At 43.9% G+C, this 533,932-nt stretch overlaps 1 protein-coding gene across 1 annotated transcript; it reads right to left on the bottom strand.

Annotated features, from left to right (window-relative positions):
* Nucleotides 1–85,242: 85,242 nt before the first annotated feature.
* On the bottom strand, nucleotides 85,243–405,592 carry LOC146817855 (amine sulfotransferase-like). The gene is made up of 7 exons (XM_085611338.1): nucleotides 405,528–405,592; nucleotides 389,265–389,432; nucleotides 297,242–297,450; nucleotides 254,298–254,430; nucleotides 204,208–204,302; nucleotides 120,280–120,457; nucleotides 85,243–85,571 (listed from the first exon to the last, which is right to left on the bottom strand). The coding sequence occupies exons 2-7, from the start codon at nucleotides 389,419–389,421 to the stop codon at nucleotides 85,450–85,452; spliced, it is 894 nt and encodes a 297-aa protein (XP_085467464.1). The 5' UTR covers nucleotides 389,422–389,432; nucleotides 405,528–405,592; the 3' UTR covers nucleotides 85,243–85,449.
* Between the last annotated feature and the right edge of the window lie 128,340 nt (nucleotides 405,593–533,932).

Genomic DNA, 533,932 nt, shown 5'->3' with positions numbered 1-533,932 from the left:
AGGAAACTGCTTAACGCATAACACCTGCTGCCAGTGTGCCTGGTGGCCAGACCAGCCTCCAAGCCAAGTTCCCTTCAATAATCAAACCCAGGCAAACAAGGGTAGGGCTGAAAGGTACAGGACCACCAGCAGATTAGTTTCCCCTCCAGACAGCCCTGCTCCCAGATATTCATTACCCAATCAAGGGGGCAAACCAGCAAAGTAGCCAAATTTGTAGGGTATCCACCTTCTTTTCTGTGAAAAGTTCCCCTCATGCTCCAGGTGTTTCGCAAAGCAGCTCCCAACCTTCAAATAGGTGTGTCTGGATCCTCCATCTGTTGAGTCATATGGCTGAAGAACAAAGAGGCTGCTCCATGATCATGTGGTGTTTTTAAGACAAGCTGTGACACCACCCTGATGATGTCAAGCCTCATACCTGTATGGAGCTGTGGGGTGGAACATCTAGTCTCGCTTCCTGCAAGACCTGGATGACTGGCAGGATGATCCCCTCAACTCCTCGCGCACAAATTTGAAGGCCTCTCTGTTCTGGCCCATAGAGCGACTAAAGGCAAGCCTTTCCTAGCTGCAGGGATCACCATCTCATAACATGTGGAAACTTTGACATTGATACGTTACATTATATTACGGCACTGAGAGGTACTTATGAAAGAGATATTTGAAAGCATGAACTTTGAAACATTCCTGCATATACCCTGGCGATGATGCAATTATTGAACTAAGAGGCAAGTCAGTCGTCATGTGCACCCTGTATGTGACCCAAATTATTATTGATAGAGCAATATTACATTCTTAAATTTAACAAAATAAATGTTTGTACAGCTCGTATTTTGCATATTTAAAGGTGCTTTCTTATGCTGTAATGATAGAAAAGGACGAAAGGTAAAATTAGACCTTTAGAAAGAGCTTAATTTGTGAAAAAACAATACATGCCAGGGCACTCTTCAGGAGGCCAATGCACTTTGCAGCAATCATTGCCCCTGCTAGCACTGCCAATGTCAGTACCCAAACAACTACTAACCATCACACTTCTACAAGAGTAACTTTGAGATTATTCCCTGTCCCCAAAACTATATTAATGGATTAGGTGACTGTGCTTATCCCTAAATTAGACAAACATTGCTACCATGTGGAAGACTGTCAGAAATGCCAATGTGGATAATTAAGTACCAGTTGCAAGCATTGGAAACTACAGGCTCAAATTAAGCACTGCCTTTGGCAGAACATATCTTAAACAGGGACTGCAGTTACATAAATGCATTCTGGGCTAATTTAATTCAGTTATAAAAGTCCAAATGCACTACTATTTCTTGTCAGTAATGTTGGTAGCAATTCTGAGAATTTTCTTTGGGATCTCTCAATATGTTTGCAATGAAGATGGTAGGACCATAGACTAAGCTCAGACTGAGAGCTTTACTATAAATATATTTTTCCATTCATAAAATATCAAACTATGCCATGAGTAAGTTTTCATGGGTTTGTGCTTCTGCTTCTTATTTTTACTGTTGGAAAGCAGAAGATCCAACCAGGGAAAAAGTTAAGAGGTGGTTAGAAAGTGTATTCTTTCCCTTTTTAGGTCTGATAGGGCATTTTGTCGAAAGATTGAGCAAAACACCTGAAGCAATTTACACCAAACTTGTCATGAATTTAGAATTGTATTTTCTTTTAAAACGTTCAGCAGTTTTATTTGTGTTTAAAAAAAAGTGCCAGGCGGGATTTCAAGATTTATTACTTTTTTATATAGCCATTAAAATTCATTGTTAATCACATTTAAAAAACATTTGTTGACAATATGATTTTCAGGAAGCAATCAGGTCCACAACCGGGAAGAGCACTCCAATGGAAGCAACAGTCTAATGAGGCGGAGGGTGACATGCGCAGGTCCAGGTTTACACACACACCCCACTCACACATGTCAGACCTCAGGGTCACTATTGGGAATTTGAGTAAGTGCTTCAGTGGCAGGATAATTACACTGAGGTGGAGAGTGTCCAACACATATTCAGGTGTACATACACCCCACGCACCCATATTACCACTCAAAACCACAACTACAGATTTGTGGGAGGACTCCAATGGCAGTATCAGTAGAATGAGCTGGAGTGGGTCTAATGCAGGTCCAGTTGTACACATACTTTCACTCACCAATATCAGTACTCATGGTCGCAGTCAAAGATGTTAGGGAGTGCTACAATGGCAACAATAGCAAGCAACCCTTGTCCCTGTCACCAGGCAGGTCGCTCCCCTCACCGCCACGCAGACCAACTGTGTGCCCTGAGACCGCTGCTGCTGCCGCTCGCATTGGTTGTGTCCCGCTTCGTTCGTCCGCATTCCGATCTGCTGTATAACTACTGTCATATTTCCTCTGTATTTTTGTGTGTCCCTGACCGTCTCCAGCACTGTTATCCTTCCCCCTTGTGCCCCCATTTTTCCCAGTGTCCCCTTTTGCCTTCTGTGACCCCCGTCCGCAACCCCTCCATATCTCCCGCCGCTGCGTCCCCTATGGCCACGCCCCCCTGCTTCCCATCCGCCACGCCGCTCCCGCCTCCCAGCTGCTCCTCCCTCCCTCAGCCCCACATATGGAGGCTGTGCAGCAGTAGAGAGAGCGACCCTTGACCCTGTCACCAGGCAGGTCACTCCCCTCACCGCCACGCAGACCCCCTGTGTACCCTGAGACCGCTGCTTCTTCCGCTCGCATTGGTTTTGTCCCACTTTGTTCGACTGCTGCTGTATTAACTACTGTCTGTATTTTTCTTTGTCCCTGACCGTCTCCAGCACTATTATCCTTCCCCCTTGTGCCCTCATTTTGCCCAGTGTCCCCTTTTGCCTTCTGTGACCCCCGCCCGCTCCCCCCTCCGTATCTCCCGCCGCTGCGTCCCCTGCGGCCCCGCTCCCTGCTTCCCATTCGCCACCCCACTCCTCCCTCCCAGCTGCTCCTCCCTCCCTCGGCCCCACATATTGAGGCCGTGCAGCGGCCGCACACCGGGCGTGTGCAGCAGCCGGACAACGGGCGCGCGCAGCAGCCTCACAGCAGCCGCGCGCAGTGGGCGCGCCGCTGGCATGCCCGTCTACGCCCATCTGTGCCTGGACCGGGCCCAGCGACAGGACCCCTGGCCCCTGCAAACACCACGACGCCCGCCTCCGCTATGACTCCAACACCCTCCACGCACTCAACGCCGGACGATCACGCACCTGCTGCACCCAAGGACCCTTCTCCTGCCTGTACTGCAGCTTCACCAGCATCCGGCCCTCCAACCCACCCACCGAAGAACCCAACTTCCTCAGATACATCCTGCTCAACAACCGCTCCACCCACAAACACGCTGTCGAACTCTGGGACCTAGTCGACACCAACGCCCCAGACGTCGCCTTCCTGACGGAGACCTGGCTAAACCCCTCCTCGGCACACGACATCGCCATAGCCATCCCGGAAGGCTATAAGATCACCCGCAAGGACCGCACCAATGGAGTAGAAGGAGGAATCGCCATCGTCCACAGGAACACTTTCAAAGTCTCAACCAACACCGACGACACCCTCCGCACCGCCGAACACCTGTACTTCCAGATCCACACCGACCCCAACACCACCCTCAGAGGCACCCTAGTCTACAGACCCCCTGGAACCCGACCGCAGTTCAGGGACTCCATCGCCGACTTCATCAGCACACACGCCCTCGCCTCCACGGACTACATCCTCCTCGGGGACCTGAACTTCCACCTCGAGAACAACAACGACTCCAACTCTTCCACCCTGATTGACAACCTCGCCAACCTCGGACTCAGACAACTCGACACAACAACCACCCACTCCACCGGCCACACGCTTGACCCCATCTTCTCAGCAAGCACCCACGTCTCCTTCAACCACACCACTGAACTCCACTGGACCGACCACCGCTGCATCCACTTCACCTTCCGGAAACCCACGACACACCACCACACCCAACAGATGCCTCACTGCAACTGGAGCAAGGTCACCGAGGACCAGCTAACCACCACGCTCGCCCAGAGCCCATCCGCAGACCCGACTGACCCGACGCCGCAGTCCGCAGCCTCAGACACTGGATCGACGACTGCGCCAACACCCTCGCCCCGCTCAAGAAACCCCCCAGCACCCACACCAGCAAGAGAGCCAGCTGGTTCACCGAAGACCTTCAGGCCTCCAAGCGAACCTGCTGAAAACTCAAAAAGAACTGGACCCGTGAACAAACACCGGAAAGCTACACAGCTCACAAGAACGCCACCCACAGACACCACCACCTCATCAGATCCACCAAAAGAACCTCCTTCAAAGACCGCCTAGACAACAACGCACACAACAGCAAAGAGCTCTTCAGCATCGTGAAGGAACTCTCCAACCCCAGTTCCAACACCAACGACATCCCACCGTCATAAGACCTGTGCGACTCGCTGGCCACCTACTTCCATCGCAAGATCGCAGGCATCCACGACAGCTTCAACGTCGTCACCATCCCAGCAACCGCTGAGACCCCCGCTCCCACGACCACCACCCGCACCAACCGCCTGCTGGCCTGGACCAACATCAACGACGACGACACCATAAAGATCATGAACACCATCCACTCTGGATCCCCGGAAGACCCCTGCCCACACCACATCTTCAACAAAGCCAGCAGCACCATCACACCCCACCTCCGGAAAACCATCAACATCTCCTTCGAGATAGCGACTTTCCCGGAGAGCAGGAAGCACGCAGAGATCAACGCCTTACTCAAGAAACCCAAGGCGGACTCCAAGGACCTCAAGAACTTCCGACCCATCTCCCTGCTCCCGTTCCCGGCGAAGGTCATCGAAAAGGCCGTCAACAAACAACTGACCAGCTTCCTCGAAGAAGACGACATCCTGGACCCGTCCCAGTCCGGGTTCCGCAGCAACCACAGCGCTGAAACTGCCCTCATCGCCGCCACCGATGACATCAAGACCCTGCTTGACAACGGAGAAACCACGGCCCTCATCCTCCTGAACCTGTCCGCCGCCTTCGACACGATTTGCCACCGCACACTAAGAACACACCTCCACAACGCCGGAATCCAAGAGAAGGCCTTGGACTGGACCACCTCCTTCCTCTCCGGCAGAACTCAGAGCTTCCACCTTTCCCCCTTCCACTCCGAAGCCACCGAGATCATCTGCGGCGTCCCCCAAGGCTCATCCCTCAGCCCAATGCTGTTCAATGTCTGCATTGTCAGCATTCCGTCCATCAATTGTTTGTTGTAACGCTTTTCGCCCTAAGTGGGATGGGTATTCCCAGACGTGGGACCCGTGCTCACTACGCCACTGGAGTCAAGCTATCCTGGCTGATGACGGCTGATAGCCAGAAACCGGTCCTAGGATGCTTGATTCCGGTCCAGGGAAGACATGGCTTGGCAGTTCGGGCTGGACTGTTCCCATGAGGCACAGGGTCAAGACTGATTTGCATATGGCCATGTCTAAACTGGGGTGGTGTAGTGGGCAAAAGAACGATGGATTTAACCCAGATCTCTTGACTGGGGGAGAATGTCTGCATTGTCAGCATTCCGTCTATCAATTGTTTGTTGTAACGCTTTTCGCCCTAAGTGGGATGGGTATTCCCAGACATGGGACCCGTGCTCACTACGCCACTGGAGTCAAGCTATCCTGGCTGATGACGGCTGATAGCCAGAAACCGGTCCTAGGATGCTTGATTCCGGTCCAGGGAAGACATGGCTTGGCAGTTCGGGCTGGACTGTTCCCATGAGGCACAGGGTCAAGACTGATTTGCATATGGCCATGTCTAAACTGGGGTGGTGTAGTGGGCAAAAGAACGATGGATTTAACCCAGATCTCTTGACTGGGGGAGAATGTCTGCATTGTCAGCATTCCGTCCATCAATTGTTTGTTGTAACGCTTTTCGCCCTAAGTGGGATGGGTATTCCCAGACGTGGGACCCGTGCTCACTACGCCACTGGAGTCAAGCTATCCTGGCTGATGACGGCTGATAGCCAGAAACCGGTCCTAGGATGCTTGATTCCGGTCCAGGGAAGACATGGCTTGGCAGTTCGGGCTGGACTGTTCCCATGAGGCACAGGGTCAAGACTGATTTGCATATGGCCATGTCTAAACTGGGGTGGTGTAGTGGGCAAAAGAATGATGGATTTAACCCAGATCTCTTGACTGGGGGAGAATATCTGCATTGTCAGCATTCCGTCCATCAATTGTTTGTTGTAACGCTTTTCGCCCTAAGTGGGATGGGTATTCCCAGACGTGGGACCCGTGCTCACTACGCCACTGGAGTCAAGCTATCCTGGCTGATGACGGCTGATAGCCAGAAACCGGTCCTAGGATGCTTGATTCCGGTCCAGGGAAGACATGGCTTGGCATTTCGGGCTGGACTGTTCCCATGAGGCACAGGGTCAAGACTGATTTGCATATGGCCATGTCTAAACTGGGGTGGTGTAGTGGGCAAAAGAACGATGGATTTAACCCAGATCTCTTGACTGGGGTAGAATGTCTGCATTGTCAGCATTCCGTCCATCAATTGTTTGTTGTAACGTTCAATGTCTACATGGCACCGCTCGCCCACGTAGCATGATGAGATGACCTCAACATCATCTCCTATGCCGACTACACCCAGATGATCCTCTCCCTCACCAAAGACCCTCACACCACCAAAACCAACCTCCACGAAGGAATGCAGGCCATCCCCAACTGGATGAGAAACAGCCGACTGAAGCTGAACTCGGACAAGATGGAAGTCCTCATCCTCTGACCCACCCCCTCGGCCTGGGACGACTCCTGGTGGCCGACTGCACTAGGACCACCCCCTACACCCACCGACCACGCACGCAACCTAGGGGTCATCCTCAACTCCACCCTCTCCATGACGAAGCAGGTCAACGCCGTCTCCTCCTCCTGCTTCAACACCCGCCGCATGCTTCGCAGGATCTTCAAGTGGATCACCACCGAAACGAGAAGGATGGTCACCCAGGCCGTCATCAGCAGTAGACTGGACTACGGCAACGCACTCTACGCAAGAGCCCCGGCCAAACTCCTGAAACGGCTTCAACGCATCCAGAACGCCTTCACCCGCCTGATCCTTGACATCCCTCGCCGCAGCCACATCGCACCCCACCTGAGAGATCTGCACTGGCTCCCCATCAACAAGAGGATAACCTTCAAGCTCCTCACCCACGCACACAAGGCACTCCACAACACCGGACCAGCGTACCTTAACAGCCGACTCAGCCTCTACACCCCCATCCGCCAGCTCCGCTCGCAGACCGTGCCCTCGCCACTGTCCCCCGCATCCGAAGAGTGACCGGCGGCGGCAGATCATTCTCCCACCTCGCCGCCAAGACATGGAACACCCTCCCCATCCACCTGAGGCAGACCGAAGACCTCCTAACCTTCAGGAGACTTCTCAAGACCTGGCTCTTCGAACAACAGCAGCGTCCCACCCCCTCCAGCGCCTTGAGACCCTCACGGGTATGTAGTGCGCTTTATAAATACTATGATTGATTGATTGAATGACACGTAGGGTGTTCACCACAGGTGCACATACCTCACTCTCAAATTTCATCTCTTAAGTCCACAATCAGGGATATAGGGGGACACGCCATTGGAAACAAAAGTATGCAAAAGTACAGTGAGGAATTGGCCTAAGCACATAGATTTGATGACAGTGAAGAAGAGAACGGACCAATGAGAATAGTGTGTGTCCCATATGTTCAAAAACATAAACAAAAACAAAATGATCACTCTGAAGGAATGAATGGCACTGTACAACAAAGGGCCAAGAACACAATTAGATTTGTTCACTAACGCACAAACTCAGGATTAATCAGTGAATTGAAGACTCTGATGGCCGGTAAGGGTTGATGAGGATCATCATCAAGATAGTGTATTTCTGAAAATGATTTCTTTAGAAACAAGATGCAATATAAACAGTTCCATCTATTATGCAATTTTATAAAAAAGCAATTCACTTGTCATACTTAAAAAAAAGAAATATTTGCATACCAATACTTAAGTGTATTCAAATTCATATCATAAATGAGATATACATCATAAAACCTCAATATTTCTTCCAGGAAGAATAATACAAATTCATTAGACATAGAACCGGATAAGGCCATCAGAAGCAAAATACAAAACCCTGATATTAAAATAAGTTCATATTAATCCTTCATGTGCTCAATCATAGGCCCCTAGGTTAATAACCCAAGTTTCAGTTTTCGTGTCCCCTTGAGAGCAGATAGAATATGTTCTAGATTAAAAATAGCATAAAATGTGGCTCTCCAAATTTTCCTTTTGCTACCACATTGAGGCTATACAGAGACGAGCAAATGCAATAAAAATCAAATATAGGAATTCAAAGGCTGGGTGTCCCTCTGTTATGTCATCCCTATACCCATCAGCATGGTTGATGGTGTGATATTTATTTCACTCCCAGTGATTTTTGAGAGAAACGTTTCTATATGGCCTAGAAGATGAGTTAATTTCCTACACATATAAAATATATGTATAATATCTTCCGAGTCTGCATTACACCAAAAGCATTTCCCATCATTAAGCCCCCCCATTTGTAATACATTTTTTTAATGAAACAAAATACAAGGTCATAGTAAAAAAAGGATTATTCTTCATATCAATAGGACTTGGTCTAACCAACCCAGCAAATTACTAATAAATCAATTTACTATATATAATTAAGACACTACCATCTCAAAAATGCATAATAATTCTTGTTAGCATTTAACACCAAAGTTTCCAATTTTAATTGTATAAAATATGCTCAAAACAAATAATAAAATAAACCTTAAAATGAAAAAAAGCGTGAGCTAAACAATAGGAAAAGTGATTTCTTTTATGGGTGTAATTAAAACACAGTATGCAGCATTCGAAATCCCCAATAGGTTTATCCTCCCTTGCTAAGAAGCCAGTTGGTACCCATCGCTTAGTGGCAGTTAAGTCTGTAAAAAATAAAGTGCAAGGGCATTTTTTAAACCTTTAAAATGTGTCTAGGCAATCTTAAGATCTAGGTTGTTTTTAGAATAAATATGACACATAGTAAATAGTACAGCTCAATAATCTTATTTTCAATATCACCTTCAGGAAAGTAGTGAGGTTTAAAAATGCAAACCCCTCTGCCTCCAAACAAGCCCTACTGCAAATAAATAACTGTTCAGGCTAAATACTATGTGAATGGATGTGTCACTTATTAAGCCCCTTAGAGCTTGTAAGTGTTGCCTGAGCATAATATTGAGACATAGTGAATGTAACCATTTATTTCTGGGCCTCGCATATGCTGGGCAGAAGAACAATACATTTGCCACATTTTATTTAGTGTAAGAGTGGCACAAGGTACAAATACAGTCTCCAGGTTCACCATTGCCATCTTACCCATTTCATTGTGCAGGATCTAATTTCTAAGGTGTCATAGCTAAATATTATACAAAGTGTCTTATCCAACTGAGGCTGTATAGCAGCCGAAAACATTTCAAAACAAAGTATAGGTTTAACATCGAAGAACTGCACAGACAATTTTCACAAACTAGACCTTTGGTGAAGGTTAGCAGAAACATATTCCCAATAGGTCAGTTTCAATCTCTTTTACAAAAGCATAGACAAAGAGTGTGGATCGGTCGAAAAAGATCTCAAATCTAACATGGCAAACCAGCTTTTAGCATGCTGGAACCACAGAAAGCTGGTAAAATTATCAATCTTCAGCAATTCCCTCATAATCTCCACTATGGAGCAGGATCCTGTACTGTCCAAATCCTTACCCAATATAGGGTCTTAAGGCTGCCACATGCTCTACTCTTTTGAGAGCTACATCATGAAACAGGGAAAGTGACTGAGTGCTTTTGGGGAGTTGTAATAAGGACCGGAAAAAATAGTTCTCACTCAATGTCAACATTAAAGAATTATCTACTCACCATCGTTCAGCAACATACATAGCAGCCGCCTGTGATTTTGATTTATAAACGTCAAGGGCCAGGGAAATGGCCCTAGATATCATTGCCTGATGCTTCTTAGATATTGCCATGGAGCTGTATTGAAGAATAGCTATACATCTTTCTATATATGGTGTCCAAGACAACTTGTTATCAAGCATTATGCCCCTTGACTCAAATTTAGATACATGTTCTAGCCTCTTCTGTTGCAAACATATATTTCCTCTGAATGTCTTATCAGGGTCTAATCACCATGTATTTGGTCCTAATTATGCTGATTTTTAATCCGTTCTTTTCACAGTATTGGTGAATGTTTGGGTGAAGCTGAGCTTAGCTCCATAGAAATCAATCTATATCCATCCACCATTTCTTAGGCTCTTAAACAAAGTCTGATATACCATTATCTCCTGTGTCACTTACGAACTTCTTGGCCTTTAGTATATCTGAAACCGCTTGACTTGTAGATGGCTGAACGCACAGACATTGTAGTTCTTGCCTAATTCAGACTATGATTTTATTTATCATGGATTCACCATCCCCCTTGAAATCAAATTTAGGGACATTTATCTTGTACACTGAATTTCCTGCATGTTTTTAGGTACTTTTTATAGTGTGTTCGTTAGATCGTTGGATAAAGCTAAAATGAGAATTCACTATGCGGTCACACTTATTGGGGAGTCCTCCCTATTATACCCATAGTGGGCAAAAAGTTAAAGAGATGTTGAGATGAAGCTATAGGAGAATACTTTATATTGTTGTTCGCCCTTAATACTATTTTAACACCGTGTTTAATATCTTTCTTGCCACTATTCTACGGGCCTCTCAAACTTGGCCCATAATCTTGGTTAATTTGATTACTAAAGAGACAAAAATGTGGGCTACTTTGGGGGGGTAAATACAGAATTGGCTCCTCTCCATGTCTGATCATTATCAGTGTGATTATTATGTGATATTATGGGTTAATGAGTCGGTGAGTGTCCATCACAGATCCAAGATCACAAAATGGTAATCACTGAGATTCTCAATCAGAGCAAAAAAATAAAATTAAGTGAAGATATTGTTTCTTTTTCCAACTAAACAGGTACAGGGAGATTTTGGTTCAAGATTACTAACAGATGAAAGGTACATTATAAGCTATCAGGAAAGAATTTGCAGATTTTGAAAAGTACTTTATACGTGAAAAAAAGCATGTTAATTCTTATTTTGAATACAAATCTAACTGGAAAAAAAACCATAGTAAAAAATGTTTATAGCTCTGGCTCAAATTTAGAAAACCACTGAATGTCATCACAAAGAACATAATTGATGACATCATATGTGAAAACATTGATAACATCAGTTATGACAGCACCATTGACAGGATTGCCTGAACCATAAGTTGTGACCCCCCCTTGAGCTGCCCATGATGTTATACATGACATCATTAATGATATGCTAAGTGACATCATTATCAACACTGCTCATGAGTTCATCAGTGACATCACTGATGGCATTACTGCATCTGAAAAACATAGACCTATAAACATACAGCAAAAACAAAATCAAAATCAACTCAAAAAAGTAAATAAAAAATTTGCATCATTAACTCAGACCCCTATTAGCTTTGACAAACTCTCTGAGACACACACACAGAAAAACATATTTGCAGTACAGCACTTTCTTAAATGCACATACAATAGGAATGAATTACATTATATTGCAAACACCATTTACACAAAACAACTACCTCAGTCCCTCTATGGCATAGCTACAGAAAAACACACACAGCTAAACATAGAAATAGGTATATGTACAGCACCACTCACAAATAGACTCAAAAGATATAGTGACAAAGTTAGAGGCACTTTCTGATACACTGCTGCCACAAGGCTGAGAACTCAGTCAAAGAGTAGCATTTATATGGAGATAAAATGTAAAGCGCACACATTTGCACACCACCACTCGGGGCCTGATTTCGATGCGGCCAGAAAGGGTTACAACCGTAGATCGGAGCACTCCTGCCCGCCTCGGAACGTGCCATTCAGATTCCTTTCCGACCGAGCCATGCTGATGGACTCGGTAGGTAAGGAATCCGGCTCGGTTTTCCGGATGGCTTACGACATGCTCAGAGAGCCCGTCCGCCATCTGGAAACCCTTAAGTACTCCCCAGATGCCTCTTTCCGGCTGAGGGAGTACAATGGCAGTTTCTCACTGCCTTTTTGTGCCAGTCTTTCCAGGACAAAAAGGCAGTGAGAAACTGTCTCTGGGGGTCCCCAGTAGGGCCCCCATGGGTGCGAGGCTGCCAAATGGTGGCGCGGGGGCACCTATGGTGCCCCACTGTTGATCCCTGCACCAGGTGGCAGGCACCTTGAGGTGCCTGCCACCGGGTGCAGGGATAACCTGCACCTCTGCAGTTAACAATGCGAGCATGCTTTCCGTTCAGAATGCATGCTCCCATTGTTAAGTATAGGAGCTCAACCGAATAGGGTTCGGTCGCATCCTACTTGCAGGTCTGTAACCGACGACAGGAAGTCGATCGGTTACAGTTCCTGACCGCAACCGGGCCCTCTGTTGGATATAAGAAAAATACAAACATTAAGACAAATACATTGAAAGGCGAACAAAACAGAGGGACAAGCACTCTAAAAATATGCTTAAAAACAAACAGTCATAAATTGAAGCAGGGCTATGACATAAAAGTATATTCTAAATTACCCTGATAGCCACAAAGGGACACATAAGTGTTACAGAACACTAACATATACACATGTATATTTCCATATGAACACACACACAGACGTAAAGGTTCACCATAACACACATCGAAATGTTATTTAAATATCAAAGATACACAGTGAGATAAACTAATTTTGTCCCTACCGCTAAGACCTGAAGAAGGTCACTAGCTGAAATGTACAGAGAGCATGAGTTTTCACAAATCTGACAAAACATAAGCCTCTAACTAGATCAAAATGCCTCATTTAGAGTTTGATGGTCGGGATATTCCATCACAAACTTGATGGCTGTCCCATCTGAAATATTTGAAGAGCATTAGATGCTATGGCACTTGCAATATGGCAGATGGCATATCAGTCACATTTGTGACCGAGTATCTCATCTGCCAAATTCTAAATCAGGTCCAAAGTTGGAAAAGGTACGAATCTGAAGTTATGGGCATACTGCAAATTGTTGTCTTTGTGTGTGTCTTTGCTTCCAGCTCTGCACCAGATAGAGCGGTGTTGTATCACTAAACAAAAATTAGGATGCCTACAGCAGTGCATCTGTATGACTTAACAGTGGGAATATATATAAATGTATATATACATATATATATACTTCCGGACTGCAGTCGACCCATGGAGAGTGGCATGCAGGCCATCAGAGTAACCCGGCTGTACAAATCCTTTTGTCGCTTTCACTCGTAGCGCGCTCTCAGTAAGAAAGACACTCTGCAAATCAACGTACTGCGGTTTAATCACAGTGATTAACCAACAGTACGTTGATTTGCACAGTGTCTTCCTTACTGAGAGAGCGCTACGAGTGAAAGCGACGAAAGGATATCTATATATATAATTCACTGAAAAAACCATAGGTTTCAGGCACGTTATAGTTAGGAATTAGCATTTAACAAACCTTAGAAATTCCCTGAAAAAACAATAGGTTTCAGGGGCGTTATAGTTAGCTGGACTTTTCACTCGTACAAAACCATTGAAATTCCCCCGTTATAGTTAGTTCAGCTAACTATAACTCGCGCGCCTGCAATGCACTGCTGATGACGTCACATATTACATCACTCATGACATGGTCAGTGACATCACTCATGACATCACTGATGACATCTCAAGTAACATCACTGATGACATCACTGATGACATCATCCAGTGAATGTGTGTTTTTCTGAAAATTACATATGTTTTATATATGTATATCTCAAGGTTGATGGAAGAAGAAATGGGTATATAAGTGTCTAATAAAAATTGATTGCATAACTGACTGATTAAGTGTATCTTAGTGAATACATGGCTTAGTGAGTAATGTTTAAATATGTAAATATCTGTATCAGTCTCTCACTTTGTGTATAAGTGGCTGCATGGGTTGGTGAGTAGCTACATGAGTGTCTATATAGGTTATTAGTTGGTTTTTTGAGTATCAGTATGAGTGTCTGAGTGTCTGTATGGTTTGGTGGGGGGTATTACGTAGTGCATAGGTGCATGAATGAGTGACTCACTGTTTGTATGTGTTGAAGACAGCATGTGTGCAGGACTGTATGGGTGGATGAGTGTGTGCAGGGGTGTGTTAGTGAGTGAATGACTGTCTCAATAGTGTCTTTATGTGTAACTACATATGTTTTAAACTAGTATATGTGACTATTGGTGTATATAAGTGAGTATATGTGAGAGTGAGAGATTGAAAGAGTTCCTGTATGAATAAGTATGTGTTTCTATAAGTGATTGTTTAAAAGACTAAGTATGTGTAAGTTTCTGTAGAAGTGTGGTGGTGTGTGTATAACTGTATATGCAAGTAAATGGATGTTTGATTCTTTATTAGCATGAGTGACTATGTGTGTGAGTAACTCTATGGATGAGTGGCGTTGTGTAACAGGATGTATAGGTGTATGAGTACATATGATGAGTGAGTACATGTATGAGTGACTGTATAGGACTGTTGGTGAATGAGTGGATGTGTATGTGGATCTTAGAATTACTGAATAGGTTGTTGTAACTGATATTGGTATGTCCATTGTTTTGAAAATTGTAGTTTCTATTTTTGAATGTGTGTATCAAAGGTTATATTAGGGGGAGAGGAGGTCTGCCACTCTATCACAAGGATGATGTCATCAGTGATGTCATTTGAGATGTCATCAGTGATGTCATGAGTGATGTCACTGACCATGTCATGAGTGATGTAATATGTGACGTCATCAGCAGTGCATTGCGGGCGCGTGAGTTACAGTTAGCTGAACTAACTATAACGGGGGAATTTCAATGGTTTTGTACGAGTGAAAAGTCCAGCTAACTATAACGCTGCTAATTTCTAACTATCCCTACAGAGATAGGACATGTGAAGAAAGAAGAAAAAACGCACAGAAAGAAAAGAAAGAAATGCAGAAAGAAGCAACAGAAGTCCTCAAAGACGCAGAAAAGTGCAGGAAGAAGGATAACGTGCAGAAAGAACAAACAGAAGAGCAGAAAGAAGCCTTGTTGCAAAATCATACTGTACCCTCAACTTTTTCAGACGGATACTGGTGGTAACTGAGTCTGACTAACCAGTCCTAGAGCCAGTGCTATGTTAAAAGACACTCAGAATACAGTGAAAACACCTACATACACTAGGGAACACTATGCGTTGGGGTTCCCCTGTGATCAGCATGACCTCCTCTGTAAGCCCCTAGTATATAATAGGGCAGGGGATTAAAACTACCTCTTAAAATGCGCCACAGGGCGTGTTTGCACACGTCACCTCAGGCCCCGTCCCCTCACTTCCCCATTGTGTAAACACGCCCTGTGGCTGTTTTAAGTTGGGAGATTAAGTCCCCTTGAATCCTGAGGGTCCCTAGAGTCCAACTAGACCACTAGGTACCTCCAGTAAGCGCCACAGAGCTGCGTTGCAGAGAGATGTAAAAAGGGGCACGGCCTAGACCACCTCTCTGCAACGCAGCGCAGTGGCACTTACTGGAAGCACCTGGTGGGCTAGTTGGGCCCCAGGGTCCCTCAGGATTGAAGGGGAATTATCTCCCCAACTTAAAACGCGCCACAGGGCTTGTTTGCACACGTTAACTCTGGCCCCATCCCCTCCCTTCACCACTGTGTAAACACACCCTGTGGCCATTTTTAGTTGGGAGATTAAGTTCATTTGAATCCTGAGGGTCCCTAGGGTCCAACTAGCCCACTAAGTACCTCCAGTAAGCGCCACAGAGCTGCATTGCAGAGAGGTGTAAAAAGTGGCACGGCCTGGACCACCTCTCTGCAACGCAGCTCAGTGGCGCTTACTGGAAGCACCTGCTGGGCTAGTTAGCCCCCAGGGGCCCTCAGGATTGAAGGGGAATTATTTCCCCAACTTAAAACGCGCCATAGGGCGTGTTTGCACACGTCACCTCAGGCCCCGTCCCCTCCCTTCCCCACGGTGTAAACACGCCCTGTGGCCGTTTTTTAAGTTGGGAGATTAAGTCCCCTTGAATCCTGAGGATCCCTAGGGGAAAAATAGCCCACTAGGTACGTCCAGTAAGCGCCATTGCAGAGAGGTGTAAAAAGGGGCACGGCCTGCAACACCTCTCTGCAACACAGAGCAGTGGCGCTTACTGGAAGCACCTAGTGGGCTAGTTGGCCCCCAGGGTCCTTCAGGATTGAAAGGGAATTATTTCCCCAACTTAAAACGCGTCACAGGGCATGTTTGCACACGTCACCTCAGGCCCCGTCCCCTCCCTTCACCACTGTGTAAACGCGCCCTGTGGCCGTTCTAAGTTGAGAGATTAAGTCCCCTTGAATCCTAAGGGTCCCTAGGGTCAAACTAGCACACTAGGTACCTCCAGTAAGCGCCACAGAGCTGCGTTGCATAGAGGTGTAAAAAGGGGCGTGGCCTCAGAACACCTGTCTGCAACGCAGCTCCCTGGCACATACTGGAGATACTTGTTGGGCTAGTTGGCCCTCAGGGACCCTCAATATTGAAGGGTAATTAATTCCCCAACTTACAACTGGCCAGGGGGTGCGTTTGCAGAGTGGTGCAAGGAGGGGGCATGGCCTCCGGCGCGATGCCGGTCTTTTATTTCTTTTATTTTTTTAAGAAGGAGGGCTGTGTGGACCCCCTTCTTTTTCTAATATACTGGCCCTGGGGACCCCATCCCCCAGGGCCTGCACCCTAATTTTTTTTGTTGAAAAAAATTAATTTGGCCCTCCCAAGGCCTTAATCGGCCCCGTGGACCCCAACCCATGGGTCACGGCCTTTTTTGTGTTTTTTTATTCTTTAGGAGGGGGCTGCGTTGCCCCCCTCCTCAGGCCACTAATGGCCCCGGGGACCCCATCCCCCGGGACTGGCCTTTGTTTTTTATTATTTTAAAAAAATATATATATTTGTAGAAACACCTAGGACATGCTGGACAAACCGTACGTACCTATCACCATGACGATTTGCGTGATATTCATAAAAAGGCGACTATGCGTAGAATGAATCCACATGGAATGTATTTACACTGCTAGTGAAGCTCTGACGTGCCTGATGCCCTACCGTGCCTAATCCCGGCGCCCCCGCCGGTGGGTACTCTCCAAGTAGACACCCTTGTTGTTAATTTATACAAACATGGGTAGCTATTGACGGGCCCATTTAATATACATGCACACCAAGCCATTCAAAGGGGATTCGACAAAAATTCGACAAAACTATGCAAGAATCCCCCCTCACGGTTAATAAAATACACATCCACCGCCGGATGTGTAATACTTTTTATTTTACTCTCTGGAAAGGAGACAAACATCACTTGAGAGTCACAGCGTGCTCCTGGCTGAGCCCATTGCTGTGTTACACCCACCAGTGCCCGCCGAGTGCCTCACACCTCTGTGTTGTATTCCACTAGCTAGTGCATATGCTATGACACTCTCTAGCCCATGTGCACTGTAACACCACCCCATGAATAAGTCATGCCACACTTGCCTTCATACGGGTTATATTGCCCCATCTAACGTGCCTTCCTCGATGCCTATGTTATAACGCACAGCGCTATGCCATACATATTACAATCTGGGATCCATATCTTTGTCACAGTGCATATGCAACGTTACACTCCCCAGCACATATTTTATATTACAACTTTAGAGACTAGTTAGGTTACACAACACTGCCCTGTGCATATTACACTCCAAGGCGCATATCGCATAGCACGCGCTAGTGCCTGTGCTATCTCGCGCTCTCCAATTAATCTGTCATTGCGCACAATGTATTGCATATTATATTTCACGCCCAGGTTCATCTTATATCACACTTTTTGGTGCATAGTTTATACCATATACTATATCTAGTTTTCATTTTCAATCGTGCTCTCAGGACTATGTTCTATATAACACTGCGTCCACCTACCCTTTTCACGGGCATTACATTTTGCGATGGGGGTTGGAGGGTCAGGGGGTGTTTCTGCCAAGTGAGCCCGGAGTCACAGTCACAAACGTCCTCTTCTTCCTGAATAAAAGTGAGATTATGCTGCATACTTGTTCATATTTTAAGTAGTTCGCACAGACACACATTTTAAAAACAATAAAGTTCCTAATACCCACCTTCTTTGAACAGTTAGCTTGCTGCCCCATCCACCTCCTCCCTATCCTCTGTTGTCTGAATCCATGGACTAGCCACCTCCCTCCCGCCATGCATGGTCTGATGTGCTGCCACTGCCCTCCATTTAGCATGATGTACCAGTCCACTCCTCCTGCCCTCCATTGCCCAATTCTATGGCCCATCATTGACCTCCTGCTTAGCCTCTGTGCTTAGCTTGCTGCCCCTCTTCTCCTTCCCCCTGCCCTCTGATGTATTTGTGCATGCCCCTGATCCATCCTTTTTGCCCACCATGTTCCATGGACCTGCCACTTCTATCTACTCTGAGTGTTCTGTTGAGCTGCCACTCCCCTCCCACCTGCCTAGCATTGTCAGATGACTGTAACCTGTCCCTGCCACCTCCACCCTGCCTGTCCACATGCCATGCCCCTATCCTCTTCCTCCTGTCCTCCATGGTCCACTTTACTGCCACACCCTGCCCTCCCTGGTCTGTTGTGCTGCAACTGCTCCTCCTACCTGCCCCGCGCGGTCTGTTGTGAGGACCCTTCCCCTTAACTCTCTTGTCTGTGCCCAGGTCCTGACCCTCCCTTCTATCCTCCATGGTCCTTTGTGCATGCCCCTGCACCCTCCTTCTTGCCCATCATAGCCATTGTGCTGCCACTAACCCTCCCGCTTGCCATGCATGGTCTTCTGTGCTGCCATGGCCCCTCCCACCTTCCCTGTGTGGTCAGCTAGCTGCCCCTGACCCCCTCCCACCTTCCCTCCACGGTCTGTGTGTATGCCATCATAGTCTCATTGTTGCTCTCCATGGTGTGTCTTGTTTCTAGTGCCCAACCTGCCTGACCTCCATGGTCATCTTGCTGCTCCTACCCTGCCCCCTTGCCCCCAGCCCTCTGCTTCCATGTGCAGACCCCTATTCCCTCCCTCCTGGCTTGTCTGTTCCATTGTAATGCCCCTGATCCGTCCCACCTGCCCTTTATGGTCTGTTATGCTGCAGCTTTCTCTCCTGTCTGTCCATTATGGTCAGCTAGCTACCATTGCCTCTTCCCCTCTGTTCTCTGTTGTCCATGTGCATGGTCCTGTCCCCTCCCTATTGCTTTCTATGGATTGTTGTGCTGCACTCCCGTCCCGCATGCGCTGTGTGGTGTATTGTGCTGCTGCAACCCTGATGCCTGCCCTGTAGGGTCAGTTTGGTGCACCTCTCCATGTCCCTCCTGTGCTCCGTTATCCGAGTCAATGTCCCTACTCCAATTCCTCCTGCCTACCATGATCCAATGTACCATGCTTGCGAACATTTTGAACTTGGTAAGAGGGAGATTTTGAAAAAAACTGGGGTATTGATTTTCCCCTTTGAGTTACATTGAAAAAGAAGAGATTGTAGACAGGAGACGATCAAAAAAAGCCCATTTGAGCTTAAAAACATTGGACGTTTCCTGGCTGAAACGGGTCTGTTGGCATGTATGGTTGTACTACCATTGCCTCTTCCTTCTGCCCACAATGGTCTATTATATTGCCACAGCCTCTCTTGCCAGTCCTGTATTGTTGGTTTGTTGCCCCTGCCCCCCTTTCCACTGCCCTCCATAGTCTGTTGTGCTGCCACTGCCCTTCCTGCCTGCCCAGTGTTGTCAAATTGTTGCCTCTGCACTCTCCTACCTACCTTCAATTTTCAGAGTCCGTGCCCCTGGCCTTTGCCTCTCAACTGCATCCCAATGAACAACTAGATTGCTAACATTCTATATTTATTACAAAAGTGTGGAACGCCTGACGTCATCTTGATGTAATCAAAACTGTAATACCTAGAGTATATCCTTTAGAAATTACATATATGAGAGGGTCTTATTTGCATCAAAATTATGGTTAGTGCTCTAAAAAACTAAAATGAGGACATATTTTCTGAGTTTTCAAATAGTGACAAAGAACTTTAAAATTATTTGTAATCTTTATGTTTTTTTTATCCAGTTGACCACTTGATTAAATGTTGCACCTAGGGGAGAGGATGTGGTGTTACTTCCAGAGCTGCAGACTTTGCAACTGGGGAACCAGGTTGGAGTTTCTGCTTCAGCTCAACATTCTGTGATTCTGGTCAAATCACTTAATCTCCCCATGTCTACAACCAAAATGAATTTGATCTTGTGTGATGTAACCAATGCTCATGTAAAGCACTCCAATACCTGACAAGTCTGCACTATATAAAACTGCAAATACACAAGAAATAAGTGTTTTGCACACTTCTGTCATTGGGCTACATGTGGGCTACATCTGGGTGATATTTGTGCTGCATTTGGGCTCTTTTGTCTCTGGTGGTCGTCTTGGGATATTTATTTGTTATGAAGTTTCCTAATTTCCTCATTTACTGCAGTCTCCTCAGTAGGAAATGCTTTCAGTTTTTTACTTTGATTCCATCAAGGAGGTATTCAGATATGTCACACATTTGCCATAAATTCTGAATGTTAGCACTCTAGTTGCTCATTAGATCAATATAGTAAAGCTACTGCTCACCACGGAAGTCTGCTGCTGGTATTAAAAGTGCATGTTTCAGTCTGCATATCAGAATTTTTTAATGAAATAGAAGAGGATTTGAGAAGTCACTCAAAATGTGCCCTAATTTTTCTTTCTTCAGCACTAATCATAATTTCTATGGCAAAATGAACCCCCTCATTGTGTTCCTTTTTAAATTAAATGTTTTAAGTGTTACCAGTTTATTCCAATCAAGATGGCTTCAGGTGTGTCATACTTTTGTCATAAGTAAGACAGTAGGCGCTCTAGTTGTTCTTAAGAACACTCTGGGACATTCTGTCATTGGGCTATACTTGGGCTACATCTGGGTGATATTTGGGCTACATTTGAGCTCTTTTGTCTCTGGTGGCCATCTTGGGAGATTTATTTGTTATGAAGTTTCCTAATTTCCTCATTTACTGCAGTCTCCTCAGTAGGAAATACTTTCAGTTTTTTACTTTGGTTCCATCAAGAAGGCATTCAGATGTGTCACATATTTGCCATAAATTCTGAATGTTAGCACTCTAGTTGCTTATTAGATCACTGTAGTAAAGCTACTGCTCACCAGGGAAGTCTGCTGCTGGTATTCAAAGTGCATGTTTCAGTCTGCATGTCAGATTTCTTTTATGAAATAGAAGAGGATTTGAGAAGTCAAAATGTGCCCTAAGTTTTCTTTCTGCAGCACTAATCATAATTTCTATGGCAAAATGAACCCCCTCATTTTGTTCCTTTATAAATTAAATTTTTTGAGTGTTACCACTTTATTCCAATCAAGATGGCTTCAGGTGTGCCATACGTTTGTCATAAGTAAGACTGTTAGCGCTCTAGTTGTTCGTTAGAACACTCTGGGACATTCTGTCATTGCGCTATACTTGGGCGACATCTTGGTGATATTTGGGCTACATTTGGGCTCTTTTGTCTCTGGTGGCCATTTTGAGAGACTTATTTGTTATGATGTTTCCTAATTTTCTCATTTACTACAGTCCCCTCAGTAGGAAATACTTTCAGTTTTTTACTTTGATTCCATCAAGAAGGCATTCAGATGTGTCACACATTTGCCATAAATTCAGAATGTTAGCACTCTAGTTGATTATTAGATCACTGTAGTAAAGCTACTGCTCACCAGGGAAGTCTGCTGCTGGTATTGAAAGTGCATGTTTTAGTCTGCATGTCAGAATATTTTAATGAAATAGAAGAGTATTTGAGAAGTCACTCAAAATGTGCCCTAATTTTTCTTTCTGCAGCACTAATCATACTTTCTATGGCAAAATGAACCCCCTCATTTTGTTCCTTTTTAAATTAAATGTTTTAAGAGTTACCACTTTATTCCAACCAAGATGGCTTCAGGTGTGCCATACGTTTGTCATAAGTAGGACTGTTAGCGCTCTAGTTGTTCTTTAAAACACTCTGGGAAGCTGCAGTAGAACACAAAGGAATCAACTGACAGTCTCTGCCCTTGTCGCATTTCCCCCTCTTGAGGCGAAAAGCCGGGAGGTCCTTCTTTGCACTCCTGCCATGTTTAATTCATTTTCACTGTTTGATTTGCTTGTTTTATGAAGCTTTTACTCTGCTTGTTTTAAAATTGTGTTTTTATCAGCATTTTTGCTTTGTGTCTGAAACTTCCCCCAGAGACTGTAATTTGCCTTGTCACCTGCCAAGGTGCTTCCCCGACCAGTCGCTGCCCGGGCCGCTCTCAGCTGAGCATCGATGCTAAGAGCTCGGCCCCGGGGAGGCGAACCTGGTTTTGGCGGCCATATTGGGGGTATTCCAGCGCGCGGACGCGCTCTAGTCGTCTATATAAGGGGATGACCTCTCCCCCGAGCAGCGGACGCGCATGGCAGACGGGCCGGACTCAGGCCGGAGTCATGCCAGAGTCATGCCAGAGTCATGCCAGAGTCATGCCAGAGTCCTGCCCGTCTGTGCCTGTCAGCGCTAAGGAGGCGCAAGGGGCCAGGGATGCTGTCCGGTGTCTTAGCTCTCCGCCTATTAACCGGCTGTACTCAATCAGCACCCTTAAATCTCTCAGACCCCCCCTGTTAAAATGTCATCATAAACTTTCACCTGGGCAACTGCGCCGTAGTCTGACCTGTAGATGTCTGAAGGAGTCTGGGACAGAATTCCAGGCACCTGTTACTAACTCCGTCATGAAATTTGGGACACAGGAGCCCCCACCTCCCTTGAAAGAATTAGGCTTTCTCATCAATGCCCGTTCTCTGGTCAAAAATAATTTAGCCTTCAGAGACTTTGTATCTCAAAGGAAACCCTCCTGGGTTTTTGTAACTGAAACGTGGGGTTCGGACTCAGCAGGCCCTGATTTGATTAACGCTCTCCCTGACGGCTATGCCATGATAAGACAGGATAGAGAGGGCTGTAAAGGGGGGGGAATAGGTATTATTTATAAGAACGCCTTTACCTGTCGCATGGAGTCTCTTCCTTCTCCCTATAATTCCTTTCAGGCCATGTTCTTTTCCCTTAGCTCCTCTCCCATAGAAAATTTCTCTGGTATTCTTATTTACAGACCCCCAGGTTCCAGATCCTCATTTGGCTCCGACCTTCTGGAAGCTATAGAGCCTTTTCTAAATAGGCCCTCCCTTACTATTCTTGGGGATTTCAATTTCCACTTGGAAACTAGTAATTCTAGTGATACGCTATTCCTCGTGGATCTGCTGGCCTCCCTCAATCTTTTTCAAAAGGTATTATCTCCTACCCATACTGCCGGCCATACGCTAGATGGAGTCTTTACGAATGACCCTAGATTGGAGTTGGGTCCTTCCTTTCCCCTCTCTTGGTCCGATCATAACGCAGTTTCTATGGAATTCACTCCTTGTGCCTCTCTCGCCCCTAGAAAAGATATAAACTGTTGGGTGCAGAAGAGGAGCTTCCGGGGGTTGACTGATCAATCCCTGGGTCCCCTCATTGCCAATTTCAAGTCTCTTCCCTCTCAGGATATCGACTCTTCGGCACGGGAGCTTGGGAGCACTATCGCAAAGGCAGTGGACACTCTTGCCCCCCTCAAATCTCTATATAGCACCAGGAAACGCCTCTCAGCGCCCTGGTACTCCGACTCTCTCAGAGTTCAGAGGCAGGCATATAGGAGGCAAGAAAGGCTCTGGAGAGCACAGCCCGATGCGGAAGGTCAGACTAAGCATAGAAATCTCCTTAAGAGCTATAAAGCGGCAGTGCTGGTTGAAAAGCAATCTTATTTCTCTAACCTCACTTCCTCTCTTACTTCCCCTGGAGACCTGTTTAAAATTGTAGACACCTTATCCCTTGTCCATCACCCAGACCCCATAGTCCCTTCACAAGAACTCTGTGATCAGATTTCTTCCTTTTTCCACACCAACATTTTAGACATTTACACAGCCCTCCAGACGGACAATTTGACTCGGGCCTTCTCTCCTGATTCGGGGAATACTACTCTCCCTATCAAAACCTACCCCAGTTTCCCCATTCTCACGGACAAGGACCTCGATAAACTCTTGGATTCTCTTAGGTCAGGCTCCCCTCTTGACCCCTGTCTGCTCAAAGTCTTGAAAAACTGTAGGGCAACTCTAATCCCCCCCCCTGTTGGCAGTTATGAACAGGGCTATATCCAGTGGTGCTTTTCCAGCCTCCTGGAAAACAGCTATTGTAAAGACCCTCTTAAAAAAGGCCACTTTGGACCCTGGGACTTTAAAGAACTTCCGTCCCATCTCCCTTCTCCCTGCCCCGGCCAAGATGTTGGAGGCTCATCTGAATTTCCATCTCAGCGCCTTTCTTAATAAAACCTGCCTGCTTGATCGATCTCAGCACGGTTTTAGAAAGGCGAATAGTACTGAGTCAGCTCTTACAGTGGTGGTCAATAATATCCGCGCTAAGGTCGACAGGGGTCAGACCACCCTTCTGATCCTGCTCGACCTTACAGCTGCGTTTGACACCCTGTCCCCCACTATCTTGGCCTCTCGTCTCAGTGAGATGGGGTGGAGGGTCTGGCTCTTAGTCTCCTTACCTCCTTTCTTAACAACAGGGAGCAAAGGGTTAAATTGGGTGACTTCCTCTCCACCGCCAAGCCTTTGCAGTGCGGGATCCCTCAGGGCTCTTCTTTGAGTCCTACACTTTTCAACGTTTATGTGGCCCCACTCGCTAGGCTTGTCAGGTCCTTTGGACTGGAAGTACTCTCGTACGCCAATGACACCCAAATCATGGTCTCCCTGTCACAATCTGTTGGGTCCACGGCCCTAAACTTTAGGAACTGTATGGGGGCCGTGGCAGGTTGGATGACGTCAAACTTCCTAAAGTTGAATGGGGAGAAGACTGAGATCCTTGTGTTTGGTGGAAAAAAGGAGGTTTGGTCAGCCGATTGGTGGCCATCGACTTTGGGAGTATGCCCCCAGCCATCCCCCTTTGCCCGAAATCTGGGAGTCCTATTTGACACCTCACTTGCCTTTGATAAGCAAGTGAATAGGACCGTTTCCAACTGCTGTGGGGTCCTAAGGGTGCTGAGAAAGCTCACCCATTACCTCACCCCTGACGCCCGGAAACAAGTCTCGGTTGCCCTCCTATCTTCGCGCTTGGACTACTGCAACGCCCTTTATCTTGGGATGAGCAACAAACTGGTTCATCGGCTGCAAGTGGTCTGGAACGCGGCAGCAAGGTTTGTCGTTAATGCCCCTAGACGCTCCTCAGGAACTGCGATCAGGAAACATTTTCATTGGCCCACGGTGCATGCCAGAATAACATTTAAAACCCTGATTATCATCCACCGGGCTCTTCATGACACAGGGGCCGAGGGCATTAGGTCTCTGCTGTCGTACTACACCCCAGGTAGGGCCCTGCGATCCGCCAGTCAGAAGTTGCTAACCGTCCCACGCGTTGCGAAAGCAAGGTGGGGAGGCAGGGCCTTCTTTGCTCTTGCCCCCAGACTTTGGAACGAGCTTCCCCATGATCTCAGGAATCAGGAATCTCTTACTCTGTTTCGCAGAGGCCTTAAAACTTTGCTTTTCTCTGAAGCTTACCCTTAATGCTTCTTCCTCTCCTTATCTTGGATCTGGCTGATTGCTTTCCATCAGTTGCGCCTTCACGCCTTCGGGCAAAGTAGCGCATTATAAATTCCCTATCAATCAATCAATGTACATGTTTTACTGAGAATGTCAGACTTCATTCGCACATGACTGAGAAAGATAATGTGAATTTACAGAAAATATGCTCTCAGTTTAGCTTATAGATCACCTTCCAAATCTCTGTGGGAAAAGCATGAGAAAATAGTTTTCTCTCAAACATGATTCATGATATCACAGCAGAAGGCTTTTTCACATGGTAAAATCACCTTAGAACACACTACAATTCCTAAAATGAGTATGGTATCATCAACAAATGATTTATAATTGTCAGGATTGTCAGGTTGTCAGCAGCACACTTACATCTAGGACGCCACTAACCTTTATTCCAGTGCTCCAGCAGGGACGATGAATTATTCCTTGACTCCCTTGAACAGCGCCCCCGACAGAGGAATAGGAAAACCCTCCTGCGTGGAGCGCTATCTGGGGGAAAAAGGAAGGGTTGAACTCAAAGAAGGGCTGACAGCCGAGAATTCCTGGCCAATTTCTGAATGTGCCGTAGAAGGCGGAGGATAATAACGGTGCGAGGTTCACTCTACATATAACCTTTCTTCTGTACTTCGAATGCGTTGAGGTTACATGGAGAGTTAATGTTTGTCCTAGCAGGCAAAGGATAGTTTCTCACATCTGCTAGCGCTAGGATTTACATGTAACTGAAATAACAAAACAAGCTCTGCTTCTGAGCGCAATAACCTGCACAGGGTCTCTAATGGCTTTGATAGCAAAAGCAACAAGTATCACGTAGTAATTAAACAAACATAGAACTTTTGCCAGAGTACAAACAGTCTCGCTGAAATAACGCGCGTGAGAAACGTATGTCCCTATCTGGCCCTTTCCTACTCCTGATCCAACAATGTCATTTCACAAGAACTGTCTCGTACTTTACCCTCGAGGGAGGGGAGGGGGCTGCGCTCTTGATTAGACGCGCACTGGAGAAGACAATCGGTGTTTCTATTTTCTCCCGTAAGCAATGTTTACAAGGGAAAGTACTCGATGCCTAAGATACTTTCTCCATCCGTTAGATTATATCTTGGCACCACTGGAATTTCACGGAGCCTCTCCGTGTTAGCTGAGTCCTGGCGACGAAGCTCTCCGACTTCCTCCACGGTTCGAAAGGGTCACGATTCTTCTTCAAAAATACGGGACTCGGCCCGACTCGGGACTAATTGCGACAATGCTTCATGCTGAAGTCCGACGGGGAGCACCATCCGCCATTACAATCCTGGCTGATTTCCTGTTGTCAAGCACTTTCCTCCTCCAGAGGAAGTGCTTATGTACTGCAGTCGTGAACAAGCGCCCCATGGCCTGCTGGGAGTCGTAGTCTTTGGGGCATATACGTGGTATGCGGCGAAAAAAAGGTATGGGTGTGAAGCTAGGCCGGGTCTGTCTTCGGATTCTGCTATGGGTGATCGCTACAATAATGTAACTAAAGTCTTAAAACCTTCTATTAACTGCAATGCTTTTTAATGAGGTGCTATCATGTATATTGGTCCCAAGATGGCTGCCAACACTTCTTGGATGAAGTGCTGACAGCCAATTAGATCTCACGATGAGATGTGTGGTTAGGCTCCGCCCAGATATATATGTGATTTTACTTTTGATTTTCTCAGGAACTACTGAACGGATTTACACCATTTAAGCAAAAGGCATGAGTCTGAACTGATGACTACCTCTTTGCCAAATTTGGTGTAATTCCGTTCAGCACTTCGGGCTGTAGCTGCGTCAACAGGTCCTATGGGAAAATGCATGGGGAAAATGCGTTTTGGGACCCCCCTTTTTTCTCGGCCCCCGCTTGACGAATCACCGTGAAATTTTCAGGATAGGAGCGGACAGGAGCTGGCCAAAAGTCTGGAAACTTTCGCAAAGATTCATCAATCGACGCCAACGTTATGCCAAATAGAATGTTGCGGATTTCCTATGGAAAAAAGGTCCTAACTATAATATATATTCAGTGAAAAAACCATAGGTTTCACACATGTTATAGTTAGCTGGACATTTTACTCGTAAAAAACCAATGAAATTGCCCCGTTATAGTTAGTTCAGCTAACTATAACTCGCGCGCCCGCAATGCACTGCTGATGACGTCACATATTACATCACTCATGACATGGTCAGTGACATCACTGATGACATCACTGATGACATCTCAAATGACATCACTGATGACATCATCCAGTGAATGTGTGTTTTTCTGAAAATTAAATATGTTTTATATATGTATATCTCAAGGTCGATGGAAGAATAAATGGGTATATAAGTGTCTAAATGGATGATTTGTTTTTGAAAAATTGATTGTGTAACTGACTGATTAAGTGTATCATAGTGAATACATGGCTTAGTGAGTAATGTTTAAATATGTAAACATCTGTATCAGTCTCTCACTTTGTGTATAAGTGGCTGCATGGGTTGGTGAGTAGCTACATGGGTGTCTATATAGGTTATTAGTTGGTTTTCTGAGTATCAGTCTGAGTGTCTGCATGGTTCGGTGGGGGTATTACGTAGTGCATAGGTGCATGAATGAGTGACTCACTCTTTGTATGTGTTGAAGACAGCATGTGTGCAGGACTGTATGGGTGGATGAGTGTGTGTATGGGTGTGTTAGTGAGTGAATGACTGTCTCAATAGTGTCTTTATGAGTAACTACATATGTTTTAAACTAGTATATGTGACTATTGGTGTATATATGTGAGTATATGCAAGGGTGAGAGATTGGAAGAGTTCCTGTATGAATAAGTATGTGTTTCTATAAGTGATTGTTTAAAAGACTAAGTATGTGTAAGTTTCCGTAGAAGTAAGTATGGTGGTGTGTGTATAACTGTATATGCAAGTAAATGTATGTTTGATTCTTTATTAGCACGAGTGACTATGTGTGTGAGTAACTCTATGCATGAGTGGCATTGTGTAACAGGATGTATAGGTGTATGAGTACATATGATGAGTGAGTACATGTATGAGTGACTGTATTGGACTGTTGGTGAATGAGTGGATGTGTATGTGGATCTTAGAATTACTGAAGAGGTTGTTGTAACTGGTATTGGTATGTCCATTGTTTTGAAAATTTTAGTCTCTATTTTTGAATGTGTGTGTCAAAGGTTATATTAGGGTAAGAGGAGGTCTACCACTCTATCACAAGGATGATGTCATCAGTGATGTCATCAGTGATGTCATTTGAGATGTCATCAGTGATGTCATGAGTGATGTCACTGACCATGTCATGAGTGATGTAATATGTGACGTCATCAGCAGTGCATTGCGGGCGCGCGAGTTATAGTTAGCTGAACTAACTATAACGGGGCAATTTCATTGGTTTTTTACGAGTAAAATGTCCAGCTAACTATAACATGTGTGAAACCTATGGTTTTTTCACTGAATTTCTACGGTTTTTTAAATGCTAATTCCTAACTATAACGTGTGTGAAACCTATGGTTTTTTCACTGAATTTCTAAGGTTTTTTAAATGCTAATTCCTAACTATAACGTGTGTGAAACCCATGGTTTTTTCAGTGAATTTGCAAGGTTTTTTAAATGCTAATTTTTTTTTTTTTTTTTTTTTTTTCTAACATATTTTTAATTTAATTATCTTACCTTTTATAAAGACTATGATTAAATTTTTAAAATTCTATAATATGTTTTTTTAATATATTTTATAAACTAAACTTGTAAAATTTATTAGCAATAAATTTTTTCATTTTTTTTTATTTTTTTTTTTAGTACGCGTACCGTAAGCTTACGGTAAGCGTACGGTTTACGCAACGTCCGTAATTTTTCTACGCTGTTTGCGTATAGTTACGCAATTTGCGTAGCCGCGCGTCCTCCGCGTGGGACGCGTACGCGTGTACGCTACACGCGCACGTTACGCGGAAGTGTCGGGGAGTGACTGTTAAGCGCATGCGCGCAAGCGCGTGTCTTTTTTACGCGCATGCGCACTTTTGCCGTAAGCGCACCGTAAGCGTACCGTAAGCGTACGGTAGGTCATGTGATCATGAAACACAACTTTTGATTGGTTGAAACTACTTTCAGTTCTAGAACTCTCCTACACCACACCCATTCCCCTCATTTCTGCTTGTGATCCCTTGGGAGAAGGAGCTGGTTTGTCTTTGGGATACGATGGCAGAACAGCAGAGCTCTTCTGAGAGTGAGGCTAGCACTAGCAGCACTGTCTTGAGGCAGAGATCGAGGAAACAAAAGCCCTCTTATGTATGGGATTATTTTACTTTTCCTGAAGGCCAGCAAAAGGTAAATGCACCCTTAGTGACTTGTAAGCTGTGTAAGCGTGTACTTTCTAGAGGTAATCCTAACAGGAAGTATTCCTTTGGGAATCACACCATGAAGAGACACCTCCAGGATGTACACAGAAGGACACATGGTCATCTTTTTGGAGGTAACTCTTCAGAAAGACAAGCCAGTACATCCACAGTAGCTCAGCCTGAACCATCATCTGCAGGGCTGACTCCTTCTTCTGCAGGTCAGGTGAGCCCTTCATCTGTGGGGGGAGAATCTCCTTTTGCTGGCCCTCTGGAAATGAACCCTCGATTTCGGAAGGTTGATATTCATTGCACATTTTGTAAAGATCTAATTTGCCATAGGGAGACCAGTGTTTCCCTAGTGAACAACAAAATAGATCAGCACATTTGTCGCTTTGAATAATTTTCCCATGCTTCCTTTCCTCTGTCCCTGCATGAACACAACGGTTCTTTTAAGAGCCAACCTTATCTTTCATCTTTTTTTTACATATGTTTTTATAAACTTTTTTTTATTTTTTCTTTTACCGTACGCGTACGGTGCGCGTACTTTTTTTTTTTTTTTTTTTTAAATCACTAAAAATCATTTATCACATTACATTGTCCTTGAGAGACTACAATTATTATTATTGACTTACCATACTCACTGAAAAAATATTTATTCATTTGTTTTTTTAAAAAATAGTTTTAAAAATGTTTGTAGTTTTCGAAAATTTTCTATATCTATCTGGAAAAAAAGAAAAAAGTATTAATATTTTAAAAACATTTTATAATACAGTACACATATTTACATTTTTTTCCAAATAATATTTTTGCCTTATTTTTGCTGTTTTCAGAATATATTGCATTTCACTATAAATTGTGAAAGCAATTGCATTCATCATTTTACAGCGGGCAAAAAAAAATACCAATCACAAAGATTGTATTAAAAATGCCCTGATTCTTTTTTTACTTAAACTTAACATTATAGAAATGCATAATATTGTAAAAAAATATCATCTAATACCAATAGTTATTTCTTTAAAATACCGTCTGATATGTTTGTTTCAGAAGTATAATCACAATATTATATCTCAAATAACTCCAAAATACATCTGATTTCATTTCCTTTAGACCAAATAGTAATTTTAAATTTTTTTTGGGAATAAATTTCCAACGGTAATCCAATAAAATTCTAAAGTTTAATTTGTCCAGATCTCACCGATTCTCTGTAACATTTTGGTTCACGAAAATTTTTTGAATAATTTATTAAGTCCACAATAGAATTGGTTACTTTTCCACATGGCCAAATAGTAATTTTTTAAAACATTTTTGAAAAAATTTCCAATGGCAGTCCAATAACATTCCAAAATTTAAAATGTGCAGAAGTTACCGATAATCTCTAAATTATTGGTTTTTCTAAGTTTCCTTAAAAATTAAAAAAGTCCACATTACAATTGGTTATCTTTCCATTAGGCCAAATGATAATTTAAAAAATGTTTTTTTTACAAAATTGCAATGGTAATCCAGTAAAATGGTAAAATTGTTTTGTCCAGATCTTGCCAAGTCTCTCTAAAATTTAGGTTTCAGGAAGATTAGATAGGAATTTGCTAAATCAAAAGGCAAACGTTGTTTGAAAATTAATTGGGAATCATTACACAGTGTCCAGCCTTTTTCACATTTAAGATAAACTGTGTAATGTCCAGAAGTAACACTAGGTCCATCATGGAAAATTATTGCAACAGTTAAAAAAGTTTTTCCTGAAATTGATAATTGCTGTCCTGTAAACTTCTTTATTAAAGTATCCAATTTTGAACCATCAGCTCTACATCGTTGCATCATTAAAATTACATACTGTCCGTATTCCTTTAAAATTAATGTTGAAAACATGTCAGAATTACACTCACCACATTTCATGCTATGATTAGCATCTTTAACTAATTTTGCAAAAGTGACTGTTTTACTCTCTGGCAATGTCAAATAAATAAACCTTTCATTATCAACAATAGAGCCACATATATTATAACAATTATCACAACTATGTTCCCATTTATAAGAGAGACCAAAAAAAATGTCAATGGGAACTCCTTCTTCTTCCACTACCTGAAGAAAATACATCAAAAATTCATGTGCATCTTGCTGTTCATTTTGAGAAAACTGTGTTCGTCCTGAACATACATCTAAAAGTTTTCTAATGTCAGTAGCACTTTCTATTTGAGTTTTATCTTTACTCAGCTTTTGAAAAAGGAGACTCAGCTCTGAACAGAATCTTTTTCCCTGATTTACTATTATCTGCTCTTGCAAACTTTCCAGATAAAATGCAACATTCAGCACTACATTTGTGTAGCAGTTGACACCAGAGCTATTTTCAAAATGACATCCTACAACCTGTTCTTCATTTTCCTTTTTCTTTTTGCTTGCAATTACATCACTCCTCTTTTTTTTCCTCTTCTCTACATCTTCACTACAGATATTCTCATTTTTTCTTTTACGAGAAACTACACGTTTCTCCAACACAGGATACTGACCTAAATGAGGAGCATAGCTTCTTCTTAATCTATTATACTCTTTTACACAGTTTGTATCAGCACTAACTTTTGACTCATCAAAGTCTATCATGAATAAACCTGATAATGTTTTGACTCGTGACAAAGCAACATATGCCATACCTTCTTTGAACACAGTTGAACCAATGTTCACAAATGCACAATCTACAGTCAATCCTTGAGACTTGTGAATAGTTACAGCATATGCTAGAGAAAACGGAAACTGCTTCCTACGTACATATAAGTCTTTCACAAGCATAAAACGAACTGTACAACGACAAATATCTTTAACTTCATCTATCTGATCAAATTTTATTTTTAAACATTCAACTCCTTCTTTTTTCTGGTAATTAATAAAACCCACAACTCTTCCCATCGCTCCATTTACTAAACCTTTCTCAACATCCAAATTTCTCCTTAAAAACACTCTACAGTTCATGCAAACATATAGATTTTTTTCTAATCCAGCTGTTTTGGAGATGTTCTTCTCTAGTGAGTCCAATTTATTTTTCAGTTTGCCTGTTACTGTGACAGTAATTCTTCCATCCTCAATTTTGTCCACTGCTTCCAATTTCCCGATCTCTTCCTTTTCCAATTTCAAAAGCTCCTCATTGAATATTGAGCATTCACGTAGAGTTGGCATTAAGCAGATGACACTTTTGTTTTCTGTAATGTTCTTGTATATCTTCTCTGCAACTATTTCTTCCTTTGGAAATAAATTATGTAGCAGCCGACTCTGTAATGCTTTTTTGCCAACTTCTGTCAGTAGTCCAATCCTGATATCTTTCAGAATACTTCCATATTCTTCATCGTTTGCTTGCCTCATATTAGTAGTAAGTTCCTTGTACTCAAAGAAGGACCAAATATTTGTATTTCCGATGCTTCCCAATGACTTCTTCGTGTCTTCATGTGTCACAGTATTAAACACTGGTTGTCCTTTAACTGGAGTAAGTTGCAAAAGATCTCCAAAAACTATGACGTGTTTTCCACCAAATAACATGTCATAGTCTGTCTTCAAAATTTGCTGCATTCTTAAATGCACAAAGGCAAGCATTAGGTTTGATACCATGCTCACCTCATCAATAATGAGAACTTGCATCTTCTTCAATACTCTTGAAACTTCCAAGGATGCTTCTCCAGTTAGCTTGCTGAATTGTATTTTGTTCTCATGCTCCACTGGTAACATTAGCAAACGATGTAAGGTGATTCCTTTTATGTTATATGCTGCTAACCCAGTTGGAGCAGTAACCACACAAGACAAAGTAGAATCCGTTTTTTGCTGTAGGTAGCTTCTGATGACTTTTATTAGGAAACTTTTTCCAGTTCCAGCTTCTCCGCTTACATACATCCTGATTGGATGAAATGATGTGCATGAGCACTCTTTTTTTACATGTAGAAATCCGTGATCAATTTTGTTTTTGATCTCTTCATAAATTTGTTGCTGCTCTTGATTCAGTTGTCTTTCCAAATTTTCTAAGTCTATAAATTCTTCTTGAGCTTGATTCATAGCCGTTTCCACTTCATTCATGGCTATTGATGCTTCATTTTCAATGATTGGTTGTCCTAGGGGATCTTGACTGTGTGTTCCTGAACTTTGGCTGTCCTGAGAACTGTCTCTAGCTATTTCTGCTGCAATTGTAGTTTCCTGTTCAATTTCTTCATTTAACATTTGCAGATAAGTTGTGAATGTATTGCATTGTATGCTGTCTTTGCAAGCATTAAATGAATCTTCATAGCTTTGAAATTCTCCCAGTAGTTCATCCTCTGTACGCCATGGTTTAAACAACTGTAAAAGAGCCAAGTAGTAAAATTCTTTCTTGTCAGTAGTGTCGCAACTCAGCTTCCGGTGATTTATCAAACTTCCTTTTGTTTGCTTCACCAAACATCCTTCTTCACCAACGACTTTATATTTTCCATTATTGATGTCTTCTGCGGCTTTCCTTGAATAAATGTAGTTCTGCAGCACTTCATAGAGACACATGTTCTCCAGATGTTGACTTCTCTTGGGATAATATGTGTCCAACATGTTTGTTTTCAATATATCTGTACTTTCTGGGTCATTCTCGACCAAATATTCAATTTCTCCTACAGATTTCAGTACCCGATTTCTCATTGCTGCAAGGCCTAAACTTGCCCAAATTATTCTTCTTGACTTCGAGTAGAGACTTGCAGAAGATAACCTATCTGAACATTCGTAGGATCCAATTTCTCGATGCGATAACATCTTCAAACTGAAACTGTACAGCTTCTTACTGACAGTCTTCTCGTGAGAAATCTCTTCCCACATTTCCTTCAATTCTGTTTTTTCTGATTTCGTAATGTAAGACGTTACATATCGTGCAACAGCAATGGAATTGTCAGCTACATACTGTATATCCATGTTAGCATTCCACATGGATAAAATGACTGGGTTGTAGTCATTTATATTTTTTGATTCTTCTTTTCTTTTAAGGTTGTAGGTATTCTTAGGTGATTTTCTTGTGATAGTATGTCTCACAGCTGACATAAAACTGTTTACTCTTCCATTTGAAAGAACAGGTCTAGGAAATCCAAATCGACATTTAGTGTAGTATTTTTCTTTGCTCTTGTATTTCCGTCGACAGTATTTTCCACACCGATGACTTTGGAAACGTAAAACTTGCTCCTTTAACTTGTTCTCTTCTGTGCTTTTTGGTATAGCACATGTTGCATATTCTTGAATGTAAGATAACACTGCTTCATCAGCATCTGTTCCAAACTTTGGGGCATCCTTGATCCACAACAGCATATGAATATGAGGAGCACCTCTTGCCTGGTACTCTTTTCTCCAAAAGAAATCCACTACTTCTCCAAGGGGTGGATTTTTTTTTATTGCAGATGAAGGACATCATAGCCTCAAATCTATGATTGAAATATCTGCAAACATTAACCGGATCCAATGAGCACAGTTCTCCTGCTGTCTTGTATTCGATGTTTTTAATGTTTGAATTGGCCTCTCGTAGAAAATCCAGTAAATCATCCCAAGCGTACTCGGCACAGCTTAGGGTAAGGAACCATGTTGGTGTTCCTAAATTCCGTAACATGCATTTTAGTTCACCATGGCGTCGGTACCAATATTCATTTGTCCCACGCTGACAAGCCATCAGATTAATCAGTTGTGTTTCCAAATGATCATCTCGGTGCTGCACTTTCTCCATAAAATCCTTAGCAGACACATTTTGTAAATGTACGCCACTTTTTAAAATGTGATTTACTGCATAAGACAGTGCAGACAAGTCGCTTTCAAATAAAAGATGGAACAAATAAGGAATACTTTGTCGAAATCTGGGATCTTCAGCATATAGTCTTGTAGTCCGATACTCTGAAGCTGGAATCTGTTCTGGACGTTCATCGTATCGTCCTCCTTTTCCTTTAGGAAACAGCTGAGGAAAACATCGAGCTTCCAAGCTCTCCTCCCATACACTCACAGGAGTTCCTTTTGCTTTCTTCATCTGAAAGAGATCAATATTGTCTCCCATAACTTCTTTCGAATGAAGAGGATGTATGCTAAAATGTTCATAAATTTCTTCTTCCTTTGACTTTTTCAATTTGTCCAGTTGGTGTTTCTGTGTCTTCTTGAAAATCTTCTTCTTCTTCTTCTTCTTCTATATAAATTGATTCATACCATTTGTTATTTTTTTTCAAATACAAATTTGCTCTTTGTACTTTCCGCACATCTACCAGCTCCTGCCAAATCTTCTTATTCTTTGTAGGTACACCATTAACCAGAATAATTAATGGTTCAGTTTCCAAAGTATCCGCATCAATAGTTTCCATATTTTTTTTCAAATCCAAGGGCAAATACACCACTCTACCTTTTAAACCTCTCAGTAAATCTGAAGGAGGTAATTTACCAGTTTTGGGCTCCATACGTACTATGGTCTGGAACGGATGAACACATTGAATGAGTATAGACTCATATGTATTTAATTCAGAAAGTTCAGCAGGAATAGCATCCAATTCTAAATTATTATGTACAGCTCTGGTCGGCATTCTATTTTCCTCTAACTTGTTGTAACAGTATTTACAAATACGCTGATCTTCACCCAATTCAAAACAATTTTCTAGAAATATATATGTGGCAAAATCCTTCCACTTATAATTATCTTCATTTTCACTCTTTCTGTAGAGATCAACATTCCTAGTTTGTTTTCTATAATGAGTTCTGCGGCAACAAATACAAGTAACATTTGGTCTTTCACTAGAGACTATTGCAAATTTTGTTATGTGATCATTAAATGTCTTACTTACAGAAGGTTCTACATTCTCTTCCACTTCTTCCTCATTTACTGTGTCCTTCTCTGCACTGTTTTGTTCAGGACCAAAGTAACAAAACTGAATTTCATCAACAACCTTCTCTACATCTGATACCGTTCCTCGGAACAGAGCCCTATTCAATTCATTTAACTTTATTGCTGGACTTTTGGCAAAATACAACCGTCTCACAAACTTTCTCATTCCAGTATGATGAACAGCCAGCATCCTAAAATGATGGAAAACACTATTGCACACTTTTCTAGATAGACAAGCCAGAGAATGACCCTGCAAACCAGTATTCTCTCTCACTCTGCATGGATCCAGACTTTGAAGCACCTTAATCTTCTGTTTTACACTTTTTTTACTATATTCTCTTAGAAACTCTCGAAATTTGTCAATAGATTCCTGACGCACAGTGCAAATACTACTACAATTCCAAGTGTACACTGGGGCTTTAGGACGTCTCCCCATTGCCTCATCTGCCATCACTTGTACCTCATCTCTTGGAACCATTATCTCCTTCTCCATTATGCAACCATTTGTTACTTCGTATGAACGACCTCTGGGGTCAACTGCATGCAGCAAACTATTACTTTGAAAATAGCTCTCTTCATTAAAAAAAGGTTCACTACTTGAACTATGCATCCACTTTCCTAAAAACACTTTACAAAAGTTTGTTCTGTTCACTACTCTTTTCCTTTTGCTATGTGATTTCAGTACATTAACCATTTTGTCTAATGTACGCATCCTATTCAAAATTAATATGAATAGTTTCCTTTTTAATTCTAATGCCTTTGCTGCAATGGCTTCAATTTCTTTTTTTCTCTTGTAATATTTTGCCTTTTGCTTATATTTCTTCACATCCTTTATCAAATTGGACATAACTCTTCTCTGAAACATTTTTCTACGTATCTCTTTAAACGCTGTTTTTCTGTTTATGTAAATCTTTTCAGTTGCAGAAGGTATATTTGCATTAACTAAATTCTCAATTTTTTCCTGTTCTCTTCCTTTTGTAACATTCTTTCCAGTACAGACATTTTGTACATTTTTCTTTGTTTTGAATATATTTTTAAGAAATTGTTTTTTCTGCTTACCAGAAGATTTTTTCTTTTTCCCAACATGAGCATCTTCTACTAACTTTGGTCCTCCAGTTGTCTTCAAATATAGTTTTTTTTAAGCGTTTTTTGAACTCTGGATTTTGTAGGCATCTTAAATTTTGTTCACTGCTCTTCAGCAATACCTGAAAAAAACTAAAAAAAAAATCCTTTATTGTATTTAAATATATTACTACATTTCTTTTCACAATAGTCACAAAACGAAATTTCTTTGCCAATTTGAATGCACACAAACTGCTCTTTTTTTGGGGCAAGTGAAAATCACTTTTACAAACTGTCACATTATGAAACCACTTTTCAGATTTTTTAAAAAGCCCATGTCCAGAGTGCTACACTCCAGCAAGGGCAACCAGCCTTAGTGATGCTGAATGTATTTGCATTACAGACTGAAACCTGAAAACCCCACTCGCTTGTAAATACTGTGCATGACTATACATGGCAAGCACATGGGTGTGTGCTAAGACTCTGCTTCTTCCCCCAAAAATTCGCTCCCCCTTTCCATCTAATGCAACTGTGAAATCACCAGAGCAATACGCAATAAATCTCTGCCTATAATTCCTCTCTGCACACAGAGTCATGTTTTCACATTAGTCCCAAAACGAAATTTCTTTGCCAATTTGAAAGCACACTTACTGCTCTTTTTTTTTTTCGGGGCAAGTGAAAATCACTTTTTACAAGTGAAAATCACTTTTACAGACTGACACATTATGAAACCACTTTTTTTGATTTATTTAAATGCACATGTCCAAACTGTTTTTTCAGACCACCACCATGTGTATTCTCGGTGACTGCCTACACTCCAGCAAGGGCAACCAGCCTTAGTGATGCTGAATGTATTTGCATTACAGACTGAAACCTGAAAACCCCACTCGCTTGTAAATACTGTGCATGACTATACATGGCAAGCACATGGGTGTGTGCTAAGACTCTGCTTCTTCCCCCAAAAATTCGCTCCCCCTTTCCATCTAATGCAAATGTAAAATCACCAGAGCAATACGCAATAAATCTCTGCCTATAATTCCTCTCTGCACACAGAGTCATGTTTTCACATTAGTCCCAAAACGAAATTTCTTTGCCAATTTGAAAGCACACTTACTGCTCTTTTTTTTTTCGGGGCAAGTGAAAATCACTTTTTACAAGTGAAAATCACTTTTACAGACTGACACATTATGAAACCACTTTTTTTGATTTATTTAAATGCACATGTCCAAACTGTTTTTTCAGACCACTACCATGTGTATTCTCGGTGACTGCCTACACTCCAGCAAGGGCAACCAGCCTTAGTGATGCTGAATGTATTTGCATTACAGACTGAAACCTGAAAACCCCACTCGCTTGTAAATACTGTGCATGACTATACATGGCAAGCACATGGGTGTGTGCTAAGACTCTACTTCTTCCCCCAAAAATTCGCTCCCCCTTTCCATCTAATGCAACTGTGAAATCATTAGAGCAATACGCTTTAAATCTCTGCCTATAATTCCTCTCTGCACACAGAGTCATGTTTTCACATTAGTCCCAAAACTAAATTTCTTTGCCAATTTGAAAGCACACTTACTGCTCTTTTTTTTTTCGGGGCAAGTGAAAATCACTTTTTACAAGTGAAAATCACTTTTACAGACTGACACATTATGAAACCACTTTTTTTCATTTTTTTAAATGCACATGTCCAAACTGTTTTTTCAGACCACCACCATGTGTATTCTCGGTGACTGCCTACACTCCAGCAAGGGCAACCAGCCTTAGTGATGCTGAATGTATTTGCATTACAGACTGAAACCTGAAAACCCCACTCGCTTGTAAATACTGTGCATGACTATACATGGCAAGCACATGGGTGTGTGCTAAGACTCTGCTTCTTCCCCCAAAAATTCGCTCCCCCTTTCCATCTAATGCAACTGTGAAATCACCAGAGCAATACGCAATAAATCTCTGCCTATAATTCCTCTCTGCACACAGAGTCATGTTTTCACATTAGTCCCAAAACGAAATTTCTTTGCCAATTTGAAAGCACACTTACTGCTCTTTTTTTTTTTCGGGGCAAGTGAAAATCACTTTTTACAAGTGAAAATCACTTTTACAGACTGACACATTATGAAACCACTTTTTTTCATTTATTTAAATGCACATGTCCAAACTGTTTTTTCAGACCACCACCATGTGTATTCTCGGTGACTGCCTACACTCCAGCAAGGGCAACCAGCCTTAGTGATGCTGAATGTATTTGCATTACAGACTGAAACCTGAAAACCCCACTCGCTTGTAAATACTGTGCATGACTATACATGGCAAGCACATGGGTGTGTGCTAAGACTCTGCTTCTTCCCCCAAAAATTTGCTCCCCCTTTCCATCTAATGCAAATGTAAAATCACCAGAGCAATACGCAATAAATCTCTGCCTATAATTCCTCTCTGCACACAGAGTCATGTTTTCACATTAGTCCCAAAACGAAATTTCTTTGCCAATTTGAAAGCACACTTACTGCTCTTTTTTTTTTCGGGGCAAGTGAAAATCACTTTTTACAAGTGAAAATCACTTTTACAGACTGACACATTATGAAACCACTTTTTTTGATTTATTTAAATGCACATGTCCAAACTGTTTTTTCAGACCACCACCATGTGTATTCTCGGTGACTGCCTACACTCCAGCAAGGGCAACCAGCCTTAGTGATGCTGAATGTATTTGCATTACAGACTGAAACCTGAAAACCCCACTCGCTTGTAAATACTGTGCATGACTATACATGGCAAGCACATGGGTGTGTGCTAAGACTCTGCTTCTTCCCCCAAAAATTCGCTCCCCCTTTCCATCTAATGCAACTGTGAAATCACCAGAGCAATACGCAATAAATCTCTGCCTATAATTCCTCTCTGCACACAGAGTCATGTTTTCACATTAGTCCCAAAACGAAATTTCTTTGCCAATTTGAAAGCACACTTACTGCTCTTTTTTTTTTCGGGGCAAGTGAAAATCACTTTTTACAAGTGAAAATCACTTTTACAGACTGACACATTATGAAACCACTTTTTTTGATTTATTTAAATGCACATGTCCAAACTGTTTTTTCAGACCACTACCATGTGTATTCTCGGTGACTGCCTACACTCCAGCAAGGGCAACCAGCCTTAGTGATGCTGAATGTATTTGCATTACAGACTGAAACCTGAAAACCCCACTCGCTTGTAAATACTGTGCATGACTATACATGGCAAGCACATGGGTGTGTGCTAAGACTCTACTTCTTCCCCCAAAAATTCGCTCCCCCTTTCCATCTAATGCAACTGTGAAATCATTAGAGCAATACGCTTTAAATCTCTGCCTATAATTCCTCTCTGCACACAGAGTCATGTTTTCACATTAGTCCCAAAACTAAATTTCTTTGCCAATTTGAAAGCACACTTACTGCTCTTTTTTTTTTCGGGGCAAGTGAAAATCACTTTTTACAAGTGAAAATCACTTTTACAGACTGACACATTATGAAATCACTTTTTTTCATTTTTTTAAATGCACATGTCCAAACTGTTTTTTCAGACCACCACCATGTGTATTCTCGGTGACTGCCTACACTCCAGCAAGGGCAACCAGCCTTAGTGATGCTGAATGTATTTGCATTACAGACTGAAACCTGAAAACCCCACTCGCTTGTAAATACTGTGCATGACTATACATGGCAAGCACATGGGTGTGTGCTAAGACTCTGCTTCTTCCCCCAAAAATTCGCTCCCCCTTTCCATCTAATGCAACTGTGAAATCACCAGAGCAAGACGCAATAAATCTCTGCCTATAATTCCTCTCTGCACACAGAGTCATGTTTTCACATTAGTCCCAAAACGAAATTTCTTTGCCAATTTGAAAGCACACTTACTGCTCTTTTTTTTTTCGGGGCAAGTGAAAATCACTTTTTACAAGTGAAAATCACTTTTACAGACTGACACATTATGAAACCACTTTTTTTGATTTATTTAAATGCACATGTCCAAACTGTTTTTTCAGACCACCACCATGTGTATTCTCGGTGACTGCCTACACTCCAGCAAGGGCAACCAGCCTTAGTGATGCTGAATGTATTTGCATTACAGACTGAAACCTGAAAACCCCACTCGCTTGTAAATACTGTGCATGACTATACATGGCAAGCACATGGGTGTGTGCTAAGACTCTGCTTCTTCCCCCAAAAATTCGCTCCCCCTTTCCATCTAATGCAACTGTGAAATCACCAGAGCAAGACGCAATAAATCTCTGCCTATAATTCCTCTCTGCACACAGAGTCATGTTTTCACATTAGTCCCAAAACTAAATTTCTTTGCCAATTTGAAAGCACACTTACTGCTCTTTTTTTTTTCGGCGAATGTGAAAATCACTTTTACAGACTGACACATTATGAAACCACTTTTTTTGATTTATTTAAATGCACATGTCCAAACTGTTTTTTCAGACCACCACCATGTGTATTCTCGGTGACTGCCTACACTCCAGCAAGGGCAACCAGCCTTAGTGATGCTGAATGTATTTGCATTACAGACTGAAACCTGAAAACCCCACTCGCTTGTAAATACTGTGCATGACTATACATGGCAAGCACATGGGTGTGTGCTAAGACTCTGCTTCTTCCCCCAAAAATTTGCTCCCCCTTTCCATCTAATGCAACTGTGAAATCACCAGAGCAATACGCAATAAATCTCTGCCTATAATTCCTCTCTGCACACAGAGTCATGTTTTCACATTAGTCCCAAAACGAAATTTCTTTGCCAATTTGAAAGCACACTTACTGCTCTTTTTTTTTTCGGGGCAAGTGAAAATCACTTTTTACAAGTGAAAATCACTTTTACAGACTGACACATTATGAAACCACTTTTTTTGATTTATTTAAATGCACATGTCCAAACTGTTTTTTCAGACCACCACCATGTGTATTCTCGGTGACTGCCTACACTCCAGCAAGGGCAACCAGCCTTAGTGATGCTGAATGTATTTGCATTACAGACTGAAACCTGAAAACCCCACTCGCTTGTAAATACTGTGCATGACTATACATGGCAAGCACATGGGTGTGTGCTAAGACTCTACTTCTTCCCCCAAAAATTCGCTCCCCCTTTCCATCTAATGCAACTGTGAAATCATTAGAGCAATACGCTTTAAATCTCTGCCTATAATTCCTCTCTGCACACAGAGTCATGTTTTCACATTAGTCCCAAAACTAAATTTCTTTGCCAATTTGAAAGCACACTTACTGCTCTTTTTTTTTTCGGGGCAAGTGAAAATCACTTTTTACAAGTGAAAATCACTTTTACAGACTGACACATTATGAAACCACTTTTTTTCATTTTTTTAAATGCACATGTCCAAACTGTTTTTTCAGACCACCACCATGTGTATTCTCGGTGACTGCCTACACTCCAGCAAGGGCAACCAGCCTTAGTGATGCTGAATGTATTTGCATTACAGACTGAAACCTGAAAACCCCACTCGCTTGTAAATACTGTGCATGACTATACATGGCAAGCACATGGGTGTGTGCTAAGACTCTGCTTCTTCCCCCAAAAATGTGCTCCCCCTTTCCATCTAATGCAACTGTGAAATCACCAGAGCAAGACGCAATAAATCTCTGCCTATAATTCCTCTCTGCACACAGAGTCATGTTTTCACATTAGTCCCAAAACGAAATTTCTTTGCCAATTTGAAAGCACACTTACTGCTCTTTTTTTTCTTCGGGGCAAGTGAAAATCACTTTTACAGACTGACACATTATGAAACCACCATGTGTAACTACAACAAAAACAATTTCCATTTCTATTATTCATTTCTTAAGTTACCACATACATCCCCTCTCAAACTGTAAACTCACCTTTAAAATTAGTTAGTTGTGAAAGAAATGTGACACTCAAACAGCAGATTATCAGAGCCAGGATGTCTGTTCTGTTCACCTCTCTCCTCTCAGCAGAACCAGATAATGGCAAACTTTCCCTCTATTTTTCCACACATATACATGTAAGTTTCAAATCTCAGTGCTTCCCCCTTTTTTTCAAATGTAATCACACATTTCTATTGGTTGAAAACCAACCCTTTTCCAAAAGTACCCTTCCCCCAACTTGACTTCTGCCTAGTACCCTTCCCCCAACTTGACTTCTGCCTGCTACCATAGCAACAGCTCATGGAACACTGCTGTGTTGAGTTAGGTCAGAAGTTCGCCAAACAATGTTTCAATTCCACAGAGCAAGAGTGCTTGACTTTTCAAACCTAACAGCAAATCCATAGTACTGTTCTTTGGTTACACATTTTTTTGTACCAATACAAAACATGCTTCTATTAATTTACACATACAGCCTAGTTTTTATTCTAGAATGGTATGAAACAGCCAATCAGTTCTTTTTGTTTTGAAAAAAATATGTATGCCTCCATTTCCAAACTGTCTTTCTTTTCATATTGCCATTCTACTGAAAGACACCTCCTGAGTGCATCCAGTTCTCCTTTGAAGATGTTCACAGTGTGGATTGTAGGGCACAGCTATGTCTTCTGGAGTGAAAAGTTTGCAGAGAAAACAGGTATGGTGAGAGACCTTGCTTTGCCAAATGTAGACATTAAATGGATTGGTCAGAGAGGGTTAAAGTGGCACCAATTGATGCCATTGGTGAAATCCTTCATTCAAATCCAACACCCTGACCTCATAATAGTGCACTGTGGTGGCAATGACCTAGGCACTTTGACTGGGGTAGGTCTGGAAATGCTTATGAAGGACACCTTTGCACAACTGTTTACACTTTTCCCTAAAACTGCCTTTGTGTTTTCCAACATATGCCAAAGGCAAAAATGGAACTGGTCCAATCATTTCTGTCCACAGATTGACAAAGCAAGAAAGCACGTCAACAAATCTGTTTCTGCTTTCCTCCGTGACTATGGTATGGGTGCCATTTACCACAACAACTTGCGTTATGACATGCAAGACATTTATAGAGGAGATGGTGTGCACTTCAATGATGAAGGGAACAGAGTCTTCCTCTTGAACCTTAGACTCTGCATCGGTACTTACTTGTAGGTACCACTAAAAAAATGACTTCATAAACACAACAGCTCTTTTTAGAGCTCCCTAATATCTAAACTCTTAAATCTGCTTTTCTTTTTTTTATTTTTATTTTTTTTTACCGTACGCTTACCGTAAGCTTACCGTACGCGTACCCCGTGATTTTTTTTAAAATCAATAAATGTTTTTTTTGTACTTTTCTGTCCTTCTTTGACCCCCTTACAAATGTTAGGGGGTCTGTAACTCTCCTCATTGCCCCCTTTCTTTGTTTTCACTCTTTTTTTTCAGAGTGAAATACACAAAATGGCGGCCGCCGCTTCCTGGTTTCGACCGATTCGAATGTTTACTAAGATCTAAGAGCCAATCAGAATCGCGCTCGCGCACGCCAGCGTACGCTTACCGTAAGCGTACGGTAAGCGTACCGTGACTTCATAAACACAACAGCTCTTTTTAGAGCTCCCTAATATCTAAACTCTTAAATCTGCTTTTCTTTTTTTTATTTTTATTTTTTTTTACCGTACGCTTACCGTAAGCTTACCGTACGCGTACCCCGTGATTTTTTTAAAAATTAATAAATGTTTTTTTTGTACTTTTCTGTCCTTCTTTGACCCCCTTACAAATGTTAGGGGGTCTGTAACTCTCCTCATTGCCCCCTTTCCTTGTTTTCACTCTTTTTTTTCAGAGTGAAATACACAAAATGGCGGCCGCCGCTTCCTGGTTTCGACCGATTCGAATGTTTACTAAGATCTAAGAGCCAATCAGAATCGCGCTCGCGCACGCCACCATACGCTTACCGTAAGCGTACGGTAAGCGTACCGTAAGCGGGCTCAGATATATATATTGATTTAAAGGCTATTTTCTCAGAATCTACTGAACAGATTTACACCAAACCTACAAAAGGCACTTCCTTGACCTAGGGACTACCTCTCTGCCAAATTTTGAGTAATTCTGTTCAGCCGTTCGGGCTGTAGCTCGTTCTAAAGGTCCTATGGAAAAATGCATGGGAAAAACGCGTTTTGGGACCCCCCTTTTATCTCAGAACCCGCTTGACGAATCCCCACGAGACTTTTAGGGTAGGAGCGGAGCGTAGCGCCCCACCTATTTTGAAAAATTCACGAGGATTCGTCAACCGGCGCCAAAGTTATTCAAAATAGAATGTTGCGGATTTCCTATGGAAAAGGGGTCCTAACTATAACTACCTACTGGCGACCGCCAGTAGGTAATGTATATATATATATATATATAAAAACAAGAGTTGCCACCAGATGACGGAGCCGCTCCCAGCGTGTAAAACCATTTATTCCAAGAATTTCCAACAGCCTGGCTCAGCACACAAATGAAATGCCAGACGCGTTTCGGGCTGAGAACGCCCTTGATCACTGGCGCCGGGACTCGGAAGTACGAGCAGAGCACCTGAGCATTTGAAATACCCCGCCCCAGTGGGCGTATGCTCAAAAGTATTCTGGTACATGAAGTCAGCTCAAATTAAACCACAGTGGGCGCATTGAGCCCCGGAAAAATGTTAGTATTACCCCAGTGGGTATGTGCATACAGTCAGACTTTCGATAATAAATCCTCCTTAGAACGGACACGCTGTTTCATGTAGTGCCTCTTGATACTCCGCACTACGAACCCGCATGATGTGCAGTGGGGCTCCGTCGCGGCAGGGCCTGCCGCTAAACACAAAAACAAGAGTTGCCACCAAATGACGGAGCCGCTCCCAGCGTGTAAAACCATTTATTCCAAGAATTTCCAACAGCCTGGCTCAGCACACAAATGAAATGCCAGACGCGTTTCGGGCTGAGAACGCCCTTGATCACTGGCGCCGGGACTCGGAAGTACGAGCAGACCACCTGAGCATTTGAAATACCCCGCCCCAGTGGGCGTATGCTCAAAAGTATTCTGGTACATGAAGTCAGCTCAAATTAAACCACAGTGGGCGCATTGAGTCCCGGAAAAATGTTAGTATTACCCCAGTGGGTATGTGCATACAGTCAGACTTTCGATAATAAATCCTCCTTATAACGGACACGCTGTTTCATGTAGTGCCTCTTGATACTCCGCACTACGAACCCGCATGATGTGCAGTGGGGCTCCGTCGCGGCAGGGCCTGCCGCTAAACACAAAAACAAGAGTTGCCACCAAATGACAGAGCCGCTCCCAGCGTGTAAAACCATTTATTCCAAGAATTTCCAACAGCCTGGCTCAGCACACAAATGAAATGCCAGACGCGTTTCGGGCTGAGAACGCCCTTGATCACTGGCGCCGGGACTCGGAAGTACGAGCAGACCACCTGAGCATTTGAAATACCCCGCCCCAGTGGGCGTATGCTCAAAAGTATTCTGGTACATGAAGTCAGCTCAAATTAAACCACAGTGGGCGCATTGAGTCCCGGAAAAATGTTAGTATTACCCCAGTGGGTATGTGCATACAGTCAGACTTTCGATAATAAATCCTCCTTAGAACGGACACGCTGTTTCATGTAGTGCCTCTTGATACTCCGCACTACGAACCCGCATGATGTGCAGTGGGGCTCCGTCGCGGCAGGGCCTGCCGCTAAACACAAAAACAAGAGTTGCCACCAAATGACGGAGCCGCTCCCAGCGTGTAAAACCATTTATTCCAAGAATTTCCAACAGCCTGGCTCAGCACACAAATGAAATGCCAGACGCATTTCGGGCTGAGAACGCCCTTGATCACTGGCGCCGGGACTCGGAAGTACGAGCAGACCACCTGAGCATTTGAAATACCCCGCCCCAGTGGGCGTATGCTCAAAAGTATTCTGGTACATGAAGTCAGCTCAAATTAAACCACAGTGGGCGCATTGAGTCCCGGAAAAATGTTAGTATTACCCCAGTGGGTATGTGCATACAGTCAGACTTTCGATAATAAATCCTCCTTAGAACGGACACGCTGTTTCATGTAGTGCCTCTTGATACTCCGCACTACGAACCCGCATGATGTGCAGTGGGGCTCCGTCGCGGCAGGGCCTGCCGCTAAACACAAAAACAAGAGTTGCCACCAAATGACGGAGCCGCTCCCAGCGTGTAAAACCATTTATTCCAAGAATTTCCAACAGCCTGGCTCAGCACACAAATGAAATGCCAGACGCGTTTCGGGCTGAGAACGCCCTTGATCACTGGCGCCGGGACTCGGAAGTACGAGCAGACCACCTGAGCATTTGAAATACCCCGCCCCAGTGGGCGTATGCTCAAAAGTATTCTGGTACATGAAGTCAGCTCAAATTAAACCACAGTGGGCGCATTGAGTCCCGGAAAAATGTTAGTATTACCCCAGTGGGTATGTGCATACAGTCAGACTTTCGATAATAAATCCTCCTTATAACGGACACGCTGTTTCATGTAGTGCCTCTTGATACTCCGCACTACGAACCCGCATGATGTGCAGTGGGGCTCCGTCGCGGCAGGGCCTGCCGCTAAACACAAAAACAAGAGTTGCCACCAAATGACGGAGCCGCTCCCAGCGTGTAAAACCATTTATTCCAAGAATTTCCAACAGCCTGGCTCAGCACACAAATGAAATGCCAGACGCGTTTCGGGCTGAGAACGCCCTTGATCACTGGCGCCGGGACTCGGAAGTACGAGCAGACCACCTGAGCATTTGAAATACCCCGCCCCAGTGGGCGTATGCTCAAAAGAATTCTGGTACATAAAGTCAGCTCAAATTAAACCACAGTGGGCGCATTGAGTCCCGGAAAAATGTTAGTATTACCCCAGTGGGTATGTGCATACAGTCAGACTTTCGATAATAAATCCTCCTTAGAACGGACACGCTGTTTCATGTAGTGCCTCTTGATACTCCGCACTACGAACCCGCATGATGTGCAGTGGGGCTCCGTCGCGGCAGGGCCTGCCGCTAAACACAAAAACAAGAGTTGCCACCAAATGACGGAGCCGCTCCCAGCGTGTAAAACCATTTATTCCAAGAATTTCCAACAGCCTGGCTCAGCACACAAATGAAATGCCAGACACGTTTCGGGCTGAGAACGCCCTTGATCACTGGCGCCGGGACTCGGAAGTACGAGCAGACCACCTGAGCATTTGAAATACCCCGCCCCAGTGGGCGTATGCTCAAAAGTATTCTGGTACATGAAGTCAGCTCAAATTAAACCACAGTGGGCGCATTGAGTCCCGGAAAAATGTTAGTATTACCCCAGTGGGTATGTGCATACAGTCAGACTTTCGATAATAAATCCTCCTTAGAACGGACACGCTGTTTCATGTAGTGCCTCTTGATACTCCGCACTACGAACCCGCATGATGTGCAGTGGGGCTCCGTCGCGGCAGGGCCTTCCGCTAAACACAAAAACAAGAGTTGCCACCAAATGACGGAGCCGCTCCCAGCGTGTAAAACCATTTATTCCAAGAATTTCCAACAGCCTGGCTCAGCACACAAATGAAATGCCAGACGCGTTTCGGGCTGAGAACGCCCTTGATCACTGGCGCCGGGACTCGGAAGTACGAGCAGACCACCTGAGCATTTGAAATACCCCGCCCCAGTGGGCGTATGCTCAAAAGTATTCTGGTACATGAAGTCAGCTCAAATTAAACCACAGTGGGCGCATTTGGTGGCAACTGTTGTTTTTATATATATATATATATATATTTACTACAAGCATTTTGTAAGCTGTTATGTCTTTTTTGCGCCACAATAAAGAATCAAAAAAAATATGAAGATCCAAAACTACAGATAAACTACAAAGTAAAAAATACTAAGGTGCCGATTCCGATCCTGTAAAACCCGGGTACAAATGGTCGTACGGAGAGTTTTCTCCATCCGACTCGTACCCGGGAAAAACACCTTACAAACTGGCAAGTACGATTCACACAGAAATACCATTTCCGTACGAGTCGTAAAAAACACCGACCAGCAAAAAAATCCATACAAATCTGAATCTGGACGGCGCATATGCGACGTCCGGACGGAGTCAGGCAGCCTTTTAAGGACCAGCAAGTACGAATCGTGCCTACGTCACTCCGCACGTAGCATTTTTTACGGGAGCCAAAAACTGCCGGGAAATTGAGGACGACGCGAACAAGGAGCACCGGTACGCGACGGACAGCGATGGACCCCAACCTACGCGTCATCCCGGCCCTCATAGCCTACGACCTCGTGTTCAGAAACCGACGCAGACGCCGCAGAAGGTCAGATCAACCCCCAGGGGCAAAGGGGGGGTGCAAGGGGCATGAAACATAACCCACACCCCATAAATAACAAATATATCCTGCACATAAATTACCTCCACGGTCTGGCCACTTCGGGGGGCGTGTCCACCTATCCCACGTCCCGCCACAACGGAAGTGGACGTGGACGCGTACCCGTCACCACCACAATGGTGTTACGGGACGTACCCACACCCCTCAGAGCGTGGGTACGGTCCATACCACCATTGCAGTGGTGATGTAGGAGTATGCGTGTACGGACTGTACCCACGCCCCCAGAGCGTGGGTACGGTCCGTACACGCGTACCCCTACATCCCTACCACAATGGTGGTACGGACTGTACCCATGCCCCCCCAGAGCGTGGGTTCTGGCCGTACCACGCGTACCCCTACGTCACTGCCACAATGGTGGTACGGCCCGTACCCACGCTCTGGGGGGCGTGGGTACGGCCCGTACCCACACTCCCCAGAGAGTAGGCACGGGCTGTACCACGCGTACCTCTATGTCACCGCCACAATGGTGGTATGGCCCGTACCCACGCTCTGGGGGGCGTGGGTACGGGCCGTACATACGCAATGCTGGTTGAGGGTGCTGGGGTACGGTGTTGGAGTGCGGTGCGCACATGCGGTGGGGGTACGGTGCGTACACATGCAGCCCTGGGGTACGGCGCGTACATGCAGAGGTACGGCACGTACATGGGGGGTAAGGCACGTACATGCGGTGGGGGTACGGTGCGTACACGTGCGGCCCTGGGGTACGGCATGTACATGCGGAGTACGGCACGTACATGCGGGGGTGAGGCGCGTACATGGGGGGGAGGCACGTACATGGGGGTACGGCGCGTACAGGTGCGGGGCTGGGGTACAGTGCAGACAGGGGGTAAGGCGGGTACGGAGCGTACATGGGGGGGTACGGCGCGTACATGGGGGGTACGGCGCGTACAGTTGCAGGGCTGGGGCACAGTGCGGATGGGGGAAGGCACATACATGGGGGTACGGCACGTACATGCGGGGGTACGGCACGTACATGCGGAGGTACGGCGCGTACATGGGGGGTATGGCTCGTACATTGGGGGCTACGGCACGTCCAGTTGCGGGGCTGGGGTACAGTGCAGACAGGGTGGTGTACGGTGCTGACATATTTGGGGGTGTGGGGGCTGTACGGCTCGTACACAGGCATGAGTTTACCCGTGTACATGTGTGCTACTGTGTTGGCTCCGTACGGGCCATTTTACGTGCGATTGTGTATTCGGACGGACGGTCGGGATCGTACTTGCTCGCTCGGACTTGTGTTTTACTATTTGCACGTAAAAATATCCGGCTCACTCTCGTACACTTTTCCCGACGATATTCGGACGTAAAAACTTTCCGACGCACTCTCGTAGACTTTTCCCGATGCTCTTCGTAGATATTTTTCACGTACAATCGGACTTGGCCGTTTGTACGGTACTTGTACGACTCGTACGTAAAAAAAATACGGATACGGGTCGTACGCAAATTATTTTTAACGGATCGGAATCGGCACCTAAATGTTGAAAGACTTCAATAAAATAAAATATTTAAATCTAAAAAAATCAATCCAATCCAATCCAATCAAGCTTTATTCGACATATAGTCATAAAAGCACATTACAAAAAATATTCGATATATATACATAAAAAATGTTGTTCATAGGTTATAAAGCAATCCTGTTTGGGGAAAATTAGTTAAATATAGGTTGCATATAAACTTTCAATAGAGCAAAACGTTATCATAAAAAACTCCACATTTACAAATAATAAAACTTGTACAAAATTCTTGATCATAGGAACCCAGTAAGAACAGCTTCACCTTTGGTAGTTTAGGCATAGGCTGAAAGAAAGGCTGGATGAATTTGGGTGGGTGGGAGACAATACTAGTTCAAAAGACTGACTAATCACAATTTGCATAAGCATTTCACACAGATATTGATTTCAGCCTTCTTGCCCACATCCACCCAAGATATTTTGCAACTGCTATTGAGATAGTAGATGAAGTGCTAGTGTGTATAATCCTTTCAGCTTCAGCACTCCTTCTAGTACCTAGCAGTTTACATATACGACTCAACCAAACGCGATGAGGGGCCACATAGGCGGAACAGGCAAAAAGCATATGTGCGACTGATTCTGTGTAGGCCGCACAAGCAGGACACTTACTACCACTTGAGTTAGACCACCTACAAGTGAAAGATCTTAGGGGCAACAAACCCGCCCTCAACTGGAAATACAATTTCCTATCCAGTGGTTTGGTTATGATGTCCCAATATGATTCGAGGCTCGGAATATGTTTACATTCCAAAAAGATTCCTGTCAAGGAGGCTGACTTATTATATTTCAAAGTGTTATAAGTAACCATCTCCCAATACTTTTCTTTTAGGATCTTTTTTGAGGGAAATCAGGCCTTAGTTGGATCCTCCCAGAGCACTTTCATGCCATTATCTATTAAAACTTCTCTAACTCCCCGTAGCCAACTGATTTTATGAAAGTTAACGGATTTTATTACATCCATAAAGTCCGCTGCATATGGCATCAATTCTGGTGTAGTCCACAACCTGCGCCAGTATAACACTGGACGCAGTTTGGCAACATCAGATAAAAGCTTTCTACCAAGATCATATAGTAACGGACATAATGGTGTACTTTGGGGGAGGTTGGTGATGCTGCGTAGGAACTTATTTTCTGAAATACTCAGATTAGACATATTCTCAAACCCCCATAGTTCTACAGCATAGAGGGCTGAGCTGACCACTTTCATATCATAAACTTGGAGCACAGGTCTAATAGGTTTTGTAAGTGACTTTTTGTGCTCCATGCTTAATGCTCCTGAGAGCTGTTGGTCCTTTAATGTGGCCATGTCAATTCGGCGGTTCCACTTTAAGTATATTTACCCCCAAGTATGTAAACGCTGTAACTTGTTCCAGTGGTCGATTATTCATTAAAATACTACCTTTAAAAGCTTTATGTGGGTTAAAAGCCATAAATTCCGTTTTCTACACATTAACTTCAAGACCACGAGCGGAGAAAACTTCTTCAAAAATTAGCAGGGCTCACTGCAGCCCACTTGGGGTCTTTGAAATTAATAATGTGTCATCCGCAAACAATAAAATGGGGATTTTTACTCCTGCTAAAGAGGGGGAATCAGTATTCATGGGTGACATGCAATCAACTATTCCATTGATATACAAAGAAAATAACGTGGGTGCCATAGCACAGCCCTGGCACACCCCTCTTTCTACTGGAAATGGGCTGGTGACCATGCCCTAGGAGCCCCATCAAATTTTGGCATAATTATCCTCGTGCAGCCTCATTATGAGTGTGAGAAGTTCTATGGGCAGCCCTAATTCATTCAGTGTCGCCCACAAGCTCAAGCGGGGAACAAGATCGAACTCTGGCCTTAAGTCGACAAATGCAGCGTACAAACTGCCTTTGCCCAGAATCACTATCTTCCAGTGTAAGAGGATGAAACAAAACACCTGGTATACGCCCCAAAACCTGCCTGCAAAGTGGACAGTATACTACGATCTTCAATCCAATCTTGGATTTTGTTGAGGATCAGCCTGCCCACAATCTTTTGCATCGTGTCTATCAGGCTAATGGGTCTGTAATTCCCTGCTAATGATTTGTCACCTTTTTTGTATACAGGGATTATTTCTGCCACTTTCCAGGAATCCGGTATGGGGGCGCCTTGGGCAACTGCATTAGCCACTAACAGAATATATCTACCCCATCTTATGTGAATGGATTGGGGGACAGGATTAAACGTGGGGTAGTGCTGCAGTTTCTGAAATGACTTTCGCCAGATATTGTCTTTCTGCAGGAAACGCATCTAATTGGGAATTCTTGCCATGCTATGAATAGGCGGGGATATCGTCCCGCTGTCCACTCCGGTTTCACTTCTGGCTCGAGGGGGGTGGGCATCTTGGTTAGAGCCTCTCTCCCGTTGGAGGTGGATGATATGATTCATGATGACAGAGGGCGGTATGCTGCACTCGTGGGAAGATGGGAGGGCAGAACTGTCTCTCTAGTTTCTGTTTATGTCCCACCAGGATTGAAGTCTGTAACATTTGCTGATTTGGGGCGAATGGTCTTGGGACTCCCGGGGGGGGGTTCTGGTGATGGGGGGCGATTTTAATTCTGTCGTATCCGGTAGAGCGGATCGTCACCCTCCCAGGGATCTCCCTGGGGCACAGACCTGGCTGAGTGGGTTATAGATACCCTCGGACTGATAGACTGCTGGAGATTAATGCACCCGGGACAGGCGCAATACACTTTCCACTCCGGGGCTCATGGAAGTCTATCGCGACTTGATTATGTCCTTATGCCGGCGGCCCAAGCTGTGATGGTTAGGGAAGTAAGACATCTGGCCCGGGGTATTTCTGATCACTCCCCACCACTGTTGCACATGGAGGTCGCCCCCGGGGCTGGGGGGAGGGTAGCACCGATTAACCCTTGGTATCTGCGTAATCCTAAAATCCGGGCTGAACTGGTCAAGTCTCTCGAACACTATTTCAATGAAAATGTGGGGTCAATATCATCTGCTGTCTCGTTGTGGGAAGCCTTCAAAACAGTGATCCGTGGGCAAGCCCTTTCTCTAATTTCCCACACCAAGAAAAGCAAGATTGAGGAGGTGGTTCACCTTGAAAACGAAATAGCCGAGTTGGAGGGGGACCTGGAGCTGGGTGTTACGAATGATAAATTGCACGTTCTCAGTCTCAAGCAGCTTGATTATAGAGCGTTGGTCACTGATGCCGCCAAAGTGATGAGTAGAGAGCAACAAGGGCGCTTATACGATGTGGGGGATAAGACTGGAAAATTGATTGCATGGTTGGACAAGAAAGAGAGAGCGAGTCGAGTGGTACCGGTTATTAAGAGAGAGCGGATGGCGTGCGTGTGACTGACCCTGTGGAAATTGTTGAATGTTTCGCGGCTTATTTCCATGAAGTATATTCTCCAGCCTCGGACCGCCCTGAGGATGACTCTCATCTATTAAAAAAAAAAAAAAATATATCTACCCCATCTTGACTTATCATAAAGGAAAACGTCAGCAGGAACACCATCAGGACCTGGCGCTCTGCCCTCAACCACTGCTCCAAGAGCTAGCACAACATCATTAGATTTGAAAGCCTCTTCTGCATAAAACACATGGCTAGCATCATCCATGTATTTCTCAGTTAAACTATGGGCATATTGTGGTTTAAAATGTTTGACCCAACCTTCCTGCAAGACATGGTTTTGCGGTTGTTCGGGTTGGCCACCTCTGCCCCATAATATGATGTTCCAGAATAATTTACTTTTACTCTGGGCACTAGCCTCTTTGAGGTTCTGCCATTTTTGCTCATCCCAGCAGCGTTTGGCTTTGTACATAGATCTTTTGTATTCCTGCCTGGCTGTGCGTACCATAACCAGCTCTCCACCCTTAATTGCGTTCCCAAGAAAAACTCTTGCCTGCCTGCATTCCTTATTGTACCAGCGGCAGGACTTCTGATCTATTTGTTTCTTTGGTTTGCAGGGCTTAACAAAATGGGATCTCATATGCATAAACAATCTATTGTGAGACTGGGTGAAATGCTCCAATCTCCCATTAGAGGACAGAATATTCTCTAACTCTATTAGAGCGCTATTGACATCTTTGTTAATGCTGACCAAGGACTCAGGATTTTCAACGATTCGTGCCCATTTGAGCCGTCTCATATCATTGGTGGGGACTACATCCTGGGAATGCAATTCTGCCTCCCCGCCATGCGATGACTTGTGCTTCCACCATCCATGTGTTACACACAAAGGATTATGATCACTTTCAGGACGATCCCTTATAACCATATCATCGATTGTATGCCAAAATTTCGCACTCAAGAAAATATAATCGATCCCACTCTTGCTGTATCCATTATTAAATGTGTTTGCCCCTAGTCTATCTTGAGGCATCCTACCATTTAGTGCCCTTAACTTTTACTGGATCAAGTTCCAGTTTTGGAATACCCCACTGGGCATCTTCTTCATCAGTGAGGTGCCAATCTGGAGTGGCAAGTGGTTCAAAAGTTATGTTAAGATCACCCGCAATAATAACGTTGGTGTCCGTTGAGTATAGGTCAAGGAGGATGTCCAAAGCCGCTAGAATTTGGGACTTGCCCCCTCTAGTTCCCATCACATAGACGTTGTAAACATCAACGTTCGTTGAGGGGCCTCGTTTTAATCCTAGCACCTGGATGTCATTACTCTTGGATGGAAGTTCCCTAATGCTCACACCTATTTCTTGGAGAACCCATATAGTTAAACCACCTGAGGTCCGACCTTTTGCTCCTTTTACTGCTGGAACATAATAGTTTAAAAAACCTGCACAATATTGTGGTGTCAAGAGCCATGTCTCTTGGAAAAGACAAATATCAAAACCATTAATGAAAGCAAGCCATTCCAGAGACATAAGTTTTGAGCTCATTCCTGCGATGATATCAGTGAGCCCCTTGTGGGAGCGTAACAAGTATGCAGTGATTTATTTGTGTGTCCTGGGGGGTTATTACTGAACTCATGCTGGTGCTCTAGACGGGGAGTATGCGAAGCTCGCATTTGGGTAGACTTTACAAACCTATTAGTACAGTTGGAATTTGTGGCTAAGTGGCTACCCCTAGGGGATACTGAATCATCAACTCCACCAGGGTGTAGCCCAGGCTCTCCCACCAGTTAGTCATTGAATTCTAATGTGGAGCTACACATCCTGCCAGCCACGAGCTGACAGTGGCTAGACCGACTGGCAGGCGGAAGCCTCCCTAACTGGATAGAAGAAGAATCGGGGGAACATGTTCAGAACCCAGGGTGAATAGATTTTCAGCCAACTCCTCCCTCTGTAAGGTTAATTCAATACAATCTAAGCAGTTGGTGGAGGAGATAAGCCTACACGCCTTAATGATGTCTTCCCTGATCACAGAACAACATCCCCTTACATGACGTATCCAGTGGATCACCTTGTTGGTCAAAGAATCCACACTTTCTAAGCTTTTGCTAAGATCCAACTTTGGAACGTTCACCATATATATTCTATGGGTGTTATATGCTTTTACTATGTTCTGGTTCCCCCCTCCCTTCAAAGTTACTATACTGTTGGTTTGCAGGTATGCAAGTATTCTTGCTCCTATTGAGCAGTGGGTACTTTCTTGGTGCTTCCACATTTCGGGGCCTGGGAATGTTTGATGTAGCAAGGGGTATTTTATTTGTAGTGGAGAATGGTGATATAGATTTTTTCTGTTTGGTCACCTCGCTAAACAGAGGAGTGACAGTGTGCTGACCAACAAAATTTTGAGAAACAGGTGGATTTATCTGGACAGTAGATTGACTACATGGAACGGAATTCTTAACTCCAAGGATTACACAATCTTTACTTGGAGCCCCACTATGTGACAGAAGCCTGACCACGGAAGTTAAATTATCAATCAGTGTCCTCAGGGTTCCTTTTTTGTCCCAAAGTGAGTACAACACCTGAATTACATCCTGTAGAGCTGGTGTGTAATTTACAACTGGCTGCACAGTTTTATCTGGTGGTGAATTAGGTATCTGTGTGTTACTCTCCCCCTGGATGTTTGACAATATGGCATACCTATTTGAACAGGTTACTATGGGTTCGTAAATTTGGGGGTGGCTACCTTCAGTTGGAGGGAGACTAGCAATGCTGGCAGTCAAATCGCTCGCCCTCACTGTAATCATTCCTCTCCCTCCCGCAGTGGCCTTCAAACCTTTTTCATGCGTTAGAAACATTGCAGGAATAGCAGGACCCTTAAACGGGCTTTCCCGCAATGATTGTGCTGTGCTAGGGGGTGACTTATCCCTATCTAAATGCAAACTTGGCTCAGATACTAATATATCCTCACATTCCTCAATTAGTGTATCTATTCGATCAAGTACACAATTGCTGCCAGGATGCTTATTTAACTTTCTAGTCTTTTTCCCTTTACAGATTCTGCCCGAATTGCCAACATTCACCCCCCTCCTCCACCTTCCATGTTCTTTCTCTTTCTCATATCAATGAAATGCACCCTAATTTGCAAATGGACTTCACAGATTTACTCCGCTAAATTTCAGGCAAAGTCCAATTTTCCTCTGTGTGCAGATACAGTTATGGAGGGCAAGCAAACAGTACCTCTTATGTCCGAAATTAACTCTCACCAGGCGCCAGCTCCAGATGGTAAACGAAAGGGGGGTGGCCCTGCCCTGCCTTTTCCTGGTGATGACAGGCAAGGACGGGCCCTCCCTTGGCCTGAGCTTCGCCCGGGCGTGGTCCGCGTGCACCCCGGGCAGCCGACGGGAGGCCACGCTTTAAGCGCGATGGCAAATGCCTCCCCCTCACTAGCGACAGCTGTGGAAGGCGCTCTGCTCTCTGGGACTTTACTGGGACTTTACTGCTGGTTGGCGCTGCGGGGCAGAAGTGGAGAACGTCCGTCGTGCCCTGGGACTCCGGTCAGGAAGCAGGCAAAAGTAATCCCCGTGGACAATGGAGCACTGAGGTAGGAGAAAGCAGTGTAGAATGTTGTCACAAATAAGTGAATATTAATAGGAGCATATAAACTACAACTGCAAATTAGAAATAAAAGACAAAAATCAAAAATAAGCACTCTACATTTCCCAATAGTATACCTCCTTACTAGATAACACCAGACATTGTTCAGATTTCCCGTGCACTGTAAACAAAATCCATATTCTATCTGTTCAAATATTATTTTAAATAAAAATAAAAAAACTTCATTAGAATTTGATAAACGAGAAAAACCACTGTAAGCACAGTAACCAAATCAAATGCTATAAATTGTATTTTATTACCCTTCAAAATTAAGCAGGTTATTAGATCTAATATATAACAATGATATTTTTAAAAACTTATAGCAAAATATTGTAACAAAAAGCAATGAGGTCCCTAGTGATGTCACTGCTGAAGCGACTTATGATGCCCTCAAAGATGTCACTTAAGATGTCGTCAATAATGTCATGTATGATGTCAATTGACTCATAAAGGGTAGGTGATAGGTATGGTTTCCACCACAGACTACAACTGGGAAAATTTACAAATTAGAGTTAGAACAATAATTTTGTTTTTAAACCTGTTTTTTCAGTGATTATATATGGGGGACAAGGTCAAAGACAAAGAAAAGACACAGTCAACATGGGATTGGAGGGGCAGCTGGTTTCTGAGAGATAAAGGGCATGCTTTTTCTTGTTTACGAAAAGAAAATCCTGCTCAGGTATTTTGTTTTTGAAACAAAACAAATTGCAAGTTCCATCATGTTAAAAGAGGTGTCCGTGCAAACTTACAATGCATTTCCAGGAACCACCTTGATGGCAGTTCCTGGAAACGCCAGCGATGTCTCCAGGGTCAGCGGAAATCTTTAAACATAGCGGGCTGAGTATCATCGCCTTGGCAGGAGTAGAGTAATCCACCAAGGCGAATGCAATTACTCCACCCTCCAACTTTTAAATCAGACCCAAAGTGGCAATTACCACATTATGATGTAGTGTTCTTGAAAGAGGTGTGTCTGGGTGGGTCAGGGATCGTGTAAGGAGGTCTAACAATCATGTTAAATAAACGAGCAAGCATTCATTTGAAGGTTAATAAATGCTTGCCAGTTTATTTAACATTTTTTCTGAATATTAGTGCTCGGCAACTAAACAGCAGCTGGTGCTGCAGTTCACCAGGGAGGGCCTCATCTAAAGGTCAAGAGGGCCGCAAGTGGCCCCAAGCCGTACTTTGAGTATCACTGCCCTGGAGTGATGTTGCCCTGGCTGCAAGTGTCACAAGAGCCGTGAGATATAGTGAACATTTCAGCCAGAAAGGCAGGCATGATGGCTTCATAGATGATGACGCTAGTTTCTGGAAGGCGCAGTTTCTATTTGCAGAGAGTGGAATTCCTGATAGTTGCAAGGATTCCTGGAACCGTTTCTTTAGAGGATTCTATTTTAATATTATTTTTATTCTGCCAGATTAAATTCTTCTGGTTTGGGTTGAGATCGGTCCAACACCAGGGTTGTAGCAACCATGCTGTTGCAGCCTGAAAAGTTTTGATCTCTCTTTTTTGAATTTCTAGCATATACGGTATTGGAATAGCTCAATTGCAATAATAATATGGATTATATTATGTTATATTCGGCTACATTATATAAAGAGCACAAGGAACCAGCCCCTATGTAACACTATGGAGGAGCCAGGCCATGTTACCTATATATACAACTGTACATGTCCTACTCTATTACTGACAAAGATTGATCACTGAGACCAACATTTGAGACACGGTTGATGCCCCTTCAATCAGCAGGAATGCACTTAATGATCCCAAGTAATGGACACTCCAGTAACCAAAATGTTCTTACGGTGAAATAAGCATACATTACAATGAAGATGTATAGTTAGAGTGTTGCACTGCAAATGCATTAAATAAAACTGTCCAAGAATTTCATTACATTTTGTATATTTTTAAAGAATGTCAACCCATTTTTACTATTGCTAATTTCCGGCAAGGCACAGTCCACTGACAGCACTGCATGTGGTTCTCCAACTCAACAACTCTCCTGCATAGCTTCATCGATCCAAATTCCTTATTGTGGCATATAAAATCTCCACCTCCTCGATTGTCAGTGCTGCAAAAATGTTCAAATATGACTATGAGGTCCATTAGGATGGCGGGTGGAAAAACACCCCGACCGCCATGGAAGCGGAAAACAACCGCCCGCCGGCACCGTGGGAAAACCGGCTGCCAAATTAGGATTAACCGCCCCAAAAATCCAACCGTGACGGAATGAGGACAAGAAAAACTGCCCGTAGTGGGCAGAGATGGCCAAAATCCATCCGCGGTGGTTGGAGTTGTGGCGGAAAAACACCAACCCGCAGCAAGTATAGCAGAGACACCGCCCCGGAACTTAGGATATTCTCGTTGGTCCCGCGGTACGTACCGCTGTCTTCGACCGGTCGGAATCGCTGTGGAAAAACACCAACCCGTCGCAAGTATAGCGGAGACACCGCCCCGTAATTTCGGATATTCCCGACGGTCCTGCGGTACGTACCGCTGTCTCCGACCGCCGCAGTCGCACAATGGGATGAATGAAAGAGCCAGTGGAAGAGCTGAAGCACCGCCACCGCGGCGGACGAACCGTCAAAAATATGGCAGACGAAGCCAAAACCCCACAAGAAGGCCAAAAAGTGCACACAGAAAACTAGCCATGTCCCCCAAATACACAAAAAACACACCCCAATGACACAAGCACATGGCAAAACGAAAAATACAAATCCCAAGACAATACACTGTCAGCAACACCCCAATTGGACACACCCACATAGCTGAGTATGAAACCAGCCCCTTCCCTGACCACAATCCCTTGCAAAACTCCAGGAGAGAAGGGACACATAGCCCAGCTGACAGGAGAGGCAAAGGACACAACATCACTAGCCACACCACACACAGCACCACCACCACCTCCACACCAGTACAACCAACCCCCTTGCACAACACACACTATACACTGCACAACCACAACCACCACTCACACTCCTGCACCCACAATCACTTTGCACACCACACACCATGGCCACACAGAAAATGCCCAAATTCACTGAGAGTGAGTTGAAGGTCATGGTAGATGAGATAGTCGGAGTGGAACCACAGCTTTTTCGTAAACTGGTCCAACAGACAACATTAGCCACAAGGACACAAATGTGGGCAAGGATAGAGCAAAGGGTCAATGCAGTAGGGATCAAAAAAAGAGATCATGAAGCGTTGGCATGATCTGAAGAGGGTGGTCAAGGAGAGGAGGACCAAGAACCGTGAGCTGGCTCAGAGGACTGGCGGTGGCCCTCCCGTTCCACAAAAAACGTTCACACAATGGGAGGAGAAGGTGCTTGCCATACTGCATCCAGAGAGTCTCACAGGAATAGCCGGGGGAGTGGAGGCTGATAAGTACAAATAAATGACTACCGACACTCTGCCATGTACTTGTTTGCACAACTACAAAGCTACACCACCTAGGACACATACCATCCATCTGCACCACACACTCACAAAAACATGGCTCACAGATCCAACATTCACCCACTCCCATTCACTTGAAAACTTAGCTACCAACATAACCATGGGGGCATGTGTACACTACAACTCCCACCAGGCCCCCTGGCACACAGCATCAGCAAGATGGATCCTTCACCCCACCCCACCCAGAAGCATATGTCAGCCATTACACAACCCACATCAAACTCACAGGTAGGTGGCCATCTTCCCTGGGAGGGTGTCTGGGGGAGGGAGGCCTGCACTACTACTACCAAAATTCCTTCTGCCCCACAACTGAGCAGGATTGAGCCCTCCCCACTCCACCCAGGAGCAGTTGGAAGCCATTGCAGTAGACCAAACAAACTTACAGGTAGGTAGCCATCTTCACAATGAGGGTGTCTGGGGGTGGGGGACCTGCACCACTACTCCCACCATGCCCCCTGTCCCACAGCCTAGCAAGATGGATCCCTCCCACCACCCCACCCAGAAGCATGTGTCAGCCATTACATCACCCTCATTAAACTTACAGGTAGGTAGCCATCTTCACAATGAGGGTGTTTGGGGTGGGAGGCCTGTACCGCTACTCCCACCATGCCCCGTCTCCCACACCTGAGCAGGATGGAGCCCTCCCCCACCCCACCCAGGAGCATGTGTCAGCCATTACACAACACACATCAAACTCACTGGTAGGAAGCCATCTTCCCTGGGAGGGTGTCTGGGGGTGGGGGGCCTGCACCACTACTCCCACCAGGCCCCCTGTCTCGCAGCCTAGCAAGATGGATCCCTACCACCACCCCACCCCGAAGCATGTGTCAGCCATTACATCACCCTCATCAAACTTACAGGTAGGTAGCCATCTTCACAGTGAGGGTGTTTGTGGGTGAGAGGCCTGTACTACTACTCCCATCATTCCCTCTGTCCCACACCTGAGCAGGATGGAGCCCTCCCCCACCCCACTCAGGAGCAGTTGGAAGCCATTGTAGTACACCAGACAAACGTACAGGTAGGTAGCCATCTTCACAATGAGGGTGTCTGGGGGTGGGGGGCCTGCACCACTACTCCCAACATCCCATCTGTCCCACACCTGAGCAGGATGGACTACTCCCCAACCCCACCCAGGAGCAGTTGGAAGTCATTGCAGTACACCAAATAAACTTACAGGTAGGTAGCCATCTTCCCTGGTAGGGTGTTTGGGGGTGGGAGGCCTGTACCACTACTCCCACCATGCCCACTCTCCCACACCTGAGCAGGATGAAGCCCTCCCCCACCCCACCCAGGAGCAGTTGGAAGCCATTGCAGTACACCAAACAAACTCACAGGTAGGTAGCCATCTTCCCTGGGAGGGTGGTTGGGGGTGGGAGGCCTGTACCACTACTCCCACCATGCCCCCTCTCCCACAACTGAGCAGGATGGAGCCTTCCACCACCCCACCCAGGAGCAGTTGGAAGCCATTGCAGTACACCAAACAAACTTACTGGTAGGTAGCCATCTTCACAATCAGGGTGTCTGGGGGTGGGGGGCCTGCACCACTACTCCCAACATCCCCTCTGTCCCACACCTGAGCAGGATGGAGCCCTCCCCCACCCCACCCAGGAGCAGTTGTAAGCCATTGCAGTACACCAAACAAACTTACAGGTAGGTAGCCATCTTCCCTGGGAGGGTGTTTGGGGGTGGGAGGCCTGTACCACTACTCCCACCATGCCCACTCTCCCACACCTGAGCAGGATGGAGCCCTCCCCCACCCCACCCAGGAGCAGTTGTAAGCCATTGCAGTACACCACACAAACTCACAGGTAGGTAGCCATCTTCCCTGGGAGGGTGTTTGGGGGTGGGAGGCCTGTACCACTACTCCCACCATGCCCCCTCTCCCACAACTGAGCAGGATGGAGCCTTCCACCACCCCACCCAGGAGCAGTTGGAAGCCATTGCAGTACAGCAAACAAACTTACAGGTAGGTAGCCATCTTCACAATGAGGGTGTTTGGGGGTGGGAGGCCTGTACCACTACTCCCACCATGCTCCCTCTCTCACACCTGAGCAGGATGGAGCCCTCCCTCACCCCACCCAGGAGCATGTGGCAGCCATTACACAACGCACATCAAGATCACAGGTACGTAGCCATCTTCCCTGGGAGGGTGTTTTGGGGTGGGAGACCTGTACCACAACTCCCACCAGGCCCCCTGGCCCACAGCATCAGCAAGATGGATCCCTCCCCCCACCCCACCCAGAAGCATGTGTCAGCCATTACACAACCCACATCAAACTATCTTCCCTGGGAGGATGTTTGGTGGTGGGAGGCCTGTACCACTACTCCCACCATGCCCCCTCTCCCACACCTGAGCAGGATGGAGCCCTCCCCCACCCCACCCAGGAGCATGTGTCAGCCATTACACAACGCACATCAAAATCACAGGTACGTAGCCATCTTCCCTGGGGGGGTGTTTTGGGGTGGGAGACCTGTACCACAACTCCCACCAGGCCCCCTGGCCCACAGCATCAGCAAGATGGATCCCTCCCCCCACCCCACCCAGAAGCATGTGTCAGCCATTACACAACCCACATCAAACTCACAGGTAGGTAGCCATCTTCCTTGGCAGGGTGTCTAGGGGTGGGGGGCCTGCATTACTACTCCCACCATGCCCCCTATCTCACAGCCTAGCAAGATGGATCCCTCCCACCACCCACCCAGAAGCATGTGTCAGCCATTACATCACCCTCATCAAACTTACAGGTAGGTAGCCTTCTTCACAGTGAGGGTGTTTTATGGGTGGGAGGCCTGCACTACTACTTCCAACATTACCTCTGTCCCACACCTGAGCAGAATGGAGCCCTCCCCCACCCCACCCAGAAGCAGTTGGAAGCCATTGCATCACACCAAACAAACTTACAGGTAGTTCGCCATCTTCACAATGAGGGTGTCTGGGGGTGGGGGGCCTGCATCACTACTTCCATCATCCCCTCTGTCCCACACCTGAGCAGAAAGGTGCCCTCCCCCTACCAGGAGCATTTGGAAGCCTTGCAGTTCACCAAACAAACTTACAGGTAGGTAGCCAGTACGTGCACCCACCCAGTTTTAAAATAATCTAATGGTGCCATATGACAACACCAGCCCTCTCATTGCACAAAGAGGCATACCTACCCCATTGCCAAGCACAGTGTGCACACAGGTAATCTAAGGAAACTTTCACAGCTACCAAAGTGTGACACACCAATGCACAACTAGAAGAAAGTCAGGGCACAATCATGCACAGCACCTATTGACAGGTGCATCGCAATGGGGCCAGAGCAACAAGGATCATTCGAAAAATAAGACTGTATGTGTGGTGGTAGAAATCAAGATATGCACATGACAGGACAAAGGGATGCAGGAGATGACAACGGCCAGTCCATGGCCAGATGTGACGTCTGCCAGGTCAGACAAATAAACAATGAGTTCTCAATTAAACACATTTTGTGCCAGGCCCTAGATGGCAACAAGTCCCTGTAAACCTCAATTGTGCACGGGTTGCATGGTATGCCTTGACGCCTCACACCATGGACAAGTAATGCCTGTACCACTGCATCATGTCAGGAAGCACAGTACTGCACATAGTCAACAATGTGATGATATGTCAATTGTGCAGTGTACAAAAAGTGAATGACACACAGCTAACACAAAGCATACCGGGTGCACTGCATTGATCATTTCACATCTGACCCACAGGTGACCAAGAACTCACTGCAGAGGACAACACCAGCAACCTGCAGAGCCAGTCTCCACCCCCGGTACAAGGACTCTTGGATGTTGACTTCCATGATTCCATGGATGATGAGCTCGAGACCGGCCCATCTGGTGTGCCAGGGAGCAACAGGTCCCAGGACCCCATCGTCCCCCCACCACATCTGCAGCAACAACTCCACAGCAGACCCCTGCTGTCAAGGCCTGTGCGGCCACCGCCACCACCACCACCTCCACCACCACCACCACCAGTGCTGCCTGCAACACCCTCCCTGTCCCAGAGGAGGACCAGCACACACCACCAACGGAGGAGGGCAGGTAGAGGATGCGGGTGCCCATAGGACACCCAGGGACACCAGGAGGCTGGGATCCACTCCCTGGAACACATCACCAGAGTCCTGGGTGCATATGAACTAGGCCTGGGCAAAAATTTCGTTCCGTTCGCGGAAATTGCGATAATTTGACATTTTTGCGTTCCGCGGAGAGCGCGAAAATGTCAAAAATTCCGGTTTCCGCAGCTTGGCGATAATTTGTTTCTTGCTCGCGCTGTAAAATGATACATTCTCGCGCGCGCGCGATCGCCTTACCTGAATCCCTGCGTTCGCCGACAAGTTTTCTTGATCCGGTCGCGTTCTCCATGAGATGTTGTATTGTTTTTAGCCATTTGCGCTGTCTCGCGACAGTTCGCGCCCGCAGTGACGTCATGCGTCGCGCGATCACGTCTTTCTTCTCGCGATCATGCACCGCGAGAACAACTCAAAACAAGATGGCCGCGCCCGCAAGCAACCACATGGGTAAGTTGGCGACCCGCAACCATGCAGAAAATCTCGCGAACATGCCGGAAAAAAACTTCCGCATCTTTGCGATATTTCTGCTTGTTTGCGATAATTTTAAACATTCTCGCGATAATTTGCGAAGGTTAATTCCGCAAATTCCGCCCACCCCTAATATGAACAGGCCCAGAGACAAATCGGAGAGTCGGACCAACTGTTGCACAAGCTCATCCTGATGATGAGGTCCATCGACAGCCGCATGGGACAAATCGTGGACCTCTTGGGCCAGCAAGTGGCGGTACTGAGGGATAGGCATGCGCCAGAGACAGCACCTCCACCTCCCTCTGATGGGCCACATGATGACAGTTCACCATCCTCCCCTGCGCCCACAGAGAGGGGTGAGTCCTCAGACCCCACTGGCCCTGCCGCAGGTCTCCCCCGCCAAACGATGAAGGGACCGTCCTAAGAAGACCCTGGGAGTATCTGGAGGCCAAGCAGCTACCAGACGCCAGTCACGGAGCCAGCCATGATGGCAACCCTCTCCATCACTGCATTGACTTTTTGGACTGTCCTTCCCTACACTGCCTGGTGAAAGGCATCTGTCTGTTGGACTGGGTCACCACAGCAATGTGGTGACTACTCGACTATCTCATCTACCACAACTGTCAACTCACTGCTCCACCCCACCCACCAATGGAAAGGTACGCCCCCCTCGCATCTCACCATTGTAAATAAAATATCCTCACACACATGTTGGCATGTCCGCTCCGTCTTTATTTCAGGATGTACAGTCTTCAACATGATCACAATGTACCAGGAGCATGGGCTGTATGTAGGCAAGGATAAGTTGAAGTCCCCTAGGGAGACACAACAGAACAACTGTCACTGGTCTGGGTGTGGCATCACAAACATCACACAACACCTACCATCAGAATAACCCAACATGTTCATGTCACAATGGCCAACAAGTGTCAACATACACGTTCTGTAGATGTCCCCGAATGACATGTCCCAGAAACATTTCCAACCACCACTGAGTCTACAACTGGCTTATGCTACAATTCTCACATGCCCCTTCATGACAACAGCAAAATAATCGGACAATGGGTATGTTGCACATTGACACCCACCGTCAAGTGAAGTAGCGGGTGATGAGCTGTTCACGCAGGTCAACACCTTCCTCCTCTCCACTGTCCTCATCACTGGACACGGCTTGAATTGCAGTCTGGGCCCTTGGGTCCTCACCATCATCCAGGAGCAGGGGAATCTCCTTGCGAATGGCTAGGTTGTGGAGCATGCAGCATGCCACAACAATCTGACACACCTTACCGGGTGAGTATGCCAGTACACCTCCGGTCTTGTCCAGGCAGCGGAAACGTGACTTGAGCAGACCAAAAGTACGCTCCACCACACGACATGTCCTCCCATGGGCCTCATTGTAGCGGACTTCAACCGTGGACCTGGGATTCCGCAGTGGGCTCAGCAACCAGGGACGGTTGGGATATGCAGTCACCTGAGTATGACAAACACAAATAGACATTGCAACCTTGCTGAGGCTGAGGGCAGCAGATCATACACACAGCACACCACACAACTAGGCATACTCACCCACAATCCATGCACGCTCGGGAAAAAGATTAGCCATTGGCTGGTGCACTATGCTGTTCCGCAGGATGTAGGAGTCATGGGCCGAGCCTGGGAATTTGGTACACACCTGCGAGATGGTCAGATCTGCCAGACACACCACCTGCACATTGATGGAGTGGTAATGCATGCGATTGCGGTATATGTGCTCACTTGCCTCTGGTGGCACAAGTCTGACATGGGTGCAATCAATGGCCCCAACAACATTGGGGATGTGTCCAAGGGGATAGAAGTCTTTCACCTGCTGCTGCCTCCAGGGACTGCTGCCTGAGACACCTCACCACCAAAATCCCCTGTTGTTGTCTCACGTCCACAGTGATGGCAAGGACAGAGAAGATCCATGCCAGTCCCTTCACGAGCGAGGAGCTGGAGGTCCTGGTGGATGAGGTGCTCACACAGTACACAAGGCTCTATGGTGACCCAAATGTCGTGGTACACATGTAGTTGGACTGATGCAGTATGTGCCTGGGAGTGTGGGGTAGTGTCATGTACTGCCTGACATGCTGTCTCCAGTGGGAGGGTGTGTGCACCCAATGCCACAGCTTTCCCTCCCTGCATATGTTTGTATGAGTGACCTATGTTGTGTTGTCAGCCATACAGTGACACAGAAGGTTGCTCATGCTGTAGTCAGGACAGTGATTGCTTGGCTGGATGGCAGTGTGTGCCCCTGTAGTCCATCTCAGTGTGAGCCCAGCTGGCCTGCACAGTCCCCGCCTACAAAGACAAGGACAACTCACTTAACTTGCATAGTATGACATCAGTCTTTTCACATAGCACTCCAGCTATGGTCCATCTCAGCACTGTGGTTTGCACACAACTGCCCTTGCGAATGTCATTTTGTATTTGTGATATCATGTCCCTCTATGTGACCACCATGACACATTCAAATATTCACAGGACAGGGATATTGATGGCTGCGCAGTCTTGGACACAGTGAGTCCACCCCCAAACACAGGTTGACATGTGATGTATGTGTTGCTCAAGCCAACAATGGACTGGAGATGTGGGCAGGCTATATGGGTGTTTCAGTGCTGGCATCCTGCATGTGTGTGAGATGTGCAGGGACTGTGTTTCCCAGCACACCTGCATGCTTTAACATCAGCTTTTGCCATGCAGGGGTCCCATGTCGGCTGTACTATAGTCTCTGATTGACCTATCATTGGATATTTGATTATTTTGTATCTTGCTTCTATACTGATAGATGTCTGTACATGACACTGTGTCCCTGATCATTTCTCCCTCTTGTCTCCCATGCCTGCAGCTCAAGGTACACCAGCATAAGGCCGTGTGGAGAGCCATTGCAGCTAAGGTGCGAGCCCTGGGGGTCTCAAACCGAGGGTGCACCCACTACCATAAGAGATGGGACGACATCAGCCGGCTGGCAAAGAATGTGGCGGAGATGACCTTGGGGCTGCTTCCTCGCACTGGGCGTCTGGCACTGCGCAGTATGACACCACTAATGGGGTGCATCTTGGCGGTGACACAGCCTGAGCTGGATGCACGTTTGAAGGAGCATCAGCAGCAAGCCAGGGGTGAGCATTTGGGGAGTCTGACTTTGGCTGGGAGTGGCTGCATGTGTACAGAGCCTGTGCCAGCGCTGGCCTCTGTGATGTTGGTAGTGTGATGCTGTGGCATGTAAGTGGCTGCTGGCCTGGGTGCCTGTGGCAAGCATTTGCCCTACCTGTACTTACAACGGTGATTCGGATGCTGTGCCTTCACATTACATTCTGAGTTGTGCTCTTCTGGTTTCTTCTGCATTGGTGTAGCCTTGGGAATCCCATCGGAGGGAACGGCAGTGTGCCCAATCTGACTGTGCGTACATCAATGCGCCCATTGCATGCACCCATATTGGGGAGGCCTACACATCTTACAGCAATGTGCAGCATTATATTGTCCCCAAGGTTCAACATGGTGGGTGGCATTGGCTAATGTCCATTGTGGACTGTCATGCTGTAGTCTGGGTCTGTGTTTTCCCCTCCTGTTCCATCCAGTTTTGTCATTGGCAACAAGTAGTGTGCCCCCATCATGTCCCTAGGTGTGCTCAGAACTAGTTCTGTGTCTGTTTGAACAGAGCCACAAGCAGGGTGTTGTGCTGTGTGGTCATCACTTGGTTCACTCATGCCTGAGTATCCTGTTTCCACGCACTGCTTGAGTCTATGTAGTGAGTTGGCACGATGTGATTGCGCAGGGTGGTGTGCAACATGTAGATTTGGTCAACTTTTGTCATGCATTGCTTGCATATGTTTGTTCTGTTGCTGCCACTGACCTGACCCTACATCTCTCTCTCCCATGCAGCATCACCTGTGGTTACGGAGGGACAGGACACCAGTGGGGGTGAAACTAGCACCACAGCTGCCCAGTAGCCCAGTGACACAGATGTCACCAGCACCTCAGAGGGGGACAGGAGTCTGCTGGAGGAGTCCCAGCCTGAGACGCAAAGCGCCACATCATCCGATGCCAGCGGGGATGCATCCATGTTGGAGGGCACAGGGAACGGGGACTCTGCATCGACTTCCACCACACAGCATCCATTGCCCACCCTCCCAGCCACTTCCTCTGGTGCTGCCCTTGTCTGCCTCAGTAAGAGGGGTAGAGTGTCCTTCACCCCTGGCACCACTGCCCCTGCCCCTGTCCCCCCTGCTGCCATCAGTGCTGAGTCTGTGGAGCTTTTGCGCCAGCTGTGTGTAGGCCAGACAGCTATTCTCAATGCCTTCATTGACCATGACAAGAAATTGGCCCAGGTGGTTGCTTTCATGGAGGGCATACATTCCGACATGGGTGGGCTGCACGGACACTCCAGGCTTTGTCATCAACAGTGATGTCTGTCCAGCAACAGGCACATACTCACAGTCCAGCACCAGTCCCTTTGTCCACCCCCCTGGCCGTGGCCACGTCTGATGATAGTGACCATGGTCCACATACATCAAAGTCACGATACAGCACACGGAGCACACAGCAGCAGCAACCCAAGCGGTCCCAGGCGCAGACACCATCCCCACAGAAGACCAAAGGCACCCCAGAATGCAGGGAGAAAAGCCCATCAGGCGACACCAGTGGACAATTAGCAAAGCAGCAGACCTCAGGTACACATGCCTCAGTGGCATCACCATCCAAGGACTCTCCTGCCCCTAAAGCATCGCACAAAGATAATCGTACAGTGTCTGTGCCCACCAAGGAGGTTGTGCATGCCAAGGGTACACCTAGCAAGGGCTCCAAGGCAGTATCACCAACCACCTCGACTCCCATTCCAAGCCCAGTGAAGCAGGGGCCGGAGGGCACTGTAGGGGTATAACCTAGTACACAGGGGAAGGGGGGGTAGAAGAGGTGAAGCAAGGCAAAGCGTTCCGCTGGGTCCAGCACATCACCAGAGGGGCTGCCAGCGCCTGCACCTGCTGCAGCAGTGGTGGTGAGTGTGCCTGTTGTGCCCACACCACTTCCCATTGAATAACAGTCAGTCAAGCCATTTAGGATCTTCAAGAAGTGGAAGGGCACCCCTCCACAATCTCCCAGCCACACCGTGAATCCTGTCTTCATGACTCCAGCTCCATGTGCTACTACTCCACCTGGTCCAAGCAGCCCTCCAGCTTGACACGCCACTGATAGCTATACCTCAGCTGTTCCGCTCTCTCCCCCGTCAAGTGCCCCGACAGTACCCAAGACACAGCCAGCTCCCAGTCCGACTGACAGCCAAGTCTGAGTGGTAGTCACCCTCACACACCTGTGTCTCACACAGTGGGCCTGTACTGCACATTGTTGCCCCCGACTGTGTTGCTGACCATGGAAAGGTACAGTCGCACACATTCCCTGTGCAGCTTCTCATGGACTCACTCTGCACTTTGTCCTGTAATTGGCCTTGTCGTTCACTGCTGTTTTGCCCTTGCCTGTGCAGCTGCTCATGGATATACTCTGCACTCTGCCCTGGCCTTGTTGTTCACTGCTGTTTTGCCCTTGCCTGTGCAGCTTCTCATGGACATGCTTTGCACTCTGCCCTGGCCACTGGCCTTGTTGTTCACTGCTGTTTTGCCCTTGCCTGTGCAGCTTCTCATGGACATGCTCTGCACTCTGCCCTGGCCTTGTTGTTCACTGCTGTTTTGCCCTTGCCTGTGCAGCTTCATATGGACATACTCTGCACTCTGCCCTGGCCACTGGCCTTGCAGTTTTGCCCTTGCCCGTGCAGTTTCTCATGGACATGTTCTACACTCTGCCCTGGCTACTGGCCTTGTTGTTCACTGCTGTTTTGCCCTTGCCGGTGTAGCTTCTCATGGACATGCTCTGCACTCTACCCTGGCCTTGTTGGTCACTGCTGTTTTGCCCTTGCCTTTGCAGCTTTTCATGGACATGTTCTGCACTCTGCCCTGGCCACTAGCCTTGTTGTTCACTGCTGTTTTGCCCTTGCCTAAGCAGCTTCTCAAGGCCATGCTCTGCACTCTGCCCTGGACACTGGCCTTGCTGTTTTGCCCTTGCCTGTGCAGCTTCTCATGGACATGCTCTGCACTCTGCCCTAGCCACTGGCCTTGTTGCTCACTACTGTTTTGCCCTTGCCTGTGCAGCTTCTCATGGACATGCTCTGCACTCTGCCCTGGCCACTGGCCTTGTTGTTCACTGCTGTTTTGCCCTTGCCTGTGCAGCTTCTCATGGACATGCTCTGCACTCTGCCCTGGCCTTGTTGTTCACTGCTGTTTTGCCCTTGCCTGTGCAGCTTCTCATGGACATACTCTGCACTCTGCCCTGGCCACTGGCCTTGCTGTTTTGCCCTTGCCTATGCAGCTTCTCATAGACATGCTCTGCACTCTGCCCTGGCCTTGTTGTTCACTGCTGTTTTGCCCTTGCCTGTGCAGCTTCTCATGGTCATGCTCTGCACTCTGCCCTGGCCACTGGCCTTGTTGTTCACTGCTGGTGTACTCCTGTGAAGTAGTTGTATGGATGTGTGGCTGTTCCCTGTTTGACTTCAGGGCCTTCCTTTCATCCTTGTGCCTATACATGGTTTTCCTTGCTGTCTCCCTGTGTTGTTGCACTGAACTGTCTGTGGTTTGAGTTCACTGACTGTGCCAGCCATGTGTGCTTTGTTGGTGTGAGGGTGTTATGCTCTGATCCTTGTGTTGATGTGATGTACACATGCTTGTTGTGTGTCTCCATGGCCTCCCATTTGTGTGCAGCCCACTTTTGTTTCCCTATTTGTTGTGCTCCATTGCTGTTGGCATGTGGGGTGTGTATGTGTGTGTGTGTCAGTCTGTGATATGTATGTGTGATTGTGCAGACTGTGTGTCCATTTGGATGTTGATTCCTTGTGTGTGTTAATTTGTTGCTTGTCCTCATTGATATTTCCCTGAGTGTGGTGTTGTGTGTGTTTCCCTGGCCCTGTGCTACTGTGCTGTGTGTTGTGTGTTCCTGTGTAGCCACTCCTGCATTGGGTGTCTCCATGATTGTTTGTTGTGTGGTGCAGGGTGTGTATTGCCCTGGCTTGTTGTTGTGCATTGGGTGCACAGGAGGGGCATATGGCATGTGCCTTCATGGGGTGTGCTAGTGTGTGGTGGGAGTGGGTGTGGCCCTGTGGTCTTTGTGCCCTGCCCATGCCTGGCACTGGCCCTGCCTTCTGCATTGTGCGCATATATTTGCTTGTGTTCGCCGCTGCGGTGACGTGATCAGTACATTGCTGCATGGTGGCGGTAGCTGTGTGTCCAGGATCCAGCGGGATGACTTTGTGGCAGGTGGGTGATGTGTGGGTGCCCTTGTGGATGTGTCCCTGTCCCCCCTAGGGTGTCTGATGTGTATTTGGACCCTGTGTCAGGCCGTGTGTTGTGTGTTGTGTTGTTGCGTACCTGCAGCGGCGGCCGCGGCGGACCATGAGTTCCTGGTGATGTAGCAGGTACAGCACCTTAAAGACGTGTAGAGCTGGGTCCATGGCGGTCGTGACCGGGACTCTGGTTTCGCGCTCCGCTGTCGAGCTTCCGCTGTCTCTGGTTGGGCGGTGTCTCCGCTGCGGTGCGTCTGCTTGCTTGAGTCATCATAATTTGTGGAGTGGGGCGGACGTCATTCCGCACAACGGAGGGTCTCCATTGGCTCCCACCGCCGCGGTAGCGGGCGCACTTTGATGGCGGTGCGCGTCACACCGCGGCAGTCGGGAATTGGCCTATGTCTGACCATACTAATATGGTGGGCAGAAAAGGGTATTTTTCTGCACCGCCACCGCCGCGGTGGTCCCACCGCCCTACATCCTAATGGACCCCATAGTCGTTAGGGCAATATTTCTTTTTAATAATTATTTAACACTTATGTTGACCTATGTAGAGAAAACAATAAAACTATTTTGCATTGCTACAAAATAGCATTAACAACATCAGATACAACAATATTTATATTGTTATTATTATTATTAATAATAATAATAATAATAATAGTAATAACAATGATAATATTAACAAATAAAATAATAATAATAATAACAATAGTAATGAGTGGCTCATATCGTTTGTCTAGGGTAAAGAAGCTGTTGCAGCAGAAGGATCCTTTTCAACAACATGAGATGGAAGTTGATGTTTGTAATTTTCGCTATTGATGGCCTATGTTTTATACTGATTTGTTGGGATACAGTATTGTCTCTAGTTCCTCTATAAGTCAAAGTGAGAACTGTCACTGAAGTTCTCAGTTTTTGGCCCATTCACATATAGGTAGCTTTTCCTTACATATTGATGAACATGATTCATGACAGATCATATATTTCCTCGGTGTTCTTGTGTCTCCACTTGAATATGGAGTTGGATATCATCAGTGCATATTTATTTGTATTAGGAACTATAAAATCTATTGAGCGAGAAGTCTCATGAACATAGGTTACGGCAGGGGAAATATGTGAACCCCATGATATGCTATAAGTGAGGGGTTTCACATGTGATGATAAGAAACCATCTATGATTTACTTCCTGCAATATGACAATACAGACTGACCAAATGATACCTATTCAAGAGTTCCCTGTTAATTTTCCCAGAGATGCTTCAATAGTTTTTTGTGATGCACTGTACCATACTCTGTGGATAGGTTAAGATCCTAGACAGGAAAGTAGAACTTTACAAATGTCAACAATTGTGATCCTCTGTCATGGAAACTTGAGATGACTTCTATAAATTGTTGCAGTTGTCATGTTTCCTCATCTTTAATGATCTTACTCATCATAGGGAGGTTTGAGGTGAGCTCTAATGTCCTGAATCTTGAGCATTGGACTATGATTTATTTAATACTAAAAATATTATAGCATGTTTTATGGAGTTGGGATCTATGTACCCAATGTTGAGAAACTATTTTTAGTTAGATTGGTCTTGAGTGGAGTGTGTGGATGGGGAAATATGAAGAATACGGCATTACCTTTATATTCACTGATATTACAGTTAAAAACTTCAGAATCTTAATCTCAAATAATGATATCAAGTTGGAGTCAGCTTGGGAAGAGGCAAGCAAGCATAATTTTAAAAGAACTGTAGTTTGCACCTGTAAACTCCATGTAGTAACTTATGAAACAGCATGTAAAGAAAATCGAATAATAGTGTGTCAAAAATGTCAGCCTTTGCTGGTTTGTGGATTGACTGTCTGGCTTTAGAGTGACAGAAGTTAGGGATGCGCATTCTCTCAGACAGCCGCTGGAGGGGGTTGATGCGTGTCCTGCCTTTCCTCAAAGAGTCAGAGCTGGGCTGAATTGACCTGGGCTACAATAGAGTAGCAGGAGGAGAAATCCTCATACCTGAATAGTCCTGGTCTGCATTTAGAGTAGTGGGAGGAGATTTTCCTTGAATCTGAATTGGCCCTGTCTCCCTTGCATAATGCTGTCTCCACCTCCTGCCAGGAAGCTGGGCCAGAGAGCACAGAACTGGTTTGGACTGAGCTGAGAGACTTTTGCCACAAGAGAACCAAGGAAAATGTGGTATAAATATTGGGACTCAGGCTCCAGAACTTTAGATTACTGCTGAACTAAGGAACCTGCCAGGAAGAAGAGCTGAACAAGATGTCAAGAGGAACTGTCACTTTGCTGCATGTTCCACTGTGTTGGCCTGCTGCTTCCTGCTTCTGTCTTGGGCATGGAAAGGACTGGATTGTACTTTTATCATCCTGCTGTTAGAGTTTTTATCTCCAAGGGGGTTGTATAGCTTGCCTCCAGTTGGAAGTCTCCGGGAGATAAATGTCTTCTGAGAATGTGCTGGAATCAAGGAACCTGCTAAGAAGAGCTGGAAGAACTGCCAGGAGGAGTATTGCCCCTTTGCTGTGTTGTTGCTTTGCTGGGTTGGCCTGCAATTGCTGCTTCTGTCTTGGGCAGTGAAAGGACTGGACTGTACTTTATCAACTTGTTGCCAAATATCTCCAAGGGCTTCAAGTAGAGCTTGCCGCCTGTTCTGAAGTCTCAGGGATCGCAAAGACTTCACAAACCTGTTGATATCGCCTCTGGAACCGTGGTTTCATTGCTACCGAGGAGGGAAAGCAACCCACTCTGTTGCTAGCCCTGTGTCCTGAAGACACCGCAGAGGGCACAGATGCATCTTACATCCCAGCCCTGGTCTCACTGACGATAACGACCGCCACCACTGAGCCGATGAGTGCACCATGACATGTGGGCACTTCACTTTGCACTGCCTCACTTCACTTCGCCACCCTGGTCTCACCGAACCCGTTGCTGCCCCTTGACTTTGACACCCGCGACCGCACCGTGGCTTGGGGGAACTGCCTTGTCCCACACCGCAGACCAACTGATGCCAGACACATCGACTGATGAGGGTTTTTCAGCTCAAATCTGGGAATTCAGTGTCCGGTTTTTCCAGGCAAACTGGGGAACTGTTGCAAGCTGGGTAACGGAGTGGGAGGCTTACAAAGAGATGTTGCATGGAGAATGTATTACAAATGTTTTTGTGGTACAGAGGGAGCTAGAACGGGAACTGCTAGCTCTGTGGATGAAGCTGGTGGACACATAGGTAAATACAGATCTGGCGCCAGATGAAAGACTCCATTTAGCAGTCTTTAAACAACACACAGGAGAGGTCTGGAGCAAATTAGAGACATACATTCATACAACCTACTGGCAGCAGTTGTTCCATGAGGGCAACAAAGCGGGAGGATGCTGGAGAGCATGTAAACACATATCCTTAGTCTGAATAGGGGAAACAGGAGATGACATATTGACCGCTATAGAATAAACAGTGCTTGAGCCCAATACCTCATAACCAAGTATGTAGAGACACCTGTAGTGGCGGAGGAAACACTTGAAGAGTATTTTATGGATGCTAAATTGCACGGCTTAAGTACAGATGAGGGGCATCAACTTGATGCGCTGCTGGAACTAGCAGAATTCAGGGAAGTGCTGGAGGCCCTCCTGCTGCAATGGAAAACAGATGGCTTCCCAGCAGAAATGCAACAATTGATGGCATCTCAGCTCCTTGAATGCCTGCTGGAGCTTTATCTTGAGGCTTGGAAGATGGGGTTTCTGCCACGAAGCATGCAGGAGACAATGATGGTGTTGATCCCAAAGGCAGGGCAAGATCTTGCAAACCTGGCCTCCTACAAACCACTGTCTATGCTAAATATGAATGTTAAATTGCTCTGTAAAGTAGAGGCAAACAGACAGCACAAGGTAGTGGTCTCTCTTATATATCCAGGCTAGACAGGGTTCATACCTATTCAAAGCATAACTTACAATATCCAGAGATTCATCTAAGTGATGCACTCACCGGCAGGCTCCCCTAGCTCCACCATGGCTGCTGTGTTAGACCTCGAAAGGGCATTTGGCAATTGTGGAATAGCAATATCTCTGGGTAGTCATCAGATACATGGGATTTGGCCCCAGCTACATTAAATGGGTGCAACTGGTATACACAGACACAGTGGCCAAGGGCCGCATGAGATGTGTGCTATTAGATGTGTTGATCAGGTAAGGGTGTCTGTTAACCCTGGTACTATGCTCACTGGCAGTGGAACCATTTGCGAGTCAATTGCATGCAAGACTGGGGCCCTAGGACATTGACCTTGGTGGAGAGAGGCACATCATGTCTCTTTACGAAGACATGATCTTGTAGTCCACCAGAGGGACCTGGTAAGGGCGATGTCTGTGCTACTGAAGTAGTTAGACAAGTTTGTAACAGTGTCTGGTCTGCTTCCAAACAAAATAAAAAGTCACCTTTTACCCCTGGGGACACTATACCTGCATTAAATAACTGCCCCACAGGCTGTAGGACTGAGGTGGGATTCTGACCGGTTCCGAAACCTCATCATATGGATTACACAAACAATAACACCAAACTTAATACAGGAGCACTGTGAATGGGTCTTGAGAACTCGGTAGAGTTCTGAGTTAAGCTACAGGTATCACTTATGGGGCTTCTGTTGTTTGCAAAAATTGTGTTCCTTCCTAGATGCCTGTACATAATGGAGAATCTGCCATGCCCTATCCCAATGGCAACATTTTGTCGGCTCGACCAGATGCTCAGTCCACTAGTTTGTGGCAGAAAAAAAAGATGAGAGAAGCTGGAGATTCTTAAGCTCCCCTTCACAAAGGGGGTACTGGGACTCCCAGATTTGTTCCTAAACTATGCTGCATTGTAGCTGCAGCACACAGGCACCTGGTTTGAGGATGAATCCAACTAGGAGCAGAATATACTGCCAGCAGGCCGTACTACAGGAGGTCTTCCTAATGGGTGAGGGTGTTCCGCAGGACCTCCCCTATCTGATATAGCAGCTGGAAGCAACATGGCAAAAAGTGTTCTATAAGGCGCAGCAAAGAGCCCCCTTTGCGAGATCCCTGCCGCTGATAAATTTGAGGCCTTTCTTTGCCTTGCAGAATACAATGTCGTATGCATGGTGGCAAGACGGAGGCTGCGATACTGGGGGGGACCTCTTTTGCAAAGATAGATTTATCATGTTCGAGTAAGCGCAGGTACAGTTTGGGGTGGGATGAGGACAATTCTTACAATACAGAAGCCTGATTCATGTGGTCCGCCAGGTCTGGTCTGCATTCCAGGACAAGCGACAGGCACATGCAGTGGTGCAGCAGCTGTATATCTAGAGTGTGTGATACCTGTGTATAGTTTGTAACTTTTAATGTGTACTTTGAATGTTTTACATTTAATTAGAATAGTTTCATTCTGCTGGGTTTATAGAGGATGTGGATGGGAAATTATTTAAATATAAATTATTGTTTTTAATTTTTTTTAATTTTAATTAAATAATACATTGGTAATTAATTGGGTGGATCGTGTAATTGATTCAGTGAATTATTTTATTATAGTTTGTAATTATTGCTTTTAATTTTGATAATTATATATGTTAAATACAATTATAATTGCTAACTAACTATGTAAAATATTTGATTGACTAATTATTATGTTAATTTTGTGTTATTTTTAATTAATTGTTAATTCATGGATCAGTGAATTTAATAAAGAAACTTTGAAAAGTAGTTTTATATTTATTTGTTTTTATTGTATTTTCGTTTTAATGATTAATTTATTATTAGTAATGTATTATTTATAACTGGTTTATGTTTTGTATAGTGGTGGTTTTATTGGATATTATGGATGGATGTGTTTTTATTATCAATTGTTTTAATTTTTCTTATATTTCTAAAGTAATTTTGTCAATGGAAACTTAAAATGAATATATTTTCCATTTTGAATATTTTTAATTCGTATAGCATTTAAATGATTTTTAAAAAGGTTTTTATTGTAGTGCTTTAGCCAACTACTCCAAATCCAACACTTGCCCTACTTTTGCTTATGTTGGAGACAGAATAGTAAATCTAACCTGTGCAAAGTCAAACACTTTCTCCTCTGTTGCTTAGAGTGAAGTGACAATAGTGATATTATGAAAAATGCCTCTTGTAGCTTGTTGTGTTCCTCGAGCTTGACCAGGAGGTCAGCCTTATGGCCCTTGGAGTCCACTTCTTTGCCCTTGGCACAAGGCAGAACAGGTCTAGTCGTGGGTTCCTCTCAGGTCAGAGACTGATCTTCCTCAGAAAGTATCCTGAGAAGGCTACCGGTAGGATGTTACATTTATGCCTGGCACTATGGGTAGGGGTAACTACTGGCACCACCAAACAATGGAGTAAAAGTTCCCAGGGGCAACCATACCTACATTTTCAGCAGTTCCTGCATGCCCAACTGCAATCACACCGTGTTCCTCACTAAAAAAAATTCAAAATGTTAAATGTCTGTGTGTCCACCCAGAGATGGGACCAGAGTAATGATAAGTCCCTCTTCTGTGGTCAAAACATTCCTGGGGGGATCTCCCCCCTAAATGGGTTTTTATGCCTGCCTGACTGTGGGGACAAAGAAAGGGGCCTGTCCAGGTGGATAGTAAATTGAAGCAAATTAAGTTCCTGAGTATAGCCCTAAAGAGGTCATCCTGCCAGAGGAACATAAACACTTCCCACATCCAAGCCTTTGGCTTTGCTTTGGTAGCAGTTGTCACACCTCATTTGTGGCCAAGCACTCAGAGGGCTGCAGATGAGGGTAAAACAAAGCAGCCTCCAGTTCCTTTTGGCAGATTGTTTTTTCTAAAAGTTCCCTTTTCACAATATTTTCAAAGATTTAACTTTACCATTTAGTTAGGCCATCAAAAAATATTAAAATTCATTATTGAATCATATTTCGTGCTGTTCCCTAACTGGAGATAGAGACATCAATATTCAATATTGCTTCCAAGTGTTTCTCAATGAACCAGCCAGTGTTCCTACAGTGAAAATAGATTTTGGGAATGCTAAGGACATGTTGAGATTACATTTATACATGTCCTACTTGTAAATACCATGCACCATGCCTTGTGGGATACAAGACCTACTTATGGGGGTTTTTGTTAAGAGAAGTTTTAGACCTGTCAAAGTGAAACTGAAGTTTTTACACTGTTCTAGTCAGGCTGCAATGGGAGGCTTGAAGCCATGTTTCCTCTGCCACTCTATAAGATGGCAGAATAGGCATTTCAGTCCACTAGTAGCATTTAACTTCCAGGCCCTTGGTACACTTTGTACAATATACCAGGGACGTATAGGCAAGGTATATTAGACACAGAACAAGGGGTATGGGGTCTTTATAACACAATGTAATGCGTACAGTGACCACATCTATAACATTCTAAGGAAGAACTGGCACCTATTAACATTTTCCAAGCTTCCTACAGGTACTGTTCTAGACAAACCAAAAGTAGTTTACAAGAAAGGCAAAACACTTAAAAATATGCTATGCTCCAGCTAAGTAAAAGATCGGAAACTAAATGTGACGTCATGGCAGCCCAACAAGCCAATAGGTTTTCATGTATGTGCAACATCTGTAAATTTGGACTAAACAAGAAATGTAAGTTCAAATACAACACGGAGATGGAATTTAAAATCAATTCCTTCATTAACTGTAATACTACACATACAGTATATGTCATCGGCTGCCACTGCAATAAGATCTATGTAGGGAGCAGCATACGCAATTTAAAAATACGAATTCAAGAACATGTGAGAGCTATCAAGAATGAGGACGACAGGTACCCGTTCTCACTACACATACATGAAACACACCCAGGGGAACAAACAATCTGGTTTCATGCAATTGAGAGTGTAAAGACCCTTGAAAGGGGCGAGGATAGGGAGAGAGCCTTACGCTAGGCAGAAGCGGGTTGGATTTGCCACTTAATGCAAATCCCATGCAAAGTGTTTTGGTCGGAAAAACAATCTAATGCAAATCACTATTTGCATTGGATTGTAACCCATAAGTAACGCAAAGCTGTGCAATGCATGCCCTTGCACATCTTTGTGCCAAGGGGGCCGTTCAATGAGTGGTGCATGGGCATTTTCATGCAACCACCCATGGGTTTTGACAAAGATTTGCAGAGAGGTATATGTGCCAAAATCCTACACCTCCTCAAGCCTAGTGCATTTTTCCCACATTTCATGTGGGCTGCATTATGCAGCACACATGCAAAGTGGGAATCACAATACAGCATAGTTTGTGTACTGGAAGGGACCCCTTCCAGCATAAAATGTATGCTTACCAAAATACAAACAACCTTGCACTATGGCACAAGGGTGTCTGCATAGGTGCATGGCCGACAAAAGTGCACCAGTGCAGGGAGAGAGCAGACCAGTGATTCTGAGCAGAGAAGATGCTGTTCTGCTTTCTTCCTGTCACACAATGCAGATCAACAAATGTACCTCCTGCGCTGTATTCACCGTAAATCTAGGACCAAGTATCAGAGCACTTTTTTTGGTACTCAAAACTGACCATACATAGCTCGATGATTCTTCAAACTATTTAAGCAATATGCCAGATTCAGGTGTCTACTAGAGCTTCATTGGTGAAAACAAAAATATACAGACTGATGATGGTGTGACACATGACGTAACCAATTACTGCTATAATCATTCTGATTTGTATGTTAAGGAGCGCTACAGATAATAAACAAGCAGGGTGTCAGTTACATATTTAGTAAAAATGTTACTGGCACTGTTTGCCTTGTTAGGTTTTCCACCCGAGCATACCTAAAACGAACCCAACACCTTGTGGGCCCCATACTTTACCTTTCCGATAGATGTGCAATAGTGGTTCTTCCTAGTTGCTTATGCCTAAAATTTGAAAATTATCATGCCAAAAATAAGGCCCTATTCTACCACCAGCTAAAGTTTTTGCAAATGCAAGGGCTTTAGTGCTTTCTTCTGTATCCAGTGAAGTTCTTTTAATACCATGGTTGTGTAGATCTGTAGTCAGGCTTATCCCGGCTGTCTGATTCTGCAGTCTCTCGAAGGATAATTGTGTTTTTTCTGTTCAAATAATTTGATGAGGCTCCCATAAACAGGAGATTTGCGATTATAGTGAAAACAACAAATAATTATATTAGCATTTTCACAACTTCTTGTTTAACCAGTTGAGAGAGGCAACAACATAAATACAATCACTTCAGCAGGTGCGATTGGTGAAATAGTTAGGTAGTTGTAAGGCCACCTTTTTAATAACTCCCACCATGGCGACCGTCCATATTAAATAAAGATTACTCTATTGAACCATATCAAGTTACCGCCGCAGGCAACAGAAAATGTGCAGCGGGATCATACCAGTCATAGAATCAATCTTGCTCAAGTAAAACAGGGGACCAGGGCATTCGTCGAAAAAAGAACTAATTCATATTGACTTTGAAAACTGTGGGCATTCCAACAACTACAAACACTGCATGGCTTTTCACACTACTGCCCTTCAGGTACGACTGTGGGACTACAAGGATTCTCACACCATAGTTTGCTTTCTTTTTCATGACCCCTAAGGCCAAAGGAAGTGAGGTCATTGTTACTAAAGGGAAAGTGTTACCAAAAGGCAAATCTGGGGTAGAAGGTGTTACTCCTGGCTGCCTCTAAATGATATCCAAGGCCCCATATTGAAATGTACACAACCATGACTGAAGAAAAAGACACAAGCTATTTGATGACAAAGGGTGTTTCTGCCATTTTAGACCAGAGAACATTCGTTCAGTTTTAAAGACACATTTCTAGCACTGTTAAATGACCTATTTTAAGGATTCTTTTTTCCACATCCACCTTAACCACGTGCTTCAACATGAACATACTCTTTTTGTGACCTTGCTTCTTAATCCACCTGAAAACGATGGACTTCTTGCATGGTTTCTATGAAAACAGGACTCATTGCTAGCTTGTCATTTGCTTGTTCTACTCTCCCCTTCCTCAGTTAGACCAAAACTTGAAGCAATGTCCAATGGATACATATAAGCAGAGCCTAATTGTAAAAAGAAAGGCAGGGGTGTTTTTATAGGACCACACCTGTCACCTGTGAAGAAAGCAGAAGTTGCTGCATAACCTTTACTGTCTTGACGGCTCGTCCTACCTCTTTCTCGTCTTGTCTATTTCGTCCATCACCCTATACTTCCTATCTCACTATTTCACTTCACCAAGTTCTTTTTAGTCACTGCACTCTCTCTTTGATATTGTTGTCCTAGCTTTCTCTTCCTACCTCTTTCTTGTCTTGTCTCTTCCTTCCAACACCTTATACTTCCTTTCTCACAATTTCACTTCATCATGTTCTTTTTAGTCATTGCACTCTCTCTTTGCTATTTTTGTCCTATCTTTCTGTTCCTACCTTTTCTCTCTTTTCTGCCTTTCTCTCATTTTGTCTGTGTCAAAGTCTAATGACAAAAAACATAAGTCCTGGTCCCCAAAATGAGGGGCTGATTAGGATGTCCGCCCGTCACCCTAGCGGTGCTGGGACCAGCCGCCAGTGGTGCGGCGGTCTCGCACCTGCAATTCGGATGCCACCATGGCGGTGGCATCCTCCATACCCAGCATTGTGCCGCCACAATGCTGGGAAAACACTGTGTGTATTGTCATGCACAAGGTGACAGGCACCGCGAGGTGCCTGCCACCATGTCCATGGCAATGCAGGGGGTGTACCTTAGGTACCCCTCATGTGCACCCCCAACCCCCCAATACCCTGGGGGCCTGCAACAGACACCCAAAAGCAGACTCCGCATGGCTTTCCATGGCGGGGTCTCCACCATGGAAAGCCATGCTCTGCTGCCCATGCTGATATGGATGGCGGTGTCTAGCAGACACCGCCACCATATATAGCCCCTTTTCCGCCCGGTCGACTGGTCAACTGGCGGAAAACTGGCAGACGGTCTTTCCGTCCGCCTGGGTCCCCCCTGCCATACTAATATGGTGGGGGGAAATGGGTGGCGGACGGGGAAGGATATAGTGCGGTTCGCCACCGCCATGCAGGCGGTGGCAATCCGCCCTACATCCTAATCAACTCCTGAGTGTCGAGGCCCTGCAACCACGGCACACCACCCAAGGCGCCGACAAGAATTAAACGCAGATTCAATTAGCCTTCGAATCTTTCCTTTACACACATCAACCATCTCGGTGGTAATTGCAGAACGGCCTTTTCTGAGATGTTGATCTGAGCATGGAGAAAGGGTGCACCGTTTTAAGCAAATTACAAAAAACAAGAGTCAAACCATTTATTGTCTAAGCCACACATTATCGTTGGTTTAAACCGATTGTTCGTATGCAACCCACATTTTACCAACGAGGCCCAATTGTCTATTTTTATTCGATACATCAATCAAATCAGGAGACGATTTCATAGGTGAAGACTGAGCCTCAAACATCCAAATCGAACAATGTATTTCAGTAATGCTGTCAGCGGTCTCCTTAGTTTTCATTAATGTCCCAGATAAATTTTATTGGCACATCTTTCATCTTTTCCTGAAATATTTTGTCAAACTTTTCGTTTTGAGCCACAGTCATGACGTTTTTCCAGTCTCCAATGGTGCCTGTTGAGACAAAGAGCAGATATAAAAAGTGAGATTTTCAGGATTTGCGAGAACTCTGATGAGATGCATAGATGACTACTCTGGAACAAGGAACATATCTTGAAGGTTACCACTGTGCCTCATTGTCATTGACTGCACTACAATCAACAGTGGCCTTTACAGAGAGGTCTGGGGCAGCTGCCAGAGCAGCGCAATCCGGACCCTGCAATTCACGGTTCGATCACCAGCGACAGCACAGCTCAGCACTCTGTGACTCTGGGCAATAGCTCACTTGGGGGCATATTATCAAGAAACTGCGTTAAAATTATCGCTGCTTTAGCAGCAGAAAACTGCCGCTAAAGCAGCGATAATGGGCTTGATAATTTGCACTTGTGAATTCCCATAGAAGCCCATGTTCTGGTGTCAACATAGGCTTCTATTGGAATTCTCTGCGGCATATTATCAAGCCCATTATCGCCGCTTTAGCGGACGTTTTCTGCCGCTAAAGCAGCGATAATTTTAACGCCGTGCTTGATAATATGCCCCTTAATCTCCCCGATGGCCCTCATCGTCTTGAGACCCCTAGGCAGTAGCAGCTTGCACAGGTAAGAGCAGAGAGGTGGGACGGGGTTGGTGGAAGCCAACAGACGCTGGTATAAGTAATATTAAATAAATAAAACCACTTACCTCGCACTCGCTGCATCGGCGAGCGCAAGGTAAGTTTTAATTTTTTTTATATCTCTTATCCTGTTGTCTGTCGACTTCCAAAAAACCCCACCCTCTTACCTGTGCGAGCCGCAATATGAGGCAAAACATTGAGCTCGCCGATCGATGAGTGATATATCCAGAGTAACGTTGTAGGTGAGCCACTACTTTGGTAGTAGAGAGTACACAAATATTCTAAACATATTCAAACCATCTGGCAAACATGCCAGTAGCAGCCTAACATATCCTATCTTTCTTATTAATGATGTTTATCCAGATAAGCATTGTGTAGGGTGACCAGACATTCCAGATTTCCACGGACAGTCCCGGTTTTCAGAGGACTGTCCTGATGTCCAGACACTTTTGTTAATTTCTAATATATTCAGGGCCGGACTGGCCGTAGGGGGCACCGGGCATTTCCCCAGTAGGCGGCCAGGGTGGAGGGTGGTTTCGGGCCCCTGGGGGGTCGTTTTTGTTACTGGGGGTCAGCAATATCACCCCCGTAACAAAATCGACCAAAACTGGATCTAGCAAACAGCTCAACCGCACCCTCCCTTGTCCCCAGGGGGGCTGGCTGAGCAGTTTGCCAGGGCTGATTTCAGTTTCTAGTTCCAGCCCTGAATACATGTCCCGGTTTTTGGGACAAAGGTCAAGTCTTCCTGCGCAGCTGAATTTTCAGGTATGCTGTCCTTTCAGACGCCTCTAAGGTATGACAGAATGTATTTGTTTCTACCAGACATCACAAGAGTAGGTCACTGCCTACTCCCAGCAAAGGTACAGAGTGGAGAGAAGGGGGGGGGAGGGGGGAGCAAGGTGGAGGTCCTGAGATTGCTAAGGCTACATAAACATAGCCTTGTAAGTTTGTGTTTATACACACATTTATAATATTAACGGTCTAGCACACACACAAACACACACACACACACATATATATACATTTTTTTTGTTAATAATTTTTTTTAAGACTATGCAAAAAAATGTCCTGGTTGTTGCTTCTGAAATTCTGGTCACCCTAGCATTGTGGTGTGTTCGTTAATAGACATTTGTGGCATATGATGAATAATACTCGATGTGACAGGCATCTCCATGGGTAAATGACTCTTTTGTTGCTGGGTAATACCTCACATTTACACCATCATCAGCTCTGCACTTGCTATTCTTAAGTTCATTGTTTGCTAGTGATTAGTTTGCATGATGTAGTAAAATACGACTACATGTACAGTACAGATGACCAATGGAATCATCCCCAGCCAACTCAATGGAAGTAATTATATCAACCTCAGGATGAAAGGCCTAGGCGTGCCTACTATAATGGATATCTGCAATCTGCAGATCTTTGGTAGATGCTCTGTCAATGAGGTACAATCTTTTACAAATCAAGTTTCCCTGTATGTCATTGTAGGATGAAGTTGTATAACCTCTATTGTGAAATAATCACTAACAAATAATTGCTTTTTCAGGGTTGATGATGTTATATAAATCAACTAGAGTTGAGCGGGTATATCTCTAGTTTATTCAGCAAAATACATATGTCATCAATTGCTTCAGTTCCACCAATTTCCTGAGGGCATACTATGGCCGAGATCTGATTGTGTTCTTACTGTATTAGAACAGATAGCAATCAGAATGGATTTCGAAATATCACCATTTGGTTGTCAGTACCAATAAAGTCAATTTGATTATGTTTCACCTTTTAAAGTCGGAATAGTGTGCACTTGGTTGAACGGCATGTGCTTGAAGAATGCAACACATGTTTTGTGCTGATAGCAGTATTATAATGTGGTCTTGAATATCCGTCAAAACATTTTTTTTAGCTTCTTGATGTCAGTGTTATTATTGTTCAAACTTAAATAAATATTGACCTAACTAAATATAAAAAAACATTTGGCCTATGGCACACACATGCAGTAAATGTGCAATACATCTCCTGTGATTCTGTAGCAGATAATTCCCTAAGAGTCAGTATGGGCCTCATGCAGACCCACTGATTTACCTGGAAAACATGTCTTTGCTGAGGAGGGCTAAAATGTACGATGGCAACTTTGGCAGGGAGATTTATTTGTAATCATATACTCTTAACTATACACTTGTGATCAGTGATTGGTCACTAAAAGATCTGAAGATTAGTCTTATGGAATTGGTTAAGGTCGGTTGATGCAAACTCAAGACCACTGACCAAGGCATACTGTAATAGGACCCTTGGACAGGGATACAATATTATTTATTACAGGTCACAAACACAAAACATAGATTTTACCTTACAAGACTAAAAATGGGATTAGCCCACATTTTAATAGCTTTTCCAACGATGGACAAGTGGAATCATAATCTCCCAAAGTACCCTTGTGATGGAAAATCAGACCAGACAACATTGCATTTTAGTTTGTTCTGCAGTTTTTATAGAGATATCAGGAAGAGTCTTTTACGACCATTGTTTTTAAAGGAGAGACTGTTCACATATCAAACTGCCTTTGAGTATATCTGTGGCCTAGCAAATGATAGAGTTTGCAATGCAGTGGCGGTTTATATCCTGAAGGCATTCAGAATAAGATACAATAATTCACACCTTGAGGCCCTTGTATATAAAGAAAAAGGGTCACATATTGATAAATGATGTCCAGGGTTGTAGTTCTGTTTTTCAGATGATATATATTGCACATGGCACTTTAACGTATTATGCACTTTTGGCTATACTGATGAAATTCAAAACTTAATGCACTTTACTGTATATTCTGTGAAGAATAGCAAGGTTACTAGGGTCTTAGCCCCGCTATGATTTGGATATCCTGTATGTTGCACTTTATGCATATGGTTCTTTGGGGTTTGTTGCTGAGATTCTTTATCTTTTCTTTCATTTAAATGTATTTTATTGTATATTTTGTGATGTGAAGTTGTTTATTAATTTAAGGATGCTTTTATGGTTCTATATTTAACTGACTAAAGCCTGTTTTGATTTTATTTGATTGGTTACTTCTACCACTTTGCTAGCAGGTCAACAAAGTGCACTCCATAGGGTGTAGCCTGGCCAACAAATAAGAATAAAAATAATTTGGTTTCCCAAGAAGCAAAATAAATTCATATTCAGATGCCTGTTACACTACACACTGTAAAGATACAGAAAGTATGCTGTTCCGAATTACGAGAGAAAGGAAAACTTGGGAAACCGGTTTTGCATGGTCATGAGAAGTAGGAAAACGGGGATTCTTCCTCTTGTAATTTGGGGCCCTCACACAACCAGCTGGGTGTCATGCTTCTTCATAGGGCTGCTCCTCATCAGGTTGGCGCTGCAATACCTGACGGGCTCCCTATGAGGGGCTCTTTGGCAGAGATCTTTTATTCCAAATTGCTGTTTGGTGCCGTGGGGATGAGGGGCCTAACCAGCGTCGATGAGTAAGTGGAGGTGTGTAACCTGAAGGAAGTTTAAAACAGGTTTGGAAGTACCAACAAAAACAATTTTAATCAAAAAGGTCTCCCAACCTGATTGAAAGAAACAAAGGCACATGTCTGAGGTTATGTCTCAGTTAGAGCACTCTATTTTGTGGTCAGCATGATTCTCGCCTGGTAGTCAATCAATCTGGTGGCGATTCACCAGGACCTTCTAAAATCAAATCTATCTACACATGGGTGGTTATATGGTGTAATCTACCTCTTTAAACCAGCCTAAAACATACTAAGTGTAGTACCTGATAGAAAAAGACCAATCTGGCAAATGAATAAAAACAAATATTAAGATCTGAGCCTTCAGTATAAACAAAACTCTTGTGTTCCCTGTGTGACAAGCTCACAACACACAGTGGTGATGGCTTAAAAACATACACTTTGTGAGTGCCGTATGGGTGACTCTCACAGACCTTTTATCGTGAAAATTACACAGGCACGTATGGTGGAACACCACCATGGTTGCAGAAAGAAATGAGGAACCCACCGCAGTCGGGTTTCTGATTTTACTTCATCAATACGCGGCAGGTATCACACAAAGAATTTCCCTATGTTCTGTGTGGGTTGTAGGTTAAAAGAAATAGGAGATTAGAGCACAACACGTAAGATGTTGTAGGTATGTGATTAGGTATATGGAGCAGTGAGGGAGTTGTTAAAACTATCAACAGTTAACGAGAGGCAGCCGTTAATATTTGTTATGTAAACAGACTTGCCCAGATCATATGGTGGTCAAATAGACATGAGCTGGGGGTAAAACTTGTTTGTTAAAAGTTGTGTGTGTCATGTCAGGACAGATATTTGTGTAAATGCCACATGTTAGGTTACAATAGCCTAGAAACATTTGGTCTGTGGCAGGGGTACCAAAGATTGTTTGGTGTGGTACACTGTGACAGTGGTCGACACAATTTTTATGCACTTTTTTAAGTAATACACGAGAAATTTGCAATTGTTCAGTGTCACTACTGCAATATGATGGCATTTTAACCTGCAAATACATTTATCATACTTTGCTATTTGAATAGTTGCTAAGTTTTGCTCCACTTTACCTGCCATGTGTTTTGGTTATAATTTAATTAAGTTTTTGAAGAAACAATGTTTTTGCCACAAAGTATGGACTATTTCATTCGAAATGCTGTTTAGTTGAATGTATTTTGGATGTTTTCCACCACTATATAACTTCATAACTTTATGTTCATTACTGTGACATCAAGATGCAATTAAATCCAGATTGTATCGTAAACACTGATGGTCAGAACTTTATCCTCATCATATTAAAAAACTATTTCACCAGTGTTTCATAAATGGGCAAACCTAGAAAGCAAATACTTATTTACAAATACTAATATGTACTTGGTGCTCTGCCCTCAGTTAATTTGTGGGTAAAAACAGGAAATGGAGGTGCTTGTTAGCTGAACCCAAATCATCTACATCTTTGAAGATACCAAATTTATCTCTCACATCTGCAAAGAAATAACCAAAATAAATCTGCTATTTCATGTTAAATACTCATTTGTATTTACAATGGAAGTGCTGCAATCAGGAAATTCAGAGCTCCAAAACCATTTATTAATGAAACAAATAAAACGGTCGAAGACAAATGGTCTGTTTCTTCAGCTGAGATAATGGCGGTAATCTCAAAAGTGGTTGGATGGTGACTGCTGGATACACGATGATAGATTGACATATAAAGTTATACCTCAGAAAAAAGTTGCCTTCTGGTACTGGTAGATCATCAATATAAAAGGAAAACATCGTATTGAGCCATATTGAGCGTGGGGAGAAGACTCACTGGAGCTGGCGACAGAAGACTTATGGCAAGTATCTCTAAGCTTGCTTTATTCCACAGTAAAGGGCACTTCCCCAAGAAAAATCCTTTTTTCACTCTCTACAGGCTAAGAGATACAGAGACGCATGAAATTCAATCAGCCATAGGTTGATGACAGGCACATGTTTGTGGACTGTCTGGGGCTTCTTTCTTACTGGAAGGCTGTTAGCAAGTGCAAACATGGGGCAAAAATTTAAGATAAGCCATACTCCTATTTTAATGAGGACCTATTCATAGATCAGCACAATGCCGACTAACCCCAGCAAAGGATGGTGTTCCACCTAATTTCATTGACAAGAAGAGAAATTTGTAAAAAAAAAATGGACCTCTCTAGATCCCCCAGCAGTCGCTGACTAGATTAAATTGGCTGGTCATGTAAGCCAAATGGATATTGCATGTGACCATAAAAGTTTGAACAAAACATGGAGGGCCCGATTCACAGAACTAACTTAAGACAAAATCCTAAACTTACTACCATTTTAGTATTCACAGAAGGCACAGAGGGGCATATCAACAACAACCGGCGATAATTATCGCTCAGAGCTCTTAGCGTGAGGATAATTATCGCCGGCTAGCGTGAATTTTTATCGCTGAGATAGCGTGCTATTAGCAACGCTTATCTCAATAGCGATAAAAATCTACACGCTAACAGGCTAACGTGAGATTATCGCTGGAAACCCAGCGATAATCACACGTTACCTTGTTGATAGGGACAGGCAAACTTAGCCATGATATCCACCTTCCATAGGATATCATGGCTAAGTCTGAAAATTAGCAGACGTAAAAAAGCAGCGTTAACCGCGGTTAGCGCTGCTTTTTTTGTCTCTAACAGGGTTAGCGATATTCTTGATAATAGGAGAAATGTCGCTTAGCGACATTTCTCCTATTATTTTACTCGGGAACGCCCCCTTTGCATCTCATTAGAGATGCAAGGGGAAGCGTAGAGTAAAAGGGTGCTAACATGCAAATTTGCGTGTTAGCACCCTGTTGTTGATAGGGCGCTAGTTTTATCTCTGCTTTTTTGGCTTTTAAAGCCAAAAAAGCAGAGATAAAGCCCTTGTTGATATGCCCCTTAGTCATTTCGGAATTCACAGAAGTTAGGAGTCCTAACTTTAGGACTCCTAAATGCCTTCTGTGAATACCAAAAGTCTTAAAGTTAGGATTTCTCTCATTTTAGGAGTAGTAAAGTTAGGACTCCTAACTTTAGGACTCCTAAATGCCTTCTGTGAATACCGAAAGTATAAAAGTTAGGATTTTTCTCAGTTTAGGAGTCCTAAAGTTAGGAGTCCTAACTGTACTTTTACTAAACTCCTAACTTTAAGACTTTTGGTATTCACAGAAGACATTTAGGAGTCCTAAAGTTAGAACTCCTAACTTCTGTGAATACCGAAATGAGTAAGGGCCTTCTGTGAATACCAAAATGAGTAAGTGCCTTCTGTGAATACCAAAATGGTAGGAAGTTTAGGATTTCGTCTTAAGTTAGTTCTGCGAATCGGTCCCAGAATTACTTTAGGAAATGGCAACTTGAGGTTAAATGTCCAATGATTTCACCTATATGTTGCAGCGCTTGGAGGACAGTCTTTCCTTACTCTACACTCATGAGGTCCATTTGTAATATAATTCAGTCAGTCTCTCCAACACTGAGAAGGCATGGTATGCACAATTGAAACAGAGCTGATGGTGGAATGAGGATAAAAATATTTTTTTTAACGATCTTTCATGGAGAACAGGATCTCTGATTTGGGGCAAGGAGTATGCGATAAATACCATGTGACAGGGAAATTGGACACATCAGATACAGAAGTGACAGCACTTAAAAAGTGGAATATTTAGAGAATTATAACCACAGGAATAATCTACAAATTCATGGTGTGCTTCAGGATGTATTAGAGAATGACTTTGTAGACTTTTTTGTTTAATAAAGATTTCAAATGCTCTGGACTAATCAGATTAAACGCTCCTGAATTTCAAAGATCACATCATCTTAGCCAGGGGATACTTTTTGGATATACTTCTACACTCAAATGTGTTATTATTTTATTCCTGGAATATACTGTAGTCATGAAAGTGGGAATGCCAGATTAATGTAAGAAGCCAATATCCTAGTTTAGCAGAAAACTTTAGAGGCACATTTATCATTATGTGAGGCAGAGCTGCGTGACAGGGAAAGGGCAGAAACGTTCCATATTTAACAAAATATGACACATCCCAGTCTTTTGCCAGCGCTGGTTGAACAATGTGCTGCCTAGTGCAAATGCAGGCTCTCTTGCACCATGGTTCAAGGGTGATTGCTTTGAAAGCAGGATTGTTTTTGCACTGTAAGGGGCACTTCCTGCACAAAAATGATCACCTGTATCATTTCCCCCCTTCTATGTGTGCTGCAGGATGCTGCACACATAGAAAGAGAAAAAAAAAGGAGAAATAAACATATTTCTCCTCGTTACGCCACAGCTAGGGAGGCATAGCTGTTTTGGTGCAGTCCCAGGTCTATCACTTATGATGAATCTGGGAATGTGTCAAAATCCATGGATGCTGCGTGTGAGCACCCACGCACCACCCATGGAATGCCTTCCAGGGGCAGACTAATGCAATACAGGAATTTGCTCTGCGTTGAGTTACTCCTGATTTATCAAGCCACTCAGGGCCACACAAGGTGCCTTGAGTGGCTTGATAAATTGTACTTACTGGTTGCGTTGTGGTTGCATCAAGGGGACGTGGTGCAAGAGCAACACAACCCTTAGTTCTCACAAAATGTTGTTAAAAATACAGCATCAAAAAGGAAAGTATTGCTTAGTATGAGACCTATACTGCAAGTGATGAGGGTAAATATGAGTTTCTGAATCCTTGTTTCTTTATAGTTCCTCATAAAGAAAGAACTACTACTAATGACGGTCGAGTTAAATCCAGAGACTTTTGTAAAAAAAGTTGCACAGGTGAAAATGTAAAAACATCATGATCAACAGTTTTTCTTTTAAACAAACTTTTTTGAATTTTCACATTACAGATGTATCCAAAATTAATGCATATGCTGCACTGTCCTCCACATTAGCCAGGGACTAACTTATAAAGTCGAGCAAGAACTGTAAGTTCACAGTCCATTTGTAATTCTGATCATACATAGCCAACAACATAAACTGGAGGTGGTTGACACAATAATGTAAAACAAGTAGTCGCACAATGTATTTACAAGCCAACAAAACAACAACATTGTGAATTATGATCCATCTCTGTGAGAGAGTAAGTAATGCTAGGGATAGAGCAATAGTTATAGTGAGTGGAATATGTTGAGTGGGCAGTCATCCAAGTCTATCGTGTTAGTTTCTTCAAATCACACACCCACAGATGTGGAACTAGTCGAGTGTGGCATTTTCAGGTTGTTGCAATGTGTTGTTTCTTGGGAGAGGGGACTCAGGGGGTTTCTGAACGGTCTGGGTTGTGCCTCACCAGCTGGCCCTCAGTCCCTATTTGTGGCAAATCATCTAGGATTTGAGCCCAGGGTTCTTCCCAGCCTTTTGATATCAGCCCCCTATTGCTTCTCTTTTCAGCAGTGTACTCTCGCAGCTAGCCCATTTCTGAAGTTCAGTGAGCCATCTCTGAAATCTGGGTCCCTCCGGGGACTTCCAGGCCATTGTCAATTGGTGTTTAGCTAAGAGTAATGCCATCTCTTCAAGTCTAGTCATGACTGCTTCTGCCTTATGGGAAGGAAATCAACCCAAGAGGCTGGTGGCAGGAGTCAAAATCATGATTTCATAAGGCATGAAGTTCTTTCACTTCCTACTGCCAAATTTGTTGTTTGTTTGTTTGTTGTTCAGGTCAAGTGGATTGTTAAGCAAAGATATCCCTTTGTTGCATAAATATACTAAATCTCTTATTTTTTGCTTTCTTTTTATAGACTTGTCATGCTTTTTCATTCTAATATTAGGTGTGTTGTCTTTCCCTTCTGGCTTCCCCATCCCCACTGCTGATTGAATATTTTTAGGAAGGAGGTTCAGTCATTTCATTTTTCCCTTTTACACCCTCTCTTTCTTTTTACTGTTGAGCTCTTCGTAGACTTTCTTGCCATCATTCTCTCTTCTAGCGTGGTATCTATGTACTTTCTTTTTTTATACAGGTTGCCATTTACATTTGGTTAATATAATCACTTTTCCGGAATATCTGTGGGTTGGTAACTTTATATTATCATATTATATTTAGAGATTTGACGGAATTTCATGGATTGTTAAAGGGTTAGAAAATCCTGTCAAAATTAAAATAGTTGTGTCAAAGGTTTAAATTAGCATTTCTCTAATACAAGAATCCCATTTGCACACAAATGAAGCATTTAACTAGATTCTCAAATGATTTGCATCACCAGAATTAAACAGAAAACATATCACTATTATCTAATATATTAAATTGTTACGTAATAAGATGATTTTTCAAAAACATAATTCTGAGAAAAGGCAGATCAAGGAAGATATGAAGGTTAATAATATTCTTTTACCTAGTTCTAATGTTAATGGTCCAACTCATTCTGATACAAAATTTTGGGAAGTAAGTAGTACCAAATTAATGTAATGATCTGACGGTATCTTGCTTTTTGCAGAGATTGTAAAAGTGTTATGGATCCATTTCGAGACAGAAATTCCAAGTTTACTTTTATTAGGGATAAATGTGCATTTGGAATTCATGCAAAAGATCTCCAAGATAAATATTTCTCTTGGAGCCCTGGTTGATTCCTAGAGAATGTATAACCCAGAGACACAGGGGTATTGATTCGCCTGTTCATGTGCTATAAACAAGAGTTGATGCATTTTTTATTATCAAACAGTTGTCATTAATGTTATTAAATGCAGGGATTAATGTGACTGTAATATATAAATGATGGAAAACTTAAAATACTGACTTGGTTTGGGCCAAGAAAGCTGTTTATTTCTCCTCCAACTTCCAAAATGTTTGCAAGGAGTTTGTTGCATTTAATAAAGCCAGAGATATTTTTTTCCAAATAAAATGGGATTCATCAAGCAATTAGGAAGAAACTGTGAAATAAATGTTGTCTAAGTAATGAAAACATTAGTTGAGATAGAATCTAGCAATGTACTAGATACCATTAAGAAATTGGAACATATGTGCTACAACACAAATTCTAAAACTGCATCAGGAGCACTTGGTGCACACTGAATTTATTTCAATAAGATTACAATCGAAAATGCTTATGACTTGTATTTAGAACAAAGGCAGTACATTATGGGGTAAAATGGAGCAGCTAAAGCACTTGCTAGCTACTTGAAAGTCAAAAAATAATGCTTTCAAATAGGGTAATTTCTGCTACGGAGGATCTACATGTGCAAGAACATATACCTTGCTAGGAGATTAGAACATTGTTATCCACACTCATTTCTTGAAAACCTATTTACAAAAGGTTGATATATCTTCACTACAGCACAATGTACCCTTAGATGAAACTGCCAATTTAATATCTTTGTTGAAATAAAATCTCAGGCCATTTTAGAATTGAGTTGTATTTACAGTTTTTTAAAACTTTTTGAAATCCATTATTGTAAGATCCAAGTCATTATTTTAGTACAAGAAACGAAGAGGAAGGTACTTTTTGGAAAACAATGCTATATCTCTTCCAGAAGAAGGGTTGCAACCGTAAATTATGTAAGAATTATAATCTAATTTCAAAAAATAAAAGCAGATTGTAAGATTTTGTAAAGGTTTTAGGGAAGCATGTACGATTGTATTTGCCATAATCAATTGATCCAAAACAACCTGGTCATTAAAAACTGACTTGAGACAAAACAAGTACATATTTCAATGTTTTAAGCCAAGTTCCTAAGATTGGATATCAATTAGCTTGTTATTGTTTTGGATGGTGAGACTGCTTTTAATTGTTCGCTTTGGAGTTTAAGGTTACAGTCCTTGAAATCACATTGTTATGTTCCCAGATATTTGAACATGATCACTTTATTGTCTACTTTTCCCAAAGCTTCAAATTATGTTCAATAAATATTTTTTCTTCCTATTGTACACTTAAAAGAGGTCCTATATTAGGGTTGCGTCATACCTCCTTTGATATTATTCTATCACTAGGTCAAATTAGACAAAATTATGTTATGTTATGTTATGTTAAAAGGCATTTATAAAGCACAAGATGAATCATCCTAGAAAGGGTATCAGTGCTGTGGCAAATAAACAGGAATAAGGAACTAAAGAAAGTCAGAAAAGCCACGTTTTGGAAGTTTTGTAAAGTGGATGCAATCAGGGCAGGACAGAATGTGTAAGTGCAGCCTGTTCAGTGGTGGGGAGAAAGATACGCTAAAGATCTCCCACCATATCTAGCAGTGCGTATGTGGCAAAGCCATACGAGAGATTGCCCACTGAACCTGAGGTTAAGAGTTGGTAGGTAGGGCCTGCAGTTTTCCGTGTAAGTAGAGGAGGCTGTTGTGAGACAGAGACTTGTGAAAGTAATTATATCAACAGACTTAAAAGTGGAGATAATAAATTTAAATGTTTGTCTATGATGGCGAGAATATACTTTATGTTTTGAATCCAGATAAACCTATATCTAGTTTCTATTATGGAGTTAATTCTTTATTATTATTATTTTTTTTATTTTCCAACTGAACAATTAGCACAATACAGTCATTGCATGATACGTCTACAATAGTTGAACGTCTATGGTAAGAAACAATCTCTTTGGTAAAATAGCCACTTTCCCTTCACTCTTCTGAAACATATAATATTATAAACACCACCCTTATTTCCATTTGACCACCATGTGGGTGTTTTGGAGATCTGAAAGCGACCTCATATGTCCACTCATGATATTGCCTACGTAAGTCCTCATCTAGACCCAGCTATGGGAGTTCCTTGTGTTGTATGCGTTACGGACTGTTGTGTGTCGTCCCCAATGTCCAACCCAAAGGGGAGTTACATATTTTTTTGAAGAAAAATCAGGATATAAATTAAATCTACGTGGTACAGAAATATTACCACTTAATGCATTCTGCTTTAAATCTAGCTCTGAATATTATGGATTACCCAGGATAATGCAAAGACAATATATTTTGGTATTTGGTCCTCGCAACAAACAAGGGATATAATTAAAAATATCCTGAATAATGTGATACTGAAACCTAACTCTTCAATATCATGATGCAATTTGTGGACTTAGACTCAAAAAGGATGGTGTTGTGTTGAGCTCACAAACCACACACTGGAGTGCTTGAGGGAAGGTAAGTGATTTTATTGAAATAAAGTAGGCTGCATTGCAAGCCGCCATACAGTTATGCAGTATTAACTACCAAAGTTAGAATTATGAAAATTGTGACATCCCTAAGATTCAGTGAGCAGTTTCATCAGTCTTGACATAGGTAACATTCCACAACAAGAGGCTGACTTATACAAGTAGATAATTACATGGCTTTCCTCTTTGAGAAAACAATAGCATATCGACCCAATCCAGTTTCCACATAGCCCTCTGCATTTTTGGGTGGTCATTTGCGCTTTACGTATATCTCTCCACAAGTCCTCTTGTAGTTGCCTTAATGATTGAAATATAAAGTTCAATGTAGGCTCCCCATTTTCTACTTTAGCCTCGTCTGTGGAGACAACTCCTTTCTCAGTCCGCAGATCATCCTTCTTTCTGGCCTGGACATCCACCTTGGTAACGAGTTGCCTAGTGTTCGATTAATCACATTTGAATGCATGTACTCCTTAGGCATTAGCCTCCAGCCCCTCGCTATAGATGATTTGTCTTTTCGCTTCTTTTGTGTCTGTTTTTTTGGGCCACCTGGAATATTTCACCAGAAATGTCTTCCACCCCCAAGGAATCTGCATCTACATGTGTTTCTATATGACTACAAGAGGTCATCCGTAAAAGAGCAAAATGTTTCTGAGTGATCTGGTGCCCCATCATCTCTTCTTCATTCCGACTATCTGCTGAATCTACTTCTGCATTTTTAGATCCTCTCTGCACTGCCCCTCCTGGGGCCAGGCTGGCTGCAGCTTTAACATTATCATTCAAAAAACCTGTTAGAACCACATTTCTTGAATCAGCACTATTTGTCCTAACAATAACTCCGTCCTTAAGATCACCTCCTGACATAACATCTTTCTTTTGAGGCTCCCCTTGACTGACATTAATATTCATGGATAGCCAGGGAAAGGGTGCTCTGCATTAATTGAAACATATTCTACACCAAGTCCCTTGTCTTCATTCTCTTTGATCTCCTGCCATGTTAAATGTTTCCCTATATAATCCTCCATGACACCTGCGCTCAGGAAAACAGCATCCAGTTCAGTAAAGGGAAAGAAATTCACTAATGTGGACTGCAGCAGTTTCACTGAGATGCCCAGTCTATTCCGAGCCACTCCTTCATTGGCTCTGTTCCCAGATACAGCCTTCCCTACTAGGGGTTCCCACTACTTATGTAGCCTGCCATCGAGCCTCTTCGCCCCTGCTCACGAGCCTTTGGCCTGACCTGATCCGCTCGACTGTTGCACGGAGGACCTCAAGAATTTTCCACGGTCAGCGGGTGCCTTACTCCTTTCACCGGCATGCTTTGAGCCTTTCGCGTCCTCCACCAAAATGTGCTGCAGGCCGCCTCCACCATCTGCTGCATGATCCAAGATGAGACTGCGGCCTCCACCACCACCAAAACTTCAATCTTCAGCCTCTGCGTGCATTGCTGGACCGGTCGAGTCTTTTGGCACACCACAGATGGCATACCTAATTGCCTTGTTGCCACTGCAGTATGTCATGCAACATTGTATCCCAGTCAATTACTGCCCACCGAGAAGGGCTGCCAACTTGGCATCCTACTCAGTTGTCATCTTGCTTCCCTGCTCTTACATTGAGGAAAAAATAACCCCAGTAGAAGAGCGAGTCGTCACTCTTGAGGAAGACGTTGGGGCAGTGAAGGGGCAGGGAGAAACCTATGAATTTCAATTGATGCATATCATGTGGAAAGTGGAAGATTTCAAGAATAGGTAGTGGAGGAATAATTTGAGGCTCTTGGGAGTCATGGAGGGGGCAGAAGGCAAGGACATTGGATACTTCACGGTAAACGTGCTTATAGGTGCCTTCCCCAAACTGGCAATGTGGAACTTGGAGCTGGAGATACAGCGGGTGCATCGATTCCCGCTATGGATTAAGAAATCTAAGGAGGGTCAGACAGAGAGACTTAGAGCATTTTCTGATATACTTTGGACATTTTTAAATATGGGAGACAATCTTTGAAAAGGCCCTCCCAGATGCCAGATGGTTATTCTTTATTCGTAGACCCCGACTTTTGCCACATAACCGTAGAAAGAAGATGGCGATTGAGACAGTTAATCAAATCTTTTTAAAGTCATGGTTGTGAAGCATATTTGATGGCTTGGCTTAAAACCATAGTTAAAGGAAAGAGAATGACCTTCACTTCAGAGAGTATCTTCTTGAGCTGGTCCCCGACTCACTGGACTATGAGGGATACTGAAAGAACCTTGAGAACCCAAGGGGATATGAGTTTTTGAGTTTCTGTTGTTAGTTTCGTATGGGGTTCATGCTCTCTTCAAATAAGATGTCTTCTTTGCTCACAGAGTTGTTAATGTGAGGTATCAGGGGCAAGGTAGTGGGTTTTCTGTGTAAATTGAAAAAGATTAGGGAGTTGGTAGAAGTTGGATAATGGATACTGCCTATTATATATTGTATATGGTATTTATTGGATTTGAGCGTCTAGATCGAGCTGGTAGTATTTCTGATAATATGTTAGTGTGAGTGTCATTTGGGAGGGGGACACCTAGGGTGGTGGGCTCATGAACCATCAAACAGGCCTTGGTAGGCCTGAACACTTCATGGTGGAGGTGGGGAAGAGGGGGTGGTCAGGGTCTCAGGGGCTGGGGAGAAAGGAGAAGGGGAAGAGGGTGGGTCGTTGCACAGAGGAAGAGGGGTAATACTGGTGGGGCTGGCACAGACAGCAAAGCATACAGCAAGAGGGGCTCTAAAATCATTAGCATGCTAACTATTATATTGGTTAAATTCCTAAATGGCTTAGTATGAGCAAGATTCAGATAGTTACATTAAACGATAATCGGGCAAAATTGAAAAGGCCTGCTATAGATCTGCAGATGTTAAAAGCATATGTTGTGTGTTTGCAGAACACACATCTGGAAGGGGGAGGAGGAGCTTATTGGGTTAAATGGGCTATGATGTATTTGGTTATATGTCCCTGGAACCGAGGACTCGAGGGGTGGCCATTTTGGCCGCAAAGGGCCTAAAGTTTAAGCAAACCTGGTCTGATAGACTTGTGAGGTGGTTAATTACCCAATGTTGTTATTCAGAAGGGGCTTTTACATTATGCTCAGTCTATGGGTCGGTAGTGGATTGGCCCATTGGCTTTTGAATGGCCAAATAAGGATCTAGAGCTATGGTCATGCCAATAACAGTCAGTGGTGATTTAATTATTCACCTACCGGGTGACTGGGTGGAGGCAGGAGTCAACTCATATAGGGGACACAAGCACTGTGTCTTTAAGCCTTTATATCAGATGGGCAGAGATCATGGGTTAATGGATGTTTGGAGTACCATGTTAGAGAGCGACTAAGGGTTAACTTACTACACAGCCCCCATAGGAAGCATGCCCAGCTGGATTATTTCTTTATATCTCATGACATGACACAAAGCTGTAAGGAGGAAAAGTTTCCTCAGGTTATTTCGGAGCACAATTCCCTGGTTATAGAACTTGTCATGCCTGAGAAGTGTCAAGTAGATTTGAATTGAATATTTGAACGAGACCTATAGTACAATAAAGAGAATGTTGAGCTCATGGAGAGATGGATACCATTGTTCACAGGAGAAAATATGGGTAGTGCTGTTCCTGGGGTTATCTGGGATGCTTTTAAGGCTGAGGTTTACGGAGAGAGCCGATTAGATTGAATCTGATCTGACAACGAAAAGAAAAACAGCTAGCAAAGGCACAGTATGAGAGGCTATTCCAGGTGGAAGCCAGGCTAATTAAAACTGTTTCAGAGGGAGTTAGGGTAGATGAAGCTCAACATGACATGGCTTTGGCTAAAACAGCAATTATTGATGCTTTGGCAAGAAGGCGGCAAAGAAGTATTTAGTTTCGAAAAAGATTGCTATGAATATAGTGAAAAGGTGGGACACCTCTTGGCTATTAGGGTTTGGCAAAAAAAATCATATAGATTCATAAAAGAATTAAAGTTGCCTAAGGAACGCCAGAGATGTCTACGGTATAAGGGAGAGTTTTAGGGAGTATTACCAAGACTTATACAGTGAGGATGTTATGGCTGAGGTCGGGGAAATTACAAAATATCTAGATGCAATTCCTCTGCCACAATTCCATGATTTAGACAAAGCTTCTCTCAATGCTACTATTTCATGGGAAGAAATTATTAATGCAATTCAGAGTATTCTGCCAGGGAAAGCAGTAGGGACAGATAGGATTTCTATCAAATTTGATAAGGTATTCTCAACTCAGTTAGGGGTTTGGTTGACAGATTTATTTGTTGATGTTTACTAGGGTCAGACGCCCACTGTTTCGTGGGCATCAGCAAATATTATAGTTTTCCCAAATAAAAATAAGCCTCCTTGAGAACCTGGGTGATACCGTCCCATCACATTAATGAAAAATGATACAAAGATATACTCAAAGGTACTAGTGAATAGGCTTTTCCTGAAAATTAGTAAGGTTGTTTCTCCAAAGCAGCATTGCTTTGTGCCAGGCAGAGGAACAGTTGGTCATATATGCAGAATGATTACTTTAATGGATGCCTTAGTGGTTGTAAGAGACCCTAGGGCACTGATTTTATTAGATGCTGAAAAAGCCCTGTATAGGGTCTCCTGGCAATACCTGTAGGCTTTAATGAGTAGGTGTGGCCTTGGACAGAGATATATTACATCAATAAAAGCATTATATAGCAACCCTACAGCTAAAGTGGGAGTGATGGGAGGGTATTCTGAAGGTATAATGATCCAATAGGGAACACGGCTAGGGAGCACATGTTTCCTACTTATATTTTCTTTATATATGGATCCTTTAATATGCAGAGTGTAAAAACCTATAGGTACACCACCAGTGTCATAACATGGATGGGACTCACAGATACTTCCATATGCAGACAATTAAGCCATAAACACCCCTGATCCAGCAGCGGCCTTGATGAAAATCGAAAAAGAAGCGGATCAGTTTGGAAGGCTTACAGGATATTTGTTAAATAGGGGCAAAACCCAGGTGGGTATTAACAATAATGTTCAGAGTAAAGAGGATAGAGTAGTTTAAAAAATAATATCCCTGGTGGTTAGTATCTCGGCGGACATTGATCATATAGTGGAGAATAATCTGTCTGTTGTAATTGAAGCGGTGGCGAGGGACTTTTCGAAGATAGATCATTTACATTTAATGATAATTGGCAGAAGTAATGTAGTCAGGATGATGTTTCTCCCTAAAGTACTTCATGTCTTTGGGCTATACCAATTGAGTATGAGAATCAGTTGTTTAAAAGGATGGAAGATATGGTTACCAAGTTTAGTTGAGCCTATTCTAAAACTAGGCGGGCGTTTACATTTTTTGTATTCCCCAAAGGAAAAGGCGGTTGGGTTGTCCCAAACTTTAAAATGTACTATTGGGCCTCAGCACTACAATACCTGGCCCTTTTAATAGGAGGAGGTGATGGTGTAACAGACAGCATGGATGAAACTCGTTCTGTGTTCGGATAGCTTCTAGCTAAAGATGCAAATGGATGTTTATTACAGCAAGTTGAACCTAGCTATTTTAAAAAGACAAGATTTAAGAATCTGCAGGGAGCTTATAAAATCTGGGCAGGTCTGCGAAAAAAGCTTGGGCTAGGTAGATATGATTTATTTACATCACTACATGATAATTCTTGCCTCTCGGATATGTTTCGAGATGCCTATATGCAGAGCTGGAAAAGAAAGGCTGTATGTAAGTTTGGGGATTTTTATAATGAACAAAGATTTTTAACTTTTGAGGATCTAAAGACAAACTTTAAGGTAAACCAAAGGGATTTTTATTTTATTTCTTACAGTTTGTGATTTTGTAATTGAAAAGAGAGGGGGACCTGAAAGGTTCTCCAGATCTGAATTATTTGATACCTTAATCAGAAGGACCACATTCCTCATTGGCCGGGTGTATGAAATTTTGAATACATCAGTTAAGGATGATGTGGGGAAACAATCCTTGAAATGGCCGGAGGGGCTTGGGTCATTTAAGGCACTGGAACTGGGCCACTCTATATTGCTGTCTGCTAAACTGGCTGCTCAGCACTATAAAACAATCCATGATTTATATTATACACATGGGAAGATTGTTAAATGGGGAGGTGAAACAGGTACAAGATGTCCAAGATGCCAATGGGTGTGTGCTGATTTAATTCATATGTTTGGGAGCTGCCAGAAGCTAGAGGGAATAAAGAGGAAATGAGTAAGTTCTGTGAAAATAATATGAAAAATAAGATAAATCTTGCCCCTCAGTTAGTTTTGCTGGGAGTTCACAGGGAGGAGGTCCCTGGTGCCGTGCAGTTGTTTATGTTTGTGGCAATGGCAGTACTACTCCTTTATACTGCATCTGCTTGGGTGGATCCTTCCCCACCTTCCATTCAGCAGTGGGTGGCAAGACTTTTTGTAATTTATAACTTAGAAACATCTTTATGTGCTCGTACGGAGAAACAAATCTAGGAAAAGAGGGGAAAAATATGAGATCCTCTCCAAAAATGGAAAATGGAACAGCAATAAATAGGTAAAGGATATGTCATGTGGGTAGCTGTGAGAGGGTTGTGGATCTTAAAGTGATAGACTTAATTAGGGATCAACAAAAGAATGGGGTAGTAATGCATCTGAGGGTGCACATCATAGCAATTATTGGAATCAAATTGGGTGTATAGTAATAGTTGTCAGAAAAACAGTAAGATCGGTAACAAGTTGAGTAAGTGGTGCCACTCGGGATAGGGAAGCACCCTACTACCTAAGTGCTGAAATATACGGATCATGCAAAGCAATCCCCGTAATTAACAGATTTTATACATAAAGAAATCCCGGCACTCTAGAGTCACGTATTATTCTTATTGGTTATTAACCAAAGAAACAAGGAACACAGTAGTGATAATGAAAAACTGGCTGCGGAACAGATTGGGTCCTCACAGAAATATATGACAAAGAGTAATTTAATTCATAAGTTTTACAGAAAGGAAAGTCATAATCATGAACATAAATCAGAACTCCCTAGTACATTTGGTTCTAGATGTTGATTCGTAGAAAGGCGACTTGTGTTTTCTAAATCTTGATCCAAATGGATGACAGCCGTCTCTTTGTCATATATTTCTGTGAGGACCCAATCTGTTCCGCAGCCAGTTTTTCATTATCACTACTGTGTTCCTTGTTTCTTTGGTTAATAACCAATAAGAATAATACGTGACTCTAGAGTGCCGGGATTTCTTTATGTATAAAATCACTTAATTAGGGATGTTTAGAGGGTGGTGTCACAGTCTGTTTCTTCTGTCTTTTGATAGTATAAAATGGTACCCCTTGTGGGATCCTTCAAGTTTAGGTGAAAATATTTTAATGCTGTATCTTAATTACAATATTGATGTCTATTACTAAAAGAGACTTATTTCTCTGTGTAATGGGGGAAGGGGTTTGTGGTTGGGGTGGGACCTGTGAATTTTCAATAGAAAATATTTAATTAAAAAAAGAATATCAGCCCAATTTAGGAAAAGAATGAAACTACACCATAATAATTATGGGTAGAACTAGCCCAAAATACATTCTACTATTACCTAACTCTATATAAATGTTAACATCAGGATGCTAAACATAGTTTTGAATATGATAGTACAGACATATTGTAGAACATACTATTCCAACGTTAAATATAACAACTTTCACAACGCAGCCAAAATTAGCTTCTCAAAGCCCTTCCAAACTTTCCGTCAGGAATATAACAAGAAGAAGCTGGAGAAATATAAGGTGTATCCTCCAAGTCTGAAGGAATGCCTTTAGTCTAGTTCAAATAATTACTAACAGTAGCATTTATTTTGGTTATCCTGGATATGCACCATATGTCACCCAAGCCCAAAATTACCACACCGTTTTTGACTCTGGTTAGACATTTCCTCATATGTCCAGGTTTCCTAACTTTAACTCTATCACCTACTTTCCAATTAAGTTGGTGGAATGGTTGGCATACTACCTAGCTTTGTATTTCAATTGATAATCCTTACGGCTTGCAGCAATCTTCTCTTCAGGGAGATTTTATATTTTAGTACTTCTTTACCAAGTTTAAACATGCCAGATTAAGCTTGGAATTAGGCATTCTACCTATAAGAGTAACTACAGGAGACTCGAAAGAGATGCTATTCAGTGTCACTATATGCACCCACCAAGTCTCTCACAGAACCTCAGTTAAAAAAAGCTTATTATCAATTGCCTTTGAACACAACTCTTAACTATTTTGTTTATCCTCTCAGCTAAACACTAGCTTGCAGTGAATATTGAGCCATCTTTACCTAAACAATTGAAAGACCTTATAAAAATTCTTGCATCTCCTGTGACACAAACTGATCACCGTTATCAGTAATTGAGTACCTTTGTTCAACTTCCCTAGCAAACTCTTTAAAAAATCTAAAACAGTTCTGGTGTTAAGCATACTACCACATTTGGCGACCACCCACTTAGAGGTTTAATCAACTAACTAGAGGTCAGAACCCTCAATTTGAGGCAAGAGATCCGATGGACCTACAAAGTCCGGACCTAACTTTATCCAGGATTCTTTTGGCACATCCACAGGTAGTAGGAGGTGAGAGTGTCAATGTTATTCTTATCATTACTTGCACATGGCCAACAATCTTGAACCACTACTTTTACTTGACTGTCTACACCAGGCCACCAATACCATTGTCTCAATCTTGTCTTTATTAAACTCCTTCCCAAATGTTCTTTATTTGTCAAATTGATCACTTTCTCATATGAACCAATTGGGGATATCACCTTCAAACCTCTGCATTACTTACCTTTCACAAGTACATTGCCATAACCCTTAAGACACTGGACAAGTGGACAACTCCTTGACATCAGGCTATCCCTTAATAACATATTCAGGCACCACTCTGTAAGATTCAACTGCACTATAATGCCTGTCCCATTCCTCAGGAAATAGAGCATTTTCTTTTACCAAACCAATTAGGAAGTGTTCATCCCTTTCAAGAACACCACGAAGAAGTAGCCTGGATAAACAAAGAAAAGCCTTATGGCTTGCTCTCATAGCATACTCAAACCAGAAATTGCAATAATCTAAACCTTCAGACCATCTCCTAATCCTCAGGGTCAACATGTTGCTCTCTTTACTGCTAACAGGCTGCACAAGGGGATGATGGTCTGTCCATACTATGAAAGGAATACCCCACAAAAATAACTTAAAATGCTGAACAGCCCAAGAGACTGCTAATGCTTTCCTTTCAATTACAGTATATCTCTCTTCAGCATCTCTGGCAGAACAAGAAGCAAAAGCTATTACCTTTTCCTCGCCATCAACTACCTGGTATATTACTGCACCCAAACCAGAAAGACTAGGATCATTGGATGAAAATGTTTTCTTTCATGTATTAAATCGACCCAAGGTAGCTAAACCAGCAATGCGCCCTTTAATCGCATCAAATGCCTTGAAACATTCTAAATTTCAGTCAAATTTTGACTCCTTCTTTAAACAATGATTTTAAAGGTAAAGATAAATTAGTAAAACCTGGAATAAATGTTGGACAAAATTCTGCTAGACCCAAGAAAGAATGTACTTGGTCTGTATTACTGGGTGACGGTGTCTCAATTATACATTTGGCTAAATACAACTTGGGGTTGATCCACTCAGAAAAAGTTGTGTGTCCCAAATATGAAACCAAACACACTTTGAATCTGAATTTCTCCTTACCAAGAGTGAGAAAAAAACTACACATTATGTTTAATACAATCCACAAAATCTCATCACGTACATTCTTGTCAGCACCTGACACCAGAATATCATCTTGAAAAAACAAAACTGTAGGGATATATGATAACATCTTCATCACTGAATAACGGGAACCAAGACAAAACCCCGTACCAAATATCCTCCCTTCATCACAGGCCAAATATCACATTAACACATTCACTCCTATAATCAGTGGTGGGGCCCATAACACCAACATTCACACTTCACTTCTCACTGGCCTGCACTTACAGGAGAGATGAATGTTCCAAGCGCTGACATGAGAGGAATACCTTATAACCTATAGAGATAAATGTATTTACACATTTATACATTAATTTCCCATATCCATACACCAACAGATCTCAGTCCTGAACATCCAGCTACTCCTCCCACGTGATCAATGGATCATTTAGTTGGATCGGTAAGGTGATTTAGTCCGGCTAAACACACTCAAGATCCTGATTTATCCTCTCTTAATAAACGACCAAAACACATTTCCTTGTTAATCAATATTTTGTTTGTCTAATAAATGCAAGAATTTAGTTCCATCTAGTGAATTTATTAATCAATACGCAAATCACAGCACACCATATTTACCTAATCTGGCTATTAGTCGTCCTCTAAGTCATCAAATTGGGTCATCAATCAGTCAGAATTCGAAAGTTCTTCATGCAGCACGCTACAGTCCCATGTGTGGTCAAAGACCAGAGCCGTGCAAGCATCTATCAGTGCCTATAGATTTTCGGAAGTCCTCAGTTTATCAAAGAAATGGGCAGCAATTCAGTCTGTCAAAGATTCAGGAACACAGCGTCACTGTCGTCTCCGTCAGCAAAGAAATTATAAGGAAGACCGCAGCCATCTCTATTCTACCGTCATTTAATAATGAAAGTAAGGTCTAGAAGATAAATTTTACAAAATTTGGGCTTCATTCATTGGTCGGTTAGGATCGTCCGGTGAGGTTTCACACAGTTCAAGAGGTTAGGTCATTTTTCTTGATGGTTCCGGTTTTTGGAAAAGTCCTTTGCCAAGATACTTGGCAGGCCTCTCATCGCAACCTTGCTTGGGTACAACAAGAGTGGGGTCATGTCGCGGCAACTGTTACATGCTGTAGCACATGCATACTTCGCCTGAAACCTCGTGGAATGGCGGCCATCGTGTCGAGTTAGTTTGGCGGCCATCTTGGGCTGTAGGCCCAAAGGACAACTTAAGCGAAACAAACACAAAAGAGTAATTAATACATAGAAATAATTAATAAAATGTTAAACCCTCACTATTTCCCCTATGTGCTTGTGATTTATCTAGCATATAGCAACATTTAAAGCATTCATATTCACCCATTGATGTCATCTGGTGCGACTTTTACGAAAACATCACAAGGCAACATATACCATGCAATATTCTATTTTCTATTGTTAGTATGCGTACATAGGTTAATAAGGATAATTATTTAGCCATGCAAAATGCTAATCCCACGTGTATTTTGATCATTAGTAAGGTTGATTAAACCTCATACAAACACATTAATATTATAATTAATAGATTATTCTATTTAGTACAGGCATGCAAATTAGGGAGGGTATACAAAATGTTGTACTACCCGCTTCATCACACCCAAAGGAGGAATCTGATGATAGGCTTAAGGCAAGTCCAGCACTCTGAATATTTTGACTTTACCTAAGGTTGCCAAGGACTTGGATATGTTGGGTAACGGTTGTCTGTCGACTCAAATATATTTGTTCGGAACTGCCAAGTCCAGACACATCCCGATTTTTTTAACACCAATCCTTGGATGCAAAAACCACAGTGGCAAGATAGTCAGATGATTAAAATTTCTTCAACTATACCTGCTTCCAGCAGTTTTTGTGATAATTCCTTCTGAGGTCCTAACATCTTGTTATGAACTTTCCTCACTTTGTGTACAGATGGAACAGCATTTTTCTTCGGTATAATATTATGCTGAAACCCTTTCAATGTACCTAAAGTGCTCTTAAGCACCTCAGGGAAATTATCATAGATATCTGAGTTGTCAGAAGAATCATTAAGCAAAAGACCGGAGGAAGTCTTGCTATTTTTTTTTCCCTCGCCGATCGTGACTATTGAATTACGATCGTGGTTGTCTTGCCCTAATTTGAAGGATATTATTATCATCGACTCTGACTTTCTGAACTTGGATTTTAGATATCTCTGGATGGTTTTATGACCTTAAGAACATCCTCTTCTATATACCCTTCATTATCTATGGAGGCTCTTTAACTCTGCATCTATCGCCCTGAAGAAGTCCTGTATCAGGACGAAACGCGTCAAAATGATATCCAGGAACTATCTCCCTCTTATTGACCGGATTTGGACTATATAGTTGTTATAATTGACCTGGTTGATATAGTATGGTGCACCCGTGCTTTTGTTTGAATTGTCTGAGTTTCTGCAGGAACAAGCATTGTGACGGTGGGTGCTTTTCGGTGTGCACATACACCCAAAAGAAAAGAAAGAAATTGATAAAAAATATTGGGAGAAACATTGGGTTAGGTGCTGGCAGTGAGAAGGCTCCACTGTTATTATGTTGTTTGTACATTAAGCAAAAGTACTTTTTACTGGGTTATTAGGATTAAGCGTGATACCCATGTCACCCTATTGATGCCACCCCAGCAAATTGTTCCCTCTTTTAGCCACATAAATATTTCCCACAGTTCCTCTGTCCTGGAATCTTCAACACTGCATATCTAAGTACATCAATCTTGACACCAACGTACAACACTGGGTTGATACCAGATGATAACGAGCCAATGTTTTTAGAACCAAAAATATTTTTCCAATTTCTGTCCCTGACCATAGTGTATGGTGAACCCCAATCAGTCAATGCACTCAATACTTTACCATCACTTTAGAACCAATCAAAATTTCACATTAGGCATTACAAGAGGATCTTTTTTCACACTACAGTCACTATTGATACTCAGAATAACTTCTCTTCCCGTCTCAACTATAGCCACACCTTGAACGTTCGTGCCTCTGCAGACTATAGCACAATGGCTTTTCTTCACACATTTCTGACATGTAGCCAACCTCGCAAAACATCCATGACTGTTAGAAAAATGACCCTTGTTATCCCACCAAAACCATTATTTATTATTCTTGTTCTTGGCTTTCCCATCACCCATCACACGTTAAACACACCCATTTCATGCATCATTAAATTTCTCTTCGGATATAGAAACATTTGTTCCTTGAACATCTTTACTCTTGCTCTCTCTCATCTCTTGTACCCATGCGGTGGTATTTTCTATCCCTTCCATAATGCTAATTGCTTCCTTGAGATCTGGATTTTTAACCAGTAGTTTTTCCTGTGCATCTTACAAGTTGATTCCTTATCTTGGAATCATTAAAGCTTCGAAGTCACAGATATTTGCCAATGTTTTCAGACAAGCAACATAGGGGCTCATTGCGATGGCTGGCGGACCTGAGTTAGCCCACCCTTCCTTGCGGTGTTTGGGACCGCTCACCACACATGTGGCGGTCCCACCACTGCAATTAGGATGCACCAGCCATACTGGCGGGTGCATCCAGGGCCTCTAACATTGTGGACAGTGCTGCTGGCACCTTACGCAATGCCAAAATGCCAGTAGAGAATGATCAGTATTGGCAAGTTGGTTGTTGTTGTTTGAAAATGCCATGCTGTGCATTTCCCTGCACTACATGGCAGGCACCATGCGGTGACTGCCACACAGTGCAGGGAAATGCAGGGGGTACCATGGGTACCCCCCCAGTGCACATACACCCTCCCACTCACACACAAGGGATACCCGCTATGGGCCCCCCGAATCCGTGTCCGCCGTGAAAAGACAGGTGGAAAGGGATATTGTAATCCCTACGGTGGTGCCGGCAAGGCACCGCCGCAATGTAGGCCCATAGTTTAGTTCCGCAAGGCGAACAGGAAAGGACTGCCTTGCGGAGCAGTGGCGGACGGTCTTTGCGTCCGCCACTCTGGCCTGCGGATTCCCTCTGCCATCTTAATCTGGCGGTGGGAAAATTGCTGCCAGATGGCGGAGGGCCCACCACAGCACGGCTGCCGGTGGCAGTCTCTCCACCATCTTAATGAGCTCCATAGTTTGCAATTTTCCACGTTTTTCATTGCACCCTCATATAAAAACTGATGCCTTTCTAAAACAATATTACTTTGAGAACCAAAATGTCGTTCAAGAATTGAAGCTCACATCTCATATAAATCATTAGATTCTCCATCTCCTTTGCCTACTGGTTCTTTGATCAAGTCTCTTGTAAACATTTGTACCCTTTACACCCAAATTATGAAGGAATACAGCTTGTTTTCCAACAGCTGAAATATTTTCCCATTCTATAGCAAGAAGATAGATATCAAACTGCTTCCATAATTTCCATGCTAATAAAGGATCTCCCTTCTATGAAAGGAACTGGGAGGTTGAGATGTTAGCAATAGCCATATTCAGAGTTGGTGACAATTAAGAAAACTGCAATGTCCACCAATTGACACCCAACTTAAAACTCAGAGCCTCTATTACTACTGACCAGCAAATATATGTCAAAGAGTCAATACATTACAACTCCACCCAATAACCTTCTAGAATCAAAATGATTGAGGTTGAGTTTCCACTTCTGACAAGGCCAGAATGAATGTTAATACTGGTGTACTTATCACTGTTGACAGACTTTGATAGGCTTATGGCTTAAGTATTTTATATTGAATAAAAGTAACAGCAGTGGTTTGCCTTCCCGATTTTTCATTTTGCAGGTTATAAAGCTCAAGAAGTATCTACAGGTAATTAATCTGCCCATGATACTATCGTCCAAGTTGGTTTTGGAGGCGCCTGGCCCCAACAGGCAACTAATTGAAGTTTAAGGAAATGTATCCATGGGACCTCATGCGCTACACGCCAGAGGAAAGCCTTAACCAAGATTAATTCTTACCGAGTGACCTGAAGGCATACGTCACCATCAGGTCTCCCGTCCTCGCTTTGAGCACGAGCTGCAGTGCTGATTATATATTAGGGTGGAACCATTTAAGGCCACACACAGATCTATTATATAGTCCTGAAGTAGACCCCATACAGACGAGTAGAATATCGCCATTAAACCCAGGGGTCGAAACGTTGACGCTTTAATATCAAGTGTACATGATCACCCAGAATAATTTCTAAAATAGTAGGAGAAAACACGCACTGGGTCGATATTTTCTTTAAAAGAACTGCACATTGTGTCTATTGTGTTTTTGCAAAATATGGTTATGTGTCATGTATATAATGTGTTGTGATATGTAAATATATATGTAACTTTTTGTGTTCACTTCACATCACTAATTTAATTGTTATTATATATGGTTTATCTGTGTGTGTGTGTATGCACATACATGTGTTTAAATTGATTACACAATCTTCAAATACTTTACTATAAAATCATATTGTGAAAATAGAATATATGAATCTTTTCTTTGGTTTAGAATTAAGTTAACATTGAATGTTGGTCTCATCTTAAAAAGAGAGCTAGAATTGATTGGAATATCCTATGCTTCGTTTAAGCAAACAGGTGGCAGAACCACTGTTCCCTTAAAGTATCACCGTTGACAGTCTCTATTCATAAAATGTTGACCAACATACCTTGAAACAATAGGTGAGAGAGGTATGCCTATCACTACTGACAGACATTGTTTCTAAATCCTTAAACAGCGTAATATAAATGGATCAAACAGTGACAGTTTTGTGCCTATAACCAGTGACAAGCAGCTGATGAAAGGTCACTGACAAATCTCACCTCAAATCCATGCTCATTTCTATCACCACATGTAGGCTACGGTAAGCAAATTGTTCCAATGCATTGCAATCATGGAGTAACTTCTAGTATAATAGTCATGTTAATTTAAGAATCTACCAAACTGATCCCAACCTGTAAAAATGACTGCCACGTCCACCCAAATGTGTGCTTTCTGCAACCGATGGGTCTAGTATTCTAAAATACAACCCCTTCCATAAAGACGGCAACCAAGGTTGAAATCTTGTTTCGAAGTACGGTTGGGCTTGTGTAAATTCCTCTGCAACCTTCCACCATGGCCTCCAAATGTTCTTACCTTGTTTCAGTTTGGAGTAGCTCTTGCAGCAGAGCAGCCGACTGAGGAAAAAAATCCAGCACACATTTGGCTCTATCACAAAAAGGGCTAGAAATGTACGCCATTGGGACAGAAAGAGCCAAGGCTACAAGAAACCTACACGGGAAACTGAAAACTTGGACAGGAACTCAAAGTTGCTTTTCTTTGAAGATAGGATAAGTTGAACATGATGGACATTGTAATCATCATGGGTTTGTTCTATAACTGGTGGTCTTATGCCTGAAGCTTTCAGGCACTCCTCATTTCAAGGGTTGAGTTCCCAAATCACACACATTAGCACTTGACAGAAGATGAGTGGTTGTATTCCAATAAAGTGAGCAACAGTGAAAACCACCAGTCACCACACAGCAATCCAGTACTAACTGTCAAGATTTGAAGCTTGATACTTCTGAAATCCTCAAGTTTCAGTAAGCAGTGATGTAAAGCTTGACATAGGTAACATTCCACAACAAAAGGCTCAATCATACAAGTAGATTAGAACGTTTTGCCTCCAGTAGGATTGCATTCTCTATCAGAGGATCCCATACAATATACCTAAAATGTTTTGTTCTTATCATAATGTGCTCTCCTATAGGCAAGATTCATTCTAGCTTGCAGCTGCGAGAATGTCTCAAATTATTGTTTGCACAGTATTAGGAATTCAGCACTTAACTTTTAAATGTATTCTTCAATCGTAAAATAGTCCCTCAAGCTATTGGCTTAATGTGATTTATCCAACGCCCTTTTTGTATGTAGAGATTATGGGCCTAATTACAAATTTGGTGAATGGTTTACTCCATCACAAACCTGATATTCCATCTGCTCTATTTCAAGTGCCATAGGATATAATGGACTTGTAATATGGTGGACGGGATATTCATCACGTTTGTGAGGGAGTACCCCGTCTTGCCAAAATCTTAATCAGGCCCCTATGTTTTGAATAAAATGGGACCTATTAACAAAAATGCAGTAGTACTTTTAATTGTTCATAGACATTCCCTTTAGTACACCTAGAAAGCTACACTAGGCCTAGGTATGCAGGTACATTCATTGGGAATGCTAAGTGATATGTCCACCCAGTTCTAGTACCTAATCTGCAGATATCTACATCGAGAAAATGTCCGTACAGGGGGAATGGAGTTCTCTGTGAAAATGCATATTTTTTCTTCTTGAGCAAAACATTTTCAACATGAAGAACAACTTCCCCCTACACCCTAAGCAGATTTAGAAATTATCCACTCCCCTTCTAATCGGGGAAGGGGAGTACATCTTTATAATTTTTATGGTGCCACAGCAGTCAGATCACAGTTTGGTAATGCCCACTAATACATGTTTGTTAGCGGTCTCAAACTTCCAAGACAAAACACTTTTTGGAACACCCACTTCCCACCCATTGAGTTAGGTTTTAGACTTTAGAGGTTGTAGATTCTACATACTATAAATCCGTTTATCTCTGCCTATAATCCATTTGTTCGTTCATCAAAGGTAGAAATGGAGAAATGTTTGCCCTTAAGAATGAATTTGCGACCTAAAATACCTTTGAGAAGAGGCCTCAATTTGTTTGTATAAATGGTGCAAGTGTAATTACATGAACCTAAAAATCACCTTCTTTACGAAAGACAAAGGAGCTTATTTGGGGTTTGGTAGAACAGGAGATCCACCACAGCTCAGCCAGCTGCACTTCCACCCATATATGAAGCTCATAATCTCCACTTTGCAAAATAGAACAGCCGAAAAAACGCAATAAATATGAACAAATTAATATACCATTGAACTTTAAAATCAGTACAATGAGGCAGGGGAGGGGGTGTGGCTTAGGGGGCCATGGGGCTTGCCCCACATTCCCCAATGATTCAAATACTTTGGGGTGCCCCTGGTGGGCAGTACCTCCAAACACCCTACTATGCACTCCTGTCATCTGAGAGAGAGGTCTGAAAGGAGAGGGTAGTCCCTTCCCGCACCTTACTACTAGGCCTGGGTGGAGTTTGCGGAGTTCTGCTAGGCGAAACTCCACGAAGTGCCCAAAAAACACAATTGTGCTACGTGGAGGAGTTTTGAATGTTGTGCTGCTTGCACTGATTTTTAGTGACATGAGGTTTTTTTGTTCTGATCAGCATGAACTGCACCATGTGTTGCTCCAGAGGGCTCTGCTTCTTTCTCTACTAGTTTCCTCAACTCAAGCAGCAGATTTCTCAATGCAAGTGGTAGTGACCTGCCGCGACCTGCCGGGACCTGTTGCGACATGAAGGGACAGCCCACGTTGAGAAATCTGACTAGGAGGAGGTCTAGTGCATTATTTTTCTCATGCACGCTCGCCCACTTAATGTGGACGAGCGGCACAAGAGAAAAAACTCCACTCCACATTGCGGAGTATTGGAGAGCTCTGTGCTTCGCATCTAGCGTGGAGTGGGCAAAACTCAACAAACTCAGTCAGCTAAGTGGAATACTTTGACCTCCCTGACTTACTATACACATCCGCCAATTGAGAAAGAGGTCTGACAGGAGAGCCTAGTACCTACCCACACTCTAATATGTACACCTATCATTAAAGAGAGAGGCCTCAGCAGAGAGGTCAGTCCCACCACACAATGTACTAAGCATATCTGTGATCTGACAGAGAAGTCTCATTGGAGAAGACAGTCCCTCCACACACCCTACTGTGCACACCCGTCATCCAAGAGAGAGGTACCAGTGGGGAGGCCTGTCCCTTCCTATACCATACTGTGCATACTGTCATTTGAGTAAGAGGTTTGAAAGGAGAGGGCAGTCCTATCTCACACCCTAGTATGCACACCCTTTATCCAAGAAAGGGGTCTCAAGGAAGAGACTAGTCGCTACGACATATTACTTTTCCCTACAAGTATGTTACAATCCCATGAGAGGCTCCCAAGAAGGTGAGACCTTCTTCGAGCAAGCTTCAGGAGGTGGGCTTGCTGCATGAGGCTGGTGTGATCCAGTAAGACACTCATGAGACCCATGTGAAAAATTACTGAGCCTGCAAAGAGGTGTTTTACGACCCCGCAAGATTGTATACGGAGAAATTTAAAAAAAGGCAGAGGCTCAACCAATAGTTGCCATTGTTATTACATGGTTGAATAAATGCTGAGAAGTGATTGGGTGCAGAACCAGAGATAACTCCGTTTTTTCTTGGTGCTTTAAAGGAGAAGGAAGTCTGTTTCAGTTGTGCTCAGCAGAAGTGAATTTATGTGGAGCTACAAGAGACTGGTGTCTTCATCTGCATTTTAGAAAGAACTTAAAGTTCAGGTATTTAATAATATATTTTATAAACTTTGCTGTGAAGTGTCAGTAAGTCTACTAATGTCGGTAAACGTTTTCTGCACCATGTTTACAGAGTGAAAAGCTGTTTGGGAGGTCTTAGACAGAATGTAGAGAGATATTAACAAGGATTCCAGATTGTGTTAAAAAATGAAGTGCCTCAACCCATGTACTTGTACGTAAAGGACACAGTATTTCTCAAACTAGAAAAGAAAGATTGTGGAATGTGTTCATACAAGCCCCAGTGTTTTTATGAACTTCACTGTACATATACTATAATCCTATGAGGTGTTTGAGTGGTGGAACTGCTATTTCTAGTGTGAACACTGTGGTGAGTGTTCGCAAAGATGAATGTGTTACTGTATAACCTATTATGGAAGCAGAGTTCATTGCATGTTATAATTTAATTAAGAAAAAATGAACATATAGTGGTTGAGGATGTGGAATTTCTCCGGAGAAAGGAATAACAAGTTACTAGTGCACTAGATATGAATATGTGATTGTGTGTGAGAAATGTAGTTATTCTTATAAAGCCCAGTGATGTATCACTGTTATCAATCCATATGTAACTTTTATCTTTTTAGTTACCAAGGGCCTCATTTATATGTCGGTGGATGGGTTACGCCATCCCAATCATGACGGATATCCCATCCTCTTAAATATAAATTCCATAGGATGTAGGATGTAGTAGGATTCATATTTGCACAGACGAGATATCAGTCACCGTTGTGACTGAATAACCCATCTGCTAACATCTAAATCTGGCCCTTTGTCTTTTTTAGGAGGAAAATGGAAACTTGTCTCAGAGGAAAAATTATCTGCTTACATAAGCAGCAAAAATCTGATTTGTTAAGACAAGCAGGCCTTTTGTCTTGTTCAGCAGTGAGTACCTAAGCAGGCACAGTGTATCCAGGTTGAAAAATGTTAAAGCACATGAAGGGCTCAGTTGTTCAGCAGTGGGAGCTGACAGTGCCTAAACTGACCTTTGTGAATGCCTTTTAAAATAATGTACACATGAGAATCTTTGCTGAGACTTTTCCCTCAAATCAAAAAACTGAAATACCAAACACTTTTTGCCAGGCTGAGGTGGTGCAGCTACAGCATGCTGTTTATCATGATGTTATCAACACGTAGTTGGGGTATGAACATCGTCTCTTGTGCAGACGATACTCAACTAATCCTATCCTTACATAAACTCAAAGACACTGTAATTGGGGGATTTCAGGGCTCTCTTGTGTACATTGCTCATTGGATACACAACAGCTGTCTTAAACTAAATTCCAACAAAACTGAGATTCAGATTTTTGGGTTGTCCTCCTCGCTTGTCGCACTGCATCTCTGGCCCTCTGACCTAGGGCTTGCCCCCTCCCCTTGCACAACTATCAGGAACCTGTGGATTTTGCTGGACACTGCTCTTTCCTTCAAACCACATGCCAATGCTAATGCAGCTTCCTGATCTGGTCTATTAAAATCCTTGAGAAAGCTCCGGAAATATGTGCCCCTTTGTCCACTCCACCCTCTGGCAAAAACACTGCCAACTGCTGTGTGGTGGTTTCTTTCTCGTGAGTGGCTAACCAACGTTTAGTGTGTGAGCGTGAGCGAGGAAAAACGGATGCTAGACCTCCTCCCGGTGAGATTTCTAATCTGGGGTTGTCGCAGCAGGTTGGTACTGCTCACGTTGAGAAAGTTAGCGCTCGTGTCGCAGAAGCTGCCACTAGAAAATCTTCTTGAGTGGCAGAAAGAAGCAGTTCCTTCTGGCACGCCCCACTGTGCCTTTTGTGCTTTAAGCTCTCGGATCTAAAAATCAGTGCAAGCAACGCAAGGGACCAGAATCCCGCAGCCTGCAGAACTCCGCAGAAACTCACAGAGTTTTTAGGTCACTCTGCGGAATTCCGCAGAGTAAAATGCCATGAGCTCCACCCACCCATAATCTAAATAAGCTGATTGGCTACAGCTAATTTTACCTAATAGCTTTAGGGTCAGAGTACATGCACGGTGAAACTAAATAGCAGTCTCACTGTGCAAAGAGTCTAAATGACAGCAAATCTTGTCCAACAAACATAAACAAAGCCTGGGGAGGCCACACAGAAAGGCAAAATTTCTACTCAAATTAAACATATAATAGAATACATCATAGATTTTATGTATTTTCTATACTTTTTTGGAAAGCTAATAAGAATCCCAGTTAATAAATATGATGCTTTTGTTAATGCTATCTTTATCCTATCCAATTAAACAGATAAAGATAACTCACAGCTACATAGCAATATACTCTATAAACCGATAAAGAGAAAAACAAGACGAGAACAGACGTTTTTTCACATCCTTGTGTAAGATTCCAAGTGGTTCTTCAAACAAACTAATAAATACCAGCAATTAAAATTAGTTGCTGTTTATTTTGTTCATTACCTTTACGCAGAAACGTCATTGTTTTGGACGTTTCGTTCTGCCCAAGGTTTTCGTAATTTGCCGTCACATCTTTTTTCATGTTTTTAAACTTTGCGCGTTCCACTATGGCGTCCACTGTTTGGTCATCCAGTTCCTTTCCTACGAAACTGCAAATCTTCAGTACAGCACCTCTCAGATCCTAAAATGAAACAAATCTTGTTACTATATCATGAGCTTCAAAAATTCCAACTGCCCTTCTTGAATGTTACACAGAGAAGACCCAGATATGAATTATGTCCATCTATGATTGAATGTTTCTACGGCGTCCAGAGCACAAACACCACTTATGTGGCAGGTCCACAAATCATATGACAAGCTATTAAACTGAGATCAGTTGCATGTAGAAACTGCAGTCAGTAACTAGCAAAGTGCAAACTGCATTTAGAAATTGTGGACATTTCAGCAAACACCACAAGTTGTTACAGACGAAGACTCCAAAATGACACCCTTTACTGGACAATAGTACAATCATTGTAAATGTAGTCATTAGGGGCCCGATTCACACAAGTAATCTGAGACAAAATCCTAACTTGATGACTTTCTGTATTCACAGAAGGCAATTAGGAGTTTTAAAATTAGGATTTTTGTTTCAGTTAATCTTAAATTTTGGTCTTAAATTAAACTTTAAAAAAACTTAGGTTTAACTGACACAAAATCCTAACTTTACGACTAGGATTTTGTCTCAGTTAAACTCAAGTTTGTCTTAAGTTTAACTTAAGACCAAAACTTAAGTTTAAGAGGCAAAACTGAAGAAGAGGTTGTTAAGGGACAGCTCAAAACTAGTTGACCCTATACTAGGCAAACCACACTCATTATAGTTAGGTTTTCCCTGGTATTGACCCCTGATGTTAAGTATACAGACTAGGAGCAAGAATAAAACAATAGCTAACTAGCTAGGTATTTTTAAGTAAAATTCTTTCCACTTCACTTTACCGCACCACACATAATTTCACAACTTAAGTGCTCTTACGTAGCTCGCAAATTGCAGCACATCTCAATCCGTAGTGGATTGAGATGACCCCAATGATGAAGCATGCCACCAAGGGGCAATCCTGGTGGGTGAGGGATTCCAGAAAATAATTTTTCTTTCTGGAAAGAGGGTTCTCATAAAATTGCTGTGGAATACTTTCCCCCATAGGTTAGGTTTCTAATTTCGTAATGCCGGATTTTGTGTAACTACATTCAGTAAGGAGGGTGAACATGACCTTAACCTTTGCCTCCCCCTATTTTTTTTATGTTGGATGGTAGGCAGAGAAGGAGGAGGAGAAAGGAGGTTATTTAGGATGAGGGTCATCCTATTTGAACAGACAGAGGAGGAGATATATTTGAAATACAGACTCAATAGTGAGGTAATCCTAAATTTAATTGATGAGTTACAGCTTCAGACCCCAACACCCAGAAGCAATGCAGTCCCAACACATGTGCAGGTATTGTGTTGTTTACACCTAGGTTCCGGCAGTTACCAGGGGGTCACAGAAGTGGCAGTGGGTGACACAAAGTGCCTTTGCAGGGTCTTTCACGAGTTCCTGGACTTCAGTTAACAAACTAAACCAATACATATAATTTCCAAATACCGCTCAATCTTTGCAACAGACTAAATTTATGTTTTACTGGGTAGCAAAATTCCCCAATGTGACTGGCTGTGTTGATAGCACACATATTGCCATATGTCCCCCCTAAAGTAATGAATGTATCTACAGTAGTAGGAAAAGCACACACTTACTAAATGTACAGAATGGGCCCGATTCACAGAACTAACGTAAGACAAAATCCTAAACTTACTACCATTTTGGTATTCACAGAAGGCACTTACTTATTTCGGTATTCACAGAAGTTAGGAGTCCTAACTTTAGGACTCCTAAATGCCTCCTGTGAATATCGAATATCTTAAAGCTAGGATTTTTCTCAGTTTAGGAGTAGTAAAGTTAGGACTCCTAACTTTAGGAGTCCTAAACCGTGAAAAATCCTAGCTTTAAGACTTTCGGTATTCACAGAAGGCATTTAGGAGTCCTAAAGTTAGGACTCCTAACTTCTGTGAATACCGAAATGAGTAAGTGCCTTCTGTGAATACCAAAATGAGTAAGTCCCTTCTGTGAATACCAAAATGGTAGTAAGTTTAGGATTTTCTCTTAAGTTAGTTCTGTGAATCGGACCCAGAGTGTGTGATGCCTAATGCATCACATAAGACATTGTGGCTAGAATCGCAGGCAGAACCCATGACTCCTTACTGTTTTGCGCCACAGTGGAATACATAACGAACTGTATCAGGGTGAATTTGACAATGGCTTTTAACTTGGTAAGAGGATTGCTGATTCAATATACAGTGGCCAGAACAGTTTGTGTAATGTGACCTATTGGTTTATCCTTCTCATGTTCTTTAAGGAGACATTGCATAGGTATTTTGTCCTTGGTTACTGACACCCTACATGACTACAAGAACCAAAAGTGAAATGCAGTACAACAGGTCACATAGGACAACACAGTCCATCATCAAACGGACCTTTGGTATACTGAAGTCCAGGTTCCGCTGCCTCCACAAAACTGGCAGAGCACTACTTTATAGAACAGAGACATGTTGTAAGATCATCGCCACATGTGCCATACCACACAATTTAGCCATGAGGAAGGGTCTGCACGACATCACCATAGAGCCCGAATCTGACTCCCATGAGGATTTACCACCACTCCAGGTACAGCAGGATAGGACACGTGCATCAGATGGAGTTGCACGATGCACAGAGATCACCAACAACTATTTCTGAAGTAAGAATGAGTACAACATCAAAGAAATAGACATCAGACCTGATGAGAATGAATGGTGCATGACTGAAAGACCACCTTTTTTTAGAGTGTGACAATAATGTATCTCTACTGAATTATCAGTATCCATTGCAGATGTAACATTGTTTCAACAAAGCAACAACGTATGTCTTAACAAACAATACAAAGTAGACTCATGCGTCTGATTTGGCTTCACTTTATCCAGCCTCCCAGGTTGTACACCTTCTCAGCAAAACTGAACTGTGGAAGAGGTGACATATCAGATCCAGAAGTGTTTTGGTGTGTATGCCTGGTACAGCTTCCCATTTGCATAGATGTGGCACTGAAGCGAGAGCCATCTTCACTCTCAGGTGGCAGAAGAATGTTGAAGACAGACAGGTGGTGTGTCTGTATGTTTTTAAGGTCTGTGGTCACTTCTACTAGCCTACATGCAAAATCCTGACAGGAGTGCTCTGTGTAATGCAAGAGCGGTCGTGGCTACTGCCAATCGATTAGTTGAACCAGTGAAGGCACAAAAGCATGAAATGTACTGCCAGTGCTTGTCTTTGCAGACATTGCTCCTTCTCCACAGGAGAACTGGCTGCCATGTCATCTGACACATTGTCACTGTGGACATTTTCTGGTTGGACTCTACGGTGTCTGTGTCTCCTACCCTCAGATGTAGTTGTGCCCCTGCTTTGGGATTGTCCCTTATCACTGTCCATAAAGTCTGGTAGTGGTGCAACAGTTGCTCTCCTGGAACTTGGAGGTGGTGTAATAGGCAGAGGAGTTGCTATAGTCCCGTACTCCATTTCCACACTTGTGTCAGTAGCTTCTTCAGCCTAAATTGTTTCTGACATGTCCTGGGTGTGATCTGTGGAAATGCATGTATTTAGTTAGTGTAAATAAATGGTTAATGTTTGTTCACAATATTGTTGTAAGTGTTCTTCATGTGTTTGTGACATGTCTCTGATGTACAGAAATGTGTAATGTAGTCATCAGTACACTGTACAGAATATCACTTTGGTGTACTACCTCTCCTATGATGCATTGCCAAGGTACAACAAACATTCAAAATGGAGTTTTGTTTACTGTGATGTTTTGCTTAGGGAATTACAAACATCATGTTATGTTAAGTAGGTAATGGGAAGTTGACTTACCCTGGCTGGTGTCTGCAGGGTTGGAGCTGCCAAAGTCTGATGCTCTCACCACACTATACTTCCAGTGCCCCCTTCAATCAGTGATTCTATGTCAGTGAAATGGGGGCATTTGGAGGGTCCATCACCTGTGCTACGACCCCCAGTCATCATGCTGGCCACCTTCTCTTTTGTGCAGGATCTCAAGTCAGACCATCATTTTCTGATATCTGGTATGGTCCTCTGGGTTACAACAAGAAAGTTCACCTTCTTCAGGATGCTGTTCAAAATCTTGGTATTCTGGGATTGCGGAACAGTAAATTGTGCATTCCCAAAGAGATGGTCCATGTATGCCACACATTCTTCTGCTAGAAGCTCCAACTCCTTTTCAGAAAATAAGAGTTTGTGCGTCCTGCTGCCAGATTCCTTGTCCCCATCTTCCTTGGACATGGTGTTCTCCAGGAATTGAAAAAAACCCTCCCAGTAGTGAGCCAAACGCACACCATCCTTCCAGCACATTCCTAGGCTTCTGGGTTGTGGCCACACCCTGTATTTCTGAATTTCCTGGTCTGACATCATCATTCTGCATCCAAAAAGTGACTTTCCCTAAATTGCAACTTCTTATTTTGAAATTGTAATTTTGCGATTTCCAAAATTGTGATTTCCTATTTGCTACTGCAAATCTGTAGAAATCACTATAAGAGGAATCCACTGTTACATATATCTAATTTTGCGGTTCACTAATAGCTAGTTCTACATATTAGGTATTTGGAAATTACAAAAACAATATTTTGTAAATAGGAAACTTAGTATAAAGCATTTATTGGCACCAAACAACGGAATAAGAAGGTCACACAACAAGAAAGAGATACAAAAACACATTATAAAAATAGAGCATATTTTTATGAGTCCTTGATTATCAAAATCCACAGGAGGGTTTCAGAGATGCAGATATTTGAAGCAATGCATACTTTTAAATGCAATCATAAAAACTTTGCAAACTTTTGAAAAATTTGAAACATTTAGTTCAGCGACTCAGGTGCCGGCTTGGGCAGCCAAATCTGACAGGACGGAAGTCTTGGTGTTCAGTAAGGGTACTTTGGGCGGAGCCCTGGCAACCAGAGCCTCTTTCATTCCAGTTCCAGCCTTTAGGATATGATCATCATAGATGGCAATGGAGTGGTCCTGATGCTGGGGATGCAGGAAAAAAGATGCTCAAAGATGCTCCTAGTGTTGTGCGGTTGAAGGGGTTGAAGTGCGGTTGATCCCACAGTCCACGGGTGGGGTCAGGAAACTTTAACTACAGCACTTGGGGTCCCACAATGTCCTCTTTGCTACAATAGATGGCCAGCTGCCGCTGGGCTATCAATCTCGTGACACAGCGGTTTCAGTGAATATCCTTGGTGAGGGCTAGTGTTCCTTTTGTTCAACGAATCTGACTTGTGATAGAACCCCAACGTTTGGCGTACACAGATTCAACTTTTGGCTATCCCAGATTTCTCTCTTGGCAAGTCTGGTGGCGACCAGCAGCGATTCTTAAGGAGTGACTACTGCTTGGCCGGTTTGGGCATCCTCAGCATTGATGTCCCTGGTGCTGTTCTAGTGGGCCCGCCAACTGACCCTTGGAGTCACTGCTTTGATCTGGGGCCCTAAATGAACTTTTGACCTGATACAAGCACAGTCCAAACTCAGTAGTCCAAAGTGTTGCAGTTGCAGTTTTTCCAACGATACAGCCTCTCTACGTGCCGCTTCAAAGGTAGCAGGGCAGTCCTCGTTAGGTCCTCTCTCCAAATCCAAAATGCACTGAGGTTCAGGGTGCCAGGCATGCCCATTTTATTCTGGGAAAGTGCCCAGAAGGGATAGCGTGGTTACTAGCCAACGGGCTAGTAGGCCCCCTCCTCTTTGTTGACAAGGTTCTTGTGATGTGTGGCATCTGGCAATCCCAGAGTGCAATTTTCTTGCCACTCTCAAGATGTCTGACCCTTCTCATGACTGCCATGAGCTTGGTAGCACGTCCCAGAGGTGTGGTTACCTAAGGGCTACAGGCCCACCGGAAAACTGGTATGGGGATGCGTTTTCCTTCTCTCTCCTTGCCTTAATATTGGCTGCAGGAACAAAAGGCATCCTGCTCAGGTGTGTTGTTGCAGGCGGCCCTTCAGAGGCAGCTTCCCCTTTGAAGCTCACCTTTTGAGCTAACACCTTGGTTGCCTTGCTAGGAGGTGAGGTCACACCTCACTCTGGTTCAACTGCCTTTGTTCCCAAGCCAAGCCATTCACACATCTCCCCATGCAGGCAGAAAGCTGTCTGTTGGCCAGGGCTTGGGCAAAGTCATTGAACCAGCTGTGGCACAGAGTGGCAAATTTCTAAAAGTTGCTCAGCTTTAATGGTCACATTAATCTGACTTTGACATCAATTCGGATTTATTGCCAAAATTAACTTGATACCATCCAGAATCTAGTTAGGTAGGCCTATTCAAAAATTCTGTCGGTAGGCCTGTGTTAGCCAATGGGGCTACTAACATTCTTCAGCAAAACAACAACCTTAAGGATTTGCTGTTAAGACATATACAAACCTATATGTCTTACTTAATAATATACAGCTACCTGTCATATGGCTTGATAGGTCTTTTTTAGTGGACACTTACATATATTATTAAGGAAAGGGTCACTTTGCCAATAATGGTAATGACAAAGTCAAACTAGCAGTGTACTCTCTGCTCATTCAGTCTCCAGTGCAGACTGGTGACCATTTTGCTGTTTGTCACACTCAAGGTGGCACAAATAGTGCTGCAGTCTAGACATTCTGCCTAACACGCCCTTAATACCCTGGGTACCATAAACTAGGGACTTATAAGTAAGACAGTATTTGCCAATTGGGGACATCCAATTTGATAACCCTTTTTTAATGGGTCAGAACATTGGCACTAGGGTTTGGTTAGTGGGCCTCAGTACACTCTCAGAGTTGAAAAACCTGCAGGTAATAGTCCATATGGGGAAAAATGTGAGGGGAACCTGCAAAAAGACCTGTTTCCCTCCACATGTGCTCAATATTCAAGACAAACTTCTTTACTCAAGGGGCCATTAACAGCAAAGATCCAAATTACATCCAAGTACATTTTAAGAGATATTCACAGAAGAGAATATTCTGGTCTCGATTGGCATTTCACTCACTGTCCCTCTATACAGACAAAAAAACACCAGTGGGACTTTTTCTCCTTTTAAGCAGCAAAAGTTTCTTTTAAGAAGGCACTGATGACTTTCCTCTTCATACAATAATGCTCTAACAACTAAATGTGACCACTGCCCTTTATAAGAAGCGGTAGACAATACAGTACAGAGGAAGTTACTGGCACTAAACTGGAACCATTTACCTTAAGGATGGTACACACAATGACATAAATAACTATTTATTCACTTTTGCTCCACTACAGCTTAGATAAAACCACAGGATAAATACGAGACTCAAACCAATACTGACAGGCATATGGCAAACACACATTTCTTCCACATTTCTTCCACACATGTATGCCCCATGAGTTCTGTGCCACCTAACCTCACATGTTCTTCGGTGTCTCATCAGGGGTGTAATGCGCTGCATAAGTAGAACTGCAATACAGTTAGGGTACAATTGCTTAGTTTCAAAATGTGAATTTTTAGCAATCGCTGCACTGAATGATATTTAAGTGCTTTAACTCACTTGAATGGACACTTTTGGTGTACAGAGAAAACTAGTGATCATGTTTCCAAACGAGCATATGAGTCTCATGTAGAACAAGATCCTCCTACTGGCAAACTTATGTGAATCATAGATATCCATTGAGACAAATGCACTTAACGTGGTGCTGAGAAGAGCAAAGGACCTCCTTGATATTTGAATTGATGAGTGCCATCTGTCCGGGAAATCTTCCTATCATGAAAAGCAGCATGGGGTGCATGTAAATAATGGAGCTACATCTCAATCTTGAAAATTCTTAGAAACACTCACTTGGCAAATCCTTTGAAGATTGTACATACTGCTTTCAGGAAGACGTCATGCACTGGCATCCACAATTCAGCACATAGGAAATATTTTAGGCCTATCAACTTTAAGCCTAGCAAGGAAGTTAGGGCTTGCACAAGACAAAAGTTGGCCTCCACAAAATAGAGCTCATTTGAGGCCTGCTGCTGCTTTATCTGTTGCAACTGGAGCCTCGAAGATTCTATGTGAGGTTAATGCAGATTACCTATAAGAGAAAATGGAATGAGAGGGCCTTTGCTGATACCTGTATGTGTATGTTAAATGTCAAGAGATCAGCATCAGCACATACTCATATCACCTGGTTCAGACCCTTCAGAGTCTCACCTGATTCTGAGATATCCTGTGGTGAGGGAGAGTGTGTGTTAGACCTGACAGCCCTTTGGGTGGTCCCTCCTCATCATTATTTATTTTGTCCCACTTTTGCCTCAAACCCTGTTTGAATTTTTCCTTTTTGGGAACCACCAGACTTTTTCGTGTTGCTGCAGATTCAGGGAGCCATTTTAGCTACCCCTGAAACTTCTGTCTGAGGGCCTGAAGCACAAAATGGTGGCCACCTGTGACATCACCAGCATCCACTGGAACCTACCAGCACCTTCCAGAACATTCCAGAACCCTGTGACAGTTGGAGGCGTTTTAGAATGTTGGGAAGCTAAGACAGAGAGTTGGCAGTTGGAGCTGGCAGTTGGCACCTGACTGGTGAAGAGAGAGCAGCACAACAGTGAAGGAGGAAGGAGTGAAGCAGCAGGGGTGGAAACTTGTGCCTGGAGTGGGGTCCATAAACCCACCCTTGATACTAGTCCCTACTGATGGATCCCAGCCTGTAGCCCTGTGTGGGAAGAAGCCAGAAAAACTCATCCTAAGGACCTGGACAGCAGGAACAGGCCTTAGAAGCAGAAAGCAGCAAGATCCTGACCTGGAAACTGGTTTCCCTGGAGTCCGGCGTCGAGTAGCCTGAGACCTGGAGCCCGAGGTGGAGAAGCGGCGCTGACTGAAGAAGCAGACGTCGTACCCGGAGCCGCCTGAGGTCGTGAGAGGGCGCCGACGGAGGTCGTGAGGAATACCAAAGGTCGAGGAGGAAGTTAACCGAGGTCGAGTGAGCGGCGTCATCGGAGGAGTGAAGTCCGCCCTCCGGAGTCGTCGGAGACCGAGGTGAAGTGTACCGGAGGTCGGGAGTGAGGATCGCACTCCGGAGTCGCCCGGAACCTGTGAGGAGGAGCACCGGAGGTCGGGGGTGAGGATCGCACCCCGGAGTCGCCGGAAGTCGACATCCAGGCCAGGCCGGCCGACGTCATCGAAGCCGAGAGCGCCATCGGACCGGAGCCGCCCGAAGTCGACATCGAGTAGAGACTGCCCGACGCCGTCGAATCGGAGGTCGAGATCGAACCGAGGCCGCTGACGTCGAGACCGGAGCCGCCGCCGGCGTCGTCAAAGAACTGACATTGTGCCGAGGCCGCCGACATCGAGCTGGAACCGCCTCACGGCATCGACCCGACTCCAGCGGCGTCGGAGCATCAGAAAAAGGGCAGTAAGTGGAGTAGAGGGCGCCTAAGGCCCTGTGGAGACCTGAGAGACTGCTCTAAGGGGCTAGGGAGGTGCTGGAACCAACCTGACTGTGCCAGGGGTGAACTGGGACTAATCTAGAGAGGTTGTGTGGAGAGAGAGAGCCAGGTCTCTGGTATTTCCCCCCTTTTATCTACCTCAGTTTAGGCCTCAGCCTTGACCCAGCCAGGGAGTAGACCCCCTCAAGCCTTCCACAACCCTACAAGCTGTGCCTGGGCCAAATCAGCCCTTAGGAATTGAAAAGTGATCTGATTACATGAGTGTTGCTGTATACTTTTAATTATTTATTGGGGGCACTGTATTTATTGTGTTTAACCTATTTATTGCTTCACTATATTTATTGGTCCACAGGACTTGTTGGTGCACAATATTTGTTGGTACAGTATTTATTGCCTCAGAATATTTAATTGCCTGTATTACCTGCACTTATATTTATGTCCCTTGTATTTATGATCATCCCTATTTATTGAATCTTCAGACAGTATTTATTTGACCGGCACTATTTAAGATTTGTATATTGTGATTGACTTATTTATTTTCCCAATCAGCAACTAAGAGAAAAAGATAAAGAAAGATATTTTCATAATTTTTACGGTGTAGAGTCGTTTTTGGAACGGATGCGCGCATGGTTATTGTTTGGGTATGTTGTATGCTTAGCACGGAGCCTGATTCCTGACCACTCGAGCCAAGCTACCACAGTGTGTCCGGAAGACCACCACCACCCCTTCTAGTGTGGGAGTGGTTTTCCAACATAAATTGGTGTTCAGTGGTGGGATAGAGCTGTGCCTACGCATACTCAACAATAACTGTGGGTAGTCCATAGGCCTACACCGGGAGTTTTCTCAAAAGCGGCCTTCCTAATCGTGGGTTTTTGTTTTTTCCAAATTTACTCTGGTGGTGGGAGGAGGTATTATTAAAGGTACCCCCCTGCATAGTTACTGCACAAAAACCTGTCCTCTAACCTGAGTGGGCAAGATGGAGTTTGTACTAGAAAATCTAGAAACGTACACTGTGGCCCAACTCAGGGAGTTTTGCCAGCGGGAAGGGGTGTACTGTCCCCCAGGAGCAAAGAAGGGTGCACTCCAAACCAGCTTAAGGGCTTGGGGGGAGGCACGCCGAGAAAGCAAGGCTGAGGAGGAAGACAGGGATGGAGAGCCTGACCCCGAGGGGGCTGAGATGTACCAACCTGAGGTGGGGAACCTGTCAACAGGGCCCAGAACCATTTCTAGGAAGGGCAGCAGTGCCTCTAGCGGTGGCTTGTCTGAGGTGGAGTTAACAGACCGGAGGGAGAAAAGACAGCTCACATGGGACTTAGCAAGGCTGGAGAAGGAGAAGGTGTGGTTTTCCAACAGTGTGACTTTGTGATATTTCAAGATGTTGGTCGATCCTACAGCTGCTGATAGCCCTGCGATACAGAGGAAGATATTGATTCACTTTTGTTGGGAGAAACTGCAGATGCAGGTAAATGAGAGGAGTCCAGGCCTACTGAACACTGCAGCAAGTGAATGTTAAGTGAGAATGTTTGGAGATTTTCTGATTTTACAGGGTGCCTCTACTCCACCTGCTCATTCTATTTAGTGTTTGGCAGACATACTTTCATCCAAAGGACTCCCATTAAAACAACAGAAATCCATTTCGTATAGTATCTCCTTGACAAACAGGAGATACACTGACTCACAAGAGAGTGAACTGCTGTCCCAGAACAATATTCTCAACCTCCTTATGAGTAGTGAAATGATGAATTACTGTTCTACTTCGCTGTAAGTTGAAAGCAAGAGTGCAGTGCCTGAGTGACCCACAGAGAATTGGTAAATTGTTGGGAAAATATCTACATTTGGGAGTTTGTTTCATCTTGAGCAGTAACCTAATCCTTCCTCATTAAGATCTGTCTACGTTCTGCAATGCAACATTTAATATCAATTTCTCTGAAAAGATTATCACATCACTTCATCTGCTGACTGAACATATCATCCACTACATGCGTTAAATGTTTAATTGTCCCACAAACACGTCCATCTTTGACAGTTGCTGTGCTGACACTGCTTTTGCCACTTCCTGATTGACTGTCATGATATTACACCTTGCACCTTCGACATGAACACCTGTGTAACATTATGTTACAGTAAAGTTGTTGCTTTTAACCATTGGTCATCCCATGCTCTCCATACTGTTACAAATGTATGCTTTATTTATACTCTGCACAAGTATTTTAGGCAGGACAGCCCACCAGTCTCCTTTCTCAGAAGAAATAACCAGTTGACCAAAACCTCAAACACTATGAAAAGGATTACGTTGTTATACTGTACTTCCTCGTGAAAGACGTCACATCAATTAAATCTTAATTGGAGTGGTTCTTGAAGCTAATTTAGCAGTGGTGAAGTATATCAAGTCTAACTCAATAAACATTGCCTTGTTTCATTCTTATTTTGAGGACAAAGAAAAATTGCTGAAGGCAACAGAAGACCAGCTACATCACATGATGGAGATGGGCCAGGAACTGTGACATCTAAATTGGAAAAACACAGATTTAGAGGACAGGAACAGACAGGACAATGTCTGCCTTTTTGGTATTCTGTAGAAATCGTAAGAAGAAGATATGCATGGTTTCCTGTTTCACTACTTGTCTGATCTACTGGGCTTTATGTTCACCCACCTCTGGACTTTCAGAGAGTGTACAGAATAAACTACTGCCTTATGGAAAAATCACACACATCACCTGTTGACTACTTCATACGCTTCCGGAAAGCAAGATAGGTTAATTAGATAAGGGTCCTATTCTTTTAATAGAGCATGGAATATCATCTCAACTTGTTTTTCCTAAAACATACAATTGAGAAGGATGACATTCCGAGCACTGAGACTGCTTCTTTGAAAAACAAAGCATTTGGTTTGGTCATTTAGAGTTAGCTACTATGTTTTTCAAACTTGATAGCACACCTAAGGTATTCCATGATCCAACTGACTGTCAATGACTGGATGCTGTGAAGGTCTTTAAAGTTCATTTCTTGATTGCCTGAGGGAAGAGCTATTCCTCTCAGTAAGTATAAGTTTTTTGAGACTGATATTTATACAGATTTGTCAACACAAGCTTTTCCTAATAAAAATACACACAAGACTATAGGTACACTTTTCATTCCATAAATACATATTAAAGAGTGTACAATAATAATAAAAGAAAAATACAGAATTGTAAAATAATCAACCCTACATTAAGAGCTAATTGCAATTGTCTATCTTGCTTCCAAATTAAACTTAAAATAATTCACTGCATTTAGCCCTCTAAAACATTATTAAATGAATACATACACTGTTAACACCAGCACCTCCATACATTGTTTCAACACTAAACATTCTTTAATTATACTGTTGATTTAAACTTAAGAAAACAATCCAATAACATATTAGTTCATTCCAACTACTACTACTAAATCCACACTATCACGTGCAAAAATAATCTATATTCCTGCTATTAATGTAGTCCAGTTCTAAAATTCATTAATATCCTTACTACCCTTTAAATGCATAATATGTATCCTCACAGCCATTCCTGCTCCTCCTTATTTTTAAGAGTCACTGATCGACAGTGCCAAGTGCAAGGACATTTTATCAGCCTCAGAACAAGCAAACCACACTATAAAAGACAAAGAAACAGTGCAAATTTAATCTATAACTCAGAACAGTATCACACAATTCTAAAGTGCATTTATTGGCTGATTACATTAAAAATGATTGTCTATGTTCTAAAATCAATTTATACTTTGCCTGCTATCATAGTGTCCTTAAATCTTGATCATTTTGTTTCAAAGTATTTGCCTAGCTTGTAAAATTGCACAATTGTCATAATTGTGCTACGTAATGAGGCAAGAAACCTAATACCCATATCTTTAAAATATGGGAGCAGCAGCCTCCTTCTTTTATCTATAAATGCAAGCCAAAAAACTAGAAGATTATTGAGTGACCATAGACCCCTTATACAAAATGGACAATTTCTTAGAGTTCCCTTTAGGATAAAGTGAGGCACTTTTTGTAGACTGCCAGACTATAAACTTCTGCATCTGACCCAGCCTCAACTTCATCATCCAACGTCTAGTCCGCCTTGCCTTTATATCCTTCACATATTGCTGCATGTTTCCTATCTCCCCCAGCTCAAACACATGTATATGCTGGGGGCATTGCCCACAATCCCTAATCATTTAGGAGTAGCTGTGTCCTTTATAAGGTGTTTAATTGTTTCCCAACTAACAACATTTTGCCATATGACAGTATCCAAAGTCCCCTTTGGATTCACACTGCTTAAGATTTTCCTCAGGTTCAACGTCCATTACTCATTTTCTACCCACAGATCGGACAACCGATTAGATGCAAGAGGGGGCTATGAGATACGGTCAGATCCTGGGTGCCTCTACGCACACAAGGGGCTAATTGTGATTGGTGCGACACTGAGATGATAAGAATGGCCCATTTTTTTAATATTAGATTACGTGCAATAATAACACACAACTATAGCTATTGAGTTTGAGGGGACACGTGATCACGTGCCTTATTCATGCGATTTGTCCCTAACCTCCTATGCATTATCCTCAGTGTGTGATTACAGGGGGCCGCCCTCACTCCAACACCCTTTCGAGCACATACTGCGGTGAAACTCGGTAAGACTGACTGGTTTCACTTGATTTTCCTCAGTAAAAAGGCACCATGAATAGGAAATAAACATGCTGGTGTATCCCAAGCTTCTAAATGATGAATTCTAATTGTATATTATATGGAGATTTGATCCTAACATGTGCTATTAAATATATATGCATATATGTTGTAAGAAAGAACATCTTCTCACTGACAAGGGCGCACTTAATATACGATGAAACACGCTGGTTTCTTCATCAGTTTTCTTTTATTATTCAAGATTTTTTAACTCCAAATGATAAGTTTCAAAACTTTGTCAGTTCATATTGACAATCATATTCATCGTTCATTTCCAATCAGGTGAAAATAAATTTTCATGACAACCTTAGATGTCCACCCAATGCATTTCGGGTCAAAAGAAGTCTGACCCTTCTTCAGGGGTCTAAAAGTAAATGAGACAGGATCATTAGCTTCACTCAAGCATACAGTCTAATACATGTAAATTAATCATGAATTTTAAATGCATATAACCACAAGTTAAATTGCATTACACATGATCGTTAACTCTTAAGGTCAAACCACTGAAAGAAGTTTAGCAGCTTAAAAAAATATAATAAAGAATGCCTAGTGGCTGCAAAAAATATAAATGAAAAAAACAGGCGACATTGGTAGTGCAACAACCTACATCTAGTAAGAAAACATCAGCGAAATATATATGTAATTTAACTGCACGCACTGATTAAGTTTAGAGTGACAAAGCAACATGTTTTTTATTCAAACACGAACACATATCTTTCACTTTATTATTATTTTTTTCATTTACAGATCATATTCCAAAGTGTGGGTACAAGATTAGTCTTAGACCCTCAAATACAGAAAAGGGGTCAGAACGGTAGGGATCTTCTAAGTCTTGAAGAAAACAGGGGAAGACACAAATTGCCTGCTGAAACATGTTCAACATGCTGTGGGGAGGAGGGGCGAACTGCGCATAATAAACCATGCTCACCACCATGCTCCTGGTCATTGGACCTTCTTAACCCTGGCCAGGGAGTCCAGGAAAAAAATAGGCTGTGGAACATCCCTGAGCTAGTTTTAACATATATTTCTGCACTTATCACACCGTTGATCCCTATTATTCTTTATGTTTGTGTCGTCTTCTCCACCCTCCACCCCAGATGTTGGTCTGTACACAGGTGTGTTAGCAGCCCTATGATGAAGCATGCCACATTCGTGTGGGTGAGGGCAGTTTTTCAGACATGTTGACTTTGTCTACTACTTTAAGGGTCTATTTTTTTCTCACTTCTACTTCCACTTGTGTGCTGAGATTATTTTTGAGGAGGTTGAAGTAGGAGTAGTCCCTCCTCCCCCTCCTCAGTGTGTGTAACAGCAAGTAGCTCTGCCTGCTCACGATAAACTGAGAAGTGCGGCAGAGTTTTTGGGGCTCTTCGTAGAGTTTTGCATAGTGCAACAGCGCCCGGGCCTAGTTATATGCCTCTCTCAACACCTCCAAAGAATTATTACTCAGCTCTTTCTCCAAACTTGCCAGTGCTGCAGCCACCAGTTTACTCTTAAACTCATGTGCTCTAAAGTGTGAGGTGAAATTGAGGTTCCAACTAAAAGTCATGCATAATTATTTATACTCTGAGACAAACTCGATCTGTTGGCCATTTAACCATAAACTGTGTGTACCTAATTTACTTGATTTACACCTTTTTAAAGTAAAAGACATAGCTTTTGTTTTTGCCGCATCAATGAGTAAGTCGGTTTCTATGAAGTCACCAGCAAAGGCCTTAAGCGATCCCTGCAAACCCACTAATGTGAGATCCAGGATGATAGTATAATCTGCATAAAATAGGTGCAGCATTTACACATTGGCTAATCTTGGTTGGAAAGAACTCACTTTATTTATGTTTCTAGGGGTATCATATATACAAAACATATAAAAAATATCACTTTGGGCATTTTACACATTTTAGATACCAGATACACCTGGTATATATTAGGGGTGGGCAGTGAACTCTGCTCCGCCAGCGGAGTTTGCAGAGTCTTCCCAACTGCGCGTTACGCTGGGAGCGCAGAGTTTGGCAAAAAAACTCAGATTCTGCCATGTGACAGAGTTTGCCCCTGCAGCCCACCCCTAGTTTACTCAGTGAGTTGCCCTGACTTGCACCCATGCAAGCTGAGAAATGAGAGAAGAGGGCAGATATACTGCCTGGTGCCTCTGCCCTGCCAACAGGCTGTGGTTACAGAGCCAAGAATGGAGAGCTCAAGGACACTGCCAGGGGCTCCCCTCCCCTCTCCCAGGGAGAACATTGCCTCTGTCATGAAATATCCATCTGGAGTCCATGGTACCCGAAACCCGGGGAGATCTGGGTAACAGCAGTGTCCACCACATGACTGCTGACTGCCGGGGGCCTGCAAGTAAGGCCTCAGGTGCCCTTCACACCCAGCCTCCCCAAGCTTCAGCACTCAACCCTGATCATCCATGACCCCCTCTCTAGCTCAGATGCTAGCTCCTTACAGGGGCTTTTTGAAGACATTCAGGGGTGAATAAATGTGAATAAGAAAGATACCTCTGAAAAGCATTAGAACTGCGTGGAATGAAACAGGGAATGTCAACATTTATTGAAAAAAAGGAGGGCCCCTAAAAAACCAGGGTAGTTTGGAAGCAACACTTGCCCCAGACATCCCTCTACCCCTCAGTCTGCTCTTCATCACTCCAGTTGACTGTACTCCCACCCCACCCCTCCAACTCATTTTTGTATTCCCAGTGATGGGAATACAATATATTAATTATTAATTAAAACAAAGTCTTCCAGCTGTCTGGCATTGATCTCTGATGCACAGAAGCCCTCTGGGGCCTCTGACACTATCCCCACATGGAGGAAGGGGGACTACTGACGTGAAGAGCAGAGAGGGTTTTAATGTCACACTAGTGCCTGGACCAGAGCTCTGCGTGACATGTACCAGGGATCTTCCACGCATCGAGTCAAGGGTACCGTGACCAACAAAAAAAACCCGGAGGCATCAGACATACCTACCGACAATGAATTAACTTCAAATAACATTGCAGACAATGACAGCACAAAAAAATGCCTAAGGAAAAGCCAGCAACCTAGAACTTCAACACCTGCTACAACCACCTTACTCTGAGGGCATACTTTTAACATCTGTAACATAAAACTGGGTGTTTTCAGTGAAAATAAAATTCTAATCCAACACCATGGATCTTGGTTCTGGGAGGAAATCACATCCTGGAGTGGGAAGTTAGTGCTGTCAGCTTCTTACCTTGTGCCCCGTAGACTCTTGCAGTGATTGCCAGTGCCAGTGACAGAGCCCTGACTCGCCGGTCCACACCTGTCCTCCAGCAGCAGCCAAGATGCCTCCCGCACTGTAGCAGCAGCAGCCCGACAGACCCACAGCCTGCTGGGGAGCATCCAGGCAATGATCTGACGCCAGTAGGCTGGTGGTACTGTCAGCCACAGACAACTTCAGGCATCCACCAATAAAGCCACACAATACCTATTGCTATAGTTTGACAGACCCAAATTCCAATTGCAGGCCTGGTTACAGTTAGCTGAAGCACTAACATTTATTATGTAAAAGGGCAGCTGTGAGTGCCATGCTGATCGTGTCTGTGACCATCCAGCAACCGCTGTAGGGACCCGACTGTCCCTGCTGATCCCTTGAAGTCTGCCTGAGAAGACCCAAGAGCTGCACCCACAGAGCTCTAAGTATACCGGGCCAGCCCCCAGGATTCTACTATGCCCCTACTGTGTGCCTCTGCAAAAGCTGTAGACTAGTGTTGTTTCTAGTACTTTGAATGGGCAGGTACTTGCACTTCTCAGCACTTGTGCAATGCATGTAATGGGGGAGAACCGTGACTTCTCACCAGCACGTGGTCACAAGTCGGGCGGAGCGGAACTCTGCAGAATTCCATGGAGTTGTTATGATACTCTGCGGAATTCCATGTAGTGCAACTCCGCGAACTCTGTCCACCTATATATATATATATATATATATATATATATATCAAAGCTCCAATTTCCCTTGTTTGTCAAGAAATAACGCACTCCAGGGGGGGATCGTCACAGTTATTATTTAATTAACGGTAACTGTTACCGTTAATTAAATAATAACTGTGACGATCCCCCCCTGGAGTGCGTTATTTCTTGACAAACAAGGGAAATTGGAGCTTTGACATTTAGCGGTGTCCACTACCGCAAACTGCACCCGTCCACAAGTGCTCCGCTCAGAGGTGAAAGTGGAGACAAGGAGCGTGATATATATATATATATATATATATATATATATTCACTGAAAAAAACATAGGTTTCGGGCACGTTATAGTTAGGAATTAACATTTAAAAAACCTTAGAAATTCACTGAAAAAACCATAGGTTTCAGGGGCGTTATAGTTAGCTGGACATTTCCCTTGTACAAAACCCTAGAAATTCCCCCGTTATAGTTAGTTCAGCTAACTATAACTCGCGCCTCCGCAATGCACTGCTGATGACGTCACATATTACATCACTCATGAAATGGTCAGTGACATCACTGATGACATCACGGATGACATCTCAAATGACATCACTGACACACTTACCGCACTTCCTGTACATGGACATGTCCGAGACACCCCGTTCCCCTTGCCCGATAGGCACACCCCTGCCCTGACCTGTGAACCCAGACCAGCACACGCCAGTTGTGCATGCAGGAGGATGCGTGCGTAGCTACACGTCCAGGCTCACTGCCAAGGCTGAGGTGACAGCACACTGTGATGTTGCAGGGCTCGTGCCTATCATGCTAAGACAATGACCACAGGGACACACTTACTAATATGTGGGTTTGGGGGGCATTGGCGGTACTGGAGTTGTTGAGATGAGTCTTCTGGCCCTCATGGGTATCCCTGTATCATGCTCATTGACTCTATGGCACCTGTGGGTGTTCTGGTGTGGCTCTTGGCTGTGTTCCCTTTCATGGTGCAGGTAGTTGTCCTGCTTAACACCAGCAGAAAGCAGGTGTAAAATCCCTGGTGCTAACGTGTCTTATCGCCGGAATTTGTTTCGCATTGCAATTAGTGTGAAAGTTGTGATGTGATTTTTTTCGTGTGCAGAACAATACGAACTGAGCAGTGTATCTCGTCAAGATCCAGCACCTGACGCACTATTCCCAATCAATATAAATACAATGAGATTTCCTAATAGATTTTGTGTGTACACTGTAAGTGCAGCCAATACCTCAGTGCAATTCAATACAGAATTTTAGTATTTAGAATAAATTGGAAAGGTTGACCTCGTGTCTTTTTGCACGAGAACGGCTAGTCTCCATTTCATTATCAGCACTTTAACGGAAGTAAAGTTGAGATAAATCTAACACACTATTCAGAAGTTGGTGCAAACTGCAGATATCACCAGTATTCCAGCGATAAGTGCCCCAAAATTTAACACCATGGTGGACTCCATCAAATAACAGTAATAAGAAAAAGAAAGAGTCACACAGCAGTTAAGAGAACAACCAAAAACGTTATAATTATTTTTTTCAAACTTTATTTTTTATAATCATAAATATGTAAACGATAAACTATTTTCAAACTTTACTTTTTTATTAACATATATATGAAAGATAAACTAATAAACAAAATGTAACAACAATAATACAAAACAACAAGGCGGAACACTCCTGTGGGGACCATGGATGTCGACGACAGACCTGGAAAATCAGAAAGATTGTTAAAAAAACAACAACATGGTATTCTCAACAAAATACCACAAGAAACAAATCGCAGATATATAAAATGCATACAGCTAACAAAATTTTATAAGTTTAACTTACAAAAACTGTAAATGTTGCCGCTTTCAAATATTTACCGAATCTGATGAAATTTTTTTGCAGAAGGCACCACGCCCACAATGTTTTTCTTCAGTGGTGAGGACATTTTTTACTTTTCCCAAGGGGCAAACAAAGACCAATGCCACCTTGATCACGTGCAAGATTTGCAAAAGAGTTCTCTCACGAGGGGATCCTAACAAGAAATACTCGTACGGCAAGTATGATGAAACACCTAAGGACCCTTCATCCGAACACTCTTGCACCAGAAGAGTGCAAACAGATGAGAAACACTCCTATTCTGTATCTGTAAAAAAGAATCACAAATAAATGTATATTAACCCCTTCGATGCTCATGACGGAGCGGTTCCGTCATGAGCATCGGTTGGGCTGTGCTTATGACGGAACCGCTCCGTCATGAGCACAGCCCCTGGGGGAAGCGCTGGCGCTCCCCCCTGGGGCATCGATCTTGCCCCCACAGAGGGGGATGGCAGCGGAAGAGTTTCCGTTGCCACCCCCGAGCCCCCCCACGCTTCCCCATGACATCAGCGCGCACAGCGCGCGCTGACGTCATCAGGAAGCGCTGGGACACCTGGAAGCCATTTGCTCCCAGGCGTCCTAGCGAGCAGCAGGTGAGTTTTCTTCTCCGGTGGGGCCGCGGGGGCATGTTTGCAAGTATTGAGTCATCGGGGGAGAGGAAAGAGTATTTCCTCTCCCCTGATGTCTCAATGCTGGGCATTTCTGCTTCACGATCGCGCACAGCGTCGCGATCGTGGAGCAGGGATGCCCCACTAGACACCAGGGATGTCTTTTTCTGCAGTAAGGAAGCGACCCCTTGGGCAAAGGTTGCTTCCTGGGGGCAAAAATAAATGTTAAGACTTTTCTGCGCCCCCTGGGGGCAGATCGGTCGTGTTTGTATCCGTTTCTGCTCCCAGGGGGGGCAGAAAAGCCCACTAGACACCAGGGATGTCTGTTTCAGCATTAGGAAGCGACCCCTTGGGCAAGGGTCGCTTCCTTGGGGGCAAAAATAATGTCAAGACTTTTCTGCCCCCCCTGGGGGCAGATCAGTCGTGTTCGTATCCGTTTCTGCTCCCAGGGGGGCAGAAAAGCTCACTAGACACCAGGGATGTCTGTTTCAGCATTAGGAAGCGACCCCTTGGGCAAGGGTCGCTTCCTTGGGGTCAAAAATAATGTTAAGACTTTTCTGCCCCCACTGGGGGTAGATCGGTCATCTTTCTATCCGTTTCTGCTCCCAGGGTGGGCAGAAAAGCCCACTAGACACCAGGGAAGTCTGTTTTTAGACTTAAGGAAGCGACCCCTTGGGCAAAGGTCGCTTCCTGGGGGCAAAATAAATATTAAGACTTTTCTGCCCCCCCTGGGGGCAGATCGGTCATCTTTGTATCCGTTTCTGCTCCCAGGGGGGGCAGGAAAGCCCACTAGACACCAGGGATGTCTGTTTTAGCATTAAGGAAGCGACGCCTTGGGCAAGGGTCGCTTCCTGGGGGCCCAAATTTTTATTAGGAGTTTTCTGTCCCCCTGGGGGCAGATCGGTCTTTTGTGTAGCCGTTTCTGGTCCCGGGGGGGGTGCAGAAAAGCCCACTAGACACCAAGGAATTAGTTTAAATAAAAATGGAAGTGACCCCTTGGGCAAGGGTCGCTTCCAGTGGGCAATTTTTTATAATATGTATTTTGCCCCCCCGCCCCGGGACAGATTAGCCTGGTTTTTTTTCCTGCTGTTTTCTGCCCCACCTGGCACACAACCCAATTTACTATTTGGGTAGTAACATAACATGTTATAATGTTTATTGTTATATTTTTTGTGCAATTGTAATTGTTTTTTTTTTTACTTTTTTGTTCTAGGTGAAGGCTTTTGCTCTTTTCAGTTTGCGATTTCGTTACTGGTGGTTCTGCTGTTTGTGTAGTTTGGTAAGAGACTTTTTTTGTACAATGTAAATGTGTTTGATTTCTCTGCATGAATTTTTTTTTGCAAATGGTGTAATAATAGCAGTATATTTGGTTTTTGAGTATCAAAAACTGTTTGCATTTGTGCTCGATGTGTATTTTGTTGTCTTGTGAATAATTTTTTTCTTTTTCTTCTTTCTAGTTGGATATCGTTGGTTTTTGCTGTGTCACTGCAGAGTAGGTTCGGTGAGTGTAGCTGTCTCTTGTAATTGAATTCTATAGTTTTTGAGTACATTGATCTTTGTGATAAAGGTACACATTTCTTTACTTACTTGGTTTGCACATTGTTGGTTGTTATTGACTTGTTTGTGCAGTCTTCTATCTTAGTAAGTATAATGGCTAGCCACAGGATTACTGCTCAGCAGGTTGTTGGTTTGCTTTTTGAGTCTTCCTCTGACCATGGTTCAGAGACTGACTCTGCATCTGAAGCAGAGGAGGCAGGGGACGATTCTGGCAGTGAGTTTTCTCTCCATATGGAGTCATCGGATGATGAAGATACTCTTAGTGCGGATGAAGTGCCTGTGTTAGAGGAGGAGACTGATGTGCCGATAGTGTGGCAAGAGGCATCTGGGCTGCAGCCTGGGGCTGCAAGGCTTCCCGTTGGTGTAGTGCGGCAAGAGGTTTCTGGGCTGCAGCCTGCGGCTGCAAGGCTTCCTGTTGGTGTAGTGCAGCAAGAGGCATCTGGGCTGCAGGCTGGGGCTGCAAGGTTTCCTTTTGAAAGTGATGACCTCTGGGTTGCCGCTGGCATGGTGCAGCCGGCATTGCCAGACTTTACTGGTGTTCCAGGGTGTAGAGTGAATACTGAAAAATTTTTGCCGATAAATTTTTTTCAGTTGTTTATGGACGATGTGTTTTTGGCAGAGATTGTTGAGCAGACTAATTTGTATGTCGAACAGTTTTTGAGGGACAACTGTGCCAGTCTTAAGCCACACTCTAGAGCTACCCGGTGGACTCCCACAAATCTTGAAGAGATGAAGAAGTTCTTGGGTTTAACTTTATTGATGGGCTTGCTAAGGAAGCCATCAATGTCTTCATATTGGTCTACTAGTCCCTTGTTGGCAACAGCTATTTTTCCGGCCGTCATGAGTCGTGACAGGTATTTGCTTCTGCTTCGGATGATGCATTTTGTTGATAATGGTTTAGCGTTGCCACGAGATCACCCTGAGTGTGACCGTCTTTTTAAGATTAGGCCTGTCCTTGATCACTTTGTTGATCGATTTTCTGAGATCTACGCTCCTGGGAAAGAAATTGCAGTGGGTGAGTCTTTGGTGTTGTTCAAGGGCCGCTTGGTTTTTAGGCAATACATTCCTAGTAAGAGGGCACGCTATGGAATTAAGCTGTGTATGCTGTGTGACAGTAGGACTGGATATATCTCTAATTTCAGGGTGTACACCGGTAAGGAATCCAGGATTAACCCCCCCTGGTTGTCCGTCCACTTTTGGAGTGACTGAGAAAAATGTTTGGGAACTTGGTAGAGGATTTTTTAACAAAGGCCACCATTTATATGTAGATAACTTCTACACTGGTGTGCGGTTGTTCAGGGAATTGGCCAAAGTGGACACTGTTGCTTGTGGCACAATCCGCTCTAACCGTAAAGGTTTCCCAAAAGGACTTGTTTGTCAAAAGCTTGTGCGGGGACAGTGCAGTGCGTTGCGAGGAGCTTCTTGCTGTGAAGTTTTCAGACAGGAGAGATGTCTACATGCTGACTACAATCCATGATGAAAGCACTGCACCTGTGACTGTTTGGGGTCAGGTCGCTGAAGCGCGCAAACCTGTGTGCATTTTAGACTATAATAGGCACATGGGTGGTGTTGACAGAGTAGATCAGAGGTTGGAACCTTACGCTGCTCTTCGTAAGGCTTACATTTGGTACAAGAAGTTGGCTATCCATCTTTTCCACCTGGCAATCTTTAATGCTTTTGTTGTGTTCCAGGATTCTTGCCCTGAGTCAAAGATGACTTTTGCTAAGTTTCAGGAGTCTGTAATAGGCAGCCTTGTTGTAGTGGAACAGGCAAGTGTTCCCAGAGTTGGAGTGGTGGAGGATGTTGCTAGTTTGAGAGATCGCCACTTTCCTGAGCACATTCCTCCCACACCCTCAAAAGATTTTCCCAGTAGGAGTTGTAGAGTCTGTTGGCAAAGAGGTATGCGGAAGGAGATTCGTATGTACTGCCCCGACTGTCCTTCTAAACCTGGGCTGTGTGTCCCTGCTTGTTTTAGAGCGTACCACACGCAAAATAATTTTTAGGAGCATTCATGAGTGGTAAAGTGAACTGCAGGGTCTGTATTCTTTTGAAAATTTGATTCTGTTTCAAGGTTGGCGTTAGTGCAATGTATTTAGTTGCTAATTTTGTGTTTGTAGATTTGTATCTATTTGCGATTTGTTTGTGTTTTTATTTTTGTCTACAAAAATCCTAAATGTGATGGTGGTGTGTGAAGGCTGGCGCTTGGCTGTTGGTGTGTGTGGACTGGCACTTGGTTGGCGGTGTGCGTGGAATGGTGCTTGGCTGGCGGTGTGCGTGGACTGGTACTTGGCTGGCAGTGTGCGTGGACTGGCAGTGTGCGTGGAGTGGGGCTTGGCTGGTGGTGTGCGTGGACTGGAGCTTGGCTGGCGGTGTGCGTGGAATGGTGCTTGGCTGGCGGTGTGCCTGGACTGCTACTTGGCTGGCGGTGTGCGTGGACTGGCGGTGTGCGTGGACTGGTGCTTGGCTGGTGGTGTGTGTGGACTGGAGCTTGGCTGGCGGTGTGCGTGGATTGGCGATTGGCTGCCGGTGTGCCTGGACTGGCGATTGGCTGGCGGTGTGCCTGGACTGGCGCTTGGCTAGCGGTGTGCGTGGACTGGTGTTTGGCTAGCGGTGTGCGTGGACTGGCGCTCTGCTAGCGGTGTGTGTGGACTGGAGCTCGGCTGGCTGTGTGTGAGTAGTGACTTGCTGCTGGTCACTACACACACTTCTAGCTGAGAGCCACTCCATGCAATCCATCAGCTTGTGTAGTTGCTGTGTCAGGAATGTGGGCATGTGAAAGTGATGGGCCCTTGAATGGCGCTGTGTGCTGGTGTGAGTTTTGTTATGTAATGGACCCGCGGCTGGCGGTGTGAATGGTTTTGTATGTCTCACACGTATGAAAGGTGTATGAAAGGCCTGTAAAGAGGTTGGTGCCTTGTCGTGGCTTTACAGCTCACGAGCTGTGAGTCAATGGTTCAGTTTCTCGCCCTTTCAATTATTAACAGTGCTTTTCATTTTTGTGAAATCACTTGCTAATACAATTGTATATACTGAAACATCACTCACCATCGTGCCAAATCCAACCAGTATATGTGTGTGCTTTAGGATTAGATGGCTGTGCAGTAATATTTGTCTTTCTGAAGCAGGGTGTACCTTGTCCCTTTTTGTGAATTTTGTAATGTGTTGCTTTTGTGCCTGGTGGTGCGAATGGTCTTGTTTGTATCACGTATGAAAGGTGTGTGAATGGCCTGTAAAGTGGTTGGTGCCTTGACGTGGCTTTACAGCTCACGAGCTGCGAGTCATTGGTTTGGTTTTTTGTGAATTTAATTATTGACAGTGCATTTAATTTTTGTGAAATCTCTTGTTAATAAAATTTAATACACTGAACCATGACTCACCCTCGTGCCAAATCCAACCAGTATGTGTGTGTGTTTGAGGAATAGATGGTTGTGCAGGAATCTAGTCTTTAGTTTCTCTGCCAAGGTTTACTTTCCATGTAAGAATAACCCACCAACTGTAGATATTGTCGAAAACCCTTGGGAGTTCATGGTGATGTCTCTCTTGTGAATTCAAAAAGTTTTTTTATCCCCAATGTCCTGCAAACCTCAAAATGTCTGTCACATTTTCATTGCAATATTGTTCCAAAATTCTCACGCTGTAGAAACAAACCAATAATTATGTCTAAACAATCTGGTTTTGCAAGGGGGGTCACTTGGGTTTTTGGCCTGGTGCTTTGCGGCCATCTAGGGAAACCTACCAAACCCATACATTTTTGAAAACTAGGCACCCGGTGGCTTCCAGGGAGGTATGGCTTGCGTGGATCCCGCAACGTTTCCTTACCCAGAATCCCCTGCAAACCTCAATTTTAGCTGAAAAAATCACTTTTTTCACACATTATGGTGTTGGAAAGTTGTGGCATCACTGGCCTCACACAAATTTACCACCACCCAGCGTTCCCCCAGGTCTCCCAGTAAAAATGGTGCCTCACTTGTGTGAGAGGCCCAAGTACCCGCGGCAGGCAAGGGCCCAAAACGTAGTGAGGCGACATCAAAATGGCCTATGGCAAAACCACCTGGTTTTGCAAGGGGGGTCACTTGGGTTTTTGGCCCGGTGCTCGGCGGCCATCTAGGGAAACCTACCAAACCCATACATTTCTGAAAACTAGACACCCGGCGGCTTCCAGGGAGGTATGGTTTGCGTGGATCCCCCAAGGTTTCCTTACCCAGAATCCCCTGCAAACCTCAATTTTAGCTGAAAAAATCACTTTTTTCACACTTTCGGTGTGGGAAAGTTGTGGCATCACCGGGCTCACACAAATTTACCACCACCCAGCGTTCCCACAGGTCTCCCAGTAAAAATGGTGCCTCACTTGTGTGGGAGGCCCAAGTACCCGCGGCAGGCAAGGGCCCAAAACGTAGTGAGGCGACATCAAAATGGGCTATGGCAAAACCACCTGGTTTTGCAAGGGGGGTCACTTGGGTTTTTGGCCCGGTGCTCGGCAGCCATCTAGGGAAACCTACCAAACCCATACATTTCTGAAAACTAGACACCGGCAGCTTCCAGGGAGGTATGGCTTGCGTGGATCCCCCAACGTTTCCTTACCCAGAATCCCCTGCAAACCTCAATTTTTGCTGAAAAAATCACTTTTTTCACACATTTAGGTGTGGGAAAGTTGTGGCATCACCGGGCTCACACAAATTTACAACCACCCAGCGTTTCCCCAGGTCCCCCGGTAAAAATGGTGCCTCACTTGTGTGGGAGGCCCAAGTACCCACGACATGCAAGGGCCCAAACATTTTTTTGATAGGCAATGTTGATTTCGCCTCACAAAGTTTTGAGCCCTTACCTGCTGCGGGTACTTGGGCCTCCCACACAAGTGAGGCACCATTTTTCTCGTAGGACTTTGGGGAACGCGGGGTGTGTGAAAATTTGTGGATCCACGCAGATTCCAGAACTTTCCATCACAGAAATGTGGGAAAAATTTGGTTTTTTTTGTCAATTTTTTACGTTTGCAAGGGAATCTGGGTAACAGACCATGGTGGGAGGCACTCAAGTCACCCCATCCTGGATTTCCCTGGGTGTCTAGTTTTCAAAAATATATAGGTTTGCTAGGTTTCCCTAGGTGCCGGCAGGGCTAGGGTTAAAAAACTACAGCTAGTCACTTTGCCAAAAAAGGGTCATTTTTCACTGCAAAATTGAGGTGTAACCACGTTGCGTTTTGTGCCATTTCCTGTCGTGGGCACTAGGCCGACCCACATAAGTGAGGTACCATTTTTCTCGTAGGACTTTGGGGAATGCGGGGTGGGTGGAAATTAGGGGATCCACGCAGATTCCAGAACTTTCCATCACAGAAATGTGGAGAAAATGTGTTTTTTTGGTCAATTTTTTACGTTTGCAAGGGTTTCTGGGTAACAGACCCTGGTGGGAGGCACTCAAGTCACCCCATCCTGGATTCCCCTGGGTGTCTAGTTTTCAAAAATATATAGGTTTGCTAGGTTTCCCTAGGTGCCGGCAGAGCCAGGGTTCAAAAACTACAGCTAGGCACTTTGCCAAAAAAGGGTCATTTTTCAGTGCAAAATTGAGGTGTGACCACGTTGCGTTTTGTGCCGTTTCCTTTCGCGGGCACTAGGCCGACCCGCACAAGTGAGGTACCATTTTTCTCGTAGGACTTTGGGGAACGCGGGGTGGGTGGAAATTTGTGGATCCACGCAGATTCCAGAACTTTCCATCACAGAAATGTGGGGGAAATGTGGTTTTTTTGTCAATTTTTTACGTTTGCAAGGGATTCTGGGTAACAGACCCTGGTGGGAGGCACTCAAGTCACCCCATCCTGGATTCCCCTGGGTGTCTAGTTTTCAAAAATATATAGGTTTGCTAGGTTTCTCTAGGTGCCGGCAGAGCTAGGGTTCAAAAACTACAGCTAGGCACTTTGCCAAAAAAGGGTCATTTTTCACTGCAAAATTGAGGTGTGACCACGTTGCGTTTTGTGCCGTTTCCTGTCACAGGCTCTAGGCCGACCCGCACAAGTGAGGTACCATTTTTCTCGTAGGACTTTGGGGAACGCGGGGTGGGTGTAAATTTGTGGATCCACGCAGATTCCAGAGCTTTCCACCACAGAAATGTGGGGAAAATGTGTTTTTTTTGTCAATTTTTATGTTTGCAAGGGATTCTGTGTAACAGACCCTGGTGGGAGGCACTCAAGTCACCCCATCCTGGATTCCCCTGGGTGTCTAGTTTTCAAAAATATATAGGTTTGCTAGGTTTCCCTAGGTGCCGGCAGAGCTAGGGTTCAAAAACTACAGCTAAACACTTTGCCAAAAAAGGGTCATTTTTCACTGCAAAATTGAGGTGTGACCATGTTGCGTTTTGCGCCGTTTCCTGTTGTGGGCACTAGGCCGACCCGCACAAGTGAGGTACCATTTTTCTCATAGGACTTTGGGGAACGCGGGGTGTGTGGAAATTCTTGGATCCACGCAGATTCCAGAACTTTCCACCACAGAAATGTGGGGGAAAAGTGGGGTTTTGTTGTCAATTTTTACGTTTGCAAGGGATTCTGGGTAACAGATCATGGTGGGAGGCAGTCAAGTCACCCCATCCTGAATTCCCCTGGGTGTCTAGTTTTCAAAAATGTATAGGTTTGCTAGGTTTCCTTAGGTGCCGGCAGAGCTAGGGTTCAAAAACTACAGCTAGACTCTTCGCAAAAAATGTGTAAATTTTCAGTGTGAAAATGTGGTGTGTTCACCTTAGGTTTTGAGCCACTTCCTGTCGTGGGCACTATGCCTACCCACACAAGTGAGGTACCATTTTTATCGGGAGTCTTAGGGTAGTTCAGATTTGTAAAGCAACTGTTATTACCTATTGATTTTTGATGAATTTCTCCCTTCCAAATGAAAGACATTGTGTAAAAAAAAAGACATTTTGAAAAATGACCAATAATTCTCATGCTAGTATGAGTATTCCCAATTTCGAAAATGTGCAAATATGCACTGTTTCTAAACTCTGTAATTTGTTCCCATTTCAGAAATACATAGGTGTCTTTCATACCAAGTTTTCCCTGTATACATTTTCCCACAATAATTGCTATATACCCGGAACAAAAAAAAAAAATTACAAAATGCTGCTCAGTTTTTTACTCTGGGTTCGTTGGGCTCTTGGTGAACCTACAAGTCCTATACATCCCCACAACCAGGAAGGTCCAGCGGATGTAACGGTATATTGCTTTCAAAGAGGTGTCATAATTAGAAGAAGTTACAGGTGAAAACGTTGACACAAAAGGCTGCTTTTTTCAACTAATTTTTTATTTTTCCTATATTTAACTGTTAGTTTCTATAAAGAAACCTTGATGGATCTACACAAATGACCCCTTGCTAAATTCAGAATTTTGTCTACATTTCATAAATATATAGCTTTCCAGGATCCATTATTGCTTTTGTACCCATTTCTACCAATAACTGGAAGGAGGTTGAAAGCACAAAAAATAGCAAAAATAGGGTATGTCCCAGAAAAATGTCAAAACTGTGTAAAAAATGTTGGATTTCTGACAAAAATCTGTCATTCCCTAAAAGCTGGAGAAATGGTGATTTCAGCCCCACAACCCCTTTTTTGATTTCATTTGCAGAGAAAAACCCAGACGCTTTCATTTGCAGGCAGTTTTTCCCATTTTTCACAAAAAAAACAAAATTTTGCTGTATTTTGACTAATTTCTGGGAACCCTCTAGGAGAATCCACAAACCCTGGGTACCTTTAGAATCCCCATGATGTTGGAAGAAAAGGACGCAAATTTGGCGTGGATACCTAATGTGGTCAAAAAGTTACAGGGGCCTAAGCGCGCACTACCCCAAATAGCCCAAAAAAGGCTTAGCACAGGAGGGGATAGGGCCTAGCAGCGAAGGGGTTAATTTTCAAAATTATACTATTCCATTACTGCACAAACACATTTTATATAAATACTGATTAAGAAACTATGTCCCTGAACCACAAGTGTGACGATGGTTAAAACACTACATGCATAGTGCATAATACTTTGAAGCAGTTCATGCCCTAAAGCCTACCTCACTAAGGGCCTTATGTAGGTGGCCTGGCATTTACCACTTCATAAATACCGAATCATACCGATTCGGTATTTATGAAGTGGTAAATGCTATGTAGGTATTCATTCGGTAAAAATTACCGAATCGTAGTAATTCGGTAATTACCGAATCGGTATTTACCGATTCGGTAATGAGGAATACCTTCCCATTGATTGAATCAATGGGAAGGTATGCCTCATTACCGAATCGGTAAATACCGATTCGGTAATGGGGGGATCACAATCAAGGGTGTCACATTGACACCCGGTTGCACCCCTGATTCCTGCATGTGTGCACATGTGGCACACATACATGCCCTAAGGGCATGTATGTCTGCCACATTGCACACTTCTAAGCGCTTGAAAATGCTTTTACAGACCATTTACCACCAACTATTAGTTGGTGGTAAATACCGACTCCACACGACACCCACACACTCCCCCTACATATCATTACAGGATTCGGTATTTACCGAATCGGTAAAATTACCGATTCGGTAATTTTACCGATCCGGTAAATTACCGAATCCTGTAATGTGCCCCCTACATTGCAAAAGCCTAAATACCGGTCGGTAACGGTATAATTACCGAAAATCGGCCGTTACCGACCGGTATTGGGCTACCTACATGAGGCCCTAAAACTCTACATGCTAACTGACTAAATGATTACAGTACTATAAGGAGACACACTGGGTGAGTGACAGGGTGTTTGCTAGAAGAGTATGAATACTAACTAGGGAATTGAAGGTGTGAAACACAACTGTGTAGGTGATTAGAGGACTGCATCCATACCGCATAGGCATTTAAAGCAGTCCATGTGCTAAGGCCTGGCTCACTGCATGAATACTTGGGTACTGACTGAATGATTAGAGTACAGCAAGGAGAGTGCCTAGGTGAATTTATAATTGCTAGGCTTTTCGCACAGGGAATGGATTAGTACTTGGTACTGAATGGGTCACTAGAGGAGTCCAAAGGCAGTGACAAGTGCTGGACTGTATGGATACTGACTAGGAAATTGAAAGTGTGAAAGACAAGTGTCTAGGTGGTTAGAAGACTGCATGCATAGTGCATAGGGGTTTGAAGCAGTCCTTGTGCTAAGGTCTGGCTCAGTGCATGAATACTTAGGCACTGAGTGAATGATTAAAGTACTGCAAATATAGTATCTTGGTGAATTTATAAGTGTTTGGGTTTTAGCACAGTGAATGGATTAGTACATGGTGCTGAATGGGTCACTAGAGGACTGCAAAGGGAGTGACAGGGTGTTTCCTGGAAGTGTATGGATAATGACTAGGGAATTGAAGGTGTGAAAGACAATTGTGTAGGTGGTTAGAGAACTGCATGCATAGTGGATAGGGGTTTGAAGCAGTCCATAAACTAAGGCCCGGGTCACTGGATGAGTACTTGGGTACTGACTGAATGATTAGAGTACTGCAAGGAGTGTGCCTGGGTGAATTTATAAGTGGTTGGGTTTTGGCGCAGTGAATGGATTAGTACATGATGCTGAATGGGTCACTAGAGGAGTGCAATGGGAGTGACCGGGTGTTTGCTGGAAGTGAATGGATACTGACCGGGGAATTGAAGGTGTGAAAGACAAGTGTGTAGGTGGTTAGAGGACTGCATGCATAGTGGATAGGGGTTTGAAGAAGTCCATGTGCTAAGACCTTGCTCAGTGCATGAATACTTAGGCAGTGACTGAATTATTAGAGTACTGGAAAGAGAGTGTCTTGGTGAATTTATCAGTGTTTGGGTTTTGGCACAGTGAATGGATTAGTACATGCTGTTGAATGGGTCTCTAGAGGACTGCAAAGGAAGTGACACGGTGTTTCCTGGAAGTGTATGGATACTGACTAGGGAATTGAAGGTGTAAAAGACAAGTATATAGTATGTTAGAACACTACATGCATACTGCATAGACATTTGAAGCAATCTATTTGGTACTTAGAAACTGACTAAATAATCAGACTACTTCTAGGACAGTGCTTAGGTAAAACTTTTAAATTTTCAGTTCTGCCACAGTGAACAGAATAGTACATGGTACTGCACCTTAGTGTCAAACCCTGACTCATTTTATCAATGCATAAGCAAAGACTAGCTTCTAATGCTACTAAAACTTGACAACTTGACAGGTTTTAAAAGAGTTATCTGCTAAAAAATACACAATGTTACCAAATGCTTCTCTCACAGTGCATCCCAAATGCACACAGACTCACAGTGTGATTCTAGACAACAACCACTATACCTAGGAGTTTACCAAAAATCATTCACTACTGTGGAAGTGGTAAGGGAACTGCACACAATCTTCATATTTCAGGACTGCGCTTTTATTTCAAAGCCTGACTCATTTAATCAAAGCATAAGCAAAGACTGGCTTCTAATGCTACTAAAACTTGACAACATGACCGGTTTTAAAATGTTATCTGTCAGCAAATACACGATGTTACCAAATGCTTCTCTCACAATCCTTACCCAAATGCACACAGACTCACAGTGTGATTTTAGACAAGCAACACTATCCTAGGAGTTTACCAAAACTCATTCACTAGTCTGGAAGAGTTAATGGTACTGCACACAATCTACATATTTAAGTACAGCACATCAGTGTCAAAGCATGACTCATTTATTCAACGCATAAGCAAAGACTGGATTCTAATGCTACTAAAACTTCACAACATGACAGGTTATAAAACAGTTATCTGTCAGCAAATACATGATGTTACCAAATGCTTCTCTCACAGTGATCCCAAATACACACTAACTCACAGTGTTATTCTAGACAAGCACCAATATCCCTAGGAGTTTACCAAAACTCATTCACTACAGTGCAAGTGGTAAGGGAACTGCACACAATCTACATATTTCACGACTGCAATTTACTTTCAATGCCTGACTCATTTAATGAAAGCATAAGCCATAACTGTCTTCTAATGCTACCAAAACTTGACAACATGACATGTTTTAAAACAGTTATCTGTCAGCAAATACACGATGTTACTAAACACTTCGCTCACAGTGGTTCCCAAATGCACACAGACTCACAGTGTGATTCTAGACAAACAACACTATCCCTAGCAGCTTACCAAAACTCATTCACTACAGTGGAAGTGGTAAGGGAACTGCACACAATCTACATATTTCACGACTGCACTTTAGTGTCAATGCCTGACTCATTTAATCAACGCATAAGCAATGACTAGCTTCTAATGCTACTAAACCTTGACAACATGACAGGTTTTAAAAAAGTTATCTGTCAGCAAATACACAATGTTACCAAATGCTTCTCTCACAGTGGTTCCCAAATGCACACAGACTCACAGTGTGATTCTAGACAACAACCACTATACCTAGGAGTTTACCAAAAATCATTCACTACTGTGAAAGTGGTAAGGGAACTGCACACAATCTTCATATTTCAGGACTGCACTTTTGTGTCAAAGCCTGGCTCATTTAATCAAAGCATAAGCAAAGACTGGCTTCTAATGCTACTAAAACTTGACAACATGACCGGTTTTAAAACAGTTATCTGTCAGCAAATACACAATGTTATCAAATGCTTTTCTCACAATCCTTACCCAAATGCACACAGACTCACAGTGTGATTTTAGACAATCAACACTATCCTAGGAGTTTACCAAAACTCATTCACTAGTCTAGAAGAGTTAATGGTACTGAACACAATCTACATATTTAAGTACAGCACATCAGTGTCAAAGCATGACTCATTTAATCAACGCATAAGCAAAGACTGGATTCTAATGCTACTAATACTTCACAACATGACAGGTTTTAAAAAAGTTATCTGTCAGCAAATACATGATGTCACCAAATGCTTCTCTCCCACTGATCCCAAATACACACTAACTCACACTGTGATTCTAGACAAGCACCACTATCCCTAGGAGTTTACCAAAACTCATTCACTACAGTGCAACTGGTAACGGAAATGCACACAATCTACATATTTCATAAGTCATAACTGTCTTCTAATGCTACTAAAACTTCACAACATGACAGGTTAAAACAGTTATCTGTCAGCAAATACACAATGTTACCAAATACTTCTCTCACAGTGGTTCCCAAATGCACACAGACTCACTGTGTGATTCTAGACAAACAGCACTATCCCTTTCACTATACCAAAACACATTTCTTCATCTAGAAGTAGTAGTACATTTTAGTATAGAAACATAACATAACTCATTTCACAAATTCATAAACAATGACTGGTTTCTAATTCTACCAAAATATAAAAACAACACAGTTATCTGTCTACAAACACATGAAAAACACAAATGCTTATCACAGAATGGTTTCTACATGCACACACATTGTCAATAAGATTGTAGAGAAAAAAAGTACTCCCTACACTTTAGCAGGAGAAATACATTAGTCTGATTAAAATCAAAATAGTCTACATACATCCCCTCACAATTAAATAACTCATCTTTCAAGTTCTTTTGTAGATTAAGAAGTATATCAGTCACTCACCATATTTTCTTTTACAGAATCTCTGCACTGTGCACCTCTCAGCAAATACAAAGAATGGAAAAGTTTCCCTTTCATTTTCCACACATATACATGTAAACATCAAATCACAATCCTTCACACATAAACTCAAAAGCAAACACACATTTCTATTGGTTAAACATTTCAACCCTTTCCAACTGAAATACATTTCAACCCTTCCCCCAATCTGCCTTCTGCCTGTTACCATAGAAACAGGTCATGGAACACTGCACTGAGCTCACAGGTCACAAGTTCAGCACACAATGTTACTAAACAAGACTGGAAGTGTGCTTGACTTTTCAACATATCAGCTTATCATATATAATGTTCCTTACAATCTGTTTTTGTTAACCAATAAGAATCATACCTTTAAAAAACAGAAATATACACCCTACCTTTCAGTGTAGAAAGTAGTCATACAACCAATGATTTCTTGTCTTTTTTCCAAAAACATTGCCGTGGATCCGCGCACCCCACGCGTGAGAATCCGTGCACCCAACGCGATAGGATGCGCACACTGTGCGGGCATTTTGCCGTTTTTTTTTTTTTTAAAAGGGGGCCCCAGAGGGTCCTTCTGGGACCCCCTAAGCACCTCTAGAGGGTCAGAGTATTTCCACTCTGCCCCCTTTATATGTTTTACACACTTATTCCCCTTGCTTCTTCAGCCTTGCTTCTACCGAGGCAGAAAATGGCCGCCAACAGTTCCTGGTTTCGAATGTAGAGAGACACTTGACAGCCAAGTAGCATTCAGCGCGTGATCGGGAGGGTGCGTGCTTGGTTCGGGGAGGGTGCGCTTACGGTGCGGGTAGGGTCCGCGGATCCTCCCCGTCCATAGATATTTATGTACTTTTAACTCTAATTTTTTCAGGAACTACTGAACAGATTCACACCATATATGCAAAAGGCATGAGTCCGAACTGAGGACTGTCTCTTTGCAAAATTTGGTGTCATTCCATTCAGCGGTTCGGGCTGTAGCTGCGCCAACAGATCCTATGGGAAATTGCATGGGGAAAACACGTTTTGGGACCCCCCTTATTTTTCAGCCCCCGCTTGATGAATCACCACGAAACTTTCAGGGTAGGAGCGGAGCAGAGCTGGCCAAACGTTTGGAAAATTTCGCAAGGATTCGTCAACCGGCGCCAGACTTATTGGGAATAGAATGTTGCGGATTTCCTATGGAAAATAGGTCCTAACTATAACTACCTACTGGCGACCGCCAGTAGGTAATACATATATATATATATATATATATATATATACATATATATATATATCTGTATATATGTATATATATTACCTACTGGCAGTCGCCAGTAGGTAGTTATAGTTAGGACCTATTTTCCATAGGAAATCCGCAACATTCTATTTGGATTAACGTTGGCGCTGATTGACGAATCTTCGCGAAATTTTCCAAACTTTTGGCCAGCTCTGGTCCGCTCCTATCCTGAAAATTTTACGGTGATTTGTCAAGCGGGGGCCAATAAAAAAGGGGGGTCCCAAAATGCATTTTCCCCATGCATTTTCCCATCGGACCTGTAGACGCAGCTACAGCCCAAACTGCTGAACGGAATTACACCAAATTTGGCAAAGAGGTAGTCCTCAGTTCAGACTCGTGCCTTTTGCTTAAATGGTGTAAATCCGTTCAGTAGTTCCTGAGAAAATTAGAGTTAAAAAGATAGATATATCTGGGCTGGGCCTAACCACATCTCATCGTAAGATCTGATTGGCTGTCAGTACTTCATCCAAGAAGTGTTGGCAGCCATCTTGGGACCAATATACATGATAGCACCTCATTAAAAAGCATTGCAGTTAATAGAAGGTTTTAAGACTTAAGTTACATTATAAATAATTTGTTGATGGTACCATACTCATTTTCGGAATTGTGGTGTGTTCTAAGGTGATTTTACCATGTAAAAAAGCCTTCTGCTGTGATATCATGAATCATGTTTGAGAGAAAACTATCTTCTCATGCTTTTCCCACAGAGGTTTGGAAGGTAATCTATAAGCTAAACTGAGAGCATATTTTCTGTAAATTCACATTATCTTTCTCAGTCATGTGAGAATGAAGTCTGACATTCTCAGTAAAACATGTACATCGAACAAGGGCAGAGACTGTCAGTTGATTCCTTTGTGTTCTACTGCAGCTTCCCAGTGTTCTAAAGAACAACTAGAGCGCTAACATTCCTACTTATGACAAACGTATTGCACACCTGAAGCCATCTTGATTGGAATAAAGTGGTAACTCTTAAAACATTTAATTTAAAAAGGAACAAAATGAGGGGGTTCATTTTGCCATAGGAGGTATGATTAGTGCTGCAGAAAGAAAAATTAGGGCACATTTTGAGTGACTTCTCAAATCCTCTTCTATTTCACTGAAACATGCACTTTCAATACCTGCAGCAGACTTCCCTGGTGAGCAGTAGCTTTACCACAGTGATCTACTAAGGAACTAGAGTGCTAGCATTCAGAATGTATGGCAAATGTGTTACACATCTGAATGTCTTCTTGATGGAACCAAAGTAAAAAACTGAAAGTATTTCCTACTGAGGAGACTGCAGTAAATGAGGAAATTAGGAAACTTCATAACAAATACATCTCCCAAGATGGCCACCATAGACAAAAGAGCCCAAATGTAGCCCAAATATCACCCAGATGTAGCCCAAGTATAGCCCAATGACAGAATGTCCCAGAATGTTCTAACGAACAACTAGAGCGCCAACAGTCTTACTCATGACAAAAGTATGGGACACCTGAAGCCATCTTGATTGGAATAAACTGGTAACACTTAAAACATTTAATTTAAAAAGGAACACAATGAGGGGGTTCATTTTGCCATAGAAATTATGATTAGTGCTGAAGAAAGAAAAATTCGGGCACATTTTCAGTGATTTCTCAAATCCTCTTCTATTTCATTAAAACATTCTGATATGCAGAGTGAAACATGCACTTTTAATACCATCAGCAGACTTCCGTGGTGAGCAGTAGCTTTACTCCAGTTATCTAATGAGCAACTAGAGTGCTAACATTCAGAATTTATGGCAAATGTGTGACATATCTAAATACCTTCTTGATGGAATCAAAGTAAAAAACTGAAAGCATTTCCTACTGAGGAGACTGCAGTAAATGAGGAAATTAGGAAACTTCATACCAAATAAATCCCTGAAGATCGCCACCAGAGTCAAAAGAGCCCAAATGCAGCACAAATATCACCCAGATGTAGCCCACATGTAGCCCAATGACAGAAGTGTGCAAAACACCTATTTTTTGTGTATTTGCAGTTTTATATAGTGCAGACTTGTCAGGTATTTGAGTGCTTTACATGAGCATTGGTTACATCACACAAGATCAAATTCATTTTGGTTGTAGACATGGGGAGATTAAGTGATTTGATCAGAATCACAGAATGTTGAGCTGAAGCAGAAACTCCAACCTGGTTCCCCAGTTGCAAAGTCTGCAGCTCTGGAAGTAACACCACATCCTCTCCCCTAAGTGCAACATTTAATCAAGAGGTCAACTGGATAAAAAAACATACAGATTACAAATAATTTAAAAGTTCTTTGTCGCTATTTGAAAACTCAGAAAAGATGTCCTCATTTTAGTTTTTTAGAGCACTAACCATAATTTTGATGCAAATAAGACCCTCTCATATATGTAATTTCTAAAGGAAATGCTCTAGGTATTACAGTTTTGATTACATCAAGATGACGTCAGGCGTTCCACACTTTTGTAATAAATATAGAATGTTACCAATCTAGTTGTTCATTGGGATACTGTTGAGAGGCAGAGGCCAGGGCCACGGACTCTGAAAATTGAAGGCAGGTAGGAGAGTGCAGAGGCAACAATTTGACCACACTGGGCAAGCAGGAAGGGCAGTGGCAACAAACCAACAATACACGACTGGCAAGAGAGGCTGTGGCAATATAATAGACCATTGTGGGCAGAAGGAAGAGGCAGTGGTAGTACAACCATGCATGTCAACAGACCCGTTTCAGCCAGGAAACGTCCAATGTTTTTAAGCTCAAATGGGCTTTATTTGATCTGTCTCCTGTCCACAATCCCCTCTTTTTCAATGTAACTCAAAGGGGAAAATCAATACCTCTGTTTTTTTTCAAAATCTCCCTCTTACCAAGTTCAAAATGTTCGCAAGTATGGTACATTGGATCATGGTAGGCAGGAGGAATTGGGGTAGGGACATGGACTTGGATAACAGAGGACAGGAGGGACATGGAGAGGTGCACCAAACTGAACCTACAGGGCTGGCATCAGGGTTTGCAGCAGCACAATACACCACACAGGGCATGCGGGACGGGAGTGCAGCACAACAATCCATAGAAAGCAATAGGGAGGGGACAGGACCATGCACATGGACAACAGAGAACAGAGGGGAAAGAGGCAATGGTAGCTAGCTGACCATAATGGACAGACAGGAGAGAAAGCTGCAGCATAACAGGACATAAAGGGCAGGAGGGACGGATCAGGGGCATTACAATGGAACAGAGAAGCCAGGAGGGAGGGAATAGGGGTCTGCACATGGAAACAGAGGGCTGGGGGCAAGGGGGCAGGGCAGGAGCAGCAAGATGACCATGGAGGTCAGGCAGGATGGGCACTAGAAACAAGACACACCATGGAGAGCAACAGTGAGACTATGATGGCATACACACAGACCATGGAGGGAAGGTGGGAGGGGGTCAGGGGCAGCTTGCTGAAAACACAGGGAAGGCCATGGCAGCACAGAAGACCATGCATGGCAAGTGGGAGGGTTAGTGGCAGCACAATGGCTATGATGGGCAAGAAGGAGGGTGCAGGGGCATGCACAAAGGACCATGGAGGATAGAAGGGAGGGTCAGGACCTGGGCGCAGACAAGAGAGTTCAGGGGAGGGGCCTCCCAACAGACCGCACGGGGCAGGCAGGAGGAGCAGTTGCAGCACAACAGACCAGGGAGGGCAGAAGGGTGTGGCAGTAAAATGGACCATGGAGGACAGGAGGAAGGGGATAGGGGCATAGCATGTGGACCGGCAGGGTAGAGGTGGCAGGGACAGGTTACAGTCATCTGACAATGCTAGGCAGGTGGGAGGGGAGTGGCAGCTCAACAGAACACTCAGAGTAGATAGGAGTGGTAGGTCCATGGAACATGGTGGGCAAAAAGGATGGAGCAGGGGCATGCACAAAGACATCGGAGAGCAGGGGGAAGGGGAATAGGGGCAGCAAGCTAAATACAGAGGCTAAGCAGGAGGTCAATGATGGGCCATAGAATTGGGCAATGGAGGGCAGGAGGAGTGGACTGGTACATCATGCTAAATGGAGGGCAGTGGCAGCACATCAGACCATGCTCGGCAGGAGGGAGGAGGCTAGTCCATGGATTCAGACAACAGAGGATAGGGAGGAGGTGGATGGGGCAGCAAGCTAACTGTTCAGAGAAGGTGGGTATTAGGAACTTTATTGTTTTTAAAATGTGTGTCTGTGCGAACTACTTAAAATATGAACAAGTATGCAGCATAATCTCACTTTTATTGAGGAAGAAGAGGACGTTTCTGACTGTGACTCCAGGCTCACTTGGCAGAAACACCCCCTGACCCGGCACCCCCATCGCAAAATGTAATGCCCGTGAAAAGGGTAGGTGGACGCAGTGTTATATAGAACATAGTCCTGAGAGCACGATTGAAAATGAAAACTAGATATAGTATATGGTATAAACTCTGCACCAAAAAGCATGATATAAGATGAACTGGGGCGTGAAATATAATATGCAATACATTGTGCGCAATGACAGATTCATTGGAGAGCGCGAGATAGCACAGGCACTAGCGCGTTCTATGCGATATGCGCCTTGGAGTGTAATATGCACAGGGAAGTGTTGTGTAACCTAACTAATCTCTAAAGTTGTAATATAAAATATGTGCTGGGGAGTGTAACGTTGCATATACACTGTGACAAAGATATGGATCCCAGATTGTAATATGTATGGCATAGCGCTGTGCGTTATAAAATAGGCATCGAGGAAGGCATGTTAGATGGGGCAATATACCCCGTGCGAAGGGAAGTGTGACGTTACAGTATTCACGGGGTGGTGTTACAGTGCACATGGGCTAGAGAGTGTCATAGCAAACGCACTAGCTGGTGGAATAAAGCACAGAGGTGTGTGGCACTCGGCGGGCACTGGTGGGTGTAACACAGCATTGGGCTCAGCCAGGAGCACGCTGTGACTCTCAAGTGAGGTTTGTCTCCTTTCCAGAGAGTAAAATAAAAAGTATTACACATCCGGCGGTGGATGTGTGTTTTATTAACCGTGAGGGGGGTTTCTTGCATAGTTTGGTCGAATATTTATTGAATCCCCTTTGAATGGCTTGGTGTGCGTGTGTATTAAATGTGCCCGTCAATAGCTACCCATGTTTGTATAAATAAACGACAAGGGTGTCTACTTGGAGAGTACCCACAGGCGGGGGCACCGGGATAAGGCACGGTAGGGCATCAGACACGTCAGAGCTTCACTAGTGGTGTAAATACATTCCACGTGGATTCATTGTATGCATAGTCGCCTTTTAATGAATATCACGCAAATGGTCATGGTGATACTGATAGGTACGTATGGTTTGTCCGGCATGTCCTAGGTCTTTCTATAAATATATATTTTTTAAGAATAATAAAAAACAAAGGCCGGCCCCGGGGGATGGGGTCCCAAGGGCCAATAAATTAGAAAAAGAAGGGGGGCCACAGAGCCCTCCTTCTTAAAAAAATAAAATAAATAAAAGACCGGCATCGCGTCGGAGGCCACGCCCCCTCCTTACAGCACTCTGCAAACGCGCCCCCTGGCTAGTTGTATGTTGTGAAATTAATTCCCCTTCAATACTGAGGGTCCCTGAGGGCCAACTAGCCCAACAGGTATCTCCAGTATGCGCCAGGGAGCTGCGTTGCAGACAGGTGTTCTGAGGCCACGCCCCTTTTTACACCTCTATGCAATGCATCTCTGTGGCGCTTACTGGAGGTGCCTAGTGGGCTAGTTTGACCCTAGGGACCCTTGGGATTCATGGGGACTTAATCTCTCAACTTAGAACGGCCACAGGGCGCGTTTACACGGTGGTGAAGGGAGGGGATGGGGCCTGCAGTGACGTGTGCAAACACGCCCTGTGGCGCGTTTTAAGTTGGGGAAATAATTCCCTTTCAATCCTGAGGGACCCTGGGGGCCAACTAGCCCACCAGGTGCTTCCAGTAAGCACCACTGCTCTGCGTTGCAGAGAGGTGGTGCAGGCCGTGCCCCTTTTTACACCTCTCTGCAATGGCGCTTACTGGACGTACCTAGTGAGCTATTTTGCCCCTAGGGACCCTCAGGATTCAAGGGGACTTAATCTCCCAACTTAAAACGGCCACAGGGCGTGTTTACACAGTGGGGAAGGGAGGGGACGGGGCCTGAGGTGATGTGTGCAAACACGCCCTATGGCGCGTTTTAAGTTGGGGAAATAATTCCCTTTCAATCCTGAGGGACCCTGGGGGCTAACTAGCCCACCAGGTGCTTCCAGTAAGCGCCCCTGAGCTGCGTTGCAGAGAGGTGGTCCAGGCCGTGCCACTTTTTACACCTCTCTGCAAAGCAGCTCTGTGGCGCTTACTGGAGGTACCTAGTGGGCTAGTTGGACCCTAGGGACCCTCAAGATTCAAATGAACTTAATCTCCCAACTAAAAACGGACACAGGCCATGTTTACACAGTGGTGAAGGGACGGGGCCTGAGTTAATGTGTGCAAACATGCCCTGAGGGGCGTATTAAGTTGGGGAAATAATTCCCCTTCAATGCTGAGGGACCCAGGGGGCCAACTAGCCCACCAGGTGCTTCCAGTAAGCGCCAGTGTGCTGCGTTGCAGAGAGGTGGTCTAGGCCGTGCCCCTTTTTACATCTCTCTGCAACGCAGCTCTGTGGCGCTTACTGGAGGTACCTAGTGGTCTAGTTGGACCCTAGGGACCCTCAGGATTCAAGGGGACTTAATCTCCCAACTTAAAATGGCCACAGGGCGTGTTTACACAGTGGGGAAGGGAGGGGACGGGGCCTGAGGTGACATGTGCAAACACGCCCTGTGGCACGTTTTAAGAGGTAGTTTTAATTCCCTGCCCTATTATATACTAGGGGCTTACAGAGGAGGTCATGCTAATCACAGGGGGACCCCAACGCATAGGGTTCCCTAGTGTATGTAGGTGTTTTCACTGTATTCTGAGTGTCTTTTAACATAGCACTGGCTCTAGGACTGGTTAGTCAGACTCAGTTACCACCAGTATCCGTCTGAAAAAGTTGAGGGTACAGGATGATTTTGCAACAAGGCTACTTTTTGCTCTTCTTTTTGTTCTTTCTGCACGTTATCCTTCTTCCTGCACTTTTCTTCGTCTTTGAGGACTTCTGTTGCTTCTTTCTGCATTTCTTTTTTTTCTTTCTGTGCGTTTTTTCTTCTTTCTTCACATGTCCTATCTCTGTAAGCATTGTTAGAAATTAGCATTTAAAAAACCTTTGAAATTTACTGAAAAAACCATAGGTTTCAGGGGCGTTATAGTTAGCTGGACTTTTCACTCGTACAAAACCATTGAAATTCCCCCGTTATAGTTAGTTCAGCTAACTATAACTCGCGTGCCCACAATGCACTGCGGATGACGCCCGCAATGCACTGCGGATGACGTCACATATTACATCACTCATGACATGGTCAGTGATGACATCTCAAATGACATCACTGATGACATCATCCTTGTGATAGAGTGGCAGACCTCCTCTCCCCCAATATAACCTTTGATACACACATTCAAAAATAGAAACTAACATGTTCAAAACAATGGACATACCAATACCAGTTACGACAACCTATTCAGTAATCCTAAGATCCACATACATATCCACTCATTCACCAACAGTCCTATACAGTCACTCATACATGTACTCACTCATCATATGTACTCATACACCTATACATCCTGTTACACAACGCCACTCATCCATAGAGTTACTAACACACATAGTCACTCATGCTAATAAAGAATCAAACATCCATTTACTTGCATATACAGTTATACACATACCACCACACTTACTTCTACAGAAACTTACACATAATTAGTCTTTTAAACAATCACTTATAGAAACACATACTCATTCCTACAGGAACTCTTCCAATCTCTCACTCTCACATATACTCACTTATATACACCAATAGTCACATATACTAGTTTAAAACATATGTAGTTACTCATAAAGACTAGGCCTGGGCCAAAATTTCGTTCCGTTCGCGGAAATTGCGATAATTTGGCATTTTCGCGTTCTGCGGAAAGCGCGAAAATGTCAAAATTTCCGCATTCCGCAGCTTAGCGATAATTTGTTTCTTGCTCGTGCTGTAAAATAATACATTCTCGCGTGCGCGAGATCGCCTTACCTGAATACACGCGTACGCCGACAAGTTTTCCCGATCCGGTCGCGTTCTCCACGAGATGTTGCATTATTGGTAGCCATTTGCGCTGTCTCGCGACAGTTCGCGCCCGCAGTAACGTCATGCGTCGTGCGATCACGTCTTTCTTCTCGTGATCATGCACCGCGTGACAAGTGAAAACAAGATGGCCGCGCCCGCGTGCAATCGGATGAATAAGTTAGCGAGCCGCGACCATGCAGAAAATACCGCTAACGGGCGGGAAAAAAACTTCTGCATCTTCGCGATATTTCCGCGTGATTTCGGAGATTTTTAACATTTTCGCGATAATTTGCGAAAGTGATTTCACAAATTCCGCCCACCCCTAATAAAGACACTATTGAGACAGTCATTCACTCACTAACACACCCATGCACACACTCATCCACCCATACAGTCCTGCGCACATGCTGTCTTCAACACATACAAACAGTGAGTCACTCATTCATGCACCTATGCACTACGTAATACCCCCCACCGAACCATACAGACACTCAGACACTCATACTGATACTAAAAAACTAACTAATAACCTATATAGACACTCATGTAGCTACTCACCAACCCATGCAGCCACTTATACACAAAGTGAGAGACTCATGCAGATATTTACATATTTAAACATTGCTCACTAAGCCATGTATTCACTAAGATACACTTAATCAGTCAGTTATACAATCAATTTTTCAAAAACAAATCATCCATTTAGACACTTATATACCCATTTATTCTTCCAGCGACCTTGAGATATACATATATAAAACATATGTAATTTTCAGAAAAACACACATTCACTGGATGATGTCTTCAGTGATGTCATCAGTGATGTCATTTGAGATGTCATCAGTGATGGCATGAGTGATGTCACTGACCATGTCATGAGTGATGTAATATGTGACATCATCAGCAGTGCATTGCGGGCGCGCGAGTTATAGTTAGCCAAACTAATTATAACGGGGGAATTTCAATGGTTTTGTACGAGTGAAAAGTCCAGCTAACTATAACGCCCCTGAAACCTATGGTTTTTTCAGTGAATATATATATATATATATATATATATATATCACCAACACGAGTCCACCAGCCGTTGCACCTCAGCGTCACGGGTGCAGCTCAGCGCTTGGAGGACGCGCAAATAAATTCCAAAACACAGGTTACCCACTCCTCCGGAACCTTTTTCAATAGAGCGCACTCAGAGCCATCAGCGTTTCGTAAGCACTTTTTACATTTATTTTCGTCTCAGCTGCTTGCAGAATAGACAAACGCGTTTCAGCGTAACCGCCTTCGTCAGTGTCTATTCGATTGTTACAATCAAAATGTTTAAATAAAGTTTTCATGCAATTCATGGAAATAGAAAATAACTTTTTTAAATAAACATAGAAGAAGATCCAATGCTGCAGACATTTGTTATGTTAAGATAGCGGACATCTTTAAATGGTCAATACATTGTATTCATGTATGGATTCATAGCTTAAATATGCTTATATCTGTCTCTTATTTACTTTACAATTAATTATTGTTCATCCAAATGCATTCCAAAGTAATGAATGATTGCAATTCATTCCGCCGCACTTTCTAATTCCGCCCTGTATGGGCATATACTACAACGTAGTCTGCATAATTACATCAAATGGACAATACAGTTATTTCTGTTATGAGCTCCTTATGGGATGCGGAGACCCTCAATCTAACTGATGTGGACCCACATTTCCTCTTCATTGTTAAGTCCTTTTGGGGCCTTTGTTTGCAACTTTATAATATACTTGGATTCAAGAATGCGTAATTTCTTCACCTGGTCTCCTCCCCTTTCAGATTTGACAATCTGATCCAGGCAGAAGAACCTGAGAAGGTTACTGTTGCTTTGGTGTTCCATTTCGAAATGACAGGCAACTGGGTAATTATGGTCTTTATTTGTAATCGCCCGTAAGTGTTCTAAGATTCTTTTTTTTGTGGGATGGATCGTACTTCCCACATATTGTTTCCCGCATGGACACACCAAACAATACACTGTGTGATCCGAGTTGCAATTTAGAAGCTTTGAAATCGGGGTTCTCCCGGTTTTTCCTGGTATTACATAGTCCTTTACATTGTGGCTGTTTTTGCAGGCTTTGCATTTCATGCAAGGAAAGAAACCTTTGATAGGTATAGGTTTCTTCCTCTTAGCCACATAGTGACTTTGGACTAAATGATCCTTCAAAGAATTTCCTCTCCTGTATGTTACCAGGGGATTGTCAGTAAGAATTTTACCCACTACAGTGTCAGATTTTAATATTCTCCAATTTTTTTTGAGAATTTGAAAAACTTCAGATGATTTTTCAGTGAAATTGGTAATTATCCTAATTTTTGCATCTTTACTTTTAATCTTGTCCACTAGTAAGAAGCTTCTTTGAATAGAGTTGCAATGGAGCTCCGCTTTATTCAGAACTCCCTTGCAATACCCTCTTTGTTGAAATCTCACTTTGGCCTGACTGATTGCTTTGTTCAATTCCGAGGTCTTGGAACAGTTTCGTTTCATTCTCAGAAACTCCCCAAGTGGTATATTGTTAACTACACTCCTCGGATGACAACTTCCTGCATGCAGGATTGTGTTTCCTGCTGTGGGTTTACGATAGAGGGCTGTTTCTATAGTACTCCCTTCAATGTATACTCTGAGGTCAAGATATACCACCTCCTTACTGCTGATGCAACTGGTAAATTGTAAGTTTTGATCATTAACATTAAGAGCTTTGATGAAGTCCTCTGCATCGCTCTGTGGACCACGCCACAGGATGAACAGATCATCAATGTACCGTGTCCACAGAGCGATGTGATCCATCCATTTAGCATTGGTACCGGTCCAGGCAACGTGCTCCTCCCACCAGCCTACGAACAAGTTCGCGTAGCTGGGGGCGAAGCACGTTCCCATCGCCGTACCTTGTCTCTGCAGATACAATTGTTCAGAGAAAATAAAAATGTTATTTGTTAAACAAAACTCCGTTAGTTCCATAAGCATCTCATTATGCTTTCGATATTTCAGTGGTCTTCTCTTCAGAAAGAAGCTTATAGCCTCCAAGCCCTTGGTGTGGTGGATCGATGTATACAAACTGACAATGTCTAAAGTTATCAATAGCATACCAGGTTCCCATGTGATACCTTGTATAATACGAAGAAAATCCTTAGTATCACGTAAATACGACGTTAGATCCCTCACTATAGGAGAAATAAAACTGTCTATGTAAACTGAGGTATTCTCCAAAAGACTGTTCTTGGATGACACGATTGGTCGTCCCGGGGGCCATGTTTTACTTTTATGCACTTTCGGCAAATGATAGAAAGTTGCCAATTCAGGATGTTCACATTTTAAAAAGTTCCAATCTTCCTGATCCAAAGTTCCTTCGTCCCTCCATTTTGTGATCAAAGCATGGAAGTCCGTAATACTCCTAGTGTACTGCTGTTTATTGATCGGAGTATAATGCTCCAATTTCTTCAATTGAGATAATGCTTCATCTTCATATTGTGTTCTCCTGAGGATGACTACGTTCCCCCCTTTATCTGAGGGCTTTATGATGATGGATTCATCTTTTTTAAGATCTTCAATTGTTTCCCATTGTTGTTTTGTGAGATTTCTTCTTGTTGCATTAAATTTACTTTTTTGAAGATTTTTCAAGTCTTCAATGACCATCTCCTGGAAAGTATCAATCGCATCATATGCTGTTCGTGGTATCGTTTTGGAATTATGTTTAAGATTACTTTTGCATGTTTTTTGTGGGATGCCACTTTCTTCCACTCTTTGAGTTACGGTGATATCTTGTTGTTCATCTTCTAACTCATGAAGTAACACAAGGGTTGCAAGATCCGCTCCTGTCAAATCGTCATCAGCCTCCGTTGCTGTGATTATCGGCAGGCTTGCTTTGGGATGCAGGAGGTGTAATTTCATCAATTTGACTTTTCTGATAAATTTATAAATATCTATACGTGTTTGCGTATAGTCAAATGCTGGTGTGGGGCAAAAAGTGAGTCCTAGTTTCAGAATATCCAATTCAGTGTCTGTCAGATTCCTATCTGACAGATTGATCACTGTCTGTTCCTTCAATTCCATCGTCCCCCTCGTTTGCTGCGTGTTACTATTGGGGTGGAACGTTCCATTTCTGCTCTTTTTGCCTTTTGGCAGGAAGTTGTCATCCGAGGAGTGTAGTTAACAATATACCACTTGGGGAGTTTCTGAGAATGAAACGAAACTGTTCCAAGACCTCGGAATTGAACAAAGCAATCAGTCAGGCCAAAGTGAGATTTCAACAAAGAGGGTATTGCAAGGGAGTTCTGAATAAAGCGGAGCTCCATTGCAACTCTATTCAAAGAAGCGTCTTACTAGTGGACATGATTAAAAGTAAAGATGCAAAAATTAGGATAATTACCAATTTCACTGAAAAATCATCTGAAGTTTTTCAAATTCTCAAAAAAAATTGGAGAATATTAAAATCTGACACTGTAGTGGGTAAAATTCTTACTGACAATCCCCTGGTAACATACAGGAGAGGAAATTCTTTGAAGGATCATTTAGTCCAAAGTCACTATGTGGCTAAGAGGAAGAAACCTATACCTATCAAAGGTTTCTTTCCTTGCATGAAATGCAAAGCCTGCAAAAACAGCCACAATGTAAAGGACTATGTAATACCAGGAAAAACCGGGAGAACCCCGATTTCAAAGCTTCTAAATTGCAACTCGGATCACACAGTGTATTGTTTGGTGTGTCCATGCGGGAAACAATATGTGGGAAGTACGATCCATCCCACAAAAAAAAGAATCTTAGAACACTTACGGGCGATTACAAATAAAGACAATAATTACCCAGTTGCCCGTCATTTCGAAATGGAACACCAAAGCAACAGTAACCTTCTTAGGTTCTTCTGCCTGGATCAGATTGTCAAATCTGAAAGGGGAGGAGACCAGGTGAAGAAATTACGCATTCTTGAATCCAAGTATATTATAAAGTTGCAAACAAAGGCCCCAAAAGGACTTAACAATGAAGAGGAAATGTGGGTCCACATCAGTTAGATTGAGGGTCTCCGCATCCCATAAGGAGCTCATAACAGAAATAACTGTATTGTCCATTTGATGTAATTATGCAGACTACGTTGTAGTATATGCCCATACAGGGCGGAATTAGAAAGTGCAGCGGAATGAATTGCGATCATCCATTACTTTGGAATGCATTTGGATGAACAATAATTAATTGTAAAGTAAATAAGAGACAGATATAAGCATATTTAAGCTATGAATCCATACATGAATACAATGTATTGACCGTTTAAAGATGTCCGCTATCTTAACATAACAAATGTCTGCAGCATTGGATCTTCTTCTATGTTTATTTAAAAAAGTTATTTTCTATTTCCATGAATTGCATGAAAACTTTATTTAAACATTTTGATTGTAACAATCGAATAGACACTGACGAAGGCGGTTACGCTGAAACGCGTTTGTCTATTCTGCAAGCAGCTGAGACGAAAATAAATGTAAAAAGTGCTTACGAAACGCTGATGGCTCTGAGTGCGCTCTATTGAAAAAGGTTCCGGAGGAGTGGGTAACCTGTGTTTTGGAATATATATATATATATATATATATATATATATATATATATATATATATATATATATTACCTACTGGCGATCGCCAGTAGGTAGTTATAGTTAGGACCTAGGTTCTATGGGAAAATGGCAACATTCTATTCGCAATAACTTTGACGTCGATTGATGAATCTTCGTGAAATTTTCAAAACTAATTCTTTGTTGAGATCAGCTCCTATGTTGAAAGTTTGGGGGTGATTCATCAAGGTGGGGTGCGAAAAATGGGGGGTCCCAAAACGTGTTTTTTCAATGTTAATTTCCATAGGAAACTTTAGACAAGGCTACAGGTCGAACGGGTGAACGGAATTACCCCAAGTTCGGCAGGGAGAAGGGTCTTGGTCTAGAAAGCACGCTTTTGTTTATTTGGTGTAAATCCGTTCAGTAGTTTTTGAGAAATATCGAAATCTACAGATATCGATATTTGGGAATTCTGCCATCTGATTGACTGAGGCGTTATGAGCACGAGTTTGCTGCTGATTAGCTGCGAGCGCTGCGAGCGTTTGCAACTAGGAAGTGTTGGCCGCCATTTTGTGATACCGTTGAAACGAGTAAGGGGGAAAAAGGGCGAAAATATGGGAAAGAGAAGGGTAGGAGCACTGTAACCTGCAGTACAGTTGTGGAAGTAGTGTCAGCATATGTGTATACCTACTAGGATGAACTACTGACCCGTAGTGGTGTGAAAGTCCTGGGTACGGAAAATATTTGAGGTATTGTCTAGAGTCTCATGGAAGGAGGAAGTGTTGGCCACCATTTTGTTATTCCATTGAAGTGAGTAAGGGGGAAAAAGGCCGAAAAAAGTAGGAAATAGGAGGGTAGGAGCACTGTAACCTCTGTGGTGTGTTTAGGGTGTGCTATAGAGGGGGTGCGAAGTGAACTAATCATACCTACCGGTGTGAAAGTGCTAGGCTACGAAAATTAAGTGAGGTATTGCCTAGAGTGTGATGCTGCTAAGGTGAGGTGGTGCAGGACTCGGGGATTAGAGCGTGAGTCTAAATTGTGTGTCTTATGCTGTGAAGTCATGTGCCGTGGCCGCTGCAGTACAGTTGTGGAAGTTGTGTCAGCATGTGTTTATATCTACTAGGACGACCTATTGACCCGTACTGGTCTGAAAGTTCTGGGGTACGGAAAATATGTGAGGTAGTGTGTATAGTCTCATGCTGCTAAGCTGAGCTGCTGCCGGACTCAGGGATGAAAGTGTGAGCCCAAACTGTGTGTCATATGCTGTGAAGTCATGTGCTCTGGCCGCTGTGCCACATCTGTGCAAGTAGTGTCAGCATGTAGTTATAGCTACTTGGAGGAACTTTTTTTCGAACAGTGTAACTTGTGTATGGTGCTTAGGGGGTGTTATATAGGGAGTGCGAAGGTAAATTTGTGTGTATGAAATGAATTTGGTATTTGGAAAGTGGAAAACACTGACTCCTACGGGTCTGATGGCGCTAGGGGCATAAGGTGACGTGCTGCTGGAGTTGGTAATAAAGTTGATGAACTACTGACCTCTATTGTGAACTTTTAACGTGCACGTGCCGTTGAATGTTCGATAAAATGTAGCAAAAGTATATCGTTAGGTTAAAAAAATGATACATTTTTAACCTGCAGGTGTCGTAGAAGGTTCCAGAAAGTGTGGTGATAAAATAGGTTGAACTTGTGACCTGTATGTGGCGCGGAATAATAAGTAGCTTTTCAGAAGGAAAATTCAAAATGAACCAATAGAGGTAAGTTTTAGAATGTCGTTGAAGGAATGAAGTATTCTGATTTGTTCTTTACATGTATTTATGTGTGGAGCGACAGAGAAATTGTGCCATTCCTGGTTTCATTCTTGATGAAGTCAGAGCTTTACATGTACTATGTGAGAAAGAGAGAATTGTATGTGTGTCATTTGAAATCTGGATAGTTGAGTTAGAAATGAATAAGGTGTGTTATGTGTTTTATAGTATTGATTAAGTAGTTGATGTGATGTTTTTAATTTTGAAAGTATTTTTTATTTCAAAGTAATATAGTGTTAGTAACGTGTGGTGTTTGATATTGGTTATGAAATATTCATAAAATTTGAGCTGTTGTTATATAAGTATTTTATATATGTTTAGGAATTTTTCACAGAGAAGAAGTGTAGTTTGTCTTCTTTATAGGACTGCATTGTTTTGAAAATGAGGTACAGCGTTAATTTGAGTTTGTAATGTATTTGGGGAGATAAAGAAAATGTCTCACGTTTTCAACTGACTTTTTGTGGAAATAGTGGGGTAGGGGGTGGTGGTAGGAGACGTATGTGTTATTTAGTTAAAAGCGATAAAACGAAATGCAGAAATGTTATGTGGGCAGGTTGTGGTCTTATTTTTGACACTGAGAGGTAGGTTTGAATGTAAAACAGGGTAGGTTGTTCTACAGTGGGGCCGTGTACAGTGTTTGGAGATTACATGGAGAGGAGATGGAGATAGGAAAAGTGATGCGTTCCTTTTATATGTACGCATAGTTTGAGTCATGTGATCCTAAGTTGAGATAAATATGAATATGGTTTCTGGTTTGCATTTGGGTATAGTGAATAGTTTTTGTAGTTTCTCACTAGTGAATAATAACAAGGTAGATATACTAAAATATATGGCAGTAAACATATTAATTATTGTCTGTTCTTATTGAATAGAAGTAGTTGGGGAGTGCTTCTTTAGAAGAGATGTTTTATAAATGTGTGAGAGATAAAAAAAATGTAAATGTGCGGTATATTTTCTGTATGAGTTTGTTGACATTAGAGAACTTACATGTGATACTATTTGTCAGGCTGTGTCTCTGTAACGGATATATGTAGGTGTTGAAGTGGTTCGTGTTTTACTGATGGTGAGCTTCACTATCCCTTTTGAGACACTCGTCAATTTATTCATTCCATTTAATATCTTTAATATAGATACAGTAAATGGAATGTATATCAAAAGTGTGGGAATTAGAACTTTGTTTACTCTCCCCATGCCCTGCTATACACTCTACAGACTGTTTAAACAACTTTCGTAACATATAGATGTCTAGCTAGTAAAGGTGGTGTAGTTTGAATGGGCCCATTTATAAACCGTGCTATGGTTTATGTTTTACCCGCCAATTTGCATGTTTGAATACTTTTTGCTGATAAGTGTTCCGGCAGACACCTGTTAAAATTAACGTTGTGTATGGGTATAGTGGCGCTACTGGGAATGGTGGGGGTTTCTGTTTGATTTCGTATGGTTAAGCAAGGGCAGGGTGGGTGTGGGGGAGGTGGTTATGTTGCTGATTGAAACACAGAATATAGTAATGTGCAGCTGTCGAGCTACTAAAGGTGATCTAGTACCACTGGGAGCACTTATAAAGCACCCTATGGCATGGGATATATTTTAGTGGCAAATTTGCATGTTTAAATACGTTTTGCTGATGAGCGTTTCGGGAGACATCTGTTGAAATTAAGCCTCTGTTTGGCTATAGTGGTGCTTGTACGTGTGCTGGGGCTCTTTCTTTTATTGCGTAAAGTTAAGCACGGGTGGGTGTTGAGGTGGTGTAGTGGTACTGTGACTATTTATAAACCGTCTTATGGTATGGTGTATGTTTGAGTTGCAAAATTGCAGGTTTTAATAGGTTTTACTGATGAGCGTTCCGGCAGACACCTGTTGACATTAAGTCTATGTATGGCTATAGTGGCGGTAACGGGAGTGCTGGGACTCGTTGTTTGATTTCGTAAGGTTAAGCAAGGGATGGGTGGGAGTGGGGGAGGTGCGTATGTTGCTGATTAAAAGACGGATCTTTGTAACGTGGGCATGTGTAGTTACTAAAGGTAATGTAGTTTCACTGGGCCCATTTATAAACAGTGCTATGGGATGGTTTATGTTTTACCCGCCAACTTGCATGTTTGAATAGATTTTGCCGATAAGTGTTCCGGTAGACACATGTTAACATTAAGCCTGTGTATAGGTATAGTGGAGCTACTAGGAATGGGGGGTTTCTGTTTGATTTTGTACAGTTAACCAAGGGCGGGGGTGGGTGTGGGGGAGGTAGTTATTTTGCTGTTTGAAATACAAAATATATTAACATGGAGATGTGGAGCTACTAAAGGTGATGTAGTACCACTGGAAGCACTTATAAAGTGCCTTATGGCATGGTATATGTTTTACCCGCAAATGTGCATGTTTTAATACGGTTTGCTGATGAGCTTTTCAGGAGACATCTGTTGAAGTTAAGGCTTGTGTGTATGGCTAGAGTGGCGCTTCTACATTTGCTTGGGCTCTTTCTTTTATTGCGTAAAGTTAAGCAAGTGCGGGTGTTGAGGTGGTGTAGTGGTACTGTGACTATTTATAAACCGTCTTATGGTATGGTGTATGTTTGAGTTGCAAAATTGTAAGTTTTGATAGCTTTTGCTGATGAGCGTTCCGGCAGACACCTGTTGACATTAAGTCTATCTATGGGTATAGTGGCGGTAATGGGAGTGCAGGGACTCGTTGTTCGATTTCGTAAGGTTAAGCATGGGTATGGGTGGGGGTGGGGGATGTGCATATGTTGCTGATTATAAGACGGACATTTGTAACGTGGGCATGTGTAGTTAGTAAAGGTAACGTAGTTTGAGTGGGCCTATTTATTAACCGTGCTATGGTATTGTTTATGTTTTTCACGAATTTGCATGGTTGAATACTTTTTGTTGATAAGTGTTCCGGCACACACCTGTTAAAATTAAGCCTGTGTATGGGTATATTGACGCTACTAGCAATGGTGGGGTTTTCTGTTTGATTTCGTACGGTTAAGGAAGGGCGGGGGTGGGTGTGGGGGAGGTGGGTATGTTTCTGATAAAAACACAGAATTTAGTAACGTGCATATGTCGAGCTAGTGAAGGTGATGTAGTACCACTGGGAGCACTTATAGAGTGCCCTATGGCATGGTATATGTTTTACCCACAAATTTGTATGTTTTAATATGCTTTGCTCATGAGCGTTCCGGTAGACGGTTGTTGAAATTAAGTTCTTGTATTGGTATAGTGTGTTTACTTGGTTTGGTGTGGCTCTTTCTTTAATTTTGTAAAGTTAAGGAAGGATGGGGAAGAGGGTGGTGCAGTGGCAGTGTGCCCATTTATGAATCGCCTTATGGTATGGTATATGTTTTTCTGGCAAATTCCCATGTTTTAATACAGTTTGGTGATGAGTGTTCCAGCAGACAGGCACAGAAATGACACAACAGTTCTGTGGATAAGACATCTTCGTGCTGATAGATGCTCTTGTACTGTGGTAGAAGGCTGATAGCGTTGATGGAAAATTATGAAACTTGGTGCCATTGTAGATTTTAATGGAAGGTTACACTGTTTGTTTGTAACTATGGTGTAGTTTGGGTTCTCAGTGGGGGGGGAAAAAGTGGGGGTGCTCTAAAAGGGGGGCAAAGCTCTTAAAGGCATGTGGGCTATGCAAGTTGGGGCGTGGTCTAAATCAAGATAAGTATCATTGTGTGCTTTAGAAAATCCTCTCCAATTATCGTAGGTTCAGAAAAAAATAGTGTTTAAAGGATTTCCCTTTCTTCTACAACGTGGGTAACCTAGCGTGATGTCTCCAGTTCTCAGTAGTGAGCAAAATAAGCATGCGCACATCGATGTGCATGCTGTCACTGCAGTGTAATTAAAAAAAAAAATTGACTATCTTTGAGAGGGCCGAAAATAGAGCCTGGTAGAGAGTCGTTTGGAGGCTGCCTGAAAATAAGTGCCGGTCCCCAGACCCGGCCCAATTAAAGCGCAGTATCCATGCATCCTAAGCACTGCGCCATTTAACCATCTTTTAATTGATGAATATATTCCTAATTATATATATACATAAATCTGTTCGTCCGCTTATCTTAAGCATCTATGAGCGCACTCGCCTATAGTAAGCACTCTGCCATTCATGCAGCGATACGCCTATATATGCATAGATATATCTGTCCCAGAATCAATCCTAAGCATTTATCAGCCCACCCGCCTATCGTAAGTACTGGTTTTTACATTCATTCATCCTTCCATCCATCCATACATTGATACATTGATCTATGTGTCTATCCATTGATGCATCTGGCTATGCATCCACTCGCCCTTTATTCAACTATACGTTTTTATTTCCGTGCAACGTCCGCCCCGATCTTAAATACGACGTATTATACTCATCCAGCTACCCTCTTAAGGCATTGAAAAGGCTTGCGAAAAGCACTGACAGGCAGATTTTTTAATAAAGAACAACAAAGCTTTGAGTTACTCTTTGTGGAGCATACTTCAAAACCTTTCTCTGGTGGTGTTTTAAACAAAGGTACATCTTGCGAAAGAAATGTAAAGGAACTTTTAAGTGTAATACATTAATTTAGAAACATAACATTTTGTCGACTTGTTTATAGGTACACTGTTTTAAAGTGGCCATGACTGACAGATACTGAATACCTGTACTTCTTATATTTGAGAAAATATACCAGAGAGCTAATTTGGGGTGCTGAGAACCTGGTGTGAACCTTGAGTTCTATATTTCCATGTGAAGTACAGTATAGGAATATAAAAGTAATTGGAAAGCTTTTATGTTCATATTAAAGAGGGGGTGTGAGAACTTAGTGAGGCAGGCAAAGTGTGGGTTTTCGTAGCACTAAAACAAGACCGTGTGGAAGGTGAGAGCAGGTTTGTGCTTGAGTTGCCTTGTTGTGGTCGTTTGCAGAGGCGCAACCAGAGGGGAATTTCGGGGGAGCCTAATTCTTTCAGCAATAGGCAGAGTGGGCATGTAGGGGTTGTAAAAAGGGGTGAAAAAGAACAGAGTCTCCTTTACAAAATAATTATGTTTTGAAGACTGGTGAAGTACTCGGGTGCGGCTCGGTTTATGCACCCGGGAAGCTGTGTCAGAGAGTCCAGGGCAATGGGCGTTGTGTGCCTGGTGGTCTGTCTGCTAATCACCCCATGATGATGTTGCTGGTGCTTTGCAAAAAGTGAAGGGAAATACTGAGAGAAAATGGCTCTCTTTAAAGGGTTTCCCTTCTCCTACAATGAAAGTCATTTGGCATGATATCTGCACTTCTAAATAGTGAGCAATGTGCATGCTCTCACAGTGTCACTGGAGTGCAATAAAGAGAAAAAAATGGATTACGTTTGTGAGGTCGGAAAAAAGAACCCTATAAAGACCCGTTTCGAGGCTCCCAAAAATAAAGTGCCGTTGGTCACATCCCCACAGACACCCCCTCCAGTTAAAGCCCTGGGTGCAGTGTTATGTTTGCGAAGTTGTTGATAAAATTGTTAGGTAATAATGGAAATTTTTATGTGTGCTGTTTGGTTGATAATATAATTCTAAGTACATAGATTAATAATTTTAAAAATACTATTTATAAAGTTGTGTGCGGTGGGTTGCAGAGAAAGTGGTGTGGGGTGGTGGGGTGTGGCGGAGAGGTGAAAAGTATGACGTAGTGCAGTTATATATAAATTGTAAAGGAGTATGTAAATAATTAAATAAATACTTGCTGTATGTTCTATGGCACTACTTGTCATCCTAGTGCTCATCTGTCGTGCTCCATCACGTTGTTGCATTGGGTCTGGAAGTTGTTAGTGGAAGTTTTGCAATTGTATGTTATTATTTTAACATAGTGAAGAAATGTGAAAAATAATTGAATCTATTTTTTGTTTTTGTTTTTCAAATTATTTCGTTTGGATTGAAATTTGGAAATGCCTAGAAGTGAAAAAAAAGAAAAGAGAAGAAAAATATATACTTGACAAAAAGGAAAGATCTTGAAGTAGAAATAAATACGAGTAGTAGAGAAACTGTTCGAGTAAAAGCAAAAGACAATTTTTGAAAAAAAAATTACGGACATTTAATTAGAAATAGAAAGAAAGAAAGAAAGAAAGAAAGAAAGAAGAATTTTTCAAGTAAGGTGAAGCAGAGCTCAATTTCAAATACGAGGAAAAGGAAAAATGATAAAGAAATAGTATCTGGTACTCGGGGACAAAAACAATTTTAAGAAATTCGTCAGAGACTTTTTAGATCTAGAGTGATTCAGAATTTATTGAAAACATGCTGCAAATATAAAAGAAGACTGTTCCAATTCAAAGAGAAGCAGCGTATTCAAAGGATAGTGGATACTGCTTTCAATTTGAAACAGAAGTTGTTCATTTTGATTTTAAAGAGATTAAAAGCATTGGATAAAATAGTCAAAGTATTGAAAGACAAAGTAGAAAAAAAGACTTGTGAACAGAACCAACTTTTGTAAAATCTTTAGTGGACATTGGAGATATACTTCTAGTACTGAGCCTTTTTTTAATGAGGAAAGTTACTTCCTGGAAAATAGTTTATCATTTCCAGTTGATACTGGAGGTCGTTGCTACGAAGTTCAGGATGGTGTTCCTCTTCCAAAGGAGGAAATGGTTGGTAAAAGTGCAGAAAAGTTAATAGCTGAAGAAGTGCAAGGGAAACGTCCACGAGCTCCTGTGTATAATTGGAGTTGTAGTAGCATTTGTAGTTGTAGTATTCAACAGGAATCCATTGATAAAATGCAAAATTTGCTACGAGAATATACTCAGAAAAGTATAAAACAGAAGATTAAGTTGTTACAAGGACTAGATCCATGTAATATAAGAAAATATACTGAGAAGTATGGGCATTCTCAGGCTTGTCTTTCAAGAAAAGTTTGTATAAGTGTTTTTCATCATTTGAGGATGTTAGCAGTACACCATTCAGAAATGCTGAACTTTGTAAAGAAACTGTACTATGTAAAAAGTCCTGCATTAAGTTTAAGTGAACTGAATGGAAGTCATTTATATGGTTCTTTATCAGATGTTCAAAAAAAGTGTGATGATATTGAAATGCGATATTTTGGTTCAGAAGAGCAGTTCATAGAAAGTGAAAGTTTGACAATTACAGACGTTGGAGGAGATGAGAAAGTGATTAGCACTGATCAGTTTAAAGAAGAAATTGGAAAGTTTAATGTAGTATGCTCTGAAATACCAAACTATGTTTGTGTTTGTTGTCGACGTACTCATTATAAAAGTCAAAGTAGGAATGTTGATTTGTATTTGAAAAGTGAAAAGGAGAACAATGGTAAGTGGGAAGAATTTGCAATTTACTTGTTTGTTGAAGGTCGATTTGAGTTAGGTGGTGATCAACGTATATGTAAATATTGTTACAACAAATTAGAAGAGAACAAAATGCCTGCTAGAGCAGTGCACAATAAGTTGGAGTTAGTAGCCATTCAGCAGGAGCTGGCCAAATTGAATACATATGAGTCGATTCTAATTCAATCTGTTCATCCTTTTCAAACTATAATTCAGATGGAGCCTAAAACAGGTAAACTGCCACCAACAGACTTGCAAAGAGGGCTGAAAGGAAGATTGGTGTACTTACCTTTGGATTTTAAGAAAAACATTGAAACTATTGCTGGAGAGAAAGAGGAAGATGAGGCAGTAGTTATTTTAGTAAATGGTGTACCCACAAAGAGTCGGAAAATATGGCAAGAATTTGTGGATGTTAATAAAGTTGAAAAGGCTACCTTATATCTTATAGAGAACAATATTTATTACAAAAATGTAAATGTGGATGAACAGGTAATACGTTTAGAAGATGATTTTGAAATTTCAAGTGGTCAAATACAGAAAGTGGACAAGTCAAGGACTGAAGAGATTTATGAACATTATACAATATGTCCTTTGCATTCAAAAGAAGTGATAGGAAGTAGCATTGAGTTATTTCAAATGAAAAAAGCACAGGGAACTCCAATGAGTGTATGGGAGAAAAGCTTGGAAGCTCGTTGTTTTCCACAGTTGTTTCCTACTGGAGAAGGTGGACGACATGATGACTGACCTGTACGGATTCCAGCTTCAGCATTTCAGTCAACAAGATTATATTCTGAAGATCCTAGATTTCGACAGTGCATTCCATACATATTTCACCTTTTGTTTGAAAGTGATCTGCCTTCTCTCTCGTATGCAGTGAATCATATACTTAAAACTGGAGTTCATGAATCACTTCTTTCTGCAAAAGAATGTGTGGAGAAAGTTCAAGAAACAGATGAAAATTTAGAAGCACAGTTAATCAATTTGATGGCATGTCAACGTGGAATAAATGAGTATTGGTATCGTCATCATGGAGAACTCAAGTGTATGTTATGGAACTTAGGTACACCAACATGGTTTGTCACACTTAGCTGTGCAGAGTATGCATGAGAAGATTTGCTTGGGTTTTTTAGAGAAGCAAATTCTAATATAAAAAATGTTGAAATAAAGACTCCTGGTGAACTGTGTTCATTGGATCCTATAAATGTTTGCAGATATTTTAATCATAAGGGTCAAGGTATGATGTCTTTTATCTGTAATAAAAAGAATCCACCTCTTGGAGAAGTTACCGATTTCTTTTGAGGTGCACCTCATATACATATGCTACTATGGGTCAAGGATGCACCTAAATTTGGAACTGATTCTGATGAAACAATATTGTCTTTCATCGAACAGTATGTGACATGTGAGATTCCAAGAGAAGGAGGAGATAGAAGCTTGAGACAGCAAGTTTTACGTTTCCAAAGTCACCGTTGTGAAAAGTACTGCAGAAGAAAATACAAGTCTAAAGGAACATTTTACACCAAATGTTGGTTTGGTTTTCCCAGTACAGTCATCTTTAAAGGAAGAATAAATTCTATTTTTTCTTCTGTGAGGCACAAAATAACTCGGAAATCTCCAAAGAATACCTACAACTTAAAAAGAACAGAAGTGTCAAAGTATATCAATGACTACAATCCAGTCATTTTAAAAATGTGGAATGCGAACATGGACATCCAGTATGTTGCGGATAACTCAATTGCTGTTGCACGTTATGTTACATCGTACATAACAAAATCTGAAAAAACAGAGATGAAACAAATGTGGGAAGAAATTGCACAAGAGAATAGTCGTAGCAAAAAATTGTACAGCTTTAGTTTGAAAATGCTTTCCCACCGAGAAATTGGATCGTATGAATGTTCAGACCACTTGTGTTCTTCAAGTTTATATTCAAAGTCATGAGGAATGATTTGGGTAAGTTTAGGTCTTGCCTGCAAACAAAATAGAGTGTTGAAATCAATGGAAGAAATTGAACAATTAGCAGCAAATGAGCCACATAGTACAGACATTCTTAAAGCTAATATGTTGGACACATACTATCCTAAAAGGAGTCAACATCTGGAACAGCTATGTCTGTATGAAGTACTTCAACATTACAGATTTAAAAGAAATGTTAAAGAGAATTCAAAAGAAGGAAAGTTTGCAGTAGTTGGATGTCATGGTTGTTTAGTAAAACATGCACAGGGTAATCTTAAAAACCACAAGAAACTTAGTTGTGAAACTCCAGATAAGTGAGAATTTTGCTATTCAGCACTAAGGGTGGGCGGAATTAGTGAAAGCGCCTTTCGCAAAATATCGCGAAACGGCACAAAATATCCGCGATCATGCGAAATTTCGCGTGATCGCGGATATTTTGGTGTGCTGATTAATGCGTTACTGAATTTGACCTTCAACTCGGGCACCTGCTTTATTTATAATTATATCTGTAAGACTTATAGATATAAATAAAGCAGGTGCCCGAGTTGAAGGTCAAATAAAAGTGCTTCCGGTTGGGGTTTAATTTTTGTGACAGGAGCATCGTGCCAGAATGAATTCTGCCCTGCATATTTACCCAAGAAGATGCCACCGTTTTGTGCAATACCTCTACTCAACTTGAGTACTTTCTACTGGCTAATCAGTAAGTGCTACCTTGTTGGGTAAATGTATAGCGCTTTTCCTACACTACAGCTGCGTAAAGGGCCAGAAGAGTTGTCTGCAGTGGCAATGTGTGTCTGTAACTTTGCCACCGCGCCGAAAGGCACTAGGGTCCCTTGAGTGAGGTGTCCATCATAGCGGGAAATGGGCGGGAAGAAGTTGCATAAAGCTAGTGTGTTTGGAGGGGGGCCTAACAGGCGGGGCTTCTAGGCCAGATCACATGCCTCTTGTTTATAAAGGGTCAGAGCAGTGTCTCTGAGGCAGACAAGGAGAAGGAACCGCCTTGGCACAGGAACTACAAGAGGATTGCGCTCGAGTAAATCAAGGATGAAAAGACCACCGTCAAGGATTACAGCTATCATTTCAGGGTGGAAATGGGGAGAAGGCACATATGCTTAACCACGCTCACGAATTCTACACGAGGATTGCGCTCGAGAAAATGAAGGATGCAAAGACCACCATGAAGGATGTGTGTCTGTAACGTTGCCACGGTGCCGACGGCCCTGGGGTCCCTCGAGTCAGCTGTCCATCATAGTGGGGGAAAGGGCGGGAAGACGTTGCCCACTGCTGGTGTGTGGGGCGGGCCCAAACGGGCGGGGATTCCATGCAGTTCACATGCCTCTTCCAGAGACCGATCAGAGCAGCAAACGAGGAGACAGAACCTCCTGGTGTCAGGAACTACAAGGGGATTGCACTCGAGAAAGTCATGGCTGCACAGAGCTCCATCAAAGATCACAGCTAATTTTTGACGGTAGATATGGGGAGAAAAGCACACCTGCCCAGCCTCGACCTAGCTCCCGAATGTTTTGTGCTGATTAATGCGTTACTGAATTTGAGCTTCAACTCGGGCCCCTGCTTTATTTATATCTGTAAGTGCTTCCTGTTGAGGTTTAATTTTTGTGACAGAACTCATTCAAGGCGACAATTTCCGTTCCCTCGCCGATCGCGGAAATTTCGACATTTTCGCATTCCGCGCGGAACGCGAAAATGTCGAATTGTCGCAATTTCCACGAGCGGAACGGAAATTGTCGCCCACCCCTATTCAGCACTTCTGCAGCTGTTTAAACCAAGGCGTAGCGAAAGTGAATTACTTGGAGAGTTTGACTGCTATGAAGATTCTTTTAATGCTTGTAAAGTTAGCATTCGATGTCCAATTTTCCCTACATATTTAAAAATGTTGAATGATGAAGTTGAACAGGAAAAGACTATTATAGCTGAAATAGCTCATGAAATTTCTCAAGATAGTGAAAGTAGTGGTCCATGTAGTCAAGATCCTCTTGGACAACCAATGCTGGAAAATGAAGCCGCGATTGTTATGCATGAAGTCGAAATTGCAATGCAACAAGCACACGAGGAGAATATAACATTGGAAAAGTTAGAAGAACAAGTAAATGTTGAACAGAAAGAAATATATGTGCAAGTGAGTGAATGGATAGAACATGGTTTGTTGCATGAAAAAAAAGAATGTCTGTGTTCATCTTTTAAACATCTTCTGATGTACACAAGTGGTCAAGCTGGGACAGGTAAAAGTTTTTTAATGAAAGTTTTGACCAGTTATCGTAAAAAAACTACTGGTTCACATTTATGTTGTGTGGTAACAGCTCCAACTGGATTAGCTGCACACAATGTTAAAGGAGTTACTTTGCATAGATTATTGATGTTACCAGTGGAGCATGATAATAAGTTATAATATCAGAAGTTGTCTGGAGAAGCCTCTTATTAAGAGTCAAGAGTTGTGAAGAAAATGAAACATTTAATTATTGATGAGGTGAGCATGGTCTCAAACGTAATGCTTGCTTTTGTACACTTAAGAATGCAACAGGTATTAAAAACAGATTACGACGTTCTCTTTGGGGGAAAACATTTAATTGTGTTTGGAGATCTGCTACAACTAACCCCTGTAAAAGGAGAACCAGTGTTTAAAACTCTTCTACATGAAGACACTAAGAAATCTTTGGGAAGTATTGGAAATGTGAATCGGTGGTTACATTTTGAATAAAGAACTCACTCAGAATATGCGACAAGCAAGAGAAGAAGATTATGGAAATATTCTAAAAGATGTAAGAATTGGTGTTCTAAGCAAACAAGGTAAACATACGCTTTTCAAAGTCGTCTACTAAAGAACTTGTTTACAAATGAAAACACACCAGCAGAAGTAATGTACAGGAAAATGAAAGAAAAAAAGTCTATAGTTTGCTTAATGCCTACAGTGGAAGAGTGTTATACATTTAATAGAGAGCTTATGAAATTTGAAAAGCAAGAAATAGTTCACATTGAAGCTATTGATAAAATAAGGCATCAAGGAATAACAATTGTTCTTTCAGAAAAACTACAGACTAAATTGGATTCTTTGGAAAAGTCTGTATCAAAAACTGCTGGCTTTGAAAAAAAATTAGATGTATGTTTAAACTGTCGGGTAATTTTGAAGTGTAATCTGAATGTAGAAGAAGGTTTAGTGAATGGAGCAATGGGGAAAGTTGTTGACTTTGTGAAATATCAAAATAGAAATGGAATTGAATTTTTGAAAGTTAAATTTGATCGGATTTCAGAGGTAAGACAGATTGCACGTTTTTTGCTTGTAAAAGACTTGTATGTTCGTAGAAAACAGTTTCCCTTCCATTTAGCATATGCAATAAGTATTCACAAATCACAAGGTTTAAGTGTAGATAATGCTTTGGTAAATGTTGGAAAAACTGTGTTTAAAGAGGGAATGGTATATGTTGCATTATCCCGAGTTAGAACGTTGTCTGGTTTGTATTTCTTTGATTTTGATGAGAACAAGGTTAGTGCTGATGTTAATTGTGTAAGAGAATATAATTGTTTGAGAAGGCTTTATGCTCCCCATTTAGGTGAATATCCTATTTATGAGAAACGTGTTGTGTGTTCAAAACGCAAATATGTTGAAGAGTTAACTATGGTTGAAAAGCAGAAAGAAAATCAACAGAAAAGAAAAGATGTAAAGAAGCAGAAAATACAAACAAGTGATGATGTTGTTGGATACCAATTAGAAAATGCTTCTGGTGTCAACTGCTATGGTAATGTCATTCTAAATGTTATATTTTATCTTGAAGATGTTTGTGGTGAAATTATGGAAAGCCAGGAAAAAACCTTATGTTCTGCACTCTACACTTTATTTCAAGAATTGAGAACTGATAGTAAGATTCATTCTGCTTCTGGTATTCGCCAACGGTTGGATACATTTACTGGATCTTTAACGTTCAGTACTAATATACAGCAAGATGCACAAGAATTTCTGATGGTTATGCTTGGAGTACTAGAAGATGAAGGAATTCAGATTGAGAGTTTATTTGGACTCAGTTACAAATAGGAACATAAATGTGAAGAGTGTTTGTTAACTTCAAGCACTATAGTTGACAGAGAATGATTTTTATATTTAACAATACCTGACTGCAAATCTGTACCATTTTTCCAAATTAGTAAAAGAAGATGATCATGAGATGATGTGTTTTCGTTGTAAATCAAGAATGCTATCTGCATTATGCTTACAAAGATATGGAAAATATTTGATTATAATTAGGATTGGGCGGAATTTGCGAAAGTGACTTTCGCAAATGATTGCAAAAATGTTAAAAATCTCCGCAAACATATCGCAAAGATGCGGAAGTTTTTTTCCCGCCCGTTCGCGGTATTTTCTGCGTGGTCGCGGCTCGCCAACTTACCCATGCGGTTGCTCGCGGGCGCGGCCATCTTGTTTTCACTCTTCTCGCGGTGCATGATCGTGAGAAGAAAGACGTGATCGCGTGACCAATGACATTACTGCGGGCGCGAACTGTCGCGAGACAACCCAAATGGCTACCAACAATCCAACATCTCGTGGAGAACGCGACCGGATCGGGAAAACTTGTCGGTGAACGCGGGGATTCAGGTAAGGCGATCGCGCGCGAGAATGTATTATTTTACAGCGCGAGCAAGAAACAAATTATCGCTAAGCTGCGGAATGCGGAAATTTTGACATTTTCGCGCTCTCCGCGGAACGCGAAAATGTCCAATTATCGCAATTTCCGCAAGCGGAACGGAATATTTAGCCCAGGCCTAATTATAATGCTGCAACGCTGTCGACCAAATGGAAGAAAAGTGGAAACCAAAATTAAAAATGTTGTTGCTAATCAAGTATCTATTTCTGGAAGAACTTTTGCAACAGTTGCTATTGTTTTCCATGCTGGAAGTACTACTACAAGTGGACATTATACAGTTTACTTAAAGTGTAATAATGGTTGGAGTCACTGTAATGATACACACTTGGAAATGAAACCGAGATTGCCTTATGAATTACCCAACTCATACTTAATTTTTCTGAAACAAAGATTTTAGATACACTATTCGGCTTTAATGGGAAGGTGTATAGATCTTTAAGGAATTCAGACTGGATGCTTTCAAAGCTAAATTTTTTATACATTATCTGGCGTATTGGGAAAATGTGCAGAGAAACTACGTAAGATCTTGAAGGAATTCATACTGGATGGTTTCAAAGTGACATTTTTGATACATTATCTGGCGTATTGGGTACATTTGCAGACAATCTACGAAGTAAAGGTAAGCTTTGAACATTTGAAGTACTATTGGATGTGTTATTTGTGCTGATTTTGTATTTTTTTTTCCCTGCTGTTTATGATGAAACTACACTGGCATCACTGTGAATAGTGAAGTTAAGTAGTAGCTGATGACAGCAAAAAAAAGGAGAAAAATTGTTATCTGAATGTTAAATTGTTTGTATTATTTAAAAACTCATTGTAATTTGTGAAATGTATTACGTTACATAGTTCTTTTGCCGTTTATTTTATGTAGTTGAAAAGTTAGAAAAAATAGTATTAATGACAAATACACAATAGTAGTTTGATATTTAAAAAACCTTTGAAATTAATTGAAAAAAACATAGGTTTCAGAGACGTTATACTTAGAAATTAGCATTTAAAAAACCTTCGAAATTCACTGAAAAAAACATAGGTTTGAGGGACGTTATAGTTAGTTGGACATTTGACTCATATAAAACCAGAGAAATGTGCCTGTTATAGTTGTTGAGCTAACTATAACTTGCGCGCCCGCAATGCACTGTTGATGATGTCACATATTACATCACTCATGACATGGTCAGTGACATCACTGATGACATCCCAAATGACATCACTGAGGGGAGTCTGCACAAATAAAGCACTTTGCTTTGAACTTCTTCGCATGTGCTTTCCTTTGTGACGCTATGGTGTACCTGGTTGTTCGATATATATATATATACATATACATTCACTGAAAAGACCAAAGGTTACAAGGACGTTATAGTTAGGCTGACATTTCATTCCTACAAAACCTGAGAAATTCAGCAGTTCACTGAGTTAACTATAACTCGCACCCCCACAATGCACTGCTTATGACATCACATATTACATCACTCATGACATGGTCAGTTACATTACTGATGACATTACTGTAAACATCTCAAATGACATCGCTGATGATATCACTGATGACATCATCCGGTGACTGAGTGTTTCTAAAATGTTTATGAGTGTTAAATATATATACACACCAAGTTGTATTGATGAATCAGTGAGTGCATGAGTACCTGTTTGGATAATTTATTGGGTGCACGACTGAATGTATAAGTGACTGATTATATGTGTCTCAGTGAATGTATGGGTGAGTTACTAATTTGTGTGAATGTCTGTATCAGTCTGTAAGTTGGTGTGTAAGTGCCTGTATGGGTTGGTGAGTAGGTACATGAATGGCTGTATGGGTTATTGATTGGTTGTCTGAGCACCTGTATGGGTGTATTATTACCTGTGTGGGTGGGTGAGGAGGTGTGTGACTGCCTGCATTAATGATTGAGTGGCTGAGTCAGTGGCTGTATTGGTTCATGAGTGCATCTGTGAGGAGCTGTATGGGTGATTGAGTGTGCATATGCCTGTGTCAGTAGGTTAATATATGTGTCAGTGGTATATGGTTGAGTATTTGCTTATGTGAAAGGCAGCATAGGTGAGTGTTAGAGTATATAAGTGATTGTATTTGTGAGTGAGTGTGAGAGTGGCTGTAATGGTGAGGGTGTGCTTGTGTCAGTGACTGTATAGGTGAATAAGTGATGTTATCAGAGATGTCAATGACCATGTCATGAGTAACGTAATATGTGAGGCCATAAGCAGGGACATAAGCTACAGTTAGCTCATGTAACTATAACTGCTAGATTTCACTGGTTTTGTACAAGTGAAATCTGAGCCTAGCCATAATGTCCCTGTAACCTTTCTATTTTTTTGTGAATTTCTAAGGTTTTTAAATTATATTTCCTAACTAGTGGAGAAAGGGGGCTGGGCCTTTCACAAGCTCTCAGCAATCCAGCTGTGTATGAATTACTGGAGGTAACATGAGGGAGCTCTTGGCCCTGACAAACCCTCAGTATCCAAGGGGAATTTATCCCACAACAAATAGTACATCAGGAGGCGCATTTGCAGAGTGGTGGAGAATCAGGTGGGGCCTTTGATGAGCTCTCAGCAATTCCACTGTGTGGAACTTACTAGAGGTAACTGAAGGGTGTTGTTTGCCCCCAAGGACCCTGATCATTCAAAGGGGCTTCATCCCCAAACCAGCAGAGCACCAGGAGATGCGTTTGCAGAGTGGTGGAGAAAGGGGGCAGCGCCTCCCACAAGCTCTCAGCAATCCCTCTGTGTGGGACTTATTGGAGGGAAATGGAGGGGATCTTGAGCCCCAAGGACCCTCTGCATCAAACGGGACTTTATCCCCCAACCAGTAGTGTGACAGGAGGTGTATTTGCAGAGTGGTGTAGAATGAGGGTGGGGTCTTCCACAAGTTCGGACTTACTGGAGGAAACAGGAAGGGTTATTGGCCCCCAAGGACCCTCAGCAACCAAGGGGACTTCATCCCCAGGGCCTAGCCTTTTAAATAATCAATTTTAAATTGAGGAGAGGTCACACCGCCCTCCTCCTCCAGCCAATTACTGCATTGGGGCCCAAATTTCCTGGGGCGGCCTGTTTTTTAACATTTATTTTTATTAGAGGAGGAGGGCTGCGTGACCTCCCTCCCTGGCCCAATTTTGGCCCCGGTGACCTCATCCGTCAGGGCTTGGACATTACACCATGGGGAGGGAGCTGCACGGCTCCCCTACCTGGGCTGATTTCTGCCCCAGGGTCTCCATCCTCCAGGGCCTCGCCTCTTTATTTTGAATGCTCCTAGGGTATGGAGTGACATCTGTTGGGGAACCTGCAGGGAGCCTCAAGGCCTTTGTGGTCACTGCTGGCTTCCTGCCTCCTGTGGGAGCCAGCATTGCTCTGACAGAAATGGGGTTGCTGAAAGGCAGCACCATGTCTGTCAGAGCAATATTTTCATCTGTTTCCCTGCATGCATATTTGCGTGCAGGGAAACGAATGAAAACTCTGCTTTCTGCAAGCTGGAGCTGATTGATAGCTCTGGCTTTATGAAAGCGGAGTTATGTCTGCTTTTGATTGGTCGGAACTGTCAGCTGTGCACCCACTTACACCTCCACTGAGGCACCCATGCACCCACTCACATACCCACAGAGGCATTCATGCACCTATCACACACTCACTCAGACACTCACACACTCACTCACAGACCCACTCAAAGTCTTATGCATGTACTCACAGATGTACTCTGTCTCATGCACTCACTCACACATCTACTCATAGACTCACACACCCAGTCAAATACCCACTGAGACATCCATGCACCCACTCACACCCACTCAGACACTCACACATCTACTCACAGACCCACTGAGAGTCTTATGCACCCTCACAAACATGTATTGAGACACTCATACACCCACCCAAAGACCCATCCAGACACTCATGCATCTACTGAAAGACTAATGTACCAGGTCACAGACCCATTCAGCAGCTTATGCACCCACTCACAGACCCACTGCAAGACTCATGCATCCCTCAAGGACCCACACAGACGTATGCATCTACTCACAATCCAACTCAGAGTCTCATGCCCCACTCACAGACGTTCATGCCCCATTTACAGACCCACTCAGAGACTCATGTAGCCACTGACAGACTAACTCAAATTTGCAAGCACCCACTCATAGACCCACTTAGATTCATGCACCCACTCAAAAACCCACTTAGAGTCTCATGCACCCCCTCACAGATGTACTCAGGTGCATGAACTCGCTCAGAAACCAACTCACAAACCTACTCAAATTCTTATGCACCCAGTGTCAAAGACACATTCAGAGCCTCATACACCCACTCACACAGTCACTCAGATACTCACACATGCTCTCATAGATCAAGTAAACTCTCACACATCCTCTGACAGAGCTTCTGAGATAGTTATACACCCACTGACAGCCCCAATCAAATTATCATACACACACTCACAGACAAAGCCATAAAGTCATATATGTGTTATAGGGTTATTTAGAAACTGATGTAGCTAGTGTGGTGTATAGAATTCCTTATGTATATTTATACATTTGGAATGTGCTACTGGCTATTGAATGTCTGCTTTTGTTTTGCACATTTACAATTTATTCACAATTAGCTTGACATTGTCGCAAATATTTTAAAAATTGACAAAAAAAGATATTTATAAAGAAAATTAACGCCATTTTGGGCAGTGAGGTGGTGCTGAGAAGAGCTTTTGTGTTCATTGTTAGACAGCTACACATAAGACTGGATGCAGAGTTTCAGGCTGCTGAGGAACACACTGTTGCCTTCGTCTGTGAAGGGAACTCACTTCCACAGATTCCATGCATGTCAAAACGCAGGTTGTTTATGTAGATAGAGCCCATGTTATAGTCACTGAGGAAAGCAGAAACAGCTTTATTAACATGTTTCCTGGCTTTGTCAATCTGTGGACAGAATTGATTTGACCACTTCCATTTCTGCCTTTGGCATATGTTAGAGTACACAAACACAGTGTTAAGGAAAAGTGTCATCAATTCTGCAAAGGTATCCTTTATTATGATTTCTAGTCATAGCCCAGTCAGTGTGCCCATGTCATTGCCATCACAGTGCACAATCATGAGGTCAGGGGGTTGGGAATCCACAATGCTTTCAATCAAAGGCAGCAATTGATGCCACTTCAACCCTCTTTGGATAATCCAAATAATGTCCACATTAGCCAAACTGAAATCTCTGTCAATACCACTTTTTCTAGCAGTCTCTTTAGCATAAAAGACATAGCTGTTGCACACAATCCATGCTCTAACTATTTTCAAGTGAAGCAGCAGTAGCAGCCAGGAGAAGACTTGAGTTGAATGAGGCAGTTTTCAAAATGAAGGGAAGTTAAAATGAAAGTGTGATGTTGGTTTTAAAAAATATATTTGATTAGATGCTGTAAATATAGAGGTGAATAAACTGAGCTAGTGTCTTGAAAGTATAAGTAATTAGATCTATGATTGGCTACAGGTAAAATAAAAAAGTGTAATGCAAACTTGGATATGTTTTTAGTACTGGACTGTAAACCACACCTGCTGCAGTTCATTTAATACCTAGTATAGCTCTCGTAGAATGTACCTTGAACTTCTGAACTACTGGTTCTAGTGTGTTGCTATGGAGACTGTGCTAAGTGTGTATTGGGAGAGGGGTATTAAAGAGAGAATTGTCTGTTTTAAGAAATTAGATGTCTTTACGCTCATTGTCGTGTAAGAAGGGTTTGATTTCCTACTGAGGACTTGCTAGTAATTGTGCACTACTATTAAAATTATAAAACTATCAACCTAAATATGTTTTTGGACTCCTGTTTTTTCATTTGCGAATTTGTCACGTCGATAGGGAATATGTCTCAATTATCCACAAGTATCCTACGATGTTGGGCTTTGTTATAAAAGTGCATGAAAGGGTTAATACACACTAACTATTCAGAAGTGGAGTAGTAAAACTAGAAAATTAGAGATACGTTTTTATTTGCTGCCTTCCGCACTGTCAAAGAGTGCAAAGTTAAAAAGGTTTCAACTAATGGTTGCTTTGTATGAGAGTGGTGAGAAAATCTTATGCTTAGTTTTCACAAATCCTGAGTCTATTGAATATATCTAATAAGTGCAAAAAAATCTAATTTATCAATGAACTCAATCTTCTGGCATGTGAATTACATTTCTATTCTAGCAAAGAAATTGATTGAAAAGGTATATGTGCATGCAAGATTGTTAGAAGAAAGTTTGAAATATAAACGTATTTAAAATACGTCAGACGATCTATGACTGGTTGTGTGACGGCTTTTATATATTTATTAATAGGTGACCAAGACACAGTTTGTCTCAGGTGCAGACTAGGTCTATGTGAAGTTAGTTCACACTGTATTGCCATAGAAGTGCATATTGCACATGTGCTGCTTTACTCCATTTTCTAAGTGGTGGAAATAAACACTGTAGGGTAATGGTTAAAGTTATGCTTAATAGTGTATTACAAGATGTGGAAGTTTTACATGTGTATACATGATGTGGTGGTCACGAAGAATGCGTTTCTTTGAATTCTGGGACTTGTAGTCCTATTTATTCCATTACAAAACATACTACAAATCTCAGAATGGAAAGGGGATAACATGCACTGTAGGTGTATATGAATTATGAACTTGTGAAGTGTATATGAGTTATTATCCTGTGAAAGTTGACTGCTACATATTACATACTGGATAGCATAGGTTTTTGCTAAATTACAGGGCAGGTTTGTATATGCTTAGATGGTGAGATATGTTTGTTTAAACGTGTACTGAGTCATATGTGTAGTATGAGACTCCTAGGCATAGTTAAACAGGCAGTGTATAAGCATGGGTCAGGCTTATTAATGCAGCATGTGGCTATGAAGTCTCATTGTCAGCTTCACTTGTTATGTAACATCTCACTTTGAAGTGTTAAATGCATGTGTTAGTACACATAACTGACCTTTGAGATATGATGTAGGTTTGCTATAAAAGCGTAGTCTTATCTGCTTAGAAAAGAAAGAGTTGTCCTTTTGAGTTTTAATAACTTAGTCATGCATGTGCACACACTTATTGTAAGTGCTATATAGACTATAGCACCCATAATGCAATTGACAAAGACATTTGCAAAGCATATAGGTTCTCTCTCATTCACTGACAGACCAACAGACGCACTTATACATTCACTGACAAACTCACAAACTAGTTGTATATCCAGCAGTATGAGAGGCAGTTGCACAGATGCCTTTATACCTTTGTAATTCCTAATACAGGTACTAAAGCATTCATTCAGCTATGTACGTACTCATGTAGAGAGCTATAGAGGTTCCAAACAGAGAGTCAGATACTGGTACATTTACATAAACATCTCATGGGACTGCTACCTAGGCCATAGGGCAGGGTACTATGTGCTTAAAATGAAAGATATGCACTCTGAAGCTTCAGTGATCTATGTGTGCTCATAGATAAACATTTGCCTAAGTAAAAAAGCAGACAGACACTAAAACATGCAATCAGGGAGTGACAGAAGCACGTAAACATTCACTGACACAGACAGGCACAACTGACGTGGTCAGTGAAAAAAATGATAGTTAGGAAGTGAAATGTTAACCTATCAATAAAGTCCTTGCAACCAACCTTTGTTTTATATATATATATTTTATAAATATATTTTGTGGCAGGACTTGAATCCACTTGGTGAAAGAACGTAGGAATCTGTGTTTGGCTGCTATTGTTGCACTACTATGACCATCATGCCATTCTTTCCAACACCCACTGGGGTGGGATTCCTTATTTAAATAAAGTAGCTGGTCTTAATTTTCGTTTCCTGCCTCGTTTCTGCCAGTGAACAAGAGCTCGAGGGAGCTCAAAACGCATTTGGCCATGGAGAGACCGGCTTTCTGCTGAAGGGCATGCTGCCTGTGATGGTTTGCGCTGTGACCCCTACTTGAGAGGCATCTTCTTGGGGGCAACCTTGTGTGGAATATATATATATATAGATATAGATATATATATATATATATATTCACATATACACAGTGATGTCATTTGACATGGCATCAGTGATGTCACTGACCATGTCATGAGGTGATGTAATATCTAAGGACAGAAGCAGTCCATTGCGGGGGTGTAAATTAAAGTTAGCTCAGGTAACTATAACCGTTAAATTTCACTGGTTTTCTACAAGCGAAATCTGAGCCTAGCTATGCCGTCCCTGTAACCTTTGGTTTTGTCAGTGAATTTCTAAGGATTTGAAGTCGCCAAGAAAAATCTGGTTATTTCATCATCATTAGAGGAGAACATTTCTATGATCTGTGCAATGAACCTGTGTTTATCTCTGAAAGGGTGGTAAAATGTGTGAAGAGAGCAAGTTGAGTTGTCTTTGGTGGTGATGGTGAGGCTAAGGTATTCACAAGAGGGCTGTGACAGAGATTGTGATTGTTTCATAGAAAACGTGGACCTGTATATACCGGCTAGGCCACCTCCTGAATGGTCTAATCTGATGATATCATGACTAGGGGGAACTAGTATTTCAAGAATTGGGCATGAGAATTCGTTAAGCCTAGTTTCACTAAGTATAAGAATGTCAAGGTCAAAGTTAAGTATAAGATCAGCTATGTTTCGCAGCAGAACAACAGCTGAGTAACGAGCATTTAAAGAAAGTGTTTGAGGTATTTGCAGATGTATATGGGCTAGAAAAGTGTTTTATTTATATACCTAGTGCTGAGGTGGGATGTCCTGGGAGGGTGAGTGATAATAGTCTTTATTTATGTAGAAGTTTAGAGTGGACAGCCGGAGCATGGTTATAAGTGTCTAGGAGGCAGAGAATATTGTCATTCGATAACTGTCTGATTAGCCTATTGGGTCAGGAGGAGTGGTTATGATTCAGTGTACATCTCCAGCAAGGATGTGTGACCCAGGTGTTGGCAGAGTTAGAAGAAGTGGCATTTGTGAGTTAAAGTATAGTTAGACAGGGGGTGAGTTGTATGTAAGGTCTATTTGTGTTTAAGAATGGAGGTGATATGAGCTATTTAAAGGATGTCAGCTCTCTTCAGCTATAGTTCAAATACTATAGTGTCAAGCGTGGAGTCAGTGTAGCAACTCTCAAGAGTGCCCTGGCTGTGGGAAGAACTGCAGTGTAGATAACTAGCTGAGTCAGGGCAGTGGGGGGAGCAAGTCGGTAGGGTCCACAATCGTGGCCTTGGTAATGGTTGGTTGAGACATTCTTCTTCTCCTCCATGCTTCAATCCATCCTACCACACTAATACTCCATGCAGGTCATGGTACTATGGTACACTCTTCTTGGCGAAGAGGGAAATGCTCACCTTACAGGAATTGCACAAAGGTAGACCTCTCAACAATTGCTAGTGCAAAGACCAGAGATGTGCTACTACCTCCCATTGTTTGTTATTGTTTTAAGTTGCACAAAGAATTATGTAATTACTCAGCAATATTTTTGCAAATACCAAGGTAGAAATTTCTGAAGAAGGTCAGTTAAGGAAACAAAATAAGACATATTTTGGAAGTAATGCCCTAGGAAACAAAAACAGGTGTCAGTAATCTTACTTTGCATAACAAGTGTTCATACACTAGGCAAAGTGGGGGGGGGGCTGGAGATTATGGAGAGCAAGACAGAGGGAACTAAGGAGATTGTAACAGTAGTCCAATATCTAAACAATTTACAGATCCACTCACTTTCTGGTTATTGATACATTTCCTGGGTATAATGGTCAAAGTCAATAGGTGAATTGTTGTGGGTCTCTGTTGTGTACCTGTTCACAAAACTATCCATTCTTCTCATTTGTTACTTTATTCCATCTTGGTTCCCTCTCATTAGGTTCCCCTTTAGCCATCCTTCCAATCTTTCTTCACCTCCCGACTGGTTTGTTTTGGTTTAGTGGTGTAAGACTGTAAGAAACTGGCTTAATATTTGGGTTGGATGACTACCTTCTTCAAAGTATAATCACAACTCTTGTCAGATTGAACTCTAAAAGTCACTTAATTAACATGAGCACAAACCACCTGGCACAGATGAGGCAGGACTAACTTAGGGCAATGCATCTGTTTAATTTAAAATAGTAATAAATACCAAGCAATAAGAATCCAAAACAGAATTAGAATAAGGGAGTAAAATGTAATCAATAAAATTACACCAAAAGTACAAACACTTATGAAGGGGAACAATAGATATGAATTTTAAATGTAAGGGAAAATAGTGCCAAAAAGCACAAAGCACCAATGATAGAAAAATGCAACAAGTTGATGAATGCAATGCTTGATTCAATCTCAGCCACTGGCAATCTCTCAGGCCGCACTCCAGTCCATTGTTTTTGCCCATCATGACACCTCAGATTGGACCCAGCCATATGTAAATCAGTCTTGTCCCTGCTCCAAGAGGAACTCCCAAGCCAGGTCCTCCCTGAACCGGAACACAAGCAACCAAGACATGTTTCGCCCTGATTAGGATCCTTCAGTTGGATCTAGCTTGGATCCAGTGACACAGTGAGCACGAGACCCATGTCTGGGCCTGTCTTAGGTTTTAATGTTGAATCAGATTTGCTGCTGAGGAAATGGCTCCAAGCAGGAGGAACCTGTTTCCTCAGCCCGGAAAAGTGGATCCTTCAGCAGATCGGCTGGGGCGGGGGGGGGGGCAGTCCGGGTCCTCCAGAGGTTTGGATCTGGTCTCATAAAGTTTTTAAGGACTAGGTTTTAAGGGGTGGTAGAAGAAGTCTAATTAGACAAAGCCTGGAATCCAAGGACCTCAGGAACAACACTTGGGTGCAAATCTCACTCTGGCAGTGGCCATAAGCAGGGTCCAGCTCCAGGTCTTACACTGCAGCAGTCAGACTACATAGGGTAGGCCTGAAGTCATGTTTGCACCTTGTGGATAGCATAATAGGTGCAATATATTCCACAAATGGCATTTAACTTCCGAAGCCCTGAGTGTACATGCTACACCATATGTTAGAGACTTACAGGCAAGTTAAATGTGTGAGTAAGGAATAAACTAAGTTAACCATGTTGAAAGGTGGATTACAGAAACCACTGGTTAACAGGAGGAAGTGCACAGAGCTATAATGGCAGCAAAGTAAATAGGCCAAAAATCTGGGGGAGGGGGCATACAAATGATTGTTTCCTACACTGAGGAAACTGAGGAAATCAGCACAACATTGTTACCATCTGAAGTAGTTTCTTAAGAAATATCATTCAGACTGGTGACATCAATCTCATTGATGCATCTGCATTTTCCTATTTGCCTGGGAAAAGATCTTTAAGGCAGCACACTCCTTGTATAGACTAGGAAACTCAAACTATTACATTTTCATTTGCTGAACATTGTTTCCAGAGTTTGACTAGAGAAAAGACTCAGCCATTATCCTGCTTTGCTCCCCGGAAATCTTCTCCTGCAATAGCAGAAAAAGCTGTAAATGAGAATCCTTTTATACCTCTAGCCTATAGAGAGTTCCTTGATGAGTTCGGCAAGATTGGAACTTTAATACTCTCCTCACAGGCATTGTGATTGTATGATAGATTTAATGTCAGGGAGACCCCGTCCACACAGACAAAAAATTCCATTAATGTTGAAAGAAGATTTTATCCAACCGCCAATTGGAGCTCCTATCTTCTTTATGGCCAAGGCAAACTGAGAATATTCATCCTCTATTGATTATCGAGAGCAAAGTGCAATTACCACCCAGGACCATTATTGTCTTACACTCATTTTGGTCATCTTATTTTACGGCAAGGCAGTAAATATCTTCACTAAATGTGATCTTTGAAGTGTGTACAACCAGATGAAACTATGTGAGGGTACTAAATGGAAAACGTCCTTCAATACTAGTTACAGGGATTTCAAGTATCAATTGATGCCCTTCTGCCTTTATAATGCTCTATTGCTTTCCATTTTGCTAATAAGTTCTTTATTGTTCTCTTGGATGTTTATGTGGTGGTCTACTTGGATGGCATATTAATATACTTGAACACTTTAGAACAGTGTTGCATTCCTGTTAGAGAAATGCTAACTGGACTGACAAAACATTCCTTATACACTTAGGGCCTGATTCACAAAGGTAACTTACGCTTTTGAGTAAGGTTACACTTTTGAATACGTTTACTACTTTTTGACTTTCACAAACTGCACTTTTGCAGTAATTTACACGCATCCAGTAACTTACACTTTTGTAGAAAGTCCAGTATTACACAAGGCCAACCACTTCTACTGCAACAGCCTCCAATAACAAATGAAGGAGGTAGGGACATACCACAAAAGTGTAAGGTATTACAAAAGTATGTTACCATAAAAGTGCAGTTTGGTAATACCAACAAGTAGTAAACCTACTGAAAAGTGCAAGTTTCTACAAAAGTGCAATTTGTGAATAGGACTTTATAGTACGTTTGTAGTATGTTTTGTAGTACTGTTCAAATACTAAAAACGGACTACAAAGTGCAGTTTGCGAATCAAATCACAAAGCTAAAAATATTTGTATGAAGTCTTCAGCAACAGCTTCTTGGAACTTAGAACTTTAGACAAGGAATTAGTATAAACCTCTTCACACTGAAAGTAGTCCTCGAATGGCCAATCCCTAAATCTGTAAAGGAGATACATGGTTCATTATGTTTGCTAATTTATATTGTCAGTTCATACACAACTTCTTTCTGTCATTAGCTCATCATCCAGCTGACAAAAAAAGGCTGTTCTTTCTGTTGCATTGAAAAACTGGAGATTGCATTTTGACACTTAGGGGCTCATTAAGATATCGGGTGGATCGCCACCGCCCGTATGGCGGTGGCGATCCGCCTGCAGAAAACCACCACCCGCATATGAATTTCCCCCCGCCACGGTTTTCCGCTGGTAGGCAATCCGCCCGATTGCCTACCGGGTGGAAAAGCAGTTAATATGGTGGCGGTGTATGGTAGACACCGCCTATATATTAGTAGGCAGGCAGGGCATTGCCGCCACGGAAAGGCAGGCGGTTTTTGCCAGTGGTGGCCCGTAGCAGGCCCCCAGTGATTCTGGGGGGTGGGGGGTGCACATGGGGGTACCTATGGTACCCCCCTGCATTTCCATGCACAACATGGCAGGCACCACGCGGTACCTGCCACGTTGTGCATGGAAGTGCATGACATGCCTTCTTGGCATTGCGGCGGGCGGTGCTGAGAGCACCACCCGCCGTAATGTCAGGAATGCAGGATGCGCCCGCCAGTGTGGCAGGCGCATCCTAATGTCACCAACGGGACCCCCACACCAATGGCGGTCAGTCCCATTCCACGACAGGATGATCCTCTTAAAGTCTGCATTTACAAATGCATTAATATTTTTGTAGTTAGCCCAGCACTATACATGGCCAACCACTGGTCCCCTAACACCCTCTCAGTGACAATAATCAAGGAAGGGATTGAAAATAAAACCCCACCTGAAATAATTTTAAATGAAATTAAATTAGTTAAAATAGTTAAAACTATAACTAAATATAAATTAATGCAAACAATTTATAAAACGAGTAACTATTTAGCATTCATTTATAAACTATTTAATAAAAAATATCTTATAATTACATAATAAATATGTAGTATTCTTGCATATTTATTATTTGTTTATTAATTAATAAGGTATTATTTTATTATAACGTATTTCATTTTAATAATAAGTAACTACAAAAGTGTATTTTTCGAATACTGAAAACTTGCAAACTTACACATAAGTTTAAACTTACACAAAAATGTAAATTACCTCTGTGAATCAGGCCCTAAGACTCAGTAATGTATACTCTGCAAACTTCTCGAGGGGAAGCTTTATGCCTTCCTTTCTAGATTAAACAAACTGTTATAAAACAGTGTCATGTTGTGATGCTGGACACCCGGGACCTACTAGGATGATGGATTTGATCATCAAATGATTTTTTCATGGCCTTGTCTAAAGACCTTAATAGATGAGTACATCCAGAAGTGCGTAATATGTGTTCATGTCACATCATCGCATATGACAGTAGCAGGGGCACTGCATCATCTTCCTTCTCCAATGAAACCCTGAAGCTTGATTTCTAATAAATTGTAGAATTACCTTCATAAAGTAGTTATACAACTATGCTGCCAGTTGTGGACTACTTGACTCAAATGGGACATTTCATTTCACTCAAGAAACTCCCTGCTGCAGTAGAATTAGCAGTCACATTTTTAATCGAAGATATATTTGTATTGATTATGTCTATGGCATATACATATTATGTATGAAGAGTTGGGATTTTACAAAGTAGCCATATTGGAGAAAAATTATGTGTCATTCTGCATGTGAATTAAATACATTTCTCAAAGAAAATTATATATTATTGGATTTTTCTTACATATATCTGATACATAAAGTTCACCAGTGAAACTGGCATATCTCTAGTGAGTTCACATTCTCAAATATCTTCTCATTTTAGTATGTCTGACTCACAGATGCTATTATCTGATGTTTTGTTTATATGATTTGTTTTGTTTTATGTGCGTATTTTCTTTTTCATCCTCTTGTTTTTGCTTGACCCCTCTCTTATCTCAAGATATTTAACAATCCCTCCTACTAGACGTACTGCTTAGTATCTACTGGTCCTGAAGAATGTGGATCTTATTCCAGTTTTTCTCCAAGAAAAGGTGTGTTGACATTCATAATGATCCAAGGTTTTTGGCCTACAAAAGAGGAACTAGATTACATTATGGTCATCTTCTCTTTTATTAGAACCCGAGGTACATAGTGGGGACCTGTGCTTTTCCCCATAGATCAACTTTCCGGATATTTGTAGTGTCTTGTGGTGATGAGCTTATTTAAATAGACTTTGTTCATTAAGAATTTGTCATAACGATTGAAATATAAAGACTAAAGACATTTTGTGCTGCCATCTGTGAGTTGCTATAATGATATGTTTGTCAGATTATTGTAGTAATTGTACATCTACAATGATCATGAGAGTCAATTATTATGACTTGTTTTCTGGGGGTGTTTGTGAGTATAGAAGAGTTTAGTTGTTACCTCATGAAGCAGCATTCACATTTTCCACTTACATGGAAACTATCACCAAAAATAAATGAACACAATTTACAGTACACTTTTGGAAAGAATGGATGCAGAAAATGGAAAACATCCATTTCAGTCTACTAGCTACCATCTGCAAATGGATGGACAAACTGAGAGGCCAAACCAATCCATAGAGCAATATCTGTTTGACGATCAAATTGGCATTATCGTGGAATTAGACTAGCAGAGTTAGCATACAATCACACTCTCCATAAAGGAAGTGCTCCATTCCTATGTTCTGATGGCTTCCATCCACAAATGATGCCCCAAAGGATCAATACATTCACAGTTTTATCAGAGTGAAACTCCTTCTGCCACATCTCCATCCTATCCAAAAGGCTTCCCATCAACTTCTTTTCTATTAAGTTGCTTACCATTTCAGGGTCCAATTCTACGTTCACACCCTGAGTTGTAGGTCCTCTTTCTGTAACAGGGAAGGGGGCATTTCTGCAGATAGACTTTCACTACTCTCACACTGCATATCTATCTTATATACTATACATACAAGTAAAATATTTAATTACCAGGGTATCTCACCATCATGGATCATCTAATCCTAAATCCATTGTGAATGACCTATACGCTGTGGCCATATGTGTCTTACTTTGTAAATGATTGATATTTGTGGAGTCTAAAGACACATTTGGAAGAAAGTTACCATCTCCTGCAACTATGATGTTTTTGTGGGATTACTTAATAGGTGCCATGTTAAATCATATATTCAGGATTTAATGCCAATTATTGAGCTCAAATATGCAGCCAACTTATATAGCTAAACCTTTTTCACATCTTACTATCAACCACTAATCACTAATCTTCCAGTAGACTGAATTGTTCCTTGGAACTTTTTTTTATTAAACATGATTGCTACTCCTCCATGAGATGCTGTTAATGAGAAGAAGCAGTTCTTTCCAGTCCAACTATACTTAATGATGTTTCCTTCCCTTACTGCCAAAGTGTTTCTTGGAACAAATAAGAGCAGGATTAAATGCTTTTAGAACGGTCATCCAGGAGTTTTGGTTGGATCGTTTTAGTAGTCCACTTTCATGTAGGCTTAATATAAAAACTATAATAAATTCAGCCTGTGAAGCTATTTCAAAAATGACATGTTAACAAGATTGTTTGGCTAAAGATGTATGCATCTAAAATAAAATACTTTTCCCGTGCCGAAAACCCATCCGGACCTACCATCACTTCCACAGCCCACCAATACCACCACTCCCCTTCCTCTAAAACCACCCTCCAGAAGGTATCATCTTCTGTGCTGTATAAGGGGTACCTGCTTGCTTCCTATGGTCTCTTACTGAGACTGACAATTGACATTGTAGCATCTTTCTCTCTCCAGATGTGGTTAATGAGTAAAGGAGACAGATGGTCTAGGTATCGATTTGTCAATTACCCTTAACCCTATTTGGATTGTGCCACTTTCTGGCTGCTAAGAGGATTGTAGGCCATGCTGTTTAAACTATGTGCCTGAGAATTCTTGTAGAGTAGCTGTGAAGAACTGCCATGTTTTCTCTATCTGATATATATCCTTCATAATTATTTCATAACCACCCCCGCCTAATGATTATGCATTTCTTAGCTTACTAACCTTTGTACTGAGCATTCTCACTTATTAGGATTTCTTTCCTCCTTTTGAACCCCTAATTTCTCTCTCTCCTACACCAGCATCAGTAGACCAATGTACAAAAGATTGTGGAAGTCACAAACTTGGCAATTTCCAAAATCACAGGTTCTGAGGTTACAAATCACAGATTTTCAATGTACAAAGACATTTTCTTTAGTTGGAAATGTATTTCTGACTCCCAAAGTATGTTTTTTGACCCATTGAGAATTGCAAGTGGCAGTCATTTGCACAGTAGAAGCTTTATGAATGACAGCTACGGGCACTGGGGGTGAGCATACAGTTGCCAAGGGGACCAGTACATGCTGCTCACAATATGTCCTTGCAGCGTGTCATTTAAAGGGTGAGGCTGCACTAAAATCTAAATTGCAGTTTAATGTTTTAAATGCTGTAAAATTTGACTGAATTCTGTGAATCCCATTGAATGCTCATTTTGCACTGTGACGCTGCTACATCTGGCCCAAATTTGTCAAATAGGTAAATGTTACAATATTTTTAGGGTATTTCAAGCAAGCCAAACAGTCAGTTCCCTACTCACCTTTTACCCCATTTTGAAGCTCTGCTAACATTTGATGCAAGCAGCTCTAGGTTCTGTCTGCTGGATGTTTTTCCTTTTAAATGACTTGGCCTCAACTCATTCGGCCATGTTAATGTACATTTTTATCTACTTGACTACTTTTTGTACCATTTCTGCCTTAGATATTATGTACTATGACAGCATAGTTTCTCCTCCTTCAGTCTGTTGTTTCTGCCTTTATTTTTTTAATAGATACACATACGATTTACAGAATATTCAGCAGAAGAGAGAAGCAAATGTCATCTGCCTCAATTAAGGAACATAGAGGAGGTTTCAAAGTAACTAAACAATACTCTTTGACAAAGTACATTCAAGCCCTGAATTGACATTCCACACTGGGCTAAAATTGTGCTCCTTTTTTCTTTGTTATGTTTTCCAGTATGTCTAATGTTCACGTGGAAAATTATCCACTGTCTTGTGCTCTTGGAGGCTATGTCTGTTCTTCTGGTTCCACAATATTCATTTCAATTAATTATTTAGGTTCTGATTTAGAGTTTAGTCCATGGAATACTCTGTTATGAATTTGATGCATATCCTGGCTGTAGTATTAGAAGTCCACTACAACCCAGAGCACTGATGGCACATTTGTGATGAAGTATCCTAAATGCCAACCTCTAAGGCACTTAGGGTCCGATTATGATTTTGGCTGTGTGGCGCAGGGCCCACCTCACAGCTGCACCACCAGAGCGGTGGTGAGACTGTCTGCCAGATTAGGAGTTTCCTGTCAGGCAGGCTGGTTTTTGATGTTCCCATAGTGGTGCCTCTAAAAATGGGCACCACAATGCCAAAAACAGTTCCTGTATGACATGGACTGAGAGGCCCGTACCATGCAGCAACTGGAACAAATGCACACAGGGGGGCACATGTTGTGCCTCCCCATGCTGGAGAAGGCACGGGGGGCCGCCACAGTGTTTATGGGGGAGGAACATCCATGACACCACAGGCGGAGTGGAAACTCTTAATATGCTTGGCAGGACTGCAGCGGCCTCCTGATCACCGCAACACCACCAGGGAACTGTGGCTTGTGTGTGTAGAAACCTCTTCCAAAGATAATTGTGGAGCTCAACTAGAGCATGTACATCTTTATGTACTCTCCCACACCAACCTCACAAGATAAATATCTTCCACACTTTAATTATTGTGCAACATGTTAGATACTGTGACATTGGTGTGGCTTATTTATATAATGTTAAACAATGTACGCATTAGTACACATTCTGTACAGTGAACTTTAAGACAAATCCTTATTTTGCCAGAATAATGCATTTGCCAAATTGCTCTGATTAGAAGATTAATTAAGTTGACCAACCTTCACCATATCTTCATATTGGAGGAAAAGTATATTAAACTCATCCTTGTGTGTATACCAGCCTTTAACATGATCAAACCAGGAGCTAGAGGGCACTGTGTAAAAAAGAAGATGCGTTATTAGAATTATAAGAAAAGCATGAGCAAATGCACAAAAACAGACACAATGTTAACAGAGGAAGACTAACAAGTTGATAAGGAAAAGGCCTCACTCTACCCAAGTCTCTCCATGTAATACAAAGACAACTCATCACACCAAACAAAGCCAAGTACAACAATATAGATATGGTTGAAGCACTCATTCAATTGCAGATAGCTACAGAAATATAATAAGATTCTTTATTTAGTTCAAGTATAAATCCATGCAGTCTTCTACTTCTTCACAAAGAATCATAATGATGGTACAGACGGTACAATAGTATAATAAAGTAGACCAATAAACAGCATGATATGACGAACCAACATGTGCTTCCTCCACTGTACACTTTCTCAAGGCTCAAAGGCTTGATCTACTGAGGGCAAATCCAAGAAATAGTATGCCTAGTGTACTCCAAAGGACGAGATTTGCTTAATTCTAGGTGCTAAAGTGGTTATCTTTTTAAGGTTGGCTAGGCCTCAGATATAGCACTAATTGTGGGTGGTAAAGGCGTGCAGAAGCTTGCATCAAAGCAAATGGAGTCAAAAACACTCCCAAGAAAGGTATGCACAAGTAATGAAAAGGCTCGAAGACAGGGAACTTATCCAATTGATAGTGTGCATGTTCCAGGATGGACGTGAAAAGGGCCGGGATAAGCCAATATGAAGCGCACAAATCTGCTGTAGTGTTATGGACACATCATTTTGCATCTAGTATTCAAGGCACCTTCTATGAAAAAATATTAAAGACCAGATAGTATATCAACAACAAGCCAGTTTTGCCTCTGACACCTTACCACAAAGACCTTGCCAACACCCTCAGGTCCTTAAATTTCATTTCCAATGAAAATAATGTGTGGTGACTGAGTGGAGTTCAATGTTTTCACCACTTCAAGGAACTCAAAGCAGATAATACACCCAATGGTCTGGTATATCAGTTGGATCAACAGGAGGCTGATTGGCAGGATGAGTATTCAAATTGGAAACTAGTTAGACCAACTAGGGCATAATCAGGAGAAGAATATGTTGAAGGAACCCATGATTAACACATTTCTGCTGATGTTCTGGCAAGGGATAATTCATGGTGAGCGCTCCAGAGTGTTATATTTCAAGGATAATGTTTTCATTATAATTATCGTTTAATCACTGCTTGACTCATTTTGATTTTTGTAACTTTCTACGTGGACCCTTATTTACTTACACCAGTGGCTGTTGAACTCAAACTAATCCTGTTCATTGTGTGACTTGGTGGCCTGTTCCTCAAGCATAACATTTCCAGGAAGGGTATGTGTGCACATCTGATATGTGCTCTAGCCTTGGTGGGGTGAGTTATCTGATCATCAGGGGAGAGGAGTTGGCCTAACGGTTAGGGCTCTCGACCCCGGACCTGGGCAAATCACTTAATCTCCCTGTGCATAACAAAAAAATGAATGTGTGTCCTCATGTAACGTAACTGGTGCTATGTAAAGCGCTCTGATACCTGATTGGATTCGGGTCAAGTTCGCGCTATAGAAAACTCTGGAAAAAAAATAAGAAAAATGGGCACTGTTACTACTTCATGCTGCATGTAGATCCGGTGTGCGTTCTAGTGGTAGCACGTCATCACACTGGAAACTGATCCAGTCATTGCTTCTTATCCCAGGAATCCATTCAGCACATCATTGTGCAGGTGCCCTGCATTCCTACAGATCATGCATGTGTGCTTTCAAAGCTCCACAGTGTAAACATGGCCCGTGACACACAATGATTAGTAGAGCCATCTCATGGTGGATTGCAGACATTTTGCATGAAAATAACTGCTAATTAAAGCAGATGGGTATCCGCAATCGACAACCACTTGTTGATTAGTGACAAGCACCAAGGGAGCGATTAGACCTGAACTTCTGGGAGGCTATGGGGGTAAAACTTCAAGCAAGTGGGCAGGGCTAAAATTCAAGCAAGTGATGTGGCTAACACTTCAAGCAAGTGGGCAGAACTACTTCACAGCCGATATGAAAAAATGGAGTAGTAAACTGTGCTTTGTAAACATAGTGGACAAACCAGATAAGACTACAACAAACTTAATCATTGGCTACTGTCAGTGATCTTTGATAGGGGATTTAGTGCATTAAAAACTATTGAAAACCTTCTACTGATTTCAAGAATAATTTTATTGGTTCCAACAGGAGCATTCATGGTAACAATCAATCTAATATGGTTAAGATAATATGGATGAGTCATTTCAGTACCAACTTGCTATGCCACATGCAAAAATTGACAATGTGTAAATAATAAATGTTCGAGCCTTGGAGTTCTAGTATTGACGGGTGAGCACCTGAGTCAGGTGAAAGTATTAAGAAGAAGCATATTCGCCACATGAATGTGGAATACTAAGACGAGAAAAGTAAATTAATATTGTTTGATTGTGATAAATAATTGGAAATGCAATAAAAGCCTGTTTACAAAAAAACAAATGGTAACGATCAATCTGAATCCTCTTTCTACAGAAACACCTTTAAACGGAACAGAAGCTCTTTGCTCTTGCAAGATACTACAAGGATTGCTCTTGAATCTTCAAATATACCGGGCAGAGCATCTCAAAATAGAACTTTTATTGTAACCAATTTCTCCACAGACCTAAATATGATTTATCTGCGTGTATTCAGAGCAAAAATGCTAAGGACCACACTAACATCCTTGCTGTCTCTCAGTAATGCTTGAGCCAGACTTTTTGAAAGGCCAGGGAAATGTGATCAGATCCCTATTTACAGTTCCTTGGGTACATCTGCATCTTCACTCTATTCTACATCATATTCTGCATCATTGGAATCGGGCGCCTTATTGCTATGACCTGTTAATTCCTGTGTCAAGTTCACTGCATCCTGAGCTGAACTCTGGTTGATCCCAAAATTCTTAATGAGAGGTTTTCTTCTTCATGCAGGTTTTCATTTAGTGATAACAAAGGATGTCAGCTCCTTAAATGGTGTGCTACTTTGAAGACACCATCAGCTCAAAGATGATGGGTCATTGACAGCCCACAGGCACTCTTCAAACAGAAGTTCTGTTACAGTATGTCGATCTCTGCCACTGCCAACATCAAATAAAGGGACAATATGTTCTACTACAAACAGACAATAAAGTGACTGTGCTTATGCAAACAGAGAAGCTCAATCATGTTCTCTCTGTCTAGTAGTCCTACAGTTAGAGGCTTGCATGGAATTTTCTCTCCTTAAAGGTTTCCTACGTCAGGAGTCAGACAGAAGAACACATTGAGCAGAATATTTTCTTCTTCTCAAACACCTTCCATCTATTTTGCAAATAGGCCACATTACAACGCATGTGATATACCGCATGCCATTAGAACGTGGTCATTAAAACGACCGTGTTGTTACATAGCATACCATTACAGTGCAAGTCGTGAAAACGACTTGCTGTAGGGGACGCGCTGGATTTTGGAATAGTATAATTTACTATTCCAACTCCAGTCTGTGCAACAGTAGGGAAGGTGTTGGATTTTGAATCCAACACCTTCTGCCCCTTACAGCAAGTCGTTGTAATGACTTGCGTTGTAATGGTTTGCGATGTAACAATGCAGTTGTTGTAATGACCGCGTTGTAATGGCATGCGATGTATCACATGCATTGTAAACGATGTTTACCCTTTTTTAAAACTCCTGCTGTTTCCTTTTCTCCTCAGGTCTCAGGAGTGTCGTCCGGAAGGGTGTCTGCCTCTCTCTCTCAGTGTGGATGTTAAATGATCAGTTTGCAGAACAGCACTGTTAGAAATGGGGGTCTCTAGTTGGCAAGGGTTTGCACCTTTGTCCAAGTAGCGACCCTTCCTTCTAGTCAGGATAAGGGAGTTACACTCCTAAAAAAAACCCTGATCACCCCCTTGGTAGCTTGGTACGAGCAGTCAGCCTTATCTTAGAAGCAGTTTGTAAAGCATTTGCACATAACCAACAGTATAACAGTGAAAACACTACAAACGGACACCACCCCAGTTTAGAAAAATATCCAATATTTTATATATACTTAAGACAAGACCAAAAATTATAAAAATCCACAATACAGTAAGAAATCTTCAGTACACAAAATAGACTTGAAATAAAGGTCCTTGAAGTCGATAGCTCCGTCTGGGGGCTATTACGGCGTCATGAACAATAAATCCAAACAGTTCTGGCAGACCGCGGCGTCGTGGGCCAGCTACAGTGTCGGGAAGACCTGCAGAACACCACCTTTAGATAGGCAGGGCATTGGCTACCTCTCGTTGAGCTCCAAAAGCAGGGCATCTGCAGGCATCAGTTTCAGAGGTCGGTTCAGGAGTCGTCGGGCCCTTGAAGTCACACGTGTTGCAGATCAAACTCCTCGTGCTTGAAGTCGGGAGTTGGCATTGGCAGACGTCAGGGATGCGGTGCGAAGTGCAGCGGTGCAGCGTGGGGTGCTCTTAGGTCGCAGTGCAGGCAGCAGTTCGGTGATGGTCGTCCAGCAGCTTTGGTGAGACCAGGGCTGTGGTGCGATGTGATGCGGTGCTCGTCGCAGTGCTGCCAGGTCACGGTGCAAGCAGCGGCGTCATTGCTGAAGCGCTGTCATCGGCTGACAAACGGGAGTAGATGGTGCCGGCGTCGCTAGGTCAAGGCTGCAGTGCGGTGCGGGATGAGGTCGGTGCGTCGTGTAACTCACAAACGGTGCCCTCGAACCATGGTGCAAGCAGAGGCGTCAAGGTCGGCGTGAAGCGGTGGTGTCGGGGATACCAGGGTGACAGCATGGAACGAGGCAGTGTGGAGTGCGGTGCCCACAAGTTGCAGTGGCTTGGCGGCGGCATCAGGTGGCGTTGTCGGTGAGACCAGGGTTGCAGTGCAGCGTTGCAGCGGAACCCTCTTTGGTGCCTTCAGGACACGGAGTCGGCAGCAGCATCATAGATGGCGTTGGGTTGCTTTTTCTTCTGTTACAGCACAAAACACATGGCAGAAGAACTTGAAGTCTTTGCTGTTCCTGGGACTTCTTGAACAGGGAGCAAACTCTGCCTCAAGCCCTTGGAGAAACTCACAAAAAGAAATTGCAGAAAGTTCAGTCCAGTCCTTTCACTGTCCAAGACAGAAGCAGCCACTGCAGGCCAACACAGCAAAGCACACAGCAAAGTGGTAGTCCATCCTCACAGCTTCTCCAGCTCTTCTTCTTGGAAGTATTCTTGGTTCCAAATGAGTTCTAAAGTTTAGGGGTATGGACCCCACTTTTTATTGCCCAAATCCTTTGTTCTCTGGGGCAGAGTGTCTGTGCCCAGCCAGAACCAGTTCTGTCCTCTCTGGTGCAGCTTTCTGGCAGGAGGTGGAGACAGCATTGCCAGAGGCAGACCAGGCCCATTGAGGTGAAAGGAAATCTCCTTCCCCTACTCTTAATGCAGCCCAGGTCTGATCATCCCATCCCTGACCCATCTATCCAGTCTATCTGGAGCCACTGCTCCTCCCCAGCCCCTGTTATCCAAGTCAATCCATAAATCCAGCAGAGGCACCCTGGACAGCTAAGCAAGAAAATACTTACTTTCTAAAAGTGGTATTTTTAAACACTGAATGTGAAAATCGCCTTTACTAAAAGATGCATCTTTAAAGTCTGAGTTCAGGCATACAAAACTTAATTTTTCTACATTCTTCCCAAGGGTAGTTATATTTATATGATGTTATAAACAAACTCCCCATTCTGTCCGATGGGAACAGGTAGCCTTGCAATAGTGAAAAACAAAATTGGCAGTAGTTCACTATTAGGACATGCCACACACACAAGGGCATGTCCTGCCTTTCACATACACTGTACCCTGCCCACAGGGGTACCTTGGGACTACATTAGGGGTGACTGACATGTAAGAAAAGGGAAGGTTAGGGCCTGGCAACACTTGCCTAAGTCTTCATGGCAGCAACAGACTATGCGCAGACTTTTCAGTGGCAGGTCTGAGTTGCCTCTTCAGGGCTACTCATGTGGGTGACCCAATCAGTGCTGCAGGCCGACTAGTAGCATTTGATTTACAGGCCCTGGCACACACAATGCATTTTACTAGGGGCTGACTAGTAAGTAAAATATTTCCATCATGGAAACACCAATCCATAATACAATTTACAGAGGGAGCATATGCACTTTATCATTGAATAGCAGTGGTGCCCAGAGTCCAAAAACCAACAACAGCAGGTCAGGAAAAAATAGGAGGAAGAAGCAAATAGTTTGGGGATAACCCTGCAAAAAGGGCCATTTCAAACAATCACACTTACAAGATATCTTGAAGTGGCCATTACAATCAGAAATCTAGATGGCCCTTTGCATTAAAATCATAGTTTGGGCACTGGAAATCTTTCCAACACTGGTTTACTACCTCACTCACTTCTTATCAGTATAAACTATTTTCTGTATTACTATGTTGCTTAGATGGTTTTAATAAGAATTCAACCTTAAGAACACACTGGAAAGCAATTTGGAAATGTCATGATCCTCGGGTCAGTTTGAGTGACCCAAGGTTTCCCACATGCAGAAACATTTTTTTTCTCTCATGTTCTATGGCTAGGCTTTCTTCTCCCCCTTGGGACTTAGCCCTGGTCTTAGAATCACTTTAGTTTTCCCCTTTTGTACCTTTATCTTCTGGTAATCTTACATTTCCGACAATTGACTTTTGTTCCAAGTTTCATTCTTTTTAGCTTGTCCAATTGGTGAACTTTTTTTTTATTGTGCAGATCTCCATTCCTAAAAATCCTTTGAGAATAGTATTGTGTTTTGCTCAGATCTTTTAGTTCTCCCTAAGGTAGCAACCTTAGACCATATGGATAAGGAGAATATTTTGTCATTCTTTTTCTCTTTTCTCTCTTCTCTGGATGGGAAGCCTTAGATTCAATGGATGTAAAGGGAAATCTTTGATTTATTTGAAATGTTCTAAAAGTTCTAAAGTTGTTATGTGTCTGATCATCTTTTGTAACTTTTATAGGAGCTGAAAAGGAGTGAAATGATTCTTCATTTGAAAATAGTGCATGTATTTGTTCCAAAATTGCTTTAGTGTGCTCCTTGGCTTGTGCTCCTTTTCTCTGAGTGTCTCCAGGATAGATTGTGGTGTGGCTTCCTCCTATGTGGACCTCAAGGGTTTTCCTTAATATGAAATTTGAAGAGTGACTACTTTTGTCTCGTCCCACACCTATGTACAACTGTACAGGCTATAAAATCTATTGTCTGAAGGTTGCTCTTCTTGGCAGGGAGTACTTTGGTATGTCCTCCCTAAAACTTTGTATGTCACCAATACATTATTCACCAAGAGTTACATTATTAAATGACAAACAGTGTGCATATTGTATTATGTGGTAGGTGAAAGGCTGATTTTTGGACCAGGTTTACCTTCTAAAATTACAAGGATGAGGGATGAAGAGATAAAGTTTTGATTACTTATCAGTGCATTTTTATTACTCTTAATCCTACTTATCCTCATCATATACATTACAAAAAGCCTACAATTCTTTGACTTCAACTTTCGAGTTGGCTAGGATAAATCAGGGCATATGCCGGGAAGCCATACCCTTTATTGTCGGTGTGATCTGTCTTTTCAGCATGCTACTGATTTCTTCCTGTCTGGAGATAGGCTAACCTCACAACTGGTGACTGTGAAGAGGACCAAATGGATAACGAGAAATTAAGATTACTGGAAAGTAATCAGGACATTAGTGATTTTGCCATAATATAATGATGCGTACAAATGTTTAAAAATTCCCATGTAGACCACAAGCCCTCCGAAAACCTATTCAGCTTGGATTGGTCAGCCGCATCATTCCTGGTAGAATTGTCCACCTGCCAAAGACATGCATATTTATTTATCTGCCTCAGTGTAATGAGTGGCAGCTTGTTATTGGAAACAAATTAGCTGCAACCCCATAGTGTGACAATTGTATACACTGCACACTGGATTTCAGGGCCAGGTGTGAGAACATAGCTGGAATTGCCAGAATAAAAGTGGGACACCTTTAACTGTGAGATGTTATGTATGATGCCGACATTTATGCAGTGTAGTTGCACCATTTGTATTGTCTCATAGCGCTTTCAAATTCTGATGTGCGTGTACACATAGAAGTTTGTGAATTGCTGACTGCAACATAACATAGGTTTTGAATACAACGATGGACAAACTTCAGCCCTGGTTATCTCATGTTGATTCTATTCGACGCCCCTGTACTACACCCATACTGCCCTACTCACTAAAAACCCTACTTTGCTGTGTATCAGATAATTTATTGTAGAGAGGGAAGGATAGGAAGCATAAGGGTGCTGAATTTCAGGAGAGGAGTACTGTGAGGAATACAAATGCAATATACCCAGATTCACAGCACCCATAATACACATTGCTTATGCCCACAATAGCATGGGGAGGCCCATTCATTGGGTTTCAATTGAAAAGAAAAGCTGAGTGCTGGGCAGTGCAGGTAACAAACTGTAACCCCTTGTGAGAATGATCTGAAGATGTTGCACAAGAGGAACAGAGGATAAGGTGGAGGAAAGGTGGGAGATGCAGAATCAATTCACCCAATCACCCCGAAATAGGTTTTGTAAAAGTAAAAAAACATATGCATGGCACAGTACAACAGGAACTACATCACCCAAAATACACATTCTTTAAGCCAGCATTTAATAGGGAGGAGAGGTGCACCCAAGTTGAGAAGAATGCAGCATTTATTGGACTCACTCAATGAAACCTAGGGGAAAATGTATTAATATTTCACTCAATGCAGCAACCAACTGTACTGTGCAGTGTTGCATGAAAGGGAGTGAGCAGGACAGCACAATAGCTAAAAAAATATGCCACAGCTGCTGTCCTTCTAAGCACTAGTACACAATCAGGCTGCCCCGTACCACGGTCAGACCATTCCACTCTGGTACAAAGGTGTATGTGTAAGTCAGGCATGGGTTTTGCACTGAAGGAATACCCTTCTAATGCAAATCACTATGACCCAGATTTACTAAACTTTCATGCAATGCAGCAAGGGTATTTGCTGCGCTGCATAGGGTGAAAGGGAAAGAGCAGAAATGTGCCATATTTACTAACATATGGTGCACTTCTGAACTCTCTTTGCACTGGTGCACTTGTGGCAGTCTAGCACCAATGCAGCTACTTTTATGAGACAAAACAGGAGTGCCTGTATTTTGGTCAGAATCATTTTTAGGTCTCGCCTAGCGTTGCAGCGCCAATGCGTTGCCATCGCCTTGCGAGGCATGCAGTATATACAATAGTGTGGAAGCTTAGTAGAAGCTCCACCCACTCCCTGCCCATTGGCTTTTGTCTTAAATGCTGCCTTCCGATTGGTTTGAGGCTTGTTAGTCCCTCCTCATTCATCATTTGTATCCTTCCACGGCTATTGACCCCTTTACTCCTAGCACTATTTTCTTTTAGGCCTCGTCTAGCGCAGCAGCGTGCATGCGCTGCCATCGCTTTCCAAAGCATGCAGTATATACTGTGGTGTGGAAGCTTCGTGGAAACTCCTTCCACTCTCTGCCCATTGGCTTTTGTCTTAAATGCTGCCTTCCGATTGGTTTGAGGCTTGTTAGTCCCTCCTCATTCTTCATTTGTATCCTTCCATGGCTATTGGCCACTTTACTCCTAACACTATTTTCTTCTCTGTCTCCCCACCCCATCGCCCCCTACCTCAGTCTGTGACTATTCAACCTCCCCTGCCCCTCTCCCCCACTCTCGTTCGTGTTTTCTTGCCTGCTGGCACCTCTGTTTTCATCTTTAGTATTGCCACCATGAAATATGCGCGTTCAAGATGCGTGCTGTACAAAAACTTCTCTTGTTTAATGAACTAGATTTTAATGTTACTCTAAATATAATAAGACTCTAGGCAACATTCGGGGTATGCATGGTCCAGGGAAGACATGGCTTGGCAGTTCGGGCTGGACTGTTCCCATGAGGCACAGGGTCAAGACTGATTTGCATATGGCCATGTCTGAACTGGGGTGGCGTAGTGGTCAAAAGAACGATGGATTTAACCCAGATCTCTTGACTGGGGGAGAATGTCTGCATTGTCAGCATTCCGTCCATCATTTGTTTGTTGTAACACTTTTCGCCCTAAGTGGGATGGGTATTCCCAGACGTGGGACCCGTGCTCACTACGCCACTGGAGTCAAGCTATCCTGGCTGATGACGGCTGATAGCCAGAAACCGGTCCTAGGATGCTTGATTCCGGTCCAGGGAAGACATGGCTTGGCAGTTCGGGCTGGACTGTTCCCATGAGGCATAGGGTCAAGACTGATTTGCATATGGCCATGTCTGAACTGGGGTGGCGTAGTGGGCAAAAGAACGATGGATTTAACCCAGATCTCTTGACTGGGGGAGAATGTCTGCATTGTCAGCATTCCGTCCATCATTTGTTTGTTGTAACACTTTTCGCCCTAAGTGGGATGGGTATTCCCAGACGTGGGACCCGTGCTCACTACGCCACTGGAGTCAAGCTATCCTGGCTGATGACGGCTGATAGCCAGAAACCGGTCCTAGGATGCTTGATTCCGGTCCAGGGAAGACATGGCTTGGCAGTTCGGGCTGGACTGTTCCCATGAGGCACAGGGTCAAGACTGATTTGCATATGGCCATGTCTGAACTGGGGTGGCGTAGTGGGCAAAAGAACGATGGATTTAACCCAGATCTCTTGACTGGGGGAGAATGTCTGCATTGTCAGCATTCCGTCCATCATTTGTTTGTTGTAACACTTTTCGCCCTAAGTGGGATGTGTATTCCCAGACATGGGACCCGTGCTCACTACGCCACTGGAGTCAAGCTATCCTGGCTGATGACGGCTGATAGCCAGAAACCGGTCCTAGGATGCTTGATTCCGGTCCAGGGAAGACATGGCTTGGCAGTTCGGGCTGGACTGTTCCCATGAGGCACAGGGTCAAGACTGATTTGCATATGGCCATGTCTGAACTGGGGTGGCGTAGTGGGCAAAAGAACGATGGATTTAACCCAGATCTCTTGACTGGGGGAGAATATCTGCATTGTCAGCATTCCGTCCATCATTTGTTTGTTGTAACACTTTTCGCCCTAAGTGGGATGGGTATTCCCAGACGTGGGACCCGTGCTCACTACGCCACTGGAGTCAAGCTATCCTGGCTGATGACGGCTGATAGCCGGAAACCGGTCCTAGGATGCTTGATTCCGGTCCAGGGAAGACATGGCTTGGCAGTTCGGGCTGGACTGTTCCCATGAGGCACAGGGTCAAGACTGATTTGCATATGGCCATGTCTGAACTGGGGTAGCGTAGTGGGCAAAAGAACGATGGATTTAACCCAGATCTCTTGACTGGGGGAGAATGTCTGCATTGTCAGCATTCCGTCCATCATTTGTTTGTTGTAACACTTTTCGCCCTAAGTGGGATGGGTATTCCCAGACGTGGGACCCGTGCTCACTACGCCACTGGAGTCAAGCTATCCTGGCTGATGACGGCTGATAGCCAGAAACCGGTCCTAGGATGCTTGATTCCGGTCCAGGGAAGACATGGCTTGGCAGTTCGGGCTGGACTGTTCCCATGAGGCACAGGGTCAAGACTGATTTGCATATGGCCATGTCTGAACTGGGGTGGCGTAGTGGGCAAAAGAACGATGGATTTAACCCAGATCTCTTGACTGGGGGAGAATGTCTGCATTGTCAGCATTCCGTCCATCATTTGTTTGTTGTAACACTTTTCGCCCTAAGTGGGATGGGTATTCCCAGACGTGGGACCCGTGCTCACTACGCCACTGGAGTCAAGCTATCCTGGCTGATGACGGCTGATAGCCAGAAACCGGTCCTAGGATGCTTGATTCCGGTCCAGGGAAGACATGGCTTGGCAGTTCGGGCTGGACTGTTCCCATGAGGCACAGGGTCAAGACTGATTTGCATATGGCCATGTCTGAACTGGGGTGGCGTAGTGGGCAAAAGAACGATGGATTTAACCCAGATCTCTTGACTGGGGGAGAATGTCTGCATTGTCAGCATTCCGTCCATCATTTGTTTGTTGTAACACTTTTCGCCCTAAGTGGGATGGGTATTCCCAGACGTGGGACCCGTGCTCACTACGCCACTGGAGTCAAGCTATCCTGGCTGATGACGGCTGATAGCCAGAAACCGGTCCTAGGATGCTTGATTCCGGTCCAGGGAAGACATGGCTTGGCAGTTCGGGCTGGACTGTTTCCATGAGGCACAGGGTCAAGACTGATTTGCATATGGCCATGTCTGAACTGGGGTGGCGTAGTGGGCAAAAGACCGATGGATTTAACCCAGATCTCTTGACTGGGGGAGAATGTCTGCATTGTCAGCATTCCGTCCATCATTTGTTTGTTGTAACGCCTCTTAGTTCACAAATGGCATTGTTGTCGGGCAGGAGGCGCGGCAGTGTTTTAACTCCTGCTTAAAACAAGCACTTTTAATAACTTACTCTCAATTCAGTGCTATAATCTTATGTACTGAGGTGACGCGCTAAAGAAATGCACTTTTGTGAATTCTGAAGAGACATTATCGCACATTTACATCATGTTTACTGTATGATTAACATGCTGATCATTTTCACGTCTCGCCCACTGGCTAGTATACGCTTGGCTCTTCTCCAGCTGGCTCTACCTGCTAATTAATATATTGGCTTGCGCACCTCTAACAGAGAGAGATAAATAGATACATGACAGTGAGCCCGATAGATGGTAGAAAAATAGACTGGTGCAGACAAACAGACAAAGTCAGTCTCCATTGCCTCACGTCAGAATCATCACTTTCAATGACCTGGAAATCTGCCGGCAACTCCCGCATGCCCCAACCTCATACCCCTTCACCTATTCTTAGCAGAAGCGGCAGATTCTGAGCTGTGCTCTGCTGGTGCAGAGGAGCACGGCAGAGTCTGTAGAAGCGCTAGGATCCCTAGCCTCTCTGGGCGGGCACCTAAGCCTTCCGGGTGCCTTCACACGCAGGATAAATGAATACATTTTGTTCTGTACTTTAGTCGCCCTTCTGTGGTCACTGTCTGGTAGTTGAACCTCTGTGTTAATAAACACATTCAAAGAGGTGGTTGGGTCCAAACAAACAACAGCCACAATACCGTACGTTTTGAACGTGCAGTTATATAACTGCTCATCGAGTACCTCATTGGATGATCATTCCATGGCACTACCAAAACTACATTTGGACACATTTGCTCAACTGTAAAAGACTCCCTTCTATGGGTCATTTAACAACTCAGGGCTTTGGGGTTAGGTAACCTAATTTGGATGCTGTGTAAAAGAGTAAATACAAAAATTAATGCAATGAAACTAAGCAACCAGTACTGTCTAAAACATTGTGAAAACTGACACCCATTCTGGCATTTTGTTTAGTTAATGTCGATTTCCTCATAGATTCGAGTAAAGTACTCTTAATATCTTAATCAAATCTGCACTCTTTTAACTAATAGCACCGGGTGACCTTTGCCAACTCGGCAATGAATACATTTTCATGTACCCCCGAAGCCCCCCTGCCCCCGCCCCGTTGGCAAACTTCATTGCCTCCCAGTGTTTTGGCGATAACCAAGACGCATGATAGTGAGTCAAATAGTCCAGAAAATTAAAGAGAAGCCGGGATTCAGATTCACATGCTCCGATCCCGATCGCGTTGTTTAGTCTGTAAGCACTACTTTTATTAATGAGTTTCGCATTATTAAAGCACCACAGTGTACATGTGTGGCGACACTTCACCCATGAGGTACGTGCCAAGCAATTGTTGACACAATCCACACTGCATGTTTTTCAATATATTTATTACGAAATGCAGGACCTTTCCAAGGGATTTTGCATTCTACATACATTCACTCCAAAAATAAAATGTGTAGGTAAAAAAGAAATTGCCATTTACAACGTCAATAGCTCTAACTCACAAATGCGAGACCTATTTGCATTGCAAATGCTTGTTTTAGCAGTAAGGGATATCTTCCTGCAAAGAAAACCTATTGTTAGAGCCTTATTTCTATTTGTATGCGTGGTGCTGAATGCCGCTCAAGTACATAGAGCAAGTAATGAATAGAAATAAAAATATTTCTCTTTGTATTTCCCATCATACGGTAGCCTAAGATAGGTGCACTCCTTTGCCGCATTCCCAGGTTGACAGACTTTAGTAAATCCGAGTTTGTGTCAAAATACATTAATCGATGCACAGGAATGCCTATTTTATGCCCATATAATGCCTTTCCAATGCAAAGTAAACACGCTGCCTTGAGTAACTTTTTCTTATTTACAAAGCCACGCAAAGTCACACAAGTTGTGCTTTGCATGGGTTTGTAAACCCCGAAAAATATTTTGAGTTTGTGCCTGCGCCAAAAAAGTGGAGGACAAGTGATGCAAAATGTTAATACATCTGGGCCTATGTTTAGACTTTGGGGCTTATTTAGAAGAGCTCTCCTATGTCACTTTTGCAACATGTAAAGGGATAAATGCATGACACAGGGCTCGTATAAAGATGTATGAAGCCACGCATAGCCACCCAGCACATCTTTGAATGGCCTCATAAATCATGAGAAAGATTATGCAGCGCAAATCGCTGAGTTGCCTTACTCTGCAGGGAGATGTTCCAAGGGCATTGCAAAAGGGGCTCCTACGCAACTTCCATTGAATTTGACACTGCCCCAGATTTAAAAAGTGATGTAAACCTGTGGAAGCGCCCAATCCTGTATGGCTCCTAAGGTGAGGCGTAACAAAAAGAAATATGTGTATTTCTCCTTGTTTTTTCCCCTTTCTATGTTTGCTGCTTTCTGCAGCATACATAAAAAGAGGAAAACATCTTATAGGATTGTTTTTGTGCAGAATGGTGCCCCTTCCTGCACAAGAACAATCTCGCCTGCAACTGAGGCACCCTTTTAGCATGGTGCTAGGGTGCCTACGTTGGTGCTATGCTGCCAAAAGGGCACCAGCTAAGGCAAAAAAGGAGAGGAATGCACCCTATTGCTTAAATCTGGTGCATTCCTGCTCTTTCATTTTGGTGTAGGGCAGCACAGTAAGTGTCTCCATAAATGAGGCCCTAGCTTTACAAATTTTACAACTTTGGATGTTTTCTGTACAGTGAAGCATACATGCTAAGTTTGTAAGATAGGGGAAATAAAAACGTTTTTCTCACTCTGTGCTTGCCTCAAGAAGGTGTATTTTTTGGGGTTAAAAGCCCTATCTACATTTGGTAGAGAAAAGTACTTTGGGTAAAAAAACAAAAACATTGAGGTCAGGGTGGAAACGACCATGTAGAAAAACCCTTTGATGGAAACTAAAGCAAAGTAGCACAGAGCACTAGTTTATGTTACTTCTAGGTATCTTTCCAGTGAAAATAAGTTGTGCACTGAAAAGTAAGGGGCATGCTAGCCAATATTTTGTGCAATGCAGCGCAGCAAGGAATAAAGACATGGCCCACCTGCTGTCTTCCATAGTGTTGGCATGCATTCAACCTGCCTATTGCATAGGGTCTTGTGTAAAACAATGTACCCTAGAAACACCCAGGTACTATAGATGGAACACCCCATTTGGCATAAATTAGTGCATAGTTATATTTGTGTTACTTTTTTTCCACTATCCAGCTCCCAAAAAGTGTTGCACTGGAAAGTATATAGTTGATCAGCACTTTGTGAAACGTTTGTGACTTTGCAATGGTGCAAAGCATTGTTAAATATGGCCTCCAATGCCAGAATGCATTTTTCCTACTTACACTTTCTGTTTAAATAGTAGCTTGTATTGTTAATTCTTTCAAAGCACTAAAAGCAAAACCACTATCAACAATTAGGCTCTAATATTATGCACATCATTTTTAGGTCGAGCCTATAGTGGCAGCGCCCATGCGCTGCTCGCTTTGTGAGGCATGCAGAAATGGAGTATGGAGTGGAAGCTCCGTAGAAGCTCCGCCCACTCTCCGCCCCGATTTTTAATTGGCTTGTGTCATTGTCTTTCCTAAATGCTGCCGTCTGATTGATTATGAGGCTTGTTAGTCCTTCCTTGTTATAGCCATGTCGTCATTTGTACCCTCCCTTGTCTACTGCCCCCATTACTTCGAGAGTTACACAGTACGGTACTATGTGTTATTTAGACTGTGAGCACTACTTTGTCCGTGCTTCTCACTCCTTTATCCCCCCTCCCCGCACTCCCATTGTCCGCGCTCCACTCCCCCCGTTGTCCGTGATGCAATGCAATAGGTCTTGTATAAATGCGAGTCCTATTGCTCACCTGTTGCCATTCTGGCTCCTGACCTGTAAGGCCTCCTCAGGCTCCTGAGTGCAGGGAGAGAACATGCAGGGCTGGCCTTTGCCAAGATTGGGGCTTGGGCAATTTTCGTGTGTGGTGAGTGGGGCTTTCATTTTCAGAGATCTCATCCTCTCCCCCTCACCTGAAACACATATCCAGGTATTAAATTAAAGGTGAGAGGCAATGAAAGGGGGCAGTGCAAAAGGGAGAAGGAATGGATCTGGAGGGAAAGGAAGAAGATCATGTATGTAGCGCCTGGTAAAAACGAAAAGTTGCTAGCGGGCTGAAGTAAAAATGAATGATTATATTCTGGGATGTCACTCTGAGCCAAGATGAGAAATCATCTACAAAGCTGTATTTATCTATACATCATGCCCTTATGACTTTAAAAAAAGCACTTTAAAAAAAGCAAATTCCTGTAATTTGTACTAGAAGACTCACTCTCCAACACCAGCCCAGCCCCTCTTCAGTATGAACTCTGCACCAAGTTTAACGCTCCAATACTATTTTATAAGTAATTTACAATTCACGGAGAACTTCAAAGTCTTTGAAAGGCAGAGGGAATTTGAGTGTTTTGTTCTAATCTTCTCTCAGCAACTGATAATGGCTTGTTTTTGTTATCATGTGAATTGCTGCAGTTTGCTTTTTCCTTTTCCTTGTGTTAACAAGTAACTTGATTTTCTTTTTCCAAATTTAACAGTTCTCAGTTTGTTGGCATTGGAAAGGCGTGAAAAGAAGAATAAGCATTCTTTGCCTTGCCCACCTCTAACCTTTGTGCACTAGTGACTTTGTTGTCAAGAAGGAGGACTTGAATGTTTTTAGGTCGAGCCTGGGCAGCGCATGAGCTGCACTGCGAGGCATGCTGTATTCGAGTATGGAGTTGAAGCTCCGACCACTCTCTGCCCATATTTTTAATTGGCTCGTGTCATTGTCCTTTGTAAATGCTTGCTTCTGATTTGTTAATGGGCTTGTTAGTCCCTCCTTAGTACCGCCTTGTCTTCATTTGTAACTTCCTATGAGGACTGGCCCTTTTACTGCATGTTGTTACACTGGTATGTCTTATTTAATGCGTAAGCACTATTTTCTTTAATGAGTGTCTCTGGGGCCGATTCACAGAACTAACTTAAGACAAAATCCTAAACTTACTACTTTTGGTATTCACAGAAGTTAGGATTTTGTCTTAAGTTTGTCTTAAGACAATCTTAAGACAGACTTAAGACAGTCTTAAGACAGACTTAAGACAGTCTTAAGACAGACTTAAGACAGTCTTAAGACAGACTTAAGACAAACTTAAGACAGACTTAAGACAGACTTAAGACAGACTTAAGACAAACTTAAGGCAAAATCCTAACTTAAGTCTGTCTTAAGTCTGTCTTAAGTCTGTATTTGTAGATTAGGTTGAAAGAGCCACCAGGGGCTATAACCCCTGCTGTTCTTTGACCAGACACTTCAAGTAGTCTTAATTGTTACCTTTGAGGGGACTGAACAGTAGGGGTTTTGAGGACTCCAGGGGGACCGATCAGTAAAATGAAAACTAAACAAAGCCTCATAAGTCAATTAATGGCTTTTGAAAGGTTGGCAAAGCACTTTGGATGAGGTTCTCTTGTTTATTCTGTCCCTCTTTTGATTATATTTGGTGACATATTGCATTCTGTGCCGCTTGCTGTAGAGTGGAAAGGGCCCTTTTTATCTCACTTGACGTTGCACAACTAACTAGCACACTTTAAAGATAATGGAATGACGTGCAAAAAGGAAAACAGTGATAAACTACTGGAACACTAAAGAAAAACATGTCATATCCTACTAAGACTTGAAAATTTACTTTTGTGGCAAACCTTACTGAAGCCTCTATGCCACAGACAGAGAGTATTTTTGTGCATCTTTGTTCCACTGCATGTAAGTCAGAACTCAACATTCTAAGCCTGCCTTCAACTCATCTCTCCAATGCTTAGTCACAGGCCTATGGTGTGCAGTGGGAACCAAAAGAGTTCCAGTGTTCTTTTATTTAGAAGACACTACATCACCCGCTTTGTCAAACTCAAAGTTTAAACTTTTTCAAAGTAGAAAAGAAAGTGAATACACAAATAATCATAGATATATAGGCTATTACTATTCTTCAATTAAGCATTGTGACGACTGAATCACACTTTCTGATCCGATCTCTGGAAACCAGGAACTGGCAGTGGAAGTGTTGGTGATCTGCACAGGTGATTTGGAATTACCAGCAGACACAACAGTCTGTCGGAATCCAGTCTCTACATTGACATTGATGTTTGGTAAGTGATGGGCCACATGTTGAGAATTACAGGAATCTCAGAATGCTGGGCAATCACCATGTGTCCTTTGGTGATAGTGATGGTAAAGTGATCAGCCTCAAAAGGAGCATCTGACTTTTTATTATGTGCTGTCTGACAAGCACTCAATCTCCTCTTTTACATGACATCTTCTGTCAGCATATATTTTCATCTACTGTTTACGACCAAAGTCAGTAGCATGAATGTTTTCCTCATTCTTGGATCTGAGGTTGGTCCATTGGGGCAGCTTGGTGAAAACATGGTTCCAAACATGGGAGTTGCAGGGCTTTACCTTGTTGTTGGGTGAGGAAGATAAGCTCGAAGAGTAGTGTACAAAACAACTTTGAGGTTGAGCTTCTCCAATGCAGCAGGCTAAACAGCTTTCTTTAGAGTACTCATGAACTGTTCTACCAAACCATTGGCCTGGGGCAAAAGAGGAGTTCTTTTTTGATGCTTTATATTAAGGTGATTTAAAAAGTCTTTGAATGATCGACTATTAAAAAGAGGGCTGTTGTCAGATTTTAAGACTCCCGGAACAGCCTATGTCGCACAGATGCCATCTAATTTTTGAATAACCTTTTCATGTGAGGTGAATGAAAAAGGTCTTCTACCAATGGAAAACAGGAGTATTCATCAACAATTACTAGAAGATGATGTCTATTCTCAAGAGGACCAAAGAAATCAATAGCAATTTTCTACTACGCATTATGTGGCAATTCTGACTTGTTCTAAGGTTGCTGAATAACTTGAGATGAAAAAAGTTGTTTATGTGACAAGTCTTCAACTCTTTTTTGACCCTTTCTTCGAGATACGGAAGCCTAACTAGATCATTGACAGCTCTCTTAGTGGCAACTATTCTGATGTACCTTATTGGCAACGTAGATCACTTGTTGTAGGAGACTCTCAAGAATAACAATTCATGTACCTCGTAGAATGAGACCTTCTGGAGTTGCTGAAAGTTAATTTCGTACATTTTTGAACTTCACATACTCATTGTCATTAGTGAGGGGGCTAGAATGGTGGTTCCATGATTGAAGAGCAATAATGTCTTTTTAACTTTAAAATGTCACTCTCCTGGCTTGTGCCAGTGACAATTTGTTCTAAAGACATGGTAGCTGGTGTGCTCGATTTCACAATAAAATTGATGTAAGCCTCCGCTGTCTTAGATTGGGTACCAGGGCATTTTAATGGTACTCTTGAAAAGTTATCAGCAGGATTCTGATCATTCCCTGGACAATGAAGATTCATGAAGTTGTATTCTTGTAACCTCCAACCCCAACGTTTGTGACAGGCTTTTATTGGCTTAAGCCATGATATGTCTACAGGCATTTGACTCTCTGTTGCTCTGTGTATGGAATGTACATAACCCAACAGGGTTAACATCAACTCCAACCTCTGTATGAAGCTTGCCATTTAAATGGCAGTCTCCATAGCTTACTTGATCTTTTGGAACTTCTTCTCACATTGCTTTGACCAATAAAAAGACACACTATTTTTTGTTGGTTCTTGTAACGGTTCATTGACCACAGCAAAGTCTTTTATGTATCTAGAACAGTAACTAACCATTCTAAGAAAATATCATATTATAGAAATGTCTTGTGGGGGATTTGCAGTTAACAACGCTTGTACTTTAGCTGGATCAGGTTTAATATCCCCTTCAGAAAAAACGTGGCCAAAGAATTTCAAGCTTTTCTTGCAGGATTCACATTTGTCAGCATTCAGGGTTAAGCCTGCATTGTTCAGCAAATGGCATACTCTCATGAGAGTTTTCTCATGTTCTTTCTGTGTAGCTCCTAAACCCAGTATGTCATCCCTATAGTTAAATGCATTTACTACAGGGTGTAAGATAAATCTAATGACATCTTCGAAATGTTTTGCAGCAGAGGATATACCAAACTTCAAGACTTGTAGCAAAACAAACCAATATGCATAAAAAGGTTGTAATGTACCTGGATTTTTCTTCAAACTCCAATTGGTGATATCCTTTATTTAGATCAAGCCCTGAGAAGAACTTTGCACCATTCAATTGATTTATCATATCAGCAATGTGTGGACCAGGATGTCTCTCTCACTCAATCACCTTCTTCGCCTGACATATGTCAACGCATATGCATACAGCTCCTATATTGTCTCTTTTAGGTACTCAAACAATGGGAGAAACCCATGGTGTCGGACCAGTGGAGCGCTGCATGATGTAATGTCTAAGCAACAAATTAAGTTCCTTTTCAACAGCTACCTGCAAGTGGAACGCAACTCATCCGTGCCTTTGAGCATCCTCATTTATGTGCAACTTTGCTTTCATTTTTTTAAGCTTTCCTTACCCATGAAATAACTAAGTAAATTGACTTGCAATTTCATGATGAGCATTCATATTGTAGTTCACTGATATCAGTCCCATATCAGCAGCAGAGTTGAAACTCAGCAAACAGGTACTTGAAGCTATTCCTTGAAGTACTTGAACAGGTGCTCATAATTTCCATTTTACCTACAAATAAACCATGACTTTTTAAGGGTGTTGAGGCAGCCCATGTGTATATTTTAGTCTTTGACTTCGTAAGCTGTGGTAATGGAGATAATTCTTGATACTTCTCCTCAGGCATGATGTTTATTGATGCACTACTATCAATTATGAATGGTATTCAACACACATTTATCTTTAGAGTGTTCTTCGGGGAATGTTTGAATGTTCGTGGCGCTTTTTCATTAAAAATATTTCTTCACCTTGGATTTTCCCTCGCATTCGACCAGTCCCACATGTGCATGCCTTTTTGAAGTAAACATCAACATCGCAAATTTGTCATGGTCACTTTCACTAGAAATTGATTTGCCTCATTTGGTGTGACTGCTTAGCCTTGTGGGAGCGTGTCGAATGTCACTGAGGTAGTGTTTGGTCGGCCATTTTGTCTTCACATTGTGACACACTTAGTTTTCTCTTTACCTTGCAAGTCATCACAAAATGATTCGCTTTACCACAGCCGTTGCATATCTATCCAATGGCAGGACATTCACGCTCAAGTGTAAATGTCCACATTTATAACACATTTTATTTTTCTGCGGAGACATCGCCTTGTGTCTCTCTGCTTTGTATCTTGGCTTACTTTTCATGGTTACAACTAATGCACTTTGGGCACCTCCATGTCAGTCATTTGATGATCAACATGCTATTCAGTGTGGGCAGTCTTGTGACTTGTTCTAAGCTCGGAATTTCTTTCAGTATTCAATGTCTAAATGAATCTGAGAGACATACATTGATCATCACTCTGAGGCAGGTATATTTCTCAATAAATTCATTGAATTGAGAGTGTTTCACCAGAGCATCCAATCTCTCAATGAACTCACAGATATTTTCACCTGGTCTTGGCATTCTTAACTGAATATGTATATTTCATAATCCACATTTGGCAATGGATTACATTTGTTATTCAATGCTTTTTTGATTTCATTTTAAGTCACTTCACCTTTTTGTGGTATCTTTTTAATGTCTTCTTTCACTCCCTCACCAGTCATGTTTCTCAGATACTTTATGATCTTTTTATGATCTTTACTATCACCTGTTTCAATGAAATCTTCAAAAGTCTCTGTCCATGAAGTCCATCCATTTGAAATATTGTGTTTTTTGGCAGTATTAAATGCAGAGGTGGTTTTAAGAATGCAGCAATCGTTTATATACATTGGTGGACTTTATTGGTCTCTTAGGCACTTCCTGTGGAACTTAATCAGACAGAGCTTCTCTAGTGCCTTGTGATGTGCTGGCTTCCGAGACAGCCTTAATGACTTTTGAAGTTTGGATCTGGCCCCGGCTCTCCATTGGAACTCTCTACTGATGGCAGTCTATGGAGTTGTTCTGTGCCCCTATGCGGCTGCTTTGGTGGTGGGGTGACTTCTTCAAGGGAACAGCTCCACAAGTACAACCTCAAACCTTCCTGGAGCCGCTCCACAGCAAATCATGAAATGATGATTTATTAATGGTTTGGTAAGTAGATAAGTCTTTGTACACTACAAATCCCTGAAAGCAGTTAACATTGTTTGGCTTTGTGTTTAAATATTTCTTCACAAACACCTGGTTAATCTTTGCTTTGTAGTATATGAATTGCATTTGATTTGTAGTAAACGTTTGCTGTGCGCTGCTTCTGTAACCTGGTTGCATCCGCCTTTAGCATTCTCACTCCGTTTAGTGTTTGACATTAATTTGCGTAATGGAGCAGTTTATTTTATTTGCAGCCATATCGTTCAGTTCATGGCCGCCGACAAGCAGACTTTCAATATTGCTTTCCTTTTTTTAAAGAGTTTTATACAGGCTGGTGTTGCACTGAGACTCCACAGGTGCCAACGTTGATTCTACACTTCGACTGCTGCACATGTGGCACACACAAACAGTTTGCTGGACCATCGCAAACTCTCTAGAAGAGCACTTTCAGTGTACAGGCTTTGTATCCCCTATCTTGTAACTAGTTGTAGCTTCCTGTCAGCCCAAGTACTCACCAATGACCACACACAAGGAGATGATGGACGGAGCACTGAAACTTTTCAGACACTCTCTCCCAGTCACAGATCTGGGTTGAATCCATCATCATTCTTTAGCTCACTTCGCCACCTCAGTTCAGACCCAGATATATGCAAATCAGTTTTGACGCTGTCTCGTCACCAATGACCACGCCACACACAAAGAGCAAGTTTATACATCTTTATTCCGATGCGTGTACATCAGAACTCAGCATTCTAAGCCTGCCTTCAACTAATCCCTCCAACGCTTATGTCACAGGCCCACAGTGTACAGCAGGAATGAAAGGAGTTCCAGCGGGGCATATTAACAAGGGCTGGTGATAAAATTATCGCCTCTTTAGCGTCCGTTTTTGGGCGAAAAGGAGCAATACGTTTATTGCTTCATCAGCAAGGACGTGCTAGCGCGTGTTTTGCATACTTAGCGCCCGTTCCCAGCACACCTAACTTTGTATCACTAATGAGATGCAAAGTAGGCGTGCCTCAAAAAAGCTCCATGGATAAATATCGCAAAGGCAGCTTCGCGATATTTACAACAATGGGCCGGCCGGCGTAGCGATGTACAAAATCACGCTAGCTGGCCATTATCGCTGGATTTGAACGTCTGGTAAAGTCCAGACTTATGTATCCATAACGCTGGGGGTGGATTATGGTGATACGACCACATGGTCGTATCACCAAGGCTATCGTCGTTTTGAGTGCAACATCGCTGGGTTTCCAGCGATGTTGGCCCATTTCCCTGGATATCGCTGGAATATTATCGCCCAGGAGTAACGCGTTGTTAATAACTCGCTAACCAGGCGATAAATTCCAGCGATAGACGGTGATAAATATAAAAGCGCTAAGCGCGCTTTGCGATATTTATTGCCGTCTGTTGCTGATATGCCCCAGCATTCTTTCATTTACAAGACACTACACTGACATTTGTGTATTTTGCACATTATTATTTTGCATACAGTTTTTTTTTTAATGTATCTCTCTTTCCTTCACTTTTACAGCTATTCTGGTAATTCTCGAACATGCAAAATGTTACTTCTTAATCTGGCAATCCTCCCAAGCCACTTGATCAGGTCTCTTAATACTATCTGGGAGCTATAGATGGATTAACGTACAAGGGAGAGAGGAAGGAAAATCTATTGTAATATTAATTGGGCAAAAAAGGACAGATAGTTAATGATCAGATCCAACCTACACAGCATGTAAAGCCGACAGAGACCTAGATGCTTTCCAAAGAGCCATCAATCAACTTGAAAAATATTTTGTAGGCCATAAAAATATGGTTGTGCATGGACGCATGTTTGTGCTGGAGCAAAGGACCTGATGAACCAGTTGAAGCATTTGTCGCAGCTTATAAAAGTTTTAGCTGTTTTTTGCAAGTTTGTGGGCTCTACTCCTTAGCTGAATGAGGATCAAATTGTAGCTTGATTCAACTCCAACATCTTCCAAGAAAGTCTATTGGTATGTAAAATGCAACAATTGGAAAAGTCCTTGATGTAGCTACAAGTATTAACACCTCTGTTGGGGATTTCAACAACCCTTACAACTGGATTAGCCACTCATCAAATCTCAGGCACCAATGCTGTTCTAAAAAACGAATAATAAGCAAAACCAGCCAAGCTTCTGCAGATTACAATCCAAACACATTGTCAAAGAAGGGTCTAAAAATGAGTGTTTTAAAAGTGGCTCAATCTCTAATATAACGTATCTCATGAACACATTCTAATACATATAGACACTGTAGTCATCAGTAGGACACTACTCAAAAATATATATATATAATTAAAAACCAGCTTCAAGGTTAATCAAAACTGTAAAAAAACTGTTGACATGGTGTTTCCGTGAAAGATCAACTATTCCTCGCCTTCTTCAGGACAATCATTAAACAAATTAAAATTATCACTACAAAAAAAGAAATTGTCATTTTAGTATACAAAATGCTTATGTTGTTAAAATAATACATATCATAATAACCAGATGTCAATTTGTTAACAAAACTTAAAACAGCTTTGGAAATACCACTCATAAGGAACAGCACAGTAACAAATAAAATTACGAAGGACCAATGTTGCCGATTTGTAAAATGTAGTTAAACCATGAAAGGTGAACACTCCTTAACAGGATGTCAAAGATATTAATACACATGACCCAAACACTTAATATATGTGTTGAGAAACATACCTTATAAAAACTGACGCAATACGGAAAAAAATGTTACGTTCCCCAGATCAGGGAGTAACGTTTCCTAGAACAATGTGGATCCTCTTCTCTCCAAAGGATTGGTAATCACAGATTATATTCTGTCAGGGATATTCAGTATGTTTCAAAGACTTCAAATCACTTGTATTTTAGAGATTATAAATATCAACGTCAAAAAAGCTTCAAGATGATCATTAGAAAGACCACATGTCAAAAGAACACAAAATAAACACAAAATAAAAATACTAAAGGCAATAAGCAGAGGAAGATGTTTAGTTCATCAAACACTGCGTATTTCTTGCCAGATGTCTAATTACGATAAGACCAATATTCGCAGGTTTCTGGTGCATTTCGTAGTTCATTGGGATTATATCTAACACTGCACCAGCATCATGTTATACAGTAACTGCTACAGTTCACGAATTGCAGCATCTATATTTGCAGATAGTTATTGCTGCTGCTGTCCCTGTTGGGAGTGATGAAATTCGATTTCCTAATAGGGTTATATCTATGAGACTTGCGTTTATCAATAACATCAGTTGTGCAGAAGGTAATAGCGACATCTACAAATGTTCTCTTTTTATTTATTTTTTCAGAGCTCTGCCTTTTATTCATGGCAGTATCCAATTAATGGAGAGAATTGGATACGAGTTCGAGTTCAGTCTATTAACAACAACATAGACAATACAGATCTTTCCATTATACAAGGTGAGATTAAGATGTGTCTGATTTTGGTGTTATTATCAAAGGGATTGTTCAATATCTTTACAGTCTCTCTTTTAATCGTCAGGGACACCCAGATGTGTGAGCAATATCGACCCCGGGTCCACCAGTAAATGTTTGAACAATTTTTGGAGACTTATTACTTCTAAGAATGTTTCTGGAAAATATATTTATAATCTCTAAGATACAAGTGAGTGGAGGTCTTTGGAACATACTGTGTATCCCTTACAGAATCTAGTCCGCAAATACCAATCCTTTGGAGAGAAGCGGTTCCACATTGTTCTAGGAAACCTTACTCCCCGAAATAGGGAATGTAACAATTTTTTCCGTATTGTGACAATTTATATAAGGTATGTTTCTCAACACATATATTATGTGTTTGGGTCATGTGTATTTATACTTCTGACATCCTGTTGAGGAGTGTTCACCTTTCGTGGGTTTACATTTTACAAATTGGCAACATTGGTCCTTCGCAATTTTATTTGTTACTGTGCTGTTCCTTATGAGTAGTATTTTCAAAGCTGTTTTAAGTTTTGTTAACAATTTGACATCTGGGTGTTGTGATATGTATTATTTTAATAACATTAGCATTTTTATACTAAAATGACTATTTCTTTTTTTGTAGTGATGATTTTAAATTGTTTAATGATTGTCCTGAACAAGGTAAAGAATAGTTGATCTTTCACCGAAAAGCCGCCTTGGCAGTTTTTTTACAGTTTCGATTAATCTTGAAGGTGTTTTTTAATTATAATTTTTTTTTTAAGTAGTGTCCTATTGATGATTACTGTGTGTATGTGTATTAAAATGTCTTCATGAGATACATTATATTAGAGATTTGTATTATCTCTACTAGCAATTTAAAATTATGTTTTTTTAAATATACCCTAAGTTTTAAAATTATGTTTTTCTTAATTGTTAATTTGATTTGATTTGATTGATTTGATTTAATATTTCTAAAGCGCGCGATTGCCCGTGGACGTCTTGGCGCTGTGTCCGATGTGGAAGAAAATTTGGCAATGCATGCTTTGTCTAGGCGTTAAAAAGCCAATTTTTTAAGGCTTTCCTGAAGTGCATCAGAGAAGGACTACCTTTTATCGTGATGGGTAAAAGATTCCAATCCTTGGCAGTCCAATGCAGAAAGCTTCTCCCTCCCCACCTTGCCTGCTTGATTTTAGGGATTTGCAGAGTTAGTAGGTGGACTCACTTCAGATTTCTAGCCAGTACGTACCATTTTATGTGGGTTCTTAGAAACTGTAGTCCCGTCCCGTGTAAGGCTTTATAGGCCAGATACAATGATTTAAACCTGATCCTTTTCCCCATGGGGAGCCAGTGGAGACTACTTAATCTATGATCAACTGGCTTAGATCTGGGAACTTTGAGCACCAGCCTTGCGGCTGCATTCTGCAGCCGCTGGAGCTTTGCTAGGTGTTGGACTTGTATTCCTGAGTACAAGGCATTGCCATAATCTAATCTGGCCAGGACCAGTGCCATCACCAATGTTTTGCACGAATCTTGAGGAATACATGGGCATACTCTTCTGATCATTTTAAATATATACCAAATGGTTGACGAAAGGTTATTTATTTGGTCATTAAAAGTAAGTTTATTATCAAAAATGACTCCCAGATTTTTAACCCTGGTCACTGGTTTTGGGAAGTCACCCAGACTACCCGGCCACCATCTAGGCGACCAAAAATCTGCCCCAGCTCCCAAGAGCATAACCTCGGTTTTGTCCCCATTTAGCTTCAGGCAGTTTGACTGCATCCATCGACCGACCTGTGTCATGCATTCATTGAAGAGCGCAGCTGTTTCCTCAGCTCTGCCTGTAACTGACACCACTATTTGGGTGTCATCATTGTATGACACTGACATGAACCCATAATGCCTAATAATTTCCGCCAAGGGCTCAACGTAAATATCAAAAAGTGTGGGGCTCAGGAAAGATCCCTGAGGTACTCCACAGGGTGATTTGAAAAGGTCAGATGTACACTCTCCTAGTTTTAGTGAGAAGGACCTATCTTTTAAAAAGGAATCCATTAGCAAGAGTGCAGAGTCATGGAGCCCTAGCTCTGCTAGTTGATCATGTAGTATTTCATGATTCACAGTGTTGAAGGCCGCCGAGAGATCCAATAGAATCAGGGCGGCCTTCCCTGCGGTATCTAATATCATCCTGAGTGCCGCTGCTGCCAATACTAATGCCGTTTCTGTTCCGTGCTCCTTCCTGAACCCATATTGTGAATGGTCCAGGACGTTGTTTGCAGCAGTAAGTTCTGATAGTTGATTATTAAGTGGTTTTTCAAGTACCTTAGCTGGAAAAGGAATTATTGATATTGGACGATAGCTACTGGGTTGTTTTGGGTCCAAGGTGTCTTTTTTTAAGAGTAGCAGCACTGAAGCCATTTTCCATGTGTCTGGAAAGTAACTAGACCGAATTATTTCTGTGAACACGTTTTTTAATTGTTCACTTAATAATTCTGAGAATATGTGCATCACCTTGGGTGGGCAAGGGTCCTCTGGTCCCCCAGTTTGATTTGTTCTGATGAGGGAGGTCTGAAGCAAAATCGCGTTTTAAGAGTTGGAACATCCCGGTCTTGTTTATTTTGTTTAACTGAGTCTTTAATATTATTAGTGTTCATATAGGGTTCGTATATTGAAGTGACATTGTTATTAGTACTCTCGAAGGATTCATATACTGAGGTGACTTTGTCGACAAAGAACTGCCCAAGTGTATTTCAGAACACTATGCTGCTTTCCATCTGTGTTGCAGTGGGAAGATTTGCCAGTTTTTTTACCGTAGTGAAGAGATTAATGAAGAATAAAATATTTAGATACACAGATTTTTATCTTGATGTGTTTACTGGCTTATGATTGATAGTATAATGCAATTTTGAAACTTTGATGTTTGTTAGTTTTTATTCTTTATTTTCAACTGTTCAGCTTTGTAATCCCATCTCTTAATAATCAAATGTTGACCTATGGCTTTGCCAGTTTGTAAAACAAATTATTTAGATTGATTTAAGCCTCAGGGGAAAAGGGATCTTTTCTGTTTTTCCTATATATACCCTGTCCCTTTCCCTTGTGTAAGGGTAACTCCTTCATGAATTTGTGGTTAAATGTGGCTTAGCCATTCACTTAGCTAATTCCTGATCTTGTCTGGCAGTTGGTCAGAAAACGTAGGAGAGTTGGGCAATTTAGAAAAGGGTGCAGTAGCATTAGAAACATGAACGAGGGTAGTGTTGTCGAGGAAACCTGCAATGATTCAGTGTTTAACTATATCAGCAATGTAACTCTGGCCATTAAAGTAACTGCTACAAGTGGCAGTTCGGTAGTTGAGAAATGTGTCAATCTTAAAATATTAGTAACCATTGATGGTAAAGAGATTGAATTGTTAGTGGACACTGGTGTGAAAATCATTATAGTTTCATGAGAGAATCATAATAAGGACTTGAATCAATAAGTTTTGCAACCTCTTGATGTTACCATTATGACATTTGAAGACAGTAAAAGAGATTTATTCTGTTACTTTTGGGTGAATTGTCAAGACAAAATTATCAAGAGTAACTGTATGTGTGGCAAAGAAAGGGATTTACATACTCATGTCATGGCATTAGACAGATTTCAGTATGGTATAGAGACAAGGGCAAGGATAGCCATTTCACTAGTTGAGGAAAAACCTGTTCACTACTGATTGGAGAAATACAAGAATGTATTTGAGGATACATTGGGGAAAATCTCAAAATAGCCATATGCAATCAAGATGAAGAAATTATACTCTCGAATAAAGCTCACATTGAGAAACACTCTCCTCAGTATTTGAAGTGTTTTGGATACACAAAATTAACAAAATGATTAAAAAGGGCATCATTGAACCTGTAGAGGCCACTGCATTGTTTTTATCGGTAGTTTCCTACTTATAATGATACTACAACAACGTTTCATTCAAAAGCATAGGGATGCAAACCTCCCCTCCTCCCTCTCTCATCCCTTTTATGTGACCAAGATGTGTGATCCAACAGAAAGCATAAATCACAATTGTTTTTTTTTTTAATTTTATTGTTTTTTACAATAAATAGTACTGATTACTGGAATCCAAAATTGAAATATTGTACAAATACTCAGCTGTGTCGATCACCTTTACAACTCCATTCTAAGTTTGCATTGTTAATATCTCACACATGCCCCCCCTTTTATATTCACACTATTGACAGGTCTCTCAAGAAAAACCATGACTGTGTCCATTAATTGCTCAGGTCCGGGTCTGACTCTTCAGGGGGTGGGGTACATATACTCCCACTAAAGGCATTCCACTTCCCCCATACTCGAGTTCATTTCTTGGGGCACCCTCTGTGGACAAAAAACACCTTTTCAGCCACAATTGCACTATCCATGTCGCTACACCACTGCCAATGTGTGGGGGTGCCCTGCGCTCCCCAGAGTTGAGCTATGTTGCGTTTAGCCAGCATCATACCCAAAGTCGCCCAATCCCGAGCTGCGTGGTTAAGATCGGTTGGTTCCCAAATGTTGAGAAGACATCTCTTGGGGTCCGGGGAGGCAGTGGGTCCACAAACCTGTGTGATTGTATCCATGATACCCTCCCAGTAGCGCATAATGTTGGGACAGTCCCACAAGGTGTGATAGAAGGTACCCGGTGTTCCGCAGCCCCTCAGACATAACAGGGTGTTGGCTCTACCCATTTTGTATTATGTCGTTCTTGTGTAATAAGTTCGCTGTAGGATTTTCAGTTGTACTACTTGAAATTTAGAGGGTATTGCCACTTCTCCCGGGGATGCTAGCACCTCCTGCCAGTCCGTCATCCAACTCCCCCAGCTCAGCCTGCCATTTCTCACAAAGGGCAGCCGTGGGATCCCGCTGGTTATTTACAATTTTCCGATATGTCAGGGAGATGTCTTTTTTGGTCATGTAGTCTGTCAACAGTCTGTCGTCAAGTGGCAAGGACTCGGGAGATCAGTGCCTGGTGGAATAACTTTCAAGAGCGCATGTTTAATCTGTAGATATCGGTAGTGTTCTGACGATGCCATCTCATATGTCTCTTGAAGTTGGGAAAATGAGATGACCCCACCCTTTCGCCAGAGGTCCCCTATCTTCGATCTACCTATGAGGTCTCATCGGGCGAAACCCTTGCTATTTCTGAGTCTACCTAACCGTCGGGTGTCCCAAAGTGGTGTGTGTTGCATTAAGACCCCCTCCCAACCCAGCGCTCGGAGCGCAGTGAACCAAATGTGTACTGTATGTGCGGTCGGCCCCAGTATTGTACTTTTACGGGACATATTGCAAAGTGCACTCAGAACGCCTCCAACACCAAGAGTATGTATATCCATGCGAAGGGCAGGTTCGTCTTGAGGGGCATATAGCCACTGGTTCACCACAATGAGCTGCGAGGCCCAATAGTATGTTTCGATATTGGGTAGGGCAATCCTGCCATCATACCAGCCCCAGTTTGGGCATGGCTATTCGAGCCGGCTTCCCGTCCCAGAGAAGGTGGCTTACTGCTGCATCAATTGCTTTAAAGTAAGAGTGTGGAACTGGGAATGGAGTGTTCTGCAGGGCATAAAGAAACCTGGGGAGTGCCATCATTTTGAACAGGGCTGCCCGACCCAGAAGCGTCAGGGGCAAAGAGTGCCAGTTTTTCACGTCCTGTCTGAGTCTTTTCAAGGGTTCCGAAAGGTTTCTCTCAATGAAGTGTGCAGGTTGGGAAGTAATATATATTCCAAGATACCTAAACCTCCCGTACGCTACCTGTATCAAGCAACCCTGAGGTAGCCGCGGAGGTGGGCCCCTCAGCACATAAAGGACCGATTTGTCCGAGTTAATAGCATAGCCCGAAACTCTACCATAGGTCGAGAAGATATCTAGTAGTATAATTATTGATCGTCTGGGGGATGCCATATAAAGTAAGATGTCATCAGCATACAGGGAGATGCGATCCTCCCATCCTTCCGTCCACCTGAGTCCGCGTACCATAGGGTTCCTTCTTATCCAGGCCGCACGTGGCTCCAGTACCAGAGCAAACAGGAGGGGAGACAACGGACAACCCTGTCTTGTCCCGCGACCTAGCTGAAAGTCGTCAGAGACTCGTCCATTGACCACCACAGGCGCCAGAGGCTGCGTGTATAGGAGTTGGATCCAGGCACAGAATTTGGGCCCAAAGCCAGAGTGTCTTAAAACTGTGATAAGAAAGGGCCATTCAATGAGATCAAAAGCCATATGTGCATCCAAGGAGAGTATGGCTGCCTCTTCCTGAATAGTTGGTATATGGGCCATTACACTGTGGAGTCGTCTGAGATTAAGTGCCGTGTTTGGACCCGGCATGAAGCCCGACTGGTCAGGATGTACTAGAGTGGCAAGGTATGGTTAGAGCCTAACTGCCAGTACCTTTGCGAGAATTTTGGCTTCTGCATTCAGCAGCGAGATCGGCCGATAAGAGGAGCACTCCTGTGGGGGTTTACCGGGTTTTGGAATTACTACAATTGATGCGATGCACTGATCTCTGGGAAGCAGTCCCACCGCAAGACTGGCTTCGTACATTTTGAGTAAATGTGGCGTGAGTTTGCATGCTTCCTTTTTGTAAAGTTCTACAGGGATGCCATTAGGACCTGAGGCTTTCCCCGACTGGAGACCATTGATGTCTTGTGTTAGTTCGTCAGGGGTCAAGTCTGTCTCCAAGTCTTGAACCTCGTGAGTTGCAAGTCTGGGCATCTGTATATCTTTGAGGAATGCCAGATTCTCCTCTTGCACAGTATCTGCCTTGGGAGTGTATATTGTCTCATAGTAAAGTGCAAGGCATTTACTATCTCTTGCGGGTTCGTAATCGTCACCCCGTCTTCTGAGTTCAGTTGTGCCACCCAGCGCCCAGCTCGCTCCCTTTTGTCTAGCAAGGCCAGAAGCTTGCCAGCTTTATCACCGACTTCATAAATAGTGTGCTGTACCTTGGTTACTCTGGCCTTAGCCTCCTCCCTTCATGTAGTCCCTGTATTCCTGCTTTGCCAGGCTCAGCTTATGAGTTGAGTCATTACTGGGGTTGGAGGAGTGCTCGTCTTCGGGCCCGCTGTACCGCCTGCTCAAGGGACATCACCTGTTTTGCCTTGTCCCGTTTATGAGAGGTAATTAAGGATATTGCTTGGCTGCGCAGGACTGTCTTATAGGCCTCCCACAGGGTTGTTGGGGAGGTCACAGAATGCTAATTTTTGGTGAAATATTGCCCTGTAGTGTTGTGTAGGCCTTAACCAATTGTGGGGTCTCTCAGAAAACCTGGGTGTATGGAAAATATGCGCCTCCTCTCCTGGAAGCGAGAGGTATACTTTAACATAATCGGGGAGTGGTCGCAAATACCTCAGGGGAGATGCGAGATCTCTGACACATCCTCCAAACCGGTTGACAAAGCAAGGATATGATATATCCTAGACAGACTACTGTGTGCACCCGTGTGGATGGTGTATTGTCGTTCCTGAGGGAAGCATGAGCGCCAAACGTCTATCAGGCCAAAGGAGTAAAGGAATTCAGCCAGACGAAGGTGGGTCCTGCATTGTTCCTTAGGCGATTGCCTGTCAAGCGTGGCATCGAGCATGGTGTTGAAGTCGCCCCTATGATCAGTTCACCTTGAGGACGTGTAAGCAGGAATTTACAGAGGGCCGGGAGGGCTAGAGTCTGCAGCGCAGGCGGAATATATACAGAGACTACAGTGTATGCACGCCCTTCCCATTGACATGTAATAGCTGCCAAACACCCCTGATTGTCCGTCCAAGATCCAGTTATAGTCAGTGGGAAGTTTTTCCTAACTAACATTCCCCCCCTGTGAACCTGAGGTGAATTCAGAGTGTGTGGCCATTTTAAATCTCCATCTATCCAAAGCCTTACAGGCCGATCCCATCAAGTGTGTTTCTTGGATGAGGGACACTGCCGGAGCACATCGTTTAAGGTATTGCAGCACCAACCCCCTCTTTATCTTGTCACATAAGCCATTTACATTGCACGATATAATGGAGAAAGGGGGGCCTAGCCCATTAAAGAGCTCGGGTTGAGCATGCATGTGGTCGGTTAAGTTGTCTCTTCTTGTCAGTGATGTGTAATGGTGACTATGGTACATGGAGAGCAATGCAATATCGGAAATGTGCACAAACTGTGTATAGACGCAATCAGTATAGGGTGTACTCGCGCAAACAAAATAAACATAAACTTAAACTGGTCCCTGTCACCCACCCCCCTCCCTGCCTCCCTGCAAGATGGACATACAACTACCCGCCACCCCAACTTCGCAGAGTGCTTATTACCCATAACTTGTACTTGCGTGAGGGAGAGAGTAGTTGGAGATCGCCCCTAGCCATCCCCTTGTTACATAACATATCTGTTCAGGAAAGTTAGTCTCATCATAGATATTATTGCTTTGGTACTAAGACGTCTGTGGGGATGGACAGACAAGATGATACCTGGTCAAAAACAGTAGTCCAGATCCTCCGTGTTCACCAGTGCTGTAACTCTGCATGTTCCCTATGTTGGCCTCCCTCCTCGCTTCAGATCTGGAGCATGGGCGCCCATTGTGTCCTAATTTTCCTGTCTCTGCCTGCGTTAATCCCTCCGTGGATCCTGTGTCTCTCGAGCCCTGCTATGCCGTGTTTAACCGGCGTTGCTGTTGTATCTTGTTTGGTCTTCTCGGCTCTTAAGCCGTTCGCCATCCCTCCAGCCAGTCGTGGGCCTCCTCAGGCGTTTCAAAGAACCATGTTTTACCGTCCGCTACAACCCGCAGCTTTGCCGGAAAGAGCATGGAGTAGTTGATTTCTCGGCGTCTGAGTTCTTTTTTAATCTCCAGAAAGCTCCGTCTTTGTTTAGTAACGGCTGCATTGTAGTCCGGAAAAACTTAGATTACCGAGTTCTCTAGCCGCAATGGAGGAGCCACTCTTGCCGTTTGTAGTATAGCGTCACAGTCTCGAAAGTTAAAGATGCGGGCCAAGATTGGTCGGGTTGGGGCCCCTGGTCGTGGTTTGCCACCCGGTATGCGATGGGACCTTTCCACCGAGAAAAAACTGGACAGTCCTCGAGGCTGGAGCTGGGTCTTAATGAGATCCTCGACGAAAAAATCCATTGCTGGGCCCCCTTTACCTACGCCAATAATTCGAACGCTGTTGCATCTGGGACGACCCTCCTGATCGTCCAGCTTAGCTGCCATTAACCTCTGTTCCACTTCGAGGTGGTGCACTTGCCTTTGGAGGGCCACAGTGTCAGTGGAAGAGCCGCTGTAACAGTTTCAACTTCTGTCACTCTTGCGGCCATTTTCTGGAAGTCAGCCCGCAGGAGCGAGACGTCTGTGGAAATTGTCCCCACTGTAGCTTGCACTTTATTAAGGGCGGCCATGATATCTTGGAGCGTGACCTCTGCCTGGCCCTCAGGCGCTGGGTTCATTTCTTGTGTGACTGTCCATTCCACCACGTCTGGTTGGTCCTTGGTGTAGGCATATTTATCTAATTTGAGTTGCTGAGCAGTGCGTTGGCCCCCCATTATGGTCAGCCTGGTGGGGAGTCCCAAGAAGGGGGTCAAGTGCGTGGCAGTGGTCGGCGCTGCCTGACTGGTGGCTGTGAGCCACGCGCTGCCTTTCGGGTTTCCTGCCGCAGAAGTATTGATGCAGTAAAGAGGGGCCCCCCCACAGAGTCCGAACCCAAGTGATGCACCGTTGTGTTGGGCCCTATGTCAGGTTTCAAGCAGGTTCACTAGGCCAGCAAGCTCTCCGGGGCCTCCAGAGATTAATTGCACCGGATTCCCTTCTCCCACACCAGCAGTGTATATTGTGCTCGTGGGCTCTCCTCCAGTGCGGCTGGCAGTTTGCTAGATATGCACACCGGCCACGTTGCTCAAAGGTCTCTTAATGAATATTATCGGGCCTCGCATGCCATCCAGGACTGCACAGTGAGTTGCTGGGAGGCTGAGGCACTACGCGGCCGGCAGCAGCAAGGACGGCCCCGCACTTGCCGTTCTGCTGTTACTGCACATCCCCCTGTCGTTTCCTTGTGTCGGATCGTACTGTGTTGGTGCTGTACTTGGCACCGGGGCGAGACCCGACGCAGCGCGAGTGCAGTGCTGTGCCGCGCGGCAGGTCCCCCCAGCAGCTACAGATCTCCGCAGTCTGTTGGTGTTCAGCGCCCCACTAGTACACGCCCTGCTTTTAAATCCGACTCCTCAAATGTAATCAGCGTGCTAATGTCTCGCCACCTTCCCTTGGGCGCCGGTGGTGCACTGCCCTCCCTTCCGGGTCTAGGTGTCACTCTAGGTCCCAGCTTCAGCTGTCGGTGCAGGCCGCATCCCCAAGACATGACGCTGGATCTGCTTATTCCACTGCTCGGATCTCGTAGAGAGATCAAAAGGCACCCCACCGCTTCCGACTCCCAGATCACGCCAGTTTGATTCAGTTCAAAGACGGATTATGTCATGGATCGCCGGGGATGTCTCTCCGATCTCGGAGCCTCTCTAGGCAGCGGCCATTTCATACGGCTGCTAGCCACGCCCCCCATAAATCACAACTGTTGTGTATACTGCCGTGGTCTTCTCTTCCTGAAAAAGTCATGGCTTTGAGATCTCTATCTATATCAGTAGCCTAATGGTAAGGCTGCTGTCTATCTCTGTCAGTGTTTAATGTGTCCGCAATGGGCCCCAGAAGTCCTTGGGCCTCTGTACCAGTGGTAGGACGGTATAATAGAGGTCCAGTCATTTATTACAGACAACTTGATCTTCCACCCATTACTTTACAGTCAGGACTTGAACCCTCTCCCAGACACAGTGTACTCTCTTTTTAGCCATCAGCAAAGCTACAGAGATAAATCTTGGTTGTCACTGGAGTCCCTTGATATATCCTAAGAGTGCCACCTTTGCGGACAATTTCAGAGTCTCCCTAATCATATTGGCAAGTGTATCAAATATCTTTGGCCAGTATCTGATGATTAATGGGCAGAGCCAGGCTACGTATAAGAAGTCAGCCTCTGGTGTAATGCAACTCCCACACCTCGCATTGTCTTATAGACTAGCCCTGTATAGAGTGTGTAGGGTGTGATAGGTTTGGTGAATAAACCTATATTGTATCAATCATAATGGACCGTTAGGAGGGAGGCAGCCTATCTGATCGGAACAATAGTTCCACTCCATGTTTGTGATTTTACTCCCCAGTTCGTGTTTCCATCTCAAGTTAGCATATGGCACTACACCAAGGTCCTCACTTTGACGTATGGATTGCAATTTGGTTATTATCTGTTTGTGTAAGGTAGTATTGAGAAGTAGTGCTAGTGGCTTCCCATGTGAAAGGGGGTGGTGACTTTTGCAGAGGGCTCTGATGTGATGATAATGGACGGCCTCTAGTACAACAGGCTCTACGCCTTCCAAGGGACATAGTGGGTTTAGAAATTTGGGGGGCCTAATTATAAGAAATGATATATCGCTGTGTTGCGTCAGAGATAAGTAAAATTTCATGCACCTGTGTAAATTAACATTACAATGCCATGGATGCTCTGTATTTACAATACAGGGTTCCATGGTGCAAGGATCCACTGGTGTGTCAGAAATACTGATGCATCTGCGGGCCCAAAAGTGGCACATTCTTATCGTTGGCCAGAAGAATGACGCAACTATAGGAATGCATAAAAAAAACACAGAGGTGATTCCTATTGTGAAGCCACTGCGTAAATTTCTATGCCTGAGTTGAGGAGGCACAGGAATTTTGATTCATTCCAGGCTTGGAGCAGCACAGTAAAAAATTTGTAAATTTCACTGCGTCAGTTCTAAGTGGTTGTTGATACAAGGGAATGTCTACCCTTCATACATTGCACACTGCATGATGCAGCTGGTTCCACTGCAGACATATTGTGATGCAGTCCTACAAAAACTGAAGCCTTGAGCCCAATGAGTCATTTTGTGAATATGAGGCAATGTAAAGCAGAGAATGCACTGCTGATGGTCAAAAGAATTACGTAACAGTGGCGCAAGCTCCTCGTAAATATGCCCCTTGGAGTTTGGGAAAAGGTCTCCTATCTGGTGGATGCCTCATCTACGCAGTGTCTGCCATACCTACTTTTCCCTCATCAACTTTATTAGTGGGTAGTGTGTTAGTGATTGTTTTCAGGGCAAAGAGGATTGGATAGTTTAGCCTTATATAAATCCAGTCTCATGCCCACTGCATGCTCATGAAAGTGTTTATTTCAGAGCGGCTGTGTCCAGGTATCTGGCCTATTATCGCCAGCAATATGATTGGCTGAGCTGTTTCATGTTCCACCGCAATCTGTGGCATATATGAAGGTGAGTTCAGCCAGTAGTGGGCGAAGTGAGCCTGGGTGCAGTTGTAAGAGAGTTCAAAGTCTTATATGGCTATACGTCTGTGCTCAGATGGTAGTCTAAGGATGATCCAGCATAGTCTGGGTTGCTTACCCGCCCAGGCTAGTGTGCTCGTATGTAGTTTAAGCATCTGAAAAACCACCATTTCCATTAGGGCTACTCTCCCATATTGGACACCCGATCTTCAATGTATGCCATGACTCTTCCATATTTCTCACTGATCACCTTGCTTTTGTCGTGACTGATCTACACTCCCAGGTGTTTAATCAAATTTGCGCACCACAGGAGGGGGAATGCCACCTCCCGCAATTTTGTAGCCTGTATCGGGGTAATATTGTTGATTTATTCCAAGATATTAATATTCCCCCTAACGCTCTAAAAATTAGCATATGACAGGACTCAGGTTTGGGGCCACGTCTCTCAAATTCAGTGTAATATCGTCTGAATGCATGGAAATTATAAGTTTTCCAAGGGAGAATTTGAGGCCCCCATGACCATGTAGTTGCTGGACTGTGTAAGCAAGTGGCTCCCTTGCAAGAAGTATAGAAAAATGGGACGAGAGGGCATCCCTGTGTGCCCATTCCTATGGGGAAGGGATCGGAATAGAGCTTATTTGTATGGATTCTAGTGATAGGGCCTGTGGAGAGTAGCCGTATTCACTTTAAGAAGCTTGCAGGCATGCCCATCCTCTTTAGGACTGCAGAAAGACACTCCCCCTCCATAGAGACAAACACCTTTGAAACTACTAAAAATACCGCCATTGACTCCATATCTGGCCTTAGTTGGCGATTGAGGGCCAAAATTGTCCTCAGATTATGAGCGGGGGAATACCGGTATGAATCCCGCTTGGTACAGAAGTGCCAAGTCTGGTAAAAAGAGAAGTAAATGGCTGGCTAGGGCTCTGGCCAGTATCTTAACATCTGTATTTATAATAAGAGACAGTGGAAAATATGATTCGCAGTATGTAAGAGGTTGAATGTACGACGTTATTCCGCTGCCTTTTCCCCGCTTGGAATCACAACGCGGTCGTTACAACTACTGCGTTGTGATTCCGCATACCATTACTCCGCAAGTCGGAACAACGACTTGCGGAGGGGGGGCACTGGATGTTGGAATAGTATAATTTACTATTCCAACTCCAGTGTGTGCGGACACTAGGGAAGGTGTTGGATTTTAAATCCAACACCTCCCCCCCCTCCACAAGTCGTTCTTCCGACTTGCGGAGTAATGGTATGCGGAATCACAATGCGGTTGTTGTAATGACCGCGTTGTGATTCCAAGCGGGGAAAAAGTTTCGGGGTAAACGTTGTTTACCGTAAGAGGTTTATCTGCCTTTAGCACCATGATGAAAATGGTTTCTGTAAATGAGGGCGATAACATGCCCTGAGCCAAAGCTTTGTTGTGTACTTGGAGGAGTCTAAGCGTTCATAGTGGCGAGTATGTTTTATAAAATTTAGTAGGGAGTCGGTCATTCCCCAGGGCTTTATTCGTGGGGAGACTGGATATTACCATGGAGATCTTATCAATAGTTATAGGTGCCTCCAGGAGCTGTCTGCGGGGGCCTTCCAACCAGGCTAGTGCTACACAATCTAAGTATGCATTAAGGTCTGTCTGGGAGAGTGTGCAGGATGCATATTAATCTGCGTAAAAGGCTACAGATAAAGTAATAAATTCTTCGGAATTGGATTTACATGTGCCTTCATTCCCAATCAGGATGGTGACTTCCTATCAAGGCCAGCATTCTGCTTGGTCTATCCAGGGCCGTAGTTGCAGGCGTGGCCTGTGAGAGCTGGACCTGCCCTTCTTAATGTTTGCCCCCTGCCCCCCCCCCCCCCCCCCCCCCCAAATGACCCTAGCATCTGGCAGACTTTGTTCGGATTACTTTTAGTTTAAGTACATAAACTACTTTCATCTCAAAATTCAAACATTGGTTACCCCATACATGGTGTTATATAGCACCTATTATTTTCTATGGGCTCGAGCGTACCTATCTCTGTTTCTGGGTTTTAGCCATGCTTCTTAATTTCTTATCAGTTCCTGAGCAACAGAGTAAGATTTCTAATCTCAGAGGTCCATTGCAACTCACTGTCTGACCCTCGGTCATTCCTTCACTTTATCCACACATGCCATATTTGTTATTCAAGGACACTTACGGGTCCCTGATTAGAACTCAATTTGGGCTTTTACGTTTTGCTTGCATGCATCTTTTTTTACAAGTGCAATACAACACTTGTACTTCACATAAATTTGCACTTGTAAAATGATTTATTCACTCGGAGTATTCCTTGTGAATAAATTTCCTTTGGGTGACGACTGGGTTTTGGGGACATTTTTGAACATCATGAACAACAGACTACAATACTGTTTTTGGGATACTTAGCCATTGTGCTCATAATATGAAATTTCCAGTGGCATACATGCGTCATGTGGCTAACATTGTCCGGATCCTACCAATATTTTAGTGGCAATGAGAAAATCTATGTATTGCAACATCGTAAATGTACATTGATAATCAAGCAAGGCAGGTACAGAATCAGTCTAACATTTGACTGTCACTATTCGCGTCTACATCCTTTTCAGAGGTAGCCTCATTTTAAATATAGCTTAATAGATTGTTATGCCTGCTTCAAAAATCATTATATGGGGCTTCATTGCAAATGTCCCAGTTAATTGTGATATGCACATACCCACTGTTACTGCACATATTGCATGTTTTGTAATTATGAGTTTTGCAATGAATAAAGGCAAGTCAAACATGGCGAATGTGAGAAATTGGGTTGTTGGTTGAAGGAGGGGAGACCCTTGTTAGATCAACAGCCATAATCTCTGTCAGAATGAACCACAGAATTTGCTAAATTAACCTGTCCTTAACCCTCTGGTGGCTTGGCACATAAAGTGAAAACAACACAAAAAAATTCCCACACCAACTTAGAAAAATAGAGCAAATTGCAATACATTACGTAACACCAAAACAACAAACATCCAATCAAGTAGAACCAGAAATAACTATTTTTAAGTTTAAATGAAAATCTAGCACCTAAAAGATCAAAGCGCCAGCCGCAGACATCTTGTCGTGCAAGACGGGGTCAAAGTAAAAACATATATCCAACCGCAATGGAGTGTGGGTCGGATACAAGAAGTGGTACTGGCCTGGTCAGCGCTTACCTTCAGACTTGGAAGAAATTCTTAAGAAACTGTTCTGAGAAGGTAAAGTTAGGCGGGGCAAGGGTACAGGTGGGGTTGGAGGAGAAAGCATTGTTGAAGAAAGCCACTGGATGAAGTTTCATGGAAGAATTCTATGTTCGGACGTAATCACTTTTTTTTGGAAGTCGAAAATCTCTAGAGGAATGTAGCAGGATGCTGTTGCTGATGAGAGTTCTAGGAGGCTGGATACCCCTTTTTTTTTTTTTTACAGAGTTTTATATAGTGCGAACATGACCCGAATCGGGTATCAGAGCGCTTTACATAGCACCAGTTGCATTACATGAGGACACATTCATTTTTGTTAGGCACGGGGGGATTGAGTGATTTGCCCAGAATCACAGGATGTTCAGCGTCATTGCCAAGGCTCGAACCCAGTTGCCCAGATTCGAGGTCAACCGCCCTAGCCGTTAGGCCAACTCTTCTTCCCTTTGGTCAAGGACTGCTGAAAAGGATTTGTTGCTGTGAAGAAGAACGTAGTGTGAGCTGCCACCATGTCAGGCTGAACGGCAATGCACCTTGGGCAGACTGACAAGCAGGTTGGTCCTGGTCTTCTCTTCATTCTCAGAGCAAGTCCCATGTTTTGAATTTTAGCTATCTGGGCACATTTAGCACTACCACCAAGGGTTCAGGACTGAAGGGGCACCTCTTAGGTTGTTATGGCTCACTCAGGCTGGGTTTCGGTGCGGGTGCAAGATAGTGGGAGCCTTTTCTTTCCATGAATCTCTGAGCAGGCTGGCAAACTAGTCCTTGTAGTCACTCTGGTCGTCGTGCATTCAGGTGGGGAAGCAGGTCAGTCCTCTAACAGTTCAAGGCAGGCTCCAGCCAGCACAGCAGCTCTTCCAGGTGCAGCAAAGCAGTGTTGTGGAGAGGACAGCAGGCCACAGCTGTAGGCAGTCACCTGAGAGTCCTTCCTCAGGCACGGAAAGTGAACTGAAGAGTGGGTCTAAGGGTACCATTTTCATCTCTGAACTGCTCCTGCTGCCAGCTGAAGCCTGAACACCAGACACAAATGCTCTGGATCTACACATTGTTGGATCCTTTCTGGATCGAGGTCCTCTCCACAGTTACATGATTGACAGGCAAGCATCTTAATCACTCCCCATGGGTGGTCATGTTGGGGGATTTACCCTAGATCGGCAACTGCAAAACTCACTACTTGGTGTTTGGGCTTCGCCCTGCTGTTGCAATCACCTCCAGCACTGAGCCGCAGTGGAATGCACTGCCTCAAGTTGGGGGGAGCAGCATGCTCCAAGGCAGATTCACGTAGCTTAACTCTGGAACAATCTAATACAGGCACATGAGATGATAGTCAGTAGTGATGACCTTCCAATTTGATCACTGGTCACCCACACAAACATGAGATGATACTGGATGCCCTAGAGCTGCATCCCTTTGGACCCCCGCCACCCTCTGAGCCCCCCAACCTCCCCAAACAACACCTGACAAATCATAAGACTGGCCTACACACTAGCACTCTCACTTTGCGACCTTTCACTCTCCATCCCCCAGCCCTCATGGAGCAGTTATTGTTTAGTATATTCACAATGTCCACTATTGACTGTTTGCCTAAATAACCATATATTAAACTGTTACTTTACTGTGTTATGTCTGCAATATATTCTGATGCTATATATCTACACAAATTGTACTGTATTCACAACTGCATGATTTCTAGGCAAGAATCATTAAAATGGTTTTGGAAAATAAAGACCACTTGCCCTGGAGCCTGGAGTGCCAGCATCTGCCTGCCTGCTGAGAGCAGAGGGCCCTATGAGGAGGAGGAGAAGGCCTGAAGGGTGCTAGGTCCAGTGGGGGAATCCTGCTGAGTGAGTAGATCAGTAAATCGGAGTGTGGGATTCACAGTCCTGTGGGACTGCTGCACAGATCAGGCCTGTGTGCTACCCAACTAGGTGATCCCATATGCCAGAGAGGGCCACCATGAACATAAGTGTTGCTGCACTGATCAGGCAATTTGCCCTTGTGCTGCACAAGTCAGCAACCTGATATGCCACAGAGTAACATAGTCAAGATCAGGTTTGCCACACTGATTAGGCCACTTGCCCATTTGCTGTCCAAGTAGGCAACCCTGTATGCCAGACAGGGCCAGCTTGAATTCAAAGCATTGCTGCACTGGTTGGGGCATTTGATTGTGTGCCACCCAAATTGTTGCCCTGGTGCACTGCTGCGAAGAGTGATGAACGTCACCCATGTGCAATGTGCAACCGTGAGGAGCAGTAGATTCTGACAGTTATGCCCAGAGCATTTCCTTGAAATTCGGAGACCAAGTCCAAGACAATCAAATCCTATTTTCGGAATCAGAGGGACTTTCAGCATCATCAGAGGATCATCGTAGACACCATTCCACCTTGCCATCAGTGACATGACTACAGCTCTTTGCTGGCATCCATTCTAGCCAAACATGACTCTGACGCTTCCGGAGTCCTCTGTAACACAACGCCAGCAGGAGCCAGTAGACTGATCGGTGGGCCGCAGAGCCCTAGTGGATCCTGCTTTGACTAATTAGTACTACAGCGCAGCAACACTTTGACTTCTAAAATCCCATTGGGGAACCTTTAAGACAAATCTGAATGTCTCCTTGTACAAATGAAGAATAGCTACTGCCAGTAAACAGGGAAGTGAGACTGAGGACCATACCCTGACAATGCTGACATGCTTGCTTTTCAAAGACTGCATATATTGTTTGTGTCTCTCATATTTTACTTTAGGTTCTTATATAAATACTATTTTTGTCACAAAAGCGAGTATCTGGCTGGACATTTATTTACTGGGGTTACTGGATGTATTTTGATTCTTGTCTTCGTATACACCTTGCACCTACCTCCCCATGAGAAGCCTTGGACAGCTTGACCTGTTCTACCTCTGAGTATCAAGTGCTGAAGGGGTGGTACTTGGTCCAGTTGCTCAGGACTCATGGAAATGGGCCAAAGGGTGCCACGGGGCCAGCCCCTAAGGAGGTGATACCGCAGCCTGCGGTTCCCACGCCAGGCCCGCTGGACAACAGGGAACCCACTACCCCAATAGTTACATCACCGGCAGGAGACCATCCACAAGCTCCAGCGGTCCCTCCAGTGGAAGGTAGGGGGGGCTACGTCTGTCCAGCCAGACATTTTAGCAAATCTGGTAGTGGTACTTCCATGGCTTGAGACAGTGGGAAACTGGTCCCCAGCAGCAGGGGCATCACGCAGCGGGGGTGAAGCCATGGAGAAGGCAAAACAAATAATGGCACTGCTGGGAAAAGTAACACCAAATGAGGAGCTGGCAGTATCAGCAGGAGGGGCAACGCCTGTGGGCGCAATGCAAGTAGTTGGTGGTGGAGGTCCAGTGGCGGTATGCACACCAGCGGATCCAGAAGCACCGAAGGCAGCTGACACAGCAGCATCAGCAGGTATAAATGAAAAACTGCCACCTCTAGGTTTGGGGGAATTGTGCTCATCCAGAGAACAGTTGGGGCGGCATTTGTCGCAAGAAACAAAAGAAAAGATCTGGAATGGGGCATATGTTAACATTTTTTCACTGTTGATAGATGAGGCAGAAAGGGACGAGGCTAAGAAAAACAAAGAGTGGATGCTCCCTAGGGAGTGGTTGAACGTAACCTTGAAATACAGAGTGGAAGAAAATTTGCCCAATTGGGTGCAGGGTTTTACCATCTACATGGGAATCATGCTAGAGCGTTTTCCAGCCATGGGTTCAGAGATGGCGTGTTACCAGAACAGGATCACTGTAGCTCAGGCCACTCAGGTGGGCGACGGGTGGAAGGAGTACGATAAGGAATTTAGAAGGGCAAAGGCACAAGATCCAACATTAGGATGGAATCAGAGAGACATGTTTATTCATCTAAAACACTTGGTGCAGGGGCTATCCGGGTGAAGGCTCAGGACAGTGTTAGGTTTCAGCCCGTTCATGCAGGCCCCTCAGGAACTGCGGGGGGACCTCAGGAAGGACGGGGTGCACGGGGAAAAAAGGAGTTTGTTTTGATTTCAATAAACGGACCTGTAATAGAGCCCCAGGCACATGTAGCTTCAAGCATAACTGTGGTTTCTGTGGTAATGCATCATACCCCGAAGCTAAGTGCTTCAAGAATTCCAGGGAAAAAGGAGCCAAAAAGCAAGAATGTCACTTGAAAAGGCTAGATCCCCCATAAACACCAGTGCCATGATCCCTTTGTTAAACATGCATAATTGCCCAGAAGCTGCAAGAACGATCAGGGAGGGGTTTCTTGCAGGTTTCAGGATCCCAGCGCAGGGTTACAATAGGGTGGCACATTGCAGGAACCAACTTTCAGTCCAGGCCAATGAGAGTATAGCAGCAGCAGAAATTGAGAAGTAAGTAAAACTGGGTAGGGTGGCAGGCCCATTTGACGATGTCCCAATGGAAGATTTTGTTTGCTCACCACTAGGGGTGGTTCCCAAAAAGGTGCAGTGCGAATTCCGCTTAATCCACAATCTTTCAGCGCCAATGGGGAATTCTGTGAACGAGGCAATTTCAGACACATTGTGTAGTGTCAAATATGCATCCTTTGACCAGGCAGTGGACATGCTGAGAAGTCTAGGTCAAGAAGCATTATTGGCGAAGTCCGACATTGAGTCTGCTTTCCGATTACTGCCAGTGCACCCTCTGGATTTTCATCTTCTGGGTTTCCAATTTCAGGGGAAGTATTAAGTGGACAAATGTATGCCGATGGGTTGTTCAGTATCCTGTGCCTACTTTGAAAAGTTTTGCTCCTTTTTGGAGTGGGTTTTCAGGGGGGACACAGGTCACCAATGGGTGTTACATTACCTCGATGACTTTCTCTTCTTGGGGGCACCAGGATCGGAGGAGTGCAGGACAGCATTAACAAAGTTCTGCACCCTCATGCAGGAGTTCGGTGTGCCATTAGCGTCCAGTTAGACAGTGGGCCCTAGCACAAAGATCGAATTCCTTGGGATTTAGCTGGATTCGGTCCAAGGGGTGTCTAGGTTACTGGTAGGAAAACTAAATTATTTCAGGGCAGTTTTGCAGCACTGCTTGACTAAAGAAAAAGTGACGCTGCATCAGTTACAGCAAGTAGTTGGTCAGTTGAATTTTGCACTGCGCATAATCCCAATGGCACGCCCATTTTCCCACACCATTGCGCAGGCTATGTCCGGGCTCAGAGAGAACCACCATCACACTAGACTATCCAGCGAGGTGAAACAGGACATGCTCCTTTGGAAGGCATTCCTGCGCGATTTCAATGGTAGGGTGGTGTGGCCTAGCCCGCCCAGGTCCAGTCCCGAGTTGGGACTGTTGACCGACGCGACAGGTAGCGAAGGTTTGCATGGATGGATGGATTGCACAGCGTTGGCCGGGTTGGTGGAGAGACTCTGGGCTAACAAGTAACATAAGCTTCCTTGAGCTCTTTCCCATCCTGGTGGCATTGTCCATTTGGTCCGAACAGTTGAGAGACCAGTCTGTGATATTCTGATCAGATAACATGGCGGTGGTGGAATGCATTAATAATCAAGCGGCAAAGTGAAGCATGATCCTTCGACTGTTAAAAGAGATTGTATTACAGTGTATGAAATTAAATGTACTTTTTAGAGCCAAACACGTGCCAGGTATATTAAATCATGCTGCTGATGCATTGTCTCATTTTAAAATGCAGGAATTTAGGTCCCACCTCCCAGAAGCAGCGGTGCACCCAACACCTTTCCCAGAACAACTTTGGCAGCTTGGTGCCCCCACTTATCAGACCTCGTGGCGGCTAGCCTAGCACCCAGGACCAGGAGAGCTTGTCTTGGGGATAGTTGGGAGCAAAAGTGGCACGACCCAGTGTTGGTGGTCGCTTATCTTGGTTTTTATGAAGGATAAGGGGGGCCCAGTAGCAGGGGCTTGCTGTCACATTATGGCCATCTCCTTTTTTGATAAAGCAAAAGGAAAAGGGGATCCAACAAGGAATTTTGTAGTGCACCAGGCTTTGAAGCGCTGGTAACACTTGCAAGGTGTGCAGCCTGACGAAAGGAGACCCACAGGGTTGGAAACACTAGCTAAGTTGTTGGTAGCCTTGCAGCGGGTTTGTAACTCGTCAAGGGAGGTCACTCTCTTTCAAGCGGCATTCGGCCTCGCATTTTATGGCACTTTCAGGGTAGGAGAACTGGTAACAAGGAACAAAAAGGACTGGCAGGGGGGCCTACAGGTGGAACATGTAAAAATACACTGGGACTCCGTGCTGATCTCCTTACATAGGTCCAAGACTGATCAGGGAGGAAGGGGTGAGAGCATAGTGCTTCACAGGGCTAGAGGTAATACATGCTGCCCCATTGCCAGACTGGAGACCGTTATGGCACAGCGGACGTGGGCCACAACAGGGCCGCTTCTGGTACATGGGGACGGGTCACCCCTCACTATCTTTCAGTTCAAAAGAGTCATGGGTTTGGCCATGCAAGTCGCTGGATTAGATTCAGCTAACTTTGGGACCCACTCCTTTAGAATTGGGGCGGCCACGGAGGCAGTGGCCATGGGTCTTAGGGAGGAGCAGGTCAAGAGGATCGGCAGGTGGTCCTCTAACTGCTATACAGTTGCACATGCTTTAGCCCGTTGGTTCTGTTTCATGTTAATTGCAATTTCTTTATTCTGTGACTCAGAGAGAAGCTTGCATCGGTACACGGTCACATAGTGCTATATGCTGTTGTGTATGTTTTTAGTGTGTCAGTAAGGTGGGGCACTGACGATTATTCTTTTCACGTTTGCCTGCAGTTTCTTCATCCTGTGACTCAGGGGAAAAGTCTGCATCGGTCCACCATCGCGACAGGAAGAAGTCACCTTGACACTCAGAGGAACGTCGGTTAACAGTCCAAGAACGAACAGCTCAGGTTATGGCCCAAGTTCACTCTTGGGCCCCGGAACAGCAGGAAATCTGGGTCGTTGGCCACTCATATGTCTGTCGTTTAAAAACTTTCTTTTCAGGGGCCCACGCGTAAGTTGAGAGCAAAAATAGTGTTTCATGGACAGGGTGGACTGTGCGTGGGGCAATTCAGGGAGCTGGTGAACCGTGCTTTAAAGGAAAGTAAGGGGCCAACAGCAATCTGGATCCTGCACCTAGGGGGTAACAACTTGACTCGCCTGGGACGGAGGGTACTAGTGGAGGAGCTGCTCACTGAGGTGGGTTGGTTGGCAAAGAGGTGCCCCAGATGCTGTGATCGTCTGGTCTCACATGATCCCAAGGTTCCAATGGAGAGGGGGTGAGTCAGTGCGAGCATTGAATCACGCGGTAAAGCGGATCAACAATGAGTTTGATAAGCTGTTCAGGACCCCGAAATTGAAGTCAATAGGACATGGGTACATCCGGGGTGATCAGTTCTTTTTGCAAGGCGGGGTTCACTTATCATCCAAAGGGAATCAGGCATTTATGGAGGACATCTTAACATGGTTGGGGGGCACGAGACGCTGGTCATGACCTCCTAGCGAGATCAGGGAGAGGCCAGATAGTCGGGCAACTATGCTGGCCTGTGGCGGTAAGGTCATGATTGGTAAGCATAGTCTTCGGCCCTTAGCGGCCAGCACCATGTAACTACAGGGGCAGTGACAGCCGATCAGTAGGCTGTCAGGGTGCAGGGGCCAGGGGAGTCACTCTTTCCAGTAGGCCTGTGGCCACCCTCGCATGCGCATCAGGGCTCAAGTGTGCAGAATTGCAGCACTCGTTATGGAGTTTAAGGCTCAGAGCGTAGAGGGGGCCTGGGAGAAAGTATCCGTCCGATAAGCTGTACCATCTATGCAAGCTTACTCCGGTGGAGTAGTATTTGTAGTTTACCGGGATGTGGGGCTGCCAGTCATTGACTTTGCCGTAGGCTCTAGAGGGGACATGCAGAAAGTAAAGTATATACATTTTTAGATTACGGTAGGAGTGGAGTTGTATTAGAGCATGTTATGGTTAGACAAGTGACATCATGTATCTATCAATGTATCTGGACTTTCTGCGTAAAGTGTACATAATGTACAATAATTATCAATGTTTTTTTAATTTGTACTAAAAACGGCCGAGGGGTCACGCCCCCTAATCCAAAAATCAGTGTGGTTTGAAATGCTTGCCTTGGGGAAGGGAGGGAGCACCCATCCATCCAAGGGCGGACTTGGGGTTTTACGGCGAAAGGGGACTTAGGTAGTACCAGGCCATATGGATTTTGTTAAGGATTGTGATATGACTTGCTGTATTGTGAAAGTGCTGCAACCCTCTTGTTATGCCAGGTGTCTTCATTCTTTTTGAGTAACGTGTTTTTTCTCTTTAAACACGTTTATGGTTACTCACCATTGTTTTCGAATTTTGTTGAATGATTTTTTTCTGTTATTCAATTCCTGGTGCGTGTTTCAGCTTTGAAAATAAATAACTCATCGCATGCAGAGACAGGACAGATTTTATGTTTAATTTGAAACCAATTACATGTGCACGGGTAATTGAAATAATTTTCCACATGTTTTCTACAAATGAAACCAATTGTCACATTTAACATAAAATTGTTCAATATGCAACATATATACAGTACCTTTTCCATTGAGGTAGGCCTCAAAGTGTTCATCCATCATTGCAGTAGGGTTTTCATCAAACTTTCGTAGCATATTGTTAAAGTGGAAGTACGAAGCCAAATTATCTTTCGGATTTCTGGTCACATATATAACCTGAAGCAAATAACATAAATTAAAAAACAGTTCTCAAAGAAGAATTATTTCAAAAACGCATATTATATTGCTTTGGCCTCTGGTTTTAGGCGGTGATTTTTTTTTTGTGCAAAATTAGTAAAAGATTTGGGGCCTCATTTAAGAGAAGTGATGCATTGCTGAGTGAAAGCAGCGATGTCAGTGCGCCCTCCTTGCGACATAATGGATGCGTCATATTTACTGTAGGATGCATCATGTCGCAGGGAGTTACAGATACATCAGTATTTCTGATGTATCTGTAGGGGCAAAAGTGACGCATTGCTGGAGTGTGTCACAAAAGTGACCCAACTCCAGCAATGTGTCCGGGGCAAGCCCCATGTGAAAGGGCCTGCGTCAGTCTTACGCCTGCTGTGAGGCAGGCGTAACATATTGACGCATTTGCACCCTATAAGTGGCGCAGTGAAATCTCGTAGATTTCACTGAGTCACTTTTACGAGGCTTACTTACGTGGGAACGCCCACCCTGCATACATTATACCTGACACAGGTATAATGTAGCACAGGGGTTTACAAAGTGACGCATCTGCTTAGATGCATCTCTTTGGAAATAGGGCGCTACAGGAGGCATGTTTTACGCCGCCGATGAGTCACAATAAGCGACGCAACGGAAGCGCAAAACTGTCGCAAGGCCTCATAAATAAGGCCCTTGATACACATATTCCTTTTGCTACACATGGTTAGCACACCTTTTCAGCAAAAACGAGCTAGCACAAAGATTTACTTACACCTCCTGGCAGTGTCTTGTAACCTTAAAGCCACATGTTCATATAAAAGTGCTATAAAATAGTGGCCATTTGAGGTATCAATTGCTCTGAAAATTAAAAGTTCCTGTTAGTATAGGATGCTTCTGAAATAATCCCTAGTAGTAAAAGAAGACACACCAAATGCATGTTTTTTGACAATTCTATAAATGAACGAGTCCACATTTTTTGTTTGTCCACACATCAGCACTCGGAGCTGAATTTTGAGACATCTGTAGCTTTGAGCTTTTACCCCTCACTGTCATGCAGTGATGGGGCCAGAAAGGAAAAACCAATCATAAAACTAGGCACCTTTCATACAAGCAGGCATGTAACACAGACCCTCCGTCCGTCTCTATCACACGGGAAGCAGCCTCTGCATTACGGGACGGTGGGTGGGGGGGTGCTCTCCAGGGTTCCCCAGTCAGTCTAAGGCTGATGAAGACTGCAAGAGACACCATAGGTTTTAGCTATTTATTTATGGACTATTTTTTTCTAACAAGCACCTCATTCCACGCTTTAACTTTAATGGTGGTCGTGGCACTTTCTTTAGATGCGGCTCGTCTAAAGAAAGGTGAGCGGCTGCTATTAAAGTGAAAGCATGGCATGGGGCGCTTCTACAAAACAAGCATTTGCAATTTAATAGGTCTTGCATTACTAAAGGTTTGAGCTATTGGCGTTGTAAATAATAATGCAAAGTCAATAGCTCAAACTTTCTGTAATACGAGACCTATTGCATTGCAAACGCTTGCTTTTGTCTTGCCATCAACACACCCAAAGAAATGGAGCATAGCAAAGAAAACATTCAAATAAAAAATACAAAGTTAGAACTAGAAATAGGCTCGAAGACAAAAGTTGATGACCTGTGAACACCAGGCCTTACCTGAATTGATAAACAGGCCATTCTTGCTCGTACACAATCTCACCCTTGGTCGTAGTTGGCGTGCGTGAAATGGCCTCCCCACTTACTCCCACCCCACCCAAGGCCTACACCTGTTGCACACAGACACTGCTCATTGCACTGAGCTGTACCATTTCATCCACCGGACTGTCTCAGGGCAAGCCCGTACTGCTTCAAGCAGAGCCACTGACGCAATGGTAGACCATCCCGGACACATGCTCAACTCCAGTCACATGGAGCTGTACTGTGCACGTCTGCTGCATGTACTGGGGGCACTGCCATTGACAGTGCTGCGGATCAGTTACCGGCTGAGCTTCCGCCTTGTGCACGTCACCTGCATGCAGCCTGTGTTGCATTGTCACTCGTGCATATTCGAGTGGCCCTCGGATGTCTGCTTCTCCAACGTAACGGTAGCTGTCCTGGGTTACGAGGTGTGTGTGCGCCCCCTGTTGGCCCACAACCAGGAGTGTCACCAGGATGACCGCTTATGGCATGCATGGATGTTTGGCATGCAGGCTGGAAACTGGACCTGGGAGATTGCACGAGTCGTGAGCTGCAGTGAGCACATTAAGCCACTACCCAATTGGGCTTTGGTGCACATTGGGTCCAGTGGTTGGAGTCAGCACATCTGTCTGGGTCAGCTGATGGATTACGTCGGCGACATGTCAGATGTGGTGGACGAAAATCGCTCATTGGAGATGTTGGCCTGCGCAGCTGCAGTCGCGTTCATGGACGAGTGACAAGGTACGTGCAGCCACAACTGGATGTGAGCCATTGCACGTGTCCCGACACATGGTTGCATGCTGTGGATATGGTCACATGTTGTAAGAAACTGGCTCTATATATACTGCACCAAAGTGAGGTACAGTGTGTATAGAGTCCAGGTTTGGCAGAGGTTAAAGTTAGATAGAACGTTACTCTCTAAAGTGGTAGCTTGGTCGAGCAGTAAGGCTGTATCAGAGGACAGTGTTAAGCATTTGATGTTCACACTCAGTCAGCAAATGAATTCACACACTCAAAAACTGAACTCTAGGCCAATTATTTTTGTATAAAAAATATACTGTTGTTTTATTTCTAGAACCAAGCAAGCCTGGTACAGGTAAGCATATAAATACTTTGCAGTAGTAAATTACTTGTATGAACACAGTTCAAAATTGCAGTATAACTTGAACTGATTTTGGTTACAGTTTAAGTAAGCAGTTTGCAACACTTAGCAGGTAAAGTACTTTCGAATGAATGGGCTTTTTAAGAAAGATGCAATTAATTACTTTTCAGATTACTTTTGCTAACACAGGGCTGGATCCTAGATTCAGCATTGGGACATTTCCTGAAAACCGTTCAGTAAATTCGTTTTAGTTAGAGGTACGATTTTTAAAGAATATTATTGTATTTCAAAAGTTGACACTGAAACTTTTTCCCATAGAGTCACCAATGTTATCTTACGGGAGTAAATTCACTTAGCAGGTAAGTTACTTTTGCGTTACTTTTGTAATCCAGTGCTGGACACCTAAATTCAACACTGGGCCATCTACTTAAAACAGGTAAGTAATTACTTTTTTGTAGTTTGTACGATTTTTAAAGAATATTCTTGTATTTCAAAAGTTGACACTTAGAAACTTTTCCCAAAAGAACCCCCAATGTTATCCTATGGAATACAATTCAATTCACAGGTAAGTTACTTTTTAGTTACTTTTCTTACTCAGTGCTGGACACCTGGGTTCAGCACTGGGACCTTTCCTGTAAACAGTTGAGAAAATTCGGTTAGGTTATTTGTGCGATTTTTAAGGAATATTCTTAGTTTTCAAAAGTCGACACTTAGAAACTTTTTGGGAGAAAAAGTGTCAATGTTATCATATGAGGAAAAACAGGCTATCGGTTTCGAGGTAAATATTCGATCTTTGAAGTTAGGGCTCTGGGGCAAGACTCAGGGGTCTCCCAGGGACATTGATGCACTGTTGTTGCACCCCAGGTGGCACTGGGGCGGCCGCGTGCTGAGTGTTGAGGCCCAATGTTATCCTATAGAGAATAGGGGGACTCTGGTTGGTGGCTGCTGGCAAGCAGGCCACGGGGTTGTGGTTGAAAAGCTCCTAGGGTTAAGCTCAGGGCAAGTTGGGGACCAAGTTAGCACCAAAGGGGCACCCTAAATGGCACTAGGGCGGCCGGGTGCAGGGTGCTGTTTTGAGGTCGAGTGCCCTGTTGATTTCAATGGAGATTCTCTGGGACAAAGAAACACTGCAGGCTCGGGGACGAGGATCTTACCACCACTTCGAGGGGTAATTTGGGATGTTGAGGGTTGGTTAGGCACCGCTGGGTTGGGCACACAAGGCCGTGGGGCGTCGGGTGCAATGGTGCCTTGGGACGTCAGATTTTCTTACCCGCTCTGGTCGCTGTAGGGGGGTCCTCTGGATTGGGGCTGGAGGCATCGTCAGGAGGATTGAGGCAGATCAGGAGTCACCGGATCTCGGGTCAGGATCACCGGGTGGACCTCCTCATGGTATTTTTACACTCGAGCTCGGGCCGGGTTCGGTGGGTGCAGAGTGGGCTGGATTCGCGGGTCCTGGCTGGCACCAGAAGCTGCAGTTCAAACACGTCTGGTGTTCACGGGAGAAACAGCTTGGTAGTGAAGGCAGGCAGGTCCTCCGGGGTTTTTGAGGTTGCTGTCTGCTGAACACGCTGGGGTTTTGCAGGAGCAGGTTCGAGGAGGAGACAGGCCTGTAGGGCTGGAGCCAAGTCAGTTGGCGTCGTCCTCTTGTTAGCTCTGCACGGCTTCTCGTACTTCTTCTTCTCTCCTTTTTCTTGTGGTTGCTGGATCTGAGGAAGGAAGGTTCAGATTGCCCCTAAATACTACATTTAGGGGCGTTACAGGTAGATAAAGGGCAAGGACCAATGGGTCCCTTCCCTGGGGTGGTTACACCCCCTATTCTGCCACTCTCCAGTGGGAGGGGGCAGGAGCCTATCTCTGGTTGGCTGGGTTCCCCCATCCTCAAAATGGCGGGGACTCAAGGTTGTGCTTCACCTTGCCTCCCCCACCTTAGGGGTGGAGTTGGCAGAGGTGGGCACACCTCGCTTCCTCACTTGTTTTTCCTGCCGGTTCTCCCGCCCAAAGTGGATGTCGACTCTTCACTTTTGATCTGCACCAAGAAACGCAGCCTGCAAGGCAGTGTGTTTGTGAAAAGGTACAGAGCTCCTAAGGGTGGCACAATTGGTGCTGCAGCCCTTAGGAGCCTTCTCTGGTCACAGTGCCCTGGGTACATGGGGTACCATTTACCAGGGACCTACCTGTGGCCAGAGTTGCCAATTGGATTTTGTTTTGGGGAAAGAACACAGGCCCTGGGGTCCTGATTGGCAGGGCACCAGAGCACATCAAGTCAAAGAGCATCAGTAGTCTGGCATAAAAAAGGAGGGGTTCACTGCAACAGAAACCCCCTTTCTCACACATGTCCCAAGACAACAGTGGACATGGCTGCATTGGCCAGGACTCATGTTCCAGGCGCGGACAACCAACACAGGTTGGCACTGACTTGTGTTGGTGAGGGACTCCCCCGAGGTGGACATGGGCGCTTTCCTACGTTCCTCATTCAGACATGCTGCTGCATTTGTCTGCATATCGTGGCACTTCTCTTGGCTGTACTGACTCGCACTTGTTGATAAAGTTTCCGCACTTTCACTTGTCTCCAACTGTGTTGTGTCTTGATTTGCGTGCTAATGTGTGTGCCACGGACTCTCTGGCTCCCTGCCATACGTGCATTGCTACCCCATCAGGACTGTGTGTTTGTACTTGTGCATTATCGTGTCCCTGTTTTGTGCTTTGCCAGTTGCGTATGGCTGTTTACCGGCCACAGGCGGGTGCACTTGTGTCCTGTGTTTGATTGTGCACAAGTTAGTGTTTGTACCAAATTGTGTTTGATGTTGGGGTGCTCTGCTTCCTATGTGTGTGTGCTGCATTATGTGTGAGATGACCCTTCAGCTCTGATTTGGCTCACCCTTCTCCCTTTCAGGCGATGTTGTCTTCACTTCTGTGCTTGTTCAGTGGTGTGACATTGCCGTGTTGTGTGACTTGTGCTCCTGGTTGGTGTTGTTACTCTTGGACATGGTTTGTCTGCAGTTGTGCTGTGCTTAGGTGTGCCTTTGCGTCCATCTCCCCCGTCCCCAAGTCTCTGCTGGTTCCTCTCCCTGTTGCTGTTGTGTCTGTTGTTTGGTGCAGTTTCCGGTCCCTGAATCCTGCCACCGTCTCCAGACTGATGTGGTGGACATCATTTTCGCCATGTCATCCAGCTCCTGGTGTGGCGCTGGACTCCCACCTCCGGTGTGCATTGCTGCGTTCTTGTTATTGCTGTTTTTCTGCTTGTTTGTGCCTTTTGCATCATTGCTGGAGTTCTGATTTTCTGCCATTGTCCTCCTCCCCTCTCAGGCTGCATTCATCTTGTCCAAGATGGGCTGCCATGTACAATGTTTAGTTGCCAATGGGTTTGGTGGAGTTGTCTGCTGGCTCGGGTTGCCTCCATTGTGTTTGGCTGTTGTTTTCGGTTTGGTCTGTCTTACTTTTTCAGGCTTTTGTATTGCTTATTCCCGCCTGCCGTGTGTTTCCCGGTCCTGGCAGTGCTTATCCCTGCTTTCCTCAATGAGAATGGGCTCATCGCACGTTTTCTGGTGTTGTGGTTTGTGTTTTTATCTCAGTCAGGATGGTTGTATCGCTGACATTGGCCGCGTTTTCAGCAGACTATCGCATGCTACCGCCGTGTTGTGAATTCCACGTTAACACACGATTATTTTCCCGCAATGGGCTGTGATGTGTAAAGTTGCGTTAGCAATTTTTGGTGATGTTTATTACACGTTCTTGTGAATATACCCCCAAGTCTTTACTGTTTAGTTTATCCAGACCTGGGAGGGAGGAACATATTTTGAGTATGTTGGACCTGTTTAAAATATCCCAACAACCTTGGGAATTGTATAGGAGGCAGAAAACGAACGTGGCCAGCGATGAAGGCGGGATGATAGTCTTATTTTATTATTTGTTTGTCCGTGAGTGTTGCTAGGAGCAGATCAATTGACATGAGGCCAATTTGGATTTTGCATTTGTATAGAGTGCCTCTCAGAGCTTTCGTTTATACAGTTAGTGGGTACGGGCAACAAATGAGTGTTTCTTTTAATTGCTTGACAGATGTGGCCCATTCTGCTGGCTATTTCATGTGTGCTTGTAATTTGGGTGTTTTGGTTTCGAGATTCATATCAGTGCCCTTCATTGGTTGCTGGAATGTTATACTTGCTTTCCCAGGTTTCCTGTTGGGTAATTGAATTAGTATCCAGGTCTTGTGATGCTATGGTCGGAGTAACTGCTCCCCTTTCCTGTTCTATCACGCCCTGCTTGGGTACCGTTTTTTTGAGTGTGCCAGTATCTGGGGCAGATGTGACTGAATGAGCGTTGATGTGGCCACCTGTGCTGTCCATTGGCATAAGTACGCGCTCTTAAGATGTCACAGTGGTTGACTCTTCCTTTTGATGATGGAGGGCGAATGGTTCCTAATTCACTTGCGGGTTTTGGCCAACGTTAGAGGTACACTGCAAATTCATGAGCTCCTGTGGTACATTGCCCAGTGGCCCATATGTTAAAGGGAGCAAAGCGTGTTTTGCCACACTACTGCCTGCGTCACACATTGCACTGTGTTTGACACTTTTATTTTTTGGGGCATATTTGAAAAGTGGGTTGTTTATTTGTTGACCTTCCGGCACCTCGGGTTTTGCAGAATCAAGCATCCTGGGAGGATGTTTTTTGTGATTTTTTTTCAACCTGTTTTTACTTTTCCTTGAGAGCAGAGGTTGAAACTGATGCTACAAAATTATATTTGTTATGTGAAGATTCGGTATTTCAAATATTTGCAGTGGTGAGGGTCAGTTTTGCTATGGGGGACGGTTTTACAGCAGTGCTGCAACATCGGCCCCAATAACAAAAGCAGCAGGGCTTCACACATGTGCATCTCCCCCTTTCCCGGGCTGGTCAGAAAAATAAAATTAGTCAGGGCTGCTTTGAGTGCCCAGTCTGGCCCTGGGTCTCTCCCCCCTCAGTTACCAGCCACTCTGAATGGGGCCCCATTGTGATTGCAGCCTCTAAATGCTCATTGATTATGTGTTATGGTTCCCTTTGCTTTTCTAACATGCTAATAAAGATTTTAGTAGCCAGTGCTTCAGAAATAAAATAGAAAAACAACATTCTCCCAAAACCTATAAATTTGCTGACACCAGCCAGGGCTTCTGCAGAGAATGATTATGGGGCTACCCCCTCAAAGCTATAGGGCAGTGAGAACAATGATGAGTCTTCGCATCTCGTTGGCCCTCCAAAGGAGCTCTACATAAGATTGCCACCTGACTCGTTGTCTACCGCACCACCAGTATTTTTATGTACCAGCGATACAAAAAGAAGCAAAATCATTAAAAGCTAGCAACCCTTATCTGTACATACTTCAAACAACAAGTAAAAAAAGAAAGCACTTTTAAATGTGTTCTACAGCTGAGATACTGATCCATGACTAATATTCAGAGTAAATGAATACAGGACCTGAGAGATGGAACAGCAGGGCCGAACAGTCAGATCGCATGGGATCTGAATGATGAAATCAAAGTGCCCTCACACACCTGGTAATGGTGCCATGCTTCATCTTTGGGCATTCCTCGTTGAGGTGCTGCAATGCCTTTGGCAGAGATCTTCTAAAGCCATATGATGAATGCAAGTGAGGAGGTGATAAAGGGTGGTGAAGAAGTGATTTAAAAGGGTCTAAGGGAACCGAGGCACTTTTAATAAAGTAGTGGTCCCTTGCCACCTTAAAAACAGAGAAGCTATCTGAGGTGATAATGTACCCTAATAGCCTATGGTATGTAAAGAGTGAGGTCAATATGTTTCATGCATAGTATGCCTGGAGGGTCAATAGCATTTCATAAGGACCAGGCTGGTAACACCCTATACATAAAGTATGTGGGGCATAAAAAGGCATCAAAAGACAGGGTACCCACTTAAACAGTAAGTACTGCACCTGCTGTGGTGCATAAATGCTAATTCCACCTATAAGAAAAAGAGGAGAAAAGGACCATGAGGGATCTGTTGTCAACCAATTATTCAAAAGGGCTGATAATGTTTCGCAAATAGTCATACTAGTTTACAGTGCTGCCCAACTGGTACAGCCCAAAACATTAGAGTGGATTTATTACCCCACACAATAAAATGTTAAAACATCCCCATTGTGATGGACTTGGCGCTAGGAGCAGTGATGGTGTGACTAGACAATGCTGTAATAGAATAAGCATAGCTAGTCATGTGCCTATAAATACCAACAGGTTGCCTAATACACTGGTGGTAATGTAGTAAAATGGAGGGCAAACTTAGGCAAAGATCAGGTGAGAAACGCTCTTTAGGTCAGACATAAGCCCACTTCTAGCTGCGGATAGATAAAAACTGGTGCATACCAGCAGGTGCCGGTAAGTATGGAAAACGTGCTGAATTTTTAAAAAACATTTAACAACCGAGCACACACAATACAACATCTAGATAAAGTGACATGGACCTTGTGGTATAATCTTCGAGGGACCTGCCCTCCTCTGCTGACCTGAAGGTAAAAAGTGAGGAAGTCATCAAGCTTTTAACCCTTTCCATGCATAGGACGACCGGGAGCCGTCCGATGCTACAGTGCTCATGTACATCAGAGGGCTCCAAGACACTTTCCTCACTTTTCCTACCACCCAGTGTTCCCTTTGGTCTCCTGAGTAAAATGATACCTCACTTGTTTGGGTGGGTGAGGAGTCTGGGACTGAGAAGGGTCAAAAACATAGAGATTGAGGGGATAGAAAAGTGAGCTCTAACTGCTGTATTTTTTTATACACATTTTAGTCTGGCTTTGCATTGGACAACCACACAAGAGAGATATAATTTTTATCGGGAAGCCAAGGGAAATGCTGGGTGGTACGAAATGTGTGCCAGCGCGGTGTTTCCACAAGGAACTGTGAGCAAAATTTGATTTGTTTTGTTAAATTCGAGGTTTGCAGGGGATTTTGGGTAGGAAAACATTGGGGGATCCATGCAAGCCACATCTCCCTAGACTCCCCCGGGTATCTACTTTTCAGAAATGTCTGGATTTGGTAGGCTTTCCTAGATAGCACCCGAGCTCTGGACAAAAAAATGCAGCTGACTCCCTTGCAAAAACTGGTTGTTTTGTGATAGATAGGGGGCACCTGTGCTTTCAGAACTGTCTGGATTTGGTAGGTTTTGCTAGATGGCCAGTGAGGCCGGGACCAAAAACGCAGGTGACCCCCTTGCAAAACAATGTCGTTTTGTGATAGATAATTCCTATGTCCGATTAATTCATTTTGGGGTCTTCACTGTTGCGGGTACTTTGCCCACCCACACAAGTGAAGTACCATTTTTATCGGGAGACCTAGGGGAACACTGGGTGGAAGGAAATTTGTGCCAGTCCGGTTATCCCACGAATTTCCCACACAGAAATGTGAGTAAAATGTGTTTATTTTAGCTAAATTTGAGATTTGCAGGGGATTCTGGGTAGGAAAATGTTGGGCGATCCATGAAAACCACACTTCCCTAGACTCCCCTGGGTGTCTAGTATTCAGAAATGTCTAGGTTTGGTAGTTTCACTAGATGGCCGCCGAGCCCGGAACCGAAAAACGCAGTTGACCCTCGCAAAAGACAGTTTTTCAATCGATAATTTTGAAGTTTCCCCAGTGCGTTTTGGGCCATTTCCATTCCAGACACTTGGCCTACCCATACAAGTGAGGTACCATTTTTATTGGGAGACCTGGGGAAATGCTGAGTGGAAGGAAATTTGCTGCAGCCCTTTGATCCCACAACTCTCCCTCACAGAAAAGTGAGAAAGGAGTGATTTTTTAAGTTAAATTTGAGGTTGGAAAATTTTGGGAGATCCATGTAAGCCACACCTCCCTAGACTCCCCTCGGCCTCTTGTTTTCAGAAATATCTGGGTTTGGTAAATTTTCTCTAGATGCCTGCCAAGCTAGGGACCAACAATGTAGATGTCTCCCTTGCAAAACAAGGATTTTTGTGATGGATTATTTTGAAGCCTCCACAGTACGTTTTGTGGCATTTCCTCTCACGGGCAATAGGGCTACCTACACAAGTGAGGTACCATTTATATCGTGAGACTTGGGGGAATAGTAGGGGGGTGAAAGTTTGCAGCTCCACGCAGATTCCAGAACTTTCCATCACAGAAATGTGAGAAAAATGTGTTTTTTTGGCCAAAGTCTGAGGTTTGTAAGGGATTCTGGGTAACAGAACCTGGTGAAAGTCACACAAGTCACCGTATCCTGGATTCCCCTGGGTATCTAGTTTACAGGTTTGATAGGTTTTCCTAGGTGTTGGCTGAGCTACGATCCAAAATCCACAGCTAGGTACATTGCGAAAAAAGGGCCCATTTTTACTGGAAACATTTGATGTGCCCATGTTGCGTTTTGGGACGTTTCCTGTCATGGGTCCCAGGCCGATCCACACAAGTGAGATACCATTTTTATTGAGAGACTTAGGGGAATGATGGGTGGGTGGAAGTTTGTAGCTCTCCGCAGATTTCAGAGCTTTCCATCAAAGAAAAGTAAGGAAAATGTGTTTTTTTTACAAAGTTTTCGGTTTGCAAGGGATTCTGGGTAACAGAAACTGGTAAGAGTCACACAAACTACCCCATCCTTGATTCACCTGGGTGTCTAGTTTTCAAAATGTAGAAGTTTGCTAGGTTTCCTTAGGTGCCGGCTGATCTAGGGTACAAAATCCACAGTTAGAGGCACATTGCGAAAAAAGGGACAATTTTCACGGGAAAAATGTGATGTCCCACGTTGTGTTTTTGGTTGTTTCCTTTCGCAGGCACTTGGCCTACCCACACAAGTGAGGTACCAATTTTATCGAGAGATTTTGCGGAAATGCTGGGTGGGTGGAAGTTTGTAGCTTCCCACTGATTCCCGAACTTCCCATCACAGAAATATGACGAAAATGTGTTTTTGTTTCAAAGTTTGAGGTTTGAAAGGGACTCTGTGTAACAGAACTTGGTATGAGCCACACACATCATCCAATGCTGGATTATCCAGGGTGTCTAGTTTTAAAAATTACAGGTTTGCTAGGATTCCGTAGATGACGGCTGAGCAAGGGTCCAAAATCCACAGCTAGGCACATTGAGGACTAAGGGTCGGTTTTCACTTGAACAATATGATGTACCCATGTTGCGTTTCGGCCGTTTCCTGTTGCAGGCACTAGGCCTATCCACACAAGTGAGGTACCATTTTTATCCAAAGACATGGGGGGATGCTGGGTAGGTGAAAGTTTGTGCCTATCCACAACCCAGGTAATCTTGTAAAAGAGAGGGTTAACTTACCCACAGATCAGGTGAGAAACACCCCTTATGTGAGGCAGAGGACTGTGTCTAGCTGTGGATAAATAAAAACGGCCATCCTGAATAAGTCCAGCTGCTCCGGATGGTGCCAATTAATAAGCAGCCACACCAGACCAATATTGAACATGATTATTTGACATTCTTTAAAAGCATGGCAACCTCCTCACTTCTTACCTCCAGGTCGGCAGAGGAGGGTAGGTCCCAGGTGATTATACAACAAAGTCCACGTGAGGTTATCTAGATGTCATATTGTGTGTGCTCTGATATTATGTGTTTTTTTAAATTTAGAACTTTTTCTATACTTACTGGCACTTGCCAGTTTGCACCATTTTTTTTTTAATCTGCACCTAGACGCGGTCCTCTGCTTCATCTAAGGGGCATTTCTCACCCTATCTCTGGGTAACTTCACCAAACCTTTTACTACATTACCACAAGTGTATGAGACAACCTGTTGTTATTAAAAGCACATGACTAGCAACACTTATTCTATTACAGCACTGTTTTGTCACCCCATCACTGCTCCTGGCACATCACAAAGAGGATATTATAATATTTTATTGTGTGGGGTAACAATTTCCCTCAAATGTTTTGGGCTGTACCAGTTGGGTAGCACTATGAACCGGTGGGACTATTTTCAAAACATTGTCAGCTCTTTTGAATAACTAGTTGACAACAGAACCCTCATGGTCCTTTTCACCTATTTTTCTTATAGGTGGAATCCACCTCTCTGCACCGCAGCCGATGCAGTATTTACTGTTTAAGTGGCTAGCCTGTCTGTTGATGCATTTTTGGCCCCACAGTCTTTATTTATAGGTTAGGTACCAGCCTGATCATGATGAAATGCTATTGAGCCTCCTGGCATACTAGGTATGAAACATGTTGACCTCACCCTGCACATACTATAGATATTTGTGTACATTATCACCTCAGATAGCTTCTCTGTTTTTAATGGTTAAGGGACCACTACTTTATTAAAGTCCTTGGTTCCCTTAGCCCTTTAATATTACCTCTACACCACCCTATATCACCCCTCACTTACATTAATCATACGCCTTTATGATCCGAAGATCTCTGTCATATAATCCCCAGTGAGGGGCCTGTCAGGCATTGCAGCGCCGGCCCGACGAGGAGTGCTCACTGATGAAGCATGGCACGTTACCAGGGCCTGTACGGTGCCTTACTTGAGGAACTGCCCCCTCTGTGTTTATTATAGTACTATATAGTAAACAAAGACAGAACAGCCATGTTACAAATGAATACATGTGATTTTGTTTCAAGATGCCTTTAGTATCGTAACCCAGTCTTTGCACAGTCTTAAAATGACAAATGGCTGATATTTTTCTCTTCAAAATTTGACCACCCTAGTTCCAGGTCTGAATTTTGAGGCACTATAATTAACACCTCACATATTCTGCCAAAAGAAAAAACTGAAAAAGAGCCTTAAGATAAATGTAAACGTGGCAAAGTTTGACCAGCTTCTAAGATGGTTTTGAGCTTTTATACTTTTCCATCCGAAAGAAACTTTTAAGTGTGTGAATGTTTTGTATTAAAATTGTGATGTATCATTTTTTCATTTAAAACTCATGACCAACAGAAAAAACATCTGTAATAACTGCTTGATTAGGTGTGAAAAATATATTGCATGCTGCTATAAGCACTACACCCAGTTTATCATACAGTGCACATGGTTTGCATTTCCAGAAATTGCTATATGCAAAAGAAGTACATTAGCATTTATGTTGTGTTGGAGAATGAAAGATAAAAAGTGGGTCTTTTGTAAAGTTTTAGAGTGATAAATATTAAAACACTCGAGTTCTACATTATTTTCATGTTCAATTTCTCCTGTTATGGGAGTTAGGAGGCACGGTAATGATCAAAATGATGCTTCAATTACTATGTTTTATTTATATGTCAGCATCTTTATGCTGGAAATCTCAATTTTAAGAGCATTTTACCAAAATGTGACGTAAGCTGCAACATTGTAGGCAGGGTTGCTTTCAGAAACCTGGTCACCAGTGTGCACGTTTTTATTTTAGAAAGGGTTGTGTTTTCTCTGCCACAACTAAGAAATCCAGGAATTGCTCTTAAAAGGGCTCACACACCAGGGTTAAGAAACAATGTTTTGAGAGGGAAAAGGAGGCAGAATTTGCAGCTTTAACGTAGCTCCACCAAAATGTTTATTCCTCTCTTGAAACATATATTATTTTCAGGGATGTTGCAAGAGTTGCTGTTTCACCAGGCAACAAATCCTCGTTGCAGTTGAAGAGTATGGTGATGTACTCTTTCACCCACATTCCACATTCAGTGGTTGTGTTCCATTGAATGTGGAATATAGTGGAATGAAGGAGGGTTGAAATTTCTGGGAGTGTCAGTTATCGAGCGGAGCTGACAAAGACTGTGCCATATAAACTTATCATTTAGGTTACAATGTGTGTTGCCTGTCCTGTTGTCTCACACTACTTCTATGTTGATGACGAGGTGCCAGTAAAGATGAGGGGGTTTGCAGTAAGCTATTGATGTGGAAAATTTTGCAGTTTGGACCATGTATGACATCAAGAAACAACGTGTGGACGCCTTCAATGAGCACAGTGCCAATATCGGCAACACTCCCCATACCTCCCACAGCAATACTTTGGATAAATAATCAGACAAGACACATTCTTAGTGGAGAAAATTGCTGCATGTTTATTTGCATAACAAATATGCCAACATGGTGGGTTATCTTACGGGCGATCCCAGGGCAGGCAGCCCCTCGCCGCCTGCCCGCCTGATGAGCCAAATTACACCGTGGCCTTAGCCAACCGGTGTTTGTCGAATTTGGGGGAGATGATAGCTCCTCCCACCGGTGGACCTCCAGTCCACCCTCTTACTCACGCCCAAGCTAAGGGGGCGGAGTGTTGCAGGCAACCCCCGGTTGCTCAGGTCCACAACCGCCTGTAGGACTAACGGGGCGCCGTCGCTCCTCCAGGGTCCAACGCGAGGAACTCCCTGGGATATTAGGCATTAGCACCCTTACTGTGCTCCTGCAGAGGGTACCGTTCTGTACCGTACAGCCTCTGGATTGCCCTGTAACTCCGCCACAGCACTGGGTGTGGCCACTGTCACCCCAGGGCTCCTCACCACGATAGGCCTAGTTACCTACACCCTGCTGATTCCCACAGATCAAGCAAGAACAGGTCCATTCCAACTCTGGACAGGTGAACCCCCTCTTAATCAAAACCCTGTGGACTTGGCATGCTAAAAACCCTGTCTGATTAAGCTAAACCCCCTCTGTTCAGTGAGTTTACTCAAGGCACTGTAAATCTTCATGCACGAGGATTCCCGGCTTCCCCTGACCGGGCTTCTCGTCACACTAAACGAGGGGTTATCCCTGACCCCTATAACTCACATGCCCCCCCAATAAGTTGCTTATTTTACACATGGAGGACTTCATTTCTTACAGCAGTGCCTTCCTACCCAGTAAAGTCAACTCATTGCCTCTCAAGTGCATGTCGCACTGTTAGGAGGGGAGACAAACCCCCGATCTGTGCCGCAGCTATCTCCAGCGCAAGCCTAGCCCAACTGAATTAACTCAGTGGTGGAAACAACCCATGCCTTCGTTTCCTGCATTCCACCCCTCATGCCACCCTCAAGACGCACGAAAGGTCATATACCTAGACCAATGATCCTGGCAAAGAAAAGAAATGCTGGGTTGCTTAACAACCTTTATTTGAGTACTGCACACCTTTCTATACACTACTCTAGTTACGCCTAAGCATCTTTACCTACAGCTTGCTGATTCCATGGCCTATCCAAGGTCCACCAAAACATGTCCATGCCCACACTGGACAAGGGTAGGTATCTATCACTTACATACAGCTGATACCAGGGCCTCTCCCCGGTCCAGCAAACCAGTCCATGCCCACTTTAGACAGGTAAACCCCCATCTTCTACGAAAGGAACAAAGAGACATAAATTGACCCGGGACTTGTCCTATTCTTCACCCCCTGTGCAGTGCACTGGACTGTTATGCTAAGTGTCAGTAAGGCCTTACACCCGCGTGTATCAGATCCTCTTCAGATACACATCCGCTGAGTAGCTGGTGTGCTCCCTATCTGAAGTACCTTGTAGTTATTCAATGATGCCAACCGTGAGGCCATTGTAATCCCCTCCATCCTCCTGTGCGTTGATCATTTGGCTAAGCCAAGGCACCCTGGACAGCTCTTTGAACCTCTTGTCCGCTGCCCAAATTGCAAGCCCCACCCCCTGTTTACCCCAACATGCTCCCGTTAGAGAAAAGTGTGAAAATGTCTTGCTAGCTTTGCCGCCCTCGCCTGATATACCATTCTCTCCAAAGTACGCGTCTGCCCAGCTACTGGAGCATCTAAACAAGAGGCCTTAGGGAAATGCCTGTTGCAGTGTACAGTTTCAGGTGCAACAACATTACAACATTACGTCTGAATCTAACCTGTGTAGCTTATGTCCTGGTGCGGTCCCCCAATATGTAATTCCACTGCACACCTTAGCCTAATGCGCGTGACCTAGGTACTTGGTCCAGATTGCTTCGCGGCCTGCCTGTAAGTCGATATCAGACCCCCCAAATGGACATACTGCTGCTGGCCGAGTTTAACGCTAAGCACCGCATTGCCCATCCTGCCCTAACGCTAAGCACCGCATTGCCCATCCTGCGCTTGCCACCCTAGATAGCCTTGACCTTACGTCCTGTAAGTTTATAGTGGACCGGACAACAACTCTGCTGCTGTGTGAATGTGAACTGTGGTCTTTCGCTAGGGGTGAATACGCAGGGGACCTACACTCCCAGGAGTCAGTGGATGGCTTCTGGTTATAAATTCAAATTGCGCCTGACAAATCGCTCGGTGCGATGTAGCTGTCCCAAACTAATTGATCTAGATGACCTGGTGTGGTTTCCGGCTCATTGTGGGAAATTACATAAGGAGCCTGGAAAGGATGGCCCTCGGATCTTTCCTAGGCGTAGACATTGATGGAGCACGTAGAACGAAATTTTGTATACCTACTCTATTTTTGCATGAAAAGAATAACCATATAACTTACTGATTATAATTTACTAACAGTGTAGTGAGTTATCCTAACCCAACATTTGCATACACAAAATTGCACGTGGGAAATTGCTATTTGCATGGCAAAATAACTTGAATGATTAAAATATGTACACATATTAATAGTAGTACATGTGGTAATAGATATTGCATGATTTATGTTGCTTATGTGATGTTTGCATACCTGAGTGGATCCAAAAAGTGAATATTATCGCTTTAAATGTCGCTATATGCTAGGAAAACACTAATATATTAAGGGATTAGTGAGGGTATAACATTAGAATCATTATTTCTTTGTATTAATTGTTTTCTTGTGTTTGTTTCGCTTAAGTTAGCATTTGGGCCTACCTAAAAAATGGCGCCCGACATGGAGTTCAGAAGTGGCCACTGTCTCGTGAGCGCGATGTCTACTGCGCAGACTCAGATGGCTCTGTGAACTTCCTAACAACCTTTGCACACCATGTCCTCGGTCAAGGATAGGATCTTGGTGGACTGCCAGAATACAGACAGCAAAACTGGTTTAAATGAACAATGGGATCATACAAGTAAAAAAACAAAATGTAGTAACATAAGGACTATGTCATCTCCAGAAGTGAACCAGCAAAATCCATGTAAAACCTGACTGGCTAAAATCGGATGTTTCTGATCTGCCAATCATAGACTTTCTCCGCCTAAAAATGTTTCATGTTATCCCGAAATGTATTATAAAAGAGTAGTAGAATAGGGAGGGGTCTGACATTTGGTGGTTACTATGACTGCACACCCTCTTCGATTCCACAGGCGATGACTGATGCTTGCACGACTTCTGGTCCTTTGGTGATCTTTGGGACTGTAATGTGCTGATATCAGACCCCCCAAATGGACATACTGCTGCTGGCCGAGTTTAACGCTAAGCACCGCATTGCCCATCCTGCCCTAACGCTAAGCACCGCATTGCCCATCCTGCGCTTGCCACCCTAGATAGCCTTGACCTTACGTCCTGTAAGTTTATAGTGGACCGGACAACAACTCTGCTGCTGTGTGAATGTGAACTGTGGTCTTTCGCTAGGGGTGAATACGCAGGGGACCTACACTCCCAGGAGTCAGTGGATGGCTTCTGGTTATAAATTCAAATTGCGCCTGACAAATCGCTCGGTGCGATGTAGCTGTCCCAAACTAATTGATCTAGATGACCTGGTGTGGTTTCCGGCTCATTGTGGGAAATTACATAAGGAGCCTGGAAAGGATGGCCCTCGGATCTTTCCTAGGCGTAGACATTGATGGAGCACGTAGAACGAAATTTTGTATACCTACTCTATTTTTGCATGAAAAGAATAACCATATAACTTACTGATTATAATTTACTAACAGTGTAGTGAGTTATCCTAACCCAACCTTTGCATACACAAAATTGCACGTGGGAAATTGCTATTTGCATGGCAAAATAACTTGAATGATTAAAATATGTACACATATTAATAGTAGTACATGTGGTAATAGATATTGCATGATTTATGTTGCTTATGTGATGTTTGCATACCTGAGTGGATCCAAAAAGTGAATATTATCGCTTTAAATGTCGCTATATGCTAGGAAAACACTAATATATTAAGGGATTAGTGAGGGTATAACATTAGAATCATTATTTCTTTGTATTAATTGTTTTCTTGTGTTTGTTTCGCTTAAGTTAGCATTTGGGCCTACCTAAAAAATGGCGCCCGACATGGAGTTCAGAAGTGGCCACTGTCTCGTGAGCGCGATGTCTACTGCGCAGACTCAGATGGCTCTGTGAACTTCCTAACAACCTTTGCACACCATGTCCTCGGTCAAGGATAGGATCTTGGTGGACTGCCAGAATACAGACAGCAAAACTGGTTTAAATGAACAATGGGATCATACAAGTAAAAAAACAAAATGTAGTAACATAAGGACTATGTCATCTCCAGAAGTGAACCAGCAAAATCCATGTAAAACCTGACTGGCTAAAATCGGATGTTTCTGATCTGCCAATCATAGACTTTCTCCGCCTAAAAATGTTTCATGTTATCCCGAAATGTATTATAAAAGAGTAGTAGAATAGGGAGGGGTCTGACATTTGGTGGTTACTATGACTGCACACCCTCTTCGATTCCACAGGCGATGACTGATGCTTGCACGACTTCTGGTCCTTTGGTGATCTTTGGGACTGTAATGTGCTGAGCAAAGAACTTCCAGACTTTGAGCTTTGGCCCACTTTATTTGGACAGTTTAACAGCTAATTCGATTATGCAGAGCCGAAAGGAATAGAGAAAAACCCAGGTAGCCTGAATAGGTAAATATAATGCCCTGTGATTAGAATTGATTGATCTAGAGATGCTAAAACTTATGATGAAACAAATGCTAATATTAATTGCAACCAAAACTTAGATAAACAAATATTTGATTAACAGAAATTACAAGTTTGTGGTTTTTCGATGAAGAAAATATAGGATTCTGAATCTTAAAATGTGTTATAGCTGGTTCTAAATCACCATCAACCAATCCAACTAATTAGTCCGTCGACCAAGTGGGTGGAGTGCCTTGATGTTTGGGATTGGAAATCTATAGGTGACGAATATTAATGTATATTTTGTAAATTTACTTTTTCTTCCCTTTAGGTTATAAGGTAACCCCCCCCACATGTCCAGCGGATTCATCATCCTCCTGTGTGCAGAAACGAGTGTGTTAGTGTGAATGTTGGTGTTATGGGCCCCACCAATGAATGCGTGTGTGAATGAATATGAGTGGTAACGGATCTGTGACGCAGGGAGGGTCTGTGAATTTGCCCCTTTCCCCTTTCTGCTGGATCAACAACAAATGAGGAACCGTACGCCCCTCTGCCATTTGGAGGGGGATGGGAGGCTAGCTGAGGTACCTAAAATTAGGTTCTGTGTCACTATGTGGACATGTCACCCAGCGTTGCTTCCGGCTCCTGACTGGGGGAGAACCCATTTCCCTGAGAAAACCCTTATGTCTGTGTAGCCCCCCCACACAGCCTGCGTGTACTAAGATGCCAGATACAGATTCCTGCAGACCCGAAGTCAGTAACCAATACAGTGTCGCATGCAAAGTTGAGGCCACCCCGTGAAGTGTTTGCTGCTCAATTCACGCTCTTCTGTCCTCGCCTCCATGGATCTCATCCACCCCTAGCCTTTCCCTTACAGCAAGGCTAGAGGTTGGGCTGTATATTGCAGGTCCAGGAAGTGTTTTTTTTTCACTAAACCTGCCTTTAATTCCCGGCTGATTACAGCACCGGGCCCAGCCAATGAAGCTTTAGCTATTTAGAAGGCAAAAGTTGCTAGAAGCTGACATTAAACGACCAACCAAATCATTCCCCAGGTGAGCTCGCATTATCGTGAAATTGGGTATCCAAATAATTCAACAGCAGCCCCCAAATGTCAGTCATGTTCCCTAGAGGTATCAGTGGCTAGCCAGTAGGTAGCGCTGCCCAGTAACTGCCCTCCCATAGCAAACGATAAGTGCATAGCTTGTGGTGAACTGGAGCCAGGTGGCGTCAGGCGGCCTATCCAGTTTGCACCACAATTTGCTCCTGCCGGTCATAGTAACATCCCAACATGACCCCCGAAGACCGTTGTTTCTAGGTGCCTGACCCCACTAATGTACATGGCGGCACCATACCAATAGAAAGGCCTTAAGTATGGATGCCCATATATCATCTGGTATAATTACCAGAGCCATCGGATGCATCTGCCCAGTGTTTGCAACCCTTGTGGTTTACTGCTAATAGGCTTACTATTGAAAGACCTTGTGCTACTGGCTGTGGTGGGCTTCAGAATGTCTGAGATGGGAGCATGGCTATGACTGCATTAGTGTTGCAAAGATATAATGCCCTGATTGAGTAGAAAGTAGATAGTGTGTGCAGAGAACTATTTGCATCCCGTTTTAAGGGAAGCGGACCCCTTCTACTGCGTAAAAGCCACCTCATTGCTTTGTAAAACTGCTCTGTTTTTATATACTTGTTGCAATTCAAACACCTCCTCCCATCTTTCCCATTCACACCCCACCATACCCAACAAATCTGAATTTTAAGGTAAATGTCGGCTCCCTGTAATGGAAATAAAAGATAAATTTCCTTTGCCATGTGGTCTTATGGGAGGTGTGGGGATATTTGCCCCAGCCTATAAACACTTCCATGCTGTCACTGTGTCCTATTACCAGACTTGGCGTGGCAATGATAGATGTTCCTTCTGTATGTAAAGGAGATGAGGTAAGCGATGTACGGGAAACTAACCCCTTGTACCGTTAGCCACACTTTTCTATATTGTTCATAAGAGAAAATAGTGCCATGTCCCTGGTCAAAGGGGAACTCTTGCAGCATCCCAAGTTGCTGGCTTCCATTGCTGGTTTAGGTTGAAAGCTCTGAGCCAGCTTTGCTGTGACCCTATATCTAACACTATGCATGCCTAGGCCAAAGAGCTGCCTAGTGTTATGATTGAATGCCAAATCTGGAAAGTGTGTATCACTATGCTTTATATTGGCAGGGGTGAAAGTGATTGAGTCCCTTGCTCTGCACTATACAAAACCAATTGTATCTTACTTATACAGGTCTGTAGATAAATGAAGGAAATAGTCATCCTTGTACCTTCCCATGTAAATCCAAAACACGTGCAGGAGACCAATGTTGCATTTACACCTTTACCTACCTATGGATTGTTGGGGCTTTCCTTCGTGTTTTTCTTCCCTACATACCTTGTACGAACATACCCCTGAGTGAGAAGCTCTGGATATCTGACAGCCCCACAAGTAAACCAACAATCTATCACTAAATGACCTATGTGGTGTAGACATTATAAAGAATTCTTATTGTTGTCCGCACACTAGAGCATTCTAAGTTTGGGTTACGCAGGGACCGCATGAGTTATTTTCCAGGATATTGGTATTCTTCCAAGTATCCTTATTTGGCTCAACAGTGAAAATAAATGCGGCCCAATAGCCTGTATTCGAGAAATATAATACACATGACGTAAACCCACTATGCCCCGGGCGGTTGCCAGAGTGGAGACCTCCCAGAGCCAGCCCTTCAACATGTCTGTGAACCTTTACTGACAGTCAATTATAAGGGTTGTGAGGTTCCCAGCCCAGGAAAGGCTGACTGCCAGCCACTGTGCAAGGTCGCTGAGATCCTATAAGGCTTCTGTGACTTACTTACAGTAGGGTTGGTGGGCAAACATGCTGCCCCCCTGGTACTGCTAAAGCGATATGTAAGCATTTCTGACAAAACTGCCAATTGTTTTGCGGAGAGTCCCTGGCTCTTTGCTACGATACTTTCAGCTGTGCAGGTGTGACCCTTCTCAACAGTGCTGCTATATTTCCCATCGGCTGGTGTAGAGCTTTAAGCATGACACCATATATAGGTCAACTAGTGAAGGCTCTCACAGTAGAGCAGCAGCATTCACTTCAAGAGTGCAAAAGAGCTGGAAGAAATGCTTGACATAATCTCGGCCACTGGAGATCCTATCCCAGTCCGCCCTGGTTTGCGGATCGTGTCTACCTATGTGTGTTTGTACACAGTGTCCCCTCCTGTATACTTGCAAACCATGACACCCCCGTGTATACTTGCCCCCGGTGTCACCTCCTGAGTACTTGCACCTATTGTCCCTTCTGTGTATTTGAGGAAGCCCTGCCTTATAAGACACCGGGAGATGGAGGAGGATGCACCCAGGTTCCCCTGCCATAGCGCACCTTCTACAGTCTTGACATTGTAAAACATGCAGCATTCACAATCAAGTATATTGAGATGCAAAGGGACTCACCAACTACACCTGTGTTGGTGTGCACCAATTCCCAGCCCCCTGGTCCTATGTGCACCTCCCGCGGTTCAGCGCTAGGCACAGCCCTGGACCTCTGGTGCTGAGTGCTATGTTTGGATCAAAAAGCCTTGATTTACCCCTTAAAGGCACTTATAAAGAAGCAACCGTTCTGTAAACTACAGTGGCGCACCGTCCCCCCATGGTAAAGGAGACGTGTAATGGGGCCCGTTCCTGCACACGGAAAACAACTCTTTTCTTAGGCATGGGGAGATGAAATATCGGTCCAGAATTACAAGATGCTGTATGTGCTCCTAACTCTAACCTTGACTCCCAGCTCCCGGACAGCAGCTCTCCTACTGCAAATCATCCTAAATATGAAGGCATAATGGCAATATGCGGCACCGCAGAGGCACGGGAAAACAACTATTTGCATAGGTGCCAAGCGTCTGAGACACAAAATTACTGGTGGAGCGCTGAGCCTAGCAGATACTCACCCGAGCATAACCCCCACATTTGCCCCACTCCCGGTTTCCATACTTGGATTCCTTGTCATAAATAAGCCAATGTAGACTTGCTCTTGTGGTGGTCATTGTTGGCCGCAGTTTATTATGCATACCCATATAAACATATCCCTACTGTTGTACATCCTGCCATAAATCATTATTGCTGAGCTGTCATCTTGTGTCTTGCTTTGTTTGCATCTCGTTATACATTGTGTTTGCAAAAATCATATTTACATTGGACACATTGCATATTAGACTGACAGTTCGTTACATAGGTCATTGAAGTGCCCGGGCGGGGGGTGTTGTTACTGTCTTACATGAGCTGGGGTCTTATGTAAGTCCGGTATGCTTTTGACCACCATCTCCCTACCGCCTGTATCCCCGCTTCAGACATCCCATGCTGCGTGGCGGTCGTGGCGGCCCCTATCCTAAATGAATGGGACCCGAACACCAAAGGTCCCGCTTTGCTGAGTGAGAGGCGCATGATCGAGGTGAACTGGAATCTGCTGAGCTGAGTACCGTCCCTATGTTTCAAAGGCGGACCATCGCCGGCTGGGCGTATTGCCATGAAAGCAATCAAACAGCACACTGCGCAGCACTTCCTGTCCTCGATGCACCGCAACCTCACCACCGCCCCTTTGCCTGCTTGGTCTGTCTTTGAACGCCGCAGTGCCATCTCTATCTCTCCCGATCTTGGTGTGACATCCCCAGCTTGTAGGCAGCTTTCTGCCGGGCCCGCCCATGCAGGAGCTACCAGCTCGCTGACGTGGAACGCCCCAGAAAATACAGGGACAAAGGCTGCCCTGAATAGTTGTTGCTCAAAACCGTCATTCGTGATGTCTTGCAGCACCCCCAGCAAGGCCCTTAGTTTGGCGAAGTATATCGGGCGTCTGGTATGCCTCCTCACGCCCTCAGTTCGCTTCCACCCCTTCATCGCTGCCTTGGTGTAGTGTGTGACCACGGGGACCAGCCCGGTCTCTAACCTAGAGTAGCATGCCACGGCTGACAGGTGGGCTTGTGTCCATGGCCTGGACTTCTGGGAGTTAAATGCCCACTGTATGAACGGTTCTGCTGCCCTGCGGGTGGCTCCTATGTCGCCTAGAGACTGTATACCTCCTACTCACATCACAGTATTGATGTATGTTCTGTATCTCCTAGCAGCTGCCGGGGAGAGGGCTTGGCTGACCAGCTCTGCCAAATCTATCCCGCCAGGTCCCACAGGTGGCCCGGGCAAGGGGTCATTTCCTGCTCTGCGCTGGGTGCCAGTTACCAGAACTTCTCCATCCTTGCGCGGGACAGGGCGTCTGCGATCTTGTTGTCCACCCCTGGCATGTGAGGGCCTGCAGGTCTATGTTGCCCTTCAGCTGTAACTTAACCAATCTGCGTATTAGTCGAAGTGTATCCGGGCATCTGGCTGTGCCCCCATTAATCGCTTGCACTACCCCCTTGTTGTTGGACCATAATTTCAGCTTCGTGCTTTTCAGTTTGCGCTTCCAGACCGTGAGTGCAACTATGATGGGAAATAGCTCCAGGAAGGTGATGTTTTTGGTCACGCCTGCCTTGCGCCAGCTATTGGGCCACTCCTCTGCGCACCATCTCCTGCCCAGGAGTGCCCCGAAGCCTGTGCTGCCTGACGCATCGGTGTAGAGCGCGATCTGTTTGTTGGTCACCCAGCCTTCCCTCCATATAAGTACCCCGTTGAAGTCTGCCAGGAACGTGTCCCACATAGCTAGGTCCTTCTTGACCTCCACTCCCAGCCTGACGTGGTGATGCTTGTGGGTGAGCCCACTTGTCAGTTGAGTCAACCGCCTGGCGAACACCCTGCCCACTGGGATTACCCTGGCCGCAAAGTTTAGTTTGCCAATCAGCCTCTGAAGGCCCCTCAGTCTCGCCTTGTCCCGCCCGCAGAGGTTCCTGATTTCCCCCCTGAAGTCCTCGACCTTCTCCGGGGGGAGCATGGATGTGCCAGCGACGGAATCTAGCTCAATTCCCAGAAAGGTGATTGTTGTTGCTGGGCCTACCGTTTTGTCAGCTGATAGTGGTACCCCTAATTCCCCTGCCAGTTTTTTAAATGCTGCTAGTGTGTCGCCACACTCAGGAGATGCTGCGGGGCCAGTGAACAGAAAATCATCCAGGTAGAGGAGTTTCCCCCCTACCGGTTGTCTTGCATGTAATGCCCATTCCAAGAAGGTGCTGAATAACTCAAAATAGGCGCATGACACCAAGCACCCCATGGGCATAGCTTTGTCGAAGTATAGCTCGCCCTCCCATTGGAACCCTAGCAGATGAAAACTTGTGGGGTGGACTGGGAGTAAGCGAAAAGCGGCCTCGACGTCTGCCTTTGCCATGAGGGCCCCTGGGCCCGTTGCTCTGACTAAGTCGATCTATTGTAGAGTAAGACACTGAACGCACCCCGGCGTCAATTCCGTCGTTCACTGAGGCTCCGTCAGGGAATGATAAGTGGTGGATTAGCTGGCCTTGTTCCTTCTTGGGGACAATCCCCAATTGGGAGATCACTAGCTCCTTGGCCATGAGGTCTGGCAGGGGGCCCTCAATCCTACCCAGTGCCCTCTCCTTTTCTATTTTCTTGGTGACCACCCCCGGATGCAGCAATGCTGATTTCAAGTTCATGCTGCTGCTTGGCGGGCGGGGGCCTGTAAATGAGATGGGAAAACCTTCTTCGAAACCGCGGACCAAGGTCTCGGTGTCGGTCCTGTTATGGTAACTGTTGGCCAGCTTGCGCAATAGGTGTGTGTTGACGGGGGATCGTGCTAGCCTATAAGTTTGCATACCTGCTGCCCCCCCAGTGTCCCCCACGCCTACGTCACTGCTTCTGCTTCCCCTTTTTATCCCACTTGTGGTCTCTCTTGCGCTTGCACCCCGCAGCTGGGTGCCCCCCTCCACAGGCAGAGCAGATGTGCTGGAACTTGCATGCCGCCCCGTAGGTACATTCGTTGGCCTCAAACTTCCAGCAGATAGCTGGTGTCCCGCTACTGTGGGGGGCCTTCCACGAGCTAAATTGTTTGGTCTTATGAAATGGCCTCCCCTTCCCCTTGAGGAAGGGCCCCTCGAAAGGACTGCTCGTTTCTACCAACGCATGCTTTGGCCTCTTGCGCCGCATCAAGTTGTCGAGGTCCTCTTGCTGCTTCCTGCCCCGTTTTGCTATCCTTCTGGCCGCCGCTGCCTGTGTGAGGGGTGCTGCCGCAATTCAATGCACCAAAAACGCTGTTGTCTAACCCCTTGAGAGGGGTTTGGATGCAATTGGTTATGCTGCAGGGTGCTGCCGCACATGTATGCACCAAGATACTTCCACAATAGTCTGCAGTACACCGCCTTTGAATAGTTTAAACCACACTATTTTTCTTGGGCCGAGTGTGCCCTGCGCGCGTTGGTATTCCCGCGCTGGTCCAGCCAATTCTTACTGTTGCCTTAGTTAAATGTAGACACACCAACCCTGGTATTGCACACGTTACCTTGAGTGTAAAAGTCTCAGCCTTTAACCATTAGGCCACAGTGCCTGTTAGAAGCTGGTGGGTTATCCAGCCGTTGGTGCCTGTCCCTTTAAGGATTATTCTCCCCCAGGCGCCCGCTTCTTTTTTTCGGTGCTGCTCCCCTGCTCCCCAACAGATAGGGGCATCCCTGGGGGAGCAGTGCTTATATCCCCCCCCAGGTGCTGTACCGCCTTTGCCTGGTCTCCCCCCATTGAGGTTTTGTATAATGCCTCTGCCCCCATTGGCCGGGGTGGGCTGCCAACTATGTGGCGACTGCAGCGGGGGGGGGGGGGGGGGGGGGGGGCGCACCGGAGCTCTCTGCTCTGTGGCGCGAAAAACTGGTTTCGCCCGGGGGGTTGGGGGAGAGGGGTGGATCAGCGGCGGTTATGGCGCCGGACCTTTAGGCCCCCTTTGGTGGCGGCCTCTGCTCTTCTTGGGCCCCTTCCAGTCTACCCGGGGGAATTGCGGTGCATACAGAGAGACTTGTGCATCCATTGTCATTGACATATGCACGATTGAAGAACTGGCTGCATGCACATTCCTTGTATTTCCAGTGCTGTTGAAGCATTCACACTGTCTGTATTCAGTCAGCTGTCACGGTCCTGTAGCTTACGATGTGCACAGAGCGGCTCAGTGCATGTCAGACGATAAGACCATTTTGAAGTGGGAACCATCAACTCAGGCCTGCGCTGTGATATGTACACGCTGAAGGTGAGTTACAGTTATTTATCCCATTGGAGATGTGTGTAGCGGAAGTATCTACACTGTGATGCGCTCACCTTCAAGGAGTGCAGCATCACGTTTCAACGTGCTCTGATTGGTCGTCCCATCACTATATATGTATGTTTCTGGGAAGCATTTTGAGAGCGCGTTACTGTTTGTATAAGGAAACTGTGACACGCGCACAATTTCACGGCGCGTTGTTGTTTATGCAGAAGATATGAAGGTGTGCTGCAACTGTTCCACTACGAAACACACACTGGGGTAGTTTCAGGTGCCATTTGCATTTCTCTACATGGTATTATTTTTTGGTGAGGTAGGATCTGATGGGTCACTATTTCCAGAGTGTTCAAAGGTAAAACATGTGTGTAAACAGTTAGTGGGAGCTAGTTATACACTTTTTACTGTCACCTTATTATTTTTTTATTGTGGGGCCATTAAAGAATTCAGTGTTCCAAAGAGCCTTTTCCGTACCCCAACATGCAGAGTAGCAATGCACCCCCACCTTTTTTACAGACACCTAGAGAACCAGTCATATCTCGGTGTAATTGGTATCGGGCCTTCAGAAAATATATAGGGGCTAGTTTGTGGCAAACGATATTGTCCAGAAAGCAAGATATTTTTGTTATAACACGATTTAGGGTTTGAAGGTCAGTTCAATTATGAACACCTCCCTCCCTATGAATTTCCTGACGGCAAAGAAGATGACATTGATGAATACCAGCTGGCAGTATGAAAATTAGATAAACAATTTATTTGATGTTCAAACAGGCCTTATTGTGAATAGACAGATGTTTTTCACTGAAGAGCAATGCCAAGATGAATCAACTGATAGTTATGTCACAGCTTTAAGTACATTTGCAGCAGAATCTGGGTTTGAGAACTTCACCTCTAAACTTATTCATAATCATATTGTGGTATGATGTTGGGACAAAAAAGTCCAGGAAAAATAAATCGTTGACTTTGAAAAATCCAACATTATTGGAAACAATTGATATTGTTGAGGGTTTAGAGTTGTATAGAGTTGTCTCGTAATTCTTGTAAATAATTAACACATAAAGAACAGAGTGTCATGGGGTAGTAAAGAAGAATACTAACAATAATCCAAGAAAGCAAAGTAGGAGGTTCCGGAAGAAAAAAGGAGGAAAAAGAAGATTTATTTGCACAGAAGAATGTATGCTTTAGGTGTGGGTACCCTCGGCATGGATTGAATGGTCGCCCTTGTCCTGTGAAGCATTTTAAGTGCAAGACCTGTGGTAAAATTGGTCATTTTGCTTAAGTTTTCCAATCTGTCAGGAATAAGGAAAAAACTAATGCTGTATATGTTATAGAGTATAGTGGAAGTTCAGAGTATGATTCAACATAGCTACGTTAGCCTACCTGTGAGATGTCCCAGTTTGTTTACAAAGGGTATGATGGTTCGATTGACATTTTTTATGTGGTTCTTGTGCCACATCTGACTGTAAGGGATCACGGTTAGAGACATTCTCTATTAAGTTTTCATGGCTGTTAGTCTCTGTATATTAGGTGATTTTCCAATCTGTAGATATGATCAAGACAACTAGGTTGAGGAGGCCTTATTTGATGACATATCGACCCATTTTCGGCAGCATTGTTGGAAGTGCTTTCCTATTCACATTAGCTTGTTGGAGTACCAAGCTCACATGCATATGGAGCTGCTCTAAAATAAAAAAGGCTACTTTTCATTCCTTGGCTACTTGAAGCACTGTATAGGTAGGTTGGTGACTTACAAGGCAAGTGATGAAGAGATGGGATTGGCTCCATGTCTGTGGGTTTTGTGGGCTGATCTGATGCGCGCTCTGGCATTCCAAAGGCTCTGCAAAAGACATACCAAGTGGCACATTTACTACTTTTGTTATGCAACACAAAGCAGCAAGTGACGTTTCTGTGCTGTGTTGCATTAAAGAGAGAGCACAATAGTGCCATATTTTGAAAGATGTGGTGTAGTTCTTCTCTCTCCTAGTGCTGGCCCAATTGTGGCTCCTAGCACCAACACAGGTATCCTTGCACACATGCAAAGAACAAATAATGAGGACAATTTAGGATATTCCTGCTAGTTATGCAAGCGTGGGGTAAGCGCACCATTTTGGCACAAACTCATCCTCAAAAGTCTTTGTAAATATGGGTTTGCATCAACATACATGAATGAATGTCTGGGAATGGCCATGGTCCACCCATGTAATGGCTACCTGATGCAAGGTAACACAGGCCAGTCGGTGGTGTTCTAATGCTTGCTTTGCATCTTACTTTCATTGCTAGGGATTAATTATGTATTCTAGAATGTAGGTTGATGTCACGAATATTGATGTTTGAAGGTTAGAAAGTTAGAGTTTGGACCTTGAGAAGGAGGTCTCTATCGATGTTCTTACAATAAAACTACTAGCAACCTCCTTTCTAAGTAGTTCAACTCTTGCCTAATGTGTGCACTTCACCTCATGTTGGCGACGTGTGAAAAATACCAATATCCGCTACAGAGAGACCTCTACTTAGCAACCAAATCATTAAGAAGAAATACTCGAAGAGAATTTAAAATCCAGAATCCCTATCCTGCTTGATAATCCACATCTAGATCAACTCTTACCTCCTACTGGTCGGTGAGTCACAAGATAATTCTCCCAAGGATGTCACAATGCGGGTAAGAGTCTCTTTAGCAACCTTTGTGTTCCTGAGGTCGTGTTAATTCAAGGGTCGTGCTTACTCGTTTTGGGCCTCAGCTTACTCCCTGAGCTTCAGGTACTGTTTGGAGATGGCTCATATGCGCCAGTTGTGTGCTTGGTGACTCTGCGCTCTGCTTGCCTGGCCTTGCGTAACCCTATGATTTTGCCATTAGGAGTGCACGTACTGCCTACCGGATCTTGCCTGGTTCTGGATCTCTGCCATTTTGTTCATGCGTGTCATGCACTCGCCTGACCCTGCCGGATCATGGTGCCCTCCATATTTGTCATGTGAACGTTGTTTGGCTCACCTGACACTACAGTTCTTTCGTCCTGATGCAGGGCGAGTCTAACGCTCCGCCTGGCCTTGCCTGACTCTGCAGTTCCTTCGCCACTACGCAAGGCCTTTTTCACGCTGCAGACATCGTGGCCATTTTGGTGGTTGGACACATTCAGTTTAGCACCATTTACGCTGGTCTGCACAGCTCAGTGGCAGATTGAAATTCATTTTGCTGCATGTATGTGACGTGCATTATTACCTCCTTTGACCTTTGATTCATTATTTTGTGGATCTCTAACGCTGATCCACATAGCTTGCCAAGTAAGTTTTTCTAAGAAACTCCCTTTGACACATTCACTTTGATTTACTCGTCTGGTTCTCTAAGCAAGCTTATGGTTACTTTTGTGTCACATTGTGGGGAATCATTTTACCTTCTTTGTTGATTTTATGGTACTTGCATATTTGCTTATTGTTCTTCCATCTGTTTTTTTTTTCTTTTTTTCTTTCTTTTTGCTCTGTGTTCTTAAAGGAATTTATTTATCTTCAAAAGGTGTGGTGGAAACTACCTTAGTCCTACAAAACACAAATTGTCACTGCTCCCCAAAAAGAACATCCTTAGAGACCACATTCTCAAGGTCCGCAAGAATTTGAGTTTTAAGTTTTGGCATGTTGTCTTTCTAGGCTCTGTGGTAGTTCGGATAGTTTCAATTGCCTGGATGGTTGTGATTACTTTGCTGGTGAGGAGGTTGAGGAGTTAAACGTTTGTGTTGGTAGTGAAGGTTTGGTATCAGAAGCTGTGTGGAGAGAAAGCCTGGATGTTGATCTGACTTTACAATAAGTGATGGTCAAAGTATGTGAAGGATGGGTTGAGAAGCGAGATTGTGGGGAGCAGCTGAAAGGTTTTTGATATATAAAGGATGAGTTGGCTATGTTGATTACTTATGCAGGGTAGCAAGTCGGTGGTGCCTGGATGTTTGAGAAAACAACTTGTGGCCAATGCTCTTGCAAGTCATACGGGCATCGCCACGACCAAGGAGAGGATCAGACAGGCCTACTGGTGTCTGGTCATGGATGTGCACATTGAGAGGGTGGTGCGAGATTTCTCTCAGTGTGCATGTAGTCACGAAATACTCAAGTGTAGGTTGCAGCCCATGGTGATCAGAGAACAAGGGAGTGGTCCATGTGTGGACATATCAGTAGACATTTTGGGTTCAGTTAGAATTAGGTCACAAGATTGTTTTGTTCTAGTCTGTCTTGACATGTTCTCTAGATGGTTATGAAGTTAAGATTGTCAACTCAGTTGAATCTGGTGCTGTAATTAACTTTATGGAGGACCTGTTTGAGAGGGAAGGGTTTCCAGCCTCAATTTTGTCAGACAACGGGCTGCAATTTACCTCTCTGGTGGTTGAAGAATTTTTGAGAGAGAGAGGTATCAAACTTAAGAGGGCTACGTTGTATCATCCCGAATGTAATGGCATGGTGGAGAGATTTGTAAATGTGCTTAAGGAAGCGATGCAGTTAGCTTTGGTCTCAGGTAATGACTAGGAAGAAGCTGTGTGAGTACAGGTTTGCCCCACACTCCTCTACAGGGGTTGCGCCCTTCCGGTTGTTCAAGGGGAGACCGGCCAACACTGAGGTGATTCCATAGTGGGTTACTTCTAGAAGAAAGGAGGCTGGGAGTGGGGTGGACTGTCCAGAGGGGTGGAAAGAGAGAGAGTTGAAGAAGATGGAAACGAGGAAAGAGTGCTTTAATTCGAGTAAGGCTGTGAAGAAAACGGTTGTTGTTTGTTGGTGACTGGGTCAGAGTAAAATTGCCAAAAAAAGGTGTGGTTATATCTAAGTTTGGGTCACCCATGAAGGTCATCAAGCTTTTGGGTAATGCAGTCAAAACCCATGATCATAGGGTTTGGAACCTTAACAGAATTGTCAAATGTCAACCGCAAGGAGCATGTAGGGAAGATTTCCCCGCAACACAAGAAGAAAGGAGAAAGTCTCTTAGAGTTAAGAGGGTTCCCCTTCACTTCAAGGATTGTGTTTGTTAACACACTTATGTTAAGTTCATACAATATTGTTATTTCTCTGACTTTTCGGTGTATCATTTTTGTTTTTCATTGTTCTTTTTGGCGTTGTAAGGGGGAGGTGATGTGGCATTCTAATGTTTGCTTTGCTTCTTACTTTCATTGCTAGGGATTCATTCTGTATTCCAGAATGTAAGTTAATGTCAGGAATGTTGATGTTTGCAGGTAGGACAGTTGGAGTATGCATCTTGAGAATAAGGTCTCTATGGATGTTCTTACAATAAAACTAATGGCAACCTCCTTTTTAAGTGGTACAACAACTCTTGTCTAAGGTGTGGACTTCATCTCACAGTCCTATGCACTACATTGCGTTTTCACAGAGTCATGTAAACCCATACAAATAGGGATTTGCATGGCTTTCTAAATCCGAAAACAGATTTTGTTCCAGGGCCGAGCAAAAAAAGGGACTGTAGTATATAGAGAACACTGTATGGAAACCATTGTGACGGGAAAGAGTTAACTAGTTTAGGTAGTGTTGATGAGTAAAAATGCATGCCGAAAACCCATGTAGCACGCTGAGATAGCAGGTGACTTGTGATGCTTGTGTTGCCATTTCTACTAGACACATGGGTGTGCGTCCAAGGAGCTGTGTTTACTAGGCCGAGGCATGTACACTGATCCTGAAAGAGCTTGGGAATAGTTTGAAGACTCTCGGAGGATGATTGATTGGTACCAGTGAGAGTGAGCCTGGATTAGCGAAACCACTGATAACATCATGGTTTACTGAAAGGAGTGGTGAGGACGTTATAAGCACATCAGAAGTTGAAAGGATGGAGTAACAACCAAATCAGAGCATTGGTTGAGTTAATCCATAGGCCAGTAGGGCAGCAGACCCATTTATCTCAATGACAGGACAAGCCAAGGTGATTTCCCTTTGGTAGGAGTAAAAGTGCCAGAGAGAACATATGGCAGAATTGCCCACGGTCTATCCTAGCTATCAGAGGAATGTCAATGTTGGGAGGAAATATTGATCCACATTATAGAGGAAAAGTCAAAGTGCTACTGTTCAATCAGGGAGATACTGCTGCATCTTATCAAACACATGACAAGATTGAACAACTAATCTGTGAGAAAGAGGAAATTACACAAATAGAGGAAAGAGCTGGCCCTCCAGATACTACCCAAACAGGGGAACGGGGATTTGGGTGCACTGGAAGGAAGGTGTGGTTGCATCACATCATCCAGGAAAGAAAGCAGAAGCTGGAGAGATATTAAGCCAGGGAGTAGGAAGTTCTTATGTTGTGTGCTTTTGAAAAAAATTCTAATGTGCCTGTATTTGCACCTGCAGTGTCACTCCACAATCGTGAAGGAGAGATCCATGCCAAAGATGTGGTTCCAGGTCACTCTGATGATTGCAATGTATGGAAGCCATATGGTTACGGACGAATGTATAAGATAACATCATCTCTGATCTCCCTGTCTTTTGTGCACTGTGAGCACCCAACATCACAGCCAAAGAAGGGGTGGATTCACTCTGCAACGTGCCGGTGCCTGGACGCAAATGAATGGCTGCCAAAGTGATGACTTGGAAGGTGACAAGACAACACATTCACCATACGTTTGGACTAATTGAGCTACAATGAACTCCTGTGAGGGTTCAGTATCATGAATATGAAATGGAAATAGTATAATTAAATGTTGCCCTTTTTGTATCACTGTAGGTAGTATGAGTGCTCAAAGGAGAAGATTATTGTACCATGTATTATGGAGCTGGGGAGAGCATGGCTAGCACCTTAGGGAGCTATTCTGTAGTTACATATTGGATAGGATGCAAACAAGCTCTTCATGCAAGAATTAATAATCCGGTCATATCACAAATTTAGTTCAGCAAAGGAAATGTTTCACTCTATGATCTGCTATGTGCTGAATGGACACAACAGTCATGACCCTTGCCACAATTGCAAAAAAGGACTCACTGACAGATTCATACAAACTAGAAGAGAGAAAGTGATGTGTGTTCATATTGTGATCAGCATATGTGATATATTTAAGTTAGTTTATTTATTTAAGAGTTTTATATAGCGCTAGCCAGACCCGAAGGTATCGGAGCGCTTAACAGCATTGTCACTCGTGAGATACATTAACACATTAGTATGTACAATGACTCATGATGCTTCGCATAATATCGTCGTAAAGAGCACAATGTCACTCGTAAGATATGTTATCACAGTAGTATGTACAATGACTCGTGACGCTTTACGTAATGTCGTAGTAAAAAGCACAATGAATCATGACGAGATTAGATCAGGGAGGGGGGATATAGGAAGTAGTCATGAGGAGAGTGAGGCAGAGGTCTTAATGTCAAAGTGACTGTGCTGCTGTGGGCAGGCTTTGGCAGTTAGGCTGTAGCTATCCATTCGGGAGAGATCGGCTGAAGAGGAGGTCTTTGAGCTGCCTTTTGAATTTTAAGTAGGAGGGTTTGGTCCTGATATGGACTGGTATGGAGTTCCAGATTTTGGGCGCATTTCCTGCAAATGATCGAGATACGGTTTTTTGTTTGCGGGTTTTCGGAGGGATAAGGAGTAGAGTGTTCATACTCCTTAGGCTTCTTGTCTAACCGGTGAGAAGAAAGAAAGTGTCCTTTGGACAAAGCTACGTTGTCTAAGTGCTTGACAAACTGCTACACTTAAAACCTACCCGAAACTGCACCCTTGTCACTCACTCACTCATACTGGAGACGATTGGACCATATATAATCAACAAGTGAGTAAAAAAACAATAAAATTATCTAAAAACCAAAATATACAAACATAGATTGTGAAAGTTAGGTCTAGTCATTATCATACATTACAACTGTTGATATAATAACTGAATACTAGTGACAATTAGTTAGAGATTGGAAACAATGGACTGATGTTTGTGTTTCTTTATTATACAGGTTTCTATTGGTCTTGTTTAAAAGCCTTTTAATCAATTCAAGAGAGTCCATCATTTTGTCTTGATAAAGATGGAAATATTTTACACCCATCGAAACGCGTCGATGCCTTTTTAACCACATAATCCGTAAACACAGGCGGTAGAATGAGTAGAAAATTATAAAAACACCAAGTTCCACGTCATTTGTATTGTTTTATCACAGATATGTAAATTTTAAAAGACATATTTTGTTTGTCTGTTTTACACTCTCTTTCTTTTAGCATTTATTTTTTATGTCTTTTGTCAGTCTACTGTAACTATGTATTGTTTATGTGATTATTGCTAGACATAATGCCAATGATTGTACTGTTTTCTTCATTTTAGATTTTGTGAATAAATCTATGTTTGTATATTTTGTTTTTTAGATAATGTTATTGTTTTTTACTAACTTGTTGATTATATATGGTCCAATCGTCTCCAGTATGAGTGAGTGAGTGACAAGGGTGCGGTTTCGGATAGGTTTTAAGTGTAGCAGTTTGTCAAGCACTTAGACAACATAGCTTTGTCCAAAGGACTCTTTCTTTCTTCTCACTGAATAGTGCCTTACTCCTTTGGTTCTGAAGGGGCCCCTCTTCTTTCTTGATAACTCTTGTCTAACCGGCCTTCTGGGGTTTGAAGGCCAGGTAGGCGGTAGGCAGTGCTTTGTGCGTGAGGCAGTCAGTTCTGAAGTTGGCACACATTTCGATTGGGAGCCATTTTATCCTGTGAGGGTTGCATTTCCGTAGTCCAGTCTGGACAGCACCAGGGATTGAGTGGTTTGTTTGAGGTCGTTCAGAGGGATGAAGGGTTTTATTTTGTTAAGTAGTTTAATGTTGAGGAAGGTGCTCTTTGCGCTCTTTTCCTTGATGTGTTTGCTCATGTCTAATTTAGGATCCAGAGTGATTCCCAGCGATTTTACAGAATCAGCTATGGTGAGGTTGTAGTTGAGAGCATCAATAGCTTTCAGCCATTCTGTGATTTGGGGGTACTTCTCCTTGTTGGAGATGAGGAGGATTTCCGTCTTGTCTTGGTTTAGTTTCAAGTGGTTGCATGATAACCAGTGTTGGACTTCTCTTAAAGTATTGTTCAGTCTCTGAATGTCTTCAATGGAGGAGGTTTCCAGATAGATCTGGGTATCGTCTACATAGAGGTGGAAGGGGATGTTGGTGTTTTTTAGTATGGTGGTAAGGGGTTCCATATAGATGTTGAAAAGTTGTGGGGAGAGTACTGATCCTTGAGGGACACCCCTGTTAAAGGGTAGTAGGTCTGACGAGAAGTTTTTGGTTTTTATTCTTTGGGTGCGGTTCTGTATAAAAGAGGTGAACCACAGTAAGACCACCTATCCGCTTCAACCCTTTCTTGAAGTGCCTTAATGAGTAGTTTGTGGTCTACCGTGTTGAAGGCTGCCGATAGGTCCAGGAGTATGAGTAGGCAGCATTGGCCTGTATCGAGAGATTTGTGCATATCATCTATTACATTTAGGATTGCTTAATCATGGTCCAGTGCGGGGCTAGCGAAAGTTTGAGCTTTTTAGCCAGTTGGGCAGGTATGGGATATAAGTGTCCACATCTTGTACCTGTCTACTCAGGCTAAGCTGAATGTGCAAGTTCAAGGATTAATTGAATGTGAAATCCCATTTACTATTAAGTTAACTAGATTAGAAGCTATTAGACAGTATGCATAGATTGGTAGACCAAACTTGACATAGCTGCTAAGTATACAAAAGACATAGCCATTCCCATGACTATTGATGCTGAACAACTCATGCACACTACCTCTTACATTCAACAGTTTAGAGAACATCAGTAGTTTGACATATTTCTTGGTTAGGCAGCAGGAGTTACAAGCTACATGGAAGAACTAATCATCTGTATATAAGAGTGAAGGTGCTTAATGCAATGTTTACTGAACTTCATAGGGATCTGCCTATGATTGCACTGAAATGATTTGGTTTTCACATGTACTGACACTCCCCAAAGCGGTTGAGTGGAGTAGATAGGGAATAGTGTGCAAAATACATTGTGACATGAAAGAGTTAATTAGCTTAAGAAGTTGATGAGTGAAAATGCATGCAGAAAAACCATGTCCCAAGCTAAGATAGCAGATGATCTCATGATGTTTGTTTTACTATTTCTATTAGACATAATTACATGTGCTGCCAATGTGTTGTGTTTACTCTACCAGGCTGAGGCATATATACCGACTCTGAAAGAGCTTGAGAGTAGTGTGAAGGCTCTTGGAGGTTGATTGATTGGTACCACTGAGAGTGAGCCTAGGTTAGTGAAAACACTGATAACATCACGAGAACCAATGTTGCAGGGATGGAGCATGATGTAGTGTAAGCCAGTTTTAGTGTATAAAAGGGAGTGGTGCAGAGGCCTCAGAGAAGCTAGTAGCAGTGGTGAGGGTTTGGTTGAAGTTGAGGAAGCTTGGCGCTCAAGTGTGTGCGATTTGGTGTCACAGAGATCAAGTGTTTCCGGTGCTACCTGGTCAGGGGGAACAAACCCAAGGAAATAACCCCTGCTAATGAGTGGGTCATGGCCCACATCAACCAAAAGGAAATGAAGTCCTGTGCACACGTATGAAAAATTATTGCGTTCTGGGTGTGCCCATCAAAATCAAATAGATGTCTGAAGTTTCTTGTTATGTAATCACAAAGGTCGACATCAGGTGTATTATGAGCAAAATTTCTTTATATTTATAAATTCAGACCAATACAACATGAAAATAAATCAGCCGACATGTGTTTCGTCACCCTGGAATACAATGCAGATCCCGTATCCGAGATCTCTCTCTCACTGACCCAGATCAAACCGTACGTACTCGGCCGGTTTTGGCTTACCGCCGTTCATTTTCTTGCGGGGAGATATTTTCCTCCTCACGCCGAGTTCCGGCCACCAGTACCCTTTCGACACAATTACGAATACCCTCAAACAGCCCTGATGAGTCACAATAGCTACACGTTGTGACGAAACACGTGTCGGCTGATTTATTTTCATGTTGTATTGGTCTGAATTCATAAATATAAAGACATTTTGCTCATAATACGCCTGATGTCGACCTTTGTGATTACATAACAAGAAACTTCAGACATCTATTTGATTTTGATGGGCACACCCAGAACGCAATAATTTTTCATACGTGTGCACAGGACTTCATTTCCGCCTCAGAGAAGCTCACAGAAAGAGTCATACAGATCTGCTGTCACCCACAGCTGCTGCACCTGGTCACGCCATTCACAGGGAGGAAGAGAGAGAGATTGGAGCAGACTTCCCAGTGTTGTGGAAATTTAAGTCCTAGGGGGTGAAAGGCCTGAATCTACTGCTCTATCTTGACTTACCAGAGCAGTATTATTGCATATCTAATTAACTAAGTAGTAATTGATTCAAGGTTGCGTGTTGCACCATCACTGTGCGAGCATTGCACTGCACACATATATTTAGAGGTGCAACTATTTTGCCACTGTAAGTTGAAAGACTATATTCTCCTGTGCTACAGAATTATGTTTGTGCTTTTAATTTACTACAGTGTGAGTGAATTCAACCTGCTTCTTATTTGCACTATTATTGTGCTAGCACTACAATATAAATATACATGCAACTATTCTGCTAATGATTAATTATCAATGCTGAGATATGTGCCAGTATTTAATTAAAGCTAAATTGTATCCAGTACTGGTGTCTTCCTCCTTGCTGAGTGTACTTATTGATTTGTACTTGATTGGCATTGCTTGGGCTGGTTGCCAGCAGCTGGTCCAACACAATGACACAACCTAAAAGCAAAAACATATTTAATGCATGCCCAAGTATTTTCAGATGGAATTCCATCAGGAAGCCTGTCACAGCCTCTTTAAGTATCTTCTCAGGTACCCCATTAAGGCAGACATATGTTCACTCAAGTGCCTACCTAAGAAGCCATTTAGACCTCAGTGGGCCCTGTCAGTCATTCAGGTGAGTGGAAGCAATAGTGTGAACAAACCTTTTTTTTCCAGAAAATAAACCCCCAAAGCACATGTTTGCTTCTGAAAAAAAGTTTTTACATAGCAGTTTACTAGTAGTAACTTTACTAGTAATAGGTGTACTAGTAGTACGTTTACTAGTAGTAAAGTTACTTGTAGTACGTTTAGTAGTAGTAAAGCTACTAGTAGTAGTAGTTGTAAAATACTTTTTTCGGCCATAGGCCATTAAAGTAGCACAATAAAACAATAAAACAATTAAAAAGATGATGCATTAATTTGGTTAAGCAATACAGCAAATTGTATTGAAATTGTACATAAAAAAGTTCCTTTATTGGCGTGATTTCTCAGAAGATGATCTACAAGTGCAAACAAAAGACAAAAACCTAAATGGGCCACCATGCCTAGGAGTAAGATTTATGATTATCATTATATAAGTAGTAGCTTAAGCTAAGTGCAATCACAGACCAAGAAAACAGTTACCAGTAAAAGGGAATACAGCAATACATTTCATTATTAAACTCATTAACATGCAAAGATAAAGTTTATGGACAATTTGGCTAGGATATAACTACATACATATCACATGAGCAAACAGATGGCAACAATGGCACTTGTACTGCAGCATTGTGCACTTATAAACCACAGAAAATCCCGCAGGGCAACCAAAATAGATAAAGCGCAAGTGCTCTGTTAAGCAGGCGAGAGACAAAGTTACGTCCTGGTCCCTCCCCCTACGAGAATATCTGAAGTGCAAAACTCTAGTATTATAGCTGAGGGCCTAGTTGCTTCCTATTCACTACCCCAGCCAGTAGGAATCTGCTAACACAGAAAACACTTAGTCTACTCATGTCAGAGAAGTGTAGCTCACTGGTTAGAGGAGGCATACCCTGAAGCAGAGATCAAGCCCGGGACCTGGGTTCGATTCCCGACGCGGCAGGGTCCAGAACCGAATTGTCCACGGACTCGATAATTCTCGCTTCGGTGCCCACTCTAAGCATGAGTTCACACTATGCAGCTCTGGGCAACAAGCCTGCTTAATCTCCACAACGGCCCCCCGCGGCGGGATGCCTGGCTTTCACCTTGGGGATACCCAGTACGGGTTATCTTACAGGGAAAAACCAGGACGGGTTCCCAATGCAAGCGCCAAGATGCCCGTAGGGTGATAGTTGCGCTCTATAAGTACCCCAATCAATCAGAGTTCAAGATTTGAAAAGCAAGTAGGGCATGCCGGAACTGCAGACTCCACAATAGGGCTTTGCCCGCGCTGAAGAATACAGTGGACGGAAAAGCAAGATATGTTCTATGGTCTCCACCCTATCCTGACATATGGAACATGATCGCTTGTTACCTGTCTCTGGACTCATCCTCTGTGTGTATAACTGTTCACTGCTAAAGTACCAAACCTAAATTTAATAAAAAGCGTCTTCACCCACTGTGGAACAACCTCATAAAGTTAGGGTTCGAACTGAGGGGAGGGTTTTATAGTCAGGAATCTCCCCATAAGACTATCACTGCCAGCTTTCACAATGCATTCATTTTCATAAATCTTTATTTCGGCAGTATTTCAGCCATAAAAGATGCAATTAAAATCATAAATACAATAAAAGCATACAGTATTGAAGCGGTATCTACAATTTCATGATCTAATAGAAACCAGTGGTGCTAACCGCTATTTGAAATTAAAAAACTCCTTTTAATCCAGATAGCATGCAGATACTTGGAGAGGGCAAACACAATGTGACCTGCAGTGTCAGATTTAAAAATCCTTAGTGCATCTGAACATTTGCGGAAGCCTAAGTTTCTACAAATTGGTACAATCCAGTGCTTCCGGGCTCTGCTGTAGAGAGGGCAGAAAAATAAGATATGGCATTCATTCTCTTTGTCCGCACCACAGCCTGGACATTGAGAGACCCTGGACAGTGACCATTTGCTGGTAAGGCTAGCTATTGGAAGGGAACCGAACCTCCATTGTATATAAAGCTTCCTGGCCATAGCAGGGTAAATCACATTCAAGTAATCTTCAAATGAATATGCAGATTTAATCTCTAAGAATGATTTTACCATAGTGCCGTTCTGCGAATCATGCAGCCATACACTGGAGCAACGTGATCTATAGCACTCCGTAAATGATTTCCCTGAGATCTCACTGCAGGCAGTTGCCGGGTTATGCCACATATCAGCAAGGCCCATTGACAATAGTTCTTGTTTGACATAAGTGAGCCAGGGAATATGCACTGCCTTACTTAAACTCAGTATTTCTTGTAATTCATTTCTGTACTGCAAGAGTTCGGGGGTCATCCATAGCCTCCTCCAGAACCTAAGGGGTTTAATGGATAATTCCTCCTGGATAGGGAATAAACCCAAGTCGAGCCTTAGCGGTAGAAGGGGTGTGCTTTGGGAAAGCAGGAGCAACTGTCGCAAAAATCTGTTCTCTACTTTGGTAATTTCAGGTTTAGCGGTGTGCCCCCATAGTTCCCCTCCGTACAGTGCCGCCGCTCATGCCCTTGATTTGTAGATTTCAAGCCCAGGGCTTATAGGTCTAAATGTGGAGGCATTTGTCATTTTTAGTATTCCCCCCGCTATTTGGGTCAATTTAAGTTGGGATTTGGCAAGATGAGGACCCCAGGAGAGGTTTTCACTTAATGTGACACCTAGGTATTGGAATATCTGGACTCTCTCTAATGAAACCGAGTCCAGGGTAGGTGGTGGTCTAGTGTGTGATGAGGGATTAAAAATCATGCATTCACTTTGTATGCTCCCCCACAATGGTTTATTTGCAAGAACCTTTTTTGAAGAGTTATTCGGAGACAGATTGGTCCACAGGGCTTTCAGAATCAAAGTAAAGTACCACTTTTTAATACGAGGTGTAGTAACTTACCTTTGTAAATACCAAAAAGTAATAAAGTTAGACTTCTGGTCTAACTTTACGTTTGTAAATCGGTGCAAAGGTCTTCTAATAGCTGAGGCAACTAAGGCTCAACTGACTGACACTGGGCACGAAACGTGTTGGCCAACTCAAGTTTGATGGGACAGAAGCCCCACCGACTTACAGTGGGACTTCTTCACTTCCAAACCTTAAATAGGGCCTTTAATTTTCCCTTGTCGACGTGCCAAGGAGTTTCTTCTCGAGAACCTTCTCATAACCTTTTGCTCTCTCTATGCAAAGCTAAGTAACTCTATTATAGGTGAAACATAAAAAGGATATCACATTTCAAAATCCATCACAGTGCAGTGCATACACGAGGGAACATCATGGTTTTTACTAGCAGGTTAAAACAATGAGTAGGAACATGCATCATATAATAAAGTCTTTCCTACCTTTGCCTTTTTGTTTTTAAGACCTTTTGGAACCAGGTAATATGGCAGGTGCGTTGTAATCAGGCGAGGCGATGGGCGCTTATCAAAATCCACTTTTTTCCAATTATATTCAAGCCATGGAGCACGATCTACAGTTTCAATGTTTTCTGTTTTGTTAAGATGCCCTTCATGATAAATCAAACATAAAATCTGTTGTGTCCATACAGTCCCTGCAAAAGTTAAACAAAGTGGGTTTGGTGTTATGTTTATACATTGAGTATTGAGAAATCCATAATGTTTTCTAGAGGACACTTTTTCTAAGGAACAGCAATTGATCTACATATTGGTTAAACAGCCTTAAAGATTGACCGGATTGAGTGCACAAGATCACAATAAGCAGACCTGCCTTGTTCAGACTCCAGCTCTTAATATATTCTAAATAGGACGGAGTGGAATTTCTATTAAACCATGGGACTCTCATGTAATATTGGGAACTTTACATTATGCTTGCTACTCAAAATTCCCAAATGACAACATTCTCCACATGGCGTAATTACATCCTGTTCTTGCAAAATGTTAACGGGGAAAAACACGAATGACTAGAATGCTACTGGCTGTTTGTTAATGTCACATGTGTTCTTTGAGCTATTTTCTTTAGCACAACCTGCTTGTTGGCTTCCAAAATGGTTGTCAGGAAGCATTTCATGTTAAAGTATGGCGTTAAATGCAGGCCTTGGCGTAGTTCGCAGAGTTTCATTACACAAAACTCCGCTAAGTGGCAAAAAAAACTCCACGGAGTTCCACAAGTGGCGGAGTGCAATGTGAACTGCCGTTCGGGCTGATCTTCCTGCCACACAGGTAGAAATTCTACCCGAGCAGCAGCTTGCGCTCATCAACTTACCGTTGGGGAAAAAAATCCATTGCACTAGGCGGAGCCGAGTTTTTAGCACTCCACGAGGTCCTGAAGTGCAGAGTGCAGAAAACTCTGCAAACTCCGCAAACGGAGCGAAGTTCACCATCCAGGCCTAGCTAAATGCTGATTTTGCTTTTTGAGTATTTTTCTGTCATTTTTGAAGAATTTAATTTAATTAAGTGAAAGAAAATTGCACACCTCTAATTCTGATATCCCTGCATATTAACGTCATTGGAATTGAAGCTTTATGAACAATTATGTTGTCCTTGCGGGTGATTTAGTAGCCGTCAGTGATGGCGATGTCGATATCCGGTCTGGAACAGTGGTTGGTCCTGTCAGGTGATGTGGCATCCAGGGTTGATAGCGAGGAGGGTGCTGGCGTCGTAGCGATGGAGTGTCCGAGAGGAAGGGTGCTTGGTGCTGAGCGCGTTCCAGGGGCAAACGGACGCAGACAAGCTTGCCTATGGCTTGCCTTTTGCACGGGAGATGACCATTAGAACGAGGGCATCACAATGTAATGCCTTTACAACGCAACCCCAACAATGCAGGTGCATTTACATCGCATTCCATTACAACGCATTGTGAGGTCAGTAATGGGATATTTTTAAGTTTTAGGTTGGGTATGGGTTTCGGGTGTCTTAAATTTGGGCTCTAATATGGGGTAAAATTTGAAGTTTGGGGAGTGTTTTGGGGTTATTTATGAAAATTGGGGTGTGTATTTGGGTAAAATATGATTTTAGGGTGTGTTTTGGGGCTCAAAATGAATTTTAGGGTTCAGGGTTTGCTTTGGGGTACAAGGGTTAGTTTTGGGGTTGCACTCACTGAAGTGGGAATAGTAATAGTTACATCTCCGCTATCCAACACCTTGTCTACTGTTGCAATATGCCTAGTATTTGTATGCATTGTGATGGAGTGCGATGTAATGGTAGGCTTCATATATATACCTTTGGCACAACAATGGTATGCCCGCTGCCCATGGCCGCATAGCGGCCACCATTGAGAAGTGCTGCAGGAGAGATTGGTCAGCTGGGAGGTCGGAAACATCTGAAAGGACACTGGTTTGGGCGTGGACGTGAGGGGTGGGGGTGTGAGCGGGTGTTGTTATTATTTAAATGAGATAAATCTTACCTCAAGACCGGGTCCCATGTCTTCGTTGCTCCTGCTCTCCTGAGTCTGCTTCCAGGAACAGAAGTAGGCAGCCAGGCTCCCTCCCCTAAGCCAAACACAATGCTGCACTGCGGCATTGGGATTGGTCATTGGTGCCGGGACAAGGTGTTCAGCCAGGGGCTGGAGTGGTGGGCATTTTCTCCATGTTCTCCATGCAGGCTGTAATGCAGCCAGCATTGCGAAGAGGACAGTGCTCATGACTGCTTTGGGTGGTCTGAGTGGACCGACCAAACAGTCATTGCGCACTTGAGGGGGAGTGCCACTCTGCCCCTGCTCTGCTCCGTGAGTGGAGCAGCCCTAACCACCCTCCCATCTGCAAAGGAAACATCGCACGATGACATCAGTAAGTTATCATCATGTGATGATTTTTCCTCTTCTTGCACTGCTTGGAAGCAGTGGGGCAACACTCTTCCACCATAGTGGATGAGCCACCACTGGGGGTGCGTCATCTACAGGTGCTAGGCCTGGGCAACTCGACCCCCAGGCCTCCTCAGCTACGTGTCCCACCTTCTCCTTATCTGTGACTCAACCAGCAGAAGCCTCAGCCAGGTGGTATTTCACAAGCCTGGGTACAACAGTCACCGACAAGTACTCTGGTGAACCTCCCGATGCAGTTTATGCAGCAGGGCCCCCTTACGCGTGAAGTTGCAGTGCTCCAGCCACACACGTTCAGCACAGCTCAGGGGCCTCACCCTCAACAGCGTCCAGCCAGCTCATCATCATCCAGCATGTAATGCACAGAGGCGCCGCCCACCATTGGTAATCCCCTCCGTGCACCCCAGTGTAGTGGTGGATCGTAGTATGCGATGCAGACCTCCCTACGATTGTGTGCAGGAGCACCTCTACCATTCACAGCTCCAAGGGGCTCAAGGCAGTCTTTTCAAACAGATCAGCATGCGACCTGCCAGACTTCAGCACCAGGTATGGGCGATCGCCGGGCCTCAATGTACACTGTCACGGCTCATTGACTCCACAGCTCCTCCACATCCCACTCCAGGCTCCACAGGCAGGTCCAGCGAAGCATTCAGGCTCCAGAGACAGGTCCAGCGAGGCATCCAGGCTCCAGACGCAGGTCCAGCCAGGCATCAAGGCTCCAGGCGCAGGTCCAGTGAGGCATCCAAGCTCCAGGCGCAGGTCCTGTGAGGCATCCAGGCTCTTATCCTGGTCATCTTGGATGTTGGGTGGCTTGAGGGGGTTGTTAATGTGTGCTTCACTTGGCCCTGGCTGCTCCATTCTGCATTACATTGTTTTTTGGCCTATTTTCTATTGGAGGTCGACTGATAGGCTTTTTTTTTTCAATAGAGGCAAAAACAACTCACGTTGGGCTGCCTTAAGTGCGTTTTTTCCCCCGCTAATGGGCCTTTCATTGGTTTTCGCCCGCTAACGCCAGAATTCCTAGCGCCATCACGCTAATGTTAGCAGTAGTTTTCGCCACCGATCCCTGAAGCTATCGCCATGTAGCGACGGCTTGTAAATACTTCGCTAACATGGCAATAGTGTTCAGCGGTACACGGCGGTAAGAAAACTCCAGCTAACTAACGGTAATGATCGTTTTTGCCAGTCCTTGCACATATGGCCTAAAGCAACAAATTACTCATACGTCCACACCATCCACTTCCTGTTGGCAACATCTAGGATGTACATGAACTTTTATTAACATGGGGTATCGGCCATATTGAAATTCCACAAAGGGTTAACAAAATTTCCATTGCTGCCCCTAATGCTTGTGATCAGTGTATGAGCTCTATCCTCGGCAACCTTATAGGCAAGAATTTTGCCAATCTTGTCTCCACTATCATATTGTGAAATCTTGTATTTGTGAATGTTTGCGCTGCTCTTTTGGATAAATTTCTTTTTAGCCTCGTTCTTAAGTGAGCAGAGTTTGAGGCTAATCTCTGTAATCCCAGGTGTATTTGATCGGAGTGCGGAAGCCAAGGTTTCTTCTTGAGATACAATTTTTGAGATGATCTGTGCCTTGTGCTTTCTGTGTTCATTGTTTTTCCTGATCACATAAGCTTGGGTGAAACCCCTAATACCCGCTTTGCAGGCGTCCCAGACCATGAGACAAGAAGCAGTTTCGATGTTAATATGCATAAATTCGGTCAAGTGTGATTTAAGCTGTGTCACAATTTGTGCGTCTGAAAGTAAGTACCTGGGGAAGGAAAATGGTCTGGGAGGAACCCTGATATGTGGTATAGTGATTGCTAAGATTATTGCGTTGTGATCCGATGAGATTCGAGGGCATAGGATCATCGTGCTATGTTTTAGTAGGTTGTCACTGATTAATGCCATATCCAGCCTAGAACAAGATCTATGTGGTGCCGAATAATACGTGTATCCTGGTGTGTTCGGATGTAGATATCGCCAAGCATCCTTAATATTGTGAATACGACAGATGTCATATATGGATGATCTGGTTTTGCGCATCCTATGAAAGCTTTCTGGGCAAGTTGAGTCTATTTTATAATTCATTATACAATTGAAATCCCCCATAATAATGGGTTCCCCGTCCCAATCCAAGAGTTTTATGTTCAGTAGATGGAAGATGCTTGGATCATCTGTATTAGAGCCGTATACTACACAAAGGACATATGTATAGTTATTGAAGCGGAGTTGGACCATCGCCAATCTTCCGTCTTGACTATGAAAGGTCTGCAGTGTTTCAGATTTAAATCTTTTGTCTGTGAGGATAGCCACCCCTCTTGTGGAAAGCCCAAAAGTAGAGCAAACCAGAATATGGTAACCCAGTTGTTTAAGTAGTTTTTTGTCCTTGCCGGCAATGTGCGTTTCTGAGAGTAAGGCAAAATGAGGATTATGTAGTTTAAGTTCTTCTGAAATCAACATTCTCTTATTCTTGCTGTTGAGCCCTGCTACGTTCCAAGCCAGGATCTTTATTTCATGCATTTGTGAGTACTTAGATTTTTCAGCCTAAAAACGGGCATCTTTAAGTGTTCGTTGTTACTCGTGTGTGAGGTCATGTATAAGGGCCGAAGGGCCAGGACTGATCTGTCCTCAAAACACTCTTTCTCAGCAGCCTGAAACAAATTTGTATTGATTTTAACCCACCCAAAACCTCCCACTCCCCCCCACCCTGATTCTCACCCCAAAAGGGGAAGAACTGCCCTTGAGTAACAGCTGCCGCTGGAAGGGCAGCGCACAAAACAGGACAACCAAGAGTGCCACCCCCCCAAACCCTCTCCCCCAGTGCTTTGCCGTATAGCCTGCATAATTTCTACACAAAACGAGGCCTGCCAGGTGCCGACAGAATTGCTAAGACATTGCAGGATCTAAACCGTGCCAAATCTAGAGATGTATGCTTCAGCTTCTTTGGCATCGTTAAAAAATTGAGTATGACCATTTTTAATAACCTTGAGGCGGGCCGGCTCCTGTAGAAAAGCCTGGCCCCCGCAAGATTTAATGGGATCTATCAGTTTACGTAGCAACCATCGCCTGTCCATTGTTTCTTTGCACAGATCTGATCGGACAAAGAATGAAAACTCCCCTACGGTTACAGGGGCATTAGGGCGGGCTCTCTGCCAGACAGCTTGGCGTAATAGGAAGTTGCCAAAAAAAATTATAAGGGGCCGTGGGAACTGGTTTTCTCTCTTTCTATTTCTCATAGTCAAGGGAAGACGATGAGCACGTTGAATTTGTGTATCCCAGTCCCAGTCTGCTAGATCTGGAAAAGCCTTTTGAAACAGCCCCACTAGATAAGACCTCGGGTCAGACCCCTCAGAGCCCTCCGGAATCCCAAAAAGTCTCAGGTTGTCTTTGTCGGTTCTCCAAATCTTCAACTTTGGATTGTAATGCCAGCAGCTGGGTGTCTTGTTTCTCTGTTACAGCAGTTGTGTTTAGATTAGCCTCCTCGATCTCAACCACACGTTGCTGAAGACCCACAATGTCTTGGGTAATCCCACCTAATTTGGAAGCAAGTTCTTGCAGTGAAGTATGCATTTTGCTGTTATCCTCCCTCAGTTGAATATAGTGTTCTTTGGCTTCAGCACGTTGGTCTCTCAGTATCTGTAATATAGTGTCTACTGAGGCAGAGTCTGCTGGCATTTGCCCTGGCCCGGGTCTGTTTTTGGGAGAGGCACCTAAGTATTCCTTTTGATGAGATAGAGGAGGGGCAGAGGTGATGGTGTTAGAAGGACTCTCAGTGGAAGGAGGCGGAGTATGATGTATTGACGTAAGATTCGAAGTTGGATTAGATGTTATGTCTGTGCTCTCTAGAGAGTCAACCCTGAGTATTTGAGTCGGGATAGATTCTTGACATGCTAGCCCAACTAGTGATGGCAACTTAGGTGGAGCAGTTAGGGCATTGTTCTCTGCGGAGCCGAGGGTATCCGAAGGAGGAGACGTTGCTGGTACAATAGAAGAATCTGAGGGCTCGGAAGTTTCGATTAAGCTAGCACCTGATAGTCTCTGTGACAGATTCTTGACTAGGCCTTTTGCTACAATCCATTTTCTTCGGGGACTTTTGTCCACGAAAGCCTTTTTTTGATCCAAAATGTTGTTTAAGAGGGGTCGAGTTAATAGGGCTGTTTTGCGGCCTCTTTTGACTCGAACCTTACTTTTAAGTCTATGGGCTTTCCCTGCTCGAGATTTTGTCTTAAGGTCACGGGGCCCGTTTGATAATTTTTCCCCTAAGTCATCTTCAGACATGGCCTCATCCTCTGTACTGATCTCGGCATCAGAGTCCTCGAGAAAATTTTGTTCGTTGATTTCGATATATTCTGTGTGTACCGTTATCTCTGGAGGAACCATGAGTTCATTAGGGCTGAGATTTTTGGTGGGGCATGTCTTTACTATGAGTAGTTGTGAGCCTCCGGACGGAGTGATAGTGGTTGCAGTAGCAGGCAGTGAGCCCGGAATGGGCGAAGCTAAATCTGAACTACGTGTGACTGCCACGATTTCTCATGTAGCCCCAGTATCAGTTTCAGACACAGACATAGACAGCATAGGCGTCGCAGACAGTTTGGTCAAAGAATTAATGGGTATCATGCTGTGACCCAAAGAAGTATCACAGATTGAGGACTTTCGGTGTTTCAGTTGCTCAGCCCCCAGCATGCTACTAATTTGTTTGCTGCTAGAAGGTAACCCTTCAGAATCGATGGGGGCGTCCTGGACATTGTGTTCTAGAATTGAAGGGAATGGATAATTGTTTTTGCCTGTAACAGCCGCCCCGCTTTTGTCCGGGGGCTTAGCCAGATTTGTAGCAAGGTTTCTGCTAGTCCCCTTAGAACGAGAATCAACAAGCAAAGTCGGCGGTCTCAATACCTGTTTGCTCGCCCCTTCAGTCATTACGCGCTCCGTAGTGGGACAGCCGTTGCTTGCAGATTCATCAGAGTCAGCGTAGGTCACGGCAGTCTGAGGAAGCCCAGAGATCGTCGCTCCTGTCTCCCGAACAGCTCCGACTCCAGCTCCGGCTGGAAGGGCTCCGGTCGGGTGCTTGCTGTGCGCGAAGTTGGTGTTTCGGAGGCATCTTGCTCGTCTGGGAAGCCGGGGAGAAAGGACGAAAGGCAGTCCGAAAATACAGGCCAAACCAGTTGAGCCCCGAGCTCCGTAGCAATCCTTGTACAATCCGCCGCAGGAATCGAGTCGTCCCCGGGAGCTCTAGCATGGAAAACGTCCACTGTTTCTTTCCCCCCGTAGCTGTGTAGCAATATTACGGCGTCATCGGAGACAGGATACAGGATATGAAGGTCTGAAGGTTTGAAAGCGTTCTAAGTCTAATTTTTAAATTCAGTATGTGCTAAGTCGAGTGGGAACATACTCGATTGAAAGTTACAGGCGTTTCGGTTGAAGGAGAGGGAGAGAGGGGGAGAGCCTCTTGGTGTACTGCTCAGCACAGATCCTCACTCCGCCATCTTGCCAATCCTCCAAATTTTTAACCAACAGACAGAAATAGTAGAACAATTCGCGGATTACTATAGCACATTATACACTCCAGAAAGCATTCCCAATTTAGAAGCAATCCAGGACTACGTTGATAAGTTCTTAACCAATCCAGAGTCTAACACAATGCAAGAATCGATGTCAGACATTATTACAGGAGCCGAATTACACCAGGCAATAGAACTACTTCCAGCAGGGAAAGCTGCAGGGGAGGACACAATCCCTTTGGAGATTTACAAAATATGCATAGCCGAACTGGGGCCTTTGTTACTGGAGGTTATACAAGCTGTTGGTCGCAACGGAAAGGCCCCAAAATCATGGAACAGGGCAAAAATAATATTCTTTCTGAAAAAGAACAAACCAAAGGAGGAGAGAGGATCATACCGACCTATATCGCTGATCAATACCGATGCCAAAATATTTGCTAAAATACTAGCTATAAGACTGTCCCCCTTCCTGCCTCTAATTGTTAACCCTCAACAACATGGGTTTATAACAGGGAGGGACACAACAGCACATGTAAATATGGCTATCACGGCATTTGACGTAACAGAGATAGAATCCACCCCGCTCGGCATGATTTTATTAGATGCCGAGAAGGCTTTTGACCGAGTGGGCTGGGACTACCTCTGGTGTGTCCTCTCTAAGCTGGGCTTCGGGGGGCAATTCCTACGAGCTATACAGGCTCTGTATGATAACCCAACAGTCTATACATCCTATGGGGGCTTGTCCTCTCAAGAGTTTCCAATTTTACGGGGTACTCGCCAGGGCTGCCCTCTCTCGCCTCTTTTATTTGCCCTCTCATTGGAACCATTCCTGCATGCTCTCCGGTTACAAACCCAAATCGCTCCTTTCAGGTCAGGCACCCAAACACTAAAAATAACTGCATATGCCGACGACATCGCGGTCTACTCACATGATATTGTGGCGGCACTTCAAGGCATAGCTTCTGAGGCCGAAAAATTCGGGATTGTCTCCGGTTATAAGCTCAACTTACAGAAGACCCAAATCATAACCAACTATACTCCTGCCGTCACAGTTCCTGAGATCTGCAAAAGCGCCACATATTTAGGTGTTAAGCTAACGGCTAAAATCCAAGAAATCAACAACATAAACTACAATGCATTAGTTAAATCGACCATTTCACTATTAAAAAAATGGCACAGATTACCACTGAATATTATCGGCAGAATTAACTTAATCAAGATGAAGGTACTACCTAAATTCATGTACTTATTCCGCTCTATCCCGTTGGCCCTAAACAACTCGTTTTTCAAACAGCTAGACGGTGCATTTAGTAGCTTTATATGGGGCTATAAAAAAGCGAGGAGGTCATTGAATTCTTTGAAAAACAACACAAACTTGGGACGGCTTAATTTTCCCGATTTTAAACTATATTTTTGGTCTGCTTTTGTTTCTCGCATTCGTTCGTTATTAAACCAGGGTGGAGCATCTTTTTTTCATTCTTTTATGTTAAAGCATGATGCTAATATGTTCTTACTACGAGTCAATGACCCCAACTACTTTAAAAGAGTAAAATTCAAGACCGCAAGAGATATAGCAAAGATATGGGATAACATACTTATTTTTTGCAAAACTACTTTTTTTCATCCAAAACTACTGTTGTGGGGCAACCCGGGTCTTCCGGGAATTTTCAACGAACACAACTCTCAAAGCTGGGCAAGATGGGGTATTAGGCACTTAGGGGACTTATACGACATGCAAGGCCTTTTAGACTTTACCACACTTAAACTGCTCTATGGCCTCCCGGAATCTATGAGATTTAAACATCGACAGATACATGATTATCTGGTGAACAAAAAACGACTATTTGAGATCACTGACTGCGATATCTGGACTCACTTTTACTCCTCAACAACTAAATCAGCAATAAGTAACACTTATAGCCTCTTAACCAACTTCAAACTAAACGACTGTTCTAAATTAGCTGCCAAATGGGGTAGGTTGCTAGGCACAAATGTCACATCGAAAGACATAGAACGCTCCCCATCTAATATTAACAGCTGTGTCCACTCTTCTAGCCTGAGGCTACAGCAATTTAGAACGACCTGCATGCTATATTACACACCGGAAATCATTTCCAAATGGTCTCTTAACAACCCTACGAATGACCATACTAAATGTCCCAAATGCTCGGCCCATGCAGCTGATCTGGTACACATGTTGTTTTCTTGTCCCACTCTTAAGGATTACTGGTCAGACATCCGTAAGGTTCTTGAAATCAGGTCAACCCAGCTCCCCCTATTCTCCGCCTCCTTTGTTCTATTAGATATCAATCCCACTCCTTCTTCCCAGGACGCTCTGGCTTCAATTCTCATGTCATGTGCTAAACTAACTTTGGCCAGAGCCTGGATTCGCCCTGATCCACCATCGGTGTGGGATTGGTGGACATTGGTAACTGAGATCTACTCAATGGAGGCCGCATTAGCCAATCTTAGGGGGACCCGGTCCTTGATGAAACACGAAAAGAATTGGGGTTCATTCATGGAATAGTGCTGCTCCTCCTTTGTGCTTAATTTTGTCTATCGGGTTGGTTTTTTTTTTGGTTTTTTTTCCCTTTCGTTCTTTCCTTCCCTCTTGTGAATAAACACATGTATTAATGTATGTTTTACTCACCAGCCTGTTCAATAAAAATAATATTAAAAAAAAAAAAAAAAAAAAGAAATTCCACAAAGGGTAAAAAATAGGACACTCACATATCTTGCTATGATACAGGAATAAATAATCATACCATAAATATCCAGAAGAAACATCTAAAACAAAATGGGAGATTCAGGGTTGCTACACATATTATGAGGAATATTTGTAAAGATGTCCTATCCTATGATAACATAATTACTTTACTGATCATACATTTTACCAATAATATTAATTTCATCATAAAAACCCAATATAGTAATGCAAAGCCTTAATAATGCAAATGTACTTATCATGAATATAAATTGCTAATGCTTCTTATCATGATCATATTGCACAAACCCCATAAAGTGCACTGACTCATTTATGGTTAATGTTATTATCCACATTAACTATAGCTAGGATACACAATTGGTTATGCTGTTGAACTTACCTAAACAGCGTAAAGATTTTATATAATAAAGTGCAAATGCATCAGTAAATAACCCACTCATGTTGTAAATATCCATCAAAAAGGTGTGAATGAAAAATCTCTAAAAATCCATGTAAGATCACCAAAACATGCATACAATAAATATTTAAATCCAATATTAATGTATAAAATGAGTGCATATACATCCATCCCTATTTTTATCTTCACAGAAACTCAAAAAAATCATTGAATGTTGCATCTCCCTGCCCAAATAAATCATTAAGCCTTCCTCCAAACAGAATAGTAACTCTGCTGATGTGCCGAAAAGTGCTATGAGGTCCCATTTTTTTTATTGTCCAAATCTCTATAAAGTGCAAGTGCTGTAAAGTAAAAGACATCAAAAATACATATATCATCTCTATGATCTTTTCTGTAATATAAGCCAGACCACGGACCACAACCACAAATATAAAACATGTGGAACACAATGCAGGCTAAAACAAACTCACAAATGGACATGCAGCTCAGCATCAAGGTTATGGCTACATGGTTTTTCAGTACCTAAAAGAATGATTATTCATGATTCACACTGGCGCAATTCCACTTCCCTATTGCCTCTAAGCGGATGAGCTTTAATGTGTTTCAAGCCATAATATTGTAAAGATGTCATATCTCCTTCTTGCTGTTCCCAAAAATGATTAGCCATGGGGTATGTACGGACTTAGTGCTTTATGGTCCTAACATACTGTAAAATTCTTAGTTTTAGCTGATTGATGGTGCTGCCCACATATAGAAGGCCACAACCACATTTCAATGCATAAACCCCAAACTCTGTTTCACTCGTAATCAATTCCCTGATCTTGATTGTCCTACCCTCAAAGGTCTTATACTCAGTATAATTCAGTCCAGATTTGCAGGCCTTGCAGGTGGCACATTTTCTGAAACCCAAACCTCTGCTGGTCAGCCAATCACGTTCTTGGTGATACATAGCTCTGGTATGCATGTCCCCCAAAGATGGTGCGGTGGGATATGTGATCTTGAGATGCTGACCAACTACATCTTTCAAATGTTCATCATGTATTAAAATGTGCTAATTCCTATTGATCAGGGAACTGATAGAGCTGTCTACCATATAGTATCCCATAAAAAACATATAGCTTGGTCCCAGTCACCATCCACCCCATGTATCAGAGAGGATAGATCTTCTGTGCTCACCAGCTGCTCCCTGTTTTAGTCGGGACCCTCCGTTTTGCTTCTCTAAGGACCCACAGTGGATATCCCCTTTCTGAAAATCTCGTGATCATCACATTCGGAAAACTTTGGTTTGTTTAGAGTCACCCGCTACTTGCAATTTCACATCCAGGAAACCAAATTATTGCATACTCCAATTAACAGTCAGTTGTATATCATATGGATTGACAGGTTAGCAACATTCGTCTCCTTCCCACAAAATAAACAAATCATCAATAAAACGTACCTACAAGGCAATCTTATTGGTGTAATCTGCATTGCATTCTGCCCAAGCAACCTCTTTCTCCCACCAACCCAAATAGATGTTGGCATACGTGGGGGCAGAGGCTGCCCACATTGCAGTTCCCTGTTTTTGGACATATGATTTTTTATCATGTTGTGGGTAAGACAGAAGAAGAGCATCGTGACAAGCAGCATAGTATGTTGAGTTAGTCCCAAAGACCTAGTTCTTAAAAAATATCGGTAAGCCTCTATCCCATATTCATGCGAAATGGACGTATATGGGGAGCAAACATCTAATGTTACCATAAATGTAGCCACTACACCACAGGATGTTGCTCACCTTCCTTAAAAAGTAATTTGTATCCTGTATGTATGATGCAAGGCTGGTGACACAGGAACAAATCCAAGAATCAGGAGGTGTTTTTTTAACAGCGACCCATTCATACTGACAATTGGTCTTCCAGGAACGCATATACGCTATGAGAATAGGGGGTCTGAAAAAGTTCACGAAAATATGGTCTTCCTATTTTGACTAAAAGGTTTTGGGATGCATCATTATTATCATCCTTATATAAATCGGTGTCTCAAGAACCAGTGAGTTTGGAGGTAGGATTGGGTCTAGTTTTATGTACATGGACATATATCCTTGGGGGATTTTATTGGTGGTTAGCCCTGATTTTAGCAATCCTTTCTTAAATCTGGATGTATTTTACTTCTTGTATATGCAATGTGTTCTGAATTTCTTGTTGATATTTTTATTTTTTCATCTATCAGATGTGTAAAGGTAATTTGCTTTTGGACTTCAAAAAAAAAAAAAAAAAAAAAAAAAATCGGTCTTCCAGGGGGATCCTGAAGGTCCTTATGTATCTTCAGAAAACAGTAAATTACTGCCATCCTGGGATAGTCAGTCTTTAAATATTGATATTCCTCATGTGACAATATCGATAATAACAGAGTAATTATTATTTCATGCAATACTTTACAGCAAATTTCACATAAAAAAAATATTATTCATGGGATCCCCGTATTCCCAAATGTTGCTTGTGGTGGTGGGTGTTGCTGAATTTGCCAAAATCTCTAATGAGCACTGGGCAAAATCTTGTGCATTAATGCCATCCACACTGATTTTGTGTGAAAGAACAAGAGATCTGACACAATGCCCTCTCTTAGACTTATCGGTGACCGGGCCAATTGACGTAAGGAACACTAAACTCTTGGTCCGAGGCCCGGGCTGAGCTCCCACCCCAGCAGTAAAACCAGCAGAGAGGAACTCTTACTCTGGTCCATATATGTAATGGCTTGAGACTTACACGTAAAATACTTACTTTTTTGTGCAAAAGACATTCGAGGTAAAGGCAAATGTGTTGTAGTAAATAACAGGTAAGTCTATTATATATATATATATATAAATATATATATATATTTAAATAGAATTTGTAAATACTGTATGTTAAAGTCATATGAATATATATATATATCTTCATTTTGAAAAATATATATATATAGATATATAAATCCAGTGGCACCCTCAGTTTGAACGTCTGCGCTCCTCTTGTGGCGCGGTGTGAGTTTTCTCCTGCAGGGCAGACGGTAATTATAAACAAGGTGTCCCCTGAGTCCAGGGATCAATTGAAGATGCACTCACTCGGAATCTGCTGCTTTTCAAGTTGTTTTTATTGCATATTAGCAAGCTTCGCTATGCCCAACGCGTTTCGGTTCTTCACACAAACCTTGATCACGGGTTTGCGTGAAGAACCGAAACGCGTTGGGCATAGCGATGTTTGTTAATATGCAATAAAAGCAACTTGAAAAGCAGCGGATTCCGAGTGAGTGCGTCCTCAATTGATCCCTAGGCTCAGGGGTCACCTTGTGTGTGTGTATATATATAGATATATATATTACCTACTGGCGGTCGCCAGTAGGTAGTTATAGTTAGGACCACGTTTCCATAGGAAATCCGCAACATTCTATTTTGAATAACTTTGGCGCCGGTCGACGAATCCTCGCGAATTTTTCAAAATAGGTGGGGCGCTACGCTCCGCTCCTACCCTGAAAGTCTCGGGGGGATTCGTCAAGCGGGGGCTGAGATAAAAGGGGGGTCCCAAAACGCGTTTTTCCCATGCATTTTTCCATAGGACCTTTAGACACAGCTACAGCCCGAACGGCTGAACAGAATTACTTTAAATTTGGCAGAGAGGTAGCCATAAGGTCAAGGAAGTGCCTTTTGCAGGTCTGGTGTAAATCTGTTCAGTATTTCCTGAGAAAATAGCATTTAAAAGCATATATATATGTGGGCGGAGCCTAACCACACATCTCATCCTGAGATCTGATTGGCTGTCAGCACTTCATCCAAGAAGTGTTGGCAGCCATCTTGGGACCAATATACATGATAGCACCTCATTAAAAAGCATTGCAGTTAATAGAAGGTTTTAAGACTTTAGTTACATTATAAATCATTTGTTGATGGTACCATACTCATTTTAGGAATTGTGGTATGTTCTAAGGTGATTTCACCATGTGAAAAAGCCTTCTGCTGGGATATCATGATTGAGAGAAAAATATTTTCTCATGCTTTTACCACAGAGGTTTGGAAGGTGATCTATAAGCTAAACTGAGAGCTTATTTTCTGTAAATTCACATTATCTTTCTCAGTCATGTGAGAATGAAGTCTGACATTCTCAGTAAAACATGTACATCCAACAAGGGCAGAGACTGTCAGTTGATTCCTTTGTGTTCTACTGCAGCTTCCCAGAGTGTTCCAAAGAACTACTAGAGCGCTAACAGTCCTACCTATGATAAACGTATGGCACACCTGAAGCCATCTTGCTTGGAATAAAGTGGTAACTCTTAAAACATTTAATTTCAAAAGGAACAAAATGAGGGGGTTCATTTTTCCATAAAAAGTATGATTAGTGCTGCAGAAAGAAAAATTAGGGCACATTTTGAGTGACTTCTCAAATCCTCTTCTATTTCATTAAAAAATTCTGACATGCAGACTGAAACATGCACTTTCAATACCAGCAGCAGTTTTCCCTGGTGAGCAGTAGCTTTACTACAGTGATCTAATGAGCAAAAAGAGTGCTAACATTCTGAATTTATGGCAAATGTGTGACACATCTGAATGCCTTCTTGATGGAATCAAAGTAAAAAACTGAAAGTATTTCCTACTGAGGAGACTGCAGTAAATGAGGAAATTAGGAAACTTCATAACAAATAAGTCTCCCAAGATGGCCACCAGAGACAAAAGAGCCCAAATGTAGCCCAAATATCACCCAGATGTAGCCCAAGTATAGCCCAATGACAGAATGTCCCAGAATGTTTCTAAAAACAACTAGAGCGCTAACTGTCTTCATTATGACAAAAGTATGGCACACCTGAAGCCATCTTGATTGGAATAAACTGGTAACACTTAAAACATTTAATTTAAAAAGGAACACAATGAGGGGGTTCATTTTGCCATAGAAATTATCATTAATGCTGAAGAAAGAAAATGAGGGCACATTTTGAGTGACTTCTCAAATCCTCTTCTATTTCATTAAAAAATTCTGACATGCAGACTGAAACATGCACTTTTAATACCAGGAGCAGACTTCCATGGTGAACAGTAGTTTTACTACAGTGATCTAATGAGCAACTAGAGTGCTAACATTCAGAATTTATGGCAAATGTGTGACATATCTGAATACCTTCATGATGGAATCAACGTAAAAAACTGAAAGCATTTCCTACTGAGGAGACTGCAGTACATGAGGAAATTAGGAAACTTCATAACAAATAAATCTCCCAAGATGGCCACCGGAGACAAAAGAGCCCAAATGTAGCCCAAAATCACCCAGATGTAGCCCAAATATAGCCCAATGACAGAAGTGTGCAAAACACTTATTATTTAGTGTTTTTGCAGTGTTATATAGTGCAGACTTGTCAGGTATTGGAGTGCTTTACATGAGCATTGGTTACATCACACAAGCACAAATTCATTTTGGTTGTAGACATGGGGAGACTAAGTGATTTGACCAGAATCACAGAATGTCGAGCTGAAGCAGAAACTTCAACCTGGTTCCCCAGTTGCAAAGTTTGCAGTTCTGGAAGTAACACCACATCCTCTCCCCTAAGTGCAACATTTAATCAAGTGGTCAACTGGATAAAAAAACATAAAGATAACAAATAATTTAAAAGTGCTTTGTCGCTATTTGAAAACTCAGACAAAATGTCCTTATTTTAGTCTTTTAGAGCACTAACCATAATTTTGATGCCAATAAGACCCTCTCATATATGTAATTTCTAAAGGAAATGCTCTAGGTATTACAGTTTTGATTACATCAAGATGATGTCAGGCGTTCCACACTTTTGTAATAAATATAGAATGTTAGCAATCTAGTTGTTCATTGGGATACTGTTGAGAGGCAAAGGCCAGGGGCACGGACTCTGAAAATTGAAGGCAGGTAGGAGAGTGCAAAGGCAACAATTTAACCACACTGAGCAGGCAGGAAGGGTCGTGGAAGCACAACAGACTATGGAGGGCAGTGGAAAGCTAGAGGCGGTCCCCAGAGTCCCGGGAGCCACCACAGAACTGAGCAGGAGAGTGAGTCAGGGACAAAAGGGGCACCTTAATTTGAGCCGGGGTGCCTAGGAACGCTTGCTCCAAAAATGAAGAAAACAGACATATGAGACATGGAATTGGTGGCAGAATACAATGGCAGTTTAATGAGAAGATACAACTTCAAAGAAACCGCAGAATAGAGACATAAAGTACAAAATACAGAATCCAGATAATCATACAGCTGTCATGATATTCTCTGTATCTCAATTAATGTACTGACAGAGAGAGAGAGAAAACACATCTATAAATGCATCATGAGAAACAAGTTACACCAAGGAAAATGTTACCTAGGAACACTCACGTTTACTCTTAGAGCAAGCATTCCTGCAATTACAATACAAAATCTTTTAAATGCAAAAGTAAAGAGAACAATGGTTAAACATAACATGACATTTCATATAGGTAAAATAGAATAAGATACTTCAAGCAAAGCAGAGCAAGACATTTTAAGCAAAGGAAGACAAGAGCTCCCAGCTCTTGGGGAAAACCTGCACAGCCTGTTAACCTACATACAGACGGCGAGGTAGTCCGTCGATATCTGTGGGTGCTCCCTTTTTATATCATTTTGTGGGCTCCTTTGCACGCTACATCTACCTACGTATGCTACCCAAAAGCTTCGTCTGCAGATTTTACCAGACATTTCGTCATTTACCCACTTAATGCTGACAATGGACTGGGTGAAAAGGTCAGTCTCTCAGGCCAATCGCTTATCGTAAGTTCCATAGAGCAAGCAGAAAATAATGGGTATTGTACGGGAATTCAATATATTCATGTACAAAATCTCCTCAGTTCTCCTAACTTGACGCTCTGCGGTTGCCACTTCCTTAAAAGCGGGAAACCTGCCCAGGAAGCAAGTACCAGTCCAGGATGCAGCCTACTGTATGTCGACAGCTTCAGTGGGATGTTGAACTTTGATACCGAGCACGGAGCACTCGGGTAGGGTGGGGGCTACTAGTTTGGAGCAGAAGGCCTCGCAGACCTGCCTTCAGACTGCTATACACTAAAATTGCAGAGCTATGGTCAATTTAACAAAGAGGCCTACATATTGAACAGAAGGGCCTACACAGGGGTTTTATGCTGGCTGAGTGGTAAGGATGTCTCAGGATAATTATATAGCAACACAGGACCCGCTGGTCAATTTAATACGGCCTACAAATGCGGCTGGCAGGGCAAGGACAAGGGTCTCATACTTCAGGCGTGGACAGAACGGGCCAGGGGCCCCCTGTGATACAAAATCTACCCTCCTTCAAGGCTGTGGCAATGTAATAGACCATTGTGGGCAGAAGGAAGAGGCAATGGTAGTACAACCATACATGCCAACAGACCCGATTCAGCCAGGAAACGTCCAATGTTTTTAAGCTCAAATGGGCTTTATTTGATCTGTCTCCTGTCTACAATATCCTCTTTTTCAATGTAACTCAAAGGGGAAAATCAATACCCCAGTTTTTTTTCAAAATCTCCCTCTTACCAAGTTCAAAATGTTCGCAAGTATGGTACATTGGATCATGGAAGGAAATGGGATAGGGACATGGACTTGGATAACAGAGGACAAGAGGGACATGGAGAGGTGCACCAAACTGACCCTGCAGGGCAGGCATCAGGGTTTGCAGCAGCACAATACACCACACAGGGCATGCAGGACGGGAGTGCAGCACAACAATCCATAGAAAGCAAGAGGGAGGGGACAGGACCATGCACATGGACAACAGAGAACAGAGGGGCAAGAGGCAATGGTAGCTAGCTGACCATAATGGACAGACAGGAGAGAAAGCTGCAGCATTACAGACCATAAAGGGCAGTAGGGACGGATCAGGGGCATTACAATGGAACAGACAAGCCAGGAGGGAGGGAGTAGGGGTCTTCACATGTAAACAGAGGGCTGGGGGCAAGGGGGCAGGGCAGGAGCAACAAGATAGCCATGGAGGTCAGGCAGGATGGGCACTAGAAGCAAGACACACCATGAAGAGCAACAGTGAGACTGTGATGGCATACACACAGACCATGGAGGGAAGGTGGGAGGGGGTCAGGGGCAGCTAACTGACCACACAGGGAAGGTGGGAGGGGCCATGGCAGCACAGAAGACCAATGGCTATGATGGGCAAGAAGGAGGGTGCAGGGGCATGCACAAAGGACGATGGAGGATAGAAGGGAGGGTCAGGACCTGTGCACAGACAAGAAAGTTCAGGGGAAGGGACCTCACAACAGACCACACGGGGCAGGCAGGAGGAGCAGTTGCAGCACAACAGACCAGGGAGGGCAGAAGGGTGTGGCAGTACAATGGACCATGTAGGACAGGAGGAAGAGGATAGGGGCATGGCATGTGGACAGGCAGGGTGGAGGTGGCAGGGACAGGTTACAGTCATCTGACAATGCTAGGCAGGTGGGAGGGGAGTGGCAGCTCAACAGAACACTCAGAGTAGATAGGAGTGGCAGGTCCATGGGACATGGTGGGCAAAAAGGATGGAGCAGGGGCATGCACAAAGACATCGGAGGGCAGGGGGAAGGAGAATAGGGGCAGCAAGCTAAGCACAGAGTTTAAGCAGGAGGTCAATGATGGGGCATAGAATTGGGCAATGGAGGGCAGGAGGAGTGGACTGGTACATCATACTAAATTGAGGGCAGTGGCAGCACATCAGACCATGCATGGCAGGAGGGAGGAGGCTATTCCATGGATTCACACAACAGAGGATAGGGAGGAGGGGGATGGGGCAGCAAGCTAACTGTTCAGAGAAGGCGGGTATTAGGAACTTTATTGTTTTTAAAACATTGAGTCTGTGCGAACTACTTAAAATATGAACAAGTATGCAGCATAATCTCACTTTTATTCAGGAAGAAGAGGACGTTTGTGACTGTGACTCCGGGCTCACTTGGCAAAAACACCCCCTGACCCTCCACCCCCTATCGCAAAATGTAATGCCCGTGAAAAGGGTAGGTGAACACAGTGTTATATAGAACATAGTCCTGAGAGCACGATTGAAAATGAAAACTAGATATAGTGTATGGTATAAACTATGCACCAAAAAGTGTGATATAAGATGAACCGGGTGTGAAATATAATATGCAATACATTGTGCGCAATGACAGATTCATTGGAGAGCGCGAGATAGCACAGGCACTAGCGCGTGCTATGCGATATGCGCCTTGGAGTGTAATATGCACAGGGCAGTGTTGTGTAACCTAACTAGTCTCTAAAGTTGTAATATAAAATATGTGCTGGGGAGTGTAACGTTGCATATGCACTGTGACACAGATATGGATCGCAGATTGTAATATGTATGGCATAGCACTGTGCGTTATAACATAGGCATCGAGGAAGGCACGTTAGATGGGGCAATATAACCCGTGCGAAGACAAGTGTGGCATGACATATTCACGGGGTGGTGTTACAGTGCACATGGGCTAGAGAGTGTCATAGCATATGCACTAGCTAGTGGAATACAACACAGAGGTGTGTGGCACTCGGCAGGCAATGGTGGGTGTAACACAGCATTGGGCTCTGTCAGGAGCGCGCTGTGACTCTCAAGTGATGTTCGTCCCCTTTCCAGAGAGTAAAATAAAAAGTATTACACATCCGGCAGTGGATGTGTGTTTTATTAACCGTGAGGGGGGTTTCTTGCATAGTTTTGGTCGAATTTTTGTCGAATCCCCTTTGAATGGCTTGGTGTGCATGTGTATTAAATGTGCCCGTCAATAGCTACCCATGTTTGTATAAATAAACGACAAGGGTGTCTACCGGGATTAGGCACGGTAGGGCATCAGACATGTCAGAGCTTCACTAGTAGTGTAAATACATTCCACGTGGATTCATTGCATGCATAGTCGCCTTTTAATGAATATCCCGCAAATCGTCATGGTGATAGGTACGTACGGTTTGTCCAGCATGTCCTAGGTGTGTCTATAAATAAATATTTTTTTAAAATAATAAAAAACAGTGGCCGGCCCTAGGGATTGGGGTCAAAAAAATATAATTAGGAGACAGGCCCTGGGGGATGGGGTCATCAGGGCCAATAAATTAGAATAAGAAGGGGAACCACACAGCCCCCCTTCTTAAAAAATTAAAATCAATAAAAGACTGGCATCGTGCCGGAGGCCATGCCCCCTCCGTGCAGCACTCTGCAAACGCGCCCCCAACAGGCATCTCCAGTATGCGCCAGGGAGCTGCGCTGCAGACAGGTGTTCTGAGGCCAAGCCCCTTTTTACACCTCTCTGCAACGCAGCTCTGTGGCGCTTACTGGAGGTACCTAGTGGTCTAGTTTGACCCTAGGGACCCTTAGGATTCAAGGGGACTTAATCTCTCAACTTAGAACAGCCACAGGGCGCGTTTACACAGTGGTGAAGGGAGGGGATGGGGCCTGAGGTGACGTGTGCAAACACGCACTATGGCACGTTTTAAATTGGGGATATAATTTCCCTTCAATACTGAGGGCCCCTGGGGGCTAACTAGCCCACCAAGTGCTTCCAGTAAGCGCCACTGAGCTGCATTGCAAGGAGGTGGTCCAGGCCGTGCCACTTTTTACACCTCTCTGCAACACAGCTCTGTGGCATTTACTGGAAGTACCTAGTGGGCTAGTTGGACCCTAGGGACCCTCAGGATTCAAATGAACTTAATCTCCCAACTAAAAATGGACACAGGGCGTGTTTACACAGTGGTGAAGGGAGGGGACGGGGCCTGAGTTAACGTGTGCAAAAACGCCCTGTGGCCTGTTTTAAGAGGTAGTTTTAATCCCCATGCCCTATTATGTACTAGGGGCTTACAGAGGAGGTCATGCTAATCACAGGGGGACCCCAACGCATAATGTTCCCTAGTGTATGTAGGTGTTTTCACTGTATTCTAAGTGTCTTTTAACATAGCACTGGCTCTAGGACTGGCTAGTCAGACTCAGTTACCACCAGTATCCGTCTGAAAAAGTTGAGGGTACAGGATGATTTTGCAACAAGGCTTCTTTCTGCTCTTCTTTTTGTTCTTTCTGCACGTTATCCTTCTTCCTGCACTTATCTTCGTATTTGAGGACTTCTGTTGCTTCTTTCTGCACTTCTTTTGTTTCTTTCTGTGCATTTTTTCTTCTTTCTTCACATGTCCTATCTCTGTAGGCATAGTTAGAAATTAGCATTTAAAAAACCTTTGAAATTCACAGAAAAAAACATAGGTTTCAGGCACGTTATAGTTAGGAATTAGCATTTAAAAAACCTCAGAAATTCACTGAAAAAACCATAGGTTTCAGGGGTGTTATAGTTAGCTGGACTTTTCACTTGTACAAAACCATTGAAATTCCCCCGTTATAGTTAGTTCAGCTAACTATAACTCGCGCGCCCGCAATGCACTGCTGATGACGTCACATATTACATCACTCATGACATGGTCAGTGACATCACTCATGACATCACTGATGACATCTCAAATGACATCACTGATGACATCACTGATGACATCATCCTTGTGATAGAGTGGCAGACCTCCTCTCACCCTAATATAACCTTTGATACACACATTCAAAAATAGAGACTAAAATTTTCAAAACAATGGACATACCAATACCAGTTACAACAACCTCTTCAGTAATTCTAAGATCCACATACACATCCACTCATTCACCAACAGTCCTATACAGTCACTCATACATGTACTCACTCATCATATGTACTCATGCACCTATACATCCTGTTACACAATGCCACTCATCCATAGAGTTACTCACACACATAGTCACTCATGCTAATAAAGAATCAAACATACATTTACTTGCATATACAGTTATACACACACCACCACACTTACTTCTACAGAAACTTACACATACTTAGTCTTTTAAACAATCACTTATAGAAACACATACTTATTCATACAGGAACTCTTTCAATCTATCACTCTCACATATACTCACATATATACACCAATAGTCACATATACTAGTTTAAAACATATGTAGTTACTCATAAAGACACTATTGAGACAGTCATTCACTCACTAACACACCCATACACACACTCATCCACCCATACAGTCCTGCACACATGCTGTGTTCAACACATACAAACAGTGAGTCACTCATTCATGCACCTATGCACTACGTCATACCCCCCACCGAACCATGCAGACACTCAGACTGATACTCAAAAAACCAACTAATAACCTATATAGACACCCATGTAGCTACTCACCAACCCATGCAGCCACTTATACACAAAGTGAGAGACTGATACAGATATTTACATATTTAAACATTACTCACTAAGCCATGTATTCACTATGATACACTTAGTCAGTTACACAATCAATTTTTCAAAAACAAATCATCCATTTAGACACTTATATACCCATTTATTCTTCCATCGACCTTGAGATATACATATATAAAACATATTTAATTTTCAGAAAAACACACATTCACTGGATGATGTCATCAGTGATGTCATCAGTGATGTCATTTGAGATGTCATCAGTGATGTCATGAGTGATGTCACTGACCATGTCATGAGTGATGTAATATGTGACGTCATCAGCAGTGCATTGCGGGCGCGCGAGTTATAGTTAGCTGAACTAACTATAACGGGGGAATTTCAATGGTTTTGTACAAGTGAAAAGTCCAGCTAACTATAACACCCCTGAAACCTATGGTTTTTTCAGTGAATATATATATATATATATATTCACTGAAAAAACCATATGTTTTAGGGGCGTTATTGTTAGTTGGACATTTCACTCGTACAAAGCCATTGAAATTTCCCCGTTCCAGTTGGTTCAGCTAACTATAACTCGCGCGCCCGCAATGCACTGCTGATGACGTCACATATTAACATCACTCCTGACATGGTCAGTGACATCACTCATGACATCACTCATGACATCTCAAATGACATCACTGATGACATCACTGATGACATCATCCAGTAAATGTGTGTTTTTCTGAAAAATAAATATGTTTTATATATGTATATCTCAAGGTCAATTGAAGAATAAATGGGTATATAAGTGTCTATATGGATGATTTTTTTCTTTGAAAAATTGATTGTATAACTGACTGATTAAGTGTATCTTAGTGAATACATGGGTTAGTGAGTAATGTTTAAATATGTAAATATCTGTATCAGTCTCTCACTTTGTGTATGAGTGGCTGCATGGGTTGGTGAGTAGCTACATGAGTGTCTATATAGGTTATTCGTTGGTTTTTTGAGTATCAGTATGAGTGCCTGAGTGTCTGTATGGTTCGGTGGGGGGTATTATGTAGTGCATAGATGCATGAATGAGTGACTTACTGTTTGTATGTGTTGAAGACAGCATGTGTGCAGGACTGTATGGGTGGATGAGTGTGTGTATGGGTGTGCTAGTGAGTGAATGACTGTCTCAATAGTGTCTTTATGAGTAACTACATATGTTTTAAACTAGTATATGTGAGTATTGGTATATATAAGTGGGTATTTGTGAGAATGAGAGATTGGAAGAGTTCCTTTATAAATTAGTATGTTTTTCTAAAAGTGATTGCTTAAGAGAGTAAGTTTGTGTAAGTTTCTGTAGCAGAAAGTGTGGTGGTGTGTGTATAACTGTATATGCAATTTAATGGATGTTTGATACTTTGTTTGCATGTGTGACTATGTGTGTGAGTAACTATGGATGAGTGTCACTGTGTAACGGGATGAATAGGTGTATGAGTACATATGATGAGTGAGTACATGTATGAGTGACTGTATAGGACTGTTGGTGAATGAGTGGATGTGTGTGTAGATCTTGGAATTACTGCATAGGTGTGTTGTAAGTGGTATTGGTATGTCCATTGTTTTAAAAATGTTAGTTTCTATTTTTGAGTGTGTGTATCAAAGGTTATATTAGGGTGAGAGGAGGTCTGCCACTCTATCACAAGGATGATGGCATCAGTGATGTCATCAGTGTTGTAAATTGAGATGTCATCAGTGATGTCATCAGTGATGTCACTGACCATTTCATGAGTGATGTAATATGTGACGTCATAAGCAGTGCATTGCGGGCGCGCAAGTTATAGTTAGCTGAACTAACTATAACGGGGTAATTTCAATGGTTTTTTACGAGTGAAATGTCCAGCTAACTATAACGTGTGAAACCTATGGTTTTTTCAGTGAATATATATATATATACATACCAACAGTTCCTCCTTTCACAATAAAAAGAAGTGCACTGGCTCAGGCTGTGTCACTTTTCAAATTTGTTTAATTCATAAAGCTGTACAGAGGTATGAGGCTCACTATGCCAACATTTCTGCTCCAACGAGCCTCGATCACAGGAAAGTCTCTCTATTTTCAAATTGCCCACGTGATTCCTTTTCAAACCACAGGCCGTATTTTTCTTCAAAGTGCGCAAGTATCCGATCTCACAGGGCCCGGTCACATTGAAATGGGGAGTAGAGCAGCCATTTTTGGCCCCGGGGATGCCATCTCCGAGGCTTCCCCTTAACTGAATGAAGGAGGGGACCCCAAACCTCGGGAATAGCCTTAATTGAATGGTGGGGTTACCGCCACGGGCATATTTTGGCCCTGGGTGCCCATTTGGGGGGCCTGGCAATAAACAAATGGGGGTGGGATTCAGCATGGCCCCCAAGTCAATTTTGACCCAGGGGACCCCATCCACCAGGGACTTGCCATGTGTCCTGGGTGCCCTGGGCACCCAGTGTGCAACATGGGGACAACAGAGGAGCCTCAAGGCCCCCGCCATCCCAGCTGGCTCCCAGCTTGTTGCAGGAGCCAGAATTGCTGCTGCATGGAGGGAGCTGCTGGAAAGGCAGGAACACTAATTTCATCTCTTTCCCTGCTACCATGTCTGCAGGCAAGGAAAGACATGAAACCTCTCCTTTCAGTGGGTAAGAGTACTTTGACAGCTCCTGCCCACAGGAACCAGATTGTTTGCTTTTGCTTTGTGGGAGCTGTCAGCTCCCACCAAGCAAAAGCAAACAGCTATGTCTCGGGGGTGGGAACCCTGGGACATAGCAAGAGCTGGTCCTGGGGGGGTGGCAGTCCCCAGGGACATATATGGCTCTAGGAGGGGGACCGCGCGGCCTACCTCCTTTCTTGTTCACAGGCTGCCCCAGTGGTGTGGTAGTCCCCAGGGCCTGGGTTTCCACAGGGCCCCCCTTGTATTATTTAGCCCCAGGAGGTGGTGGTCCCCGAGCTTGGATTGGTCCACACGGCCCCCCATCAATGTTTGTTTAGCCCCGGGGAGGTGGTGATCCCCAGGACTCAAAGAGTCTCAGGAGGGGGGCCCTTGCACCCCCTCCTTTTTTGTATAAAATGCCAAACCTGGGGCCCCTTTGAGAAAAGTTTTTTTATTTTTTTGCAGAGAATTCACAAATTTCCCGAATTCGCATCCAAATAGTTTTTTTAAAATGCTTTTTTGCCTAACCGTGGTCCTTCTGGGACCCCAAGACCAATGCTTGGGGTTTAGGGTATTCCTGCCCTGCCCCCTTTTTTCCCATTTTTGGGGGACTTTGCTTAAACCGAGTTCTAAGATGGTTGCAAACACTTCCTGGTTGAAGTGTTGTCAGCCAATCAGAGCTCTGCAGTTCTCTGAACTACCTCATTATTATTTGCAAATTAGACACGATCGCAGATATACAAATTTGGATTTGCTTGAATTTCTCTACAACTACTGGATGGATTTGCACCAAATTACAAAAAGCATATTCTGTGAACCAAAAGCTTCCTTTCTGCCAAATTTGGTGCAATTTAGTCCAGCGGGGAACATGGGAATAAAGCCTTTTTTGTGCCCCCCCCGTTTGCTTAGCCCCTGCTTGACAGTTCACCCAAAACCTTTCTATGCACAGCAAGACTCATTATGAATCTTTTTGGACAATTTTGTGAAGATTCATCAAATGACCCCAAAGATATAGGGAAGTCAAAAAACACGTTTTCTATGGAAACATGATCCTATCAATAACTAATAGGGCACCCACAATGGAGGCTCGGCCCCGGGGGATGGGGTCCCTGAGGCTGAAATCATCCAGGAGAGGGGGGCTGCATGGTCCCCTCCCTTATAAAAGAGGATAAAGTTAAGAGATGTGGGTCCCAGGGCTGAAATCGGCCTGGGGGGGTGCCGCATGCCCCCCTTCCCTGATAGGATTCTTTCTTGTGATCTGATGCTGAGACCTGAGATTGTATTTACACCATTTAAAAACTAGAAGATCATAAATTGCCTAGAAGCCTGACTATTTGGCCCCACCCCATATACATTAACAGTATGCAACGTCTTCCAACCCTTCTCCCAGGATAATGGGAAGCTTACTATAACGCCCCACCAGGACATTTCCTGCTGATTTTGGGGAGGTATTCCTCAATGCCTAGGAATACAATAGCATCTCCACCAAACAAAGTAGCCGATATTTCTGCAAAGTAGAAATCATCCAAGTGTGTTTTTTCACTGCAGTTCCACATTGCAAAGTTATCTGTTGAAAACACTTGAGGAATAATCACATTGGCAAACTTACTGACACAAGGTCACAGGAGACATTTTCTCTGCATCCTTTACACAACTGTAGTGTAGGAGATGCACTGTACATATATCCAATGAGGTGGGACTTACAATTAGCCAGTAGAAAGTACTCTACTTGTGTAGAGGTATTGCACAATACGGTGGCCTTTTCTTGGATAAATATGCAGAGCAGGATTCCATCTGGCACGATGCTCATTTCATAAAAATTAAAACCTCAACAAATTACAATTAAGAAATACATTTTAAAAAACATAAAAATTCACTGACAAAACCAAAGGTTACAGGGACGTTATAGTTAGGCTGACATTTCACAAATTCAGCAGTTATAGTTACCTGAGCTAACTGTAACTTATGCCCCCACAATACACTGCTTATGACCTCACATAATACATCACTCATGACATGGTGAGTGACATCACTGATGACATCTCAAATGACATCATTGATAAAATCACTGGTGACACTCAAATGAGATCTACTCTATTGATCCACAAACCCTAAGAAATTCCTTGGCACCCTAGAAATTCCCATCCCACCCAAAAACGCATACACACCCTAAACCCTAAAATTAACCTTGCCTTGCAAAAACCCATACTCACCCTTAACCCTAAAAATTCCCTTACCATCCAAAAACCAATGCCCACTCAAAACCCTAAAAATTCACTTGCCAGCCCCAAACCCATACCCACCTTAAAATGACCTTTGCCACCCAAAAGCCCATATCCACCCTAAACCCTAAAATTTACCTTGCCATCCAAGAACCCATACCCACCCTAAACCCTAAAAATGTCCGTACCACCCAGAAACCCAAACCCTCCCTAAACCCTAAAAATTCCCTTGCCCACCAAAATCCCTACTCACTCTCAATCCTAAAAATCCCCTTACCTTTTGTGCAATCAAACGGTTCATGAGCAAGGCTGCACGGCAGCCGAAACGCTTCAGCAGGGGCATGAATGAACTTTAAAATAAAATAATTTTGAGTAGCACTCTCTTGTTGTGGGCGGTCTGTTGCGGAAATATGCAAGGAAAATAAGAGGAATATATAAATGCTTAATACTTACATTTAAAACTTACCTTATCTTATATTTTTACTATGTCAATGACTTTGTTGTAAAGTCATCCGTGTTAATGGCAGGAGTTGTAAAGACATTGCCATTGTAATGCCTTCATTGTAAATGCATCTCATTGTTCACCCTTCTTTATAGTCTGTTTCCCTTAGGTATCAGAGCACAATGCCATGAAAGCTTGTTTTAGAATGTTGTGTTTGCTGTGACGTGCAGCAGAGTACAGATGTGTAATACTAAGCTCTGTGTGTGGCGTGGTCTTTAGCGGGTAACCAGGCTGGAAAGACCCTGCAAATGGCCACAAGATAGGGGGTAGTTAACTGAAGAATGACCGTGCTCTCAAAGAGAATTTGCCTTGGTCCATGCAAACTGCCCCTGTGTACCAAGTGTGTCGCTGTCAAAGAACAAAATAGATGTTTCATGCATGTGGAATGAAAGCGCAACTCCAGCCGCTGTAAAGCAAGTGAAGACAACGGAAGCGTTGCAAAGAATTTACGCATTAATGGTCAAGAATCTGATGTTCAAGCCATATATAAAGGTGGTGTGCTGCAAGATAAAGTTGTACATTATATGTAGAGATACTGCAAAAGGTGGCTATGTACTAATACAGAAAATTTTGATGGCTGACAGAATAAGGAAGAAACAAGTAGATTATCAGTGCACTTACCAGAGCTTGGACAAGAGAAGCTTTACAACATCAGTACCGGGCGAAGAGACCCAAGAAGAAGCACAGGGTTGTACTTACTGAGCTGTCTGATACCTGAAGCGGCCCACCACTAAAGCTGCCAGGTGACTGAGCACAACAACCCCAAAGGTCTTCAACAAGTGAAGTGCTCCAATGGAGAACAGGGAGAAAGTTATCAATTCCATGAACGTCCATGATGACTCTGATGCTTGTCCATTGCAAGGCCTCGGAAATAGAACGAATGACACAGGCTCAATTGGACAGCCAACAGGAGCAGAAAGTGATCCACCCTCAAGGTCAGCCACTCCCATAACTAGCTACCATGCTGTCACCTTTTTTAAACTACAGCCACCTTTAGATACCGCCAAAAAGCGAAATATTGGGAATTGATGGTCTACATGCATTGAGACAGATGATGATTTAACTGATGCACTTGAAGAGACTGATAACAAAAAAATTATCAAGTATCTAAAAAATCATGCTTTGATAATGTGAAAGAACTCATAAAGAAAATGCCACAAACTTGCAAAGAAATTACATATATTGTCAGATTGAAGAAACTTTGCATCTCAAATTCAATTTAGTACCAAATATTGATTACGAAAGATACATTTTCAGTCTAGAACGTCAAAAAGTTGTTAAAGCATTGATTAATTTGTGGAGAAACTTGATAAGCTCATCAAACACTGTAAGTTCAATGAATTTATTGATGAGGAAGCTATGATATGTAGAGTTATTGAGCTGTGCTTGTCAGATTCATTCAGACAATGAATGCTGAAAAAAAACTTTAGTCTAGAGCAAGTATTGATGTCTGCCAGAGCTGAGGAGGGTGCTAAAAGACAAGCCGCTGAAATGGAGACCAGAGGTGCCCAGAGAGAATCAGTCATGAGTATAAAAAGTGAGTCAAACCAAAAGACTGAAGGGCACAAAGTGCTGTCTACATATAAAAAGAAATGATGTATTAGATGTGGATTTTCGTTCCCATGCAACAGTATATGTCGCACCATTGGCAGATATGTAAAGGCTGTGGGGAAGATGACCATTTTTTGAGGGTTTGTAAAGTGAAAGTGAAAGAGAAAGCAAGTGTGTCACAGCACGAAGACAAAATGACCGACAGATCATTACAAAAGCAACGTTTGGCGCACCCCAACATGGCCAAGTGCCAAATTTAATTGAGACAAATTGACACTGAACGAAATTGATTGTCATCTAAATCATCGCCAAAGTGTTTGTTTGCCTCAATATCAAGTGAAAGTGAGGAAGAAGGTTGCGCCAAGTCGATGCTTACCTCAAAGAAATGTGTGCATGTCGGACAGGCTGCATGTGAGGAAAAATGTCAGTCAAAGAAAAGTCGACATGCCAAAGCACCAAAGTCATACAAACATTGTCCGGAAATTACCTTGAAAATAAATGAGTGCTAGATGCTTTCATCATCAACGCTGGTGCATCAATAAATAGAATGCCTTAAGAGAAATACAATGAATTTTCTCCATTGCCTCGACTTATGCCTTTTATAACCAAAGTGTATACTTGGAAGAGCATTGACGCTCATAAAAAGTCAAGGCTCATTTGTAGCAACATTGAAAAAACAAAGGTGCGAGCACTCATCCATATGCTTCAAGGTACAGAGGCAAGTGCCTGTCTGCTCAGTTTCAGAACCGCTGCTGATATGGGACTGATTTCTGTAAATTACAATATGAATGAAATAGTAAGTCACTTTACTTCATTGTTTTATGGTTAGGGAAAACTTAAGACCATGAAAGTAAAGTTACACATTAATGACGATGCTCGTCCTGTTGCTCAAAGACATTGGTAAGTTGCTTTTCATTTACAAGAAGCTGTTGAAAAAGGACTTGAATCGTTACAAGCATTAAATTATTGAGCGTTCAACTGGTCCAAAGCCATGGGTTTTTACCATAGTGGTAGTTAAAAAGGACACTGAAGGAGCTGTACTCATATGTTGATATGCGCCAAGCAAACAAGGAAATAGAGCGAGAACAACATCCAGGTCCACACATTGCTGACGTGATAACTCGATTAAATAGTGCAAGGATTTTCTCTTGCCTTGATTTAAATACATGTCATCATCAGCTGAAACTTGAAGAAGATTGTAGGTCTATAACAAATCTTTCAACACAATTCAGTCTGCATCGATATAAAAGGCTCCGTTTTGGTTGCGTCAGCGCTTCCAGAACTTTGAAGAGTAGTCATTCGACTTGTCATACAGCCAGTTGTAAATGCATTCAACTATAGTGATGATATATTGGTTTTCAGAGCTACACAGTAGAAGTATAATATAGCTCTCACTGAAGTATGTCACTTACTGACTGATGCAAGCCCGACTTGGAATGTAGACAAGTGTGAGTTCTTCCAGACAAAGTAAAAAAAAAACTGCACATATCTATTCCGACACCTGATCCTGCTAAACTATAAGCATTGTCAAATGCTGATCCCCTACAAGATGTTTCTATGAAATGTTCATTTCTTAGCATGGTCAGTTACTGTCCAAGATAAATACTAGATTTTGCTACACTAAGTGCTCCATTACAAGAGTTAACGACGAAAAATGTTGCATTCACGTGGTCACGAGAATTCTGAGAGAAGTTTGAAGGAAATCAAACAAGCCATTGAAACTACTATTGAAATCGTCTATTGCGATCCAAAGCTTCATACAGAGATTGTTGTTGATGCTAGCACCGTTGGGTTAGGTGCAATCCTGGCAGAGCACAGTGGACACCTCAATGCTCAAAGGCATATTGTGGCATATGGCAGTACTAGTTTGTCTCAAACAGAACATGCTTACCCTCAACCAGAGAAAAAAGGTTTGCCTGTGTTATGGCTTTGTGTATATTTCCATGAATTCCTTTATGGAAATCCTTTGATTCTGGTAACTGATCATCAAGCTTTATTGACTATCTTTGGCAATCCAAAAGTCAAAATGCCTACTTGCATTGAACGGTGTAGACTCTGATTACAAGAGTATAATTACACCATTGTACATAGTCCAGGGAAGGATCAAAACCCTGCTGACTACTTTCCCAGAGTGCCTAAACATGGTCAAGGTACTCCATCAAAGAAGGCTGAAGCCTTCATTAATTTAATTATAAAGTCAAATATGCCAGCTGCCATATTGTTAGCCCAGATCTTCACTGCCAGAAGCCAAGATAGTGATGTGCTGACGTTGGAAAATATAATTGCACTTCAGTCGTAGAACCGGTACGCTGAGCATCTCACCAGTGATGGTGAATACCAAAAGTACAAAAACATTAAATATGAACTTTCTACAACTTAGGAAGGAGCTATATTGTGAGGGTCGAGAATCCTAGTTCCGGAGAGATTGAGACAGAAAATAATTGAAGTGGCTCACTAAGGACATTGTGGTATTATTGCTACCAAGAGAGCTCTCTAAGATTGAGCTGGTTTCAATATTTAGATGAGAGGTTTGAAAAGGAGTTCAAGACTTGTCAGCTATGTAACTGCCTCTCTAAAAACATTACTCAATGTACACTTACCATGTTGGAACTCATAAGAATGCATGGGAGAGAATATCCATCGATTTCTTTGGTCCACATCATCTGATGATAATTGTGGATAAGTATTCTCGATTTCTATTCATAGATGGTCTCTGATCCACAACTCATGAGTGAGACATTGACAGACTTGACGTAGTTTTTGCAACATGAGGCGTTCAAGCCATTTTGAAGTTGGATATTGGCCAACCGTTCAACAGTCGAGAGCTCAAGGATTTTCTGGAGCATCTGAATGTAAAGCATCAAAAGAGGGCACCTTCATAAAAATAGACCGACTGACTGTTGACCATTTTATAAGTACACTACAGAAAGAAAGACAGCCTGAAACACTTTAAAGGCTCAGTTTGCAAACTGTTTTGAATTCCACCCTATGAGCCTATCGTTCATACCTCACTCGCCACAGGTGAAAATCCTACAACTTTGATGTTTGGGAGAGCAATGAGAACCAAGTTACCTTAATGGCCCAACAAAAGAGAAGAAGGTGAGAATAAAACTTTGAATGAAAGACTTAGTTAATAAGGAAGATATGAAAGCCTATGCCGACAAGAAGTGATGTGCAAAAAACATTGAGTTTAAGACAGGAGATCTAGTGATTGCTTGCCAAGTGAGAAGGAGAACCTCTGATGCTCCATATGATGCTGCACCTTTCCACATTGTGTCGACCAAGGGACATATGGTGACTGCCTAGCATCCTGGGAAGTCTGTTACCAGAGACTCTTTCAGCATTTGATTCATCGGTCTTCCGATCAAGATGGTGAAAGAAAGACTAAACCTGAAATCCCAGTAACTGCTGTTACTTCTTCACCATCTTCGAAGATCGCTGACAGTGAAGATGACAGCTCTCAGCTTCTAGTAGCCAGATCAGGTTCAATAACTAAAGTGCCAAGACGGTTGATTGAAGAAATGTGAATATGTATATATATATATATATAAAAACTGAAAACAACAAAGGTTTCAGGGAAGTTAAAGTTAGAAATTAGCATTAAAAAAAACTTAGAAATTCACTGAAAAAAACACAATTTTCAGGGATGTTATTGTTAGAAATTAGCATTTAAAAAAACTTTAGATATTCACTGAAAAAACCCAAAGGTTACACAGACATTATAGTTAGGTTTACATTTCACTCTTACAACACCAGAGAAATTGAGCTGTTATAGTTAGCTGAGCTAACTATAACTTGCGCCCCCGCAATGCATTGCTTATGACCTCACATATTACATCACTCATGACAGGGTCAGTGACATCATTCATGACATCACCACCACTCTGCAAATGCGCCTCCTGGTGCGCTCTTTGTTAGGGGATAAAGTCCCCTTGCCTCTTTAGTGTCCCTGGAGGCCAACTAGCCCTCCTGTTACCTCCAGTAAGCCCCACACAGCTGGATTGTGGAGAGGTGGCCTGAGGACACGCCTCTTTACTCCACCTCTCCACAAACATGCCTCCTGGTGCACTCCTGCTTGGAGGATGAAGTCCACTTTAGTCCTGAGGTCCTAAGAACTCAAGGGGACCTCATCCCCCACAAGCAGTGGCAGTGCGCCAAAAGGCGCGTTTGCATAGTGTTGTAAAAAGGGGCATGGCCTTTGACCACCTCCCAGCAATCCCACTGTGTGGGGCTTACTGGAGGTACCTGGTGGGCTTGTTGGCCCCTAAGAATCCTCAGCAGCAACAGGGACTTCCTCCCTCAACCAAGAGCATGCCAGGAGGCGCGTTTGCAGAGTAGTAGAGAAAGGGAGCAGGTCTCAAGTAAATTGCCAGTTCCTATATATATAGTTTTTATTTAGGAAAGGGGGCTGTGTAGCCCCCCTTCCCGAGGCCGATATATGCCCCGGGGACCCCATCCCCCTGGGGCTGGGCCTTTCTATGCATTTTTATTTAAAGAGGCGGGGGCTGTGGGGCCTCCCTCCCCAGGCCAATTTTGGCCCCAGGGACACAATTTCTGAGGCCCAGCTAATTTTTATAATTTTTTTTTAATTTTTGAAGGGAGGGGCCCAGCACCCCCCTCCCCAGGCCATTTCCACCCCGTGGACCCCATCCCCCGGGTCTTGGCCATTTCATTTTATTATTTTTTTTGGAGGGGGGATGTGCGACCCACCTCTCCAGGCTGATTTTGGCCCCGTGGACCCCATTCCCCAGGCTTGGCCTCTTGTTGGGGACCACAGAGAAGCCCCAATGTCCCCGCGGTGCCTGCCGGCTCCCTGCCTCCTGCGGGAGCCGGCATTGCTTTTGAGCACAGGGAGCTGCCCAAAAGAAATTCTGCTTTGCTTCATGGAAGCAAGAGCATTTTCCATGCTCGTGCTTCCATGAAGCGAAGCAGTGTTTGCTAGGGCATGTCATGAGCAGTGCTTTCGCCATGCCATAGCAAACTGAAATTCTCCGGAGGTTGGCACTCCGGGGCATTGCTGGTGCCAGGCCAGGGCCATGGAGGGCTCATGGAGGGGGGCTGTGTGGCCCCCCCATCTTCCTTGTAGCCTTGGGGAGGTGGTGGTCCCCGGGCCCGAGGGGCCGCAACAGACCCCACATTTAATTAATTTGTGCCCTGGTGAGCTTGTGGTCCCTGGGGCAGTATGGGGGGGCTCAAGCCCCCACACTTTATTTTATTTTTTAAGATAGACCCAGGGTTGTGGTGGTTCACTGCCCCCCCCACTTTTAATGAATATAAGCCCAGGGAGGTGGCAGTCCCCAGACCTGGGTCGGAGGGTAGGAGCTCCCATGCCTTTTTTAAATCAATAAAGCCCCCGGGGAGGTGGTGGTCCCTGCTGTTTGGGGGGCCCCACATGCCCCCATGTTCGATGAATATAGCCCCGGGGAGGTGGCAGTCCATGGGGGGCAGGAGCCCCTCCAAACATTTTTTTTAAAAACAAAGCCCCGGGGAGGTGGTGGTCCCTAGGGCTGCAGGGGGCCCGTGGTCCCCCAATTAATGAACATAGCCCCAGGTAGGTGGTGGTCCCTGGGGCTGCGGGGGCCTGCACAGACCCAGCATATATATAGATCATTGCCCCGTGACCTGGCCCACCCAGGGACTTAAAGAAAACAAAGCCCAGAAGCCTGCTCTACTTTTTTGAAAAAAATACTGTGGGATTCGCGGACCCTGCACGACTCCCGCTAAACATGTTTTTAAAAAATGCTTTTTTTAGTCCTGGGGATCCTTGTGGGAGCCCCTCAGCAGGCCTAGTGGGTTAGGGTGCTTCTATTGTGCCCCCTTTTCTTAAGTTTACACTTTTTTTGTTCTTTTTCCTTGTTGACTCAGTTCAACCGATTCACAAGATGGAAGCCAACACTTCCTTGTTTGAATTGTTGGCAGCCAATCAGATCTCAGGCACGAGATCGAGAAGGTTTGTGGATCCTCTGAGGCCATATTTGTATATCTGAAAAATGTTTACATTTCTCAGGAACTACTGAACGGATTTATACCATTTAACAAAAAGAGTGCTTTCTGATCGAAGAACTAACTTTTTGCCAAATTTGGTGTAATTCCTTTCAGCAGTTTGGGCTGTAGCCGTTTCTAAAGTTTCCTATGGTAATTAACATGGATAAAACAAGTTTGGGACCCCCCCTTTTTCTCAGACCCCGCTTGATGAATCACCCTGAAACTTTCAACACAGCAGCTGACCTGACCGCACCATTAGTGTTGAAAATGTTGAGAAGATTTGTTAAACGGTGCCAAAGACATTGGTAAAAGAAAAAACACATTTTGAATGGAAACAAAGTCCTAACTATAACTACCTATGTGGCGACCGCTGTACGGCGGTACAAACTCCTCGGTCATCGTCATCAGTAAGTTACAAATTTTTCTTTATTTTTGTGATCCGTCACCAATCTATATATACCCAAAGGGTAACAATAATTTAAAGTGCAATAAAAACAGCAAGTTGCCTCCACCTCCAGTGTCCTCCTACTATTGCCATGCTCAGTTAATCACTGGTGCGCAGACTTAACTCCTCTTGTGTTTCAATCTAACCTCCATTTATCATGGTATGTCTAACCAATTGTTCCTTTATCCCAGGGTTTCTCAAATCTTATTGTTCCACAAATTCTTTAGAATTGTATTGGGTCAAACTAATGGTGTGTAATCCCCAGTAGAAATTATAACCATATGCACTCCATTGTTTATGAGACTTCAATTCAATACTGTTGTTGTTGCTCTCTTACTATTTAGTTCCTATTGTACACCTTTACTAATCCCAGTATTGCACATATAATACAATAAAGTGCTATTTTCAATTCCCAATATTGCACCTGAATTACAGTAATGTGCCATTTAGAAAGTGCTAATGCTTGGATTGAGTTGAAGAGTCCTTCAAGTATGGAAATAATTAATAATAAAGTGACTAGTGCTAAAATGCCAGAAGGTACTCTGTCCTCTTACTATACTAATATCTCACAGTCTTCTTTATATATATTATTCACATTTTTCAGTGTTCTCAATCACAATATATATATTAAATGTTTTGTAAAAAATGTTTAATTATTCATCAGAGCGGGAGATCTAGTGTCTTGCGATGGTTTGTGACGGAACCCTTTTGGCTCCAAACGGACTCCATAGAGCTAGGATGTAGGTGTCAGAGTACAATGCCATGAAAGCTTGTTTTAGAATGTTGAGTTTGCAGTTACATGCAGCAGACTAAAGACGTGTAAAACTAAGCTACATGTGTGGTGTGTTCTTTGGAGGATACCTAGGCTGGGAAGACGCTACAAATGTGACATGGTTTGCCAGGACTTCAACCAGCAATGGGGTTATCCCAAGCGAACACATTTCGCTGGGATTGAGAAATTCCAACCATTCTCCAAGTAATGAAAATGCCACAAGTGTACTCTGAACTCCCTGACAAACTTTGCCTTTTTGGCTTTCAGCTAATCAGTTTATCTACAGTTCCTTATGCATTGAACTCCTTTGCCTTCAGGCCCAGGCGTGCAAACATTCTCTTTAAATACTGCACTTACCACGTAAAAGTAAACATATGTAAGGAAATGCCTCTTTTTGCATGTTTACCCCCACATGTTTGGACTGATGCTGCTAGTTTTTTTACTCTAAGAGTGCACTGAGGCCTGCAAACCAGACCTCAGAGCCAGTGTTCTTCACCCTTAACAAATGTATGTAGAATTGGCTATACTCAATTGGCAAGTACTGACCTACTTTGAAACCCTAGAATATGGTACCCATGGCATGTAAGGCAGAGTATCCACACAGGGCTATGACACTGGTCGTGCAACCCTGAGTGTGACAAAGGACAAAATTGGCCCTAGCCTTAAAACTAATGGCAAAATCAGTACTCCCTTAACCTTATATGAAAGACTACCCTAATCAATCACATTGATTTATAAAGCACCGCAAATCACCATTCAGAGTCTCAAGGTGCTGGAGTTGCTAACTGCTTTTTTTTATGAAACGAGAGGAAAGCAAGGAAAAGGCGCACAAAAACAGGGGGAAAACAAGGAGAAAGCAGTGAAACCGAGGGAAAAGCAAGGAGAAGGCACTCAAGAAAACGAGGTGAAAGCAATGAAAATGCGGAGAAAGCAAGGAGAAGACACTCAAAAAACAGGTGGAAATGCAAGGAGAAAACAGTGCAAACAAGGGAAAATCTAGGAGAAGGCACATAAAAACAGGGAGAATACCTAAAGAAAGCTGTGAAAATGAGTCAAATGGCCAGAGAAGGCACAAAAAAATAAAATGCAAGAAGAATGCATGGAAAACAAGGAAAGAGCAAGGAGAATGCACTCAAAAAGAGGGGGAAAAGCAAGTAGAAACCAGGAGCAGGTGCGATACAACAGCACGGGGAAAGTTGAGTCTGGGGCCTGCTCAAAGGGGTTGCGTTGATGCCTCCATTAGGTGGGTCTGGGGAGGAGGGTGGGATGCTGGGAGGTGGTGGGCAGGGATATGCAGGAGGTAGGAAAAAGCCAGCAGGAGGGAGCGGCAATGGGGGAAAAAAACAAAGAGAAAGACATGAAAATGAAGGGAAATCAAGGAGAAGGAACTCAAAAAATGCGTGTTAAAGAAAGGAGAAAGCAGTGAAAAATTAGGGATAAGAAAGGAGAAGGAACTCAAAAAACAGGGGAAAAACAAGGAGAAAGTAGTGAAATTGAGGGAAAAGTAAGTAGAAGGCACTAAAAAAACAGGGGAAAAAGCAAGGAGAAAGTGAAAACAAGGGAAAAACAATGGGGGAAAACAAGTAGACGACAATGAAATCGAAGGGAAAGCAAGGAGATGGCAATCAAAAAGACAGGAAAAAGTGATGAGAAAGCAGTGAAAACTAGGGAAAAACAAGGAGAAGACACTCAAAAAACAAGAAATAAAGCAAGGAGAAAGCAGTGAAAATGAGAAAAAAAGCATGGAGAAGAAACAAGCTAGAGAATATAGCAGCAGGGGAGAGCAGGGCCTGAGCCTAAGGAAGGCCTACAAAATTGTTTGGCAGGGAGCTGTATATTGTTAATTAAGACATATATTTTTGTATATGTCTTAACAGTATCACTTCAAATTTGTTGTATTGCAGGGGGAACGTTAGTAGCCCCATGGCTAACACAAGGTTACTGACTGGCTAACTTCTGAATGGGACTGCCTAAGTGGATACTGTAAGATATCAAATTAATCGGGGCAATACATCCGACACCGATCTCCTTCAAGTCCAAGTTGAACAAGTGGTTCCTGTGACTTCAGTTCCCTTCGCCTTCTTCATTGTTCCCTTCTGCACAGCAACTCCTGTTCCCCGGCAACTCCCAGAGTCATTGTCTTAAGTCCTTCTTTGAACTTCAAACAAGTGGAAGAACTATGCTAAGTACTTGATATCAGGTTAGTGTGCACTAATCCTCGTATAGTAGTAAGCAGGGCTGCAAATCAGCATCTTCTAAGACTATAAACTTTTCCTCCACACCCTCTCTGTGATTTTCCCAAGTGCTTCTTGTGTGTTCATGCTACAAACCCCTCTTGCAACCTAGGCCCTAAAACTGTGATTGAGCAAGGACTAAATACTTTTGCTCCATGTTGCTCTGATGAACATTAGTGCCTAGAGAAAGCACTTCAGAGAGTTTGATATATGTATGAATCTTTTGTCGAAATCTATGTTCTGAGTTTAATCCATGGGAGTGCCAGTAACTCCAACCTATGTTCCGAATTAATCCTTGGAAGTTTCAGCAACTCCAACGTATGTTCCGAGTTAATCCTTGGAAGTACCAGTAACTCCAATATGTGTTCTGAGTTTATCCCTGGGAGTATCAGTAACTCCAATCTGTATTTCAAGGTGATTCCTGGGAGTGCCAGAACCTCCAGTCTATGATCTTGGTTATTCGACTCTCATGCTGCTTGGCTGATCAAACATGTAAGTGTATATTACTAATGTCAAAGTATGGTTATGGTGTATTGAGGCCTAGTGGTTCACTGATAGTAACTGCCTCCTCTACTTATTTCCAGTCTATTACGTCTTTCCAAAGTCAGAGGTTCTGGCCCAGTGCACATCCACCTCTCAAACACAGATAGTCTCAGAAGAGGCAAGTCCTGTTACACAGTGTTGCACAGTCGCTGAGCAGATCTAGTACCGCAAGTCTCTCTTTTTTTGTGTTATCCAAACCCACCTTCCCCCCAGGGGCCGTGGTTGATCTAAGGAGTTTGGTCCTTTGATCTTGTGCAACTCTGAGAGGCATAGGAGGTCCAGGTCCACTCCAGAGTCGTCTCCACGGTTGGGACCAGATGAGTTGATGACAGAAGGCCAAGCCTTGCATGTTTCCACTGCTTGGATGGCATGGATAACCAGATGCATGTTCAGGACCTGGCCGAGGCTCTGTCTGAGGACACCTCAAGTGTTTTAGATTTAGAGCTTTCGTGGAAGTACAGCATTAAGTTCATCCCTTGCAACAGGAAAACCAGTTGCCTAATGACAAAATGATCAGGATTCACCCTCAACATGGTTATCTAAGTTGGGGACTGGGGAGGTTCTCAAGAGCGCACATCCTATTCTACAACCCTCACACTCTAGCAATTTGAGAATTCTAACAAGCTATCAGAAAGGCTAATCCTGTTCATGTCACAGTTACTACTCCAGTCCTAGTGCCCTTGGTCCCGCCCCAAGAATTTCTTGGGGATAGTCACAATTATGATGCATTCTGGGGTCAGTGCTAGTCGCAATATCTTTACAAACCAGGAGCCTTTCCCTCTAAAACCGCTAGAATAGTCTTTATCATATCCTATCATGAGCGTACAGCTCCTGGTTGGGCTATACCACTCATTGAAAACAATGACCCATTTTTGCATGCTTTTAGAAGGTTTACAGAGAAAATGTTATCTACCATACCAGTCTGACCATGTGTTGATGTGTTGATAGGGAACTGGCTGTTTGATCAAGACATCGTATCCCTGGAATCCCGTGTGAACTCCAAATGGTAAACCTAAATACATCCCCATTGAATCAGGCAGAGGGCTATATTCCCAATCAGATGGGTCTCTTGCAGCAATAGGATATCAGGCCCTATCTGTTTGCCCTGCCTTAGGACTACCCCTTTCTTAATCATGTCCAGAAGGTCATTCACATTTCATGATACCATATGGAGGTGGTCAGTAAGAGTTTAATGTAGTGGGGCACTCATGTCAGAATCGTGTAGTAGTGTCTACGTGAAGAGTGAGGGAAGCAGCGAGCATTAGGCTAAACACCCCCTCCCCATACTTCGAAAACTTGAAGTATCTGTTGCAGCAATGGTCAACGACATATCCCAAAGGGGGGTCTTCCCTGACCTGTCCCAATGGATCCCCCACCAATATCAACTGTTTATAGCAAGGGGCAAGTGTGCTTACTCACAGTGTTGCATGTCCACCTATTGTACTGTAAATTTATGAGTTTGAGGAAAGCCCATTTTAGCGTACAGATGTTCCAATGTCACTTAGAATAATCTACAGCAGATGTCCGGGAGGTCAAGGACCCCCCTCTAGCTGCCCTATGAGGCATCTGTCTGCTGGGAGGGCAACCAGAATGAGCAAGACCTGTGATGACGAGCAACCTAAGTCTTGGTGGTCTTGTTCAGTTGGTCACCCTGAGAGGACTCTGACTCTAGGCTTGGGGATGTGTGAGGCTTAACATGGATCTGTTCATCCATCCACTGGAATACCTCCTCTGGGGTGTCAAAGAAGATTACCTGCGATTGGTAGAGGACTCTAAGTTTTGCAGGATATGGGAGCATATAGATAATATTCAACTCACAGAGGTGCTGTTTATCGGCGTGGAAGTGCTGAAGTTGCTGTTGCACAAGCCTGGTATATTCTGGAGAAATCATAATGGTATGCTATTGGTAGATGATTTTCTCCTGAAGCCGGGCATGTTTAAGGATACTGTCTCTATCTAAGTAATTGAGGAGTTTAGCAATAACTGGTTGAGGTATGGCTCCTGGGGGAGGGTGGAAAGTCTGGTTGAGGTATGGCTCCTGGGGAGGGTGGCAGATCAGAGTCCAATGAGCCTGTTCAATTTCAGGTTGTTGCAGCATGCTCTGCCCTCGGAATCTACTACGTGGTCTGCAAGCTCCCTCATCACAGAAGTAAGTTAGTCTGTGACTAAACTTACTTCTGCGACTGAGTCTTCCACTCTCGATACCCGGGCCTCAGCCTCAGTGATCCGTTCAACTGCATTGCAAAAGTCTTGTCTAAGTAGTGTGACCGACGAGTCCACAGGCTCTATCTTGGCTTCGAGGGTATTTTGAGAATGTGTGATGGCCGCCAGCAGTGCAGCATTGGCTGGAAATGCACCTTTGTGAATGCCTGATTCTGTTTGCGGCTAGGTATATTTGTGTAGCATGCTATCTTTGGCATTAAGTGGTCCATTGTCTTTCGTCATGTTGTATGGGTGGGCATCAATACTGTCTTCAATCTTTGGCACACCTAGTTCCACCACTGACCCACCTGACCCCCCACCACATCACCACAAGGCAGCACGCGCAGTGAGGGCCCCGGTGCACTGGACCCAATGGATGGTAGGCCTTAACTCAGGATGGGAGTACTAGACAAGACGTGGATTGAGTAGTATGAGGGGAGCGTAACCTGTAGCAAACCACACCAAAACCTGGTTCAGCCATCTCCATAACCACCTTGTCGTCCCTAATGGGGTCTGGAGCAGTCTGATACTATGAGAGCCCACTTCATTTGGAAAATTGCCATGTACCCCTTCAGTTGGAAGAGAGAGTCTGTTTACTGATCCCAATAATCACCGTCGTGGGCAGTGTGTCTACAGGGAGACCTCACACCCCCAGCACCACATGGTATTGGCTCACATGGCTATCTTCTGCAGCAGGTGTGTTCTATATATGTGTATATCACCCAAGGGGTGTAGTACCAGGCACTACTTCCCCCTGACACTGTTGTTTCAAACAGTTGGATCCAGTTGCAACAGTTGGATCCAGTTGCAACAGGAGTGTCTGCCGCTTTGTAGAGTGGACCATTACGTGTTAAAAGCCTCGCTGGGTTTTGCACTGCAGTAGTGTAGGCTTCTTCACCAGGGAGATGTGAGTATTTAAATGTATAATCATCCCGTGTGGGCAGTGTTGGTATGCCTGGCACCATCATGAGCGTACCTTGATCTGGCACTCCTAGCGACCCATGTCATGAGTGTAGTCTTCTCATCAGCGAGATGCCCCCATGCTGAGTACACAGCTAGGAGTGTGCCCTATGTAGCCCTTACCTCAGGGAAGAGTCTGGAGGTAGCTGCAGAGTGCATGTTCTGTGCTTTTAAGGATAGGAAGGGGTGTAGGGGAAGGTGACAGTGGAGCCCCAGTTGGCACAGGCCCCTTCTACACCACCTCCAGTGTCAAGGGCCCTTCACAGCACCATCGCTATTCTGGGGCCCACTTCTGCACATCTCAAAGCTGCAGCTGTGTGTGGGAAAATCTTTTAACCTTTTTCATTGAAGGTCATAGGATGTCTCAAAGGGATTCTGTGGTGCACATTGTTTATTTGCCCTCAGATTGTTCGGAGTTCATTGACTTAGTGGTCAGGCTTGGCCATGTGTTAATGGAATGTCCCCGGGGGAACCCAGACTGCTTATTGTGTGGTCTGAGTGGAAAGAGTCAGAGTCTCAGAATCAGAAAAACAGAACCGAAGTTGTCTGGGGGCTTCTGATTGTTGAGGAAAAGGAAAGTAGAAAGAAAATAAACCTGTGTCTGTATTGCAGTAAAAGAGGGCATTTTGCATGTGAATGCTCTACCAAACTAAAGAGAATTCAGAATGCTAACGCCTTGACTTCTGACACGGTGCTGAAATAGGGGTCATTCAGTTGGGTCTCATATATGTGTTCCTTAAAGGTCTCTGCCTTGTCATTTATAATGAGTTGTAAAGAATTGGCTTCCAAGATGAGTGGCTCGATATTTTGGGCATCTGTAAAGTGTTTGACACCAAATTTAAGCCAACACTTGTGTATGGATCATTGATTTTTAAAGACCACATTTTGGGTTGGATGGACAAAGAGGAATCAAGATGTTATACAGGTTTATTCAATGTACCAGACGCAGCACCATCTTCACAAATATGGCTGGAATATAGTCTCTATTGGCAACCAATAATGTTGATGGCCCAGATTTTTGGGATACTACGTGAAGCTTAGGGCTGCATCTCCAGGGTATCCAAGATAAAGAATGAATGTGGTAACCTCACTTAAGGGAGGCAATGGAAGCCCTTGAGGAGCCAAATATCCTGGATCACAACTTAACCTCGAAGTTTACTGCAAAACTGCTGGTAAAAAATGGGGAATATACAATCTAGGATTGCCGGTAAACAAGAACTGTCTAGAAAGGCCTATGCTAGTCTATGTGCCTCACTGTACCAAGAAACAGGGAAAGCAGGGTTAATAGCCTGCCCCATGAAACAGGCCATCAAAGGAGATTTGCTGAGGATGAGCTGCGGTGTAATTCCTCTAAAAGGCTATGCATTTGAGCCACTAACTGGGTCCACGGAACACACCGCCACTTATGTAACTATAAGAAGGAAAGTCTCTCCCATGTAATATGCCTTTGCCCAGTCTTGGAAAATGTAAGATGCCACTGGCTAAAACTCCTGTTCAGTAAACTGGGCATAAGACAATGCAACATGGCTATTTCTGCATGTCTGAGTGTTGTGAACCAGCAGCTATTAGCCAATTGTGTGAAATTCCTCAAAGATCTACTAAAGCTATTGAACTCATCATAGTGTTCAACTATCTTACCCGTCGGAGAGTGCCTTGCCCTTTCATCCATCAGAGTTGGACTACAGTGGGCTCTTAGACATTTTATTTTCAAACAGCCATGCAGACTATAGCAAAAAAAAGGATTCCGGTAGGAAGTTGCTCTTGCATTACAGATCTTTACAACAGCCTTTGATCTGCCGCAGTATTATTTGCTAGAGTTCAATAATTATGAAAATGATGTTGTTGCTGTCATTGGTCATGCAGAAGAGGTGCTCTTTGATGGTTCTGCTCTGTGCATTTTAGCATTAACAAGTTATGTGTTAACCATTTTCTCTCTACATAACTCTTGGTAGTCTACAAATCTTCTGTGTATGGAGTAGGTTGTTATTTTGCTTTATTTGAGGGCCCTTTTAATCCCATGTTGACATTATCGCACCTTGCACTTTAGTGGATCTGGTTCGAAATGGAGTAGAGCACTGCCACATTTATCGGTTGATCAAGCTTTGATTTGTCTTTTCCCCAGTACACTCGGTCCAAGGTATGTCATCATTGAGACCATGGGTGTGTGTCATAAGAGGAGCCAAGCCCGGAGATGAAGCATGACACCCTTACGGGTGTGTGAGGGCACTACTTCCTAATAAGTAATACCACTCCATACATCCATCCTAAGATACACGACCATAGGAACAGTTTTAGTGTTTCCAAGTTATTTAAAACCATCACAATACATAAAAATGGCAATCTAAATAAAACAGAAAAAACAGAGCAACAGTCCCAGCTCCCTTCCCTCCTTCCATCCTGCACAGCTACTTCTGCTCCCCTGCGACTCCCAGAATCAAAGCCTCACGACCTTCTTCAAACTTCAGACAAGTGGAAGAATTAGGCTGAGTACTTGATATTAGGTCATTGCACACTAAGCCTCCTATAGTAGTACTCAGGACCAAGTATCAGCATCTTCAAGGACTTTTCCTCAATGCCCTCTCCGTGATTTTCTCCAGCGCTTCTTGTGTGTTTATGTTCCGGACCCTACTTCCAATCTTGGTGCTAGAACTGTGATTGTGCAAGGACTCAAGCCTCTAGCTCTGTGTTTCTCTGATGAACTGTAGTGCCTAGAGAAAGCACTTCAGATTGTTTGATATATATATATATATATGTACCAAAATCTTTGTTCCAAGATGATCCGTGGAAGTGCCAGTAACTCCAACATGTGTTCCAAGTTAATCCATGGGAGGGCCTTTAACTCCAAAGTGTGTTCCGAATTTATCCCTGGGAGTATCAGTAGCCAAGTCTGTATTTCAAGTTGATTCCTGGGAGTGCCAGAAATTCGAATGTATGATCTTGCTTATTCTGCTCTCATGCTGTCTGGCTGATGAAATCTGTAAGTGTATGTTAATAATGTCAAAGTATTGTTATGGTGTGTTGAGGCCTGTTGGTTCACTGATAGTAACTGGCTCCTCTTGTTATTTACAGTGCATTGCATCTTCCCTAAACCCGAGGTTCTGGTCCAGTGCACATCTACCTCACAAACAAAGAAGTTCGCAGATGTGACAAACCCTGTTACGCAGTGTTACAGAGATGCTGAGCAGATCCAGTACCTCAAGTCTCTCTTTTCTTACTTCATCCCAACATCCTGTGCAATCCAGGGTCTGTGTGCTATCTAAGGATTTTAGTCACTTGAACTTAAGCAGCTCTGAGAGGGATAGGAGGTCAGCATTGGCTCCAGTTTCATCTCTGTGGTTGGGACCAGGTGATTGCATGCCAGGAATTGTGTTGGATAGTGTCCCAAAACAATTCACTGCTTTCCAATATACTGAATTAAGGGGACGTTCCATGTGTGGTGCATGGGTGTTCCCATGCAACCATCCATGGGTTTTGATGTGAATCCCTAGTCTACAAACAATAGTAGACCGGGATTTAGACTAAAATCCTGTGCCTCCTTGAGGCAGGCAAAATTAGAAAATTGTTTCATTTCTCCAAATTGTTTATACTTTGCATGCGTTGATGCTCTATTAGATAAACCAAGAGGGTGATTAGACAGGTAACAGGACTATCTGAGTACCTCATATATCTGGTCCATGGCTATCAAGAAACCTACAGAGAACAATATTCTTAAAATTTAAAACTTATGGGTTTGTTAAAAAAATAGTGTCATAACAGAAAGCAAAGTTAGTTAATAAATCAAGTAAATTTTCAAGCACACTGACACAAGGTCTGTCTCCAAAGGAAACTCAAAGAGTACTCACAGCACAAGTTTGGCAGAACAATAAATCTCAAAGCAAAGGTCTTAGGAAGAGCAAAAATGGAATAAAAGGTCTTGAAGTAAAAGAGTATGTCTCATCTCCAAATAGCATGTTCTTTATAATGATCAGAAACAGATAGCACATGCATTCATAGCATGACATTATGTAGTCTTTTTTGACAACCAGTCAATCTATTAGTTTGCAATGCCAGTTTTAATGATATTATCAATTATTCTGATGCTGCACGCTTGCAGAAAGAGATCTGTTCCCCTGTCCCACAGTCTGGTAATTCATACAACCATCCTTGTGCATAAGGGATCCAATCTAGCTAATTTTTATTCCTGGAATATTACCGGGATGTCATCTAAGATAATGGATCCAGAATAGTGTGATTTCATGAATAACTATGATATGTATGTTTTAAGAGCCATGGTTTACAGTGCTCATATTTTGCTCATGGTTTAGGCATTTTTGCATCAGTGCCCTTTTTTAACCCCTTCAGTGCCACGCCCTTTCCCCCTCCTGTGCCGGGCGTTGCACTAGTGGGTGGGGTTCATGACGAGATAGTCTCATCATGGGCACAGCGCAACCGTGCTCCATGATGAGACTATCTCGTCATGGGCACTGAAGAGGTTAAGGGAGTGGTACTGACATATGGGGCCTAACTATTTGTTAAAATAGCCCTGAATTGCAAGATTAAAGCTCTGGGGATTTACTCATATAATATATTAGGTATAAATATAACATCTTGTTATATGCAAGAAGTGTAATATTTATAATATTTATAGCCTACTACAATTGGACACATGAAACAAATTGCAAGCAGTAATTAAAAATATGAATGACAGTGCCCCTCTAAATATTGCCAACCATTGTAATACATCCTTTGAACCTTTGGATCTTCCCGGCTATTAAATCACTGATGTGGAAGACGAACTGTGGGCTATTTCTAAATTAGAGCTGCTGCCTGTAAAATGCTGGTTAGCATCAGTGATAGAGCTGAATGCTCTATTCATTTCTTTGGAACTTAGAGCATATAAGGAGAGCACTCTCTCCCACATAAAAGGTCGACATACTTACAATTGGCCAAATCATACAAGCAGGATACAGTACATCATGCTAGACTTAAGGCTTTGGAATGATCAGGTAGATATGGAAATAATTGAACGCAAAGATAACAATCACAGTGCCCTTAAACTAACTATGGAGGCCTCTTTGTTTTACTCAACAGCTTTGTTGGGTCACCAGATTGGAAATAGACTTGTTGGTACTGTTAGAAATGGGGTTGCTGGTTCGCTGTGGTATGAGCCCTGGTCAAGCAGCACCCATAATCCTAGTCAGGCAAACCCTAAATTAATCTGTGCTCTCCTTCTGATAGTTTGGCACAGACTAGTCAGGGTAAACTTAGAGGGAATATCTAAAGTATTTGTGCAATATTTTAAACAGTAAAACAGTGAAAACACCACACAAAAAGATCCCACAGCAGGTTTAGAAAAATAGAGTAGATTTTAAGAATTAAAACAAGATGACAATGACAAAACTCCTATTGGGGAAACTAGAGAGATTGAATTTTAAAGTTTTAGAGCAAAATATCACGGAAAAGCAGAAAACCCCAACAAGGGATATCAGATCACACTGGAGCAGAACAAAGTCACAAGTTCAGGCCAACATCGATGAAGTGTGGGCTGGCTACAGGAACCAGGTTAGGCCAGCTGAACAAAGTAACATGGATCCAAGACGAAGAAGTGTTGTGCATTCGAAGCTGTGTGTTGGCTCGAGATGCAGTGAGGCTGTGGTGGGGGTCCTGTTGCGTCTATCTCAAGAAACCTGTCAATGAGCCTTACGATGCACAGTCCGGACATCAAGGCTGTGATGCACTGCTGGCCATGCATCAGTTCCGAGGAGCTGCGATGCTCCGATGTGCAGGGTGTCGTCATTGTCGAGCTGCTGTCAACGAGGGATGCAAGGTCCTGGGTTGGAGATGCGCCATGCTGTCAGAGATGCATGAGTTTCGAAATGCGAGAGAGATGTTGACATTCTGCACAGGGCCCAATCCATGCTGCTGCAGTGATGAAGCAGTTCTACTCAATGATGCGCCGCTCACTGAGATGTATCAGTTCAACTCAAGAATGCGCCGCTCAGCCAAAGAGATGAATCGGTTCCGCTGGTAAGCATCATCTGCCTACTTCAAAGAGTCCTGGACTCGGGTGGCACCACTTGGCAGAGCAGAGTCACAGCTGGCAGAGTCCAGGTGCAGATGCAAGTTCGATGAAAGCCTGTTAAGTCCCTAAGACTTCAGATCAGGAGGCCAGCGAATTGGTCCCTGGAGTCACTCTGGGTTCAAGGGATACAGGCAAGGAGAGTAGCAGGTAGCAGGTCGGCACAGCGGGGCAGCAGTTCTTCCAGAGCAGCAGTCCCGCAGAGTAGCAGTCCTCTAGCAGCACAGACATTCTACTTCCACAGGTCCAGAAGTGTGCTGAAGTGGTGGTGTCTGAGGTCATTACTTATACCCAGTGTTGCATTTGAAGTGGGAGAGACTTCGAAGACATGCCTTTGAAGCGCACAGCTGGCCTCCCTTCATGCCCTGGTTCCAGACTCACTACAGGAGGTAGGCAGTCCTTTGTGTGGGGACAGAACAAAACCTACTCAGGCGTAAGTGCAGCTGGGTCCAGCTCCTCCATCCCATCCTGTCAGGATAGTTCACTCAGTAACACCTAAACTCCCACTGTGTGTGCCTGTCTAAAGGAATACACAAAACCCAACAGCCAACTACACCAAGTCTTGTGATCAGAGTCCTGAGACCAACAAAAATGAATTCAGCAAAAAGGGGAGGAGGAAAGCAAACTGTTTGCGAGTGACCCTGCAGAACAAGCCTTTCCAACACAATGTTCCTCGAGCCTAAAGACATGGTAGACTAATCAATATATTGATGGGCTTCCCTACTTAGGACATGGAATGTGGACACTGGCCCTCTACTCCAGGGGCACTTGTCAGTTCTACGCCTCTCTGAACTTGGTTGGACCCTCCCCCCCGCCTATACTCTCCTGAGCCACTGCACTGACCCATGGGGACCTCTTCTCCTCATCTGTGGACCCCAAATGTGCAGCACCTAACTTTAAGTTGCTCACAGATACATCCCAGTAGGCAGACAGTACCACCATGGACAACAAAGTGATGTAGTCCATTCCAACCCTTAGATCAAACTTCTGTCTCCAACCCAAGGACAACTCTGTCCGTAAGGACAGTAACCAACAGTAGCCACTGAGAGCTGTCAGTGTCAGCCACCAGGCCCCAGACCATTAAGGGTTTTCTGAGGTTTATCAGAGTAGGGGGCAGTAGCCCCATGTGCCTTGTCACCTTTTTCCACTCTACCTCCCACAAGTTCAGAACTGTTAAACTGAGACTGATCACTCATCTCAGAGTCTGTACCCTGAGGCTGAACAGGAGACAGGGGTGAGTCCTTATTCACCCTGTCCCTCCATCTGGGCTCCCGATTCTTTGGTGTTGGAATGGTACCCCCAGAAAACAGAACTGTCAGGGCACGCTGTTCGGTTGCCCTTGCCAGTTCTCCTGACACCAGGGGCAACTAGTCCCCCAGAATGCATTCTTTAAGCATCTGGGGACTAACTATGACACTCCACTGGGTCACCTCCAGACCCCAAACCAGGGAAACCACAGCCATAGGGTAGAAGAAGTCCTGTCCATGGGCCTTAGTTGCCCTCCACACCTGGCCTGTGTACTGCTCTGGAGAAACAAACCTTTCCACTACCATGGTCAGGCTAGCCCTGGTGTCCCTCAGAGCAGTGACAGGGACCCCATTCACTTTCAGCTGGTGGAAAAGATGACTCCCACCCTCAAAGACCACCAGCTCACCCTCTGAGTCTACCCCCAGCTAAGGGAGATCATGGCATGGTCTATGACCTACCCCTAGGGACTGTTTACCCCTAAGGTCACATTGGCCACCATGTAGGGGTCCCACTAGTGAGTGGTTTCTTAGGATAGAGTCCTCATGCTTGTGTCCTAGATGAGAACAATCAAAGCAGTAGGGTTAGAAACAATCCCCATCTGTGAATCTTCTCCCTGTTTCTCAGATGGGGATTGTAATCCATTCCTCCCCCCTTACTCTGGGACCTCTCTGTGTATCAATGGACCTCCCCCTCAATCTGCTGGGGGGAACCTGAACCACCTTTCTTGGGGTCACTCCCAGGTGTCTTCTTTTGGACCCTGGTGCTAATTCAGTGGTCCGTTCCTTAGCAAGCTCCCTGGAGTCAGTGGGCTTACGACCAATCAGGTGTTGGCACAGACCTGAAAAATAAAGACTGAACATGTGTTGCTTTGGAATCAAATTGTAAAGCCTGTGATAATCCTTTACCTCAATCCCCTTCGCCAAGCATCCAGTGCCTTGCAAAAGGAATCCACAGAATCAACCAAGGTCTGTTGTGACAGTTTCTAGCTGTCCCTGAACTTATACCTATACCTTTCTAGCATCAGCCATATTTCCTGACAAGGGCTTCCTTCAGGGAGGGACACCTCATTCTGTCCTACTTTTCTTGAACCAGTAGGGTGTCCCTACCCTTGCTAGCGATATGCCTCAACAGACTAGTACCCCTAATCCTCCGCAAGAATCCTGAGGTTTGAGGCAATCTCATAAGCCTCAAACCACTTATCAATATAATCTCCCACAATAAAGTCAGGCACCAGATCTTTAGGGTTGCATACCCTCTTCACAGGGCACTGACGGAATGCTGCCACCCTCACTGCTGGGCTGTGCCTATTAGGCCTTGATGCTTAGCTCCTTAACCCCTTCGCTGCTAGGCCTTTTCCCCCCTGTGCTAAGCCTTTTTTGGCTATTTGGGGTAGTTCGCACTTAGGCCCCTGTAACTTTTCGACCACATAAGGTATCCACGCCAAATTTGCGTCCTTTTCTTCCAACATCATGGGTATCCTAAAGGTACCCAGGGTTTGTGGATTCCTCTGGAGGGGACCAAGAAATTAGCCAAAATACAGCTAAATTTTGGTTTTTGGGGGGCAAAAAGGGCTACAGATGAAAGTGTCTAATTTTTTCCCTGCAAATAGTGTCGAAAAAGGGGCTGTGGTGCTGACATCACCATCTTCCCAGCTTTCAGGGACAAGCATACTTTTGTCAGAAAACCACATTTTTTTACACAGTTTTGCCATTTTTCGGGGACAAAGCCTATTTTTGCTATTTTTTGTGCTTTCAACCTCCTTCCAGCTAATGGTAGAAATGGGTCTGAAAGAAATAATAGATTCTGGTAAGCTATACATTCTAGAACAGTAGATACAATTCTGCATTCGCCAAGGGGTCATTTGTGTAGCTCCTTCAAGGTTTTCTTTATAGAAACTAACCGTTGAATATAGGAAAAATTGAAAATTAGTTGAAAAAAACAGCCATTTGTGTCAACATTTTCACCTGTAACTTCTTGTAGGTTCACCATGAACCCGACGAACCCAGAGCCAATAACTGAGCAGCGTCTTGCAATGGTTTTTTATTATGTACCGGGTATATAGCAATTAATTTGGGAAAATATATACATGGAAAAATCCCTATGAGAGACATCTATGTATTTCTGAAATTTAAAATATAGAGTTTAGAAACAGTAGATATTTGCACATTTCCGAAATTGTGAGTACCGATACTAGCATGAGACGTATAGGAAATTTTTCAAAATGACTTCTTTTTTACACATTGTATTTCATTTGGAAGGCAGAAATGCATCGAAAGTCAATAGGTAATAACAGTTGCTCTACAATTCTGTGTTACCCTAAATGGTACCTCACTTGTGTGGGTAGGCCTCGTGCCAGCGACAGGAAACGGCTCAAAACGCAACGTGGACACACTTTATTTTTACAGTGAAAACTGACCCTTTTTTTGCAAAGTGCCTAGCTGTAGATTTTGAAACCTAGCTCTGCCGGCACCTAGGGAAACCTAGCAAAACTATAAATTTTTTAAAACTAGACAACCAGGGGAATACAACATAGGGTCACTTGACTGGCTCTCACCAGGTTCTGTTACCCAGAATCCCTTGCAAACCTAAAGATTTGTCAAAAAACCCCACATTTTCTTCACGTTTCTGTAGTGGAAAGCTATGGAATCTGCGTGGATCCACAAAAGTCCACCCACCCAGCATTACCCAAAGTCTTCAGAGAAAAATAGTACCTCACTTGTGTGGGTAGACCTAGTGCCCACAACAGGAAATGGCCCAAAAAGCACCGTGGACACACCACATTCTCACAGTGAAAACTGACCCTTTTTTTGCAACGTCCCTAGCTGTAGATTTTGAACCCTAGCTCTGCCAGCACCTAGGGAAACCTAGCAAACCTATACATTTTTTAAAACTAGACACCCAGGGGAATCCAGGATGGGGTGACTTGACTAGCTCTCACCAGGTTCTGTTACCGTGAATCCCTTGCACACCTAAAACTTTGTCCAAAAAAACACATTTTCCTCACATTTCTGTGGTGGAAAGTTATGGAATCTGCGTGGATCCACAAAATTGCACCTATCCCCCGTTTCCCTAAAGTCTTCTGAGAAAAATGGTACCTCACTTGTTTGGGTAGGTCTAGTGCCCGTGACAGGAAACGGCCCAAAACGCAACATGGACACACCACATTTTCACAGTGAAAATGGACCCTTTTTTTACAAAGTGCCTAGCTGTAGATTGTGAACCTTAACTCTGCTGGCACCCAGGGAAACCTAGCAAACCTATACATTTTTGAAAACTAGACACCCAGGAGAATCCAGGATGGGGTGACTTAACTAGATCTCATCAGGTTCTGTTACCCAGAATCCCTTTCAAACCTAACAATTTGTCCAAAAAAACACATTTTCCTCACATTTCTGTGGTGGAAAGTTATGAAATCTGCGTAGATCCACAAAATTCCAACTACCCCGCATTCCCCAAAGTCTTCCGAGAAAAATAGTACCTCACTTGTGTGGGTAGGCCTAGTGCCCGGCAGGAAACGGCCCAAAAAGCAACATGGACACACCACATTTTCAAAGCGAAAATGGACCCTTTTTTTGCAAAGTGCCTAGCTGTAGATTTTGAACCCTAGCTCTGCCGGAACCTAGAGAAACCTAGCAAACCTATTCATTTTTGAAAACTAGACACCCAGAGGAATCAAGGATGGGGTGACTTGTCTGGCTTTCACCAGGTTCTGTTACCAAGAATCCCTTGCAAACCTCAACATTTGTCCAAAAAAACACATTTTCCTCACATTTCTGTGGTGGAACGTTTTGGAATCTGCGTAGATCCACAAAGTTCCACCCACCTCGTGTTCTCCAAAGTCTTCCGAGAAAAATGGTACTCCACTTGTGTGGGTAGGCCTAGTGCCCGTGATGGAGCGGGTAGTACAAAATGTTGTATACCCCCCATTTCTGCATGTTCATATTAATCCGAGTAATCTATTAATTATAATTATATTAATCTGTTTGAAGTGATATCTAATCAATAATATTAATGAAAGAGTTACACGTGGGATTTGCTAAAATAATTTGTATGCTAATATTAGTACGCATACTAATACTAGAAAAATAGAATATTGCATGATAAATGTTGCTTTTGTGACGTAATTGTAAATCACACCAGATGACATCGTTGGGTGAATATAAACGCTTTGAATGTTGCTATTATGCTAGATAATTACATACACATAGGGGAATTAGTGAGGGTTTAACATTTTATTAGCTATTTTCATGTTTTAATTTCGTTTTGTGTTTGTTTTGCTTAAGTTGACCGATTGGGCCTACGTTAAGATGGCTGACTTTTGACTTGATGGCACCAGTCACCGTTCCACGAGGTTTCGGGTAAAGTGCGCCTGTGCCTCCGCAAGCAACAGTGGCCTCATCCTGACCCCATGCAAGATGTACCCATCAAGGTCATACTGGGAGAATTGCCAAGACTATTAAACAAAAGACTGTCTTTAAAACTGGAACCAGCAAGTGTGATGACCTAACCAAATAGACTATGTGAGAACTTAACCGAACGACCCAAACCCACCAATCAGGACTGCCTAAAACTGATTTTGTTACATCTTGACATTAAATTTATTATAAAAGATGGTAGAATAGTGAGTTAGAAAAAAATGCCGACGCTGACGGAGAGGACGGTGACACTGCTGGACAGCTGTTTCCCTGAATCTTTGACAGACTGAATTGCTGCCTGATTTTCAATGAAATAAAGACTTTAACGACTTGATTGACTTAGAGGACGACTAATAGCCAGATTAGGTAAATATGATGTTCAATGGTTTGATTAATGATTTCTTAAAATTTGCGATTAATAAGATAAACAAAATTATTATTTAACAAACAAATGTGTTGGGCTGTTTATTGATAGAGAATAGGTTGAGATTAAGTACAAGATAAGAGGATTGCGTTACCATTACCCAAAACAACTAACTGATCTATCGACTAAATGGAGGGAATATCTCGAAGAGCAGAGTTTAATAAACGTATTCAATGTATGTATATGTAAATATGTTCATTTAGGTAAAAAGGTATTCCTTTCATGTCAGCGTTTGGAAAACGTATCCCTCTCGTAAAGAGCAGATCAGAAATGTGTAAGTAGTTGGTGTTATGGGCCCCACCAATGAATGTATTGAGTGAATGTGCTAGTGTGATATTTGATCTGGGACGAAGGGAGTGTTTGAAATTCCAAGCTGCATCACCCGCAACAGGAAACGGCCCAAAACACAACGTGGACACACCACATTTTCACAGTGAAAACTGGCCGTTTTTTTGCAAAGTGCCTAGCTGTAGATTTTGAACCCTAGCTCTGCCTGCACCTAGGGAAACCTAGCAACTCTATATATTTTTGAAACTAGACACCCAGGCGAATCCAGGGTGGGGTGACGTTTCTGGCTCTCACCAGGTTCTGTTACCCAGAATCCCTTGCAAACCTCAACATTTGTCCAAAAAACACATTTTCCTCACATTTCTGTGGTGGACAGTTCTGGAATCTGCATAGATCTACAAAATTCCACCCACCCGTGTTCCCCAAAGTCTTCCAAGAAAAATGGTACCTCACTTGTGTGGGTAAGTCTGGTGCTCCTGACAGGAAACGGCCCAAAACGCAACATGGACACACCAAATTTTACAGTGAAAACTGACCCTTTTTTTGCAAAGTGCTAGCTGTAGATTTTGAACCCTAGCTCTGCCGGCACCTAGGGAAACCTAGCAAACCTATACATTTTTTAAAACAAGACACACAGAGGAATCAAGGATGGGGTGACTTGTCTGGCTCTCACCAGGTTCTGTTACCCAGAATCCCTTGCAAACCTCTAAATGTGTCCAAAAAAACACATTTTCCTCACATTTCTGTGGTGGAAAGTTCTGGAATCTGTGTAGATCCACAAAGTTCCACCCACCCCATGTTCTCCAAAGTCTTCCGAGAAAAATGGTACCTCACTTGTGTGGGTAGGCCTAGTGCCCGCAACAGGAAACGGCCCGAAACACAACGTGGACACACCACATTTTCACAGTGAAAACTGGCCCTTTTTTTGCAAAGTGCCTAGCTGTATATTTTGAACCCTAGCTCTGCCTGCACCTAGGGAAACCTAGCAAACCTATACATTTTTAAAAACTAGACACCCAGGGAAATCCAGGATGGGGTGACCTGTCTGGCTCTCACCAGGTTCTGATACCCAGAATCCCTAGAAAACCTCAAAATTTATAAAAACAAAAAAAACAAATTTTCCTCACATTTCTGTGGTGGGAAGTTCTGGAATCTGTGAGGCTCCACAAAATTCCACCCACCCTGCATTCCCCAAAGCCTTCCGAGAAAATTGGTACCTCAGTTTTGTGGGTGGGTCAAGTACCCGCGACAGACAAGGGCCTAAAACCAATTGAGGTGACATAAAAATGACCTATCACAAGGCAACCTGGTTTTGCATGGGGGTCCCATGAGTTTTAGGCCCCGGGCTCGGCTGCCATCTAGGGAATCCTAGCAAAACCACACATTCCTGAAAACTAGGCACCTGGAGGAGTCCAGCAAGGTATGGCTTGCATGGGTCCCCCAACATTTCCATACCCAGAATCCCCTGCAAACCTCAAACTTAGCTGAAAAAATCACTTTTTTCTCAAATGTCTGTCTGGGAAAGTTCTGGAATCTATGTGGATCCACAAATTTCCTACCACCCAGCATTCCCCCAGGTCTCTCAATAAAAATGATACCTCACTTGTGTGGGTGGGTCAAGTACCCGTGACAGGCAAGGGCCCAAAACGAGGAGACATCAAAATGACCTATCACAAAACAACCTGGTTTTGCAAGGTGGGTCACGTGGGTTTTTCGCCCCGGGCTTGGCGGCCATCTTGGGAAACTACCAAACCCACACATTTCTGAAAACTAGACACCCGGGGGAGTCCAGTGAGGTATGGCTGGTGTGGGTCCCCCAACGTCTTCCTACCCAGAATCCCCTGCAAACCTCAAATTTAGCTGAAAAAATCACTTTTATTTTTTCAAATGTCTGTCAGGGAAAGCTCTGGAATCTACGTGGATCCACAAATTTCCTACCACAAAGCATTCCCCCAGGTCTCCTGATAATATGATTAGGCCTGGGCAGAATTTGCGGTATTTGGGTAATTTCGCGTTCCTCGGAGAACGCGGAATTGTCAAAAATTCTGCGATCCGCGGCTTCGCGGAATTTTTGCTTGTTCGCGCTTTCAAAATGCGTGTTTGCAAGATATTTCTCCCCGAGCATGCAAACAGCATTCGAGAACAAGAAATAAGCAACGCGAACGGGTGGAACAAGCAATTCCGCATGTTCGCTGAACTTTTGAGTGATCGCGGAGATTTTTTACCGTTTCGCGGAGCTTTGCATGGTGCAACTATGCAAATTCCGCCCACCATATGATACCTCACTCGTGTGGGTGGGTCAAGTACCCGCGACAAGCAAGGGCCCAAAAATATTGAGGAGACATCAAAATGACCTATCATAAAACAACTCGGGTTTTCAAAGGGGGTCACCTGTGTTTTTCACCCCGGGCCAGGCGGCCATCTTGGGAAACTACCAAACCCACACATTTCTGAAAACTAGACACCCGGGGGAGTCCAGATAGGTATGGCTTGCGTAGGTCCCCCAATGTTTACCTACCCAGAATCCCCTGCAAACCTCCAATTTAGCTGAAAAAATCACTTTTTTCTCAAATTATGTCTGGGAAAGTTCTGAAATCTATATGGATCCACATATTTCCTACCACCCAGTGTTCCCCCAGGTCACCCGATAAAAATGACACCTCAATTGTGTGGGTGGGTCAAGTACCAGCGACAGGCAAGGGATAAAAAAGTATTGAGGAGACATCAAGATGACCTATGACAAAACAACCTGATTTTGCAAGGGGGGGGTCACCTGGGTTTTTGGCCCCGGACTCGGCGGCCATCTTGGGAAACTACCAAACCCACACATTTCTGTAAACTAGACACACAGGGGAGTCCAAAGAGGTATGGCTTGCTTGGATCCCCCAATGTTTCCCTACCCAGAATGCCCTGCAAACCTCAAAATTAGCTGAAAAAAAATAATATTCCACATATTTTTGGGTGGAATCACCGTGCGGGCACAAATATCCTACCCCACAGTGTTCCTCTCTGTCTCCTGAGTATTTTCTCGGGGGGTATTGTCATGCCCATTTTGGGAAGCCCCCACTCCTACACAAATAAAATAAAAACGTTTTCTAGTGGACTTTCTGCCCCACGGGGGGGGGCAGATTGGGGGCTACCTTCCCCATATGCCCCCCAGAGTGGCAGAAAGACTGGAATTTTTGCTGGTACGGGGGGGCATTGACATGCCCGTTTGGGCAGCCCCAACCCCTGATTCAAATTGGCAAAAAAAATCCCAGGCATCTAGTGGGCTTTTTGACTTCCTGGGGGCAGATTGGGGGCTCCTGCCCCCATCTGCCACCAGGGGGGGTAGAAAGGCTGTAATTTTGGTGGGGGCATTGGCATGCCCGTTTTGGGCAGCCCTCACCCTAATTAAAATTGCTCCCAAAAAATCCCTGACTTCTAGTGGGCTTTCTGCCCCCCGGGGGGTAGATTGGGGGCTACTGCCCCATCTGCTCCCCAGGAGGGGCAGAAGGACTAATTGTTGCGGGCCATGGGGGCATTGGCATGACCATTTTTGGCAGCCCCCACCCTAATTTAAATATCCCCCCCAAAAACCCCAGAGGCCTAGTAGGCTTTTTGCCCCCTCAGGGGCAGATTGGGGGCTACTGCCCTCAACTGTCCCTCAGGGGAAAGAAAGGCTGTAATTGTGGCGGGGTGGGGGCATTGGCATGCTGGTTTTGGGCAGCCCCCACCCTAATTAAATTGCCCCCCAAAAAATCCCTGGCATCTAGTGGGCTTTCTGCCCCCCCGGGGGGCAGATTGGGTGCTACTGCCCTATCTTTACCCAGGGAGGGCAGAAAGGCTGTAATTGTGGTGAGGGGGTGGGGGCATTCGCATGCCCGTTTTGGGCAGCCCCCACCCTAATTAAATTGCCCCAAAAAAATCACTGGCGTCTAGTGGGCTTTCTGCCCCCCCGGGGGGCAGATTGGGTGCTACTGGCCTATCTTCCCCCCAGGGAGGGCAGAAAGGCTGTCATTGTGGCAGGGGTGGGGGCATTGGTATGCCCATTTTGGGCAGCCCCCACCCTAAACACAATTGCGCAACAAAAAAATCCCTGGCGTTTAGTGGGCTTTCTGCCCCCCCGGGGGGGCAGATTGGGGGCATAAAGGCTGAATTTTGCCAAATTGTTTTGGGGGAGCAAAGGCCCTTGCCCAAGGGGCCGCTCCCCCCTCCCTGGTGTCTAGTGGGTGGATCCTTGCTTGGGGATCGCCCTCCTGGGGCAACCACCAAGCAGGGATCCACTGGGGAGGGGTACCATTGGAAAGGGAAGATACTCCCTTTTCAAATGATACCTCTCCCATCTTTCTACGTGTTCAGGGGGCTAAGATAGACCCCTGGGTATGTAGAAAGCGAAACTGAAATGAGCCTAAAGGCTCATTTCAGTTTCGGTTTCTGTGAAATGACGTCAGCGCTGATCGTCATTTCACAGAAACGGGTGGGGGGGGTCCTCGGGAGCTGGGATGCTCTTTACCAGCTCCCGACGCTTTGGGGGAGTAAAAGAAATCCCTCTGGTGCCTGCACCAGAGGGATTTCATCTTCAATGGTGTCGGATGCGCAGGAGCTGTCCGATGCACATTCGAACTTATGCGTCGGGCGGCTCCCGCGCGTCCGACGCATGAAAGAGGTTAAGACTCCTCTCATGAACCAAATGGTCCTAAGCAATCCTCTCTCCCATTGACAATTTCATTTGCTATGTTTCCATTGCCAATATTTTTTCCTCTAAGCCATGTAAAGGCAAAGGAAAGAGAGGCATCGTAATCCCTACGGTGGTGACTCCGCAGGCACCACCCCCATTGTAGGGATTATGGACAGAACGAAATTCCGATGGGCTCCTTGAGCCTGTTTGAGGCGTCGGTCGATCCCTCGGTTTCCTGCGGTCTGTGACCCACTGACATCATAGTAAGGCCCTTATCATTAAATAATTATAATTTAATTACATCAAACCCTGTTTCCCAATAAACCCACAACCCACTATATAAAAAAAATAAACAATAATTATACATTAAATGATATGCTAAAATGCATACCAATAATAAAAAACAAATATTATTAAAAATGATCTTTTTGTAAACAATATTAATAACTTAGATATTTTCAAAATCAATATTACTTACCTTAAATCGATATTCTTGACAATGATATTCTTGCAGACAATATTTACATATCACAATATTTTTGACACAATATTTTATGCTTCGATATTTTGTCTGCATACCCTCACATTTGGCTGAGTCAATGGGCCCGATTCACAGAACTAACTTAAGACAAAATCCTAAACTTACTACCATTTTGGTATTCACAGAAGGCACTTACTCATTTTGGTATTCACAGAAGGCACTTACTCATTTCGGTATTCACAGAAGTTAGTAGTCCTAACTTTAGGACTCCTAAATTCCTTCTGTGAATACCGAAAGTCTTAAAATTAGGATTTTTCTCAGTTTAGGAGTAGTAAAGTTAGGACTCCTAACTTTAGGACTCCTAAGTGCCTTCTGTGAAAACTGAAAGTCGTAAAGTTAGGATTTTTCTCAGTTTAGGAGTAGTAATGTTAGGACTCCTAACTTTAGGACTCCTAAATGCCTTCTGTGAATACCGAAAGTCTTAAAGTTAGGATTTTTTTCAGTTTAGGACTAGTAAAGTTAGGACCCCTAATTTTTGGACTCCTAAACTGAGAAAATTCCTAACTTTAAGACTTTCGGTATTCACAGAAGGCATTTAGGAGTCCTAAAGTTAGGAATCCTAACTTCTGTGAATACCGAAATGAGTAAGCGTCTTCTGTGAATACCAAAATGAGTAAGTGCCTTCTGTGAATACCAAAATGGTAGTAAGTTTAGGATTTTGTCGTAAGTTAGTTCTGTGAATCAGGCCCAATGTGCGGATGCAAGGTGGATGGAGTCCTGTTATGTCCATTAGTCTTCAGATCAGCAGACCAACAAACTAGCCCTGGAGTCAGTCTGGGTTCAATTGCTTCTGGTCTAGCCCTTCTCACCCAGGCAAGGAGGGCAGCTGGTGGCAGCATGCCAGCACAGCAGGGCAGCAGTTGTTCTAGAGCAGCAGAGTAGCAGCCCAGTCCTCCTTTTTCTTGGCAGAGTATCTTTAGGCCCAGAAGTATACTGAAATAGTAGTGTTTGAGGTCCAGTATTGGTTTAGTACTTATACCCACTGCTGCCTTTGAAGTGGGGGAGAAGTCAAAGACATGCCGTTGAAGTGCACAGATGTCCTCCCTTCCTACTCTGGATTTGGATTAAATAGAGGGGGTAGGCAGTCCTTTGTGTGGGGACAAGACACAACCTAATTAGGGGTAAGTGAAGCTGGGTCCATCTCCTCCCTCCTATCTTGTCAGTCAGACCTAAGCTCCCATTGTGCGAGGCTGTTATTCTTCATTTACTATTATGTGTATATTTGACCTGATAATTTTTATATTTAAAACATCAAGCTCTGTTCTGTTAGGGTCCACCATTGTAAATTAATATTGTCCATAATTGATATATTCCATTTACTAGTATAAGTATATTTTTCCAGATGATCTGTATGTGAAAGGCATGTTTTAAATGTGTGTTCTTTTTCTATCACTAACAAGGGTTGCACGCAGGAGACTTCAAGCAAACAGAATAGGATTTTATTGGAACCAATAACAACTACGTTACAATACCTATTTTCAATCTATCCTCAGATGTTCTCACAGATATTTGGACCTCAGTCTTATCTCATGTTCCAACATATAGGAATGCTCTTTTTCAAACAAAAATTGAATTACAGGGTTTCTTCATTAATGTTCGTTGGAAACAATTTTTCCTCCACACATGAAACTATTCAACCATCAGATACCACTGGTTTACATAATTCATCAACCTTCTGTCCATCAAATACCATGTTTCAAAAGAAATCCTAAAGTTTGAAAATATGTTAACTGACATTGACAATCTCTTTAACCCCTTCAGCGCGGCGCGGAATACCGCGCTGTGCTGAAGGGTTCGTGCGCGGGCGGGGCCATGACGGAGCGGTTACGTCATCCGCACACCGCAACCGATGCGCATGATGGAACCGCTCCGTCATGCGCATCTAAAGGGTTAAAATCCCTCATTATACCAAATATCACTTGTCCAAAGATCAACAAGAGGCCTTACAAAATCTGCAAAGCCTCTCTGATGTACTCATAAAGCTAGTCTATAAAGGCGGGGATATTGTCTTGCTCAATAAAGCTTCTTACAGATAGGAACTACTTAGACAACTACAAAAAACTGTCAAAAAATCCCTCTGCAGAATTGAACCAAAAAATATTGGGTCTAAGTAAAAAAAGTTTCAAAGAAGGTTGGCTCAGTGAAAAAGAATCGACTTTCCTTGTTCATACAAACCCCACAATACCGGCAATCTACATACTGCCAAAAGTCCATAAAAGTTTGATTAATCCTCCAGGCCAACCCATTGTGTCCCGATGCAATTCCACCCTTGAATAGGCCTGGGCCAAAATTCCGTTCCGTTCGCGGAAGTTGCGATATTTTGGCATTCTCGCGTTCCGCGGAAAGCGCGAAAATGTCAAAATTTCCGCATTCCGCAGCTTAGCGATAATTTTTTTCTTGCTCGCGCTGTAAAACAATACATTCTCGCGCGCGCGCGATCGCCTTACCTGAATCCCTGCGTTCTCCGACAAGTTTTCTTGACCCGGTCGCGTTCTCCACGAGATGTTGGATTTTGGTAGCCATTTTGCGCTGTCTCGCGAGAGTTCGCGGCCGCATTCAAGTCATTTTTCACGCGATCACGTCATTTGTCGCGCGATCAGGTATTTCTTCTCGCGATCATGCACCGCGCGAGTATGAGAAGATTGAGATCTCGAACATGTCATTCTACATCGCGAGCCAGAGAATGAGGACGCGGGCACATGAAATCGAACGCGAACAGGAGAAAGAGACCGCGAACACGTCATATCCAACGCGACAGGGACAAAGAAGAGAACGCGATCATATCGTTTTCGACACGCCGGCGGAAGTAATGTGAAGCTGGAGAACTCAACAATGTAAAATTTACAATTTGGAGAGGAATATCGGCTCTAGCAGCATGAAACCATCTGCAAATACTGATTTTGGATGAAAAGAACTCCTTACATTCACATTTGGCTTTCCTTTTTTGTGCAAGGACTCCAGGATTCATTTTTTTTTTACAAAGTGGAGAGAGGGAGGAAGTGACACAGATTCTCCAACTTCCTGTTCCTGTCCAGCAGGCTCCTCCCAGTGCTTTGTCCATCTCCTGCTCATTCTGCCTTTGGATTTGGAGCTGGAAAGATCTCTCTTTTTGTCTGCTGCATCATTGCAATTGGATTTCAGGATTTTTGGAATAGGATATTTTACAAGTAAGTGGTTGTTGTGTTTGATTGTGGGCATTGCAGTTGTTGTGTAACTACAATTTATTTTTGATAATTAATTATCATCATTCCTTTTTTTTTTTTTTAATTTATTTTAATTTTGTGGGTTGTAGTAGTAGGCCCGAGCTAGCCATGGGCATGGCCTCATGGGTGTGTGTGTGCATGATGAAGCAACTGTTCCTTTTGTTTTTTGAATATATTTCATTTTCAATCACATTTAGGGCATGGATGGCATTGGATTGAGTTGGGGAAGTGTGTATTTTGGGGTGGCCTTGCTGATGTTGTTGGGGCTCTCCATGTGGCTGGTGGCCATTTTGAGGCCTAGGCCTGCAAGCTTGCCTGGCCTTGTCTGCCAGCAGGCCTGCTTTCATCCACTGCTACCAGAGCAGGTAGCCACAGCTTTAGTAATCTACTGTTTTCTGTGTGTTCTGTTGATTTTAGACATCATTTTGGGCATGGATGGCATTGGATTGAGTTGGGGAAGTGTGTATTTTGGGGTGGCCTTGCTGATGTTGTTGGGGCTCGCCATGTGGCTGGTGGCCATTTTGAGGCCTAGGCCTGCAAGCTTGCCTGGCCTTGTCTGCCAGCAGGCCTGCTTTCATCCACTGCTACCAGAGCAGGTAGCCACAGCTTTAGTAATCTACTGTTTTCTGTGTGTTCTGTTGATTTTAGACATCATTTTGGGCATGGATGCCATTGGATTGAGTTGGGGAAGTGTGTATTTTGGGGTGGCCTTGCTGATGTTGTTGGGGCTCGCCATGTGGCTGGTGGCCATTTTGAGGCCTAGGCCTGCAAGCTTGCCTGGCCTTGTCTGCCAGCAGGCCTGCTTTCATCCACTGCTACCAGAGCAGGTAGCCACAGCTTTAGTAATCTACTGTTTTCTGTGTGTTCTGTTGATTTTAGACATCATTTTGGGCATGGATGGCATTGGATTGAGTTGGGGAAGTGTGTATTTTGGGGTGGCCTTGCTGATGTTGTTGGGGCTCGCCATGTGGCTGGTGGCCATTTTGAGGCCTAGGCCTGCAAGCTTGCCTGGCCTTGTCTGCCAGCAGGCCTGCTTTCATCCACTGCTACCAGAGCAGGTAGCCACAGCTTTAGTAATCTACTGTTTTCTGTGTGTTCTGTTGATTTTAGACATCATTTTGGGCATGGATGGCATTGGATTGAGTTGGGGAAGTGTGTATTTTGGGGTGGCCTTGCTGATGTTGTTGGGGCTCGCCATGTGGCTGGTGGCCATTTTGAGGCCTAGGCCTGCAAGCTTGCCTGGCCTTGTCTGCCAGCAGGCCTGCTTTCATCCACTGCTACCAGAGCAGGTAGCCACAGCTTTAGTAATCTACTGTTTTCTGTGTGTTCTGTTGATTTTAGACATCATTTTGGGCATGGATGCCATTGGATTGAGTTGGGGAAGTGTGTATTTTGGGGTGGCCTTGCTGATGTTGTTGGGGCTCTCCATGTGGCTGGTGGCCATTTTGAGGCCTAGGCCTGCAAGCTTGCCTGCCCTTGTCTGCCAGCAGGCCTGCTTTCATCCACTGCTACCAGAGCAGGTAGCCACAGCTTTAGTAATCTACTGTTTTCTGTGTGTTCTGTTGATTTTAGACATCATTTTGGGCATGGATGCCATTGGATTGAGTTGGGGAAGTGTGTATTTTGGGATGGCCTTGCTGATGCTGTTGGGGCTCGCCATGTGGCTGGTGGCCATTTTGAGGCCTAGGCCTGCAAGCTTGCCTGGCCTTGTCTGCCAGCAGGCCTGCTTTCATCCACTACTACCAGAGCAGGTAGCCACAGCTTTAGTAATCTACTGTTTTCTGTGTGTTCTGTTGATTTTAGACATCATTTTGGGCATGGATGGCATTGGATTGAGTTGGGGAAGTGTGTATTTTGGGGTGGCCTTGCTGATGCTGTTGGGGCTCTCCATGTGGCTGGTGGCCATTTTGAGGCCTAGGCCTGCAAGCTTGCCTGGCCTTGTCTGCCAACAGGCCTGCTTTCATCCACTGCTACCAGAGCAGGTAGCCACAGCTTTAGTAATCTACTGTTTTCTGTGTGTTCTGTTGATTTTAGACATCATTTTGGGCATGGATGGCATTGGATTGAGTTGGGGAAGTGTGTTTTTTGGGGTGGCCTTGCTGATGCTGTTGGGGCTCGCCATGTGGCTGGTGGCCATTTTGAGGCCTAGGCCTGCAAGCTTGCCTGGCCTTGTCTGCCAACAGGCCTGCTTTCATCCACTGCTACCAGAGCAGGTAGCCACAGCTTTAGTAATCTACTGTTTTCTGTGTGTTCTGTTGATTTTAGACATCATTTTGGGCATGGATGGCATTGGATTGAGTTGGGGAAGTGTGTTTTTTGGGGTGGCCTTGCTGATGTTGTTGGGCCTGGACATGTGGCTGGTGGCCATTTTGAGGCCTAGGCCTGCAAGCTTGCCTGGCCTTGTCTGCCAGCAGGCCTGCTTTCATCCACTGCTACCAGAGCAGGTAGCCACAGCTTTATTGATCAAGTGTTTTCTATGTGATCTGTTGAATTTTTAGACATCACCTTCCTGAGAGTGTAGTGTGGCTGTACACAGTACTAGTAGTATAACATAGCTCTAGTTAAAAAAAATTCATAAATGGCTAGACTATCTTTTGTTTGCACTAGTACAGTACTAAGTAACTGAACCACAAAAACAAATGCAACATTTCACTGATGTTCTTCTCCTGTCTTCTTTGCTTTTAGGTGCACAAAAGACAGAGTAGGAGGTGTCATCGGCATCACCTGGCTACCCGTTGTACTGCCAGCCAGACAGAAGTCCTGCTGCGCATCACGCCCACGTGTGACCAGAACTTGTTGTGCATCTGCCTCCTGCCTGACGTCGGAATAAGATGGCCCCAAAGAAAGGTACCAGGTCCAGTACCAAGAAAGTTGCTGGTGAGAAGAAGGAACAGAAAAAGGAAGTGCCATTAACCACGACTGGTGGTGTGCCGGCCAAGGTTTTTTTTGGCACCAAAGCGTTGTCCGGGAACCAAGCTGGGAGCAGCACAGCGGTCCAGCAACCCCACCAACCTAGGCCCAAGGGCTTTACTGTCGCAGAGGTAGCCAGTCTACTAACGGGCAGCGGTGTTGAAGAAATGTCATTACCGCAAAGTAGTACACAATCAAGTTCAACGCAGGCGCAAACTCAGCAGATCAGTGTGCAGCCGGCGCAACCAGAACAGCAGCAGCAGCCGGCGCAACCAGAACAGCAGCAGCAGCCGGCGCAACCAGAACAGCAGCAGCAGCCGGCGCAACCAGAACAGCAGCAGCAGCCGGCGCAACCAGAACAGCAGCAGCAGCCGGCGCAACCAGAACAGCAGCAGCAGCCGCCGCAACCAGAACAGCAGCAGCAGCCGCCGCAACCAGACCAGCAGCAGCAGCCGCCGCAACCAGACCAGCAGCAGCAGCCGCCGCAACCAGACCAGCAGCAGCAGCCGCCGCAACCAGAACAGCAGCAGCCGCCACAACAGCCCACCATAGTAGTTGTTGCTCCTGACGTAGGGGCATTTCAGGAAATCGAGCTTCCTGCAGACAAAGCGGAGCGAAGTCAAACCACTGTTCCAGAACATCTATTGTCTTCCAGACCACCAGCAAGGAAAAGGAGGCTTAGTCCATCATCTTCTTCTTCAAGCCCCGCTTCTGATGATCGTGATGACACTTGGGTCCCACCAGCTCGGTCTGAGAGTGAAGTACGCCACAAGACATTGCTTCTGAAAAGGAAGGTCCCAGAAAAACTTAGAGTTATGGAGGTAGATGTAGAAGAGGGGGGTGATGATGTTGATGAAGACGAGCCAGTCATCACGCACATTACTCCCGCCCCAAAGGGATTGGAGACCGACATTCTAACCCTATCCAGAAAGGCTGCTACTGAGCGGGATGCAGCACGGATCTCACCAACACAGGTTACACCACCACTACCTCCAGCTGCCATATTTTCCAAGGCCCGGCAGGGACCTACATCCAGCTCAACCACCTCAGTAGGAAGTGGTAGTAAAAGTCACAGTGTAGGTGGACAGGGTCACATATTTTCAAGGACCCCCTCAAGTTCATCTGGTGTTGAAAGTGGCACATCCAGCAGTGCCAGAAAGTTCTCCTCCCCAGTTTGGGACTTCTTTTCTGTTAGCGCCAAGGAGGAGAACGTTGCTATATGCGCAATTTGTCGGCAAGGTGTTCGGCGTGGTAAGCTTGGTACAAACTATGGTACCGGAGGACAAGCAAGTCATCTCAGAACACACCACACTATTGTGTGGGAGGATCACCTACTTAAGTTAAAAGAAAGTAGGAAAACTAAACCCTTTGAAGTTGGTCAGGAATCAGGGAGCGATATTATTGTGGTGGCAGGTGAAGAACAGGGAGGCATTTCTAGCCCTGTCTCCAGTAGTGCAGTCACTGCAGTGGTAACGCCCACATCCTCCTCAGTAACATCAGAGTGGCACCGCAGTAAGAGCCATACTCAGAGTGTGGGTGAGACACCAAGGCGACCGGCGGCGAGTACCTCAATGAGACAATCTGTGTCGTTGAGCCTTAGTGGGTTAATGGCACCACTAAGGAAAGTAAGCCAGCCTACCATTGACAGCATGTTTAGGTTGGAGGGGCAGTTCCAACGCAACCACCCAACGGCACGATTGTACAATGCGAAGCTGGCTAAAATGTTAGCGCTGGACCTTCTTCCTTTTTCATTTGTGGAAGGGGTGGGTTTCCTTGAATTTGTGTCTGCCATCTGCCCGAAATGGAAAGTTCCAAGCCGGTCCTATTTCGCAAGAATTGCTGTTCCGGCACTACATCATGATGTGCTGGAATTGGTTGGACAAGCTTTGCAGAAGAGTGCTGTGCACAATATCCACCTGACAACAGACATGTGGACCAGTTGCCAAGCCACAGATTACATGTGTATCACTGCACACTGGATCTCTTTTGTGGGGGTTAAAGATCTACTATCTGCACGAGGTGTTGTTGACACAGCTGCGATTTTTGAAGGTACTCGGAAACATGCAACTGTAGCCATGTTCGCCATGGAGAAATCTCATACGGCTGAAAACATTTTAGAAGAGTTTCGCACCAAGGTTTTGGAATGGCTGCAGCCCAGAGGGCTTGGTATTGGTTTTGTTGCCACAGACAATGGCAGTAATGTACTTAAGGCCATGGAACTTGGTTCCTATTTCAGGGTTCCGTGTTTGGCACACTGCATAAACATTATAGTGCAAGACTTTCTGAAAAAAGAACCCATAGTAAGCAATTTACTGTCCATCTGCCGAAGAATATGCACTCATTTCAGCCATTCTTTTAAAGCTCGGAAGCAGCTGAGGATCTTCCAACGTGAGCGTAGGGTGCCAGTCAAGGCACTCATCCAGGAGGTGGCAACACGTTGGAACTCAACGTATTACATGCTTGATCGTCTGTACGAACAGCACAGGTCACTCAATGATTATGTCTGGTACAAAGGCAGTGATGCTAGTGTTAAAGGCATGACCCTTCAGAGGGAGCAATGGACCCTAATTCAATGCCTGACTGAGATGCTGTCTCCTTTTGAGGTCTTCACACGTGAAGTCAGCAAGGAGGACTGTACAATGGGCCAAGCGATCCCATTGTTGCAAATGCTAGAGCATGAGCTGAATAATGTGTCTGAATCCTACAAAGGTGTAGAGGACAGAAGGCAAGCCCATGACTTGGTGGAGAGCTTATCCAGGCGCTTATCAGAAAATGTAAGGATACAAAATAAAATTTTGTCACAAGACCATTACATTTGTGCCACAATTCTGGATCCACGTGCAAAATTAGGACTATTCCGTTCTTTTTCCGACACTGATGTTGCCCGCTACAAAAGTTGTATAGCTGAAGCAGCCATCAAGTTTGAAAACGAAGGGCTGCTAATTAAAAGCCCGCCACATCAACCCACAACAAGTACTGATACTGAAGCAGGCCATGCAGAATCAAGTGCAACTTCGTCGGCTGAGGGCAGTGCGGTTGGCTCACAATCGCAACACTCACCATCACCATCGACTACAAAAACAATAACTGGATCATTCGGCCGAGTACAATCATTATCAGATTGGTATGTAAAGATGGGCCGTAAGCACAGTGCTGATGCACAGAAAAAACAGCACAAAAGCTTACCAGCAGCAACCCTGAACATTGAGCGGATGGTCCAGGCCTATCTGGACGATCCAACAGAGGTGTACGTTGATCAAAACCCAGTGCAGTATTGGTATAGGAAAAGGTCTGAATGGCCACAGCTCAGCAGGCTGGCGATAAGCTATCTGGCTTGCCCTGTCGCAAGTGTCTCTTCCGAACGTGTTTTCAGTGCTGCTGGTTCCATTGTAACCTTGAGAAGGACCAGTCTATCTCCCAAAAACGTGGAGAGGTTAACAATGATCAAAATGAATCAGCACTTCATACCACCGAATTACACAATGCATGAATCAACAGAGGAAGATGAGGACAGCGGCTCAGGTGACGGTAGTATTGTGTCAGATGATTACCTACTACTGGAAGATCCCCCAGAGTTTGAGGACGAGCTATACTTCCCTGACAATTAGGCTCGCACTTACTGTCTTCCTCCCTTTTTTCCCCCTTTGTTTGTGTCTGTTGTTCCGGTTATAAACTTGTGAATCGCAACCAATGCATTATCACCGTCTTCTAATCTTCTAATTTAAGATACAAGTTTCAGGTGTCTGCCATTTGACACTACAGTCCTCAGAATCCAGCTCCTCCGCTCGATCATACTGCATCTCCTGGTCAATTCCATTTCCCTCATGAATGATGATTGGATGATGGTAACAACAAATTCAAACTTTCCTCGTCCTTCCAAAACAAGTGGACCATGAATCTGATGACTTCTATAGCTATCCTCCTTCAGAGCCGAGAGAGACTGGCCATTAACTGAAAATAAGATGCAACAGGTAATGATTGATGCCATGCATTGTCCGCAGAAAAGCAGACTGAGTGATGTAGATTTTGTTGTGTGTGTTGCGCATGAATGAATTGATGTAATTGTGCACTGCCACTAATCAACTTTCTACAGAACACACTAGTAATTACTAATTTTCCTCTTCTGGCAAACAAGAAATGTGTACTTCTCTCCTGCATCTTGGTGATACATTGCTTTTAATTCAATACAGGAAGGGCACTCACTCAATCTGCTGCGCAATGCAAATGACTGTGACTTAACAGCACCGTCCATCATGATGATGGCGAAAGAGACGGCCTGCAGCGTTAACGAGATGAGATGCAACAGGTAATGATTGATGCCATGCATTGGCCGCAGAATAGCAGACTGAATGATGTAGATTTTGTGGTGTGTTTCGCATGAATTGATGTAATTGTGCACTGCCACTAATCAACTTTCTACAGAACACACTAGTAATTACTAATTTTCCTCTTCTGGCAAACAAGAAATGTGTACTTCTCTCCTGCATCTTGGTGATACATTGCTTTTAATTCAATACAGGAAGGGCACTCACTCAATCTGCTGCGCAATGCAAATGACTGTGACTTAACAGCACCGTCCATCATGATGATGGCGAAAGAGACGGCCTGCAGCGTTAACGAGATGAGATGCAACAGGTAATGATTGATGCCATGCATTGGCCGCAGAATAGCAGACTGAATGATGTAGATTTTGTGGTGTGTTTCGCATGAATTGATGTAATTGTGCACTGCCACTAATCAACTTTCTACAGAACACACTAGTAATTACTAATTTTCCTCTTCTGGCAAACAAGAAATGTGTACTTCTCTCCTGCATCTTGGTGATACATTGCTTTTAATTCAATACAGGAAGGGCACTCACTCAATCTGCTGCGCAATGCAAATGACTGTGACTTAACAGCACCGTCCATCATGATGATGGCGAAAGAGACGGCCTGCAGCGTTAACGAGATGAGATGCAACAGGTAATGATTGATGCCATGCATTGGCCGCAGAATAGCAGACTGAATGATGTAGATTTTGTGGTGTGTTTCGCATGAATTGATGTAATTGTGCACTGCCACTAATCAACTTTCTACAGAACACACTAGTAATTACTAATTTTCCTCTTCTGGCAAACAAGAAATGTGTACTTCTCTCCTGCATCTTGGTGATACATTGCTTTTAATTCAATACAGGAAGGGCACTCACTCAATCTGCTGCGCAATGCAAATGACTGTGACTTAACAGCACCGTCCATCATGATGATGGCGAAAGAGACGGCCTGCAGCGTTAACGAGATGAGATGCAACAGGTAATGATTGATGCCATGCATTGGCCGCAGAATAGCAGACTGAATGATGTAGATTTTGTGGTGTGTTTCGCATGAATTGATGTAATTGTGCACTGCCACTAATCAACTTTCTACAGAACACACTAGTAATTACTAATTTTCCTCTTCTGGCAAACAAGAAATGTGTACTTCTCTCCTGCATCTTGGTGATACATTGCTTTTAATTCAATACAGGAAGGGCACTCACTCAATCTGCTGCGCAATGCAAATGACTGTGACTTAAACAGCACCGTCCGTCATGATGATGGCGAAAGAGACGGCCCGTTAACTTAAGATGAGAAGTAACAGGTAATAAATGATGATAATTAATGGCATGCATTGGACACCTGACTCTGAGCTATTGATCTTTGTGTTGGCGTTGTTTGTTGTGCACAAAGTGAATGATGTCAAAGTGTACTAGTGTTAATCTATCTTTCTGTACACAATAAAGAATGACTCAAGTCAGTAATATTTATATTTCTACTCTTGTTGTGTTCTAAAAATTACACTTGTACTGCAGGCCGATCTTCAGTCAGTAGAAGTATCAGAGCTGATGATGAAGTCAGGAGGATGTTTCATGAGTGGCATAAAACGGAAAAGCCTAAAGGTAAACACGTGAACCACAACCACAGCACACCCAAATGTCTGTGTAGAAGTTGAATAGAGTGTAGCGGTGGGATGACTGCAGTGCATTGATTTTACTAACTTTAACTGTAAAATGCTATGTCTGGAATGGATAATGTGCTTTGCGTTTGTCCAACTCTTTGAGAGAAAAAAAAAAGGACTCTAAAGTGGTAACGTAGGATGTGCTAATGGTAAGCACTGTGGGCCTGATCTCTCCTGTTACTGTTGAAGGTCTATGCTGGAAACAGACTACAGTAGAGATGATGCATATGCATACATGCCACCTCGGAAAGTGTTCTTGTTGCACTACACCATCACTTGTGCATTTGTTTTCACTTTCTTTCTGAATATCCCCTTTGGTTTTCAATCTAAAATTACAGGCCGGGCCTTGTCCAAAACTTTGTAAAACATTACAATGCATATTAATTACCTTACCAATCAATCACCTTTTTATTCCAGCCGGGCAGTGGCGAGTGGTGAGGCGACACACCCTAGATTGATGGACGAGAGGAGCAAGAGGAATGCCGAGATGCAAAAAACCAGTCCACATTTTTGACCAGGATAAGACAGTAACAGTATCCACTTTTCACTTCTTTTAAAAAATTTGATTAATATCTTGTATACATTCTTTACAACAGTGTGTTCTTGGAGTTGTTATTATCAATCATCATTACGTTTTCTCTGTGTTTACGATTCTTCACTACCAATATTTAAAATTTCTATTTGCTATCTGTTAAAGTTTTAAGGCCGGAACAGAACAAGAAATAGAAGTGTATGTAATCCGGGTCTCATCATGCATGCATTTCCTTTTTTATACCTTAACATATGGAATGGATATGGTATGGTAGTCTTCAATGATTGTCGTTTGTTTGTCTATGTATGCATACTGTTTTTCTATGTCAAACCTTTCCCAAAATCCCCCTTCCCATCCAATCAACGGACCCTAACCCTCTTCCCCCGGGCTGTGTGACTTATTGTCGAGGTGTAACTAAATTAAAAGTACACCAATACTTAATCACACACTTGCTGGGGCGGATGTGGTGAAAGCAACACTACTTCAATTTCAATGCAGAGCGATGATCTTCTTCTGCTTGCCCACCCATGAGTAGGATATTTCACAGGTTATTTTATTTAACAAAGGAACATATACCTCAGCATGAATTGCCGGCATTGATTTGATTTGTTTGTTGTCATTCCTCATATACAGCACTAACTGTTAGACTGTAGGCATAGCCAAGTCGACAAAACTATAGTTTGTAACTCTGTCTAGTAGGCTATCCTCATAATATCCAGCATTCATTTTTTTTGTCAAATATTTGAACATATAATTGTTGCTCGGTAAATTCTGTGATGTACTTCATTCAACTACTCCTCTAACAGTCTCTCAAAGGCGATTGACTATCTCCTTTTCTTTTTTTGGAAATGCTGCTACCCTGCCAGTGTATACTACTACTATACTACCACCACCACCCCAATCATGGCATGTATGAAAAAGGAAACCATCTTCACCATGCAGCCAGTGCTGTGCCACAGTTGGACATAAACATCAAGCACCGGTAAGAGAGAAGTTTGGGGGAGGCAGAATCAATAATGGACATGTCAATGATGTCAGTTTCAAACACCACTCCAAAGAATGCATAGTAGGACCAGTCAATGAGTGAGGTGTGTCGCATCTATCTGTTTGTGTCTTATACAGTCAGCAAATTATTGAAATCAAACACACGCTATGGGCGGCCATGCACCAGCAAAGAAACAGTGTGATGTAAAACAGTTACCCCACCTACAAAACATTAACAACATTGCATGTAACATAGAAAAATATATTTAATTGACCCTAACAAATAAACTAAACCCACAAAAGCTGACCCACCCCCCTCCCTAACCCCAACGACTGTCCATAGAAATAGAGAACGCCCAAACGAGTGAGGAAACAAACAGGAATTAAAAAAGGGGCAGTGACAGGGACTAACTGGTGGGGCGGGACTGGAGGAGGACACGAATCTGGTCCTCTAAATGGGCGACGCGGCGTCTAAGGCCGCGGCAGTTGCAACCACAGTGGGGGGGGGCACCGGAGATGGCACGGTGGCGGCGGGCAGCCGCCAGACGGTGGCGCCGTACCGCTGGAGGGCGGTGGCTGGGGCCCGGGGCACTGGAGGAGGCTTCAATTGCTGCTGCACTCTCCTCCTCCTCCTCGGCTAGGACCACCAGCCGCCGGTATTCCTGCTGGATTGCCTCCAGCTTCCGGCGCCGTGCCTTGGCGGCCAACTCCTTGCGGTTGATTTTCGGAGTAGCTGTGTATCAAAAAGAAAAAAACACGACAATTGTAAAATATAGTCTTAATAAAACAGTAGGACAAGGTAATTATTTATACACATAGTGGCATGGTAGAGTAGCACTATAAAATAAAGCACAGTAGTACATAACATTTTAAATGTCGCCCGTCCTTCTTCCTTCCACCTGTCTTACACTTTTTAGTTGAACAGTGCACCAGGTGCTCTTCTCCATAAAACTTTCAAAGCGGAGTTGAAATCAGATAGATGAGGCCATTGGTTACTCAATACTCTGGCTCCTAGTCCTATACCAATTAAAGGGAATTCTAGTCTTCTAGTTCACTCTTCAAACGTCCCCAAGAACTCATACTTACTTACGACATCGGATAGCGGGCGGACTTTGTCCGCCCGCCATCCGACTGCTAAAAAGGGTGGGGGTCCCGTGGGGACAATTAATTAGGATGATGCGCCCGGCACAGTGGCGGGCGCACCCTGTTATTTTAATTTTAAATTCTGGTTGGCTTTGCTGAAAGCAATGCTAAAATGTTGTGCTGCTTTTCCAAGCACAACATGACGGGCCTCGCACGGAGCCTGTCACGTTTTGCTTTGAAAGTCGGGGGGTACCATAGCATCGGTAGGTACCCTCCATGGGGGCCCCCAAGCATACTCTGCAATGTGTGCATGCCTTTCCGTGGCGGACGGTAATGCCGCCACGCAAAGGCATTCCAAAATGCAGATTATATGGCTGCCGGTGTGGTGAGAGAGACACCACCGCCATATTGAACCCTTTTCCGCCTAGACATGTCTGAATATTTTCTACAGGGATGGCGGGAGGTTTGCCCCTGCTGTGACGGCAGTGAATTCCAGCCAGCCCGGCGGGGGCAATACGCCCACCATCCTAATGGGGCCCTAATTCACAACTTTACAGTATACATAGACATACAGTACACCTTTGCAGTGAGTGTGCTGTCAAGTTCAACAATAGTTAAAGATTATGAATCTAACTTACCACCGCCTGCCACTGGTGCTGCCACTCCCCCTCCGTTGCTATCTGCAACTGCCGCATCCTCGCCCTCGGCGTCGCCTTCGCTGGCCCCAGCAATGGTGGTCGGTAGTGCGCCTAGAAAACATTACACATTTATTAGGCAACATATACACCTCCCCCCTATTGATCAGTAGCAAGGTTGAAAAATGAGTTAATACTAACATAAATCACTAGTACAAATCAGGTAGTAGTAGAGTAGACACTAAGTTATATGATCATTGTAGCATTTGCTTGATTAGCCCTAGCCATGCACATGTGACGTTACCTTTACCTTGCAGCTTCTTAAGACACCTTTGAGCCCACATGACCTGCCTCACACTGCTACTGTCTAGTCTACGCGCTGCGTACAGGCGGTCAACAAACATTAACCAGCCACTTTTTTAGGAAGAACTGGTGTACTACTGTTACTGTTAGTCCATATTGCTTATCCATAGATGCTACACTTTTTGGCACGGCTGAGAAATGCTTGCAAGTTGCAATATACTAACGCACACCATTTCTTTTTTCGCATTACAGACGCAAGATTCGCTTCTACGAACCAGAGCTTCTGAACGATGCACCAACTACCAGTACTAGGTTCTTCTGAGGTGAGGGGTCCCTTCACTCACATCTTCATTTATAAATGTATATAAACTAAATTGCTATGGGATGGTGGTGCTGCCTTCCACCACTTCAGTTATCATGATTTAATTCCCAACTGTATTAGTGTAACAATGTATTTTGTTTTAATGTTATTGATTTGCCGGTTGGTGCTGCTAAGATAACAGTGTACAGACCTTCTCAAATTGAAATAAAAATTTTAAACTTACATAGACTTCGTGGTATTTGGTGTGGAGTGGACTAACTTACACGATTGAGCAAATTAAAGTAAGGGTGTGCATGTGAATTGCTTCCACGACAGAGGTTGGGTGTGTTAATGTTCTGGGTTGTCTACTTGTTGGTTGTCTTGGGGGGAGGGTTCCGAGACCTAATAGGTATGACAAGACAGTACTATAGTCAAGCAGTGGAATTGTGGTGGGTGCGGAATTTCTGATTGAGGTGTGCAAGGAAGGTCCAACCTACCATCACCAACATCCTATTTTCTGGTGCAAATGTATGTGCAAGATCCCTACAACAGTTGTATGTCCTATAGGGTATCATATCAAAATATTAAGAAATCTGGTAGGGCTGTTGCTGTGAATTTTCAAAGCCTAAACATCAACAAGAGTAAAAAGTAGTACAAGACAACGACCCAACGGATTGTACGAGCTACTGGTGAATATGAGTTTTATATTACAACCTTTCACAAAGAGTGCCACTGGGCAAGACTAGCTACTACAGTACAGACAGACAGACTGATAGTATGTAGTAGTACTCAGTCATCGTAGCGGAGGCAGGGATAAGCTTTTTGAAACCGTACAGATCGAAGGATAATTGGTGGTAAAAAAATAGCATTTGGAAACACACTATAGTTCGGGAGAAATGGGGCAGTAAAAGTTATGGAATAAGAAATATTATTAAAAACAAGAAGACTTACTGGGGCCAGCAGAGGAGCCCTCAGCGGTGTCCTCCTCGTGGTGTTCCTGTCCCGCCGACTGCCCAGTCCCTGCCCGTCTGCCCCTGGGTGCTGATGAACAGGAAAGATATAAGAAAGACAAACATTGATGGATGGTGTCAACTTAAGCAAATACAATTTTTTTCAACAACGGTCAAAAAACACTTATCTAAACAATTGCAATAACTACATTGACCGATCTCATCTGGTCAACATGTAATATCGGGGGATTCGCAGTTCGACTACTTAAGTTACTATTTATCAACAGTAATCCATTCTTCCATTCTGATTCCAGAAAACTAAGTTACAAGTAAGCCTAAGTATTAGTACAACCTACCACCCAACCTAGCCCACCTATTCCAGGCATGCCAATTGTACATTAAGTATGCATTTCGACTGTATTCCTCAACAATGTGTATGATCCAATCATGGAGGACACATTAACATGACTACATTTTTTGTATATACACAATTTTGGTTTGATTGATGCTCATCTGCTACTGCTAAGTAACTGCAAAGCCTACCTCCACTCATTGAACAAACTAGAAAGGTTCTAAAGACTGGCGTACTAGCAGCACGTCACGTAACTGAGTGAGGGGGCATCACGCATACCACTAACCAATTAGAAGCTCATACAAAGTACCTAAACCTATGTATCAATCCGCCCCTATCTATTAGTGACAGGACAAAGTAAGGAGTGGACATGAGTCACTGTAGCATTACGTAACTTAATTTCTCTAAAATAAACTCGTAAAGAATCACGCTAAGCAAGCGCAAACGCAAAGCTGCAAACAAGTAAGATTAGTAGTAGCGCAGAAGAGCACCTGTGTCATAATCACAGAAGACTTTTAAACATTATTAACCTGGAATGTATTGCAAGCAGCAACATTCTATCTGGTTGGAAGGAAAAAAAGATATTCGCAATATATAACATAGAGCAGAAGAACAGACACAAAGTTGTAATAATTAAATAGGTACTCACCAAGCCCCGGGACCTCCACTCCTAGCAGGTCCAGCAGGTCCTGCTCACGGTCCAGGATGTCGGACCACCGGTGCGTCAGCTGTGCCTGGGTGCGCCGGACCCCAGAGATGCGAGACACTGCCCGGCGCACCTTCCCCCACCGCTGCCGACGCTCCCGGAGGCCGTACCCGGACCCAGGCCTGCCACCTGCTGCCAGGGTTGAGGGGAGGTGGCGCTGCACAAAGAAAATTAGTGCAGCCAACTCCGCCTCCCCAAATAAGGCCCGTGCATGCACCCCTTGTGGGCGCCGCCTTCCGCAAGGAAGGCGGTCGCGGCTCTGGCTGCGCCGGCGAACAGCCCTGCCCTTGGACATGGTTCTGGGGACGGGGCGGGAAAGAAAAGGTAAAATAAATAAAGGAGTAAAGGAAATAAATAGCAGGCAATACAAAGAGAAAAAGTAGCTAAAAAACAAAAAAAAAGGTACACAAAAACCAAAAATATAGAGGCAGGAAAATAGTTAGAGAAATAATAAGTAATAAAGATCCGAAAAAAGTGGCTATAAACAAAGGATTGAAAAGATTTAGGGAGGATTGAAAATCAGGCCCCAGAACCATGCAATAGAGTGGAAAACAAGATGGCCGCGCCCGTTGCGACCACGTGGGCAAGTTCGCGCGATATTTTCTCCCTGAGCAAGCAAAAAGCAACGCGATCAAGTAAAAGCGATCGCGAACAGGAAATATCGACCGCGAACATGCATTGCGCGACCCGGAACAGGAAGTAAACAACGCCAGAGGGCGGGACAAGTGAAAACAAGATGGCCGCGCCCATGAGCGACCGCATGGGTAAGTTGGCGACCCGCGAACACGCAAAAAATACCGCGAACAGGCGGCAAAAAACTTCCGCATCTTCGCGATATTTCCGGCGTGTTTGCGGAGATTTTCTGCAATCTCGCGATAATTTGCGGAGGTTAATTCCGCAAATTCCGCCCACCCCTACCCTTGAACCTGTGGCACGGTATGTGGATTTTTTCACTAAGTCTTTCGCTATCATTTACCAGCATACATAAAAAACACCACAGCAGTGATTAACCTTGTCAAAAATGTTGCCTTTGACTCAATTGAAGAACTATTGGTCAGTATGGACGTTGAAAGTCTCTATACTAACATACCACAACATGTAGCATTAATCCTCTTTCATTATCAAATGTACAGAACTGCCATTGTTTGGGATTTTTTTCTATTTTTAAATCAATTCTATGAACAAATCAAGGGCATTGCTATGGGTGCACTATTCAGTACAGACATTGAAAATATCTATGTTTCCAATTTTGAAGTAAACTTTATACATTGTAATGACAACCCATATCTAGAATGTATTACAAAATGGATGCGATACATTGATGACATTTTTCTGATTTTGAAGAGAGATGTTCTGAAGTTACTGGAGTTCCAAAACTGGCTGAATAGTGTTAATTCCAATGTAATATTCACTACTGAGACTGACAACCGTAAGATGAATTTTGTGGACATTACAATAAAAAGTAAATATGGCCGTTTGTACACTTCTTTGTTTACCAAATCAACAGCAAGAAACACTCTTCTTAAATTTAATGTCACCATCCCAAGGCCCTGTAGGACAATATACTTTTCAGCCAGTTTCTTTGTGTATGGAGAAATTGTTTCAAAAAGAAGGATTATTTTCTTGAAGAGCAAAAACTTCAGAATAAATTAAGAACAAGAGGCTATCCTGCTAGACTTCTTAAGAAATAAAAAAAAAAGGGTGTGGTACTATAACTGTGCAGCCCTTCTCAAAACCATGGAAGCATTGTCTGTGTCTCAACTTTTGGGACTTTGTTCAATAAAATCAAGGAGATAATTGGTAAAGATTTGGGGTCTTTTTAAAGGACTAACTGAACTATAGGATACGCCACTCTTTGCCTCTAAGAGAGGATCAAAACTCATGATCAGACTTGCTAGAGCTTATGATGAACCTAGACAGCCTAACATACACAACACGTTACATACGACTGCAGTGTTAGGCCAATTCAAATGCAATAACTGTGTGGCATGTAGCACAACACAAACCACAAATAATAACAACTCAACTTAACAAGAAACGCAAAGTTCAGCACCATTCCAGAATCCAGTGCAAATTAGAACATGCTCCTCTAGTAGACCATTTCATCCTAAAAAAACATTTAGAAAAGGACATGATGTGGTGGGTCATTGGTGTCCTTAAATCAACAAAAAGGTCGATAAATAGTGACCTTGTCCTGACAAAGCCCCTCTTTGTGTTAGCAACGTGACTATTGAAATAAACTGTATTTGGATTGGCTCTGGTCCAATCTTTTTAGTTTGGTTGTTATACTCTCACACAAGTTTATATACTGTTTAGTGATGCTATTTTCTGAGTAATTATCAGATTTTTCTTAAACGTCTGTTTCTTCTGAATACATTGACCTATGTTTTGCCTATGGTTTAACATTGTCAATACTGATTTGAATTAATATTCTTCATTTACTATTATGTGTACATTTCTCCAGATGATTTTTATATTTCTTTTTAAAACATCAAGCTATTTACTGTTTAGGGTTCCCCATTGTGAATTAATTTTGACCAGAATTGATATATTCTATTTACTAGTATAAGTACATTTTTCCAGATGATATGTACGTAAAAGGCATGTTTTGAATGTACGTTCTCTTTCCATCACTAACAAGGGTCACATTTTATGCCCTATCTGTTTTCCGAAATTTCCTTTATCGCATTTTAATCCCTATCACATTACATTATTTGTAAACTATGATACTTTAAGATGCCTGACAATTTTCTAGGTAATTTACTCATTGTTCAGTTTCTATTTATTTTATTCCCCCAGGGCATGTTTTTGTAAGAGTAGCACATCATTAATATAGTGGTTGAGAGGACTTACCTTGGCAAACATATTAGCCACCCGCCCCCTTTTTTGTGGAGCATCTGGACATTTTTTAGAGCAACTCCATTCCAACATGGCAGATGCACTTCTTTGTACATTTAGTATCATTTCTGGTGCCCGGCGTAGTTTCCAACCATTGTGGAAGGCACACAAGGATCGCTGAATCTTACTGTGGCATCTGAGTCTCTATGTAAGATTCTGTTTTGAACCAACTTTGTATTCTTTAATTTCCCCTCTTTTTTGGCACGAAAGTCAATATGTCTTTCCTAGACTACAACACAAACTAATCCAACCATGTCACTCAAGGCGAACTAAGCCTTCATAGACGGTTTTCTGCCCAAGACTTACAATTGATAGCCCAGCCCCATCTTTAATTCGGACGAGCAAGCCTGCATGAGAAACATGTAAGCCTTTATGCTGCTTTTACCCACATTTAAAGCATTCTGGTTTACACTACATCTGTCTTCTAGGGCTTTATTCATTTTGAATGATTCTCAGTAACTGTAATGTTCCCTTTGTGCCTCTGACTTTGTCTATTAACATCAAGCACCTCCCTTTTTTGACTTTTCTAAATGCTAAAGTCTCATTTAGTCCGTGCTCGATATCTTTAATTTCCCCCCTTTGCTGGATAATTTATCTGAACTTTATTTTTGTGCTGGATTGACCATTCTTGACTTGTCCTGACCTTTCCTTAACTTTATCGCATATTTTGCATACCACCTCTTGGCTTTATTATACAACTCTCTCTATATAGATGTTGTCCTCTCTTCTATTCAACTGTGTTTCGCTTCCATTTATTTTCCCTAATCAATTCATTTGTAAGTGTATTTACATTATTCTCAATACTTCGCTGTTCAACTTTTCTATTGGTCTTCTTCTTTGTGCTTTAGCCTACTTTTGATATACCATATGATTTGAGATGTTCTGGGTCTTCTCATATTTCTGCTCTGAACTATTTTCACTTCCTCCAGGTGTAACAATTTTCATCTACTTTATTAATAGCTTATTGCTATGCATTATGTTTTACCTTCAGAGGGGTCTTAGATCTTCTGTAAAGATCTTGTCCTGATTATGGTCTCATAGATTCATCTACACAGAAACTGAAACATCGATGCTTTGACCCATTTTTCCTTTAGTTTCTGATAATATCAAATTCAGGAGACATTATTCCCAAGTTCAGGACAGTCTCTATTCTTGTTAATGTGTGGGATCTAGATTTTGCAGTACTGATGACAAGTGAAATGCCAATGTTAATAACCTTATATTCCAGTCACCAATACCCTTGAAGTACCTTTTTCTCTCTTGAAACTCCTTTTGTAAACATTTTGGTCTAAATACAATATAATTGATTTAAATAATACACCCGGTTTGTATCGACTTATTCCTAATTTTTTAATGCTAATTACCTACTGTACCTCTCATTTATTGTGGGTGTCATTAAGGGACATCTAGAGAACACTGGTTAAGTTTACTTTAATACACTCTTAAATATAAGCCTTGTTGGCAACATTACCCGAGGCTTATCTACTCAAGCCCACATGGGTATAATGGGTTGCCAATTTTGTTACATAATTCTGTCTAAAAGAGGCATTTTCAGAATTGCACTTCAAAATTCAACATCACCATAAGTTAGGATTGGATTTCAAATCAGGATTCCTGGACATCACATATTACAGAGTATATCTTCCCATTTGGAAATTACGATTATAAAATGTAAAAAGTTAACCCCAATGTTATCCTATGGGAGATATAGGCCTTGCAGTACTGAAAAACAAATGTAAGATGTTTTCTCTACTAGGACATGTAAAACTTAAAAGTACATGTTCTGCTTTTTAAATAGCTAGCACCCCTCCCTCTAGGCTGTCCAGGGCTAACTTAGTGGTGTCTTATATGTATTAAAAAGGATGTTTTGGGCCTGGCACAGGTTTCAAGTGCTCCTTTAGGGGGCGGAAAAATAAATGCTGCAGGCTCACTAGTAGCAATTAATGTGCAGGCCCTGGGCACATGTAGTCCACTTTATTGTAGACTCATACGTAAATTAAATTTGCTATTTGGGTATAAGATAATATTACCATGTTTAGAGGAGAGCACACATGCACTTTAGCACTAGTTAGCAGTGGTAATGTGCTCCAGGTCCTAAGGGCTACAAAATTGAATTCAACAAAAAGGAAATGAGGAAGGCAAAACATTTGGGGGTGACCCTGCAAAAACAGCCATTTCTAACAGTTACTAACAACGTACCAACTGTGTTAGCCGATTTATTTACAGCAGCACCCAAAATACTGTCTAATCTGTAAAGGGAATTAGCTAAACAGTAGGAGTCTTTGCACTATTTGACTTTAAACGTATCTAGCCAGAAGGGCATCATTGGTGCACATGACATCCTGGTTAATTTATTAAAAAGTACTTCTTTGAAGATATATAGCCAGCTCACCACACACACTCTCAAACCAATCTACTTTTATAATAAAACTTAAAAGATGCCAAGAGTACACTTATTGGGGCTGTTAAGGATAAGAACATTGAGAAGGTAAGAAGAAAAAGGAAAATAAATTAGAACTGAACAAAAGCAGCAAAAGAAAATGACACTAAGTGCCTTATTAGGACTTTGGTGGTGCAGTGCAGGCCTCCACACCACCAACGCCCGCGAGATTAGGGGTTCCTTCTGTCTGAAGGGCATTTCTCTGGCGTTCCCATGGAGATGTCTCTAAAGATGTGCATCGCGAATGGAACAGCAAAAACAGTTCCTGCACGGCATGGACTGAAAAGTCTATACCGTGCAGGAACTGGGGTGCATGCACACAGGGGGGGCACTTCTTGTGCCCCCTGCATGCATCCCCAGGTGAAGGAGGCACGGGGGCCCTGCAGGACCCCTTTTGTTTTCTCTAACCACAGTGTCATTGAAGTAGGAACCTCCATGATACCGCCAGTTGAGAGGAAACGTGTAATATGCTTGACGGGACAGCGGAAGTCTCCCCAAGCATTTACTGCCTACTAACTCCCGCAACATCCCCAGGGAATGGTTCCCTGGCAGCTGCAGTGGGGCAATGATGGTCTGACCGCCCTAATCATAATAGGGCGGCTGGGAAACTGCCACCGCCGGTCCCTCCATGAGCCTGGCGGTCCTTGTAATACCTCATGGCAATCACCACAAGAATACTACCAAAAATGTGGGTAGACCACTTTACCAATATATTCAGTCCTCTCCCACATGTAACTTTTGTAATATGTCTGCTCAGGATCGTTCTCATGTACTGTTTATATGTCCCGCATTGCGTCCACTTCGTTCGAAGTGGTTAAGATCAATATGCTTGCAATTGGGTATCCTCAATGTGAATTCCTTTTTGCAGGCCTTATATACTCCTCCAAATGAAATGTTTTGCTTCAATATTTTTAACTTTTTTAAAGGTTTTTTAGCTATTTATTGATGAAATATGGAGGTATGTGTCGCTGATTATCTTGTTCAGTGGAAAATGTTGTAGTTGTCAATTTTACTTTGAGAATGTGTATTTGTATTTGTGTATTTTGTTTTATGTGGACCTCTTTGGAGTGCCAAAACATAATAAAATAAATTGAAAAATTGAATATATACTTGACTGGTGATGATTTGACCAATAATGACGGATCCATGGAAATGGTTTGTCTACCAGCTGCCAGTAAACCATTGGAAATATCCCTAGATGAAAAATTACAACTAATCAGTGGTTTTATTTTGAATAAGGTGCCAGGTCCTGATAAAATATTTAGTGACCTTTTTTCATCACATGTGCAAATCTGGGGCCCTTATCTTGATAAGATCACTAATGCCATCTTGATAGGATCCAACTTGCGTGAAAATCCTAGCAATTACCGGTAAATAAGTTTGACTGACAGTTCACAAAATATATCCTGTTGCCACATTTTTTGATACACTTTTACACAATTTAATTAATGACCACCTTGCTCTTTTCCAACTACCAGTTGGGTTTAAAAAACAGTCAGTATGATTTATTGGAAAATGGTATTTTTGAAAGAGGAAATTTATATTTAGCATTTGTGGACCTTAAGGTAGCCTTTAATTTAATTCCAAAGAGCAAATTGTGGTCGATCCCGATGGTGATGGGAGTACCAGATATACTTTCCATTCTACTATGATACCTTGAAAATACCTTTGCCCAAGAGTGGTGAGGCCCACAGGGCAAACTAACAGAACACATCCTTATAAAGAAGGGAATGTGACAGGTTCCTGCCTGGAGGTTTCAAAATAATCATAGGGCTATGTCCCTTATGTTACGCTATTTAGATTAGCCTTATAATGCTAAATATATTGATGGTTGTTGTGTTTGTAGACAACCCACTGAGCTATAATATTGATTATAGAATAGCATGGCATTGGACTGCTAGCAGCCATTTTGTATGATGGTTTAGTGATATTAGCAAATGTGTTCCAAACTGTGAATATGGTAGGCCCAAGTGATTATGCAATATTGTGCAACAACTTGTTGTTCACAGAGTTTTGCTCATATGTCAGAGGGAGCAGAAACTGTGCAGAATGACCTTGGAAAGAGATAAGAATGTATACTCCTTCCAGATGGTGGTGCATCACTGAATCACTCCCTTATTCATTGTCCGAGTTTGTAACTTTGCCATGTGGGTGGTTTGGAGGACTTCTGATGAATATGTATAGTATACTGTGCTGGTGGGGGGTCATTCCCTCAGCTCTCATTTACTGATGCAGGCTATAATGGACTCTCTCTGCAGAGATTGATAATAAACTGCTTGTTTGCATTCTCTACTGGCTGACCGACTCTTCATTGATATAGGTAAGGCTGAGAGATGGTTTAGTAACCCGAGTGACCCTATTCGGGTCATTTCCTTCACTTTTCTCACTTTATATATATTACAGTTTAGACTTCCTTGGCTCCTATAGGATTTATTGCCCTAAAATAGGCAAGTGTGTGGTCCCGGCACTCCTGTCTATAGATAATACATTACTCATATCTAAGGCTAATAAGGCATGTTTCGGGCTACTGACCTTTAGGATCAATGTTGTGTTTTTTGCTAGCAGGGAGGGCTAAAAGTCAACTCAGCTAAGACAAAATGTATGGCCCTTCACCTACATAAGAGCTATTGTAGTGTAATAAGGTTGGAAGGGACTAAGCTTAAGAGGATAACAACCTCTTAATATCTAGGTGTAAAATTGACAGATAGCATGTCACATAGTTTGCAGATAGAGAAAGTTTTGCTTAAGATCCAGTAATATAACTCTAGTATACTAAAAGTACAAAGATCTACTCTGCTTGGGTACCCCAGCACTGCAGATAGACTTTGTTCAAGCACTGGTAACAGCTTTAGATGCTGGAGAATTGTGGGGATATTTCAGGTGTCTCCGATTTTGCTGTAATAGAATGGAAATTCTTAACATTTTTGGCAAATCTTCGGCAGAGCACCACACCTCTGCCCATTTACATTAACATTCATGGTAAGCTCATTGCATAGATCGCAAACGTAAGGCTATAGCTATATTGGACATACAGAGGAGTTCAGCGTTTTCAAAAAAATTCATAAATTGATACTGAAGCTTACTGCTCATTACAGAACAGCATTGCTGAATTTTGTTCAAGCTTCTTGGTGATAAGAAACGGTGTGGAATAATCCGATTGAAGTCACACATGTCATCAAAGACCACATAAAAGAAAACTATTGGTTATATGTCACTGAGAAAGAACTTATTAGTTCTAAACATGGATCTCTTACCAAAGCTTTTTTAGATTTCAAATGTGCAATTAGTGTTGAGTCTTTTTAGACACTTAACTCTACTGCCTTATTTTAAATTTAAGCTGGGTATATGACGAGTTAAAAGCTTCTGCAGGAAATGGTCAGTCTCTACAATAATTAATGATATATGCCTGATGTGCAAATGAGAAACTGAGACCGTGGCTATGTCTTTTGCTTTTTATCATCCGCCTAGTTGATGGATCCGGCGGATCTGTCAGCTGCTTGGAGTGACACAATATAGGATTGTAGGAAGCTGGGTTTCTGTTGCAGTAACCCCCCCATTTTTTGCCACACTACTGATGCACTTTGACTCTATGTGCCCTGGGTCCCTACCAATCAGTTTCCCAGGGCCTGTGATCTTCCAAAAACTGTACCTTGTACCCCCCCCCCCCCCAATTGGCACCTCTCTGGCCACATGTCAGTCCCTTGTAAAAGATACCATGGGTACCAAGGGAACTGTGGCCATGGAAGGTCTCTAAGGGCTGCTGAGGAACATTTTGTGCAACCCTTAGAGGCCCTGTACCTTTACACACACACACTGTCATTGCAGGCTGCGTGTTTTGGTGCAGAACAAAATGAAGAGTCGACATAGCACACATCCCTGTGTGCCATGCCTACAACCCACTGCTGAGTGCACTATACCAGTGGTGAGGGTACAGATGCATGAGCCCTGCATCCTTACAGTGTCTAGACCAATTCTGAGACATTGTAAGTGCAATAATGCCATTAAGAGTGCATGGTGCAAGGGAGTTTTGTCATTACGAATTCCGCAGCACCATAATGGCTTTACTGAAAACTGGGAAGTTTGGTATCAAACTTCTCAGCATATTAAACCCACACTGATGCCAGTGTGGGATCTAATAAAAAATGCACTCAGAGGGCATCTTAGAGATGCCCCCTGAAAAACGACCAGCCTCTGGTGGGTTCCCTAACTTGTACACACCAGCCTGCCACCACAAGACATGTATCTGGACCCCTGGGGTGGGAGCCTTCGCTCTCTGAGCCCAGAACCAAAGTCTTTCCTGGGGGAAGGTGTTCACACCTCCCTAAGGTCAGGAAGAGCCATCTGTGGCAGGGGAGCTTCAAAGGCATTGCCTTTGTAATGCGAACCCCAGCCTCTCCTGCTATCAGAAGCAGACCTCCCTCCTGTCCCCCCTCCTTTTTGGCAGAAAGACAGGCGGAAAAAATTTGCGAGCCCAGCAGGTGCCCACCTCTGCCAACCTCACCCCTCATGTAGGGGAGGCGAGGTGAGGCCCAATATTCAGTGCCCACCATCTTGCAGATGGCAAGCACTCCCCAATCAGGATTAGAGATTGTGCCCACTCCCCCACGCAAGGTGAGCACATCAAGGGTGTAGTCACCCTAAGGTCAGTAGCCCATTGGCTACTGACCTCGAGACCCCTTAAATGCCCATAATTACAGTATTTAGGGGGCTGCCCTGAATCAAGAAGGCAGATTCCCGCAACCTAAGAAGAAGGACTAAAAAAGATGCCCAGCAGAAGAGCCTGCAGAGAAGAACCGACTTGGTCCCAGCCCTACCTGCCCGGCTGCAGTTTCCAGAGATCCTGCCAAAAAGTCACCTTGTCCTGCAGCCAGCAACCTCCAGAACGCTGGGAGGACTCATTGCCTTCAACAAAGACTGGATCTCCTGTGAACAGCAGCTCTGTTCAAAAGAAAGTCTCAAGACAGACTCTGAGCCTGCTGAGGTCAAAGAAACCCAATGCCTGGAACCACCAATTCACCTGAAATCTACAGCCTGAATCCGGGTGGCCCACTGGTCCCAGAGAGGTTCCCCAGTGCTCCAGAGTCCGAGTCCACTGTGGGTTGACCCCTTCAGGACTCCCCAACATCACCTGCAACCTCTGAATGTAGACCCCCCCAACTGCGAGTTGCCCGGTAAGGTGAAATCGGAGCTCAAAAGACACCCCTGCATCCAGCTGGCCATTGCCCTGGAGAAGGCAACCCGAGGTGCACCTACGTCCCCAACCCCTCCAACTTACCTGTCCAGCTGTTGGTTCCTCCCGGAAGTCTTCCTGGACCGAGCCTGCAGACAAAATCCAAAACCGGCAACTCCCATTGAAAACAACAGGGCACCCGATGCCAAAACAGCACCCAGCCACCCCTGGGCTGCTGCGGATGCACCTTGTGTGCCCTGAGCCTAACACCAGGAGCTTTGCTCCCACAACGCTGTGGCCTGATCGTGAGCAGCCACCAACCAGAGGCCCCCTATCCCTATTGGATAACATTGGGCCTCAGGACTCTGCACCCGGCCTCCCTAGTGCCGCTGAGGGTGTCCTTAAACCTGGGGGAACCCTTGATCTAACCCCAGAAACACAGACCCAAAGACCGAGTACTTACCTGTTAATTGCTAACTTCATTTCTCTCCATAGGAATATATTGACTGTTTTTCCTTGAAAAATGTTCTGTGTGCAGTTGATTTGCATGAAAACCTGAAAAACTAAAACTCTACAAAACTGATTTTACTTACCTTTTCTCTAGGAAATGTCCGAGTGTGATATCTAAGCATATGACACCGAGCAGAAGAAGTAACTTAAAAAGTAATCTGAAAAGTAATTTCGACATTTTGACTTACCTGTATTTCGATCAAGTGCATTTGAACCTGCATTCAATTGTAAAACACTGCACAAGATTTTGCAAAGCATTTATTTCACTTACCTGTGCCAGGCTTGGCTTGGTTCTAGAAGTAAAATAACTTCATAATATTTTTATACAAGACAAATTGGTCTGAGTTCAGTCTTGGAGTGTGTGCAATCATTTGCTGATTGAGTGTTTACAATAATTGCTTAACACTACCCACAGATAAAGCCTTACTGCTCTCCCACACTACCACCAATAGAGAGTAAGGTGCTGTCTACTTTTACCTCTGCCTACCTTTGGGGTTCCACTGGACTCTGTGCACACTATACCTTATTTTGGTATAGTATATACAGAGTCAGCTTCCTGCAAGGATTGCCTCAGAATTTTAACTACAGTCACAGGAAGGGCAATTGTTTTTAGCATAGCTTGGTTCTTAACATCTGCATGACACAAAAGGATGACACGTTGCTTCAGTGATTTTTTTAAAAACAATTATGGCATTTTTATTTTTTTTGCCTATTGTATATATATGATGCTTTTGTATTATATTAATGAATTGTATTATATTGACATGAATATTGTAATGGTAGAGACTTTTTATGTCAATTGTTCATTAAGTTAATCCTCGAATAAACATATTTTGACTGACTGATTAGTTTACAAACGCCCACTGAAACTCCCATTTCCTAATGGATCTTATTGGTTAAAGCTGTACATAATTAGGGATATGAACTCATGCTTATGAAGCACAGGAATACAATCATTGTTTTAACTGCTGTGCAACTTGGCTGTGTAGCCTTAAAAACGTTTGACATTAGGAACATCCCTCCCTTTTCTCTGGAAGGAAAAATATTAAATATTGTATACACAGAGCCCATGGTTGAAGTTATATTTTGTTCATGTTCTGAAAGAGAGAAATACATGTAGAACAGTAGTACACTTAAAACAAACACAGTCTTCTCTTATGCATTTGCATAATGATTGTCAATGCAGCCACCTAGTTATGCTAATTGAAGCATCCCTAAAGTAATGCTTATTTTTCAGTTCCCAAAAACTCTAACACATCTGTGATGCAATGTACAGCACACATACAAAGCAGGAAAAGTTTTAAGAGTGTCCCCTCCCGAAACAAAAATTGTTCATGACAGAACACACACACTGTTGCACTATGGCGCAGGGGTATGTGCGTTGGGGCATGGCAGCCAAAACCGCACCAGCGCAGGGAGAGAGGAAAACAGTGCCACTTCTTAGTAGATATGAAGATATTCTGCACTCGCTCTTTCACATAATGTGTGCAGCAAATTAATTTGCTGCATCGTGTCGCGTTCCTTTTTTAGTAAATTCTGGATTAAAATAAAAAAGTTCTCCTTTCATGACCTGCAAAATATCGATGATGATGCCACAGATATTTTCAAGGTGATATTGTTAGAAAAGAACAGTAGGCTAGTAAAGTTGCATTCATTCTTCATGAGCGATGTAGCTGTTGTAAAGTTCTTTCTAGATTGCCAAATTCGCATTGGAGGTTCATGGCTAATTTATCTCATTACATGAATTGAACTTCGGTTGGGCCACGAAATGTGTTACTCAAAGTGTGACACATAAGCACTCGAAACGTTTGGCAGCTCTCCATTTCACAATTGCCAATAGTCCTAGAAGAGAAGGGCCTTTAACATTTCATAAATGCCAGAAGCTTTCACGTCTGCCTAATAGCTTTTTTGATTACATTATATTTGCATGCGCTGCATAAAAGTGATTACGAGCTCCTTGATTTTCTAACATATATTGTGCTGTAGGTGGGGCTGACAGCATGGCTTCCGAACAACAAAGGAAAGATGATTTAGATAAACTTCTGAATATTTGTAACAATAAACAACCAAGGAAATTTGGTCTTACCAGATTTTGGATATGTGGCTAAAAATACATCAGAGTCCCTGATTGGAAAGTGTTCAAAGGCGTCTATTTGTTCAGGTGTAATCATCCCTTCCACAAAATGTATTCCTCTGTGCACAAATAGTTTGTCAATAGATGGCTTATCTACTTCCTGAGCCATAATTCAAGGAGCTGAAAGATAAAGACAAAATAGTTGTCAATGAGAATACACCCAGCAAAGACTTTTGTTTGGTTATTCAAAGAGTATCTTACAATAATAGGATAGTTTTAGAAAAGGGACTTACAGGACTCCTTTTTGCAAGCTGTGTGCAAAGATAAGCACAAGATGGGGGCGTGTCCCTGACCATGGAAGAGCCGGATGTGTAAATCTAAGCCACGTTACGGCTAGGTCTTTGGACGAAAATATCCTGGGAGCATAGCGCAACACCGTCTATGTTCAGAAACCTCTGTAAGAAGAGAACCCTGGAGAATTGAGGGTTCTACTGACCCCAGAATGGCGAGGTGCTGAGTAGGGGTGGATGGGACCCTGCTGCGCCAAGCAAGATGGTGGCCCCCTGGATGGCTTGACACAGTGGTGGAGGCTGGACCTGACTTGGCAGTGTTGGCCACCAAGCGCAGCTACGCTGGGGCCTTCCGACTTTGTGGAGGGCAAGCTGCTGATGGGAAAGGGACCCTGTGGGATCATCTCTGCCAGATCAGCCCGGTGTGATCAAGAGACACCAAACCCCATCAGCTACTAAAGCAAGTGAAAATATACGCTGCAGGTGACCTTGGAAAGGGCCCAAGAGTGCCCAAGGCTCATGCTTGTATGCAGTCCCAAAGAGCTGAGATGCTCAGACTGCATGGAGCACCATGCAACAGAACACCAGAGGTGAGGTGCTGTCCTGGACATTGGGGCTTCCCAAATGCCACCATCCCCATAAGACAAGGGATATTCCCTCAATGCTACCAAGAAGACCACCTCCTTACAACATGAGGGACCAGAAGAACCTACTGGTTCCAGGTAAAGGACCCGCAATGGACGATGTCAGCAGTGGTCAGCCGGGTGCCAGAAACCCAGGCCGCAATTTGACCTGCACATTTGTCCATTTAGGAGTGAGGACACAAAGACTGGGGCGGGAGCCGGAGACGGTCCACAATTGGGGCCACCAAGAGGAAGGATACTATGCACTCTGCAGAGTCTGGAAAAGACATACCACTGGCCATCCCCTGCCAAAAGAGCAACTACAGTGAAGCCTGCAACGGTTTTAAGATATATAATGATGACACCTGTCTCGGGAGGGGAGACCGAGACTCCCATCACCCCCCACAGTCTCTGTAACAAGAGGAGGGTGTGCCCAAACCCCCCAAAACCATTGCATGTCAAAAAGTACTTGAGCCCCTGATTACTGGTCAGAGTGTAAACTTGAATCGGTGGTACAAGATGTAGTTTTGCTGCATTTTGACCACAAGAAACTTGCCGAAAGAGTAGCCGACATGGAATCCACTATTGCACAGCTTTGCCCTGCAAACACGTAGCAAACTGTGTCGATCTGCAAACTGCAACAAGCAATCAACTCCTGGAGGCCAAATTGGATTATGTGGAGGGCCAATCGCAGAGAAACAACATTTGTATAATCAATCTACCAGAAAAAGCGGAAGGCCCCAGTGCAGAGATTTTCTTGGAACAGTGGCTGTTTTCCATGGTGTTGGAGGCAAGGCATCTATACTTTATACAGTAGAACGAGCACACAGGGTAGTCGGATGCCCAACGATAGCGGGTGGCCCACTGTAATCTGGGGTGGCAAGACTGCTAAACTACAGGGAAAAAGACAATATCCATCAAACGGACGCTCCTATGGGCCCTGTCCAGTTGATGGTAGTCAGGTCAGTATATACTCGGTCTACACCAATGCGTGCAATGACTGCATTAAACCTTCCTGTTTCAACTCAATATGCATATGCGATATGCAAAATGCCTCCACTCACCATAGAGGGGAATCTCCCTGGAAGCAGTGTGGGATTGGAAAGAGAAAGGGGTGACACCCTGTACAGCCTGACTGTGGGGATTCAGCCACCTAGGATGGTGAAACGAAAGAAAAAAACACTGGGAGCACTGACACAGCACAACAACTTCCAGCAAGGACCAGGGGTAATTTGAGAGAGCCCGCATCGTATGGGAGGTGCAACAGATCAAGGCCAGGGGAATTCAGGAATAATTCAACTCCCTAAGACGGGGAGTTGGACTCCTCAGATATAGGCTCTACCATGTTGGAAGAGGATGTGGAGGACCCGAGGGCACCTGCAGTCACCCCGATGACAGCAGATGAAATTACCTGATGGGACCCTGGTGTGAGGGGCATGTCCAACGGCGGTGCACATCTGTCGCCAGGATAGGGTGAGGGGAAGTGACTCTGGATTTTTCGGTCATAGATTCCACCCACGGGCAAACCCCCCACCCACACCACACCCGACCCATCTAGCAGCAGTCAGTAACGTATCAATATGTATGGAGGGGTGACAGATATCTCAAGCATTAGGGGGCGGGTTGTTCTAAACATGCAGCAGGGGATGCTAGGATGGGGGAAGATAGGTGGGGGCTTCAAACGGTACTACAGAGAGAGGTGGGTATGGCAGGGTAGGTGCTGCCTACCCCTCAGGGACGGTACAAGGAACTCTCATTGGCACAGGGAAGGGCACCTCTCTTAGGGTCCTCTCCTGGAACATGAATGGTGTGAGGGACTAAATGAAACAGGGGGTGGTGTTTAGATACCTGGCTTGCCATTCCCCGGACTTAATCCTCCTACAAGAGACCCACCTGGCAGGCAAACATTGTGGCTTTCTGGGAAGGGGTAAAATTAAAATGTTTGCACAAGCTGATTTGTCCACAGGGTCGAGGGGAAAGGCATCTTGGTCTGTAGGTCCCCACTGCTACAAGTGACACAGACATAGACGGACCCAAAAGGCTGTTTAGTGGGGGTCAGAGGTGCGTGGAATGGAGAGGAAGTGTTGGTGCCCTTCTGGTATCTCCCAACCTACAGAAAACAGGGTTGGAGGAGATGAGGGACTGGATAGCGACATTACTTAACGCCACCTTCATAGTGGGATGGTGTTGGAAAATGACACTCTCTAAAGGGTCACCGCAACCTTTTTTCCTTCCTCCTCCTCTTTTCCCGCTAACCAGTGCTAAAGTGCTTCCTTAAAACATGGCAACATTGACGTGTACCCAATTGACCTGCTTCCAACTCCTTCTGAAGATTAGGGGTTGGCTGCTGGTGGCAGGTTATGTGCAGGGCCAGGCCGCAGGGATACAAAAGAACATTATGAGAGCAGAGAAGAAAACAGGAATCACAATACAAGAAGAAGCAGAACGCCTGCTGCAAGACAAATCTGGTACAAAAAATTCACCAAAAATGAAATATGAAACATTCTAGCAAAGAAATAATAATATATCTGATTCTTCGTGTATTATCTGACAGAGAAATTCAGTTGTTAGATATAGTCTTTGTTATTGCCCTGAAAAGTCATTTGAATGCGTGAAAACATATATGCGTGTCTTTAGACTTATCAGAAAGCTGACATTTATAAAGTATTTTATGTTTTCAATATCAAAGGATGTTGCACTCAGTGTTGAATTGGAGCCTTCGAAACTATAGGTGACTGATGAAACTGTCACAGAGATATTAATATCTCTATAAGATGCATCCGAGTCTTTAGAGACACTTCAGGTGAGATTGTGAGATGCTAAATGTAAAAGTGGTTTCATGCCCAAATGAAATGTTGTACCTCAAATACTTTGAAGTAATATTGATACTTTTCATGACTTAGAAAAAAAGGTTTTAAGAAACTCTGACGCGAAAGGTTCAGCATGGTGGTACCCTAACAATAGCACAAGCGGTAGCTGCCTGGATTCTGGGAGATGAAGGATGTGATATCAAGCCTTCTGAAGAAGGTGGAAACATTGTATTATGGCTGAGAGATATGTATGCACGAGACAGGTTTGTGGCAGCTAAGATATATCCTGATATTTTGTTGCAGTAGTAGAAAATAATCAAGAAAACCGAAACATCATATCATCATTTTCTATGTTGAATAGGTGGCAAATGAGGAAATATTGGATTGGGATCATTCCCATTTGTAGGAATTTGGGATTTATTAGGTGTCATGAAGCCTTCAGAATTCTCAAGAGTGAAATGGCTGCTCATATTGTGTTTGCTGTGGCCAAATTTCTGGGGGGTTTCTGGCATACGAGAAGACGGTACCTGAAAATGCTTACCTGATTATACTTGTACTGGGTTAAATTGTATATGATTGCTGTAACTAGCGGACATATAGATGTCCTGGTGTTTTTATCCTGTACGTATTTTAATCATTTTTTAATCACTTAATGTATGTTTTTAAATGTTTTTTTAACTTATGTATCTTTTATGGAGATTTTTTCTCCGAAATAAAGTTCACTTGACTTGGATTGGGAAGAATATCTACTTGTCAGAACAGATAACCCAAGAATACTTTGCCTATTTTTACTTTATAAAACACCACGCATCGCAACCAATCGACAGGTAGGTCTGATATTTCTGCACAAAGTTCTTTTCCTCAGGAGGAAATCCTTACCTGATGCACAGAGAATATTTACCAGCTGTTGAGACCCATAATGAATGAGTGAGCACATGACTGGATGACTGGATTCAGGGCCAGACTGGCCATAGCGGGCACTGGGCGTTTGCAGGATGGGCTGGAAGGGTGGGCGGCTGGTTTGGCCCCGTGTGGGGGCCGGTTTTGTTACTAAGGGCCTGTTTTACAGCAGTGCTGTGATATCAGTCCCTTGTAACAAAAGCAGCAATGGTGCTTGTGATTGACTCCAGAAACCTAGAACGGAGATTCTCAGTAGCACATACTCCCACCCCTCCCCCACCCCTTTATTCCCCTCGATAGCGCCGATTGAGCGAACTTCCACGACTGGTTTCAGTTCCCAGTCTGGCTGTGATTGGGTTAATAGCACATAGAGGAGTGCATTAATGTTACACCAAACTTACAGACTGAGGGTCTTATTTACAAGCCCCTTGCACCACCGGTAGCTCCCATATTAAAAGTGACGCACCAGCAGGACAAGGGGCTTGTAAAAAAGCCCCAGAGGCCCCAGACAACAGTGATATTTATGTTGTAAAAATGCTAACAGATGCCAGTATTATTCCAGTACAAGTATTACACTGGAGCTAAAACCATTGCCCACAGTATATAAAGAATTACCACCATTGTGCCAGTGCAAGCATTACACCACCAGTGGGCAGCACCATGCAAAGCATGCCACCAAAATGTCAATGAATACTACCATTGGACATAATCAGAGATGCAAAATCGCTTATAAACCCTAACTGAATATTTAGGGTATGTTTAATTGTTCACCATTGCCTGGTAACAATTAAGCATATTACAGTTTACATCATCACATTTTAATCTGTAAATCAATGTTCAGGTTTACAATCAGATATCTTGAGTGATGGCCAACATTTACATCATCGCATAAAATTTTAGGCTGCATTGCCAAATTAGCATGATCACCCATTAATTCTTAATACCTTCTTAGATTTGTACCATCATTCATTTTTGATAGTGCACATTCACATTTGCACATTTTTTTGGTTTCGCCTGCTTGCACTGTGCATGTGAACACTATTGAACTCTATATAAATCTTAATAGGAGCTTGGATTATGCCCCCTTGCTTTTCATTGGTTAGTATGCTTGCCACTTACATTCTCACCATTTCTATAGCCTGTAGCGCACTATTTTCTGTGTGCTCCTCCTGTATTTCTCTTGTCAGTTCCCAAGGCCCAAGTACTGTTTTATTGCACTTTTGTGGAGGAACTTTTTTCAATGTTTTACCTTCACAGCACTTTTTTCATATGGCACACATTTCAAACTGGTCCCAAATGATCTCTGAGCTGCTGTGTGAATAGACCACGACTGGGAGAATTCTTGCCCTCGCTTTTTCGTTCGTGAAGCAGACGGTGCTCCTGTAGAGACTAATCACTTATTGCCAACAAAGGTCAGTGTCCTATTGTTTTTTCTCTCTAGTGTGCGCCTTGGCTGCATGCACTTATTGTTTTTTTCAGCCCTCTGTTTACCGGCCGTCATCCCCCATTTTGCCTTCCGACGCTAACTGTTCTGCACCATCATATTGCTCTAATTTACCGGTCTTTTCAAAAGCTAGTAACCTAGCTCAGCTGGTTAAATATCCACAGCAGAGACTCTTGTTTTTTTTATTTAACCCCTTCTCCGCTCATGACGGAACCACTCCGTCATGAGCCACGGTTGCCGTGTGCTCATGACGGAGCGGTTCCGTCATGCCGCGACCGTTGGCGGCCGCTCCGCCCATGCGGCGCTGTTTCCCCGCCTGTGCGGGGGGACAATGCAACTGGGCGGAGTCATGACGGAACCACTCCGTCATAAGCACAGCTCCACCGTGGCTCATGACGGAGTGGCTCCGTCATGAGCACAGCATCACCGCGCTGCCCCCCCACACCCCCCAGCGCTGCGGCGGAATTCCCGCCGCAGCGAAGGGGTTAATCCGATCTCCATTAACAACGGCGGTTGTTACAACTGTTGCATGGGTTTTGTATATACATACAATAAGTATCAACACTGCCAGTATTCAGGGACATCTTAAGGATTTTGGGGGCCCTGGGCCAAACGTACTGCTGGGGGCCCTGGTAAGAAAAGTTCTGAATTTAAGATCCAGGTTCAGCTCTTTCATGCCCTCTTTGGCCAGGTCGATGACAGTGCTCAGGGACTGTGGTCAAAATTCTAATTATGTTTGCATCTAATATTCAGGGATAGGGACGTGTGTTTTCAATATTGTAACACATCAGCAACTCATTAATATTACTGCAAATAATCTCTCTGATCCCCCCCTCCCATTTCTCATCTGTGAGATCCTGTTTTGATCTAAAAGAACCTTTTTTTATGGATGTTGCATGAGACATAAATACAACATTTCTCTGCAAAATGTCCGTAATAGGCTCTGACTCCTCTCACACATTTAAAATAAATGAAAGGAAAACAGTATTTAAAACAATCTGTTTAGGAATTATCAAAGGTCATCAGGGCAATACTCTCTTCGGACCAACCAGAACGGGCTCTATAAGGGGCCAGTGGCGTAGCTAGCCCTATGGGCACCCGAGTTACAGCCCCGTGGCGGCTGCAGTAAAGAGCGGGGGGATTCTGGCGAGCATTAGGGGGGCAAACGCATTGAGGAGCAGGGAGTGGGGGGATGTGCTTGCTGTTGCCGCCCGAGATGGCAGGTGATAGCGGGGGAGGCCGCCCTGCCCCTTCCCCTAGCTACGCCACGGTAAGGGGCCCCTGAAAGGCTGGGGCCATGGGCCAGAACCCACTTAGCCCATGCCCAAAAATGTCTCTACGGCAGTATTTACTGAGTGTGGTGTAGTTCATCTGTTCCCATCTCTGCACCGTAGAATGCGGAATAACCTCATCATACCATTCCGTTCCAAGATGCACAAGCTTAGAAAGCTGTGTTTTTCTCTAAGAGTTTCAGTAATTCCTGTCAAAAATCTTGTTTAAAAACATTCTGATGATGTTGTAACTAGCACAAAATTCAGGATCCTAATCTGGGCGCCCCTGGTTTAACAATGGAATGACGATTCCCGCGGGGATAGTATTGCAGGCCAATGTGTTTCAACATTCCAGGGTCTATAATGAAAGTCATTGTGCACGGGGAACAAGAAGGTGACGTAATCTAAATGACAAAGAAAGTATTTCGTTAGAGGGAGATTAGCATTAGGTACTATAGGACTTTGAAAATGCCTTCACTTTATGACATTGTTGGCACGCGGTCAGGTTCTCAAAGAGAAGCTATTTCTTCTAATCTCTTGACGTGCAGAGGTTTCAGAGTTTACTACGGTGACAGCTTGTGCCATGGTTAGGACGAAAACGGTTAAGTTCTGGATAGTTCACACTTTTACCCATAAGCTTCTGATGCCTATTAACTTTCTGTTTAAGAGCGTTATTCGAGGCCTGGGCCTTTTTTGTAATAGAAGTGTGTTATGTATAAGAGTGGCCGCCATGTGTGACGCTGTGGCTCTTAAACTCGTTCTGTTACTTGGAAGGGTCCCTGAAAGTCAGTGTTCGGCAGACTGCTCGCCAGAGGGATACACAGACAGAAGCTTGTTTGAAGAGGTTGCACTGGGAAAGCCATCCATTTGTGTTTGTAAGGTAGAGACTTATGACCTTATTATGTTTTGTGAATGACACCCAACAACTTAACTGCGGCACAATTTGAGAAAAGCACAATTTCAGTGCTTGTTCTTAATTTTTGCATTACCTGAAAATGTGTTCTTGTCTTCCATGTGTCACAAGTTTGTTTGCCTCTGTATCTATATATTTAAAGGGAGCCAGCTTCTTTGGAGGCGTCTTCAGAGTGGGGCTTTGTGGGAATGGTGTTTTTTTTAAAATAATATAGCAATGAGTGAAAGTATCAAAGCTGAGTACGTTTACATGCCATAGACATCCACAGAATCATACCGGACACAAAGAAAAAGAGTGAGCACTTGCTGGGCAGAAAGTGTCAAACTGAAGTTTGTTTATTAAAAAAAGCCTCAGACCTTTGGTGCATAAGAAAGCACAAAAGTGTATGATAATCATGGAATTGTTGCACAGTATATGCAACTCTGTTAAACCAATGTGTGGAATACTATCATATGTCATTCCATTGCTTATAATGGCGGCTCGTATAAACACACCGAGCAATAACGAGACCAAAACCGCATATAAATGTTCTAGATCGATAATTCATTCTTTTAGGAGAAGGGAGTTTTATTAGCTTATAACTATAAAACTCCAGCAGTAACAAAACTATCCAGGAGAAGGGATGGTTTTCCTTTAGGAGGCAACATCAAACATTATTCTTAGGTGTGGGATTTCTTCAAGAATGGATTCTGTGATACCTATCATAGGCCCACATGCATCAACACAAAAACCGGTCGCAAACGGGCAGATTCTCAGAATCTGACCCTTTGCTCCCGGTATTTTTGCATTTGGGATGCATCATCCCAAATGCAAAAATCGCAATTTAAGGAATCTTTAAATAGCGATTCCTTAAATTGCGATTGCATTTAAGGAATCTCAAATTGAGATTCCTTAAATGCAATGCATTAAAGTTAAAAAATTAGCGATTTCGCTAATAGGGGGAGCAAATTACAATGAAGTTGAACTTCATGGTAATTTGCAAATACTTTGAAAAATGCACTTTTGTGCATTTTTCAAAGTGTCATGTTGCGCACACACATGCCCTTAGAGCATGTGTGTGTGCAACATATGTGCACATATCAATTTCAGGGGTGCAATAGGGTGTCATTTTGACACCCTTGCACCCTTGAAATTGCATGAGCAATTTGCGAGTACCTACTGGTACTCGCAAATTGCTCATGCAATCTACAATTCATTCCTATGGGCCAGGAGGCCCATAGGAATGAATGGGACGGCATTCCTTAATTGCTACTCGCAATTTGCTAGTCGCAATTAAGGAAAGTTAAGGAATCGCTATTTGAATAGCGATTCCTACATGCATAGCCTTTTGCTATTCCTTATTAGCGAATCCTTATTTTTCGCTAATAAGGAATCGCAAATGGCATTGTTGATGCATGTGCCAGTATATTCCTAATAAGATTCCTGATCTAACTTTCATCTTTTACAATCTCATTTCATGTTTGGGGGGATGGGGGTCACACATCTCCTCAATTTAGAGAATAACTTAATTTCAATGAAAAAAGAGGGGTGCTGCTATGCTTAAATTTGTAAATGTAGTTGGGGCTCTTACTGGGAGGATTGCCAGAGTTTTCAGGATGTTACTTCTGTTTTGGATATTTTTAATGAGTTACTGGCTGGTTTGTTCTTGATTTGGGCTTGGATTTCTGGGAAAATTTTGGCCCAGGATCATTAAAAATAATTTCATTTTCTGCGGGATTACTAATCCCAGAAACCATCCTTTTAGGCCATGTTTAATCTCTGGACGCTATGGATAGGTTTAAGGTTATCTGTGTCAGTCTTTTCATGTTCCAGGTTTGAAATAAGAACCTATCGGTGGACCTCTTTTGCAATTCAGATTGAAGTCTTTCAATCTCTTTTTTTCTGCCCCTTGACCAGGCAGAGAAGCCTTTGTAATTTAGGCCGGTCCCAGCAATCTTCTTCACTAGCTCCCGACATAGGGGGTCCATGCTCAGGATACTACATACACATTAGGAGCCCTAGATTTTCTTTGGCTCATTGCTAATATCTCTGATCTTTTGATATGGGGGTGGAGGACATAGATGTTTTCATGAAAAAGAATCAGGAATTAAAACTAGCAGAATCTAGAACCATGAATAAGCCATGTATTTATTGATTCTTAGGAGCGTGTCCTATCCATGTCTTGCATCTGTTATACCGTTAACTGTGAAACATATTGATGTACAGTTTAATGCTATGACTCTCCGGAGAAAGAGTTGTACCACTCATAGTAATGATGCAAGTGTAGAATTTTGTGTGTCTGTTCGTGCACCAGTAAGATCAACTCGACATTAACATACCTAGTCTGCCCCCACTCCAACAACTTCAATAGTGCTCCGACTCCGCTGAAAACTTGTTTACATTTTAATTCTACACTCCTTAACCCCTTGCATGCCCGCCCCTTTCCCCGCCCAGTGCCGCGCCTTCCATTAGCGGGCGGAGTTCATGACGAGCTGGACTCGTCATGGGCACAGCGCCACCGCAGCCCATGACGAGTCCAGCTCGTCATGGGCACTGAAGGGGTTAAGAGTGCATGTGCTTGCAGCCTGTTTCCCTCTTTGCTCTGCACGTTGCTGTTGCCCTGTTATTGTTTCCCTGATGTTGCTTCCCCTAATGTTATTCTCCCATCCTTGCTATCCCATTGTTGCATGCTTGTTGATGTTTGTCCCTCTCTCCTGTGTTTTGCTTGACTCCCACCCACCTCGCATCCCCATCCAGCATTCTTGCTTGCCCCTTTTTCAGATGTCTCAAAGAGACAGCAATCTGTTGGGGAAGATTTCACGCTCAATTCTTGCATACTGGGCTCTAAAGAAAAGGCTGACTGGCCGTATCTCATTACAGTGCCTTCAGGTGCACACTTTTTCTAGTTTTGTATATTAATGTTAAGAAAAACCCAGCCACTGCTATAAGCAAAGCGCCATTCACTGCAAGGACATTTTGTACATGTACACCAGTGGCGGCTCTTCCGCTAAGGTGGAGGAGCATCGCCCCACTGCTTTTTGCAGTGTAAAAAAAGGAAAACTAAAATGATAATAACCTGAGGTTATTATCATGTAGTTTCCCCAATTGCGGAGTCTTTGTGGGGCAGGAATGCTCTCAGAGCAGGGGGATGAGTGGTTTGCACTCCCTATTTGAGCATGAGAGGTTGGCTGGCCCGCTAGGGCCGCCCAAAACAGTCATGCATACATACCATGTTCTCCATGCAGGCTGCATTACAGCCTGCGTGGAGAACATGCCCGCCCCTCCAGTGTTTGGCTGAGCGCAGACCAATCACAATGCTGCATTGCAGCGTTGTGATTGGCTGCAGGGAACCTGGGATACCTGGTGCGTCCTGCTTCCTGTCTGCCTTCCCCAAGAAGCCAGGAAGAGGACGTAGGAGGGGCAGCGGACAGCCAGCAGGTTGGCTGAGAGGTAAGTGATTTGTTTTACCTATTTTACCCCCCGACCCTTCCCACCACTCCGCCCTGCTGCTGCTAACAGGTACCAGCTGCTGCTGATGGACACAGAAAGCTGTTCTGGTGTTTTAATGTATGCATTATCTAGCTAATCTATACACACGGGCTTCCATATCAGCTGTAGGTTTCTGTCACCAGCTGGGTTTTCTACATACTTGCCCACAACAGAAGCTCTGTGTTCAAGATTATGTGTGTAGGAAGCCCGACTTTCAAGATATTGCTCGGACTATTGTATTTATGGGGGATACATGCTATACTACAGATGTGTTGAAGAACTTGTTTAATTACTGCCTGTGCATGCCTGTGGGTTCTTTTTTGTTTTTTGCTGAAGTTGAAAAAACTCTGTGCCTTAGTGATATTGTGATGTTAGCATTATTGTATTGTCTTGGCAATTTCTTAGCACTTTAGAATCCCTTGTGGTGCCCAAAGTTTGTTTAAGGTGTACAAGTAAGTAACTAATCTAGTTGGCATTTACGGTTTCTTTAATTTATATTGTTCAACAGCTCACCAAGCTAAACTGTAGGAAAAAAACACTATTATAAATCAAATAGCCGAAACCAATTGTATTTATCAATCTTCCGTTTGAATTTAGAACATTTAAACCCCTAGTGGTTGGAATGTTCTAATAGCATTTTAACCCATTTCCTACGGGCCATAAAGGTGGTTAAAGGACATCACTCGTGTTGTCTGCTGCTCAGACCTATAAATCGGGATTGAAACCCTTAACACCTTTATTTCCCTCAGGGCTGATAATAATGCTTCATTACAACTGCAGTTTGTTGAACAATAAGTCCCTCAGGCTGAGTGGGTAAGTAATCATGCTTTGGCCAAATACAATTAACATGTCAAAACTGCACTCTCAGGGGCAGACCTACAAGGAAGTGCTGCAGCGTGGCACCGCAAGCCATTTGGCTGAGCCATGCTGCGGCACTTCCGAAGCACAGGGATGCGACATATCTACAAGAATATGTTGCATCACTGTGTTTCCCCTGCGCTGGCACACAAACTGCAGACATGCGCTGGCACCCTTGCACAATGGTGCAAGAATGCCTGCGTTGTGGGGAGATTGTTTTTGTGCAGGAAGGGGCACCTTCCTGCACAAAAGCAATCACTACAGGCATTTTCCTCGTTCAATGTGTGCTGTAGAATGCAGCACGCATTGAATGAGGAAACAAGCATTGGCATAGCCAATAGGTCTCGCTTTTGGGACCTTCTAAGTATTTAGTTATGCAGCACAATATCCTTGGTGCAACCACATCAACTGTTGCATGGCTAAACACTTATAAGGTCCCAAAGGCGAGACCTATTGTCTATGCCAATGCTTGGTGTGGTTGTGTGTGTGGTTGTGTGTGGCTATGTGCGTGGTTGTGTGTGTGTGTGTGGTTGTGTGTGTGTGTGGTTGTGTGTGTGTGGTTGTGTGTGTGTGTGTGTGTGTGTGTGTGGTTGTGTGTGTGGTTGTGTGGGTGTGGTTGTGTGTGTGTGTGGTTGTGTGTGTGTGGTTTTGTGTGTGGTTGTGGGTGTGGGTGCGGTTGTAGGTGTGGGTTGAGTTGTGGGTGTGTGTGGATGTGTGGTTGTGTGTGGTTGTGTGTGTGGTTGTGTGTGTGGGGTTGTGTGTGTGTGGTTGTGTGTGTGGTTATGTGTGTGTGGTTATGTGTGTGTGGTTATGTGTGTGGTTGTGTGGTTGTGTGGTTGTGTGTGGTTGTGTGTGTGGTTGTGTGTGTGTGGTTGTGAGTGTGTGGTTGTGGGTGTGGTTGTGTGTGTGGTTGTGTGTGTGTGGTTGTGTGTGTGGTTGTGTGGTTGTGTGGTTGTGTGGTTGTGTGTGGTTGTGTGTGTGGTTGTGAGTGTGTGGTTGTGGGTGTGGTTGTGTGTGTGGTTGTGTGTGTGTGGTTGTGTGTGTGGTTGTGTGTGTGGTTGTGAGTGTGGTTGTGAGTGTGGGTGCAGTTGTGGGTTCAGTTGTGGGTGTGTGTGGATGTGTGGTTGTGTGTGGTTGTGTGTATGGTTGTGTGTGTGGTTGTGTGTGTGGTTGTGTGTGTGTTTATGTGTGTGTGTGGTTGTGTGTGGTTATGTGTGTGTGTGGTTGTGTGTGGTTGTGTGTGTGGTTGTGGTTGTGTGTGTGGTTGTGTGTGTGTGTGGTTGTGTGTGTAGTTGTGTGTGGGGTTGTGTGTGTGTGGTTGTGTGTGGTTGTGTGTATGGTTGTGTGTGTGTGGTTGTGTGGTTGTTGTGTGTGGGGTTGTGGGTGTGGTTGTGTGTGTGCGTGGTTGTGTGTGTGGTTGTGTGTGTGTGGTTGTGTGTGTGTGTGGTTGTGTGTGTGTGTGTGGTTGTATGTGTGGTTGTGTGTTTGTGGTTGTGTGTGTGGTTGGTTGTGTGTGTGTGTGGTTGTGTGTGTGGTTTTGCATGTGGTTGTGTGTGTGGTTGTGTGTGTGACAGTAATACTAAAAGCATCTCAAAATAATGGAACACAAACATCGAGTTTGTGGAAAGAGAAAGCATGTTGTAAGTCAAATGGGCGCAGCAAAGCATTGACACAACAACAAAACAAGATCACTTAGCGAAGGCTGAGTGCTGATAATGGATACACACAGCCCATCATCTTAAGAGTTCGATTGCAGCCAATGTGCACTCAAACCTGCCCCCTCCTTGTGAGTCGCACCCCATATTTCATGAGTTATAACTGCTGCAACCACCATAGCGCTTTGAGATCTAAAGCGCTACATAGGTCTAATCGACTAACCAGTCGCCAACATGCTGTGCTTTTAAAGAGAATGTGCCAAAAGTGTCCAGCTTCCTCATCATGTCCTCATGAAAGCACCAACAACAGGACTCCCTGAATGGTGCAACGGACATGAAGCAGCCGCTGCGATCAGAAATAAACACTGGGAATGTTGTCCAGTTTCACGGTACCATTTCCTTAATGTTCCTTAAGTCAAGTCACAAAACAGTAATACTAAAAGCATCTCAAAATAAAGGAACACAAACATCGAGTTTGTGGAAAGAGAAAGAACATTGTAAGTTAAACGGGCGCAGCAAAGCATTAACACAACGACATGTTCTTTGATGTTCTTTGAACGAGAACATCAAAGGGGCGCCGCGAAAGTGATCGCGTGCGAAAGTGAAAGTGATCACGGGCGCTTAATGAGAAGGACGAGGTTTGCCATATGGTGCCTCTGCTCCTAAGCGCGCGCCCGCGCACATGCACTGTAGCTCTAGGCTGGCCATGGTAGCACTTTTTTGAGCCCTCACAAAAAGTCTCGCCAGCCCAGCACATGCGCTGGGTCAGGTGAGACCTAAAAGCAAGGAGAAATGAAAACATTTCTCCTCGTTGCGCCTCGCTATGCCGTCTCTAGGGTGGTGTAGCTTTCAGACGCATCTCCAGATTTACGATTTTTCGTTAATCTGGAGATGTGTCTTGTTCCATGGGTTTTGCGTGGGAACACCCACAGCAACACCCATGGAATGCCCCTTCAACGCAAATGCTGCGTGTGAAGGGGACGTATTTTCAAGGAGAAGAAAAGTCACGCAGGGTGGCTTTTCCTGTCCTTGTAAATATGGAGGAGCCCCCTGCGCCACCAGTACGTCACGAAAAGTGATGTACTGGTGATGCAGGGGGCTTGTAAAGCTGCCCCTCAATGTTTCTCTCACCCGGACATTCAATCAGCGAAATGTGTGCAAGCAATTCAATGCCACAAATGAGGAATTGCCACAGAAAATGTTAGAGAAAAAAACACTGATTCCCATTGAAATTCCCGATTTGCTACGGAATATATCACAAAACTGCGGTAATTCTACACCTGTGGATTTACTAATCCCAGTGGTACCAATGATTCCGGGTATGGGAATATCTCGTCGTTATGCTCCCATAATTGTATATATTCTTACGGTAAATAACAATTTGCTTTAGTATTATTGAAGTGGATTTATAGCGCCTTCTAAAAGTGAACAGAATAATTTCCACATCCTTTATTTAGGACTAAAGATACATTCTGATGAATATCATTCAATCAACAGTCACAAATTGGAGCGATTTCCACATTTAAATTGGAATACGTTTTCCCTGCTTCTCCTCTATCAACAATTGTTGATTACATCACATCATCCATGAACACATCAGTTGATTTAATGCAAGTCTTCCTCTGTGCTACATTCGGTTTCCCAACAGGGCCGGACTGGCCGTAGCGGGCACCGGCTAATCCCCCAGTGCGCCGCACGGGTGGGGCCGGTTTTGGGCCCCTGGGGGCCGTTTTTGTTACCAGGGACGTTTTTGCAGCATAGCTGCAAAATCGGCCCCTGTAACAAAATCGGCCGAAAACCGGCCCTGGCAAAGAGCTCGACGGCACCCCCCAAGCCCCGGCGGGCCGGCCGAGCACTTTGCCAGGGCCGGTTTTGTTTCCCAGTCCGGCCCTGTTTCCCAATCAAACGTTAGTTTAAGAACCACACATGCACACCTATAGTACCAATAAAACTGAAATTAAAACAGACTACTTCGTGATTTTAAGTTTTAATCTAGCATTTTACGTATGCATTTTACGTATAAACGTGTACATAGTTACTCACCGGAGATCACAAGGCTCTGCTGTGTTGCTTTCGTGCAGTTGCTTGGAAAGAAGTCGATGTGAACTGAGTTAAAATATAAAAACGTGCCAAAACTCTGGCTCGCAGAGGCTGTTGCCCAACGCGGTTCGAATGTCAGTACGTCATTGTTTCAAGAGCCGAAAGCAAATCGAATCTCGTGACACCGTTTCCTAACGGTGTGCACGGCACTCTCGCTCGTTATCTTCCTTTTACAAACCCTTCCCTGCTTCCACGCGTGTACCCTTTGCTCTGAAGTGATAAGTACTGACACTTTTATGCCAAAGCACGTGGACCATCTCTAATGCTGAGAGTTATATAAATATCAGTATCAGTTATAAAAATCTTGCCAAGGGTCATGCACTTGTATTAGAGGCAATGCACTCAAATATCCTGGAAAACATCGTTGAAGGTTATGAGCAGCACATCCCAGATAAATCCAACTGTTTCGCAACGGGAAAGGTAAGGCCAAAGTCGAATCACGGACGAAAAATTAATTTTTGAAATAAACTTTACCTCAAGCAAACATTTATGTTTCCTCATTCTTTCTGCTTCATGTTTTCCACACAAGGAAATAAACCAATATATGTGATGCTTGTAAAAATGCTGCAGAAAAAAAATCAAAAACATTATATTGAGTTAAACTAATAACATCTGTTCAATTCAATTCACTTTTTTATTGTTTGATTAATTAAAATCTTTACGATTCCCCATCATATTTACATAAAATCGCGAAAAAATTACAAGGAGTATCAAAAGTACTATTACATTACGTTAAATACATTTACGATAATTCCTGCTCGCAAAAACCTTCTAGTCGGTGCTTACATGGCGGCTATGTTACACGCCGGAACCCTAATGATAATGACTTTGTTTGACTTTACTGTGTATTTCAGCTTACAAAGGGACGTGGCTTGCTGCCCACTTAATTAATATGGTGGAAGGATTATGAAAAGAATGGCTACAATCCAGATTGAACGGCGTCAGCGAGATATAAAAGTTTTCTGACCATTATCATGTATTTGACGCCGCGGCAGGCCAAGATGACGGACGTCCCCTCCAGCCATCTTATTACCGCTTGCCTGCTCGAACGAATTTCCAAGGCATTAAAAATAAGTTTTAAGCACTGTCTCCTTTCAGGCAAAACTGCTGGACAAGCACATAATAAGTGTTTCTGATTTGTAACCACATAGTCGGCAGTTCTCAGATAAACATCTGTTATTATCGCCCCTCTTGCTGGGTTACGGCTGCCGGGGTTCTAGTAACTCCCGGAGCGGGTTAAAACCGGCTCGGTACAAGATGGATCCCCAGGGTCCACTAAGAAAGGAGGAAATATTAGGTGGAAACGAAAATTTTGGGACTGATTGCCCGGTATTTACTTCTCTAAACTCTGCTTTTACTATTTGGAAAAATCAGGTAACTGTAAAAATCTCATATTAGCATATGTTGTAAACATAACTGAAATTACATGGCCACCTATGAGGTCGTTAGAGTTCAAACGGTGATATTTCCAACCCGAAAAGGGTTCAGTCTGTCTGGTAAAGAGATATACCGCTGGGACTCTGGCGCACACGCCAAGAACAGGGAGACCTGTATTCCGACTAGCTTGCCGCATTTGGGCGGCGGTCAGAGATAAAACAACCATCCTTCGCAAAAGATAAAGAAACTCCCAACACATGGTATAACTTTACCAGACTGACTGAAACCCTTTTCGGGTTGGAAATATCACCAGAAATAGAAAACTACAAAGGATTGATCATAGCTCTGAGGCAGGGGCGGCTGGTGACATTTGAAAGTGGTGAGGCGTAATTACTGCACTGTGACGAGCGAGCGAGCCCGAACCACCTACAGCGGTGAAAATTTTGAAAAAGAGTGGGCAAATGGTGCATTCTCAAGCAAATTTGAGAAAGAGGTGGCTTGGAAAACACATCTGTGGGGGTAGCCAGGCGAGTCTCTTTGCACTTGCACAGATACATCACTCTCCCTGCATTCACATAGGCACACTACTCACCCTGCACTCATAGACCCATTACTCACCCTTCCCTGACACATCACTAAGCATGCATTCATCTATCCACATCACTCATCCTGGACTCACAGAGGCACACTGCTCAATCTGCACTCACACAGACATCACTCACCCTTCGCTGCACTGCATTCAATAGATTTAATATATTACAGCCTGGCTAGGCCTGACATTGCCTGGTAACAGACTACAGTAGAACCCCCATGCTTCAGCAATCCCCAGGAAAGCCCATGGAACATAACACCCTACAACACGACTTACAATCATAACAAGTCCCCACTGCCCACCTCCACGTTTTCTCCATGGCCACCAAATGATCTACCTTAATGACCACAACCACATGCATATTGTGAATGGAAGTGGCATCCAGATGTTTGCATTCTCATATATATTTGATCCAGACTCAAGCATGACATTTAGGATTCTCATTCATTCAATGTGTAGGCGCTGTTTAAATTGAGTTCATAAAGTCTGAACTGCTCGTGTTGGGTGACATAAACACATTGGATTGTTCACGCGCCATCACTGCTGTAAACAGCTTGGATACATAACTTATGACAGGGGTGCAGAATAAGAGAGCTATAAATGACTTGGATGCATCGCATATGACAGAAATGCACAATACTTTATTAGAAAGCGCTGTAAATGACTTGGATACAAAAGTTATGACAGGGGTGCAGAATCAAAGCGCTGTAAGTATCTAGAATGCATAGCATACAACAGGGTTGCTGAATACTTTAAGGGCAAAGAATGCTTCATACGTGGTTTGAATGCACAGAGAATATAACTGGGATGCATAAAACATTACTGCGAATGACTTATGAACATTTAAATCATCAAATGGTGTAACATGCTTTCATTCTATAAATATTTTTATAATTCTTATCAAAAAAACACTAGAGAGGAGAAATACAATGTCACTTAAAGGCCTGCGTAAATGATTTACTAATTATCGAGCACGCATCAAGAATCAGCCTCTTGTAATACACAGTCCCTCATTTATTTACGCGTTGGACGGAATGCTGACAATGCATACATTCTCCCCCAGTCAAGAGATCTGGGTTAAATCCATCGTTCTTTTGCCCACTACACCACCCCAGTTCAGACATGGCCATATGCAAATCAGTCTTGACCCTGTGCCTCATGGGAACAGTCCAGCCCGAACTGCCAAGCCATGTCTTCCCTGGACCGGAATCAAGCATCCTAGGACCGGTTTCTGGCTATCAACCGTCATCAGCCAGGATAGCTTGACTCCAGTGGCGTAGTGAGCATGGGTCCCACGTCTTGGAATACCCATCCCACTTAGGGCGAAAAGCGTTACAACAAACAAATGATGGACGGAATGCTGACAATGCATACATTCTCCCCCAGTCAAGAGATCTGGGTTAAATCCATCGTTCTTTTGCCCACTACACCACCCCAGTTCAGACATAGCCATATGCAAATCAGTCTTGACCCTGTGCCTCATGGGAACAGTCCAGCCCGAACTGCCAAGCCTCATTTATTTACCACATCCTCGGTCCTAAAAAAAAACTTGTTTATATTTCTGTGCTCAATGGTGTGTATCACTGCTTACTATATTATGAAGGACTTCCCTCGCCATTGGGCCGCGTTGACAGCTTGAGTGAGAACTGTCAGCATTGATTTGGCAGGGGTCCTGCCATAAGTGGTGGCTTGATGCTGGTTTGTGCATTGGTCATTTATGGACCATAAATCGTGGGCATGATAGGTCGCTCAAGCCTGCATTACTTTTGGCATTTCTCCGGCATTTGTTAGCTGCTTCAATCGATAAAAGGCCAGCCAATCTTTCCGTTAAACGCACGCGCACCTCCTTTCCCGGCATCCCCTAAATGCGATACATTTTAATTAGTTGCCTGTTCCGATGGCGCCAAATTAGATCTGCTGCAGACCACCACCGTGGATTTTTTTCAATTTATGTTCTGTTTGTGAGCACGCTGCATAGATAGGGCAAGTGCACTTTTATTAGAACTTCAAGTCTGGTGCCTTTAAAACTAATAAGTGACAAAGATCACTGGCACGACGGTTCTACTTTGCTTCCCCATTAGCCGTTTAAGGTGACAGCTGCTACAGTGCACATAAAGATGAGGCCTTCTTGAAGGGGTGATAGGGGCTGTGCTGTGCTACCACTGGCATAAAGCATTATCAAGCCACTGCTGTGGTCGGGCCCATTGCAGTCTCCCAGGCTCCTATCAGTAGCCTCATTATCTGCATCGCAGAGTGCCAGGCTTCACAGCTTTGCAGCTCATTAAATGTCCCGGGAGACAGAGCAGCCACATTGTCACGGCACCGGCGCAATATAACGAACGCATTTGGACTGCTGTAAAGCCAGAGGTCTAGCTTGGCTCTCAGAGCCGTGTGCACACGAGCCGAGCTATGATACTGGTTGATATAAATTGTGCAGCAAACATCATGTAAAAATAATATAAAATCTCTTCAAAATTAAATGTTTTTTTAACATTGGGAAGCAGCACAGTGGGCCTCCACTATTTACGGCAGCCCCTACTTCTGACTAAACCCTGTGATTATCTATGAACTGCTGGGAGTTTCACGCGCCACTCACCACACCACACCCTGCAGAAGCCCCCATCATGTTGTCACACCGCTGAGCATTTCACCGCAGCACACCAGTTTATAGCGCTGCACTGAGAGGCATCTGTTAACAGGGATAGTGTAAACTGAGCTTAGAAGCATCCATGTGTCGCCACAGACACAATGTCAACTCGGAAACAAGTAATTGCCTCGTGTAGTCTATAAGGGTCTAGATTTATATTAAACTCGGAGCAACACGTCATATTCTAATATCCTAACACAAGAGGTCTTTGAACAACGCACATGCTGAACTCACAATTTCAAGGTGCACTTGCTGGAGCGGGTTTTATTTTTAAAAATTTTGTATACTCTCTCCCTTTTGCATGTTTCTATTAATAAGAATAATTAACTAATCATAATTGTATTAATTGGATTGCTGTGGAATTTAACCAACCTTACTAATAAGAATACACGTGGGAATTGCATTTGCATGGCCTAACTAATACGTAAACTAAATTGTATAATGCATATTGATCATAGATAATTAGAATTTTGCATGAATATATGTTGCTTTCGTGAAGTATTCGTGATTTGTGCTTTATTAATGTGAATATAACCCTCATTAGGTGTTGCTTCTGCTAGATAAATACACACACATATGGGTATTAGTAAGGGGATAACATTTTATTAGTCATTTCCATGTATTAATTATGTTTTTGTGTTTCTTTGCTTAAGTTGACCATTTGATGGCCACAAAATGGCTGACATCCCTATTTGACGAACACAACTCTATTGTGAAGGTCTCTGGGTGAAGTGCGCATGCGTCACCATCAGCAGCAGTGGCCTCTACGCGACCCTAACTCCATTGTGCCACTCAAGGACACTCCGGGCTACCAGCCAGCTGCTCTGAAAGAAACAATAGAAGATACTTTTCCGAAGAAATTATGAACTATATCTAAAGACACATTTTCCGCATGGGAAAGCTGTTGAACCATTTTAACAGACCAATCAGAAGCATTTAAAAATATTACTCGTTACTTTTGGAATGTAATTTTACTATAAAACACCATAGATTAGAGAGGTTAGGAGCGCAAGACCCTTCAGAAGATTTTCGATTTCCTGACGTTATGCTGACGGAGAGGACGGTGACACTGCAGGACAGCTGTTTCCTAAGACTCTGACAGTATGAACTGATGACCAAGATTTTGACTTAGAGGACAACTTTAGCCAGAATAGGTAAATATGATGGTCTACTGCTTGATTAAACAAAAGATTCGATTTTCAATTATTTAGATAAAGATTTAAGATTTATTACAAGAACTGTGTTGGGTCGTTATTATGAAAAATGTATTTATGTAAATAAATTATAGATTTAGTTATCACTTCAACCAGCAGCTAGCTGATTCATGGCCTATTCATGGGAGGAGTACTAAAAGGTGAAGTTTAGGCCTTAATAAATAGAGAAAGGTAGGGAAATCTATTAGGGATAAATGAGTACTTCTTTCCATTACAGCGAATGGAACAATCGCCTCCTTGGAAACAGGTTAATAGAGGATGAATTTTGGTGTTATGGGCCCCAACAGCGAATGTAGTGATTGAGTGTGTTCTATGATCTGTGACGAAGGGAGGGATTTTGCATTCCGTGCTGCAGCAGTTTTCTGGTAGCAGAGATATGGTTAGCTACTGTTTTGGTTTAGTGATCATTGCTTGTAAATAGCTTATTGATTATTGATTGGTATTGATTTATGTACTAACACTATATGTTGAGTTACGTTGAGTTATATGTTGTTAGCACGGCTTCTGGGATGTAGGAAGTCGGAAGTTTGTGACAGTTCCGTAGCAGAGCAGAGGTAAGCGCTGCTCTCGGGAAAAACGGAATTGTGGTTGCCCGTAGGTACACGGGAGAAAGTGTGACAAGTGAAGTTGCACGGCGCATTGTCTGGGTTCGATTCGGCAGCATCGTCGTGTGTTGCCATTAGAAATATTCTCTGTATGAGAGAAGTGTGTATGATAGCGAAGGTTACCTGTGAAATTTTGGTCTTTAAGTACCAGGAAACCAAATGGCATACCGATAACGCTTATCACTGAAAAGGTAGCAGGTGTTCTCTGAGCTTGTTAGAAGGACAAAGTAGAGGGAAGCGCTACTTTGTTAACAAATGTCATAATTCTGTAGTAGGGCAGAGGTAAGCGCTGCTCTCGGGAAAGACGGAATTCTCGTGAGAAAGGTCTATTGCTATTCTTTGGTTAGCGAAGTGGACAATGGAGATGTTTTAGTGTTGTTACTAATAGAATTGTAAAAGTTGCAATAAAAGTTCACGGAGCGGACTTGTAAAGGAGGGGTGGACAGGAGCAGAGCTGCCACAGCGGCTGCTGACGTCAAAACGACCGCGCTGGGATTGGACAGTCGGTCAGAATTGTGAAACGCCACGGATTGGTGAGTTGGTGTGCGCCGCGTTGGGATTGGAGAAGAAACAGGGTGACGTAGATGCTCCTTATTGGTGTGTTAGTGTGAGTCGCGCTGGGATTAGAGGACAGTGACAGTGACGTAGACGCTCTTGATTGGTGCGTTAGCGTGAAGTCACGCTGTGAGTGGACAGAATAGCGGTACAGATGTAAAAGACTAGCGATACACAGAAACCAAGAAAATGTATTACCAGCCACCAGATAGGGAAAAGAAGTCCTGGTTTGGTAAAGTTAAGAAGTGGTTTAAGAAAGATAAACAGATCAAAACGAGGGAAGGACAGTTACTTCCTCCACCGAAAACTCCTGCATCTTTAATGATTGCGAAATATGGATATCATACTTGTATTTGGTTAGATAATTGGGTAAAATATACCAAGGACGATGGAGTCCTGGCATTTCCAGAACATGGTTCCTTTAATATGGCAGTTTTAAGGAATTTACGAGAGAAAATGATGTATTTAGAACCAAGACCTAGACCGACGCAGTTTGAAGCATTGACGGAGTGGGAAGACGAAATGCATGAGCGAGAAAAGCAAAGAAATGGTAGAAGTTACAGATATTTGTTTGGCAGGTCATATGGACATGAAACACAGGATGATCGAATGAAAAGATGGCGGAATGCAAGTATGACTGAGGGTATGTTTCCTGTAAGAGCGGTAGGAGAGAATGAAGGAAGAAAATGTGTGGAAAAAAGGAATAATGTGGAATCAAGAGGTTACGGAGCAAATGAATCAGATGATGTACTAGATGATGTGTTTTTTTAAAATCCACCACCGTACCGACCAGAACCAGATATATTGACACCAAACGCCCCAATGAGAGAAACATTACGAATTATCAAGACTGAGACTATGTCACCAGATTTAGAAAAGAGAAACTCCATTAGAGAAGTAGAAAAGAAGTCGGAGAATAGAATAAATAGTGAAAATTCAGCGGAATTGGCCAAAACAACTCTAGAATTAACAGAGAAAATAAGAGAATTAACTAAGAATCTAGAAGCTGTAACAGTTCCAGTGACCATAGGTCCAGTAATGCCCATTTTTGAGAAGCAAAAGGATAGCGAACATTGCTTGACGGTACCATACCGGAACCATAATTTGGTTGGGAGTCTAGAACGAAGTCAAGTTGAGAATCCATGGGGACCGACAATAAATATGTTTGAACCAAATGTTTCAAATAATCCCTTTATAAATCAGAATTATGCTGAAAAGAGTAGAACGACAGTAGAAACTTTGTTGGAACCCCAGAGAAATCCAGAACAGAGTAGCATAGAAAACCCGGTAGGACCTTCTGTGGAAGAACTAAGTGAATGGTTAAGAGGGTTACAGAAACAAGATAAAGAATCCCAGTCAATAGATGTGGCTAAATTACGGATGGTATTGGAAGAATTTATTGTAGGGACTATTCCCGTAGAAAAATTGAAAATTTATCAGAATGAGGAGTTGTTATTCCTATGCAAAAGCGTGACATGGAGAGCGAAAAATTTGCATGAAAGACTAGGAGAAGTTGCGAATGAAATGGGTATAGATATTGATAAGGTAAAAGCTTCACAGAAACCCTATCGAGTTGATTTTACTGAAAAAGACATTGAAAATCTGAACACCACAGGACAGATAGGTCAGATTAAGGACATAACCATTTTATTAAGAACATGGGAAGACGTGGATAAATGGAGAAGTAAATGGTATAGAAAACGTAATGATGCCTCAGAAAAGACATTTTCGGCATTCCCTGTTAGAGAGAAAGAAAGGCAGTAACTGAATACCCCATGAGGGAGATTCCAGGAGGAGGATATGTACACGTCCCATGGACAAGACAGGACATTTTGTCATTTACGAATGATTTCCCTCGACTACGCGAAAAGCCCGTCGAATGGTAACGGCAGGTAGACAGATTTGTAAAATTGTCAAAAGTACTATGGATAGATTTGAATAGTCTATTTGATATAATAGTACCGGCAGATTTGTGGACAGAGTGCAAGTTGATGAACAACTGGCCAACTCAAGAGTACCCTAGGGATCCTAAGACAGGAGCTCCGGACCCTGAGGTAATGAAGAAGTATGAACAGGTTATGGTATTTTTGAAAAACAAAGTGTCCCCTAAAGAGACAGATTGGGTAAAAATTGATCGAACACATCAGGAAGGAAAAGAATCAGTACATGCATACTATGAGAGGTTAATTCAAGCTTGTTAGCAGTTCAGTGGAGATGAGAACCTGAGTGATAAGGAATTGAGTCATTTCGTATACAGATTTGTATATGGTTTACACCCAGAAATTGGTGACATGATAAAACAGCATACGGCTGATTGGCAGAATAAGAAAATAGATGAAGTATTGAGACATGCTAAATATTTCAGTGACGAAATTGAGGCCAAACAGCGAAAATTAAAAGAAAAGGCAATGTGGGCACAAGTAAAGGTAGCTGAAAGGCAGGAAGCACAGTTGGTCGAACAAGCAAATAACCCAGGAACTAGACCGAGATTTGGCCCAGGAAAAGGGAAAGGTAATATAGAAGAAGTTAAAAAGAAGTTCCCATGCCATAATTGCGGTAGGTTAGGGCATTGGAAATCCGAGTGTAAATTTCCTCCAAGTACTAATAATGAAAATGCATCATTGATTCTGCAGGTGCAGAATGAGGTGAGTGGTCAACTGCAGCAACAGCATCAGGTGGTTACCTCACAGAATCAGGTGCCAAAACCACCTTTCCCGCAGAGCAGAAACACTCAGAAGTATAGTAATGAATCGGGATTCTACAATGAAGAACAGGTAAATAAACCGCCATGCGCTCGCGCTGTTTCACAGTATTGGCTGCAACGCGATGAGAGTGACTCAGAAGAAAGCTATTGACGGTGCCGAAAGGAGGAAGAAGAGTGCATACTTGGCGCAACTCTAGAAGTAGACCAGACAGGACCATTTGTAGATGGGAAGGTAAATGATGAAAATATTACTTTCCTAGTGGACACTGGTGCTACTCGATCAACTGTTAGATCAGCTGATGTTAAGAATCTTCCTCTTTCGGATGAAACAATCCAAGTGGTTGGTGTGTCCAACAGACAGATAAAGACATTTCTGACAGAACCAGTTAAAGTTAGTATAGGGAAATTTTCAGAGATGCACCGCTTTGTTGTGTGCGACACCAGACCAGTGAATTTATTAGGTAGGGACCTGTTGTGCAAAATGAATTGCACTATATTCTGTACTCCAGATGGAATAGCATTTGAAACACCAGATGAGGATGTACTGTATAAAATGACCATAGCTAACAGAGAAAATGAGGTTACTGAGACTTATGCAATATTCAACCCTGATGAATTACCTAAAGAACTGAAGCAGTCTGTGAAAGCAGAAGTGTGGGATTTTACCGGAGAAGATGTAGGACTAATGAGAAATATAGATCCAGTAAAAATAACTGTGAAGGAAGGAATAAGCTATCCAAATGTCCCTCAATATAAATTGACAAATGAGATAGTTGAAGGAGTAACCCCAATAATTGAGAAAATGATCAAGCAAGGAATTCTAATAGAAATAATGAGTAGTCCATGTAACTCACCGATAATGGGACTGAAAAAGCCTAATGGGAAATTCAGGAGAGTGCAAGATTTGAGAAAGTTAAACAAAATTGTGGTATCATGTTGTCCCATTGTACCAAATCCATCAGTGATTTTGTATCAGATTCCCCATGATGTGGAGTGGTATACAGTAATTGATCTATGCCATGCTTTCTTTTCTATCCCATTGCATTATGACAGTCAGCAAATTTTTGCATTTCGTTTTGGAGAGCGGATTTTGGCATGGTGCCGAATCCCACAGGGGTATACAGAAAGCCCCTCAATATTCAATCAATTGTTGAAGAAATCTTTGGAAAGTCTGCAAATGCCTGAAAGTTCAGTACTAGTGCAATATATCGACGACCTTTTGGTGGCGTCAAAAACACGTGAAGCTTGCGAGGTAGACACAATAGCACTACTGAATCATTTGGCAGATGGAGGATTGAAAGTGTCACCAGCAAAATTGCAGTAATGTAAGAAGGAAGTACAGTATTTGGGACATAAAATCGAGAAAGGACTGAGAAAAATAACCATAGACAGAATCAGAATTATAAAAGGAATGAGAGCCCCCATGACCCAAAGAGAGGTGAGAATGTTTCTGGGAATGGTGGGGTATTGCCGTCAGTGGATAAGTAATTTTTCCCTGATCGCAAAACCTTTGGTACGTTTGACCAGAAGTGATGTAAAAGATCCCCTTGAATCGAACAAGGAAGAATTGGCAGTATTAAAACGATTGAAAGAGGGTTTGTGTGAAGCACCAGCACTAGGCATGCCAGATTATGAGAAAGAGTTTGAGTTGTATTGCAGTGAGAGAAATGGATGTGCACTCTCTGTGTTGATCCAGAAACATGGAAGGTTGAGGAGACCAATTGCATATTTTTCATCTATGCTTGACCCAGTGGCTGCAGCTTTACCTGGGTGTCTGAAAGCAGTGGCTGCAACATGTCGAAGTTTGGAGCAGAGTGAAGGTATTGTGATGGGATATCCGTTGAAAGTGTTTGTACCTCATGATGTGGCGATCCTCTTGACAAGGAGTCGTACTCAGTATATGACACATTGTCGGCTGACTAAGTATGAAAAGGTCATATTAGGTGCAACAAATGTGAGCCTTGCGAGATGTTTGAATGTGAATCCTGCAACATTGTTACCAGATGCTGAAGTGTGGAAGTGAGTGTGTTGTTCGTTGATGGGTCATATTTAAGAACAGATGAAGGAGTGCTAAGCGCAGCATATGCAGTATGCACGGTTGCAGCAGCGATGGAAGCATCTTATTTGAAAGGAGTGAGGTCAGCCCAAGTAGCTGAACTTGTTGCTTTGACCAGAGCATGCAAAATTGGGAAAAGTGTGAGAGTGACTGTGATAACTGACAGCCAGTATGGCTTCGGGGTTGTCCATGATTTTGGCCAGCTTTGGCTACAAAGAGGTTTCCTGACCTCAAGTGGAACCCCTATTAAGAATGCTGAAGTGGTTGGAAAATTGATAGAGGCGATACAGCTGCCTAGACAATTGGCTGTGGTGAAATGTGCTGCCCATAGTCAAGGTAGTGATTACATCACTACCGGAAACAGGTATGCGAACGATATGGCACAGTAGTGTGCACAAAATCAGAATTCGGTCAATCGGGCCAAGGAAAGAGAAATGTCTTCTTGCTCAGTAATGTTTACTAACGTTGTGGGAACTAGGGAAGAAGTGAGACAATTACAGGAGATGAGGAAATGAAACAGTGGATAAAAGCAGGGTGTGCACCAAGAGAAAAGGACCGTGTGTGGGTCTATCGAGATGGAAGACCAGTGATGCCTGATAGCATGATGTCTACCATGGCACGGATGTATCATGGCCAGGGACACATAGGGAGAGACGCCATGATTAGGTCCTTTAAGCAGACCTGGTACAATCCAAAATTCAGACTTGTAGCAGAAAGTCTATGTCAGAGATGCCTAATATGTCAGCAATACAATCCCGGGAGGAAGACAGTGGTGAGTCTAGGAACCATAGGCCGAGAAGGAGGGCCTTTTACCAGAATGCAGGTTGATTTCATTGAAATGCCTCCATGTAACAGACTGAGGTATGTTCTGGTTATAGTCTGCCTATTTTCCAGGTGGGTGGAAGCATTTCCAACAAGAAGAAATGATGGGATGACAGTGGCTAAGCTACTTTTGAGAGAATTCATCCCCAGGTTTGGGCTTCCAGTGACTCTTGAATCAGACAGAGGAGGACATTTTCATAATGAGATTGTAAAATTGATTAGTGAAGCATTGAATGTACAACAGAAACTACATTGCGCCTACCGACCAGAGGCTTCTGGTGTGGTTGAACAGATGAATGGTACAATCAAAAACAGAATTGGGAAAATGTGTTTAGCCACTGGTATGAAATGGCCTGATGTCTTGCCTCTAGTATTAATGACAATTCGAGCAATACCAGACAGAACCACAGGGTTAAGTCCTCCTGAAATAGTCATGGGATGAGCAATGAGGCATGTGTACATTCCAGTTAACAAGCTGATGACAATAACTGATGACATGGTGTTGGAATACTATAAAGGCCTGGCTGACGCAGTTCATTCTGTGTTTCATCAGGTTGGAGCAGATGCCACCACTCTTGAAAGGAAGCCAGCCCATGATCTGAGCCCAGGAGACTGGGTAAGTATAAAAGTCCACAGAAGAAGAAATTGTTTGGTTCCAAGGTGGGGAAAACCAAGACAAGTCATTCTGAGTTCTGACCACAAAAACAGCTGTGAAGTGTGCTGGAGTGAAAAACTGGATCCATGCCAGCTATACTTTGAGGATACCAAATCCAGTTGACAGCAAAGGAAAAGAGTACTATGACGAATCAGAGTCAAGTACTGAATCAGATAACGAAGAGCCAAAAACACAAGAAAATCCTGAAAGGGGGGAAAAAGAATCTGATCAAATATTAGTCCCCAGAAGTATCTCTCTGAGAAGACGATTGCAGATTTCTGATACCAGTTCAGATTCTGAAGACGAACAAGGGAGACAAGGTCCCAGAAAAGAACACAGAAAGAAAAAAAGAAAAGACAACGAAGAAGCAGTAAAAGAAATTCGAGAGAAGGAAGTTTCAGATGAAAGACCAAGAGAAATTCCACCTGAAATAATAGATCAAAGTGAAAAGGGGACAGGTACAGAGAGAGGGACAGATTGCGGAAGACCCCCGAGGAGGTGTAGGGAACTGCAACATCCAGCTAGGTGAAGGGACAAGTAGCCAGCAGGAAGATTGCGTGTCGGAGACCCGAGGAGGGATAGAAGTAGGGAAAACAAAACAAGTGGTGGAAAAAGAAGTTGTTGAAAAGAAAAAGCAAGTTGAAACAGAATCTGAAGAGAGTGAAAATGAAATACCAGAAGGTCGAGTTCTAAGAAAAAGCGCTTGGAGAGAAGAAAAGAATAATAAAGAAGGTAAACAGAAAAGAGTTAAAAAGGACGAAGTGTGGCCAAACAAAATAAAGAGATTGAGATATCGGCTGACACGAGAGAAATCACCAAGGGCAGATCAGGTGAATGAAGTGACAAGCCAAGAAAAATCAAAAGAAGAACAGACTAATCAAAATAAGGAAGAAGGAAAAAGAACAAGGAAACCTAACCAGAAGTATAAGTCACCGGAATGGACGTACGTGGCTCTGCCTGAAAAAGAAGAAGAGGCAGACAGTCAAGGAAATCCAGAGGAGGCTGTACTGAAAGTAGTTGAAGAGGAAGAAGAAGCAGGAGTCCTGAGAGTTATCTTATCCGACATCGGAGAAGAAGAAACGGAAGATCAGGGAATTCTGTACTTGGATGAACAGAAAGAAGGGAAAAATGATGAAATACCAAACTGAGAAAATCTAGAAAACTACTGATGAAGGAATAACAATTGAGTCAAACGATAGATACTGGTAGAACCAAGTAGGGCCTTAGAGCCTAAGGTTAGAAAATTAGTTGTGAAATAAAAGAGGCTAAGTCAAAAGACACAGTCCAAATTAACAAAGATGGCTAACATAGATAGTAGCAAAAGTAGATGTACATTCATGAAGAGATGGTGTAAAATGTGTTGTTGTTGTACAGGATTATTAATGCTTCTATGGAGCATACTTGCTCTTTTAATTTCTTTTAAGATTACTATAGATACACTAGAAGGACACACTGAAAACATCACTAACATAAAGAAGATTCAAAAGGTAGTTCCGACTAGAATAGATAATAATTATTTACATAAAGATAGGTCTATTAATGATTTTTCAAACAATGTGTTTTGAAAGTTATTGTATGAATATGTAAAGACTATGGACGTAAGGGACTGCTACGTATGCATGCAGTTACCTGCATCTGTGTCAGAGGGAGTGACTTATCATCACCTTCCAGCAACGTATGGAATAGCATGTAGTGTGATAGCTAGCTTATTTTACGGGACAGGTAAATTAGAATATTATTTTTCAGATGTAGATAACATTTTTGCGCAAGTACCTGCTAATAACAAACTAAACAAAGTAAGACCTGCTAAGGTATTAGGTGAATGTTTCTTAGAAACTAAGGAGTTAACATTAGAGTATATATTTAAAAATAATTTGACATGCAGTTTGAAGAAAGAAGAAAATACATTCCTAGACATGGTCGAGGAAAGGAGATTGAAAATGCGAAGAAAGGCATCTGAAGGAAAAGGGGAGAAAACAGTCTGGGATGTAGAAATGGAAAAACATATGAAGGGAGAGTCTAATCCAACTTTGGCTTTAGATTGGCCTCAGAAAGGGAAACTGTGTATAAGAAGGTATCAAACGGCGTATGACAATTATTTTCTAGGGAATAGTGAGTGCCATGATACATATCGAATCATGGGTGAATGGGGATTTAAAGGTGGAAGAGATCCAGTTTTCCCTGGACATTATTTTATCTGTGGGAACAAGGCATATTATCGTTTGCCAGACCATTGGTATGTCACATGTTACGTAGGCCTGGTTTTTCCAAAAATCTTTCACATGGACAGAGGTAAAGATGGTGTACATAGTTTAGGTAATCATTTAGTACGTAGTAAAAGAGAATCTTGGGCAGAAATTGTAGGCGACATTTTTGGAGCATTGATACCAGCAGTGGGAATATCTCTGAATGCGAATAATATTAGAAGATTATCAACAGTAGTGGATCGCTTGTCAACAAGCACCGCTGGAGGATTCTTATTGGTTAATACTGAAATGGTTGCCATGCGTGCTATGGTAATGCAAAATCAACTTGCCCTTGATATATTATTGGCAAAAGAGGGTGGAGTCTGTGGAATGCTGAAAGTTCAACATTGTTGCAATTACATCCCAGACGAAAGCAAAGATCTGAAAGTTTACATTAAAAATATTACTGAATTGCATGACGAAATTGTACCACTGGAGGTTGAAGGTGTTTGGGAAAAGATTGGGAAGAAAATAGCTGCTATTAAAAACTTTTTAGTAAAAATAGGTAGTACATTTATAGGTAAGATTTTATTTCCATTAACATGTGAAATTTTTGTGTTATTAATATTAAGATTAGGTTGCATGTGCTGTAAAAATAAGAAAACAAAGAATAAAATAAAAAGAGAAAAACTAAAAAGAAAAGAAAAGGATCCAGATAGAGATTTAGTAGAGATAACTTTAGAAGAATGGAAAGAAAGTTTGTATAAAAAGGCAAAAAGAGATGAAGAAGAAACTGAATTATGAATCAGAGCAAGAATACATTTCAATTTTCCGTAACATGGGTGAATAAATTTAGTGTTGTTGTGGTGATAAAATCACCAAAGGGGGGATTGCTGGAGCGGGTTTTATTTTAAAAAATGTTGTATACCCTCTCCATTTTCCCTGTTTCTAATAATAAGAATAATTAACTAATCGTAATTGTATTAATTGGATTGCTGTGGAATTTAAACCAACCTTACTAATAAGAATACATGTGGGAATTGCAATTGCATGGCCTAACTAATACGTAAACTAAATTGTATAATGCATATTGATCATAGATAATTAGAATTTTGCACGAATATATGTTGCTTTCGTGTTGTATTCGTGATTTGTGCTTTATTAATGTGAATATAACCCGCATTAAGTGTTGCTTCTGCTAGATAAATACACACACATATGGGTATTAGTAAGGGGATAACATTTTATTAGTCATTTCCATGTATTAATTACGTTTTTGTGTTTCTTTGCTTAAGTTGACCATTTGATGGCCACAAAATAGCCGACATCCCTATTTGATGAACACAACTCTATTGTGAAGGTCTCTGGGTGAAGTGCGCATGCGTCACCATCAGCAGCAGTGGCCTCTACGCGACCCCAACTCCACTGTGCCACTCAAGGACACTCCGGGCTACCAGCCAGCTGCTCTGAAAGAAACAATAGAAGATACTTTTCCGAAGAAATTATGAACTATATCTAAAGACACATTTTCCGCATGGGAAAGCTGTTGAACCATTTTAACGGACCAATCAGAAGCATTTAAAAACATTACTCGTTACTTTTGGAATGTAATTTTACTATAAAACACCATAGATTAGAGAGGTTAGGAGCGCAAGACCCTTCAGAAGATTTTCGATTTCCTGACGTTATGCTGACGGAGAGGACGGTGACACTGCAGGACAGCTTTTTCCTAAGACTCTGACAGTATGAACTGATGACCAAGATTTTGACTTAGAGGACAACTTTAGCCAGAATAGGTAAATATGATGGTCTACTGCTTGATTAAACAAAAGATTTGATTTTCAATTATTTAGATAAAGATTTAAGATTTATTACAAGAACTGTGTTGGGTCGTTATTATGAAAAATGTATTTATGTAAATAAATTATAGATATAGTTATCACTTCAACCAGCAGCTAGCTGATTCATGGCCTATTCATGGGAGGAGTACTAAAAGGTGAAGTTTAGGCCTTAATAAATAGAGAAAGGTAGGGAAATCTATTAGGGATAAATGAGTACTTCTTTCCATTACAGCGAATGGAACAATCGCCTCCTTGGAAATAGGTTAATAGAGGATGAATGTTGGTGTTATGGGCCCCACCAGCGAATGTAGTGATTGAGTGTGTTCTATGATCTGTGACGAAGGGGGGGATTTTGCATTCCGCGCTGCAGCACACTACTCAATTATGCAATAATAAAAAACACGTAGGCAGGTTAAATACTCACTGGCCATTTGAGGCTGATGTCTGCACAGGATGTATGTCGTTACAACGCACACTTTTACAACGCATGCACTTACAACGCATTTTTTACAACGCAACATCCACTACAACGCATTCCATTACATAGCATGACACTACAACGCATGTTTAAAAACTACCTTTACAACGCATTCCATTACATCGCATACTACCTTTACAACGCATACCATTACAACGCATAATATTAAATTGCATTTAAGGTAAGTATTGGATAGTATAGGGGTAAAAACTACTATTCTAACTCCAGGGGGTGTAACAGTAGGGTAAGTGTTGGATTGCGTTGTAATGGTATGCGTTGTAAAGGTAGTATGCGATGTAATGGAATGCGTTGTAAAGGTAGTTTTTAAACATGCGTTGTAGTGTCATGCGATGTAATGGAATGCGTTGTAGTGGATGTTGCGTTGTAAAAATGTTGTTGTAAGTGTAGTGCGTTGTAATAGTTGCGTTGTAAAGGTTGTTCACCGTCTGCACATAGTGCTGTGGCTGTGTGACTGATAGCGCTGTACTGTTAAGCAGGTGGGATTGGGAGCACAGCAGAGCACGGCAAGTCCAGCCAGCGGGATAGAACGAAACACGACTGAGCACAATCGATGTTTGAGCTTCCCGCCGCCTGCCTGCAGCCTCTCTACCCCACCCCTTCATAACTTATCATAGGGCAGGAACCGCCCCCCTGTGATGAATTCGGAAAGGGATTCGATAGAGGGCACAGATGCCCCCCGCCCATGAGGAGACCAGAGGCCGGGGCTGCTGCGATGAAGCAAGCAACCCTTGGTCCCTCGCTGTCCTAAGGGGAAGGCAGCTAGTAGTAGTGCGCATGTTCGGGGTGGGCATAAAAATGACCATGACCAAAACCGAACATGAGCACTATTACTGCGCTCACAAACAACAACTGCTTCCTCTTGTCTGACTGTCAGTCACCACCAAGTGGGCGTGCCCGTGGTCAGGTGCCGGCCCGGAACAGCCACGCTGCGCGACTCAAGTTTCACTTTCACCTTTCAACACACAACAAACAGATTAGATTGAACGAACGAGATCGAACTTCAGTCTCGTTCGTCACGTCATTGAAGGAATGATGATGAATGGGCCCTGGGGCCTTGGGGGCATAGTGGCAGGCGGTGCAACGCCCCAGCGCCCAAATGGACGCACCGTGCCTGCTCTGAGGAAGTCACGGGGTAATCCCATGTAACAAAACGAAACACGTGTTGGCTAAGAAACTGACCACGTGGAGCACAGGACGAACTTCACATTCGGAAGAAACCGATTAAATCCTTATGAAAAAAAACCCAAGTCAATCTGTATTGTGACTTATAAATGCAACTATATGTACAAATACCTCAAACGTATGCAGTGGATTGGTATTTACAATGAAGTGGCCTTGGGACCACGATTTTGAGGATTGGTGGTTTCCCTACCATATGCACCGTACCATACTTCGTGACATGAGAGCGCCAAAGACCTATTATTCACCACCAGCCCCCTATATCTGATAAATAAACAGGCAAGCATTTATTTACAAGTTAATAAATGCTTGCCTGTTTATTTAACATGTTTTTCTGAATATAAGGGTTTCGCAACTAAGCAGTAGCTAGTGCTGCTGTTCACCAGGGGGGCCGCATGTAAAAGTCAAGAGGGTCGCAAGCGGCCTGCGCGCTGTACTTTGACGATCACTGATTTAGATAATCAATTCACCCCACACACTTACAAATGGGCCTGTTTCCCTGCTAGCGCCTCGTCGTCAGTTAAATGGATCCTGGCCACCATAATAGAATGGAGCTGTAAACAAATGCATTTCAAGTAACGTCAAGTTTCAGGCTCTTAATGTTCAGTCACTGATGAGGGTTTAAATTGTTTTGAAACCTTTATTTCTCATTAAGAGATTAGTAATTGTTTGTGTTATTTTTATTCAGATTAGTACAGTTACAGAAATATCTAGAAAATATTGGTTAGAGACAGCGACAAAGTAACAGCATGTTCCATAAAGGAAAAGTCTCTATCTTAGTCAAAAAGGATCTAACCTAACCTAATGAAGCCCAATAAAGATTTTTTTCTGGAAAAGAATGAGATTGCGGAGCTTAGTCAAGGAAATGACCTCCTAATAAAGAGTAGTCCTGGAAACTCAGCCGAGTTCCCTTACCAGTCACAGTAGCAATCATTAAATCCAGCCAATAGAAAGTCGGTCCCAGCAATAGCTATGATTGGCACAAGGAGAAAGTCACCCCACAAAAAGGGCCAGGGCAAGGGGAGATCGCTGTTAACAATAGCTTACAGCAATTCGAATAAGTGGAGGGCAGGGAAGTCGGTAACATCGCTAGCTAGATGGGGATAAAGCATGACGCCTTGAAGTTTAAAGCATAAGGAACAGAAATCAAGCATTTCGCCTCTAACTAGGAACATGCATACATATTAAAAAATGCAATTCATGTTGCAAGTTCAGCAGGCTAAAACATCTTAGTCCAATTGGAACCAATCATCTGATGGCTTTGTTGCAATCTGTTGCCTCTCCTCCTGATTCCCACAGTAAACACTGACGCCGGTGCATAGCTAAACTAAACAATGCTAAATGTTGCACACTAAATACATGGGAGAAGGTTCTCAAGAGAACCCTCATACCAACTCTGTTAGCTGCTTTCATTGTCCCATAGTGAGCTCAAAGGGCTAGTCTAAAGCAAGGAAACATTTATTTTTACAATGTCCTGATTAAATCACACACATAATATTTGCAATATGCTGGTTATACTAACATTCTATTCATTAGAAAGGCAACAGCAAACTACATTGTCTGAGTGAAATGAGCTCATATGGTGTGATGAAGCAAAGAATACATTTTATAAATCAGCACATTTTACAGTCGATGAATCAAAATAAATCTGGGCCTAGTTATAGAAGAACATAAGAAGTGGGACCTTTCTGCATTTAAAGCTTCATGTTTTATTCTACACGTTTAAGCTAGCAAATTTTCATACATGTTATTTATTTATGCAACTTTTCCACGACAGAGGTAGACACACACAGTTTTCTTCATTTCAAGACACATCTCTAATACGGTTATTTCGGTATTGTTGGTCTAAAGTTTTACTCTCTATCACAGGGTCACTCTTGGAGCTCCCAAAGGATTATGAAGTTAGACAGTTAAACACATGAACAATGTGCAAATGCTCAGTCAAAGTTATGTATTTATAAAACAGTAGATCTATATTTACGAGAAGGATGAATAGAGCAGCTAAAATGGAGAACAATATAAAAGAAAAGCCAGAAGTACCTACTGAAACAGAGGACAAGCTATGACCCCAAAATAGTCTCTTGTTCCACCCACTTAAGCTATTAGCATAATCTCTTAGGGCTGAATGTTGTCAGGCATTTGTGAAATTTAGCTCTGGCAAGTAGCACTGCCAGAATCAGAGACAACAGGACCCTGATTTTCCAAAGGATGGCATTGCCATTACATCACGCAAGGTGACCCAATGGCAAGGCAATCCTTAAGTCAGATATACAGAGCCACACAAAGCCGCCTTGCATGGCCTGGCATTGCTTGGTAAATCCAGAGTAAGTCAAGGCAGCGCAAGTCGCTGCATTGCATTACACTGCGCAGGGAAGGCATTACATCAGTGGAATGTGGGTGTTCCTACACATCCACCCATGTGTTTTAGTGCAGGCCCAGAGTTACCAATACAAGTAAACCTGGGAATGTATCAAAATTGTATGCCTTCCCGATAGAGGCACAGCACACTTAAAAAAAAGTAAAGTCCTCTAAGGATTGTTTTTTGTGCCTGAAGGTGTCCCTTCCTACATAAAAACAATCCTGCCTCCAACACAGGCTCCCTTGCACTATTTTGCAAGGTTGCCTGCGTTGAGGCTAGACAGAGCACAATGCACCAGAGCAAATAGAAAGTAGGAATGCGCAAAATGTTACTAAATATGACACATTCCTGCTCTCTCCATTTGTTGCAGCGTTGCAAGTTGTTTTGTGTTGCACTGTGCAAAAAAATGATAAATCTGACCGCAGATATTGGGCTTTAAAATGTTAAAGGGTCATTATTTTGGAAAACAATCTCTCTGCCACTTGGAAGGAGACTGACCATCCAATCTCCAGTTGTTCTATGCTTTTATTACTGCTCTCTGGGATGTCTGTAGCCTCGGAACCACAACCAAAGATAATTCATTGGTTTTTAGAGAGCAAAAGGTTTTCCATGTAGATATCCAATGAAATCCCAAAACGAGAAACACAAAACAGGTGATTGCAGAGTTTTCCAAAGTTGGGTAGATCAAAACAAACTGCGCAAGGAGCACATAGTAGGGGAGAGAGCAGGCTTGTAATCCCACATTTTTGTTCATATTAGCAATCCCTGGATAAGACACCCTTGCCTCTTATTCCGAAAATCACTTAAACTCAGCCGCCATATAGCACTGCGTGGAAGGATCGCAGATCCAGCTATGGGACTCGTAATACACCTTTATTGAGGAGCAGGTAGTCTCATTGCACTAGCATTTGAAGACAAGTCTGTCTGTCCCTACAATTGTTAAAACTGCTAACAACTGTCTATCTCCCCATAGCCTGTTCCGCATCACCAAAGCCACTGTTCACTCTTGGTGAGGCATGGTTTGAGTGTATCCCCCTCATAGAAGCATAGCACTATGGTAGGGGAGCAATGCAAATAAGAACACATGGACAACTCTAAGGAGACTTGTGGTTGCTGTTCAATAAGATGAAAAAATGTAACTTATACTCACTCCTCAAAGGCATGGGGAGCCTGCTAGTGCAGTTTAAATATCCATGGCTACAGCCCCTGAATGCTGTGGAATCCTCAGTGCACTTTTGGCAGTCTCCTGAAAGATGCAACCTCGAGGCTGCATATTTTTTGGGGACCTGAGTGACTAGCCAAACTGCAATGACGAGCGGTGGGTTTTGAGGGATGTCTAAATGTATGACTCAGAAAGGTTTGAGTATTTGTCGAACTTTGAATCAAGCGAAGATTTGTAAGATACAATTTTGTTAAGATTCAATTTCATTGGGATACATTTAAGGCCTGGCTGAGAGGGACACTAAAGGGGGCAGATGTGGGTTGGGCTGGCTGATCTAGAACTACAGATAGCAGTGTCGGAAGCAGATTTAAAGTTTCAATTTTCTCCTGGTATAGAGAACGATAACTTAATAAAGAGAGTAGAAGAGTTACAGCTAATATTCAGACTTAAGTCTGAATAAATATAACTTCAAAAATGGGAGGCCAGTAAAATGAGGGATTTTGAGCAAGGGGAGAACAGTGGCAAGCTTTTAGCCATGAAGAGTAGAATCGATAGATTCTACAATTATATTAGTAGGATAAAAATCGGCACATATATTACGGAGGATAAAGTTAATTTAGAACAGGCTTTTGCCCAGTTTTTTCAGGGCTATATCGTGAGGACCTTCAGCTGGTAGAGGAACATATTGATAGCTGGCTTATAGAGAAACAGTTAACCAAATTGACGGAGGATAGTCAAAAAATACTCATTTCAGAAATAACAGGGAACGAGATATCAACTGTTTTAGATCGAGCCAAGAAAGGGAATGCGGCAGGCCCTGACGCAATCCCCATTGAGGTTTACTCTTTATTAAGGGAAGAGGTTTTCCCGGTCTGGCTGAAGCTGTACAATGAGATCTTAGATGGTGCCTCTCCTATGCCCGATTCTTGGAGCGATGCAGTTATTGCATTGATATTAAAGCCCGGAAAAGATCCAACTCATTGCCAGTCATATAGGCCAATTTCATTATTAAAGGCCGATTATAAGGTTTTTGCTGGTATTCTGAATAATCGGCTGTGTAAGATGATAGGGCAAATTATTCATGAGGACCAAAAGGGTTTTCTCCCGGGTAGGCAGATGTCGGAGTTAGTATACACTTTAATAGGCTAGGTCCATTTGGCATAGTCACAGGAGCTCCCGCTTTCCATCATTACTGTTGACGCTGCCAAAGCTTTCAACCGCGTGAATTGACATTTTCTGGACAGGACATGGAACATTTTTGGTTTTGGAGATGATTTCAGGGAAGTTCTTAAAACAAATATATAAATCACCTCAAGCTTAGATCCTGGTTAACGGCAGTCTTTCTTCTATTGTTAAAATAGGGTGTGGTACTAGGTAGGGCTGCCCATTGTCCCCTATCCTCTTTGATCTATATCTTGAACCTTTCGCCCAAAGTCTAAGACGGAATGAGAAGATCGCCCCTTTTGCTGTAAATGGGTTTAAGAGGAAATTAGCGCTTTACGCAGATGACTTGATTTTGCTATCCTCTAACGTTAACATCACACTCCCGAAGCTTATAGCTGAAGCACAGATTTTTGGGAAACTTTCAGGATATGAAATTAATAATGATAAAACTGAGATTATGGCATGGAACATCATTCATCAGGAGGGGACTTTTGCCAGGGAACTTAGATATCTCGGAGTTAGTTATAATTACCCAAGATCCTGGAAAAATCCCAAAAAACAATTTAGATAGAGTTTCTAGAGAGGTAGATGTATTACCAAAAAGATGACAAAGTATACCACTCACCCATTATGGACGGGTCAATTTAATTAAAATAGTGTGCTCCTAAAATATACTTACTTGTTCAATAACATCCCTCTAGATTTCGCAAAAGTGGATCTGCTTAAAATCCAGGGCAAGATATCTTCTTTTGTTTGGGCAGGTAAAGGGATTAGGTTAGGCTATCCTGGAAAAAACTAAGGCGCAAACTATCGCATGGAGGCATGGGCTTACCCGACTTTCAGCTATATTGTTGGGCATACCAGTTAAAAAATTGTAGGATGCTACTGCTCACTCCAGACGATTCATTAATTGGCAGTAGGTTTAAAGCCATGTTAGTTGGGGTAGAAAAGCCTGGTTTTCTGTATAAGTTTGGCTCTCCTAAATTTTTAAAGAAAGTTCGTTTGAAGGTTCTACGTATGGCGGCCAAGTTATGGTCGGACTGTCAAGACTGTTTGGGACTTTCTTATTATAGTGCCTGGGTGCCAGTGTGGGCTTCCCCAGGAACACCGTAGTGCTTATTGGATGCTCTAGCCCGCCCATTAAAAGAGGCTGGAGTTACGTACTGGAAGGACATTGTAGTGGGTAATAAATGTCACACTTGGGATTTCTGGTACCACACTACGAGAGGTACTCTGTCGAGGTTTAAATTCTACCAGACTTTATCTTGGTGTAAGGGTCAACGTTGGTCTCTCCTGGAAGATAACCACATGGAAGATGATTTACAAGACTTGGCCCTTAGAAAGAAAGAAGTGGCTTACTGGTATAATCATCTCCTGGTTGCTGTAGACAGAAAAATTGAAAAGCCATACCGAGAACTACTTGCCGATTGAGGAGCTTGAAGATATCTGGAAAGTATATCTAGACATTCTTTACCCACTAATTAAATCTGCTGCACTCAGAAAAAACATTTCTTTACACTTCACAGGATTTACTGGTCCCCTCTTAAAATCTCAAGAATAAAGGGCGGTGGAGAAGCTAGATGTCTTAGATGTGGTTCCCTGAATGCAGATGATACCCACATATTTGCTTCTTGTCCCAATATACAAGGGTTCTGGAAAAATGTGGGTAAGACTATCTCCAGGGTTCTGGGTACTGTCGTGGAGGTAAGCCCATCTCCTATTCTTTTTGGTATTTTGTCCATGTCTGGGGGAGTGCATACCCCGATTAGGTTGCAACATAAATTGGTGTTTTATTTGATCCTGCTGGCTAGGAGACTGATTTGTAAATTGTGGCGTCAGGTGGCACCCCCTACCTGGAACACCTGGTGGAATTCTGTAAGATATTTTAGATCTTTAGATCAGAGGGTAAATGTATATAGAGAGAGGCCAGATATAGGGATATTTTGGAATCTGTTGGAAGATCTATCTTAGACCAGATCACAATAGATCAGTGTGAGGATAATTTCCAATGATTAAAACCTCTGGATCAGCTCAGGTTGTGTGTAACGGGTGGTCCCCGAAAAACAACAGCTGAGAGTGGAACCACCAAGTTATAAGCACCAGAGGTGGACCAGGTTGAGAGTTTGCTATAGCTACGGAGGTCATATGAGGAAAAAAAAAGATTAAATTTCATTCTGGACTAGTTCCCAGCATTTGAGACTTTGGGATGAGGAGTACTGACATAACACCTCTAAACAAAAGCTGTGTCTGTATCGGATCACTGACATAATATCGACTACAAAAATATAGACTTACAAAAATATCGATGCCAAAATATAGAATACCAAAATATCGACTCCCTATCTCCAAACAGGAAAGTACAAAAATATAGAATCCAAAATATCGTTGTAAATAATATAGTTAGTCAAAATATCGAATTTTTTAAATGTTTTAAAAGTAATGTAAAATTAATGAAATAATACATATAATTAACTGACACATACTTAAAAATACTTAAATAACATTAAAATTATTAAATAATTAATGTAAGTAAAAAAAATTAATACATATATATTAACGTAATATTTATTAAAAATATTCAATATTTTCTGCGTAGGATAGGGGGCGGGTAAAATTTACTATTACCACTCCAGTAAGTGCAATAGTAGGGAAAGCGTTGGATAGCGGGAGGGTAAAAATTACTATTCCCACTCCAGAGAATGCAACAGTAGAGAAAGCGTTGGATAGCGGGAGAGTAAAAATTACTATTCCCACTCCAAAGAGTGCAACAGTAGGGAAAGCGTTGGATAGCGTAGGGGTAAAAATTACTATTCCCACTCCAGAGAGTGCAACAGTAGGGAAAGCATTGGATAGCGGGAGGATAAAATTTACTATTCCTACTCCAGTGAGTGCAACAGTAGGGAAAGCGTTGGATAGCGTAGGGGTAAAAATTACTATTCCCACTCCAGAGAGTGCAACAGTAGGGAAAGCATTGGATAGCGTAGGGATAAAAATTACTATTCCCACTCCAGAGAGTGCAACAGTAGGGAAAGCATTGGATAGCGTAGGGATGAAAATTACTATTCCCACTCCAGAGAGTGCAACAGTAGGGAAAGCGTTGGATAGCGGGAGTGTCAAATTTACTATTCCTACTCCAGTGAGTGCAACAGTAGGGAAAGCGTTGGATAGCGGTAGGGTAAAAATTACTATTCCCACTCCAGAGAATGTAACAGTAGGGAAAGCGTTGGATAGCGGGAGGGTAAAAATTACTATTCCCACTCCAGAGAATACAACAGTACGGAAAGCATTGGATAGCGGGAGGGAAAACATTACTATTCCCACTCCAGTGAGTGCAACAGTAGGGAAAGCGTTGGATAGCGTAGGGGTAAAAATTACTATTCCCACTCCAGAGAGTGCAACAGTAGGGAAAGTGTTGGATAGCGTAGGGATAAAAATTACTATTCCCACTCCAGAGAGTGCAACAGTAGGGAAAGCGTTGGATAGCGGGAGGGTAAAATTTACTATTCCCACTCCAGTGAGTGCAACAGTAGGGAAAGCGTTGGATAGCATAGGGGTAAAAATTACTATTCCCACTCCAGTGAGTGCAACAGTAGGGAAAGCATTGGATAGCGTAGGGGTAAAAATTACTATTCCCACTCCAGCGAGTGCAACAGTAGGGAAAGCGTTGGATAGCATAGGGATAAAAATTACTATTCCCACTCCAGAGAGTGCAACAGTAGGGAAAGCGTTGGATAGCGGGAGGGTAAAATTTACTATTCCCACTCCAGCGAGTGCAACAGTAGGGAAAGCGTTGGATAGCGTAGGGGTAAAAATTACTATTCCCACTCCAGAGAGTGCAACAGTAGGGAAAGCATTGGATAGCGTAGGAATACAAATTACTATTCCCACTCCAGAGAGTGCAACAGTAGGGAAAGCGTTGCAAAGCAGTAGGGTAAAAATTACTATTCCCACTCAAGTAAGTGCAAAAGTAGGGAAAATAATAAATTAATATTTTGTTCACAATTAATTAATTATTAATACCAAAACAAGTATTACAATTAATTACCAATCACACAAGATTTAATAATTGATTATTTATAAATACCAATATATTTTTGTTTAATTAATTACCTATTAATAATTAATTAACAACCAATTGTTTTTCAATAACAAACATTAATACATGCTAATAATACCAATTAATCATTAATTAATAATATATTGATTAACGATATACACAAATTATTTAAATAATTAATTTTTTACAATTATATTACTTCCCACCATATTCCCCTATAAACACACTACCCGCTACAAATATTAAATGAATACAATTAACATAATTATCAATTAAACAATTAATACAAATTAATTACCAATTAATACAAATTATTTACCAATTAATAATTAATCAACAACCAATTAATTTTCAATACCAATTAATAATTAACTAATAACAATTAAATTACTTCCCACCCTATTCCCCTATAAACCCACAACCCGCTACAGAAGTAAAACGCTAAATTAAATTAAAGATATATTAATTAACAATATACACACATCAATTAAATAATTAATTATTTACAATTATATTACTTCCGACCATATTCCCCTATAAACACACTACCCACTACAAATATTAAATAAATACATTTAACATAATTATCAATTAAACAATTAATACAAATTAATTACCAATTAATACTAATTATTTACCAATTAATAATTAATCAACAACCAATTAATTTTCAATACCAATTAATAATTAACTAATAACAATTAAATTACTTCCCACCCTATTCCCCTATAAACCCACAACCCGCTACAGAAGTAAAACGCACAATTAAATTAAAAATTATTAATAATTCCAATAAATTATTATTTAATGTATTATAATTAAATTACTTCCCACCCTACTCCCCTATAAACCCACAACCCGCTACGGAATTAAATTACACAAAAATAAAATAACATAAAATTCATTACTTTAAAAATATTCTAACAAACATTACAATATTAATACATACTTTTAACACATATACTAACACTTAAAACACTATAAAAAATTCGATATTTTTAACAACTATATTATGACTGTCGATATTACTTACTTCTATATTATTGCAATCGATATTTCTTACCTGTTTTTCGATATTCTTCACCACTATATTTTGGCAATTCGATATTCTGTCTATTCTATATTTAAAACTCGATATTCTGTCCACTTGATATTTTTTTTTCGATATTATGTCTATTTACCGTCTGTATCCTATTACATTTAGTGACATAGTGCATTTCATACTTATTGGTTATGTAAGTGTTGTCTTGCTTCCTTTTTAGTCTCATTCACCATGTGTTCACAGTTCAGCTTATTGTTATATCTGAGTTCTCAATCAATTAGGAGTTTGTAAAGCACACTACTCCCCTGTTAGGGTCTGAAGGTGCTGGGGGGGTGGAGGGGGAGGGGACAGCTCCGTTGGGGTTATTTCTGTGTTCTGGGATATGTCCATGGATTTCTTGATAGGGGTCCATCTTGCAATCTTTAACCAAATCATGTGTGTATGAAAACTCATGGTAGGTGTGGTATACCTGTGTACCTATGGCTAGAATGTGGTACAACCATCAGTATTATTTTGCTGTTAACAGGCACTATGTAACCCACCTTCTTACAGGACTCTTGGAAATTGGTTTTGGGAATTGGTAGTAGTCTTTTATTCTACAGGGTGCTTTGGAGAGGATGATTAGTGAGGAAGTTAATGGGAGTGGTCATCTGGTTGCACTGGGCTGGGATACAGTAACAGGATCACTACAATGTAGTGCAGGCCAGATCCAGGAACCAGGTTAGTCCTGCTGAGAGTGGTATCTTATGAATTTGGTATGAGGCTTCGTGTCGTTTGCCGTCGGTACCGATCAGGAGCTGTGAAGGCTGTGATGGGAGGTCCTCCATTGAGTTGCTTTGCACTGCATCCATACAGATTAAGAGCAGCGAGGGCTGCAAGGTCTTCTGTCAAGTTGTGCTGCTCTTCACCTGTTTCAATGAGGATGCAATCAGGAGCTGCAAGGGGCATTTATGCACTGTATCAGATTTGATGGATCCCACAGCTAGGCAGTGAGGACTACACTTCGATGCCAGCCAAGGGTCCAGGACCTGAGGGTGCATCCCTTGGGGATCGGGATCGGGACTCAATCGAGACAGAGGCAAGCAGAAGGGCTCAGGCTGGTCCAGTTGCAGATTCAGACAGGTCCGTTGCAGCAGATCAGCTGGGCAGTTACAGTGATGCCTCTGAGGCTTGTTGTTTCCCTATCTCGAACAGGCCAGGGTGTGGATGCCTCTGTTATTCATGTTACTATCTGAAACAACACTATACCATTGGCTACTCCTGAGTGATTCACAGGAAATTCAAATAAGTTTGCCACTTTTATAATCCAGTATGAGTTTCACTTCATGTGCAAGCCGGATTGTTTTCAAAGGTTGTGTTTGTTCTATCCTATCTGGGTGCTTAATTTATGCCAGGGTAGTAAAGATCTAAAGTCTTATATAACTACATTTAATCGATTGGTGGCAGGTTGGCCTGAAAATAAAAGAAGTTCCATGTTTTATAGAGGACTCAGATATGAGTTAAAAGACTTGTTAGCACATGTTGTTAACCCTCCTGAGAACTGCTGTGATTTAATTGATTTAATAGTAAAATTGGACCATCGTCTTTCTGAACGCCATTGAGACAAAGGAAGGTCAGATACCAAGTTGTACCAAGGTTGTAGTGTACAGAGAAAAAAGGTCAGAATTGGAAGAAAACCTTGAGCCCATGCAAATAGGGAGTACAAAAGGCCCATTAAGTGAGGAGGAAAGGTAAGGCATTGAGAACTGAAGCTTTGTTTGTATTGTGGGAATAAAGGTCATTTTTTACGTGAATGTTCTTTGAAACCCAAAAGAAAAGGGGCATTGCGAAACCAGAAAACCTCAGACTACGTGAGGAATGAACTTGGGTCCTTTGTGTCATTCAGCCTTTCAACCCCTGACACAGATAACGTTGGTGTGTTACTATTGTCACTTTTGTAACAGCTCAATTGACTTGGTAGGTGCTCAGTCAGTTTTCACTTATTGATAGATTCAGGAGCCACTGGAAATTTTATGGATATGTTCTTAGCAGCTAAATATGTTATACCGATTATATCAAAAGCGGTGCTTGATGAAGTCAAAACCATTGATAGTAGTGAATTAAAGTCCGCTCCTATAACTGACTCCACAGTTGACATATGGATGGATTTACAGACTAATCATTGAAAAAGAATACAGTTTGATCTAATTCAAGCTCCACAGTTTCAGGTGGTTTGGGGAATTTCTTGGTTGGAAATTCATAAGTCAGATATTGATCGGGAAAATGCTCTCTTACTTTTCGTTCTACCTATTTTAAGACATGTTGTATGAGTGAGGGATATGTTACAAATGAGGGAAAGACGGAAGCAGTTACAGTTGAAGAGTCAGTTATCAATATTGCACCTTGTTATCAAGTTCTAGCAGATGTTTTTGATAAAAAAGGCCATTACTCTCCTTCCACATAGACCATAAGACTGTCAAATAGATCTCCCTGGGGCACGCATTCCTTTTAGTAGGATTCATTGATGAGATGCTACACATTGGATTTATCAGGCCATCTATATCGCCTGTTTCATCTCCCTTACTGTTTGTGCCAAAATGAGGAGGCAATTTGGCTGTGTGCATTGATTATAGGGCCCTGATCTAGGTAACAGTTAAAATCAATATATTTGTCCTTTATTCCTACCCTTCCAAATTAGGTTAATAACGGTAAGGTTTTCACAAAGTTGCACTTGAGAGGGGTATAACACTTGATTCACATTAGAGATGGGGATAAGTGTAAGACATCATTTCGTAATAAATTTGGCTTGTACGAATATTTGATGATGCCTTTTGGATGGTGTAAAACCCCTGCTGCCTTTCAATTTCTCATAAGTGAGGTATTACGAGAGTTTGTGGATGTTTTTACCGTAGCTTTTATTGACAATATCTTGGTATACTCATCCTGTATGTCTGAACATGTAAATCAAGCAAGGGCCATCCTACAACAATTACAAGAAAACAACTTGCTTGCGAACTTGGAAAAATGTGAATTCATTGTTCCAAAGGTTCCCTTTCTGGGATATATTTTGTCTGCAGAAGGGGTTAGCATTAGGCCTGGGCGAAGCACTACGCTACGCTCGCGTAGTTTGCGAAGTTCGCGCTACTTCGCGCTACGCGAACTGCACGTAGCACAGTGCGAACACGCGTAGCGTAGTGTTGCGTAGTGCTGCGGTCATTTTTTGCTTGCTCGCGGTCCTCAACGTCAAGTTGGCGACCGCGAGCAAGCAAAATGACATCCTGGCGAGACTTTTTCCTTGTTCGCGATCGCGAGCATGGAAAATAAACCTCCCGGCGAGATTCCCAACGCGAGAAGGTCAGGTTTCTCATTGCGAGGGGTCGCGTATGCTCGCGACCGCTCGCGATGAGAAACTACCAGTTCGCGTTGAGAAAGCTGCAGCTCGAGTAAAAATCTACTCGAGCAGCAGAAAACTACAGCTCGCACTGTGCAAGATGCCATTTTCAATGATTGCACAGTGCCGGTTGCTTGTCCGCACTGTGCAATCATTGAAAACAACATCTTGCACAGTGCGAACATGTTACTACGCAGTTCGCGAAGTGCTACGCGTAGCTCGCGTAGTGCGAACTTCACTTTGCGTAGCTTCGCGAAGTGCTACTTCGCGAACTACGCCCACCCTTAGTTAGCATGGGTCCTCAGTAGGTCTCAGCCATTCTACAATGGAAGACCCCAAATCCATGAAAAAAGTGCAAAGCCTTTTGGGGTTCGCCAATTTTTATAGATGATTTATAGATCATTTTTCTACCTTGGCAGACTATATTAAGAAGCAATTGAACAAAGGAGTGGTTTTCCTTTGGAATGAGGCAGCAAAGCCGGCTTTTCGGAAACTGAAAGAGCCTTTTATGAGTACACCCATCTTGCAATACCCTGCCCCTACTCAACTTTTCACAGTGGAAGCGGATGCCTTGAAAGTGGCAATAGGTGGGGTGCTGTCCCAGAGATATTCTGAAACAGGATCGCTCCATCCAGTAGCATATTATTCACACAAGTTAAGTCCAGCAGAAGTTAATTACTCTTTGGCTTTTGAAGAATGGGGACATTACCTGTTAGGCTCAATGCACACAGTTACTGTGATTACTGATCATCGAAATCCAAATTTCCATAAGTCTGCTAGGGCCTTTTCTATGCAACAGTTATGGTGGACTCAGTTTTTTTCTGATTATGTTTATGTAATACAATGTCAACGAGGATACCAGCACTTTAAGGCTGACACCATTTCGCGTTTGGGCTTTGACATTTCTGATCAAGATTTAGATCATCCCAATATCATTAAAAAAAACGAAATACACTAACAGAAGGTCTTAAGTCCAAAAAATAAAGAACAAAATGCTTCATGATGCTACATACACCGTGCACACCTCTTCAGATAATTAGTACATCACTGAGCCAGAAGATTAAGAGTCCATCAGCCCACCCTTGTTGGCGGAGCTTCGTCATTTGAGACTCTAAGGGGTCAAGGTCTGGGCCCACATTATCGAGCCAACCGGCCCTACTGGGTACCCGACCCAATGATCCCAGGATAGAAAAATCTCCTGCCAAAGTGTGTAATACAATTTTGGAAGACTCAAAAAAAACATATATGCAGTGCTCTAACGTGATAGTGCTTTAAAAATGACTACGTGGTCAAAAAATATGTTTATTGCAAATTGACCAGGTGTCATATCTAAAAACCAAATTAGTCTTAAACAAATATGACTAATTCCTGACTTGGTCTCTTAAGGTCGACATGTTTCAGCCGATATGGTTGTCTAACCCGGCTTTCTTCAGGACCTAATTACGATGATACTCAAGGCTACTGCAGGATCTATTTGGTAAAAATAGTGTAAAGAAACAGCGATTCTCTAAGATAATTATGATATTGTCATCAAATAGGTGTGTGGCTAAAGTCACCCTACCAGACTAGCAATGGTTTTGCTTTGATACTGTCACCTTATCTTCTTTCCCAGCTTTCTGTGGGAGGAAAGCCTCACCTCACCCGGCTGACTGCTCGGTGAAGGAGGCACCACTCTGTCCGTCAAGACCTCGAACTTGACTACGAGCAGTCTGGGAGGTCCCAATATCATTCCTACTGAGCGAATATTAGGAGCCTTGTTTTCAGAGCAAAATGTTCTTAACCCTTTCGCTGCGGCGGGAATTCCGCCGCAGCGCTGGGGGGTGCGGGGGGGCAGCGCGGTGGCACGGTGCTCATGACGGAACCGCTCCGTCATGAGCCGCGGTTGAGCTGTGCTCATGACGGAGTGGTTCCGTCATGACTCCGCCCACAGCGCTAATCACCCGCACAGGCAGGGAATTAGCGCCGCGTGGGCGGCGCGGCCGCCAACGGCCGCAGCATGACGGAACCACTCCGTCATGAGCACACGGCGACCGTGGCTCATGACGGAGCGGTTCCATCATGAGTGGGGAAGGGGTTAACAGAAGTCACTAAGGCACCAAAAGCTAAAGATGCACAGGACTTCATTCACAGTAATGAAAGTCAGTGGGTAAATGAGCTGAGTTACATGCAAGGACAGTTATTCATACCTACTAAGGCTTTACAATAACTGACTGTGGAGTGGTGTCATTCACAGATGCTCGCAGGTCATCCGGGGGAAAGAAAACCACAGAGTTGCTTAAAAGACAATTTTGGTGGCCCACTCTCACTCATGACACTAAGCAGTTTGTGCAGACATGTAACATTGTGCCCAAAGCAAAGATACACATCAAGCTCCAAGGGGTTTACTGCTTCCACTGTCTACTTCTCCCACACCTTGGCATACACTTTCTATGGATTTTATATTAGACATTCCTAGGACACATCAGGGAAATATGTCAGTTTTGGTTATTGTGGATTTATTAGCTAAAATGGCTCATGTTACTTCTTTGCATGGTTTGTCAACACTCAAGGAACTTGTAGATACCTTTCTACAAAGTACTGTTACATGGCTGTCCATCTATCGTAGTTTCTGATCGAGGCCACAATTTGTTTATAACATTTGGAAAATGTTGTGTGAGACATTGCAGATTGACATTCGTTTCTCCTCTGGCTGCCATTCCCAGACAGATGGTCAGATCAGACGGATAGGGTGAATTAATTTATACAGCAATACATTAAATGTCAAGTACTAACAAGCTTTGAAGATTGGAATAAGTTTCTCTGGGCAGCAGAGTTTGCAGATAATAATGCAGTGCATAGTTCCACAAAGATCTCACCTTTTCAATGTAATTCGAAGTGGAGGCAATCTTGGACTCAAAGCACATATGACGCAGACTTTACTACTTGATTCACTGAAAAGGATATGGTCTGGAGGATAAAACATGGGAACTAGTGGGGTATGTTAATGCTCCTCACTTGCTTCATTTGTTTCATCGCAGGCACCCTGATAAGCCCAAAGTGGCCAGGAATGCTATTGAGGGGGCGTACTGTCGGATCTACCCGAATGCAGTTCCAGAGTATTGCAGCTTCTTTAAGGGTAGGAGTGCGTAACCTTTTAGAGTGTGTGCTCGCCTGCAGGAAGTTGCTCATCGTCAATGTGATTTCCTGCCTGGAGGTGTTCTGTCGGTATCCTTCCTTCCAGCCGGCCTTCTTCAAACCTACTTGGTGGTGCTTCGGTCAGAGTCTTTCTCGGGCACCTTTGATTTACTGAGTGCAGTCGTGGCTTCTGGTCCCTGCCCTTCTAGTGTCGGGTGAGGAGACGTGGTGCACCTGACTCTTTGGATTCAGCTTCCATCTTGTTAACTCTTTGTGGTGCTGCAGAGCTGACTAAGAGAACTTGAAGGGAAACAACGACAAAGAGAATTAATAAACTCAATTTGGGTAACATGCATGAGGCACTTTCAGTTATTTTAAAGCAATTACTTATATGATTGTGTTCTTGTCTTCTGGAGCTACTGTTTTGAGGAAATAATCTACCTGACTGTATTCTGGTTTTCTGGAGCAGAATTTATGCTGTCTAGCTACCCCGCTCCTGCAAACCTTTCTCAAAGAGAGATTATAGTAAGAGAGGAAGGAGAAAGGTTTGCTCGCCCCTTTTACGACCTAATAGCAGAATGAATAAAGTAGGGAACTGGTTCAGCTGGTCCTGGCGCAGAGGGGGGGTCATTTGAGTCAGAAGACATGGCGATGTTGGAGGATTGCATTAGGTAAGGAAAGGGAAATTTCAACTGGGACTTCCTCTACATGCAGCAATGCCTCATAAAATGGGAGAGGAAGCAGGTAGACCGAAAATGGGAAACAAAAATGATTAGGGAAGAAGTGGAACTGGACCTGGATACCATTGCAGAAATTCTGTGCAGGGAGGAGGCAGCACAGGTCAGAACAGCTGTAGAGTAAATGGCACAGAAGGTGATGGCATCAATGGGAGTACCACCGCAGAGGTTCAAGAAGAATCCAGCGTGTAGTCACAAGGGTCGAGGAAGTTGTACAGAGAACACCCCAGCCAAGACCAAGACACCGCCTTCCCCATTCACAATCCTAAATAAGTTGTTGCTCCCACGCCTATTGCGCAAGTACCACGCCCCCACTCCCATGTGTCCTGGGTTATCCATAACCCGGTGAACTAGTGAAGAGCCCACTGTGACGATACTGATAAACAATACACTCTATGGTTTCTTGGTTGACACTGGGGCAACGGAATCCTGTTTAAAATAATGGATCATACCCTTGTCCAGGGACTCCATGGACACACATGGATTCTCGGGCACAGTCATGAGGGTCCACTTCACGAAACCCCTCAAGCTGGAAGTGGGAGGGCCCATGGTGAAGGGACATGATGGCCAAATTAAACATGACCATCCATTTCTCTGAGGCAACCCTGGGGGCTCATGAGCTTGAGACGAGCTCGGGGCACGGAGGAGAGAGCAATGCCCACTGATTTGCCAACTCTTCCAATCTGGCCTCACTCTCATGGCCAATACACTCCAGCTAAGGGGATAGAAACTGCAATTGCCACGCAAATTTGTATTCCGCCGAGAAGGCCACCGCGATGTGAAACTATAAGGGGAAGTCCTGCCTCACTTGGAGGCTGTAGAAATACAGCCTAGGTACGGTGTCCTGCGGGAGCCTAGCATACAAGGTCAAGGAGGGTGAAGAGACCCACAACTGTGTGGGCCAAACCCCTGAAGGGATCAGCCAAGCTGACGGGGACCCTATCTCAGATAGTGAGGCACTGTTGGTCAACAGGTACTCCACCATAGACCAAAAGACAGTGGTGAGGCATACGTAGGCAGCAGTAGTGATGGCTTGTAATCATGCAGTCACAGAGATGTTACACGTCACCACACAGCTGACTCTCTTATCCCACCTCTCAGCGCAAGCATCAGAGCTAATAGTGTTAGTTGAAGCCCTCACCCAAAGCTCGAGGAGGACGGTAACCATCCACTCTTATTTAGCTTAGGTCACCACCACTGTGCACTCTGGCATAGGATTATTGAGGCGATGAGGGTTTCTAAAATCAGACAGGACCCCATCATGCACCGGGACCTCCTGGAATTTCTAATAGAAGCACTTACTCCACCCAAGCACGTAGCTGTAGTGAAGTGTGCTGCCCACACTTGTGACAAAGACTTCATAACACAGGGAAATGTGTAAGTCGACCAAACAGTAAAAAAAGCAGCATACGGGAGGGTTAACGAGACACACATACAGCCTTTACAGCAGACTTAGGAGACCAGACTGTCAAGCGATAAACCATACATGGAAACAGCAAGCTTATATTTGAGGGTACTACAAGAGACAGCCCCAACTGATAAAAATGAATAGTGGCTGGCCAGGGGTTGCACACAGACTGCACCTGACCTTATATACCACCAAACGGCCACCAGGAAACCCTTTATGCCCCACAGTCCAGTCAACATAGCCTTGCCTCAACTACACCTATGTACACACATGGAAAAAGACGACATGGTATCAGATCTTCAAAGTGACTGGTTCTTCCCTAACATTACTAAAATAGTCATTATGTATCTGAGCGAAAAGAAAACACTTCTGTCAACTGTATTCATCCCCTGACTCAGTCCAGGAATTCCAAGCCACCATGCCCCACATTCAGCGTTGAATGGACCTCAAACTTAATCCGGGCAAGACCGAACTAGTCCTGCCCGGTAAAGGCTAGATCTTTTGGGGCCCACATTACTGGCCGTGTGAACTAGGACCTCCCCCCCACCCCGTCCCTCTCCGTAAAAAGCTTAGGGGTTATCATAAATGCTAATCTTTTACTTAGCGGCCAAGTAGGGTCTCAATATGCTTCTTCCAGTTGCGCGAAATTAGGAAGATTGCCCACCTACTCACCCATTCCGCTCAATCAAGGGAAGAGGTGCGTTTTCAATAGTTTTCTGAAGCGTAGATGACTGGGTTCACTCCTGAGTTTGAGAGGTAGGGCGTTCCACATTTTAGCCGTGTTCACCGAGAATCGCCGACCTCCTGTGCGTGCCTTTTTTATTCTGTGGACTGTGATAAGGTGTTCGTGATCCGAGCGGAGAGGCCTTGTGGCTTTGTAGGGCGTGATTAGGTTTTTGAGAATGGGGGGGCCATTGTCCTGTAGAAGTTTATGTGCCAGACAGAGGGCCTTGAATTTTATTCTTTCTCTTATTGGGAGCCAGTGCAGGAGTTTAAGAGCTGGTTTAGCTGAAGTTCTGGCCGGGGTGTTCGTGAGAAGCCGGACAGCGGCGTTCTGAATTCGTTGTAATATGTTGAGGGTGGCTTCGGGAGCTCCCAGGTAGATGGCGTTGCTATAATCCAGTCTGGAAAGGATAAGGCCTTGGATGAGCAGTTTCCGGGAGGTTTGTGGTAGCAGGGGCAGAATTTTTCTGACTGATCTGAGAAGGCCGAAGCAGATCCCAGCAGTTTTTTTTTGCTTGGGTTTTGAGGGACAGGTCCTTCTCTATCCAGATCCCTAGGCTCTTAATCTCCTCTTTGGGAGTGGGGGGTTCTCCCAGGCAGTTGGGCCAGACATTAGGGGGAAGGGTGGGCCCTTTATGTCCGAGAAGCATGATCTCAGTTTTGGACCCGTTGAGTTTAAGGGCTGATTCGTTCATCCACATAAAGATTTCAGCGAGGCAGGTATGAAGGTTGGACAGTTCTAGGTTTGGATGGGATAGTGAGACTACCAGTTGGGTGTCATCGGCGTAGCTAATGATTTTTACTCCAAACGGGATGACCACTCCCTCCAGTGGGGACATGTAAACATTAAATAAAGTAGGGCTAAGGGATGAGCCTTGCGGTACTCCGCACTGGAGGGGAATCGCTGTGGAGCGGGTGTTATTCTCCCAGACCTGGAAGGAGCGGTTATTTAGGAATGACGTGAGCCATGCTAGAGTGGTTCCTTCCACCCTGATGTCTTTAAGTCGTTGGATGAGGACCTGGTGGTTGACAGTATCGAAGGCCGCACTGAGGTCCAGGAGGATCACTGCCACTGATCCTCTTGCATCCAAAATGCATCTGGTCTCCTCCACCACAGCCAGGAGGGCGGTGTCCGTGCCCTGACCAGGGCGGAATCCAGTCTGAGAGTTCCTAAGGAGGTTGTTAGACTCCAGGAAATGAGAAAGTTTTTTGTTCACTATTTTTTCCATAATTTTGCTGATTCCGGGAAGGAGGGAGATAGGCCTGTAGTTGGCCAGGTCTGACGGGTCCAGGAGTGGTTTTTTGAGAAGGGCTTTGACGACGTCGGCCTTCCAGCTGAGAGGGACCGTTCCCTGACACAGGGAAGAGTTGATGAGGTCAGCTAGGGGGAGGGCGATTGTGGATGCCACTTTTTTGAGGATGCGAATGGTCACCGGGTCGCTGGGAGAACCACTTTTAATTGTGGCAAGCGTTGTAAGGACCTCTTCTTCCTTTACCGGGCCGAGTGTATCTAGGCGAGTGTCTAGTTCTCCCGGCTGCGGAATGGTGTCTGATACAGGCTTGGGTAGACTGTTTGCGTCTACTCTGGGGTTAACTTGGGGTAGTGTAGCGAGGATCTTGTGGATTTTTTCGTCGAAGTATTTTGCCAGCTTGTAGCATTTGTCCTCGGAGGTGTTAGGAACTGGGGGAGGGTCAGGAACTTTGAGCAGTTCTTTCATGATGATAAAGGTTTCTCTAGCAGAGCTAGAGGACTTTTTTATTCTCTCGTCAAAGAATTTGCTTTTGGTGTTGCGTAGGGCGGTTTTATAAGTTCTCATGGAGGAGCGGAAAGCGTCTTTTCTGGATATGGATCCGTCTTTCCTCCAGGTGCGCTCTATCTTTTTACATTCCTTTCATAGCAGTTTGAGTTCAGGGGTGTACCATGGGGCGGGGTTGACTCTTTTGGCTCGTTTCAGGATGCTTATTTTAGGGAGGAAAGAATCGAGTGGGAGGGTGAGCCAGGAATTGAATTGCGCATCTGCGGTTGCTGGATCTAGAGCTGGGGGGGGGGGGAGACTGCGTGAGTCTGGTGGCCCATTCTTCAGGCGAGAGTTTGGACCAGCGTCTATCCGTGACCCGGATTTTGGGGGGTTGGGGTGGCGGGACGTTGGGATGCCAAGTGATGGGGACCAAGAAGTGGTCTGTCCACGGCAGTGGGAGGGGGAGAGCGGTTTTGAGGTCGTTGATATTGGTAAAAATGGGGTCGAGGAGGTGACCTTTGTCATGAGTAGCCTCTAAGTTCACTAGTCTTAGGTCGTAAGAGGTGAGGTAGAGAAGGAGGTCGGAGGCTGTCAGGTCCTTGGGGTCTAGAAAGTGGAGATTGAGGTCTCCCAAAATTATGAAGTTAGGGGATGACGTAGCCATAGAGGTAACAGTTTCAACGAGGGCGCTAGAGAACTTGGTAGGAGCTCCCGGTGGGCGATATATGAGTAGCCCGGAGAGGGAGACTGTGGGTGAGAGTTGAAAGGCGAAATGGCAGCTCTCGCAGTCTTCGATAGTGCCGTTGTTCGCTCTGCAAATGAAGTGCTCCCTATATATTATTGCCAGGCCTCCTCCTCTGCCGAGGGGTCTGTTCTGAGAGTGGATTAGAAAGCCTTGAGGGAGAGCATTGACGATATCGGATTCTGCGTTGGGGGTGAGCCAAGTTTCCGTAAGGAACAGAATGTCAATTGTGAGATCCTGTATAAGGAGGTTTAACTCTAGGGAGTGTTTCGGAAGGGACCTACAGTTCAGGAGGCCAAGTTGCAAGCCGTGGCGTCCTACCGTGGTGTGGGCTGGGTTGCAGAGATCGCAGTTGGTAAAGGGTTTCCCTCCTTTGTGGGTATAGTTGCAGTTTGCGTTTTTCATGGGGTTGAGTGAGAGGCGGTTTTCTTGGGTGTAGCTGAGATGATCCTTGATGGATTTGGGCATAGAGTCTGGGCCTAGGGACGGCTGGGCCCGGACGGGCACAGACGGGCTTACCTTTGTCGCGCTGACGGCACGCCCGCTGAGCGCGTCCGCTGCGCGTCCGGGTGAGGCACATTATGAAGGGTGGAGGGCATGGCCTCTGGAGGTGGGCGTGGCCTCGCTACCCTGTAATGGCGGCTATCTAAATCCCCAAAGCGCCGCGGCAGCGTTCATATCGGCTGCGCGGTGAGGTTTTGGTGATGAAGGAGGGGGGACAAGTGCTCAAGAAACGGTGAGAAATAACACAAGTTAAAAGCAGTTTTTTAAAAATATTGGTGCTCAAATAGGGCGAAGTGTCTCCCGGCTTTCTGCCTCAGGAGCTCTCAGGCTAATGCGTGCAGAGGAGCGGCACGACTTATATAGCGAGGTAGGGAAGTGGACGTGGCCTCTGGAGGTGGGCGTGGCCTCGCTACCCTGTAATGGCAGCTATCAAATTCCCCAAAGCGCCGCGGCAGCGTTCAGATCGGCTGCGCGGTGAGGCTTTGGTGATGAAGGAGGGGGGACAAGTGCTCAAGAAAAGGTGAGAAATAACACAAGTTAAACGCAGTTTTTTTAAAATATTGGTGCTCAAATACGGCGAAGTGTCTCCCGGCTTTCCGCCTCAGGAGCTGTCAGGCTAATGCGTGCAGAGGAGCGGCGCGACTTATATAGCGAGGAAGGGAAGTGGGCGTGGCCTCTGGAGGTGGGCGTGGCCTCGCTACCCTGTAATGGCGGCTATCTAATTCCCCAAAGCGCCGCGGCAGCGTTCAGATTGGCTGCGCGGTGAAGATCACACCAGAAAGTCCTGGAGAACAGAACGGCCAAAGAAGCTGTCTCCCCGGACTTGGCTTTCCAGGCAGTAGTGGTTTGTAAACATGTGCAGCGATGCCCACGTGGCCGCCTGACAGATGTTATTTAGAGGAACTCCTCTTCCCACGGTAGTAGTAGCTGCTGTCGCCCCGGTGGAATGGGCGCATAGCCCAACCGGAGGCTCCTTTTTAGCCAGAGAATAGCATGCCTTGATACACAAAACGACCCATCAAGAAATGGTGCATTTGCGTGCGGCCCAACCTTTCTTGGCGCCCACATAGCCAACAAAGAGTTGGTCATCCACTCGGTCATCCAACTGTTTTGTGCGATCCAGATAGAAAGAAAGCGCACTTTTAGGGTCCAAACGGTGGAGCCTCTCTTCCACTTTCGAAGGAGGCGGAAAGAAAGTGGGCAAAGTAATGGTCTACCCGATGTGAAAGGAAGTGACCACCTTAGGAAGGAAGGATGGATGGGTCCTGGGAACCACCTTGTCTGGATGGCCACACAGGAAAGTAGGTTTGGAAGAAAGGGCCTGAAGCTCACATACCCATCTAGCAGAAGTGATGGCTACCAGGAAAGCAGTTTTAAGAGCCAAGAGTCTTAAAGGGCAATTGTGAAGCGGCTCAAAGGGAGCGCAGAATAAATAAGTGAGAACAAGGTTCAAGTCCCACTGAGGCATATCAAAAGGGATTGGAGGAAAGAGATGCATTAAGCCTTTCAAGCAACGGTTAACTACCGGGGACTTGAAAAGAGAAGGATGATCTGGCAGCCGAAGGAAGGCAGAGATGGCCAAAAGATAGCCCTTGATAGTGCCCAGAGCAGAGCCCTGCTGGGCCAAAGAAAGAAGAAACAAGAGGACCTCAGAAAGAGGGGCAGAAAGGGGATCCACAGCCTTTGCTGTGCACCATGCCACAAACTTCTTCCACCGGCATACGTATACCGTCTTAGTGGAGGGACGCCTGGCTGCCAAGATTACATCACAAACTTCAGATGGCAGGTCAAAAGACGTCAACTGCCCCCACTCAATCTCCACTCAAGAAGGTGGAGACTGGACAGGTTCAGGTGGAGGACCGACCCCTGCTGCTGCAACAGAAGATACCTTCGAAGAAGCAGTTAGATCGGAGGATCGATGGCCATGTTGAGGAGCTCGGGATACCAGACTCTTTGTACCCAATCCAGAGCCACAAGAATGACTTGGGCCGAGTCGCGCCTGATCTTCTTCAGCTCTCTGGGCAGAAGTGGTATAGGCGGAAAGGCGTACAACAGACCACAACTCCACTGTCGATGAATAGCTTTGCCTAGCAAGTGCCGCCTTGGAAATTCCAACGCGCAGTTTTGCTGACATTGTGCTTTCTCTTTGGTGGCAAATAGATCTAACCAAGGCTCTCCCCACCTTTGAAAGAGACCTTGCACCACCTCCGAGTGAAGACGCCATTCATGATCCATCATGCACCTGCGGCTGAGTTCGTCCACCCTGGCGTTCAGGGAACCTGTTAGGTGTTGAACCTCCAGGGATATGTCCTGATGTTCCAGCCATGTCCAGAAGCAAAGGACCTCTTGACATAGGGTCCATGACCTCACCCTGCCCTGTTTGTTGCAATACCACATGGCGGTGGTGTTGTCCGTGAACACCTACAATGATCTTCCCCGGACAGAGGGAAGGAATGCCTTGAGTGCAAGACAAATCGCACGAAGTTCCAGAAGGTTGATGTGGAGCTTGGAGTCCGCCGGAGACCAGAGGCCTCTGATGTCCACCTCTCCCATGTGGCCACCCCATCCCAGAAGGGATGCGTCCGTCACCACTGTGTGCTCTGGCTAGGGAAGGTAGAGGGATCTGCCGCTGACCCAATCTTTGTTTGTGAGCCACCACTGCAATTGCCGAGCAGTGCCCTAAGACATCTGGATGCAATTGGACAGATTCCCCTGATGCTGCGGCCACTGGAACCTCAGGTCCCACTGCAGAGCCCGCATATGCCACCTGGCATGATCGACCAGCAGGATGCAGGTGGCGATGAGGCCCAGCAGCCTCAGGGATATCCTGAACAAAGACAGGGAATGAGGCTGAAAGATCGGAATCATAGCCCGAATATCCCGGACTCGCTGTTCGGGAAGATAGACCCGAAACTGACTTTGGCACATTGACGGAGAACCCCAGCAATTACAGGAGTTCGGCCGTAGTCTGGAGGTGGGAGCCGACTGCCTAGGGCGAGCCTACCTTCAACAGCCAGTCATCGAGATAGGGTAAGACTGGAACCCTTGATCTGCGCAGATGAGCTGCAACCACCGCCAACACTTTCGTGAACACCCGAGGGGTGCTGGTAAGGCCAAAGGGAAGCACAGTGAACTGAAAGTGCTCATGGCCTACCGTGAAGCACAGGTAACACCGGTGGGCCAGCAGGACGGGAATGTGAAAATAAGCATCCTGCAAAGCTACCATCCAGTCACCAGGGTCGAGGGCAGACAAGACCTGAGCGAGGGTCAACATCTTGAACTTCTCCTTCCGGAGAAAGCGGTTGACGTCCCTGAGATCCAAGATAGGATGCAGGCCCTTGTCATTCTTGGGCACCAGAAAGTAGTGGGAATAGCAACCACAACCTACTTCTGGGACAGGAATGCGCTCGATGGCCCCCTTGGCCAAGAGGGCCAAACCTTCCTGCTGGAGAAGCGCCAGGTGATCTTCCGACATGCGGTGGTACTGAGGTGGCATGGCTGGAGGGGTAGTCTCGAAGAAAATGGAGTAGCCCCTTTGGACTATTTGCAAAACCCACCTTTCCGACGTGATGGTGTGCCAGTGAGGGAGGTGATGGCGAATCCTGCAGCCCACTGGCATCTGATGGGCCTGAAAGGTCAGACTAGGAAGGTTTGGAGGCTGCTGCAGAGGGGGGTTGGTTGACTGGCCCGCCCACTGATCCCCTGAACCACGGTGGTGGTTCCCACATCCCTGGCCAAGCGAAGGTTGAGAAGCTTGCTGCGGCCTGTGGCTCTCGGTGGGACGTAGTGGGGCACCCGTTCGGTAGCCACCAAAGGGGCAAAAAGCAGGCTGCACTGGGTGTGTGGAGAGGACAAAGGACTTGGCCGTTGCCTGTGAGTCCTTGAAACGCTCTAGAGTGTTGTCCACTTTGTCACCAAAAAGGCGACGGCCTTTAAAAAGCATGTCCATGAGTGTGCTCTGGACGTCCTCAGAAAAGCCAGTTGACCTCATCCAGGCGTAGCGCCAAAGGGCTACCGATGTGGAAATTGTTCTGCCCAGAGAGTCGGCGGTATCATCCCCACAACAGATGGTAAACTTGGCTGCATCCCTCCCGTCAGCAACAGCTTGTGAGAGCACTGTCTGGGCCTCCTCCAGACACTGAGGCAGCACCTGCGCAACCGTATGCCACACAGAGTGGGAATAACGGCCCAATAGACGTGCAGTGTTTACCGACCGCAGTCCCAAGCTGGTGGAAGAAAAAATCTTCTTCCCAAGATGGTCCAGCTTCTTGGATTCCCTTTCCGGTGGTGCAGAAGGGAATGCGCTCTTGGACGCAGAGGCTTGGACAACCAAGCTCTGAGGGGTGGGGTGTTGGGAAAGGAAAGTGGGGTCGCCCGGAGCCGGGCAGTGGCGTCAGGCAATCATCCTATCAACGGGAGCCCACGTGTTGGGCTTGGACCAGGTGCCCAAAAGGATGTCGGTTAGGGCCTCATTAAATGACAGCAAGGGCTCCAAAGAGCTCGCTGCCAGCTGAAGCACCTCTGTCAGGAGGTTAGTCTTGACCACCACCGTAAGAAGCTTGAGGTTGAGGGCCTCGGCCACCCTACGCAACACCACTGCATATGATGCTCCCTCCTCTGTAGCCATGGTAGGAGGAGACAACATGCCAAGGTCGGTGAGGTGTCAAGACCACTGGCATCCCCCAGTTCCTCTTTCCAGTCGTGCTCTGACTCGAGCTGATCTGTCAAAGGGTCGCCTCACCCCTCTCAGTCCTCCTCCTCCTTGTCCTCAGGTTGCCACTCTGGACGAAAAGGGACCGCAGGAGTGACCAGAGGCACGAAAATCGGTCCGGTTCGGTGTCCACGTCAGGGCGGAGGCCAGGGTCGACGCCGGCCGGAGGCATGACCGGCGTCGGTAAAGGAAACAGTGCCTGAAGAAGTGTTACAGTAGAGGCGTAGTAAGTTCAACCGGCACCGATCCGGATCACGGCCTGGATCCAAGGGGGGCATGCGGTGTCAGGGACGGAGCCATCAGCAGAGAAGGCCTAGGCCCCCCTGATGGAGCAAGAACTCGTATTGAAGAGACTTGCTCGGAAGCAATCCTCTCATTTAACTTCTGACATTGTATTAACCACGTATTGTGTAAATTAATACGTACAAGGGCAGCCACTGCAGTTATCTATTGTCGGATGACCCTCATTCATTTCCTCAGCCTAAATTGCGAACCGCAAAAATTACACTCGCGTTTGAAAAACTCCCCAGCACTTGCTTGCCTCCAGGAAACCTGGTCTCATAGAAATTTTAATCAAAACAATTACTTTTCATTTGAAATCCCTGCAACAAGAGTAAGTCGAGGTCATGCTAAGGGGGGGTCTGCTGACCCTATTGACGGCCAATTGCACAGCGCGCTAGCGTTTTGGGAAACGTGGTTCGTTAGTTATCGCTTAGGCTGCCAGAAGCAGACATTTCGTTGAACACAACTACAAAGAGGAAATAACGAGGAGATCGGGCTGTAGTTTTGGTTGATTTAAGACGCACGCAACAGAGGACAACAGCGGGGCTCTGCAGCACCGAGGAGATCGTTGCCGCACCATTGCCGTGAAGGCAACGGCGATCGTTATTTCCAGCACAGACGCCCTCACTCCTTCACCTTGTTTGCCGTATGGAGAACGGCTCCATTGGCTCTTTGGGACTTCAATCCCCAGATTCCCTTGCTTTGCCGCTTGCCCAGACGCGGCAGAGTGATTTAAACACTGCCAGCACCCTGTTGGAGACTGGGTTGGGCTACCCCCCTTTCATCTGAGCTTAGCTGAACTGACTTGAAAAGGTGAGCCTACATTAACTCTGTTTTATCCCCCACGATATCTGGCTAACGCGATCATGGGAAGCGAGTGGGCCTGTCAGCCTTAAGGCACGCCGCAACAAGTATTGATAGCATGCTGGAAAGAGCTGTTAGTATTGTGAGTAACGAGATTGAACTGACCGAGAGGCGTCTTTCCCTTGGTTTGGGGGTATCCCCTCACCCCCCACTTCCCATTTTAGAGGGCGCCGACTTGAATAACAGTGCACCAGACAGCTCTATCACCAGTTGCGCAGTTTCTGACGGCGATACTATATCACAAGCTCCCTCCCAAGATGTGGTTATATTAGACACCCCGGTGGGCACTGAGGCAATTACTGGGGCAAAACGTAAAAGGAAGCCAGCAAAAGTGACAATTGCTAAGAGGAAGCAGCCTAACCACCCTTGCTCATCTCGCTCAGTACTGAGCTCCTGGATACGCCCTCCTCCTAATTCTCCAACAGTTGTTGCTCAGGTTCACATTCCAACTATTGACTCTTGCCGCTCAGACTGAGAATGGCTTGCCTCTTTTTGAAAGTCAGGGCTGTAGCGAAGCTGTCATGCGTTATATTGTGGACACCGTCACTGAATGTGTTAAAAGTGCACTTGACAGTTTCCTCGCCACTTTGAGAGAACATCTGCCATTGCCTCAGCTTGAGCTCCCAAACAAGACTCTTCCCACCCACACTGATTCTCTTGCGTCTACTGCTTTGGGAATGCCACTTATATCTTGTAATAATATGTCATCCTGTACAAATACCTTGACCGGCGCAACCAACTTGAACTCAGCGATTATTTCTTGCAATATGTGTAATAAAATTAAGCTGTGTTTTGCACCTGAGGGCAATGGTGGAGAAAACGGCATCTCTGACAATGGTTGTGTAAATCGCCCACTTGCTAAGAACGTGACACGCACTATGCCTACTGTCAGTATCCCCATTGTGGCTCGTTCTAATATACAGGATGCTGGCAGCATAGCATGAGAGGGTGGTATTGATATCTCAAGATCGTCAGACCCTTTGTGCTGTAGGGAGGTGCTACATCTACCCCCAGAGGCGTGCCCTTATGTCGTGGTCCTGGCAGGTGTGCCCCCATTAAGGCCAAATCAGACAGAATCATGGGAGCAATTACGCCATAAGAGCTTAGACTGGCTATCCAAACATAAAGGGTTTAGGGCATCACTTACTGACCATATTATTATGGTACAGAGAGTTGGTTGGGTGGGAGACTCCCTAAAACATATTAAAGGGGACTGTATAGTTATTAATTTTCGGAGACCTTCATTGGTTAGATCAATATTATCGCCCCAGGAGGCCCAGCCTAATTTAAACACCAGTGTCTGGGCCCTGCCATTGGGGTATTTTTATAAACCTTCCCTGGAGGCATCACTTATTGATATGCCTTTTGCCGCCCATCCCCTCTCGCTACACAACAGATTTACGCCCTTATCTGGTTTGAATAGCCAGGACTGACTACCTTCTCCCCGACCAGAATTAGATTTAGTAGAGCTAGATCCCTCTCTAATTGTATCCCCGTCTTGTGAACTCGACATCCGAGCCACCCTTAACGCTGAACCCACTCTCAAAATACTGAGTTGGAATGTCGCAGGTCTCGCGTCTAAAAATGAATTTGCCTGACTGGTTGGAGTTAATTCACAAACAAGATATTGTAATGTTGCAAGAGACCTGGGCCACTCAAGAGTTGTTTTTATAGGGGTTTGAATGCTTTAATACTGTAGCCCCCATTCCAGACTCTGGAAGACCATCTGGAGGCCTCTCAATTTGGATTCAAATTAGGGCAGGGGGCCGTGCTAGGGCGCTCACCACCAATAACGACAAATTTCAAGCCCTGGTCTACAAACGGGGAATTTCGTTTTATTTAATTAATTTTTATAATAATGATTTTAAGAATGTTGCCGAAATATGAACTATATCGATCTGTTTAACTTCATCTCCAATATACAGACATCTAACCGCGGCATTAAACCTGAGGGCATTTGCCTAGGGGGTGATTTTAATATTAAGCGCCCGAGGGGCATCCACTCTGCTATCTATCCTACGAACATGGTACCATTATGTCATAGGGGGGCCCAATTACTAGACCTCCTAAGTATTAACAACTTTATAAATATAATGGATCTCGCAGAAGTGTCGACTAGAGCGGGCCATATTGAACCCACCTATAGAGGCAGGGGCTCGACTTCCACTATTGATTATATTTTTACTACTGCCCCTTTAGGGAATTGTGTATTAAAAGCTGAGGTGATTCCCACACTACAGGGGATCACAATCCTGTCAATCTAACCCTGAGTTCTATGTCTAGACCAATCTATGATATAGAGTGTGGACTTGTCCTCCTCTACTGACAATCTCAGATTGGTCTGGCGTGGAATAGACAACAAAGCCATATTTGGCAGGATGGTAAGAACTCACCCTGAATTGATCGACACTTGTTTGTCGTTTAAGGAACATAACCCGGAGGTAGTCGTCGCCTTCTCACAGCTTTGTGCAGGAGTTAAAAACTTGTTGTCTAGGCCTAATAAGAAAGCCCACCTGGACCCAGGTTGGTTCAATGTTGATTGCTCCTCAGCTAATAGAGCCCTGCGCAGGGCACTTGTTAACAAACCCAGAGATAGTTCCCGTATTAAATCACTTAGATTATGTTATAAAAGAGCTATAGCAACTAGAAAGGAGGCAATTATAAGAGAGCATTGGGACAATCTTGCACGGGCCACCACGTTAAAAAATTGTAAGGATTTTTGGTCGGCCGTTGTCAGGACTGTCAGACCAAAACTAAGATTGAAGCCTTTTGTAAGGTCAAGGGTGCTGAAAACGAACATTCATAAGAAGAGGCACGGCTCCTTAAGCTTATTTAAGGATCGAGCTAAACCCAAAATGGCCGTCAACACTGGACCGAAGGAGCTGCAGGTTAGCGCTCTAGCGTTCCACAAAGATTATGAAGGTACAGGTGTTGAGCGGTTGCCGCTTCGCACTTCACCAAGAAGCTGAGGAGAGAAGGTCGTTTTTTTGGCAAGCGTCGTGAAGTCAGTCAGGGATAAAACGCTTCGTTGCGCAAACCAGTTTTTGAGCATTGTTGTCCGTAGCGGAGAAAAGCAAAAGTAAGACTGTTCCTGATATTAAAATATTAAGATATTTTCCGGGAGTTGAAGTACCGTGCCTCGTCTTCGAGCACATTAGTAGCAGTTACCTACCGCAGTGTAAGGCAACATAATTTGAGGAGAATAAACAGAGCAGTATCTACCGTATATGGCATTTTCATGAGAACGATTCATACCGTGTAAATAAAGATTTCAGTCAGATGTAATTTCTGAACTCTTAGTGTGGAGAGTAGTGTAAAGAAGATAAAGAAAGAAAAGGAAGCAAGAAAAGAATTAGAGAGCAGCAAAGAGGAGAAAGAAATAAGAAGTTCCAGACACACACTGAAAACAGAATAAAATCTTGTACAGAAAAATATTGCTCACCAGAACAGAATCCAGTTGAGGCGCTCGTCTTGAGTCTGTGGGTAAGGGCATCTAAGGAGATATAAAATAAAGATTAATTAATAGATAGACAGAAGGAAAAGAAAACTAATATCGTTCCATTAAGTTACAGCGCCACAGAAGAACAGAAAGCAAGAACCGAGATAAACAGAGTGAAAGACAGGGTAGGTGTTAGAGGAGGACTTCACAATACACCAACATATGGATAGGCAGGAAGGATTTTTTTGATTTAAATGTCGTTTTCTCTTTTAGTAAAGACTCACCTGTCCAGTCCTAAGAAGATAGAAGGGTGTGAAGAGTGAAGAACCAAGAGGACAATCGTGGCTGTCTCTTCTCTGTCCCATTCCCTTTCCCCCTCTGGAATTCCTTGGTGTGTTAACTCAGGTTATAACGCGGAACACTGGGAAGGCTAGGGGAGGTAACGGGAACTTGCGACATTCTGCTCCCGTGCTGAGAGGAAGGGGTGCAAGCAGTACTTGACAGCCGTTAAAGGCATGAGGTCTCTAGGGAACCCTATGTCTCCTATTAGTTGCAATATCTCTAGTGAGTCCTGGGAAGCACATTTTAGTAAGATCTATTCTGCTCCGGCTGTACCTATAATCATTAATGAGTATATAATGACTAACAGGGTTTCAATTGACCTATCGGAGGTAGAGGAGGCTATTGATCAGAGCCTGGGAGGTAAAGCCCCTGGCCCAGATGGCTTGCCCATAGGCCTTATCAAAAGTCATCCTGATTTTTGGGCGCCCCTATTGTTGAATGTTTTTAATAATTTAATTAATTCCCCTATACCCCATACTTGGTCCTCCAGTATTATTGTGCCTATTTTCAAAAAGGGGGACCGCTCAAACCCGAGTTGTTATGGTCTGGATGAGTCCCTTGTATCCTTTTTAGCTTATCTGCATAAAGACCTACATGCCCGGGTGCGCATAAGCAGAGGCGGGGAGGTCTCAAAAATTATTGAAGTTGGTAGAGGTGTCAGGCAAGGATGTGTCCTGGTCCCTCTTTTATTCATTTTGTATATCAACGATCTGAATAAGTCTCTGATAACACTGACCCAAGATGTCCCACGCATTAACGGCAATAAACTTCCGGCCCTGTTATATGCCGATGACGCGGTGCTGATGGGCCGCACCCTAAAAGCCCTTCGTATTCTGGTGCGTGGTTTTGTAGAGTTTATGGCCGCCTTGGATTTATGCACTAATTTCAAAAAATCTTTTTTAATGGCGTGTGGGTCAAAGAAGTATTTTAAGTCATCAATAGTTTTAAATTCCAATAGTTTACAGATCACTCGCACTTTCCCATATCTTGGTCTGGTATTTGCCTCAAATGGATTATGGGCGGACCATGTGGCTTATTGCAGGAGGACGTTCACAAACTCTACTAACACGATACTCGGGCTATCAAACCTGAGGAATACAGAGGTGGTATCTGCCACTGTCAAAATTTTTAGACGCCAATGTATACCTATTGCCATTTATGGCGCTGAAGTTTGGGAACATACTAATAGTGGCATCATCCAGGATGAGGAGAATAGATTCTGTCGTAAAATCCTGGGTGTACCTATTTCTTCCTCTAAATATGCCTGTCACTGTGAACTTATCCTGCCATATATTGAAGATTACATTAAGGCTCGCCCAGTATTATTTTGGCTGAGAGTATAGAGAAATCCCGTGGCCCAACTAACCAGAGAGATAATATCAGACTGTTTGAAATGTGATAAGGGAATGAACATACCTTGGTTGGCAGCGGTACACAAAAGTTTATCCAGTGTGAATTGCGAACACTTATTTTCAAATCCTTTAGACCTCAGCACTATTAGCAGTAAATCCCTTCAGATGGCTCTCTATGCATTCTATAGGGATGCCATATTGGATAAGGAGCGTAAGAAAGTGTCAGTCGCTAGATATATGTGTATTGAGAATGTTTCACGTACACCTTCTAGCTATTTATTAAAACCAATTAGTAGCTGGGAAAGGGGGCTACTCTTCCGGCTGAGGACTGACACCATGAAATTTATGCTCTCTTTTCCCGCTGAGTTTACCTCTAACCTTGATCTATTGCCATGTCCATGTAATAGCCAACAGAAACAATCGATGTTGCACTTTTTATTTTTCTGCTGCTATTATTCAATACTCACTAAAAGGTTTTTACTTCCGTATTTTAAAGCCTCACTGGAGACTGACTATAAGGCTGCATATGGGAAGGTCATTGCTCTAAAAAAATTATGAGCTAGCCTTTCGGGTTTGCTCTTTCTTGAAGGCGGCGGTACGTACTCGTAACTCTATGTGCCCCTGCTGAATTCTTTGTATTTTACCTTGATATTTTAACTTTTAAGTTATATGTCATTTTAATGGATTTTGCACTTTCTATCCTGTGTACTGTACCACTGGAGGACTAATTTTAATCTCAACTGGATTCTTTTTAACTGTTCTTTTGTTGCTGATATTTTTCGTTGAATATGCTGCTGTTTGTCTGCACTTTTATGGATATGTACTTGTATCCGAATAAAGTTTATATTGATTGATTGATTGAATTCGTACAACATTGAACATAAGAGACAGAGAAGCTTGCTTATGTGTTTTACTGATAAGTAACTCGAGCAAAATTCTAAAATGGCTGCTAACAGGAAATATTTATTGCGCATGTGTCAACTGCATCTACGCAATATGACAAGCTGTCGCTTGGAGGGAAATTCTTGCGCATGAGCAAACGCTATTAAAATGGCGGCTTGAAAGCTCACATGCTGGGCATCTGCTATGCTGAAACTAAACCATGCTATTTTACTGATGCTTTTGCAAGGAAAGCCTTAATAAATAAATGGGATTAGAGTAGAAATAGGTGGTATACAGTGAAACCATTTATTTTTAAAAATAACATTTGTCTTTCTGACTTTCTTATTAGTGTGTATTTGGGCCTCTCGTATGAGTCCACAGTCTGTTAATAATGCGACCTCCGTGCATGCCTGATGAAATTGTGCCGGAAGAAGTGATGATAACTCTTGAACGCGATCCAAGGACGCAAAAGTTACATACCCTGGGAACCAACACTAAAGACCTCTGGATGAATAGAAGGTCATGACAAAAATACACAAATGTCGCTAATAAGATGTGAATACGGGTGGGAATAAAATATTTTAATAAAAATTAAGGGGTTGGATCTTTGAACAATGATAGATTAAGATGAGGTATAAGCATGGTGTGATGATCATCCCTCCTTGCCTGTCCAATCAGAGTTAGTTGTTTCATGATATTGAAACATTAATGGGTGGTACATGAATATTGAAAGGTATAATTGAGGTAGTCTTAGTTAGTTAGTCAGTCGGAGATTTGCTGAATGCTGCAGAGCTCGGGATGCTGCCGGAGTGACTGATGAAGAATCGAATACAGAACCATAAATAAATTAATTAATTAGAAGAAGATCGCAGAAGAATCTCGAGGAGGAAGAGAGTGTCAGAGAGGGGTGCTACGCAAGCATCGGTGTTAGAGAGGTCAACTATACTGTCCTGATTTCCTGTCCTGAAGCCTTTGTCACCTGATCTTTCCCGGGGGACCCTTACCAGCCCTTTGGCCAGGAGGTTGGTTCTCACACCATTCTAGGTAATATCATTTTCCGTGAATGTATAGATGTTCTTTTCTCTCTGTCCTCTCCTTTCTGAGCATAAGTCATTGCAATGTATAAAGTATGTGTTTGATGAATGATTATTGAATTTTCCTTCCTATGAGTGACGGAGACTGTATTAGATGAAATAATTTAGATAAAGTTTTAAAATTTCCCCGAGTCTGTGGTTATTTCATTACAATAAGAGAAATAATTCATGTCACTTCACCATCAACTAGTTCAACTAATGGTCCATTGACCAGAGGAAAGAACTTTTTGTTGAGAGCAAGAGATGACTAATCTTGAAATGTTAGGAAATCATACACTTTGTCTCCAGCGGTTTTACTGGGCGGAGTGTGTAGAGTGTGTGTTTATGGGCCCAGTTGAGTATATGGTATTAGAGTACCTGTTGCTGGTGAGCCGCTGGATCACCCCAACCGAATCCGCGGGGCCTGAAGGCGCACCGGCAGAATCGGTCTGCCCAAAGATGGCGTGCATCGCTTTGTAGAAAGTATGAAGCAGGACAGGAGTCGCCCCGGGTCTTGGATGGATGGAACCGTGGGATCAGTTCGGCAGGCTCCGGGCGCGGAGCCGCGGGAGGGGCACCGCCCGCATCCCTGGTCGTGTCAGCCCACCGACGGGGAGAAGTCGAAGAGCAATGATGCTTCTTCGACTTCTTTTTGGCCTTCGACTTACCTGAGTCGAGTGAGAAGACCGATGACTTCGACGAGTGGTGATGGCTCAGAGACCGGTCCCTCGACCTTCCTCGCAACCGGGACCTTGAATGGCGTGGAGCCGACTGCCGGTGCTCAAGCAGCTTTCAGGACTGCTCCCGCAAAGCCTTCGGCGCAATGGACCGGCAGTCGGAGCATGACCTGGTGTCATGGTCGCGCTCTAGACAGAAGAGACACACACGATGCGGATCCGAAACCGACATCAGTCGGGTACAAGAACTGCAGGCTTTGAAGCTGGGCATCCCTAGTGCACCAGGAGTTGTTAGACTAAAAAAAGACGTCGACAAAAGTCGATCAAAAAGTTCAGTCAAGAATTGACTGAAGGTACTGCTCTCTGCGGATTTGCGCTGATGGCTCGGAAAAAGAAAGAACTGACGTCAGCGTGCAAGGGCGGCGTCTAAGTAGATACTGCGACGTCATCCCGGCGTCTACGACGCCAACAACCGACGCCACCTTCCGACACGCAGAGGTACTGCTTGATGAAAAAGCTTTCCGGGTCCAATCTGACGCCTGGAGGTAATTCTAAGGTAATGAATCTATAACTAATGTGATTCTTTCAGATAACAGACACAGCAACATTTGAGCCAGTCTCAATAAAAAGTGGCCCCACTGCCTCCCCCCAGCCCTCTTTGAATTAAAAAACACACCTAGCAGCGATAATCACCACACACCTCACCAGATTGTAGCAGTTAGACTGATTAGGACACCCATCCTAACAATCCGGACCAAATTGAGCACTGAAGCAAGCTCTCAGGTATTAGGGGATGAGTTGCATGTATACCTCTAAAATTGACAGAGGACTTCAACAAGGCTAACCGCTCAAGAACAGTCTACTTGTTGACTTTACAACAACATTTTTTAGACCTCAGTAAAGTCCAACCAACCCTTGTACCACTTCATCCAACCCGGCACTAATCTTGTGTTAGGTTTCCTAGCTTTCAGGAGCTCAAATGGTGTGATATTATTGGTTTGGTGTGGAGTCAAGCAATATGTTTCTAGTTGTTTTATGACTTCCGCCCTCCAACACAATCTGCTGGCTCTGGCCAACTGAATTCCCTCCTTGATGGTGCTGTTCAACCTTTCCACCATTCCATTTGTTTCAGGATGGTGCAATGCACTTAACCTGTGTCTGATTCCATTGCAATGTAAGATTTCTTTCATTTCTTCGGAGCAGAACTGCACTCTGTTATCTGTCAGTATGGTGTTGGGCAACCCCTCTCTAAGAAATACCTCTAGCACTAAATTTATTACAGTATTGGTGCTGAAATCCGATGTAAACTTGGATTTCGGCCAACATGAGAAAGATCCACTAACACTGTTATGTAGGGGAACTGCTTCTCTCCTATTAGAGGACCTACAATATCTAAAGGGATATCTACCCATAGACCCTATGGTGACGATCTACAGTGGTGTCTTGGACATGATCTTTCCTGACTATTAAAACATCATCTTGGTAGCAGAATACACCTGCTATACCTTGTAGCATGTTTGTAATGACCCTCTGGAATACCGCAGCTGCCGAGACAAGCCCAAACGGCATGCGTTTAAACCTGTATGCCCCAATGGGCATGATAAATGCAGTCAGGTCCTAAGAGTCTGGATGAAGCTTAATGTGGTAGTAGGCGGATGCCAGATCCAAGGTCAAAATCTCTGGCACCCGCCACCCTACTCATCAAATATGCTATGTTATGCAAGGGATACTTGTCAACTACAACCTCTTTGTTTAGTGACCTCAGATCTTTGCACAAGCAAACTGATCCATCACTAATTTTAGCTATGATCATTGTGGCCAACCACTCTGTTGTCTCAACCGGTTCAATTACATCCGTACTGCATAGTTTTTCTAGTTTGGCTGCTACAGGTGTCGAGTTTTTTTTTAGTTTTATTCTGTGCTCATTATTCTTTAAGCATCCAAGTTCACCAGTGGAACTCTTTTTCAATAGTAGTTAAAGTTTGATCCACACTTTGAACTACAATCTGAGGATCTGTATTGGGGTTGAGGTATATACCTATGTCCTTTTGTGCCAGCCATCCCAAGATGTTGTCCCCCTTGAGGGAAACATAAACTTTCATGACTGAGTATCTACCCTTGTAGGCTACCGTTCCCCAAAAATAGCCAAACGTGAATAGGTTGTCCCCCAGAACCTCCAAGTTTAACATCCATTTTGTGCAATTTTCTCCCTTTTCCAAACTTCATGTCAAACACATTTTTGAAAATTATAGTCAATTTTGAGTATGAGTCAAACATGGCTTCAACATTCTCCTCTTCAATACTCATGGCATCCTTAGGGTTGCCCAACACTCCTCCATCAACTAGCAAAACAATTTCTTCACATGTGGTGTGTGCATCATTCTTGTTATTCCTGTTGCAATTTACATTACCACAGTAATTCGTTCCGCTCTTACAACATATCATGAAGTGGCCTTTCTTCAAGCACCTATTGCACTTTGTTCTCAATGCTGGACAGTCTTTGTTACTGGCTAGATGTACCACCTTACTACATCTATAACAAGGACCTTTAAATCCACCTACACTCTTATTTTCTTTCACTTCTTTTTTCACTCCTTTGTCCACCATGACTTTACTTAGGTATTCCGTGATCTCGCCTAATCCAGTTTTCCTTCTCCATCCTGTTTTATCTCTCATACACAATGCAGCATGTGTTCAACCTGTTTTGCCACAATCAAAACTTCCCCAGAGCCGTATCGTCCTTCAACCACAACTCTTCCCATATTCTCTCTATTCTACACGTTAGCGAGAACTGGTCCCTTATGAGCTGTTCATACACACCTCCAAACTTGCAGCTAGCAGCTAGTTTCCTCAAGTCTGTCACAAACTCTTTCACTATTTCTCCCTCCTTCTGGCCTCTTTTCCCAAAATGATAGCATTCCATTATAGTGCTGATCTTGATTAAAAAGGGAATATCTGATTTCTTCAAACTAACCTCATGATCATTAGCCCTCTAGCTCCATTATCTTCTAATTCTGGTAAGTGTTCCAGTATTTCCTGCCCTTCCACACCCAGATAGTGCTGTAATAACACTACGCCTCAGGGATCTTGTGCATCTGCAGGGCACTCTCATAAGCCTCAAACCATCTATTCAGGTACTCTCACACCACAAAGTCAGGAAACAGACCCTTGGGAATATGGACCCTCTTGTCTCCAGACGACACTGGGGTAACGCTGCCACCTTCACTGCTGGACTAAGCCTGCCGGGCCTTAACGTCCAGCTCTTTCAGCCTCAGTTAATGAGCATACATTAGTTTCCTTTTCTCAATAGCTAACTTCTTCTGCTCTGTTTCCATGGCCAGCTCATTTCGCTCTTTTTCCATGGCCAGCCTTTTCTCCTCCAAGGCTTTCTCCTTCTCCAATCAATTTAAACTTGGCAAATCCACTTTGATTTTCCTCTCTTCCAACCTATCCTTCAGCACCTCTGGAGAGAGAACCCCCGAAGACACACTGCTTTCTGCCCTGAAAGGGCAATCCAGTACTGGGAGTATGTTAACTACATCCTCAACAGGTCTCAGTCCAAGATGCTCCTGTGGATTCTGGTTCAATTACTCTCCTCCTCATCCTCAAGCTCCTCCTCATCATCCAACTCTTCCTTGAGCTGGGCCACTGTGTAACTCTCCAGGTTGGCCAGCTTAAACTCCATCTTTGCTGGTAGAGGTCACAGACACAACAACCAGGTAGAGTAAAAATGAATTTGGAAAAGAAAAAAAGGCCAATCAGAGAAAATTGACTCAAATTGGTCTTAGATGTGGAACAGTAGTGCACACCAAGTCACTGTATGACAGTACACAAACACAAGTTCTATCCTCACAGCTGATCATCGATGTTAGAAATTGGGTTTCTGGCTGGCAGAGGTATGCATACTGTACAAGCAGGAACAACAATCCTAGTCAGGGTACGTCAGATACACACCATAAATGAACCTGTGCTCACCCTCTGGTGGCTTGGCACAGAGCAGTCAGGGTTCATTTAAGAGGCAATGTGCAAAGTATTTTTTTTTTATTTCAAACAGTATAAACACCACACAGAAAGATACCCCACCTGGTTAGTAGAATAGAGCTTCATTTAATGAACAAAACAATACCAAAATTACCCAAATCCAATAGGTACAACCTGAATTATGAATTATCGAATAGTAAACTGAAATGTAGCGCTTAAAAGCATAAATGTCTAAAAGGGGCTATCTGATCGCAGTAGTCCAGATCAGATCCAAAAGTTCAGGCTGACCCCGATGGAGCGTGGGTGGAATACAGAGACCAGCCTTGGCCTTCTGAAACAGTACCTTGGTTAGCGGTTGTGTCAAAATCAAGGACGAGATGCCGGGAGCAAAGAAGGTAATGTGTCAATGTCGATCCTTAGGATGTAGGCGATGCGTCAGCTCCAAGCTGTGCAAAGAAGGAGTTGGTTTGGGACTAGAGGCAATGCACCACACTGTCGATGATGCAATATCCTCAATCCTCACAGCAGTGGCAATGAGTCAGCATTGATGGATATGCAATGCACTCTTTACTTGCAGCAGCAGCGATGAGTCGGCGTCAATGGATATTCACCGGTTCAGAGAAGCTCAATGACATTAATGTGTTGATTTTAGCAGGAACAGCACATTATAACCACTTCCAAGGGTCCAGGACTGTATTAGCACCACTTGGAAGGGCAAGACTCCCAGATGGCAGAGTCCAGGCGTCATGGCTAGGTGAGATGAAAGTATTTTATGTCCCTGACACTTCAATATAGAGAGCAGCCAGCAAGCCCTTGGAGCCACTTTGGTTCTGGTTTTGGAAGGTGCACGTCCTGTCCTTCTCAGTCTCAGGCAAGAATACAGCAGGTCAGCACAGCAGAGCAGGAGTCCAGCAGAGTGGCAGTCCTTTCAGCAGCACAGTAGTCCTTCTTCCTCGCAGGGTATCTAGTTGGTAGAATCTGAGGTCCAGTACTTATTCCCAGTTGTGCACTTGAAGTGGGGTAGACTTCAAAGAGATGTCTTTGAAGTGCACAGAGTTCCTGCCTTGGCACCAGACTCACTACAGGGGGTATGTATCCCTTTGAGTGGGTACAGGACACAGTCTATTCAGGTTTAAGTGTCAGTTCACCCTCCTAGCCTGCCCAGGATGGCCTATCAGGCTGTGGATGGCCCATCAGTCACATCTAAGCTCCCTTTGTCTGTGGCTGTGTAAAGAGAATGCACAAAGCCCAGCTGTTACCCACTCCAGACATGTATTTATAGACAGGCAGAAGACACCAAATAGCTAAAGTAAGAAAATGCCTACTTTCTAAAAGTGGCATTTCCAGAATTAAAATACAAAATCTAACTTCGCCATAAATTGTGATTTTAAATTGTAATTCCAGAGACCCCAAACTTGGGGGTCCGATCTCTTCCCATTTAGAAATTACACTTATAAAATGTAATAAGGTAATACAAATGTTATCCTACGGGTGATATAGGCCTTGCAGTGGTGAAAAATGAATTTGAAAGTTTTTCACTACTAGGACATGTGCAACTTAAATGTACATGTCCTGCGTTTTAAATACACTGCACCCTACCATTGGGTTGTCCAGGGCCTAGCTTAGGGATGCCTTATATATTAAAAAGGAAGGTTTAGGTCTGGCAAGAGGGTTAACTTGCCAGAGGGACATGGCAGTTTAAAACTGCACACATAGACTCTACATTGGTAGGACTGAGACATGTTTAAAAGGCTACTTAAGTGGGTGGCGCAATCAGTGCTGCAGGCCCACTAGTAGCATTTAATTTACAGGCCCAGGGCACATGTAATGCACATTACTATGGGCTTATGAGTAAATTAAATATTTCAACTGTGAATAAGCGAGTGTTACCATGTTTTAAGCAGAGAACACATGCATTTTAGCACTTGTTAATAGTGGTAAAGTGCCTAGAGTCTTAAAGCCAGCAAAAACATATTCATAAAACTATGTAATGCCTATCATCCATCATCATGCCCCCCTGCAGTGTGGGGAATTGTAAAATGTAGGACACAACAGGTGAATCTGCATGTGTTTACCATCAGAAATGTGTGTGAATGGCAAAAAAACGAATATATTTCCCAGTAACAATCTTGAGAAAAAATATTGGGGGATATTCACAAGGACTTATCGCCAAGTTAGCGGCATTTTATCGCAGCCAAAGTGGCGATAAATTTATCCAGTTTACCTGCAATAGCAGCCTCAAAAAATATCGCCACGGATGACTCCCGCAACTATTGTTAATGAGATGCAGAGTAGGCGTTCCCGAGCAAAAAGCTGCGATAACACCACTCCACGACATTCTCAATGACCAGCCAGATCTGTGATAAGATCAGAAAACTGGCGATAAGGCGCGTTAGCAGCAGGAAACTAACACCTGCTCAGACCTGGTGCAAAGTCGGACCACAGCCTGCACCACAAAAGGGAGCCCAGCCCAGAGCCACACCTGAAGAACAACAGATGCCATGGAGCCACTGATCATGCGGCCCGGACACCCAACAGGGCCACAACACCCACCGCCAACACCCTCAGGACCCCAACCCCCACCCTGAAACCCCCCCGACCCCCACAGAGGCAGCGCAGACAAAGACAGCGATCCCCAGGAAACGCACCAACCTCACAGACCCAACACCTGACAATGGCATTGCCCACTACAGGCTCAAAAGGACAATCATCCTACGCATCCCGACCATCATTGCCCAACAGGCCGATGGCACCAACACAGCGGACAACCAACATCCCACCCCACACCAAGTTACTGGCTGTGCTGCACCTGTTGGTGGCCACTGGTACTCACCAACCAACACCCTCCAGAGTTGGAGGAGTCTCACAGCCATCCACATCCAGGTCACTCACACCTGTCCTGGATGCCATTATCAGCCTGGTACCCCAGTACCTATACGTCCACCACAATGCGCTGGATCTGCTGGAGACCCAGCAAGGACCATACGCCATAGCTGGATGCACGCACATGTTGGGCGCAACCCACAGCACACATGTCCTACTTGTGCCCTCTGCCGACACAGCACACATTCACCCCAACAGAAAGCACACGTCTCATATCAATGTGCAGTAAACAGCGGAACACCCTGGAATCTCCACCAACGTCGTCACAAAATACCCATCCTCTGACAGTCCATCATCAACCATCACTTACAGGATGGCACAAATGGGAATACACTGCCCGTTGTCAAGTACCAAATGAACACCCCACACACCTCAACTCCACAACCATGCAAATCACAACTCTGGCAATGCACATGTCACAAAATCACATACAACATTCAAAACAACATGCCCACTCACCAGACACGATAGAACTACTTACAATGTTAATCTGGGCAAGCTGTGAACATGAGCCATCAACGGCATGGCACCTCAGCCACGCAATATCTGAATGTGGGGAGAAGTGGCAACCAGGCATGTGTGCAGGAGGCAGGAGAACAATGATAGGCAAAGTACACAATGCCAAGAGTGGCGGCGATGTGCTGGACAGACCCCAGTATGCAGAAAACACCCATATCCATGGTGACATACACCGCTGGTGTATGGAGTGTAGTGGACAGTGGACGCAACCAAGTCTCCCCAACCAGTGGGGGAGTATGCGGAAATGTTGTCTGTTACGCCCCTCCCCGTAAGCGTGAGCTTAGAGGTGTGAATAAAAAGCACGTAGCCATGGGCGTGGTCCTCTTCCGAATTGCCTAACGTCCCTGCCAGGGCGGCGCCTCTCACCCCGCCACGAGGCCGACGCCCTCCTCGTGAGCGGAGTTGTCTGTGATCCTGTGCGCATGCCGTACCCCGGCCTGCAGGACCCCTTAACCCGTCAGGCCTGCCCCTGCACAGCCAGGCCACACTGCCCACCTTCCGACACCGGCGTGTGTCAAAGAGGGCCCACCAAATGCCGGCGCAAGCTCCAAGCCCGAGGCCCGCACCCTTAATAGCCTCCTCAGACCATCACGGCCTCCACGACACAGGCCCGCTTTACTCCTTTCTCATTGACGTACTCTACTGCTGCATCCAGCCTACACTACGGACAAGTAGGTCACACATTTGGAACTGAGTCTTGATTACACCAAGGCAGGGAACATCATTCAAGGCAGAGTTTATGTCACTATTCTCCCTTCGATGTGGTGCCACCAAGTCTGTACATAGCAGTACAACCACAAGCGTCTGTGGGCTTACGCGGACAACTGCCCTCGGCCTACGCTGCGCACAAGTAGGTCACAGAATTTGAAGTGGACATCGATTATTCAAAGGCAGAATACACGTCAACGCACGCAAGGCGAGGCGTAAGAGGATGACGCGTTGCAGTCCAGAGGGAATAGGATCATCGTTACGGAGGTGATCGAACACTACCGACAACTGCCCTGGTGTCACTAACTCTGTGCATCGTGAGCCAACGACATGTGGCTGTGGGCCCCTGCTGAGCAATGGCTCTGGACTGCAATGAGGACAAGTAGGTCACATATGTGGAACTGAGACATGATTTATTTATGGCACATTCTATGCCATTGTACACGCATCTTCGCAGACTGCATCCCGTTTCAGCACTGGTGCCACTGACTATGTGCCCCATGATCCATGTACAGTCCCTGTTTGAACTTTGGTGACGTGTGAGACTATGGCCTGGGTGTTGTCATCATCATGTAGCCGATACTGATTTGCTGTCAAGTAGGTTTCTGTAGCATTCATCTACTACATATTGCCTGTGTCTGCTTGGTTCTGCCCTCTGCATCAGGCCCTGGAAGAACACCTTCCACTGTCCCCTGAAACACTCCGCGTCATTCACCGTGGACATTGACGAGGACCCGCTCAGCTCTTGTGTCCCTATCACAGTGCACCGGAAGTCACCGTCCCGTGGCGGTGTGCCTGTGCTGGCCGCACTGCATCCGGGGCCACTAATACTGTGCACCATAACTCATGGACCTGTTCTGATTGAGTACTGTGCTGTGGACAGCGCACGCAACAATGTTACCTCATGCAGTGGGGAAGACCTGGGACTTGATGAAGAAGATGTGTCAAGTGTGCGGACGGGAAAAGGCACAGACAATGGGAGTGCAGTAGGCAACAACTCCAAGGCAGGAATGCAGACTGGAGTTGGAAGTCAAGCTACACACCTGGCTCTATTACTGGGTATTGCGCTGTGGACTGCGGACGCAACTGTCACCTCAGGCAGTGTGGGAGACCTGGGACATTAATGAGAATGTTGATGCAGGTGTAACACACCCCATTGCATCTGAATCACGACTAACCCGAAGGGACACAATCGTAGCAATTTCTTTACATGAGCGCACTCATCTCTAGTGCCCCTACCTCAGTGCACTGCAACTCACGGAACCTCCTGACTGAATATTGGGTGACCTCTGTCCTTGCTCCGGCTCCCTCCATGTTGCTCTGCAGTTGACTCTGTTATGCTGGTGTTTTCTGTTTCCATTGCACTGGTGTCCACTGTTCAAGTTGTTGCCAGCACCAAGCACTCCATGCGGGCTGGCTTATACTCACCCCACGCACATCCAACACATGCGTCACTGTACATGTGGCACTGCCAATGAAGGGGACCGGGCGCACGAGCCCGTAACCAGTTCAACATGATATATGCGTGTGTCCCTCTGGTCTTGTATGCATGGGTGCCCTGGGCCCTATGACATTACATTGTGCTGTGTACAGTGGATGCAGACATGTCATCGCAGGCAGCGGGTTAGAACTTGGATATGTAGTTTTGTCGTCACCCACACAATTTGTAAGGGGAGTGGACTATGCCATTGTACGCAGGGCCAACGTGGGTGTGTGACTGATATGTGTGTGCCCCTGGGCATGGTTCTGTGCTGGGAATGTGCATTTGCATGTGTTTCTATGGCAGGGTGGGTCTCCTTTGTGGGGTGTAGGTGGTCCCTAAAGCGTATTGGACACCCACATATGTGTTCTAGTTGGCTTTCCATGGGTTTGGATCACACTTGTACCTGGTGGGCCAACTCCTTTTGCCGTTCTGACACCTGGCATTGGGGTGCCATGTGTGGGTCGTGAAGTGTTGTGAGCCAGCCGTGCTTGCGGGTGCTCCATGCTGTGTGGTATGTTGCAGGGGCTGGGTTCTCCTCTTAGTAGCTTGTCTGCCCCGGTCATGGTGGTGGGTTGCGTGGGATGTCCAGGGGCTGTTGTAGGGTGTCGGTGTCGAAGTTGTGGTGTTCGTCTCCGGTATCACTGATGGGTTGTCTGGTCTGACCTGCTGGAGGTGTTGTTTGTCCATCTGCAATGTGAAGGGGAGATGCATGTTGACATTGTGTTGACATTTATGTTGGCGCATTGTTCTTGTAGACATGCAGACTGTGTGATAATGTACCCTGTGACTGTTTGGGGGTGCTTGCAATTTGTTTTAGGACAGTGGACATTTGGACAACATGACTGATCTGTGGTTGTACCCGTACATATGCATCTCACAGTTCCCAGCTCTGTCAAATGTGATTGGCCTGTTTCTGCGCAGGGGCGGGCCCAGTTGTGTCCCCTGTTCTGCAGTTTCGGTGTTGCACTTTGTGCCACATTGTCATGGGATGTGCTGTGATTGCTATGTGTGTGTGCTGCAGTGTGCCATGAGGATGGGGACAAGTCCCTTTGTCATTGTGGTTGTGCAGTGCGCTACACCTCGTTGTGCATGTGTGCCATTGTGCCCATCTCCCCCCGTCCCCCCAGTCCCTGTTGGATTCTCACCCTGTTGTTGTGTCAGGTCCTCTCAACCTGTGTCCGTACTCCCACCTCCTTGCACCGTCTCTACACTGATGACTGGCATTCGTTTCCTCCAGCTCCTCCTTTGGCGCAGGACTCCCACCTCCTGTGGCCGTTGCTGCCTTCCTGTTGACAGCAGCTTTGGGCCTGGTTTAGGTTTTCAGGTCATGCCAGCACCTCTTGGCCTCATTCATTGTCCTCTTCGACACACTGGCTACGTTCCAGGTAGTTTGATTGTGGGACAGTTGCTGGTATGTGTTCTGTCACCTCCGTGACGCTGGTCTTGTTTTCCTGCGGACTGCACCCCGTCTTCCTCTCCCTCTTCTCCTTGGCCCTTACCCAGCCATGTTGTTCCTTGCTGGTGGTCTGTGGGACTTGTGGGGTTCACGTTGGCCTCTGTGCTGTGTCAGGGTGCATCCATGTTGCTACACACTTTGGATTCTTTCTGTTGTGTAGTTTTTGTAGCTTTTACAGTGCATTTTCCCGCTAGACGTGTGGGATTTGCAAGCATGCGGCTGGTTTTTGCGGCTTTTTGTATTGCGATTGGCCTCATCGCAGGATTTTTGCATTAGCGTTTCGCATTTTTGCGACATGGCGTTGTTTTTAACGCGGTCAGTTGACGCGTTATCTGGTGACTATCGCATGGTACCGCATGTTGTGAATTCCTGGTTAACACGGCGTTGGATTCCCGCAATTGACTGCGATGTTGGAGATTGCGTTAAGTAACTTTTGCAATGGGTATCACACGTTCTTGAGAATATGCCCCATTGTGTCTTAAAGTATGAGTGCCACTCAATTTTGTACTAAAGGTATGGCACAAAATAAATAGGGTAATTCTACTAATCTCATGTTTTGCTAACATCTAATGAACTTGGTCAATTGACTAATTCCTAGTCTAGAAGATGCAAGGAATATGCAGGTTTGTCCAATGTCCACAGTCAATGAAGAAAACAATGAAGTGAAATCTAGTAATTATGTTTAATAAATGTATCTCAACAATTCTTCTTATGAAATGTTATTATGTCTGAACTGTGAACTATGTGCTGGGTTTAGGAAAGTGCTCCTTTTTGACACGGTCACCCCCACATTTTGTTTTAGTACTGATGCTTTTTGACTGCTAACCAGGCCCCCAGTGCCAGTGCTTTATCCCCTAAAACAAGGTAAAATATCCAAGTGTAACACATTTGGCAAGGTCTTTATCACCCCTTCAGGTCCCTAGGAAATGGTGCCCCAGGTACGTAGGGCATAGGTACTTAAGAGGGTCCCCGAGGGCTGTAGCATGTATTATGTCACCCGTGAAGACCCACACACAAACAGCAGCATACTGTCATTGCAGGCTCCATGAAATTATGCACACCATTCCGAAACATGACATGGCACACTCACTGTGTGCCATGCCAAGGTACACTGCAAATACTATATATAAGTCACTCCTACAGCAGGCCTTAGCGCCCTAAAGAAGGGTGCATTATATTATATGTGAGGGTCCACCTGCGTGAGCAGATAGGCCCTTGTGATGTCTAATTCCATCACTAGATATTACAAGTAATCAGGGAGTCATCTTAAGGACATGTACTGGTCATCACGAGTTACCCAGCTACTTGATGGCCACACTGAAACCAATGGTGTTTGGTATCAACCACCTTGTCACAATAATTCTATACTGATGCCAGGATCAGATTTATTGGGACATGAACTCAGAGGGCACCTTAGAGGTGCCCTCTTTAACCCTACCAGTCCTCTAGTGTGCTGGCTGACTGGTATCATCCTTCCTGACACCACAGATGAGTTTTGGACCCCTGTAGGTGGGAGCCTGTGCTGTCTAACAAAGCCTGTCCCAGAGGAAGGCGGTAATGCCTCCTCCAGTAAGATGTTTAGTGATTTAGCATAACAAGGTCAGAGGCTTCAAAGCCCCTGCAGCATTTGATATGCAACCCAGGCTTCTCCCAAACTTCGGGAATGCCACCTCCTGCCCTAAGGCCCATTTGGCATCAGAGCAGGTGGGAAAATTAGTCGGAAGGCCTGTCACACTTTCAAGCTAGGCTCACTTCTAAAGTGGGCAACCTACAGTGAAACGTTGAGAAAGGGTTTCACAGTCTTAGATTTGGTGAAACTAGGAACTCTGGGTCAGGATTATGCTTACTATCCACAGGAAGCGGTAATATAGGGGGTGTTTTCACTTCAGGGGTAGTAGCCCTACACTCCCCTAAACACCCTGAAATTCAGTATTTAAGGGTCCCCCTGACACTAGTAAAACAGATATGTCTACTGGGAACCAAAGGAAGGACAAAGAAGAGCCAAAGGCTTGAGGACAGAGATCCTGGTTAGGTCCGCTGAAGTTTTACCATCCCAAACTCATGTCACAGATCCCATGTGTAATGGTGGGGATCCGAAGAGCAGGGACAGCATTGCAGGAGGCTGTGTGCATTGCGAGAACAGCAAGCCAGGTGTTGAAGAAGGACATTGCTGGGCTTTGCACTGGTGGTCGCTGCGAGCGGTCAGTGCTGTAGTGTGAAGGATCAACTGACTGAGCTTTGCGTTGAATCATGGTGCAAAACAGCAAGGTCTCGGTACGAACAGATGTGTTTGTAGTCACAAAAAGCCCAAAAACTTTTATACACCAAAGGTCCAGGGCCTGGGCAGCATCACCTGGGGGTGAGGAACTTACTTCAGTTGGGCCCAGGTGCTGGTACAGGATGTTGGGGAGCCTTTCATGTCTATAAGGCTCAGAATAGGAGGCTAGCAGACTAGCCCTTAGAGTCACTCTGGTAGCCCTGGGTTCAAGATGTAGTTGCAGGGCCAGTTCTTCTTCCCCAGGCAAGAAGGCAGCAGGGCAGAAAGGCAGCAATTCAGCAAGGCATCAGCAGGTCAGCAGTCCAGCATAGTAGCAGTCCTTTCAGAGGCACAGCACTTCTTCCACGGGTCCAGAAGAGTTGCTGTTTGGGTCCCCTTCATATACACTGGTGCCCTGGTTCTGGAAGAGGGGAGAAGCTTCTAGACAGTGGATTTGAAGTGCACGGAATTTCTTGACTCCCTTATCCAAGATCAACGGTGAATGCAGTGACAATGTGAGGTCACTAGGCCCTTTGTATGAAAGCAGAGCACAGGTTATTCAGTTGTAAGTGGGGCTGTGGTCAGCTCCACCCCCATACTGCCAGCAGATGGCCCATTCAAGCACACCTAATCCCTCTACCGTGCGTCTCTGTGTGAGGATTCACAAAATCTAACTGTCGGTTACACCCACTCATATTCTCCAGACCTGGCTACAGGCACAAAAGGGCTAAGCGCAGGAAAATGGCATGTATCGGTTTGCTATGTTTTCTTAGGTGCAGGTTGAGCAATAGTTCAAAATCCACAGGTAGAAAAATGTGAAGTGTCCACATTGCATTATGGGCTATTTCCTGTTACGGGCATTAGGCCTACCCACACAAGTGAGGTACCATTTTAATCAGGAGACTTTGGGGAGTGTGGGGTGGGTGGAAGTTTGTGGATTCATGCAGATTCCAGAACTTTCCATCACAGAAATGTGAGGAACATTTGTTTTTCTTGACAAGGTTTGAGGTTTGCATGGGATTCTAGGTAACTGAACATGGTGAGAGCCACACAAGTCACCCGATCCTGTATTCCCCTGGGTATCTAGTTTTAAAAAATGTACAGGTTTCCTAGGTTTCCCTAGGTGCCAGCTGAGCCAGGGTCCAAAAACCACAGCTTGGCACTTTGGAAAAAAAGGATCAGTTTTCACTGTAAAAATGTGGTGTGTTCTTCTTGCGTTTTGGTCTGTTTCCTGTAGCGGGCTCTAGGCCTAGCCACACAAGTGAGGTACCATTTTTATTGAGAGACTTTAGGGAGTGCGGGGTAGGTAGAATTTTGTGGATCCACGCAGGTTCCAGAACCTTATGTCACACAAATGTGAAGATTTTTTTTTTGTTTTTTAAAGGTTTGAGGTTTGCAAGGGATTCTGGGTAACAGGACCTGGTGAGAGTCACCCCATCCTAGATTCCCCGGGTGTCTAGTTTTTAAAAATGTATCGGTTTTCTAGGTTCCCCTAGGTGCCGGCTGGGCCAGGGTTCAAAATCCACAGCTCGGTATGTTGCAAAAAAAGTGTCAGTTTTCACTGAAAAAATGTGGTGTGTCCACATTGCGTTTTGGCCCAGTTCCTGTCGCGAGCTCTTAGCCTACCCACACAAGTGAGGTACCATTTTTATCAAAAGACTTTGGGGAATGCAGGGTGGGTGGAATTTTGTGAATCCACACAGATTCCAGAATGGTATGTCACAGAAATGTGAGGAAAATGTGTTTTTTTACAAAGTTTGAGGTTTGCAGGGGATTCTGGGTAACAGAATCTGGTGAGACCAACACACCTGGATTCCTCAGGGTGTATAGTTTTCATAAATGTATAGTTTTGCTAGTTTTCCCTAGGTGCTGGCAGAGCTAGGGTTCAAAATCCATAGCTAGGCACTTTGCAAAAAGGATCAGTTCTCACTGTAAAAATGTGGTGTGTCCATGTTGCATTTAGGCCCGTTTTCTGTTGCGGCTACCGGGTCTACTCACACAAGTGAGGTAAAATTTTTATCAGGAGACTTTGGGCAATGCTAGGTGCATAGAAGTTTGTGGCTCCCCAAAGATTCCAGGACTTTTCATTACAGAAATGTGAGGATTTTTTTTTTGTTTACTAAGTTTAAGGTTTGCAAGGGATTCTGAGTAACAGAACCTGGTGAAAGCCATACAAGTCACGCCATCCTGAATTTCCCTGGGTGTTTAGTTTTCAAAAATGTACAGGTTTGCTAAGTTTCCCTACGTGCTAGCTGAGCTAGTGTCCAAAAACCACAGCTAGGCACACTGAAAAAAGGATCACTCTTCACTGGAAAAAACACAATGTGCCCATGTTGTGTTTTCGGCCGTATCCTGTTGCGGGCACTATATCTACCCACACAAGTGAGGTGCCACATTTATTGGGAGACTTACGGGAACACAGAATAGTATAGTAGAGCAAGTGTTATTGACAATTAACTTTCCATGCATTTTTCCCTTCCAAATGTAAGACAGTCTGTAAAAAAGAATTCATTTTCAGATTTACATGCTGGTATAGGTACCCAAATATACAGAGTTGTGCAAAATAACCACTGGTTCTAAACTCCATATGTTGTTTACATTTCGGAAATACATAGTTTTCCTTAATACCTATTTTTCACTCTTTATATTTTACCGGGTGAATTGCTGTATACCCAGTACACAATGTAAAACCATAGCAAGGTGCAGCTCAGTTATTGGCTGTGGACACTATATACCCCTTCAACCATAAGGCTCCAGTGGACATAAACATATATTGCTTTTAAAAATCTGCAGTACTTAGTAGAATTTACAGGTGAAAATGCAGGCACAAAGGGTTGTATTTTAAACTCGTTTTCAATATGTTTTAATTTCAACGGTTACTTTCTATAGGACAGCCTTAAAGGATCGACACAGATGACCCCTTGCTGAATTCAAAATTGTGTCTACTTTTCAGAAATGTATTGATTCCTGGAATCCATTATTGGTTTAACATCAATTTCTAGCACTAACTGAAAGGAGGTTGAAAGCACACAAAAATAGAGAAAATATGCTATGTACCACTAAAATGCCAAAACTGTGTAGAAAATGTCTGCCTGTTCCTGAAGTCTGGGGAGATGGTGATTTTATCACCACAAACTTTTTGTTGATACCATTTGCAGGTAAAAAAGCAGACACTTAGTTATTCAGCACTTTTTTCCAATTTGTCACTAAAAACCCCAAATTTAGCTGTATTTTGGTTAATTTCTCGGTCCCTCCAGGGTAATCTACAAACGCTGGGTACCTTTAGAATCCACAGGGTGTTGGAAGAAAAGGACACACATTTGACGTGCATACTTTATGTGTACAAAAAGTTACAGGGGCCTAAGCGTGAACTACCCGAATTAGCAAAAAAGGGCTCATCACTGGGGAGGGAACAGGCCCAGCAGTTAAGGGGTTAAATATGCGAAACAGGTACACACCAATTACACACATTTCAGGAAGAAGCACATGCACTTTAGCACTGATTAGCAGTGGTAACTGCTCAATTCCTAAAGCCAACAAAAATAGTTCAGCGAAAATGGGAGGAGGAAGACAAAAGGTTTGGGGTGACCCTTTGGAAAGAAGACATTTTCCAACAGTCATGTATCTTGTGGACCACCCATAGATGCACCAAATGAAGTATACTTCATTGCTACTAGATAATCATGTGTGCTTGTCTGTAGAAGAGAATGACATCAAGTGTCATATGTACAAAGAATTTGCCCTATGCCAGTAATGAAGTCAAGTTGCTTGTGTGCATCATTTCACAGCAAGATACCAGAAAAGGTAAATACATAAACATACATGCACCTTTCTCTAGCTCTCCTTGCAATGCTTACTGTGTGCAGCCTTGCACCAATGCATACACCCTTTGTACGAAGGTGCAAGGGTGCTTGCGTCACAGAGATCACAGTTTTAAGGAAGAAAGGGACACCTTTCAACACACAAAAAACATCTGAGGTATATTTTAATGTCTAAATTTGTTGGGATGCCACACGCATAGCAAGAGGAAGTTATCATGATATTGTGACATATTTCACCCTGTTATGGCTCACTTGGGATTGCTTAGACGTTTCACATATTTCCAGGTTAAATAGTCTTATTACATCTGTCAATGTGGCAAATAACATTATTGGATACATAGGATCAGCAATACCCCACCTATGTAACCCCATCTTAGTAATGTGTACCACAAATTTACTATGCCATGCAGAGCAAGACAATTAAGTTGACATAAAAGTTTGGGTTGCCTAGCATCGCCTTGCAAGCCCAACGCAAAGCTTTGCTAAATCTGGGACCCACTTGGTCACCATTAACACCTGTACTACCTCACATACATCTAACAAACTTACAAATAAAAGGTGTATGTTTGTAAATGCCTATGCATCCAGCAATGGAATTTGAGCCTATCCCTGATGTAATAAAGGGAGTCTATCTTAAATTTGGAAATTTTGTATGTCTTCCCAATAGAGGTGTTACAAGGATACATATTTGAAATTATCCTCGTATTTTCATATTTCTACGTGTGCTACATTCTGCAGCACACATTGCAAGAGGGACATGCCACTGAGGAAGTTTTTTGTTCAGTTAGGAATCCATTCCCACTCAAAAACTATCCTGCATGTAACACGGGCACAGACACACCCTGGTACTAGAGTGCCTGGTTTGGCAGGTGGTAGTAGGCTGCATTGATTGCCGCAGGTGCAGTTAAATGCCACATATCTTTTCAAATATGGTGCATTCCTGCACGTTCCCTGCGACACTATCAATGACAGCAAGTTGAATTGCAAAGTTGTCTTGTATCACTTATTTTCAAATCTAGACCTATGTACCTTAGCAGAGTGTACATCAATGGAGATATCTGTATTGTGAACAGAACATAACAGCATATGACACATACCATTAGTTACATATGTTGTGGAATGTATTACTTGGCAGGAGAAGTTGCACTGTTTGTCTAATTCTAGGTCCTATAGCACAACCATGTTTTCTAAACTGCAGATATCATGACGTAAAATAATGACATACTTCGTTGAGTAAGTCCGTCTGTTAAAACTCTGGTTACACATTTTACCAGCTCTTAATCCACTCCAGATCTGCTTTGGGATGTTGAAAGCTTTTGCAGATGATGTTATGGCAATTTAAACATCTGTATACATAGCTGGGTGTATGTACAGGTTATCCCATAATCCTACTAAGGAGGTACATTCAGATGCACAGTTGCCCACTGAAGCAACACGTATTGGCCCACATTAAGTTTGAATAAACAGCACACACATAGCCACACATAGTGAGTTAGCTGTGCTTAAGGCATATCAACATTTATACAGCATGAGAATTAATACACATACGTACCTCAACTACTATGGTAATAATGATATGCCCCTATGAGAATATGTCTGATACTTCATACCTTATATACTTGATTTAGTCAGAGTTAGTAGATTCTTTACACCTATAACATTCTGTGAAACACAGGAGGTGTGTTGAGAAGTTTTACTAAAGCTCCACATATACATCAACGCACAACCCCTTTTCTGCTTTGTTCGTGTTTTACAAATTCAGCATGAGTCATGGAGTCTGGACCAATATCATGAATCCCCTATTTGGATAAGATTCTGTGAGACAACATCAGCAGTACTACTGTGATGGCATTAGGGGAGTGCGATGCAGTTTATATATACCTATGCTGATGCAACCTTGATTAATATTCTCATCTATCATCATACATCCTCAGATTACAGATCTATGCTTTGCTAATGCCTCACTTGTCTGCTGTGACTATGGAACCCCTCCGGATACTTTTACTATGCAAATTAATGCATTTAGTGATCTGTGGCTAACTTTATGGATTATTATGTATGCTTAGCACATCTCTTGGTTTTAATTGATGCAAAGACAACAACATTACTTTGTATTTCTTGTGATAAACAGACTGAAAACGTGCACATTTAGTTCAAGAATATCTTTAGCAGTTTATTGTACTACAAATCATCTTCTGGCGTGGCATTTCATGGAGTGCACACTTTCAGAAATGGATTCTTTATCCTCTTCTTCCTCAAATGTTATTGGACATTCTGAGCACAATTGGAGACGAGTTTTTTTTACAGTATTTAGTATTGCATATACCAAGCTGAATTTGCACACCATTCAGGGTGTGTAAAGGCACCTCCAGCCAGACTGGACCAAACACTGGAAACTTAATTTTCAGTCCTCTGTACTCCGTATCGAGATACTGTTGTTATGGCAATAATAATCAAAAGTTTAACTTCATTTAAACTCTTTATGGAATTTAACTTTTCCTGACCCTACTTGTCACGTCCTCCGTGGCGACCGCTGCACACTCCCTGCAAAGACAGCCATACAACGCTTGGTGGACGAGAGCCGCGCTCCATCTCCGCGAGATGCGTGAGATATGGAGGGGCTCTCTGGTTCACTACAATTCCCGGCATCCTTGACTGCGCGCATGCGCAGGAGACAACGCTGCGTTCATCCGCCCGGCTACGTAAGCCGAGAACGCTGAGGGATGGGCGCAGATTATTTCGCCTCGAGTTGTTGACAGAGGAGGACGTTCTGAGGACCTTGCTGCTTCCATATTGGCTTTGGTGGGGTAAGGGTGTCGGTGACACCGCCAAGAGTCATACCTTTGCATTTCTTAGTATTCCGGCGTTGTGACTCGCGCCGCTAGTACTGCCTTTGATTATCAGCCATAGCGGACCTGGGTGACACCGCCAAGAGTCATAACTTTGCTTTTCTTAGTATTCCGGCGTTGTGCCTCACGCCGCTAGGACTGCCTTTGATTCTCCGCCATAGCGGACCTGGGTGACACCGCCAAGAGTCATAACTTTGCATTTCTCAGTATTCCTGGTGTTGAGACTCACGCCGCTAGTGTAATTGTTGACCAGTGGTTATTTCAGAACGGAGTGCCAACGCCACAAGTCCTTACCTGCTCATTGTTGTCTTACGGCCCTGTGGGATCACAGCGCCGGTTAGAACCCTTGCCACCATATATCTTGGTATAAACAGACATTACTCAAGAAACCCGTACCAGGTGGTATATCATCATTCTACGATTTCCTGCAACTTTCTGCCAGACTTCAGTTCTCCATATTAGTGGTCTAATATCTGTGTGTATTGTTTCGTCATAGCAGGAGATGTAAGAGAGGTGCTGAAGGCTGAACATATTGCGTAATACCTTCTTCCCTTGTGAGGCCCACAGTCGCACTGGTTATGGTGGGTAAGGAGCTCATGTTCTGAGATTGTGTAACAACAGTATAAAGGAAGATTATTGCTAATACGTTTTATGTAATCCACAGTTCTCTGCTGTGTATCACGTATAGATGATACGAACAATCAGACAAGCATCCCATACACTTGAGACGGTCAGATGATGAAACAATCGTCCTTCTAGTTATAGATGCTTTCCTTGAGTTCTTTGTTTTCTTTACAGGTATACCTATAGACCAATATGTATAGTGGGTACTTCCTGGATTAAGGGAGCTAAGGATTGAGGTGCAGTGTGAAGTGTGTCTTAATCATCGTTTTTCTCCACAGATCTCCCTCCCCGCTGTTCCCTTCCTTTCCTTCCCCCGATTGACCCCCTCTAATATCCGTGCTGTTACAGCATCTCGGAAATTGAGGTTGTCAATAGGTGGACCCCATTGAGCAACGAACCGATCCTGAGAGGCCTCCGAGGGACCGTGACAGAATAATCTGCCTACTTAAATATACCTCTCCCGGTCGGGTCGTTGCTGCGATGGCCACCTTGGAAGACGTTCTGGTTACCTTAGGGGCACTTCAGCAGGAGATAGCCGACTCCAGGGTGGAGATAGCGGCATCTAGGGCCGAAACTGCAGCCTTGCAAGACACAGTCACTAGATTACAACGAAACCCATTTGACGCACAATCAGGTAGAACTTGGGGGGGGAGTACATTCCAGTTTGGATCATCCTCTGTTCCTTCTCCACTTACAGTGGAAATGCCTACGCCCATTCCTTTGGCCGCTCCTGAGAGGTTTTATGGGGAGGCATCCAAGGTACAAGTCTTTATGACTCAAGTATTATTACACTTTTCATGTAAACCCAAGGCCTTTCCCACCAATCAGGCTCGGGTGGCTTTTATGATTTCATACCTAACAGGTGATGCGGCCCAATGGGCCGTACCTTATGTGCGGCGCGACGACCCCCTTCTATACGATTGGGAGGCGTTTTGTAAAGAATTCGAGCTTGTGTTCGATCGTAGGGCAGCTTCCTTTTCAGCAGATAGAGAACTGCTGGAACTTAAACAGGGAACTAAGGACTTGGTGGTGTACGTCAATACCTTCCAACGTTTGGTAGCCGAAACACAATGGCCAGAGGAAAAGAAGGCTGCTGTGTTTTATCATGGGCTGAGGGACGACATGAAAGACGTGTTAGCCCAGATAGACCCGCAACCGTCCACTTGTATAGATCTTATCAACCTCACGTTAAGGTTAGATTATCGCATAGGGGAACGCCGTGGTGACAGAAGGAAAGTAGAGCGGCAGCCTATGAGATTTGAGAAAGGTAGGGGGTCGGGAGTGGGGGTGGCCCCTGTATCGGAACCTATGGACATAGGTACCATTCGAGCCCCACTTACGCCAGCAGAGAGAGACCTTCGGCGAAAGACAGGGCTCTGCATGTATTGCGGAAAAAAAGGGCATTTCGTGAAAGAATGTTTGGCCAAACCAAAAACCAACGTAGGGGCCAAAAGAGTGTCTGGCTTGTCCTTAGAGGTCGTGCCGGAAAACTGATTCACCCAGGGAAAGCAGGAGGGAAGTCCTTGGGTGGGTTGCATATTCCTTCTACCATGAATACCCTAGCATTATCGTCTCAACATTTGTTTTTAACCATCACTCTTAAAGCGCCAGGAGGTTGGCAGACAAGTGAAGCCATGGTTGATTCTGGAGCTACAGGATTGTTTATGGACCTAGGGACCGCCAGGCGTTTAAGGATCGAGTTGATTAAAAAAGACTCCCCCGAAGAGGTGTTGGCTGTAGATGGGAAGGTGTTAAGCACAGGCCCTATCATGTACCATTCAGATAATATGCCAATGACTTGCGGGGAGGGGCATACTGAAATTGTGTCTTTTAATGTTATCAAAGCCCTGCAGTATGGAGTGATCCTAGGCCTGCCCTGGTTGAAATTACACAACCCAACCATCGATTGGAAAAATAACAAGGTGGAGTTTAAGAGATCCTGGTGCAGAGAGCATTGTACTAACAACGGGGGGGTAATTGCTTGTAGTCAGGAAAGTCCCAACTCAATAGCCACAGCCGCAGAAACAGATGTAAAGTTGCCTGCGTGGTATGCAGAGTATCAAGATGTGTTCTGTGAGAAATCTGCTGATATCCTCCCCCCTCACAGGCATTATGGCTGCCGTATAGACTTAGTCCCAGGGGCTGTTATACCTTGTGGAAGACTATATGCACTCACTGAAACAGAAAATACTCACTTAAGAGAATACCTAGACAAATACTTGGAGAACGGGTTTATACGCCCTTCACGATCCCCGGCAGCCTCTCCTATTTTTTTTATTCCCAAGGCCAACGGGGAGAAGAGAGCCTGCATTGACTTCAGGGCATTAAACAACGTAACGGTCAAAAATAGGTATCCTCTGCCTTTGATATCTGTTCTGTTAGAACAGGTTAAGTCAGCCACAATCTACACTCGCCTTGATTTAAAGGGGGCCTACCACTTGGTACGCGTTCGGGAAGGGGACGAGTGGAAGACCGCCTTTAGGACCCGCTATGGTCTTTATGAGTATACCGTGATGCCATTCGGACTGTGCAATGCCCCCGCCGCATTTCAATACTTCGTTAACGAGGTGCTGCGGGAGTATTTGGACAAGTTCGTGGTGGCATATATCGATGATATTCTGATATATTCCTCCACGGAGGAGGAACATAGGGCACATGTGGGGTTGGTGTTTGATGCATTACGACAGAATAAACTATTTTGTAAACTCAGTAAATGTGAGTTCCACGTGAAAGAAGTGGAATTCTTGGGAGTGATGCTGACACCCTCAGGCCAGGTTATGTCAGAACGAAAGATCAAAGCCGTGAAAGATTGGGCCCAACCTACAAATGTTAAAGACATTCAATGCTTTCTCAGATTTGCGAATTTTTATCGCAGATTCATTAACCAATTCTCTGCGGTAGTGGCTCCCCTTACCAAGCTGTTACGAAAAAACGAACCATTTCGGTGGACACCAGAAGCAGAGGCCTCCTTTCAAAGCTTAAAGGATGCTTTTGTTACTGCCCCGGTGCTAATACATCCGGACCCGGAGAGCCCATACATTGTGGAAGCAGATGCCTCCGATGTGGCAGTAGGAGCCATACTCTCACAACGCCATAAGACGACGGGCCAACTGCATCCGGTGGCCTATATGTCCAGGAAATTAAATTTGGCCGAAACACGGTATACCATCGCCAAAAAAGAGCTCCTAGCCATAAAAGAAGCATTTAGTGATTGGAGACACCTGCTATTAGGGGCCAAGCATGTAGTAACTGTATATACCGATCATCGTAACTTGCAGTTCATGAGATCGACGCGGATGTTGTCTCCCAGGCAGTTACGCTGGATGCTATTCTTTTCAGAGTTTCACTACCTTGTCACTTACCGACCTGGGGCAGACAATAAAAAGGCGGACGCTTTGTCCCGCAAAGACATCCCTGATGGAACCCAGATAGAACAGTCGCAGTCAGTTTTGGACCCTCAAAGGGTCATAGGATCACTACAAACGGACACCTTTCTACAGAAAGTAATCAAAGGGGTGAAGAATCCTTACTGGAAGAAATGGTTACGGAGCCACCCGCAGTGGAAAATGATTAAGGGTCTCCCAATGAAAGGCAAACAGTTATTAATCCCAATCCGACCTTAAGGAAAGAGGTCTTCCACTGGTGTCATCACACGCCCAGTGCGGGACATAACGATATTAAGAAGACCTTAGATCGCATTTCTCGCCAGTTTTGGTGGCCAACTGTGGTGGAAGACACCACGGCCATGATTCACAGGTGTGAGACGTGTGTGACGGCTAAACCAGAACACGGGAAATCCAAAGGACTGTTACAACCCCTACCGTCTCCTTTGGTACCCTGGGAAACCATTTCTATTGATTTTATCGTTGGGTTGCCAATGGATCAAGGATGTACAGCCATCGTGGTAGTGGTGGACAGTCTCACCAAGATGGGACATTTTATAGCCTGTGCTAAAGAACCCACGGCAGGACAATTGGCCAAATTACTATTGTTTCATGTGATCAGGCTTCATGGCCTTCCGGCAAATATAGTGTCTGACAGGGGCCCCCAATTCACTGCTCGATTTTGGACAGCATGGTGTAAGGCATTACACATGAAAACGTCCAAAAGTACCAGTTTTCACCCTCAGTCTGATGGGCAAACAGAAAGATTGAATCAGACGCTCAAGCAGTACCTACGGTGCTACGTGGAAAAAAACACCGACGCTTGGGTGGATCTCTTGTGTTTGGCTGAGGTGGCATACAACAGTGCCAAACACCAATCCACCAACTTCACGCCTTTTTACAGTAATTACGGATACCATCCACGCTTCATCTCTTTGATTCAACCTGGAAGCATCCCTGAAGTGCCGGAAGCACAAGACAGGGTGAAACACATTCAACAAACCCTACACCACACTCGTAGAAATTTGGAAAAGGCCAAAGGGATCTACAAAACTAAGGCGGATAAACACCGACAACCCACACCTATCTACAAGGTAGGAGAGACAGTGTGGTTATCGACGAAAAACATTCGATTCCGTCGATATAGTGTGTTTAATCCCAAGTTCATTGGACCTTATAAAATCATCAAAGTGATCTCACCGTTGGCCATGAAATTGGCTCTGCCCAAGGCCATGAAAATACATCCGGTCTTTCATGTGTCCTTATTGAAGCCCTCATATACATCCATAAAGAAAAGACCGGCGCCCATTTGGATCAATCACGAGCCGGAGTATGAAGTGCAGTCAATTCTGGACTCAAAAATGAGGGGATCCAAATTGTGGTATTTGGTGTCCTGGAAAGGATATGGCGCGGAAGAAAATTTGTGGGAACCAGCGGTGGGCGTGCATGCTCCCCGGTGCGTAAAAGCCTTTTACGAACGGTTTCCCAACAAACCTGGTTCGTGTCAGCGGTCGTTGGGAGAGGGATGTGCTGTCACGTCCTCCGTGGCGACCGCTGCACACTCCCTGCAAAGCCAGCCATACAACGCTTGGTGGACGAGAGCCGCGCTCCATCTCCGCGAGATGCGTGAGATATGGAGGGGCTCTCTGGTTCACTACAATTCCCGGCATCCTTGACTGCGCGCATGCGCAGGAGACAACGCTGCGTTCATCCGCCCGGCTACGTAAGCCGAGAACGCTGAGGGATGGGCGCAGATTATTTCGCCTCGAGTTGTTGACAGAGGAGGACGTTCTGAGGACCTTGCTGCTTCCATATTGGCTTTGGTGGGGTAAGGGTGTCGGTGACACCGCCAAGAGTCATACCTTTGCATTTCTTAGTATTCCGGCGTTGTGACTCGCGCCGCTAGTACTGCCTTTGATTATCAGCCATAGAGGACCTGGGTGACACCGCCAAGAGTCATAACTTTGCTTTTCTTAGTATTCCGGCGTTGTGCCTCACGCCGCTAGGACTGCCTTTGATTCTCCGCCATAGCGGACCTGGGTGACACCGCCAAGAGTCATAACTTTGCATTTCTCAGTATTCCTGGTGTTGAGACTCACGCCGCTAGTGTAATTGTTGACCAGTGGTTATTTCAGAACGGAGTGCCAACGCCACAAGTCCTTACCTGCTCATTGTTGTCTTACGGCCCTGTGGGATCACAGCGCCGGTTAGAACCCTTGCCACCATATATCTTGGTATAAACAGACATTACTCACAAATGGGTACTCCTAAAACACAAAAGGAAGTCTGAATGTTTTTGTGAATTGTCGGCACCTGTCGACAGTGGATTCCAAATTTTTCCCTCAAGGCAAAACCTTTGCTCAGGTTGACATGCAAGAATGTAAATGATCTGGTACCATGAGATAAAGACTATTTGGTTGCCTTCTGGGAGCTTAGAGAGAGCCTATGTTGTGCTCCAGCCCTGGTAATGCCCGATTATAAAAAAGCGTTTTCTCTCTTCTGTCGTAAGAGGGAGAGGTGCTCACTAGCGGTATTAACTCAGATGCATGGGGTGCCCGTAGACCAGTGGCTTATTTTTCAGCTATCCTAGCCCGGTAGCTTCTGCGTTGCCTGGATGTCTCAGATCCGTTACTGCAACCGGTGTCAGCAGTGAAAGATGTGAAAGCATTGTGATGGGCCACCCACTTACTGTCTATGTCCCGCACTCAGTGGAACTCATGATGAGGACCAAAAAGCAGCATTTGACAAATAATAGGCTCGCTAAGTATGAGCAAGTTATATTGGCATCTGAGAATGTTTCCTTGAAAAGATGTTCTATGTTGAATTATGCTACACTGATGCCATCCCCACCTGTGAAAGGAGACGATTGTGAGGAGCATGACTGCTTGGATGTGACTGAACTTTCTACCAGACCCAGGCCTGACATTGTCGATGAACCAATCTGGTCCTCTTTGTTGATGGTTCATGCTTAAGAGACAATGAGGGTTGTTGAGAGCGGCTTTTGCTGCTTGTACTATTTCTGGAGTTGTGGAAGCTGCTTGTTTACAAGGAGTATACTCTGCACAAGTGGCTGAAATCATTGCCCTAATATGCACATGTCTCATCTCTGATCGAGTCCGAGTGACTATCTTTACTGAAAGTAAGTATGGGTTTGGAGTATTTCATGAATTCGGGCAGTTATGGTCACAGCTGGGGTTCTTAACTTCATCAGGATCTTCTATTAGGAATGGAGAATATATGCAACAACTGTTAGAAGCTTTGCAAAAACCTAAGTAAATAGCGGTGGTGAAATGTGCAGCACATGGAAGGGGGGAAGAATTTGTAACTAAGGGAAACAGCTTTGCTGATGAAGTAACTTGCTTTTGTGCCATACATGCCTGTATCTTTAATGGGGAATATGTAGGAGAGAGCACAGAAAAGACTGAACTCAGCATGATGTTGGCTGTGGCTGAAACCTGGGATGAGGTTAAGTGTCTCCAAGAAGAGGTCCCTGAAGAGGAAGAAGCAGCATGGATTAGAGAAGGTTGTGAGAAAAGAGGAAATGGCATTTGGGTGTCAGCGGATTTGAGGGCAGTGTTACCCCACTGTTTGTTGAGTTCTTTAGCAAGGCATATTCATGGAGAAGTTCACCTTGGAAGCGATGTGATGGTGAGGGTGTTTCAACAGACATGGTTCAATCCTCGGTTTCATGTGTATGCTGAGGCAGTGTGTCATAGGTGTGTTACGTGTCAGAAAGTGAATACAGGAAAGAAAACTGTATTTGCCCTAAGTCACATTAGGAGGTCAGGAGGTCCTTTTAACAGGATACAGTTAGATTTCATCGAAATGCCCAGATGCAATGGGTTGAGGTATGTTTTGGTGGTAGTGTGTGTCTCCAACTAAGCAGTGTGACAGTCTCACAGTGGCAATGTTGTTGCTTAGAGAGGTCATTACACGGTTCAGATTTACAACATTGTTGGGATCAGACAGAGGAACTCACTTTCATAGCAAGATCATGATACTGCTGTGTGCCGCCTTACAAGTTGATCAGAGACTTCATTGTAGCTACAGGCCGGAGGCGTCTGGATTGTGAAGCAGATACATGGGACCATTAAGATGGGAGTGGCGAAGGTTTGCCCGTCGACATCTGTGAAATGGCCGGATGCACTGCCCTTGGAGCTAATGCATTTGCGTAGTACTCCAGATAGGAGAACAGGACTTTTCCCCCATGAGATATTGATGGGGAGGGCGATGCATTTGCCTGCAGTGCCAGCTACAGCATTTGATAAACACCACCGATGATTTGGTTCTCGATTATTGCAAGGGACTGCCTGATGTGGTTAATTCTGTGTCTCACCAGGTCAAGGCTGCGACTGCACCCACCTCGAAAGATCTCCTGCACAACCTAAGCCCGGGGGCTGGGTTTTGGTCAGAAAGCACGCTGCACAAGATCCCGGTACAGATACTGAGGGAGACGGAATCATTGGAGTTGAAGTAGAGTCGGATTCAGCTGAGCAGACTGGTGTGGGACAGGCAAGGGTAGAGAGGAGAACAGAGGCTGGAAGCGAAACGTGGCCAGTGTGAGAAGAAAGACTGAATTTGAGACTTACATAAGAAAAGGATCTCGCTCCCATCTCCGAAACGTCTGAATCTGAGCAAAGTGATACAGAGCCAAGTCAAGAAGGCTTAAGGAGATCAAAGAGAGAAAAAGTGCCATGCTGAAAGTACGCTGCTCCCGAGTGGACATACCTGGTCACAGATGCAGGGATCAGGGAGGTCCGGGAGGCTGAGGTCTGGAAGAGTGAGACGCGGGGAGACTTCACTGATCATTGACATTGAACTGTTAGTCCCTGTAGTTGAGACCCTCGGGCTCTTGACTCTGATGGTACCTGATCCTCCAAGGCTGAGTGGATTGCGAATTCTGACCTTAAATCAACTCTCATTTCCAACATTTGGCCGCCAGCCTTCAGCTCAAGAATTGGCAGCGTTTCGTATGGAGATGTTTTAACTCATTGTTGATGCTCTTGAACTGATTTGATCTATGATGAACATTAAACTGAATAAAGAGAAAGAAAATACATAATCATCATTCTAAAGAAGACAACCTAGGGCCAAGTGGAAGAAGAATCCATTTGGGGACTTTCCAGTAGAAGAAGAAGGAGGGCTAGGGATGGCTGTTGATGAAATGTAGATCATTGTTGCTGAACTGAATACAGAAGAATTCCCATAATTCCCGAAGGGATCTAGTAAGAACTTTGTGTGCAGAATTATTAAGGGAGAAGAAAAGACTTTGTTGAATACACTGCTGCACCTTGTTGGAGAACTGATTCAATAAGGAGTTTGGAAATTCAAACCATAGACAGAAATGCATGATAGATAAACTCATAGTAGGGGTGATTGTAGTCATTACTGTAGTGGTCATTACATCCATAGTCGAGTCCAATGTTGCAGAAGAAGAAGGGGAACGAGGGACACCTACACCTTCTACATCAGACATAGGAGAGGGTGCATCAGAATCAGATAGGGACATGATAGAAGAAACTAGTTGTGTATTACCTGTAGACCTCTCCCAAAGTGACTTTACGATACTTTGTAAGGACTTGTGAGCCCCAATGCTCATACCTACTGCATTTGGGGGCCAATACCAGCGGGCAGTACCATTGGCTCCTCTGCGAGGCACCGCGACCACTGGGGTAGGTCTCAGTACCCCAGCAGCCTCTTCACCTGCACTCTGCGTGTGAGGTGACGACACCCTCCTGGCGCCTTTATTATCGTGCCAGCACTCCCGCAGCGTGGGACACGCGCGGGTGTGCCCGGCACGCACCTGGGCCAAAGGCGGGGCCGTCCTGCGCCCGTCATTGCCAGGAAGAGGCAGGGCAAGGCCACCCCCCTTTGCTTTTTGGTCCTTGTCCATGATATGCAGTGTGAATACCCAGCAGATTGTACCATCAAACTGTGAGTACGAAAAAACATTACCTGTTTAATCTTAGGATTTGTCACAGAGCCCCTATGCAACCTTGCTGTGCTTGTGTCCTTGAAACAACAAAGTCACAAAGGAGATACGTTTTAATTAAACATACCTGTTGACCCTGTTAGGGGCTACGTGTTTAAGAGATGGGCAGGAAAAAGATGGTGGCTAGTAAGCAACTAGTGACTGACCCATTCAATATACCCAAGCAGCCCACCACCATTGACAGCTATCTGGCACGTGCTGTAGGAGCCTTAACTAAAGACATTGATATGGCAGAGCGGCGCCTGTCGATCACCTCATTGGGCTGGGATGAAGGGTCTGATGAGAGAGGGTGCGCTACTAGCATTACTGGTGAGGGTATGGTCAATGAACAAATGGACCAAGTCGAGCAAGTAAGAGTTGATAGTGCCCACAACAACCAGATTCCAACAACATCTAGAGGCGAACAGGGACCGCTACTCATTACCCCGGAAGTGACATCTATAAGGACAGAAAGAGCCCTGACTAGAGTCCAAAAATCAGCCGCCAAACGGAAGCGAAAGCCCCCGATCACCCCCCGAACCCCAGATGAGTTCATATTATTGGGAGAAGGCTCTGAAGACCACCATCAAATGGACTCACAAATTTGGGCACGCATTTGGTACAAATTATCTACTGCTGTTAATAAAATAGTAAACCCACTTAAAGAAAGGCTATGTAGGATGGAGGAAGAGATGAAAAAAGTTAATGAGAGTGTCGGATTCCAACAGGTTGAGAATCGTAGACAATTAGATAACGATCTGAGTGTGTTCCCTAGTGGCCAGCCCCCCCAGTTTGGAGGGAGCCACTGGACACAGACCAGATGGACCTAGACCAGATGTGATAAGAACCAGTGAAGTATCTAAATCCAGCAGTAACGCCAGAAGGGTGGGCGGAGGATAGTACATCACCAAGGTCCTAACCAACAACCTCATAGCACTGAGAGTAGTTCACCCCCACAAGACCTAGTTACTATTAATGTACCACCCGCAAGTTGTCCATATGTCGTGATTTTGGTTAATGTTCCGCCACTTAAAGAAGGGTCTATGGAAACCACAGAATGCTTGACTCACAAGGTAGTTCACTGGTTAAGCAAAAAACACTTATTCATCCCTAGTAGAGTCAATGAGATCTTGCTCACAAGGAGAGTAGGGTGGATTGGCCCGTTGGCAAAAGATTATAGGGGTGATTGTGTTATAATCAATTTTAGAAACCCCAGTAGTGCAGGAGGTATTCTTAATAGGTCAGGGATCATACCTGTTGAGTCCGCAGCTATGAGCATACTCCCATTGCTTTTTTTTTATTACCACCTGAGGGATATTGACCAAGGCCACAAGGGTGCATTGGATTTTCAAACTGAGAGGCCCACCCAAAGTTTGTACTCCTACTGTGCCCCGGCTTTTGTAATGCATAATAGAATCGAAGCACTGAGTGGTTTAGATGACAATGAATGACTCAGTACCGAGCCAAGTGGTGCGGGGGACTTTAAGGATCAGCAACCTCTGCATGATATGGATGTTTCTAAGGTTAGCTATCAAACCAGGCAACCGATGATAACCAATATACATATAGAGAGTATGCTGGATTCTACTACCGAAGGGCCAGTTGTAGATAGAAATGACATAATTAGTGATGATGACAACCCTAATGATTGTATAATAGTACCACAAATAAATTGTACAGAGACACTTTATAATAAAGGTTATGTTTTTGCTACCTGGAACGTGCATGAGCTGGCAGGCAAGGTCCAAATAGCTTTTTGGGTTACTTTTATCTCTAAATATGATATCATATGCTTACAAGAGATCTGGTGTGTCAACCCGATACATGTTGAAGGGTACTCCTCCCTTTTTTTGGCAGCTATCAGATCACAAGCTGGTTGATCAAAGGGGGGATTACACATTCTTGTGTCCAACAAATTAACTGTTAATATCAAAAAGGTTGTAACATTGGGTCCCCATGCACAATTGGTATGGCTCAGCAAAAAGGATGGGAAGGACTTGATAATTGTATATTTTTATAATAATGTCTTCGATTCTTCAAGAGGTAACCTGGTAGCAGCTCTTGACCAGGGCTTGGAAAAATTCTTGTACCAAGTCAATACAGAGTATGTTATATTTTCGGCTGGAGATTTTAATTTAGTTGCATGCGGAGGACCTACCTTGATGCCCTGTGGTCGCCTAAATGTCGGTGAGGAAATTGACCATTTTAGCCATAATGATTATGTGGAAGCACTTAATCAAATGATCACAAAATATGATTTACAACTCCTCAAGGGAGGCAGCGACCGTAATGGGTGTTTATACCCAACATTTATAGGAAGGAATGCACAATCCACTATTGACCATGTATTGGTATCTGTTTTTGCTGTTGGTTTGTGTGGTAATCTTAATGTAGTTACTTCCCCATTTAGCGATCATAATTTGTTAAATTATTCTTTTTCTTTTGGGGTAAAATGACTGATGTTTATGATACAGCACATCATATAAATATAGCTTGGACAAATGGGATTAGAATAAAATGGTCAGGTGTTGATGACCCATGTTTAATGATGAGGAAAATAGTGGATTCTAACCGAAGGGAAATCGCATACTGTCTACATGAAGAAATTACACCGGTGTTATTGGCCAAGAATTTCTGCACCATTACACAATCGAGTAAGGCAATCCTCACTAAAACCCCCAGACCATCATGCAGTAAAAGGAAGGGGTGGTTTGATAGTGCCTGCACTAAAACCCTTAGGAATTTGAAGCATGCTCTCTCCAAATCAGCAAGAGAATTGTCCACTATTCAAACCCTATGTCGGGAGTATAAGGTAGCTGTATCTGCCCGGAAAAAGATATTAAAGGAAGAGGCATGCGAAAATTTGACCACAGCGGCAAAAACTAAAAATAACAAACTCTTTTGGGATGTAGTTAATGCCCCATTTTTGAAGAACGATAACATCCCAGATTTTTATTCCTTTGTCTCTGCGGACAAAAGGGTAAATCATTTTTCCGGAATTTTTAATAGTAACATGGTGCAGAGGACGATACAGGATGGTCTGATAAGTGAAGGAAGAAACCTCCCCATGAATATTTCCAATTAGGAAGTTATTCAGGCAATCCATGCAAGTGCCGGGGGTCGGGCTTCCAGGCCGGATGCCGTCCCAGTAGATTGTAGTAGGCTGGAACAGGAACCAATTAAGTACAATCCGGAGTTCAAATAGAGTTCTCAGCATAAGAGGTTTATTTCTAAGTAGGAAGGAAAAGGAGCCCACGGCAGAGGATTTGACAGCATCGAGTAAAAGTACAACCGTCCAGGGATACAGAACTTAGAATCACAGAAGGTTACAATTCTACACATAGAATGTACACAATTAAAGGAACAGGTGAAAAGAAAATCAAGTACAATTTATGAACAAATGAAATGTAATAAGTATACTACATACCCCCCCCATCACAAAACAAAACAAAAGAATAAATGCAACTAACCAAATGCAGCAATGGAAAATATTAATATAAGATATAATCCTTCAACTTGATGGGTGGTCTACAAACACGATGATTACGTGCATTCCCATCACTGGCAGGAGAAACAACTTCTGAAATTGGTGAAGGATTAACAGTGCATGAAGTGTTGTTGTTTGCATGAGAAGGGAAAATGTCAAAACCAGGACCAAAAGTGAAATTAGAATCATTTTCTTCATTTCTGTTAGCATACACTTTGTTGAAGATGTGAACTTGAGGTTTAGAGATTTTGACAACACTGTTCTTGCTCCACCACCCTCTATTCTCTAATAGAAGTGATGGTTTACTAACTTTGATAATTCTAACAGGTAGAGAAAATCTAAATTGACCCTTACAAACTCTAAACGTTTTTTTGATAAGAACCCAATCATTGGGTTTATACTCAATCTGTGATTTGAAATTTCTATCATAACATTCCTTTTGTGCTAGCTGTTTATTAACAACAGTTTCTCTTGTTATTTGATGGTCTGTTAACATGTTCCTCCTCTTTTCCAAATCAGAACCTGCTGCTAAATTATTGAACCATTTTGGCATCAATTTGGATTTAGCTTCTCTACCTCTAAGAGCTTTAAAAGGTGTATCGTTAGTGGTGGAATGAGGTGTGTTGAGATATGCCCAAACCTTATTTTGTATAAAATCACCTACATCTATATTGGAAGCAAGAGCAGTTTGAACTCCTTCCTTTATAAAGCGGTTCGCTCTTTCCACCAATCCATTTGAAGCAGGGCAATACAAAGCAACCTTAAGGTGTTGTATGTCATTACTTGTTAAGAACTCAGTAACTTGATTAAACAAAAAATGTTGACCATTGTCAGTGACAACATAATTGGGGTTACCTTCGATTTTGAAAATGTTTTGTAAAAACGATATGACTGTGGAGGAGTTTTGTGCATCTACGAAAGAATAATAAATCCATTTTTAGTGGTAATCAATAGTGACAATGCAATATCTTTTCTCTGCAGGAAGTAAGGAGAAAGGTCCTGAAAAATCTATGGCAATTTTTTCCCACGGGAGGTCTGGAAATGGTACTGGATATAAAGGTTTTTTGTGAACTTTCCAGTGTTTGTCAGATACAACACAGGTTGGACAATTCTCTATGAATAAACTTACTTCTTTGTCCGAACTTGGCCACCAATAAATGCTCCTAAGTTTCTTACAAGTTGCAGAGATGCCTAGGTGGCCTTCATGAGCAAAATTTATGAGTTTGTCTCGCAAAGCCGTTGGAGGAATGAAAAGACCATTTCTAAGGCAGACACCATTGTCAAATGAAAGTTCTTCGCTAATTTGTGCAAAGGATTTAAGTTCATTATCAAGGTTTTTGGAACTGGGCCATTTGGTTTTAATGTAAATTTCAACTTTTTTCAGTGATTCATCCATTGACATAGCAGATGTCCATTCATCTTCTGAGATCTTGTCAGAACATGTGGCAACGGCATCAATAAGACCAACTACACAATCCTTAGAAAGGTTGTTTTCACCATTGCTTGAATCAGGAAGAGGAATACGAGAGAGACAGTCTGCTCGTACATTTTTCCCTGCCTGAATATATTTTATGGTGAGATTGTACTCCTGTAATTTGGAAAGGAGTCTTACTCATCTAGCAGAGGATTTTCCTAACCCATTACCAGAAAGTAAGGAAACCAAAGGTTTATGGTCGGTAAAAATTTCACACGGAATGCCCCAAATATAGGTTTTGAATTTCTGAGTGGCCCATACTATGACAAGTGCTTCCCGTTCGATAGTACTATAGTTACATTCGGTGGATGTTAACGCCCGAGATGCAAAAGCAATAGTACTCTCTTTACCATCCACCCACTGGCCAAAAACTGCACCGAGACCTTTTTGACTAGCATCCACACACATAAAAGGCTTGGCATTTGGGACAAAAGGGTGTAGTGCCGGTGCATTTATGACTAATAGCTTTACTCCATTAAAACATTCTTGAAGTGTGTCATTCCATGTGAATTTGCAACCTTTCTTGAGTAGAGACCTCAATGGTTGTACTATTTGTGCATAACCTGGCACAAATCTAGCATAATACTCGCAAAGGCCAAGGAAAGAATGCAAAGCGTCTTTATCAGTGGGAGGGGGAGCATTGCACATGGCTTCAGTATTGCAAAATTTTGGTCTGATGCCTTCGTTAGAAATGAGGTGGCCCAAGTATTCAACTTCGCGAACTAGTGGTTTGCATTTACTGGCTTTGATGGTCATACCTTTGTCTTGTAAAATAGGGAATACCTTTCTTAGGATAAGTGTGTGTTCTTCTTCAGTTTCTGTGTGGACTAAAATGTCATCTTGGAATGCCTGCACTTGATTAAGATCGCCAAAAAGGTTGTCCATGAGTTTTTGGAAAACACTTGCAGCTGATGCAAGGCCAAACGGTAATCTTAAGTATTTGAATGCACCGAATGGCGTCACAAAAGCAGTGAGTGGTTGAGAATTTGGTGAGAGTTGAATCTGATGATATGCTGAATGCAAATCAATAGTTGAAAAGAATTTGGATTTACCAATGTTGGCCATCATTTCGTGGATGTGTGGTAAAGGGTGGCAATCTACAAGAATATTTTGGTTAAGGGATCTAAGGTCAACACATAGCCTGAGATCGCCGGTCTTTTTTTCCGTAAAACTACCGGAGAAATCCATTCAGAAGCATCTAGTGGAGCAATGATGCCTTCAGCTTGTAAATTGGATAGGAGTGTTTTCAAATCATCTCTAATACTTATGGGAATGGGCCTTACTTTATGTACTATTGGAGTAGCATTCCTTTTAAGAACAATTGTGTGTTCAAACCCTTTGACAGTACCAACAGAATTTTTAAATACATTAGGAAATAGTTGCGCAAACTTGTCAATAATAGGAACTTGATTAGAGATGGATAAAATGTTGAATGGTAAATCTCCTAATACAATAGGAGGATCTTGACCAGGACGTAAGATAATACCTAATAGTGCAACCAATGATGTCTCTGCCTTTGACAGCTACATATATTTTTGTTTTGATTGATCTACCCAAACATGTGAGTGTGTCCCAGAAGTAACCCACTAAGTCAATATCTTGTTCTCCAAATGCTTTTGGGTTAATGCCAGGAGGGATTAGGGAAAAATTGTTAGGCCATAATTTATAAAATGTAATATCCGCCAGGATGGTGACTGGTGCGCCTGAGTCTGCCACGGCTAATATAATTTTGTTATCAATAGAAATATCAACAAATGGCCCTTTGATGGGCTTATCAGAATACTCAGGTATATCAATAGTGACCACGATATTGGAGAATTGAGAAGTGCACTCTTGAAGTTCGGGAGAATTAACAGTAACATTAGAAATTCTGATTTTACCATGGTTGCTGTTGGTATTATATAGTGTGGAGTTTGGTCTTTTGTTACAAACATTTTGAAAATGCCCACATTTCTGACATTTTACACACTTTTTCCCTATAGCTGGACAAGAAGGGTTGTTTCCAATGTGATTTCTTGATCCACACCGGAAACAAATTAGCTGTGGTCTCGAACTTTGGTTTTTTATATACCTTTTGTCAGAATTTTGTTTTGGATTTATGGTACAAATAGTGTTTTCTTCAGAGACAAAATTCATAGCTTGAGGCATTATTTGTTGGGAATTACTCTGTGTAGAAAATTGAAGAGGTTGAACACTAGATAGGACTTTGGACGTAACGATCGACCTCTCGATACTTTTTGCGATGTCGATTGTTTCGACCAAAGTAGGATTGTAAGAAGTGAGTAGTCGTTCTTGTATCTTCTTTGAGAAACAATAAAACACAAATTTATCTCTTATGTATGTGTCAACATTTGCACCAAAATCACATTTTTCGGCTAGAACTCTTAAACTTGCAATGCAATCTTCTACTGATTCGTCTGATGATTGTTTACACATTGCGAAATTAAACCTTTCAAGAAGAACGCTTGTAGAATCTGAATATTGTTTCCCCATACGTAGTTTGGCTTCAATGATTTTCAAAAACTCTCCGTCCAGCAGCACCCAAGTGATTGAGTAACAATGCTAACTTCCTTGTGGGTGTGTATGTATCAGCATCAATAGCAGTTAAGTAGTTTTCAAAATCATTAACCCATTCTGTCCACTTTAATTCCGGTTTTCCTGGTTTCTGTAAAAAAGGTGCAGGCTGGATAACTCCTTGGGCAGTTGCCATGGTGATAACGGCTGTGAATGAAATATGTAGTAGAAAAACAATTGGACAACTAGCTAGAGAAAGAAAAAAAAACTTACTATTTTTTTTTTTTTTAAATGGTGGACACAAAAGCGAAATGAAGCAGGAACAGGTGTGTGAATCACCGAAGAGTGTCACACAATATTTACTGTGTGATTCGATTTAAAAAAAACAGGTGCGTGAATCACCGAGAACGAGTGTCACACGAAGATTCAGTAACTGAAGAGCAAATGCTTCAAAACTTGCACAAGATGGCCGCCGACGCGTGACATCATCACGCTCCCATGATGCCTTGCTGTCTTCTTTGTGGATGCGTTGAAATAACCATCAACACTCCGCACTGTTGACGTGGTGTGCTGGTGAGGCGGGATTCGAACTGGAAGGTCTCTGTGAGGCACGCGCTGAATGCAGGCTCTCGGAGTTCGAAATGCAGAGCGCGAGAGTTAACGTTGCGGAGCAGGTGAGGGTTGTTAGTATTTGAAAGTTCACGCGCGCAATTTGTGAAATTGGAAATCGTGTCCCAAATACAAGCGCAGAGCGTCTGATCCACCTCAAAATCTGTACAGTTCCGATGGGCTGAGACGAATTAATAAGGCCAGTGGGCTCCATAAGATCCATTCGAACAGGTTCTCAGCTAATCGCAACCCCACTCCTGGTACCAAAATGTAGTAGGCTGGAACAGGAACCAATTAAATACAATCCGGAGTTCAAATAGAGTTATCAGCATAAGAGGTTTATTTCTAAGTAGGAAGGAAAAGGAGCCCAGGCAGAGGAATTGACAGCGTCGAGTAAAAGTACAACTGTCCAGGGATACAGAATTTAGAGTCACAGAAGGTTACAATTATACACATAGAATGCACACAATTAAAGGAACAGGTGAAAAGTAAATCAAGTACAATTTATGAACAAATGAAATGTACAAATGAAATGTAATAAGTATACTACATAGATGTATTTAAATCAGCACCTACCTTGTGGGGACCCATACCCGATTCACAGAATTAACTTAAGACAAAATCCTAAACTTGCTACTTTTGGTATTCACAGAATGCACTTACTACTTTTGGTATTCACAGAATGGATTTACGACTATAACTTTATGTCCGCACTCGGGCCGGAAATTCCATCCCGGGGGCGGAGCTTCCGGCCCGGAGGCAGAGTTTCCGGCCCGGAGGCGGGGCTTCCAGGCCGGAGGCGGAGGTTCCGGCCCAGAGGTGGGGATTCCGGCCAGTGGCGGAGATTTAGCCATGGCCAAAATCTCCGCCTCCGGGCCGGAAGCTCCGCCCCCGGGCCGGAATTTCCGGCCCGAGTGCGGACGTAAAGTTAGTAGTCGTAAATCCATTCTGTGAATACCAAAAGTAGTAAATGCATTCTGTGAATACCAAAAGCAGTAAGTGCATTCTGTGAATACCAAAATGGTAGTAAGTTTAGGATTTTGTCTTAAGTTAGTTCTGTGAATTGGGCCCAGGGTGTTTAACATAGCAGCTATATATAGAATCCCAGAGTCATGGGGAGAATCAACTATCATACCAATATTCAAAAAGGGGGATAAAGAGGATCCCCATAACTATCGACCAATCTCACTCTTTGATACATCTATGAAAGTGATGAGTAAGGTCCTGTTGATAAGACTAGAGGAATGGGCAACCGAATACTCAATTTTAACATCAGTGCAGTATGGGTTCAGAAAGTGAATAGGGACTATCAAGCAATGTAGAAATTTTGTGCTGCTTATCGGCAAATAAAGCAGGAGAAATGGCAGGTTCCTTATACCTCTGCTTTGCCAATATAAGCGGTGCTTTTGACTTGATGGACCATAATTGGCTCTGGACAACTATAATTTCAATGGGAGCACCTAGGGTGATTATAGGGTTTGTTTCCCGGTTGTACGAGTAGTTATTTAGTCAGGTCCGTTTTGGCCCCCATGGATAATGTCCACCCAAATTTAGAGTGGGGTGAGAGATAAGACAAGGCTGTGTTCTTGCACCAATTTTATTTTCTCTATTCCTTAATGGAATAGATAAACATCTACAGACAATACAGGCAGACGCCCCTATGGTGGCAGGTCGTCCTCTACTTTTATGGTACAGAAGAAAATGGTTATAAATAAGTCCAAAACATACACCATGATCTGTGGGTCAAAACCTAAACCGCTCAAAACCTTTTTGATTGAAAAAAGCGCTATCCAGACTGTATCTTCCTTTTGCTATTTAGGTATTCTCTTCATGGATAACGGCTCTTGGTCTCAACATGTTACTAATATTAGAGCCAAAATGAACAGGGCAACCCAGGGAATTTTTAAATTTTCTTCCAAACTAGGGAACCGGCCAATTTATGAGATGGTAGCTTTGTATAAAGCCAAAGGTGCAAGTACAGCCCTTTATGGGGCAGGGCTATGGGGTTACACAAGTAACAAGGTCTTGCAAATACAAGAAAACCTCTTTCTGAAACGCTTACTTTATTTACCACCATCTGCTTCAAACACCATCGCACATCATGAGGTGGGTCTTCAGTTTATTGAAGACCTACTTTTGGTATAACCATTAGTATTCTGGGACTCAGTATGGAAAAGGGAAGAAACTGCTTTTACAAAAGAAATTATTTTAGATTGTCTTAAACTGCATGCTGCACTCAAAGTACCATGGTTGTCATATATTAGTTCCGCTCTGGAAAACGTGTATAAGGTAACAATATGTTCAGAAAATTCTAAAACACTCATGTACACAAAGAAAGAGATTAAAAACACCTTTCTAGAACTTAAGCTGGACCTAAGATCTAAGGCGGAAGAGGACAAATCTATTGTTGTACAGTATATATTAAATAGCACAGAGGCAAGCACAAAAAAATAACTGTCATATGTGACCTACGCCAATCATTTGTTTGTGTTAATTAGATCAAGATGTGGCATTGCTCATTATCTTGTAGCTTTCCCTACTATGTGGATTTATCCGCCTGAAGATATGTTATGTCCATGAGACAACAGGAGTAAGCAGAGTACAATGCATTGTTTCTATTTTGTAATTTTTATAAGAATTTTGGATGCTTTTATTTGAAGCCTCTTTTTCTCACCCATTATATCAGGTCACATAAAGAAGAAATTCTTGGTGACATTGGGTGATCCCTTGACTTGTTACTGTGCTGCCCTGTTTATCCTGAAAGCTATTAAAATGAGAAAAACTATGAGTTTATAGCAGAAAGGAAATGACATGATCCATGGAATTTTAGAATATTAGTATTAGATTTTTTATGTGTAATTTTTAAGGCTTGATTCTTGGTGATGTATTAATAAGAACTTGGATGTACGGATTTAATATAAGAAAATAAATGAATTTATCAATTTGATTGTACCCATATACAAAACACGTTTTTTCTTTGTATGATGTACTTTTATGACTATCTTTTGAAAGACGAATAAAGACTAAACAAACAAACGACTTCACATTAAATGCATATGCAAGGTTGTTGTATGAGTATGTGGACACGATGGATGCAAAGGATTGATATGTGTGCATGCAGTTCCGGTGTTAATAGAGGAGGGCATTAGATATAATCACCTATCCATGACATATGGTACATTTTGAGTGCTATTTCTCCAATTTGACGTATTGCTCCCTGAGGTCCCCATACTTAAATATTTGAACAAATATGATTATTACCAACAGGAAGAAAATATTTTGTGCCCACAGTCACTTTGAATACAGCATATGCCCATCAACACAATTTGACATGTATGTTATCTGACATAGAAAATAATTTTGTGGATCAGATAGACAGTCATTATTCGGGCCTGATTGTAGGAGAGTAGGATCTGCTTCACATGTTTACCCCCACTTTTTGCTGGTTTTTCACTGTTTTTCGGCTTTAGTCTGGCTGGGACTCTGCTATTCAGGGCCCCAGCCTAGCTGCTTCCTCTCTAAATTGATTGCATGTACTTTAGGTATACCACGGATTGGATCCTGAGGTATCCTTGCGAGTCCCTAGTATATGGTATACTGTGTACCCAGGGCATAGGTACCCCAGAGGCCTCCCAGGGGCTGAAGCATGTATTATGCCACCCCTGGAAAGCCACCCAAAATGACACCACAGGTCTGCTACTGCAGCCTGGGTAAGGTGGTGCATGCACCCCTTACTGAGGTTTAGGTTCACTATACCTCACCTAACACTGCACATACAAACCTATCAGTCACTCCTATGGCAGGCCTTAACAATCCTGAAGGCAGAGTGCTTGGTTATATGTGAGAGGGTGCCCAGGCATGAGCTGAGCCCCTCTGCAGCCTTCGGAATCTCTTCTCCGGGGTTGTCAGTGGTGCAGCCTGACCATATACTCTTAAGTGCATTATAACCAAACGGTAAATGCTAACTTTGGACTGGCTGCACAGAAGCATGTCGTGTTTGGTGTGAAACATCTTGGAATCATACCCCCACACCAGTAACTTGTGTGGGAGTATGATCCCACCCTTCTAGAGGGAGAGACATGACAGCACTGGTATACCCGGTATAAACTTAACAGAGCCCTGGCATCACAAATGGATGCTGCAGCCACATACATGGGTCTGGCCTCCTGCTGCTGACTGAAACTCCTGCAGGGGAGGCCTGGACAATTGGTTTCCTGTCACAGGGAGGTGTAACCACCTCCCAGACAGGCTGATGTGTATTGGGGCTGGGTGGGAGCACTCTCTGAGTGCTTTGAAGTCCTGCACTAGGGGCACATTTGGTGTCCTTGTGCCTAGTCCAGCTCAAACCGGTTCAGGAGCTTCCAGCCCCTGCTCTGGCATGAAACTGGACAAAGGAAATGGGTGTAGCCACCCCTCTTTCCAAACACTCCCATAGGTGAGTCCCCAGAGCTAGTCCAACCCCTTCCTTAGGTATAAGGAAGGAACCTCTGTAACCAGAACTTTAGATATCCCTGCACAAAACTCTGAAGCTGAATCCTGGAACTTCGATGCTCTACTCAAGACTAGAGGACTGAAGAAATCTTCCTTGGGTCAAGGAGTGACTCCCCTGCTTGGCAGGCACCAACAAAGCAATTTGCTGGTCTGCATTTACGAAGCTCCTGCCGGACTCCGAAGTATTTGCAGCCCAAGAAGAGGATTTCCAGACATCTCAGAGGCCGACCCGAGTCCCAAGCAAAGCTGAGACCCGCAGCCCACATGAGTAGCGTGGAACCAGAACTCCTGGTCACCGTGCACTTTTGCAAGTGCATTGACTTCTCGACATCTCTGGAAAACATGCTTGGGATTACTGGTAGCCCCCACCTTGAGTGGAAGATCCACCGAAGATTGTCAGCCCAGTCACCCCGAGTGACCGTGGGCTGCCATTTTGTGTTTCCTATTGATGTCCCTTTGTGATCCCTGGTCCATCAACTGGTGGGTCCCTGAGGGGGTAACTTTGATTTTCCTTGGGCTTCCCTGGTTGCTCCAGATGTGCCCCGACTCCCAACCAAGTGGTGAGTCCCTCAGACCTTGCTGGTCTGCACCGAAGCATTTTATTCGTTTCTGCTTGGGTTGCTGTTGCCAAGGTTTTTTGTGTCCAATCCGGGCACTGATGCTGCAGAACAAGACATCCTTCATGGGACAGCTTGAATCCAGCTCCTGGTTGTCCCTGACACCTCCTGGTCTTCCTGGCGGAAGAGTCAATCTTCACCTTCTTCAGCTAAAACACCCGACATCGGTGGGCATCCGCCTATCGTCTTCCTGGTCACTGGCAAGTGACCCAGACTCTGTCCCCTCTGCTTTCAGGTTCTTCTCATCTTCGATCCAGGCTTGGATCTCTTCAGACACTTCTCATCTTCCCGGCAGCAGCACTTCTTTGCCATCTCCCATTGAAAACAACGACGCTACCCAACACCATTTGACACCTACACACCCGGCTTCCCTGGGTGAGGTAACACGAGTACTCCAGTGCTCCCGTGGATGTTGGCCCTAGAACTTCCTAAGTCCCAAAGGGTTTGGTCCTAGTTCGTTCCTAAGTGTCCCTAATCTTTAAAAATCTAACCGCGACTTTCCCCATAGAAGCTAATGGGAGCTCGCGGCTGTGTTCTCACACTACACACGGCCCCCGTGGGTCCCCTGTGTCACTACCTGGGGTGGTTCCTTGGGGTCCCAGCCATTCTACAGGCTCTAGGCCTAGTGTCTAGTTAAGTCGTGTTTCTTATACCACTATTTTAGTATATGGTTTGGCTCACCCCTAGGGCCTGACGTGTATTTGTGCTTATTACTGTCATATTTGAAGTGTAACTTATGTGTTTTGACTTCTAGCCTCATAAAGAGACTAGGAGGGTGTGTTTAGAAATAAATACATATATTTTATATATATATCTGGTGTGATTGTCTTTCATTTAGGCACTCAAGAGATTATAGACTGGTAAAACAAGCTGCCTTACATTTCTTCAAGACTTAGCCTGAAGGCTGCTCTCCATAGCTACCACTAAGATAGCTTTAACTAAAGGTTGTCTTTAACCTATAACCAATAAGGGGTTGTTTGGACTGGTGCAAGGTGCCCACTATAACTAGTGGACAGCATATACCAGGCCAACTTCTCACACTGATCCTAAGCATGAGGTGGTTCCATGACCAGAGAAGAGTTAGATCATAAGGCAAAGGGAAGCTCTGGTCCAATAGCTCTAGATTTACAGCAAAAAGGAAAACTTTGCATTAGACAACCACAGACATATTATGACAATGTATTTGTAGAAGAGAGTGAATGTGAGCACATTTTCTTGATTGAAGAATCAATAAAGAAGGTGCTATTGGATAAATTGACCATAGTGCCCAATGTGTATTTTGTGTGTGGGAAAAATGTGTTTGTTTGATTGCCCCCAAATTGGTCTGGGACGTGTTATTTGGCTGTGGTATTCTGTAAGATATTCCACGTGAAAGACTTTAGAAGGGAAAAGACTGCATAGAGAGAAACGTGGCACGAGTGCAGGAGAAATTGTTGGTGATGTATTTAGCGCAATGAAACAGTGCTGGTCCAAGATTAATCACTTAGCATGGGGGGACGTCCTAACTAACATTGTAAAGCCAGGATCAGCTGAAGAGTGATACTTAAGATGGGAATCATGGATAACTCAATCCCTGGATCTTGTGGCCCCTAAGGTTGCACAAAGGCCTAAGGCTAGAACCAGAGTAGAATGGTGGTTCTATTCCCAGCTTCTAGAATTAAAGAAAAAGTGCAAAGAGGTAGAAAGGGAGTGGAGAAAAATGTATGATCCTCTACTCAAAACAGAGTAAAAAAAAGCTATCGGAAACTACCATACTAATATTAAAATGAGTCAAGCTAAGTTCTTTGAGGAAAAAATCAATAGGGCCCAGAATTCCTCAAAGGAACTGTTCCAAGTAATTGAGACATTGACTAATCCAATTACTGATACTGGTCCTACCGAAACCTCAGAGGATAGGTGTAATGATTTGGCCACATACTTCCTCTCCAAAGTGACGGATATCTAGAGTAGCTTTAATACTAAGGGAGACACTAAATCAGAAGAGGAAGAAAATCTGGAAATAGTTCCCCCACAACAGGTTATTACTAATTCCCCACCTATATTACAGAAAGATATAGAGGCTTTGATGGAGAAGTTGAAGTCTGGTTCACCTATGGACCGAGCCCCCCCACAAATACTCAGAACAGTAGTAGCCATCGTTGCTCCAAATCTAATGAGGGTTATGAATCAATCTCTAGAGCTGGGCGAAGTCCCAGGGACTTGGAAACATGCAGTGATAATCCCCCTGCTAAAAAAACCGAATGCAGACAGATGGCAATTGGGGAATTTTCATCCCAGCTACCATTTGTAGGCAAATTGCTAGAAAAACATGTTAACAGAAATATGTCTGAATTTCCAGAGCTCAACCAGTGCCTTCACCTTACTCAGATGGGCTTCAGAGCACAACACAGCACGGAATCTGCCCTGCTGGTAGTGGTAGAAGATCTGAGACGATCACTAGGGCAGGGAAAATAAGCAGTCCTGCTCTTGCTGGATTTGAGCGCCGCATTTGATACAGTGGACCATCAAATACTATGCAGAAGGCTGTCAAATATTGGGATTCAGGGTATGGCACCCAAATGGCTGTCTTCATTCTTGAATGAAAGAACATTCCAAGTCCAGGAAAATTCCACTCTCTCCAAAACCATGCTGCTGCAGTGCAGCGTTCCACGGGGATCAGTATTGAGCCCAACTCTTTTTAATGTATACATGGAGTCCCTTGCCAAGATTGTGCAAGAATTTTACATATCCATGACCTCGTATGCTGACAACACGCAGCTGGTTATCTCATTGGACCCAAACAATAGTAGAGACAGGGAGAAACTGTCTTCCTGCTTGATAAGAGTCAAAGAGTGGATGACAAGAAGCTGTCTAAAGTTGAATGGGGAGAAAACCGAGATATTATGTCTCGGAAACAAATCAATACCCAGGCCCATCATAGATTGGCCTGCCTGCCTAGGTAATCCACCTACACCCATAGAAATAATAAAAAGCCTAGGATTTTGGTTAGACACAGACCTCTGCATGGCGACACAGGCCAAGAAGGTTGCCACAACTTGCTTTGGACTACTTAGGAGCAAACAGAAGATCCTTGATAGGGTGCCAATACAGCTCAGGAAAACAGTGGTCTATTCTCTAGTCACTTCACGACTGGATTATGGAAACTCACTGTTCTTGGGGGCTCCAAAATATGGAATGCACAGATTGCAGGGAACACAGAATGCAGCCACTAGGCTTCTTTGTAACGTTTCCACACGAGAATCAGTAAAAAAGCACCTAGTGGGTCTCCATTTGCTTCCGATAGAAGCAAGAATAAAATTTGAAGTCTTGATCATCACTCACAGAGCATGCCATAACAAAGGTCCGGAAAAAATCAGGAAGTTAATATCTCCTTATATTCCAAATAGGCAGCTATGTTCCAGCACAGAGGAACGCCTAAAACAAACAAAGGCCAGCAAGGAAAGATGGGGAGGAGGATCCTTCTCTCACCTGGCTCCCAAACTCTGGAACTCCCTGCCATTGGAATACAGACTGATAGACAGGGAATGACAGTTTCGAAAAGAGATTAAGACCTGGCTGTTCAAGCAATATCTCTAAGTCACGGACACCCTACTCAGTTTTTGATCTTACAGCGCTGGGAAGCCTCAGGTCAGCTATGCGCTCTACAAATTCCCCTAATAATAATAATAATAATAATGATACTGAGTTTGTGAGTGGTTCTGAATGATGTAAAGATTAGGAGGTTGTCAACACTGCTGGACAAACTGTCAGTAAACACAGCTCAAGCTTTACTGCTTGTTGATAGAGAAATGGTCTCTATAAGGACCATGGTGCTTCAGAACCGTCTTGCATTAGATGTATTATTGGCAAAAGAGGGTGAAGTCTGTAAATTGTTGAGGGTCAAACAGTGTTGCACTTATATCCCTGACAGTAGTAAGGATTTAAAGAAATATATAAGCAACCTCACTGAGATGCACCATACACGATTAGGCTACTGAAGAGATTTGGGATAGAATTGTCCAAGGATTTGGAAGGGTTGGAAGTTGGTTTGGAATTTTGGGACAGGGAATTATTGGTTACATTTTGAAACCTATCATGATAGTTGTGATCTGTATCATTGTATTGTTGGGTGCCTTTAGAGTTTATAAGTGGCAAAAGGCAAGACAGGCTGAGAGTTCTCTTAGGAGACGGGAAAGGCGGATGGAAAGACTGCTGGACAGTCACTATCAGAACGTTAAGAACCTGGAAAAGTTTAGGCAGGAAAGCCAGGCTTTAACTTCTGTTTAGGTCGGTCTTTTCTGTAAGAAGAACATAGCAAGGGAAAGGTGCTGTGTTTGATGACACTAGTCATCAGATGGGGACTGATAGACTGCTTGACGCTCTTAAATTTGTAAAGGTGCATTATATTCATGTACAAACTGCACTCGCATATATTTTATTGTTTGGCTGAAATTGGTATTATTACAATAAAGTTTATATATTCATATTAAAATCAGTCTAATAAAATGGTGACGCTGTTTACAGGACTGATCAGGATTTTGCATGTGTTTAGAGAAATCATGTAATTATGCATGGGCATTATGAATATTAGGTCAAATAAATGTATTCACTGTTTATAAATGATTCATATAGAGGCTTGTGTAACGGGTGCACATTAAAGAATGTTCTTAGGTTAGCCAATTGTAGGCCTAACTTTAGTTTTTTAAAGTTTCATTTCTCCTCGTTTGCTCTCAAGTTGGGAGTTAATTAAAATGTATGTGTGTGTAGAAAGTGTCCTTTCGCCCCTACAGCAGCTGCAGGAATTGGACCTTGTTATTTTAGATTTAAGAAGATACATGGGAGGAGAGGAATGTCTTTGAAGAACTTGAACCGAGAGAAGGTAGGACACCATCCGTGCCTGGTGAAACCTGGGAACCAAGGCCGTCGAAGAAGACTTCAAATTAATTGGAGTCTGTGGAAAGTTACTCAAGGAAGGTGTTCACAGAATAACTTACCAGGTGACCTGTTAGGGGTGTAACATTGTCTTTTTGCATTGGGCATATGGACAGTTTGGTGGGACTTCTGCTTTTGACTGGGGAAAGGGAGCATCGTACAACCAGCTCTGTAGCTTTACTCTACTTGACCCATTCAATGTGAGCGCACATGTTAGGAAGACAACACAGGCTGACACCTTTAAGGGAAATTCTTCTGGGAAATTAGGAAGGGATGTCACTTTAGAAGTAGAGTAGGGACAGATTATTCTTTATTTTCAGAAATACAAATGAAAAGGGATATACTCAGTTGTGTTCTGATTCTGGAATTAATTGTTTTGTGCCTATTGTGCCGAATGAACTATATTCGTAGATTGGGCTCTGTATTTGTATTCATGTATCTTTATACCCTGATTTTGAGGTGTGTCTATATTCTGTCATTTTTGGCTTTGTAATAAATTAACAAAACCTGAATTCAGAGTCTGTGATCCTTTAGCCAGACGGGGAGGGTAAATTTATAATTGGTAACTTGTTTCCTCCCGTCTACACTTCTATAGCAGGCAATAAAGACTATCGGCCAGGGGTTCCCAAGTAAATCTAGGACATGGAATCTGGCCTCATCAAGCCTGAAGGCCCAGGCCCGACTATCACTAGTCCCCCTCTCCATTTGAACAAGCAGCCACTTACTCTCACTTTTTTAAAGGCTTCTAGATGTACCCTGCACCAACAGGTTTTCTCTTTTGGCAGATGCGGAGGAGCCTATCCACACGCATGATGCAACTAATCCAGCTACTAAATCTAATAATATTGCCTCCTCAGAAGCTCTGATAGTTACAGAAGGTTTTCCTTTTGCACCTGAAGTTGGATAAGTTGTTATCTTTCACCTTAGTCAATCAAAAGAAGATTGACTGTAAAAGCAAGATTGCTAGCTCATGTTGCTGCTGTTGCCATACCAACCCTACGACTACACCTGCCATGCTTACATCTGCACACATCAGGAGATTTGATGAAAATGTTAGGCAACCTAGAGGCGAGCGAGATGGACTTCTAATTCACTTCAAACTTCCTCCATTGTGCTTTCCGCAAGCAACAAAGAAAGTTGCAGCAAAGCCAGAGATAACAATGATGTGTTTCTGGTGAATCCATGGCCCGTTTGGCAAACCCACAACGGGCGACCAAGGTTTGGGCCAGCCAGTGCAGATGCTGGACAACTAAATAGCGGCAGAACTGGGACAGTAAAGCAACAGGGGCCAGCTTGAGACAATAGACACCCTGGGTTTGACATTCAAACCACAGATTGCAGATATCCATATAACCCCATGGGGGGAAAATCAAGGAGGACTAATTTATCTGACCCAAACCCCCAAGTTGGCGACAATGCTTATGAGGACACAGAGTTCTTAATAAGTAATGAAACTCATTGGCTTAGAGACTGTCTTTCAATATTGTGCTCTGATATCAAGTTTGCCAAAAGATATAATGATGAAAACCACACACGCTCGAACTCAAACTATAGTCAAACTTGCCTAAAAAGTGTTTTCCTCACGGACATGCGAGAATGAGATTTCTCTATCGAGCATGTGTGAGAGGGAACACTTGTTGTTCAATTAACTTCAGAAAAAATGCGCAGGTGTATGCTATGAATATGTGCCCAAAAGAAACACTGACCTGCAGCTTAATTACGGGAGACCCGAACCGGCGAAACTAAAACGTCGAACCAGACAAAGCTACCTTAACTAGCTAACACGACGGACATCAGGAAAACGATGCTTCTACGGTGAGAATTCAGGTGAAGTGTGCATTAGAATGTTAGAGAGTGTTTCACCAAGCTTCAAGATTCTAAGAAGACTAGAACGTTAACTGTCAGGTGAGCTGGCGGCCATATTGGAATTCCAGCGTTGCCAGCTATTCGACCAACTGAAGTACTTGAGGGGTTGTGGTCTCTGTTTGTGCAAGTAGGGCACTGAGATGGTTGCCAGAGTTGCGTCACGAGGAGGAAACCTCCTCTGAACCCTGACAGTACCCCCTCTCAACGGGGTTTCCTCCATACTTGGTTTTAGAGGAAATTTCTTGTGAAAGGGTTTGATTAAGCATAGGGCATGAATATCAGTATGTTTTTCCCAAGATCTTTCATCTGGTCCATAACCCTTCAAGTCAACCAAATAATAAAGATCATTATTTATCCTTTTTGAGTCTAAGATTCTTTTGACCTCGTATTTCATGACTTTATCTATGACCAAAGGAGCAGGTGGAGTGTTTAATCTCAAAACTGGTTGAACCTTTTTGAGTAAAGAGACATGAAAGACTGGATGTAATTTAGTGTTTTCTGGGAGAGTTAAGCGGTAAGTCACTGGATTGATGATCTTTTCAATAGGATAGGGGCCAACAAAGCGTGGTTCAAACTTACGGGTACCTTTTAATTTTAGATTTTTGGTGCAGAGCCAAACCTGATCGCCTACTTGAAGATTGGGTTCTTTCTTTCTTTTAAGATCAGCAAAATGTTTAGAGTGATTTTTTGCTATTACTAAACTGTTGACAGCTGCTTGATGAATCTTAGTTATGTGTAGGGCCATTTCTTGAACTGCAGGAACGTCTACATTTCCAAATTCTATGTGAGAATTAGGATGTCTGCCATAATTTATTAAAGAGGGGGAGTACCCTGTGGACACATTTTGAAAGTTGTTGTGAGCAAACTAAGCCATACACAGGAAATCTGGCCAATCACCTTCCTCATCTAATAAATAGAGTCTGAGATACTGCTCTAGCTCCTGGTTCGTCCTCTCAGTCTGGCCATCAGTATCTGGATGGAAGCTGGTGGAATATCTTTGGTCCATAAACAACCCTGTGGTGTAAGCTTTCCTGTATCGAGACAAAAACTGATATCCCCTATCGGTGATTAACACCTTAAGAACACCATGGAGTCGAATTACAGTTTGATTAAAAAGATGGCACAGTTGTTTTGCTCTGGGTATTCCTTTGAGAGGAATAAAATGAGTAATTTTGCTGAAGGTATCAACACAAACTAAGATGGTATCAAAACCTTGGGACGATGGTAAGTCTACAACTATATCTAAGGAGACGGTATGCCAAGGATACGGAGGAGTGGGCGATGGCTGTAAAAGCCCTCTTGGGGATTGTCTGTCCGTTTTTCCCCGTGCACAAGTCTCGCATCTTAAAACGTATTGACGTATGTCTCGACTCATGTGAGGCCACCAGAATTTTCGTTTGAGTAATTCTTCAGTTTTTTTGTACACCTTTATGGCCAGTCAGAGGATCATCATGTCAATCGTACATTGCTCTTTTTTGCTGGTCTTCAGTGGGTAAAAACAATGTTTTATCCTGGTAAGGTAACCCATCTCGAATCATTCTTTGAGGATCTTCAGTGACCCAGTCTTCAATTTCTGATTCATTCATTGAGCTTCTGATTTGATCCTCCAAGGGTATTTGTGAAATATTTCCTATGATTTTGTCTTCAGGTATGATCTGTTGACTGTCGATATTCTTCTGTTTATTATGTGTATCTATTCTTGATAATGCATCAGCCTTACCATTCTTCGTACCTGGTCTGTAGGTTATTACGAAGTCGTAATCTGCAAAATAAAGCGACCAGTGAAGTTGACGGGAAGTAAGGGTACGTGCAGATTATAAAAACTTTAAATTCCGGTGATCGGTGAATACCGTCACTGTGTGTTTTGCACCTATCAAATAGTGTCTCCAATCCTTAAATGTGTCCTTGATGGCTAAGAGTTCTTTTTACGTGATGGTATGGTTACATTCTGCTGGGTTCAATTTATGAGAGCGGTAAGCTACTGGATGCAACTGTCCTGTTTGCTTATGCCTCTGAGAAAGCATTCCCCCAATGGCAAATTCCGAAGCATCAGTCTCAAGATAAAAAGGTTCGGTAGGATCTGCATGAAGTAAAACAGGCGCAGTGGTGAAGCTTTTTTTTAGTAAGACCAAAGCTTTCTCAGCTTCTCCTGACCATTTGAAGATTACTCCCTTCAGTAATCTTGTTAATGGTGGAATTTTGTGGGAGAAATCCTGTATAAACCTTCTATAGAAATTGCCGAACCAGATGAAACTCTGAACTTCTTTGATGGTTGCTGGGGACTTCCATTCAGTTACTGCTCTCACTTTCTGTTCATCCATTGTAATTCCGGAGGGTGACAACACAAACACCAAGAATTCCGCCGAGTTTGTGTTGAATATGCATTTGTCAAGTTTAGCATATAAGGAATTTTCTCTTAGATGTTGAAGCACTGCTCTTACTTGTACGTGATGTTCTTCTTCTGTGTTGGAGTAGATTAGGATATCGTTTATGTACACAATTGCACACAAGTCGATAAAATCACTTAGTACGTCGTTGATGAAATACTGGAATGCGGCTGGAGCATTGCACAAACCGTATGGCATCACAAGGTATTCGTAGAGTCCGTACTTGGTCCTGAAGGCCGTCTTCCACTCATCACCTTCCCGAAGTCTGACCAAGTGGTAGGCTCCACGTAAATCCAGCTTGGTGTAAATCTTGGATCTTTTACTTGGTCTAGAAGTGTAGAAATGAGAGGTAAAGGATACCGATTTTTGGTAGTTATCCTGTTTATTGCTCTATAGTCAATACAGTATCTGAGATCTCCTCCTTTCTTTGGTACAAAAAAAGGGGAGAAGAGACCGGAGATTGTGATGGGCTGATAAATCCATTGTCTAAGTGTTTCTTAAGGGATTCTTTTAGATGCAGATTTTCTTTTTAAGTCAAGGCATAAATGCGACTGCAAGGCAAGGTAGCCCCTGGTTCCAAATCAATCTTGCAGCCGTAGGACCTGTGAGGTGGCAACTTCTCAGCCATGACTTCGTCAAATACATCAGCAAAATCTCAATACTCTTCCAGAATTTCTGTGGTCTGAATGACACACACTGACGCTCCATTTTCGCAAAGCTGAGCGACAATGCTGGATTCTGATCGTCCAGCTCTTTCTTTAAAACAATGTCCTTTACAATACTCAGAGCTTAACTGAACAGTTCTAGCCTCCCAATTGATAGTCGGGTTGTGTTCAGTTAGCCAAGGAAGACCCAAAATCAGTTGGAATTGTGGGGCGTCAATTAAATTGAACTGTAACACTTCATTATGGGCTTCATTGGTCATCATTTGTACGCCTTCTCTATGGCTTGTGATTGGTCCTGAGGTCAATTCAGTTCCATCAAACGCTCTCACGACTTCACTTTTTTCTTTCTTGATGGCTTGTAGACCTATCTGTGTAGCGAATTTTAAATCACAGAAGTTACCGGTTGCACCAGAATCCAACATCACTGTGATATCCTCCAAAATCACATTTCGAAATATCAAAGTCATGGTCATAATTAGATGAGGAGATGACACTTGCAGAGTATTAGCTAACTGATGCTTTATTGGAGTTGTATCTTCATTCACATCCACCAGTCTAACTCCACTTACTGGTGGTGCTGCACGTTTTCCTTATCCTTCATTGGGGTCTTGGGTCTCTTCAGACAAGTCTTCACAAAATGCCCACTGCTTCCGCAATATAAACATAATTTATTTTGTAGCCTTTTCTCCTTTTGTTCCTTGGACAAAGGATCTTAGACGGTTCTGATTTGCATTGACTCTACTCCGGCTGATTTGTCAGTAGATCAAGAAGCTTCAGATTTACTTCGGTCGAGACGAGGAACACTTGTTCGGAATTCTCTCTTTCGTTCTCCTTTTCGTTCACTCTGACGAAAGTCTATCTCTAATTCCAAATCAATTAGAGCTGAGATCTCAGTTGGACATTTCGGGGTTTGAGCCAATGCATCCTTCAATTCTTCTCTTAGCCCTCTATAAAAAACTGCAGCTCTTTTGTTCTTGGGCCATTCGGTCTCAACCACAAGCTTGTTGAATTGGGCCAAGTAGGTGACTAGCTCTCGATTTCCCTGTTTTAATTCTAACAGCTCGTTGTCCGTTGCCTGTGATGCTTGTCTTCTGTCGAATATCCGAAGGAATTCCCTTTTGAAACCTTCAAAACCATATAAAATGGGGTCATCCTTGGTCACTAATGGCATCGATCAAGAGGCTGCGTCACCACTGAGGTACGAAAGAATGAAGGCGACACGAGACTGAGCATCGGGGGAAATCGTTGGGCGACACATGAAATGGAGGGAACATTGAGTTAAGAAAATTTGGGCCATTTGGGGATCACCATTAAATCGTTCAGGAGGGGCCAATGGAATTACAGGGGACAAATAATGAATTACTTGAGTGGGAGTAAATGATAAGGAACTTGTGGTGGCATCTTGAGTTGCAAAGGTTGAAGTTGTTTGTCTAGCTCCTAAAAGGGGTGTTTCTAATCTACTAGCTAGCTCTGCCGTTTCTTTCCTAGAGTTTACCATTTCCTGTCTAAGAATTTTATTTTCTTCCCAAACTGCTTCTAAATCCCTTTGAATGTTCACCAAAATATCTCCCAAATATTTTATGTCAAATCCTTCTGCCACTCTGCTCGGGTGCTAGTACCAACGTGGGCACTTCACTCTGTCAGGTTCAATACTAATTTATTAAAGCACAGAAGCAAAATGAAGCTAAACTCCCAATGCCCGTCTCAATACGTTCCTGCTAGGTTAGTCAATTCTTCGCAGGTAAGTACCAAGGGGGGAAAGGGGAAGGGGAGTGAGAGAAGAGACTGCCAAGTGTCAGGTTTCACTAGCTCTGCTGCTTCTTTCTTCTTTCTGTAAGGTCTCAACAATTCAACTCATTAACTATGCCTTACCATTTAGTTTGTTGATAAATAACATGTTTTTAGGTAACTTATCTTACCATATCTTGACTTGGCTTTTGCCTCTCTTCTATGGCTCTTGAGAAGATGGGGAGATGTATAAGAGGTAGAGACGAAGAGTCTTAATCTTCTTTAAAGGAACTGCAACCAGGTACGACTTCTTCAGCCAACTTCTTCGTAGAGAAAAAACTCGGTGAGTGATTACTGAATTGAACTCAATTATGTTTGTTAGTTAAGCGCAGTGGAAACTTATAACTAACTAATATTGAGAGAATGGCAACCATTCGGGTTCACAACCGCTAATGGTGTAAGAATTTTTGAAGCCTTGTAGAGTGTGTTGTAACGATGACTCTAACTCGCTTCTTAACAGGAATTAAGCAGATAATTATATTGAGGCTATGTGCTGTGACGAAAACCACACACACGCGAACTCCAACGATAGTCAGACTTGCCTAAAAAGTGTTTTCCTCACGGACATGCGAGAATGAGATTTCTCTATCGAGCATGTGTGAGAGAGAACGTTTGTTGTTCGATTAACTTCAGAAAAAATGCGCAGGTTAATGCTATGAATATGCGCCCAAAAGAAACACTGACCTGAAGCTTAATTACGGGAGATCCGAACCGCGAAACTAAAACGTAGAACCAGATGAAGCTACCTTAACTGGCTAACATGACGGACATCAGGAAAACAATCCTCCACGGTGAGAATTCAGGTGAAGTTCGCATTAGAATGTTGGAGAGCGCTTCACCAAGCTTCAAGATTTTAAGAAGACTAGAACATTAACTGTCAGGCGAGCTGGTGGCCAAATTGGAATTCCAGGGTCGCCAGCTATTCGACCAACTGAAGTCCTTTAGGGGTTGTGGTCTCTGTTTGTGCAAGTAGGGCACTGAGATGGTTGCCAGTGTAGTGTCACGAGGAAGAAATCTCCTACGAACCCTGACACTCCCCTACATGTACAATTGCATTAGCTCATGGATAAAGACAGGCACATTGTGTGAAAGAGATAGTGAGGCTCAAAAGGTGTATCTTTTGGCAAGGGTAAGAAGAGCTAAAGAGCGAAGGGGGGGACTACTGTGGAATAGGGAGATGCAAAGAATCTAAGGACATTCTACTGTATAGACCAAAGGAAAGAAATCTTGAGTGGAGATACCAAGTTTTGCTGTTAGAACATGGAAATTACTGAGACATGTGACTTAGGATTCTTGAATGTTCTGACATAGGTATAATTGAGAATTACACTTTAGCTTTGTTCAGACCTTATGAGGTACAGACCTCTTCGCGACCCTTCCTTTAGGTGGCTTTATTATATACAACATACTTCACCTTTGAGAACAATCTACAGAAGCTCTGCTGTGCTGACACCATTATCTGCTTCCCCAATTTAAAAGGGTTTCCCTGATTCTAAATTTGAATACTAGATCTTCTTAGACAACCTTATGTATAGACAAGAGGAATGAAACTTTCAATCTAAACATCAGACTATATTTCTCATTCTTTGCATAGTGGCTACTGAATTCCTCATCTGTTTTCTGTTATTGAGGATCAATTATTTCCGTCTCTTCGGATATCATTTAGTGATTCTGTATGTTTATACTATGTTTCTACAACTGATTTACTTCAGCTTGGCTTTCAATTTATTAATAAATCTTTACCTAATCCCATCAATGTTCTCTGAGCTTTACTGTGTGACCAAATGGGTTATACTGTAACTTGTAAATTGTAGTTGATCCTAACACCTTTTATTCCTCAGGCACCGAGAACTTTCCATTGCAGGAAAGAAGAAGGAGTTCTCAGTTCCTTTATGGTCCACAATTACCTGCATATTCATTGAATAGTCATGTTTCTGACTGCTGAAAACATGTGCAGTAGCTGCAGGTGGCACCAATTGCACATGGGTGAAATCAATTGCACCGAGAACATGAGGAAATCCAGGAATGTCATAAAAACCTTGTTTGGTATCAAGTTGTTTTTGGCTTGTTTTGGAAAACAGCAGGTGCAGTGGAGCTTGCGTGATAACATCCAACATAGATGGTGAAAATTCGGAAAAGACACCCTGTGATAAGCCAGCCAACACTGCAGAGGTCTTCTGTAAAGATCCGGAACCCAACATGTGTAGTACTGCCATAAATGTGGTGAGATAGCATTGGTCCTTCATGTTGCTAGTTGAAGACTTGATGAAATCTTTCCAACAACTCCAGGATGCTCTCCTTTTTGAGTCTGTAAATCTGGATTACCTCCTCCTCAATGAGATCAATGAGGGTGATCCTTTTTCTGAATATGCACTCTTTCCTCTTTTGCTGCCACTGTTGTTGTCTTGCACCAACTCCCAATTACAAAATAATTTCCTCCATGGCATACATGAGCTTGTCAGAGAGTTTTGGATTTGAGATCTTTTTATACTGATGGCCTTGCATTGTGAAATGCACATGTGTTGGCCATGGGTAGCTTTCTGGTGCATTTCCATCATTGTGTTACACTGAGTAACAGTAGGGCATATTCTCAAGGAGCTATCGCGGAGTTAACGACACTTTATCGCAGCCAAACTTGCGATAAATTTATCTTCTCATTCACAAGCTGGTGTTAACAGCCCACAACACCAGTTCAACCGTGATAGCAGGCGCAAAAAACATCGCAACAGAAGACCCCGGAACCGTCGCTAATGAGCTGCAGAGTAGGCGTTCCCGTGCCAAAATCCGCGACAACACCACTCCACAACATTCACAACGACCAGACAGAACTGTGATAAGAACACAAAACAGGCGATAAGGCGCATTAGCAGCAGGAAAATAACACCTGATCTGACCTGGTGCAAAGTCGGACCACAGCCAGCACCACAAAAGAGAGCAGAGCCCACAGCCACATTGGAAGGGCAACAGATGCCATGGAGCTAATGGTCATGCGGCCCGGACACCCAAGAGGGCCACAACACCCACTTATACCACCCCATGAGACCCCCGGAACACGCAGTCAAAGACAGCAGACCCCCAGGAAACACACCAGCCTCACAGACCCAACACCTGACAATGTCATTGCCCACTACAGGCCCAAAAGGACACCCATCCTACACATCTTGACCAACAACGCCCAACAGGCCGACTGAACCAACACAGTAGACAACCAACATCCCACCCCACACAAAGCTGCTGGCTGTGCTGCACCTGCTGGCCCCTTGTACCTCCCAACCAACACCCACCAGAGTCAGAGGAGTCACACAACAAGCCACATCCAAGTCCCTCACACCTGTCCTGGACATCACCACAGCCTGGTACCCCAGTCCCTATACGTCCAACACAATGCGCAGGATCCACTGGACACTAAGCAGGGACCATACGTCATAGCTGGATGCACGCACGTGTTGTGGGCAATCCACAGCACACATGTCATACCTGTGCCCCCTGCCGACGCAGCACACAATCACAGCAACAGAAAGCACACATCTCACATCAATGTGCAGGCAACAACCGAACACTGTGGAACATCCCCCAAGGTTGCCTCCAAATACCCAGCCAGTGAAACTCGGTGAATGGCCCGTGCTGACCGCTGCCTCAGGCCTACACTGTGGTCCATTAGGTCACACATGTGAAACTGTGTCTTGGGTAAGATGTGGAGGACTCCACACCATTGGACATGCCTCATCGCAGGAGGCATCCCCTAACAGTACTGGTGCCACTAACTCTGTGCGCAATGAGTCATGGGCACCATCTGGTTGGACCTTGGAGGCGTCAAAGCCCATGGCCATGTCGGACTTGGTGTCCGACATGTGTCTGTTCTATTCATCTCTACCATGGTGACTGTATCAGCGTGGGCCTGCCCTCTGCATCCTGCCCTGGGGGTACACCTTCCACTGTCCATCGATACACTCCGCGACAAGTCCCCTTGTCATCCCGCGAACCTGCTCTGCACCCGTGACCCTGCCCCAGTGCACCGCAAGTCAGCGGGCAGTGGCGGCAGGCCTGTGCAGTACGCAGTGCATCCAAGGTTACTAACTCTGTGCAGCACAAATCATGAGGCCTTTATGGTTGAATGGTTGTGTCCTTTATGATGTACACTTGCCGGATGGTGTGCACACACCCCACACACATCCAACACAGGTGTCACTCGGTAAATGTGCCTGACAATAAATGTGGCAGTGCACACGTGCCCGTAGCCATTTTCTCCATCTGAGCAAGTGTGTCCGTGTGTTCATTGTGTCAGCATGATGGGCACAGGCCCTGAAACATCATAGTGTGCTGTCTTCTGCGGACGTTGCCATGTCACCTCAGTGTTGGCAGTGACCCTGGACATGTAGCCCCGCACCTGCCCCCCTTCATGCAGAGGCTGCATGTGCTGGTTCGGTAGGGGGTGGCAGGGCATGGTCCGGACCTGGGCCGGTGCATGAAGTACGGTAAGTGTGTCTCTGTTTTGGGGTGTTGTCGCCACCAGGGCCACAGTGCACAATGTTGCAATGTGGCATGTACCAGGAGGGCAGGCGCGCAGGGACGGGGATATGTAGGAGCGCGAGAACACTCAGGTTCTTGGCACATGCATGCCAGGTGTCATGTATATCAGTCTTGCGGATGGATGAGTCTGTTGGCTGGCCTCATTTGCAGCGCGAACCCAACCAGCCATGGGCTGAAGAGTACACCTGTGTCCACCCTGTCCGGACCATTGGCCTACACCCAAGTGGGCACACACCTTCGAAGGCCAGCGTCGCGGTATTGTTGGCATGGCGCTGGACACGCATGGACAGACATTAGAATGGTGTCCCGTAAGAGTGCACATGATGCAACCCTGCAGCGCACAAAAGTGTGGGTGCCCGTGGCAGGGAGGAGCAGCTGTGTGGCAATGTGACACACAGTGAGTCCGCTCATGTGCATCATGCTGGGCATATCATCCATGAATCCCAGGGTCGCAGACGTGCCACCACACCCACGACCGGCCTCAGTATGTCTCTGGTATGCATGCAGCTGGTGAAGTTACTGTAGGGTTGAAAGGTCCTTTGTCTGTACTATCAAGCAGTAGCATATCTGCAGCTCCGAGCAGGAACTTGCATGTGCCCTGCACCCCCTGACAGATACAATAGCATTTGCGTACGACTCACACACTACGCACTGCCCGACATGAGACCAATATGTACACTTCCCACACGCAGTAACTCCTTGGTTGTAGTTGGCCTGCGTGAAATGGCCTTCACACGTACTCCCACCCCACCCAAGACCTGCACCCGTTGCACACAGACACTGCTTATTGCACCGAGCTGTGCCATTTCATCCACTGGACTGTCTCAGGGCAAGCCAGTGCCGCTTCAAGCAGAGCCACTGATGCAATGGCAGACCATCCCGGACACATGCTCGACTCCAGTCACGTGGAGCTGTACCATGCACGTCTGCTGCATGTACTGGGGGCACTGCCGTTGGCAGTGCTGCTGATCAATTACCGGCTGAGCTTTCGCCTTGCGCACATCACCTGCGTGCAGCCTGTGTTGCATTGTTGCTCGTGCATATTCGAGTGGTCCATGGATATCTGCCTCTCCAACGTAACGGTAGCTGACCTGGATTACGACCTGTGTGTGTGACCCCTGTTGGCCCACGACCAGGAGTGTCACCAGGATGACCGCTTATGGCATGCATGGATGTTTGGCATGCAGGCTGGAAACTGGACATGGGAAATTGCACGAGCACATTGAGCCACTACCCGATTGGGCTTTGGTGCACATTGGGTCCAGTGGTTGGAGTCAGCATGTCTGTCCGGGTCAGCTGATGGATTACGTCAGCGACATGTCAGATGTGGTGGACGACGATCGCTCATTGGAGATGTTGGCCTACGCAGCTGCACTCGCGTTCATGGACGAGTGACAAGGTACCTGCAGCCACAACTGGATGTGAGCCATTGCACGTGTCCCGACACATGGTTGCATGTTGTGGATATAGTCAAATGTCCCAAGACGACAGTGGACATGGCTGCATTGGCCAGGACTCATGTTCCAGGCGCGGACAACCAATGCGGGTTGCACTGACTTGTGTTGGTGAGGGACTCCCCCAAGGTGGACATGGGCACTTTCCTACTTTCCTCATTCAGACATGCTGCTGCATTTGTCTGCATATCGTGGCACTTCTCTTGGCTGTATTGACTCGCACGTGTTGAGAAAGTTTCCGCATTTTCACATGTCTCCAACTGTGTTGTGTCTTGATTTGTATGCCAATGTGTGTGTCATGGACTCTCTGGCTCCCTGCCATTCGTGCATTGCAACCCCATCAGGACTGTGTGTTTGTACTTGTGCATTATCATGTCCCTGTTTCGGGCTTTGCCAGTTGCGTATGGCCGTTTACCTGCCACAGGCAGGTGCACTTGTGTCCTGTGTTTGGTTGTGCACAAGTTGGTGTTTGTACCACATTGTGTTGGATGTTGGGGTGCTCAGCTTCCTATGTGTGTGTGCTGCATTGTGTGTGAGATGTCCCTTCAGCTCTAATTTGGCTCACCCTTCTCCCTTTCAGGCGGTGTTGTGTTCACTTCTGTGCTTGTTCAGTGGTGTGACATTGCCGGATTGTGTGACTTGTGCTCCTGATTGGTGTTGTTACTCTTGGGCATGGTTTGTCTGCAGTTGTGCTGTGCTTAGTTGTGCATGTGTGCCATTGTGCCCATCTCCCCATCCCCCAGTCCCTGCTGGTTCCTCTCCCTGTTGCTGTTGTGTCTGTTGTTTGGTGCAGTTTGCGGTCCCTGAGTCCTGCCACCATCTCCACACTGATGTGGTGGACACCATTTCCTCCATGTCATCTAGCTCCTGGTGTGGCGCTGGACTCCCACCTCCGGTGTGCATTGCTGCCTTCTTGTTGTTGGCGTGTTTCTGCTTGTTTATGCCTTTAGCATCATTGCTGGAGTTCTGGTTTTTTGCCATTGTCCTCCTCCGCTCTCAGGCTGCATTCATTCTTGTCCAAGATGGCCTGCCATGTACAATGTTTTGTTGCCAATAGGTTTGGTGGGGTTGTCTGCTGGCTCAGGTTGCCTCCATTGGGTTTGGCTGTTGTTTTCTGTTTGGTCTGTCTTACTTTTTCAGGCTTTTGTTGTGCTTATTCCCGCCTGCCGTGTGTTTCGCGGTCCTGGCGGTGCTTATCCCTGCTTTCCTCGTCGCGAATGGGCTCATTGCATGTTTTCTGGTGTTGTGGTTTGTGTTTTTATCTCCGTCAGGTTGGTTGTATCGCTGACATTGGCCACGTTTTTGGCGGACTATCGCATGCCACCATCGTGTTGTGAATTCCACGTTAACACAGGGTTATTTTCCCACAATGGGCTGCGATGTGTAAAGTTGTGTTAGCATTTTTTTGTGATGTTTATCACACGTTCTTGTTAATATACCCCCAATGTGTCATGCATTGATATGTTAGTAAATCCTACTATGTTAAAGTAGTGTTTGACTCGCGTGGGAATGCCTAGCTTGATTATGATAAATCCTGTGTCATGCAGGCCAACGCAGTGCACACACGTTCCTTAAAATAAAGCCTCCTGCATTGCTTGGTTAACCCCTTCAGTGCCCATGACGAGCTGGACTCGTCATGGGCCGCGGTGGCGCTGTGCCCATGACGAGTCTAGCTCGTCATAGACCCCGTCCGCTAATGCAACGGCCGGCACTGGGCGGGGAAAGGGGCGGGCACTGAAGGGGTTAATATAACTTAAGCCCTTGTGCTGCCTTGCCTCGCCCTGTGTGAAGCAAGGGCAAAGCAAGGGCTTGACAAATCTGTGTCTAGGTTGGGGCTCAGTTTGATTTTGCAATGACTATCAGGATCAAATCTATTTTACGTCTATTAGAAATATAGAAGTCCCAAAGCCTAGCAATAATGTCTCATGGGGCAGCTATTTGGGGTTACTCTGATACTACCAAGCTACAGCTCGAGGAAATTAATTTTGCAGTCACATATGCAGAAGAAAATATAAAATTTGAACCATTACTTCTGTGGGTATCAATATGGGGAAACAAGCATGCCACCCTTAGTCGCGAAACCATAGTCAATCATTTAGCATGTAATATGGGTCATGTGATTCCCTGGCTCACATACATCAAGGAACTACTGAAAACCTTGGTAGACATGAGATGTTCACATCCCCTCACTTGATAACTAAGGTGGACTCTATAAGGGTGAAAAATATTCATATACCCTTTGCCAATGTGACAAGAGAGGGGAAAGAAATGGGTAAAATACCCTACATGATTATGTTATTCTATAAACAACTTTTGGAGCAGAGTCTTACCCGATTCTGGTCAATAACCCACGGGAGATATCGCTCTTGACTAGAATTTGCTTGGGCTCGAAAAGAAGCCATCGCTGTTTCCCTTTGGCCAATATGATTTCTCAGCAATGAGTTGCCCCTGTGATGAAATCCCTGTTCAGACACTAATGTACTTTGTTTCCTTCTGTGAATTTTACAAACTTTTTATAGGACAATATTTATTACCTGTTCTTAAAACATAAGGATTTTATAAGTGTAAGACAGAGTTTTATTTTAAAGGATGCTGCTTCACCCAGCTCTTTGTTATTCTGTTGGGTGTTTCCTAAAGTCTGTAATACAACATCATAAATCTATGATATTTTTCATTTTATGTAAATATTTATGTAACATGTCTGTAAACTGTTATACAGTTTGTATTAATTTTACCAGAGCTTTCATGATTATTTAACAATAATAAATTACATCTATTGATTGATTTAGTCTTGAATTTGAATTCTACATCTAAATATATGGGGGTATATTTACACACCCTGTACTCCGAAATGTCACTTTTTGTGATGTTCCAGTAGTCACAGGGGCTTAGCCATATCTACAAGGGCTCGTAAAGCCATCCTGCGTGGCCTTTCATGGCTCTGTAGATATGGAGTAAGGTAAAGGAGCGCAAGTCGCTGCCTTGACTTACTCTGCATCATAGAGGCGTTCGATGGGTGTTGATGCGGGTGTTCGAGTGCAACACCCATGCACTTTGACGCTGCCCCAGATTTACAATATTTCAGAAATCTGCAGCAGCACCAAAGCCTTGTGACTTCTGAGAGCAGGGGTAACAAGGCAAAAAATGTTTTCCTCTTTCCACATGTGTTGCATTCCGCAGCATACATGGAACAAGGAAAACTTCTCTTGTGATTGTTTTTGTGCACAAAAACAATCCTGCCAAAAACGCAGACACCCTTGCACCATGGTGCAAGGGTGCCTGCATTTGCACTTGGCTGCAAATTGTGCAACGGTGCAGGCAGAAAGAACAGGAAGGCACTGTATCTTGTAATTACTGTGCATACCTGCCCTTTCAAATTGGAAAAAATGACATGTGGCGCTTCCCTACGCCAAATTTTTGTAAATATGCCCTATTTTATTTGACTGATTTTCCACCTACTGGGATCCAAGTCAACCACTGTGGCTTTGGAAGATTTCTTACAAAAAGAAAGTGAATGGACAGGAATTGGCTACAGATCAACTTGACATGACAGAAGTCCTGCTTGTTGGAGGCTGCACTCCTTATCTTCCTTTCAGTTTTTTTCAAATTCTTTCAGACCCTTTCTGCCTCCAAGTAATGGAATCAAAAGTCTAGGAATCAAGGTTGATACAGAGTTGGGGATGGGCTCCCAAGCCTCTGCAGTCATCTCTTTATGCATCTTCTATCTGCACAGCCTCAGAGGCATTCTTCCTTCGTTCTCTCCTAAGGAGAAGAGAGCAACTATATCAGCCTTTGTCCTTCTGTATTATACTATTATAATGCCTTGAATTTAGTCATCAATAAAACCCTTCCACCGTGTCACCAATTGATCCAAAATCAAGCTCCCCACTTTGCTAAATCTTAACCGATACTTGCCCAGCTCCACAGGTTTGCTATTTTTAAAAGGTACCCTTTAAAGTCCTGTCTATAATACACAAATGCCTTTTTGGAGCAGACCCTCCTTTCTTGCTACAAATTGATCAAAAGCCATGTCCACTGTGCACATCCTACTTATAACTCTTGAACCTACACTGGTTCTTTAAATTGTCCTACAGTGGCAGATCTTTCTCTATTCTTGCACCTTGTCTTTAAAATATATTACCACTCTGTAATAAAAGCATTACTTTCCACAATTTCTTCGGGAAAAGCTCCAAACTCTGCTATTCTCCCAGTAATGACACTTCCCAATCCAATCCTTAATCAAGAGACCTGAGTGTGTATCAGTGCTTTCTACATATTCCACAACATAAAATAGCTTTTCGTAAGGTACATCAATTCCTTAACTTCACTTTCGCTACCTCAGTAGTGTTGTTCCCATAATCTTTATGCAGGTCACTTTTCACATTTATTGATTTAAGTACTGTTAGTCCAGCTCCTCTTCCCAATTCCTGCTTGTTTATGACATACATCATGTGTTGTGCTTCTTTATTCAGGACAAATACTGCCATGTTTAATATTAAGAGTCATCTAGGAAAGTGTTCTTCCTTTACAACAAACAAGTCTAAATGAACCCATTAATGTAATATAAAACTCCCTTCTGATGTTCCATGTGATGCCATCTAAATCTAGGTGTAAACTCCTAGTGAAATAAAAAATGTCATTCTGTTACAGCATGCTTATGGGTCACTGCTTAAATCTGTTACCCATCACTTAGTAATTAACAGGCCATGCTAACCCATCACATTGCATTCCTTATGATGTGATCATATTTGCATATTTGCTAGTCGTCACTCACTGATTCCAAAGGCATAGTTAGATGTGTCATCCAACTCTGTATAATATTCAGGCAGTGTTGGCCCGCATGCGTTGCAGGTGGCGGCGTGGGCGGTGGAGGGGGGCCACAGGAGTGGCTTGGGGTTGTGCAATGGGAGAAAATAGAGGATGCACTTATCTTGCCGCCAGGTCCCGCAACTCTGCTTCTTGCTCATGCTCTCCTCATGGGACAGGAAGCCAGGAAGAACAGCCAGGTTTTCCTGACAAATCACAACGCTGCAATGCAGCAGTGGTGCTCAAGCAGGGAATGGGGGCCTGGGCTTGTTCTCCATGCAGGTTGTAATACAGCCTGCATGGAGAATGGGGAAAGTGCGCATGACTGGTTTGGGCAGCCTGAGCGGGCCAACCAAACAGTCATTTCGCACTTAGGAGTGGGCAAACCACTCCTCCCCTGCCCTGCTCCGTGAGCAGAGCAGCCCCGCCCACCCTCCCACAAAGGAAACATAAAATGATAATAACTAAAAGTCATTATCATTTTATATTTCCTTTCTTTTACACTGCTCAAAAGCAATGGGGCGATGCTCCTCCACCATAGCGGAGGAGCGACCACTGTATTCAGGGCATATTGATAATTACCCATCATTACTTAGAACTCCCTGCCAGTGGGAGAGAGTCTCTAGTGCACAAGGAGGAACTGGGGTTTAGCAACAGACACAATAGCTGTGAGGTAGCCCTACCATGCTTCTGTGATTTCTTTTGCTCACAGCTGCACTACCTTTTATACACATAGATTACTGGATGGGCCTGTAGACTGATTTATGTGAAGCTACCTCTACAGAAGAGGTCAGGGATTGAATGTGTTTTGTTTATTTGTGCAGGTGACTGTATGTCTGGTGGTCTGTGCATACATGAACCTGGAAGTCTGATGGTCTGTGTGCACTGGTTACCTGCATTTCGAATGACCTGCATAGATGGGTGTCTGCAAGTGTGCGCATGCATGTTGTAGATGTGTTTCTGTCATAATGTATGTGCAGGGATGAGTGATCAATGTCAAAATGTGTGTGGTCATTGCTATCTCTGTGTGCAAGCACTAATTTAAAGGTTTATATACAGGTTTTCCCGTTCATTATTGTATTGTTGTCTGATATGCCTTTTACTCCCTGTTGAACCTGTCAGCCCTAGGGTGGTCTTCCCCTACACTTTTTTCCCTTTTTTGCCTTGTTGTTGACCACCATTTTTGCTCAACAGGGCTGAGGTGCAGGTGCTCTCTCCTAACAACATGGTTGCCACAGGCCCCTGCTACTGCTGTGAGGCCACTGTCCTATCTGCGCACTAGTAGTTGGAGTAAGGCTGGGACTTAATGCTACTGTAACCTTGACCGTCCCGCCTCTTGTCACCATAGACAGACACCACAGAGTCCCCAGATTCTTCTAGAACCTTCCAAACCCCCACCTTGCCGCCTTTTTGGAGGGTCACGTGACCTAGGGGTATAAAAGAAAAGGAGGGAACCTGATAAGTTAGTTACACTACTGAACCTGGGGACCTTCCACTGGAGTGAAGGCTGCTGAGCTAGGGGGATTGCTACACTACTGAGGCTGACTGATCCTAGAAATTGCTGCCCCAAGTTAGATGAGTTACCCTGCCTGCCTGCTACCTTGCCCTGTGAGAGGGGAACCAGGAATAACATCTCCGGGGTGCCTGCCCCAGGACTGCCATATTCCCTTCCCCTGCAACTGACACCAGAAATCCATTACCAGCGCTGTGACTGGGACACGCTGTGTACCTGATCCCTGAAACCCACTACCAGCGCTGTGACTGCGAAGCGCTGTGAACCTGATAGCGCCGCTGCTGCCTGGGGACCCTTGAGGTACTGTGAAGCGCTGTACATCCGGCATCTGTCATTAATGTCAAGCGCTGCGTCCGCGAAGTACTGTGTGCTCAGGACCTGAACTTGCTGCCCGGCACTGTGTCAGAAAGTGCCCTGTGCCTAAGATCACTGCAGCTGGTGTGAGCGCTGAGGCTGTGGAGAGCGCCGTGAGGAAGAGTGCTGTAAGGCCCCAGAACACCGTAGTCGGTGCGAGCGCTGGGGGAGTGTAGAGCGCTGTGAGGATAATCGCTGTTCTGCCAGACTCACCGCCGCGGCCCCTGTGCTGCTGGGAGAAGAGACGCTGCGTCCCAGATCACCGCCGAGGCCCCTGAGGCGAAGTAAGGGCCGCCGCGTTTACTGCCGAGGCTGCGCTGAGATTGGGCATGAATAGAAGAGCGTCGCCCGGCAACTGGGACGCCCGCCGCATTATCGACCGCGCCCCCGGGAGGCCGCGCCCTGATTGGTTCCTAGGCAAGGAACCATCCAGAAGGTCCGGGGCTCGCTCAGGCACTCGCGAGAGGGGCTCCAAGAAGTGTGGGAGCCCCCGAAGCCTCCAGACCGATTGGCCTGAAGCGGAGAGCCTGTGGATGGCAGGGAATCCAACCGCCCCTCCCAGGTAAAAGCCCCGAGAGAAGCAAGCAGCTGGCTGACTGGGGGTGGGGGGCGTTCTGCACAGACTGGGCCCAGCTCGTATCTGCCTACATGCCGCTTTGCCCCAGCTCTCCCTGAAAGACTGAACTGGGGAGTTGAGGAGTGCTGTGGCCCCCCCCTTCAAATCAGTGACTGAGTCAGATGCACCGCGGGGATAGCCCCGGGGGCTCCTGGAGACGGGATACCGCGGGAGGATAGCCAGCCACAGGTCACCCTAGTGGTAGAAATCTTTCCCTGAGTGTCATTGCCTGTATTGAATCTCTATATGAGAGTTATTGCCTGTATTAGATCTCTATCTGAGAGTGATTGCCTCTGTTGAATATCTCCCTGAGAATTATTACTTGTACAGAGATGATGGTAGGCGGACCTTTCACCTTGCATACCCAGTGATAACTGTGCTGTTTTCAAACCTGAGAAAGATATTTGTTTTCCTACCTAACCTTGGATTGGTGTCCCCTTGATTGTGTGTGATTTACTGTGTCAGTGTGGATGCGTATTGCACAACTACTTCACACATAGCCTTGTGCGTGCCTACTTGCCACGTGCCAAGCTACTTTGTGGGAGTCGGTGGTCCCTACTTGGACTGGGGTGTGAACTCTGGCCAACTGGAGACCCCGGTTCTAACATTGGTGTTCAGCGGTAGGATTAGGACTTGTGCTTGTGCAGCACCCTACAATGACGCAGTGGGCGCCACAATCTGTAACCTGATGTAATGCAAGCTTAAAATTCTCCCTGATTGCCTGATTGTAAATGCTCTTGTGTAAAGCCTGTTACCTACGTCCCAGTGGTTTTCCCTGAAAACGTCCGAGGCCCTACCTGGCAAGATGGAATTCAAGCTCGCCAACCTGAAAGTGTACACGGTGGTGCAGCTTAAGGGGTTCTGCGAGGGGAAAGGGGTGTTCTTCAAGTGAGAGCTGGACCTACTGCACATAAATACTGGTGATAATGTATTGCCAGGAAGGCGTTCCAGGGCAGACAGTAGTGTCTCAGTAAGGAGTTTGTCTGCCGAGGAGTTTGAGGAGAGGAGGGAGGAGAGACAGCTTAGGCTAGTGCTTGCCAGGTTAGAGAAGGAGCGTGAAGAGTAGAGGCTGGCTATGGAGGAAAGAAAACTTGTCCATGAGCTTAGCCTGAAGGAAATGGAAATCAAAGCCATACAAATAGGGGCTAACAGCAACACAAATGGTGGCCGCGTACCTCCTGAAGTCTCACAGGAGTCCAGGTTTTATATGCCTAAAGACGTGGTGGCCAGTTTTAATGTGGGGGACGATATCGACAAGTGGCTAGCGGCCTATGAGGTGTCTTCAATAGCCCATGGGATCCCCGAGAGTTATTGGGAGGGGTAGCCTGTACAGGTACATGCCTCCGGTGGGGAGGGACACACTCTTGACACTAGACAAGGCAGTTCAGACCAACTACTCCCGTTATGAGGGAAGTGTTACTTAAGAAGTTTGATCTTACCCCTTAGAAGTACAGGCAGAAGTTTAGAAATAGCCACAAACTTCCCACACAGAACTGGGTAGATTTCCTGGATTACGCCCGCAAAGCATTGGAGGTTTGGGTGCGGGCAGTGAGGTAAGTGATTATGAAGAGCTGTATGATTTGTTCTTAAGAGAGCACCTTCTAGAAAAATGTTTTTCAGAGCTGCGCCAACACCTGGTAGACCGAAAGTTGACTGACCCGGGAGCTTGCGGAGGAGGTGTATACCTGGGTCAGTACCAGGGTGTCCAACAAGGGATCCGGGGGGACCCCCAGAAGGGTGGACAGGGTTTCCCCCAGAAGAGAGAGGGGGGAGATAAAAAGAAGGAGTTCTCCAAAGACCCCAAAACGGTGCTATGAGTGCGGGGTGGTTGGACACTACAAGGGGGATCCCCAGTGTCGTAAAAGGACCCCAGCCCCTACTGGAGGTAAGAACCCCAGGGTGGCTAGTGTAGCGCTGGGGGAGGAGCTGTCCCTAGATAAGGGGGGTGAGTGGGCAGGATTGACCCTAGTATCCCTGGGAGACAGTGAGATGGTCCCACAGACCCAGGTGTCCTCAAATACTGCCAAGTACAGGCAAAGGGTCCATGTCAACGGGCAGGGGGTGGAGGCTCTGAGGGGCACAGGTGCCAGCATGACGATGGTAAGGAGACAGCTGGTGTCCCTGGAGCAGGTGATTCCTGATGTATTTCACTCGGTTGTGATGGCTGACAACTGTGTGGGTCACTACCCCGTGGCCCAAGTTCCCTTTGAGTGGGGAGGGGTTTCGGGCCTTTTGAGAGTTGCAGTGAGTCCTGCCATGCCAGTCGACTGTCTGTTGGGAAATGATCGCAAGCATACTGCCTGGAAGGAGGTAGAGTTCAAAGCACACGCAGAGATGCTGGGATTACCAGAATGGACCTGTGCGATTACACGGTCTATGGCGGCCCGGCGAGGGAGTCAACCAGGGCTGGAGCCTGGGACAATGCCCAGCCCACTGCTAACCAGGAAAACTCCTTGGACAACGCACCCCGTGAGATGGATGGGGCACCCGCTAAGGTCGCACCAGAGTCCACAGAGGGTGACGTTGTTCCCGTGGGGAGTTTGCCAACCCCTGCAGAGTGGCAGGTGGAAGGAGGGCCTACCCGGGAAGAATTCTGTCGGGCACAGAAGGAGTGCCCAACCCTAGAGGGCATGCGGTGACAGGCCGAAGCCCAAGCAGCCAGAAATGCTGCTGGAAATTACCACATTTACTGGGAGGATGGCCTCCTTTACAGTGAGCCCAAGGCTCCGGTGCATGGGTCATCAAGGGCCTTAGTGGTCCCCAAGTGCTATCGGGCCTTTTGGTTGGAATTGGCGCATGAGATCTCCCTGGCGGGACACTTGGACCAAGATAAGACTTTTGCTCGCCTAGTCCCACACTTCTATTGGCCCAGGATGAGGATTGCCTCTGATGCCTTTTGCAAGACTTGTGTGACCTGCCAAGCGAGTGGGAAGACAGGGACCAAGTTCAAGGTCCCCCTGGAACCACTACCGGTCATTGGTACCCCCTTTGAGCGGGTGGGCATCGACATCGTCGGGCCTATGAATCTGCCGACCTCTTCTGGACACCGGTTCATGCTAGTTCTGGTGGACCACGCCACCCGGTACCCGGAGGCTATCCCTCTGAGGACCATCACTGCACCTGCGGTGGCGCAGGCCCTGATGGGGCTTTTTACCCGGGTGGGTTTCCCCAAGGTCGTGGTGTCGGACAGGGGCACCAACTTTATGTCTGCCTATATGCAGGCCATGTGGAAGGAGTGTGGGGTGACGTACAAGTTCTCCACCCCTTACCACCCCCAGACCAATGGGCTCGTTGAGCGTTTCAACAAGACCCTGAAAGGAATTATCAGGAGTCTTCCTGAGGACCGGAGGAAGAAGTGGGACGTCCTCTTGCCTTGTCTGTTGTTTTCCTACAGGGAGGTGCCACAGAAGGGGGTAGGCTTCAGCCCCTTTGAGCTTCTGTATGGACACCCTGTTAGGGGACCCCTCAATCTGGTGAAGGAGGGGTAGGAGAAGACTCCTAGGAGGCTTCCCCAGGATGTAGTGAGCTACATATTGGCATTCCACAGCCAGATGGCTAAGCAGTGGAAAGAGGCATCTGACAACTTGGAGGCCAGCCAGGTGGTCATGAAGGAGTGGTATGACTGGAGTGCCCAGCCTGTGGAGTTGGATACGGGACAGAAGGTGTGGGTCATGAAATCCGGAGAGCTTAGCGCCCTCCAGAACTGGTGGACTGGCCAGTATGAGATACTGGAAAAGAAAGGCCAGACCACTTACATGGTGGATCTTAAGACCCCCACGCAGCCCCACCGGGTGTTGCATGTCAACCGCCTTCGTTGGCTCATGCAAATGAGGGGCAAAAACCCTAAATTGTTGAGGTGGTCGTTTTCCCCCCATCCCGTCAGGGTGGAACACCGACCCGGAGTAGACCACGCCAATGCTGACGGTCTCTCTAGGTTCTTCTGCCTTAGTGACGAGAACTCCCTAGAGGTTGGGTAGCTCTCCCCACTTTCGGCAGGGGGGGAGTGTGTTAGACCTGTAAGCCCTAGGGTGGTCTACCCCTACACCTTTCCCTTATTTGCCTCGTTTTTGACCACCATTTTTGCTGGACATAGAACTCTGGGCGCCTTACCGCTGCTAAACAGTGCTGAGGTGCAGGTGCTCTCTCCTAACAACATGGTTGCCACAGGCCCCTGCTACTGGGTGAGGCAACTGTCCTATCTGCACACTAGTAGTTGGAGTAAGGCTGGGACTTAATGCTACTGTAACCTTGACCGTCCCGCCTCTTGTCACCATAGACAGACACCACAGAGTCCCCAGATTCTTCTAGAACCTTCCAACCCCCCACCGTGCCACTTTTTTGGAGGGTCACCTGACCTAGGGGTATCAAAGAAAAAGAGGGAACCTGATAAGTTAGTTACACTACTGAACCTGGGGACCCTCCGCTGGAGTGAAGGCTGCTGAGCTAGGCGGATTGCTACACTACTGAGGCTGACTGATCCTAGGAACTGCTGCCCCAAATTAGATGAGTTACCCTGCCTGCCTGCTGACCTTGCCCTGTGAGAGGGGAACCAGTAATACCATCTCCGGGGTGCCTGCCCCAGGACTGACATATTCCCTTCTCCTACAACTGACACCAGAAATCCTTTACTAGAGCTGTGACTGGGACGCGCTTATCTTATCTTATCTTATTGTTTTGGTGAAGCGCAACAGCTGCCCCGGCAATGAGGCGTCCCGGCGCTGAAACCCAGCTGTGTACCTGATCCCTGAAACCCACTACCAGCGCTGTGACTGCGAAGCGCTGTGAACCTGAGAGTGCCGCTGCTGCCTGGGGACCCTTGAGGTACTGTGAAGCGCTGTACATCTGGCATTAATGTCAAGCGCTGCGTCCACGAAGCGCTGTGTGCCCAGGACATGAACTTGCTGCCCGGCGCTGTGTCAGAAAGCGCCCTGTGACCAAGATCACTGCAGCTGGTGTGAGCGCTGAGGCTGTGGAGAGCGCTGTGAGGAAGAGTGCTGTTAGGCCCCAGAACACCACAGTCGGTGTGAGCGCTGTGGGAGTGTAGAGCATTTTGAGGAGAAGTGCTGTTCAACGGACTCACCGCCGCGGCCTCTGCGCTACTGGGAGAAGAGACGCTGCGTCCCAGATCACCGCCGTGGCCCCTGAGGCGAAGTAAGGGCTGCCACATTTACTGCCGAGGCCCCGCTGAGATCGGGGGCAAAGAGAAGAGCGTCGCCCGGCAAAAAGGACGCCCGCCGAGTCATCGGCCGCGCCCCAGGAAGGCCGCGTCCTGATTGGTTCCCAGACAAGGAACCGTCCGGGAGATCCGGGGCTTGCTCAGGCACTCGCGAGAGGGGCTCCAAGAAGTGTGGGAGCCTCCGAAGCCTCCAGACCGATTGCCCTGAAGCGGAGAGCCCATGGATGGCAGGGAATCCAGCCGCCCACCCAGGTAAGAGCCCATGTTTTGAGGGATTTCCTGAACTTGGAATAGGAGGTGGCCAGGCACAATTCAGGAGGAAGGGAGTTCCAGAATTGTGGTGCTAGGGTCGAGAATCTTAGACCGCCGTGTTTTTTCGTTTGAATGGGCAGGGGGTCAATAAGTTCATATTTTAGGAACGTAACTCATGGTACGGGACATATCGCTGTAATTTGGTGGCAATAAAAGCCGGTCCGTGAT

Source organism: Triturus cristatus, chromosome 6 (genome assembly GCF_964204655.1).
Source record: "Triturus cristatus chromosome 6, aTriCri1.1, whole genome shotgun sequence".
In the NCBI taxonomy this organism is placed as follows: Eukaryota; Metazoa; Chordata; class Amphibia; order Caudata; family Salamandridae; genus Triturus; species Triturus cristatus.
This window is presented reverse-complemented; position numbering and strand designations above follow the sequence as displayed.

Excerpts from the sequence above, each read along its gene's own strand:
- LOC146817855 (XM_085611338.1), bottom strand. The coding sequence starts at position 389,421 with ATGGCTCAGGAAGTAGATAAGCCATCTATTGACAAACTATTTGTGCAC. Across the intron at positions 204,303-254,297 it reads GGCCTACCTCAATGGAAAAG|TGCCCTCTAGCTCCTGGTTT; the intron begins GTACTGTATATA and ends TTTTTTACACAG. Across the intron at positions 85,572-120,279 it reads AATGACGTTTCTGCGTAAAG|GCACCATTGGAGACTGGAAA; the intron begins GTAATGAACAAA and ends TTGTCTCAACAG.